The following is a 576716-nucleotide window of genomic DNA, read 5'->3' as shown; positions in this document are numbered from 1 at the left end:
CAGCGTGGTATGGTAATTGCTTGGTTGGAGGTCATTCGCGTATTATATTTATGTGAAATGCTGTTAATGGGGTTCCTACAAATCCATAATAAACATTGATGAGCGTATAATTTTCTGACTTTGAATAAACCACTTTGTTCATAAAGTAACTCTGTAGAATATCTTCTATTCTTTTTCAATGCGATTTTGATCAATGTATTTTGTATAACATCAAGATTATGTAGTGATGTTTTGAATAAGCCACCCCATACTAAGATGCAGTATCTAATCATCGACTCCACCAAGGCACCGTACACCGTCAGTATGACATCTCTACTTAGGATACTTCTTAGTTGGTAAAATTTCCAAATCAGTTTGCGGAGTTTTTATGTGATATATGTGATCATTCCAGCGTAGAAATTGGTCGATCATGACACCTAAATATCTGATAGAATTTGTTTTATAATTCGGGAACATCCACAGTTTTGGTTTTCTGTACACGTAAATTTATGAATCTTAATGAAGTTTTCGTCAGGTTGATCTTTTCTTGTTGAAGTGGAAGTTATAAATTTAGTTTTATCTATGTTAAGACTCAATAGATTATTACTTAGCCAATTATATATCGATTTCATTCCTTTGTTTGCGTTTTCATATGTTTCATTCCAAGTTCGTCCCACAAATACTACCGCAGTATCATCGGCGTAGGATAATAGTTTTCCTTCAAAATTGCTGATATTAAAAATATTGTTTATATAAAGCAAAAATAAAATAGGGCCTAATACTGTTCCCTGAGGTACGCCCATGCTGACGGGTAGCGGATTACTATATGAATCATTAATTTTAACTATCTGAATTCTGTTAGATAGGTAATCTTTGAAAATTTCGAGAGGCATTCCTCTAACTCCAATGTCCTGTAACCGCTGAAAGAGGATATCATGATTAACGGTGTTCGATATAACAATTCGATATAACAAGATACCTACATAAACATACATTATTAACACCTCGAAGTCAGTGGCTGTGAAATTTTACAGGAAATGGCGACCCAACAACGTTATTGAAATTGAAGACTTGCACATGTCCACAGAAGTTAAATTCCTGGGTATTCATCTTGACGCCAAACTGAATTGGGCAAAACAAATCAATCATGTATATGCAAATCTGAACAAAGCTTTTTATGATATACGGCAGATGAAGCCCAGTTTAGATAAAGCAGGCTTACTAAATATCTATCTCGCAATGGTTCACTCTCGACTCAGTTTAAATATCATGGCTTGGGGAAGAGCAAGAGACTTAAATAGAGTTTTTGTGGCTCAGAAAAGAATCCTTAGCCTTATATTTAATTTGAATTTCAGTGATAGTTGTCGGCGTATTTTTATAGAAAAAAAAAAGATTTCAACCCTCATATCCATTTATATTTTAAAATGTGTTTTGTTCGCAAGACATAACTTATCGGTTCTTGCGACAAATGGATCTGAGCACGAACATAATACACGGCATGGAGCTTCTTTAAAAATTCCACATGAGAACTCCCCACGGTACAATGTAATCAGTTTTTACAATAAGTTACCAAATCAGCTGAAACTAATTGCCGATGATAAGGTATTTCAAAACAAAATTGAAAATTTTTTACTTAGAGTTTATGAATGATAATTTGATAGACACAGATTTCACATGACTGTTAAGTTTTTAAATGGTAAACAATATTGATTGTTTGTTTTTTATATATACTGACGCTCCAATTCATATGTACGAATTGAAAGATTTTATTTATTCATACATATTTATTTTTTTATTTTTTAGTGTAACAAATTATATTATAATATTGACTTACAATATGTACCTAATGCACCAACAAACGGTTAATAAACTATTATTATTATATTATTATTATTAGAACAGTTATCCTTCATCATACCAAGGGTTCTCCTAAGCATTCGAGGCGCTTGTTTTGTGCATCCCCTTGGAATAATTTAGGATATTCATTAGGTAAATGAAATGAATGGTAATCGCATATACATATCAATATACTGATATCAAAGAAAATATACATTCTATCTAGTTGAATTCTTGTGAGAAATGATAAAATTCAATTAATGAATAAATCTTTTTCGGGATGGTTTTTTTAAATTTTACCTTATTTTATCTTTCTTGTTCTCTAATTTACGCCATTTTTTTCTCTAATCTTGCATTTCAGTCTATGGAGCGGTTGATGTGGTAAGGATCCATGTCTTCATTCATATTTATATAACAACGGTGGGGTTCGTTCATATAAACTTAGATACATACACAAATCACACAAGTACAAACATATAATTTGTCAATATTCATCCATATACACAACTGAATTTCAATCAACCATATGTATTTTTCACAGAAACTTCACTGGTGTTAGATAGTTAACGTTGATGAATTGTTTTATACCAGTTTTATATTTGTTAAATGAGAACTTTTCTTTCAAACCGCGATCTAGCATATTGTGAAATTTAGGACCGAAATAGAAAATTGTTCGTTATTTATGAGTATTTTTCCAAATGGAAATTATTACTTTTGAATTTTCGATAGATCTAGAATTTTTTTCGCTATAATAAAGATGTTCATAATTATACATCCATATAATACAGTGATAAATATAAATACATCTCATGTTATACAACTTAGTTTCTTTATAGAGCTGTTGTGTTGAGTAGAGTTTTTTTCCCTAAGAATTATTTTGTTCATGGTATTTTTCATGTCTTGGAGGCTGTACAGGTTGCAGTCAAATGTGCCACCCCACCCGGAGATACAATACCTAATAACTGATTCTGCTAAATATCTATATACCGTCATTAGATTTTCAATGTTCAGGATTTCTCTCAAATTATACATTTTGTGAGTGAGCTGGCGGAGTCGCTTTGTAACAAATATAGTAGATTCGTCCCATCTCATATGCTGATCCAGAACTACACCAAGATATTTCAACTTTGATTCTTTTTTTATCGAAGGGCAATCACATTCAGAGGTATGTATTTTTAGGGCAGTGTCAATTGGTTGATCGTTTTTGAGAAGCGTGAAACAAACGAATCCGGATATCCTTCAAAATATTTGGTGCTGTTTGATATACTTGTTGCTATGTTTTGTCAGAAAAAATTATCGCCGTGTCGTCTGCATATGAAATGAGATTATCAACCGATTTTATACAGCCAATACTATTTATGTGAACTAAAAATGAAATTGGCCCCAATACTGTGCCTTGTGGAACACCGATTGTGATTTCATTTGAGGAACTAAGTTCACTGTCAATTTCAACGGTTTGTTTTCTATTCGATAAATGATTTTGCAAAATGTTTAACGTTGGGCCACGAATGCCGTATCTATATAGTTTGTTCAGTATCCCGCCATGTGCTACCGTGTCGAAAGCTTTAGCTAAGTCTAGAAAAACTGCAAGGCAGTTATCGTAATTTTCCAAAGAGTCGGTTACGGTTTTCGTGAAATGAATGACAGCTTTTTCAGTGTTCGAGTTACTGATGAAACCAAATTGTTTTTTTGTTATGACATGATGGAATTCAAAAAATTCAACCAATCGAGTTTTTAAGGTATGTTTGGGGTATGTTCATTTCGATGCTACGAAAACCCATGCATCGGTTTTCTCCAAAAAAAATGTCTCCGAACTGGATATAATAATGTCAGGAGAGACAATTCCGCTTTCTGCTTCGACACCAATATGTTTCAGCCCAATGATGTCGCTGGAATTACAAAGGATGCTTTTCAAAAGTTTGTAACACTGTTCCGAACCAGAAAACTGTACACACCTCAGCAAATTTTGATGCTTTATAAACCTCAGATCACACCTTCTTTGGAGTATTGTTCTCGTGTATGGAGCTCCGCCCCTAAGCATACCCTGAAACTGCTGGATTTCATCCAGAAAAGAGCCATCCGCCTGATTGTGGATGCGAACATCACTTGCAACTTTGATAGTCTGGAACATCGAAGGAAGGTTGGAGATGTGTCTCTCTTCTATTCAGTGTGTCAATTTCAAAACTTACAATGGGCTATATCTCACTAACGAAAGCTGATATCGTAAAATGCTTGAAACAGTTTCTAGGATAGTGACATGAAAGAAAACTCACCCCCATCAAACCCCTAGGCCATAGCTGTATTGTAAACCCTTACTTGTGATACATCACTGAAAAGACTATAAAAAATGCTATTCAATGGTATGAATAATAATTGTACAGGGTGAAGCAATAATTGTGAAACTTTGGCCTAAATGGAATATTTAACGAGGTTTTTGTCGAACTACCAATTTTTTGAAAATATCAATTATGTGAATGTTTGAAGTGGATTCCGTTGTTTTGTAAACAATAATACTGCGTCAAAGTCTGCACAAACTGCATCGGAAAAAAGTCGTCATCTGGTTACGACGACATTACAGCAAACATTTTGAAAAATCTCCCAGATAAGACATTACAACTCTTGACCAATATTATTGAAGCATCATTTCAATCAGGAAAATTTCCTGACTTCCTGAAGGTATCATTGGTAATACCACTTTATAAAGGAGGAAATCAGGACGACCCTTCGCATATCCGCCTATTTCCCTAATTCCCATATTAGGAAAACTTATAGAAAAACTAGTCAAGCTGAGGATAACTGTATTTCTGTCAAAACATAAAATCATCAATGAAGAACAGTTTGGCTTTAAAAGTGATAAAGGCACTAATGATGTAATTTTCTCTCTTATGGAAAAAGTTTATACTGGAATCAATTGAAAAAAGTTCTTCGTATATTGGTGGTATGGAACTGAGATATATTTATCTTGACTTTTGTCTTTTATGAAAGTCGAGATTTCGTTCATTCTTAACCTAAACTTTTTTTTCCATATTATGTCATCTACAATACCCCTCGGGAAACCGTTAGTGGCTGCTATTTTCTGTATTGTACGTTTTTCATGTGTTAGAAGGAAAGTCAGAAGACGATGCACCAAAAAATTCAACCCAGCACGTTTGTGCTGTCCACAGTGATGTGAACTGTCAGGAATATACCTGTACGTGCTTGTTTCTTTTCTAAATATGTCGTATTCTAACCCTCCATCTTTGCTCTTTGTTAATTATTATTAATATTTTTTTTCACCGTAGTGTGAAAGACCCGATACATTCGGGAGAGCGCTCCAACATTATCAACCAATGATCACTCCCCACACCGTGGGGTAAGTGATCATTGGGTCCGAGAATCATGTGTCCAGAGCAAGCGTAGTGAGCCAAGAATGACAGCCTTCTGCATCTGTGCGGCTAAGATTTCTGCCTCATCATTATTATCTCTATCATTTTGTGAGATGCATCACTAATATTACAAATAATACCTCTCTCTACCTCCCTCTCTGATAAATTACAACCAAACTCATTTTGAGAATATTCTCCAAATGTGCTCAAGAAATTTAATCAGACCTACTGAAAGAATGCGCAGACACGGCAACAGCGCACGCGACGGCGACTCGCGGACGTACGTATCCATGAATCAGCAGATCTGTCGAGGTCGCGCGGGGAAGACGTTGCTCAGGCACGCGGTCGGCACTTTGAACAGCAGCCACCCGCGGTCATGGGCGGGGCTTTCCCACGAGCGCGAGCGTGACGCACACGGGCACGTGTGACCGCCGCTCGTCGTCCTCTCAGTGCCTCTCTCTCGCTCCGGCCGCCAGACACACGGTCACACCACCCACCTGTATTACAGACGCAGGTACGAGGCGCGGAGATGGAAAACGTACAACGGTGGTTATTTTGCCGCTACGAGCCGCATACCGAGGCCGAGCAGGAACGGACTTGCAGGAAGTTCGAGGAGATCCTTTTCAGGCTGAGTCGTGTCTCAACGAGTCGGTACGGGAATTGTGAAGATGATTCACACTAGTAGACAACAAAAGTCTAAACATGAGTCTTTGATGAAATAAGCTCAATACCAACAAGTGAAATAGTAAATGTTGATTTATTTGATAATAATTTTCCCATTATTCATTTGCTTATAGTATGTAGATGCTTTATAAAGCACACACATTTTATGTGTGTGTTATTTATATTCCACCATCTGTAAGCACTGAGACTTAGGAACTATTTTGTGAATCATTAGAACAACTAGAAATTTTGCAGACCAAAAATGTAGCTTGGTGACTTGATTGGTGACTTCAATGCTCCTAACTTTGTGTATGTGTCTCCGCTCTTGATAACAAATCCCACTCTCTCTTTAATATGATCAACTTCTTGAATATGAACCAATGGAATAATATCTTGAATGACTCGAATAGGCTCTTGTACCTGACCATTTCCAATATGAAATGTGAGGTGACAAGAGACAGAGCTCCAATGGTTCCTGAAGATATGCCTCATCATCCAGCTTTAACTATTGATTTTAATAATTTTTTGATTAGCGAAACTAGTTTCAACTCAAATGATAACCCAAACCAAAAAATTATAATTTCAAACGAGCCAATCATCCTGCATTATATAATGCGCTACTTTCCACGAACTGGTCTTTCCTCCGGAATTGTGATGATGTGAATTTAGCTTTTAGTAATTTCTATGATGTCTTATGCAGGGTGATTCAAAAGTACTTTGACAAACTTCAGGAGGTGATTCCTCACAATATTCTAATATGAATTGTCCCAATAAATAAATGTCCGGAAACGCTTTGTTTCCAAGATACAGGATGTTGAAGTTTTATTTTTATTTTTGTTTTTTTCAAATAACTTTTGAAATACTGAACCTAATTAAACGAAACTTGGTAATAGGAGGTTTTTGAGGTGTCGAATTCCAACCTGATGTTTTTATTGCTTTTACTCGTAGGTGGCGCCACCTACACGTCTTTTTCTTTTTTAAAGATTCATAACTTTTTTGGGCGTACTTCTAGCACATTTTCCAGTAAAAAAATCGATTCCTCTATCATATCTACGTAAATAAGCTACCCTTGTTACTAGTCGCTGTAAGCAACCGTTTTCTGAATATTTGGACTTGAAAACTTCAAGTCGATTATTTGATAATTAAGCGAAATAGTTATTTTTGTATCAAGAGTGCATAATCAGTATTTCTTTTGATATAATTTGCAAGAAATGTCAACATTTTATTTCAGGAAATTTTGAATAAACTAAAATAAACGAAACTAAATTGTATTCAAATAAATTGTTGGAAGTGTCCACCTTCAGCGAAGATACAGGCAGTCAGTCGTCTAGTAATTGAATCTCGTACCCGCTCCAAAATTATTGGTGTGTTTTTTATTGTTTCACAAGCGTCTACTATTCGGTTTCTTAGATCTTCCTAGTTCACTACTGGGCCTTATAAACTAGTGACTTCAAATGTCCCCCAAAAATAAAAATCTATCGGGTTTAGATCTGGGGACTTTGGCGCCCACGCCTGGTTAGGTTCTTCTACACCCCTACCGATCCATCGATTTGGATAGACTGTGTCAAAGAATTCCCTGGCTACAACGCTAAAATGGGCCGGAGCCCCATCATACATAAACCACATGCGGATACGAATTTCTAATGGTACATTCTGAAGTAGTCCTGGCAATTCATTTTCTAAAATGTGTATGTAAGTTGTGCCATTCAGTCGGATCGGAAGAAAGAAAGGACCTATCAAGTAATTATCAATTATACTGATTCTGATAATGCCTTTCACTATCTGCGTGCGGATTTTCGAGAGCCCAAACATGGTTGTTATGAAAGTTTGTGATAGCATTTCGGGAGAAGTTTGCCTCGTCCGTGAAGAGTACATATCTTAAATATTGAGGATTTCCAGCCAATTTTCTCAAAAACCATTGACACATAGTAATGCGTTGGGGAAAGTCTTGTGGCAAAAGAGCTTGTACCCTTTGAATATGGTATGGATAAAACTGTTGATCGTGGATAATTCTCCAAACTGTGGACTGAGTAGAATTGACAGCTTCAGCAATTACTCTTGTGCTTGTTTCTGGATTCTCCTCGAGAGCGTTCAAAAAGCTTCTTTCAACTCTGGGGTTCGGACTGCTCGTGGTCTTCCAATAATATCAGCTGCCCTCTTAAAGCTACGTGTTTCTGCCAAACGACGGTGGAGACTAGCAAATGTTGGAGCTGAAGGCAGTACTCGATTAGGAAATCGTTTCTGGTAAATACGTCTTGCTTCGCGCGCATTGCCATCCGCAAGGCCATAAACGAAATGCATATCGGCTAAATAAGCATCATTGTTTAAATAATCCATTTTTTCAAAATAAGTGTTTTCTACTTCTACTTACGAAAACGTCAACAAAACGTCTAACTGTCACAAAATATGTAATTACCAAAACTACTCACAAACGTCAAATTTATTTCCAAAGCATTCTTGTGAAAAATGCAAAATATTCGTAATAACTTCAACATGCATCGATTATCAAATAATCGACTTGAAGTTTTCAAGTCCAAATATTTAGAAAACAGCGACTAGTACCAAGAGTGACGTATTTACGTAGATATGATGGAGGAATCGATTTTTTTACTGAAAAATGTGCTAGAAGTACGCCCAAAAAAGTTATGAATCTTTAAAAAAGAAAAAGACGTGTAGGTGGCGTCCCCTACGAGTAAGAGCAATAAGAACATCAGGTTCGAATTCGACACCTCAAAAACCTCCTATTACCAAGTTTCGTTAAATTAAGTTCATTATTTCAAAAGTTATTTGAAAAAAACGAAAATAAAAATAAAACTTTAACATCCTGTATCTTGGAAACGGAACGTTTCCGGACATTCATTTATTTGGACAATTCATATTAGAATATTGTGAGGAATCACCTCCTGAAGTTTGTCAAAGTACTTTTGAATCACCCTGTATAATATTACTGATTCACATGTTCCTATTTTCAAAGTGTTCAAACATAAATATATCAAATGGTATGCATCCGACATTATTTGCAATATCAAAAAGAAAGCTAAACTACGCGAGAAGTACAAGAAAACTGGTAATATGCAGTACAAATGTGAATTGAAGAGCCTTAGACTCATCAAAAACCAAATCAAAGCTGCATATGATATTTACTTGAATTCTATACAAGAATTTGTAGTATCTAATCCTCAATCAGTCATACGTACATTCCAATAATAGAACCTCCCGTATTCCAGGTAGGATGAAATATGATGGTTTCACTATTGATTCTCCAGATGAAATTGTAAATAGTTTTGCAAATTTTTTCACAGTACATATTCACACTTGCAGTTGATGAAAATACTTTGCATTCATGCTCATCAAATTCAAGTTGTTTTTAAAATAATATAAACTTTGAAAACATGAGCGAACAGGAATCTTGATTGCGGCACGTAAACTAAAAAATAAGTTCACTTCTGGTCCTGTTAAGATATCGTCCTTTTTTGAAAAAGATTGCATCGGTGTAATGGTCTATCCCTTACTGACACTTTTCAATGTTGCAGTTAAAAATAATAATTTTCCTGAATTATGGAAGATATCACGAGTTTATCCCATTTTTAAGTCTGGAGATGCATCTGATATTCGGAATTATCGTCCTATCTCAATCCTATCGAACTTTGCAAAACTTCTCGAAATTGTCATCTACAATGGCGTACATTCCTCAGTTCGTAATATCATATCTCCGCAACAACATGGATTTATGTCAAACAGATCCACCATAACAAATTTAATTGTATTGACCCAAAATATTAGTGATGTCTTAGATAATCGTGGTCAAGTTGATGTGATATATACTGATTTTGCTAAAGCATTTGATTGACTTGATCACATAATCCTTCTACAAAAACTCCACCAATTTGGTTTCTCTAATTCAGCAGTACTTTTCATTAAATCCTACTTACTTCAACGCGAAAAGTTTGTATCTTATAACGGCTATGATTCTTTCCATTACAATCCGTCATCTGGAGTACCTCAGGGGTCGAATCTCGGACCACTTCTGTTCTTATTATTTATTAATGATCTCAGTTAGTATGTCCATTGTAATAAGTTACTTTTTGCAGATGACAGACTTTGGAAATTTATACATATGTCTTTTTCGAATACTCGATACATTCACCATGGATATGAGAACTTTCTTAAATATCCTCTGTAATAGTTGTTTCGCAAAACATATTTTTTTCACATATTTCGACACTGGATAACGTGTTGGATGGGTATAATGAAAAATTTTGGTGTAGAACTGGGACTAAATGTATTTGGTGCTGTTATCTCATACAACAACTGACAACTCTTAGATTTATTACTTGAAAACAATGTTTAGGCATATTCTGTCTCTGATAACCTGAATGGTTGAAGGTACAATGAACAATTTAAATAAGAAAACTGTTTAAGCATAGTATTACCGTGTAAAAATCTTAGAAATGTTAATGAAACACGTGAATTCATCAGGATATCGCATAACTGAAACTATTAATAAATTATTTTTTAACAGATGGAACAATAATTTTGAAACAATGTCATTTTCAACCTGTTAAATGATATATTAAATATCACTTATATAGTAATGCCTTTATAATACATGAATGAAAAATAATTCAGGTCTATTGATGTGCAAGTAAGTTAGTTATTGTTTGTATCAGACCTGTTCAAAACTAATTCATTCATGGAACTATTTCAAAAGTTTTGCCCCTTTTTATGAGTCGACTTTGAACTGTAATATCTCAGTGGGTACATATTCAATTTATTTGAAATAAGTGTCAATTTGTCAACGTAATACAAGTCGATTTCCCACATGCGCTTCCAGAACTACCAATCGGCCCAACGAAGACATCAAGTTATTCTTACCCGCCTCAGAATCGGACACACAAGACTAACACACCAACACCTTATGAAGAAAGAAACGCTGCAGAGTGTGATATTTGTGGTGTAACCAACAGTGTGAAACACATTATCCTTGAGTGCCCAGTTTTTGAATATGAAAGACAAGAAGCAAGACTTCCCAGTGATCTCAATTCTGCCCTAGATGTGGTGAACTTGAACTCTTTAGTAACCTTTTTGAAATCTATTCATATATTACATAGAATATAATTATACCTAACTGTTCCTCCGCTAATAACCCTTCGCGGTTGATGCGGTTATTTAAAAAAATCCGTCAGCATGAAAATTGTGTATTCGATGAGGTCCACGAAGACCGTTTTGCGAAGGCGTGATTGGCGAAGGTTGAGAAAGTTATGGAAGTACTTGAGACCTCTGAAAAGTATACTGGAAGAGGCAGAACTTCGACGCTCAATTCGTTTAATTTTCGGACGGTGATTTGTGACACGTGCCGACGAGCGTTGTCGTGAAGCAGAATCGGTCCTCTTCTATCGACCAGTGCGGGCTGCTGCTGACGCAATTTCTGGTACATTTCATGGATTTCCCTACAAAAGGACGGTTTGGCCCGGCTGCATACAGTTATAGTGAGTCGCACCAGCCGCTGACCACTATACAGTAACAAATGTATTTTTTTTGTGAGTTTTCGTCCTTGCGAAGTGACTGGGTGACTCATCGGTATCCAACCACTCTTCTGAACGTCTCCTGTTGTCGTAGAGAATCCACTTTTCATTTCACGTGATGAAATCCAAAAAAGAATCGTTTCGGTTGCGCAAAAGCAAAGAAGAATAGATCTCGAAACGTAATCATGTCTGTCGATCGTTCAAATCGTGGGCACTCTCTTATCGAACTTTTTGACCATTCGAATACGTTTCAAACCATCGAAAACTGCATGGGAGGTGAATCCCAGTTCCTCCGCCATCCCATGCACCATCTGTAATGTGTCAGTCTGCACCAAACAGGCAAAAAATTATGATTTTGAAAAAAATGAACAGATAGTTACATTTAGGTGAATATCACATACATCGAATAGACAGGCATCCACTACATTCAATGTTAGCCATACATTGATAGTAAACATATCAAAAAATAATACCTACTCAGGAAATCATGGAAGACAATTTTGATGGAAATTCTTATTTTTGTGAGCAAATGATGGACATGTTGGATAACAATATCATCCAATTACAAAACGTTAAGTTTTCTGATGAGTGTACTATGTCTCTTAACGGTCATGCTAATGGGCAAAATTGCCGCACTGGTCAACGGAAAATCCTCACTGGATGAGAGAAGAACACACGTAATACCCTCAAAAGGTTTATGTTTGGGACTATAGGAAACCATATCATTGGTTTCTTTTTCATTGAGGGCAACTTGAATGGCGATAATTATTCGGCACTACTTCAAAATGATGTCATTCCAAGTTTAGCAAATTTATATCCTGATCCAGGAAACCCTCAATTTCCAATGAATACGATATAGTTTCAGCAGGATGGAGCACAATCACATTACCAAGTTAGTGTCCGGCAATACCTCGATACAACATTTCCAAATCGGTGGATAGGGAGGCGAGGATCGATTGAATGGCCAGCGCGATCACCTGATCTTTCACCATATGATTTCTTTTTATGAGGATATGTGAAGAGCAATTTGAACAAAAGTAAATGTTCAGATTGAAATGACTTCAAACAACGAATAACGTTTGCGATTGGGTCGGTCACGCCTGATATGTTGAATAATGTTAGAAGACAGTTTTATTTTAGATTAAGATGTTGCCAAGACGTTCGCGGTGGAAATTTTGAAGATCTACTTCATTAAAATCCATAGCTCTTCTTCGTATTCTAGATTTTATAACATTTTGCATTACATTTTAGTTTTTGAGTGTATTTATTTTGATTTATTTTATCTTAATTGTTGCAATAAACTTGAACACGTTAACATTTTTGAATAGAGATTGAAGAGACCTTCCAAACAATATATCACACAAACATATACTTTCCATTAAAAAAATTGGGGCTTGTACCTGTCATTCGAAAGGGGTTGAAGATGGGGGTGGAATTTCTACGTTGAAGAATGTTAAATTATAATTTACATTCGACAGGGTTCGGGATTTTTTTCAAATATGTACAGTAACGGAAATATTGAGTTTATTCCATTTCGGAATCGGTGTCTCTCATTCCTTGAGGTTTACAGGGTTTTTTGTGGTGACGAATAGGTACTCTTTCGATTGAAAAATAGGTTTCAATATTTCACTTATGTTTTTAATTTTTAACATAACATAATTCTCCCATAGATATTCTTTATAAAAGCCTTCGAAGAATAGTCCCAAAAAAATGAGATACATTTCATGCCTCAATTTTTAAAATTACCAAGATTCTTTAATGTAAACTCACAACCATCCAGTAACTTGGAGCATCAGCTATGAGCGACTTGTTTTTACCACTATTTTCACGTTGTAATCAACATTATAAATATTTGTGTTAACTACAGCTAATGGTAGGTAGGTATGGCATTTTTTGGTAAATTTTCCTTTCTTCAAGAAGTGTTTTTTCAAATTATCAATATTTCCAGCATTTTATGGGATATTCCCAAAAACACACATCTTCTTCTAAACCAAATATTTCTTAATTTGTCAATTTTTTGTTTGGGTGACTTCAATTGTGAATTAATCTGTGTATAATTGAGAACCGAATATTTCATTAGTCTAATACGATATAAATTGCCATCATCTGAAGACGATTGTGGATACTTACAATCAAAACGTAGTGAAGTAACTTGGTTTGGAATCTTTTAATTTGTAATTTTCATTTCTTGTTATTAGTTTTTTAATTTCCATCTCGTGTTTTGGTTGTTGCTTGTATTTCATTTCATTGTAATTTCAGTTTTCTTATTCAATGTAATTGTTATTTTTCAGCTAATCTTTTTAATTTTTACAGATTCTTTCAGAGATTTCAAATCATTTTATATAGTAGACAATGGAAGTCCGAACTGATGAAATACACCATGAAACATTGTCAATCACCTTCAAACAAACCTAAGAAACGAATGATACTCAATTATAATTTTTGGTGAAGGGGGACTCTAAAAGTTGCTTTACGGCACTTGCTAACTAGACTGTTTTCAATGGGATCTTAGATCTTGTTTCAAATTTCTTACGGTTTCATCAAACTTTTCCATTGCACTTGCTGGAATAATTTTCGTTTCAATAGCTCAAATATTCAGCCCTGGTTTTATTTATTTCCGACCAAATAGCTGTTCCTGAACTGTATCAGGTAATCCAACTGCGTCAAATCGGCAAGAAATTCGTTCACAACCGACCGATAACCTTGATTATAAATGCAAGTCCTAATCAACCTTCTCATCGACCCATATTACAACAAACAGGCATTCAAAACCAACAAGTGCATAGAAACGGTTTACCACAATGATCCGTAGGTATTTAGTGAGGCAAAACCGAGAGGAATCAACAGGTAGCTGAAATAATTATAGACACTATCGCTCGAAGGCCGACATCGTACGGTTTCTACCGAATGAGCCTGGGAACGCGCCGAACCGCTCGTCTCATATAATAAACCCCTTCCACCGGGATGCTGAATTGTTTATGACGAAGGACCAAGTTTTTCCCGCATAACTTTGCAAACGCCGTACGACGACAGAAGCGATAGGAAGTGTTGTCAGTAGAGGGTCTGTAGGATAGTTATAGTTCGTAGTAAGTCGATTCAGTGTGCGGTGGAAATCAATTGTGATAAGTTATAATGGTAACTATGACTTCGGTCGTTACCAGTACCAGCATGATTCAGCCCAGCAGTTTGTCGCCTACTCCTAGTACCACTAGTGGGGAAGGTTCCACTACTACAAGGAGGACTAGTGAAAATAGGAGGGTGAGTACATGAACTAGATTTTGATAGTGTTGATGTCGTTGCCTTAGTGAGGTTGTTGAAACTTTGTGAACACTTTTTCTATCCTTTCAGGAAACTTCATTAATTCCTTTTGTTATATTGGAACAATATAAGAATAAGGAAACAGCATAAAAATATATCTTTGACGTCAGTAGATTTTATTGCATAGACAACAGTGGAGTTTATGTTTTAGTTGATTATATTACGGGTACTTATTACTTGTACACATTTTTTTTGGGGAACAAAAAGAGATTTATTTCAAGAAAGTTACACTTCTATGACTGAATCACCAATCACCGTTTTTTTTTCGAAAAAAAAAGATCTAAACACAATTTTTACACACTGCCCTCATTTGGTAATTACAACTACTTATCTCATAATAAGATTGAATAGAAAGATGTATCGGGGCACCTTTAGATTCCTATAGGCGGCTGATGAGTTTCTTTTCAACCTGACCATTGTTACGTTACGTGAAAATCTGGTCTATCTCCTGTCTTTTTTGTCTATTGACATATTCGGATCGTAGTATTTTTCTATGAAAAACATTTTCTTTCCAGACTAGCGCTCTAACTTGATAATATACGCAAAATACTTCTTTTATGCCTCTCACCTCTCACATTAAAAAAACTATGACACTATCAATAATTTTAAGAAAAAAAGTCAATATAAACTTGTGTCCGGAAGTGCTTCGTTTCGGAGATACAGAGAAATCTTTTGTTCGTTTTTTAAAAATAACTTTTGCAAAAAATATGTTATTCGCACAAAATTTGGTACCTACCCGATGTTTTTTTCACGTGAGAAATCATAATTCCGTATTAATTTTCATATAACATCTGGAGGGCACTGCCTACGCTGTCATCATTTATTTCAAATTGCCCTAACTTTTTTGACAGTTAACTTTTTGTGTATTTCAAGAAGAAACCAAACTCCCACACCTCTTCCAAGTAAAAAAGGTGGACTTTCTCAACAACGCTGGAGGTGATCGTTTTCGATATATTTACGATCACCTCCAGCAGTTGAGGAAGTGTACTATTTTTACTTGGAAAAGGTGTGGAAATTAGTTTATTGTCAAAGAAGGGCACTTTGTTATGTTACACGAAAATTAATACGAAATTATGGATTCCCACGTCAAAAAAAGCAGGTACCAAAATTTCAAGCAAAGAACTCATATCATGCAAATAAGTTATTTTTAAAAAACAAACAAAAAAAATTGAATTTCAACACCCTGTATCTCCGAAACGAAGCCTTTAAGGATATTAGTTTACGAAGACATTCCTTTGTTACACCCTGTATAGAGATAACCAATGTCTAAACTCATATTTGAAAAGAAAAATACAAAGATTGTGACTTATTTTTCACCTATTGAAAGCTACGTTATCAGCAAGTAACATGTACTGTATCGTATTTGAAAACAGAAATCACTACGAAAATTGCAGTAGTGTACCTATCAAAAATTCGACTAAAAAAGTTAATTATTTGGCGTGCGTGGTGGGCGAATTGCAAGTCCCAAAAAAGTTAAAAAGTAGAGAAAATACCAGTAAATGGTTTTTCTGTGATAAGAACCTTAAAGTTCTTCATACCGTCAAAATACTTTCTAATATGATGTAAGAACCGTCCCAGTCTGTTCAGAAAAGAATCTTTTATTCATTTTTGCAACGTCCGAAATTTCCTGTAAATGATATTTGATCACGGTCAGTTCTGATCTAAAATTAAAACAAAAGATCGCCGTCATTGGACTTTTGCCAATACAGGCACGCGTCTGTGGGTTGCCGATGTTGATGTTGAGCAATAACTTGTGTTTCCCACGGTTGTTTTAACCGATTTCCTTTCTCTCTTTCCAGAGCAACAAACCAATTATGGAGAAGAGGCGGAGAGCGAGGATAAATAACTGCCTCAATGAATTGAAAACACTTATCTTGGACGCGATGAAAAAAGACGTAAGTATATACTAGGTGACCTTCGGATCGTCAGTCAGACCACTATTTTGGATTTATTGAGGATACCCAATGAAATTTGCTTGAGATAAAGCAAAATCTAATCAACAAAATACACAAATAACCTTCGGTTTCGTTGAAAGTACTGCACTATCGAAGTGTCGCGGTTTTGAGTGTCACACCTACTTACCGTAATGATATATCTAAATAAGAGATCAGTCTTGAGTTTTGACTTTGAAAAATTTCATTTTAATTTGATATTTGTGATCTCGAAACAAAGAAAATTGTTGAGTTAAAGTCTTATACGAAGTTAATTCGTGTGGCATAAAAACTAAATAGTTACCGAACGGCGGCAGTTTTTTTGTATAGCATGGGCGGCGTGGTATAACCTATAACTTTTCTTTGCCAGCTATTTTGAATCAATTATATGTGTTTGACTACAGAATGACTCCATTGACACTATTTACTACATATCAATCTCATTACGCAGTTGACATTGAAACTTTCTGTCTATACTTCAAATAGCTTTAATAAATACTTCCTTATTATCTTTTGGATACCATTAAGAGCATAGGCGTAACATTTTTCCAAATAAACTCATGAGAGACACAGGAAAATAGATGAAAAAGTTATTCAAAAATTTCAAATTCTATTTGGAGGAATTAGCGAAAGTTATAGTGTGTGAAATGGATATATTTTTCATATTTCTTCGGTATTATCACATATTTTTTCTTATTCTTCACTCATCTACGTTCAATTTATCAATTGAGTTTTCGAAATCATATTGTCTTTATGTACTAAATTTTTATAGTACAGCATTTTATTTTTTGCAAAAATGAGGAAGATTTTAAAGGATTTGTTACAAAAATGCACGATTTTAAAAATACGTTTACACTCTTAAGTATTGTTGTTCAATTTTATAAAACAGCAACTCTATTTATTTTACATTGTTGATACAAGAAATTGTGATCTTTCTTGATGAAAACAAGAAAAAAACAGTTGTATTTCTCAACTTTCACAAAAAAATTCATTTATTTTCTCCGTTTCGATATGAAAGAAATATCTGATCTACAAATTTTTAAAGTTTTTTCAAAATGAAATTGTCAGTCCAATAGTTTCGGAATTCAAAATGAGTAAACCTCATTGCAAATTGTAAATAATACTAGGCTCTAGTGTAGGTATACTTCAATTTTTCCTAAATTACTTGCATTAAAATTCGTAATCTACTACGCAAGATTATATTCAGGATTGAATTTTTTTTCAACATAAATTTATTGAGCCAACGTGAAATATATTCGCTTTTTTATTTCTCTGCAATAAAAGGTGAAATTTGTGACATCTAGGGATTGTATTCGAATTGTAATTCTACTGATTGATTCTAACCTAATGAACCTGGTTCATTAAGGCCAATTAACACATGGTTTCTAACTGAAGAGCTATTGGAAAGCACTAGGTACAATAAACTAATAGAATATGTTAACTGTTATTCGCATGCTCTTGTGAGACATTCCGCTTTCTCTGATTTGATTAGAAGTCAATGTAGCCAACAATGAATACATTTTTAACTGCCAATCATTTATTTATCGGAATCAGAACTACAGCATGAAAATTCTTTTAAGAAAATACACCTACAGTTTATCACTGTAGTATTAATTTAAACTTGATATCAGTCTATTTTATTACAACTTTTCGTTAATTTGATAAATTTTATCAAAACAACGATAAAAATAAAATAAAAACAATAATAAATGTTAATATGAAAAGTCTTCTTCATTTTCTCTTACTTGAGTTTCCTCCAAAATGGGTTTCTTGCAATTTTTTAGTAGCATATATGTTGTTGTTGGCGAGTTGTTTGGTCTCTATCACTCTACATAACTTTACTCGCGACGTGGAGAGGATTATTTTCTCATCATTTTATCTGTGGAAATTAGGATTCATGGAATATAAACAAGTACATAATTCATCCTTTCAAATGATAACTTTCTTACATATGACATGAAAGTTTCTGATCACAATGGAAATCACCAGTCATTTTCAAACGAACAAGGATCTTCAATAACATTGTTAGCATATTTTTTGAAAGACTTTATTTTTCTGGAGTATTTGATGTTCTTTGATGTTTTTTGAAGTCCTGAACTTTATCTAAAAATGAATGGATATAAACAGAATATCTGCTTTCAAGTGTAATAAAAGGTAAACGGAAAAATTCACCCCTGAAAGTTTGTGCGCAGACAAATCTTTGAAAAGTTCAATTAGTCAGTAACTTTTTGTGCTCATGAAATATATGATTACAAAAATGAAATTGTATTACTTTTCAGTTTGCCCTTTATTTTACAGTTATGAACAGATTATCTGTTGATCTATTGTTTGAAATCCTAACAATATTAAAAAAACGTCATCATATTTTCATATTCATAATGAGATACTTTGTAGTAATAAAAATCATCAGAATTGTTTAGAAGTTTTGTCTATCAAATTCCAGTAAAATTTTAATAATGTTCAGATGAACAGGATAACTTTGAATTGAAAGGGGTATATTTTTAAGATTGATTAACTTTTGAGAAAAGAAGTTTTTGGCTTTCTATACAGTTTAAAATACAAACAGCATAGAGAAAAGTGTTTATGTATAATTCAGTGTTCCAAACAATGCATTACAAACCCAACCTCTTCATTATCTATATTAATAAAACTGCCTTGATACTCCTCCTTTTTACAATGAAATTTTGTAGCTCTGAGCTTAGTTGAAACAGTATTTCTTAATTACCTTACTGTTATCATGATGTCATTGATTCACCTGTATCCTGTTTGTTTTTCTAAATTAAACTTTTACTTGTTATGCTCCCAATGGATTTATCTAAAGATAGCGAGAAACTCTATATATGTATGTTTTGTAAGACCGATAATCACTATACAAATAAATCGTATATTTATATCAATTGTTGAACCTTCCATTGTGCACGTGGTATTCATGAGCCATCGAATTAATTTGAATTATTCTGTGTAATCCTCACTATTTGGCCTGTTGCCATTTTTAGAACATTCCTCATAAAGCTGCTAGTCACGAATGACGTAGTTGAGAACATACAAACAATTTAGATTGTCAGTTTTAACTTTCACTAATGTAAATGTGAATTTATGTCGCAAGTATTTATTTCATTCACTATACGGTATTCACTGATAAAGATGTATATTTGTTCGTTATCAGTTTTTTTTCACGAAACCATGAGACTTGTGCATGTTGAACCAATTCGTGAACTATTTTCTCCTGTAACTATATCAGAGTAACCATATTCGAGATTTGTATATCGAGTTATTCATTCAAACAGGACTAATTCAACTATGTAGAATGATTTTTTTTTCTAAATGTAAGAATCCTGTTTACGTTACTTCAGATTAATGATAAGTTCATTCAAAGTTCTCGTTTTGAATATCTCATAATCAACTAGTATTTTTTTTACAGCCAGCTCGACATTCAAAATTGGAGAAAGCTGACATTTTGGAGATGACTGTCAAGCACCTACAAAATCTTCAAAGGCAACAAATCGCAATGACAGCTGCTGCCGATCCCTCCGTCGTCAATAAATTCCGTGCTGGGTTCAGTGAATGTGCCACGGAGGTTGGACGATTTCCTGGACTAGACCCCATGGTGAGAAGAAGGCTTCTGCAGCATCTTGCTAACTGCCTTTCGCAAGGTTCAAAAGCGCAAGAGGTACCTCAAGTCCAAGTTCACATCCTTCCTAATAACCAAAAGTCCGTCGAGCAACAAGTTCCACAGAGCAGCGGCATCATTTTGAGTAACGGAAATGGAACCGGCTTGCAGCTTGTTCCAACAAGATTGCCGAACGGCGATATCGCTCTGATACTACCCAACTCAACACATTCTCAACAACATGCTGTGAATTCGCCGATCCCCCTGCTCGTGCCTATAGTACCGGAAAGGACTCCTTCCGTAGTATCAGCTACAAGTACTTCATCGAACTATTCCCCCAGCCATAGTCCGGAACCAATGGACACTATGTTTTGCCAACCGAAACCATTGTCATTGGTCGTGAGGAAATGTGTCGAACCTATTGAAGAAAAGCCTTGGAGACCGTGGTGAAAAAGTTGATGGAAACTACCAAAATGTGATCGTTCGTGAGAATTGTGATATCTACTTAGTGGAGATCCTTGAGAAAATGAGATGGAAAACGAATCAGTATTAATTCATACCTATTTCTGAATGTCCCAGTTAGGTTGTAAATATGAATATGGTATATTTCCTCGCAGTCAAGGGTTCTGGTAACTGATCTGTCATTTTAGAGTATTCCGCGATAATCTGAAGTGAAACTGTAAAAAGTGTGGAAAGCCATTATATGTTCGAGAGATCAGGAAGTAGAACCCAAAAAATGTTTTATTGTTTGATAGATCTTATGTGATTTAAAAATATTAAGTATATGTTTGAAAGATGTAATATATAGATAAAATTATTTAGAAATAATGTGCCTTATAAACAACAAGATCATCAAAGTCTTCCAATTGAGTTGGTATTTCATATATTTAATATGTTCGCAAATACGAAAAATATATTTGTAAATTATATCATTATTTGAACAGAGTATTTTTTTAATAACAATTAACTGATTTTAAAGTTCAGACAATACACAAGCCCTACAAGAAAATCCTTATGACGCTCTTAAAGCGATGCTTGTGGAAAAGTAGCGATTCACATTGGATTTAAATCGCTGGAGACTAAATCCAGTTGGAAAACTGTTCTCAGGAAGTTTATTGCACATAAACGCATTTATCCAAGTGTTAAAGTGAAGTTCAACTCAGTAAGTACTGAGTTGAACTTCGAAACGGTGAGCAGCCATAGTCTGTCACGAATTTCCGATATGTACAGCTTTTAGTGGAATCAAATACACCAAGTCACTTGAACACCTCTCGTGAAAGTATCTATAAATTGGAGAAAAAACTGCAAACTATTTTGGATATTCCAGACCAACGGTCGGCAACAGGCGGACTGCGGCCCGTTTGCGGATTGCGAAAGGTTGAACCTCGAACCGCTGAATATTGTAATGTGTTGTATACCAAATAGAAATCAATACGTAGATAATTTCACTAGTTCGGACTTCCATTGTCTACTATATACAATGATTTGAAGTCCCTGAAACAACTAAAAAAGAAGAATTAAAATGAATAGCTGAAAATAACAATTATATTGAGCAAAATAAACCTGAAATGAAATAATAGTGAAATAAATTACAAGTAAAAATAGAACAATAGAATAAATGAAAATAAAAGAATGGAAAGAGAAAATATAAAGTGGAAAGATTCCAAGTCACGTTAGTTCACGACGTTTCGATTGTTAGTATCTACAATCGTCTTCGGGTGATGAATGGACTGATTCCTCCGAGAGATGACTATTTATAGGTCGTTCGAGTACTTTCACTTATCCCCGCTTCACTGGTTCCGTGGGAGATGACCGTTTTGGCGGGAGTTGACCATTTTTCGCTTGATGATGGTTTCCATATGTTGCGTATTTCTACGCTGGCTTGACTGAATACGTTGTTGGACAACATGTATGCGGCTTTCTTGAATTTTCTCCTGAACCAAAGTTCCTCTCTGTGCAAGATCTCAGCTTGGGACCACTCGATGTTGTGTTGATGGGTCCAAACATGGTCTGCTATTCCTGATTTGCTGGTTTCCCCTCGCTGTGTGTGTTTCTTGTGCTCGGCAATGCGAACTTTCAATGGTCTCTTAGTTTCACCAATATAGGATTTTCTGCACTCACAGGGTATCCGATAAATGCAATTATTGGAATCGTAGTCCGCGTTTGGTAACCTTGTTTCCGTGAGGCTGCTACGGATAGTGTTACCGGATCTGAAGAAGGTTCTGTTGTTACACTTGGAACCAATTCTTCTCATCCTCTCCGATAATCCTCTGATGTAGGGAAGTGCAAGCACTGGTTGTGACAGCTTTTCTTCCTTGCGAGGCTCCTGCTGTCTTCTAGCCAAAGTCTTTTCTACCATCGCTTTGGAGTAGCCATTCCAATGAAGATCATTTTTGATGATGTCTAGTTCCTTGTCGAGACCTTCCTTCGTATTACAGAGCCCAAAAGCACGGTCTAATAGAGTTTTGATAATTCCCCTTTTAGTCGATTGATGGTGGTTGGATTCGTGGTCCAGATACTGTCCCGTATGAGTGGGTTTTCGGTATACAGATGTTTCCCACTTAGTGTCGGTCCTCTTCACCAAAACGTCTAAGAATGGCAATTCATTGTGGATTCCCTTCTCCATTGTGAAAGTGATGGAAGGTCTCACGCTGTTGATGTATTTCAGGAAAGCGTCTAGTTCAGTATTTTCATGGTTCCATATTATGAAGGTGTCGTCAACATATCTCAACCAGACTCGAGGTTTCTTGTGGGCTTCTTCAATGGCCAGAGTTTCAAACCACTCCATATATATGTTGGCTATGACTGGTGAAAGTGGCGATCCCATTAGCAGTCCCTCATCTTGTGTAAAGAATTCGTCCTTCAGTTGGAAATAACAGTTTCGTACACAGCATCCTAGTAATTCCATAATTACTTCTATAGGTAGATTCGTTATCTATTTCAGGTTCCCGTCTTCGGATAGCTTGATAGCTTTCTCTGTAAGATTTGAAGTGCTTCTTCGACCGGAACGTTGGTGTAAAGGCTTTCCACGTCGAAACTCAGTTTTCCCTAGTAGTTCGACAAAATGCCTTGAATCCTTCATAAAAGACGATGTTTTTCTTTGTAATGGTTGTATTAAGGGAAGTAAAAATCTAGACAATTTTTGAGTAGCCGAATCTCTGGAGGTGATGATCGGTCTAAGCGGAACGTCCTTCTTGTGGATTTTGGGTAGTCCATAATTGTTATTTTCAGCTATTCATTTGAATTCATCTTTTTAGTTGTTTCAGGGATTTCAAATCATTTTATATAGTAGACAATGGAAGTCCGAACTAGTGAAATTCATCATGAAACAATGTCAATCACCTACAAACAATACGTAGATGAGATATACTTTACCTTCAATTATTGAAATAATATTTTAAGCCACATAGAATTTAACTTAGTACTTATTTTATTTTAAGTTACCTAGTTAACTTGTTGTACGAATACCTATAACTGATATGGTTTGATCAGTTTCCTATCTAGCGAATTGGTAATAATTTAAAATTTTTATTACGCACACAAAACATCCACAGGTTGAACTACATACCATTTTTACGGAAATGTGTTCTCTCAACCCCAGCAATGATTGGCAGAGAAAAAGGTGTAGTAAAGAGAATCAGGGATAAAAACCCAGGTCTAATATCGTATCAGTGCATAATTCATCAGGTAGCCCTTTGTGGTGAACTCAGTGCTACACCGAAACAAGTGATGAACAGCTTGGTCAAGTTGAATAATTTAATGAAATCTCATCCTGCTCTTCAGCATAGACCTTTCAGCGTATTCTGACTCACTACAACATAACAATGTTTCTTGGCTAAGTAAAGGTCAAGTTGGTGAACGTTTATGGGTTATTTCGCAAAAATTTTTTGCAAAATTTAAATACGCAAGGAGCCAGAAATCACTTTGACTTGGTTGAGGCTTTTTTAAAAGAATAAATATATATACACGGCTATTCAAATTCGTTTCTGTACATGGGGATCTCGTAATCGATAAGAGATATAGTGTCGGTTAAATTGTGGCAAAGTTGCGTATTTTAGAGACCTATTCAATGATGTAAAATCGAATATACCTCTTTTGGTTGTGGATATATACAGGAAAAAGCAGAAAATCCTAAATTATTTTTTGCCTATATCTTCTTTATTCACAGACATATTGAAAATCTGTCCACATGTTGCTATTGGTACTTGATGTGGGCTATCAGAATATATCCATGAATTTTTTATATAGGGTGTCACCTGACTTAAGCTACCCTCATCTTTGAAATTTTGAATACGGACCTGTATTTTTTGTTGTAGTTTTTGTATTGTTGACGTTCACTTCATACTGAGAAATTAAATAAAATTTTATATTTCGGGATGTTTCGGTAATATTTGATTATAATTGTGTGAATTATTCCCTTTTAAATTACGACCCTGGAAATTGGTTGACTAAGTTGAATAAAAACACAATAGCAACTTTCACATCTCCCTATGTACCGTCAGGTTTATAAAGATTTTTTTTTTCATTTTAAGGTACCTATTCATATTTTTTCCATTGCTCTGAGCGTTTTCTACCACAAACTTTGAATAAGAAAACTTTTTATGATTATTTGAAACATATCTACATCAAAAATATATTATATGTGTTTTTATGAGCAGAAAAAAAATGATAGCAATAGTAACATCCGAAACGAACAATATAATTGTAATGAAAATTGATATGAGGTAATTTATATACACAAAAAAGTTAATGGCGCAATAAAAAATATTCGAATTGGAGTCCATCCATTTCGAGACAAATGATGAGCCGATAAGATGGCCTGCAAGATCACCAGATCTTACTATTTTGGACTATTTTCTATGGGGACAGTTAAAAATGGGATTTACGCTGGCAGAAAGATAGAAAATGTGGAAGAGTCCAGATTGAGGATTTGAATGATTTCGCAACATTGCAGCAAATAAGTGTATTCAGGGCAATTAATAATATGAAAAACCGAGTTCAAAAATGCTGGAAATGGATGGACTCCAATTCGAAATGAAAATTGAAATGAAGTAATTTATATACACAAAAAAATCAATGGCGCAATAAATGTTCGAATTGGAGTCCTTCCATTTCAATATATTTTTAAACTCGGTTTTTCATATTATTTATTGCCCTTAATACACTTATTTGCTGAATTGTTGCGAAATCATTCAAAATCCTCAATCTGGAGTCTTCCACATTTTCTATCTCTCTGCCAGCGTAAATCCTATTTTTCAATATCCCCTATAGAAAATAGTCCAAAATATTAAGATCTGGTGATCTTGCAGGCCATCTTATTGGCATATTATTTGTCTCGAAATGGAAGGACTCTATTTCGAACATTTATTGCCCCATTAATTTTTTTTGTGTATATAAATTACCTCATATCAATTTTCATTACAATTATAGTAATCTTTTCGGATATTATTATTGCTATCATTTATTTTTCTGCTCATAAAAGCACATATAATATATTTTTGATATAGATATGTTTCAGATAATCATAAAAAGTTTTCTTATTCAAAGTTCATTGTAGAAAACGCTCAGAGCAATGGAGAAAATATGAATAGGTACCTGAAAATGAAAAAAAAACTCTCGATAAACCCCTCGATACATATGGAGATGTGAAAGTTGCTATTGTGTTTTTATTCAACTCAGTCAATCAATTTCCAGGGCCGTAATTTAAAAGGGAATAATTCACACAATTATAATCAAATATTACCGAAACATCCCGAAATATAAAATTGAATTCAATTTCTTAGTATGGAGTGAACGTCGACGATACAAAAACTACAACAAAAAATACAGGTCCCTATTAAAAAATTCAAATATGGGGATGGCACAAGTCAGATGACACCCTGTATAAAAGATTCATGGACATATTCTAATAGCCCACATCAAGTGCCAATGGCAAAATGTGGACAGATTTTGTGTGATTTTTTGTTCTTTCCTGTATATCTCCAGAACCAAAAGAGGTATATTCGATTTTTTTACAGCATTGAATAGGTCTCCGAAATACGCAACGTTGCCACTTCAACCGACACTCTATCTCTTATCGTTAGATCCCCATGTACAGAAACGAATTTGAATAGCCCTGTATATAGCAACTGAAAGCGAGTCTGCTTTCAGTTGCAAGTTGGATATTTTTGAAAATGATATTGCAAGACAAAAATTTATTCATTATAAAAAAAATCTGAAGAAGACTGCAGTATTTGTAAAATTTCTGGGCGGTCTAAAGCACGAATTTGCAACAAAATTCCAAGACTTTGCAGAGATGGGTATGCTATCTTTGATTCTTCAATCGCCATTCGAAGTTGATGTAGCGGCAGAATGGACAAATGTCGCTGCCAAGTTGTTAAATCTGTCAAAGTCAAAGCCATCACATTAAATAGAGATAATTGATTCGTAAGAAGATGTGTCTCTGCAAATGTATGAAACGGTATGCACTGAAGAATTTTGGGCAAAACATATCCCAGAAAAATATGAAAATTATAAGAAACTGAAGTCCAAATCCAAGATAGAGTAAAACAAAACAAAACCGAAGGGTGATGTTCACGTGATCGCCCAGTGTCAGATGGAAAGGGCAGCGTTCATTGGTGAATTCGCCTTTTTGGTACGAGTTCGGTACCAGCACAGGGTTGTAATCAGTCGTTTGCGTGTTTGTGTGGCGTGCGTTATAGTATATTGTTTAAAATTGTTTTCCAAGATGTCCAGTACAGACACTGTGAGCTATCCTCTGAGTCCAGCCAGGAAACGCTTCAAAAAAAGACATTTGAGTGTTGAGACGAAAGAAGTGATTTTAAATGTGTTCAAGAAAGAGATGGAAGAAATTGAGACATCGACTGTCGACGAAGTCGTATCAAAAGTTTCCGATAAAATTGGAGTGTGTTTTGCTTCGATTTACAAAGTTTCACGGGAATATAAACAAAATCATACATTTTCCAAATCGAATACAAATCAGAATCGTCAAACCTTTATAAAATCAATAGATGATGCTGATAAACATGCAATCAGGAGGACAGTGCATGAGTACTTTTTCAGAAATGAAATACCCACGATAGACAAAGTACTCACAGAAATAAATGTTTTATTGCCAAGTTTTAAGCGGTCAACATTCCATAAAGTATTGAAACATTTGAATTTTATATGGAAAAAAGAGGGCGCAATTGTTTATTATTGGATAGAGAGGAAATTGTGTTATGGAGGAGAGAGTATTTGACCAAAATTAAATATTATAGGGAACAACAGAGAACAATTCATTATATGGATGAAACCTGGGTTAATGCTGTTCATACTACCCCTAAAGTATGGGTCGATGAAACTGTGACCTCATCTAGGAGTGCCTTTCTAGATGGACTATCCACCGGATTGATGAATGAACGGTGAATCTTTCGAACAGTGGTTTTTCAAAGTTCTACTCCATCTGGAGGATAATGCTGTGATTGTAATGGACAATGCACCTTATCATTCGTGACGGTTAGAGAAGATTACGACAACGTCTTCAAAGAAGGTTGAAATCCAAAATTGGCTGCGATCAAAGAATATTAGCTTCAAAGACTCAATGCTAAGAGTACAGCTACTAAAAATTGTCAAGGATCGCAAGGTTGAATACTAAAAATATATAGTCGATGAGATGGCAGCAGGCCAAAACAAAATTGTCCTTCGCCTGCCTCCATACCACTGCGAGCTCAATCCCATCGAGTTTATATGGGCGGATGTGAAGAATTTTGTAGCTCAGCATAACACCACGTTCAAATTTGCAGATCTCAAAGTACTTTTTGATGAGACTTTGAAAAGAGTCACAGCGGAGAAATGGGAGAAGTGTGTTCGGCATGTGATATCGGAGGTCGAGACAAAGATATGGAAGCTTGATAACATAATCGAGGCACATATCGAGCCACGGATAATTCAGATTGGTGAAGATGACACTACTGATGAAGAGACAAATTCATCTAGTTGAATAATTTTGATTAATATTCTTTTTGATTTTACATAAAATAAAAATTATTAATAAAGAAATAATTACGTCTCTTTTCATATAATGCTTGAGTGCGCTGTGAAAAATCTAATGATAATCTTCTTATATTACACATATTACACAACACAACAATGTTTTTGTTTCGGGGTTGAAATTAGATGATTTTAATGTTTTTCCACGTGTTAAAACAGAAAGTGACCATAAAAATTATATATTATCTCTTGTTTTCAAGATATAGTATAATTATATTATATATATATATATATATATATATATATATATATATATATATATATATATATATATATATGTATTGTTTGAAGGTGATTGACAATGTTTCGTGATGAATTTCACTAGTTCGGACTTCCATTGTCTACTATATAAAATGATTTGGAATCACTGAAACAAGTAAAAAAAGAATAATTAAAAAAGAATAGTTGAAAATAACAATTATATTAAGCAACAATAAACCTGAAATGAAATGATAGTGAAATAACCTACAAGTAAAAATATAATAATTGAATAAATAAAATTAAAAGAATGCAAAAAAGAAAATAATAAAAATAAAGTGTAGAGATTCCAAGTCACGTTAGTTCACGACGTTTCGATTGTTGGTATCTACAATCGTCTTCGGGTGATGACTGGACTGATTCCTCCGAGAGATGACTATTTTATAGGTCGTTGAAATACTTTTACTTTCTCTACTTTCCATTTTCCGCTTCACTGATTCCGTGAGGGATGACCGTTTTGGCGGGAGTTGGTCATTTTTCGTTTGATGATGGGCTTCCATATGTTTCGTATATCTACGCTGGCCTGGCTGAATACGTTGTTGGACAACATGTATGTGGCTTCTTTAAATTTTCTCCTGAACCAATGTTCCTCTCTGTGCAAGATCTCAGCTTGGGACCACTCGATGTTGTGTTGATGGGTCCAAACATGGTCTGCTATTCCTGATTTGCTGGTTTCTCCTCGCTGTGTATGCTTCTTGTGCTCGGCAATGCGAACATTCAATGGCCTCTTAGTTTCACCAATATAGGATTTTCCGCACTCACAGGGTATCCGGTAAATGCAATTCTTGGAATCGCAGTCCGCGTTTGGGGGCCTGGTTTTTGTGAGGCTGCTACGGATAGTGTTACCGGATCTGAAACAGGTTCTAATGTTGTACTTGGAACCAATTCTTCTTATCCTCTCCGATAATCCTCTGATGTAGGGAAGTGCAAGCACTGGTTGTGATGGCTTCTCTTCCTTGCGAGGCTCCTGCTGTCTTTTAGCCAAAGTCTTTTCTACCATCGCTTTGGAGTATCCATTCCGCTGAAGATCATTTTTGATGATGTCTAGTTCCTTCTCGAGACCTTCCTTTGTATTACAGAGCCCAAAAGCACGGTCTAATAGAGTCTTGATGATTCCTCTTTTTGTTGATTGATGGTTGATAGAACCTGTTCATATATATGTATATTGAGTTTTCAACAAATGAAATATTTCATCACCAACAGTTGGTACACATGTTTGTTTACATAACACCCCTCTCATCAGCTGTTCTTAAGTAGTAAACATAACCTATGTGAGTTTGTCAATTGTACGCACGTGGTTGCTATTGAAATTATCGTGTGAAGTTGATTTTTAAATTAATTTAAGTGCTGATCTGAAATGCCTCGAAAGTGTGTGAATTCTGTCGATAGCTTTTGCTATATATGTGGTGAAATAACATTTAAGGCTCAGAAACATAAAATGACACCTATCGTTAAGACAGCCTATGAACATTATTTTGGTGTGAAAATTGGGACCAAGTTAAATCATGGGCTCCTCATATATGTTGTGATTCTTGTTCCGTCATATTGCGAGAGTGGCTGAAAAATAAAAACCGGGCAATGGCTTTTGCAGTACCTATGGTTTGGCGTGAGCCTACCAATCATACAGACGACTGTTATTTCTGCTTAACTCCTCCCATTAAGCAAGGTTTATCTATGAAGAAAAGAGGAACGGTTAAATACCCTAATCTCCCATCTGCTCTTCGGCCTGTACCACACTCAGACAATTTGCCAGTCCCTTCTCCACCCCAAAACTATGAAATTTTAGAGAAAGGTGATGAAGACTGTTTAGAAGGAGCAACCCATCCTTCTACATCCTATGACCCTGATTTTGAGTTAAGCGATAGGTCTAGTGATCCGCACAGAATTAGTCAAGCAGAGTTGAGTGACCTTATAAGAGATCTCCGCTTGTCTAAGGAAAAGGCTGAGCTGTTAGGGTCAAGACTACAACAGTGGAATCTTCTAAAACATGATGTGAAAATATCTCAGTACAGACAGCGTCAAAAAGATTTGCTTCCTTTTTTTGAGTTCTGATGTTAATGGTTTGATGGACTGCTTGAATTTGGATCACACTCCATCTGAATGGAGTTTATAGACTCTTCAAAACTAAGCTTAAAAGCTGTACTTCTGCATAATGGAAATCAGCTACCCCCTATTCCTATAGGTCATGCAGTTCACGTGAAGGAAACGTATATAAATATGAAAACACTTCTCCAATCAATCAAATATGAACAACACAAGTGGCACATCTGTGGTGATCTGAAAGTCATTGCTATACTCCTAGGAATGCAATTAGGGTTCACCGAGTACTGTTGTTTTTTGTGTCTGTGGGACAGTCGGGATAGAAAATCTCACTTTAAAAAAATGAACTGGCCTACACGAGACCTAAACCCTAATGAGAAAAATGTAGTTTACGAGCCTCTTGTAGATCCTAAGGATGTTCTCCTTCCCCCATTACATATTAAGTTGGGACTAATGAAAAACTTTGTGAAGGCCATGGACCAGGAAGGACAAGCTTTTAAGTACTTGAGAGCAAAGTTTCCCAGGTTGAGTGATGCTAAAGTTAAGGAAGGCATCTTTATTGGGCCTCAAATCCGTGAAATCGTAAATGATCCTGCTTTTGACATGATTTTAACAGGAAATGAAAAAAGAGCCTGGGAAGCCTTTAAGGGGGTTGTACATGGATTTTTAGGTAACACAAGAGATGATAACTTCACAGCATTGGTTAAAGAGCTTCTTCAAGCTTACCACCAACTTGGATGCAACATGTCCTTAAAAATTCATTTTCTTCACTCTCATCTTAATTTCTTCCCACAAAACTATGGAGCTGTGAGTGACGAACATGGAGAAAGATTCCATCAAGACATTGCCTTAATGGAACAGAGATATCAGGGCCGTTGGAATGAAGCAATGCTTGCAGACTACTGCTGGTCTGTGTGTAGGGATGCTCCAGAAGTGTTTTATAAAAGACAAGCTAAACGACATCGATCTTACAATGAATCGGATGGACTTAATTGAAATTTGGTGGTACAAACTTCTTTTATTTGTCAAAACACTAAGAATAATGTTTTTTTATTAATTTTGTACTTAAAATATTCTAAAAGGAACATAACAATAGACTGTACTTTCACTTTTCACGTATAGTATAACTACTCTTTAAGATTAAGTACTGTGTATCTCAAAAACCAGAGCTAATAAAAATTTTTCATTGTTATTTTCGTTTTTATCACCCCAAAATTAGTAGAAATTGACTAATTTAGTGTAGGAAACATTCAAAAAATATTTTTTGTTGTGTTGTGTTATCTGCATTTTTCCCGTTAAACTGCAAAACTTGTGCATTTCACTCGTTATTATAAAAAAGTTTTCTTAGTATGGTATAGCATTGGCGATCAACAAGATGTAGGTTCTGAATACATACGACCCTGGCCAATTCTTGGAATTTTCAATATCACGTGCGTAGGGCATGTCAATGTTTACATCCACTCTATCTTGGATTTGAATTTGCTTTAGCTATTAATTTGGTCACTATGTTTGGCTCGACATACGTATGTGAAACATCTTTTTCAAAGAATTTAAAAAAAAACAAATGTCGTTCAAGATCAACAGACGCCTACCTAAAATACACACTTCGAATTTGCTCTTCCTCTCAAGACCAAATTATACAAAACTGGCTCAAGACCGTCTATGTGATTTCTAACATTAAATTTAGGTCTTGTGTTTCATATTTCAGAATTGTATTTGAAAACAACATAATACATAGGTAGCTCTCAATTATTATCAGTTCTTCTTTTCTGGACCTCGTTAAAATTTTCCCACACTATCCGGATCCCACTTGAAACTACTTGCCGACCCCTGTTCTAGACTATTAAGTGATGCAAGTGATGTTGGTGACTCCAATCATTTGGATGACTGAGCAGCTTCAGGGTATGCTTAGGGGGGGAACAGTGTACCAAGCTTTTGAGGAGCAGCCTCTGCAATTTCAGCGACATGATTGTGCCAATACATGTTGGTTTCCATTTTATCCCCCAACAAATTCATCGAAGCAGAAAGTGGAACTGTCTGTCCTGACATTATTATGTTCGGTTCGGAGATATTCATTTTTGGAGAAAATTGATGGCTTGGTTTTCGTTTCTTTGAATTGAATCTGATTACTTTCACCCCAATTTGAAATCATCTCTAGATCCTCATTAAAATATTCAACCTCCTGCTGCCGGTGAAGATGTGTATTCACAGCTGATGTCCTGGAATCCAAATGGAATGACGAGAAGTGAAGTGTTCTGTCATCAGCAAAGCTATGTAATGGATTCTTGGAAGGTTGGAGGCAATATGGTTTCCTCGGCAGCACCAGGTTGATGGTAAACGTATTCGAGAGATATCCATCGGCAGCCACTTGCAGGAGAATGTTCTTTCAGGCAGCTGGAGAGCCATACACAAAAATGATCCAACAAGTCATATGGAATGCTATGAATTGTTGGTAATCGTGTCCCAGGCATTTTGCTTTTTGGGTCGGAACTTTCCTGCACAGATGTGAGGTAATATTTCGAAACCAGTCTGTAGGTGATCTACTCGAATGGTTTCAACTGGATGAACAAGAAACATCTGCGAGACTAACATCTGTGAGGTAACTTTCATAAACTTCTGTCAGAAACAATTCAATGTCCAGCGTAGTATTAGCCGGCGAAATAGTTGCTTTCTGGCAGGTATTCATCAGAATATATCATGTAGGTAATCGGAAAAAAGATGGGCTCCAAAATTTTGAAAATTTCAAATGTTTTATAACTTGGAGCTGTGTTATAGATCATATGGTAAGTAATTGTTGTTCAACTGATATATAATCAAGAAAGTAAATATTTGTTGTGAGATATTTGTCTTACATCCTGGTACAATGTTCAAAATTGTAAATACTCCCCGTTATTGGGTTTAATTTGTTTACTTTATTCAAGGCTGATTTGCGTGATAACCTTTCTGTAAGTCAGGTTAGATTATTATAGAGATCAGTATGGAAATTATTTTATATATTATTGTTTGAAAGTTCCTTTTTTCTGAGTATTTTTTGAGGAATATACAGGGTGTAACAAAAAGATAGTTCATAAACTGAACCACGTATGCTGGGGTCAAAAATAACTCGAGTGGATTTGACTCGGCTTAATGCAAATGTGCACACAAAAAAAGTTGCTGCTCTTGAAAAGTATAAATTGAAAATTTATATGTTTCGATATTCCATGCACATTTCAATATTTCGTAATGAAAATCGATCCATGGCATCTGGGCCGGTTTTCATCATGATGGCCACTTTTTATCGACATGCAGGGTATTTTTCTTTATCCTTCTCGAAATCTTGTTGGCTGTTCAACACTTGTAATTCTTACATATAAATAGCATTTACAGATGAATTTGTAAAACCGTTGGTTTAATACATCATTTTGATATCCTTTTAATTCCGTAGCGATTTTTGAAAAAGTTAGTTCTCATTGAGATGCGGCAAAATTTTCGAGTAACAAATAGTAGGCTATAATAACAGAGTAATCATGTTATTTGCAGGTAAAAAAAATATGCACAAATATGTAAATGTTCCTGAAATGAATATTCAAAATCTTTTAAAAATGAAAACCGAATTTTTTCGAAAATCGTAGGCTTCTGAGAAAATCGATTTGCATGTTCAATAATTTGATGCCTCATTTGTTGTTTGCCAATCATTCATATAGAATACACGTCCTCTCTCATAACACTTCAGAAGCCGATATCAATAGGGCTAAGATCTGGACTTGTGACTGGCCCCTTCCAACCCAACGTCCTGGGTACATACCATTACCTCTAACTTCGTCATCGAAATGCACTGAAGCACCATATTGTATGGCTGCTGAGATTTACTATAACTTTGTGTAACCGGAAATATCAGAACAACATGAAATAATAAAAAGAAGGGGAGGATGAATTGCTGACTCAACTTTTGCAAGACCATAAGAACGATCAGGAATGCAAGTGAAGTTTAGAAATTTCTGAGATGTGAGACAGTCGAAGAAGATTGAGGTGAAGTCAATAAAAAAAAATTAGATAGCGAGGTGAGAGCTGAAAATGCGATGCATAGCAATGCTCAGATCAAGTTTACCAGCCCTACATTTTCATAATGAACTCTTTTGCTTTCAGAGAGTTAGTAACGAAAAACCATATGCCTTCTTTTTCAATTTCAATCAGTTTATAACACTTTCATTCTACATTTTTTTTATTGTAAAATCACCAAACCCCATTTCACTACACGTCATTCTGAATCTATATTTTTATGAGCTTCATGACTATTGAACACGAATTTTCATTTGTGATCTAATAGATGAAGAAAACCTCGTATGTCAGTATTTTCACAGTCTTTCATAAATTTCCTAAAGTTATAATCACCTATGAGCTCTTGACGTATATTTTATGGACTAATCTATAATTGTTATTCATTCCTATGCATTACTTTCCCAATTTTCCAGCTATAGAATTTGTCAGAGCTTATCAAGTTTCGTGTTTATTACGTATGGAACTGGGTGAACCTGAAGCGAGTGTCCAATCACGAACAAACAAGGAAACAATTGGAAAACATTCGTTTGAAACACGTGTAAACGATTTCAATGGCATGGCTTATATAACACGGTAGAAAAATACAGTTTCGCAGTAAGAGGTGTTGTGGCGACACTTTTGTTATCTACTGCGAACTCATTCAGATCATCATTCATTCTGTAGACTGAGTACAATCCTTTGTTCCTCAAAAAACGAGCACTTTTATTAGTAACAATTGTTGACAACAAGGAAAATTTATGGACGAAGCACTCAAAATATACAAACTGCAGACATCTCATTAGCTGTCATCAAGTGCGGAATTAGGCAACACTTGGTTGCAGGAACAACAGCAATGCACGGTACAGAAGCCAGCTGCACTTTATGGTTTCGGTCAGGTCAGTACAGTGTGAAGAAAAGGCAACACTTGGTTGCGAAAAAAAAGTCAAACGCAACATTAACATTAGAATGCCACGCAGGTTGCAATAGCTGCACCTTTGTTGGAAGTTGTCTTTATAATCACCAGGACTTCCGACGATGCTACAAATCTGCAGTTGGGTCCTGATGTTGAATCCGTTTGCAATGGACCCCATTTTCGCAACACGCTTTTATTAGCTTCACCTGTATGTATGTATATATGTATGCAAGTTTGTTTGATTGTTTGTTTGTAAGCTCGGGATCTGTATTTGACAGAATTATCGACATTATTGCTTGATCTATTCGCGGACAGATGGCGCTGTACGTAACTTCCTTGATATAATTCGAACTCACTTTACATGAACTTCTTCTAGTTTCTTATATTTTGCTGAATATACTATTATTTGCCCTCTGTTTCCAAAATGAAAATTTGTGATGATAGGTTTTTTTCTCGATAATCAAGCACAATTTTCAGGATTTAACTTCCGAGTGAATGGAATTCAATTTGCCTTGAAGACTCCACGAAATCAAACAATCTACTAATCAATCACTAATTTTCATGACCTATCAAGTAAATGTTCTGAAACAACCATGTACCAGATGCTGTCCGTGTTAAGTGGTACTCATACGGCATGTGATGTGCGAAGCAGTACTATCAAGAACGAGTTGTACGTGTCTTCAATAAAATTGATTAGCTATTCATGTTATTCACCTCAGTGTTATTCTCAAGAGCGAAAGCGAATCTAATCACCTTTACGGTGTTTGACAACAAATGTTTTCAATAATTGTTACCGTCGAGGTCACGATGTGCACTCTTTATCTTGACTTGTCTTGACTAATCAATGAAGGTATACTGATATATTTTTAGTAATATTATTTGTGATACTGTTTTCCTTGAAACATTTGATTTTTCCACTTTTGATTTCATACTGTTTGTGAAACAACCGTTTTTATCAAAAAAATTTTTTTTTCTCCAGGATTTCATCGGAAGTTTCCATGTTTTCCAGGACAAGAACAAAGCAGATCTGAAGCTATTAGTAGCCCACCTGAAGTTAGCTAAATCGAAAAACCTTAATGACTTTATAAAAGGGAAAAAGCTGGTTGTGAATGGAAATGTGTACGCGGTTGAAAACCAAAGGGAACTTGAAGAATCAACTGTTCTATCTCTTCCTTCGGAAAGTGATAAGTCAGGTAGCGCAAAATATATTCCTTCGGATCAAGGGACAGGCAAAGGGAACCATCAGAGATCAGACTCAGTGTCGAATGAATAATCGGAAGAACTCGCAGACATCGCAAGTAATTATTCTAGTGTGTGTTCGTACCGGTTTAAATTTCCTAGCACACATTTATATGTATGTATCTAATCATTAGTTGTTTTTGTGGAGAGAAAAAAAATTGTTATCTTCATTTAGAATTCTGATAATATTTGAATACTTTTGCCTTGTTATCACTGATAAGTGAAATCTAGCCTACCGAAATTAGGAATGCCTGTCGATATGAATAAAAATATCAGTCTAATGCATATCAATATCAGATCTGTTATTCTGTTACTTTATTCTGTTACTTTATATTCATTCAAGGCCCAGTTGAAAATATATATTACATCACGTACTCTATGAACTTTCTCAATTTTTTTAATTTGTATGTTTCATATCATCGAATTGTTTTATTGGTTCGAGCTTTTATGCGTTCTGTATACATTGTGATATGTTGAATATTTCATTACTTACCCACTCGAATAATTGTTTTAATGCGCTAGTATAATTGTAATATGGAACTAACTATTCTGAATACTCCTGATTTGTTCTGTGTTATGGGACAATATTCTCAGGAATACATTTCTATTTTCAGCTTCTTAGCTTCTTGTATTTATATATTATTTAGACGTATTTCATTGTTAGAAGAATTCTTATACTATTTTGATATTTTTATGTACCATTCTCACCTTTCTGGACCTGTATTAATAGTAGGATTTTCTATTTTCAAATAAATGAATAAAAAAATACACACATCGAAAAAGTCTAGGGATATTTTTATAACATACTAAATATCATAAAAATAAATGCATGAGGTCGTTTAATTTCGATTATATTGGTACACTCGACCACCTTGTAGATTTCTATGGGTTGAACAAAGCCTGCAAAAACGGTAACTAATCTTTTATCAAGTTTTTTACAAACTGTAGGTTTTCGGCTAAAATGAATAATCTGAAAGTGTCGAGTTTGTACATTCTATGCAGTTCTTGCTCAGCAATTAAACTGGAAATATTGTGCTTTAACATGGAACGCCATCACTTACCATTGGCTGAGATGAATAGAGCTGTAGGGCTTCTTCAAGGTGGCATGCGACAAAATGATGTAGCTCTTCGTTTGGGGTCCCCCAAAGTGTTATCAGTCGATTGTGGCGGCGTTTCCGTGAAACTGGCATTCCAGCCGAACAACATCCAGGGCGAGGACGCGCTACAACTGCAGTTCAAGACCGATTTTTGGTCTTAACCGCAAGAAGACAACCGACAATCACAGCACCTGAGTTGGTTAACATGTTGCAGTAGACGCACCAGGTAACCATAGGTTGTGATACTGTCAGAAATCGACTGCATGAAGCAGATCTCCACAACAGAAGGCCACTTAGATGTCCACCTTTGTCGAGAGGCAATCGCGGTAGAAGATTAGAGTGGTGTCAAGAACATCAAAACTGGGATGCAAATGATTAGGCCACAGTTTTGTTTACAGATGAATCCAGATTTGGATTTCATCCAGATTCTCGTCGAGTAAGACTGTGGAGACGACCTGAAAATAATGAACGTTTGAGACACGTCCAGGAAGTCCACACATACAGAAGTGGTACAGTAATGCTATGGGGCGGAATCATGATCGGCGGCAGAACCAATCTTGTTTTTCAACATCGCTCCCTCACAGCTCGACAGTACCTCGACACCATTCTTCTACCTATCGTCCGTCCGTTTGCTGGTGCTGTTGGTGAAAACTTCCACCTAATGCACCATAATGCTCGTCCACATGTCGCGCGTCTAGTGACTGACTGGCTCACCAACGAAGGAGTTGATGTATTGCCATGGCCAGCACAATCACCGCACCTGAATCCCATCGGGCATGTGTGGGACATGCTTCAACGAAGAATTACTCCGCATACGGGGAACATTCACACAACGTTTCAATTGAGAGAGCTTTTAATCGCTGAATGGGCAAATGTACCCCAACAAGACATTGACAATTTCATTTTGTCGATGCACGATAGATGTAGGGCCGTAAGAAACCAGCGTGGAGGCCATACTTTGTACTGATTCCAATTTTTTTTGTATTATGATTTTTTTCGGGGTGCCAAAGGAGAGCCATTTTTTTTTTAGTTTTGCTTGTATGCGCACTCAGTATATTTGACCATTTAATAAATTTTGTTGTAAGTTACATTCGTTTAATAATCACCCGTCAACTTTTTTTCTCTAAAGAGATCTAAAAAAAAATTATTGCCATTTTTAAAAATATCCCTAGACTTTTCCGATGTGTGTAAATCAATTTCAACTTGTAGATTGTAACATACTAATTGTTTTCTATTTTCACAGATCTGAAATACTTCTGACTAGTCTGCGGCAATACTACAAATAAATCAGAATCATAGAGTTGGTTTTCATAGAGCATAGATCTTCAAGCTTATCTAGTTGACGTCCACGTCGGGAAGAGTAGTTTGTAATATCCTCCAAAGCACGATGGACGTTGTTCGCAGTTGGTGCCTGAGGAAGTAGATGTCTGTCAACCCCAGCAAAACTGTAATAATCCCTTTAACCATAAAAAACACTGGTTTCATAGGTGTTACGTATGAAGTACATTATTTTTAGTATTTTTCTAGAATATGGCATATGTATGTGGGCGCGATATTCGATAACAGAAAATCAAATATTGAGAAATTTGTTTCCTTTCTGAATAACAGATTTCCATCAATGAAATTCACGTTTGAGTTAGAAAATAAAGGACAACTTCCTATTTTTGACGTTTTGGTAATGAGGAACCAATGTGGAGGGCTAGAATACGATGTATTTAGAAAAGAAACAAGCACGTACAGGTATATTCCTGACAGTTTATATCACTGTAGACAGCATAAACGTGCTGGGCTGAATTTTCTATTGCATCGTCTTCTGACTTTTCCTCTCACACATGAGAGGTTCACTAACACTTTCTCGGGAGGGATTGTAGATGACATAATGAGGAAGAAGAAGTTAAGATTAAGAATGAACTAAATCTCGACTTCTTAAAACGACAAAAACCAAGATAAATACATCTCAGTTCCATACCACCAATTCACGAAGAACTTTGCAAAGGTTTCCAAGGAATTAGGTATGAAGGTGGTTTTTTGAATAAGACATACACTACAGAGCCTTTTAGGAAATCCAGAGGATAAATTCGGAAAAGTCTGGAATTTAAGAAATCAAATGTAAGGACTTCCTGGCAAAATATTATGGACAGACAAAAAGATCTATTGAAATAAGATAAAAGGAACACTCAGCACAGCAAAAAATACGGAAGACCAGAAAAATCAGCAGTTGCCCATCATATTTTGCAACAAAACCATTCCATAGACTTCAGTTCATCAAGATCAGTCAGACAAGTTAACAACAAGAGGCAGCTAGATCTCTATGAGTGTGTAGAAATGAGTAAACATAATAATATTATGAATAAGGATGGTGGATCATTATCTAATAGTATATTATATAGGTTTCCGAAATAATATTTTAGTTATTAAATTCACCTGATTATTACATAAGGACTCATTGTAAAATTAATTTAAGACTAGTAGATAAGGAAATATTGTGAAATTGATTTAAAACACTCAAGACGCAGGTAAGGTACATTGTAAGTAGTTTCAGTTCAATCTGCTACTTGAAGATGATCACATGGTGATCGAAACACGTGTCAAGATGTTAAAAAAACGGTTTTGAGTTGGGAAAAAACTCCAGTAGATAATATTCATTACTACACCAGAGGTTCCAAACAGTGCACTACAAATATTCCATGATAGTTTTAAAGAAGGATTCATCGTTAAATCGTAGGATCACTAGATTTCTCAGCCACATTTTTATCTATCAGATCAGGAAATTCCAAAGAAGGGATATAAGATAGGACCACACATGATAAATCTATATAAAATTGAAAAAAAGTGGCTATTGAAAAAAATATTGAATAAAATGGATGTGATTTTTCAGTTTGAAAATCTGTTCGAGAAAGTAAATTTGAACAATCGGTTTGGAATAGACTTGAATAGTATAGATTACTGAACTTTCTTTTTATAAAATATTTCAGCAGCTTCTAATAAGTAAACATTCACGCTTATTCCATTAGGCCTTTTTTGAGCCGCCGTAAATATAATCATAATCTTTTAGAAGACCACTTCGGGCTGTGTACCATTTACATCAATTCAGCGGACATTGTTACAAAGTAGACTCAAGCTGAAAAAACCTTTTCATGAATAAATGCCTTCATTCATCGTCACAAATCCGAACATTAAAAAATAATACTTCCTGTAAATTATTCGGGCTGGCCCTGAACCCTTTAAAGAGCATTTTCCGATCCATTCAGAGCTCACACACATGGTTCGTTGTTCATTGTGATAATTACTTTCAACACTAACACATGAGTAATAAAAACCATCGACGGTCGTCTAGAAATAACTTCCTTTACGCAACACTTGAAAAGAAAGGAAACGGTGCTGACCACGACCTCCTCAGGTGATAATTTTATACTTTACACCGTTTCATTACTCTTTTCTTGATTTAGAGCAAGAAAGTAGTATTTGTGTCCAGTTGGAATCATTAGATCTTGATTTTCTATAGAAAGTCTTTAAAATGTGCTATAAAGTTTGACATTATTCAGTCAACTCTGATAAATTTTCGTAATAGATTCGTTTCGTTTTTCGCTATTCAGACAATCGTATGGTAATATTTTTTGTTTGGGTGTTCCGAAAGTTATTATCCAAGTATAAAAATATATATGGTACTTGAGATAAGGACAATTTGTGGAATATTCGAGAAACAATATCAACCAGAAATTAGCTACCAATAGACGTAAAAAAAAATTTTGGATTTCAATGTTGACAATTTAGGTTCTTAAATCGTGAGTATAATTTCTCGAAAAATCTCACTATTCAATACTGACGTTGTGTTCTCACTCACTAGCTTTGTTCCACCACGAGTCATTCCCGCCAAAAATAATTTGCTATCTCTGCTTATCATAGGTATTTTGATCGAGCAGTTCAAGTTAGTTTCCATTGCTTTCTTTGGAAGACTCCCTCATTGTTTGGAAATTGATGGAAAAGTAGATAGTCAATAAGCCAAATTCATATATAGTGCATTTCTTTATTGTACCCCCTTTTATTTCAACTCAAAAAATTAAAATCTGGGATAATGAAATTAATGTATGAGTACTTTATTCTAAAGTTAAGTTAACAGATGAATTTCTCAAGATTGCGACTGGGCGGCATCTGAGAAAAAAAATTAAATGGAAAGGGAGGTCTTGTGAATCACTATTTTGAAGCTCCTGACGAATACTACACAACCCTAGAATATGAAATCAATACCTTCCACTACTACAAAATGGCGAAACATTCAATAATTTCCTGAAGACAAACACATTAATTTCGATATTTCTAGAAATATTCCTTTTTATCTGCAATATGGCAATTCCTCCCAACTAGAAATTTCGTATTTTATAATAGTTGCGGAAACGTTTCGGAGAAACAAATTATAAAACTACATTTCTCCCAGAAATGTTTTCAATGTGTTTATAAAACTGCTATAAATAGGAAACTGGCACCGTTTTATAAAACATTATAGTTATTATCAATATTTTGTGAGGCCTTTTACAGTTTTATACAGTTTTATAAACATTTTGGTAGTTACTATAAAATTTGTCTCACACTCTTAAAAAGTTGTTTTGTAAAGACTTCCCTTACTGCACTTTTGCAACATATTCAAGCGGTACCTATAAAATAATCAGACAGTTTTATTAGAGTTTTTTAGTAGTTCCAAGTGGGCGTTATAAAATATAATAATAATAATGCCACGGTCATTTTGAGAGAGATGATAGCAAGACTAGCTGTCGAAAGCGCTCGCATATAATCAAATAGGAGTTATGAACCTTCAAATCCATTTTGTGTTTTATATTGATAATAAAATACTGAAAATGAAGGAAAATTAGTTGCATCATTCATTCATTCGGTATAACAGTCGAATTTTCTTGTGTTGAAATTATATTTTTTTCTGCCATGGACACAACTGCCGTTGATGTACCTGGTGGCAAATCAGGTGTGGGTGTTATTTCAGCACTGCCAAACGGTCCAAACACTTTATTACCTATTTCTGTCCTGTGTGCTACCGATTCATCAACATACCCCTCAGCGACCGTTGATGACTTCCAACCGCCATGTTTCTTTAGTGTCATCAAGTCTTCCCTAGATTCAACTAAAAGTGTAGCAGACGATCTTCGAAATGAATGACCTGTATATGAATTGGCATTTTCAAGTTGAAGAAAATTAGCCACTGCTTCAAATACATTATAAAACTGATTGCTACCCACAACCTGATTGATACATTTTCTATTGTGATATGCATAAAACAGGCGGCAAAACTTTGCTACTGCTGGACAAAGGGCTATGTACATTCGGTAAAATTCAATATATTCTTCAGTAACTACAAATCTGCTGTTTACATTATTCTTTGTTTGCTTGAGTTTCACAATTAATAACGTTCCTGAGTCTTCAATATCATCTAATGTTATCTGGCTGATTTCACAAATTCGATAAGCTCCTGCAATCCAAAATATAACAACAACCTTGGCCATTAAATAAACTTCATCGGGAGCATCATTTAAAAAGTCACTAATGTGTGTACTCGTAAATATCGCAGCTTTCTTGGGGGTGTAACCTTTCCCAATTTGTTTCAGAAATGTTATCAGTTTGAAATATTTTGAAATGTCTACATCATTATTGGATTGTAACAAACTTTCAATCATTGAATTATAAAACAAAGATGAAAATAAAAAAAATAAAAACAACAATAAAAATTAATTAGTGCTCCGGGGCAACTTCAGCTTTTTCAGCTGCAGGAAAATCCGGAAAAACCTGCAGCACCACATCACCTGAAGATCTTGATCTACCAATGTTCTCTCTCTCTCTCATTGAACAATTGAATAATTCGACCACACTATTATTGATGGCTTTTGTTGTTGTGCCAGTTCCGAAAAATAAGCCAATAACACCGTTTCCGAGAAAGAATTGCATGTCTTTTTCATCTTCCATTTCATGAATCTTGAATACGTGGTTTCATAAATTTTCCGCGATTTAGCTGGCAATTATTTTTGTGAAGCTACTTTTGCTGCTTCTGCTAACTCCGGTGGAGTCAGAGAAAACTCGGAGTTAGACATTTTTCAAAATAACTACTGACCAGTAAGTTTGCAATTTTCAAATCGAATCACAGAATTGTGATTTTTAAACAAGTACAACAGTCTACTTGTTTGAAAATTCAAATTTCACATTGATAATTTTCTGACTTCAACATATTGTAATAATATGTTTTTTTTTAATATTAAATCGTCATTTTTCCGGTCATAGAAAAAAAATTATGTATTATTCACGGAAAAAATATTAGATTTTAGCTCTCGATTTAGCCTCGAGCTAAAATCTAATACTTCTTTCCCTTATATAGTAAATAACTATTTTTATTTTATATAAAATTTATAATAATAATAATATTTATTCACCATTTGTGATACATAGCGTATATATGGTAGGTCAATGATTCTTTACAAAAAACAGTACGTCACTGATGTAATTCCATTACATTTAACCATCAAACTACGATTTTCCATGTACGATTCTATCCAACACAACACATTATTGGGAAAGCCCATTACTAGTAATTTTTTCAATAGAAATTTGGAAGAAACAGTATCGAATGCTTTTGATAGATCTAAAAAAAGTGAAAAAACCAGGTTATTATTATCCACTTGTGCATAAATATAGTTCAATAGTTGATAAGATGCAGATTCAATTGATTTACTCTTCCTAAAACCATGTTGATTATTTCAGAATAGGTCATTTTGTTCAATATTCATCAAAATTCTATTACCTATTATTTTCTCAAAGAGTTTTGAAAAGGATGAAATCAAGGAAATCTGCCTATAATTGTCAATTTCTGTTATCCGACCTTTTTTGTGCAGTGGAAAGACAAGATCCCTCTTCAATTCATCTGGGAAAAAAACTCCATAAAAGGACTGGTTAAGCAAAAAAACTAATGGTTCAATAATAATATCAATAATTTGCTTTACAGTAACAATAGACATATCATCAAAACCAGCTGAATTTTTGTTCCTCATATTATCTAAAGTTTTCAAAACTTCAAGCGGTGAAATTTCTGAGAGATCGAATTCATTTTGAACGACAATATTCTTGGCAAAAGTACATGGTAGAATTAAGTTACATCCAAAATGATCCGAAATTGCTGTTGCAGCCGCTGAAGAGAAATGCCTAGCAAACAAATCTGCAACCGTATGTTGATCTTCAATTTCTTGATTGTTATATTTCAAAGCTTTTATACTTTACCTTTTTTTACCTTTTATACTTTACTTCATATGCAAAATACTCTTCGAAGAATTCAAATACATTTGAATTTGAGTGTGTTTTTATATACTTATATTTGTTTTCTTGTTTGCTACTATGAACAGCTCATACGCAAATTATTGTTTCAACTACTGTTTTGAAAATATGATAAAACTGTTGTTGTTGAAAATCGTGGCACATCTGTCGCGGTTTTGTAAACTCTCAAGTGGAAATCTTATATTGTAGTGCGTTTTTTTGAATCCACTTTTTTGAAATATCGATAAACTCACATACCAAAATAAATAAATATTTCTCTATGTAGGTGCACTTGCCGTTAAAATTTGAGAGGCTTGCCATATCCACAATTCCTATCCAAAATCTCGATTTGGTATATTTCTGAAAATACGCTGAGAAATCTCAAAAAAAGTAATTCCTGAAATACTTCAGTCAATCACTCGAAGTACTGAATTCGAAATAACTACCGTGAACGATTTAGTCCCGCAATCTGTCTCCTTCTTAATAACTTAAGTGAAGGGCAATTCTTTTAAATCACCAGTTAGAAAACATGATCTGGATTTTGAATGGACCACCTCGGTAAATAATTCAATTAAGTCTGCACCCTAATTTCACGTTGGCAGGTGGGCTACATTTTCTTCCCTTTTGTTTACTATTATTTCGAAAATAACTATAGCAATTTCTCTGCACTATGAAATTAACTCATCAAAACCCAGTGGACCACACAGCGATGCGTATAAGAATAAAATCTCAATAAAAGTAAAACTGAGCTATCGCTTTTGGACTCGCTTTAATTGAGGTATTCCACTTTTTGCAGTGGGGCAGCTGCCGATGATATGAAAATTTGTTGTTTTTATTCGCGAATGGTTTCGTAATATATCCAATTGGTAATTTTTATGAATTAATCGATTTCAATCCTTTTTACAATTTGGATTTTCGAGTAGTACTTGAATTCCAACAAAATAAAATTGAGTTCATTCAACTGTACTACCCGATAATTCAGTTTTCAACACTGTGTTAGGCAACGTATAAATGCAGCAAGCGCCAAACATGACGGCGAGCCCGCCCTCATGAGCACAAACTCATTTTCAATGAAACGGTCAATGAACCGGTCGCGGTTTTTGAAAAACCCTTTTTAGTGAAAATCATACAATAAACTGTGTTGATTAGTTTTTTAATATGGATTTTCATCAAGTTTCGGCCAGTTCTATTCAATGAGATAAGAAGGCTTCATGTGATTTATTATTTTGTGAAATAGAGTACATGCATGTAAGATACGCCGATTTTCCATATTCAACCAACCCAGTTTTGGTAAGTGATGTGTCACATGATCCCGTCTTCGCGAACCAGTGATCAATCTGACGCATGAGTTCTGTAATACTTGCAATCTTCTCTTATCGGTTTATAACAGCATAGTTCGCATGGGATAAAACAAGTGCATCGCAAAGAATTAGTTTAGATTGGCGATTCAGTAGTTCACGGTTACGGTACATTGTTTTGAGGTTACAATACCCTCTTTTCCAAATCAGTGAGACATGTGATGAAAATCTTAGCGACAGATTTATCAGCAAACCAATGTTTTTTTATATTGTCATCTTCGCTTTTTATTGGTAACGAAACGTTATCGATTCAAGCACTTTTTTCTAGTTGCTGACCTCCCAAGGAGCATGACAAACGATTTGTTGACATTCACAGAAAGACAATATTTTTCCGAAAGTTCAGTTAGACGTTTCAAATCTATATTAATTTTTCGGCAACTATCATATACAAAAGATTCCTCGAAATGCTTGTATATCTGCGTATCATCAGCGTAACTATGTATGTTTGTGAAACGAAGGCAATGAGGGAATTGGGAGGTATATACTACAAACAAAAGTGGCCCTGGGATAGACCCCTGCAGGATACCATTTCGAATAGCAAGAAAATCTGATTTGATTTTGTTTGATATAACACACGTAGAGCGATCACTAAGATAGTTTTTCATGAGTTTAACTGAGTTAGGTGAAAATCTGACATATTTTAACGAAACCAATTAAAGCTGATGGCTAATCGTTTCGAAAGCTTTTGAAAAATCTAACAATACAAGTCAACAAAAATTATTACTATCAACCGAAGAATGAATATCGTCCATAACTTTCAACAGTGCAGTTCAGCTCGCTCAAGAAAATCGCGCATTTGATTTTTTCCAGCGTTTTTGAGACTGCACAGAGGATGCTAATTGGGCGAAGATCATTGAAACTCTGTGGATTTGCGATTTTTGGTACCAGGATAGTTTGAGATTTTTTCCATGATAATTTGTGTTGTTTCTGAATAAATGTCATCGCTTAGTGAACTTTACTACTACCTATAATACTAAATGAAATATGAAAAGGAATTATAAAGAAGTAATGTTTCATTTGCTAAGGGCTTATCGTAATCCAATAGTAATTTAGTTGGGAGAGTCTATGTCTATACCTTCGCGACCGTTCACCATCAGTCGTGGAGTGTACTGTCGTATATATATATATATATATATATATATATATATATATATATATATATATATATATATATATATATATATATATATATATATTGTTTTTTTTTTTATTGATGCAACTAATTTTCCTTTATTTTGAGTATTTCAATATTGAATTCTACAAAAAGGAATCTTAACTCAGGTTAAGACGCTCTGACAGTATAAAGAGACAGACAACAAAATGGCCAGTTCAGTTTGAGGAGTGCCAGATGATGACAGTACTACCAACTGCCGAAAGCGCTCGCAGATAATTAATAGAAGATATAAAGCTTCAAATCCTTTTTGTAGAATTTAATATTGAAATATATATATATATATATATATATATATATATATATATATATATATATATATATATACAGTAGAATGAAATAACGGGGTCTCTCAGTCAAAAAATCAAAAATCAAAAACTCTGCTTTACTTTGCCAAGCTTTCGCTTCTACTGGGAAGCTTCTTCAGGGCCTATAATTTATTGAGTTGTGGGTAACTTGCTGGAACTACACCAAAACTCATATTGATAATAATGAAAATTGTATCAATCAACTTTCCCTTTAGAATCAAAGATTATCAAATCATCATGTCCATGAAAAATGACATTTATGTGAAGGTATGACATTTGTCAAACCAAAACACTCCATTAATGTTTAACTTTTTTCGTCGATTTATATGTTCAATTAATTGTTTTTTACTCATTTTTACTGTATGCTTCACTTTGCCAAGCGAAAGCTTGGCAAAGTGAAGCAGAGTTTTTGATTTTTGATTTTTTGACTGAGAGACCCCGTTATTTCATTCTACTGTACATTTCTCCAGTCGCTAAGATATATATATATATATATATATATATATATATATATATATATATATATATATATGCTGAATTGATATTTTGGAACAACAACAGATACTCGACAGCGACTGAAGTAGTTTCGTTAATACTCAAGAGACTCAATACCCTGTATGTACAGAGTGGCACAAATTGGACACTTTTAAAAGGAAACTCCTGTTTTCAAACAAGATAGATGAAAACTGATGGCTGTGTCTGGGGGTCAAAAATAATAATGAAAACACCATATCGACATTTATAATCGTTCCTGAGTGTCAGCATGTTTTTCGAAAATGTGATTTTCGAAAAGTTGCTGTAACTTTCCTGTCCAAAATTTCTTGTTTCAATGAAAACATTCCGAAGCATTTTTTACGTAGAATTCATGGTTCCATATTATGAAGGTGTCGTCAACGTATCTCAACCAGACTCAGCGCTTCTTGTGAGTTTCTTTGATGGCCAGAGTTTCAAAACACTTCATATATATGTTGGCTATAACCAGTAAAAGTGGCGATCCCATAGGCAGTCCCTTATCTTGCGTAACACTTACCTTCCCAAAAATATAGCACACTTGAAGTTTTGCTAGAGTCAACTTCTAGATACAGATTTTATAACAATGATAACAATCCATTCCATATTCACTAATCATAAATGAAACTTCAACAATAATAGTAATAATATAACGAACAATGTAATATATTTCTTCAGAGAAGGTGTTCAAAATGTCTACCAACTTTTTCTTCATACACGCAACACCTTTTCTGAACGTTTTCTGCTGAATTAATTAGTTCCATAACAATATACAATAACAATAACAATATATACTGTATACTGATTTCAGCAAGGCTTTTGACAAGGTTGATCATAACATACTCATGTCGAAACTTGCTGGAATTGGTGTACAGGGCGATCTTCTTAGCTGTCCTCTTATGTATTTAATCGTAGTCAACTTGTTAGCATTAATGGATTCAAGTCGACGCCCTTCGTGGTTACCTCAGGGGTACCTCAGGGCTCACACCTGGGTCCACTGTTGTTTTTAGTATTCATAAATGACGTACAGTCTTGTTTCCTTTATTCTAGTATTGTGTTATATGCGGACGACTTGAAAATATTTAAAAAAATTACCTCCATAAGAGACTGTTTAAAAATTCAGGAAGACCTTGCTAGATTTGTAATATATTATGATATGAATAAGCTGAAACTCAACGTGGAAAAATGTACATGTATTTCGTTTTATAGGAATCATTCACCCATATTGTTTCAGTATTTGTTGAATAGTATTGCATTAAATAGAGTAGAATATATCAAGGAACTTGGAGTATACTTTGACACAAAATTGAATTTCAATCGTCATGTTGAATATGTCATAAATAGAAGCAACAAAACACTGGGTTTCTTCAATAAAATGTGCAGAGACTTCAACAACGAAGCCGCTATTAAAACTATCTATTATGCATTTGTTTATAGCAAGTTGAATTTCTCTAGCATTATATGGAATCCTTGCTATGATACATTCAAATTACGTTTAGAACGACTGCAAAATAGGTTTGTTAGAAATCTTCATTACCGAATCACTAATGTCTATGTAACTCACGGTATTAATCAAATCCGTAACTATTATAACATTCAGCCTCTAGAACAACGGAGAATCACTTCGGATCTAGTGTTTGGCTATGAAATTTTATCGAATCTTATTGACTCGCCTGAGTTGATCGCAATGATGTCCTTTCATGTACCCCAGAGAAACACAAGGAATAAATATTTATTAGCTACTTCCACATATAACACCAATGTGGGGAAAAACTATCCAATAAATAGAATTACAGACTCATTCAATAGATACTGTTCCAATTTGGACATTTTCTCCATGTCCTTACAAATGTATAAAAGTAACATAAGGAAAATATTCAATTTTTAATCATTTATGTTTTAGATTAAGCATTTAGATCATTTACCTGTTGAACGCTAGTTTAGTTAGCATAATCTGTATTTTAGTGGATACTTGTTTGGGTTCTTTTACCTGTATGTCTCCCGAATTCAGAATAAATAAATAAATAAATAAAAATTTTCTTCACTTTCTCAACATTTGCATAGGTTGTTGATATGCTGGGGTTTCCAGTGTGTTCTGTGGAAGGCTTGTACCACTTGTACAAATTTTTTTGACAATTACCGTATGCCACTCCAGCAGAAAGCCGCAAAACACGCAAAACACTCCAAACTTTTATGCCTATCATCAACAAACTGAATTTGCTAAACAGCTGAAAATGTAAATATATGTTCAAAACAAGTGTACCACCATGATGTACGTAGCCAGCGAAATTCATTTAGGTTACTTTTTAAACATATTTCATATGAAAGAATACCTACAAAAGAAATGAGAGACAGACTGTCATGAGATATTTTTGCTCCCTTTTGAATATCTTTTGTTTGGTTTCAAATTATCATTTTACGGAATACGTTTGCAAATAAATGAGAGATAGAGAAAAATCAACGACTAACTTTTCGGGTCTGTTTAGTACTGAAACTGGTACCAACAAAAGGAATATTCCGAGAAAATCAAAAATAACATCGGTACAAGCTTTTAATTACGACACCACAGTAACCAGAAGATTTGGTCAGTTATGATTTATGGACCTTAAAATAACAAATGAAATTGAGCTTAGGAAAGACTTTACCGAAATCACGCCAAAATATCCCCGTAATTATTATTCTGAAAGGTTGACGGCAGTGGGTGGTTCTGAAAGTACAATTGTTTAGGGATAAATGTCATCCTAAACTTGACTATAACGTCGACATAATAAGTGTCCTATTCTTTACCTGCTAGTCGTACTCTGAACACGCTTATTTAACTTGTCTGTATGGCAATTGTTCTGAAAGTCAAGCCGGATCTAGGGGCGTGGCAAAAAATTCTGAGGATCGAAACAGCACTGCAGCATACTTTCTGTTCGATCTTGTTTGGAACATTGAAAATTCATAGAACTTCACTTACAATCCAACAACCTACGTGTACCTACTGTTCAAAAAATAAGGTGCATGTTCGAAATTCGCGGGCTCCTACATTCGATTAGCGAATTTTCAAATTTTGTATGTTGGTACACTCATCTCGAATATATGATCACAATTTCAGCTGTTGAGCATGTTGAGTTTGTAGGTGAGAGGCATAAAAATTAGAAGTGTTCTGCCTGTTCGGCAATTTTTTGCAATCGAATAAAATGGAACAAAGAGTATGTGATCCGCTGTTTCATCATTTTCCAAACAGAGGCGACACACACTGTCTTCCGACAGTCCAAATCTCTGCATATGATGATTCAAATGACAGTGACTTGTAAGAAGGCCTGTTAGACATCGTAGTTCATCCCTACTCTAGTCCAATCCTGGAAGATTCTGCCAGAAGTTTATAACTCTTCTTGTAATCCAGGTGTTCAATCTTTGTTTGGCAAAGCTTATACTACAACAATTTTCAATTGAACAAATTGAACTGAGAGCTAACGGCAACAATGTTAAATGTTGGAACTAAATTCTTACCGGAGTCATTTTTATTGTTTATGCATCGCCATTGTAAATAATTGAAAAGTAAGATGATTCCATAAAATTTGCCCCCCGTAACAAGATAGCTTCTGCATATTGATAGGATGTACGAGCGAATAGGTGAACCAGTTCGTTAAATACTTTGAAACATCGGTAAACTGATCAACACTTCGCAGGTCTATTATATTTGCGTCCTTAAAATGCCATAACTAATCATTCGGTTTTTTCATCATCAAGCGTTCTTATCTGCATAGTCGAAGTGTGTTCTGTTTCTTGTGAATGTGATTTTGTTTTGTATTTATTAAATATATTTTATCATATTTATTAAATAGACTGTTATATTTATTAACTTCAAAATATAAGATAGAGTTGGCAGATACTTGTTTTTCAAAATACATTATCATAGATTTTCATCACATTCGCACTTTATTGTGAGATAATTAGTTGACCTAGTCATTAAACTCAGGTATAACTGTCATTAATTAGTTCCTAGAATATTATTAGTTTCTAGGTATATAGTAATATTTCGAAAAGTATATATAAATCACAATATAAGTAAAATTCAGTTTGTTAGTGAACACGCTTGAAAAAGCTACTGTGCAGCGAAACACGTGTTGCGGATTTGTTAATCTGTTCTAGTGAAAATCTCACAATAAAGTGTTATTCAAAATACATCAACTTTAATATAGTTTTTGAGGTAAGTGACCAACTGATATCATTGAATTTTATTATTTTTATAGTATTAAGATGGATGCCGTAGCATGTCCAAGTAATGTACAAAGAAAGCGGAAGTTTATGTCGTTAGAAAAAAACAGATTGTCTATAGAGGGTACGAAAATTTGAAAAATACACTCTGTACAGTGGAAGCTGTAGCCCAGTGTTCAATTTTAAAGGAAATATCCGTGTCGACAATTGAACGCATTGTACATGACGGGGATTGTGCAAGCTCCAAAAGTACACTGTCGTGGTAGAAAAAAAATTTAATTGGACGAGTACAAGAAAAATTTTGTACGGTAGGTACACCATTCATTCTTTCTTTTTTGAGAATAAAGCGCCAACTCTCGAATCCATTAGGATAAAGGTAATGGATATTGCTCTCATTCCAAAAATGAGCAAAGAGAAGTTAAGGAAAATAATGAAAGGATATTTAAAATTTACATGCGCCAAACGATCCCGTAAATCTGTCTTAATAGAAAGAGAAGATATAGTCTCATGGCGACGGAGATATCTTCGCTCTATTAGAGAAATGCGTTCTGCTCACAAAAAGATTTATTATCTGGACGAAACGTGGGTGAATGCTGGTCACACAGTATCTAAGATCTGGCAAGATACTACTGTAACTAGTTATAGTCAAGCATTTGTGGACGGTTCATCAACAGGGTTACGCGGACTAACGAGTAAAGGGCAACGACTGATTGTCGTCCATATAGGTAGCGAGAGTGGCTTTTCAGACGATAGTGCACAAATTTTTTTACCAAAAAAAAAACGGAGGATTATCACGAAGACATGGACGCCCAACGCTTTGAAGGATGGTTTGAATCCTTTCTTTCACGAGTCGAGCCAAATTCGGTAATAGTAATGGATAACGCTTCTTATCACAGCCGATTAGTAGAACAGCTGCCAACTATGACCACTAGAAAAGCAGACATGCAGAGTTGGTTAGGACAAAAAGGAGTTCTATTTTCCGAGGACATGGTTAAGGTCGAGCTTATGAGTGTCATTAAACAGCATCGTGACATAAATCGCCAGCATGTGGTGGATACAATAGCTAGTGCTGAAGGTATCACTATTTTGAAAGAAATGATGCATTAATAATAATGGTCAAGAGTTGATCTGGGAGATTTTCCAAAATGTTTGCTGTAATGTCGTCGTAACTAGATGACCACTTTTTTCCAATGGAAACAATCACCTGTTTCAGCTCATGTTATTACGGTACATACTCGTATTTGCCTTCAATTGTACAAATTTTGATAAAGCTAACAAATCATCTTTCTCTCACCACGTGTTCATTTTGGAAAAAATTCATTTCCTATAACTGTACCTTAACAATTGGCACGATTAGCAGAGCCACCGTGAAGAATAACGCTAAATAATTTTCTCCGTTTGTCGTAATTCGAAAACAAAATAGATAGGTAATTCGATATTTTGTTGTGACCTTCTTCTTGTTTATCGAACCACTTATCATCAAAAACGATTCCACATAAATTAATTATCTTCCTTATGGTAATTGGAAAACAATTCGACCATTACGTAACGACAACTGGATGAGTGATTGATTTTGAGTAATAGCCAACAAAACTTGTGAATTGGTTTTTCGTGAGCTCGTGCACATTTCCAGGATGATTCACTGAAAATTGTCAGAATTCCACTTGGGGAACAATCTAAGCCGTGTAGCATTACAGATCTGCGACATTTCCCCTGGCTAGATGTTTGTTTCAGCTTTAAAGATCCATCCATTTGTGCTTCTGAAGTCACGGAAGGTATTCTATCACACATGGATGCTATATTCTTTTTTCAATGAAACGATCTTCTAATGGCAAACCTTGGTCCAAAAAAAATTGCGAGTAAGCTGTCGCCTTCAAAAATTTCGCCAATCGGCAGTGGCGCAAAAATTCCAGTGTCGAAAACAGAACTAGTGTTGTTATTGCTCGCAACAGCTACAAACTCAGCATAAATGAAAGGTGTCATATATTGGTTTGCTCATTTATCTTTACATATAAAAACAGTATCCTTTTTTGTACCTTTTCGGTCGACCTGCGATAAGCAGGACACATGGGCAGTTGACAATTGGAGTGCGACATTAAACAGTTAAAATAACGTAGCGGTGTTATAATTTCCACACCTTGGTCTGATCCTGACAACTTTCAGGATACAACAAAAGGAAATGACTCCACAATCAGAGAATTAGGGATAAACTGCTTGCCAATCCCAACGGGATCTAGCTAGTCGATAGCTGAAACTGTTGATCAAAACTTTACAAAATCCACAATTCCACCACTAACACAAGCAGATGGTTCAGTTGCACAAATACTCTCACTATCAACACTGGTGTTCCCCAGGGATCTTTATTGTCTCCTACTCTCTTTTTATTGCATACCGACGACTTATTGGAAACAAACAAGAATCAAATACATTGTGTAACAACGAAAACTCAACAGAGCTGTTTTTGAATATAGAAAGTAAGATTTTTAAAAAAAGCTCGGACTCGTCGATTTCTAATTAATGGGGGACACCTTTCAGACTAATCAGATTTTTTGTAGTACGCACCCCCTCGGAGGGGTGCGTACTTATTTAGACCCTTATTTAGATAGGGAAAGTAGGTCGAGTGGCACCTTGTTTTGAAGGTCTTTCGAATACTTTTACAACTTTGTTAAAAGAAAATGTTTGTAACGATTAGTTTTCGAGATAATTTGAAGTTAAAACTGCCATGTTATTAATACATTACAGACCACTCGGTAACTTGTATGCCTAAATAAAAAAAAATTCGAGCAGTTCTTCTTATCAGTTTTTTGTTAAATAAAATCCCTTTTTTACAATAAATACCCAATCCACTTCTTCCAGTTTTCATTAGTACATCGTTCGATTGTTTTGTTTAAAAGGGTCGTGTATAGTTATTTGTTTAAAAATGCCTTACACTACTACTGAAAGGGTTTCAGTTATTGCTTCATTTTTTGGCAATTACCAAAATGCTCATAGAATATCAATTTCATTTAACAAGCAAAACCCTGGTAAACACCTAAGCAGAAATCACGTTCTGGATTTGGTCACAAAATTCAGGGAGCAGGTTGTCATGAAAAGCAAAAATTTATTTTTTTTATGAAAGCTCTGAACGTAAATTGTGCCTTAAAAACAATTTGATTTATTTCAAAAAGAGTTGAACTCAATAAAAATACCTTTAAATCTTCAAATTACCTCGAAAAGTAATCGTTACAAAAATTTTCTTTTAACAGAGATGTGAAGGTATTCGAAAGACCTTTAAAACAAGGTGCCCTCGACCTACTTTCCCTATCTAAATAAGGGTCGTCGGACGCACCCTTCAGAGGAGGTGCGTACTACAAAAAATCTGATTAGTCTGAAAGGTCTCCCCCTTTAATTAGAAATCGACGTGTCCGAGCTTTGCTGACGATAGCACACTTGTCTCGTCATTCCATTTGGATTCCAGGAGATCGGCACATCTTCACCGGCAGCAGGAGGTTGCATATTTTGATGAGGATCTAGAAATAATTTCGAATTGGGGTGAAAGTTATCAGGTTCACTCTTTTCGCTGACGACACCACTATATTGTGGCATAGTAAAGGTATAGGTATACTCTATGAGACAATAGCTCATGATATACAAAAAATCAAGTCTTGATGTGATTCCAATCTACTCTCTCTTGATATTTCTAAAACAAATATTATGACTATCAAATGTTCACTTGAGAATGTATCTGTAGCGAGCGGTATCATTGAGAACAGAGAGTGTACTAAATTTCTGGGACTGTATATAGACGGTGGACTGAGATTTTACGCTCACATCAGAAAAATGAAAAGTAAAATTTCCACCGGCTGTTATACAGTGAGAGTTATTGCTAGAGAACTGGGAGTTTATACTGCAAAAACAGCATATCACGCTTTGGTATAGTCTCACTTAAGGTACGGTATACCTTTCTGGGGTGTGTGTAGCCTTAATTTGCTGGAGTCTGTATTTGTTTTACAGAAGAGAGCTATACGATACTTGTGCAAAGCTGAACCTCAGAGCTACCCAGGCTCGAATAAATCGGAGGGTACGCCGACCCAGCATATCTAAGGTACAGACTACGTGAGCTATTCCATTGCACTGGTATCTGGGGGCTTTAAAGCGACCGTGTGCCTCCGGAGGCTGTTCTCTCCCCTCGAGCTAGGGACAAATCGGGACAGTGTGTCGGCTAGGTGGTTAGGAAGCGTAGGGAACCTTGGCCAGTTGTATCCCCGCGGCGCCTTTAGATAGCTAGAATCACAGGGTACTGCAAATAATAGATTTGAATATTTTTGTTTTAAAGAAAGGTCTTGCCCTTGGATTTCGCGATAATGCAGGAAACGCGCGATGTTCAGGATTCGGAATCGAACCCAGGAGGCGAGGACGTAAACCAACATAGATCCTCCGGTGGCCTAGCACCCATCGGCTCTGATCTTCATGCGACGAGCAGCCTAGGAGCAGAAGGTCTTTCGCAACTCCACGCCCAGCCGGGTACTTTTTTAGGACAGCTCCAGGTACCGTCTTGTCGAAAACATGATATTCTCATCTTATATAGAAATTATAAATAAAAGAGGCAGGGGTTAAAGGTAACGCTTCGTATACGCTCGGGGTCATAGGATGTGACATAAGTTTGAAGTCATGTATAAAGGACACAGGCGATTCTCAAAGTCAAACTCTATGTTCAAGGTTATGTAACATGCACACCACTAGGCAATAAGTATTTCTCGAAGTTTTTCTCTTATAGTTTTTCACCATCGACATTTCTTTCGGTTGTTCCAACGACTCCATATCTGTTACTAACTTGATCAATACAATTCAAAGTGTATCTCTTTCACGATTGTGCAATGTTGAAGATTGATAATATATTATGCAGAATAACTGTTAATGTCCATCAATCTGACATTCAACTGTAATGATAATAATGTCAATTACTTTTCCTTACATTAAATTAGTCGATACACAAAGTAAATTCTTATTATAAACTCATTAGCTTCCATTTCAAGGTATAAAATAATTGAAAGTTTACCTGAGTGTTCAAGAATGTCAACCAAACAAGATTTCTCAATTTTGATAAATATTTTACACCACAATCTGTTACATTTTTACATCCTCGGATATCCAATCCCATCAAGTTTGGACAACAGTTAGATAAACATTCCAATACGGTGTCATCTATTTTGTCACAATTGGCAGCTAAACAAATGTATAAATGCTTCGTATGTCGCAGCAAATTCGTTAGTCCTGAAAAAATACTTCGTTAGTGTGAAATTATTCGTGTGACACCCTTGAGTTGTTTAGAATATTTCTGAATTATAGACACTCAAATTCAACAATTATTTGAAATTTTGCAATGATATATCCTTGCTGAATATAACTAAAATTCCAATTCTACAAACAATATAGCTGTGATTTTTTCCAAAATATATGAATGCTACTCATGCAGGCACCTGTTTATAGATAAGAATAAATTGACAGTTGTAGCTCTTTTTATTCTGGAGACAGTGTGTTTAATTAAGAAACATCTTCTGAAACTTGAGGTCACCACCTATCACTATACAACTCGTCAGAGCGTGCAAAAAAATTGAAATTACCAATCCCTCGCAACTCTCTGGTCAAGGACTCCTTATTTTACAATGGTGTGAAGATGTATTACCATCTGCCGAGTTACACTGAAGAGGTAAATATTGGTACCAATCAGTACAGAAAAATGATTGAAGAAATTTTGAGTAGTAGACCCTTTTACAGTTTGACTGAGTTCTATACCGATCATTTTTAACTTAGCATGTTTTATGTGTATGTTTGTTTCAACCATTGTTTGTGTTTTCTTATTCAGTGTTTTTATATTTAAGTTTACATTATATTTTATCTATATTTTTATATTCACAGGACATTTATGTATTCTTTTATATATATTCACTAACTTTGTCAAAAAATTTTTTTCTTTGGACAATAAAGTAGACAATAAAGTACATATAATTATAATAATAACAATTCAATGCCACAAAAAAACCCAGATATCGGTTGTCGTCAAAAAAATAAATGTCTCCGAACCGGATATAATAATGTCAGGTCAGACAATTTTCCACTTTCTGTTGTGTTAAGTTTGATGGGGGTTAAAATGTACCTACAAACATACCTTGAAGCTGGTAGATTCCATCCAGAAAAGAGCTATCTGCTTGATTGGAGACACAAACATCACTTGCAACCTTGATAGTCTGGAATATCGAAGAAAGGTTGGAGATTTGTTTCTCATCTATATATACTTTCACGGGAAGTGTTCAAGTGACTAGCATATTTGATTCCACCAAGAGCGGTATATATCGAAAATACGCAACGGACTGTGGCTGCTCGTCTTTTCGAGTTTCAACTCAGTACATCTCGAACTTGACTGTTTAAGAACTCTTTCATTGTGAGAACTACGCTCGAGTGGAATAGGTCCCTGAGAACATTTTTCTAAGTAGATTTAACCTTCAGCGACTCAAATCCAATGTGAGTCACTATTTTTGCACAGGCATCGCTCTTAAACCTTCTTAAGGATTATCCTCTAGTGCTTGTGTTTTGTTCTTTTCGATTCATTAATGAATTGAATTTCAAAGATATATTTTTGGTATAAAAGACGTTTATGGAAAACAATCATGTGATTCCATGTTACGAATCACACGTTAAAAGGTAAGACCTCATTAGTCCTCAGCTCGCACACGTTCCTCAACTTCTGAGAGTTGTCGTTCGTATGGGGGCGACTGCTGATTAACGGAAAAACAGATTTTAAATAGATTTTTAAACAGAATTGAATGCGACCAGTTCAGCTGTATGAAAATTATTGTTTTGGGACTTATTGATCATCATACATCAATGATCAGTTCTCATATGTTATGTTATAAAATATAGTGACGAACATATCAGAAACAGACAAAAGATGGATTTGCTGGACACAAAAACTGTTCAGAGAGCACGTGCCTCATCCAGAAGCTGTATTTTTAAATTTGTAGTGAATAAAAAAGGTGATAATTTTCAAAGTGCGATATGAAATATAAATACATTTTTTCTGTCAGGAAATAATATATGTTATTTTTGTTACATTGGGTAAAAACAGAAACATATATAGAAAAAATTAATTGTTCATAAAATATTGTTTAATGGATAAATAATTGAAAGATTCACAACTTCAAATTTTAGGGGGGTGTTTCCATTAAAAATGGGTCACACTGTATTATATAACATTTTTTTCTTTTTATCTAACCTAACCTAATAGGTCTCTATGACGCTCGAGTAAATCCCTATTTTGCATCGTGGGCTGCTATGCGAAGTATTTTGCATAAATGTCTTTTAGATGTAATTCGATATCCAGCGTGGTATTAGCCAGGAAAGTAGTTATTTTCCGGTTGGCATTTACCAGAACCTACGGAGTAGGTAGTTGGGAGAGATTAATATTCCGAGATTTTGTTTCGAAATATTCACATTCTACTAAACCGTGTGAACGAAATATACGTTTGAAAACGTCAGAAGTGACGAGTGAAAGTAAATCATTCCACATACACTATATTCAACCCACTCACACACACACACACATTTATACTAGTACATCATAATCAGTATATCAGAAACGCCCATTGTCAGGTTATCCTTTAATTTAAATCATCCTTCCGCTCACACATCACCCAGGATATCATCATTATAAATATTATTAATAGAAGTTCCATTTCTTACAACACGAAATATCTACTGTTGCTTCACCCACGTGTGCTTCTTTTGGGCATTATGTTGTTTGGAATAATTGAATGCTCTTGATGGGTGGCCAACGTTGGTTAGATTTGTTGATGTAATTTTATATTTTCACAAACAGGTAACGACTTTAATTCCATATCTCTACCGAAAGGTTTCAAAAAGTATCATTTACTGATAAATGTTTTTCGAAAGCAATCATGGTGAGGCCAAAATGTTTAGGAATGAATAAAACGTAATGATAAATGTTCCGTAATTAGTGGAATAATTGACCACCGAATAAATCAAAAGTATGTTATAACTCAGTTGTGTACAGCGTGACTCACGGTCGATGGTAGATTAGACGTTTCTGGAAAACGCAGAGCATGATTTTTCTGAAAATTTCACCTCTCACATTTCCTTACCTGTTCTATCGATCTAAAATATTTTCAGTATTGCGGAAGTTGCCACTTCCATCAAAAAGTCCTAGCAACTTTATTTTTTTAAATGGAACACTCCGTATATTAATACATTTTTGGAATTGTTCTGGTATTTTAATACTTTTTTGTTGATAATGTCCTATACCTATCTCTATCTGTTTTCGAGATAAAAAATAAATTGTGCTAAATATGGTCCAAAACATAGCCTTAATTGAAATTAGGTACATCAGTACTCTCAATTCATGAAAAGCTGAAATTTTGATGATAGTTTGGACAAACTCGAAATATTTAAATAACACCAACAAATCGACTCCATATCATACAGGACGTGCTAAAATTACTATTATTTCCATTGTGCATAAAAGTGGTCAAAAGTTCATTTTGTCAAATGAAACTCCCTGTATATTACTCGGTAAATTGAAAGATGGTGCAAAATGCTTCAAGATGATATATCATGACCATATACCTAAATCGTCAAGTTTTCTCAATAAAGTCGCTTCTTCTAGAAACATTTTTTTTTTTAGAATTTGGATTTAGGTAGTAGTGGAATTATCAAGCCTGTAGCAGTTTGGTTACTTTTATAAGTAATTTACAAAGAGTTATCGACGGTGTTTCGAATCATCTTCCAATATGAATGCAAATATCGATTATTCAAACGAAGTTCTTATGAAATTATTTATTATGAACAAAGTGATCAAATCATTGTCAGAACGTGTAAAAAATTCAACCTAATGTAACCTGAATTGACACCAATGAACGAGAGGAAGTTTGTACGATTACAAAATAATTTCCTTAACTATGGCTCCATGTTAAAAGCACCTTCAACATTACCAAAACTTGTTACTTCAAATGAGGACAATACTGTTAACGGTTTGGCATAATATTCTAATGCATATCCAGAAGCTTCCATTCGCAGTGCAGAAAAAGATTTAGGTGTATCACATGCTTCAGTACAACGAATTTTGAAAAATCTCGGAATGCATCCGTTATAAATTTATCAAAGTTCAAGCTCTAAAAGCAGAAGACTTCGAACGTAGAATGCATTTTTGTGAATCCCTTTTGATTCATACCCAGGAAGATCGAGAATTTTTGTCAAAAATAATTTGGAGAATAGAAGGAATAAACATTTTTGGGCTGATCATAAACCTCATGTTACAAAAGAAATGGGTTTTCAAGAAAAATTCGACCTGAATGTTTTCTGTATTCTGAAGAACAATAAAATTAGCTTCTTTATTTATGAAGACACACTGAATGCAGAGAGATATCTCCAAATATTAAGGACGACTGTAATAGATTTTCTTGAAAATTTGCCTTTAGAGGAATATAGGAATTCGTGGTTTCAACTGGACGGAGCGCCAGCTTATTCCACCCAGGAAGTTTCCAGGAAACTTGACTTTTTTTCATGGGGTGTTCTAAAGGTAAGGGTATACAGTACTCCAGTGCCTACCAAAGAAGAATTGCGACGGCGAATAGTGCGGAGTATTAAAGATCTGGATCCCCAGGAAATTGAAAAAGCTACCACAAAACGCGTACAAAAAACATTTTAAAGTGTTTAGAATGTAATAGACAACATGTTCAGCATTTATTGTGAAAATGTGATATTTTGTTTACAATTTTGTTATTTTGAATCATCTTATTCTGTTATTGTCTGTACTTTCACATGTTTTAGCCCACAAAATCTTCCTTTTTACCTAGGAATGACTGATTTTTGGTACAGTTGTTCCCTGGAAACTTTGCGCCATAGTTAAGGAAATTATTTTGTAACCTTATAAACTGCCTCTCGTTCATTGGTGTAAATTCAGGATACATTTGGTTGATTTTTTTACACGTTCTGACAATGATTTGATCACTTTGTTCATGTGTATTATAAATAATTTTATAAGAACTTCGTTTGAATAATCGATATTTGCATTCATTTTGGAAGATGATTCGAAACACCGTCGATAACTCTTTGTAAATTACTTATAAAAGTAATCAAACTGCTATAAGCTTGATAATTCCACTGCAACCTAAATCCAAATTCTAAAAAAAAATAATGTTTCTAGAAGAAACGACTTTATTGAGAAAACTTGACGATTTGGGTATAGGGACATGATATATCATCTTGAAGCATTTTTCACCTTTTTTCAATTCACTGAGTAATATACAGGGGGTTTCATTTGAAAAAATGAACTTTTGACTACTTTTATGCACAATGGAAATAATAGTAATTTTAGCACGCCCTGTATGATATGGAGTCGATTCCTTAGTGTTATTTGAATATTTCAAATTTTTCCAAACTATCATCAAAATATCAACTTTTCATGAATTGAGAGTACTGATGTACTTAATTTCAATTAAGGCCATGTTTTGGACCATAATTAGCATAATTTATTTTTTATCTCGAAAACAGATAGATATAGGTATAGGACATTATTAACAAAAAAGTATTTAAATACCAGAACGATTCCAAAAATGTATTGATATATGGAGTGTTCCATTTAAAAAAATAAAGTTGCTAGGACTTTCTGATGGAAGTGGCAACGCCGCAATGCTGAAAATATTTTATATCAATAGAACAGGTAAGGAAATGTGAGAGATGGAATTTTCAGAAAAATCATGCTTTGCGTTTTCCAGAAACGTCTAACCTACCATCAACCGTGAGTCACGCTGTATAACATGGATATGTATACACTTTATTTTCAGATTTGCCAGGAATATTTGGAATTCGAACAATCAAATCAAACATTACGTGTTTGACAGTAGGTAGAAAATTTCTCACTTAGAATACACGTGTATTTCAAATTAATGGCGACTGCTCACGTATGAAATTTGAAAAAAATGATAAGATTTGTAACTTTAACTCTGATGAATATAACCTCATGAATACATTCAATTATCCAACAGCCGAACTCAGTGAATTTTTTCAACAAATTTTCTGTAAAAACGAAATAAAAATCATAGTTTCAATGAATTTATTTTTCAACAGTTTATGGTTTGGTAATGAACATAGTTATTTTCGTGAATCAACAACCTTTTGTTTCAATAATGAGCTGTCATTCGGTATCTCATAAAAATTCAATATGAGTGATAACTATCCACTAGATATTACCGAACAAGTAAATATTGCAATAAATAATTTGCTGTCAGCAAAATCAAGAGAAAAGTACTCATATAATTTCGAAAATGTTATGAGTCGGGAGAAAAATTTCGTTTTCCGAAAACGTTCTTTTCATTTATTTCGAAGATTTAGCAAAAACTTTGAAACCAGCGTCATTATCGGCATTACTCTATCCTGAGAAAGTATCACTGAATGAATAAATCAATTCATGAAAGAAGCTCCAGATGGCAAATATTTGTTTTTGCCTGCCTCAACAAGCAACTGAATTTTTTCTCGTACATTTTCATAGGTACCGTCTGACTGTGATGTCAACTGATGGAATAGCAAAACAGAAAGACAGAAACTTCCCAGGTACGTTTGGACAAGTTGATGCTGACAAGCGCTGGCCGGCGACGCGCTCACTTGGCCAGTCCGTCACAGCACGTACCGTTATTTGCCGAACAGGATCGGAGAGCTGGATTCCTTCCCGGCGGCGGACGCCGGAAAGGATTCTGTGCCGTGCCGGGCTAGTGGACGGTTGTCCATTCATTTTCATTGTTTCAATCTTAACCGTATTTTGACGGGACGGGCCGTACTGTGTTGTGCCGGACAAGTGGGCGACAAGCTTAAGGCTATTTTTGCTAAATGTCTGGTTGATTTTTTAGTCTGTTTCAACAGCGCTTTGATTCAATTTGAATATGCAGCGGAGACTTGGTCGAAAATATAGTAATAAGCTGAAAAGATGCAAAAAAAAACTAATTTAGAGAGAATGAACAATGCATAGAGTGGAAAATTCTCTATCGATCAGTATAAACCACGACACATAAAAAATTTATTGGGATGAAGAGCTAAATTTACATGATTAGCTTAACAATCAGAGGATAGAAAGTTCGAGATATCACTTATTTAATCGAGATATTACCTATATGTTTTGTTGCTTTTCTATATGGCAATAAAATTTCACCACATATAATATTTTGAACTTAGGAATTTCGTGATTAGGATTCAACTTCGTCTTGAAACATTTTCTTTTCTTAATGTCACAAGGCAAAATGCATCAAAAATAAACAACGAATAAACGCATCGTTACTTTCAACAACAATTAACACTTTCAGACATAATTATTGATTGGCAATCGACAATCGACTTGATAATTGGTAACTAAACAATTCGAAAACATTTCAAAGACAGTTGATTATTCACTATACAGGGTGGCAAAGATCATTGGCACAGAAAAAATAATCTTTAATTTTTTTCTAGTACCTACAAATCATACACTTCAATGTTGAAGTTTGAAAAACAGCACCACTGAATTTGATTTCAGGGATAAATGAAGTGAAACATGGTATGAAAAAATTGTGAATTGGGTAAAAATCATCATTCATTTCTCAAAACAAGTTTCCATAAATGACGTCATCGTGTCACCATATTATAATAAGAGAAAATGACACTTGCGGTGGCATTTTGGAAGGAAATGATCATCTGTTTCATGTTGGTGAAAAAAAATTTCAATATTTAGAAATTGTATTTTCAACAGAGACTTTCAAACTTTGGCAATTGATAATGGCCATCTTGTTGGAGCCACATCCGTCATATCAGTAGTCATATCAGTCTGTTTTGACTAATCACTATGGACGGACATATCATTAAATAATACGTGCAAATAATAAAATTGTTTCATCAAAATGGGTGTTCTGTTTGGGCAATGTACCGCGCGTTTCGCCCATTTTCGTTCTACTGGGAGGACTATCCACAATGTGGTGAATGAATTTGTGTCCACTAGTTCAATTAGCCATCGATCAACACCCGAACATCAACGAAACGCAAGATCTGTCGAAAACATCGCCACTGTCTGTGAGGGTGTGCAGGATAACCAGAGACAGTCGATTTTGCGTCGCTCATAAGCAACTCGGCCTTCCGCAGACCACAACTTGGCGAATTTCGCGTCGCGTCACCTTCAGTGATGAGGCCCATTTCTGGATGAATTGGTAAGAGAACAAACAGCATTGTCGAATTTGAGACGATACCAATCTATATGAGATCCAAAAGCGTCCAATGCATCGCGAAAAAGTCATTGTTTGGTGTGGATTTTGGACCGGCGCGTCATCGGTCCATATTTATTTGAGAACAACGTTGACCAGGCCATTACTGTCAACGACGAGCACTTCTGGCCAGAATTAGATGATCTGGACACCAACGACATTGGACACTATGTTTTATTTTATTCGAATTTAAAAATAGTATCGATTGATAAAATACCTCATATAAGATTATGTTTGCAATTTTTCAGTTTCATTTTCGAATATACCAAAATAGATTTCCAATTGGTTTTTCATTTGGAATATCGGCTTTAATGAGCTATAGCTTCGTTATGAACTTCATTTCTTACCCTAGAAAGAACTGAAAGACAGACACATCGTGTAGTAATATCACTGTCATCCAGTATATTGCATTAAAAAAAATAAATCATTAAATCATTAATTGAATTCAATTCCAGAGATCAATCGCCTTAGGCACCTATAAGTATGAGTGATCTCAATTATATGAGTAGAAGTAGTTTGTTGCACTTAACTATATGTTTGAAGTATCATAGGTGTTCTAGAAGTTTCGGCAGTTCTTATGGATCTAATTAAAACTGTAATATCTCAGTGAACACCCATGCAATTCACTCAAAATAAGTGCCATTTGGATACGTGCATTTTCACGTGTGTTAACAAGTAGATTAATTCCGTCAGAATCAAAATTGGCTGCTCGGGATTCGATAATGTCGACGAAGGCCGTTTTTGGCGAAGGTTCTACCGACGAGAAAGTTATCGAAGTGTTTGGAAAGATGGTGGTCGGATAGCTAGAGGGTCTTGAAAGTAAGATGACTGAGGCATAACTTCGACGCTCAATTCGTTTGATTTTCAAACAGTGATTTGTGAAACGTGCGAACGGGTGTTATCGTAGAGCAGGACCAAACCTCTTCTGTTCACCAGTGTTAGCTGCTACTGACGTATTTTCAGGTATATTTCGTCGATTACCTTACAATAACCTGGCCACGGGGATCGGCGGTGCGGACGTCGAAGCGGAGGGCGAGACGACCATTCGCGCGGCACGTTCGCCGCCGCGACCAGTAGTCCGACAGCGGAATGTCTTTATCGAAATTATGTGGATATTGCTTAGAAAATAGTAGTTTTTTGATTCAAGACCTAATATTTGGAAGATATTGTGGAGTACACCATTTGAATATGAATCAGGGTATAGAAAATACATAATTATATCCAGAAAATGTTTTTGATGATACCAGAATGAGTATTGAAACCTTCGATTATATTCTTGTGAAAATTCAACCAGAATTGGAGAAAAAAGTTAATGCACATAGAATTTTAAGTGCCGCTGAAAAAATGTTTTTGACATTAAGGTATGTACTTATGATGCACTGTTTGGAACCTTCGGTGTAGTAATTAAAATTACTGGAAACACGGGTCGAGGTGTTGAAAATAACGATTTGGTGTTGGGAAACAACTCCAGTAATATTCATTAAGGTATGTACTTACCCATCTATACATAGCCATCTATATTAATTATATATTTATTATTATTATTTTTACGTATTATTATTATTTAATTACGTATTTATCTACATACTTATGTATAAGAGTAATATTTAATAAGCTGATCATATTTTGGAGAATTACCTATAGTATCCATGAGTATGAACAACTTTTCCCAAGACAGAAATAGTCGCAAACGGAATTTATTTGGAATTATCTTTGCCCAAAATCATATCAACTGATTAAATGTTACCTTGTATATTATTATTTCATAAAATAAAAACACTTTCAGATAATTATGTTTTTGCAAAAATCTAAATTATATGACAGTAATTTTTTAAACCATCAAAAGCCACATAAGAGCTGACGCCCAGTTCCTCCGCCATTCCATGCACCATTTGTAATGTGCCGGTATGCTTGCACTGCTTCACTTTTCATCGTTCAGTCTAATCAACAAGTTCAAAAACATGAAGTCTAGAGATAAAGGTCCTAAAAATATGAGCGACAGCTCATTCGATTCGAAATCACCTCTAGAAAAATGTTTTTGAAGGTTTTTGGTGCAGGTAAAAAATTGTAATTGTTATTAACAAAATAAGATAAAATGGTATTTAGTTTTTCGTTAATAACTCAAAAAATATTATTATTCAAGCAATTTTCGAAAAAGCTCGTTGAAGAGGAGAAAATTTCAGATAAAAAAGTTCCAACTCCCGGAACTGTATCTCCATTATTTATAATTTCAATTTGATGCGCGGCTGTTAGGTCATGCGCGCGCTGCTGCTAAATCAAAAGAAATAATTTTTTCAAAACATAAAATGTCATTTCAAAAATTTGAAAATAATCTAGTATCTTCTTAGCACTTGAATGAATCGAGTCCCGTAGAAAAAACAGTTTTATTTCCATTTTTCAATTGTTAACTAACAAATTTTATCCCAATCTCCGTTGGCATAAATAATGGGATAAAGGTACAAATAATTGGCTTTTAAATTTTAAACTTCGTGGAGCCCTTTTGATATATATATATATATATATATAAATATATATATAATTTTTTTTTTCAATTGATATTCAGCTATGTCTGTTTTCACATTGAACAATGGCAGTTACTAACATTGTTTATTAGTTTAACAATTTGTTATAAACAAATATTGACCAACGTAATATTTTTTCACTTTCTTCTTATGGCACTTTTTTATATATAGCCGTTTCTATAATCTTTTTCTGCTTCATAAAAAAATATAACGTTGGTCAGTATTATTAAACTAATGAACAATTAAATAATAGATTGAAAAAAATTTGCCAAACTATTTCAAAGTGTGAATTATGATTTTCAAAAGCAAAATTATTTCCTAACTAATTTTATAAACAATAGAAATATAAAAAATAGATTTTAAACAATTAAAAATTAAAACTAATCATAATTATCTTCAGACAACGAAATAGCAAAAAAAAATTTTTTCAAAAATATTGAATTTCTCTATTTATTTAAAACAATTTAATAAACAATTTACGTAAAAAATGTATATCCTATGTTAATAACTGCCATTGTTTAATGTGAAAACAGGAATACCTAAATATCAATTGAAAAAAAAATTCAACAATTTTAAGATATTTCATTTTGCAATAGTTATAAAGAATCATAATTAAAAAATCAATACATTTTCATGAACTTGCATCGCAGGATCGTGTGAAGTATATATATCAAAAGGGATCCAGGAAATTTAAAATTCATAGGCCAATTATTTGTACCTTTTATCCCATAAATAATGCCAATGGATATTGGGAAAAAATTTGTTAGTTAACAATAACTTTTTGAAAAATGCTAATGAAATTTTGTTTTCTACTGAACTAGATTCATTCATTCAAAATGACAGAATTGAAATGAAGATGATTCTCTTGAAGATGATCACTTAGTGATCGAAACACGTGTATCGAGGTATTGAAAATAACGATTTGGTATTGGGAAAAAAACTGCGGTAATATTCATTACTACACCAAAGGTTCCAAACAGTACATCATGAGTAAATGACATTTTATGTTGTAAAACAATTATTTTTTTTTAAAAACTCTCTATTTTCAAAGTAAAATAAAATTATAAATAATGGGGATAGAGTTTCGTTAGTCGGGACTTTTTTATCGGAAATTTCCTCCTCTTTAACGAGCTTTTTTCAAAATTGCTTTGATATTAATATTTTTTGAGTTATTAACGAAAAACTAAATACCATTTATTTTAAATCTTATTTTGTTAATAACAATTGCAATTTCATACCTGCAACCAAAATCCTCCAAAAACATTTTTCTAGAGGTGCCTCAGAATCGAATGAGCTATCGCTCATATTTTTAGGACCTTCATTTCTATTTTGCATGTTTTTGAACTTGTTGATTGGACTGATAGTGTCCTTGAATCCTCGTCCTGGATCACTGTAGTTCGACCAGTTTGGAGCTTTGAGGCTCATCTTCGAGGCTAAAGTCTCCAGAACCAAATTTCGCAAACCAACGTCGAACCGCGCGTTCTTCAACTCTATCTTTGCCATATGCCAGGTTAATTTTTCGGGCTGTTTCGGCAGCGCTTCAGTTCAATTAGAATTCAGGAGAAATACCTAAACAAATGATGCACAAGAATCGACTCCTGTAAGTTATCCGCATGGAAATTTTCGAAAGCAAAAGGCTCAACGGATTTTCCATAATCAAATCTTTCGATTGGATAACGTTGAGTCGATTCTCCTTTGTTCAATTATTTCTTGTATTGGCATTTATATGTGGATGACGATTTGGTATGTTTCACTGGTACTAAGAAACAAATAGAAGTTTTTCATAGGAATATTAACAAAATTCATAAAAACATTGAATTCACTATTGGAGTAGTTCAAACACAATTATTGTTTGGGAAAGCTCAATTGGTAATTTAGTTTGATTCATTTCGTAAATATAAATATTTCGCGCTGTATCGAGAATTAAGGGGTCAAAGCAACGTTCCATCCACAAGAAACGTTCATTAGCTCCTGAAAGGCAAAAAAACAGCGTATTACCAAAAACATATTTGTCTGATATATTGTATTAAGTATCCAACGGAATGAACTCCGGTGCTCATGTCGAAGTAATCGTCATTGAAAATAACGCCTAATATATTTGCGGGCATCAAAAGTGTTTTGTTTTGTGAATGTCATTATCAAGAGCGAAGATTTCCTCCAACGGAGCTTTCCGAATCCACTCCTCAGAAAGGTATCTTTCCAACGGTATTCTTCACGCGGACGATCACGAGGAATCAAAGTGAGTCCCTTAATGTTCTCGTTCTTGACATATTGTCTCGTTCTTTTAACAATTGATTTCTCTTTCCCTATTATTTTTGGGAATAACGGATATCACCCCAACTTAGAATAGTTTCCAACAGTTCATTTTTCGAAACCAATTTCTTAGCTAATATATATATACAAACAATTAGTAGAATGAACAACAAACATGATATTTCAGTTCATCACAAACCTTCCCATACGGATAACAGTATTCCTTACGATTCTACCTATAGCATGATTTATAGATCGGTCGATGTTTCTCTTTCAAGAGATACTTTCAATAAAGAACTCATTATCATTAAGCAAATAGCAGTAAACAACGAATTTAAAGCTGAGTTAATATACAAAATACTTTCCAAATAAGTCTACGCAAAAGCAATTCGGGAAGTTTTTCCTATTGCAACAGACGAAGTGGCTTCATTTTCAAATAAACAAGATATTGAAATTAAATATAGAACAGGTGATACGTTGAGAAAGTTGGTCAAAATAATATAGACAAAACCTACAAATTCGAGCTATATAAATTGAATAATATATGATTGTATACAAATTGAATTGTGGAACTTGTCCTAAGGTATATATTGGTCAAACTGGCAGAACATTCACGAATCATATCCAGGAACATCATACGAGCTATGCACATGTGAAAACAAATTTAACATATTCAAATCACTTTTGAAATGGAGTTTGTGAAAATCAGATCGTGTAGTTCATAAAATTACTATGGAGTTTCATCAAGTACTGTCCGAATCAATGAAAAAAAAATACAACAATTGTTTGACTATAGCAGAGATGAATCACGCTGTCTAACCATAGGTCGTCTGGATCATTACATGCTAGAGACTTGAACTGTCAGATGATATTGTATGTTGAAAGAGCACAGCGTATACTTTTTGCCTGCTCAGACGGAAACCCAATCAAGATTCCACAGTTTATCAATGATCCATTCGTGCCTGACAAAACTGATTAGTTTTGTTTAAAAACTGGATTCAGTTGATCAAGTTTGAATAGGTTTGGGCCACAATAAACCCTTACGGGTTGAAACGGAAGGTTGGATGGACCCACTCACTCTTATTCCTAATCTGTACAAGTTATACATATCCATAAATAATTTTTTATTGGTTTTTGACATTATTGGGGAAACCAGTCACGTTATTGAGATAAAAGTTTATTGCGTATAATGTGTACAACAGGAAGTTCAATATTTATAAGCTGCCTCTTTAAAGAATTCCGTATGTTGCTTACCGAATGCACAATAAATATTTACTTCCTTTTAGCCATGAATATGTGTCAAGGGTAATGAAAATCAGTAAGCAATTCTATCTGTTATCACAATGACTGATTTTGTGTACTCGTAGTGTATGCGTTTGTCGATTATCCTTCATTAGATTTCATTTCAATAATAATAATAATAATAATAATAATATTTATTTGACTAAGTTACATAATACAATATGCTTGTAGCAAGTCATGTTTGGCTTTACATTTGAAATTACAAGTTAAAATTTACACAACATTCACAAATTAAAATTTACACAACAATCACATATGTAAAAACTTAGAAAATCAAAAAGAAGTAGTGACTTGTATGTTACCACAAAAATGTGTTCTGAAGTCATCGACAGAATAGAAGCAATGCCTCAACAAATAATTTTTCAGTTTTCTCTTGTATGTGTTCAGACTGAGTTCTTTGAAATCTTGGGGCAAAATATCGTACAGAGAGTAATCTATGGAATTTTTTTGCGAAAAGTGAAGACGAAATCGATTCAATCTAATGTGGTGAGCGGTTCGTGTGTTATGTTCGTGGATATGACATTGTTTCGTCTAGGACGGTTTCTTCTTATGGATTTCAATCAAGACGTAATATAGAAATAAAGTTGGCAATGGCATAATTCTGGGTTTTTTGAAATATTCTCGACAGTGATCCCTGTATCCAATATTAGCCAGCACCCTCAATGCCTTGGCGAAGAACAAATAGAGAACCCGAGAGTTTTCTCTTCAGTTGAGAAATATGTGCAGACCAGTAAAGTCTATTATCTAATGTAATGCCCAGTAATTCAACTTTATTAGTTTCACAATTAGAGATAATTTGATTATTAGCAGAAATCTGGATGTATTGTGTTTTCTGACAATAAAGTTCCAGCTTATTAGATAGAAACCACTGATTAGCACTATTAGATACCTCGTCGAGATGAGATTGTAACATATCATTATTTTTATCCGGTAGAATGAAAGTGGTGTCGTCCGCAAAGAGAACCGATTTGAATGGCATCATATATTTGCACAAGTCATTCAAATAAATGACAAATAAGAGCGGGCTCAAAACATACCCTTGCGGAACGCCATGCTTAATAGTTTGAAAGTTTGATAGGGTACCGTTGAGCATCACTGCTTGTTGACGATTAGTAAGATATGTTCTTATTAAGTGAAGCGGAATACCTCTAACTCCGTAATAGTTTAATTTTTCCAATAGAATTTCATGTGAGACGCAGTCGAACGCTTTCGACAGGTCACAAAGCATCAACGCTGTGTGATTGCCATGCTCAAGTTCCTCAATCACGCCAGACACGACGTCGTACACTGCATCTATTGTTGAGCGCGACTTTCTGAAACCATATTGTGAGTTGCTGAAAAATTTATTATTTTCAAAGTAGGCATAGAGCTGAATCTTAATTATATTTTCAACCACTTTACTGAATATTGAAATTATACGTATTGGTCTGTAGTTATCGATGGCTTCTTCATCACCTTTTTCAAAGAGGGGCACTACTTTAGAAGACTGGAAGATATCTGGAAAGATACCAGTACATAAGAATAAATTGATCAGTATAGTAAGAGGTTGGATTATTATAGACGAGGTTTCCTTTAGTATTCGACTATTGAGTTCATGGGTATCTGAACATTTGGTGTCCTTCAGTGAATTAATCGCTTCCAAAACTTCTATCTCATGCACGGGTCGGAAGAAAAATGACTTACACGGAGCAGGAAATTTTTTAAAACTTAAAAGTTCCTCGTTTGCAACATACGGGAGAGAATTAATAATATTATCAGCAATGTTACTGAAAAAGTTGTTCATCTCATCAGATGATAGTTCGATTGTTGGTTTTGAATCGTATTTATTTCTCTCGAAATTTATTATTTTCCAGCAAGCTTCAGATTTATTATTGGGAGAAGAAATGTATTCATCATACGCCATTTTTTTAGCGGATATCAGTTCATTACCATATTCTTCTTTGACCTGTTTGTACGCTGTGAAACCATTTGGGGTCTTGGTTATGTCTGCTATTTGTTTGAGGCTGTGCATATTATTTCTTAACAATCTCAGATCATCTGAAAACCATTGAATCAGTGATTTCTTCACTTTTCGTTTACATTTTTTCAGAGGAAAAAGTTTTAATGTGAGAGTGTTATAATTGGTGACTAAAAAATTTGTATCAATTGGGTCGCTAAAAAATATTTGCGAATTAATATCACATAAGTCATTCTTAAGCCTAATTATACCGTTAGCTGATATATGTCTTTTGTATTCATGATTATTTTCATGTGGTTTATTCATAAGATTGATTTTGGCAAACTGGCCTCTCTGGTCAGATAAACAGGGTTCATAGACACCCGTGGTAAGCAATTCATCAGTAATGTTTGTAATTATATTGTCAATGCACTTAGAAGAAGTAGCCGTTACTCTGGTATCTTCTCTAATTGTGACTGATAAACCAAATGAAGTTAACAGGCAAGTAAAATTTAAGAGGACTTCGGATTCAACTTTGAAGATTATATTGAAGTCTCCTAGAATAATAATTTTATCATATTCATTTGTGAACTGGTGTAGAACAATTTCAAAATTCGTAAAAAATACATCGATATCGCCCAACAAACAAGAGTGTCCTAACCCACAAATGAAAAACTTGAAAACCCCTCTCAGATTTACGTCCAATAAGTATCTGACAGCCTTTTTTATATCCGAAAACATTCTTACAGACTCAATTCTTGGTCATCTCATATTTTCATTATACACGGTAGATTTTTTTTCGAATCAAACATTGCCAGGATGAATCATTTGTAGATGACACGCAGTTATATTATAGTATCGCATCTAATAATATGTGAATATATAATATCAAATAAATGATGATCTCACAGTCGTAAACATTTTGTCGAACAAACGAAATTTGAAACTGAATCCTGGCAAATTCCTTATCATTTTTTTGCAACAAAACCAAAGACAATATATCGAAGATGCTATGAAATTCAAGATAGTTGACCAAATTCCTTAATCGATTGACTCTGCAATAAACTTTGTTATCACTTTCGATGAAGATTTGAAATTTAACGCACATGTAAAACAGATTATGATTGAATCCCGTGCAATTCTCAAAGTTCTTCATTCACATAAACAAAACTTGTCCCGTAGTACAAAAAAAAACTACTTTCCCAATCGCTTTTTTTTGAAGAAAAAACACAAGCACTACGGGAAAATACTCAAGGAACTCTCAGGTCGGTGCCTGTGCGAAAGTAGGGATGCACATTTGAATCGCTGGAGTCTCAGGAAGTTTATTCCATATAAACGCAGTTCTCCAGATGAAAGAGTTTTTGAAAAGTGAAGTTCGAAGTGTACTGAGTTGAACATCAAAACGATGAGGAGCCACAGTCCGTCGCGTATTTCTGATATGTACCACTCTTGGTGGAATCAACATCGCCAACCTTTCTTCATTGTTCCAGGCTCTTAAAGTTGCACGTGATGTTCGCGTCTCCAATCAGGTGGATGGCTTCAGTGTATAGAGCTTCAGTGTATGCTTAGTGGCGGAGCTCCATACATGAGAACAACACTCCAAAGAAAGTCTGATCCGAGCTTTATAAAGCATCAGAAGCGGCTGAGGTGTCTACAGTTTTCTGTCTACAGCTTTTGCATTCAGTGTGTCTTCATGAATAAAAAAGCTAATTTTATTGTTCTTCAGAATACAGAAAACATTCAGGTCAAATTTTTCTTGAAAACCCATTTCTTTTGAAACATGAGGATTATGAACAGCCCAAAAATGTTTATCCCTTCTATTGAAAATACCATCCCTCGTGAATTTTGATTCGTCGTTCCAAATTATTTTTGACAAAAATTCCCGATCTTCCTGTGTATGAAACAAAAAGGATTCACAAAAATGCATTCTACGTTCGAAGTCTTCTGCTTTTAGAGCTTGAACTTTGGTAAATTTGAACGGATGTATTCACTGATTTTTCAAAATTCGTTGTACTGAAGCATGTGATACACCTTAATCTTTTTCTGCACTGCGAATGGAAGCTTTTGGATATGCATTAGAATATGCCAAAACGTTAACAGTATTGTCCTCATTTGAAGTAACAGGTTTTGGTGATGTTGAAGGCGCTTTAAATATGGAGCCGTAGTAAAGGAAATTATTTTGTAATCTTACAAACTTCCTCTTGTTCATTGGTGTTAATTCAAGATACATTTGGTTGAATTTTCTACAAGTTCTGGAAATGATTTGATCACACTGTCCGAGTATAATAAATAATTTCATAAGAACTTCGTTTGAATAATCAATATATGCATTCATTTTTGGCGATTTTTTGAAACACCGTCAATAACCATTTATCAATTACTTATAAAAGTCACCAAACTGTCATAAGCTTGATATTTCCACGGCTACCTATAAATCTAATTATTTAAAAATTATTTTTTGTACAACTGTTATTGAAAATCTCTTTGATAGAAACACTTCAATCAGAACACCTACCAAAAAATCATTCAGAAAAGTTCACACATGCAGTTCGTGCTATTGGTAATATTAAATCCCTGTGAAGTTACTGACGATGACGAAGTAGTATTCAGTCCAACTGTAGAAAGTTTTTCATGACTAACCAATAATCCTCCTTAAAATAACGTGAGTTGGGGTATGTAATTGTAATATATGCCTTGTAATCCAAAGATCGTGTGTTCAAATCCCATGGACCCTATAATTTTTTTATTATCAGCAGTAACGTTATACAGAAAAATGTGTATGATACATTTGTTGAAAATGTTTTTATTTTGCTCGTGAGTTTGCTCCACTTGCTGACGCTTGTTTTGCAATAATCTCCACTCACAAAATAAAATACCACTTTCAACACTTGTAGGTAAAACGTGAATAACTATTTTTCCACAAAAACGGCTTTATTAAGGAAACTTGAAGCTTCAGGTATAGGGACATGTATATCATCTTGGAGCATTTTTCACTATCTTTCAATTTATCGAGTAATATACAGGGGGTTTCATTTGAAAAAATGAACTTTCGACTACTTTAATGCACAATGGAAATAATAGCAATTTTAGCACGCCCTGTATGATATGGAGTCGATTTCTTGGTGTTATTTGAATATTTCGAGTTTGTCCAAACTATCATCAAAATATCAATTTCTTATGAATTGATAGTACTGATGTACTTATTTCAATTAAGGCTATGTTTTGGACCATATTTAGCACAATTTATTTTTTATCTCGAAAACAGATAGAGATAGGTATAGGACATTATCAACAAAAAAGTATTAAAATACTAGGGCGATTCCAAAAATGTATTAATATACGGGGTGTTCTATTTAAAAAAATATAATTGCTAGGACTTTTTGATACAAGTGGCAACGCCGCATGCTGAAAAGGAAATGTGAGAGGTGAAATTTTCAGAAAAATCATGCTTTGCGTTTTCCAGAAACGTCCAATCTACCATCGACCGTGAGTCACGATGTATATAACTATTGGGAGAGAAAGTTTTTAGCTTTCTACTACTCCATCTTGATACAAAAATATAACTCTTTCAATATATAACTAATACTGCAACATCACTTATTCAGTCCTGGAATCTCAAATATCTGTTCTTTCATTCAATAAATTGACAATGAGGTTAAAGCTCCATTCTTTCAACCTTCGATCTAACCAAAACCTACACATCTTCCGTCATTCATCAGCCATGTTCAGAAAATCATTTTCCTTCCTAGCTCTATTTTTTCACTATACGATAATCAAAGGTCTCATGCAATTCTCGGAATTCACATTCCAAAAGGAACTGAAGGCAAAACCCAATATGTGATCAGAAGAATTGAATTTTCATTTGAAACTGTGTTGCTTGTTGTATAATTCTAATAATCAATTCCATCATACGATCTATATGTCTTTTAGCCAGTTACTCTCGTTTCTTATAATGCATATTAGGTTGAGAGCTCCTACCGAGCAACGTCTAAATTGGTCACAAATTGCCAAATTGCGAAAAACAGTTATTGTACTACAGTGAGAGTGAACTACGAACTAACAGGCCTTCTTACAGGTCATTTGAATCATCATATGCAGACTTGGACTATCGGAAGACAGTGTCGCCTCTGTTTGGAAAATGATGCAATAGCAGAGCACATACTTTGTACCAGCCCCGCTGGGGACCGAATCAGGTTTTTAGAGTTCGGCAGAGCCATACTCTGGCCTTCTGACCTAAAAGACCACTCACCATACAAACTATTCGGTTTCGTTAAGAAGCTGGGTTTATTTTGTCGAGTGTGAATATGTGTGAGCCACAGTAAACCCTTGCGGGTTGCAGACTTAACCTATCCTAAACTGGGTTAAGTGAAGGAGTGAAGGAGCTACAGGTAAATTTTATTATAAAGCATTCGACGTATTGTCGAATGCTTTATCCGTCAATTGTGATTTGGCAAAACAGATTAATTTGACAGCCTAAACAAGATGGCCGTTATCCATTATCAAAGTTCGAAAGTCCGTATTGAAAGACCCGTTATTATTCATTTGTTGTTTTTCGCCAGTAGCCCTATTTTTGGAAATATAATGAGTGGTGTAAAGGAAAGCATCATTTCTAACCTAAGGTTATTCGTCTTTTTGACATAACGGTTCAATATGTTATTTACAAAAACCGAATGAAGGTGGGATACAATTTTTTTACAGTTGTCAAAAAATGCAGACTTGATAAAAAAGTCTCTAAAAGGATAAGAATAAATAAATGAGTCTTTGCGGATACTCAAAAATGTTAATTTCCAAAACGTATCCAAATATAGAAGTTATTTTAAAAATATCAATTTCACCCGTAAACTTACTCAATTTTATAATTGGGCAGTTAATGCCTCTTTTTTCCCATCACGGTTTTTATATGAAATACTTAAATTCTTATCGCCACCAACCTCCAATCCAAAATTACAAACATGTCTGAAAAGTTTGACTATCTTGCTGACCAGGCTAGCAGAAATTGTGGTAGTTCTTATTATATCAGAATAAAATGATTATTCAATTCATTTCAAAGTAGTATGCCCAATGGAGACAACTTACTTGTGACTACATTGGGCATGATTCTTCTATAACCATGCAATGCCCCACATTAATGGTTCAGAGATGAATTCAAAACATCCACGTATCTTCCTATTTATTAGCAGGGTAACAGAAGTTTTGAGAATATAAAATGACCGAAGGAAACTATCATCTATCTATTGGATCAAATTATCCGAGTACACTTGGAAGCAATAGTTTGTGCAACATTTGCACATTTGAACAGGTACCTATGTAGAGGTTTAGATAATTTTTTTGAGGTAGTCTCAATTATGGTTACCTGTAGTATATAAATATTAATGTAAGAACAACTGTGCTAGCGAAACATGTGATATATTTTTCAAATAAGTGAAGATCAAATCGTGACGTGTAGTTTTTGAAATTACTATCGATCTTCATCAAAATAAATGATGGAATCGGCCGATGTTTGATGAAAATCCATAACTAACGTATTCTAAAAACACTTTATTGTGTGATTTTCACTAGATAGTTCTACAAAAACGCAACACGTGTTTCGCCATACAATAGCTTCCTCGGGCGTGTCTTAATAACTAATTCTACACATAAATGCTATATATATACCTCATTCTACAATTTGAAGTTCCTGAATTTCAAGTACCTGTATTTCAAGTACCTGATTTTTCACCTAAGTTTGTAATGAATTTAATTACCTGAGCTTATGTTCCATTTTCCACATTTGAAAAAATATTCAGTAACGGAGAGTTATTTAATCCTAATTGATCATTCAGTAAATTATCCGAATTCCTGAATCTACTGATTTCTAAACATTCCAGAAGATTGAGTTTCAAACTCTTCTCTTCTAAATGTAACACCTCGTATTCCTGATTGAACTCATGTCCTTCTGCTAATAGGTGGTTTGCAAATGTAGAATTGGTCTGTCTATTTATAAAACTGCTTCTATGCTCTTTAATTCTTTGGGAAAATGTTCTTCCAGTTTGGTCAATATACAGTTTTGGACAAGAGCCACAACTCAGCTTATATATTCCTTATCTATCCAACAACGAAGTTTTGTCTTTATTGTTTTTAATAAATTTACTTAGATTATTATTCGTTCTGTAAGCCACGTTTACGCCTTCTTTCTTCAAAAAACGGGCGATATTCCTGGGTGGTTCACCAAAATATGCCAATGTCCTATAACTGACGTTATCGCATCTTGAATATGGGTAGACCAAGTCCATGGCTTGCTTTTGAAGTTTTTTGGTTTTATAATATCTACTTTGTAACCATTATTAACCGCGATTTGTTTGATCAAATTCAGCTCTTTCTGGAACTCCCTATTAGACAGTGGAATATTCATTCATTGCATAAATAGATTTTTCCGTCAAACTGGAAATAATTTTGAGATAGACAAATGGTGAGTAAATCTACAATTTCCTGTTTTATCAGTGGATTCACGTGGTTTTTGTCTAAAAGACACTCAACTAGTCCAATTGTTTCAATATTATGCTTCACAGATTATTGAATATTCCACTGTCTGATACGGAGTTCCTGAAAGAGCTGAATTTGATCAAACAAATCGCGGTTGATAACGGTTACAAAGTAGATACCTATTATGAACGCCATTCTTAACAAAAAACTTCAAAAGCAAGCCATGGACTTGGTCTACCCATATTCAAGATGCGATAACGTCAGTTATAGGACATTGGCATATTTGAGTGAACCAACCAGGAATATCGCCCGTTTTTTGAAGAAAGAAGGCGTAAACGTGGCTTACAGAACGAATAATAATCTAAGTAAATTTATTAAAAACAATAAAGACAAAACTTCGTTGTTGGATAGATCAGGAGTATATAAGCTGACTTGTGGCTCTTGTCCAAAACTGTATATTGGCCAAACTGGAAGAACATTTTGCCAAAGAATTAAAGAGCATAGAAGCAGTTTTATAAATAGGAAGACCAATTCCACACTTACAAACCACCAATTAGCAGAAAGACATGAGTTCAATCAGGAATACGATGTGTTACATTTAGAAGAGAAGAGTTTGAAACTCAATCTTCTAGAATGTTTAGAAATCAATAGATTCAGGAATTCGAGTAATTTACTGAATGATCAATTAGAATTAAATAACTCTCCGTTACTCAATATTTTTTCAAATGTGGAAAATGGAACATAAGCTCAAGTAATTAAATTCATTACAAATTTAGGTATAAAATTAGGTACTTGAAATACAGGTACTTGAAATTCAGGTACCTCAAATTGTAGAATAAGGTATATATAGCATTAAATGTGTAGAATTAGTTATTAAGACACGCCCGCGGAAGCCATTGTATGGCGAAACACGTGTTGCGTTTTTGTAAAACTATCTAGTGAAAATCACACAACAAAGTGTTTTTAGAATACGATCTTCATCAAATAACGGCCGAATCAATCAGAAAATTATACTTTTATGCTGTTCATTCATTTCAAATTTTATTTTATGGTCACTTTTAAGCTCATTACTATAAGATGTCGGCGAACCTTTTACTCAATTGAACACCAGATTGAAAAACTCAGTGGCGCTGTTTCTAGTTTCCAAATTATGCTCATTAATTGAATAGAACTGGCCGATACCTGATGAAAATCCATATTAAAACTAATCACTACAGTTTATTGTATGATTTTCACTATGAAAGGTTTTACAAAAACCGCGATAGAATAGCTTCTTCAAGCTAAAACTAAAGGTTACTTCTAAATTACAACTATTTTATACTCTAACATATTACTTACTCGTATGCCTACTTTCTAAGGAATGAATCTACCTAAAAAGGTCAGGTATGAATTCATTAACTATATGAATACATTTTTCGAAAGTATCATAAATATACTTAACTATTTTTATCTGGAATTGAACAGATTCAATAATGGCGAATTATTCACTACTTTAGTTTAATCGTTAATAATATATTGAGAGTTTTTGGAATTGTTCATTTCCATACCCTCCAACAGGTTAAGTTTCAAACCTTCCTTCGGGAAATGGCTTAACTCATGTCTCTCTGTGATTAAAAGAGTGGCATATACGAAATCAATTTTTCCATTCTGAAAACTTTTTTTGTGTTCCTTTATGCAGGCTGTTAACGTTCTTTCACTATGACCTATATAAAACATCGGACATGACCCACACGATAATTTATACACTCCCGATTTTTCTGAAACTGAACTTTTATCTTAATTATTCTTAATGTGCATGCCTAAGTTGTTTTTGCCTTAGTTGGTTCAGAAAGCAATATTTACTCCTTTGGTGTGCAGGAAATCTGAAATGTTTTTAGTGGGTTGATCTAAGAAGGTCAGTGTTCTATGACTTTCATCCCCTTCGCATCGAATTGGGTAAACTCCTTTAAAGCTTGGCTATATAACTTTTTTGATAATAAAGAACGTATTAGACTGCTATCATGATCATTGTTGACGGCTATTTGTTTCATTATGTTCAGTTCCTTATCAAAATTCGCCTCTCTGGATCATATTGTTGAAAGCTGTTCTTTGTGCTGAAACGGGTAAGTTTCCAAATATTATGAATGATAATATCTGTATGTGTCGGTTACACCATACACCAAGCTATCTCTACAAAGCTATCTCTACAGATTTTTCAATGAACACAGGTGTTTCGCAGGATCCTGTCTATCCCCACACTCTATACGTATGCAGCGGCGGCTCGTCAGAGGAGGTAAGGGAGGCTTAGCCTCCCCATAAAATTTGAGGCTATCCATCGCAATAAATTAAAAAATATTGACAAATAATTATGATTATTTTTTTCTAAAAATGCTTGGGTATCGTTAATTTACCATTAATTTTTAATATAAATACATAATATGCCCGAAAAAACACTATCACCCACTACTTAGTACGTACCACACTATATCCTGCATCGACAAACGTCAAACGCACCGCCCATGAACGAATAACGAATAAACCATCAACCCGAAATAATAAATGCCATACGTTGCAAGGGAGCCAAGCCTCCGACCGCTTTGAAAAACACAGGCTTCACGAGACCGATCCAACCAGCGACATACGTCCCGATTTGTAATTTCAGTTGCGAAAATTATAGCGTTAGAGGAGGCTAGCCTCCAGTTTGTCTCCGTTAGTGTACGACTGCGTTTGTTTTTTATTTGATTATTTGGATGGGATGCCGTGACGGAGGGACCGAAAAATATTTCGGTGAATCGTTTCAGTGTTTCTTGATAATATTTGTTATTTGTGTAAAAAACAGTCATTATTGTATTATAGCAGTGATTTTTGGTGATATTTTTTTGTGTTTTGAAAGTGTTCTCTTTCAATTTCAAGGTGTTTTCAGGTTTCCACTTTCCGTTGAGTTTTTTTCCATTTATTATGGATAAGTTGAAAGAAATTAAGAAATCTGACGATATAGTCGATTGGTTGCTGACAAATAATTTCAAATCTTTACCTTATGATAATAAATTTTACATTAATAAAACTCTGGGAAGGCTTCAACCAAATTTGATTTCAATTAAAGCGTCAGATAATCGACAAAATCAAGGATTTAATATTAGTTGCTACGATAAATGTGATTGGTTAACCGGCCCCAATAAACGAGAAAAAACTTTTTTGTTGGCCCTGTGTTTAATTTTCCTTACAGATCGAATACCAAACGTGGTCTGAAATAGAACAGTCCGATTTAAAAAATTTACCTCGTTCTACAGAAATACATTTTAAATCTAAGGAGCATATATTTTCGTCATGTAATTTAAAATTGTTTAGCGAACAAAATATAGCAACAGCTTTAGATAAAGCTCGAAAAGATGCCATAATTTCTTTCAAAAATCTGGTTAGGGAAAATCGGTCGAATTACGTATTTTGCTTTAAATAGGTGCGGTACCCCAAAAAACTTTCGCGCCTTCGGCCGGCTTATCTGTGTGTATAAAGTCTTTATGACTTTAGCTTCCCATGTTCTTCAAAGGACGAGCCGTCACTGTACGTATGATTTCCCCGTGCTCTCAAAAACGAATGCAAGCATATACGCGAATGACACCTCAATATATGCGCATTCATACTCTAGCGAAGTGACACCAAAGCAGCTGCAAACTCACATGGATAGGTTAGTCGTACCATACATGAAAAGGAATAAACTAAAGATTAACGCAACTACCCTCTCATTGGAGGGAATTCCAAACTTAGTGTTGACAACAAGCTCTTGATACACAAACAAGTAATCAGGCCAGCTATTTTGTACGTTTGTCCTGTGTTCTGTAGCTTCAAGGACACCCGATCACAGATTTCATCAGACTTCAAGTGGTTTCTCCTCAAAAACCCGCTGACTAGTCAAGTCACGGCTATTATATCTTACGATAATCAGTCCCGTCGACACGGTGGACCGATTTATGAGTCCTTGGATATCGTTCACGAACGGCGCGGCGTGTAGAAGAAGACTTTGGGTTCATAAAAAACTAACATCGAAAGCTCATATCGATAGTTCTGTCCTAGTTTTTTCATGAACTTTTCCAGGAGTATTCGGCAAATTCTGACAACCATGGTGGTGACGATCTTTGAGAGACCTTAACGATTACATGGAATGGTGTGCATAGGAGGCACATGAATAATACAAACGAACGAAGTCTGAATTTCTTGGTGAATTCAACCGGCTAACACCGCGGGGGCATTCCTCACCACCTTCTTTCAGTGGCGCTGTGGTGGCGCGTGTATAACGATGAGGAAGTCCTTTGCACTTCACCCTTTAGGTGGATGAACAATGAAATGTCGATGCAATATTTAAATTTTTACTAATTTTGGTTTTTGGGCTTGCTGGCCCCCTTCTAGTGGACTGTGTACTATTGAATAATGCAACGTAGGTAATTAGGTAACACACTTTATTATGTCACACCTAGTTTACAGATTTCACAGAATGTCGAATACGACAATTGGTTTGATCTATGTAATTTGATGTGAGAAACACCAAGCTTATACAAATGAGAACCTTTGATATTCTCCACAATAAACTAACACTTTGTACTTAACTACAAATACATATAATAGACCTTTCTTCTGTTATGCTAAAACCAAACTGTATGTACTGAACGAGATTACTTTTGAGCGAGAGGTAAGGAACAGGACACACGCTATTGTTTCCCTAAGTTAGGTAGATATCCCTTGACAATTAGACAATTACACAGTGGCGTAACAGTGTTTGAGGCAACTCATTTTAAATTTTATTTATATCCTCAACAAAAGTTATATTTTTTTTCTTATCAATCCAATAAAACACACACCCAGTATTCTCCATACTCGGAATTGGAACAGATCTTGCGCCGCGAGAACCATATAGCACGATGTTAAGTGTCTCACCTCCATCAGGAGTACATGAGTGTTAGGATGTAACGACAACACAGTCGTGACTGAAGTGAATCTGGTTCTCGACACTTTTTAAGAGGTGGAATCTGAAATGTTTAGAGTAATTTACCAAATTGACACTGAACCTCAATGATAAAACAAACAAAGAGGTTGGTATATATTTGGTACGTATTTTTTGCGATTTCTACATACAGTGTGTAACCTTAATGTAACGACTCTCATTATAACGATTTTATCTATTTAATGAATTTTTCGAATGCAAAATATAGCTTCTCATTACAAATACCTTCATCAAAAATTTTTTTAAACAAATTTCAATCATTGCAAAAATACAGTGAGTTTCAAAAAGTTTGCACCATATGGGAAACTTTTCTATTATCCATTTGTCAGAAAATTTTATTTCTGATGGAAATTGAAGCACTGTGGAAACACTGATTAGGGTTGTCAAAATTCTTAATGTCAGAACGATGTACAGGAGATAACAAAAAATAAAAATGTTGATCAAGAGTAAACTACCCATTATTGTCAAAAATAAGGGTAGTTTACTCTTGATCAGAGTACTAGTATCTCATATACTACACCTTTAAGCGACTCCCTCATACTATTATAATAATATTTCGATGCGAAATTCAGTCCAATTTATTATTCGAACTTGTATATCAATGTTTGTTGAAAATTGTTTAAATTTTTACTAGTTTTTTGATGCAAAATTGATATTTCTCTCTGCATGTATGACCATAATTACTATCAGTATGATTTAATAACAAGAAATGACTAAATTAATTCAATCAGATAATACAAATCTGTAGTATTATTATCTGTAATAGTATTCTTTATGAGGTAATGTTTTGTTACGTAGGTGGCTGTGATTACAAATCTGAATTTCTTTTTCAAATTCAAACAATTTTTCTGAATAAACTTTTTCAATGCTGTCGAAAATAAGGGTGATTTACTCCTGATCAAAATTTCAATTTTGTACAGCGTACACCCCTGTACATCGTTCAGAAGTTTAAAATTTTGACAACCAAATCCAAGGTTTCCGCAATGCACCAATTTTTATCAGGAATAAAATTTTCTGACGAATGAATAATAAAAATGTTTCCCATTTGGTGCAAACTTTTTGAATCTCACTGTATAAAGAGACCGTCGCATGAATATTCCGTCGTATTGAATAAATATTAAACTTACCCAGTTCCTACAATAAAAAAAATCAGTTTCAATTGCCGCCCGCCATACACTCAGGTCAGTGCAAAATGATTCTGACATAATAGGAGCACATAAAATATAAGAGAGCGGAAATTTTACTTACAAATCATTGTGAACACAATGTGTCCTTTATTTCATGAACTCCTGGTAACTGGGAAGTTTCAATTTCGCAAGTATCAAACAACCTCTAACCAACCACACACCAACCAAATAAAATAAAAATTGCCTTTATTGAAGATTTGTAACTACAATCAATATCTCCCAGGTTGATTATTGAAATTATTATTTATGATGTCGAAGAAGAGCGATACTTTTTTCAAAATACAATTTCGAAATTGAGTATTCACAATTTATTCACTGAAATTTTGTTGAATTGCGACTTCAATCTCGAAATTTTTATTCTGATTTTGCATTTTGCTAAATTTCGGAATTTGAACTCGGAACTCGTAGAAAATGAACACTGTTCTGGCTGGTTTCAGAAAAATTGAAATGGAAATATGTATTTGATCTGTTTTATACACTCCCTAAAAATTTATCTGCAGTTGGGAATCAGACACGATCAAAATTCCGAAAAAGTCAATGAAGAGTCCTGTAATTTGCCTGTTACAAAAAAATATATACTTATGAATCATTACTTGAAAAGTTATAACAATGCTAGTGACAGTTTCTGAGATCCTGAGCGGAATAAAACATATTCCATTCACTCACGTTCACTTTGACGAGAGAGATACTTTTCTTCTGAGGTTGGTTGATCTTCCACACATCTTCATCTTGAATTTTTTTCTCCAATTCTCCGGAAATTCATTTTCTGAACAGACACTGTATCGACAGTCGCACATATCTTGTGACACTAACTTTCAGGACTATCGAAATCGAAATATGATGCTATTGCAATTATCAAGCAATCCATTGGCCCACTTGCTCGATAATTCTCAAGTAATGAGCAAATAGTTAATAAACATTAGTGTGTACAATGATCGAATCAAACTTACAGCGTGTTGTGGCAAGATGCACACACAGACTAATTCTAGTCAGATGTTTCAAACAAATAATTTATTTATTCTGGACTATGTATGTCTGTCTGTTTGTCTATTTCTTGTCATCCATCATCCGTACATATCAATGAATCAATGAATTTCATACAAATTTTTGGTTTTGCTACTTCCCCTTGCGAATTCTCTCTCTATAGAAAGAAACAGACTATCGTTTTTGTTAAATCAGTTAGTTAAATTAAGATTTACCCCGTTCAGACCGACGCAACATCACTTTTTCTCGATCAGGGTATCATGAACGCGAAGAGGCGACTTTTCATTTCCTATTCCTATCTGAAAGTAGTAAGTAGTTTGTTGTAAAAATATGGAGTTGATGAAAAATCAATGTTTTTTTCCTAACAGGTGACGTTTAAGAAAAAGATGAACGTGTTGAATTTGTGAGATTCATATTACACAGAGCACCAGTGCTTCAGTTTCATGAGGAGGTCATGAGTTGCAAAGAGGTTGAACACGGTGTCCTCTTCTGAGAGAGTTATAAACTTACCTAGGTCATCACATTGTCTTCTGCTTGAATACCTACTAGGAGTTGCAATGGTAGGCAGATAGAGGAGTAGAAGGGAATTTGAGAAATTACTTATAATATTATTGATAATTGGATAATTATAAATATTTCTCTGAACGTTCTGAACAATGTTCTTTTTATTAGCAACATGTTTTTTGATTTCTGTGAAGAACTTCCGGATTTTGTGTGAAATTGTGAGTGTTTTCTTTAAGATGATTGACGTAGTTGGAATCTTGTTTAGGTACTCAATCTTCAACTTATCAAATGGTCCTCCAAGCTCGGGTTGAAATTGCGGCCAGTCTGGCCTATATATAGTGTGTCTCACTTCTCATGGAAACACACCCGTATCTTCCGTAATATTCGAGGTAGAACGATAAAACTCTCTGGACTGATGGAAATGCTCAAAATGCACCTACCACCTGAATGGGGTTGGTCAAAGTGATATACACTGTCCGCCACTCGCGATGGAACACCCCATATTTATGGTGAAACATATTAGGGGGCAAAATAGGTTCAAAATTCCATCAGATTCGTGATCAGGACTACCAACTTATCACGATTACACTTTTTTCCTGAAAAAATTTCAGTCCTGAAAAATCCGAATTTGTTTCTCTTCTCATGGAAACACCCCCGTATCTTCCGTAATAATTGAAGTAGATTTTTTTTTTGGTTTTGACATCAAAACATGAACGAAATTGTTTGAGAGAAACTCGAGTTTTGTTTTCACATAAATAATTAATTTTTTATTTTGTTGTCAAGAAAGTTATTCCTTCTCAATAAGAGAGAAAATGGTAATTTTGTAAGAGGAACGGAAACATGTGATAAGAGAGGTTTTAGGATGGTTAGTGTTAGTTCATTTTCCCATTATTTAAAAGAAAACAAGGATATTTTGTGGCGAAAAATGTTATGTACTTCAAAATTCTTTCGAAGTACTACTTTCAAAATCACATTTTCAATTAAAAAACAAAACAATCAATTTCAAATGATTTAAGTGTTGACAATTTTATATTTTCGTGCCTTCTATGAAATTTCCCTCCGATCGAACACATTTTTCTATGCGCCTTCTATTATTTCCTCCAACTCTTCTCAGTTCTCTAGGTGTGATTTCTCTACACGCTTGTATAATTCTAGCACGGATATCTTACTTATTTGTTGGCCTATCCTTATAAACTTTATTTTTCAAGTTTATAAACTTTATTTTTCAAGTTTCCCCATAAATAAAAATCCAGTGGAGTTAAGTCTGGGGATCGTGGTGGCCATACTACGAGAGGGCTATTGGGTCCTATCCATTTCATAGGTAGATTCCTATTCAACCAAACCTTTGACGGAATTTGGACTTTGTTCAGCCCAAAACCTCATGTTTTGGGAAGATACAACACCATTCGTGGTGAAGGTAGCCTCATCACTGTATAAGATATACTTTAAAAAATTCCTGTCATTGAGATAATTTCCCTGCATCCATAAACGATACTCCATACGGCGGATTTCATCTCCTTCGTGCAAAGTATGTAAAAATGTGGGTTTGAACGCATACATTTTATGACCCTTTGAACACCTCCATATTTTACTGCGGCTCATATTGAGTTGAAGCGATAATTTTCTCAAACTAATTCTAGGATCAGCTTGATGAGCCGCCAATATCGTAACATCATCAATATGATGTTTTACAATTTTTCTGTCCTTTGTTACTTGGCCGGTGCTCACGAATAGATTATATATTTTATGTACAGTACCAGGGTGTACAGCTATCTCTAGCGGGTGTCTTCTATTAAATTCAGCGGCCGCTTCACGATAAGACCTCACCCCTTCACCAACAATTAAAACAATTTCAATCTTCGCTTGAAGTGACTGACGTTCCATGTTGAACTTTGTCAATCAAAATGAGCTGATATCAGTTGAAATGGGAACTTCAGAAATATTAAAATATGAACAGGAAATCACGAACAGAAAACAACTGGAACACAGGAACAATATCAAACACAATATCAGGAACAATATCCAACAGAAACAATAAACACAATGGGAACAAAAACACGGCAGAAACAACAGGAACAACGGTGATTCAAAGAACAACAATACTAGAAACAATAAATGCAATGAAAACTGGTCTGGAGGTTAATACAACAAGATCTTTCAACAATATTGTCAGGTGTCAGGTTGACAGTGAATATCAATGAGCAACTGTTTTCCATGGTGATTTCAGGGCACCGCATGATTCAATGAAATTGATGTAATCCAATCCCTTCAAATGATTTCAGACAATTCAGCAAGTAGGTAAAATAATCTAAATTCTACCTGTTCACCGAGTGCGATTTTTTCTTTCAAAATTAACAGTTGTTTCGGTGTTGCAATGAGTATGAAGATTAATTTTGTTTCGGATGGTAAAATGTTTCCTTAATATTTTGATGAAGGACCCCGCACATTTCTTATGAGAAATGGCTTGCCTTGAATTTTGCCGAAATTTTGATATGTTGTAGTTCTTGATGTGCTGATTGAAAGTGTCCACAGCCAAAGCTCAGAAATGTACAGTTTTCGAGATGTGAACCTTTGAATATAGATTTTTTCCATTTTTGTAGATTTTTCTCATTAATCGAGATCTCTCACTTCTGGTTGGGATAGAATTTGGATGTTCAGCAACCAGATAATTAGTTTTACAAATAATCTTCTTCAGTTATAATAGATGCCGCCATCGATAATTTTTCAAACACTATCTCGATAATCTGAGAATGTGGTGCTGTGACATTTTCCTCAGATAGGCTCAAAATGGATGATAGCATCTCACAGCATCTGTATCTTTCATACCTGAGAGTACTCTCCAGATAGAATGAAGGGGTTCAGGTATTGGAAGCGAACTATTTTGCGCCGTAATATGTTTTACCTAAAAATGGGGTGTTCCATCGCGAGTGGCGGACAGTGTATATCACTTTGGCCAACCACATTCAGGTGGTAGGTGCATTTTGAGCATTTCCATCAGTCCTGAGAGTTTCATCGTTCCACCTCGAATATTACGGAAGATACGGGGGTGTTTCCATGCGAAGTGAGACACACTGTATGAGTCATTGCAGTCGTCGCACTTGAGCTTGTAGACCCCAAATTTTATGAATTCGTTACGAATTCGTCACGAATGAATGCAAATCGTTATTTGTCTTGAATGGTACACTTATGCCTTGTTTCTGAAGGAAACCAGATATTTTTCATTGAATAGAGGAGTCCAAAATATGTTCAAAATGACGACTATTTTCTGCAAGGACAGTTATTTGAGAGAGAGGTAGTTGGGCGAACCAGGATGCCAACTTTTGAAATTCCACACTGAAAATTCTAGGGGTTGTTAAACTCATCTCTTGAATTTATGTTTCTGAAAAGTCTAATATAATCGATATTTCAAACTTCAGATTTCAGTTTTGAACTTGATAACGGGGTCAAACCCGAAACCGGTCGTATAAATAAAATCTACCTGTGGTATTTAGACAAGAGTGTTTTTATTCATTTCATTTAAGTTATCATAAATTACCATAAAGTAAAAAAGTCATCAATCACACGTATTAGACCATTCTTTATTGAAATGATCGTTGAGGTATTCTCGTACCTCAGTTTTAAAATGTGGTGGTGCACCGTCTTGTTGTAGCCACATTCTAAATCTTGTTCCATACGGAACCCCGAAAACTCATGTCGAGGAAATCTTCTACTGAGATGCCCATTCAAAAAATACGGAGCGATAACCTTTTTTCGAGAATTCCACCCCAAACATTCAGTGACCAACGCTGTTGATGGTTCAGGCAACGAACAAAATGGGGGTTTTCCGTTGCTCAATAATGCATGTTAAGTCTATTTACAGTTCCATTTTTATGAAAAGTCGTTTCATCACAAAATAACACAAAATCGAAAGTATAATTTTCCTGATGGATCTTTTCTAAGCCACATCGGCAAAACTGAACACGTTTTTCAAAAACTCTTCCTCTCAACTGTTTCATTAATTGCATGTGGTAAGGATGAAATTTCAAGAAGCGCTGGTTTGAGAAAATCCAAATTCCCTGCTCAGGTCTCGTGTACTTACAAGGGGATTTTCAACGAGGTGAAGAACAATTTGAAATGTATTCTCTTCTATTGTTACAGGGAACTTCTTTTGATTCACATTACCAGTTCTTTCAAATCTTGTTTTTAATGCAAGTCAATCAACAACATTGAGGTAATTCATATTTCGAAACTCTTTTGACATCTGACAAAGAAGTAGAGAAATAAAAATGATCAGCAAAAGAAGAGCTGCGTATAGATTTGAATTTTGTCCGTTTCTAAAGACGAAGACAGATTTTGTTTGGCCTCCGAAACGTCAAAATGAGTATTATATAATTTCTTAGCTCTCTTTTTTTGATATGTAAAATTAGATGAATGATGAATAGAAATTTGTTCTTCGTGAAAAAGTAACTCATAAATATTCAACGAAAGTCATTTTTTGTGGAGGAAATAGAAATAGAAATAGACCGTACTTGGCTACCCATCTTGAAAACAAAATTTGGATAGTGGCGAAATGATAACAGACTGATATCAGAGAACACCTTGTATTACATCGAATGTGTCAGTTGTCAATCAACAACATTGACATAATTTTATATTTCAAAACTCCTTTGACATCTGTCAAAGAAGTACAGAAATGAATTATCAAAAAGGAATAATTGCCAATATATTTTAAATTAATAAGAAGAACATTTTATTAAAACAACGATAAAAATAAAATAAAACCAACAATAAAAATTAATTGGCGCTCCGGGGCGACTGCAGCTGCAGAAAAACCCGGAAAAACCTGCAGCACCACATCATCTGAAGATCTTGATCTAACAATGTCCTCTCTCTCATAAAACAAAATGTAGGGTGTCTCCAGAGGCTCCAATAAATTCAATGCATCACCAGAACACTTCGTGACACGATTATCGTTACTTTGGTGCATGTTTGACAATACAGTCGATTCTCACCTGTTAAAAATTCCATTTTCAGATGATTTAACAATAAGCTTTGCACGGACTGGTTAATAGTCATATTAGGAAAAGCTAGATGAAGTTCCAGAAATTCACATAAGTTTTCGATACTTCTTGAACATTTACCACCAAGTAAACCAGTGAAGATTTTTCCAGAAAAAGATTTACAAACACAAGACGGGATGGGTTGTACGGAATCATTTAGTCCAGAGCGGTCAGGAGTATTGATTTTGCTATTGTTTTGCTCACGAAGAGTATTCAACAAGAACCCCAAGAATTCGGAACAATCCTCTTGTTGTCCTAACGAGTGTCTAGTGGACTTCAAACAATCCAGGAAATCGGTTGGAGGGAAAAATGATACCTTCTTACGAAACTGCAGCTGCATGAACAGTTGTTTGAGTTTGATGAATAAGTAGGAAACATTCCCGTTCTTGTTCATCATTAAAACTTCGTTCTTGAAATTCTTCGTCATGAACAACACTTGTAAAATGCTATTCATGTAGCAAGTGTTTCCTAAATTATCCAATCCAATTTTCATCCACAGATTTTCAGGACAACTATCTACTGATTCGTAAGGAAGAACATGTTTCACAGAATCTCCATAAGAACCATTTCTCAAGCTGCGATCGATCCTTCCAAGTGAAGAAGGGTTTCGTAGAGGGATCGATTCGGCTCTTGCTTCAAGAAGCTCTTCCACTGAAAGGGTACCAGTTTCACGAAGACTGCAACTCATTTTTTGGGGGCAAGAATGACCTGAGTCCACTGACCGCACTGAAAAAGAAGAAGGTGGATCAATCACTTGTGAATTAACCTTGATAGGAGACTGATGAATATACACATATCTCGGCTTGTTTCGAAGAGGTTTCAGTTCCGTACTGAAATTAGGGCAATGCATAATGTCATCAAAATTATGTGAAGGAGGAATAGTTCCAATTACTGAAGCAGCATTGCCACGTTGAATAGCAATACTAATTATTTCTATCAAAAAAGAGGTAGAACGGTGATATTTCGTTGCTTGGCCTATTCTCCTTCCGAGTTCATGAACGAATAACAGAGACTCCGGGCCATAAACACCAAAAGTTTCAACCGCTACTGGATGAAACAGATAGTTGTTTCCAAGATTTTGGTATTTTTTCCTTTTCAATTTCTCGCCAGACAATGCTGCAGTTCCAGCAGGCTTGGAACTTTCGGCTAGATGGGAAGCCGCGACCGTGTCGACGCAAGTAAAGTCCCATACCACAGGTTTACCGTATTTCCATGGTATGAGAGACATACCATCTGGTTGTTTACCATCATCTCGACTGGTACCTAAGGGTTCCAGAATTGCAGGAACATCCGCTGACAACATAGCTCGTTTCAATATATTATAAATTTTTTGTCCATTTCTGATGACGGAGGCAGATTTTGGCCTCCGAAACGTTAAGATAAGTATTGCATTATTTCTTAACAATTTTCATGATAGTCAGAATTGTTGAATACGACAAGTTACTAATGAATAGAAGATTTTTCTTTGTGAAAAATACTTTGATTTCACGTAGTAACTTATCGGGGTAAACTAAAGAGTTTGCCCTTCTACACTTGCATACAGTTCTCCATTATAATTTTTATATTTTTTCGGATTGTGGAAGGTAACAAATACCCAAAACAAGCCGATAAAAAGTAACTTATAAACTTGACTAAACTAAAAAGATTTCCTTTTGTACACGTGTTTCAAGTTCTCCATTACAATTTTCATATTTTTCAGATCTTGAAAGATGAAAATATACACTGAAAAGGTCGATAAAAACAAAAAATGAACTATTTTTTCAAACCAATCCCTCCATTAGTGAAAATTGTAAAAATTCGGTAGTTTTTGACTTTATTGCGTTCACACATAGAGACAGACGCAGCGGGGGGACTTAGATTTGTGATATATAGTTATGTAGTCATTCCACAGTTAATGAATTGATTCAGTAAGAAACACGTTGGATGATAATTTATACCCAACTCCTGCTGCTTTCCTGCTTGAAAATCTGTTCCTGAGACTTGTATTGTTGTTGTATATTGTTTGTTGAATGAAGGAGGGAGAGACTATGTAGATATATATGAATTCACCCACCCACAAGTTTTCATGACGATACCATACCAGGAACAATCAAAGAAGGGTAAATGATGTTTCGAAAAAATATTTTTTACGCAGAGTAACTAGGATGTAGTTCTTAGTAGATATTCTACAGAAATCCCGCCTGAAAAATGAATAACCCCTTCTTCAATTCCTTTATTTTTTCTGTTGGTTGGTTGGTTTGTTTGATGAATTTTCACGTTCGTTCTTACCTCATGACATTGTCTCGATGAACAGGATAACATAAACGAGTGAGTGGGTAGGCAACAAACAATATATCCATTTCCAGTTCTTTAATTTTTAAAGTTCATCAAAACACCTGGAAAATCACCTTACCCTTTAATTAAATGTCTCCTTTAAACTCCTATTTAAATCGACTGAGACTTTAAAATTTTAAACTAGCGATTTTTGCGTCTTTTTTGATGAGGATAACAGAAAGCTGAAGAGGTACGCGGAATGCAGATGTTTTAATCTTTCCTTGAGAATAATACTTCAGGGGCTATATTTCAAGGGTTGAATTGAAATCAGTGGTTCATATCACTTCACTATCAATTTGAAACATTGATTTTTTGTAAGATTCAATATCTCATAAAAGATCGAGAATTAATCTTTAGGAATCTTGCGCTCGATTAATATGATTCGCTTGTATGAAAAATATATACAAATAAGCCTGTTTCAAATGTGTGTTAGTTAACTCAAAAGCTACAATCGATTGACTCACTCATACGATTAATATCAGGATCGCATAGTAAAACACCTAGGAAAGGTTTGTGAAAATCAAATTATAAGGTTGTTTATGAAATTACTATGAATCTTCATCAAGTAACGGCCGATTCAATCAGAAATATAGAAGAGGAGTTTCATCTTTGCACCAAACTAACAAACACAACTGGGATGGGAGAAAGAGTCTCAATAATTGATTCAATTTCAAATATTAAAAAGATTTGATCAAGAACATTAACCCTACATCAAAATCAGTATTCCTCTTGATTAGGAGAACATGTTTATTCAGAAGTTTCATATCGTTCCATTCATCATCACTGTCACTACGTAGTATAAAGAAGTCGCTTCCGTTGTCTGCCCCTATGTCTTAGATTTTTAAAAATACGCAACGGATTTTGCTGCGGTTTATTAAATACATAGAGTAATTCAAAAGGAAGATTTACATGTATATAACATGCATAATATTGTTGAGTAACACTGAAGTTTTCAGAGGTTTCTGATGTGATGTAAATATATTTTTTGCGCTTACATTGCAAACATTGTCTGAACCTTACGAGATAGATCAAAATAATGTACCACAGCTTTGTGCACCCTAAAAAGGTCTTCAAAAAATTTCGAGATGATATAAGTTTGTCTCTTAGGGATAACCCGCAATAACCATTTTTTATCCTCGAGAAATAATGGCTTATTTACGAAGCGATTTCGAACAATATAATATAAATATATATAAATTTTACTATTAATGTAAGTTAAAAATAGTATTTGAAGCTTCGAATCCTTTTTGTAACTTACATTAATAGTAAAATACTGAAAATAAAGGAAAATTAGTTGCATCATACAAAAAAGATATACAGGGTGTAACTGAATAAGTGTAGAGCATTCAAGGAGGTGATTCCTCATCAAAAAAAGGTAGGATCTTTCATATAAAGAAACTTCATTGGAGCATCCCTTGTTAAGATACAACCCCTTGAAGGGGGTACATAAAATTTGTATAACAATTTTTTTCACAAGCACTGAAAAAGTTACAATATTGAAATTAACCTGACGTTTTGTACTACCAAAAAGACACTTAGCCAGAAATTTATTTGGTTTACCCCATGGTTGTGAGGGGTGGAAAACGCGACCCCTAAAATTTATTTCCAATGTAACTTTTTGTCTTATTATTTGTTTACCATTTAAAAATTCATTTCCGATAGCCTGTTTCATTCTTAACAAAAAATGTACCTTGGGTTTTTTGTTCAAAATAAACCAGTTCGCAGCAAAAAATTATTTTAGGAACAACTAACTTTATATGAATGATCCTATCTTTTTTTCGATGAGAAATCACCTCCTCAAATGTTTTACACTTATTTAGTTACATCCTGTATATAAATGAATATTTTCAAAAATCGCACGCGTTTATATGTATATTAAATATGTTTACATCTATGGTTATAATCAAAATCAAGTCAGACTGTATCTGCTTGATAAGCGTAGTGCTTTTTCCTACTCATTCAGTTATCCGTTATGTGAACGTTGGTTCAATCCCAACTACGGGACTCTCAATTTGCATTGTATATCATTGAACCTGAATTCGCACAAGTTTCAAATTCGTCAGTGGGCGAAGACTGGTTCACGATAAAAACACATTTACTTATGAAATAATACATTGAATCCTGACTCCTAACAGAATTATATACCGGCTATATATTCGGTGATCTTTTTTTTCCAATGTGATTCAAGGTTTTTCGGGCTGTTGTTATGTATGTTATGACGACGATTGGTTTGTCGAGGGGCGGACCGTTCTTATCCCCAAAAGACAAGATATGTCGCCTAAGAATCACAGACCGATAACATGCTCGAATTCGTGTTATAAGTTGTTTAAAAGCATCTTATACACACGAATACTTACGACAGTTGACTGAGTGTACGAACCTATATATGAGCAGAGAGGGTCGAAGAGAGGAGTTGCTGGATGTAAAGGGAACCTGCTCATCGATAGATGTGTAACGCAGGACTTTATACAATATAAGCGCAATCTCTCTATGGCCTGGATCGAATACCGTAAGGCGTTTCATACAATATCGCATGAGCTCATCTTGCATTTGCTCAGATGCCTTGCGGTACCCGACAAAATAGTGAGATGCATTGAACAATTGAGTCCAAATAGGGTGGGTCACTTTCAGAATGGGTGTATTTCAGGGCGATTACCTCAGTCCCCTCCTCTTCTGCATCTCACTATTGCCATTTTCCATTGCGCTGAGAAATACTCGAGGGTATAACTGTGGCACCCACTGAAACCGGAGGCACAAGGTCACCCATTTGTTTTATATGGATGATTTTGAACTTTATGCCTCTGGAGAGAAGGATCTCCATCAGTCCTTGAGGGTGGTGGAAGAGTACACGCATGCTATCGGTATGAAATTCGGGATAGACAAATGTGCAATGGTCCATCTCAAAAGAGGACGATGCGGGGACTACGGAGAGGATGTGCAGCTCGTAGATGGAAGCATCCTACACCATCTGCCGGAGAGACGTATACTTATCTCAGGGTGAAACAATGTCACTCACAGGAGGTACGTAGGTTTTCAATAATGGAGTTATTATCGATGTACACGCCTAGATATGTAATGCATCTTACAGATTCGATATATAATGTTTTTTCAGGTAAGTTTACTAGAATTTGATGAAAAGGTGCAGCCCCAGATTTATTGCAACTGAAGGTGATAAGTTTAGTTTTCTCCGGATTGACAGTTAACAGTTTTTGGCAAAACCAGTCATTTATGAGAATAAAATATTTTTCCACTATGTTTTTAAATTAAAAGTTATTACAATTGCAAATCTTTTTTGTGAATACGTGTTGATATTGAAATTCTGATAATAAAGGAAAACTAGTTGCGTCAATCAACCAAGAGAAGTACTTGAAAATAACTGCTTAAACGCAAGCGAGACATAAGTGGAACCACCTATTGGTGTTACACCCAAATCAACTTGCCAAATTTTTATATCATTGTTGGTGGTTTGACCAATCAACCGACAACTGCGGTAGCAGAAATTTGGGGAGCTAACCTGAAATGCTATCGGAAAACGAATCCACATGTTTCTAGAAATGATATGAAATCTGGAAAGCAGTCAAGCTGCTGGAAAATAATTCTATGAAAATCAAAAAATAAATAGATAAGTACTCTTTGATAATTCCCATATTGATTTTAATCTTAGAGCCACCGGTATACAGCTGTTTCAGCCTCGATTGAAGACAAGATGAGAAAAACCAAAAAAGTTCTTGATAAAAATAGCAAGCGCAAACGCAAGCGAAACATAAGTGGAACCACCTATTGGTATGACACCCAAGTCAACTTGCCAAGTTTTTGTGTCAGTGACCAATCAACCAACAATCTGGACTGCCATCGGAAAACGAATCCGTATGTTTCTAGAAATGATATGAAATTGAGAAAGATTAATGCAGTCAAACTGCTGAAAAATAATTCGAATAAAATCAAAAGATAAGTAGATAAGTACTGATCTGATCATTCTCATATTGATTTCAATTTAAGAGCCACCGGTAGACAGCTGTTTCAGCCTATTGGGCATCGTCAGTACCGGCAATGCGGTCCGTTATTGAAGACAAAAGTGAATAACCAAGAAAAATACTTGATAACAGTGAAGTTCTAGAGACAGTTCTAATCAGAAAATAAGAGGGAATTCACATTAGTTTTGGAGTGTAATCATATATAATTTTGTTGTGGACACAGCCAAGCAACACCCAAGTTATTTGGCAACAGGGCTATGGTTCGTGTCACAGATCATATATTTGTTGATGTCGAATGTCAGTTTCAACTTGAGCTTGGTCACACATGTGCGAAATAATTACATGTCATATGTCAACTTTAAAATATTACATTTCCACATGGTCCTCTTGGAAGAACAACAGGTGTTTTCCTTTTTAAAAAAATGATTTATCATTTATGATGTAAATTAATTGTGTTTGTCTTTAACTTTCTGAGGTTACTTTGCGGTCTCTACACCTACATATAGTCCACTGTTTTGGCTTGCTGCACACCCAAATATTGTTTCACAAAAATTAGATGATAGCTCTTCAATGAAAATGAAACCATATTGAAAAATCAATTTGGTACACATGTATACAAATAAACACAACTCAACTTTCTATATCCTTGGACTGGTATTTAATATCGTCAACTCTAAATATACATTAGCATTCTTATTTCCCCATATGGGTTTTTTATGAAATGGCTTTACAATGTCATTTACGTATGGAACAGCCACCCCATAATATAGAAATCAATCATTATACCGCTGTAATAACTTCCTTGTTGATCACTTTCTATAAATGACAAATAAACTCACACCTGAGTTGTGACTAAGCATAATTTTGAACACAAGAAATGTAATTAGGTTACACCTATCGAACTGTAGCGGATCTGCCGTTAGGAAAATCACGAATTTGCAACTCATGACTATTCATAACCCTTGCACCGTGCACTTTTTGTTCAATTAGAACTATTATACAACCCTTTTACTTGAAATATCATCAGGTATGGCCAATATATTTCTGAATGAGATTTGGATAAAACATTTTTTATATCAATCATTTGACTGCACAAAATAGTGTACCGAATAACGGCGGTGATTTTGGGTTTCAAGACAGGGGAAAGTTTGGAGGAACATAAAGAAAATGAAGGTCTAGTCATCTAGAAAGCGATTGTTGACTTTTATTCGATTCTTCAGAATTAAAATCATGAGTCATAGTTAGGAATAATAGTTATCTCGACAGAATTTGAGCAAAGGGTTTGACTTCAACTCTTTTGTATAACTTTACGTATAAAAGATGCATCCATTTGTAACTGTTGATGACAAATGAATATGTATACAGACTCAATAAATACATCAAAATTGCAACAGAGTAATATGCGATTACATGAAACCGTTACTTGTTTTTCGAAACACATTTTCACTATGGAAAATGGGAATCTGTCGAAATTGAGGTAAAACTAATCGATAGATAGTGATTCTGATATCAAACTTTGTAGAAATGTAGAGGAGTGGTAAAATTATTTTTTGATACAAATTTAAATGCTTTCTTCGAGGGATAGATTTTTACCCGAGTTCTTTTTTTCTAGAGATAAACTTCTGTAAAGGGTCGTTCATTTAAATTTAAATGGAACAGAGTGTACATGAGATATCATCAAAATTTTTTATTCGTGTGAAAGACCTATTGATGCCATTTTGCGTGGAATATAACATAGTTTAAATGTCCGCCACGGCTTCTTGCGGCTTAATGGCTTAATGCGCTCCACCACGGGTGGAGCGCTTTAAAAATGTCCAATTTTTCATGATCCTGGCCCGTAAATCAGGCTGAATTTGACCGATGGCATGGATCATATTGGCTATGAAGACCGCTGTGATTTGTGGCTTATTGGCAAACACAAGAAAAAGTCTAACGGAGTCAAATCGCACGGTCTTGGTGGCCAGTTCACATCACCTCCACGTGTGATGACCATGTCCTCAAGTCACTCCTGCAGAATATTGAATGTGGCATGAACTATTGAAAACATGTCGTTGGTGTTCAGATCATCCTATTGATGCTAGTTGGTGATCATTCATCTATGTGCTCGTTGTTGACAGTGATGACATGAAATGAAACTATGAAATTCTTTATTTAAAATAGGATACATCCTAATATACAACAATGATAATAATATACATATAAACTCAATAATAGAAAAAAAGATCTCGTGATATTTGTTAATGAGTAGCCTCACCTACGATAATTGAAAATACAAAAAAATACATAATAATTTGGTATCACCTTAATGGTCTCTTAAATAGTCTAATAGATTTTTTTTGAACAGAATAAGACTGTTAGAAGACTTTACAATTCTCAGGTAGACTTTTATACTTAATAAATCCTTTTAAAATTAATGTTTTAGTGTTGAACGTTTTTGTTCGATTTTTTATATACAAATTATTTCTTATTCTAGTATTATACTGATGGATTTGATTATTAAAAATTACAAATTTTAAAAATATTCAGGTAGAAGGTTATGCAATATTTTGTAAATATAAATCGTCATTAAATATGGAAGCCTACTTTCTATAGATAACCATTCTAGGGTACTCAACATTAAATATATATGGGTACTCCTGTCGCATCTCAAAATAATCCTCATTGCGCGATTCTGTAGTTTTTGTAGTGTTCTTATTCTATTTAAATCACTTCTGTATAGAAGAGTGGGACAATATTTGAAATGTGGTTATATAATGGTCTTATACAGCGTGATTCACGGTCGATGGTAGGTTAGACGTTTCTGGAAAACGCAAAGCATGATTTTTCGGAAAATTTCACCAATCACATTTCCTTACTTGTTCTATCGATCTGAAATATTTTCAGCATTGCGACGTTGCCATTTCTATCAAAAAGTCCTAGCAATTATATTTTTTTAAATCGAACACCCAGTATATTTATGCATTTTTAGAATCGCTCTGGTACTTTAATACTTTTTAGTTTATTTCTATCTGTTTTCGAGATAAAAAATAAATTGTGCTAAATATGGTCCAAAACATAGCCTTAATTGAAATTAAGTACATCAGTACTCTCAATTCATGAAAAGTTGATATTTTCATGATAGTTTGGACAAACTCGAAATATTCAAATAACACCAAGAAATTGACTCCATATCATATAGGTCGTGCTAAAATTACTATTATTTCCATTGTGCATAAAAGTAGTCGAAAGTTCATTTTTTCAAATGAAACCCCCTGTATATTACTCGATAAATTGAAAGATGATGAAAATGCTTCAAGATGATATACATGTCCCTATACCTAAATCGTCAAGTTTCCTTAATAAAGCCGTTTTTGTGGAAAAATAGTTATTCACGTGTTAAAAGTGTTAAAAGTGGCATTTTATTTTGTGAGTGGGGATTATTGCAAAACTATCGTCAGCAAGTGGAGCAAACTCACGAGCAAAATAAAATCACTGTTAACAAATGTATCATACACATTTTTTTGTATAACGTTACTGCTGATAATGAAAAAAATTATAGGGTCCATAGGATTTTAACACACGATCTTTGGATTACAAGGCATATGTTACAACTATATACGCCAACTCACGTTATTTTAAGGAGGATTATTGGTTAGTCATGAAGGACTTTCTACAGTTGGACTGAATACTACTTCGTCATCGTCAGTAACTTCGCAGGAATTTAATATTAACAATAGCACGAACTGCAAGTGTGAACTTTTCAAAATGATTTATTGGTAGGTGTTCTGATTGAAGTGTTTCTATCAAAGAGATTTTCAATAACAGTTGTACAAAAAATAATTTTTAAAGAATTTGATTTTTAGGTAGCCGTGGAAATATCAAGCTTATGACAGTTTGGTGACTTTTATAAGTAATTGATAAATGGTTATTGACGGTGTTTCAAAAAATCGCCAAAAATGAATGCAAATATTGATTATTCAAACGAAGTTCTTATGGAATTATTTATTATACACGGACAGTGTTATCAAATAATTGCCAGAACTTGTAGAAAATTCAACCAAATGTATCCTGAATTAACACCAATGAACGAGAGGAAGTTTGTAAGATTACAAAATAATTTCCTTAACTATGGCTCCATGTTAAAAGTGCCTTCAACATTACCAAAACCTGTTACTTCAAATGAGGACAATACTGTTAACGTTTTGGCATATTTTTTTGCATATCCAGAAGCTTCCATTCGCAGTGCAGAAAAAGATTTAGGTGTATCACATGCTTCATTACAACGAATTGTGAAAACTCATGGAATGCATCCGCATAAATTTACCAAAGTTTGAGCTCTAAAAGCAGAAGACTTCGAACGTAGAATGCATTTTTGTGAATTTCTTTTGATTCATACACAGGAAGATCGGGAATTTTTGTCAAAAATAATTTGTAGCGACGAATCAAAATTTACGAGGGATGGTATTTTCAATAGAAGGAATAAACATTTTTGGGCTGATCATAATCCTCATGTTACAAAAGAAATGGGTTTTCAAGAAAAATTTGACCTGGATGTTTTCTGTATTCTGGAGAAAAATAAAATTAGCTTTTTTATTTATGAAGACACACTGAATGCAGAGAGATATCTCCAAATAATAAGGACGACTGTAACCGTTTTTCTTGAAAATTTGCCTTTAGAGGAATATAGGAATTCGTGATTTCAACTGGACGAGCGCCAGCTCATTCCACCCAGGAAGTTTCCGGGAAACTTGACGAACTTTTCGACGATCGTTGGTTTAGGCGTTTAGGACTGTGGGATTGGCCACCGATATCACTCGATCTCACGCCACTTGACTTTTTTTTATGGAGTGTTTTAAAAGAAAGGGTATACAGTACTCCAGTGCCTACCAAAGAAGAATTGCGACGGCGAATAGTGCGGAGTATTGAAGATCTGGATCCCCAAAAAATTGAAAAAGCAACCACAAGTCACGTACAAAAAAACATTTCAAAGTGTTTAGAATGTAATGGACAGCATTTCCAGCATTTATTGTGAAAATGTGATATTTTGTTTACAATTTTGTTATTTTGAATCATCCGTTTCTGTTATTGTGTGTATTTTCACATGTTTTAGCCCACAAAATCTAATTTTTTACCTAGAAATGACTGATTTTTGGTACAGTTGTTCCCTGGAAACTTTGAGCCATACTTAAGGAAATTATTTTGTAACATTACAAAATTCCTCTCGTTCATTGGTGTTAATTCAGGATACATTTGGTTGAATTCTTTACACATTCTGACAGCGATTTGATCACTTTGTTCATGTGTATAATAAATAATTTCATAAGAACTTCGTTTGAATAATCGATATTTGCATTCATTTTGGAAGATGATCCGAAACACCGTCTATAACTCTTTGTAAATTACTTATGAAAGTAACCGAACTGCTATAAGCTTGATAATTCCACAGCTACCTAAATCCAAATTCTAAAAAAAAATAATGTTTCTAGAAGAAGCGACTTTATTGAGAAAGCTTGACGATTTAGGTATGGGGACATGATAAATCATCTTGAATCATTTTTCATAGTCTTTCAATTTACCGAGTGATATACAGGGGGTTTCATTTGAAAAAATGAACTTTTGACTACTTTTATGCACAATGGAAATAATAGTAATTTTAGCACGGCCTGTATGATATGGAGTCGATTTCTTGGTGTTATTTGAATATTTTGAGTTTGTCGAAACTATCACTAAAATATCAACTTTTCATGAATTGAGAGTACTGATGTACTTAATTTCAATTAAGGCTATGTTTTGGACCATATTTAGCACAATTTATTTTTTATCTCTCATTAGGTATAGGACATTATCAACAAAAAAATATTAAAAAACTAGAGCGATTCCAAAAGTGTTCCATTCAAAAAAATGAAGTTGCTAGGACTTTTCGATGGAAGTGGCAACGCCGCAATGCTGAAAATATTTTAGATCGATAGAACAGGTAAGGAAATGTGAGAGGTGGAATTTTCAGAAAAATCATGCTTTGCGTTTTCCAGAAACGTCTAACCTACCATCGAACGTGAGTCACGCTGTATGGTGAGTGATCTTCCAGGTCAGATGGTGAAAGTTTTGTCCTACCAAACTCTGAAAACCTGATTCAGCAGACAACAGAGTGCTTCATCCGTTACTTCAACGTTTTCGACAATTTCTCTTATAGTTTGTTGATGAAACGTGAGACATGAAAACTCCCAGATCATGGTCAACAAATCTGGAAAATAGCTTCAGTACAGTAGTGAATGTCTTTCATCTTGAAAAATTCAGATATATATCTCATTGTCAAATATGGAAAATAATCATGTAACAAGTCAAATTTATTCAAGCGAATACATGAATTGGAAGATGTTCCAACCTCAACTTCACTATTCTAAAACAAAAACACTCAGAATTCAGAATTCGATCTTTTAATATTCCAAGTTCATATGCATCAAAATTGATACGATCACAGGATATAGAAATATAAAACAATCTCCAAATAGGCAAACTCTGAATGAGCATTTTATCCTAGTACAGAGACCGGATCAAAGTTGCAATATCAGCGTATAAATCTCCATAAATATTGAGGGAGGCCAAGATCATGAACAGACAGTATTGAGAAATTTATTCAGTATTTATTGATCTTCAGAAATGGTTCCAACAATGCAGCACATCCTCTTTCCTTCGATCCTGCTGAGTGGTAGTATAATGTATGTTTTTGGTGTATTTTTGATTAATATATTAGCGTAAGTTCATTCCTGAAGTATTTTTCCCGTTTCGTTACAATAAATATTCAATTAAATTTTTTAATGAGTTCTTTCATTATCTTGATGAATGATGAATGGGTAAAACAGCGAATAAAATCCTCTCGTTGATAAGCCAAGCGGATACTCAGTTGCGACAGTATCAAATTGTTCAATTATTTCCGATTTTTTATGCAATCTTCAACTATTAATGACGCAATATTATCTAGAGTTGCGGAGTTATCTTGCTGAAAAGCTTTGGAGTTTGAACAATATATTACCAAAGGATCAAATCCTCGTTTCGTAGCCCAAATAACGGCTTCTAGCAGCTCTACAAAATTGGAATAATAACTCTGCTGGAGTCATCATATACGTACTCATACGTATTCCTTTCCGTAAACACAAACACAAAAAAACACAAAAATCAGTATTGAAAATTATCCACCTCAAAAAAAGAACCTACCCAACCGACTCATTATATAAAGAAACATCAATTCTAGACATAAGACAACTCTACTTTCTCAAAACTATAATAAGACAACATAATAATAGACATGAATTAAGGATAATAGAACACCAATATGAAACTCGACAAAAAAATAATGCATATGTCCCGAATTCAAGGAAAAACATCCTTCAAAGGTCTTACTCATACCTAGCTCCTCGGTTATATAATCTCGTCCCACATCATATAAAAAATATCAGGAGTGACAATTCATTTGAAAATAAACTCAAAACCTGGGTCTTAGGCTTGCCAAGGCTTCAGATACACCAACACGTTGATATGAAAAATGTTTACTATCATAGTGACATGCATAGAAACTAATTCACATATTCATACAACAAGATTGATGATATAATTAAAATAATATATCTGATAATTTTAAAACGTCTTACCTTTTATTTATTTACTCATACCACTTTATATTTCAAATTTTAAATTGAATTCATTAGTATTCAAATTTCTGCAGACCCCACGCACAGGTATATCCTTCTGTGGGAATTCTATATTTATTTGGAAATTGACTCGTACAATTTGTATCATTGAACAATGTATCCTTGCCAATAAATATTATTATTATTTTTTTTTTCACCGTAGTGTGCGCTGGTCAGGCCCTATCCCCCGAAGCCCCGATACATTCGGGAGGGCGTGCCAGCATAATCAACCAATGACCACTCCCCACACCGTAGGGTAAGTGATCATTGGGTCCGAGAATCATGTGCCCTGAGCAAACGCAGTGAGCCAAGAATGACAGCCTTCTGCATCTGTGCGGCTAAGATTTCTGCCTTAGTGCGGCAAGCCGGTATGATTTTGAGATTCGAGAGTAGAGAAGACATCATTCCACCAAGGACTCCAATAATCAGAACGACCATCTTGACAGAGTGATCTGGATAGAGTCTGCGGATATTATTATTATTATTATTATTATTATTATTATTATTAAACTGTTCAGCTGTCGGCCACTGACTCTAAATTAATAAATTTGAATCGACGAAAAAGCAAATCATTCGAATTTTGAATACGAAACAAACTCATATGTCTATGACATACTTGAAGATTGACATAAAAAATTGAAACTGGGTTTTTGGGTCGAGATGATTCAGTGCGCTCCTGCCTTTTATCCAAGCTTCCATCCTCGTTCTGTGGAACCATCAATTTTTGCTTTATCACCGCTCCGAAACGCATTCCTTTCGGTTCGAGACCGAGAAAAAAACACCCAAGAGTTCCTCCGACCGTTTCGAATAATGTGTGTGGGCATGGAACGGACTGGCAGTGTGTTGGTGTTGTGCCGGTACAAGCGAGGCCGTGAGAACGTGGAAGTGTGGCGAGTCCCAGGCGTGTGACTACATTGCGACGACTACTCAAAAACCACCTCCGCGCGAACACGCTCTCTTAGCAAACTGGACATTCGTAAATTCTTCCAGACGTTCGACTCATGAAGAAGTTTTCTCCACGTACCACACCGCAATAGATTTTCGTTCGATAAGAACTTGGTTTCCATCTGATTGACCTTCGTTTCATCCTTCTCTCACAACAAGGTTTTGAAACCCTATTTTTCCTCTTATTTGGAACTTCACATTGTTTTGAATCCAACTTCTTCAGCAGTGCTCCCAAAGCACTACTGTGTAGATTAGGTTCAAATAAATAGACAGTAAACTTTCATGGAAGAAACTTCAGTCTGCAGACAAATTACTAATAATTGTAGACTGAGGCTGCTTTGAAACTATTATCCACAAATCCAGGAATTGGACATACCTGGTAATCTATGTGTCATCCAGAAGATCATACGAGTTTCACAACGACTGTATCCTACCCCAGAACGGGGTTTTGGGACCTTCATTTCAAACTTCAGTTTCATCTTTAAATTGTTCCGTATACAAGTTTTTCAGTGGTGCTTTCACAGCTCCCCATCAATGTAAAGAGTAGGTTCGAACAAGTAGACAAGAAACTTTCTTGAAAGAAACTTCAGCCTGCAAACAAATGACTAATGCGTATAGAATAAGGCTTCCTCAAAGTCCTTATTCACAAGTCCAGGAATGTCATACCTGCTGATATATGTGCCATCCAGAAGATTGTAGGAGTTTTAGGACGAAAGCATCCTATTCGCCCAACATAGTTTTGGAATCCTATTGTTCCTCTTATTTGGAACTTCACTTCCATCGTCACATTGTTTTGCATTCAACTTCTTCAGTAGTGCTCCAAAGCCCCTTTCCACTGTGGAGAGTTGGTTCAAATAAGAAGACAGCAAACTTCTATGGAAGAAACTTCCGCCTACAGACAAATTACTAATGACTGTAGACTAAGGCTGCTTCGAAACGATTTTCTACAAATCCAGGTATAGACACACCTGGTAATCTATGTGCCATCCAGAAGATCATAGGAGTTTTGGATGGACTGTATCCTATTGTCACAACAGGGTTTTGGGACCATATATACCCCCTCATTTCAAATTATTCAGTAGTAGGGAGCTGTAACAGCTCCCTATCACTGTAAACAGTAGGTTCGAACAAGTAGATAGAAAACTTCCATTGAAGAAACTTCAGCCTGCAAAACAATGACTGCTGAAATCTCTGAAAATCAATGAGAACAAAAATGCAAATTGCCTATCGAACGACAAATAAGTGGTTAACCACTCACCATTGTTAAAACTTTTTTTATAACGCACATCTGTGAGTGTTTTAGAACTTGCTACTCGAAATTCAGGTTTCGACCAAGCTTTTCATTGAATTTTCAACGACTATTCGCGTGCCGTTGCACATCCGTGGTGTATTCAAATTACGGAGCGATTCAAACTTCAGTTGTAAATTATGAGTTCAAAAACTATAACGAATAATTCACAGCATTGATGTCATCGGAAACTATATCAACGCTCCATGGATAAACAATAATAATGATCGAAAACTATGTAGGCAGTAAGAGGAAGCTGTGTGAGAGAGAGAGACGTTTTCGTCCCTACTCCTTGCTGTTTACTGAGTGAAAAGTGACACCGGTAGACGCCTGGCGTAACTATGAGATCTATGATCTGAACTGGGTATATAAAAATAGGGGTTGGTAATAGAAGGGTAGAAATCCAGAATTATATGTATTTTCTGTCACATTTCGAAAAAACGGAAAAATGTGTCCAAAAAATTAAAAAAAAATGTTTCAGAGGGAGCATCCTTATCAATTAGGGGTGGGACAAAAAGATTGAAACCTATTCTCAGACCTACCTAATATAAATATATAATTTCATAAAAAGAGTATAGCAACTAAGTCTGTGACACGAGAATTGTATACAGTGTGTAAAAGCCAAATGGTTTCATTATTTCGCTTACTGTACATATTTAAAAAAATCCCTAAACACGTCAAATGTGAATTATAATTTGATATTCTTCAACGGAAAAATGGCACTCCTACCTTCAACCCCCTCTGAATGACAGGTACAACTTCCAATTTTTTAAATGAGAAGTATAGGTTTAGAAAGTCTCTTCATTCTCTATTCAAAAATATTATTGCTTTCAAGTTTATTGCAACAATTAGGATAAAATAAATTAAACTCATGTGGTTACCGAAATTCGATAAAATACACTCAAAAACTAAAATGTAATGTAAAACGTAATGAAATGTAGAATACAAAAAAAAACTATGGATGTTAACGAAGTAGATGTTCAAAATGTTCAACGCGGACGTCTTGGCAACATCCTAATTTCAAATAAAACTGTCTTCTAACATTCAGATTCACATCTGAAGGTTCAGTTTTGTACACATTGCTTTTTACATCCACTAGCCTTCTTATCAACCGATTGGGAAATGTATCGAGGTATTGCCGAACATTAACTTGGTTTGATTTGAAAGGGTTATATTTTTATATGTTTATATGAAAGTAGCTGTTTCAGAAGGACTTTCTTTCAGTTTGTGTCTGAAAGTTACTTCTTCGCATGATCTACGCATCCATGTATAGAGTTACTTATTTTCAAATTGATTACTTCCTTCCTTTCTTTGGAAGATTCTCTCATCCATTTTTTTGTTTCAGATGGAGTAGTAGAAAGCCAAAAACTTTCTTTCCCAAATATTAACTTGGTAATGTGGTGGTGCTTCATCTTGCTGGAACCACTGAAACCACGTATTCACTGGAGCTTGAGGGTTTCCTGGATCAGGATATACATTTGCTAAACTTGGAATGACATCATTTTGAAGTAGTGCCTAATAATTATCCCCATTCAAGTTGCCATCAATCAAAAATGGACTAATGATATGCTTTCCTACAATCCCCGCACAAAAGTTATCCTTTTGAGGGTATGGCGTGTGTTCTTCTCTCATCCAGTGAGGATTTTCTGTTGACCAGTAGCGGCAATTTTGCCGCTACTGGTTGAGAAAACAACGTCTTCTAATGGATGGTATTGTTATCGAACTTGTCCATCATCTGCTCACAAAATTGAGTGATCCTATCGAAATCGTCTTCCATGAGCTCCTGAGTAGGTATGACTTCATAGGAATGCATATTATTTTCTTTTAATATGTTTAGTATCGATGTATGGCTAACCTTGAATGTACTAGATGCCTGTCTATTCGATGTATGTGACTTTTCCTCAAACTCAAACATTACCTCTAATTTGAGTTATTGTTCCTTGAGATGTGGGCGGTGAATTGGGAAATTTCTCATGAAATAAGCGAGCTACTTCCTGTTCGGGTTTCATCTCCGTAACCAATCATTCGTAAGACTGTTAATTCATGCATTTCCGTTAATCAAACCATTTGTCAGACTTGAAGTTAACAAACTTCAAACTAAAATTGAGATACTGACAACTAATGTCGTAACATACAAAACAAGTTGACAAGGTGTTTCAAACTAACGTTGCCACGGAAATTATTTAAAGGATACCATCTAAAAAGAAAATTGCTATGATTTTTGGTTACTTTCTTATTATCAAAATCTGTACATAAAATAAGTTTTGAGTATATTGCAATAAGTTTTGAGTGTATTTTATCGAATTTCAGTAACCACATGATTTTAATTTATTTTATCTCAAGTGTTGCAATGAATTTGAAAGTGATAACATTCTTGAATAGAAAATGAAGAGTTCTTTCAAACGATATGTCACAAGCCTATACCTCCTATTTAAAAAATTTGGGGTTGTATCTGTCATTCGACGGGGGTTGAAGGTAGGGGTAGCATTTTTCCGTTGAAGTATGTCAAATTATAATTTAAATTCGAGGTATTTCGGGATTTTGTTAAAATGTGTACCGTAACCAAAATAATGAATTTATTCCAGTTGGGTTTTACACACTGTATATTACATGAAGGTCTGACATCCACGGGCTTTCGACATTGTTCGCATGACTTCCAGAAACAAAGATCAACAGGCGACTTTCTGTCGAATGTCACCCATAATTGGAATAACGCAATTGAGAAACGTGAAGAATCAAGAGCTTTTGCCTTGATTTTTTCAAGGCCTTTAACCGTGTGTGGCAAGAGGGTTTGCTGGCTAATCTTCAATGCTATGGCTTGTCAGATCATTTTTGTGTATGGCTCTTTAGCTTCCTGAGAGAACGTTTCCAGCGAGTGGTTGTCAATGGATATCTCTCAAAAACTTATAACATCGACACTAGTGTTCCCCAAGGATCGATATTTCCTTCAACCCCCATTTTATTGTATATCAATTACTTACTGGAAAAAACCAAGAATCCAATATATTGCTTTACTGACGACAGCACACTTGTCTCGTCATTACAGGATTCCAGGACATCGGCTGCGGATGCATATCTTCACCGGAAGCAAACGGTTACATATCTTAGTGAGATATGGTAGAGTGAAACTAAAAAGGTTTGATTCAATGCCACTGAAAAAAGGCATCGGTTATCTCCAGAAAGATTAATGTCTCCCAACCGGATATAATAATGACAATTCCGCTTTCTGCTTCGATAAGTTTGTTGGGGGTTAAAATGAACACCAATATGTCTTGGTACAATCATGTCGCTGGACTGGGAAAGGCTGCTTCTTAAAAGTTTGGAAGACTTTTCCGAACCAGAAAATAGTACACATCTCAGCAACTTTCGAGGCTTTACAAAGCTCAGATCAGATCTTTATTGGGGTATTCTCATGAATGGACTCCGTTCCTAACCATACCCTCCTGGATTTCACCCAGAAAAGAGACATCAGACTGATTGGAGACGAGAACATCATTGTCAAACTTGATAGTCCAGAACTTCGAAGAAAGGTTGAAGATTTGTCTCTCTTTTATAGATACTTTCACGGGAGGTGTTCAGATGAGTTGGCATATTTGATTCCAACAAGAGCGGTTTATATCAGAAAACGCGACGAACTGTGGCAGTTCACCTCGAACTTCACTGCTTAAAAACTTCTCCATTTGGAGAACTGCGTTTATTTGGAATAAACATCATGAGAATGATTAAAATCCAACGTGAATCGCTACTTTCGCACAATTCCCAATAAATAGGTTGTTCTTACTGTTTCAATGGGGAATGTTTCTCAATTTGTGTTATTACAGCGAATGCAAGTTTGAACAAAATAAAGTTGAGTTTAACTCATGAGTTTTTCAAATTCACTTTGAAAAGTATTCAAATTGATGTTTCAAATGTTGGGTTTTGATTTTTAAAGGGATTTGTTTCTAATTCACATAATGGCAACAGCGCCTATATCAAGTTGAAAGAATTTATACGTACCTAGATATTCTATATTAAAAAAGGAAAATTATCTTCATAAATAAACAATTAGGGCAAAATATAAATCATAGTTCAATACCACCTTCACAAGCCACATAAACAACAGTTGTTTTGTTATTCATTTATATAGAGGAAGATAGTTTAGGTGCACGAAATGTCATATGTCACAGAATATCTCGAAACTCGGAACATAAGTAAACAGAACAGCACGCCTCTGAAATATGTCATCTTTGTTTGTCTCATACCGGTAACAGATTTATTGTCCTGTATTGGCTATAACCGATGTTGCCAAATGGTGAAATGAAAACGAATTCCTTTAATTGTTGAATGCATTATTTCATACCTCTTTTTCAAGTGTTTAAATATTTTTTTAAAGAAAAAGGTTGAAATGATAAGTTCAAAATGCGTTGTTTTAGAGCTCTTTCATGAAAACTACTTGATTTTATTGTGAATAATTCCTTTTTTTCAAACCAGGGTTGTATTACTTAAGAATTTTCAAAGGTTCAAGAGATTCTAACTCCCAATCTGACGTCTATACCAGATTACTGCTGTCCAAACAGCATCATCTTAGTTTACCTTTTAAGAACCCCTTATCTCCTTTGTGAACGTGGCCACCGCTTCGGTCTCGCGATCCAAACTAGTTTTGGCTCGTGTCGGAACGCCAACACAGACTGCCAACACTTCAGAACTTGGATTGTTCAGTTGTGAGAGCACAGACTCCGTACCAGAGGGACTACCTGAATAATTATGAATTTTTAATCATTGTTGGCATCGTAGTCTAGGTTGAAAATGAAAACTCATGTTCTCTCACATGACAGTTCACTTGAGACAATTTTGATATCCATAGCCTCTGTCTCAATGTCAGTCTTTGTCGTTGTCCTAAGAAATGCAAGGCTGGTTAATGATCAATTTGAATATCGAGAATTGATTGTTTGTTACCACGTTTCAAACTTATACATTTAACATTCAAGTTTGAAAATGTCCTTATAGGAAGAAACTACAATTTAAATATCATTCGTGAAAAGTAGTGTAATGTGGTATACGGTGTTTCCAATCGGATCATAATTATTCGATATAGTGGCATTATTATAGCACCCTGTACTGAATGACACAATCCAAGAAAAAAATAAAACAGCAAGTTTCCTTCTTTGATAATACGTCCTCAGCAATCAACTTCATTTTCAATCAGAATTTGCAATTATAGGCTATTAAATTAGATTAGTTGGAGAAGAAATACCATTTGTGGGCATGCGCATTAACGACTTTGTTTTAATCATAGTCCTAAAGTTAAATTCAAGAACTTTCAAAATCACAATTTAAGGACAAAGACAAGAATATTCAATATGGTATGGGTAGTTTTTTATATGAATATGTCTTCACTGGAAACATAAACATTGAACTTTCTTAAGACTTTAAAATTTGCTTTGAATTATATTCTTATCGTGTTTCTTATCTGGCAAACAGCTCCTAACCAAGTATTTATATCAATCAATATTTAACACCCCACGCTTTTTAACAACAAAATATTTTTTTTTGTAAGTATATTCATTCTGATTTCAGACTTATTGAAAGTCATTAGTTATATCAAGCCCTAGGACTCATTACCGATGTTGAACACAATCTTGAATTAGTTTCGAATTATTTTTTAATTTTTCTGGGTTGTGTTGCTATTGAAGCGTGTTTTTCAAAACTATTATTTATGTTCCACTCTTTAGTATAGCTTGATATTTCGAGCCCATTTGTTTACATTTTTTATGCAATAATATATAGTGTTTTTATCTGTCAGTCTTAATACGGAATCATTCATTGTGTAGCAATGGAGACACACAATTTTCAGTAAATTTACGTGACAATCTACTCAAAGTTATTTCAATGTGTGTCATATTAAGGTGAGAAAGCGAATGGGTCATTGAATCAGTTATGGTTTCTTAGATCGTACCCACGTGTACTTGGATAATTGTATTATTTCTAGTGTATGGAAACAGGTCAAGTGTGAACGATATAGTTCACACTACCATCGAACATCTCCCCGTTAATAATAACTACAACTATAACAACACTCCAAAAAGGGGGCGAACCACGGACACGTGTTTCTGGCTATTGACCTCATCAGCGCGGTGCAGCCAAGTGTTAAGATGGGCAACACTTGTTTGCCGAAAGCAAGAAACAACACTAACGCACGAATGGACCCGGATATCATGCAGGTAGCTATAGCTGCCTACGTGGTCATGTTAGATGTAGCCTGGGAATTGTAGATCTTCTAACTAGAACCACAAATGTGCGGTTGGCTCCTGTTTCCTGTTTTCCTGTTTTTAGCAACCGAGTGTTGTCCATCTTTGCACTTGGCTACACCGCGCTGCTGAGGCCAATAGCCAGAAACACGTGTCCACGGTTTGCCGATAATTTTTCTCGAGTGCTGTTCCGAATAATCTTTTCCATTTTGAATTAAATCAAAGACACTCGATAACAACTCCTTTTTAATATTTATATCCTGGACCCGGAAGTCACGCAGGTAGCTGTAGCTGCCTCCGTAGTAATGTTAGGATTTCCTGTTGGCGACTCCGTTAGTTTGTGCTATTTTCCTGTTTTTGGCAACCAAGTGTTGCCCATCTTTGCACTTGGCTACACCGCGCTGATGAGGTCAATAGCCAGAAACACGTGTCCGCGGTTTGCCGATAATTTTTCTCGAGTGCTGTTTCGAATAATCCTTTCCATTTTGAATTGAATCAAAGACACTCGATAACACCTCCTTTTTTATATTTATATCCTGGACCCGGAAGTCACGCAGGTAGCTGTAGCTGCCTCCGTGGTGATGTTAGGATTTCCTACAAATTCTAGGTCTCCTAATTGAAATCACAAATGTGCGGTGGGCTCCTGTTGGCGACTCCGTTAGTTTGTGCTATTTTCCTGATTTTGGCAACCAAGTGTTGCCCATCTTTGCACTTGGCTACACCGCGCTGATAAGGTCAATAGCCAGAAACACGTGCCCGCGGTTTGCCGATAATTTTTCTCGAGTGCTGTTCCGAATAATCCTTTCCATTTTGAATTAAATCAAAGACACTCGGTAACAACTCCTTTTTTATATTTATATCCTGGACCCGGAAGTCACGCAGGTAGCTGTAGCTGCCTCCGTGGTGATGTTAGGATTTCCTACAAATTCTAGGTCTCCTAATTGAAATCACAAATGTGCGGTGGGCTCCTGTTGGCGACTCCGTTAGTTTGTGCTATTTTCCTGTTTTTGGCAACCAAGTGTTGCCCATCTTTGCACTTGGCTACACCGCGCTGATGAGGTCAATAGCCAGAAACACGTGTCCGCGGTTTGCCGATAATTTTTCTCGAGTGCTGTTCCGAATAATCCTTTCCATTTTGAATTGAATCAAAGACACTCGATAACACCTTCTTTTTTATATTTATATCCTGGACCCGGAAGTCACGCAGGTAGCTGTAGCTGCCTCCGTGGTGATGTTAGGATTTCCTACAAATTCTAGGTCTCCTAATTGAAATCACAAATGTGCGGTGGGCTCCTGTTGGTGACTCCGTTCGTTTGTGCTATTTTCCTGTTTTTGGCAACCAAGTGCTGCCCATCTTTGCACTTGGCTATACCGCGCTGATGAAGTTAATAGCCAGAAACACGTGTCCGCGATTTGCCAAAATATGGAAAAACTCACCGAACGATGTTGTGAATCATGACTCAGTGACAAAATAGACATTTGCTCATTTGCTTGATCCTTTCTATGCATTGTATTCTATGTTGATTTCTTCAATTTTTAGGCTCATATAGGACTCTATCCTCAGCCTTTGTTTATATGTAATAATAATAGTGCTAATGATAAATAATAATCGACTTGTCAATTGAAGTAAATTAATATTCTCCGATATATTACAGTTTGAAGTAGACTCAAAAAAAATCTGGAACAACCTAACATTTAGTCATTCTTGATATGCTCCGGCACCCCTTTTATGAGCTGTTCAATACTTATGATTCGTGTATATTTCAAAGCGCGAAATGTTTTTCACAATTACCTGTCTGTGGAAGTAGTATTTCTGTGCTACTATCATCCTTGTCTTCCTCTCAACTTAGTCAATTGCAGAACATGATCACGAGTTTGATTACAAAGATCTCATGTGGACTAGCCCGTCATTTGATTCTTCCTCGGTAAAAATCAATTGTTACCAAGGAAGCTACGGTGTTAGCAAAACGCGTCTCGAAATGAAAATATGTTCAATTTTTATCATGGATAAAGCAGACATTTCTACTTATGCGTTCCTGTTTAGCGAGGAATACTTTGGTTAATCATTGAGGCCTCCTTCCAGTTTAAACTCCTTGTTAGGCTAATTAATTATAATTTTTTTGTCAAAATTACATTTATGTCAAAATCTATAATAAATAATTCGATTTATGAAGTTCCTTCACTAATAACCTTTTGTATACGCTATGCGCAACTCGAGTATATTTATGCTATAGGAACTAACTTTGTCCACCACTTCCAAAGATCATGCCCCTCTTAAAATTTTTCGTTTTCATCTTGTATATTGATCAAGTCGCCATTTCCCCACTTCCTACTCGATTTAGGATAAGAAGTTATTTTTGTACACATACAGAATTTGAGAAACTTGTCATTGCATCTTCTTCATTCTGACTATTTTTGAGAATATAAAGTACCTCCTGTTTACTTCTGAGGTCTTGTTGAATGGGACTTACATCAGATCTCTCACCACGTGTTCTAACTTTTTTTATGGAAGACGAAAATTAAACAAACTCTCTGGTGTTTGGTCGTCGACCTCACTTTATAATCATTGGTGTTGAATCGTATTTGGAATATAGTTTGCGATCTTATCATTGAAAGAAAGTAATTGAAATTTATTTGATTTTCAAAAATTGTACAAAATTTATTCAGTATTATTTGATAAGTTTTCTCAGTTTCTTAAACAGGTGTTAATAATAAAGACCATTTGATGGTATTTCGGTTAGTTGATGCAGAAGTTGTTTCTCTACAGCCAATTTAAGTACTTTTCATACTTTTTTTGTATAGGTGATGATAATGTGTTTTAGGGCAGAACTTGTGCTTATCGAATAGATAGCAAGTTTTGTTCGGTCCCAATATCTTGCTATCGAAATTATTATGTTTCTCAAGTGAATTGTGAGTATCAAATTTTTAATATTTAGCCTAGAGTTGCCAGCTCTAAAATTTCTACAAGAAAGCAGATTGTTTTATGGCATTATTTTCATTTTTGTTAACTAAAGTCTATCCAAATCCAAGATAGAGTAGAACAAAACAAAACAAAACCGAAGCGTGATGTTCACGTGATCGCCCAGTGTCAGATGGAAAGGGCAGCGTTCATTGGTGAATTCGCCTTTTTGGTACGAGTTCGTTACCAGCACAGGGTTGTAATCAGTCGTTTGCTTGTTTGTGTGGCGTGCATTATAATATATTGTTTGAAATTGTTTTCCAAGATGTCCAGTACAGACACTGCTGATGACATTGTGAGCTATCCTCTGAGTTCAGCCAGGAAACGATCCAAAAAAATACATTTGAGTGCTGAGATGAAAGAAGTGATTTTGAATATGTTCAAGAAAGAGATGGAAGAAATTGAGACATCGACTGTCGAGGAAGTCGTATCGAAAGTTTCCGATAAAATTGGAGTGTGTTGCGCTTCGATTTACAATGTTTTACGGGGATATAAACAAAATCATAAATTTTCCAAACCGAATACAAATCAGAATCGTCAAACCATTATAAAATCAAAAGATGATGCTGATAAACATGCAATCAGGAGGAAAGTGCATGAGTACTTTTTCAGAAATGAAATACCCACGATAGACAAATTACTCACAGAAATAAATGAAGATGTTTTATTGCCAACTTTTAAGCGGTCAACATTTCATAAAGTATTGAAACATTTGAATTTTGTATGGAAAAAACGAGGGCGCAATAGTTTATTATTGGATAGAGAGGAAATTGTGTTATAGAGGAGAGAGTATTTGACCAAAATAAAATATTATAGGGAACAACAGAGAACAATTTATTATATGGATGACACCTGGGTTAATGCTGGTCATACTACCCCTAAAGTATGGGTCGATGAAACTGTGACCTCATCTAGGAGGGCCTTTCTAGATGGATTATCCACCGGATTAACAAATCCATCAGGTAAACTTATATTTATATTGAGACCTGCCTCAATCTCAATATATAAAAGGTAACCCTCGTATTTGTTTCATTTACTTACATACCTCTTCATAATTTCAGGTAAAGGAAAACGGCTTATTATTTGTCACATCAGCAATGAGAATGGGTTTGTTGCTGAAGGGCTGTGGTGTTTCGAGTCGAAGAAAACTGGAGATTATCAGGAAGAAATAAACGGTGAATCTTTCGAACATTGGTTTTCCAAAGCTCTACCCCATCTGGAGGATAATACTGTGATTGTAATGGACAATGCACCTTATCATTCGCGACGGTTGGAGAAGATTCCGACAACGTCTTCAAAGAAGGTTGAAATCCAAAATGGGCTGCGATGAAAGAATATTAGCTTTAAAGACTCAATGCTAAGAGTGCAGTTACTAAAAATTGTCAAGGAGCGCAAGCTTAAATACCAAAAATATATAGTCGATGAGATGGCAGCAGGCCAAAACAAAATTGTCCTTCGCCTGCCTCTATACCACTGCGAGCTTAACCCCATCGAGTTAATATGGGCGGATGTGAACAATTTTGTAGCTCAGCATAACACCACGTTTTAATTTGCAGATCTCAAAGTATTTTTTGATGAGGCTTTGAAAAGAGTCACAGCGGAGAAATGGGAGAAGTGTGTTTGGCATGTGATATCAGAAGTCGAGACAAAGATGTGGAAGTTTGATAACATAATAGAGGCACAAATCGAGCCACTGATAATTCAGATTGGTGAGGATGACACTACTGATGAAGAGACAAATTCATCCAGTTGAATAATTTTGATTAATATTCCTTTCAATTTTACAGGAAATAAAAATTATTAATAAAGAAATAATTACGTCTCTTTTCATATAATGTTTGAGTGCGCTGTGAAAACACCAATGAAAATATTTTTATATTACACATATTATCTGCATTTTCCCGTTGAACTGCAAAACATGTGCATCCCACCCGTTATTATAAAAAAGTTTTCCCAAGTATGATATAGCATTTGCGATCAACAAGATGTTGGTTCTGAATACGACCCTGGCCAATTCTTTTCTCAAGCAACATGTATATTTAATCTATTTCATGTAAATATTGTAAGCTACAAATAGCTAGAATTTCAATTCCTTTATTTTTCTTTGTGTCCCTCATCTTGGGAATTAGCCGCTATTATGACCTTTCCTACCTATGTTAATCCAAACCTCTGTCTATCCCTACAATAACCAATCTGACCCCCTTCTCTAACGACAATCCTCATAAGTAAAAACTTATGCGAGCTAAGGATTAACGAGGTCTTACCATTTAACGTGTGATTCCTAACACACCAACCGACACGGCAGTCAATTCGAGTGAGTGTACAAAGCACCCACGTCGAACCGCCTGGCTAGCGACCGTACATACTTATATGTGGTGAGTATATGTTTTTGTCACTTATTCAATAAAAAAATATAGTACATAAACGGATAGAGTATTGAAAGGAATATACATCAAACAATATATACAATATATAATAGATGTATTTACAACACATAAACCTCATATCAGTTCTCTGTTATCAATTCAGCCCTCTAACATTTTCTGTATTTTCGATTTGTCCGTTTCTTTAACAAATGATAGGAATTGGTTTTTGAAGCATTTCAAATAAGTTTAATCGATTATTGTTTGTGTTAGTTGCCTGAATAATTCAGAAGCTAAGTAGTAGTAAATTTTATGACCTATTTTCAAAGTTGTTGGTTTACAATATTGATTCTTTGATTTTGTCAGATATCTATCATTTGCGTTTCAGTATTGAATTAAGCGCTTGGGTATCGTGTAGGATTGTTCAGTATTATTCGAAGGAAAAATTTTTGAGAGATTTCGAGGGTATGTAGGTAGTTTTTTGAAACTCCAGCCAATATTGCCATAATTGAGTTTGTGACCAAACTGTAGTACAGTATTCTGTGATATTTGGAGCTCAAAAATGATCCTACAGAGAATTGAAATTTTCTATGTTTTTCACCACTTCAATTTGTAACTAACGTTACTGCAGTTTTTTCTTATATGGACATTTTCAAATTTATACATTAAATTTCAATGTATGAGTAACGTAGTAACGGCTACATCCATCAACTTATTTTATCGATTACATTGAAGACAGCAACCAGTGATGCAGTCCACAACGTGAATGATATAGACAACAGTACAGTGAAGAAAAATCAATACTACTTTTCAAATACCTCTGATGGTTTCATGCTACCTTGCTGAATGAGATTACACAAAGATCCCGCCACCATGCGGTTGGCAAGCCAAAACGAAAAAACCCATAAGTCGGTGAAAAATTGTGTGACAGATGTGAAACATCAATATTTATATTTTGTGATCCCTGTGATGATTGAAAGGTACTGAAATATTTATGAAAAAAATGTTATTAAAATATACATGAAAAAATATCATGAATATTGATGAAAAATTCTTAGTTCGAAATATTTACAGAAACATTTTCAAAAATGCAATTGCACTCTGAAATTAAACAGAACCCCAGAAATGAAATATTTAGGAATTTATATAGATTGTTGCCTGAAGTGAAAAAACATTCACTTGATTTAACAAAAAAATTGAAACCATAGCCTGGGGTGGTGCATATAAAAATTATTTAAAATCTGTCAAGTCTATTCATAAATTTGCAATGAAAATAATTTTTAAATGACCTTTCATATTTCCATCGAAAGTTTTATTCAGAAAATATTTCGTTTAATAGGATTTCAGTATGATACAAGATCAAAGACCAATAAATACTTTCAAATTGCTAAGTGTAGTCTACATTTAATGCAACAACACTGCATATGTATTGGTTGTAAAATTTATGATATAATTACATGAGAAATTAAAAAGTTGCAAACAACAAAATTCAAAAAAACATTACAGAATTAGATATTAGATAATAGTGAAAAAACTGAAATTATGCTCACATTGAAATAGTTCATTTCAACAGATAATTTATTTCACCTCCATTCATAATAATAAAATACTATTATTGATTCATTTCTTCATTTTAATTTATTGTTTCATGAACAAAATCTATTAACAGTTAACATAATCTTCATTTTTCAACTAACCCAGTCAAACACAAGTATTTACACTTAGCAGACTGTGTTAAAATATTATGCATATACTAACAATTTTTTAATATTCATAGACATTCATTTGATATTGCACATTTGTTAATAAATTTGAAATATACTCGTAAACTCAAGAATTTCAGCTAGTTATTCCAATACATTACTGAAGATCTTGAATTATGAATATTAAATGTTTCAATATAAGTTTCACCATCATTAGAAAATTAATTATTCAGTTGATTTTTTGATGTTCTAAATGAAAAAAATCATACGCCTATCAGTTGATATTGAAATACAACTTTGTCAGTTTTTATGAAATTTATTCTCCAAGCAAGAGTTCTAGTGCATTATTTTTCATGAGAATGAAAGTAAAATTGATTTAAATATATTATATGCTGTGAAAATTGTGTAAATTTCATTCCACCAAGAGAGTAGATTTCATATTTACTGACTCTTGAGACAGACCAAATATACGCGATTTTAATGCACAGATAAATGCATACTTCAATTATACAATATGACTTGATGGTGTGTCGTAGTGTGATTTTGCTTTCTTTGCATGACACTGCTCACTTCCTTAATTAACACTGTCAGAAATCCTTTCTTTAGAATTATGTATACTGTAGTAAACACAACTGTATACACTATAAGTATTCGAGCTCGGTGTGGCAAGAGAGATAGCGTAACGCCGAACCAATGGGAAGGGAATCACGTAGTCGCTTGCGCATGGTGACCCGTCGCCACGCCAGCGATCGGTTTTACGTGCGGCTATGGATGTTTCACCCAACCCAACCTGCTGGCGCTTAGGAATGCCAACCTCAGAAGTAGGAACTGGGGATAAACCAGGTCTCAACTTTCAATGTAATATACTTTCTTTTGAATATTTGCGTTTATTCATTGCCAGAGATTCTAGCTTGTTTAATTTTCATCTTTTATTTTGTGTATGCATTATGTCTTAGTCCATGTTGAAGTCGTGATTATTCTCTGAAAGGTGGCAAGCATAGCAGGAATTAGTTTTCTTCAGCTCAAAACTTCATTTATGTTCGGCGATTCTCGTTTTGGAATATCTTGAATTGCTTTCTATACATGATCCACATGTTAGTTTTCAGAGCCCAGATAACAAAAAAATAATCTCTTTTCTGTTATCACAAATCATTGGTCTACAAACGTGTAGTAGATTGTCCAATAAATAAGTATTTTGGTTCTGAACCGATAGTATCTTGAAGATTTCAGACATATTTGTTGATCACCATTTTTGCATCATAGAATAAAAATATGTTATACAGTATGTCTATCAGTAGTATTTGCCTTCTTTCATCAGGAAAGAAACATGGAGTACCTCCTGTTGCCTTCTGCTGTCTTGATGAATGAGAATCACATCGGATCTCTCAAATCATTTTTTTTGTGAAAGACGAGAAAATCATAAAATCGTCTAACGGCATCTTCTTGGACCCTTCTTTATGAAAATCATAAATATATATTATGCTTATGGGATCCTGTCTCCAGAAGAACTCTGAGAAACACTCTAACATTTTCATTAACTAGTCATACATAGATTTATTTAATGAAATTTGTTGAAAATCATTGTTGAGAAACACTCTGAGGATCCCTAAATTGCCGAAGGCATCGAAAAGAGTAAAAAGTGTGGAAGAAAATCTTAATAGGATGAAATTGGAAGAGAAAAAAATATGACGAAAATCAGAAGAAAAATAACTTATGAGCGATCTGAGGATGGGAAGTGGAGGGGGGTGAGTTTTTAAGGGAAAAACACGGTTTATGGTGATTTTCAGCAAAACTACAAGTCCTGCGAAAAAAAGTTGAATGGCAAAGTTGTAGGCAATGAAAATATAAAAAATTACAATATAACACTTAATTAATTGCGGTTTCAAAAATTTCTATTGGAAGGAATTTAATCATCTTCCACATCGACATATCTCCAACCCACAAAAGGTGCAACAGAACAACATTGTTCCAGGGCATATTCACAGCTTCAAACTTGGCGTTATGCTGAAATTTACGAAAAAGAATTAATTTCGAAAACACTGCTTGAAACTATTTGCTCAACTTGTGAAACTGTATGTATCAGTCTAAAATATGGCTGTCGGAAAGATGGTTTGAAATGCATATATTTATGCTCAAATTATCATTGTTCTGAAAAAAGCTTCAAAGTTGAAGTTATTGATTCACGTGATATTGTGGATGAAGAACCAATCCAGAGTAGAAAAAATATTGGAGACGAAGACGATGATGGTCTTGAATATTTCGAAGATCTCTACATCTGTTGATGAAATTACAATAAGCAAGAAATAATCTTTCTCAAAATATCAACGTATTCATTTCTTTCAAGGTTATTTTGGGTTAGATCTAAAGTGAGTGGGACTATTCGACCCACCACCGCAACCCACAAGGGTTTATTGTGGCTCACACCTATTCACACCCGACCAAATAAACCCAGCTTCTTTACTGAGCCGATTAGTTTGTATGGTGAATGGTCTTTCACGTCAGATGGTAGGAGTACGGCTCTGCCGAACTCTAAAAACCTAATTCAGTTCCCAGCGGGACAAGCACAAAGTATATGCTCTGCTGTTTTATCATTTTCCAAACAGAGGCGACACGCACTGTCTTCCGACAGTCCAAGTCTCTCTATATGATGATTCAAATGACAGTGACCTGTAAGTAGGCTTGTTAGACATCGTAGTTCATCCCTACTGTAGTCCACCATCTGTTTGGTATCAAGTTTCGAAGGATGAATAAACGCCTTGTAGTGAGCCAAGCCTGGAAGATTCTGTCAGAAGTCCAAAAATCTTCTTGCCATCAAGATGTTCAAAGTTTGTTTGGTAAAGCCTGAAGCGGTGCCAATGACAGGTTCTGCTCCGATGAATCTGCTTGCAGGATTTTCCTTTGCAAGGAAGTCAGCAGTTTCGTTGCCTTCCAGGCACAAAGTATGTGCTCTGCTGTTTCATCATTTTCCAAACAGAGGCGACACACACGGTCTTCTGACAGTCCGAGTGTTTGCATATGATGATTCAAATGACAGAAGGCATCTTAGACATCGTAGTTCATCCCTACTGTAGACCAACAACTGTTTGGAATCAAGTTTTGAAGGGTGAATGAACGCCTTGGAGTGAGCCAATCCTGGAAGATTCTGCCAGAAGTCCATAGCTCTTCTTGCCATCCAGGGGTTCAGTGTTTGTTTGGCAAAGCCCAAAGCGATGCCAATGACAGGTTCTGGTCCAATGAAGCCGCTTGCAGTACCCTCCTTCGCAAGAGAGTCAGCAGTTTCATTCCCCTTCAGGCTAGTATGACCAGGAATCCAGACCAGAGACAATCTGTCAAGTCTTTCTATCGAGGAGAGTCTTTTTTGGCAATTTGCTACCAATTTAGACGTTGCTCGGTAGGAACCAAGAGCTTCCAACGCCTCTTGACTGTCCGAGAATATTTTTATTGACTTGTGAGTGAGGATGGATTCATACCCTCCTATACCCTTTCTAGCTAGAGACAATCCTATATATTTAGGTAGTGCACTGTCAAATGCTCCTTCAATATCAAGAAATACAGCAACCGCAATCTCCTTGTTGTCAAGGGTCAAGGGTTTTCTCAACGAGGTTGTTAATTGCTGAATCTGTCGATTTGCCGGTTTGATAAGCATACTGGTAGTTATTCAGGGGGGATGCATATAATGCTACCCTCTTGATATGTCTGTCCAGTATCCCCTTAAGTCCTTTCAGCAGGAAGGATGTAAGGCTGATTGGTCATACCGATTGGGGGTGTGGGTCGCTCCGGCCCACTTTAGGTATATATACCACCCTTGCTTCCAACCAACTGGGTGGTATATAGTTCCACGCCAGACTAGCTCTATACAATTTTGTGAGGAAAGGTAAAATTATTTCCACTCCGTTTTGAAGAAGAGCTGGAAATATACCGTCCTCTCCGGGAGATTTGAAGGGCTGAAAAGAATTAATAGCCCATTCAACTGCAGGTGCTATGATAACCTTTTTTGCGACGTCCCAGTCGTTCTTTTTTGGACGTTTAACGCCCTCGAAGATGGGTGGTCTGTTGTTATCAAGAGTCAGATTTCCAATAAAAGTGGTAATAAACATGGAAAGTTTCATTTCTTTCTTCTCCAATCTGTTGAGTCTTCCTATCCAGGAGAGTCGTTTTTTGGCAATTTGTTACAAATTTAGACGTTGCTTGGTAGAAGTCAAGATTTATCAACGCCGCTTGACTGTCCGAGAATATTTTTATAGACTTGTGTGCGGGGTTGGATTTATCCAATCTGTCCGCACACAATTCAATAACGTAAATTTCCGATTAAAATACAGGCGCATAAGTACCTAGGCAGGTAGATAAGTCTGTCCTGGGTCTGCGACTGAAAACACCTGCACCAGAACTGGAAGGTGTTTTTGATCCATCTGTGAACCAATAACTATCTACTCCTTATATTTCCTTCTCCCGCAGGATCCAGTCCTCTCTACTCTGGAATAGTACTTCATAAGGCAGTTCGTAGTTGACAGTTGGAGGCATAAAGTCAGAGAAAGCTGTGACTTCCAATGTCAACCAACAATCTGTTGCACTCTGCATTGAATTGATTTGTGCATCTGGCAATGTGCACAAGTCTGTATGCAGTCCATCTAGCCTCTCTCTCCAGAAAAATGTGGAGAGGAAGTAGATCTAGAAGGATCTCAATGGCCGCTGACGTTGTGATACTGATGGCACCACTGATAGCCAGACAAGCCTGTCTCTGTAAGCCAGAGAGTTTCGCTCGGGCCGTTTTCTCTGAAGCTTCCGACCACCAGGCAATTGCACCATAAGTGATCATTGGTCTTACAATCATCACACAAATCCAGTGGATTTGTTTGGGACCTAACCCCCAAGTTTTACCACAAATCCTTCGACATGTCCATAGAGACAGACTGGCTTTGTGTAAAACTTTTTCCAAGTGAGTCTTCTATCAAGAATAATGCTAAGATATTTCACCTCCGTTCCAAATGGAATGACCCCACCATTGAGGGAAAGTAGCGTTAGATCGTTCAATTTTCTCCTCTTGGTGAAGGGGATTAGGTAACACAGTTTTGCTGGGGTTGACAGACATCTGCTCCCTCAGGCACCAACTGTGAACAACGTCCAACGCGCTTTGGAGGATATTACAAGCTAATCTTTCCGACGTGGACCTTGCCAGGATGACAAGGTCATCTGCATGAGCTTGCAGATCAACTTTTCTTCTGTCGAGGGCATCAAGCAGTCAGGAGCGACCACAGAAAGGGAGATAGTACCAAACCTTAGGGCAGCCCCTGGTGACCCTGAACCTAATGGCCTTGCCTTCAAGAGTCGTAGGTGCAGTTCTGTATATTAGCATGGAATAGATTCAGCCAGTTATGGTTGATTCTACACCCTTTCTAGCCAGAGACAATCCTATAGATTTAGGTAGTGCATTGTCAAATACTCCTTCAATACCAAGGAATACAGCCACCGCAATCTCTTTGTTGTCAAGGAATTGGGAGATTCTTTTAAAGACTTCGAATCCCAGGATTTGTATCTTGAATGTTTTAATATAACGTTATCAGTCGGTGTCAAAAGCCTTTGACACCGTGGATCATAAAAAACTTCTGAATACATTGGAAAATAACGGTATTAGGGGCAATTGCCTGAAACTGTTTGAAAGCTATTTACTCAATAGAGAACAGTCAGTAAGAATCGAAGGGATACAAAGCGAGCCGAGAAGAGTAGAATGTGGTGTGCCCCAAGGTACAATCTTAGGACCAACTTTATTCAATCTCTACATAAACGACCTATTCAAACTTAATACAGCTGGTACAATAATTGGATATGCAGATGATACAGCCATTTTTTATGAGGAAAAGACCTGGAATAACCTCAAAAATGTAGTTGAAATGGATTTTAAAGCAATAAAAGAATTGTTCGACTATAAATTACTCACTGTTAATATGGAGAAAACCAATTTCTTACCCTTTAGTTGCAATTCAAACAATTCCTGCCCTTTTGACAATCTCCTTATCAAAAACCAAACATCAAACTTTACAATTCAAGCAGTTAGCGAAGTGAAATATTTAGGTGTTTATTTGGATAGGTACCTGAAATGGGATACTCATATCAAGTATGTCATCAAGAAACTTCAGACAATCCTATTCAGATTCAGATTTCTAAGGAAATACCTCCCCATCAAAGAATTATTATGCGCTAGTTGAAAGTCATTTGAAATATGGCATTGTAGCCTGGGGAGCTGCTCTACGTACCCATCTCAACCCGTTAGAAATCGTGCAAAGGAAAATACTTAAAATTATAATGTTTAGAAACAATCGCTATTCCTCGGACGAACTATACAAGGAATGTCAAATAATGGACCTTAGACAGCTTTATTTTTACAACGTTCTCATCAAATACAATTCCAACAAAAATCAAATAAAAGAACATCACAGTTACTATACAAGAAATTACAAGAAAATACCGTATCCTATCATACTGAAAAAGTCAATTTCACAAAGAGCATTTTCATACACATCAACCAAATTCCACAATATTATTCCTGATGAAATTAAAAACAGTAACCGCACTCCAATTTTCAAAAAGAATTTGAAATCGTTTATATTCGAAAAACAAAGACAATATGTGATAAATATATTGGAATAAAAAGTATACCAACCAATTATGCTATATTACCCTAGTCACATTATATAAATTTTATACAAATCTTATTATTATTTTTACATTCTGTCAACATATATTGGTCTATGTCCTTGTTTTATTTCTTTTTATATTATTTGTCTTGTGCCGTATTCTAGAAAATATACTCATTGTTACCATAAACAGGCACCCTGTATTAAGTTAACACGAATCTTATTATTATTGTTTTATTTATATTTTTTGTCAACTCATAACGTCATGTCTTTTCAAATTATTATTTTTTTATTTTTATGTTACATTCTATTTGTCTTGTAGCGTACTCTATAAATTATACTCCTTGTTACACAATAACGAAACAAGTGCAATAGCGCTTATCGTTCAAGTCTTTATTCCCACTCTATCATGTAGTTCATTTATTTATATTCTGTACTCTTACGGTGAATAAAGTTTTTTATTATTATTATTATTATTAGATGGCATTATTATGTAATGGAATTGAACGATACCTAATCCATAACTCACTCAAGTGTCACTGCATATGAAAACGCAGTATGAAAACGGTCTTTAGGTTTTGACATCTGGGATTTTGAAAAAATGTATTTCTTCAGTACGCATCTGACTCATTCGTCAACTTTCCACGAACCGAAGTATCAAAAATTCCTTAATCGGATAGGATTCCAGCTATTAGTTATCACCGAATGAAACACCTCATTTCCCTATTAGGTATTGAACTCGATATAAAAACTGAAACAAAAGAGTGAGAAAAATATTCAGTTTCCTCTGCACCCAATAAATTTTCATCAAATCTAAAGAAAACACGAAAAATATGCGAAACTTGTAGAAGAAATTCATTCATTGTTCATCTGAACTCGCGTAGTTAGCTAGTTCTTTGTTACTTTGATGATGGAGCAACAAAATATGTGGAGAAAGACCGAAAAGTGTTCTCATCTATCAAGATATCATAAGTTGAAAGTGGTCTCTCATAACATGTTATTCCATCTAAATGATTAGAGAATAATTGATATATTTTTGGCGGATTGTTATAAAATTATTTCAAGATCATCAAAGTTGAGTTTTATAAATTGTAGTTTTCCAGTTCTGAGTTTGAGCATGTGTTTTATCATTCAGTACATTCATACTAAACGTGTTTACTTGAAATTTACTATTGACCCGTCCCGGCGCATTCGCCAAAATAATTACTGTTTTTAGAACTTCTTATGTCTTTTAATACAACTAAGTATTGTTATTGTGTATTGTTATTTGTTTAAAAATGTTTTACACTACTGCTGAAGGAGTTTCAGGTAATGCTTTATTTTTTGGCAACGACCAAAATGCTAATAGAACATCAATTTTATTTAACGAGCAAAACTCTTTTGAACACCTATGCAGAAATCACGTTCTGGATTTGGTCACAAAATTCAGGGAGACAGGTTCGGTTTTAAATAAGGAAAGAAATGTTCAGAGAAGGGTAGTGAATGACGATAATGCGATTGGAGTGATTGGTCAAGTCATCGCCAATCCCAATACCTGAGGTTTATCAGCAGTGGCCGGAATAAGCCATATGAGCGCATGGAGAATCCTTAAAAACCACAAATTCCATCCTTACAAAATTAAACTTGTTCATGAACTCAATGAGGATGATTTTGACCGAAGACAGGAGTTTTGTGAGGGCATGAGTGAGAGATTAATGCAAAATCCCGAGCTGCTTTATAACATCTGTTTTTCGGACGAAAACTCATTTTATTTAAATGGTTGCGTGAACCGTCACAATTGCCGTTATTGGTCGGATGAAAACCCAAGACAATACGCAGAAATACATACCCAACATCCCCAAAAGTTGAATGTCTGGGCCGGAAGATTAGGCAATCATATTATAAGTACATTTTTCATTGATGGAAATTTAACCGGTGATTCTTATTTACAACTTTTCGATGAGGCAATATAACCTCGTATAGCTGAAATAATTGAACAGGATCCAAGATGTCAAGATGAATTCATCCATTTTCAACAAGACGGTGCACCACCCCATTATGCCCAGAAGGTTCGAAATTTTTTGAATAATCATTTTGAAGGACAATGGATTGGCAGAAAAGGTCCAATTGAATGGCCAGCACGATCACCAGATTCAACACCACTGGACTACTTTTTGTGGGGATATTTGAAGTCTAAAGTTTATGATACACATCCAGCCAATTTGGATGAATTACGTCGTAGAATTATTGACGAATATCGAGCTTATAACTCCTGAGATGTTGAATAATGTAGAAGCAAAATTCGAACAAAATCTTTATTGTTGCATGGAGCAAAATGGCGCAAATTTTGAACATTTACTCTAAATTTCCTATGTGAGTTACCCTTATTAGGTGTTACTTTTTTTGTGTGTGCTTTAAAATCAATTATTTGGATTTATTAACCCTAAAACAGTTTTTTAAACTTTTCTGTGTCATCAGCATTCAAGGAAATCAGCAGGTTGTATTCGTTGTGTAGGTAAGTTTTTAGAATGATTCACTTTTTTATCAGAAGCATAAAATATCCACGTCAAAAGACAACCTTCACAAGGAGGTGCCACTCAATTTACCTAAAATATAAGGGTGGTAACCAACCCCATCCCCCGGAAAAATCTCCTCGTAATAAACAAATAATTCTTACTTTTTTACGAAATCAAATGGACACGTATTAGCAGCTTGTTATAAAAAGCAAAAATTAATTTTTTTTTGAAAGTTCTGAACGTAAATTGTACCTTAAAAACAATTTGATTTATTTTAAAAAGAGTTGCACTCAATAAAAATACCATAAAAACTTCAAATCATCTCGAAAACTAATCGTTACAAAAATTTTCTTTTAACAGGATGTAAAGGTATTCGAAAGACCTTTAAAACAAGGTGCCACTCGACCTACTTTCCCTATCTAAATAAGGGTCGTCAAAGGGGTGCGTACTACAAAAAATCTGATTACTCTGAAAGGTGTCCCCCTTCAATTAGAAATCGACGTGTCCGAGCTTTCTTTGAAAATCTTACTTTTTATATTCAAAAACGGCTCTGTTAAGTTTTCGTTATTACACACTGTATATCCACAGAAATATTATAGTCTGAAGTAACGGACAAAACTTTCAAAACTACCATATAAATATTCACATCCTAATGAGATTTTGGTGTTCATTTATTCCCAAATAATACAAAGTATTACTAAAATTTATTCAGTATTTTACTGTGTCCATATACTTATAAACTGTTTCGAACATTAAAAAGCATATATAATTATATTTCAACCAACCCTACGATTTGTTTCAATTTTTTAACAACCCGTCCCTGTCATTCACCGCTGCGCACTACTATTGATTTTACGGGGAAAACTCTAACAGCACCCGCATCCTCTCAGGACTCGCAGCCTGTGTAAGGATCTCGACCTCTCAGCCACATTCAGTCAATGCTATCGTCATGATTTTTTTCATTTTTGTCCCAATCGGTACAGGATAAAAACCCGAAAGTAATGGCAATGTGTTGCTAAGTGATAGTTATTTATATGTGATAATGATGAAGGTGGAATGGGTGTTACTTATTATTTTTATATTTTGTGTCGATTATTCACTCAGCAATCCTGATGCAAAAAGACTGTATGACGATCTACTAAGCAATTACAATAGACTGATCAGGCCAGTTAGTAATAATACAGACACTGTTTTAGTGAAGTTAGGATTGAGATTATCCCAGTTGATTGAATTGGTAAGCATTTGAATATATCTAAATTTGTCATATATCGTGAATTATGATAATAATTGGAGAGAGACACCGAACCGTTATTTCAACACCTCAACACGTGTTTCGATCACCAAGAGATCATCAAACTGGAAGTTCAATCTCCATCCTGAAGATGATCACTTGGTGATCGAAACACGCATCGAAGTGTTGAAATAACGATTTGGTGTTCAAGAGAATGATTTAAATTCCAGTTAAATGATCACTGGGTGATCAAAACACGTGTCGAGTTGTTGAAATAATGGTTTGGTGTTCGAAAGGAAGATTGAACCTCCAGTTCAATGACCACTTGGTGATCGAAACACGTCAAATAACGGTTTGGTGTTCAAGAGGAAGATTGAACTTCCAGTTTGATGGTCACTTGGTGATCGAAACATATGTTGACGTGTTAAAATAACGGTTTGGTGTTCAAGAAGAAGATCAAACTTTCAGTTTATTGATCACTTGGCGATCGAATCACGTGTCGAGGTGATGAAATAACGGTTTGGTGATCACTAGGAAAATTTAACTTTCAGTTTACTGACCACTTGGTGATCGAAACATGTGTCGAGGTGTTGAAATAATGGTTTGGTGTTTGGAAGGAAGATTGAGTTTCCAGTTAAATGATCACTTGGTGATCGAAACACGTGTCGAAGTATTGAAATAACGATTTTGTGTTTGAGAGAATGATAAAAATTCCAGTTGAATTATCACTGGGTAATCAAAACACATGTCGATGTGGTCAAATAACGGTTTGGTGTTCAAGAGGAAGATTGAACTTCCAGTTTGATGGTCACTTGGTGATCGAAACAGATGTTAAGGTATTGAAATAATGGTTTGGTGTTCAAGAAGAAGATCAAATTATCAGTTTACTGACCACTTGGTGACCGAAACATGTGTCGAGGCGTTGAAATAATGGTTTGGTGTTTGGAAGGAAGATTGAGTTTCCAGTTTAATGATCACTTGGAGATCGAAACACGTGTCGAAGTATTGAAATAACTATTTGGTGTTTGAGAGAATGATTAAAATTCCAGAGTTAAATTATCACTGGGTGATCAAAACATATGTCGAGGTGGTCAAATAATGGTTTGGTGTTCAAGAGGAAGATTGAACTTCCAGTTTAATAGTCACTTGGTGATCGAAACAGATGTTAAGGTGTTGAAATAACGCTTTGGTGTTCAAGAAGAAAATCAAACTATCAGTTTACTGACCACTTGGTGATAGAAACACGTGTCGAGGTGTTAAAATAACGGTTTGGTGATCAATAGGAGAATTCAACTTTCAGTTTACTTACCACTTGGTGATCGAAACATGTGTCGAGGTGTTGAAATAATAGTTTGGTGTTTGGAAGGAAGATTGAGTTTCCAGTTTAATGATCACTTGGTGATCGAAACACGTGTCGAAGTATTGAAATAACGATTTGGTGTTTGAGAGAATGATTGAAATTCCAGAGTTAAATTATCACTGGGTAATCAAAACACATGTCGAGGTGGTCAAATAATGGTTTGGTGTTCAAGAGGAAGATTGAACTTCCAGTTTAATAGTCACTTGGTGATCGAAACAGATGTTAAGGTGTTGAAATAACGCTTTGGTGTTCAAGAAGAAGATCAAACTATCAGTTTACTGACCATTTGGTGATCGAAATACGTGTCGATGTGTTAAAATAACGGTTTGGTGTTAGGAAAAAAACTCTAGTAATATTCATTACTACATCAAATGTTCCAAACAAATTGTGAATTCTAATGAGAAATATCGTAATCCAGTTGATAATATGAGTCTAGGAGCTATCTTGAGGTACTTTCAATAATGAAATAAAATCAATTATTTTCGTAATTATTTTCGCTTCAAAACCCAAATTAGAGCCATTATTTTTCGCTTGTGTGCATGTTTGAAATATAGGACAAATTGTAAAAGTCTCTGTACATATGGCAAGAATGGATAGACACACGGAATAATTGAGCTGTAAAAAAGCACTTTGAAAATGTTTTATTGGGAGTGAAACGTTTATTAAGGCATGAAATCTTGTGTCACGCACAATTGTAAATTTAGTGACGTCACAAATGGTGACTCCATACCGTTTCACGTGCCGTGAAGTTATGGACCTATTCAAAATGTAACGTATACTCTATAATTTTATGTTTCGTTCGATTCATAAAATTTCCAGGTTCACAACAATATTCTCAATACTAAGATTTGTGAATAGTTTCATTTTGAAGTTTTGCTAATCTTCCAACTACTGATACTAAGATGTATAAGAAGTAAATAAAAAATTACACTACCTAGCAAAATTGTTTCGATGAAATTCTGAATATCCATTGAATCGAATTCACATAAATTAGTATATGAAAAATAAATTACTTTATACCTATTTCTAATTTCAATGTTTGTTGGAGGTTGAAATGGGCAAAAATATGTCTTGGCACAATCAAGTCGCTGGAATTTCAAAGGCTGCTTCTCGAAAGCTTAGATCACTGTTTCGAACCTGAAAACTGTGAATTGTGAATCTTAAATTTTTAGTATTTAGCCTAAAGTTAGTTACCTGCTCTGAAATGTCTGCAACAAAGCAGATTGTTATATTGCATTATTTTTATTTTAGACATCGTTAAATAATCTTGTTCGAGTTATTTAGTTTTCCATTATTCTTAAGAGTCTCCCAATCGGGGTTTTTCAGTTGGTCTTCTAGTGTATGGGTCTCTTCTAATCCACTTATACTCATGAAACTTAATATTTTCGAATATCTTTACCTAAACAATCTGTATATTTAGGCCCGTATACAGGGTGTAACATAAGTACGTTGAAATACTCAAGTGACGTATTCCTGAGACAATTTCAAGAAAAAAAGTATATATGAACTTGTGTCCGAAAATGTTTCGTTTCGGAGATACGGGGTGTTGAAATTGAATTTTTTTGTTCGCTTTTTGAAAATAACTCTTGCAAAAAATTAGTTATTTGCACGAAATTCGATACCCAGGTTTTTTTTGACGTAGGAAATCATATTTTCGTATTCATTTTCATGTAACATCTAGAGGGCGCTGTGTTCGCTGTCATTACTTATTCCAAATTGCCCTAACTTTTTTCACAGTAAACTTTTGGTATGTTTCATGAAAAAACCTAATTCCCACACCTTTTCTAAGTGAAAAGGTTACACATACTCAACAACGCTGGAGGTGATCGTTTTCGAAATATTTATAATTTTCTATACCGATGCATATCGATTTCAATAATTTTTGTCACTCTTCGGCAAATTAAGTCAATCAAATCGAGTAGGCTATGAAAGTTTGTTTACAAAAATAAAAATTTGCTGTCACATTTTCAACTGTCAATTGACAAATTCACAGTTCGGAGTTTATAAAGTGATTTTTTGGTACCATGCCTGACTTTACGAATGCTGAAATGGCAGAAAAGGTTTTTGCATACGGCTTGGCTGGCGGAAATTCAAGCGAGGCCAGACGCATCTATCAGAAAAGGTATTTCCAACGCGTGACTCCTTCTGCAGCGATATTTGCGAATCTTTTCTGGCGACTTTCCGTATCTGGAAGCTTTGAAACAAATTCTGCAGTAGGACGGCCACGGACTATAAGAACTGCAGAATTGGAGGAGGCTGTTCTCGAAGAAATCAACCAAATGTCAAATGTGAGTCACATGACAGTTTACAGAATTTTAAAGGAACAGCAATCATATTCTTATCATATTCAGCGTGTCCAGGCACTTACACTACGTGATTTCCAACCACATATCGAATTTGCTCAATGGCTTGAAAAAAAAATTGAACAACATCCGCAAATTTTATCGAAAATTCCCTTCACAGATGAAGCTGATTTTTCAAGAAATGTTATCATGAACTTCCATAACAACCACATCTGGGCGGAAGATAACACACATGCCATAACACAAACTCATTTCCAAGACAGATTCTCTTTTAATGTATGGGTAGGCATAATTGGGGATTATTTAATTGGGCTCTATTTTTTCCCCTTACGTTTGAATGGAGATGCTAACCTACATTTTTTGGAACACGAGCTTCCCCAACTTATGGAAGATGTTCCCATTGGTCTCCGAAATCACTCTTGGTTTATGCACGATGGAGCTCCTGCTCATTTGAGTGTGATAACAAGAAATTTTTTAGACATAGCAAATCCCCAACGATAGATAGGAAGAGGAGGCACCAAGCATTGGCTCTTGAGGTCACCGGACCTCAATCCTGTTGATTTTTTCTTTTGGGAACACCTAAAATCACTAGTTTGAGCTATCCCCATTGAAAACGAGGAAATGTTGAGGGATCACATCATAGCTTGATGCGAAACGATAAGAAATACTCCGGGCATTTTTCAACGGTGTGGAATTCTTTGATGAGGGGAGCAGAAACTTGTATTACTGTTGGGGGTCGTCACTTTGAACAGTTGTTGTAATAGTTGTTTCGTTCAATTTTTATATGTGTATTTTTCTAATAAATAACATAGCACTTCTCCGAATTGTTTTTTTTTTTTACAAACTACGAAATGTAGCACTTTCTAATTGAATAATTAAAGCTGACAAATGTTTTCAATTTGGATTGAATAAGCAGTTCGATGATGCTCAGTTTAGAAGAAGTTTGTACGGGTATACTGCGTATAAAGTTTGATGGAAATAACTAAAATTGCAAAAAACTCATATGACAAAAACCTACCATGTTTTAACGACTTTCAACAATCTGTATTTTGAAAACGAATCATTCTTCGTTGAACATTTTATAGAAAAAACGTTGTTTATTTTGACGAGATCCATCACACACTTAGTTTTTGTAATGTTCTCAGCACTTCAACTCAGCGCTCTTGATACTAAGTAATATGCATCGATATAGAAAATTGTAAATATCTCGAAAACGATCACCTCTAGCGTTGTTGAGGAATGTACTTTTTTACTTGGAAAAGGTGTGGGAATTAGGTTTTTTCATGATAAGTACCAAAAGTTCACTGTCAGAAAATTTAGGGCAATTTAAAATAAATAATGACAGCGTACGCAGCGCCCTCTACATGATACATGGAAATTAATACGAAATTATGATTTCCCACGTCAAAAAAACCCCGGGTACCGAATTTCGTGCAAATAACTTATTTTTTGCAAGAATTGTTTTCAAAAAAATTCAATTTCAACACCTCGTATATCCGAAACAAAGCATTTTCGGACACAAGTTCATATAGACTTTTTTTCTTAAAATTGTCTCAGGTATACGTCACTTGAATATTTCAACGTTCTTATGTTACACCCTGTATATTATGAGCTACAAATAGGTATATTTTCAATTCCTTTATTATTCCTTGTGCCCCTCATCTTGAGACTTACCCGCTATTATCACCTTCTCCTACCTATGTTAAAACGAACTGAAATATTGTATTTGTGAAATCATGTTCATTACATTTTGAACTTTGTAGGAGTACAGAATAAATCTTTTCTTGTCTTCAGTACATCTTGCCGGATATTTTTCTTATCTTACGTTTTCACAGGAGTTGAAATAATTCTTGTGTGTATTAAGTATTCATACTCACGATAGAATAATCGTGGGTCAAAACACTCAGATCAGACCTTCTTTGGAGTATTGTTCTCATGTATGATATCAATTTAGAGTTTTCGGAAAGAATTATATTTTTGATGTTATTCACTAATTGATACCTATCATTTATAATGAGTCGTGGTTTCAAATTAGTGTAGAATTATTTCAATGAGCATTCTCGAAACATTCACGAATGAAGTCGTTACAAACTTAACCACAGGTCTGATTAATGAATTAGTTTCATGTAATTTGATTAGAGAATGAAGTTTTGGTTATGATGGATTTATTTGAGGATACTTATTACACCTAGATGGATAAAATGACCTCATTTCTCATGCACTTAAAATTTATTATTTAATTTTTTCAGAATTTGAAAGACCAGATTCTAACGACCAATGTTTGGTTAGAACATGTGAGTAATGATAGAAAAGAGTTGAATGAAGTTGTAGAAGGAATGTTTTAGGAATGGCAAGATCATAAGTTCATGTGGGATCCACAGGAATATGGGGGAGTTACGGAGTTGTATGTACCATCAGAACATATATGGCTACCAGATATAGTTCTATATAATAAGTAAGAAAAATATTTTGATTATTTTCTCAACTTTCCTTCCATCATCGTAATTTCAATAGTATTATGATTACTGGTAATTTGTGGGAGGTGATATTGAGGTACATCTGGTTACTCAAGAACAAATACATTAATCAACACCACTTTTTCAGTGCTGATGGAGAATATGTGGTAACAACCATGACAAAAGCCGTCTTGAGGCACACGGGAAAGGTTCTTTGGACTCCTCCGGCTATCTTCAAATCTTCTTGTGAGATTGATGTGAGATATTTTCCTTTCGACCAACAAACTTGCTTCATGAAATTCGGCTCATGGACCTACGATGGCAACCAGGTATTTCAATTTCAGTGCATGATTTCAGAATTATGAATCAAACGGGTTACCTTGAATGACTCTCGATTTCGATCCTGTCTAAAGAACTCATAAATTTCAAAGCTTCATTATCACAGTGCCTCAATTTCAATTTGGGAAACTCTGGTAGACAAACTCTTCAGTCTGTTGAACATCATCAGTTCTGGGCAGTTGAAAAGAAATTGTAAAGGGCCAAGAAGGGTACCTGATAGTTTGGTCAGTGGATTTGATACAAAACAAATACAGGAAATATTTATGGATAACGCACTCCAAACATTCCAAATGTTGACACCTGTTGACACGTTTTTATAGCTCAGTAGTTGTCATCAGTACAAGGTTAGGCAACACTTGTTTGCAGGAAACAGCAAACGATCTAACCGAAACCACAAAAAACAGCTGGCTGCTGTTGATGACTCTGAACATTTGTGTTATTTCCTCAACCAAGTGTTACGAAAAATTCACTTGACTGTATAGTTGGAGTAAACGATATTGTGTACATTTAAAGTTGGCGGCACTCTCGAAGGCCAAAAAAACCAATACATAGCAATGAACCGGCAGCAAACTAGTCAATTTGGACTGTAGACTTGGCAGTGTTCGTATTGGATAATTCTCAATAACCGAGTTTTATGATTGCCTGAAGAGCCATAAAATTAAATTTGATGTCATGTTACGGTGACGAATAGAAATCAGGGAATGCGGGGATGGTTATCGCCTTCGTGTTCAGTTCAGGAACTGATCGCGATTTAAGTATTGAAATTCGATATTGGTGCAGTTAAGATTACTTAAAATTTTCGTTATCTGTTTAAAAGAACTGACAGTGATAACGAGTGTGATAACAACGCAGACTTTTTCCAGTGTAGTGATTTCAATAGCGATGGTGAACAATGTGGAAAAGAGATACCAGTGAATAAGATTCAGATGCATTTGAATATTGGAACACAGAGAATATGTTTTAATGTATTTAAGAATCTACATCTCAAGTTTGGTTTCGAGGGAAACAAACTTTTACAAGCAACATCAGATTTGATCGAAATTCCTTTCTCAACTGTACGTAAAATAGTCAAAATCAAACCTTTTGAACGCAAAACGCAATGTGATACAGGATTGCCAAAACCTTTAGATGTACATCTAATGAAATCATTGGAAAATAACAATATACGACTGTTACAAAAGCAATGAGATTCCTTCAACTGAAATCATAAGGTAGAAATTGAATACTTTCGGCCATAACGTGAGTTGCTGTGACAAAACTTTTCAAAATTGGATGAAGAAACTAGGATTTGGAATTAAAATGATAAACAAACGTCAAGCAGTTATGGAGAGCAGAAGAATAATGGAACTGTGTAACAAATACTTAGAACGAATAACTGAATATAGACAAAAACAACGGCAAATTTTCTATTTGGACGAAACTTGGTATGACCCTCACGACACAATTACGAAAGGATGGACTGATGATTCGAGTATGTGTACGCCTAACATACCTGCAAACAGAGGATCTCGACTAATCATTGTGCAGAGGAAGTGAAGGATGGGTGAAACATTGTGAAAAAAACTTGAGGACTGCTATATTGACTACTATTGAACATGAAAGCTAATATTTTCGAGGAATGGTTTGAAATCACATTGATCACGAATAGTGTAATAGTTCTTGACAACGCTTCCTATCATTCGCGACAACTTATCAATGTATCGAATAAAAATTCTAGGAAAGATGAAATACAAAGTTTTTTGATGGAGAACAATTTGTATTTTGAAGAATACTATACCAAAAACCAACTACACGAAGTTTAACAGACTAAAACGGTTGAAAAAATGAATGCCCTTGAGAGTATTGATGAAAAGTGTGGACACATCATACTGAGACTTTCCCATTTTTTTCTGTATTTTCAATCCCATCGAGTTAATAAGGGAAAATTGAAACAAAGCATTATGCGTAAAAATAATTTTCCAAAATTCAATAGGAAGTTTATAGAGCTAATAAAAGAAGTATATAATATTACCGAAGAAGACTGGCAGAACAGGATTTAAAAAGTAATTTGAGTTGAAAAGGACTATATCGAGTGGTCCAACAAGAATGCACCTTGCTTTTCTCCTTTTTTTGTAACTTAACGCAAAAATCCTCGAACAGGTCAATTTTGCTTCTGAGAGGGACACATTTCAGATGTATTTTTCTACCTGTGCCTTCAACCCCTTAGCGAGGGTGAGTAACAACCCTAAAATTTTAAATGGAAAGTGGGGTCGAGTGATATATCATTTGAAAGGGCATAAAATTCTATTTCCAATGATACCTAATTTGTTGTTTTTACTTGAGTAGTTATAAAAAAAGCAAGAACATTTACTCGATATTTTCGGTGTTAATGAAAATGCGGAAAAATCGGCATTTTTATCACTACTACATTCCTCAATTTCTCTCGTGCGTTTTCTGGTTCAAATAACAACAGCAGATAAGTGTAGAAAAAGAATTTAGGCAAACGTTCATTGATTCAGTTCGGTTGCTTTTGAAATTATTTCAACTTTACTGTAAAAATGGTTTATTCCATTCCTGAACGAGTTGAAATTGTTAGACTTCATTATCAATATAATAGTTGTGCTAGACTTACTGCTCGCCTCTTTAGTAACAGTCATCCCGGGAAAAATGTGAATGATTCGTACGTTGCCACGTTAGTCCAAAAGTTTGTCGATACCGGATCTGTCTCTAATGTGAAACACCAGCCACGGAAACCTTTCAGAAATGAAGCAGTGGAAGTCGCTGTTTTGGGACATGTTGAATTGGATCATACTGAGGCTGCAGCTTGCTGCAGCCTCAGGTGTATCCCGTTCGTCCATAATACGGATATCAAAAGCCTATAAATTTCATACGTACAAAATTAAATTAGTACAGGAACTCAATGAAGATGATCCTGATAGAAGGCTGCAATTTTGTGAACAACTGAGCCAGCTACTAATTGATGATCCGCACCTATCATTCAACACGTGCTTTTCCGATGAGAGTACATTTTTTTTAATGGAGCTGTGAATAGGCATAATTGCCGTTACTAGGATGACAGTAACCCACACTTATTCCGAGAGGTTCATACCCAATACCCTCAAAAAATCAATGTCTGGTGTGGCATATTAGGTATTCATATCGTAGGGCCACTTTTTATTCCTGGGAATTCAACTGGTGAGGTCTACCTGAACATGCTTGAAGATACAATTGATCCTCTCATAACAGAAATAATTGAAAATGACCAAAATCATAATGATGATCGGCTTCATTTCCAGCAAGATAGAGCACCTCCTCACTATGTTGCTCCGGTAAGAGAGTTTTTAGATGGCCGGTTTCCTGGACGGTGGATTGGAAGGAGAGGCATCCACGAATGGCCTGCCAGGTTCCCTGATTTATCGCCTTTAGACTTTTTCCTTTGGGGACACTTGAAAAATAAATGTTTTGCTACGCAGCCCGAGTCCATAGAAGATCTTCGCCAAGGAATTACAGCAGAGTGCAGAAGTATAACACCTGATATGCTACAGAAAGTTAGGAATAGATTTGAACAAAATCTGTATTATTGTATGAAAGCAAATGGGTCACATTTTCAGCACTTGCTGAAGTAGGATTCTACTAAGTCAATTACACATTTCAAAGTACTGGGTTGTAGTTGTTTTTCTTCATAATACCTACATGTTTGAGTGAAATACAACAAATTAGGTATCATTGGAAAGATAATTTTGTACCCTTTCAAATGATATATCACTCGATCCCACTTTCCTTTCGAAATTTCAGGGTTGTTACTCACCCTCGCTAGGGGGTTGAAGGCACAGGTAGAAAAATACATCTAAAATGTGTCCCCCTCAAAAGCAAAATTGACCTGTCTGTGCATTTTTGCGTTAAGTTACAAAAAAAGGAGAAAAGCAAGGTGCATACTTTTCGTTTGACCACTCTGTATGGAAATTGGACACTATCAATGGTGGAAATAAAATCATTATTGATTTATATGACGACAGTGATAGTGAAACGGAGAATATGGAAGAGGAATTATCAGACACTTTCGATGAAAGTTAGTGAAGTGTTTTTGAAGCGATCGATTGTATTATTATTGTACGGGAGCTGTTGGAAGGTAGGTTGCATTATATCGTTTACTGTACCGTACTGATGATAACGAATGAGCAAGAAACATGTGTCAACACGTGTCTTGGTGTTCGATATAATTCGAAAGGGAGGGAGCGCGCGGACCAGCTTACATCAGAAATTGGAGAAAATTACCCAACTGTGTTTCTGGCTATTGGCCTCATCATCGCAGTCCAAATTGAAGATGGACATCACCTTGTTATCAAAGATAGAAAACATACATATGCATGAAATCACCAACAGTGTCATACGCACATTTGTGGTTACAGTTAGAAGACATAGAATTTCTAAAAATCCCCTGAATACTCAAAGGTGTTAACGAGTGAGTTTGATCTGAATGGAAATCTCACACTCATGTGTGATATTTCCCATTTCAGTAACCAGTTGTTGTCCATCTCTGCACTCGGCTGCACTGCGGTGATTTCTCATTCAATTAATTATTTATTATAATTAGGATTCGATTCCGGAGTGGACTATTTTCAGAAAAATCCTTCTTTATTATATCTCTATCAATAATAATTTTGAGCACCTACCATTTGTATAATTTCGAGTAAACTTTATCTATGATAATACTTGTATAGAGAATTTTCATAATGAATTTCTTTTGAATATAACGTTTCTCATTGGTTTTTCGTATGTATAACCTCATTGTGTTCAACAGATCATTCAATTCGAAGATAAAATTCATGATTACGACAAGTTTCAGACTAATTGGACCCTCCAGTGGTTCATAATACACAGTAACTTTTCAGAGTGAACTTCGGATTGAACTTTTATTACAATTCAGCAGATTCTCTCTTCATTCAGCTGTTTCTCAGATTGTGTTTCAGTCGAGAAAACCGCAAGATAAATTCACTATAAATGGTCTGTTCGAAAAATAAGGTGAATGTTTAAATTTTGCGGGCTATGCTCATTTGACTGATCATTTCTCTCATTTTTTTATGTCGGTACACTCGTCTCGAATATGTTTCACAGTTCCAACTGTTTAGCATGTTTAGTTTGTTGGTGAGACACATAAAAAAAAGTGTTCGGCAATTTTCTGCTACCGAAAAAATGGGTCCAGGAATTTGCATCAAATTTTGTGTAAAAAAATAAAAACAAGTGCTCAAAAATACTTGAAATGTTGACAGTGGCATACGGTGATTGTTCTCTGAGCCGAAAAAATGTTTAAAAGTGGTACAAGCTCATTACAGAAGGTCGAGAAGATATGAATGACGACGCTCACGCTGGACGACACAGCACATCAACAGCTGATGAAAATGTTGCTAAAGTGAAGAAAATTGTTACAAAGAATCGTCGAGTCATTATTATAGAAGTTGTATTTCATCAGTTCAGACTACCATTGTCTAATTTAATATAAATTGATTTGAAATCCCTGACAGAATCTGTAAAAAATTAAAAATATTAACCGAAAAATAACAATTTTATCGAAGAAAAACTGAAATTATAAAAAACATACAAGCAGCAACCAAAGAAATAAAAAAATTTAAATATTAATATAAGCTGAAAATGAAAAAATCAAAAAATTATCAACAAGAAATGAAAAATAAGAATTAAAAGATTCCAAAGCAAGTTATGTCACAACGTTTCGATTGTTAGTATCCACAATCGTCTTCGGGTGATAACTGGACTGATTCCTCCAAGATCCGACTATTTATAGGCCATTCGAGTGCTTTCACCTATCCCCTCTTCCCTCCCCCCGCTTCATTGGTTTTAGCGGTAGATGACAGTTTGGCGGGAGTTGGTAGTTTTCCGCTTGATAAGAGGTTTCCATATGGTAGGTATCTCTACGCTAGCTTGACTAAATGCGTTGTTGGACAACATATATGTGGCTTCTTTGAATTTTCTCCTGAACCAGTGTTCCTCCTTGTGAATATTTTCAGCTTGAGCCCACTTGATGTTATGTTGATGAGTCCAAACATGCTCTACTATTCCGGATTTGCTGGTTTCTCCTCGCTGTGTGTGTGTTTCTTGTGTGTTCAATAAAATTTTTATTTCTATATATATATATATATATATATATATATATATATATATATATATATATATATATATATATATATATATATATATATATATAGATTTTATCGAGTGTATCATACACACTCGATAAAATCTCTATCTGTATTTATATCCTGGACCCGGATGTCACGCAGGTAGCTATAGCTGCCTACCTGGTCATGTTAGATGTAGCCTAGGAATTCTAGGTCTTCTAACTGGAACCACAAATGTGCGGTTGGCTTCTGTTGTTGACTCCGTGCGTATGTTTTGTTTCCTGCTTTCGGCAAACAAGTGTTGCCCACCTTTACAATTGGCTGCACCGCGGTTTGCCCCCATTTTTTTTGAGTGTTGTGGCCACGAATTATTTCATTCTTGATATATATATATATATATTATATATATATATATATATATATATATATATATATATATATATATATATATATATATATATATATATATATATATATATGTTAACTCGAAGATTCTCACGGATAAAGTATGATGAGCTGTTTTCTCGGGTTTCGCTCCGTGTTCTGTGTATATATATATATATATAAGAGGCCCCGAGTCTGGATGAAATACGTAGACGATACCTTCATAATATGTAACCATGGGAATGTAGAACTAGACACTTTCCTGAAGCATATCAACAACGTAGGTCCTTCCATGACTTTTACAATGGAGAAGGAAGTCCACAAAGAATTGCCTTTCTCAGACGTATTGGTGAAGAGGACCGACACTAAACAGAAAACATCTGTATATTGAAAACACACTCACACAGGAAACTATCTGAAACAGAAATCCAACCACCATTAACCGACTAAGGGAGGAATCATCAAGACTCTACTAGACCGTGCTTTCGGGCTCTGTAATACAAAGGAAGGTCTTGAAAAGGAACTAGGCATCGTCAAAAATGACCTTCAATGGAATGGTTACTCCAGAGCGATGGTAGAATAGGCTTCAGCTAGAAGACAGCAGGAGCTCCACAAGGAAGAGAGGCCGCCACAACCAGTACTTGTACTTCCCTACATCAATCTTTTTAATTTTTTACAGATTTGTTCAGGGATTTCAAATCAATTTATATTAAATAAAGGTGCTGAGAATGTCGGCATATCAGTTGACTCATGCCAGGCAGTTTTTTTGTAAATTTTGGGCAGCAAAGTTCGTTCCAAAATTGGTGAAATTTGACTGAAAAAAGTCGCATGAGCATCACTCAGAAATTGTTGAATGACGTCAACGGCAATCCATATGGTTACGTCATCGAACAATCTAAACCAAAAAAAGCACGCCAAGTTCGATCAAATGTCGAAGTTCTGCTCACTGTTTTCTCAGATTACCGCGGCGTAGTGCATCAGGAATTTTCACCAAATGGTTGTACGTTCAATAAGGAGTATCATTTTGGAGTTATGCGCCGCTTGCGTTGAGTAATACAAAGAAAGCGTCTTGCATCGTGGAAAAACAATTCATGGCTTTTGTATCACGATAAAGTACCTGCTCACTTGTTATTGCTTGGTCGCGAATTTTTGGCCAGGAACACGTGCCCCTGACACCGTATTTACCAGATTCCCCCCCCCCTGAAACTGTTTCCTGTGTCCAAGATTGAAGAGATACATAAAAGGGCGGCGTTTTGCAACGATTGAGTAGGAAATAAAACAAGTTCATCTTATTTTTTGAACAGAGTAATATACTAATCGAATAATTATATTCGCAAAATTTTGAAAAACTAGATCAAATATAATTTACAGATTTTCTTGTTCTCTCATATTTGAATAACTGGGGGCAATTTCTGTAAATATTTGTAGATCGATTTAAAACATATCAATCAAAAAGTGGGAGAAGATAAAGTTGAAGTTGGAATCGACTTGAGAGAGTATTACCCAAGCGTCGAATGGGATATCCTAGGAGTACCGGCGGAGAGGCACGAAAAATATTATCCTTGTTGTGCTGAACCCTATCCTGGTATGTATCGGTTATTTTTATCCAATTTGATTTTGTTACTTCAGTTCTGCACTTGATTTTTTTTATTTTCATCCTGAAGGAAGGAATTCGATATATTCGTGGTGACAAGTAGAATTATGAGGAATTCAAAGTCAAATTCATGGAGATATAGATAATTTTTCGATATGGTGGAGCGTCTTTTTAGCACCAACCACCTTTATTGTGAGGAGTATTCAAACTATGATCCCGATAGAATCATTGGGTTATTATGAAAGAGAAAATGGATGAGGATATTAGGAAATATTTGGTATTTTATTTGATAATGAACAAATCCCAACGTTTTTTACTTACTGATGTCCTGGGTGTTTTTCCATAAACTCTTTACTTGGCCTTTGTTATTGATCAATAATTAGTTGATTTAGTACAATTGATGGATCGGAATTGAATTTAAAATATTTTTTCCATTTCATTGAAGTAGATCTTTATAATATTATCGATTATTTGATCTCTATTGAAAATTTAGAGACTATTATGCAAACTAGAAACTAAAACGCTATGAAACATTGAGGTTGTCCAAATTTGTGTTTGAGAAGAACAAAATTTACGTAAGTAAATTTACGAGTAGATTAAATCGATTTGATCATTTAACAGATTGCATTCGCAATGTTGATGCGTGTAAATTTCCAAGGATTCTAAATAACTGAGTTTGCAACCCTTCCTTGCATAGTGCAGAATTTCCGTATCGTTTAGATTCGGAAACTTGCGGTTGCATACCAAGGAATGGTTAGAAAACGTCGAATCATTTTTTCCTAGTCTGAAGGACCTTTCATGTTCAGCATACCGTTTTTGGAAATTTCGTCCGCATTGTCCCACATAAACACTATTACACTCCGGACACTTAAGCTTATAAACTCCAGATTTTTCCAACTTGTCGACCTTATCTTTGGCATTGAAAAGAAAATGGGATAACTTGGCATGTGGTCTGAATGCTACTTCTACATTGAAGAAACCTGCGATTATTTCTGTTTCTTTTTCAAAATATGTTAGCGTTACCCATTTCTTGATTTCTCGTTGTTTGACTTGAGGTTATATTAATCTGTGAGTGAATTTCCGGATTTGTTTCCTGACTAATTTCTGGATAGTATCTGCGTTGAATCCATTATTATGACCTATCTGTGTAATTGTATCAATTTCCCTAGCTAGATTGTCTGCAGACAAAGGCAGTGAGAATGCTCTGTGCATCACTGAATTGTAGCCTGCTAACTTATGACTGTCTGGATGGTAATAATCGCTTGGGATGGTGATGTCTGTATAGCTATGTTTTCTGAAAACGTATTCCAAAAACACTTTATTGTGAGATTTTCACTAAATTGTTTTACAAAAACGCAACAATACAATGGCTTCATCTGGCGTGTCTTTCAACTAATTCTACACATTCAATACTAAATATATATATATAGTTTATGGAGTACCTGAATTTTAAGTAGCTGATATTTTACTTGAGTTTCTAACGAATGGAATTACCTGCACTTATGTTCATTTTCACATTTGAAACAAATATATTCAGTGACGGAGAGTTATTGAGTTCTAATTGATCATTCAGTAAATTACCCGAATTCCTGAATCTATTGATTTCTAAACATTCTAGAAGATTAAGTTTCAAACTCTTCTCTTCTAAATGTAACACCTCGTACTCATTATTGAACTCATGTCCTTCTGCTAAAAGATGGTTTGCAAATGTGGAATTGGTCTTTCTATTTACAAAACTACTCCTATGTTCTTTAATTCGTTGGAAAAATGTTCTTCCTGTTTGGCCAATATACAGTTTTGGACAAGAGCCACAAGTCAGCTTATATAATCCTGATCTATCCGACACCAAAGTTTTGTCCTTATTGTTTTTAATAAATTTACTTAGGTTATTATTCGTTCTATAAGCTACGTTTATGCCTTCTTTCTTCAGAAAACGGGCAATATTCCTGTTTGGTTCCCCCACATATGACAATGTCTTATAACTACCGTTATTGCATCTTGAATATGGGTAGACCAGATCCATAGCTTGCTTTTGTCGTTTTTTTGGAAAAAATGGAGCTTACAATATCTACCTTATAACCGTTATTAATCGCGATTTGTTTGATCAAATTCAGCTCTTTCTGGAAATCCCTATCAGACAGTTGAGTATTCAATAATCTGTGAAGCATACTATTGAATGCAGCAACTTTATGCTGGTACGGGTGTGTGGAGGAATTATGTATGATAATGTCCGTGTACGATGGATTGTGGAAAATTGCAAACTCATGTTTATTGTTATTTTTCGTAATGGTTAAGTCCAGGTAATTTATTGAATTATTTACCTCCCTCTCATTGGTGAATTTTATTGACGGTTGGATGGAATTGGCATATTCAATGAACTTGCCTAATTGCCTATCTGTACCAGTAAAACATACTAAGATATCATCTACGTATCTGTACCAGTACAAAAAATTGTTGGCTAACTGATTATTATGGATTTCATACTCTATGTTATCCATGAAAATTTCCGCCAGTAAAGGACTCAAAGGATTCCCCATTATTAGTCCTTCATTGCATGAAAAGAATTCTCCGTCAAACTGGAAATAATTTTGAGACACACAAATGGTGAGTAAATCAACAATCTCCTATTTCATCAGTGGATTCACGTGGTTTTTGTCTAAGAGACACTCCACTAGTCCAATTGTTTCAGTTGTGTGTGTGTCTCAAAATTATTTCCAGTTTGACGGAGAATTCTTTTCATGCAATGAATGACTAATAATGGGGAATCCTTTGGGTCCCCTACTGGCGGAAATTTTCATGGATAACATAGAGTATGAAATCCATAATAATCAGTTAGCCAACAATTTCTTGTACTGGTACAGATAGGCAATTAGGCAAGTTCATTGAATATGCCAATTCCATCCACCCGTCAATAAAATTCACCACTGAGAGGGAGGTAAATAATTCAATGAATTACCTGGACTTAACCATTACGAAAAATAACAATAAACATGAGTTTGCAATTTTCCACAAACCATCGTACACGGACATTATCATACATAATTCCTCCACACACCCGTACCAGCATAAAGTTGCTGCATTCAATAGTATGCTTCACAGATTATTGAATATTCCACTGTCCGATAGGGATTTCCAGAAAGAGCTGAATTTGATCAAACAAATCGCGATCAATAACGGTTATAAGATAGATATTGTAAGCTCCATTCTTTCCAAAAAACGACAAAAGCAAGCCACGGATCTGGTCTACCCATATTCAAGATGCGATAACGGTAGTTATAAGACATTGACATATGTGGGGGAACCAAACAGGAATATTGCCCGTTTTTTGAAGAAAGAAGGCATAAACGTAGCTTATAGAACGAATAATAACCTAAGTACATTTATTAAAAACAATAAGGACAAAACTTTGGTGTCGGATAGATCAGGAGTATATAAGCTGACTTGTGGCTCTTGTCCAAAACTGTATATTGGTCAAACAGGAAGAACATTTTCCCAACGAATTAAAGAACATAGGAGTAGTTTTGTAAATAGAAAGACCAATTCCACATTTGCAAACCATCTTTTAGCAGAAGGACATGAGTTCAATCATGAGTACGAGGTGTTACATTTAGAAGAGAAGAGTTTGAAACTTAATCTTCTAGAATGTTTAGAAATCAATAGATTCAGGAATTCGGGTAATTTACTGAATGATCAATTAGAACTCAATAACTCTCCGTTACTGAATATATTTTTTCAAATGTGAAAATGGAACATAAGTGCAGGTAATTTAATTCGTTAGAAACTCAAGTAAAATATCAGCTACTTAAAATTCAGGTACTTCGTTTACAGGTACTTTGATTTCAGGTACTCCATGAACTATATACATATATATTTAGTATTAAATGTGAAGAATTAGTTGAAAGACACGCCAGATGAAGCCATTGTATGGCGAAACACGTGTTGCGTTTTTGTAAAACAATTTAGTGAAAATCTCACAATAAAGTGTTTTTGGAATACGTTATGAACATTTCCATTTCTCTTTTCATTATGATCTCCTACCACGTAGTAACGGCTACATCCATCAATTTACTAATATGGCATGTCTGCTATCAGTGCAGATTGTTATGTTTTTGCCAGAAATTCCTTTCCTGGCTATTTCTTTTGTTGCAACTAAGATACCAGCCAGTTCTGTTTGAACCACACTGGTAATTTTTTTCCATCCTCCACTCAATCCTTAGGCCTAGTGATCTGAACTACACTCCATATCCTGAGCCTTCTTTGGTTTTTGAGCCGTCTGTATATATGCGTATCGCATTTGTAGCATCTAACTCTGACCAATACATTTTTCCAGTATACATTTCTGAACCCTGGAGCTATTGGTACTTAGAATGTGTCATAGTTACGAATTTCACTTGAAGTGTCCTATACCTACTGAAGGTATCACCCTAGAAATTACTTTCGACATTAGACAAGTAACAGGTTAGCACTTGTGTAAGTAGGCTTCATATATTCCAAGTGAATTTTAGTATGTCGACAAAGTGAAAGCCGTTTTCATACATCCAGTAAAATACTTTCATAATTTTGTTAACCTCCACTACCTCAACGGCGAAAAAAAAAGTTTTTATTTTTCGAAAATGAACAAAGAATGCTAAAAACTAATCTCATAGTTGTGGTGGTGAAATATAGAAGAAAAGTTGAAGTAATCCGTGGAGCCTCACACAACACACACATCGCACTAGTATTTCTAAAATGCCACAACTCAAAAATCGGTATATTTGAGTTGAGACTATGGAAAAATTGGTAAATATTTCTTTATCTGAACTGTATCAAGTTGTATTAACATCCAAACTGTATCAACTTGATATAGTTCAGATGATACTGTATCAACTTGATACAGTTTATATGATCGATAAAAAAATATTTATCGATTTTTTTCATATCGATTTTTGAGTTGTGTCCCTTTAGAAATACTAGTGCGACATGTTTTTCTTTGCATTTCACCACAAGTCGAAGCAACACACGGATGATATTTCGCTGATTCATTTTCCTCACATTTTATTCGAGAATATTCCATTTATTCACCAGTAAAACCCGTTTTTGTTTATACGATTTTTTATTTGCATACGTTTTTCTTTCTTCTATTGGAAATAATTTTCTTCGAACACAAACATCAAATGATATAACTTCCTTCTATTTTCAGATATCTTCTTCAACATCACATTGAGAAGAAAGACTCTCTTCTACACAGTAAATCTCATAGTACCTTGCGTCGGTATTTCGTACCTGTCAGTCCTTGTGTTCTATCTTCCTGCTGACTCTGGGGAAAAGATCGCCCTGTGTATCAACATACTGCTCTCACAAACAATGTTTTTTCTACTGATATCGGAAATCATTCCATCAACATCTTTAGCTCTACCGCTTCTGGGAAAATATATCCTCTTCACCATGGTCATGGTAGGGTTCTCGGTTGTGATCACGATCATAATACTGAACGTGCATTACAGAAAACCTAGCACCCACAAGATGGCGCCTTGGGTCAGAAGTTTCTTCATCAAGAGCGTGCCGAAGTTGTTACTGATGCGAGTGCCAAAAGACCTTTTGACTGAATTAGCCGCCAATAAGATTTCAATGAACAGATTGTCCATGAAGAAGAGAAATATGGATACCATGCCTTCTAGTAGATCGTCGTCTTCCAGTACGTCCAGCTCATCTATGAACAGACCTAGTGGGTGTAATGGCTTACACTCCACAACAAGCACTAGGTATGTTTTCATGTGTGTCTGAGATATTTTCACAAATACATTTTTAAAGCTGAAGGGAACTAACAGATACTTGACAAAAATCCACATCAAAACACACTATAGCCTGTCCAGAAATGAGAGAAACTACAGCAGTATGTCTAATAAATGAATATATAGAATTTTTTCTTGAAAAATCATATTCACAACAAATAAAATAACAAATCAACTACGACAAATGTGGAAATATCTTCAGTTTTAACCAAGACATTCTTCAACGAATCAGTATTTGAAAAAAATATTTTGTTTACTGTATAAACAGGAATGAATTCCAATAACAAGACATATTAATATTATTAACAAGCATGTTACAGTTTATATCTGCTTATATACACATAATACACATACATATACAGGGCTTTTCATCATGAGCGTTAATTAGCCGTTTCTGACAAACTATTCAACGGATCAACCTGAAAATTCCACAGTATGCATATATCAATATGACCTACACGCCTAATCTATTTCAGACGAAGCGGCGTTTTCGCTTCTACTATAAAGTAACGGCTTCTTTGATTTTTCAGATGGAACACCCCGTATATAATATCATATTATGATTCATTATCACTTTGTCAACAAATTCATATACTATCTCCCTATACCTATCTATTACCGTTTAGAAGATATAAATTAATTTCGATATCTTTTTTACCAAAAATGAACTTTTATAAATGCTGATAATCTTGAACTCTCTTGCACTTAAACAATCAAATTTGAAATGGAGTGGAGTGATACTATGAGGATCTTCATTCCGAGTCATATTTTCATTTGCCTCATACAGGGTCTTCAAAAAATGCAGATACTTTGATCTCATGAAAAAATGAGTGTAACTCAATTTTTTCAAATGGAATACCCTGTATATTACAATATTTTTGAGCTCTACATCCAATTTTAGATCAACTTTGTTCAGATAATATTATTTCTATTTTGAACCGTTTTCGAGATAAACTGTTTCAAACGGAAACTGACGTGGTTTTCTTGCTCGTTTTTTTGAATTCATCACTTATTTTGGATATTCAACATTTTTTTTTCATACTTAGTAATATTTCTTTTTGATCCAGTTTTTTAACTGTCTCAGATCAGTCGATTCGAAATTGGTATGTACCTACCATAGAAAAAGTTACAATTTGTATACATTGAGGTATTGGTCTCTAACGTACAACAGTACACATTAATATTTTTTAATAGTGTGCTTTGGAAAAATAAATAAACCAATTATTTAACGGATCAGACTTTCGTTGGTGGTTTTGACTGATTGTGATAGATACCAATTATAATAGAATAATGTCAAGATTAGATTACAGTAATGAAGATTTCTTGAATTTATTAATAATTTATGGTGAGTGCAATAGAATTGCAAGTAGAACATGCCGAGTATTTCATGAAAGGTATCCACAACTTCCGAAGCCGAATAATAATGTGATAAATCGACTACTAAAAAACTGTAGGTTGAATGGAACCTTCCGTCCAAAAATCATTCGTAGGAAGACTGAAGTGGATGATGATGACAATGGTATAACAGTTTTGGGATATTTTTATGCATTTCCAAATGCTTCTCTGCACGAGGCTGAAAGGGAGATAGGTATACCCTACGTGACAATTTGTCGAATTCTTAATAAGCATAAATGGCATCCCTATAAGTTTCACTGTGTCCAACATTTGAAAGAGACTGATTTACCGCGTAGAGTGGAATTCTTTGAATGGTTACTTGTCAAGACTCAAGAGGATGAACATTTCCTTGACAATATCATATGGACAGATGAGGCCAAGTTCACAAAAAATGGAGTTTTCAATAGACACAACAGTCATTATTGGGCGCCAGAAAATCCCCATGTTGTCCGCCAAAGGGGTTTTCAAGAAAGATGGCAATTCAATGTATTTTGTGCCATAAAGAATGAGTCAATTTTTCATATCGAGTTTTATGATGATAATTTGAATGCATCGAAATATGAAGATTTACTGAGGAATGGAATTCAAATGATTTTTAATAATAGACCAGGAAGAGAACGTGTATGGTACCAAATGGATGGTGCTCCACCCCATAATTATCATTCAGTTAGCGAAGCTTCAACCGAAATCTTCGAAGACAGATGGATTGGTGATAATGGACCTTTTCGTTGGCCTCCTAGAACACCAGATGGCAATCCATTAGATTATTCCGTGTGGGGTTTCATTAAAAATATGGTTTACTCTACTCCAATAACAACAATGAAAGATATGAAATTGAGAGTTACAACTGCTTTCAATAGTTTGACTACAGACCTGATCAGAAACGCTACACATGACAATCTTTTGAAGAGATTACATGTTTGTTTAAGTAGAGGTGGAGATGTTTTTGAACATATTCTGAAATACACTGACGATTAAATTAACTCATTAATTTATAAGTTTATTATTTTCAGTTCGTGTTTCAGCGTTAATAAAACTATCGTTTGAAGAGAAGTTTCATTCGATGGTTGAGGAGTATTTTGATAATTATCTTTTCATTGTATTATCTGTGACTAATTGGGAAACATCAAACGAAATCTGTTAGACAAAAATGAGTGATGAACAAGGAAAACATGTCAATTTCCGTTTGAAACAGTTTATCTCGAAAACGGTTCAAAATAGAAACAGTATTATCTGAACAAAGTTGATCTTAAATTGGATGTAGAGCTCAAAATGTTAGAATATACAGGATGTTCCATTTGAAAAAATTGAGTTCCACTCATTTTTTCATGAGATCAAAGTATCTGCATTTTTTGAAGACCCTGTATGAGGCAAATGAAAATATGACTCGGAGTGAAGATCCTCATGGTATCACTCCACTCCATTTCAAATTTGATCGTTTTAGTGCAAGAGAGTTCAAGATTATCAGCATTTATAAAAGATCATGTTTGGTAAAAAAAATATCGAAATTAATTTATATCTTCCAAACGGTAATAGATAGGTATAGGGAAATAGTATATGAATTTGTTGACAAAGTGATAATGAATCATAATATGATATTATATACAGGGTGTTTCATTTGAAAAATCGAAGAAGCCGCTACTTTATAGTAGAAGCGACAACGTCGCTTCGTCTAAAATATTTTAGGCGTTGTGGTCATATTGACTTATGCATACTGTGGAATTTTTAGGTTGATCCGTTGAATAGTTTGTCAGAAACGGCTAATTAACGCTTATCATGAAAAGCCCTATATACATACATACACATATACATGAATACAATACTAATTGTATCAACTACAAACACCTGAAGCGAGTAAACAAAAAATTAAATAAAGTAAACATTTAGGAGAGTTGAGCAAAAAATTAAGTGGAACACTTGTGTGCAGCAAGCTAGGAGAGTAAATGAAACAAAAAACATAAGTCAGATATAGAGCTAACAAGTAAAAACATAGTTCAGGTGTATTACAAAAAGAACATAGTTCAGCAATAATACAGTAGTAGTAATGAGTTCACATGATAAAATAACTTTCAATTTGGGCTCATGTATTTTGACAGAGTGTAAAAGTTTGTTAACGTGGTTCTTAACTTGACCAATAGGTTCATAATAAATGTTGAGATTTTCACAGAGTTTATTGTAAAGTTTGCTCATTGCAACAACTGGTGACTTGAGTAATATGTTTGTTCTAGAATTTGGTAGATAAAAAGTCAGTTCATTTCTAGAATTGATTCGTGGAACATGAAAGTTGAAGTGGGAGAGTAGTTCGGGACAGTCAATCAGATTATTCATTAGTTTATGAATGAAAATTATAGAGTAGTAGGTTCTTCGGTTTTGAAGGGATAATAGAATAAATTTATTCAGTAGTATTCTGTTGTCGATGCCTTGTTCAGGGCAAACTCCTTTTAGCGACAAAACCGCGAACTGAAACTACGAATTATAATGTTTTCATTCAAATAGGTTGGATAAAGAAAATGGATGGTCTTTAAAACGTCACTAGATGATACATATTTATTTTTATATGCAAAATTTCATAAATTCAAATTACTGACAAATGCAGTAATCAACTGCTTTATTTTTCTGCCCTTTCTACATATGTATTTATTTTCAAATTTAATATTCTGATTATTTTATAGATCTGTGGAAGGTAATAATCCTCAATAAAAAACTATTACAAATATAAATTGTTCTTCTTAAAATAAAATATTTGAAGAAAATTAGTTTTCACGATATTTTAATTATCTTGGCATCATACAGAATACATCATTACGAAATTTATATTAATACTTCGGGCCGACGCCTATTAATACTATAATTAACTCAATGAGATGAACAATGTCGGCCGCCTCTTTTCATGTTATTTGCCGCTAGTCCCTATTTTAATGACTCGTTAGCATCGTCCTCAAGGGGCATAGTGGGTAGAAATATCTCAGTGACTTTGTGGATGAATTGCAGTGCCACTTGCTTGAGACGACTATGTTGCTTCCTTTGAAATTATTTCCTCTTAGACATTTCTGGATATACTATAATACAGTTTACTCTGATTTTTACTGTGAAAGGTTTACAAAACCGCGCCGCGTGTTTCGCAGCTATTATAGTATATTTGTGAACCGTCTAAAGTGAAATGTTGTTTTATTCAATTTGTTTCTTCGAAGAGCATAGCAAAGCTTAATGAAAGATTCAACTTTTCAGATTGAGAGGATTCGCTGGAACACTGAGTGAGAGGCTGGGATACAATGGATTACCATCAGTATTTTCTGGACTTGATGAAAGCGACTCGGGAACAAGGAAAAAATATCCGTTTGAGTTGGAGAAAGCGATTCATAATGTTATGTTCATACAGCATCATATTCAAAGACAAGATCAATTCAATGCGGTAAGCTCTTTTGGTTGTATTTTTATTAGATTTGTCCGTTTGTATAAGTCTGTTTTAAACTGTGATATTCCATTCAAAACTTATTCAATTCGACAAAAATAAGTGCAATTTGAATGAGTGTACTTTTGGTAATGTAACACAAATCGATTATTTTCATCAGCATGAACATTATGTGCTCAGGGTTCGATGAAGTCGACCAAGGCCGTTTTTGGCTGGTCCTGATTGGCAGAGGTTCTGTTGGTGAGAAAATTATTGAAGTGCTTGGTTCTATCGGTGAAAAAGTTTTTGAAGTGCTTGGAAAGATGGTAGTCGGCTGGCCAGAGGTCTGAAAAGTATGGTGGGTGACGCAGAATGATAATTCGTTGCAAGTTGCAAGTCTTGGTGCAAGATTGGACCTCTTCTGTTGAGTACAGCCGGCTGCTGTTGACGCAATTCTCGGTACATTTCGTCGATTTCCTTACAATAGGGTTCTGCTGTGAATTATAGTAAATCACCCCTGACGCTGACCACCGTACAGTAACCATGGTCATTTTTTTTGGGTTTTCGCTTTTGAGAAGTGCTTGGGTTGCTGATCGATGAAGTACAGACCACCGTACATTACCCCTGATCTTTTTTGGCATGTTTTCGCTTTTGGGAAGTACCTAGGTTGCTATTCGGTACAGTACAGATCACCGTACAGTAACCATGTTTTTTTTTGATGTGTTTTTGCGTTTGGGAAGTGCCTGGGTTGCTCATCGGTATAGTACGACTGCTGTACAGTAACCATGGTCTTTTTTGACGTGTTTTCGCTTTCGGAAATTGCCTGGGTTGCTCATCGGTACAGTACAGACCACCGTACAGATACCATGTTCTTTTTTGGCGTGTTTTCGCTTTTGGGAAGTGCCTGGGTTGCTCATCGGTACAGTTCAGACCACCGTACAGTAACCATGGTCTTTTTTGACATATTTTCGCTTTTGGAAAGTGCCTGGGTTGCTCATCGGTATAGTAGAGACCACCGTACCGTAAACATGGTCTTTTTGGCGTGTTTCCGCTTTTGGAAAGTGCCAGAATTGGTCATCGGTACAGTACAGACCACCGTAAAGTAACCATGTTCTTTTTTGACGTGTTTTCGCTTTTGGAAAGTGCCTGGGTTGCTCATCGGTACAGTAGAGACCACCGTACAGTAACCATGGTCTTTCTGGCGTGTTTTCGCTTTTGGAAAGTGACGGGATTGGTCATCGGTACAGTACAGACCACCGTACAGAAACCATGGTCTTTTTTGACGTGTTTTCGCTTTTGGTAAGTGCCTGGGTTGCTCATCAGTATAGTACAGACTGCGGTAAAATAATCATGTTCTTTTTTGGCGTGTTTTCACTTTTGGCAAGTGCCTGGGTTGCTCATCGGTACAGTAGAGACCACTGTACAGTAACCATGGTCTTTCTTGGCGTGATTTCGCTTTTGGGAAGTGCCTGGTTTGCTCATCGGTACAATACAGACCACCGTACAGTTATCATGGTCTTTTTTGGTGTGTTTTCGCTTTTGGAAACTGCCTGGGTTACTCATTGGTACAGTACAGACCACCGTACAGTAACCATGGTCTTCATGGCGTGTTTCCGCTTTTGGAAAGTGCCAGAATTGGTCATCGGTACAGTACAGACCACCGTACAGTAACCCTGTTCTTTTTTGACGTGTTTTCGCTTTTGGAAAGTGCCTGGGTTTCTCATCGGTACAGTTCAGACCACCGTACAGTAACCATGGTCTTTTTTGACGCCTTTTCGCTTTTGGAAAGTGCCTGGGTTGCTCATCGGTACAGTAGAGACCACTGTACAGTAACCATGGTCTTTCTTGGCGTGATTCCGCTTCTGGGAAGTGCCTGGTTTGCTCATCGGTACAATACAGACCACCGTACAGTTATCATGGTCTTTTTTGGTGTGTTTTCGCTTTTGGGAAGTACTTGGGTTGCTCATCGGTACAGTACAGACCATCGTACAGTAACCATGGTTTTTTTGGCGTGTTTTCGCTTTCGGAAATTGCCTGGGTTGCTCATCGGTACAGTACAGACCACCGTACAGTAACCATGTTTATTTTGGCGTGTTTCCGCTTTTGGAAAGTACTTGGGTTGCTCATCGGTACAGTACAGACCAATGTACAGTAACCATGGTTTTTTTGGTGTGTTTTCGCTTTTGAAAATCGCGTGGGTTGCTCATTAGTACAGTACAGACCACTGTACAGTAACCATGGTCTTTTTTGGCGTGTTTTCGCTTTCGGGAAGTGCCTGGATTGGTCATCGGTACAGTACAGACCAATGTACAGTAACCATGGTCTTTTTTGGCGTGTTTTCGCTTTCGGAAATTGCCTGGGTTGCTCATCGGTACAGTACAGACCACCGTACAGAAACCATGGTCTTTTTTGACGTGTTTTCGCTTTTGGTAAGTGCCTGGGTTGCTCATCGGTATAGTACAGACTGCGGTAAAATAATCATGTTCTTTTTTGGCGTGTTTTCACTTTTGGCAAGTGCCTGGGTTGCTCATCGGTACAGTAGAGACCACTGTACAGTAACCATGGTCTTTCTTGGCGTGATTTCGCTTTTGGGAAGTGCCTGGTTTGCTCATCGGTACAATACAGACCACCGTACAGTTATCATGGTCTTTTTTGACGCCTTTTCGCTTTTGGAAAGTGCCTGGGTTGCTCATCGGTACAGTAGAGACCACTGTACAGTAACCATGGTCTTTCTTGGCGTGATTCCGCTTCTGGGAAGTGCCTGGTTTGCTCATCGGTACAATACAGACCACCGTACAGTTATCATGGTCTTTTTTGGTGTGTTTTCGCTTTTGGGAAGTACTTGGGTTGCTCATCGGTACAGTACAGACCATCGTACAGTAACCATGGTTTTTTTGGCGTGTTTTCGCTTTCGGAAATTGCCTGGGTTGCTCATCGGTACAGTACAGACCACCGTACAGTAACCATGTTTATTTTGGCGTGTTTCCGCTTTTGGAAAGTACTTGGGTTGCTCATCGGTACAGTACAGACCAATGTACAGTAACCATGGTTTTTTTGGTGTGTTTTCGCTTTTGAAAATCGCGTGGGTTGCTCATTAGTACAGTACAGACCACTGTACAGTAACCATGGTCTTTTTTGGCGTGTTTTCGCTTTCGGGAAGTGCCTGGATTGGTCATCGGTACAGTACAGACCAATGTACAGTAACCATGGTCTTTTTTGGCGTGTTTTCGCTTTCGGAAATTGCCTGGGTTGCTCATCGGTACAGTACAGACCACCGTACAGTAACCATGTTTATTTTGGCGTGTTTCCGCTTTTGGAAAGTACTTGGGTTGCTCATCGGTACAGTACAGACCAATGTACAGTAACCATGGTTTTTTTGGTGTGTTTTCGCTTTTGAAAATCGCGTGGGTTGCTCATTAGTACAGTAGAGACTACTGTACAGTAACCATGTTCTTTTTTGGTGTGCTTTCGCTTTTGGGAAGTACTTGGGTTGCTCATCGGTACAGTACAGACCACCGTACAGTAACCATGGTCTTTTTTGGCGCATTTGAAAATTGCCTGAGTTGCTCATTAGTACAGTACAGACCACTGTACAGTAACCATGTTCTTTTTTGGTGTGTTTTCGTTTTTGGGAAGTGCCTGGGTTGTTCATCAGTGTCCAACCACTGTCCTGAACGTCACCTGTTGTAGTCACATTTCAAACCATCAAAAACCGCATGGGAGCTGACGCCCAGTTCTTCCGCCATCCTACGCACCGCTTGTGATAGGTCAGTCTCCACCAGTGCCCTCAAATCTTTGTCTTAGATTAGTGTAGGTCGACCACTTTGTAGATCGTCTTCGAAGCTAAAATTTCTGCAAACCAATATCGAACAGTGCGTTTATTAACACTTTCACTGCCAAATACCTCATTGGCGATTTGGTTCAATTTGAATTCGTAGTGAAAAACTAGCCGAAAATCGCTTAACGACATTATATAGTCACAAGCTGAAAAGGAGCAAAAAAATTCAACAGCATCAAGGTGTAATGTGAAAAATTCTCTAGCGATCAGTATATGTCGCGATACAGCAAAATTCATATTGATTGAGATATGAAGCTACAGAAACATTAGAAGGGACAAAACTTTTGAAATAACCTGAAAACAGATAGGAAATATCTGAAAATTGTTATTTGAATAATTTTTCACTTCGGGGAAAATAAGGAATGGATAAAAAACATCTGATAGAAATAATAATAGAGGAGTTAAGGAAACATTGAACGTTATAATGTAGTTTTTCAAGTTGATAGAGAATAGCATACTGCACAACAAGTGAGAAAAATGACATATTTCTGACGAGCGCAAATCAAGCGAGGGAGAAATATGTCATTTTCTCACGCATTGTTCCCTGTTCTTTTTCTACGGTTGCGTTGTTTTCAAGTATTGAAAATTAAAATACATATATGATAATATTTGTATGTCATTAACTCATTTTTATATTTTATTGAAAATAGTAATTAACAGTTATATTTGAACGATTTTGTAAAGTAATTCCTGCTAGGTTGTTTTGTTTCCACATGTTTTCGGTAATTGAAATATTAGCTGCGGTCAAAGTTGAAGTTGATGGGGAAACGTACTGAGCTTCCACAGCATTGATGTGTTTAGGTTCTAATGGCGCTGGAGGCTGAATGGATTCAACTATACTTTTTGAACTTTTCATTTTGTTAGCTATGAAGATTCAGCAACATTGCTGGATTTCCAACCCCCATGGCGTTTTAAAGTTGAAAGATCTGCCCCTGCATTAACTAAATAGTCGCAAATGATCTTCGGAAACAGTGGGTCAGTATATAATTCAGGGTTCGGTAATTGCAAAAATTTTGCTATTTCTTTCGCCATGGTGCCAAATGTATTTATCCCCACAGGATGTTTCGTACATTTGCTATTTTTGTAATTTAAAAAAAAACGTGTTTCATTTGTGCATCGTCGAAGTTTCACATATTTTTTGTAATTTTGGTAGAATTCTCCTGTGACTGTGAAATTTCTAGGAACCTTGGTTTTAGTATCGGGTAATTTTATTGAAAGGGCTGAATTAGGACCTTCCATGTCAACAATTTTTAATTTTTGATGTTCATTACAACGGCACGTAGTTTTACTACGTGCATCCTCATGATCGATTACTGATGCCATAATGTAGATGATTTCAATCTTTTTAACAACTCTTCAAAATGAATCAACAAGGTATTTTCGGAACAAGAATTTACCTTGGCTTTCATTTTTCACTCCGTAAAATTTCTGTGAGCAATTTCATATTTTTCTCTTGATGTGCTTGGTAGCAAATTATTGCAAACATCTATTGCGTTCTGAACAATTTCTGGAGCTGTATTTTCCAACTCTAAATCTTCGTATTCCATTATATTCAATATTAAGTAAATCTGAACTGTTTATACTATAATAATCAACAATAAAACTATTTTCGTTGGGTAAGCAATAATTATGCAGTGCTTCGATTTTATTGTTATAATAATAATTTATTGTCTTAAGGGCAATTTGTTGACAAAGCTTGAGCAATAGGACAATTCATATAAATTATTAATAAGTAAAATCGCAAGTCATAGTAGATAATAAAAGAATTTCGTTTAACTAGTAAAATACGAACATGAGCTTAAGCAATAAGGACAATTAAATATAACTAATCAATTTAAATAAAAATCAAGTTAAAAAGAAATTTAGCGAATGAACTTAAAAAATAATCAAGTTATAATATAACTTTTCGTCTAAAATCCACACATGATACATGGTCATATCATAACATATACAATAAACATGCTAAAAGGTGTCTACAAAGTATTCTTGTAGACTGTAATAGAGCCTATCTACTAAAAATTTCTTTACAGCCTTTCTAAAACGCTTGCCTGTAAAATTAGAGGATCTTACATCGACTGGCAGATGATTGTAAATTTTATGTTATGGAAACGCCGACAATGGGCTACTTGGATATTGCACGCGAATCCTCGGCGTAGCGTTGTCAACATGGAAAACGTGTCATATCAATCTGACATATAACAATTCATGACTGACTTGGGCCATCGTGATAACGGTGAGAAATCATTTCCCACTGTAATGGCGGATATTTTTCACTGCGTGAGAAATCTATCGTTTTGAACGTATGAAAGCGATGAGAGAAGTGGGACATTGTATAGCATCCGAAGAAAAAATTCAATACTGAGACATTTGGTACATTTTCAGACGACTTCAATATTGATAGACTTTCTTGAAACCGGGATAACGGATAGCAAAGCCGTATCATTCAACTTGATCAAGTCACTGATGTTTCTGAGATTTCCAGTAAAGTGCTTATTATAATAAGCACTTCACTGGATGGGTGTAAACAACAGTGATATTTTTTTCGTTTGTGATGATCATTATTGCTCACCAAGTTTATAGCACTTCTATTATCAACAAAAAGTTCCGTTGGATTTGAAACGTCAACATCAATTTCTTTAAGCAACCTTCTCAACCATATTATTTCTTGTGCGGCATCCCAAGCTGCAATATATTCAGATTCTGTCGTGGATGTTGAAACACTTTTGTCGTTGAGATGTCCATGTAACTGGACAACCTGATAATAAAGTAACATAGCCAGTTGTTGAATATCTAGTATCAATATCTGCTGCAAAATCTGCATCTGAATACGCTTTTAAACATTCGTTGCTCCCACCATTGTATAGAATTCCATAACTTTTAGTACCCTTTAGGTATATGAAAATACGTTTGACTGCTTCCCAGTGCTGCTTTCCTGGATTTTCCAAATATCTGCTAACTCTGCTCACTGAGAATGATATATCTGGACGAGTGACAACCGCTAAAAACATGAGACGTCCTATAGCTTCTCTGTACGGAATATTTTTCATATATTATTTTTCTTTCTCATTTTGGGGGCTTTGAGCTGCATTCAGAATAACATTCATTGTGGAAGTCCATTTTGTGTCTCTTATGTGGTGGTTCCACATCATCTCTCTGGGGCAAAGTCTTTGATGTTGAAGGTGTCTTCGATGTTGACGGTTCATCAAGACTATTTTCGCAGGACTCTGGTTCAAGGGATACAGGTACACCACCACATTCTGTGTGTAGGTTAGGTATATGCATTTCGAAGTTCCTGAAAATTGGCAAAAACAAAACCTTTTATTGTCTTTCACCAGTGGATGCAACGGTTATTTTAGCGGTTACCTCCAGCTCCAGCATGAACGTCCTGGAGACAAGGCAATGCCATCAATGCTTGCAAAAATCGTATGCACGACAGATTTTTTCATATAAATGAATAATATTGATCTATCACCGTGAATGCATTATTGGAATCTTATATTGACGAAAAAATTACAAACAAGAAAGATTGAATAGAATAAAATGCAGTCACAGTTTACCCAATAATTTCATCTGATGTGGATAAAAATATTTAGACTTTTCGAGGGAGTATTGAGTAAAAAAAGTCACCCTGTATTGCTTCTTACCAACTCAGTTGAGAATATCATTGTAATGACGTGAACTGCTCACTTGTATTTTGATTTTTTTCGTTTTCAGGAGGACCAAGACTGGGGTTTTGTAGCTATGGTTTTAGATCGCCTTTTTCTCTGGATTTTCATCATAGCATCGATAGCAGGGACAATCTCTATTTTATGTGAAGCACCAGCTCTGTACGATGATACTAAACCTATCGATATGGAGTTATCATCGGTTGCTCAGCAGCAGTTTTTACCCGACTTTGAGAATATGCAATAATTAATTATGGTACTGCAGTAACAAATAATTCCTTACGATTCTTGTTCCAGATTAAATATGTTGGAATTTTTCCAAACTGAATTTCTAGATATATTTGCTGCTTTCCATTCATTTTCAAACGTTCCAGAAAAGGGACTGATGTTTTTCCCACGATTGGTGTGGAAAATTGGTTGATGCAATTCCAGAAATGATGTGATTGATATGGGGTGTTACAGTAGAAAAAAGCGAGTTTTCTCAATACTACACAAAATATGTAGTCAATTGAAGGAACAAACTCAAACACACATATAAAACTGTTTAAAGAGTTTTTAAATGAATTTGTCATTGAAAATGATTAGATTTTGAGATTACTCAATGACTTTTTATAAATTTGGTGCTCAGTATTTTCGAAAGTATTTATACGGAATGAAAAATGAAGTGATGGCATTAGGAACTCTGATTTCTCGTCATCGTCGATTGATGTCAAGTAAGAAATAGCAATCAATACCGATTTTTCAGATGATGGAAACACAATAGTTCATTCAAATATATTCTATTTTCAGTTTGGAAGACATGAAAAATATTTAGAAATAACTCTGATTGTGAATACTCTCCATTAATATTAACATTTGAAATGTTATGATTATGTTCAAGTACTCATGTTGAATAAAGTGGAATTGTTCTGGATGTAGCAGTTTTACCCCTTATAGGTTGTTTTCCAAAATAAAAAAAAACTAATCAGTACAGTTTATCGTATGATTTTCACTATAAAAGGGTTTTACAAAAACCGCGATACGTGTTTCGCTACCCAATAGCTTCCTCAAGCATGAACTGAATGAATGAATGAATGAATGAAAATCGTATATTACAAGTTATTTACAGTTTTTACAATTTTGTGTATGTATCTGTTTGTGTAGGGCCTTGGTATAGGCTTATGCCTCTTCAGGGTGAGTGAGTTGTGTGTGTGTTTTGTGTTTTATGTTGGTGTTTGTGTTGTGTTGTTTTTGTGTTCCAGTTTTCTTAGTTGGTTTTTATGTTGATCCATGTGGTAGTCCGGGTTCATTGCGGTGGTCGGTGGTCCAGATGTTGTGACTTGGTACGGGTTTTTGGGCCGGGGTTTAGCGTGTTTAGGATTTCGGTACTTTCCGGGGCGCTGCTGTCAGGTGTCCGCTATCTGTATCCCAGTGGGAAATCCTCTAGGATGTCCTGGATCGGCTCCGGTGGGTCTTCCATCGCTCCCAGGAGTCTGGCTGGGGGAAAGGGGAGCTTTTTCCTAGGTTTCCTTCGGGATCCTCCACGGGTGATCCATGGCGATGTGAGCGTATCGATGGCACCGGTGTTGTTGCTGCTCATCGTCCTGGTCGCATATCGTCCTCGGAGTTCCTGAAATCTTTGGTCGATTGGTGTAGTATTTATGAGGTTGTATAAGTTCAGGGAAGGGTATCGGTAGTGCAGGTTGTGTATGTTGCGTAGTATTCGTCGTTCAGTCGTAAGGATGCGGTGGGACAGTCTCGGAGGAAGCGTACAGTATATCATTGCTTTGTAGTCGAGGACTGGTCTTATAAAGGTATTATAGGTGTGAAACAGAGTTCTACTGTCGCATCCCCCAATCTTTCCTCTCAGAGCCTTTGGAAGGTTAGCTCTCCTCCGGACTTTGTCCAGTGTCTCTCTCAGGTCGATTTCCCAGTTGAGGGTCCTCGTGAAGGTGACCCCCAAGTAGGAAACCGAGTTCTGGAGTAAGAGGTTGTCCCCCAAAAGTCTGAGATTCAAGTTGTCCGGATTTAGTTTGGGACGGGTAGAGGTGTTAGGATGTCGGAAGAGGATTGTTTGGGTTTTTGTGGGGTTGATTTTGATACGCCATTTGTTGCACCACTGCTTGAAATGGTCGATCATATTTTGGGCTTGAATTTGCAAGCGGCGGGTGTTGGGGGCGGAGGAGTATAGGATGGTGTCGTCAGCGTATTGGAGGATTTTGTGGGTTGTGGGAACATCATGTGCATATATGAGGAATAGGGAAGGGGCGAAGACTGATCCCTGGGGGACTCCGGCTTTTGGGGAGAAAGGGGTGGATAGAGCTTCACCAACTTTGACGCGGATAAGTCGGTTGGATAAATAGGATGCAACTAGTCGGATAAAGTGATGAGGCAGATTGATTTGGATAAGCTTCCAGATCAGGCCCGCGTGCCAGAACTTGTCGAAAGCCTTTTGGATGTCTAGGGAGATTGCAATGGTGCAAAAAGAAGCGTTGATATTTTGGGATATGTGGGTGTGAAGTTCGACTAGTGCGTTCTGGGTAGAATGTTCGGTCCTGAAACCATGTTGATAGGGAGGGATAATGTTGTGGAGTGTGAGGAAGTCGTTCAAAAGGTTAGTGATCAATCGTTCCAGCAGTTTTCCAAGGCAGCTAAGCAAGCTGATGGGTCTGTACTTGTCGGGATTAGTAGGATCCTTGTGGGGGAGGTTTTTCAGAACACAGCGGTTAACCGAGTCTGGTCCAAGAGCGGTATTTCTACCACTGTGGATAGAGTTGAGGATGTCTTCCTCGCTGAATGGGGATCTTAAGGGACAGTTGGCGTCGAGGGGGATTTGACCTGGGTGCCTGCCCAACTGCGCCGGCACCTGTTGGTGAATGAGGTTAAGAAATAGGTTATCGAATTGTGGGTCTTTAGGAAGACGGAAGGTTTTTTCGAGATTTTCACGGAAGGCTTCGGCTTTGTCGGGAGAGGTGGAAATGATGTTACCGTCAATCACCAGGTGACTGTCGGTTTTCCGTTTTCCGCATGAACTGAGAGTCACAACCATTTTATACTGTAACCTAGTAGCTACTAGTCTACCCAAATAATGAATCCACCTGAAAATGCCAGATATGAATTCATTAACAATGTCAATAAATTTTTCGAAAGTATACCTGTAAATATACCCAACTATTTTTACTTGTATTACCTGCTAATGAACTTATCCAATAACGGCGAATTATTCAATTCAGTTTGATTGTTCATGAGATGTTGAGAGTTTTTGGATTTTAATTTCCATACTCTCCAAACCTTCATTTTGGAAATGAAGGGGTTTGTATTCATGGTTGAACTCATGTCCCTCTGAGAATAAATGACTGGCATGTGTGAAATTTATTTTTCCATTCTGAAAACTATATTTGTGTTCCTTTATGCGGGTTTTGAACTTTCTTCCAGTTTGACCTATATAAAACATCGGACATGACCTACACGGTAATTTATACACTTCTGATTTTTCTGAAACTGAACTTTTATCTTTGTTATTCTCAATGTGCTTGCCTAAGTTGTTGTTAGTTTTGAAAGCAGTATTTACACCTTTGCTGTGCAGAAAATCTGAAATATTTGTAGTGGGTTGGTCTAAGTAGGTAAATGTTTTATAACGTTTATCCTATTCTCTTCGACTTGGGTAAACTTCTTTCAAAGCTTGACTGTATAACTTTTTTGATAATATAGAATGTATTAGACCGCTATTGTAATCATTGTTGCCGGATATTTGCTTTATTATATTCAGTTCTTTATTGAAATTCGCATCTGACACGGGCACATTCATCAGTCTGTAGATAATACTCTTGAAAGCTGCTACCTTATGCTGATATGGGTGAGTGGACGAATTATGAATGATAATATCTGTATGTGCCGGTTAATGATAAGTTGAAAAATCTTGTTTGTTGTTAACTTTTGATATTGTCAAGTCCAAAAAAATTTATAGACTCGTCCTGTTCCATCTCCATTGGGAATGTGATAGAAGGGTGTAGAGAATTGATGAGCTTCAAAAAGTTTGTCAACTGTCTGTACGTTCCTGTGAAACATACTAGGATATCATCCACATATCTATACCAATACATGAAACTTCTAACCAGTGGGTTACTGTATATTGTTCTCTCCAAATCGTCCATGAAAATTTCTGTCGGAATAGGACGAAGTGGGTTTCCCTTTATGAGACCTTTGCAGGACGAGTAAAAAGTTCCATTGAATTGAAAGTAATTCTGTAACAAACACACTGTAAGCAATTCTAATATTTCATTTTTCACTTCCGGATTCATAAAGTTTTCGTCCAATGGATTCTCCACCAGAGTAATCGTTTCATTCGGAGGAATACTGACTTTTTCAGGTAGATTCATTATTTAGGTAGACGAGTAGATACTAGGTTAGAGTATAAAATGGTTGTAATTTAGAAGTAACTCTCAGTTTATGCTTGAGGAAGCTATTGAATAGCAAAACACGTGTCGCGGTTTTTGTAAAACCCTTTTATAGTGGAAATCATACAATAAACTGTGTTGATTAGTTTTTTAATATGTATTTTTATCAAGTTTTATTTAATTTTCCAAAATGGTGATTTTTTATACTCAAATTCTACAGAGAGACCTGTGGTTGAGATACGTAGACGAACCTTCATAATATGGAACCATGGGAATGCAGAACTAGACACTTTCCTGAAGCACATCAACAACGTAAGTATTTCCATCACTTTCACAATGGAGAAGGAAATCCACAACGAATTGCCTTTCTTAGACGTATTGGTGAACAGGACCGGCACTAAATGGAAAACATCTGTATATCGAAAACCCACTCACACAGGACAGTATCTGAACTAGAAATCCAACCACCATCAATCGACTAAGAGAGGAATCATCAGGACTCTACTAGACCGTGCTTTTTGGCTCTGTAATACAAAGGAAGGTCTCGAAAAGGAACTAGGCATCATCAAAAATGACCTTCAACGAAATGGTTACTCCAGGCCTTAGCTAGAAGACAGCAAGAACTCCACAAGGAAGAGAAGCCACCACAACCAGTACTTGTACTTCCCTACATCAGAGGATTATCGGAAAGGATAAGATAGATTGGGTCCAAGTATAACATCAGGACCTGCTTCAGATCTGGGAACACTATCCGTAGCAGCCTCACGAAAACCAGGCCACCAAACGCGGACTGCGATTCCAAGAATTGCATTTACCGGATACCCTGCGAGTGCGGAGAATCATACATTGGTGAAACTAAGAGGCCATCAAAAGTTCGCATTGCTGAGCACGAGAAATACACACAGCGAGGAAAAACCAGTAAATCCGAAATAGCAGAGCATGTTTGGACTCATCAACATAACATCAAGTGGGCTCAAGCTGAAATCATCCACAAAGAGGAACACTGGTTTAGGAGAAAATTCAAAGAAGCCACATATATATTGTCCAACAACGCATTTAGTCAAGCTACGGACAAAAATTTCAAAACAGCCTAAACTCTTTCTGACATAAATACAACCAGAATGTCATCGTCATTTCATCCAGGTTTGGAGACCAGCTCCCCTACCGTTTTGGCTGATTGTTGGTCTTGAGAGGGACCAATGGGTTCATGACTGATTGGTGACGGCATGAAGTCTTTAGACATCAGTGCCGCCCTTCACGGGAAACCCCTACCTGGCTGGGGTGGGATGGATGAAAAAGTTATTCGTCCGTTAACGGGGGACATGAGGGCCTCATTCGACAGAGTGTCGGGGCCTTCTATATCGGGAGGGGTCGTCTACAGCATAATCCGTGGCTTCCCTAACTAGACATAAATACAAGCGATCATCAAACTGAGTTATTATTTGATACAGTTACTTTTTTGAATTAAAATTAATTTGAATTCTGCTTTATGTTTTTGTCATTTTCTGTAGGATAGTTTTTGAATCCCGAAATAAAATATGAATTGTTGAAAATGCTGATATCATCGGTGTTACAAAACTCACCTTCAATTTTTCATGTAACAGTTCGCATGACACTGAGAGAACGTTCATTTTCGCACAGCACTGACTCGATACGTTTACAATAATTTATTTCGCCTACAGCGGTGTTCCCATGAATCAAGAACACAAGTCATAAGTGCGAGTTGTTATCTGAAGAAGGCACATAAGAGTTATTTACTGTGCACACTCCATGTTTGTAATTCCCACAGTTCATAACGTTTGAAAACTATAGGAATGGTGTAGCGGCAAGCTCACCTTGTGTAATTTATGATATATATCACGTTCCATTAATCTGCGACGTTGAATTAATCCGCTTCCGCTCTAGGAATGTTAACTTTCAGCTAAATACTTTGCTGACATGTAGTTTTGGTTTTCCGTATTTGTTTCATTTTTCCCAAAAATCTATGATGAAGAAAATGTTTTTCTGTTTGATTGTTGTCACTGATGATGGTTATTTCAAATGAAACACTATGAAAATATCAAAAGTGATATAACCTTGGATTGTGAATTTATCGCTTCATCGATATCTGTAATGAAAAAGACAGGTCCGTATTTAAAAAAAAAAAAGTTGATTGTGGCCATGTTAACACGGAACGTTTTATCGAATTTTTATGATTGGATCGTTATAGTACACTTCGAAAATTAAAATTTTATTCTTTCATTTTTTGATATTCTCTAAAATAACAATTCGGAAAAGAAACGGCCTGTATACCACGCCACAGTAGAATAAATGTTTATTGAGATATGCAGCTACAAAAATGCATGACAATGACATGGGCAAAACTTTTAAAACAAGCCAATACTATCAACAAACCAATTCTGGGACGATTGGAAGACTGGCAACATCTCAAATTCTTCAACCATAAACTCCATTGAGAAATTACAATTTTCTGCTTAATTAACGCACGCATGCAACAACTGTTTCTGACATGAATTCACGTGCATTGTGCTCATCTTCCAGCTTCCAAGGCTTGCTTCGTCAAGTGGACATCCTTAAACTGATGCGTCCGCATGTTTTAAAAAATGTGAATTTGCATATCAAAGCCCAGCATGGTATGCACGAACGATTCCAAAGAATGTCTTTTGTCTTTCTTCGAGTGGCACAGGTTTCGGTACTAAAACAAATGGAATAATTCGAACTCTTGGAATGTAATTGGAATAGTTTCGATATAATGATTTTGTATAATAATAATAATAATAATAAAAATAAGTGGGGAAGTCGAAAACTGAGGGGTTCATCATGGCTTGCCAGGATGGTGTCTTCAACAACTTCGTTTACCGCAGTCGCGTGATGTGTATAGAGGTTCCTGAAACAAGGTGCAGGGCCTGCCGCGAGGCACCTGAGACTCTACTGCACTTGCTATCAGCATGTCCAGCATATTCATTCTTGGCCTATATCCATCGACATGACGCGGCCCTAATAGTGCTATATTACCTTTTACGGCACTCATACGGTTTTGACGAGACACCGGTGTTGCTCTACGCTCCAGGGGATATTGAATCCGTTGTGGGGAACGAGAAGTGCCAAATTTATTGGAACTATTCGTTCCCCACCCTGAGACTTATACAAGCTAATAAGCCTGATGTAGTCCTTCTCGACCACCAGAGCAAAACGATATTTGTCGTGGAATTTTCAGCTCCTGGCAAGACGAATATCGTCAGAAAAGAAGAGGAAAAACGGATAAAATATTGATATTTTCTCTTTGAACTCCGCAGACTCTATCCAGATCACTCTGTCAAGATGGATGTTCTGATTATTGGAGTCCTTGGTGGAATTATGCCCTCCCTACTCTCGAATCTTAAAATCATACCGGCTTGCTGCACTGAGGTAGAAATTATTATTTAATGGTTATTGATGAACTGAATATAGTTTGTTTCAGATGCGTTCTCCTCCAAAAATATTCAACTTCGTAGTACGTCTTTTGCGACTCAACAATTGAACTAAAACAATCTGAATTTTTTTTTCTATCGCAACATTTCCAAAATTTTCTAATTGAATCAAGACAACTAGTTGATCCAGCACCAGACAGCCCTATTTCGGCCCGCCATAGTTATCATCAGTGATGGTAGGCTCAACCACCGGACTATGTATTATTGAACTCACTCAATTGTCCACTGGAAAGCCTGACTGATAGTAAGCGAGCGGAGTGTTAGGAATGAATACAGACACTAAATTTGATGTCATATATTAATACACATTACAATTTCAACAAGGTGCTTTCAATTTAATTTAAATTCAACGCAAGAGTGTACTTACTACTAACATTCATTGATATCACTAGTGATCTCCTTACTGGGATATTTCTAGAACGAAAATATTTTCCTATTTGTAGAAAAAAAAAATGCATTACAAGATGAGAGAAGATGAAGGTTTTCATGTACAAAAATTTGGTAATGCATAATACTTAATTGTTAAATGTTGGTCGTGTGCATAAAGTTAAACTGAAATTGCATTGTTATTTGATCTTGATTGCTATGCCATAATTGAACAGAGCAACTAATGCGTGAATTAGTTTTATTTTAAATATTGCACATGAATTAAAACTGGAAATCCTATATCTCATCCTTCATTCCTGATAAATCTCATCTATAATTCACACACTCATCTTTTTTTGGAAGGATGGAATATCGAAATAATCATTCGATGTCTTATTTCTCTTGAATTTTCAAAACTCAATTTTAGGCGGATACACTCCATCAAGTTTACGGAATAACGTTTTTCGACAAAATATTACTGATGAAATTTATGAATAATTGACAATGTCAGTCTCAATGAAGGTTTGTCATCTGAGATCGTTATGAAACATCTTATTCAGTGTAACTTATTATGAAAAATTGAACTAATATCACTGATTATCATTTTTATACTGTAACTGCACTGTATTCTATATTTCAATGTAACCATCAGGACCCAGTACTTATTTGATTTCTAAAGATGACTAAAGTGATAGAACAAATGTGAATTTCAGAGCACCAGTAAATATAATTTTAATTTATTATGTGACATACGTGATATTGTTTGTTTGGAACGTTTGGTGCAGTAATAAATATCACTGGAGCCTTCTCCAACACCAAATCGTTATTTCAAAACTTCGACAGGCGTTTCGATCACCAAGTGATCATCTTAAAGAGGAAGATTGAACTTTAATCATCCCCTTGAAGATGATCACTTGTTGATGTTGGAATGAAACTCTAACAATATTCTTCAAAATTTATAAAGGATTGCATCTTACATAAAACTTTTCATTTATAGATTTTCCTTATAATTTTCAATTGTTTTATATAAACGTTGCGTTATATTATGTCGATTGAATGCAAGTATGTTATTTCTTCAGAATATTTTCTTTAATAAGGATTGCCTCTTACAAAAAAACTTGCATTTATAGATTATCAAATCATGAAATTATGAAACAAAAATTAATTGGCGCTTTGGGGAGACTTCTTCAATTCCAGTGGCGCATTTTCTTATAATTTTCAATTATTTTATATAAACGATGCGAAGACTAATTCTTTTATGTTATGTCGATTGAATCTATGTATGTTATTTTTTCAATATATTTTCTTCATCAAGAATTGTATCTTACATAAAACCTTTCATTTATAGATTTTTCTTACATATTTCAATTGTTTTATATAAACATTGTGAAGACTAATTCTTTTATTTGAATTGAAGGGGTTATATTTTTAGGAGTGATTAATTTTTTGGGAAAGAAAGTTTTTGGCTTTCTACTACTCCATCTGATATAAAAAAAAGGATGAGAGAATCTTCCAAAGAAAGGAAGGAAGTAATCAATTTGAAACTCTATACATAAATGTGTAAATCATGCAAAGAAGTAACTTTCAGACACAAACTGAAAGAAAGTCCTCCTGAAACAGCTACTTTCATATAAACATTGAATTACACGAAAGAAAATAATTCTTTCGAAACAAATACTTCTATATGAACACTGAATTATACAGAAGATACTTTTCTCTACTTGTATTTCAAACATTTGTTGTGGAATAAGAATCAGATATCATTCACATGAGTTCTACTTTGAATGAATGGTAATAAATTGTACTCACATGGAACACTGTCACCGTCACTGGTATACACCGATGTTTCGCCTTAAGACACTTGCCCCAAGGCTCTTCAGTACCAAATTGGATGACATTATAGAAAATACACACACTCCATTCATGAATTACGATTTTGAATGTCACGGAATAAGCTTGATCTGCTTATGTCATCGATGACATCGTAATGACATTCATTCACCTATTTGATTTAATCCCAGCCAAGAGGAATCTTATTTGAATTGAAGGGGTTATATTTTTAGGAGTGATTAATTTTTTGGGAAAGAAAGATTTTGACTTTCTACTACTCCATCTGATACAAAAAAAAGGATGAGAGAATCTTCCAAAGAAAGGAAGGAAGTAATCAATTTGAAACTCTATACATGAATGTGTAGATCATGCAAAGAAGTAACTTTCAGACACAAACTGAAAGAAAGTCCTCCTGAAACAGCTACTTTCATATAAACATTGAATTACACGAAAGAAAATAATTCTTTCGAAACAAATACTTCTATATGAACACTGATTATACAGAAGATACTTTTCTCGTGTAATTCAATGTTTATATGAAAGTAGCTGTTTCAGGAGGACTTTCTTTCAGTTTGTGAATGAAAGTTACTTCTTTGCATGATCTACACATTCATGTATAGAGTTTCAAATTGATTACTTCCTTCCCTTCTTTGGAAGATTCTCTCACCCCTTTTTTTGCATCAGATGGAGTAGTAGAAAGCCAAAAACTTTCTTTCCCAAAAAAAAAATAATTCATTTATATTATGTCTATTGAATCTAAGTATATTATTTTGTCAGCATATTTTCTTTATCAATGAATGAAACCTTTCATTCATAGATTTTTCTTATAATTTTCAATTGTTTTATATAAACGTTGAGAAGAATTATTCTTTTATATAATGTCGATTGAATCAGAGTATTTTTTAGCATATTTTTTCCACCAGAGATTGTATCTTACATAAAACCTTTCATTTATAAATTTTTCTTACATATTTCAATTGTTTTATATAAACATTGTGGAGACTAATTCTTTTATATTGAATCTAAATATATTATTTTGTCAGCATATTTTCTTTATCAATGATTGCATCTTAAATAAAACCTTTCAACTATAGATTTTTCTTATAATTTTCAATTGTTTTATATAAACGCTGAGAAGAATTATTCTTTTATATAATTTCGATTGAATCAGAGTATTTTTCAGCATATTTTTTTCATCAAAGATTGTATCTTACATAAAACCTTTTATTCATAGATTTTTGTTATAATTTTCAATTGTTTTATATAAACGTTGCGAAGACTAATTCTTTTATATGTCAGTTGAATCTAAGTATGCTATGTTTTCGACATATTTCCTTAATTAAGTATTGCATCTTACATTAAGCCTTTAATTTATATTTATTTTTTTATAGTTTTCAATTGTTTTATGTAAACGTTGTGAAGACTAATTCTTTTATATTATGTCAATTGAATTTAAGTATGTTATTTTTTCAGCATATTTTCTCTATCAAGGATTGCATCTTACATTAAACCTTCAATTTATAGATTTTTCTTATAATTTTAAATTGTTTAATATAAACGTTGTCAATAATAATTCTTTTATACTGTCATTGTTTTATATACACGTTGTAAATAATAATTCTTTTATACTATGTCAATTGAATCTAAGTATGTTATTTTTTTAGCCTAATATCTTTAACATTTTCTGTAATCGGGTATACACCTGGGTGCTAGCTATGTATCTATCTAATACATATTGATGTAATAGTAATTTTGTGAACGATTATTTGAAAATATAACTTCCATTACTTCTGAAATTCATTTCACTCAAAACAAGTTGGAAATTGAATTTTATTTTATAGCAGTACTTATCCTCGTATATAGACAAAGATCCTATGAAACAATGCAAATTCAGAACAGTCTTTTAGGAATGAATATGTGTTACACTTATTGCAGAATTATACTTTTTTTGATATTCATCAACTGGTAACAATGATAAATCCATAAAATTTAATCAATATTTCATTATACAGAACGATTTTTTTAGCTGATTCCACTAGTATCTCCTCTTTCGGACACGGTAAGATTCACAAGTTCGGTTGAAATGGACAAAAGTTTACTATTTTGAGAAACTAGAATATTCTCTTTTCACCCTGCGCCCGACTTAGTAGATCTTATTTCCGAGATATCAATGTTGGGATTAACTAAAAAAACGGCCTGTATATAACAGTAGATGAACGAAAATACAATAAACTTGTTCGAATGCAGTGATATGTTGAAAATTTCATTCTGTGTGATTAGCATAGATGACAAAAATGTTCAGTGCTACTTTCTCACAAGTTTACCACAATTCCGGTCAATTTTCATAAAAAGTACCGATAATCAATTCCTCAATAAAATCATTTTCATAACCATTTTTTCAAAAAATAAGAGCTGACGTTCTAGTCATAAATAAATAGGTAAAGCAGAAAGATAAACTTTGGAATGCTTTAATGATATAGTTTTTAAATTCTCCACTGAAGAATATTGTTTGTTCTCGAGTCATTCTCAGTGATTCTTCTTTAAGAATCAAAACCAAATGAAATGTAAATGTGAAAAAAATGAATAATGAAAGCATGCTAATTGTTGAATAATTATGAATGTACTGACCCGTTTCTTGATGGAAATCTACAACACTATCCATGATAATAATTAAATAATAATGATACATTTTTTTAAATTCTCAACACTTTCAACTAACACCGTAGCTTCATCGGTCATGATAAATAGTACACACTGGACTGCCATTCTTATACAGGGTGTTTCAAATTCGATCCTCACCATTGGGATCTCAGAAATTATGAGAGATACGAAGAGGATTCAAAAATAAATTGCAGTTTCACATTACCACTTCTTCCCCGCTACATAATAGTGTTTTCAGATTTGCTCAACAACGTTTCGTCTTCTGGCCACCATCATCAACTTTATTTTTTTATAGGCGCTACATTGGACATTTTCTGTTTTGAAAAGAACCCGATTTTACCTTTTCAATGATGTTTCATGAGTTATTATTCTTTTTCGAAAAATTGGAGATATCGAAAATAATTAATTCTTATCATAATGATAGGCTTTGACTTTGATGTGTCTAAAATACAAAAATTGTATCCAGGTGATCATGAAAGGCGATTACAATTTTGTAATTGACTCATAAGGAGACCCGATTTTCGTGTTTTCATGGAAAATATCATTTGGACAGATGAAATCACTTTTACGAATTGTGGGATATTCAACCGAAATAATGAACACATTTGGAGCATAAACAACTCCAGGCATTTCCGAAAAATTCAACTTCATGGGCCCTCATTTATTTGTCGGAATCCTGAATGGAGAAACCTATCACCAGTCGATTTTCGAAGACTATTCGGCTGATCTACCTTTGGCTAACTATAACAATATCTGGTTTCAACATGATGGTGCTCCACCTCACACTACCAGATGGGTATCTAATTACCTGACTGAAAGGTTTGGTGATAAATGGATAGGGAATAATGGGCCGGTGAGGTGGCCAGCAAGTCCTCCAGACTTAAGTGTTATGGATACATTCTTATGATGTACACTGGAAAATAGAGTTTATATTCAGAGGGAATATCAAAATATTGAGGACCTTCAACGAAGCATTGTTAGAGAGTTTGGAAGATTGAGGAGGAGGGAAATTAATCGTGCAGTGAATGATATTCGAAGAAGGGCACAGTTGTGTTATCATGAACAAGGCCAGCATTTTGAGCATTTGCTGTGATTTACTTTTGTCTTTACATTTTAGTTGATTATTGTTATTTGTTCAAACTTCTATTTTCATTGAGAAGGACACAATATCTAATTTACCTCATACACACCTCATTTATCAAAGTTTCATTGTTGATTCTGTCTCCGAATTTTAACAGACTTTATATTAGCTTCACCTGTATCTATGATTGTTTGTATGCATGTTTGTGTGTAACTCTCAAGATCTGGATCTGTATGACAGAATTATCGGCATTATTGCTTAATCTATGTGAAATTTATCATATGCTGCTTTTTGGTAATTGGTTCTGTTATGCTCTTTCATAACATTCCTTGAAAGAAAAGTTTTTCCACAAAAAAAGCATTGTATATTCAAGATCTCATATTGCAATTGTTTCACAAATTCAACCTGCTATCTCAAGATTTATCTACTGTTCAAGAACCGAGATTGTAATCGGTTTAGAAATACCACCTGTTATCGCTTCTACTATTAACCAATTGAGTTAGGAATATATTACTACTGTTTATAAGATTTGTAGCTCAGTGTGTAATAAGGAAGGAACCTACGGTGTTATCATGGATTGTGGGAATTGTTTAATTATTCTCATGGAAATAATTTTATGGAAAGGATAGTCCAACGATGTGAAGCATCTGGCAATTTCACAAAGAATCCTGATGCTCGGATAGAAAAAAAAGTGAAGGTGGAAAATGAATGAAAATAGGGTTTGAGGATGGAAAGCAGGTTATTCGAATGAACAGTATATATTTGATGAACTAAGTGCTAATGATATAAGGTGAGTGCGTTCATATGAACTAGCTATATGTAAGGTCGTACTCTAACATTTACAAAAATAGGTCGAACTACTTCTGAATTTTCTGATGACGCGATTCCACTTCAGTTGAATGCAACTGAGAAAATTAAAAAATCACATTCAATTAAAAAAAAAATTAAAAGTATCAGGGGAAATACTCATAAAATTGAAAATTTATAGAAATTCTGAAAACAGATCCGAATTTGGGGAAATTTTAATTTTTTTATAGAAAAAAACTGAAAATTAATAGGGATTTTAAGGAGAGATAATAGTTTGGGAAAATTTTTCTTTTTTTTATGGAAAAAAATGGAAGTGTCAGAGAAGATAAAATTGAAAATTGAATTTTATAATTTTTTTCAAAGAAAAAAACTGAAAATATCAGGAGGGGTACTCATAAAATTGAAAATCGATAGGGATTTTGAGAAGAGATGAGAATTTAAGAATATTTTTATTTTTTTTTTTAGAAAAAAACTGAAAATATCAGGAGAGATAGGTACTTAAGAAATTGAAAATTGATAGGGATTTCAAGAAGAGATAAGAATTTGAGGAACTTTTTTTTATTGAAAAGAAGTGAAAGTATCAGGGAAGATACTCATAAAATTAAAAATTGATTTTTTGTTTTCATAGAAAAAACTGAAAATATCAGGAGAAAAACTCATAAAATTGAAAATTGATGAGAGGATTTTGAGGAAAGATGACAATTTGAAAAAATTTTTAATTTTTTCGATTGAGAAAAACTGAAAGAATCAGGGGAGATACTCATAAAATTGAAAATTGATAGAAATTTTGAAAACTGATGAGAGTTTGGGGAAATTTAATTTTTTTTTTGAAAAAAACTGGAAGTATCAGGAAATATACTTATAAAATTGAAAATTGAATATTTTTATTTGTTTTATAGAAAAAAACTGAAAATATCAGAAGGGATACTCATGAAATTGAAAATTGATAGGGATTTTGAGAAGAGATAAGAATTTGAGGAAGTTTTTATTTTTTTTAGAAAAAAAACTGAAAATATCAGGAGAGATAGACATAAAATTGAAAATTTATAGGAATTTTAAAAAGAGATAATAGTTTGAGAAAATTTGATTTTTTTTTATAGAAAAAACTGAAAGTATCATGGAAGATACTCATAAAATTAAAAATTGAAAATTTTTATTTTTTTATCGAAAAAAACTTAAAATATCAGGAGGGATACTCATGAAATTGGAAATTGATAGGGATTTTAAGAAGAGATAAGAATTTGAGGATATTTTTATTTTTTTTTAGAAAAAAACTGAAAATATCAGGAGAGATAGGTACTTATGAAATTGAAAATCATCAGGGATTTCAAGAAGAGATAAGAATTTGGGGAACTTTTTTTTTTTGAATGAAAATAAGTGAAAGTATCAGGGAAGATACTCATAAAATTAAAAATTAAAAATTTTGATTTTTCTGAAAAAACTGAAAAAAACTGAAAATATCAAGTGGGATACACATAAAATTGAAAATTAATAGGGATTCTGAGAAGAGATAAGAATTTGGAGAATTTTTTTATTTTTTTTTTATTGAAAAGAAGCGAAAGTATCACGGCAGATACTCATAAAAATGAAAATTAATAAAGATTTCAAGAAGAAATGAGAATTTGAGAAATTTTAATTTTTTTAATAGAAAAAAAAACTGGAAAAATATCTTGATTTTCAAATATGAATGAATACAGTTGTATTAGGAACATGACTAAGAATGGAGTGCCAGCTATATCTTCAACTGGCAATAGATGACATAGGAGTCATTTTTTTCCAATATGATTGAACATATTTATGAATCGTTTTATCGAACTGAATTCACTCATATACCAGGATAGTCTCAGAAGTATCTGGCCTGACCTAGAGATGGCGACAGATGTTTGAAAAATAATGCTGTATTAGATAGTGCACAATCTTTAAAGCATGTGTTTTAATACGCTGCGTTGTTCAGTATTTGTTTAGCTGCCATCAATAGTGAAAATTTTTGGTGAATTTGTGAAAATGGAGGAAATTGGTCATCATCATGTGGTACAATATTTTTATTCGAAGGCCTCCGCTCAACTAGCATGGAACCTGAATGGATTCCACTCTGGATGAGTATGATCTTTCGTTTACAACCGTTCAATATTGGGTAGCAGACTATAAACGAGCCGTACGAGCTACCAAGTCAAGCATCGCAGTGGTCGAACGAACGAAGTGACGACTTCAGAAACGGGGAAGAAAATCCACAAATCGGTTCTGAATGATCTGTCTACTGAAAGTGCTTGAGCTAGCAGACTCAGTAGGCATTTCAGAAAGTGCGGCACATCGTATATTATCTGAAAATTTGGACATGAGAAAGATGTGTACAAGATGGATGCCGCGTTTTCCCACACTCGAGCAAAAACAGTGCAGTAAAGATGTTTCAATTAGGCTTTTAGCGAAGTTACACAGCAACAAAGCAGAATTCTTGCGTCGTTTCACAACAATGGATGGAACACGGGGCCATCACTTAACACCCGAGACAAAAGAACAATCAAAATGTGGACTTGAAAATGAGAACCGACCCCAAAGAAGGAAAAAACCATTTCATCTGTCGGCCAGGTCATTGCATCAGCTTTTTGGGATACGTGTGGAACGATTTTGATTGACTATCTTGAAAAAGGAAAAATCATCAACTGCGAGTATCAAGTAAACTTATTGCAACGTTTGAGTGAACAGATCAATCAAAAACGGCCGCATTTGGCTAAGAAATGTCGTTTTGTCAAGCCAAATCACCAACTAACAATTTCATCATTGCAATGACCAAAGTTAATAAATTTGAGTTTGAATTGCTACCTCATGCACCCGGATTTAGCCCCGTCGGATCATTTTCTGTTCTAAACTTGAAGAAATAGCTCAGTAGTCGTAGATTTTCCAACCATGAGGAAGTGATGTTGGCAATACACGCGATTTTGAAGAGCAAAACAGTTCTTATTATGAAAACAGTATCGAACGTCGCAAGAAGAAGAGTTGCAAGGGTATCATGTTAAAAAAAAATGAATTATCCCCCAAAATTTCAGTTTTCTTTGTAAGGCCGGGTTATTCTTGGCCATCCTTGTATTTATGAAATCATTTTGATATTTTCGAAAGTAACTACAGATGCTAAACTTGATTAATTACTAACAATATTCGAATGGTTTTTGACATAAAAATTTCGCACTGGATTCTCAAACAGATTTAATTTTAAGATTGAATGTCAGATATTCGTATAATTGAAAATCGATAAAAGTAAGATTAATTAAGGTGGAAATCATACATCGATATCTCTTCTTTTTTGTGGCTCCTACAGTTACTGATCTGATACTTTGTTAGTATTATCTTCATCTTAGTATTTACCTTTTTCATTAAATTGTTATTGTGAATTTACTTTGCAGTTGCAAAAACTATCAAATATTGATATGCCATGTAAATATTTTTTGAAAATATCAATTCACGACTCAATAATTACTTCTCCTTCATTCATTTTTGAACAAGTTTTGAAACAAAAAGGATATTTTTCAATATTTTCCACTCATGATATTTCTTAAGAAATGAAAAGTAATCCAGAGAAAAATTTATCAAACATATATATATATAAACTATCATATTATTTGGAAAAAATGTCAGTGGAAGAGCTAATTGTTTCTTTGCTCCTAGAAAAAAACATGTTTTCAAACAAGTAAAGGAAGGAACAAAACAGAAGGTTTGGTTTTTATGAGAGTGATGAACATATCCAAGGTAATACGTTTTGATTATTGGAAATTATCATTTTGAAACTCTGTAGATTTTTCAATATTCTGCTGCAATCGTCTGAAGTACCAAACAATGTTTAAATCCTGACAAACAGAGGCCTGCTGTTCGATGAAATATATAAATTATTCCTATACAGACTGAATTTTTCAACGTCTTCGCTTATTGTGTATATAGAAGATATTTTCAAACCGTTTCTGTTTGGTATAATCTGAAAGCTAGGTTTATGATTGTTCAAATTACTAGAACCCTGTAAGAGCAACGGTCTTTTTTGAGAATCGGATTTAGATCGACTGAAAAAATTTGCCATGTGCTTAGGAGTGGAGAGTCTGATGGACAGAGGTCGCTTGGTGGAGGAAAATGGAGCTTTACCATGCAGAAATGCAAGTTCATTCTTTCTTCTGTTCAATACGTTATTGTAAACATTCGTTTCCTTGCTGCTTTTACCGAAATTATTATAATAATACTGTAATATACCTCCAGAATTACTACTGTTTCTTTTGTTATTCGGTTTGTTCGAAACATTGTTTTGGATCATAATTCTGGGAGTGGGGTTGGGGTAGTAGATTTTTTTGAGGGTATTTGATGGTGCATTTTGAGGTTTTACTAAACAAGCGCATAGGGTAGTTGCTTGACAAGCTACTTCGTTGCGGTGTCACACTTCCTGAAGAAACTTCAACGGGCATATTCCCTGACGGTTGTCGCCGGAACGAATCATTACCATACCGTCGAGTTCTTCCCCAATTTGGATAACGATTTGGTCCCTCAGAAGCATGAGACCGTTCTCCCCATCAGATACTTGTAGGTTGTGAGTCACCTGAAATCAGAGATTCACCCAATTATGTGAGGTTTCAAGGTTTTTTGGATGTAACAAACGAAAACCCTCATGTTCAGAATTAGATAAGACATATCGCTTAACTAGAAAACAGAAAATACAATTCAATTATTTTTAGTTACATTAGTGATAGTACCAGTTGGCAAATTTATTTTGAACATCATTTTCAGTTTACATACAGGTTTATTACCCTCAGTGAATTACTGGTGTTGTGCTCTTCATCCACCATTCAGGTTATTAACTATCCTCTGTCTGGATACATACATTTCGATTGATGTATTAACTGAATTGATGAATATTGGAAATGATGAAGACTTTACTGAACATTGTTTCTGTTTATCCGAATAAATGAAGAAGTTCAGTATTGAACATAACGAATGTTCTAATTGATTTTTTAATCCATTGGGGTTGGAAATTTTTTGTACTCTGACTATCAGAAGATGAAATAATTCTGGACCATGATAAAAATACATCTCTGTGTGTAACTTTTGTTGAATGCTGGTACGTTTTGGGATGAATCAGTGAGAAATCTTGTTTAATTTTCTTTGTTTGTTGATCGAAATGTAAATTTGTTTGTGTACACCCAAGTTAAACACCCAACGAAAACTTGACTCTTCCTGTAAGTTAGAAATGGAAGTGTAATCGAAAATTTCAGAAAACACATCAATTTTTATTTCAAGGAGGTCTAATTCTGATATCAGAAACTACCCCCCCAATGCCATGAGAGGTCGAGTTATACATCATTTGAAAGATCTTTTGTTTCTCTATTACTTCTGTGCAGGTCTAGATTTGAAAAATGTATCTTATTAGTAGTAAACGTTCTGAAATGGACGACACTGTTGCTTTTTTTCTGCAGTGGTAGTTTTTGTTGAATCTAGTTGTCGCAGAACAAAAAGTAGAAAGTTGGCCACTGTCACTTCTTCACGAATTATTATTCAGTCATTTTGTTCACTGTGTTCCAACATGGTGTATTCTACTGAAGAAGTAATAATAATGAATGTGCTAAAGCTGCTGCAAGAATTTATAACACCAATCATTCAGACCACAACGTGAGCCATCAATACGTTGAACAGTTAATGAATGAGTTTCGAACGGTTCTATTTACAACAGAAAATATGAAGTATCCCGTCCTGTCAGAAATAACGAAGTTGAAGTTGCAGTTTTAGGACATGTACAAATGAATAATCGACAATCTATCGGACAAGTAGCTAGAGCGTCTGTTGTATCAGATGCTATTGGTTTTCGGATTTCTAAAGCCTACAAACTCCATTCTTCAAAATAAGGCTAGTTCAGGAATCAAACGAAAATGATCCTGATCGACGACTTCAGTTTTGTGAGGTGTTCAGTGAAAAATTGGGTAATAACCCAAACCTATTAAACAATACATGTTTTTCAGACGAAAATTCTTTCATGTTGAATGGTGAATTGAGTAGACATAATTGCCGTTATTTGAGCGATGTGATCCCTCATTCAGTGATGGAAACATTCACAAACTCCACAAAAATTTAATGTCTGGGCCGGCATTCTTGGTATACATATTGTTGGGTCATTCTTCATTGAAGGTAATCTCAATGAAGACTCACACTTGAATCTATTACAAGATTCTGTAGATCCTATGATTACACAAATTTTAGAAAATGATGACAATTTAGTAGAAAATGAAATGACATTTCATTGAAATGAATAATAATAATGTACGGAACGCTTTCGAGAGTAGACTGTATTATTCTATTGTACTATAGTCCGTTCATAATTTGTTGATAGCTCACTGCAAGTTTGACCCTCATTAGAGAACTGAAATACAGAGAGGACAGCTAATATGATATAATAACAAAAATCAAACTAAAACTGGCAGTTTAAAATGTTTTCGACTAACCCACCTTGTATCTGTAGAAATACAATACAACTATAAAACTTTTAATCCGATTATGTAGGTATTTTGAGTGGAAATGAGTGACCAGTGTCGTAGAGTATATGATTAAAACATTAGTTACTTTAAATAAATAAATATATTAATATTCTTAAACTGTAGGTACTGTAAACTGTATTTTTATTTTTAAAAAATTTCTTTATTTTATTCAAAAATAATAAGTTACTTACAATTTGTAAAAGACACATTTATTTAATTAATACCTATTTTTAAATGATATAAACTACGATTACTTACAAAACTATTCAAATTCAAAATAAACAGGATCATCTTCGGAATCCGAGTCGTCTTGCAGATAAATAATTAGCGGTTGTGTCTCTACAGTCGCATCAATTATATTGTCAAGATCCCACATTTTTTGTTCTTCTTCTATTGCATGTCTTACTGCATCTCGCCAATTTTGTTCTGTAATATGTTGTGAAGACTCATATAACAATTCACGTACAGCTTGTATTTTATATGACGTATTTTTTCTAGCCACATAGCTTTTCATTTGTGCCCAAATGAGTTCAATTGGATTTAATTCGCAGTGGTAGGGTGGAAGTCTAAGGACTGTGATGTTTCGTCTTTCCGCCATTTTGTCAACTACGTATTTCTTGAACTTAGATTTGTGTTGCCGGGCAATTTTTAAAGGTTCTGCTTTAACCATTCCATCTTCGTAAGGCAGGGACTTATTCCGCAGCCAGTCAATGATATCCTGTTTCTTCCACGCAGTCGTTGGAAGTCTTTCAACTAGTCGTGAATGATAAGGTGCATTATCTAATACTATAATTGAGTTTGGTGGTATATGTTCAATCATCTGCTCAAAATACTCTTCGAAAACATCAGCTGTCATCTCCTCGTGATAGTCTTTTGTGCTTTTGGATTCAAATTCCAACAAAACATGCTTAGCAAATCCTTTTTCACTGCCAATGTGAGAAACTATTAATCTACTGCCTTTACCAGAGGGTGGGGAAATACCAGTAGACCAACCTTCCATAAAGGCTTGCCTGGAGCTTGATATATTTTTATCTGTCCAAATTTTTGTGAGAGTATGACCTGCGTTTACCCACGTTTCGTCCTGATAGTAAATTGGCCTTCCTTCAGCCCGAAATTTTCGTATAGATCTTAGATACTTTCTTCTCCAACATATTATCTCTTCTCGGTCAATCAAAAGTGATTTTCGGTCTGATTTCTTCCACCGGAAATTTAATTCTTTTAAAACTTGCCACAATTTGGTTCGTCCGACATGAGGCAAATCCGGGTCGTCTCTAACTTCTTGTAAAATTTTGTTTAAGTTGGGTATTTCTTTTTTGTAATAAAATTCGTGAATTTTCCTTCGAATACCATTTTTGGCAAATTCATCAATTTCAATAGGTTTTCTCCCCCTCTTTAAGTATTCGTTTGTATGTGGGTTAGCTATACCTTTTTTTTTTCTTTCTGATAGGAACCTATATATTGTTGACTCCCCTACGCCCGTCATGTTGGCACAACTCTTGATTATGTTCTGAACAGTGTTTGTGGGATTCTGAGAAACCAGAGCATCGTGAACGTTCAAAACAATAGTCTTCTCTCTTGGTGAATAGACAGACTTACTGACTCTACGCAACAGTACCGGTGTAAAACTTGATGATGATGATGATGATGACGAAGCCATCGCAAGCAATCAAACAAAACAAGCAGGAACGAAAGGTACGTATATGTTTGTAGGAATATGAAAAAAAGTTACTCACGCACTGCACAAAATTCGCAAAATAAATATTAGAGACGTTAATTACTGCCGTAGACGCCGAAACACCAACGAGCCGTAAATTAAATGCGATTAAAAAATGTACTAAACCAAAAATTATTTTTGTTCGTAACAACTTCACCCTTTCAAGGCAAGTTTCGAATATAAACTGAAGCTTTATATTTAATGAATAAATACCTCAGGAACCTCCGCCTATGATTTTACGAGTTTTACGACCGTTTTATGACTTGGGCCCTCATTTTGTGCTATCGACAAATTATGAACGGACTATAGGCGGAGGTCATTTAGAACAATTCATTCGTTGATTTTGTTTCCACTGATATTATTTGTTGTTGATTTCCTCATTAAAATTGAAATTAACATCCTATTTCATAACGAATGAAAACAAAAATACAGAGTTTATAGAGGGACAAAATACCTTTCAAATGATGTATCACTCGACCCCATGCCAAAGAAAAACATAGGGTGGGTAGTTGATGACCGCAGATGAGTGAAGTTTCGGGTATGATATCCTTATCAGAATTAGTCCCCTTGAAAAAAAAAATTGACGTGTTCTTCGAAATTTGCGATTACACTCCGTTTCTGACTCACAGGAGGGTTAAGTTTTCGTTGGAATGCCCTATCTATAGAGTTTTCTCTTTTCTAGTAATTTCGTTTCCTTATACAGACATTCGGTAGAGTACTCTTTGAGGTTTTTTGAATAATATTTCCAAATGAATAGTACTGGTATTTTATCCCAACACCAAACCGTTATTTTTAACAACTCGACACGTGTTTCAATGACCAAGTGATCATCTTCAAGCGAAGGAAGAAGAAGAAAATTTTCCTTCCTCTTGAAGATGATTACTTGGTAATTGAAACACGTGTCGAGTAGTTGAAATTAATGGATAATTTCAGCACTTCGATAGGTGTTTCAATAACCAAGTGATCATCTTCAAGAGGAAGATTAAAAGTCTTCTTCTTGGAATAGCGTAAATTTTCGATTGAAACACAGTCGCATAGGTTCCTAGGCAGGCTGATATCTCTGTCATGGGTCTGCGATTGAAAACACCTGCACCAGAACCGGAAGTTGTTTTTGATCCATCTGTGAACCAAAAACTATCTGCTCTTAACATTTTCTTCTCCCGGAGGATCCAGTCCTCTCTACTCGGGAACACTACTTTATAAGACAGTTCGTGAGAGAGACAGTGTGCCACTGTCAACATTTCAAGTGTTTTTGAGCACCTAATTCCATTTCCTACAGAAAATTTCATTTTTCGAATCCATTAATTCTTATGCAAAAATGAACTCTCACTAACAAACTGAACATGCTAAACTGTGAACATTATTCAAGACGAGTATAGCAACATGACAAGATAACTAATGAAATGTACGTAGCGTACGAAAATTAAACATCCACTCTGTTCTTTGAACGGTCCACGTGCAGTCGATAAAATGCTCTTGGTAGTTTTTTGATGACACGAAACATATTGCTGGGTACTCCTTAATATAAAAAAAGCATTTTACATTTTTAAACGCTCTATATTAGCTTCACCTGTATGTATGTATGTATGTTTGTTTGCTTGTAACTCACAAGCTCGGGATCTGTATTGACAGAATTATCGACATTATTATTGATTGATCTATTGGCGGGCAGATGGCGCTGTACGCAACCTCCTTGATAGGTTGTTCAAAAGAAAATCAAAATGAAAAATGGATTTTGAAAATTAAAATTGTTAGCGAAATTTTGTACTACAGATGAAATATTTAGATATTTAAATATTTTGAATTACTCGTGATTTAGTACAGAAAAAAGTTTTGAACGAAACGGAAGATACATTTTAAAATCTAATTCGATTATTTGAAAGCAAACCAGAATATGGATTTCAACAATGAAAACGTTATCGTAAATTGTACACTTAAAAAATTCAGTTACTCAAATATTTAAACAAATCGGAAAATTAGAATTAACATGCTTGACATACATATCAAATCAAAAGATTAAATTGAAAAATAAAATTATTCAACGAAAAAATATTTTGAGTCCATTAATATTTTGAATGAAACTTCAAATCAAAAGACCAAGACTGCATTGTTTTTTGAGATTATTACTGCAAATTTTCTCTTGACTTCGAATCAAATTTTACAACTGTCCGCCTTCTGTTGAAGACCTCCAACTTTATTATGTCTGTTAAAGATTTATAATACTAGTGACTAGAAACTGAAAAGTTGAAAATAATTTTTTTGTAAATAAGCTTAAAACAATAGCGAACGAAAAATACTATTATTGTGGAAAAAGCGTGGGCGCTCTGTGCCATATTTTTTGTATATCAAACGCCCGTCGCTTTTTTTTACAATAATACTGATATTTTCCGTTCGTTATTGTTTCAAGCTTATTTAAAAAATGTTTTTAACTTTTCAGTTCGATATTTTTCAAAAGTGTGTATTTTAGTTTTTTAAAACTATATTTATTTTACTTTTCAGTTTCATATGCTATAAAAGCGTATTTTTAAGTTTCTTCAAACTATATTTATTATTGTTGAACCATGTTGTCTCCGAAACTGTTGCTTTATGAATTTCAGAACAATGTCAATGCAAAAGCGGATAATGCATAGTGACGTCGATGGCATTTAAAAATAGTAACACTGTTACATGTTTTAATAACAGTTGACAGATTTTTTTTCCCTCAATAATAAAGCTATCAATAAAAATTTACGTAGTTGAATTCTGTTACGTTATACTGTTGGTGAGACTGCGAATAATATTTATCCTTTTGAGGTGCCTTGATATTGCTGATAACGATAGTAGCCGCTGCTGTTGATACTGATAGAAAAACGTATTTCCAAATAGACGATATATAAAATCAAACTCCGTTTAGCATGAAAAATGTATGTAAAAACTTGATCTCTCGTTCAAGATTTTTTTCAGAGAAGTGATTGTACCATTGACAACTATCTTACCTGAAGAGGCTTCTCTCCAGACGACAACTTGGAAACATACTTCGAAGGAAAGAATCCGACGCGACCCAAACATTTTCCTTTCCACCAATCTGAGTCTGAAGTATCAATAACTGTGACCTTGTAACCAGCTTTCAGATCGAGTTCATCCTGATGACGGGACTTGAAGTTGTATAAAACCACATACAGATTGGTCGGGAGTAATCTATGAGATTTCTGTTGAGAGAATAAACATGGCAAATAATATTACTCGTATAATAAGCGTTGACATAGATATATGTGGAACGTTCTAAAAATTTCGAAATTTTTCCTGATTAGGGTGTAAAAATGCAATGGCTTGTTCAGGCACTGACTTTATGAAAACAGGTCCGGAAATGCATTGTTTCCGAGATACAGGGTGTTGAACTTATTTGAAAATTTCTTTTTTAATTTATATCGTGACTATTCCTCATTCAATTTTGGTGAGATTTGGCAATGGTAGTTTCAATGATGAAAAGATATTTTTAGCCTTGATTATGTATAAATAATCGAGTCCAGTGACTTGATTTGATTCCAAGGCTTGTTTCATAAGAATTGAATGCATAAGAAATGAATGCAAACAGTAAATGAATAAATCTAAAGAAATGAACGATAAACGTTCAAGCAAGTCTCGAATATGATAATTTATTGAATAGTAATTTATTAAATCCTTCATGATTACAAGTTGATAGAGGATACCTACAGAGTAGGTTGAATGGACTGACGTCTATCAGAAAACAACTACTCCAACAGGCGTCATTGCAGGAATCTTCACATAAAAATTCCTGCATATGCAATTGAAAATACAACTACTGAAAGAGTCGACGTACAATTCTGGAACATGCACACTTGCAGACCGGTTTCGGGTTCATTAGCCACTCATCAGTGCAAAATAGTGGCCATCATCGATCTAAAGTCAATGATATTCCACAATTGAAAATCGGAATTTTTTCAGAGTATTTCATTCCTCTTCCGAAGTTTGAGCGAACATCACAAAATATCACTCCTGATTCCTCTGAATAAGGAAGGAAAACTTTCTTTTCAGTCAGTGGCCTATGCTTGAACACTGGCAGTGAATAAATCTAAAGCAAACGAACTTCAAACGTTCAAGCCAGTCTCGATATACCTACACAGTAGGTTTAATGGACTGACGCCTATCAGAAAATAACTACTGCCCTGGCTAATACGAAGGGCATTGGATTATATCCTGGCTTGAACGTTTAGAGTTCATTTGCTTTAGATTTGTTTACTGCCAGTTTTCAAGCAGGGCCCACTGACTAATAAGAAAGTTTTTCTTCCTTATTCAGAAGAATCGGGCAAATTACGGATATGCAGTTGGTTGGTACCTCGTCCAGTAGATGGAGTGACATTTTGTGATGTTCGCTTCAACTTCGGAAGAGGAATGAAATACTCTGAAAGGATTCCGATTTTCAATTGTGCAATATCATTGACTTTAGGTCGATGATGGACACTATCTTGCACTGATGAGTGGCTAATAAGCCCGGAACCGGTCTGCAAGTGTGCCCGTTCCAGAATTGAAGGTCGACTCTTTCAGTTGTATTGCCAATTTCATATGCAGGAAATTTTCTGTAAAGATTCCTGCACTGACGCCTGTCGGATATAATCCAACGCCCTTCGTGGTATCAGCCAGAGAAGTAGTTGTTTTCTGATAGGCGTCAGTCCATTAAACCTACTGTGTAGGTATATCGAGACTGGCTTGAACGTTTGAAGTTCATTTGCTTTAGATCCAATGTGAATCGCTACTTTCGCATAGGCGCCGCTCTTAGAACGCCTCAAGGATTCTCCTGTGGTGCTTGTGTTTTGTCCTAAAAAAATACGTACTTTTTGTTATATTTTCGAGTAAATGAATGAAGTTATTGTTTGTTGAGTGAAATATTTCTTTATTGAAATTTTTAAAGGTTAAATAGGAATTATACGTACTGAAATAACACAGCTGTTTGAAACACAACAATTCATCTCAATTCCCAGTGTTCTAACCCTTTTTTTGAAATGCTATTATAATAATAATACATTTATTTTCCCAAAGATGATAAAACATATAGGAATAGTCACTTATAATCTAAAGATCTAAAAAATAAAATATTCATCCAATGTATAAAAAGCATTGTCGAGTAAATATTTCCTCAAGCGAGTTTTAAAAATAGAAATATTGGCGCAACTAACTATTTCTTTAGGCAGTTTATTAAAAATCCTCATACTCAAATATTCAGAAGATTTCGAAGATACAACATATTTACAGTAGGGAATGTGGAAATCAGCGCAATTTCTTTTATTTGTGTAAACGTATACACACATTTCTAAAATTGAAATAATCGTCATTGTCAAAATTTTCGATGCTTTAAAAATTGATTTATAGGATGCTTTACTCGAGGTATCGCAAATGATTTTTAAAATGCGTTTTTGTACAATAAATACGTCTGGTGCTCGAGTGGACACACCCCAGAAACATATGCCATATCGTAATCGGGAGGCTACTTGTGCATGATATAATACGATTAATTGTTCACGTAACAAAATGTCCTGAAGATTTCGGAACATAAAACATAATGAGTTCAATTTTGAGATCAAGTTGGTACAATGTTCTTTCCAGTTTAAACCAGAGTATATAGTAATTCCAAGAAATTTAACTGATAAAGTAGGCTCAATCAAGATTTCATCAGTTTTTATTGTTACCGTTTCACATTGTTTTTGGTAGTTGAAGAATCGTATTATATTTGTCTTACTACTATTAAAATAGAGACACTTCTGATCACACCATGAAATGAGGTTACCAACCGCGGTTGTACACTTTTGTTTCAAGGTATTTTCACATTTGTCAGAGACAAATATATTGGTCTCATCTGCATATCTAATAAAGCTGGCAGAAGATTCGATATTATCCATGTCATTCGTGTAGAATAAAAATAAAATTGGCCCCAAAACAGAGCCTTGGAGAACGCCCATAGAGATATTTTGATATGCAGATTTAGTGGAAGATATACTAACAAATTGTTTTCTTTGTGTTAAGAAACTCCGTATCCAGTCGAGTGAAACTCGACAATTTAGACAAGAGTACCTCATGCTGAACGCAGTCAAATGCCCTGCTGAGATCACAGAAGATCCCAAAAGGGCACTCACCTGATTCGATTGCTTTAATCAATTTTTCATAAAAAGACAACACCGCACTCTGAAGTTGAGCGTCCTGGCAGAAAACCATGTTGGTTATCTGAGAAGATGCTATGACTTGATACAAAATTCATAAGTCTTTGGAGATAAGAATATTCAAAAACCTTAGAAAAACAGGATGTGACAGTAATGGGCCTATAATTTTCAAGAGTTGCTGGATTTTGCTTTTTGTGTACTGGGATGACTTTGCCGATTTTCAATAAAGTGAAAGAAAGATTAACTAGATAAGATAGAGGCGAAATAATGTGACGTAACATCTTCTTCAAAATAAATGACGGAATCTCATCTGGCCCCGACGAGGCTTTATTCTTCAATTTATTCGACATCAACTGTAAAAATTCAGGTTCTGAAAAGAGTGCTAGAAACAGGGACTCATTGAACCCAATTATTTCAGGTTCGGGAAGTTGAGCTGTCCTTTGAGGCCTATGTTCACTGAGAAGTTTGATTGGCATATTTATGAAAAATCCATTAAATAAATTACTGATTCTCTCTGGGTCTTCAACAGGTTCATTTTCATGCGAGATAGAGATATTATTAAAAGAATGAACATTCCAAGCCATTTTGCAGGATTGTTTGCATTAAATATTTTACTTTGATAGTAGGATCGCTTACTTTCTGTTAGTAACAATTCATGTTGCTTCTTTGCAGATGCATAAGCTTCGTTCTGGACGGGAAAAGTACATTTTGATAGAAATAAATCCTTCAGTTCATTGCTCGACTTCCTAACATTATCATCAATCCACAATTTATTTGAATTTTTCGAACCTTAATGCCTTCTGAGTGGAAAACAGATGTTGAAGTGGTAAACAAAAATGGCTTCGACATTGGAAAAATTATACACGTCATTCCAAGACTCTCTCCATAATCCAGTCATTTAAGCTTATATTAGGTAAGAATCTCGGAATTCGAGATACCCAGCTATAAGTCTGTTAATACTTGTATATTGACACCCTAGAAGTTGTCTCAAAACCTACATATGGTAGGGTGTAAGCAACTATTAAATTTCAAGGTCAAAGGTCACAAAAATCGGTTTTTTGCGCTTTTTTTGGAAATATCTCATTTCCTATCGGTTTTTTGCTATTTGTATTTATAATTAATATTGTAGAATACAAAATTCTCTACAAATTTTGTTTGAAAAATTTTTTTATACGGTGAACCGTTTTCGAGATAGAGGGCGGAGAGCGCGCGGTCACAGCATCACTTCAGGTCAACCGGTGCCTCCGGTCGAAAACGCGCCATATATAGTTGATGAACTATCGATAAATCAATGATTATAAATATTTGTCAATTTTTATTAACTATTATATTATATTTTATCATTTTCTTTATGCATTAAATCTATATCTATTCAATAATACTGATAACCGTTTACTAAAATTAAAAAATAATTTAGAGAAAAACTTAAATCATAATATAATTGCATTCCCATTTACACTAATGATATTTTAAATAGAAAATAATTTAGTGCCTCTTTAAAATCTGGATGAACTAGCTGCAGCATTTGAGGAAGAAAAATGTTCGGCCCAGAGATTATTAGACAGTGGAACTCAAACCTTATTGGCAGTCTATAATGCTCCGAAATCTGTGAAAAGTCTCGATCATCTTCGTTATATGCATTACGTCAAGTCTACAAAACTTAATAAACCTGTGCAGCTTTCAAATATTTCACCAACAAGTGCAGCTGCTCATCAACATTTCAACCGTGTATATTATCAAGTTCAAACTTGGTTAGGACATGATTTGGAACCCCAGGTATGGGGTTGGGCAATGCGAAACGATTTTCTGGAGCCTATCATGACAATTTCACCACCTGCTCCAGAAGATTTGCTATATACAATTTTCTGCAACTGCAAGAGTGGTTGTGGTTCGCGATGCGGATGCAGGAAAGCGGGCTTGCAATGCTCTACCATATCAGAGCGACATTAACGTAGATGGAACCTTTGACCCCGAAATCATGGAAGAACTTGAGACAAATGTCGTTGAAGACGACGATGAAGAGGAAGAAGATGATTAAAATTATAAATTGTAGTTTTTGTACCCTTCATTCCATTTCTTTACTTTCAATAAAAATAAATGTATTCAATGATATTTTTTTATAAAAAGATTATTTCATAATTTATTTGTTTTTTTTTTCATCATGTAAGAAGTTACAAATATTAATTAGGTTGAAATTCAAATATAATTCCGATATTTTCATTAACAATTCTGCAATTACATGGGCAAGTCAGTGTTGTTAAATAAATTGATACTGAATAAAAAGTGGATAGGTTAGGAAAAAAATGATAAAATATAATATAATAGTTGATAAAAATTGACAAATATTTATAATCATTGATTTATCGATAGTTCATCAACTATATATGGCGCGTTTTCGACCGGAGGCACCGGTTGACCTGAAGTTATGCTGTGACCGCGTGCTCTCCGCCCTCTATCTCGAAAACGGTTCAACGTATAAAAAAATTTTTTTAACAAAATTTGTAGAGAATTTTGTATTCTACAATATTGATAATAAATTCAAATAGCAAAAAACCCATAGGAAATGAGATATTTCCAAAAAAAGCGCAAAAAAAACGATTTTTGTGACCTTTGACCTTGAAATTTAATAGTTGCTCACACCCTACCATATGTAGGTTTTGAGACAACTTTTAGGGTGTCAATATACAAGTATTCACAGACTTACAGCTGGGTATCTCGAATTCCGAGGTGAACTTACTATAATGACTGGACTACTAATGATTGAATGAATCTATTCACGTTATTAGCACTGAAACTTCTGAAGGGTTGTGGTACCTCCCTCTTTAGTGGTGAGACAGTCTCAACATATTCAAATTGCTAACCACATAATATCGATAATTCACTCATTTTCAATTCAGGCAACACCACTTTTTCTGTACATCGAGCCTTTAAGGAAATGTTCCAAATATATTTCCTTCCCAAGTTTTTCAATTGGGATAACAAGATGAGAAAACTCGTTTATATTCTGGAAAGAATGCCAACGGAATGATTTTTTAATAAGTTGGCCAACTACTTTGAGATCGGGCCATCAAACTCGACCTCCGCGCTTAAATAACTTAAAAGTTCATCTGGAAAGTTTGCGAAATGTTCAGTTGGAAATACTTACTTTCGCTCCCACAGGACTAGGACAAGGAGATGTGCTCGCGGACGAAGGACTCTTATCGTTATCGTCTGGAAGTTCGACCGAGGACATCCGAATGTTTTTGGCTGAAAGCAATCGACGATTGTGAACAGGGCTAGAGGGTGCTGTAAATCAAATTACGTTTTTTAATTTTTTGGGTAGTAGAATATGTGATTCTTAGATATTCTCTAACTGAAAAAAAAACTTTTGAACTGTTTCATATGAACAAATCAGACAAGATAAGAAACAATTTCAATTCTTTCAATATCACTGGTAGATATGAGGAAGAAACGATCCTGTATACACAAAAATGCTATGAATTTCTGATCAATTAGAAATCAGGATGCTCTGTAAGCCAAAGTTTCCCCTGAAACATTTGTTTTCTATACCAGAATACTGAACAATGAGATGAAAAAAATGAAATAGAAAGTATGCCTGGAAAAACTAACCAATTTTCAGAACTGAAATATTTATAATGAAGTGAATCTGTAGTTCACACTGCACTTATATCGTTTTTGCGACAAGGCAAATTAAATTTTCTGTACATCAGGGATATCTTCGAGAGACGTACTTCCAAAAAAAAATCATAATTTTCGAAGAGATTTATTAAATTATTTAGAATAAAGAAAACACATACAGGAGGCAAACCTAATCACATGTTTTCCATACTTTCAATTATAATTGGTAGATTCACAGAAAAAAAGTGCCCATTAGTAATCCTGACGTGCGATAATGTAAACAAGAAACTAACTCAAGATTGATCAACAGAAAAAAAAATTACTGGAGTGTTTTCCCAACATCAAATCGTTATTTTTAACACCTCGACACGTGTTTAGATCACCAAGTGATAAAGGTAACCCTTACAGGTAAACCATTCAGGTGTACCAACCATACAGATACACCAACCTATATCAATTATACAATTTTGCCTTATCTATTATTTTACAATATATGTTTATATAAAACAATTTTCAGCTATATAAAAATCAATTTCACAATATTGCCTGTCCAAATTTATTTTTGCAATGTGTCATCATGTAGTAATCAGTAAACCCAACCACATTATTTTATTTCATTTTAACAAGCTATATAGTATGCTCATTGGTATAGGTCCGTCATCGTTATTCATAATACTATTGTATTTACTTATTTCTACACTCTCATAGGTATCTAGTTGCCTGTTATTGTTAACTTGTCTAACTAATCTTAATGAACTGAAGTCTATGGAATAATTTTGTTGCAAAATATGATGGGCGACTGCTGATTTTTTAGGTCTTCCATATCTTAAGTATGCTATGTGTTCCTTATATATTACTTTAATAGATCTTTTTGTCTGTCCATAATGTTTTGCATCGCAGTCCTTACATTCAATTTCGTAAATTCCAGACTTTTCCGAATTCTCGACTTTGTCTTTTGGACTTCCCAAAAGGCTCTGTAGTGTATGACTTGTTTAAAAAACCACCTTCATACCTAGTTTCTTGAAAATATTTCCAAAGTTCCTCGTATATTGGTAGTATGGAATTGAGATGTATTTATCTTGGTTTTTGTCCTTTCTGAAAGTCGAGATTTCGTTCATTCTTAACCTAAATTTCTTCTTCCTTATTATGTCATCTACAATACCCCTCGAGAAACCGTTAGTGGCTATTTCCTGTATTGTACGTCTTTCTTTTTTGAACCTATCATGTGTTAGAGGGAAAGTCAAAAGACGATGCACTAAAAAATTCGACCTAGCACGTTTGTGCTGTCCACAGTGATGTGAACTGTCAGGAATATACCTGTACGTGCATGTTTCTTTTCTAAATATATCATATTCTAACCTTCCATATTGGCTCCTCATTTCCGAAACGTCAAGAAATGGTAGTTGTCTCTTATTTTCTAACTCATACGTGAATTTTATTGACGGACATCTATTATTTAAAATGGAAACAAAGTCGTCAATATTCGATTTTTTGGTATCGAATATCGCGAAAATATCATCCACATACCTTAGCCAGATCCTAGAAAAATACTTCGACTTTTCTTTGGTTTCCATTTTGAATCTGCTCATGAACAGTTCTGCCGGGTAGGGGGACAAGGGGTTTCCCTTGGCCGTTCCTTCCTGTTGTTCATAAAAGCAACCTTCTACCTGGAACCGATTTTGTTTCATACAAAAATTAGTAAGAGAAACAAATTCATCGATTTTGTTGTTATTGAAATTATTTTTCTGTAGTAATTCCCTGAGGTATTGCGAAGTCTGTGGAATTGGGACACTAGGAAATAAGGAACTAACATCAAAAGAAAGCAAAATATCACCTTCTTGCAGAACCACGTTTTTTGTATGTTGTATGAACTCTAAAGATTTTTTTATACTATAATATGGTTCCGCAATAGACAAGGTTTCCAATTTCTCGGTGCTATTTGGTAGGTAGGAGCTCCAATAGCTGACACGATGGGGCGCATTGATTTTCCCGGTTGGTGGATTTTTGGGAAGCAATATAGTTTCGACACCGTTGGGTTGGAAACTTGTAACTTCAGTTTCAGTTGAGGGGTGAGTATGTTGTCGCATTTCTTGAGGACGTCATTTACTTCGGCAGTCATCTTTGGTAACGGGTACCTGAACAATTTCACATGAGAGTATTGACCCTTTCGTAGTAGTCCGATTTATCCAGAATTACTACTTTGTTACCTTTGTCGGCTTTTAAATAAAAAACGTCGTTTTCTCTCAATCGTTTGATAAGTTTCTTTCGGTTTTTATTGTTGTTTATTGAATGCTTTCGTTTATCTGTTATCTTGTTCTTGGAGATTTGATTCCTGACCTTTTATCGAACTAGTCCCTTCGACGAATCGGGCATATATTGAATCGAACTTTCAACAATAGCAAATTTCAAACCGTTGTTTAAAAGGTTGATCTCTTCCTTGTCAAACGATTGTGATGAATGATTTTCGAAAATATTTATGACTTTCGGAGTGGTTTCTTTCGGTTTATGCTTAGATATGAGGGTTTTGAGTTTCTTATTCAGCGTATACACTTTTCAGATATATTTTGATTCAATCATCCGAAACATTCCTCTCTGAAAGTCATTCCATTGTACGTAATCATTTTTGTCTAATCTATATGTTAGGTTTTTATATAGACTATAACTATCTAATTCTAAGAGACTACGTACGGTTAGTGTACAGATGATCTATTTCTAAATCAAGCCATTTTTCTTTGGCGAATTTTTGGACTTTATCAGCAACTGAAGACTTAATGGGAATATTTACGGTAACAAACAACAGGCAACTAGATGCCTATGAGAGTGTAGAAATAAGTAAACACAATAATATTATGAATAACGATGAGAGACATATACCAAAGAGCATACTATATAGCTTGTTAAAATAAAATAATGTTGTTGGGTTTACTGATTACTACATAAGGACACATTGCAAAAATAAATTTGGATAGGCAATATTGTGAAATTGATTTTTATATAGCTGAAAATTGTTTTATATAAAAATATTGTAAAATAATAGATAAGGCAAAATTGTATAATTAATATAGGTTGGTACGCCTGAATGGTTTACCTGTATGTGTTACCTTTATAGTATAAATAAGGTTAGCTCGCATTAGTTCTTGTTCTTGCTCATAGTTCTTGTAGCGTAGGCAGATACACTACAAGAACTATGAGGAGCCATAACACCGCGGTCATTAACACCCTGACCACGCCATGGACGCCCCGCGGAGGCGCCAAAAGGATACCTCGGAGAAAGCTACCGTTCCCCCCAGCCAGACTCCTGGGGTTAATGGAGGACCCCACGGAGCAAATCCAGAATATCCTTGAGGAATTTCCATTAGCCATCAGATAGCGGAAATCACAGCCTGGAACGCCCTGAGAGCTCAAACGAAATCGTTAACACCTCCACACCACAGATCCATCACAAACCGACCTAACCTAACCTACCCAACTAATAATTCTTCAGAAAAATTATTGACCATATTTGTTGTTCATAATGTATGCCGATAGAATCCACAAACTCCCCAAACAAGCGTCATTACGTGAAAGGATCTATCAGAATAGAAAGAAGGTAGCCCATGGAACTGATTATCAAACTTGGTAATTTGATGCACTGGGGTGAATGGGACGAAATTGTCCATCTCACTATGGTCACAATGGAAACCACAAGATTAGCCATGAATAAGAGACATATAAAGAAATACGAGTGTCTGAATGAGGGCTAGGAAAATTCACAGTACAATAGACAAACAGTGGTCAATCTCTCCAATCGGACACTGTCAGAAGACGAGTTCGGCATACTCACCAAAGGTGGGACCTTCGCCAAAGCTCTATGCAAAGAACCCCATTAGGGGATCATTCCAATATTGAATCAGATATTCGTACTTCACATCTGACGACACTGCATTTCGCATAGGAACGTCATGGATTTTGATGCTCGTGAAACCACCCAAGGCCAACACAACGATGGAAACGAGAGATGCTGGGAAATCTCAATTCAGATGTAAATATCTTGGTATTGTCTGCTGAAGAAGGAAACGCCACCGTCGTGATGATGATCACCAATGATTATAGTGAGAAAGTTGTCGCCTTACTCGATCCAAGATTCAACGTTTAGTTGAAGGTGATTGACAATGTTTTATGATGAATTTCATTAGTTCGGACTTCCATTGACTGATATTATATGAAATTATTTTGAATCCCTGAAAAAACTAATAGAAAAGAAAGAAGAAGCTGATCTGGAATACCCTCAGAAAACGAATTCACATGTTTCTAGAAATGATATGAAATCGAGAAAGGATAATACAGTCAAGCTGCTGGAATATAATTCAATGAAAATCAAAAGATAAATAGATGAGTAGTATTCTTATCCTTCCCATATTAAAAAAAAGAGATATTTTCAAACTTAATGTATAAGTTTGAAAATGTCCTTACAAGACGCAACTGCAGTAACGTTAGTTACAAATAAAAGTGCTTAAACATGAAGTTTCAATTCTCTTTTCTTCATTATGATTTCCTACCACGTAGTAACGGCTACATCCATCAATTCATTCCCATATTGATTTTAATTCAAGAGCCACCGGTAGACAGCTGTTTCAGCCTATTGGGCATGTCAGTACCGGACAGGCGGTCCTCGATTGAAGATAAAATGTGATGTGAAAGTCATCTTGAATTTAGTCAGGTTGGAGCCTGGCTCCCTTACCCTTTGAACTGATGTTTGCCAGAAGGACAAACGGATCATGACTGATGTGGGTATTAATGGTATGGCGGCATGAATGTCCTCATACATCAGGCAGGTGTACCCCTGCCTGGCTGGGGTGAATTGGATGAAAACGTTGTTTATCTTCCATCGGAATATATAGGGGCCTCATTCGACAGAGTGTCGGGGCCTTCTATATCGAGAGGGGTCGTCTACAGTATAATCCATAGCTTCCCTGACTAATGGGTTTTCATGAGTTTCTGCATCATCGAAAACTTTCTGATTTCTCGACTGGATGGACTGCCGAATGGAAGACAGCTGCAAATCTCTGCGGATGGCTTCATTCCGCACGAACCAAGGAGCATTCACAATCATCCTCATTAGCTTGTTTTGCAATCTTTCCAGAATGGAAATGTTGGACGGAGCCGCTTGTCCCCAGACGCCTGAAGCATACATGATGACAGGTTTGAACATCGTATTATAGATGGTAATTTTATTTTTTAGACTCATTTTTGATTTTCTGTTTATCAGAGGGTACAGACGTGCTATTCGACCCTCGATCTTGGATTTAACGCACGTTATGTGCAGGTTCCAAGTGAGCCTACGGTCTATTAGAAGGCCGAGGTACCTAACCCGCGCTTACCACTTAATCTCCCTTCCAGACATTCTCACTTTTCTAGATTTCAGTCTTCCCATGGTTATTGCCTGAGTCTTATCCGGGTTCAGTCGGATCTTCCAATCAAGGTACCAGCGCTCGAGGTCGTCCAATGCACGTTGCATTTAGACGATTCCGAGCTCTCGACCCATGAAAGATGAGAGGAGAGCCGTGTCATCGGCGTAAAGAGATATCTTCACACGCTCGGGCCTTGGAAGGTCACTGGTGTAAAGTGAGTACAACGTCGGAGAGAGCACGGCCTCCTGTGGCACTCTAGCAAGGATCTCTCTGTTATCAGACAGAGATCCCTCTACTCTAACCTGAAATGTCCTGTCTTTCAGGAAGGACCCGATCCATCGGACGAGGCCCCGAGGCAGGTCGAACGCATTTGATTTGTACGGAAGACCTTCGTGCCAAACACGGTCGAAGGCCTTCGAGATGTCTAATAGGACAATGTGTACTTTTTTGTTTGTGTTCAACTCGCGGATGGTGTTTTCGACCAGCCTTAGAACCTGTAACTCAGTGGAGTGGTCTCTCCTGAAGCCAAATTGTTCATCAGGCAGAACATTTCGGTCCTCAACTTCTTCGTTGAGCCTTTGCAGGACAACTCTTCCAGGCAACTTAACCACTGAAGAGAGTAGAGATAAAATGTGGATAACCAAGAATAGTACTCGATAAAAATAACTGCGTAAACGCAAGCGAGACATAAGTTGAACCTCCTATTGATGGTGAGCTTCCCAAATTTCTGCTACCGCAGTTGTGGGTAGACTTTTTTTGGGTGCGTTGGACGCTCTTGGATCTCATATGGATTGGAATCTCATCTCTAAGCCCAGCGGACCTCCACACACATACTCGCAGACCCTAAGGATTCCGCGGACCACAGATTGAGAAATACTGCGTTAGGATGTTGAGTTAGGATGTTGAGTAGATACTGTGAGAATACGGCAACTAGTTAGTACATGAAATGATAGATCTACATGCCATGCTGTTCAGAAGTCACACATACTCCGTGTTATATCTATAGATTTCTATGTATAAGTTGTTTCATAGGATGAGGATGAGGCCTTCTATTTCTCCATTTGGATACAACAAATTTGGGAGTATTTCAACGAAAGGAAGGAATCAAATTTTTGGGTAATGACTCCTTCCTTCCTTTGAAAGAATCACACATGTTTTGTGTCCAAATGAAAAAGTTGAAGGCCAAAAACAAAAATTAATCTCTCCTAACAATATACTCTTTCAATCAAAATGTCTGATGTTTGTTTTATTAGAATCTCCCACGTATATAAACAAATCTTGAATCACAATGAAACAGTTCAAAAGTATCCTGCAACTCAAACGAAATGACTGATAGTTAATGGTTCCTGAAAATAAGATAGGAATATCATGAACTCGATTAGATATTTCTACTTTTTGAAAAAATCGATTTAAATTATTTTGAAGCCATCTGTGTAATAATTTGAACATTTAAATTGAATTTGGAATTGCGCAATTAACTTCGATGACTGCAATAACTGTTCAAACAATAAGCAATTGATCAATTATGACTTTCAACTTGTGAGGAAGATATCAACAGGGTAATGTTTATTAGTTTTGTGACGTAGCTCACGTGAGAGAAATTACTCAAATTAATGTTACTAAAATTATATTGACACTAGGTCATTGGTTATTTCGTGATATGATATATTGATATGTTATTTTCAGTACCCAAAAATTAAATAAAGTTCCTAACAAAACGGCAAAATGCATACTTGATTTTGCTTTCACGTCTCTTCGTGATTTGCGATTCAAAACAGGCCTGGAAGATAACTGAGGAACTGTGAAAAATCATGCAATAATTAGTGAATAAAAATAAATGAGTGAATATAGTAGAGAAATGCGGTGATTATTGGAAAGCTTGTTTGAAAATTGGGCCGATTGATTTCAAAGTGAGAGTGAATTCTATTCAACAATTGCAGTGACCTCATTTCTGAATTTGTTTCGAATGTTTTGCGAAGAACAATTTTGTTCTGATTGATTATCCCAAATTGTGTTTCTGAATGGATCAGAAACTGATTTCATTTGTTCTCACGTTGAATACCAAAGTGCCCAACAAAACACATAGGAAGCAAATCATTTGAAACTGTTTATTCATACACTGAATCCTAGAAGAAGAACTTTGGTTGGAATGTGGATCACTGGCAGCGTTGGCTCCATGATGCCTGCCTCTCCTCACATGCTCGGTACTTTCAGGCGAATCCAGTGATAAGCTCTTCATACGCAAATTCAGCTTCTGTCGACGAGGTGAATGTGGAGCTGTCAACAGTCAGAATATTCAAATATGTTATAAACATGTTCGACATAGTTGATGAATTGTAACACCATGCACTAGATGTAGTTTTGTGCTGCACCACTACTTTATTTTTAGAGACTAGGTTGTTGTTCATGCGAGAATTCAGAGGAAGTTGAAACTTATGAGAAACGCTTGAATAAGTGAAGGGACTAGAAACAGATCATGAACCGAATAAACTGGTTTCCGAAGGTTGTGTGTCTGTATTTGAATGAAATGTCTTTATACGACTAGGCTTCACAAAAAAAGATTGAATCGACATTTCATGGGTACTGTTTGACCCTATATCAACTCTGAGCAGCCGTACGTTCAACAAGGGCACTATTTTATATACAGTGTCACACATAAAGTTCGCGGCAAATGAAATTCTTTTTTTATTATTAGATATAATGGAAATTTTATTTCGCAGTTGGTTTGTGCTTGAAAAATTAATGAAAAATTGTATGTTTCCTTTTGTGATGTGCCATTCTAAACCTGTCAAATTTGAAATGTATTTCGAAAATCCTCAATAAAATCATTTTCAGGTTCCAATTTTATACCTTCGCTCGAAATTTGAACTCTTTCCAACATGATTCAAGTTTCAAACTTTTATTAAATACGAGACTCAAATATCATATCTTGTCATATCTGAAAGTCAGTGGAATGGCTTCCGTCTAAGCTTACACTTAGAATGTTCTTTTATCGACCTTTTTTTTTTGGGTAATTGTAACCTTCCACAATCTGAAAAAATATAAAACTATAATGGAGAACTTTATACAAGTGTAGAAGGGCAAACTTTTTAGTTTACCCCGATAAGTTACTGCGTAAAAATCAAAGTATTTTTCACAAAGAAAAATCTTCTATTTATCAGTAACTTGTCGTATTTAACAATTTTGCCAATCAAAAAAATTATTAAGAAATAATACTTATCTTTAACGTTTCGGAGGCCAAAATCTGCCTCCGTCTTCAGAAATGGATAAAAAATTCGAATATATACGCAGTTATTTCTTTTTTGAGAGCTTACTTCTTTACTTCTTCGACAGAAGTTTTAAAATATGAAATTATGTCCATGTTGTTGATTGACAACTGAAACATTCGATGTAATACAAGGTACTCTCCGATATCAGTTTGTTGCCATTTCGCCACTATCCAAAGTTTTCTTCAAGATGGGTAGCGAAGTACGGTTTATTTCTAAGGAGCTATTCGAGATACAGTTCTCTCCAGACATGAGAATATACGCTGATTCTTTTAGCTTACGTCTCTTAGAATGAGGCTCATTGGTAATCTTTCTTGTCCAATTCCATTCCACCCGATTTACCGTCTGATTTTGAAATGTGTTCTGATAATTTTGATCCTGTCAATTGTCTATTTTTTATATAATCTCGATGTTCATTCTCACGCACTTTCAATGGTCTTGAGGTTTCACCAATGTAACTTTTACCACAAGAACAAGGTATTTTATAAATACAATTTTTTGTTTTTTTTTCAGTGTTGTTGGGTTTTGTATGTGTGAGTATAGATCTCAGTGTATTTTTTGTTTTGAAAGTAGTTCTAACATCATATCTATTTCCAATTCGTCTTATTTTTTCAGATAGTCTTGGAATGTAAGGTGTCGTTGGATGTTGAGTCGGTAATTGTTTAGTTGGATGTTGTTGAATTTGTGAAGCTGTTTGTATGTTCGTTTGGTTTTTAATTGACTCTTTATTTTCTATTGAATTTATCGTTGAATTTATGAAAGCATCTGAATAAGCGTTATCTTTCAAAACAGATTTGATTAATGATATTTCTTTATTGAGATTCTCAGTTGAATTGCATATCATTTTAGCTCTTTTGTGAAGGCAATTTATACTAGAAAATACTAGAAAATAAAGAGTCAATTAAAAACCAAACGAACATACAAACAGCTTCACAAATTCAACAACATCCAACTAAACAATTACCGACTCAACATCCAACGACACCTTTTACAACTAACGTTATACCTTACATCCCAAGACTATCTGAAAAAATAAGACGAATTGGAAATAGATATGATGTTAGAACTACTTTCAAAACAAAAAATACACTGAGATCTATACTCACACATACAAAACCCAACAACACTGAAGAAAAAACAAAAAATTGTATTTATAAAATACCTTGTTCTTGTGGTAAAAGTTACATTGGTGAAACCTCAAGACCATTGAAAGTGCGTGAGAATGAACATCGAGATTATATAAAAAATAGACAGTTGACAGGATCAAAATCATCAGAACACATTTTAAAATCAGACGGTGAACATCGGGTGGAATGGAATAGGACAAGAAAGATTACCAATGAGCCTCATTCTAAGAGACGTAAGCTAAAAGAATCAGCGTATATTCTCATGTCTGGAGAGAACTGTATCTCGAATAGCTCCTTAGAAATAGACCGTACTTGGCTACCCATCTTGAAGAAAACTTTGGATAGTGGCGAAATGGCAACAAACTGATATCGGAGAGTACCTTGTATTACATCGAATGTTTCAGTTGTCAATCAACAACATTGACATAATTTCATATTTCAAAACTTCTTTGACATCTGTCGAAGGAGTAAAGAAATAAGCTCTCAAAAAAGGAATAACTGCGTATATATTCGAATTTTTTATCCATTTCTGAAGACGGAGGCAGATTTTGGCCTCCGAAACGTAAAAGATAAGTATTATTTCTCAATTATTTTTTTGATAGGCAAAATTGTTGAATACGACAAGTTACTGATAAATAGAAGATTTTTCTTTGTGAAAAATACTTTGATTTGTACGCAGTAACTTATCGGGGTAAACTAAAAAGTTTGCCCTTCTACACTTGTATAAAGTTCTTCATTATAATTTTTATATTTTTTCAGATTGTGGAAGGTAACAATTACCCAAAAAAAGGTCGATAAAAATACTGATTTTTTCCTCCACAAAAAAAACTTTCGTTGAATACTTAGAATGTGTTCTCTGCAGTTTTTCGGGAATTCCAAATGAATATCATCGTCATCATACCTGCTGATTATGTCATCAAATTTGACTTGTGTTCCATGAACTCAATTTTCACACCTTCAGTTCCCAAACGTTCGGCAGCTGCAGAAGTAAGAAGGTAGCCACATGATCACGAGAACTGTCATCTAGAGCAGCCTTTGTGAAGGCATCAGCAACATAGGCGATTATACAAGTATTTGTAGCGTGACGATGGTGACCAAATGAATCATTTGTCATTTTTCAGTCTGCTGTGACTGTACTCATTCACAGAATTATTCGATCAGTTTAGAGGATACACAAATTCGCATCCAGCTCAAAGTTGGTAAAATTGTTCAAAACACCATCGTAAATGAAATCTGAAAAATCTCCATCGATCCGATATCTGGAAAAGAATTAACTCGATTTCAAAGGTCACAAAAACGGGTTTCTCGCGATGTTCAGCAAAACGGTTTCATTATAAAATTATTTCAGACAAAAATTGTAGATGGGATAATTATTTATAAAACATGTTCGAATGATTTTTTTCTAGCATTGCGTGGCTAGGGTCGTCGTTTACCTGCTTTATGAAATGCGGAATACATGCACATCAACTTTGGGGTGGAAACACGTATTTATTCTAATAATGATGCTGATGTAATGATAATTAAAACACCAAAAGAGCAATTCTTTTCAACAAATACAACTATTGTTATAGGTGAAGATGTAAACTTACTCGTATTACTCACTGCTCGAATTCCAAACGAAAAAACTACTTTTTCAAAATTTGGAAAAGCTCAACATCAACCGGAAATATATTCATCAAGAAGTGTACCTACTTTTGGGAAGTATCATTAACTGTTTTCACACGCCATAACTGGCTGTGATACGACATCTATATTCTTCAGGAGGGGTAAAGCAGCAATTTTCGAAATGTTTCTAAAACAAGATCAAGTTCAATGTGCTGAAGTTTTAAAAAAGGATGATTCAACTCCACAAGAAGTTCTCACCAACAGAACTCCCTTTCTCCCTTCTATGCATGGAGCTTCTGAAAAACTACGGGCTCAGGTAAGTTTCGATATGCATGTTTCGCTGAAAATACTGGAAATGAAGAACGAGTGCAATTAAGTTGTCTTCCTCCAACCTCAGCGGCTGCTCATCAACGTCTTTTACGGGTATATTACCAAGTTCAAGTGTGGCTAGACCCAAAAGACTGGGGTTGGAAGTTGGTCGAAGATATATTAGAACCAGTTCAAACTTTACTCCCACTAGCGCTGGAGAAACTACTAGACACATTTTTTTGCAACTGTTGAAAGTGGTGTAGTGTCAGTCCTGCTCCAATAATGAATCACCAACAGTTGAGGATTTGTTTGATACCAACGAGAAGACATGCGATGAATCACTATTGAGGTAATTTACGTGCACTCAGGATGAAGAAGAACAAGGAGAAGAAGAAAAATAACAAGGAGGAGATGAAGCAGAAATATTGGAGAGTTATGAATCAGATGATTGTTTTCTCAATTAACATCATTTGTATCATTTTCAACCCTTGCTAATATATTTTTTTTTATTCAATAGCTTCAAACTGAACAGAACCACAACAGATCTGTGGAACAGGCCTAAAGAAGAAACTACGTTGGAAAAAACGCGCTGAGTATACTACCTACCTCAAAGGTGGCGAGGAAATGTGTGCATATTATGACTATAACAACTCTTTCAACTTTTTGTATCGTTATATCTCAGAAATGGTGGCGGTTAGAAAAAAATAACTTGAAGATCACATAGATAATTATGTGATCTTCAAGTTTTATCAGAACTGATTTTAAGATAAAACTGACCGTTTTGCTGAAAATCGCGAAGAAGCCATTGTTGTGACCTTTGCCCCTAGTTAATTTTTTTCAGGTACCGAATTGAGCTGAGTGCAAATTTCTGTACCTCCACTCATATTTCTTTATCTAATTTGACTGGATGAGGAAGATTCAATAGCCTACATGAAAAATACGAATGAGCCTTTCACTGTCCAGGAATCTGGTCTGGATTTCTAGCCATACTAACCTGGAAGGCAACGAAGCTGCTGACTCCCTTGCAAAGGAGGGTCCTGCAAGCAGATTCATCGGACCAGAACCTGTCATTGGCACCGCTTCAGGCTTTGCCAAACAAACTTTGAACACCTGGTTGACAAGAAGATTTATGGACTTCTGGCAGAACCTTCCAGGATTGGCTCACTCCGAGGCGTTTATTCACCCTTCGATGCTTGATACCAAATAGTTGTTGGGCTACAGTAGGAATGAACTACGCTGTCTAACAGGACTTTATACAAGTCACTGTCATTTGAATCATCATTTGCAGAGATTTGGACTGTCGGAAGACAGTGTGTGTCGCCTCTATTTGGAAAATGATGAAACAGCAGAGCATATACTCTGTGCCTGCCCCCCTGGGGACCGAATCAGGTTCTCAGAGTTCGGCAGAGCCGTACTCTTACCATTTGACCTGAAAGATCACTCACCATACAAACTAATCGGCTTCGTCAAGAAGCTGGGTTTATTTGGCTGAGTGTGTTTAGGTGTGAGTCACAATAAACCCTTGCGGATTGCGGTGGAGGGGCGAAGAGACCCACTCACTTTAGACCTAACCTAACCGGGTTTTCTTCTGAGAAACCGTTATTGGCTTCATCTATGTGTGGCAGGAATACTTCATTTCTGGAAATACACACGAAATTTTTTGAATTGTGTGCCAACATTCTACACTGGCGAAGGAAGTTGGTGAGTATCGAAGGAGAATGAAACGTATGTGGTGATGCTGTTACGAATGATTAGATTTTACTGAAACAACATTTACTGGTGTTGAAGGTTTTGTTTCTAACCTCATATGACTTTCGATGAGACTCACGAAAAATTTGATGACTTTCAAGAGGGCTTGTTTTCAATGGAAAGCATATTGCCGAGTACGATGAAAATCTGGGGAGTCCAAAAAGGACCTTTCTCTTTCTTTTTCGATCTGCAAGAATTTATATTCATATGGTCACTTTGCAGGGTTTTCATCAGTGCTAACACTTGAACTGTAACTACTGAGAGCGATTATAGGTCCTTTCAAAACGAACCAACACATTGTGTTGTTCATCATCATAATTGTCGACAATGTACTATAAGAAAACCTTGAGTTTGAGGAAACAACTCATGGATTCAATCCTTTTCTCTGAAAGGAACGAGTATGTAGTAAATATACTATATATATTGTACTCGTTTGGAACCTTTGGTATAGTAATGAATATTACTGGGGTTTTAACCCGACACCAAACCGTTATATTAACACCTCGGCACGTGTTTCGATCACCAAGTGATCCTTTTCAAGAGGAACATTGATCTTGAAGATGATCACTAGGTGGTCGAAACATGTGTTGGGGTGTTGAAGTAACGGTTTGGTGTCGGAATAACATTCCAGTGATATTCATTACGTTTATTGTAATTTATCAATTTCAATTATACATAAATTCGAAATTCTCGCATTAACAACTTTCTATTTTATCTAAGGAAGAAAAAGAAATGAAAGTGTTCAAACAAAATCAATTATTGGATCATTTCACTAGGGGTCGTTTTATACAGACCAACATAGTGGGTCCCAAACATTGGACAAACGTTCACAGCACTGGTAGAAGACTTCATGCTTGTTCCTGACAAATAACATTGAAAAAATGTACTATAACGACCAAATGGAGTAGCGAAAATCAAGCTAAATCCAAGACGGCGACAAACAGTTATTGAGGCGGTAAGCTACTAGAAGTTCATATATTTCTAAAAGTGTTAGGGTTAGTCGGTAACTACAGGGTTTCGGTAGTGGGGTACAGGATTGGGTTAATTACAGTTTTTAGCTGTTCCAAGTATCCCTGTAAACTCCTTGATGGCAAATGGATGTTTTTAAATGATAATGACCTGTCACGTGTAACGAAATGAAATCGAAAACTTGGGAGTTGACCAATTTTTTTCAAAGGAAATACGAATATATTTTGCGATCTAACTCATTAAGTTTTTGACAAGATAATCTAAAATGCTTTCAAAATATTATCAGATGTATCTTGTGAAACGTCATGAAACCGTTTTTTTTTTGTTACTACATACTGTTTTCGGTAAATTATCATTAACTTAAAGTAGACAGTTATTATTTTACGCTGTGTTCAGTTGGATCCTTCAAAATGAGTTCAGTTACAACCTCAAGTTCAAGTAGATTCACAGTCATTTTGAAATAGTTAAATATTTAAAATGAACAATTTTACTTATGTTACATTTTCCTTTGTTGTGAGCTATTGGAACAAACATATTATATAAACGAGGTGAGTCAACACAACATAGAGGATAAGTCTTGAAACAGTCCTCGAGAATAGGCAAAACATATTCCTGGTAATTTTTCATCACATCACTATGTTAGTTACACATACTATCAATTCATAGTAATTAAAAAATGTATAGTGTTTTTCAGAGAAATGTAGTGTTTTTTCTATTTCGTGCATCAATTTTAGAGGGCATTGTAAAAACTCTTTCAGAGAAGTTGTCTATACCTACGTGCGCTTCTTTCTTATTTCTGGTTTTTTGAAAAATCAGTGTTCGGTGAAAATCGCATATTCAAAGATAGTCAGGTCGCTGAACTCGATTTGGCTGGAATATTGTTATGCAATCATATGAAACATGTCAGAAGATTGTAGAATAGGCAGTACTCTTTACAGTTCATTCTTACTGTTTATAAAAGATATTCAGTCGAAAATGTCCAATTTCAGAAGATATAGGAATGATCTGTATCAACAGATGGAACAATTCAGTTAGTTAGTTCTCAATTGTGAAAAATGAATGCTTTATCGAAACCATAGCAAATATTTCTAACACATTTGATAGAATGTTGAAGAAAGAAAATGCAAAATTCCACTATCTGTTCCAGTAGTGGTTGAAACTTTTGATGTTTATGGCCTGGAGTCTCTGTTATTCTTTCATGAACTCAGAAAGAGAATAGGTCAAGTAACAAAAGATTACAGTTGTACTTCTTTTTCGATAGAGAGAATAATTATTGCTATTCATCGTAGTAATGCTGCTTTGGTCCTCGGAAATAATTCTCCTTCACATAATTTTGATGAGATCATGCATTGCCCTCATTTCAGTACGGAACTGAAATCTCTTCGAAACAAGCCGAGATATGTGTATATTCATCAGTCTCCTATCAAGGTTAATTCGCGAGTGATTGATCTACCTTTTTCCTTTTCAGTGCGGTCAGTAGGTCATTCTTGCCCCTCAAATATGAGCTATGAGTCCTAGTGGTTTTGGTTCCCTTTCAGTGGAAACTGAAAAGAAACCAATGTAGGAAATGTAGCAAGGAAACTCTTGCTAAATGAATAGCATTCTACAAGTATTGTTCATGACGAAAAATTTCGAGTAAGAGGTTTTAACGATGAACGAGAACGAGTAATTAGTTAGCTAGTTATTCACCAAACTCAAACAATTGTTTATGCAGTTGCAGTTCCGTAAGAATGTATCATGTTCCCCACCAACCGATTTCCTGGAGTCTTTGACAAGTGGATTGCTCCGAATTCTTGGGGGTCCTTGTTGAATACACTTCGTGAGCAAAAATATAGCAGAATCAATACTCCTGACCTGACCTGATTCCGTACACTCTATCTCGTCTTGTGTTTGTAGATCTTTTGCTGGAAAAATCCTCACTTGTTTACTTTGTAGAGGTTGCAAAAACGTATGTGACTTTCTAGAACTTGAACTAGCGTTTCCTATTATGCCTGATAACCAAACCGTGCAAAGCTTGATGTAGATACATCTGAAAATGGAACTTTTACCTGGTGATGATCAGCTTTATTGCCAAACATGTGCCAAACTAACCGACTATTATGAAAAAAAAGTAGATCTGAGGCACTAGTCAATCTAATAATAACACTGATGATCTGCAAACATGACTCAACCACTGACGGAAGCACCAAACGCTTACGAAGTATCCAAATAGATGAACACTTCAACCTAGCAGACCACTATTATAATCTTCATGCAGTCATTGTTAACTGTGGTTCTGGCGTTGAATCTGGTCATCATTACGTCTTGGTCAGAGACGAAACGGACTGATTTGAGTTTGATGATAGTCGTGTCACAAAGTGTTCTGGCAATGCGTTGGATCCATTGGAGCCTCTGGAGACACCCTATATTTTGTTTTATAAGAGAGAGGACATTGGTAGATCAAGATCTTCAGATGATGTGTTGCTGCAGGTTTTTCCGGGTTTTCCTGCAGCTGAAAAAGCAAATGCGCCACTGGAATCAATGAAGTCGCTCCGTAGCGCCAATTAGTTTTATACTTCCATGATTTGTATTTTATCAGTGAGTTAATTATATTGTTATATTAAAAAAAAAACTCAGCTTCGTTTTGAAAAATTGCTCATGAAACTTCTTTATCATCTTCTGTTATTTCATTGAGGGATCCATTTAGAAAGTATGGTAAACTACAATCATTTTGTTATGAATAAACAAATCAGAAAATCACAAGAAAGTAAAAAGAGCGTGAATTAACTTGAAAGGTCTCGCAATGAAAATTCATCAGGAATATGTTTCGCATAGTCTCAAGGAGAAGTCTACTTCATATAACACATTTTATTTCAAATACTACTCGAAATTGAAATTTTCATTTCGAAAAGAGGAAATTCAGATCTCCAATATACAAGTCATGAATAATGTTGAACGAAACTCTATGCGAGAAACATGTCTTTCTAACTGTTTTCTGAAATGAGGAAAGCTTTTTCTAGACATTTCTGTTGTAGGTATCCTTTGAAATATGATTGAAGATGAATAAGGCGTACTTCAATAGAAACATGCATGAATATCCACGGGTTTTGAGTCAACTCCCAATGATATATGATTTCATATATACTCCTGAGGTGAGAAAAATAGTCAAAATCACACGGTTAAATTTCCAAACAAACCAACTCACGTCAGATAATTATTCTTCAAATGACAAACAAACTTTTCCTGAACTATTTTTATTTATCACAGTTGGAAATAGTTAACAATATCAAAGAATGACTTCAGCAACGAATTGCAATAACTAATAACTATATAACAACAGAGTAGGAAAAGTGTTCGTGTTCATTTGTTTCTGGATTTTGTGCTTTTTTTATAAACGGGCGCAGTTTTTCCTTTAGAAGGTGTTGGAGAAGAAATTGGGGAATTATTTACGCCATTTCCATTTTCTATCTGAGGACCTAAACATAGAGGTTGTCCGAATGGACGGGTACCTGACGCATCTTGTGAATTTCTTTCTGAAAATGTAATTGAAAATGCAGTTTAGTATAATTTCAAGTAACTCATCATGTTCGGCCTTTCTGCTAAGCAATTTCCACCAAAAGAATGGCCGAAGTGGAAATATTCTATATGAAAAGTAAACGACACTGATGACGGAAACTTGTTTGACCAAAACTTTCAAAGATAAAACATATGTATCAAGGTAGGGCATTTCCCAAGGCAGGAAATTATTTTTCATCGTTGTACAATTTCTAGTAAAGAACATAACGAAAACCATATTTGAATATAAAACTCATTCATCCAAGTATTTGTTTTTATTCAAGTTCAGAAAATATTTCATTGTTGGCATAATCTGATGATGATTGCGATGTATATTTTTACGATAGAAGTCATTTTGATACTTTTGATATAATATTTCCTGACGTAGTCCGGACTATTTTTTTTTCTGGTTCAGTGTTAGTGGTCCTCCAGTTCCCCAGAAGCCCTCTGAGACTAATGAGAATGCGACTTGGACTGCTGGACCAAAAACCTTTGTTGAAAGTACACGGTGCTATGACCAGAAGGTCCAATAAATAATGGACTGATGTCCAGTAATTATTGGACCAAAACTAATGGACTAATGTTCATTAGTCCATTATTTATTGGACCTTCCTTGGTCCAATAAATAATGGACTAATGTCCATTAATTATTGGACCAAAACTAATGGACTAATGTTCATTAGTCCATTATTTATTGGACCTTCTAGTTATAGCACCCTGTATTTTCAACAAAGGTTTCTGGTTTAGCAGTCCAAATCTCATCCTCATCAGTCGTATGGGGCTGCTGGGGAACTGAAGGACCACTAACAACCGAACATTTATTATAACAAACGCTTGAGACGTGAATCCAAAGAGAAATAACTGCAAACTCGCAGGGCATATAAGAAGTTTAGGTTTGGTTTCTTTTCTCGATATTTGAACCTAAAGAGATGAAATGCTGGAATGAACCAATATTTTGGGGGAGATACGAGGTCCGTTCGAAAAATAAGGTGAATACAGTTGTGATGTACTGTTTGGAATCTTTGGCGCATACCAAAAATTCTTCGAGGATTGGAAAAAACCCTAAAGAGGGCTGCTTCGGAGAGGACAAAAAAATTGATGGATAAATAATTATTTTTTGAGAACAATAAGAATTCACTTCAATTTTTGAAGGAACCTCGTAAATCGTCATATTTCCGGGAAGATATATCACCATTCTAAATCAAGTTGGCGATCCGTTTCGAATATCTTAAATAACGAAATAAAAGGTTGGCTGATTGTAAAATACAAGTTATAAAACTCTCAACAAGAAATTATTGAATGGATGAAATGAGAAGGGAAAGATGTGAATATGAATCATATACAGTGCACTCCCTTTAAAACGAGTCACCTTGAATAAATTTTGGTACAATGATTTTCGGGAAAAATAAAAAGATACGTCAATAATAGTATACAGGGAGACACGTTTTGGCATATTCACATTTGATGTTACTTACCCTATCGTACCCCCAAGAGCATGTCACCAATTTTTTTCAAATTGTTCGGGAGAAACAAATTATTTGATTGGGAAATGAGCCACAATGATTTGTAGGAAAAATAAAAAAACAGGTCAACAATTACACAGGAGAGACAAATATGAAAGCAATAAATCATAGACAGAAATTTTTTAACAATTCTTGAATAAAAATCTGATGACGGGACAATGAGAAGAAGAAAAATTTCTATAGTAAAAGTTCAAAAACATTCCAATCAACTTCCATCCAATGGTACCAACGAGCTTCCATTACAGCCCTCACATGGTTGAAAATCTCGGGAGTTATTTCTCTGCAATTCCTCATGATTACCTCTGTTGAATTTTATAATGTTGTTGATTCTATCTCATACACTTCAAATGACCCCATAGATCTCTGGATATCTCGATGGCCATTCTGTAGGACCTCTTCTGCCAATACAGCGACCAACAAAATGATCATCTAAAAATTGTCGCACTGGAGCTGCATAATGAGAATGTGCACCATCTTGCTGAAAAACTATTTCGTTTTCGAATAAATTTATATCCTCTTCAATTGTCCTATTGATGCACGGTATCTTTCGATTGTCCAACATATCCAAATATTCATTACCAGGCAAATTATCAACGATGAAAAAAGGTCCTATGATGTGTTCACCTAAAATTCCTGCCCAAACATTCAGTTTTTAAGGTCGTTGGATATGAACTTGACGGTATAAATAAGGATTCGTATCACTCCAATATCGTCAATTTTGCCGATTCACCTCTCTATTCAAACTAAACGTACATTCATCCGAAAAAGAAATTTAATACAAGAAATTCTGATGCAAGTTGATCCGTGCAGTGAGACTTTCACAAAGCTCGATACGTCTATCGAAATCATATTCGTTTAATTCATGAACTAGTGTAATCTAAAATGGATGAAATTTGTACTTATGAAGGATCCTGAAAACATTTCTACGACTGATTTCTGACTCTCGGGAAATCTTAGTTGGAGATTGCGAATTTTCCATTAGTCCAACGTGCCCTAAAACTGCAGTACAAATAGTTTCATCGCTGACAACTCCTAAACGGTTATGTTTTTGATGGTTAACAGATCCAGTTTCCATAAATTTGTTCAATAATTCTGAAACATATTTGTGTCGTACATTTCTTGCTGGATGATTATTATTGAACATACGGGTAGCAGCTCTAGAACTATTTCCATTCTGGTAGTACAAACTCACTATTTCAATCCGTTCTCGAAGCGTATGAACTGTTGCTTCTCAAGAATTCACCAGAACAGAAACATCAATTATAACTTCACCTGGTAGAGAATGAGACAAATACAAAATGAAGAGAATGTCGAATTCAAACTTAACTAGGAAAAATAAGACATTTTTGAAATATACTTGACAAAAAAACACCCACAGTGTGACCCAATTTTAAGTTGTAAATCGAATTCAATATTTTTTTTTCAAATGACAAGTACTAAAAGGTCTACCTTGGGACAAAATTTGAAATGTTTATCAAAGTTTCAGGGCATACTACGATATTTTTTCTTAGTCGAAAATCGGGATTTTTTATTAGCGATTTTTTTTTTGAAAAAATCACTACGCCACTGGATTTAGAGTGCCTCTAAATAGGTGCGACCAAAATTTCATGAAAAAATATTCATTATTAACAAAGTCATGACAACTCAAAAATTAGAAAACTCACACAGCTAACAGTCACAATGTATCATTTTTTTATGATTTTAGCAATAAAGTGCCACCAGATAAAAAAAAAACTAATAGCGTAAATATTTTTAATGAAAATAACGGAATTACATTCACACAATTCAACTAACAATGAAGCAAAAAATTTTAATAAACGTAACTAATAACTAATTATTGAAATGTTTCGATTCAGTGCAACAATGAATTCAAACTCATATTCCAGTAGCCTCTACTAATCCACCACGTATTTCGATACATGTGTCGTAGCGCTTACGAATGTTTCTGATTACGTTCCTTAGTTCTTGAGGGCTAATATCTGCATATACCTGTCGAATTCTTGTACAAAGTTCATTTCTATCTCTTGGGCTGTTTTTGTAAACCTTTTGTGTGAGAAGTCCCCAGAGAAAAAACTGTGAGGTCTGGAGATCAGGGTGGCCACTCTATAAACGGACTACCAAGGCCTATCCATCGGTTTGGAAAATGTTCGTTAAGCCATTGCCTCACAGCTCTGGCATAATGAACTGAACACCCATCTAACTGGACAATTAAATTTGATCGATCATTGATTGGCAGCTCGTGAATAGCATCCCAAAACTCTGTGTTTAAAAATTCTAGAAACTTCTGCGCATTAATGTTTTCCTCAAAAAAGAAAGGACCAATAATTCGTTCGTTCAATATCCCACACCAGACGTCGATTTTTTTGGGATACTGGCTTTTACAGTTTAATACCCAGTTAGGATTATCCGCTGCCCAATAAGGACAATTCTGTGATGACACTACTCCATTTGTAGTGAAAGTGGCTTCGTCGGTATATAATAGTTATTTATGTATCAAGGGAATTAGGAGGGCCTTAATTACCGATGGCAAAGTTTGCGTCCCGAGGGCCTCTGGCCCGAGGGACAGCAATTGCCTGAGGTTATTAAGGCTCATTAATTCCCGTGGTACATAGATAATTTTATTTCTGACCGATTTCAATAAAATTTTGTTCATTTTTGAAACGGAAAAATGTACCAATTCATTACCTTCCCGGTATATTTGAATCAGGTACCGTTGATTATAGTAGAGTTTTCTTGTTGCTAGGTTGTTGCTATGTTACTTGTTTATAAACAGAACTTTGTTATCAATCTGTGTTTGCGGTGAAAACGTGTTTTCTACCCCAAATATAATGGAGGATATTTTGAAAAAAGCTGAACAAGCAAGAGAATCATTAATTCCATCGAAAAGTGAAGCCGTATACCAAAAAGAATACAAGATATATCTGGACTGGCTGACACGGAAAAATGTTATGCCAAAAGATGTCACTGAAACTGTATTTCTGGCATATTTTCAAGAACTGGTAAGGAATTTTCTTTGTTTTTCGGTAGATTTGGTAGTAATTGTGTTTATTCGTTTCAGTCAGAAACGTATAGTCCGAATTCTTTATGGACTAAATGGTCAATGCTAAAATCGATGGTGACTATACATGAGGAACGAGATATCACCAAGTTCAATGAACTACAGGCTTTTTTGAAACGGAAGAGTAAGAGTTATAAGCCGAAAAAGTCTGCTGTTTTATCTCCTAAAGATGTTATCAGATTCCTAAAGGACGCTCCTAATGATATTCATTTATTGAATAAGGTAATTCTTTTCTTATTTTCCTTTTTGTGTGTATTTATTTCCTTTTTTTTGTTATAGGTTGTTTTGATTATGGGTTATTTTGGAGGATGCAGAAGTCGGGAACTTTTGAATATGAAGATATCGGATATAGAGGACCGGGATTCCGTTATGGTAGTGAACGTACCGGAAAGTAAAACTGGTGTATCGAAGAAATTTACAGTTGTGGATGAAAAAGAGTTCTCCGCTTTGCCTTTATTAAGACTTTATATGTCTTTGCGTCCTAAAGGTATTGAACGATTTTTTTTGAGCTTACGACAAAATAAATGTACATCTCAGCCAATTGGAAAAAACATGTTTGGGAAAATCCCCAGCAAAATCGCAATGTATTTAGGATTGCCAAACTCATCTTCCTATAAGGGACATTGCCATCGTCGCACTTCTGCTACTGCTCTAGCCAATGCAGGAGCAACTATGACTAACTTAAAAAGACACGGAGGTTGAAAAAGTTCCACGGTGGCGGAGGGGTATTTGGAGGATAGCATCGAATTGAGAAATAAAACGGCGCGTATGTTGTCTACTTTGTCATCAGAAGAGGCAGGTACTTCGACTGTAGTGAACAGAAGCTCCAGCCATACAAAAGAAGAAATTGTTTCCAGTGGCGGAAGTAATTTTCAGGGAACATTTCAAAATTGTACATTTATTATTTGTAATGACGTGAATAAATAAAATATGGTTCAGTTTTCATTTCTATTTATTTTTACTTGTGAAAGGTAGAGGGAATTATAAAATCTATAATGTCCCAAGGGAGTTATGACCCTCTTTATTGATAGCGTAACTATGACGATATAAGCTTATAATATCCCGGTCAGAAATAAAATATTTTATTTCTGACCGGGATATTATAAGCTTATATCGTCATAGTTACGCTATCAATGAAGAGGGTCATAACTCCCTTGGGACATTATAGATTTTATAATTCCCTCTACCTTTCACAAGTAAAAATAAATAGAAATGAAAACTGAACCATATTTTATTTATTCACGTCATTACAAATAATAAATGTACAATTTTGAAATGTTCCCTGAAAATTACTTCCGCCACTGGAAACAATTTCTTCTTTTGTATGGCTGGAGCTTCTGTTCACTACAGTCGAGGTACCTGCCTCTTCTGATGACAAAGTAGACAACATACGCGCTGTTTTATTTCTCATAGAAAATTCCTTACCAGTTCTTGAAAATATGCCAGAAATACAGTTTCAGTGACATCTTTTGGCATAACATTTTTCCGTGTCAGCCAGTCCAGATATATCTTGTATTCTTTTTGGTATACGGCTTCACTTTTCGATGGAATTAATGATTCTCTTGCTTGTTCAGCTTTTTTCAAAATATCCTCCATTATATTTGGGGTAGAAAACACGTTTTCACCGCAAACACAGCTTGATAACAAAGTTCTGTTTATAGACAAGTAACATAGCAACAACCTAGCAACAAGAAAACTCTACTATAATCAACGGTACCAACGGTACCAAATATACCGGGAAGGTAATGAATTGGTACATTTTTCCGTTTCAAAAATGAACAAAATTTTATTGAAATCGGTCAGAAATAAAATTATCTATGTACCACGGGAATTAATGAGCCTTAATAACCTCAGGCAATTGCTATCCCTCGGGCCAGAGGCCCTCGGGACGCAAACTTTGCCATCGGTAATTAAGGCCCTCCTAATTCCCTTGATACATAAATAACTATTTTAGTAAATTTCTATTGTTTGAATATTCCCCTTGGGCCCATAAACAATATTCCAGGCGTCTTGCTTCGTCGCCTTCTTGAAGTGTGTGTAAAAATTTTGGCTTGAAAGGTTTAATATTCTTCGCTTTGAGACATCTCCGAATAGTTTCTCGTGGAATATTCAAATTCAAAGTGGCATTCCTCATATTGGCATTAGGATTATTTCCGAAATAATCTAAAATGATTTGATCATTCCTGTCATTCCTGTTTCGTCTTTGTACAGGATTACTTTTTAACATCATTTTGGATACTGCACCAGTTTCATTTAATATTTTATCTATTTTATTTACCGTACCGCAGCTAATACGAGGACGATCTGTATGTCTCTCATTAAATACTCTAAAAACCTCTCTAGCACTTCTAACGTCATCTCCCGAAAGGCGTACAATTTCAATTTTCTCTCTTACGCTCAATCTTGCAGCCATGATACAAAATAATTCGAAGAACTGTAAGGTGAATATTGTTGACAATAGTACACTTGAATCTTTCACAAGTGTCAAATTGTAATATTATTTCCATGGCAACTAAAATTTAAATTGAAATATTAGGGCTTAGTTTTAGTTAATTTGCGTGAAAACTTGAATGTAATTCCGTTATTTTCATTAAAAATATTTACGCTACTTGTTTTTTTTTCATCTGGTGACACTTTATTGTTGAAATCATAAAAAAATATTCTCATGGCTATATCTGTTGATATAGGGTGTTTTTTGTAACTGTTAGCTGTGTGAGTTTTCGAATTTTTGAGTTGTCATAACTTTGTTAATAATGAATATTTTTTCATGAAATTTTGGTCAAACCTGTTTGGAGGCACTCTGAATCCAGTGGCGTAGTGATTTTTTCAATAAAAATCGTCAATAAAAAATCCCGATTTTCGACTAAGAAAAAATATCGTAGTATGCCCTGAAACTTCAATAAACATTTCAAATTGTGTCCCAAGGTAGACCTTTTAGTACTTGACATTTCAAAAAAAAAATATTAAATCGGTTTACAACTTCAAATTTTAGGGGGGTTTTTCCATTAAAAATGGGTCACACTGTATGAAACCTAAGTAACGTATTCTACAGAAGTTCATTCAGGATGGATTGTTTTCAATTCAAATATTTTTCAGCTTCCAAACTATGAGCTTCAGACCATAATGTATTCAACTTTGTTGAAATATGTTCATCATGGAGCATCTGATAATGCAAGATAATACAGGGTGATCCAATAAAAAAAACTGGTGGCATGCTCCGGGGGTGCGATAGGGTAAGTAACATCAGATGTGAATATGTCAGAATGTGTCCCCCTGTATACTATGGTTGACGTGTTTTTTATTTTTCCTGCAAATCATTCTACCAAAAATGATTCAGGGTGGCTCATTTTAAATGGAATGCGCTGTATAATCGACGGGTTGCTGAGACTTCTGGAAGACTGCCACAAAAAGAATAGTGTAATTTCACTCTTTATGGCTTTAATTTCATTTCAATAATATACGTACTACTAGACTACTTCGTGTTCATCTCGATAATGTAAACAATTTTCCAATATCGAATATTTTTGAATGGGAAAGTGCAGAAAAACTTTCCGATAGTAAAATATGGCGTTTCGATGAACTACGAACTTTCAAAACGTTAACAATTAACATCAGATCTTGCCTTCAATAAATTCCATATTTTCAAACTGAAATTTGCCAAAAATTCCATTCGTTCGAAAGGCACTTCATATTACCAGGGAAGAGTTCAATAGATGAATGAAACAAAACATTTCCTTGAACATATTTTGATTCATCATCCATTATCATTTTAGACAGTATTTTTTCCGACATCAAAAACATCCTGTGGTTAAACATTCAAAGTTCAAAATTTCTATAATCGTTTATACAATTGATGTTTCACCCTGAACTCTCAAAAATACGAGTATTTATTGAATAGTATTTTGATCAAACAAGTACATATTTACTTCACGAATGATGACACACAGTTTCTTTGTTTTACTCTATCACTCCATCACTTCCAGTCCGTACTCAAATCAAATATCAACTACAAAAATCAGGCAGAGCAGTGCAAAACTTCAACGCATTACTATTTACACAACTTATTTTCCAACAATTAACTCAATTTATGCTTTTCTGAAATTACCTAATTTAGAGAATATAATACTTTTTTCCATTTACTGCTGTACAACAGATAACAAAAGTGATTCCAACGCAGATAACGTGCTGAACGTGTCAAAATAGCGAATAAAATTATCAGAATTCAGAAAACGCAAATAATTACATAAAACTAACAGCTTCATATTCAATAACTGAAACATTAGAAAAAATCAATATCAGCATTCTATAAAAGCTTTATGAAGGACCATCTTCTTGCAATAGGGTGTTATAGTGGATGCAAATTGTACTACAATTTTAGGGGTTTCATTCTGCGATCGACACTTTTGACTTACACCAGGAAGATTTTAATCATTTTGGAATTTCTTTGTTATTGCTTTACATTTGCCTGTCATCGGCAGAATTACTTAAATCGCGTTCAAAAACCACTTTATTTTGAGATTTTCATTAAACAATTTTAATAAAACTCAACACGTGCTTTGCCGTACAGTGGCTCTTTCGGGCTTCTTCAGGCGTTATGGATTCCACTATATTTCTTGAATTGGTTATATCTTGTAGGAAAATAACAGTTCAATAGTTCAGAATACACAGGGCATTCTAACGAAAACTTGACCTTCCTTGTGAGTCAGAAACGAACATGCAATCGAAAATTTCAAAGAATGTTTATTTCTAGGTGACTAATTCTGATTTGAAAATCATACCCGAAACTTCACCCACTGCGGCCAACAACAATCCTCCTATGTTTTTCAATGGCATGGGGGTCGAGTGATATATGAAAAAGTCTTTGGTCCGTCTACCACCTCTGTATTTTTTTTCGAAAAAAAACGACAATTACGACTATTCAGTTCACGATTCAACACGAAAGAACTTTCGTCTGAAAAACATGTATTGTATAATACATGACCAGAAAAAAAATCGGAGCAAAATATTTCTAGATTATTCCTACTCCACAAGGTCAAAAAAATTCAACATTTTAGTTCCACATGTGACCAAAACTATATCCCAGAGATCTAGCATGTTTCTTGGGCCAAAGATATACAACGATCTACCAAATGAACTGAAACAACTAAACTCATTATCTCGGTTCAAGAAGAAGCTGAAATTATGGCTGACTTCAAAATCAAGAATTTCAACACATCGATCAGTCGATATAAAAAATACATACTATGATTGATATTAGGTTAAGGTTATTTAAAATAATTTCTTTCACACATTCGTTCTGTCAGATTTTTCTGTGGAAATCTGAGGCATGCCATTTTCATATCAACACAAGTTATACTTTCCTGATTTTGATGATCGCGCTTGCCCCATATTTAATGATTAATTTATGACGTAAATATAACGTCTAAAACGATTCTTTTATACTAGTTATCCTTATTTCACAACAAATTATAGTTACAATTCATATATTCTGTGAATAGTCTCAATCTTATCGTTATGATATCCTGAATAGTAATTTTATTTTCATGAAATTTCTGGTATTATTATATAGTATTATTTCCTTGAAAAAAAAATTATATTGTTTACACTTTTCTTAAGTCATTTTTATTCCAACTTTCATTTACTGCTTTTTTTATAATTAAGCTATATCCGAAACTCTCAAGCTAGTTGAAAACACATTCTTTTGGTTAACCTATAATCTCATTTTTACTCTTGTTTTCTTTTCCATTAATTTGACTATTACATTTGATTCGTCAACATCACACCAGAATAATATGTCACCACACACAAGCTGATAATATCAGCTTCGGTGGATTTTTGTTCATTTTAAGCTTCATATTACTAAGTTTTTTTTTATTAGACATTTGATTTTGTAACAATATAGAAGGTCTGTATTTTTTTTCCGCTATTTATGAATAAACATTATTATTATTATTATTATTATAGGTTTGGGTTATTGCTCAATTTCTTGCTGAACACCTCACAAAACTGAAGTCGACGATCAGGATCATCTTCGTTTAATTCCTGAACTAGCCGTATTTTGGAAAGATGGAATCTGTAAGCTTTCAAAATCCGAAAAAGACTAGCAGCTGATACACCAGACGCTCTAGCTACTTGTCTGATATATTGTCGATTATCCATTTCTACATGTACTGAAACTGGAACTTCAACTCCTTTCTAACAGGATGGGATACTACATGTTTTCTGTTATGAACAGAACCTGAAACTTATCCATTAACTGTTTAACGTATTGAAGGCTCACGTTGTGGTCTGGTTGCAACAATTTCTATTTTTTCTTTAATGAAAATAACCATGTTGGAACACAGTGAACAAGGATGACTGAATAATAAATCGTGAAGAAGTGACAGAGGCCAACTATCTACTTTTTGTTCTGCGACGACAAGATTCAACAAAAACTACCAGTGCAGAAAAAACTAACAGTGTCGTCCATTTCCAAATGTTTACCACTTATTGAATAAATTCTACAAATCTGTGACAGATAATTGTTCGAGAATGCCGATTTCTGACTCCGGATATCTTCAGTAATGAAAGAAACGCTTTCGAAAGTAGACTGTATTTTTGGGAAAGAAAGTTTATGGCTTTCTACTACTCCATCTTGATACAAAGAAACAAGGATGAGAAAATCTTCCGAGGAAAAGAAGTTCACAGTTCATTCATGAATTACGAACTGTGTGTATTTTCTATAATGTTATCCAATTTGGTACTGAAGAGCCTTGTGGCGAGTGTCTTAAGGCGAAATATCGGTGTATACCAGTGAGGGTGACAGTGTTCCATCTAAGTGCAATTCATTACCATTCATTTAAAATAGAACTCATGTGAATGATATCTGATTTTTATTCCACAACGAATGCTTGAAATACAAACTGAGTAGAGAAAAGTATCTTCTGTATAATTCATTAGCTGTTTCAGGAGGACTTTCTTTCAGTTTGTGTCTGAAAGTTACTTCTTTGCATGATCTACACATCCATGTATAGAATTACTTATTTTAAAATTGATTACTTCCTTCTTTTCCTTGGAAGATTTTCTCATCCTTGTTTTTTGTATCAAGACGGAGTAGTAGAAAGCCAAAAACTTTCTTTCCCAAAAATTGATCAGTCCTAAAAATATAACCCCTTCAATTTAGACTGTATTATCGTATGGAACTAGATGGAGGCAATTTTGAACACTTTATCCGTTGATTATGTTCCCATTGATAATACTTTCGTTGATATCTTCAATGAAATGAGCGATAGCAAATTTTCTCTTTCTTCTTAAATGAAACGTTCAACATTCAGTTTAACAATAACGAATGAACTGAATTTGAAAGAAATTTCAGAAGTAATAGAGGAACTGAAGACGTTTCAAATGATGCTATTAAAAAAATAGGGAAGGTAGTTGCTAACCGCAGGGGGGTAAAGTTTCGGGTATGATATCCATATCAGAATTACTTCCCCTAGAAATAAAAATTAAAATGTTCGATTACACGCCCGTGTCAAACTTACAGGGGTGGTCAAGTTTTCCTTAGAAAACCCTGTTGATAGTAAAGAGTACATTCGAATCATCAGCAAAGTTCACATATACATCAGTAGAGACTCTTCAATTAACTTGTTGCAGCTGAGCGGTGTGTCCTGTAGTGACACTGAGCTCCAATTGTTAAAATGTCACTCTCTGAATGACATTAAAATATTTATTTGGGGAGCTGTTCAACCTCCAGCATTTTTATCCTAGGCTCTGCACGGTGCAATTTCAACATTTCCTCTTGGAATTAGAAGCATTGGCCCAGCAATTATGAATGAATTCGAAACAAGTTTATGGTCTTGAAAACCTGCCTCTCTATTCGATCCAACAAAAGCCGTTATCATTTGCCATTATTATCTACCAAAGTTGACCTGGGTTCCACAGTCGATCATGGAGATGTTAAAGTTCCGTTTTGAACGCAGGGAGTTATTAACAAAAGCCAGTTGTTTTGTGGACGCAAAATTTTCCAGTCAGAACAGGATTGTGCAACTGCTTTCTGTTGTGACTATTGTACGATCAATTGCAAACAGGTGTCAATGAAAGGTGTCAACATTTGCCAACGGTTTGTTTATTTTCTCAGTGCCAATTCAAAAGAATATAAGCACATATGAGCATTTTTATCCAAAAATAAGGTGAATGTACAAATTTCACAGTTTCACCTTTCCAGTGTGATCAGTTTGTTGCTGAGAGGTATAAAATTTAGAAGTGTTTTGTGTATTTGTCAGTTTTCTACTATCGAAATGAAAATGGATCGAAGAATTTGCATCAAATTATGTGTGAGAAATAGAATTGAGGGCTCAAAAACGTTATAAATGATGATAGTGGCATACGACGATTGTACACTGAGTCAAAAAAAGTTACGAGTGGAACAAGATTTCACAAAAGGTCAAGAAGATGTCAATGACGACGCTTTCCCTGGGCACCATTACAACTGATGAATATATTGAGAAAGTGAAGAAACACTATATGAAGACTCGTTTAATAATTAATAGGGAAGTTTCCTAGGATTTCGACATATCGGTTGGCTGATGCTATGCATTTTTTTCGTGAATTTTGGGCATGAAGCGTGTGGCAGCAAAGTTCGTTCCAAAATTGCTGAATTTTGACTTTAAAACCGTCGCATGAGCATCGTTCTGGAAATGTTTAGGGACGTGAATGGTGATCCAGATTTCCTTGAAAGGGTCATAACTTGTAACGAATCACGATGTGACATCGAAACCAAAGTCCCAGCGTCTCAATGAAAGAGCCCAAGAGAGTAAAGACCAATAAAGGACGCCAAGTTCGCATCGCATCGCAAATTGAATGTAATTTTTTTGCTCACTGTTATCTTAGATCAATAAGGAGTATTATTTTGAAGTTATTCGCCGCTTGCGAGGAGCAATACGGAGACAACGTTTGGTTTTGTAGAAAAACAATTCATGGCTTTTACATGACGACAATGTACTTGCTCACTCGTCATTGCTCGTTCGTAATATTTTGGCCAAAAACAACACAGTAATCATGCCACAACTACTGTATCCACCAGATTTGAGATCCATAAAGGAACGGATATTTGCGACGATTGAGATGAAGAATAAATCACTGAGAGATCTCAAGGACATACCAGAAACTGCATATCAGGACTGCTTCAAGAATAAGGAAAAACGCTGGCATGCGTGTGTTAAATCTGAGGGAAGTAACTTTGGAGGGGACGAAATTGAAATTGTTGAATAAATGAAAATATCTCGAGAAAAATGAAAATTCTCCGTATTTTTTTAACAGAAAGTGTACAATTTGAAAGAAATCTACCAAAATCAACAATTTTTTGGAAAATGGACTAGAATTTTAGATATTTCAATGAAGTTATTTCTGATGTAGATTTATTTAACTAGTTTTCATTGAATTGTTGACTCATCATTATTAGTGATATTGAAATTGAAGAAAATGAAGAATTCACGCATTGAAAGAGATAATGACATTGAAAAACTTATAGAGTGGTTTGCGCTCTAGATGCCCTTGTCAATGCTGGAATACATTTTCAACTAGCAATGAACGGTGCTCCAAAATCGGAAAATTCAATTGACAATTACATGTACTGCAGCTTTGCTAAATTAACAAGACAAGGCACAGAAAACCTCATCAGTTGACATAAGCACAGCTGTGAAATTTCAATTATTACCAGGTACTTATTCAGCAGCTCAACAGCATATTTTTCGAGTCTATTATCAAATACAAACCTGGCTAGGAAAAGAAATTGGGACAGTGGGGTTGGGAGTTGAAAAATAATATATTACAACCAATAACAACTTTATTGCCACCAGCACCCGATGATCTACTAAACACTATCCTTTGTAATTATACAAAAGTTTGTGGCGGCAAATGTGGATGTAAAAAATTGATTTGAGATGTTCTAAAGCTTGTGAACATTGTCGTGGTCAGTCATGCTTGAACGCAGAGTCCACCGACGAAGAAAATGATGAAGATGTTGATTGTCAGCAAGTTTTGATGAAGTTGAAATTGAGGATATAGACAACGAATGCCTACGGGGGAAACCATGTGAAAAAAACGCGCATTCTATCTCAAAGGTGATGCGGAAACGCTCTAGTCCGAAAACGAGAAAAATGCAGGGGTTATTTTTTGTAGATAACCGTATGAGAAGTAATTTTTATGATTACCTTTATTGCCCTTCGAGCCATAGGTCGCGAGATGTTCATGAAAAACTGATTTTCGTGACTTTTGGCCCTTATAACTTTTTTATCCGGCACGATATCAATGTCGATTTTTCACATCTTCATTAAAATGTCATAATGAAGGTGTATACCAAAATTCAGCTCGGTAGGAATTTTTCCGCAGATAAAACCCTAAATGACTGGACTATGAGAAAAAGTGAATCAACATCAACATATCACCAAATAGCGGCAATTACCTATATGCATTTGAAATTGATATTTACGACCATGAAAAATAGGTTGTGTAAATATTTTCATTGAAATACTAGTAGTGACTAGCAAAACGAGCGATTGAGTAAAACATAAAAACTACAACAAGCCAAACTGCATTTTTCAAAAGTCTATACTATAACAGTTCTGCAAATACTTGATTGCATACTTGATTGCTGTGAAAAACTGAAAAACAATTCAACAAACTTATATAAAATGAAGAACAACACAACAATAGACGTATCGAAAGGAAAAAATATAGAGTAGCTGAAAGGAAAGTGAAAGATTTCGGATGACAGCTGCAATGGAAGGAAGTATTTCCACTCTTCTCAACAAAAAAATAAAGTAAACAAAGCAATCGCAAAAATTGTACAAAGCGCTTTCAAATGAATCAAATGCAGTCAATGTTCCAAACTTGTGTTTGAAAATGGCAAAAGTTCAGAACTGATCTGACTAATTTGTTGTGAGGAAAAAAATTGAGTTAACAAAAAGTCCTTCATGAATTATTTTTCCATATTTTTAGATTTTTGAAATTATTGAGTATTCAATTGCAAAGCTATAAAATATTTGCAGCATAAAATTGACATTAAATGATCTGGAATTTTCATTATGTTATTGGTTTGCATGAAGGATTTTGAGTTATGGATATTTCAAAAGAGAATGAACATCAACGAGAGCTAAACACACACTGTTTACAACACATATTCATGAAGTAACTACATATAAAGGTTTTTTCAACTTCTGGAAGGATCTTGCACATTCCATATTCATCTCACATTACAGAGTCTCAATTTCACAATCAAGATGTTTTTAGGTGTGCTGAACAATTACATGTTTTATCTGATATGTGATATTGCACCACAACATGTAGGTAACATATATAAATTTCGAATAAGCGAGATCAGGCAGTGTAAAAATCAGGAACTCATTAATAATAAGTTAGTACTTGGTGGAGATTTCATGAATTCCTTTGTCAAATAATTCACAATCGTTAATAATATTTCCGAAGGTTCATCCATCAATTCATCTATTTTTCAGTGTTCAATGAATCTGGCAAACTGAATCGTATGAAAAGTGATGAAACTTCTTTTAACTATTTTAGGTTCCTTTCATTAATGAACTTTTTATTGTTTGAAACATTATAAATGTTGGAATTATTGTTTTCACAAGTATTATCCACCCTTGCTGAAACACAACTTGAAGTCGAAAAATTGATCATAAAATTTCATAGATGTTGGTTTACAAGAGGAGAACATAAAGTTTATCTCTTCTCCTAAAACATATAACGGATTTATTGACTATTTGTTCGATATATTATTACCAGTAAGTGATTATTTTTCTGATGAATTGCTAGTAACTTTGATAGTGAATGACTTTATAGAGATGTTTCAAGTACTTTTTTATTCAATTATTGCTTTAAGAGGTAGTTATTTCAGAATTCTGTTCGTTACATAGATATATGTACGTGGACTAGTGAAAAAATAAGGTGTATGTACAAATTACGCTGCATACGTACAAACGATTAGCGACTTTTTATTTATTTCATGTTAGTACATTCATCTCGAACAGATTCAGTTTTTTAGATGAAAACTTCAGTCGCAGAGAGAGCTCAAGGAAGTACCAAAAAGTGAACAAGGGGCACGAGTACATTATTTTTCAAGGACAAAATACAAGCACTACAGAAAAATCCTCAAGAGCGCTCTGAGAGCGATGCCTGTGCGAAAGTGATGATTTACGTTGGATTTGAATCGCTGGCTCCACATGAACGTAGTTCTCCAAATGGAAGAGTTTTTGAACAGTGAACTTCGAAAGAGACACAAATCTTCAACCTTTCTGCGATTTTCCAGACTATCAGGTTCCACGTGATGTTTGCGTCTCCAATCAGGCAGATGGCTCTTTTCTGGATGAAATCCAGCATCTTCAGGATATGCTTAGGGGTGGAGCTCCATACATGAGAACAACACTCCGAAGAAGGTCTGTTGTGAGCTCCATAAAGCATCAAAAGTTGTCAAAGTGTGTACAGTTTTCTGGTTTGGAACAGTGTTCCAAGATTTTGAGAAGCAGACTTTGCAATTCCAGCGGCATGATCATACCAAGATATATTGGTGTCCATTTCAATCCCCAACAAACTTATCGAAGCAGAAAGCGCAATTGTCTGTCCTAACATTATATTATTTTGTTTGGAGACATTGATTTTTCTGGAGAAAACCGATGCCTGGGTTTTTGTGGCTTTGAATTGAACTTGGATACTTCAACCACAATCCGAAATCACCTCTGGATGTCAGAAGGGCTACTTCGAAAGGAACAAAATAGAAATTGATCAAATTCATGCAGTCATTGTTCACTGTGGTTCTGGCGTTGAATTTGGTCATTATTACGACTTGGTCAAAGAAGAAAGGGACTGGTTTTAGTTTGACGATAGTCGTGTCACGAAGTGTTCTGGCGATGCATTGAATCTATTGGAGCCTCTGGAGACACCCAATATTTTGCTTTATAAGAGAGAGGACATTGTTAGATCAAGATCTTCAGATGATGTGGTGCTGCAGGTTTTTCCGGGTTTTCCTGTCGCTGGAAAAGCAAATGCGCCACTGGAATCAATGAAGTCGCCCCGGAGCGCCAATTAATTTTTATTGTTGTTTTAGTAAAACTTTAGATCAGTGACATCAAAAAATAATTTTTTTTTTGAGAAAATGAAAATTCACTTCATTCTTGGAACAAAGTAGTAGTATATGTATGCATAAATGGTTTCAAACTCGAATAAGAGTGACTGACATATTTAATAATCATGACAACTTAATTCAGACATAATTGAGTGAGGAAGCATGTAGTTTATCATAGCTCTAAAGGGACTCTAACGGTACACGTCTCATATAAAATTGATGAAAGAATCAACCCAATGTAATGTAACTCTATACACTAAATTACTTTTTCAGCTGTTACGTTGCTTTCTGTAACTGATTACCTAGGAAACTTCGCCAAAATAAAAAAAAAAATTGATTGATAGGGATTCGGAACTGTGTCAGTGCGCATTCATCGTGTCATTCATCATAGAATCACTTAAAGTCGTAACAACTCTTTCTTAAATTTTATGAATCTATAGAAACGAACTTTAAACGTTCAAGCCAGTCTCGAAAATACCTACACAGTAGGTTGAATGTACTGACGGTTATCAGAAAACAACTACTCCCCTGGCTAATACCATTGCAATTGTATATGCAGGAACGCCCTTCGTGGTATTAGCCAAGGTAGTAGTTGTTTTCTGATAGACGTCAGTCCATTCAAACTACTGTGTAGGTATATTTGAAACTGGCTTCAACATTTGAAGTTATTCTCTTTTGATTTGTTTACTGCCAGTCTTTAAGCATAGCCCAATGACTAATAAGAAAGTTTTTCTTCCTTATACAGAGGAATCGGGTAAAATTCGGATATGCAGTTGGTTAGTACCTCGTCCACTAGATGGAGTGACATTGTGTTGTTCGCTTCAATTCTGGAAGAGAAATGAAATACTCTGAAAGCATTCCGATTTTCAATTGAAGGACATACTGAGACGTCTTGCCACTCGGAAAGCACCAGGCCCAGACAATATAACAAATCGAGCACTGAAAGTGCTGCCACGAAAGGGTATACAGCCATAACCAACATCATAAATGCTATACTCAGACTGCAACACTTCCCGTACCAGTTCAAAGAGGCAACGGTAATCTACATACCGAAGCCCAAGAAGAACCACCTGTTTCCAGCGAACCACCGGCCAATTAGCTTACTGCCATCCGTAAGCAAAGTGGCGGAACGGATCATCCTGAAGAGACTAGAAGAACAAACCAGAGAGTTAGGGATCCTCCCCGACGAACAATTCGGTTTTAGATCAAAACACTCAACAGAGCTACAAGTCCTGAGGGTAGTAGACTTTGCGACTGAAGGCTTCAACCTTGGCAAAGGATACAACACCGGAGCTATCTTCTTAGACGTCTCCAAGGCGTTCGACAGAGTTTGGCATGACGGGCTACTGACCAAGATGAGCGATTTTGGATACTCAAAACCAATGGTAAGATTAATTCAGTCTTTCCTAGCTGACAGGCGATGCCGCTGCAAAGTAGGGGACGAATTATCAACACTTCGACTACTGGAGGCAGGAGTCCCGAAAGGTGCAGTCCTTTCACCACACCTCTACTCCGTATACACGGCAGACGTGCCCAAGCCAGAGAACAACTTTAACAAGTTGGCACTCTACGCGAACGACACGGCCCTGCTGGCGAGATCTAGGAGTCAAGCACTCGTTACGAGATACCCACAACAACAGACAAACAGATTGGAGGAGTGGGCTAACCTGTGGAAGATCAGTATCAACCCTGACAAGAGTCAGGCGATACTGTTCACTCGCAGGTTCGTACAACCGGAAGGCAACGTCATCTTCAACGGACAAGAAATTCCGTGGACAAACAAAGCGACATATTTCGGGGTCATCCTAGACAAGAAACTAACATTCCAGGACCACGTACAGCAGAGAATAGGAATAGCCAAACAGACCAGAAGACGCCTGGAGCCGATCATAGGAAGAAGTAGTAACATGGCACTGAAAGTCAAGGTACTAATGATCAGAACGATTCTAATGCCAATAATACTGTATGCATGCACTGCCTGGGGCCAGTGTGCGCAGACATACAGAAAGAAGATCCAATCATTTATGAATGCGAGCGTAAGGGCCGCTGTAAATGCACCTTACTATATACCAAATAGATTTATATACAGAGATCTAGACCTGGACACGCGATATGTGGACGTGTATATGAGAGAACATGCAGAAAGCACGTTCGGTAGAATCGGATCGCATTCAAATCCAGCGTTCCGCGATCTACACGATGCGTTAAATATAGATGACCCCAGATTCTGAGAAAGGGACAAACATCCCAGGCCGACCAAACAAAATAACAAACCGCCCCCATTAGTCGCCGTCAGGCGGCTCAGGTAAGTATAACACTAATCAGATACACTCTCTTCCAGGTAGGTTCAGCGAAAAACACTTCGACCGCGATCGCGACAAAAATTTTTTCTTGGATGTACTGAGAAACGTTCGATGCATAACACAAAGCCGCCGGTTAGTTTTTGGGGGCCACCATGCTCAAATTCAGTTAGGAATAGTCAGATTAAACAAAGATTCGATAAGAAAGTGAAATCACCTAAAGGCTGACTTTCAACCAAAATGAGGATAGATATCAATCTTGCTGAAGTGTCCATCAGTAAGTTGAGGACCGCTCGGAGAGCGGGGGTGGAAGGAGTGGGGTAATAGGATCTCCTCGCTGAGAAATGAGGGGGGAAGCTCCTACTTCAGGGCACTCAACCCGGGAGGGGGAATGGGGGATTTTCAATTATGGAATATCTATCTTGCACTGATGAGTGGATAATGAGCTCGAAACCGGTCTGCAAGTGTGCCCGTTCCAAAATTGAGGATTGACTCTTTCAGTTGTATTGCCAATTGCATATGGTGGAAATTTTTCGTGAAGATTCTTGCACTGACGCCTGTCGGATATAATCCAACGCCCTTCGCGGTATTAGCCAGGGAAGTAGTTGTTTTCTGATAGGCGTCAGTCCATTCAACCTACTCTATAGGTATATTCGAGACTGGCTTAAACGTTTAAAGTTCATTTTTTCAAATTTGTTCAAGCATAGCATATCCCATTGACTAATAAGAAAATTAAATTTTATAGTTTGTGTTACAGGGTAGTAAACCAAGTAGTAAGTTATGTACGTTTGCTACCTGGCTAGCACTTCTTTCGGCAGGAAAACTATTTTCCACAAGAAAGCCTTTTTCTTCCTTTTCTAGCGAATGTGAGTCGTGTAGATCTCCAATTTTAACATGAATTCTTGCTATAGTCAGGAATACAGTTCCATGTACACAATTTATTCAACAAATATGTTTGAGGAACGCCTCGGCTAACTTATTAGGTTCTTGTTCGAAACACCTTCAGACCGTCCAGAAAAAAGTTCATACAATCAAGTAACTGTTGTCATTTTTCAGTCACTGGAAAAAGTTCCACAGGAAGTGTTTGCAAAATTTCCTGCTCTACTTCTATGAATTATTGTAGCAGATTTTTCACATGTGCTCTTGATGAGATCGATCATTGCACTGTATTTGAACCTAGATTGTCTACTCTTGATACAGCAGCCTATGACGTAGAAATAGAGAAAACCACCACTGTATCGAAAACTTATGAAAAACAATGCGAAATTTGAAGTTGCTGATCAAAATTAACACCATTTTGGAGATAGGTAAGAACATTTTAGATCTCTAACTTTGATCTTATATCCTTCCTTTTCTTTGGTGTTGACTATGTGGAGATAAGAACATAACTATGTTCACAATTCACATGATAGCAAAGCCAGAAACCTCACGGTCTTGATGAAAAATTTCGAAAAGTTGATGTCAATCTAAAAAGACATTTTGTCAGAAACGGGTCGAAACCAGAACATGTGTCAAAAGCTAGAATATACTTGTTCGTTTAGTAATAATAATATATTTGTGACGTATCTGGAAATGTGGATTTTTTTGTTATATATACATTAAAGAGTAAATAATTTGCAAACTTCAGAAATGGAAAAAAACCTTTGGGTTTCTCAACTACCATGAATTTTTCTGGAAGTTCATCTATCACAAGTATTCTCGGACTTATTCGAAAGCCTAATGATTTCTCACAGAACGTCATTTGGAATATTCTAATTATTCCCGTCAAAAATGAAAATGTGACTTCTGTAATGTGCGATGTCCAAAACAATCATACCGAAACACCACATTCCAGCAGACGATTCAAGCTTTTGGTTGTGGGTATACGGAGAGGGACCGTAATATTCAAAAACTAAAAATGTTTATATGAACTCTAGCGACTGAGTTCACTGCATCTCTATCTGTATTAATTAGGTGTTGTTTTCAGTCTCATTTCATGAAGAATAATGTTCATTAGGTTCCAGTCCCAAATGTATCATGCTTGAAACTGTTATTCCACCAAAAGTAAGGATGAATTGTGACTGGTTTTGAGAGCTATTTGGAGAAAAGTGTTTGTTTTTGACAATCTTTTAGCGATGCTTGTCACCTTCTTCAGGACAACTGAAATTTATTAATCAACAATATGTTTTATCTACCACAAAATTATCACAATATGGTAACGATAATCACCATAAAATGGATTATAACAATTCCACTGTTCTTTGTACAGAATCAAACCAATTGTAAAGAGTTTTTCTGCAAATGGTACACATTTGGAAAAAAACAAGAATCCAATATATAGCTCAGCTGACGACAGCACACTTGTCAGCATACATATCTTAATGAGCATATAGAGGTGATTTCTAATTGGTGTTTTCTTAAAAAATATTAATATCTCCGAACCGGATATAATAGAATCAAAATATACAATTCCAATTTTTGCTTCGATAAGTTTGTTGAGAGTTGAAATGGACACCAATATGTCTTGGCACAATCATGTCGCTTGAATTGCAAAGGCTTCTTCTCAATAGCATGGAACACTGTTCCGAACTAGAATACTGTACAAACCTCAGCATCTTTTGATGCCTTATGAAGCTCAGATCAGACTTTCTTTGGAGTATTGTTCACTTGTATGGAGCTACACCCCGAAGCTGCTGGATTCCATCCAGAAAACATCACGTACAACCTTAATAGCCTGGCGAGGAATCTCATCACCCCTTCTCTGGAACATAGTTCTGGATATCACTCATTAATCACTTTAACAAAAATGAATTCTACACAATTGCATACGCAGATGACATATTTATCTTGCAGACCGGCAAATTTGTGAACACACTGTGCGATAGAGTGCAGGATGGTCTCAAATTAATAGAAACATGGTGTAAGAAACACTCGCTGCTGAACAATCCCAAGAAGATCTTTTCACCAGGAAAAAAAGTTTATCGGGCTCAAAACCTCCGGAAATCTCCTATAATAAAAACTGAACTTTTCTGAAGAGGTGAAATATCTTGGTACTATCCCTAACAGGAAGCTAACATGAAACTCTCACCTACAGAGTAGAGCAAAAAGAGCATATGTGACTTATGAACAATATCGAAGGACAGTGGGACGCGCATGGGGTCTTTCACCCCGTGTAGTCGCCTGGATCTACACTGCAATAATAAGACCTATGTTAACGTACGGAGCCTTTGCATGGGGACCGAAAGTTCTACAAGCAACGAACTTCCAAAAATTATATCAAATACAGCGACTGGCTTGTTTAAACATCAAAGGAGCCATGAGAACAACACCAACCGCGTCAATGGAACTAATTACGGGTCTGACCCCTCTGGCCATGTTACGATTTCGCACGGCTGGTATAAACCTCGAAGTAGGATGGATCAATTGAGGCTGAGCCTATGGCGAGAAGCCCTTACTGAGCAACCTATGCTGCAGGCAACCACTGACGCAATTGAACCCAGTTTTGTGTTCAATGAACCCTACAAAATACAAATGAAACAGAACACAGAGTCAGATGCTACAAATGCAATACACATATATACAGATGGCTCAATAACCAATGAAGGCTCAGTATTTGGAGTGTACTCCAGATCACCAAGCCTAAGGATTACGTGGGGAATGGGAAAAAATACCAGCGTGGTCCGAACAGAACTCGCTGGTATCTCAATCGCCACCAAAGAAATAACCAGGAAAGAAATTCTGGCAAAAACTTAACAATCCGAACAGACAACGTATTATCTTAGGGCTGGTACTAGAGTGCCACCAAGATTTAGCCAAAGCCTCGGTAGATGATAACATTATCCTAAGGTGGGTTAAAGAGCACGACAGGAGTGAAGATAATCGCATTGCCGACTCTTTAGCCAAGGAAGCAACTAGCCTACAATTGCGGAACCAGCCAAATTTTACTGCTCACTACCTAAAGAGACGGGATGGAATCAAAGGATGCAGGATTACCAGGATCACGCTGGGCGAGCCTGGGAAGCTGGCGCCTAAGAAATATCTGACGATGACCACGATAAATCTACGCTTAACAGTAGAATTTCTAACTGGCCACTGTCAACTAAGGAAACACATCCATAATATGGGGCCAGTGGACACACATTCATGCCTCGACACACCTCTATGTGTGAACAGGAAGATGAGATGAGATGGGATGAGGCATGTTCTTCTCAAGCGAGTGCCCGGAGTTATCGTCAATAAGAGAGTGTGTGTTCGGCCAGTCTTGGCCTCAACCTGCCGATATAAAGGAGATGTCTCCAAATGACCTGTCCACCTTCCTGGAAAGGACAGAATGGAGGATAACCCAGGAGGACAACTCCTCGGAAAGATATATAATAGGTCACATATAGCCTAAGTGCTGTGGCTTACACTCACCATCCCTACTGTACAGGTAAATAATAGACTGTAACATCGAAGAAAGGTTGGAAATTTGTCTTTCTTTTATTGTTACTTTGACGGGAAGTGTTCAAGTGACTTGGCACATTTGATTCCACCAGGAGCGGTACATATTAGAAGTACGCGATGAACTGTGGCTGCTCATAGTTTCGGTGTTCAACTTAGCACACCTCGAACTTTATTGCTTGAGAACTGCGTTCCATTTGGATAACTGAGTTTTTATGTGAAATAAACTTCCTAAGAACGTTTTTATAAATGAATTCATTCTCCAGCGATTCGAATCCGACGTGAATCGCTACTTTCGCATAGGCCCCGCTCTCAGAGCGTCTCAATGATTTTTCTGTAGTGTTTGTGTTTGGTCCATGAAAAAAACATCACCAATGACGATAGATTCATCAATAAGAGAACTTCTAATCAATATTTTCTTGTTTGAAATTATTATCACTGATAGTCACTTTCTTGGAAAAATGTTTGTTGTTTCGTAGAGAAACTTATTTTCTTTTTATATCTCAACGTTATTAGGTAGATTGGTTTGTAGTGCTGAGGAAGTTGGTTAGCAAGGTTGACAAAAACAAATAGTTTTCTTTGAATAACCCTCAAAACCTGACTGCAACCCCAAAATACTGTTTTCCATATAATTTTGGTTCGAAATCAACACCACACGCAATTATTGGTCCCACGCTGTATATCATTCATTTGGAATTTGTATGGGTATATTCGATGGATATAAAAAAATGTGTATTATGTATTATTCACACTATTTCACATGGGTACCGATGAATTTCAGAAATTCAACAATTTGAAATACAATTGGTGACTCGTGCAGGAAAAGAAATCAAATACTCGGATTTTTCTTGAAATATTTTGATATAATGACTTTAACTCTTGTTTATGTTGCTCATTCTTAGTTATTGAGTTTGTTCTAACAAAGGGAACAGTATAAAACTCTTCATCTATGGCAATAATTATACAATTTTCACGATAAAATTTATTTAGGACTCGTTCGCTAAACAGTAGCTTCATTACTTGGACTGGTGTTATCGATTAAAAAAAATCTTTATCTGAAAAAATTATTATTCACCATAAGTTTCAATAGTATTGTATGGATTCATTTCGTTGTTGCCACATCGCAAGAATCTCCAAATTTGAATTCAAAATATTGCTAGTTAATTTCAGTTAATACAAAATGGAAAGCCCTCAACTCAAATTGTGTAATTTCTTCTTCGAAAGACGTTATTTTTCGTAGAGTAGTTTCTGAAAGTTACTAATGATGAATATAGATGTAGAAATGTTTCAATAAATCTTGTTGAACTTATACAAATCAAGCTTGTAGGCTTGATATAAAAAAGTATATGAAGGAAGTAAGAATGTATCTGTCTCTATGGAACTGAAAATAAATCAACGAAACAGTAGAAACTTCATTTTGATATCATGAGATCTACATAAATTTCGAAATATCGGAGATAATTGAAAACTGTCGACATTGGAAGAACACATATGATTGTGACAAATATAGTAGAAGCCGGCAAATGCATCAGTGTCATTCATAACGATTTCTCAATTATGCTGAATTTCAGAAATTTTTCGGAAGTCATTTTTTACCAAACAATCGAGCAATTTTGAAAAAAGCTATCTGATTCTTTAAATCACTGAAACAACAATTTGTTGGTGTTCTCACAGATAAAAAGAACAATAATATTTATATACCGACTATTTGAGGTTATCATTGCGGTTATCTGATTTATATTCATCGAATAATGATCCAATTATTTTCACATCCGATGCAGGCTCCTAATGAGAAATTCTTCTCAAATTGAACCGATACAAAAACGACTTGAAATTATTTTCGATAGGTATTGAAAAGGGTCTACAAATCAACTTAAGTTATCACTAGTCCATGTTCATTTGAGAAAAATTATTATCAACATTGAAATAATGACAAAACTTAATTGACCGTAATTTCTATACAAGATCATTACTTATTCGTCAAGAATATACAAAAAGAGTTGATAACACCATTTTTTAAAATTACTTGATGATTTCAATATACAACTTATTTTACTCTAGTCTATGCTATAGAATCATAAACATATCATTATTTGTCAAACAGAAAATATGTATTTGCTGATGCTGAATAAGTCAAAAAAACCATAAGGGTTTTGAAGACGAGTTGATACAGTTCGAAAGTTTTATTTACAAGGAAATACTGTTAACAAAACCTCCTTTTTAATATAAGGTTTTTTCAAATGTTTTGTCCATTTTAATGAAATGTGTTTTTGTTGCTCCGTATTTCAGTGAATATTTATTTTACTATGTTGTAGTATATACTGATCAGTGGAGAATTTTGTATTACGAGATAATTTTCTCTACGAATTGAAACTGAATCAAAGCGCTGCCAAAATAGTCAACAAAAGCAACCAAGCATTTGACAATGATAGTGCTAATGAACACATTGTACCGCAAATTGCGTTAGCATGAGCTGGCACTGGTCGACACAAGAGGTCCGTTTCTGCTTCACGACAACGCCCGTCCGCACGTTTCACAAATCACCGGTCGAAGATTAAACGAATTGAGCGTCTAAGTTCGGCTTCACCCACCATACTCCCCAGACCTCTCGCCAACGGACTGCCATCTTTTCAAGCACTCCGATAACTTTCTCACCTTCACCAATCAGGACTAGGTGAAAACGGCCTTCGTTAACTTTATTGAATCCCGAGCACAGTATTCTTATGCTGGCGGAATTATTTGACTTGTGTTGAGTTGGCAAAAGTGCACTGATTCGAATGGCGCTTATTTCACATTTGAATGAGTATTTACTAAGATATTATAGGTCGAGTAGACTCAAAGAAACGGACAAAACTTCTGAAACAACAGTGTGTATATACAGTGTGTAAAATCCAAATGTAATAAATTCATTGTTTCGGTTACGGTACATATTTTAAGAAAATCCTGAATCACGTTAAAAGTAAATCATAATTTGACATTCTACAACGTAAAAGTGCCACCCCTACGTTCAACCCCCTACGAATAACAGATACAACCCCCAATGGAAAGTATAGGCATGTGATATATCTTTTGAAAGGTTTCTTTATTCTCAATTCAAAAATGTTATTGCTTTTAAGTTTATTGCAACAATTAAGATAAAATGAATATAAATCATGTGGCTACCGAAATTCGATAAAATATACTCAAAACTTATTGAAATATACTCGAAACTTATTTCATTTTGAGGTATTCATAACAATAAAGTAAGCAAAAACCATAGCAATGTTCTTTTTAGATGGTATCTTTTGAAATTGTTTTGAATTTCCGTGGCAACGTTAGTTTAAAACGTCTTGTCAACTTGTTTTGTATGTTACAACATTAGTTGTCGGTATTTCAATTCAAGTTTGAAGTTCGTTAACTCCAAGTCTGACAAATGGTTAGATTAACGGAAATGCATAAAATAACAGTTTTACAAATGATTGGTTACGGAGATGAAACCTGAGGGCAACAGGAAATAGCTTGCCTATTTCATAAGAAATTTTATAATCCACCGTCCATATCTCAAGGAACAATGAGCAAAATAGAAAAGCAGGTTCGCGAGATTGGTCATGTGGGGCAGATAAAAAAAGCTGCTGATGCTTGAGTTTGAGGAAAACCCACACAAACCGACTAGAAAGGCATCCACTACATTCGATGTTAACCATACGTTGATAGTTAACATATTAAAAGAAAATAAAATGATACCTACTCAGGAGCTCATGGAAGACGATTTTGATGGAAGAACTTATTTTCGTGAGCAAATGATGATGTTGGATAACAATATCATCCAATTAGAGTGTACTTTGTGTCTTAACGGACATAATAATCGGAAAAATTGCCGCTACTGGTCAACGGAAAATTCTCACTGGATGAGAAAAGCACACACGTAATACCTTCAAAAGGTTAATGTTTGTTAAAAGATTGTAGAAAACCATGTTATTGGTCCTTTTTTCATTGAGGGCAACTTGAATGGCGATAATTGTTTGGCACTTCTTCAAAATGATGTCATTCCAAGTTTAGCAAATTCATATCCTGATCCAGGGAACCCTCAAGTTCCAAAAAATACGATATGGTTTCAGCAGGATGAAGCACCACCACATTACCAAGTTAATGTCTGGCAATACCTCGATACAACATTTCCCAATCGGTGGATACAAAGGCGAGGATCTTTTGAATGGCCAGCGCGATCGCCTGATCTTTCATCATTAGATTTATTTTTATGGGAATATGTAAAGAGCAATGTGTACAAAACTAAACCTTCAAATTCGAATGACTTTAAAGAACGACTAACGCTTGCGATTAGGTCGGTCACGCTTGATATCTTAAATAATGTTAGAAGACAGTTCTATTTGAGGTTAGGATTTTTCCAGTAGCAGGGGAGGCCACGATGCAAAATGGGGATCAACTCGAGCGTCATTGAGACATATAGGGTTGCAAAGCTCAGATGATGAGAATAAAAAAATGTTATAAAATGTATACCTTTTCATCGGTGGGAAAAGCGGCTATAGATTTTCAAATATGTAAAAAAATACTGTTGTATGGACATACTCGAGCGCGTCAGATATTGATAGCATCAATGTCCTACGTATTTTTAATAACTTTTGTATGTTAATCTGATCTTTGCATGATGTGGGTGGTTGTAAGGGTTAAAAGTGGAAAAAAATGTAATCTCGCAAACGCAAACTCGCGGCCATTATTATAATGTGCAAAAAAATTCGCCATTTTGAAATACTCAAGCGCGTCAGATTAAGATATATATGGCTTATCTTCATGTTTTAGACGTGCTGTCTCATAATCTGACGATTATCTAGAGGGATTCGCTTAATCTGACAAAAACAATAATTTTTTTAATTTTTTTCAATTCTTTGAACTTAATTGATTGAAAAGCTTCGATGATAGCATTCAAATGAATAAGTGTATGTTTTTTAAGTAGAATACTTGTATATATGAGAAATTTTTTTTTTAAATGCTCAAAAAAATTTAATTTTTTATAATCAAGTGATTAATTGATGGAGAAAAGAAAAATGAAACTTTCTATGTTTTTTACCACTTTTATTTGTAACCAACGTTACTGCAGTTTTGTCCTATAAAGACATTTTCAAACTCATACAATATATAAGGACATTTTCGAACTTATACAGTATACAATAAAAGTGGTAAAAAACAGAACGTACAATTTCACTTTTCTTCATTATGATTTCCTACCACGTAGTACCGGCTACATCCATCAATTAATTGATTAATTAATCTTCATCATGAACGAGTCTATGTGATCAGCTGTGATGGCGTCATGGCAACAGAATTCAGAGTGGGGACGGAGTGAGAGAGTAATAGATAGAGAAAAAGTGAATAGAGAAATAGAAACTCGGAGAGGGAAATAAAGGTATCACTCAGCTGCACGCATTGAACTTCATCGACAAATTTTTGTTATTTTGGCCTGTAGAAATCGTCAGATTATATATTTTTTGTTATCCTTGAATTATTTCCTTCAAAATGAAAAAAATCAGCTACGCTCGAGAATGTCGAAATGACATTATTTTTTTACAACTTTGCTGCCCTCCCCTTTCTTTACGTCTCTCTCAAATTGTCAGATTACTGGAATATACACTTTTTAGCAGGTAATTACCTCACCCTACCTTAATCTGATGCGCTCGAGAATTTCTGATGATCAATTTTGTTTTACTAATCTGATCCTTTATCCTTCACCGGTGGCCTTATATATGGGGCTCATATTTGGTGGAGGTACTCAACTGGGTACAAGGTATCCCCCTGTATATTAATCTGCCGCGCTTTAGTAAATCCCGAAATCCCCGCTTGGGTTCCCCTATTACAAGACGTTCGCGGTGAACATTTTAAATATTTACTTTGTTAATCCATAGTTCTTTTTCGTATCATTTCATTACGTTTTGCATTATATTTTAATTTTTGAATGTGTTTTATCGAATTCCCGTATCAACATGATTTTGATTTATTTTATCTCAAGTGTTGCAATAAACTTGAAAGCCATAACATTTTTCAATGAATGATGGAGAGACATTTCAAACAATATAACACCAACCTATACTTCCCATTCGAAAAATTGGGGGTTGTACTTGTCATTCGAAGGGGGTTGTAGGTAGGGGTGGCAATTTTACGTTGAAGAATGTCAAATTATGATTTACATTTGACGTGTTTCGAGATTTTTTTTAATATGTACCGTAACCGAAATAATGCGTGTATTCCATTTAGCTTCCACAGGCTGTATAATAAATCAAAATTATTGTTAAAAAAAGTTGGCTTTGCCAGTAGATAGTTACTGATATGAAAATCTTGAGTATGTTGAGATCAATACCCAATTCATAGGTTGGTTTGGTTACAGGATCAATTTTTTCTTAAAAAACAATTGTTTCGAATTCAATTGAATCTTTCTCCAGGGCTCGGACGAAGAAGAGTTTCAATAAGTTAGAAACGTCGGTAACAAAACAATTTTTTTTAAGTGAAAATTGGTCCTGTTACCCAAGCAACTTTTCGTCAGAAAAATTATTGGATCACTGAACTGGTAAACTGATTAATAATGAAAATATCATTTCTTCTGTAAAATGAATAGTTTATTAGTGAAATTTAGACCATGAATACTTCTCAAATGAACACAGTGAACAAGCGATGTTAGAGTCTCCAACTTCATACAGAGGCGCAACGTATTTGAATGATGAACCAGTGATGAGAAAAATTGAATCGTCTTTCAACTGGAAATGACTATAAAATGTATCAGAAGAGCAAAGTTGAAGTGAGGAAATTGGATGTTATTCATAGGTACTGATTAGATGAATAGTCTAGTTCACATGTATTTTTTTTTTTGTAACATTTTTCAGCCCTGTCCAAAATTTACGACCAAGGTGTCATTCGATTCTTATTTTTGCCTAGAAAGTTTAAGGAAAGGTCCGAAAACGCGCCGATAAAATTTACAAAAGTTATAAGCAATCAGGTGAAAAAAAATGGGGCTTTGGTTTTTTCTTAATATCTTGGAAAATTTTCAAAATTTTGGAAATTTGAAAGAAGATTTGAAAAGATCAATGAATTGGGGTAGAAAAGTTCCAACTCCCGAAAGTGTATCTCGATTATTTATAATTTTTACAGAGCCCTGAAAATAGAGCCAAAAGCGGGTAGTCTGGCTTCCGCGCGTCTTTCGTCACTCTGTCATAAAAACAAAAAAAAATATTTAAACATATTAAATGTAGATATTAAGGAATGAAAAAATTCATGTAATGTTGGGATACATCAATAAACAATAATCCGTAGTCAAAAATTTTTTATCCCGATTTTAACGTTAATTATAAATTTGATAATTAATAACTTTTTCTGAATTGAAAGTTAATATAAAAATCCCTATAATCATTAAACTAAAACCCTGGCATTCTTTTCCTTCAGTGAAGTTATCCTCAATAGGCAAAAAAATAGATTACCCTTGCCAAAATAAAAAAATTGTTATTTTCTATTTTTTTATTGAAAATTGAAAATTATAATTTTATGAAAAATACATTACAATTTTTTTTTCTAATTTTTCATTGTTTCAATGTCTCATGGCTAAAAACTAATTATTAATATTTTTTTTTATACAGCTATTGTTAATAAATTCATTATAAACACAAACATTGTTTATAAGCAATTCGAAAATTTGGAAAAAATGGAAAAAAATCATGATTTTTAGAAAAAAAAATGGTTTCTTAAAAAAATTTCTTTATTGCTAAAAAATGCGTTTGTTACTTAACAATCGTTTTTTGCAACTAAATATTAAAATTGAGGAACCGTTTTTTTCAAATCATCATTTCTATTGTTCTTTGAGGTTTTGAAAAAACTTTTTTTATTCTTTTTTTGATTGTTTATTTAAAAAAATTTTGTTATAAACAATTTTTTTTTATCTCATTTTTTCCAATACTTTATTCTATAATGAAACTAACTATGTTTTTTTTAAATTTATTCTATTTTTTATAAAACTTTTAATATTGTGATACCTTGATACTTGTCTTTTTCATTCGCTCCTTCGCTTTTGTAATTATAATAACTTTCAAACTATTGCAGTTATAACAAATATGCTTCAAGTCTTTTTTGTTCATTATGAATTTATTAACAATTTAAGCCTTTTACTGAAGTTGTAGTCCTATCATTTATTTAATTATTGATTGACTTTATGATTTAAAAAAAAACGGTTTTTTCAAGAAACCATTTATTTTCTGAAAATATTTTTTTTTTCCATTAACATAATGCAAAAAAAAATCGAATTGCTTATAAACAACGTATTTGTTTATAATAAATATATTAACAATAGCTGTAAAAAATTTAAAAAAAATATTATTAATTAGTTTTTAGTCATGAGACATTGAAACAATAAAAAATGTAAAAAAAATTGTAAAATATTTTTTATTAAATTATAATTTTCAATTGTTAATAAAAAATAGAAAATAATTTTTTTTTTATTTTGGCAACGGTGATCTATTTTTTTGCCTATTAAGGATAACTTCAGCAAAGGAAAAAATGCCAGGGTTTTAGTTTAATAATTATAGGGATTTTTATATTAACTTTCAATTCAGAAAAAGTTATTGATTAACAAATTCATAATTAACGTTAAAATTGGAATAAAAATTTTTTGACTGCGGATTATTGTTCATTGATGTATCCCAACATCACATGAATTCTTTCATTCCTTAATATTTACATTTGATATGTTTAAATAATTTTTTTTGTTTTTATGTCAGAGTGACGAAAGGCGCGCGGAAGCCAGACTACCCGCTTTTGGCTCTATTTTCAGGGCTCTGTAAAAATTATAAATGATCGAGTTACAGTTTCGGGAGTCGGGACTTTTTTTACGCAAATTCATTGATCTTTCCAAATCTTTTTTCAAATTTCCAAAATTTTGAAAATTTTCCGAGATATTAGGAAAAAACTAAAGCCCCAGTTTTTTTTCACTTAATTGTTTATAACTTTTGCAAATTTTATCGGCGCTTTTTCGGAACTCTCCTTAAACTTTCTAGGCGAAAATACGAATCGAATGACACCTTGGTCGTAATTTTTGGACAGGGCTTAAAAATGTCACAAAAAAAGCTAAATCGAGTACATGTGAACCAGACTAGAATTGGAATGCAACTATTTATGCTCAATACTATGCAAAACATTCAAGTCAATGAAAACTTCCGCAAAGTACATCGTTCCTTGATTGATAATCAAAATTGAATTGAAGAAAACTAATTAAATGGACAATCACATGTTAATAACTGTAAATCTGTGAATGCAAAACGATATCTTTCAAATATATTCGAAACATTTTTTTGCAGTTAGATACTATTGGGGATACAGAAAATTCCAAGAGTCAAGTAAGTGTTGTGTGTAATAACTATCTCAAAACTTCATTTTCATTCGTATAATTTCATCACTGAACAAAAATTTCTGAATTGAAAACGATTCCTAACTGATATTTGAGTTTCTGTACCAGAAGAGATATTGAGAGTTTCTCAGCAATTCCACTTCAACAAATCGCTTTCAACTGTTTCGAATTTGAATCCATCTCATTCGAATAACTCAAAGCACAACAGCAAACAAGACAATTTCGATATAATACTTTTTCCTTTGCGCAATGAATAAAATTTATTTCCTTTCACTGAGGAATTGTTGACGAACATAAATTTGAGAAATTAACGACTCTCATCATTCATTTTGATGTTTGGATCACATTGAACAAACTTGAAACTCGTTATAAACGGATCAATTCTGACTCATTTTCATAAAAATTCAAAACTTGATTGATGTTGCTACGCTCCATTCAGCTAGAACTGGAAAGTTCATTATGTTTTTACATTTTTCACGGAACATTATTCCAATGATCGTTATTCAGGTTTGACGACTTCGAATACTTGCATGAACTTTTCTTATTGAAGAGGAAATTTATCATAATTTTTTTGAATTCAAGTTCAATTATGTCACAACAACCTGCGATTTGTCGAAATTATTTTTTCACCAACATCCACTTCGAAGTATAAGTATCTATCGATAAGTTCGGGTTCCATTTCGTATCAGTACTGGAATTCTAATAACGTTTTTACTTGCGGCAAATAATGAATAAACAATTTTATTCACTCCTTCTGATATAAAAAACAGTTTATTGTATGATTTTAACTACAAAAGGGTTTTACAAAAACCGCGACACGTGTTTCGCTATACAATAGCTGATAAGTCCATACTCATTTCCGAACACTCTAATTATTCTCTAGGAAAAAGATGTAATGAAGTACTTTCTGATCTCTATGACTGGTTTTGCATGAATTCATTGCATCTAAATGCAGAAAAAACCCAGTCAATATACAGAGTGTCTCACTTCTCATGGAAATACCCCCGTATCTTCCGTAATATTCGAGGTGGAACGATGAAACTCTCAGGACTGATGGAAGTACTCGAAATGCACCTACCACCTGAATGGGGTTGGCCAAAGTGATATACACTGTCCGCCATTCGCGATGGAACACCCCATTTTTACGGTAAAACATATTAGGGGGCAAAATAGGCTCAAAATTCTTTCAGATTCGTGATCAGGACTACCAACTTACTACGATTACACTTTTTTCCTGGAAAAATTTCAGTCATGAAAAATCCGAATTTGTCTCACTTCTTATGGAAACACCCCCGTATCTTCCGTAATATTTGAGGTGCAACGATGAAACTCTCAGGACTGATGGAAATGCTCAAAATGCACCTATCACCTGAATGGGGTTGGCCAAAGTGATATACACTGTCCGTCACTCGCGATGGAACACCCCATTTTTACGGTAAAACATATAAGGGGGCAAAATAGGCTCAAAATTCCTTCAAATTCGTGATCAGGACCACCAACCTACTACGATTACACTTTTTTCCTGAAAAAATTTGAGTCCTGAAAAATCCGAATTTGTCTCACTTCTTATGGAAACACCCCCGTATCTTCCGTAATATTTGAGGTGGAACGATGAAACTCTCAGGACTGATGGAAGTACTCGTGCTATGTTAAACTTTGTCAATCAAAATGAGCTGATGTCAGTTAAAAAGGGAACTTCAGAAATATTGAAATATAAACATGAACTCACGAACAGAAAACAACTGGAACACAGGAACTATATCCAACACAAATACAGGAACAATAAACACAATGGGAACAAAACACGGCAGAAACAACAGGAACAACGGTGATTCAAAGAACAACAATACTAGAAACAACAAATGCAATGAAAACTGGTCTGGGGGTTAATACAAGATCTTTCAACATTATTGTCAGGTTGACAGCAAATATCAATGAGCAACTGTTTTCCATGGTGATTTCAGGGCACCGCATAATTCAATGAAACTGATGTAATTCAATCCCTTCAAATGATTTCAGATAACAATTCAACAAGTAGGTAAAATAATCTAAATTCTAGAAATAGAATGAAGGGGTTCAGGTTTCAGAAGAGAATTATTTTGCGCCGTAATATGTTTTACCTAAAAATGCGGTGTTTCATCACAAGTGGCGGATAGTGTATATCACTTTGGCCAACCCCATTTAGGTGGTAGGTGCATTTTGAGCATTTCCATCAGTCCTGAGAGTTTCATCGTTTCACCTCGAATATTACGGAAGATACGGGGGTGTTTCCATGAGAAGTGAAACAAATTCGAAATTTTCAGGACTGAAATTTTTTCAGGAGAAAAGTATATTCGTAGTGAGTTGGTAGTTAGGATCACGAATCTGAAGGAATTTTGAACCTATTTTTCCCCCTAATATGTTTTATCGTAAAAATGGGGTGTTCCATCGCGAATGGCGGACAGTGTATATCACTTTGGCCAATTCCATTCAGGTGGTAGGAGTATTTTGAGCATTTCCATCAGTCCTGAGAGTTTCATCGTTCTACCTGGAATATTACGGAAGATACGGGGGTGTATCCATGAGACGTGAGACACACGGTATTATAATGACAAGCCAAAACAAGTGCTTACCATTCATGTAAATATCTATAATGGAGTTTTGGAAAGTTTCTTGGCCTATATATCAAGTGTCCTGACTGAAGGAGGCACTGTGAGTCAGTAATTTCGAAACTTTACTCGACAGCTATCTATTCAGAAACAAGAGATACGTTCTGGCGAAAAAACAACTGAACATGTTATATTATACACATGTCGAATACCAACTCAGATACAGAATATGCTTTTGGGGGTCATCTACTTGTTTCAGAGATGTGTTTTTATCACAGAAAACATTGATACGTTGTACCACTGACGTCTCTCATACCTCCAGTTGTGAAAATTTTGTTTATACTCGTTAAATCTTAATCTTGCCGTGTTTGTATATATTTGAAGTGTGTATTTTGTAATTTGAAAACTTTTGAAAGGCAAATTTACTTCATTAATAGAAGACAGCGAAATTACTGTGTTCAAATTTTTGAACTAGCTATTGTTTTGAACTATATGCTCAAAAATGTGTTCATATACTCCTCTTGTTTTTCCGAACAGGTATCACAAACCCATGTTCGTATCGTTTTCATTCTCTAAATATGTCTTCTGGTAACTTGAAATTGATAAGCAATATGATAAATATGTTGAAAAGTCTTGAAATTTGACACATTCAAATGCATAGAATAAAATGAAATTCGATCTCCCACTTTTCTACAACTTTGAATCTGCATTTCAAGTTGAGCAAAAAATTGAGCATTGTTGTTGTTTCTTTGATTTTGACGAAAATAACTTAAGTATGTACACAAAACACTAAGGGAACTCATAAGCGTTTCACATACAACAGAATTTCACTTATATTTCACACATAGTAAAGAACATATTCGAAAACTGGCTGTGAATCAAATTATCTAAAAGACCAATTCGTTCAAGCTGGGCTCAACTCAACTACACTGTAGGTTAATAGGCTGACAGCGTTCAGAAAACAACTACTCTCCTGGCAAATACCACACAGGGTGCTGGATTATATCCGACTATATTACAATATAATTTACCACAAGTGAAATTTTTTCTCATACAAGGAATTGGACGATTCGGATATACGGTTGGTCACTTCGTTCACGGGCAGATGGAGCGATGACAATTATGTTGTCTGTCGGTCGCTTCAGCCTAGTTCGAGGAATGATACTCTGCTATTGACGAGTTGCCAAATAGACGACGAAGCGTTGGCTGTCACGATGGAACGTCAGTTTGAACTTAACGTTGACGACAATGATGACATTGACCGCGATATTCTGCTGGAAGATCGGGTTCACCGTATCCTGAGGAAAGATGACTTCAGCTTCTGTGGAAGAGCTGAAGGGTTACATCAGGGCCGCAAAAGCCAAGAAAGCTTCGGAGTCGATTCAATTACCACGAGGCTCCCAGACAACTTCGTCGAAAGTCTACTTCAGGTCATAAACAGCTCGTTGGCTCTCAGATAGTTTCCCAGAAGGTGGAAGCTTGCGATCGTTGTCATGATCCCAAAACAGGGTCAGAACCTGCCCATAGAACTATCGCCCAATCAGTCTGCTCTTGTCGGCGGCTAAGCTGGCTGAAAGGGTCGTTCTGCAAAGACTCAACGAAGAAGTTGAGGACCGAAATGTTCTGCTTGACGAACAATTCGGCTTTAGAAGAGAACACTCCACTGAGCTACAGGCACTGAGACTGGTTGAAAACACCATCGCAGAGCTAAATCATTATTGAAAAGTTCATGTAGTTCTGCATAAGCCTCGGGGCCTGATCCGGTGGATTGGGTCTTTTCTGAAAGACAGAACATTTCAGGTTAGAGTAGAGGGCTCTCTTTCTGACAACAAAGAGATCCTCGCTGGGGATGTGCTCTCTCCCACGCTGTACTCACTTTACACCAGTGACCATCCGAGGTCCGAGCGTGTGAAGATATCCTCTACGCCTACAATACGGCTCTGCACTCATCTGTCATGGGTTGGGAGTTAGGGATCGTCTACATGCAACGTGTATTGGACGACCTCGAGCGCTGGTACCTCGAATGGAAGATCCAAGTGAACCCGGAAAATAATCAGGCGATAACCATGGGAAGAATGATATCTTCTCCGGCCAGAAAAGTGAGGATCTCTAGAAGGGAGATCAACTGGCAAGCGCGGGTAAAGTACCCCGGTCTCCTAATAGACCGTAGGCTCACCTGGAACCCGCACATCACAACCGTGAAGGCAAAGATCGAGGGTCGGATCAAAAGTATATACCTTCTGATCAACAGACGATCCAAACTGAGCCTAAAAAACAAAATTACGATCTATAAAACGATGTTCAAGCCTGTCATCATTTTCGCTCCAGGTGTTTGGGAACAAACGGCTACGTCTAACACCTCATGCGGAATGAAGCCATCCGCAGATATTCGTAGCTGCCTTTCATTCGGCAGTCCATTCAGTCGAGGAATCAGCGAGTTTTTGATTGTGCTGAAACTCACGAAAACCCGTTAGTTAGGAAAGCTGTTGATTATACTGTAGACGACCCCTCCCGATATAGAAGGCCCTCACACTCTGTCGAATGAGGCCCTCATGTCCTCCGTTAATGGATGAACGATTTTTCATCCAATCCACCCCAGCCAGGTAGGGGTACATCATGAAGGGCGGTACTGATGTCTAAGGACTTTCATACCGCCACCATCCCTCAGTCATGAACCTATTTGTCCTTCTGAGGAAAATCAGCCGCAAGGGTAAGGGAGCTAGGCTTCAACCTGTGTGAACTGATGGTGGCTGTTGATGGCCAAATAGATAAAAACCAATCTGCAGGTGTGTTTCAATAATTGAAAATCGATTTCGGTAGTTGTATCGCCAACTGCCGGAAGAATCCTGGCTTGACACATGTCAGATATAATTCAACGACCTTCGTAGTATCCATAAAGGAAGTAGTTGTTTTTTTATAGGTGTCAGTCTATCAACCTACAGTGTGGGTAAGCTGATACTGGCCTGAACGAATTGTTCTGTTAGATAATTTGATACAACAGAATGTGTTACGCTTTCTCACTATTACGCTATCAAGCACACTATGGTAACTTTCACAACTAAACTCACAACCGGTTCATCCTTCAACATCGAAACAAACTATAACAGCTAGCAATGCAACACTATCACGATATCGTACTTTCTGGAAGTGAGATGGAGCGATGTCCTGGAGAGCCGTGTCGGGAACGCGATCCAAATCCTGTGAGGCTCTTCATCCCAGCGAAAATTCTTCGACGCATCGAGGAAGATTCAGGTATGTTGTTCATGGTCGGTCCTTGCCTGTGGTCTGAATTCATCACGCATAGATATCATTTGTTTACTCTAATCGAAAATGAGCCGATGAAGTAACTCAAAAGATTGATTTTTGAGTGGAACATAACTTTCTGTCAATGACACCAGTGTTAAAGTGTCAGTGATTAAACAAATCAGAATGTACTGTAAAATGTATTATGGAAAGAACCGGTCTGCTCGTTATTCAACCACCCCTCAGGTTGCCCCTGCAGGAAAGCGCCCTCGCTTGAGCACCTCCGCGGAGGAACCCCAAGAAGGTTGAAGAAGCAACGCAACGACAGTAATATGTTCAAAATATGTTCAAAATATGTTTTTCCGTTAACCAGCTATCGCACCCCTACAAACGACAACCCTCAGAAGTCGAAACTTGTGCGAGCTAAGGATTAACGAGGTCTTACCTTTTAACGTGTGATTTCTAACACGGGTTGGACGGTAGCAAGTGAAGATCGATCGTTCAGACTAGGGCTTGAACCACCGACCAACACGGCAGTCAATTCGAGTGAGTGAACAAAGCACCCACGCCGAACCGCTTGGCTACCGACTGCGGTACCTTACACTGTACCTCACAAAACCGTCGCGGAGGCCGCCGTGCGACACCACAAGGTTGCCTTCATAAATGAGACTGATCCGTACGGTGAGGTTACCGTAGAACGGAAAAGTCTCCTCAAAAATCAACTGCTGGAGAAGCTGGACAAGATCATCTTCTCCGCCTCCAGCAGCAACAGCAAACCGCCTACGTTCAAGTCGTGGACATACTCCGGTGGATTCATCAGAGTGGTTTGCGAAGACGACGTGATGCTAGAGTAGCTTAAAAAAGCCACAATGACCTTAAGCCGTGGGAGGAGGCATAACTTGCGATCGTCAGTGTGGATAAGCTCCCAAAGATTACCAAAGCCCCGCTCTGGATCCCGGAGGACGTCCACAAGACGATACCCGGTGGAAAGAAGAGGATGCTGGGTCGGCTGAAGGCGCAGAATCCTGACTTGATGGTAGCAATATGGTGCACTTTCCACAATGAGGTGGAGGTGAACCCACAAGGACACCTCTTCGTCTTTGGGTTCGGAGACGACTATATGGTTGTCCTCAAGAAGAAGTCGATGGGAATAAGCTACGCGTCTACCTCATTGACTATAATGGCAACGAGGAAAGTAGCAGGGGGTACCTCTGGAGACCCTAGGTCTTCGGAAGTCGAGTGGTCATTGACCCCAAGGCCACCATGGGTCCCAAAATGGAAGTGGAAGAATTTGAACAGATGACCGTCGATGACCTGATGAAGAAGACAACTAAATACAGCAAGGCCGTCTTTTCCTAGCGGGGGTTCAGATGCACCTCTAAAGTAATTCCAAATTCAACACTCTCATAGACAAGGATGTTGGAAAAAAGATTAATATAATACAATGCAACCTCCAACACCAAAAGGCAACAACGGCAATACTATGTCGCTCCCTTGATGTATTGGAGGATGCAATAGCTATGATCCAGGAGCCCAGGCTAATGAAGACCCAAATTACTGGTTTCAGTAGCCTAACTTGTCGAATTTTCAGCTTATCAAGCAATCAGCAACCTAGGAAATCTGTTTATGTACCTAGGAATTACAGTGTAATTCCGATGGCAAAATTCAAAACCTCAGACCTAGCTGTGGTTGAATTGGAATGTCCAAATGGAAAGGGCAAATATACGGCATCGGAGTACTTCCCTTCAGATGTATCATCCCTATCACCAACCAGAGAAATGGAGGTACTAGTGGATCATTGCCTCAACCAGAGAGTGTATCTTATATTGGGTTGCGAAGCAAACTCTCACCACTTGAGAAGCATTAGGAGTTTTTGGAAATTCCTAATATCGCCAACTATATCACTCAAGATGTGTCTTGAATCCAATATCGTACCTTTGTTAAGTGAAAGTAATAGTTGAAGCTATTCCAATCCTTTATGACATCAGGATATGACTAGAACAACATTGTACATATATGTTAGAGCTTTCATATACCTCTAGAGGAATTATTACTTCACACGATGTTGATGAATTCAGTACATTACATTGAGTTCATTTTTAATAGTGGTAGATCAATTTTTGGAAGATCTTTGAAATACTCCCACATTTTCTTGTATGGAAATGGAAGAGTTGAAAGCCAAAACCTCTTTCCCAATTTGTTGTTGTATTGTAACTCTTGACTTTGATAACTTTCTCACTAGTAGAACCTTCCCAAGGCAAAAACGGCCTTCGTCGACTCCATCGAATCCCGAGCACACAATTTTTATGCTGATGTAATCGATCGATTTGTATTACATTAGCGATATACAACAAGTCTAGCTCTAGTCTAGACCTTCCCACATGAAATATGAGTTACCTATGCTAGCTGAAGGAACAAAGCGCATCGAATACATCTAGATTCCTTCCAACACCGAAATAAAAGGCAACCAGTATGCCGATACGAATTTCTGGAACATAAATAATTCTCTAGCAACTTTCCTAAGATTACTACAGTACTATAAAACAAATCCTAGTACATTAGTACAGGGCGTTAGAAACTAATGTGCTCAGCGCGATTGATCCTCTCATGTTTTTACAAAACTATTAGCATGTGCCTACGAAACATCAATTCATTTTTTCCGCCTACGCATCTATCATCTAATGCTGGTGAGAAATAAGTCCCTCTTAGTGTGAAAAACACTTGCCCAGACGCCTATTGAATCAATTCGTGAACTGATTTGTATATCAAAATCATGAAAACTGTATCGAAAAGTGATACATAAGAACAAAAAATAAATATTGTGAAACATTCTTGTCCCTCAACATACCTACACATTATGTTCTGGTAAATACCTGCCAGAAAACAACTACTTGCCCGGCTAATACCACGCTGGATATTGAATTATATCCGACAGATATTTATGCAACCTGTGAGGTTAGTCTCGCCAGATGTTTGACGATTATCCAGCAGCGGGAGACATCTGCAAGACTAACCTTCGTGAGGTATCTTGCATGAATGTTTGTCGAACATAATTCAATACCCAGTGTGGTATTATCCAAGAAAGTAGCGATTCACGTTGAATTTGAAACGCTGGAGATATAATTCATTTCGAAAAACGTTATAAGGAAGTATATTCCACATAAACGTAGTTCCAATTGGAAGAGTTTATGAACAGTAAAGGTCGAGGTGTACTGAGTTGAACCTCAGAACGCTGAGCGGTCACAGTTGGTCGCGTATTCCTGATATGTACCGCTCTTGGTGGAATGAAATGTGCCAAGTCACTTGAACACTTCCCGTGAAAGTTTTTATAAAAGAGAGCACATGATGTTCGCGTCTCCAATCAGATGGATGACTCTTTTCTGGATGGAATCCAACAGCTTCAGGGTATGCTTAGGGCGAAGCTTCAAAGAAGGTCTGATCAGAGCTTTATAAAGCATCAAAAGTTGCTGAGGTGTCTACAGTTTTGTGGTTAGAAACAGTGTTCCAATCTTTTGAGAAGCGGCTTTTGCAATTCCAGCGACATGATTGTGCTAAGACATATTGATGTCCATTTTAACGCCCATTATACTTATCGAAGCAGAGAGCGGAATTGTCTGTCCCGAAATTATTATATCCGGTACAGGGATATTCATATTTACCAGAACCAACTGTTGTTGGTCGTTGGGCGAGATGAAGTTTTTCAACTTTTTTATCGAAAAATGTATTTTCCTGATTTTAAAATCGTTTCTGGTGTGAACCACAACAATTTCACCTCACAGAGGAGTACATTCTGACTTATTGTTGACTAACTACAAAATGGTTCAATGCTGGTGTCATTAACAGAAAATTCAGTTCCAATTTGTCAAACAGAATAAACATGATATGATATGATCAAGTTGAAGCTGTACAAATTATGTTTGCACAGTTGGATTGTAGTGTTACATTTTAACTATCAAAATGGTTAGCTACGATCAGTTTTAGTCTGATGTAATAGTAATACATGAGTTATTCAATGTTGAGTTATAGTGCACAATGATAATTCTGAAAATTGACTTCGCGAAAGTAGAAAACTATTTGTCACTAGATGAGGGCCAAAATTCAAAAAATTTTACAGCCGACCGTATTTTTACTGTGCCTTTTTCCATCTGGAGAACTTGTTTCTTAATTGTCGTAACTGTTGATAAGATTACGAAAACCACAATTTTTGTGAAAGATAAATGTTGAAATATCGTCTACGGAAAAAACATTGCACTTCTCATAATCGCTTCTATAGCACAACTCCATAATTAGTCTAATCAACACGTTCAAAAATATGAAAAATAGAGTTGAAGGTCCTAAAAATATGAGCGATACCTCATTCGATTCACCTCTAGAAACATGTTTTTGAAAGATTTTGGTTTAGGTGGAAAATTGCAATTGTTATTAACAAAATAAGATTTGAAAAAAATGGTGTTTAGTTTTTCGTCAATAACTCAAAAAATTTTATTATTGAAGCAATTTTGAAAAAAGCTCGTTGAAGAGGAGGAAATTTCCGATAAAAAAGTCCCGACCCCAAAACTCTATCTCCATTATTTATACTTTTAATTTGACGTTGAAAATAGGATTCCGCGTGGCTGTTACGGCATGCGCGCGCTGCCACTAAAGAGAGTTTATCAAAATAAATATTTTTTTATAGCATAAAATTTCATTTAAAAAATTTGGAAAAACTCAAGTATCTTCTTGACACTTGAATGAATCGAGTCCCGTAGAAAAAAAAGTTTTATCACCATTTTTCAAAAAGTAATTGAATAACTTTTTGAAAAATTAAGTAACAAATTTTTTCCCAATCTCCGTTGGTATAAATAATGGGATGAAAGGTATAAATAATTGGCCTATAAATTTTAAACTTCGTGGAGCTTTTGATAAATATACTTCATACGATCCTACGATGGAAGTTCATAACAATTTATCAATTTGTTAATTTCAATTTTTATAACTATTGCAAAATGAAATCTCTAAAAATTGTTGATAATTTTATTTTCAATTGATATTCAGCTATAACTGTTTTCACATTAAACAATGGCGGTTACTAACATAGGATATGGATTTTTTACGTAATTTGTTTATTAAATTGTTTCAAACAAATAGAGAAATTCAATTTTTTTTTTGTTTTTTTGTTGTCTAGAGATGATCATAATTGGAAAAAAAATCTCAATTTCAATTTTTAATTGTTTAAAATCGATTTTTTTATATTTCGATTGTTTGAATAATTACTTAGGAAATAATTATACTTTTAAAAATCATAATTTACACTTTTAAATAGTTTGTCAAAAAAAATATTTATTATTCAATTGTTAATTAGTTTACCAATTTGTTATAAACAACTATTGACCAACTTTATATTTTTTCTCTGAAGCAGAAACAAATTATAAAAACAGCTATATATAAAAAAGTGCCATAATTAATTTTTATTCATTATAATACTTTCTAATGTGGTGCTGCAGGTTTTTCCGAGTTTTCCTGCAGCTGCAAAAGCAAATACGCCACTGGAATCAATAAAGTCGCCCCGGAGCGCCAATTAATTTTTATTGTTGTTTTTATTTTATTTTTATCGTTGTTTTGATAAAATAATCTTTTTAATTTCATATATAATTTCATATGTAGCTGTTTTCATAATTTTTTTCTGCTTCAGAAAAAAAAAATATAACGTTGGTCAATATTTGTTTATAACAAATTGGTTAACTAATGAACAATTAAATGATAAATGAATTTTTTTTGCCAAACTATTTAAAAGTGTAAATTATGATTTTTAAAAGCAACATTATTTCTTAACTAATTATTTAAATAATAGAAATATAAAAAAATCGATTTTAAACAATGAAAAATTGAAATTAGGAAAAAAAAAATCCAATTATAATTATCTCTATACAACAAAATAGCTGAAAAAATTTTTTCAAAAATATTGAATTTCTCTATTCGGTGATAACAATTTAATAAACAAATTACGTAAAAAATTCATATCCTATGTTATTAACTGCCATTGTTTAATGTGGAAACAGACATAGCTGAATATCAATTGGAGAAAAAGTTTTTATCAAAAATTTTTAGATATTTCATTTTGCAATAGTTATAAAAAATTATAATTAACAAATCAATTGATTTTTATGAACTTTCATCACAGGATCGTATGAAGTATATATATCAAAAGGGCTCCATAAAGTTTAAAATTTATAGGCCAGTTATTTATACCTTTTATCCCATTATTTATGCCAACGGAGATTGGGACAAAAATTGTTAGTTAACAATTGAATAACTTTTTGAAAAATGGTGATGAAATTTTTTTTCTACGGGACTCGATTCATTCAAGTGTTGAAAAGATACTTGATTTTTTTCAAATTTTCTAAATGAAATTTTATGTCATAAAAAAAAATATTTCTTTTGATAAACTCTCTTTAGCGGTAGTGCACGCATGCCGTAACAGCTGCGCGGAACCCTATTTTCAACGTCAAATTATAATTATAAATAATAGAGATAGAGTTTTGGGAGTCGGTACTTTTTTATCGGAAATTTCCCCCTCTTCAACGAACTTTTTTCGAAATTACTTAAATATTAATATTTTTTGAGTTATTAACGAAAAACCAAATACCATTTTTTTCAATTTTATTTTGTTAATAACAATTGTAATTTTTTACCTGCACCAAAATCCTTCAAAAACATTCTTCTAGAGGTGATTCCGTATCAAATGAGCTATCACTTGTATTTTCAGAATCTTCATCTCTTTTTTTCATGTTTTTGAACTTGTTGATTAGACTAAGTGGTAGGCACTGAATTCTCAGAAAAAGTATTGCATTAAAATGAAATTATTGTTGTCAAGGTCGTGATTCTATATATTTTATTATTACTTTTCCTCATCTGTTTAGTATGGACTTCGTACACTACTGCACGAGACAGATTGAGGCAAAAACGTCAGTCATTTCTGAGAATTTAGTGCCTACTATTTTGAAATTATATTATGGAATTTTACATTTCCCGAATGAAAAAAGACTTGCCGTATATAAAGGATATTCAATGGAATTAATTCTACGATGGAGTCTGATGTGTTTCTTGAACTATTTGCATCGAAATGCCGATTCATCATGACATTCATCATGGAGAACATAGCCAAAAAAAAAGAAAACAAATTCAAATAAGTATGTTGAGGTTGAGTGCACTAATAACTCTTGAATATAAAAACATACCACCACAAACGAAGTTAGTAAACGCCTTGGTCATTCATTTTCTTCGGGTAATAACACAAAAATCGTTAAAAGAACTGATGTGTTAGTGACGCTACGAAATGATTGCAGAGAAGCGGCTGATAACCATATACTTACCTTCACAATTTCAATAATTTTGTTTAATCGAAATGATATCTCAGTTGCCATAATGAATATTGATGGAAATGACAACTGCATTTCTTTACAGAGCAGTTTTCAAATCGATCGAATCAACAACCATAGAGTTTTGTCACTGAAGTCAATCGATAGTCGTCAAAATGATTTCCCATGAGGTAAAGGTATGGTTTGACATTATGATTGAAAATCTTTCCTATCGCCCGTAATTTCAAATGTTCCCATTATCAAGTTTTCCCAATAATACAAGGCATGAATCCGAGAGACACGAAACTCAATTCCGGGTAAAGCTAAGGAACTGTCGTCAACGAACTTTCGTAATCTGATCCAGATTGAACATTTGTAACCGGTTGTAATGAAGCTGATGTGAAGTGATTGGAATATACTGTCGAAGGTATTCATTTTTATCACTGACTAGAGGAAATCTCTTCGACTTCCGGAAAGATATTCTTCATTTCAGTTATAAGGAAAGGTGCTGATAGGAGTAGGAAATTTATTCTAATAGAAAGTATGTTGAAAGAGCATGCAAGACCTAGGAGTAATGAAAGTTATGAAAAAATTAAAATGATCAGTTGATGAAAAAATATATTTTTGAGCAAATTTTGACCAGTATGAAAAACATGCGATACCCTCAACGAAACTGATTTAACGATTAAAGTTATATACCTACTTTGAGTATAATTGTTTCATTCATTCTTGAAGTTTCAAAAGTACCAAAACTATTATGTGGGAACACTTATTTTGAAAAAAAATTAGCCAAGATTTTCAAATTTCAAACTTACTGACTGGATGGTTGCCAATATAATAAATATTGACAGGTGGTGCAGAAATTCTATATGACGCAAAGTATATGATTTAGATTTTGAATAAATTATTATTTGTGTCTGTGATGACTCATCAAAAAAAATGAAAGGAAAAACTGCTAGTTATTTTCCAAATATTTACTATATTGTGAATAATAATTTGATAGATTATCAAATATAATTGAAAACAGACATCACCAGGACAATCTAAGTTGATCCAATTACATAAAAGGAAGCCGTTTTCAGTCACACCACATCTATAAGTTCTTTCGCAGAGAGGCAACCATTAAACAATACAAAATGTGGGACTGCCTTATTTTCAAATAACGTATTTAGTGCTAAAAAACGAAATTCAGCAATTTTAGTTTTTTGAAAATATCTCAAAAATTACCATTAATTGAAAAGCGAGTACCTTGCTTATTATGTGCTGAAATTCAGTTAATACGAGTTATTTTTCCAGTCAAGTTGAATTTTCATAATCCTTCAGGTTACATCCGTTTAATTTTTTTTTTTTCAGTAAATGGAGTATCTGCCAATCATTTACTTGAAAGTATGCTTAAAAATACAATGCTTTTTTTATGTGAGTGAATCGCCTGTTCTTCTATTTTCGAACTGAATCTGAACTTTTCATCAACTGATGACTTCTTCAACGAGTCTACACAACCCCATTGTGTTTTGTCACACATGAAAAATGGAATGATGCAAAGATATTTTTCGAAAAAAGGATGATTGATTCAGGGCATCGAATTGAATCATACGTCAGTCGAATCAACCAATACTTATTCTTTTTGAATATATCAAATGTCTTAGATTTTCATCACCTGGCATTACATGACAGCTAACTCAATTAATCTTTGAATTCCAGAAAATTCAATCCATTTTAATCGAAGACAGTCTATGAAATGAAAAAGATATTGGGGAAAAATACTAAAATCTCTTAGGAATGTTAATGCGCTTGAGAAAAAAATACACAAATCATCTAAGTCAACTAACCAAATTTTGTTCAAACGCGATTTCTGGGCAGATTTGTGTTTACTGCTGAATTCTCAAAAACCAAATGTTCTATTATTTAGACCAAAAAATTTAAATCAGTATTATGTGAAACACTAGTTTTATCACATTTTAACTATGCTAATACTGTCTATGGACCACATTTGAGTAAGCAGTATTAACGTAAAATTTAAAAAGTACAAAACTCGTGCTAGAGCCTAATTTATGGAATAAGACGTTCTCAGAGAATCTCTCATAAGCTCAAAGATGCCTTTGAGTGAAATATGAATAACAGAAGAATCTTTCATGCCGCCAATATATTCCATAAAATTATTCCTGCCAGAAAGAATGCCTATCTTCATAGAAAAATTTCTTTTCGAACGGATTTTCGAGCTCTACATCCAATTTCAGATTAACTTTGTTCAGATAATACTATTTCTATTTTGAACCGTTTTCGAGATTAACTGTTTCAAACGGAAACTGACGTGGTTTTCTTGCTCGTTTTTTGAATTCATCACTTATTTTGGATATTCAACATTTTTTTTTTATACTCGGTAATATTTCTTTTTGATCCAGTTTTATAACTGTCTCAGATCAGTCAATTCGAAATTGGTATGTACCTACCTTAGAAAAAGTTACAATTTGTATACATTGAGGTATTGGTCTCTAACGTACAACAGTACACATTAACATTAGTGTGCTTTGGAAAAATAAATAAACCAATTATTTAACGTCAGACTTTCGTTGGTGGTTTTGACTGATTGTGATAGCTACCAATTATTAGAATAATGTCAAGATTAGGTTACAGTAATGAAGATTTCTTGAAGTTATTAATAATTTATGGTGAGTGCAATAGAATTGCAAGTAGAACATGCCGAGTATTTCATGAAAGATATCCACAACTTCCGAAGCCGAATAATAATGTGATAAATCGCCTACTAAAAAACTGTAGGTTGAATGGAACCTTCCGTCCAAAAATCATTCGTAAGAAGACTAAAGTGGATGATGATGACAATGGTATAACAGTTTTGGGATACTTTCATGCATTTCCAAATGCTTCTCTGCACGAGGCTGAAAGGGAGATATGTATACCCTACGTGACAATTTGTCAAATTCTTAATAAGCATAAATGGCATCCCTATAAGTTCTACTGTGTCCAAAATTTGAAAGAGACTGATTTACCTCGTAGAGTGGAATTCTTTGAATGGTTACTTATCAAGACTCAAGAGGATGAACATTTCCTTGACAATATCATATGGACAAATGAGGCCAAGTTCACAAAAAATGGAGTTTTCAATAGACACAACAGTCATTATTGGGCGCCAGAAAATCCCCATGTTGTCCGCCAAAGGGGTTTTCAAGATAGATGGCAATTCAATGTATTTTGTGCCATAAAGAATGAGTCAATTTTTTATATCGAGTTTTATGATGATAATTTGAATGCATCAAAATATGAAGATTTACTGAGGAATGGAATTCAAATGATTTTAAATAATAGACCAGGAAGAGAACGTGTATGGTACCAAATGGATGGTGCTCCACCCCATAATTCTCATTCAGTCAGCGAAGCTTTAACCGAAATCTTCGAAGACAGATGGATTGGTAATAATGGACCTTTTCGTTAACCTCCTAGAACACCAGATGGCAACCCATTAGATTATTTCGTGTGGAGTTTCATAAAAAATATGGTTTACTCTACTCCAATAACAACAATGGAAGATATGAAATCGAGAGTTACAACTGCTTTCAATAGTTTGACTCCAGACTTGATCAGAAGCGCTACATATGACAATCTTTTGAAGAGATTACATGTTTGTTTAAGTAGAGGTGGAGATGTGTTTGAACATATTCTGAAATACTATGACGAATAAATCAACTCATTAATTTATGGGTTCATTATTTTCAGTTCGTGTTTTAGCGTTAATAAAACTATTGTTTGAAGAGAAGTTTCATTCGATGGTTGAGGAGTATTTTAATAATTATCTTTTCATTGTATTAACTGTGACTAATTGAGAAACATCAAACAAAATCTGTTTTACAGAAATGAGTGATGAACAAGGAAACCATGTCAATTTCCGTTTGAAACAGTTTATCTCGAAAACGGTTCAAAATAGAAATAGTATTATCTGAACAAAGTTAATCTGAAATTGGATGTAGAGCTCAAAACTGTTGAACTATACATTTGAAAAAATTGAGTTCCACTCATTTTTTCATGAGATCAAACTATCTGCATTTTTTGAAGACCCTGTATGAGGCAAATGAAAATATGACTCGTAGTGAAGATCCTCATAGTATCACTCCACTCCATTTCAAATTTGATCGTTTTAGTGCAAGAGAGTTCAAGATTACCAGCATTTATAAAAGTTCATGTTTGGTAAAAAAATATCGAAATTGATTTATATCTTCTAAACGGTAATAGATAGGTATAGGAAAATAGTATATGAATTTGTTGACGAAGTGATAATGAATCATGATTCTATTTGAAAAATCAAAGAAGCCGCTACTTTATAGTAGAAGCGACAACGCCGCTTCGTCTATAATATTTTAGGCGTGTAGGTCATATTGACTTATGCATACAGTGGAATTTTCAGGTTGATCCGTTGAATAGTTTGCCAGAAACGGCTAATTAACGCTCATCATGAAAACCCCTGTATATAAGTCGTCATTTTTAATATAATCAAAATAACTCTTAGACTGCTCCAAAATTACAAAATTTCTGCGAATGAGGCTTTCTGCTTTTTTGTTGAGTTCATCTCACTACATAACAAGGCATAATAATTCATACTTTGTTTTCTTCATTTAGTTTCTCTAATAGGACCATTTATAATACACACTACACAAAAATTAACTCAACACTTTTTTTGTGATTTATGCAGAATTTATTATTATCCAGCAGCAGAAGGTATAATTTGTGGTACTTTATGACTAACATTTCCATTTACCAATCAATGAATGAGTTCATTTGTGGTGAAAAAATAATATTAAATATGACCCCTCATAGCCCCCCTAACGACCCTGAGAGAATTATATTGATCTGGCAGACAAAAGCATCCAGAGGGACATCTTGTGTCATTGTGTGTATCATTGGACCCTAGTTGGGGTCCAATGACTAATGGACTGATATAAAATATAGTATTGCTGTTGAGGTTGTTCTAGTCGTGAAGCATACTGTCGGTAGATTGTGTTTTATCATTATACTTGGTGATAATGAAAGCCCATCAAAGCTCAAGTTGATGGCAAGTGATGATAGTAATTACACTGCATGAGGACGACAAAAGTCAGGGCCTTATAGAAAATCCCGTCACCAATTATTGAATTATATAATGAACAATATGGAGGAACAAACAGTAACCTTGATCGAACAAAATCTAAGGCATTTGATACATCTTTGCATCTTCAACTTTTCGTAATGTGAAATAAACAGAAACTGAGTCATTCCCTACAAACCTGAGCTGGTGGAGCAAGGAGCGGGATTAATAACAGCTAGCATTGAGCCTGCAGCTCTTGGTTGGGGAGGAGGTCCCCTACGGTTCAAACTTTGACCTGAACTCCCAGAGCTGCCGGCATTTGAACCCGGAGCACTTTTATCAACGGGAGTAACAATCTCCACGTTAACCCGCAGTTTGCTGTTCGATATTTCCGTTGCTTGTTTCAGAACTTGATAGATTTGGTCCACCTCAGGGCTCTCTGGGATTAAAAACAATTTGTGAGGTTATGTTTCTCACTGGGTAGGTAAACACAATTGTTTGTTACTGCAGAACTGGTTTATGTGAATGTATTATTTATCATATAGTGGTCTATGGATTCTTCCTGATCAACAAGAGGTGGCTATTTACTAAAATCTAAAACTTGTGAGTTGATATATTTCTTCAAACAATATTGAAGGCATTGAAAAATTGAATTACTGAAGATGTTTTACAAATGGTAACTCAGTTGCTGAAGAAGCAGAAGAGTAAAGCGGCAAACACACATTAGAACCTGGTTTCCATGTGTATATGCCTGGTGGAGGGAAATGTGAAGAACGGTTTGCCATTTCATCAGTTTCATTCTAGCAGTTGGGATGAGTTTTTCGAAGAGTTCAGCTACTATTGTTGTATTAGATGTGTTTGGTGGTTTTACAAGAAAGAAGAAAAAAGTTCCAGATGTACCAAGCAGTGGCGTTGTGGGAGAGAGAGAAGTGGTCTCACTACAATCTCTTATATCTGAATTGAAAGGTGCATGCCTTTAATGTCCCCCCTCTTATTTTTTAAACGAGTCAACTCAAAAAACTGAAATTTGAGATAATGAAATTAATGCATGAATCCTTCATTGCATTATGTTGCAGAAATGCAACATACCGTTCAATCAGTTGTAAGTTTCTATTCCAATAAGCAGAAGTGTTCGCGCACGTTGTAACATATCTGCAACAATGTCTGGTACGGAATTTCGTACCTCAAAAAGCCCCTGAACGGCCCTGATTTCAGTTTGAAATGTGTTTCCATTGAGAGTGTGAGGTTAGAATTTCACTACCTGTTTATGGTGATATTTGATTTCTCTCCTAGCGTTCAAGAATACGAATAAATTGCCAAACCATCAGGTAAGACACATTTTATGACATCCATAAATCGCAGGCTGTTTTTTTACATAATTTTTTTCGTATCTCGACTCTGTATCTCCCATGGTTTCCGATTTTTCTATACCGGACCCCTTCCTTTCCAACACAGAATATGAACATATTTAGATAAATATCAAATGAACGTTCGCAACAACTTGAGTTCAGAAAATATTTATTGAGGCTATGAGGTTTTTTTTGAAGAATTCTAACCCTTTGGTGTATAGAAATGAAGAAAAATTTATTGACGATAATCACCAACATTTCCAATTCTCAGTTATTTGATTATTTGAAGCTCATTCCTTCTTCTCCGTATCTGGATTGACTGTATCAGTTGGAAAGAGACAAAACTTGAGTCAAATAAGTTTTTTGAATCTACGCTAGCCGAACATGTGCCTGAATATACCAGCTCTGCCTGAACAGAGTGTGGAGAAATCTCAAATGACAAGAATTAAAAATTGAAATCCGAATTCTACTTTGATGGAATAAAAACACTTCTGTAGGCTCTCTTGAAGCTTCAAGTAGGATAGGAAACTTGTTTGTAATAGTATTGTGAAAGCTTCAATAACATTTGACATTTCTGCACTCTAAAGTCTTAGACATAACCTTCAAAAAGCTAATCAACTATATCAGAAACCTCAGCATTTGACCATTTGTCATTATTTTCAACAACTTTTTGAAATTCTGTACACTCAATTCTTGTTCACAAATCAACAAGAAACTTCAACCACTCACCTACAGTTATATGGTTTTCTCAAATTTCGAAATATTTATTTCTTTAGTTAGATTAATCCAGATGTTATATGAGAGCATAAGGAACAGCATGTATATTATCAATTGAAATTGTGATTTTTTATGGTATTTTCAACCAAAAGTTTGATTGAGTTTGGATTCGACGTTTAATCGATTCATCCCACTGCGAAAATGGAAATTACCTTTTTGTATTACCACTTTATTGAGTTTGACGCCCGCAGGCTCCAGCTGTAAAAGACGGTATGTTTTTGAGGGAAATTAATTACTCAATAACTTTTTCAACAGTTTTGATCGCTTTGCATGTATATAACTCGATTCAATGAAAAACCTGGGTTTCATGAAAGTTTATAGTTTTCCACGAAATTGTGATACTTTGAAGAGAAATGAATTGAACAATGTTGTGAGGAGAGTCTTCACGGGTAGAAGAGGGTTGAATGATGCATTATCTCCTTTTGATTCATTTTACCACGATCTAGCTATCCTTCAAAGTAAAACTTGTTCAAACTAAAACAAAGTAAATTTACATACGATGTTGTCTTTATTTGTACCATAGATACCTCTGCTAGGTACCTGCGTCTTGATTGTCTTAATATATCCATTAATAGATCTGAAAGATCTCTCAAAATGAGATCTAAGGAACTCTTAGCAAACCTTAAATATGGACGACCAGAAAAATCAGCAGTCGCCTATTATGTTTCACAACCAAACCATTCGATAGACTTTGGTTCATTGAGATTAGTTAGATAAGTTAACAACAGGCATCTAGATGCCTATCAGAGCTAGGAAATAAGTATAGTCTATCCATTCCCAATTGGAACGGAAAAAAATAAGAGCAATACGAGGGGTGTTCATAATCACTGCCCGGCAAATGGTAAATGTATATACTACCAGTTCTTTTATGTTCAAAGCGTCCCTGGTATAGTCATAAACATTTCTTGCCTGTGGCCTCTAGTCGCCCAGATAGTTAGTAAACGTGCTATCAAATGTAGTTGAGGAATAAAAGCTCGGTTAGCTGGACTGTCTGAATACTAATTATTTTGCCGTTTCACAATATTTCTTTATCAGTGCCATGTGTTCGTGGGGTTAGGTGAGGTAGTGAGTGGTTTTGCAAACCGATTTTCGAAAACTTTTTTTAGAGATCAATTACCCTAACACCAAACTGATATTTCTGCACTCGAGGCGCGTTTCGCTAACAAGGTTAGCATCTTCAGGAGAAGCAAATTGATACTGAATCTAAAGACAAGGGTTAGCTGTTTATATACCTAAAGTTTTTTGGTCCGATGTGGACTTTGTTTGTTAAATGATGATTATCCTAATTGATTTAAGAAATAGATTAAAAAGCGGACAAATTAATTTGCAGGTAGTGGTTCCACTAGTTAATTACCAAAAAATCAATTAGAATAATCATCATTTTACAAACAAAGTCCACATCTGTCCAAAAATTTTAGGCATATAAACAGCTAACCGTTGTCTTTAGATTGAGTATCAATTTGCTTCTCCAGAAGATGATAACCTTGTTAGCGAAACGCGCGCCGAGTGCAAAAATATCAGTTTGATATTAGGGTAATTAATCTCTAGAAAAAGTTTTCAACTTTTACACCAAAGGTTCCAATCTCATAGTTCAAACCGATTTTTGTGAAAATCTGAGTGTTTTTGGGTACTTTCATCAGTATGACTTTCTGGAGACCTTTTGAAACAAAAGATAACATTACGTTTGAGGAGTCTGTGTCAATCGACAGGGATCCAGAATTTGTAAATAAGGATTTACATGTTCAAGTTCAGCGAGTAATTTTAAATATTCATGAATGATTGAAGAAGGAAAACTGTCACACTTTACAGAATGCTATTGTGGACAGAATATGCGACTTAACGAAACTATCTCATTCGACAGTTCTTCGAGTCATTGAAATAGGGGATGTCATTGACCATGCAATGAAACGAAAACAAAGGAATAAAAAATTTGCAAACGTTGATGGTGCTATGAAAGATATGATTGGGCGAACAATTTATGGTATATACCAAAAAAATGAAGTATCAACCTTGAAAATGCTTTGGTATAAATTATCCGATTATCCCGATTACAATTACAAATATTTAGAAACTCTACGAGGTGTCTTATTGTCTTGTGGTTTCAAATATTAAAAATTGAACAATCGGATGGTCATAATGGAATCTACACGCATTGTATCGACAATAATATTTGAGGCGAATGAAAAGCTACCGAGAATCCAGCAGACATATAATGTCATGACATATAATGTCATGATGTTGACAAATATGGCTGGGTAGACGAAACCAAGTATTGTGCTTTGAACACACCTTCTTCAAGGGCCGTGAATGAAAATGGTTTCGTAACTAACGCTTTGCTTCTGTTGGCCAAAAATATAAAAGATTCGTCTGCTGATTACCACGAGGATATGACTGCGGCCTAATTCAAAACCTGGTCCAGTGAGCAGCTTTTCCCAAATATTCCCCCAAACTCGGTTATTGTTATGGAGAACGCTTCGTATCATTCTCGGTTATTGACTACGACACCAAACAATATATATGTATCGTTTATTTAGCACAAGCCAATGCAGTTACAATATTAGTCTTGGTCTAGGTTAAAAATTTAAATGTCACAATTGAAATTTAAAATTTAAAATCATGTACATTGAAACATATAAATAAAAACAGCACAATAAATGAAATAAAAAGAAAAAAAAACTGTATTAGCAGGTTCCTATACTAAACACTTTGTAGGTCTAAAAGGTGCACTTTTAATTTTCTTTTAAATATATTTAGAGAGGTAGCATTCTTAATATCCTCCGGTAGTTCGTTGAATGCTTGAACTCCTTTAATGAAAACTGTATTATTTGAATTAACATTACTAGTCTGACGTATATGAAAGTTATTGCGACTTCTTGTATTGTATTCATGATATTCAAAGTTATACTTTAATTTGTCACGTAGATATACAGAAACATTACCAGTTTTAATTTTAAAAATAAATATTAATGCTAAATAACGAAAGTAATTTTTTACTGATAACCATTTTAATGTATTCAACATTAATGTTATATGTGTTCTTCTATCACAAGATAATATTACTCTCATTTCTCTATTTTGAAGTTTCTGAAGTCTTCCAATTTCATTTTGGTTTAGTAAGTACAAGATGGTTCCACAATAAGTAAAATGAGGTAAAATCAAGCTATTATACAAAAGTAAAAGCGACCATTGGTTTAAGTGCTTAGATTGCCTACTTAAGTAATTAATTTTAAATGCTATTGTTTTAATAATATATGAAGCATGTTCCTTAAAAAACATTCTATTATCTACAATTACACCCAAATATTTAATTTTTCTTACTAACTCAATTTTATCATTTGATATTTTAATATTGTAATTATATTTTTTGAAGTCATGGTACTGCTTGTCATTTCCTATAATCATGAATTTTGTTTTATTTTTATTAATTTTTAACGAGTTGAAGCAGCACCAGTTATATACAGATTTTAGTATCTCATTTATTACATTAATTATATCAAGCAGATCATTTGATGCATAATATATTAAAGTATCATCTGCAAACAGATGAACAAAGCATCTATCAATTATAAATGAAATATCATCGGTATACAATAAATATAGAAGAGGACCTAACACGCTACCTTGCGGTACACCACACTCCTTTATAATTTCTGAAGATAAAATGTTATTTAATTTTAATTTCTGTTTTCTATTATCTAAATATTCCATCATCCATTTTAAAGCATCATCAATAATACCAAAGCTTTCTAGTTTTCTAATAAGTAAAGAGCGGTTAACAGTTTCAAATGCCCTCTGAAGATCTAAGAAAACAGCACCTGTGATTAATTTATTATTTTGGTTTAGTTTCCACTCATCTAAAACATACTGCAGTGCTGTTTCGCAACTGTGTTTGCTCCTAAATCCTGACTGTACACTATTTAACAAACTATTTTCTTCTAAATATTCAACAAGTTGCCTATAGACTACTTTTTCCAATACTTTCTCAATAGTACAGAGCATATTGATTGGTCTAAGATCAGATGCCTTATTCGAATTAGCAACTTTAGCAATTGGTGTTATAGTTGAAATTTTTAAGATTGATGGAATGGTACTGGTTTCTATAGAAGTATTTATGACATTAATTAAGGGCATTGCAACATTATCAAAACAATTTTTTAAAAATTCTGCATTTATATCATCAGGACTTCCTTTATTTGCCATTTCAAAAATAATTTCCTTTAAAGTATCTCTGTTAATAAATTTAAAACTTTTTAAGTAGATATTGTTAGTTCTATTTACAATAGGAAAATCTGGACCAAACAATAACATAAAAAAAGCAGATATTGTTGATTTCATGCGAAATCATGACATGGAAATACCCGAAAAGATTCCAACGAAAAAGGTATTACTGGCGACCATAAAACAACGTAATTTAAAAAAAGAGTATATTATTGATTCGATGTGTGAAACACGTGGTCATATTCTCTCACGTTTGCCTCCATACTATTGTGTGTTCAATCCAATTGAAATGGTTTGGGCCACAATGAAAGAAAGCTTGCGGAAATGTAATGAGTCACCGACTTTGGATGCTGTGGCTCTTGACAATATAAGGCGAGTGGTGAACGAAGTAGGTAATAGTGATGTGTGGAAGATTTATGTGGTACACGTTATAAAAGAGGAGAACAAATATTATGTGCAAAGTTCCACAAATCCGATCGTTATTCAACCCGATGATGATTCCACCTCATCCGAATATAGCGTAGAAGAATTTTGATTTTTTTAGCAATTCTGTTGGCCTTTATTATTTTGTAGATATATGTTTGACGAGAATTCGGTGTGATTATTTGTGTTTTCATTGTATTTTAGAGTTTTCGACTCGGAAATCGACTACCTTAAATTTCGAAGTTTTTCATAATTACCCATGGTGGAAAAATTCAGTTGAGATTACTTTTTCATGGTGTGATCAATTGCTATGATTGTAGGAATAAGTAACTGAAAAACTACCGCTGAAAACTAATATGCCGACCATGTCGAGGCGGGAATTCCTTCTCTGTACTGTTCCAATTGGTATTGAAAATACTATGAACAAAATGATATTATAATTAACGATGATGCACCAATATACTTTACTATATAGCTTGTTGAAATAACATTTTCAGTAACCAGATTTACTTGACTAGTAGATGAGGCAACATTGTGAAATCAATTTCAAGACGAATTGATAATAATAATAATTCAATAATTTAGACGCAGGTACCTAGGTAAGGTATCTATGATATAAATGAGGACAACATTATATATAGATTTAGTTAATTCTTTCTCTTGAATATGATCGTTTGGTGATCGAAACACGTGTCGAGGTGTTGAAAATAACGGATTGGTGTTGGGATATAACTCCAGTAATATTATTAGGTGCATAAGTTCTTTCGCAGTATCGTTCACTCATTAAGAGAACTCTTTGGCAACTCATCGATGATGAGGATGAATTTTATTTCGAATGAACATTATTCAAAAAAACCAATAGACTTGAAACCAAGAAAGCAGTACCATACTCACAGTTTTAGTTTTTAGCAAATAGCAGCAACGCCGCGTCGTTATAATACTCTGCTTTTTCTGGATCCAGAAAGTTTGAATATACTTTTCAATAGACAAATGAAGTTAAAAACCTCACCGCTAAAAAAATCTTTTAGGGTACTTATAGTGGGTGAATTTTGTAACCAAAATTGCCCGAAATGCGCGTGAAGCCTGAAGATGACAGTTGTTATACATATGGAAGTGATACGACTAAAAGCTGGTTGGCTAGAAGCCTGAAAGAGAATGTCAAAAACAATATTTTTTTAATATTTGAATTGAAATTTCAAATTGAAAGAGTCACATGTCTGTCGGGTCTACTCTAGGAAAAATACAAATTGATCATGAGAAGTTGAGCTATGATTTGGTAACAGTTTCATTTATTTCAACAATTTTTAGGAATGAACAGGAAATAATGAGGCTGAGTAACAATAATGTCAGAAATTTTTAGCGAACCAGCTTTCTGAAAAATTAGTAGTAATATAAAAACAAGTGGTTAAAAATCATACAGTCAACATGGAAACATACACAGCTTCTGTGACAATACCTAAATCAATATTATTGTTGGGAGGTGGACACAGTCGGTTGTTGTTCCTTATCGATAACCGCCTGTTAATTGTTGGCATTGAGTATACCTCTGCTATCCCTACAGAAAACGATCCAATGAAAAGTGTTAAGTTCAAGAAACTCGCTTGTGCGGTTTCAATCCTCTGTGTATTCTATGAATTCAAGGATCCCGACATATACAGGCTGTTGAATTCAAGAATTTTGAATGTAATCATTAGGAGGCAGAAGACTATTTTAGAAAATCTGAGCTTTCACGGCCGGAGATGACTGTGTGAGAGTTATTTCCGAGTTTATTGACCGTGGTCTGAAGGTTTTGATGCCTGACGTTTCGTATCTTTTTGCGGTAGATATTATCAAAGCGTTTAGTGATATGGGTTCCCACACGTTTTTTTGTGGTTCCAATGTAGACCGACTCGCAGCTACAAGGTATGCCACAGATGTTGCTAAAGAATCTCTAAGATCCTTAGTTGACCTCAGACTTTGTCTTATAGTTTCTGTTGATCTAAATATTTGTCTCACGTTGTGTTTCTTCAAGATATCACTTGTAGCTGTGTATCGGTTCACATTGGTACCACGTAGAAAAGTGTAAGTATCCGTTTCTCTGAATACAAGAGGAATTATCGAATTATACAAACCGACAAATCAGCTGCAGCTGAAGATGCTCTCAACAAAGAAGGTACTCACATTATCTCATTAAAAAATACAGTAATACTCGATAAAACTCGAAATCAACATCCAAGATTATATACGGAGGCAAGAGAAATAAAAAATACAAAAATAATTTCAAAAGAGAAAAGAGGCAATGAACGTTATGTGTCCTCAATTATATACGGGTCATCTGTTAAATAATATAAAACTAGAGTCAAATACGTACGTATTTTACGTACCACCGTAAACCGTCATTTAAACTACGTCCAACAGCAAGCCTCCGCTCCTCTGAGCAGACATGCCGGTCAAATCCCCCTTGACCTGTTCCGTAAGATCCTTCTTCAGCGAGAGAGACATCCTCCAAGCCATCAACATTGGTAGATATACAGCCCTGACTCAATGAAACGCCGAATCCTGAAAAATCCTCCCGACCCCGCCCTGATACACCTCAAACACGTCCTAGACGCATGTTCAAGACCTACATACTTCCCATCAGCCTGGAAACAGGCAAATACTATCCTGATCTCCAAACGTCAAAAAGACCTCACCAAACACGACTCCTATAGACCCATCAGTCTCCTTACTGTTCTCGGAAATCTTCTAGAAAGACTAATCACTAACAGATTGGATGACTTCATTCATGACAACAATATCATCCCTCCCCACCAATATGGCTTCGGACCCAAACACTCCATCCAAAGCGCACTAGTCGAAGTAAATGCCCAAAACATTAATTTTTCCTTCTAGACATCGAAAAAGCATTCGATAAGGTGTGGCAGCGGGCGTGATCTGGAAACGTAGTTAAATCCGACTTCCTCTCCATTTCATTGAGCTAGTGGCCTCCAATCTTACCAACCGACAAATCCGCGTCAAAGTCGGCGAAGCCCTCTCCTATGCTCCCACCCCCAAAACCAGAGATTCTATGGCTCAGTCCTAGCACACTCTCTATTCCTGATCTATGTGCACGACTCTCCCTCCACTCAAAATATCCTACAATACGCAGATGACACAATTCTTTACTTTCCTGCCACCAGCATTCATATCCTACAAACACAATCCCAAACAATGATAAACCACTTTGAGCACTGGTGCAACAAGTAGTGCATCGAAATAAACCCCCTTAAAACTCAAACCGTTCCATTTAGACACCATAATACCACTACCCGCTCCAAACAGAATACTAATAACTCGAACTTTAGACTGTTGGGACAGAACCTCCACCTCCAAAACTTGGTGTCCTACTTGGAGGTTACTTTCACAAGTACCCTCAACTGGGAGACCGACCTTTGAGAAACCCTGGACAAAGTCCGAAAAAGGGCAAGTCTCCTAAAAACGCTGATAGGCAAGCTCGTTAGATGCAACAAAATGTTTATGAGACCGATCGTGGACCATGAAACCACCCTCTACTGCACTTTCTCCCAGAAACAAATCCTCCACATACTAAATATCCTAAGAAATATCCATAACCTTCCATACCGATATCCCCCCAAGACTTATTTAACTGAATAGATTTTTACCCCAATCAGCTTGAGATTTCAAGAACTCCAAAGCCGATACGCATCGAGAACCATGAGGAATCACAACACCACGGCTATCAGCAACCTGTCCACCCCCTGGAGGCCCCGTGGAGGCACCGTGGAGACGCCAAAAGGATACCAGGAAAAAAGCTCTCGTTCCTCCTAGCCAGGCTCCTGGGGTTAGTGGAAGACCCTACGGAGCAGATCCGGAACATCCTAGAGGGATATCCATTGGATATCAAATGGCGAACAGTACACGGCCTGGAACACCGTGAAGACTCAACCATACCACCCTTGACTTAACACAAACCAATACTCCTCAAACAACGTCCACAGCTATGGACCAGGACACCATAACAAAACAAAGGAAAAACACACGAACACTAACATAGATAAGATTAAAGATTATTACTGGAGTTCTTTCCCAACACCGAATCGTTATTTTTAACAGTTCGACACGTGTTTCAATCACCAAGTGATCAACTCCAGTAATATTCATTACTACACCAAAGGTTCCAAACAGTGCATCATAAATAGATAAGATTAAATAACTGTAACCCTGATGAGGCACAATCCTATAGCAGGGCCCCAACTTATACATGAATGTAAGAACTTGATCAGCAGCGAACAATGTTGTTGATGCGGTCAAAACAATGGAAACAACTCAAGCACCAACTCGGGCAGTGGTATCGTTACCACATCGCCTTTGATATTGTCTACCACAGTAGTAGAAAAAACGTCATGCATAAAAACCACGGCCAAAAAAACCCAGAAAATAGCTTTCACACTCTTTGAGAGGTTGATGAAGTAAACAAAATAAATTCATCTTGTTTTGCTTCTGAGCATTCGATTATATCCTGTTTTCGTAATTCTAGTCAAACTTTTTGTTCATCATCAAATGGAAAAAAAATCTTCTGAATAGAAATTCAAGATTTTGAATAATTTTTTGTGTTACCATTTTTCAGTATTGTAGGTACATTGAAGTAGGTCTAGTGAATAATGAAATTGAAATATTTTATTATCTTAAATTTCCTGGCAGTGTAATTTTCTCTTGCTGATGGATTGACATTGTACTCTAGGCAGCTTGTGTCAAAAAAGGGCAGTTTGCCGGAAGTTTTGCAAGAGTTTTGAAATTTGGTTCTATATGGTATTTTGGGCTACTGAACACAAATCTGTGGTTTGACAACAAAATTTTTCACGGGAAATACTTATGTTTTTTTTGCAAAACTTGTGAAAAAAATTGACTTCGTTTTGGTTTCTTGTGAATAACTCGAAAACTACAAATTTTGTGTAGGAAGATCACTCACACAAAAAGGAAGAAGATAAAATTTCCTACATTTTATGTTATTGAATTTTTTTTTCCACGGTCAACCATTGAGGCATGGGAAACGCTAAAAGTGGGGGAAAACCCTCAAAAATCCAAAAATCGGGATTTTCGGTGATTCGACACGGGAATGCAACATTGAAGAAATGACTTGAGTCAAACCGCTAGCAGTCATAAGCAGCGCAGCTTATAGCCATGCTTTCGTCGTTATTCGCATCTGCTAGATTGCAGTACAAACAGGCAAAAGAAAATGCTGACACCCTCATTGTCACCACAGCACTGTCATTGGCTCCTTCTAACGAGACAGTGGTCATTTTGATTGGACTCACCACATCCTCTTTTTATACGCGATGAGCGGGTGTGATACCACGTCTGCCCTCTTCAGGCAAAGAAAGACGAAATTTTCAAATACGCTTTTGAAGAACCCCAGCCTAGGAAACGTGATCCACATCTTCAAAAACCCCAACGCCTCCCAAGAATCAGTAACCGCCACAGAAGCACGTTTTCTGGTTTCCCGGTACGGTTACACAAGAAAAACCACATCCACCCGCAACCACCTGAGGTTCATCTCCTTCACGCTCAGCTCAAACGTAGCAGCTTTATCACCTAGTGCTGCTGCAGCGAAGGAGCGCTCTCTCAGGGTCTACCACCAGGTAGCACTGGCTTGGTGAGGAAAAAGACCCAGAGGAGTGGAGTTGGAAAAAAGCCATCTCAGGCTTAGAGCCAGTGATCATGCTTGCTTCTCCAGCTCCCCCTGCGCTTCTGAACCTGATTTCGTGCAAGTGCACCACAAATTGCCAGCGAAATTATGGGTGGGGAAACAGTGCAAGATGAGGGGCAGGACAAGGAGGAAGCCGAGGCTGAGATGGACGATTTGTTACCGTTGGATATTCCACAAGGAGAAAACTCAAAAGGTAAATGCTTGCAATATTTCAATACTACTCAATCCGTTATTGAAATTTAACTCCCTCCACTGATTCTTTGCTTTTATTTTTTTCTTTCACAGATGATCCAGATCCTAGTGAACGGCCCTCGAAAAAGTTGAGGACGTAAGAAAATCGAAGATACAATCATTTGAGGATTGCAGAGAAGCAGTATTTTGACAGTCACAACTTTCTAAATTTTCTAGAGTTCTCAAAGTCCTCACTAACCCATTCGAAGAATTCGAAGATTGAAGAATGAAGATGGTGACAATTTTAACATTCATATTACTATTAATATACACTATACACAAACACACATAAATATCATTTCGTACATATAAACGATATATATATATATATATATATATATATATATATATATATATATATATATATATATATATATATGTTAAATTTCACAAAAAGGATTTGAAGTTTGATTTGTCAAATCAAAACACAACACAACTTCCCAAAGCCAGACTTTTACTTCACTCTATTAAATAATTGTATGCTTTTGACATTTGGTTTTCTCATTAATAATCTCACAAAACAGCAGTTGACTCTGATCACACTTGCACCATAACTTTTCTCTTTTTTTCCACTCTGAAACATAAACTTACAAACGAACGATCTTTCAAATCGAATCACAGAACAACTGTCAGAGTCAACTGTTTTTATCTCTCTCTGTGGTCTGCAACCACTTGGATTTCACCAGTGAAATTATAATTTCAAACCATAACGATTTTATTATGTAAATTTAAATAATCTTCCTTGTATCAGTGAGGAGTCAAAACTTTATTTTAATCTGATAACTTGTTTTTACATGACATGTTTCAACTATTCAAACGTAACATTTTTTTCGACACGGCCATCCTCACCAACAGTAAGTTTGAGCCTTTTTGTAACAAATTTTATGTTATTGCATCACATTTTTTGTAGCTTTTCCTTGATAATGATAATGAACTTCATCGAAATATTGGAATAACTTGTGTTTAAGAGTACACTTCCGTTCTGCTGATAACCCAAAGAAAGTTCCTTTGTTTTTATATATATATATATATATATATATATACCGAGAAAACAGCTCATCATATATATATATATATATATATATATATATATACATATATATATATATATATATATATATATATATATATATATATATATATATATGTATATATATATATATATATATATATATATATATATATATATATATATATATATATATAGCTTTTCCTTGATAATGATAATGAACTTTATCGAAATATTGGAATAACTTGTGTTATAAGAGTACACTTCCGTTCTGCTGATAACCCAAAGAAAGTTCCTTTGTTTTATATATATATATATATATATATATATATATATATATATATATATCCCTACTTTAGGAATTTTGGTGTTTTCACCCCACTTTTAGCGTTCTCCCGTGGCTTAACGATTAACATCAATATAAAATATAGGAAATTTTATTCTCTATCTTTTTTTATGGGTTACCTTTCTACACCAATTGCATAGTTTTCGAGTTATTCGCAAAAAACCAAAACTAAGTCGAATTTTTTTAACAATTTTTGCACAAAAAACATATTTCCCGGATAAATTTTGTTAGCAAACCTCAGATTCGTGTTTAACAGCCCAAAATACGATTTAGAAGCCATTTTCAAAACTCTTGCAAAACTTTCCGCAAAAAAAAAACACAAGCTGCATGGACTATTGGGATCAGAATCATCGACATTTTCAGTGATTTGGAAATAATCAAGGAAAATATGAATATTGTAGAGAATAATTCCAAAATATTATACTGCTGAGAAACTGATGTTTCGCTAGGTGGAAATTATGGTTCCACACCAAATAAATATATGGCATATCAATTTTTAAAATAAAAATAAGCATATTCGACTTCGAATTTGGAACGATTTTGGGGTGTTTCAAAATAGATCATTGGTACTGGAGTCTCACAAAAACTTTCCAAGTCTAAAATGTGTAAAAAATGTTGAGTGTTCGAGAACCTTTCCTGTAGGTAATCTGAATACGGTTGAGGATACTTGCCTTGAAAAAAAAAGTGCAAAATATCTTTCAATATCCTTAATATTGAAAAATGATAGGAGTATATTATGAAACTCTCGAATACGTCATTTGCTTTCTATACCGCTGTGGTTCATCGTATCTAAAACCTCCAAGAGACAACCCAGTTGTTCAACAGCCCATATATGCTTGTGAAACTGTAATTCAGAAAGGTTAACGAAGAAAGTATGAAAATATAATGATTATTATTGTCGGAAACAAGTGAGGAAATAAAAAAATCATGACAAATCGTAATCATTTATGTTATTGTATCATTTCATTTGAACCTGTCAGAAATTACAAGGCGAGGTTTCTATTACCAGAAGAATATTTTGATTCTACGGAAAGTACTGATTTTCATCAGTATATTCTAAAAGTTCAAAAGTTGAGTGGAGGACTTCTTACATCCGCACTGTATATGCTATAAAAAAAAGGAATGGTTTGCATGACGACCGTTGATTTCATGGTATTATTGGCGCTATATTCTCGTAATAATCGAACGAGACAAGGAAGATAATTTAGGAAAGATCGATCTTTTCCTATGAAACCAAATCGGAAAAAATATTCAAAGTAAGGTCTTCAATAGAGTAACAGAAACCTCATACCCTACACTTCCTGAACTTTGACAATCATATCAAATTCCAATAGGCTGAGTCTAACTACCAATTACTGACAAACTCACTTTCATCGTCAGGATTCAGTTCCGGTACTCTAGTTTCAATTTCTGAAGTAGATTTCTGTCTCCTGAGTAGCCGCGCTTTTGTTTGACATTTAGAGGCTTTGTCTTGACAATCAACGTGAACGTTCATCTTGCATATTCTACATTTGAGTCCTTGTCTAGTGTGTCCTGGAAAACAAATCCACTCATTAACATACTCAATTACGTGAGCCTCTGGATATGATTTCATGAACAATGATAATGAAATTAGCCATCTTTATCTGCAACAAATACAGATGATTCATTTATCAAAGAATCAATACATGCACTTTCAAGTCATTATTGAAGAATGCAAGTAAACAAACACAGAGAAAATCCACAAAAGCTAACATGCCCGTGGATCACTAAGGTTATTATAAAGTGCGGTCCATATGTTTGGAATAAATTCATTTTTAGCGATATTATGTACTATATGAAAAAAACCTGAAAGAGGTCGATTTTTATTCTTGAATTGACAATTCACAGTATGAAAATAGTATCCCCCTCCAGCATCCCTTCTGAATTATAAGCACCCCCTCGAAAATTTTAAATAGCAACGGGGGTCGTGTGGCACCTTGTTGGAAAGGGATTTTAGTCCTCTGTTCAGCAATATAAAGTTTTTTAAGTTTGATGTAATCATAACTGAGAAAATTGATTTTTAGGATGTAAAATTTTGATAATGTCTCTAGGTATCACAAAACTTTACGTAGAATGAAGATAATAATGCCAAATAATATTTAGAATGTATTTTTCAATGTAATTTACAATTGAATTAAATGTTCAAAATTACTACCATTAACTTCTTGACAATAACCGAGGCGATTTTGGAATTCTCGTACAACATTTAGTATGACCTCGGGGGTTATTTTGTTAATTTCTTCCGTTATCCTAACTTTCAAATCAGCAATATTGTTTGGTCTATCGAAATATACATTAGATTTCAAATAACCCCATAAGAAGTAATCGAGAGAAGTCAAATCGGGGGATCTAGCCGGCCATTCAATCGTTCCACGTCTTCCAAACCACCTATTGGGGAAAACCTTGTTTAAATAATTTCTAACTGTACGTGCAAAATGCGGTGGAGCTCCGTCTTGTTGGTAGTAAATAGTTCGATCTATCTCATTTGGATGATTAACATCAGGAAAATGTATTTGTAATGTAGGCACTGAAAACTTAATCAAAAAATCTAGATAAACCTCACCATTAACAGTGCCCTCGAAAAGATAAGGGCCGATATTTTTATTGTTAATGATATCAACCCAAACATTAACTTTTTCAGCATATTGAGTGTGAGTCGCACACATCCAGTGAGGATTTTCTCTGGTCCAATATTTACAGTTCTGTCTGTTAACTGTTCCGTTTGAATGAAACGTCGCTTCATCAGAAAACACTATTTTGTTTATGAATTGCAAGTCTGCGTTCATTCTGTCCATCATCAATTCACAGAATTCTTGCCTTCTATCAGGATCATCTTCATTTAACTCCTGAACCAACTGAACTTTGTAAGGGTGGTATTTTTCTTTATGCAAAACTCTCAGAATAGATGATTTACTTACATCATTGTCGGTGGCAAGTTCTCGAGTTGTCTTATGCGGATTTTCCTTAATCTCTAGAAGTACATCTTACTTTTTTTCATCAGTAAATTGAACATTTCTAACTGGTTTTTCAATATTTTTTACATGTCCAGTTTCACGAAACTTTTTTTCAATTTTGCTAACTGAAGACTGCGGCACGTGTTGACCAGGGTATTTATTACTGAAAATTTTACAAACCTCCTTTTGAGTTCATGTTTTATTACCACAATCATTAAAATGTCTATTCTTTGAGTCTCGGACAAATGAGCCATAATTAAATTTGATACGCCCACAAATATTATACTGACGTATAATTTATTTGGCTTTTTGTCTAATATTTTAGTATCTTCAAAGATTTTTTCCAGGATTCAAGGTCAGTAAGGAGCGTGTTACAGGGATGGTTTGTTTAATAGATCAGGTTATTGTCAAGAAGTGAATAATGGTGGTCATTTTGAACATTTAATTCAATTGTAAAAATTAATTTCCTCAGTTATGATTGCTCCAAACTTAAAAACTTTATATTGCTGAAGAGAGGACTGAAATCCCTTTTCTACAAGGTGCCACACGACCCCCTTTGCTATTTAAAATTTTCGAGGGGGTGCTTATAATTCAGAAGGGGTGGTGGTGGGGTATAATATTTTCATACTGTAAATTGTCAATTTGAGAATAAAAATCGACCTGTTTCAGATTTTTTTCACATAGTACATAATAACGCTAAAAATGAATTTATTCCATACATATGGACTGCACTGTATAATAAATTCTAAAAAAAGTAACTAGTTAATCGTAAATATATGGTAAATTTATAAAATATTGATGAAATATCTGAAAGCAATTAATTAATAAATAAAATATATGAAATGATTTCACGATAGTAAACAAATACAAACACAATCACATAATATTAAAATACTAATGAGGAAAAAGTGAAGAAAATCGATAATACTAATTGAAGCACAGTCACATATATATATAATTGATATGCTGATTGGAATTTATAATTTCAGTCACGATGATAACTTAATAATAATTAAATCACAATTTTATATATGTAGGTACATACATCAAATACCAAACGATACATAAGTAGATACGACTCCAGAACATGGATACATTTCAATTTGCATTTTTGAGGTTTATCAAACAGTGTATCTCATTTCTTGGTCTCATATTGATCCCTTTCTTGGCTTCCCTTGGCTTAAATAGGGACAAATACACCCGAGGTCTTTGATTCATCAGATTGTTTTCTTATAGAATGATATTGGGTGTAGGTACTTTCAAAATTACTAACCTGTATTTGAAAATTGTTATTCGATTTAGATTCCTGGCCACTGTCGGAAGACAGTGTGTATCATCTCTAATTGGAAAATGATGAAACAGCAAAGCACATAATTTATGCCTGCCCCGTTGGGGACTGAATCAGACTTTTTAAGTTCGGCAGAACCGTACTCTTACCATCTGAGTTCATTTGGTCGAGTGTGAATAATTGTAAGCCACAATAAACCCTTACGGGTTGCGGGTCGAATAGACCCACTCACTTTGGACCTAACACAACCTATTCGATTAAGTTTCACTATTTTTTTCAGAAATAAACATATTCAATACATTCCTCACCTCTAAGAACTTGTGAACATATATCACATGGAGTTATCTTCTTATACGTATATTCCTGAAAATTGTGAGCGTCGGGGTCGCCCTTGAGCAATTCTCTAGTCGCAGCGGCACCATTTTTCCTACACATAAAAGACCCAAATGAAGACAAAAAACAGTGGAATGGGCAAATGGGAGCAGTTTGTCTCACTAACACGTCTGTTGCCAGAAATTTAATTTGTTTGAGTAGGGTTGATACGGTATGACATTCAATTTTGCGCGACAGGTCAATATGCGAGACAAGGCTCAAAACTAAGTAGTATTTCTGTCACGTTACGAATGCTCATATCGCATGTCGTCAATAATTTATCGTTACAGCGAAAACGAATGTTTCATTTGTGAGAATCTGTTTTTCAAAAAGATACTTTTGAACTGATTGTCTTTATTCTTCAGTACGTCTTTGTTGAGCTTTCATCATATTTCAATTTTCATGAAATCTTTGGAACATTTCAATTTCTATCTAGCACAGAACTTCTTGACTCTATTAATTCCATCAATTCAGTTTTCTGAGGAAAATCCATCTGGAAATTTCGGGCTATTTTCAAAACTTCCAATTTTGAATGAAAGGAAATATATCAACAGCGGCGATCAGGATATTTCTGTCCGCTGAGCACGAATCTAAAGTTGAAAACCGGCACAAGCAACAACTTTCAGTGATTTGGTTATCAAAGTGATCACGAATACGAGGTATGTTGAAAAGAACAAGGTAAATATTCAAATTTCAGGGGCTGCATACATTAGCGATCATTTTTATGTTGGAACACTCGAATCGAACATATTTTCACAGTTTCAGCTGTTTAGTTTGTGGGTGACAGGCATGAAAGTTAGAACTTTTTTGCTTGGAAACACTTGAAATGTTGATAGTGGCATACGGTGATTGTACTTTAAGTTATAACAATGTTTACAAGTGGTACAAGATTTCCACAGACGGTCGAGAAGATATGGATGACGACAATCGCCCTTGACGTATCAGCACAATCGATGAAAATGTGAAGAGAAAGTGAAGAGAATTGTTATGGAAAATCGTTGAATTACTATTAGAAAAGTGACAGGATTTCGACATATCAGTTGGCTAGTTAAAAATAATAAGGATGAAACATCCAAATTCGAGAAATCAGGAGTATATAAATTAAAGTGTGAACGTGCCCTAAGGTATTTATTGGTCAAACTGGCAGGACATTTAGGAATCGAATCCAGGAACATCGTAAGAGCTATGTCAATAAGAAAACAAATTCAACATAATCAAATCATCTTCTAGAAAAAAATCACATCTTTAATGAAGAGTTCGAAATTTTCCACATTCAAAAAATAAAGGTTTGAAACTGAATCATTTGGAAGAAATATGCTTTAGATAATCATAATTGAGCAGGTACGAGATGTAGAGGTTCAGATAATTTCTTACAGGTAGTCCCAATTATGGTTACCTGTAGTATATAAATATGAATGTAAGGATAATTTGATGTATTGATCACTTGAAAAAACTAATGTTTAGCGAAACATGTTGTGATATATTTTTTCAATAAAGTTTGTGGAGATCAAATCGTTTAGGTGTAGTTTGTGAAATTACTATGGATCTTCATCAAGTAACGGCCGAATCAATCAGAAAAAAAGGCATCTAGATGCCTAGGAGAGTGTAGATATAAGTAAACATTATCTAATATGACATAAATGATGTAAATGGAAGTCCGAACTGATGAAATGAACCATGAAACATTGTCAAACACCATCAAATAAATGAGTGAACATAATAATATTATGAATAACGATGGTGGACCAATACCTAATAGTATACTATATAGCTTGTTGAAATAGTATTTAATTTATCAGATTTACCTGACTATTAGATAAGGCAATATTGTAAAATCAATTCAAGACTAGTACAAAAGGCAATATTGCAACATTAATTAAAAACAATTTAGACGCAGGTACCCAGCAGAAGTATCTATGGTATAAATAAGGACAACATTGTATATTTATTTAGTTTAATCTTCCTCTTGAAGATGATCACTTGGTGATCGAAACGAGTGTCGAGGTGTCGAAAATAACGGATTGGTGATATTCCTAGTAGATTATGTCAAAAAAAGTGCTTCTCGGATGAAGATCTACAACCTAAACTGTTTTTGACGATAGATCCGAGAATCGCTGTTCAAGTTGTTTCACAAAACTTGAAGATAATTTCAATATTTATTAGTTAATTATTTTTTTGAGCCAAAAGCAATGCAACGTTCATGCAATATCTGCACAAAACTCAATATAAAGAAATAACGGACAACAAAATCAATAAAAAGATGTCAAAGATATGAAAAAATGTAAAAATATGTTATTAATGAAACAACACAATTTTAAAATTACTTTCATCGTGGTTTACCGTGGTATACATCGTGGTATACCGAAAGAATAGAATTTGTATGGTTTAGAAATGGGTTTGACTGGAAAATAAAAATAAAACATTAGAAATAACGTGGTCATGCAAGTAACTTGCAATTATGATGCATTAAAGAAATTAATCATGTTATATCGGGTTGTTTCAAGAGTTTTGTTCATTTTGATGTCATCTCATTGAATATTTATTCTACTGTGTCGTGCTACAGGAGTATACTGATCGACAAGGAAATTTGTACTCTATGTATTGATGCTGTTGATTTTTCCAAATTTCAATTTTTAACTTTTTTTCAGCTATATGATGTCGTTGAGCGGTTTTCCACCGATTTCTGTTTTAAAAATCTGTTTTAAAATCTGTTTTTCCGTTAACCAGCTGTCGCACCCCTACGAACGACAACCCTCAGAAGTCGAAACTTGTGCGAGCTAAGGATTAACGAGGTCTTACCTTTTAACGTGTGATTCCTAACACGGGTTGGACGATAGCAAGTGAAGATCGATCGTTCAGACTAGGGCTTGAACCACCGACCAACACGGCAGTCAATTCGAGTGAGTGAACAAATCACCCACGCCGAACCGCTTGGCTACCGACTGACCTCTATAAATTCAAATTGAGCCAAAGCACAGCCGACACAACCCGAAAATTCAACCTGGCAACTGGCAATGTTACTATTCTTACGGTTTCACTATATGATTTTACCATTATTGACTACGCGGTATAATATTCAAACTCAACTTTATTTTACTGTCAATGAAACAAAACACTTCAACCTAAACTTCAACTATTATTCAAATGTCTATCGCATTATCAAATCGCTCCGCATACCGCACTGTAACTTCCACTTGACTGTCTCGATGGACGAGTGGATGGCACTTATATTTGGCAATCGAAACCGCTGGAACATTCCTCGGAATTCCATCGAAGCCGGTAGCATTATTCTCGCTACATCTAGAAAGGCAGCGAACATCGAACACTCGCGCGCTCTTAGCTACGTCACAATTGGTTTATGGCTACCAGTGGCGGCTGGCGTTGTTTTCTTCATGGCATAATTCACAACAGTATTAATGGAAGCACTGTAAGACGTTGGTTTGCGAAATTTTGTTCCAGAGACTTCAGCCTCGAAGATGAGCCCCGAAGTGGTCAAACTATAGTAATCCAAGATGTGTGGAACATGAGCTGTTCAATACCCAACAAAAAAAAGACCATGGTTACTGTGTGGTGATCAGCAGTTAGTGTGATTCACTATAGTTTCCTGCAACCGGAACAAAACGTCACAGCAGAGCCTATCATGAGTCGTAATATACCGAAAATTGGATCAGTAGCAGCAGGAAGTGGTCAAAAGGAGTCCTATACTGCTCCACGATAATGCCTATCCACACTTGTGGAAAGTGTTTTATTTTTATTTTCCATTCAAAACAATTTCTAAACCATACAAATTCTAGTCTCTTGATATACCACGATGTATACCACGGTATACCACGATGAAAGAAATTATAAAATTGTGTTGTTTCATTAATAACATATTTTTACATTTTTTCATATCTTTGACATCTTTTTATTGTTTTTTGTTATCTGTTATTTATAATCTTCACTGTATTTTTGTGAATACTATATAGTCTTTAAAAAAAACAACATTTTGTGTATTATCAACATTAACGTATTTATAATCATGACACCCTGTGTCGACAAAGTGTATTACATTTTGGCCAATAAAGATATTTCTGTATATCTATCTAAATGTTCTCAAGGTACTCACTTCGCTCAAATGGCATGCTGCTTGTTGTACTCAATTGAGAGATGTAAATGTTTTCTTCAGATCATGAATATGATATTATATCGATTCTCACCTAGTGTAATCACCAATTAATTTTCAGGATATGACCTTCACGCCTGTAACTACTGAGCTTTGTTTGTTTATGCATGAGAGAATATCGACTAGACTAATGATCATTAGTGCTCTCATATTCATGATTCAATGGAAGATCTAATCATGTAGTGGTTCAGTGCCTAATTGAAATCGCAACCGTTATATTAATTTTCATCAGTAACTGGAAAACTTCATTTTTGAACATGGAAATTATTTTGTTCAGTTTCTCCTGTTTCTGCAGTGCAGAAAAACCAGTTTTCAACATAATTTGAGGAGTATATTTGACATTGACTGAATTTGAACCTTCTAAAGCATATTGAGAATCCACATCGATGGTATTTTATATTTGAAATATATTTTTCAACGTCATATCTTCCGATAATCAAGATTGAGGTCTCGAATATTATTTTTAAGAGATCTGACATGCAGCATAACTCAAAATATATATACAGCGTGACTCACGGTCGATGGTAGGTTGGACGTTTCTGGGAAACACAAAGCATGATTTTTCTGAAAATTTTTCCTCCCACATTTCCTTACCTGTTCTATTGATCTGAAATATTTTCAGCATTGCAGCGTTGCCACTTCCATCAAAAAGTCCTAGCAACTTTATTTTTTTAAATAGAACACCCCGTATATTAATACATTTTTGGAATCGCTCTGGTATTTTATTACTTCTTTGTTGATAATGTCCTATACTTATCTCTATCTGTTTTCGAGATAAAAAATAAATTGTGCTAAATATGGTCCAAAACATAGCCTTAATTGAAATTAAGTACATCAGTACTCTCAATTCACGAAAAGTTGATATTCTGATGATAGTTTGGATAAACTCGAAATATTCAAATAACACCAAGAAATCGACTCCATATCTAACAGGGCGTGCTAAAATTACTATTATTTCCATTGTGCATAAAAGTAGTAAAAAGTTCATTTTTTCAAATGAAATTCCCTGTATATTACTCGGTAAATTGAAAGATGGTGAAAAATGCTTCAAGATGATATATCATGTCCCTATACCTAAATCGTCAAGTTTTCTCAATAAAGTCGCTTCTTCTGGAAACATTATTTTTTTAAAAATTTGGATTTTGGTAGCAGTGAAATTATCAAGCTTATAGCAGTTCGGTAACTTTTATAAGTAATTTGTAAAGAGTTATCGACGGTGTTTCGCATCATCTTCCAAAATGAACGCAAATATCGATTATTCAAACGAAGTTCTTATGAAATTATTTATTATACACATGAACAAAGTGATCAAATCATTGTCAGAACGTGTAAAAAATTCAACCAAATGTATCCTGAATTAACACCAATGAACGAGAGGAAGTTTGTAAGGTTACAAAATAATTTCCTTAACTATTGCTCAAAGTTTCCAGGGAACAACTGTACCAAAAATCAGTCATTACTGGTGAAAAGTCAGATTTTGTGGGCTAAAACATGTGAAAGTACAGGCAATAATAGGATGATTCACAATAACAAAATTGTAAACAAAATATCACATTTTCACAATAAATGCTGAAAATGTTGTCCATTACATTCTGAACACTTTGAAATGTTTTTTTGTACGCGACTTGTGGTGTTGCTTCTTCAATTTCCTAGGGATTCAGATCTTCAATACTCTGCACTATTCGCCGTCACAATTCTTCTTTGGTAGGCACTGGAGTACTGTATACCCTTTCTCTCGAAACACCCCATAAAAAAAAGTCAAGTGACGTGAGATCGGGTGATCTCGGTGGCCGATCCAACGGCCCTAAACGCCTAAACCAACGACCGTCGAAGAGTTCGTCAAGTTTCCTGGAAACTTCCTGGGTGGAATGAGCTGGCGCTCCGTCCAGTTGAAACCACGGATTCCTATATTCCTCTAAAGGCAAATTTTCAAGAAAATCGGTTACAGTCGTCCTCAATATTTGAAGATACATTTCTGCATTCAGTGAGTCTTCATAAATAAAAAATCTAATTTTATTGTTCTGCAGAATACAGAAAACATTCAAGTCAAATTTTTCTTAAAAAACCATTTCTATTGTAACATGAGGATTATGATCAGTCCAAAAATGTTTATTCCTTCTATTGAAAACACCATCCCTTGTAAATTTTGATTCGTCGCTCCACATTATTTTTGACAAAAATTCCCGATCTTAATGTGTATGAATCAGAAGGGATTTCCAAAAATGCATTCTACGTTCGAAGTCTTCTGCTTTCAGAGCTTGAACTTTGGTAAATTCATACGGATGCATTCCGTGATCTTTCAAAATTCGTTGTACTGAAGCATGTGATACACCTGAATCTTTGTCTGCACTGCGAATGGAAGCTTCTGGATATGCATGAAAATATTCCAAAACGTTAACAGTATTGTCCTCATTTGAAGTAACAGGTTTTGGTAATGATGAAGGGGCTTTCAACATGGAGCCATAGTTAAGGAAATTATTTTGTAATCTTACAAACTTCCCCTCGTTCATTGGTGTTAATTTTCTACAACTTCTGGCAATGATTTGATCACACTGTCCGTGTATAATAAATAATTTCATAAGAACTTCGTTTGAATAATCAATGTTTGCATTCATTTTTGGCGATTTTTTGAAACACCGTCAATAACCATTTATCAATTACTTATAAAAGTCACCAAACTGTCATAAGCTTGATATTTCCACGGCTACCTAGAAATAAAATTCTTTAAAAATTATTTTCTGTACAACTGTTATTGAAAATTTCTTTGATAGAAACACTTCAATCAGAACACCTACCAAAAAATCATTTAGAAAAGTTCACACATGCAGTTCGTGCTATTGGTAATATTAAATCCCTGTGAAGTTACTGACGATGACGAAGTAGTATTCAGTCCAACTTTAGAAAGTCTTTCATGACTAACCAATAATTCTCCTTAAAATAACGTGAGTTGGCGTATGTAATCTTTATAATGCCTTGTAATCCAAAGATCGTGTGTTCAAATCTCATGGACCCTATAATTTTTTTTATTATCAGCAGTAACGTTACACAAAAAAATTTGTATGATACATTTGTTAAAAGTGATTTTATTTTGCTCGTGCACTCACAAAATAAAATGCCACTTTCAACACTTGTAGGTAAAACGCGAATAACTATTTTTCCACAAAAACGGCTTTATTAAGAAAACTTGACCATTTTGGGTATAGGGACATGTATATCATCTTGAAGCATTTTTTACCATCTTTCAATTTATTGAGTAATATACAGGGGGTTTCAGGGGGTTATTTGAATATTTCGAGTTCATCCAAACTATCATCAAAATATCATCTTTTCATGAATTGAGAGTACTGATGTACTTAATTTCAATTAAGGCTATGTTTTGGACCATATTTAGCACAATTTATTTTTTAACTCGAAAACAGATAGAGATAGGTATAGGACATTATTAACAAAAAGTATTAAAATACTAGAGTGATTCCAAAAATGTATTAATATACGGGGTGTTTCATTAAAAAAAATATAATTGCTTGGACTTTTTGATAGAATTGGCAACGCCGCAATGCTAAAAATATTTCAGATCGATAGAACAGGTGAGGAAATGTGAGAGGTGAAATTTTCAGAAAAATCATGCTTTGCGTTTTCCAGAAACGTCTATCCTACCATCGACCGTGAGTCACGCTGTGTACTACTGATATCAATTATATTGAGTTTTGTGAAGATATAGCATGAACGTTGCATTGCTTTCGGCTCAAAAAAATTATTAACTAATAAATATTGAAATCAGGGCTGTTCAAAGAAAACTCATTAAAACGGGCGAAACTTTTGAAACAACATGATAATTGATTACTTTAGAGTTCACTCATGAGTAACTGTCATGTATATGTTTCAGAAGAAACACATTCAGAACATTTACATGATGCATCGTTTGTATGTGAAAAAATATCTTCCGCTGCTAATAACGATATGTTTCATCAGGTTATTTTCAGAAAAAAAAACACTTATTCTTTGACTGACAAAATTAAGAATATGAGTTAGCTTCTGTCCTCAAAATGATTCTTGAAAGTGGATTCACTATGGAGTTTGAAGGAAAACAAATGTAGTTTCAAAAACTACACCTCACGATTTGATTTTCTAGCACAGTATATTTTCAAGTGGTTCAAGTGATTCAAGTGATATATAAATCATTTGCTGTGCTAGCGAAACATGTTGTGATATATTTTTCAAAATGAAGTTCGTGAAGATCAAATAGTGAGGTGTAGTTTTTGAAATTACTATGGATTTTCATCAAGTAACGGACGAATCAATCAGAAAAAAAAACAAATTTAGATCACTTCGTCATAATTTGATCGCCTAACTGCACGGTATTTATTGGTATGACAAAAAAAGTAGTTCATTTATTAAACAATTGAAGAGTAACTTCAGATATATTACATTGTTTTACTGGAAATAAAAGTTGTATTGATTTTCCTCACAACTCGTTTCTAATAAACAGCTTCAAATTCTATATACAACCTGAAATTCTCCAGTCTTGTTGACAGTTTTATATTTGGCGCTTCCACACTGATTTCCGCCTGAGAAAAACAACGTTTTCTACTCATCCTGAAGGATCATCTGGGAAAAGAATTGGAAAAGCATTCTCAAAACGGAGCAAAAATAATCACAGCTACAGACGTGTTGACCAGACAACTTGAATAAGTTTTTCGCAAGGTTCTATATGACTATGACTAGGATCACAATAACTAACACACAAAGTAAGCATACGTACGGGTAACATTGGTCGTGTACAGGGTGATCAGCTAGCACAGGTGCGAATGTAATTGAAAGTGAATTGTGTTGAATGAATACATATAAATGAACAGAACGAACAACAATTCCACAATATTGGCTTATCTACTAGTCTAAATTAATTTCACAATGTGTCCTTATGTAATAGTCAGTTAAAATAATATTTTACCAAGCTCTATATTATACTAGTAGGTATTGGTCTACCATCAACAATTCCGGATTCTCGAGAATTTGGAAAAATCTGGAATTTACGAAATTAAATGTAAGGACTGCGATGCAAAATATAATGGACAGGCAAAAAGATCTATTAAAATAAGATATAAGAAATACTTAGCACACTTGAAATATGGAAGACCTGAGAAATCAGCAGTTCCCCATCATATTTTGCAACAAAACCATTCCACAGACTTTATTTCACTAAGATTAGTTATACAAGTTATCAACAACAGGCATCTAGATGCTTATGAGAGTGTAGAAATAAGTAAACATAATAATATTATGGATAACGATGGTGGAGCAATACCTAATAGTATACCATATAGCTCGTTAAAATATTATTTTTATTATTAGATTTACGTGACTATTGACATTGTAAAATTACTTAATGACTGGTAGATAAGGCACTATTGTGAAAGACTCAGGTACCTTGAAGAGGTATCTATGGTATGAATAACGATAACATTGATAGTATGTTCAGTTTGATCTTTCTCTTGTATATCTCTCTTGGAGATCGAAACACATGTCGGGGTGTTAAAATAACGGTTTGGAAAAAACTATCATGATATTAATGTTTCTTTATGTTCCACAACTAACTCTTAGGCATTATCATCAATCTGATATAAATACTTCTTCTGAGTACGAGTTATACTCATCCTTCAATGGATTACCAGATTCTGGGGTCTTAGCGGAAGGTCATTGGTCTGAGTGAAGAATTCTCAGAAATCTCAGGGTGGTTGATCATCGACGATTAAGTTATAGTAGATGATGAAGTTTTGCAAGTTATGTATCATATAAATGCCACAACAATCACCAAATCTACAGAAATGAAAAATGAGTATGGAATGTAGAACTATGAGAAAACTAAGTAATGTTTATGCTTCATGAATGTTTTTACTATGATTTACTATGATATTTTTATTGTTAATCAATGTTTATTGTATATATAGTATTGACATTTTGTGTTCAACTCATTTGTCACAATTAATCGTCTCCTTCGCGGATTACAGTTTTCACACTTTTGTATTTCCCACCAATCCTTCATTCCTTAATTCCATTTGGATAATCCAGTCCTTGAATAAGGAATATCTCATGTAGGAAAATGAGAAATGAAACTTTCTGTTCACCGCTGTTTCGTCCTATAAGGACAATTTCCAACTCATACGTTAATGTATATATGTTACAATTATGTATGAGTTCGACTATGCCCTCATAGGAGGAAACTATAGTAACGTCAGTTACAAATAAAAGTGAATGAAAGAGTATAAGTTTGAAAAGTTTCTATGTTTTCACCACTTCCATTTGAAACTAACGTTACTGCAGTTTCGTCCTATAAGGACATTTTCAAACGTATACATCAAACTAATTAATGTAATGTATGTAACTAATGCACATTAAACTAATTCATTAATAACTTTGAAAATGTCCTTATAGGACAAAACTTATACATTATTGTATAAATTTGAAAAGTGTATCTGTTTTCACCACTTTTATTTGTAACTAACGTTATTGCAATTTCGTCCTATAAGGACATTTTCAAACTTATAGGAAGTCCTTATAGGACAAAACTGCAGTAATGTTAGTTATAAATAAAAGTGGCGAAAACAGAGAAAGTTTTTAAACTTATACAATAATGTATAACTTTCAAAATGTCCTTATAGGACAAAACTGTAGTAACGTTTGTTACAAATGAAAGTGTATACGTTTGAAAAGTTTATATGTTTTCACCACTTTCATTTGTAACTAACGTTATTGCAATTTCGTCCTATAAGGACATTTTCAAATTTATAGGACGTCCTTATAGGACAAAACTGCAGTAATGTTGGTTATAAATAAAAGTGGCGAAAACAGAGAAAGTTTTTAAACTTATACAATAATGTATAACTTTTAAAATGTCCTTATAGGACAAAACTGTAGTAACGTTTGTTACAAATAAAAGTGTATACGTTTAAAAAGTTTATATGTTTTCACCACTTTCATTTGTAACTAACGTTATTGCAATTTCGTCCTATAAGGACATTTTCAAATTTATAGGACGTCCTTATAGGACAAAACTGCAGTAATGTTGGTTATAAATAAAAGTGGCGAAAACAGAGAAAGTTTTTAAACTTATACAATAATGTATAACTTTGAAATGTCCTTATAGGACGAAACTGCAGTAACGCTAGTTAAAAATAAAAATGTATACGTTTGAAAAGTTTATGTTTTCACCACTTTCATTTGTAACTAACGTTATTGCAATTTCGTCCTATAAGGACATTTTCGAACCCTTACATAACTGTATTATGTATACATTAACGTATGAGTTCGACATTATCCTTATAGGAAGAAACAGCAGTAAAATTAGTTACAAATGAAAATCCTGAAATCTTCAACTTGTGATGTACTGTTCGGAATCTTTCGTGTTGTAATGAATATTGCTGGAGTTCTATTCGAACACCAAACCGTTCTTTTGACACTTTGACACGTGTTTCGATCACCAAGTGATCATCATGTGATGAGTTTTGTGATCAAAACACATGTCGAGGTTTTGGAGATAACGGTTTGGTGTTGAAATCTTTCATCTGTGAAACAGGATGATTTTTCGATTCTTGTCGATTGTTCATTAGATCCTAATCTTCAATTTTCTTCATAAACGTCATACTGATAAGTCGTTATAAATCAGAAAATGGTTTAGTTCTCAGTTGGCTCTGCTAATCTTCAACAGATATTGTGATATGTTTCTCAAATGGTCTGATGTAGCAGAGTCCTTATACCACTTTCTAAGCCATTGTTTTGCTTGGACATTATTTTTCTACATAAGGAAGCATCATTGAATTAAGACACGGAATTATTTTTGATCCATTGTTTCGAAAATAGAAAAACTCACAAACTTATAAGTAGAATACCATGGAATTTCAACGGCTTCCTTTTGAAGGTCAGTACTAACGGAAAAAGCGGTGAATGCAATAAAACTATCACCATCTATATGTTAGGCCCGAAGCTTTTGAACCCTTGTAGTAAGCTTCAAGAGCGTGCCTCTGATAACAAGGCGATCAAAAAGGACACCAAGAAGTGAAAAAACTATGGCAAACAACTCAAATTTTCACCAGCTTTCAAAATTTTTAATATGCACGTGCAAACTTCAGAAACCTTCAGTATCCGAATCACTCCGTCAAGATCCTTCTGAATGAAAGTAAAGGTATATATCTTTAGTCAAACATTGCTATATGGACCATTGACTTTCGTTTTCGTTCAAAGATTGATTTATTCGACGGAACCGGATTATTTGGGTCAACGAGATTGATGGAAGTTATTCAATTTTCTGGTCTGCTGAATTTATCATACGAATAGATCGAGAAAAAGCTTTCGACGGATTACTGGCTCTCAACGGAAACCAGAACTCATTTTCATATTTTTTACAGGATGTTCCATTAGTCTTCAATCAAACAAAAGTAGTGAAATGGGTGAGAGTAATCTACAATCGCAAAAAAGTGCATTTTAATACTCATTATACTTCAATAATTTTCATTCATGAACTATTTGAAAAAATTCTATCATGCTTCCTTTCCATGAATTTTGACATTTATTTCAAATATCTCATACAAGGTTCAACGGAAAGGGTCATATATTCTGGGCTCAAAAATAACTCGATTGGAAACAACTTGAAGCAGATGTTCACACAGAAAAAGTTGTAGCCTTTGCAAAGTACGACTACAAAATGAAAATTGATTTTTTTCAATGTTTCATGAACTGTTTAACATGTTTCAGTGAATATGAATCCATGGCTTTCTTATCGTAAGAGCATATAAAACCAAGTAATCTGTTAACCCCTAAAACCCCTTAAACATTACTGGGCGTTAGATTCGAATTAATATTTTTGCACCATTATTTTCATTTTCTTTTTACCTCGCAGCACTTTTTCGAAAAGCCAGTTTTTATTGAGGTGTGAGCTCTTTTTCATCATCCTTCGAAATTTCTTTAGTTGGCTGTTCAAAACTAGAAGTTCCTACAGATTAATAACAAACAATTGCTTCATCAATCACATAACTGTCAATTGAAGATTTCCTCTATTGCGCAATTTAAGAGTGTTGAGAAAAATTTAATTTTCTGTTAAAATGGTTCATACGTTTGCAGAAATGCCAGATTTGCATTCAATTCTGGGTCACTTTGGTCAGGACCCAGTTTGGTCAGCAATGAAGAACGAAGAGCCCTGAACGGGCTACGTAGAGACAACACCATCAAGATCTTACCTGCAGATAAGAGAAACGCTATGTTGTGATGGATACTGATCTCTACGAACAGAAGGTCGAGGTGTTTCAGAAAGAAAAATACACGAAGATCGTAAAAGACCCTACTGCATCAATTGAAAGGAAGTTGTACCAGACTTTGAAAAAAAAACAAAGTCTATTTTTCGGAGAAAGAGAGATCATCGCTAACACCGCATCTCAGTAAGCCCCCTCACTTGTATGGACTACCCAAAATCCACAAAAAGGATGTTCCGCTCAGACCAATCATTAGCTCCAGAGATTCAGCCACTCAGAACTTGTCCAGATTTTTACTACCAATAATTAAACCATTGCAAGGTGAAACATCATCTTTTGTGAAAAATTCAAGGCATTTCGTTGAACTATTGAGGGAAATTGAAGTCAAAGAGCAGAAACAACTGATCAGTTTCGACGTGGAAAGCCTCTATACCAACGTTTCTGTCGAAGAAGCACTTCAAATCATACAGAAGAAGCTATCCGAAGATGGGGACCTGAATGATAGAACAAACTTACCGATGCAAGTAATCATGGAATTACTAGGATGCTGTATAAGAAACTGCTACTTCCAACTGAAGGACGAATTCTTCACGCAAGATGAGGGACTTCCAATGGGATCGCCACTTTCACCAGATATAGCTAATATATACATATATGGAGTGGTTTGAAACTCTGGCCATTGAAGAAGCCCACAAGAAGCCCCGAGTCTGGTTGAGATACGTAGACGATACCTTCATAATCTGGAACCATGGGAATGCATATTTAGACACTTTCCTGAAGCACATCAACAACGTGAGTCCTTCCATCACTCTCACAATAGAAAAGGAAATCCACAACGAATTGCCTTTCTTAGAAGTCTGGTGAAGAGGAGCGACACTAAATGGGAAGCATCTTTATATCTTAAACCCACTCACACAGGACAATATCTGAACCAGAAATCCAACCACCATCAATCGACTAAGAAGAATCATCAAGACTCTACTAGACCGTGCCTTCGGGCTCTGTAATACAAAGGAAGGTCTCGGAAGGGAACTAGGCATCATCAAAAAACGGCCTTCAACGGAATGGTTACTTCAGAGCGATGGTAGAACAGTCTTCAGCTAGAAGACAGCAAGAGCTCCACAAGGAAGAGAGACCTCCACGACCAGTACTTGTATTTCCCTACATCAGAGGATTATCGGAAAGGGTACGAAGGATTGGGTCCAAGTATAACATTAGGACCAGGCCACCAAAAGCGGGCTGCGATTCCGAGAGTGCGGACAAGCATACATCGGTGAAATTAAGAGGCCATTGAAAGTTAGCATTGCTGAGTACAAGAAACACACACAACGAGGAGAAACTATCAAATCCAGAATAGCAGAGCATGTTTGGTCTCATCAATATAATATCAAGTGGGCTCAAGCTGAAATCAGCCACACAGAGGAATACTGGTTTAGGAGACAATTCAAAGAAGCCGCATATATGTTGTCCAACAACGTATTTAGCCAAGCTAGCGTAGAGACACGCAACATATGTAAACCTCTAATCAAAGAAAAAACGACCAACTCCCGCCAAACGGTCAACTCCCGCCAAAACCAATGAAGCGGAGAGAGAGAAGAGGGGATAGGTGAAAGCACTCGAATGGCTTATAAATAGTTGTATCTCGGAGGAATAAGTCCAGTTAATAATAATAATCTTTCTTTATTTCAGAAATAGGTTTCCCTAATATACAATAAAAAAAAATAGGAAAAGATAGAACAGAAGAAGTAACTAATATATGCTATTAGTAATTTTAAAACTATTACAAGTAACAATAAATAGTTCTATCGCTCCGTGCTATTGTTTTACAAATAATATTCATTATTTCTACTTATTAATGCTAGTTATATATGTAACATTAGAAGATTTATACCGAAACAATACAAATATTTCACAATCAAAACTAACATATAAAACATAGATTTACAACTTTATCCAAATGTAAGTTATGTTTCTTTTATATATTTTAACAAATGTCTTTTGAAGACATTTATTGATAAACAGTCTTTTACGTCAGTTGGTAGGTCATTAAATTTAATGAAGCCTTTAAAAAATACTGAATTCATACTACTTTTAAAATTTGTTCTGACAATATGTAGATTGCAGTTATTGCGAGTATAGTGTTCATGGATTTCATAATTGTAGTTGACCATATTCATGAAATAAGAAGGAGACAAATTATTTATTATCTTATAAATAAATATCATTGCGAAGTACAGTAACCTTTGTAATACGGGCAGCCACTGAAGGGTGGATAACATTGAATTTATTGGTGTGTATCTATTACATCTCAGAATAATTCTCATGCCTCTATTTTGCAATTTCTGCAGTTGATTAATTTTATTTAAGTTCATAGAGTATATGATTGATGCATAATAGTCAAAATGAGGCAGAATAATTGCTTTATAAACTGTTATTTTAGTGGCTGTTGATAAATTACTAACAATTCTTGAAAAAAATTATAATTTTTTTGAAATTTTTTTATGAACATAGTCGAAATGGCTATCAAAAGAAAGTGTATTGTCGAGTTGGACTCCTAAGTATTTTATATTTGTGACGATCTCAATTTTCTTGTTATCAATATTTATGTCTAAATTATTTATCCCAATTTTGTTGTATTTAAATTTATTAGTAATTATCATGGCTTTGGTTTTAGTTACATTTAATTTCAATTTATTGATATCGAGATATCTTTTAACACTGACTAAGATGGAATTCATTTTGTGAATAGCTCTATCCAAGTCTGTATCACTACATGCTAATAATGTATCATCTGCGAACAGATTTATGAATTCACAGTCCACAAATAAGTTAATATCATTAAGATATAACTAACAATCGGAACGTCGTGACATAACTTGGTTTGGAATCTCTCAATTTTTGTTTTTAATTTTTTGTTAATGATGATTTTTAATTTTCAGCTTTTATTATTATTTCAATTTTTATTTTTTTGGTTGTTGTTTGGTTTTATGTCATTTCTTTGTAATTTCAGTTTTTTTGTTCAAATAAAATTGTTATTTTCGGTTAATATTCTTGATATTTTTTCAGGAATTCCAAATCAATTTATATTATATTAGACAATGGAAGTCCGAACTGATGAAATACACACCGGAGTATAATACAATAGTAGTATACTAACATAATTCTCGATTGTACATAAATTTTCAATCACTTACGAACATGTAAATAATTTTCAATACCAAACTACATATTTCAAAAACATTTCTATTGTTGCTGACCTAAACAACCCTCCAACTATCATCAAGTAGTTTTCACAGTGGTTGTTGAACCTAGAAAGGGTTTTAAACTCATTTGACGCAGAATTCAATGCTCTTTAATGTAGGAAACAATCATTTTTTCTGTGGGAGGCTTCCTTAGCGAGTTGTAAGCGAAACACTGAAGAAAGTCCTAAAATTTTGAGGTTTTTAGGCTCCCAAAAGTTGTCCAGATGAAAATTTTGTTGAATTCGCCTAGTTTCTCACTATTGGGGTGCCAAGACCCCAATTAAGAAACATAACATTTGACCTTGTGTGTTCATCAAAGTTAAGATTAATTGAAATATATAGTGAAAAGTGAAGTTTTGTATAAGACTATATTCCGACTACGACTTACTGTAGCTATGCTTTAATTCAAAGTGTATAATGATATGTTGGTGCATGTACAAGTATGAAGCTTGGTGAAGGAAACAGTGAACAACAAAAAGTGGTCTAACAGAAAGAAGGTACATGATAAATGGCGACACTTCATTACCTCATAGACATTATCGTCGAAACCGCTTGGAACATTTGGTTTTTTCTGTAGTCGAAAATACAAACAAACATTTATTACGTATCAAAAAATCTACCAAGTTTTGAACAAAAATATTCTGCTGGCTGTTTTGAAACGTTCTTCAACTCGTCATTAAGCAATAACATAACCGTTAGAATATTTTTGCTTCTGAAAATGGAAGTTGAATCAATAGATATATAAAAATCATCTAACAGGCTCGAATTATATGAGTGTGGAAAAATTAAACATCAAAGATGAAAATGTACTTACTTTTCAGGTTCCGGTGGTGGAGTTTTCAGGCTTTTGAAAGCCTTCAACCACTTAGTTTTCATGCTTCCTGTCGATGCAGATGACATTTTTCTTTCGCGACCGACGGTTTCGCCATCCATTTTATTCGAGAATAACTCTTTCTGCAACAAAAAATATAAATATGTTCAAATGGTTCAATTTTTTTCTATTGGTACAGGAGTAATATTTGAATATGAATCGAATTTCAATATTTTTTTAGTTCACCAACGTAGTTGAGAACTGATTTGATAGTTGGCCGATAATTGATGAACAATTCAGTGATTTTTCTCTAGTCAGTCAAATTCACGAAACCACAGAAAATATTTCAATAATGCTTACGGTCGAGAATATATATATTCTTCAGTTTTGTTTACCCGATGCTGTCTGGTAGACCCAAAATTCGGTTCCTGTTTTTTTAAGGACGAAAAATCAGCTCTACAGAAAAATCTTCAAGTCACCCTAAGAGCTGTGCCTGTGCGAAAGTAGCGATTCACATTGGATTTGAGTTGCTCGAGATTAAGTCCATTTGGAAAAACATTCTCAGGAAACATTCTCATTCTCCAGAATTTTTAAACAGTGAAGTTTAAGGTGTACTGAGTTGAACCTCAAAACAATGAGCAGCCACAGTCCGTCACGTATTTCTGATATGTTCCGAATCAATCATAATCAGTTAATATCGAAATTGTATAAATATGGATTACGAGGTGTAACATTAGAATGGATTTTCTCTTTCTTGAAACACCTTCATCAGAACGTATGTATTCCAAATATCCAATCTGAAAGAGTTGGTTTCGTTATTTCAAAGATTGAAGTCATTAATATTTGTGTATCACAAGGATCGATCCTAGGACCTATTTTATTCATATTGTACTCTAACAATCTGGATTAATTCTTGAAAGGCGTTCATGTAACAATGTATGCAGACGACACATCACTGATAATTTCACAAAAATACGAATTTAATATGCAAAAAGATACAGGTCTAGAACTGATGCAGGACTGGTGCAATACAAATTTTCCGGATTTGAACGCTCATAAAACCCAAATTAAACGATTTCATAACTACCAGAGAAAATGCGATCCTCTCAGATCTAAGATGAGTGTTGATGTATCCATTGACAGTAGAGATGAAACCAATTTCGTTAGACTTTTTGTTGATGAAAATGTCAGCTGGAAAGGTCACTGTACAAACTTAAGTGAAAGATTGAATTCTGTATGTTTCATGTTCAGGAATCTCAAACATATACTTGAAATACCTCAGCTAGTGGCTCTATACCATGCACAGGTTGTGTTACGAATTAGGTATGGAATATGTTTGTGGGAAAATTCCACTTTGGCAAAAAATGTTTCTTCTATACAAAAAAGAAATAGTAAAAATAATAGCTAGAGTTCCTAGTACATATTCCTGTAGGGATCTTTTCAAACATTTTAGAATTTTGACCCTCATGTCCCTATAAATTATCTGTCTTCATTTTTAAAAAAAGACAAAAATTTGTCTCGATGGGAGACCACATTCCATTCACAAAATATAAGGTCTCTGACAAAGCACCTAAAGTTATGGGTCTGTCTATTCACAATCATTTACCTGAAAGTATAAAAGAAGCCAAATATTTGAAAAAATTCAGCTGCTTCCTCAAACAACTCCTGACTGAAAAATGTTTCTACTCGTTGGAAGAATACTTTAATAGCTAGATATATCATATATGTATTCAAGTGTGAGTGTATGTGTGTATATGTATTTTTATTTTAACTTTTATGCCTGAAAACAATATTTCACCCATCAAACAATCTGGATTCAGAAGGGGGTATAGCTGTGCAACTGCTCTTACTGATGTAGTTGACGACTTAATTGGGGCTATTAACAAAAGTTAAATGAGAGCGCTCAATCTTCTCGACTATTCAAAAGCCTTCGACTTGATAAATCATGATATGTTGTTGTCAATGCTACATTATTTCAGATTCAATATTTCAGCTCCTGCTCTTATGAGATCGTACTTGAGTGATAGATTACAAATTGTTAAACTTAATAACGAGCTTTCTAAACCGCTGAAAGTTATATCAGGTGTTCCTCAAGGAAGTATTTTAGGACCCCTAATGTTCACTGTATAATACCTCAACCTTCGTTGACGTACTCAAATTTTGTAAATATCATCTCTATGCGGACGATACGCAGATCTACTTCTCTTTTAGATACTCGGATTTGGTAGCTGCTACGGGGTCGATCAATCACGATTTGATTTCCTTACACAAGGTATCTGTTGATCATGGACTGAAAATCAATCCTAACTAGTCGATGGCTCTACTTTTTGGAAAAGATAATGCCTCAGATTTTTTGTCTGATAACGTTGTATTCAAAATTGGAGACAAAAAAATACCTATTAAAACTTCTTGTAAAAATTTGGGACTTACAGTTGATACAACACTTCGCTTCAAAGAACACGCTACTTCGCTACTAATAAATTGAGAATCGCATACGCTTCTCTAAAGCTGATTTTTCCTCAAAGACACTTTTTATCAAAAGACCTCAAAAAATATTATGTGACACCTTGGTTCTTTCTCATTTTAATTATTGCGATGTTGTTTAGAGTCCTTGTCTTAATCAAGTCGAAATTCGCCGTCTACAGAGAGTACAGAACTCATGTGTTCGCCTAATTTATGGTATCACAAAAGTCAGTCGTATATCAATTACTGATAAACTAAAAGAGCTTAAATGTCTAAATATGCACAACAGGCGACGTCATCATATAGCTTGCCAGTTACATAATATATTTAAATCAAAGGCTCCACCTCATTTACTGAAAAACTCTCTTATAGAACGGACATCCATAATGTGAATATTCGTAAATAAATCATTTTTACTATACCATCACACTGTAAAGAAATATACAAACGGTACTTCTCCTACAATATGACAGTCTGCATAAATAATTTGCATAAACCGGATGGATCATACCTACAACTATCGCCGTTGGTATTCAAATCCAAATTTAAGAACTACCTACTAAGTACTCTGTGAAGTTCTCAAAAATTGCTCTGCTCTCTCTCTCTAACCCTTACTTTCTTATGCTTTCCTTTCCTCTCCTTCTCTTTATTTACTTATCTTTACTCATTTAGTTTCGTTAATGTATTGCTATCTGTTGAAACTGTATATATCTCTTTGGTATTGGTGGAAGAACAGAAAGGGTTTTCAACTGTTATCTGAACCAGTCCAGCCATTTATCCATCAGAATATCATTCAATAGTACCACCACTACAGTATATTCTTCTGTTTTTTTCTTTGATGGGTAATAAATGTATTATTATTATTATATATCTTCATTCTTGAATCACTGTACTGTGTTTTAGTGCTCATGCATTATATATTGACCATTCCTATAAAGTCACTTGAACACTTCCGGTGAAAGTATCAATAGAAGAGAGACAAATCTCTAACTTTTCTTCGATGTTCCGGGCTGTCAAGATTGCACGTGATGTTCACGTCTCCAGTCAAGCGGATGGCTCTTTTCCGAATGGAATTCAGCAACTTCAAAGGTTGCTGAAGTATCGACAGTTTTCTGGTTCGGAACAGTGTTCAAAGCTCTTGAGGGGCAACGTTTGTAATTGGCATGATTGTGCCAAGAAATATTGGTGTCCATTTCAACCCCCAACAAACTTTTCGAAGCAGAAAGCGAAATTTTCTGATCTGACATTATTATATCCGATTCAGCGACATTTATTTTCTTAGAAGAAAAATAATGCCTGGGTTTTTGTGCTCAGTTCGAAATCACTTATAGATCCTCATCAAGATATTCAAAGTCCTGCTGCTGGTGAAAATGTGCCTTTGTAGACGATGTCCTGGAATCCAAATGGAATGACGAGACAAGTGTGCTTTCGTCAGCAAAGCAACATATTGGTTTCTTGGTTTTTTCCAATAAGGCGTTGATATACAATTGAAAGGGGTTTGGAGACAATATGGATCCCTAGGAAACACCAGCGTTTATGGTGGAAGTATTTGAGAGATATCCATCGATGGCCACTTGCAGGAAACGATCTTTCAGGAAGCTGAAGAGCCATACACAAAAAATGATCCGACAAGCCATAGCCATAGCCCCACACGGTCAAAAGCCTCAGAAATATCAATGCACAACATAATCGACCCGCTCGGAGGGGTCCGAGGCAAGTTGTTAGGGTCCATAACGATGACTTGGCTACCGCTGGTCACCCTGTCAATAACAAAGTACGCTTTCAGTGGACGTATGAGCTAATAGATAGCCTTATGTATTGCTACGAGTGTAGTGAGCCCACGCGAAGAGAATACATGTCAAAAATGCATGCCGGAGCATACCGTTTTTTCGGCCGCAACGTTAGGGATTACTTATCGTAGATGCGTAATGCATGACTCGATACAGTATGAGCGTGACCTCTCTATGACTCAGATCGACTATCGCAAGGCATTTGATACAACATCGCATGATATTATCTCGCATATGCTCAGATTCATCCTGTAATTGCTCAGATGCCATGCGGTATCCGACAAAATATCAAGATGCTTCGAACAACCGAAAATACTTTGGAGGACTCGCTTCACCATAACATCTGGTCAAGCTAGAGTCCAAACATGGTGAGTCACCTTCTCTTCTGCATCTTACTATTGTCATTATCCGTTGCGCTCAGAAACACTCGCGGGTATAATTGTGGCACCCCTGGAAACCGAAGGCACAAGGTCACACATTTGTTTTATATGGATGATCTTGTTCTTCATGCCTCTGAATGTGAGAAATGGCGTGAAAAATTTTATGATCATCTCTGTACGAAAACGCCACCAATGGACTCAACAGAAGACTTCGAAACCAAGTTTCAACACTAACCGCTAGATTAGATGAGAATATTCTGAGACCGAGTATATTCTGCAAAACAAAAAATTCAGATACAATGGTTAACCAACCAACTCATTTCATAACACTCAACTCATTCCAACTCAACTGACTGATTCAGGGACTTATCTACCCTTTGATATCATCCACCCGTTAATTAAGAAGATAAATAACTTTCGCAAAACTGTACCAAAATCACGTACAGAATTCATAATGAATAACTCCTTCAAAGTTTGACATCTCTCGTTATCCAAAGTGGCTGAACTGAATTGAGTTTGTGATACATTACAATTCTATGTTTCCAAGTGATAGGACGACAAGATTGAAATTGAATAGGATCCACCTAGTTGGGAGTCACCTGAATTAGGGAAAGATTATATTCTCAGACACTAATTGGAGCAGCTCAATCCCAAATTCAATGTCTATTAATTTCGGAGTAAGATCCCAGAGTAATCAGACATATCTCATTTTCTCATAGAGATGAAACCTTAGTTTATCAATAGCGTATGTTCTTTGAATACCTGTATGCTTGCGGAGCTCGCCTCGTGAAACCGGGACCGGTACTAAAATAAGGGTTACTCATATGGCAGATTTTTATATATGATTTTTGGAATATAATTTAATTGAGGCAAATATAAAAAATAACACATGTCTATTAAAACTACAAAATACAACAGGATGTAAATTGCAATCTCTTCACGTTTGTCCCTGTTCTTAATTGGAAAAAACTAATCTTCAGTCTCTGCATCATGCTCAAAAGGTATCTCGTCAACTATACCAACTTGCTGTGCATAATTCAACCCTTCCAGATAGTTGGAGTAGAATTTCTGGGCCGCAGCCACAGAACTAAAGGAAGCTTTCAGAGTTCACCAGGTTATTGCACCTTCAGCCCACTCTACAGCCTTCTACTCGCATTCATTTTTCTCAATATCCATTATAGTATTGACTCCTGTCAGAGTGTTGCTCACAACATTATCACTGTCGTCATTGATTGATATCCTTGCTGCATACAATTGTGGATCATAATACACCTGTAAATCCCCGATGGTAACTTGATTCCAAGAGCCAGGCTGTATTGATTCGCTCAAAGTACAATGCTTCATGAACATTACGGATTGATCTTCTTCATCATCTTCATCCTCGTCTTCATATTCTTCTTCAGCTGTATACAACGTGTTTTGATCATCGATGCTTACATCTTCAATTCCATAATTCTGTACAGACACTGGCTGAGACTTGGAGCTTCAGTCAATTTATTGATAACGTCTTCCACCACACTGTTCAAGAGAACTTCCTTCATCTGTGTAATTATATCCTGCCCACATCCAAGCTTTTTCCGAAGTGAACATTGGTTGTAGTTCCAGAAACGGAATTATCAATTGGTTCAATACTACTTTGTGAGCTTGTTCTCGTCGTAATAGCAGCCTGTATGTATTATTCTCAGGATGGTGCAACACTTTCATTTGCCCTACACCCCGTTCTTTCCACTCCTTTGTGCTAGTATCGAATCTGAACAATTTTGCTTTTTCGTTGAACAATATAGTCTCATTTTCTTCACCTGTGGTCCAAACTATGTCATCTGGCAGTGGATTTATTGGCTCATAGTGGGGATCATAAACTTCATCGCCTTGGGTATCGCCTCCTTCATCATTCGACTGATTCTTAGATGTATCTGCTTTCCTCTTTGAGTCGGTGGAGCCAAAGACGGGCGCTCCTGCTCCCAAAAATGCAAAAGTTCCATCACCAGTTTTGCTGAAAGCAGGCTTCGAATCTGCAGAAGTGTTTGCTGCTGAAGAGGCAAACGAAATGTCAGAGCTACACTTGAGTATCACTTCGTCGTCTTCTTTCAAACCGGTAGTGCTTTTGACAGTAGTTGCGTTAGGTGTTATTTCTGATGAAGGCTCTTGCTTAGTGCCAAATAAGCTGAATCCAGTATTGGTAGCACTTCCTCCAAACAAATTAGTAGCGGTTGAAGTCGTCCCAAAGACCAAGGTGTTGTGCCACCAAAAATACTTCCAGAACCGCCGAATATAGATGCCGAAGTTGTAGCTGTTGTCACACCTCCGAAAATGCGCTTCCACGCTTCCAAAAACCGGTGTGGCACTTTCACTACCGAAAACAGAACTTGTACTGGTGCCGCTCCCAAACAAACTGCCGCCAATCGAGCTCTTAGATCCGAAAACGCTAGGCGTGGGAGTGCTGAACATATTCGTACTAGAGGTACTGCTAAATAAGCCGCTGGTACCAGTAGAACTGAAAAGGCCTGTGCTCGAGGTAGTTGTGACGGACTGCTCGAAAATACTCGGCGAAGCTGCTGTAGTATTGGAGTGTCCAAGAGGGAAGGAGAACTTCTTGAAGGTAGTGCTTTCTTCAGGTTTCGTTGGTGTTGTAGTAGCAGATGAGCCTTTAGGAGTCGAGATAGAGCTAGCCAGAGCCGAAGGTTTCAATAAGAGCTCCCTAAGAGTATCAGATTTACCAAGATTGGAATTTTATTATCTCGGTTGAATATTTTTTGTGTTTAGGAAATGTTAATCACTAAAATTTGTCTGACAAATGAAATATACTTTGTGATAGTTACCTTGATAATAAATTTAAAGATCAGACATGTGAAAATCAGTAAAGATTATTACTTTTTTGTGGAGCTCTCAAGCGTCTAACAAAAGTTTTGGTCAATGGAAAGTGTCTGACACTTATGATACTGTTTTAGAATAACATATATAAGAATCAGCCACTGAGAACCTGACGTTTCATCTATTTGAAATAAGTTATGTCTGATTGCTCTCAACCAATCTCGGACAAACAGGAGCTTGCAAATATATTAGGTATTTGGTAACTTTATCGTGATGGTAGTAGATGAACAACTCAAAGCCAATTTCTGTAACGGTCTGTCAATTAACTGCACATCATCTATAACAAAAATGAATTCTTTTTCTTTTCAGCCTTTTTTGTCGCCAGAAATCGAAGTTATAATAAAAACCTAAAGAAGAATAAAAAATCTACTGGAATAGATGGAATTCCAGTTTACCTGATGAAAAAGTGTCCTACAAAAATTGCACCATGTTTGGTGTATACTTTGAATAAATCAGTTAGACTGGGTCAATTCCCAAGTCGGCTGAAAATCCTTAGTATCACCTATCTACGAAAAAATAACAGACATTACTTGCTCAACTATAGGCCTGTTGCATCATTGAGTATATTGTCAAAGGTATTGGAGAAAGGGATGGCACACAGGCTGAACCAAAAAAAAGTTCAATATACTTAGCCTAAACCAACATGGTTTCAGAGAACGACATTCAACTGAAACTGCAACTAGAGATTTGATTCAGCTGATACAGGATAAGATGAAGGCATTGTTTGGATTGGATTGTTTTTCATTGGATTGTTTTTCGTGTCTTTGATAGTCCTAACTTCAATTTCATCTTGACAAAAATGTATGCACTCGGTATATGTGGAAAAATTGAGGACTGGTTCCATTCATTTCTAGGAAGGAGGAAACTGATAGTTAGAGTGAATGATAAAACATTTGATGAATTCATAGTGTTCTCAGGAGTCCCTCAGGGTAGCATCCTGGGTCCACTGATTTTTATGTTATTTATAAATGACCTTTTCGAACATATGGAAGATGTAAAGGTTTTCTTGTTCGCAGATGATTCTTCAATGTTGATATCGGGCCCTAACAGAGGTGAACTAGTAGCTTGAATGAAAAACGTATCAAATCAATTTGACCAGTGGTGTCAAAAGAGCAATTTGATAATAAACTACTTGAAGACTGTTGCTATTCAATTCTATATATCGACTATGGAAAGAGCTGTCGGTGAAAACCTGTAGATAAACAGTTTATCAATCACATTTCAAAGTAGTTCCAGGTTTTTGGGTACAATCCTTGATGAAAACCCCAAATGAAACAAATGCCTTGGATCACTATGTTTCACCTTGAATAAGTACTTTGTGTTGAGAAATTTGAAGAGCTGTTTAAATGAGGAACAGATTTTCAAACAGAAATGAAGAAGGTCTCATGAACGTTTACTATGCATCGGTATATTCTTCTATCAATCATAATATTATAATTTATCGTCTCGCTACTGGCAGCAGCAGAGTCTTCATAGCACAGAAAAGAATCATACGATTGATATTCCAGTTGGGTTTTTGAAAATCTTGCAGAGATGTTTTCGAAGAAAAGAGAAAATTGACATTCACGAGTATCTATTTGTGTAAATTATTAATATTGCCTACATTCATAAGAACCAATTTATTCAAAATGCGGATTTCCACCATTACCCAACCCGTCAAAGAAACCAATTCAGATTGGAAATTGTCAACTACTCAACTTTTAAAAAATCCCCAAAATATTCTGAAGCAAACTTTTTTCAACATGCTACATAATGACTTGAAGTACCAGCCAAACCTGTTCAGATTCAAAACAAAATTGAATGGTTATCTGTTATCTAGAGCATTTTATAGTACTTCAGAATTCATTTCAGACTGTCAATGAACAATGTACTGTGAACTTCCTACTTTCAGTGTTGCTTGGTTTGAAAATGTTTTTGAAGTGTTTTTATTGTTTTATTATCTTAACATTGTTCTGTTTTGACTTATCAATCCAATGTAAATTGGTGTATTAGCAATAAATGTCTATCTATCTATCTATATCTTAATTGAATGAACCCTCAATTCAAGAATATTCAGAACAACAAGAAAAGCACAAATCTCATAGTTGAGATATTTGAGGATGTATAACTCTTAGATTGTGGATAACTTCGTTGGTGAACTGAAATCCAAGATGAAGTGCACATACTGTGGACAGTCATCAGTAACCTTTGATTCTTCTGTGTTCATCTCTCCCTATACCAGAAAAAACTGGAGTCTCTTTAACGTACAGATTCAGAGGCAAACTCAATGATGCCATCAAATTTGCTCCACAAGGATTAGATATAAACAATTATGCAGCAGACGATGTGGCTCCTTGTCGTTTCAATCTATATGCACTTTCCAATCACTGTGGGCCTACTTACAGCGAGCATTACACAGCTGTCTGTTCAAAGAATAACGTGAATTCTCATTTTTCTCAAAGAATACTCATTTGTTCATCAATTTCTAATTTGTACCCTCCAAAGTAGTACCCAAAGTCGTAGGAGGACAAATCTGGTTTAAAGCACTTTCTAGGTCAATATTCAGGAATGTGATGTACCAAAAACATGATTGATTGAAGAAAATGAAGGGAATATATTTTCAGGTTGAACTGTTGGAGAAATTCTATATATGGAGGTGAATGTTAATGGGTATAGCCCTACGATGGTTATCTTATATAAGGTCACCCAAATTCATCGAGTTGAAGAGCAGTGTTGTGAATGTTGTCAATCAGGATCAGTACTAATTTGCAAGGACTGTAATTCTAGCTTTGTATCCTGCCAACGTGACTGTGTGAAATTTCATCATACCCTCACTTCTCCACCGTGTTGAATGTAGCAGGTATAAATTTTCCAGTCAAGTTGAAAAATATTCCCAAATATTACGTTATGAATGATTGCTCATCAATGTTATTGGTTTGGTAAACAATTCCAAACAAAGTATAATCGAATTTTAAGTTGAAGGCCTGTTAAACTATTCAACACGAAGACTTTAACAGTCATGTAAATCTGCTGAATATGATGCACGATTCTGGTAACAGTCACTTTCGTTGGATTGAAGACTTACGAATCAGTAGAGAGTTGTCCAGGAAATCTTGAGAATAAAATTGGATTAGCATAGCATAGCATTTTACAAGTGTTGTTCATGAAGAAGAATTTCAAAAACAAAGTTTTAATGATGAACGAGAACGAAAATGTTTCCTACTTATTCACCTCTCAAACACATGTTCATGCAGCTGCAGTTTCATAAGAATGTGTCATCTTTTCCTCCAAACGATTTCCTGGAGTCTTTGAAGTCCACAAATACAAGAGGATTGTTCCTAATTGTTGAGATTCTTGTTGAATACTACTCGTGAGCAAAACAAAAGCAGAATCAATACTACTGACCGCTCTGGATTGAATTATTCCGTACAATCTATCTCGACTTGTGTTTGTAAATTTTTTCCTGGAAAAATCATAACTTGTTTACTTTGTAGTGAATGTTCAAGAGGTAGCGAAAATGTATGTGAATTTCTGGAACTAGTCCGTGCAAAGCTTACTATTAAATCATCTGATAATGGAACTGATGAGCGACTGTATTGCCAAACATGCGCCAACTGACTGTTATAGAAAACAAGTATAGCTGAGGCACCAGTCAATCTAATAATAACGCTGATTATCTTCAAACATGACTCAACTTCTGACGGAAGCACCAAACTCTTACGAAGGTTCAAAATTGATGAACACTTCAATCAAGCATATCACTGTTAAAATATAATCTCCATGCAGTCATTGTTCACTGTGGTTCTGGTGTTGAATCTGGTCATTATTACGTCATGATAGTGTTCTGGCGATGTATTGCATTTATTGAAGCCTCTGGAGATACCCTACATTTTGTTTTATGAGAGAGAGGACAATGGCAGATCAAGTTCTTCAGATAATGTGGTGCTGCAGGTTTTTCCGAGTTTTCCTGCAGCTGAAAAAGCAAATGCGCTACTGGAATCAATGAAGTCGCCCCGGAGCGCCAATTAATTTTTGTTGTTGTTCTATAATTTTATGATTTGTATTTCGGAAGTGTAATCATTATATTTAATTTTCATCCCAAATATTTGCACATAACCAAGAAAATTATCTTTGTGGTGGTTGTTTATTGTACGAATAATGAGCGGGCTTTATTTTGGCATCAAATGAACGATTGTTATCACATATAAACAATAACACCTTTTGAAGATTGATCAGTATCCAATAGATTATCATACATTCAATAGTCTATTTGCGCTATATGTGAACATCAAGCCTCTTGTGAAACTATTCGTCTATAAAAACTTCATTTATTTGAATGAATATTGCATGGGAAAATTTTGAATAATGTTTTGTTTCGACAATTCTAACCGAAAATGACAAACATTTAGCATTTCCCACATTTCGTAGTAATCTACAACTAAGTATAAGTATAATAAAAGATGAAGAAACGTTCAACTAGAAACTAGATGAAGAATCTATTTTTTCAAACGAACAGGTGTGCTCGATCCTAAAACTCATTCTAGAATGCTCATAATTCGATCAAACTGTACTTGTTAATATATTTTGTTTTCAAGATACTCAAGTTGATTACATACCAATTTCTGTAATTGCTTACTTCAACAAAATTGCATGCAAAATTTATGCAGAATCATCTCCACATTAACTTTATCCCTCCAAGAAATAGATCGGAACCGTCAAAGTGGTAACACAAAATAGCCTGGAAAAAGTATCCCTCAAACGAAATATATAACAGAAAAATGGTTTTGGACGAACTCATCCCAGAGAATATATTTCATGAAGAGTAAACGTCAATCTAGAAATCCGATTACTCAGGAAATCGTCCCATTTCAAGCTGAGAAATACGTGATTTCCAAGCAGTAACTTTTTATTTTTCTTCAGGAAGCATATCAAAATTTGTGTTGGGATTGCGGTTCCATAAAAAACTAATCTCATCAGAAAGCGGATGAGAGAGTGGAAAAGCTCGATGTCGCGATATCTGTATAAAAAAAGTTCCAAACTTTGAAAAAGTCAGTTCGACAAAAGAAAGGTAAATATGAAAATACACCTGCAGTGAATGAATTGTATTGAGTTTTTGATTTATATGGGGATAGGGACTTTCATTAAGCACTTCCAATTTGAATAAAACAAAGTTTGTGTGAGATATCATCACAATTTTTCATTCGTTTTAAAGACCTATTGCTGCCATTATGTGTCGAATATAATATCGTTCAAATATTCTCCACGGCTTCTATAGGTAGAACGCATCTAAAAAGTCCAATTTTCCTTAACTCTGGTGCATTAATCAGGCTGAATTTGACCGATGTCATGGGTAATGTTGGCTTTGAGGACCGCTGTTTTTTGTAGCTTATTCGAATATGCATGCGAAAACTCCAAAAAGTCCAATTTATCATTCAGATGTGCTCTTGATAACATGTCATTTGGTAATAACTTAGTGATCAAGAACGAGACTCAATCTGAATTTCTAGGTATTCACATTGACATTACGCTCAAATTTATTGAACATATCAAACAACTCAAAAGTAAAATTTGTTCTGGATGTTATGCAGGTATACAGTGTTATACTGTATTAGTATTGCAGAAACGGGCCATCAGATATATGTGTAAGATTAACGTGATTCATGCAGACACAAATTCGTTGAGCCAAAGAATTTAACAGTGATTGCTTTGTTCATTTTGGAATCGGTTTGCCTCATTTACAAAAATATGTCCCCATTTGAGGCTTCATACAATTCTTATAGCACCCGTTCCACCGCGTTGAAATTGCCAATTCCTTCAACAAATTTGGCCAGGAATTTCATTTAGGACAATGTAATATCATATATGAGTATATATGTTTAGATGTGTATTATATAAGTGTTGATAATATTTTTAAACAAATCTGCACACAACCATGTTGATACAAAATTTCTACGTTGAACTGTATGTTCTAACTTAACTTTTTTGTAGGTGTTTTTATATTCACATTTTATATTTATTTCTTTACAATTATATTCATTTTTCACAAGCTTTGTCCACAAGATTTACTCCTGGGTGACAATAAAGTATATTATCATCATTATTATTATTTTTTCCAACCGTAGTTTGCGTTGATCAGACCCTATTTCCCTAAGCCCCGATACATTCGGAAGAGCACGCCAGCATTATTAACCAATAACCACTCCCCACACCCTGGGGTAAGTGATCATTGGGTCCGAGAATCATGTGCCCTGAGCAAGCGCAGTGAGCCTAGACCGACAGCCTTTTGCATCTGTCCGGCTAAGATATCTGCCTTGGTGCGGCAGGTCGGTATGATTTTGAATTTTCGTTTTGAGGGCACCCAGCGATTTTGTAAAATGTTCGAGTGCACTTGCCAATAAAAATGTTAAAAATGTACGGAGCTGCTTTTTGGTTACATATATTTCACGTTTTTAAGGTTAATGACGTGGTTGGTACGACTGATGCAGTCAATATTCCTAAAGTAATTCAGATGTTTTTTACCTTCATTTTTTAGATCGTAAATTGATTTTTTGTGGTGTACCTATTAGGATAAGATTAATATTAGAAATAGTAGGCGGCGGTAAATACCAACCGCTTTTTTTCGAAATGTCACTAGTAACTAACCTAGAAATAGAAAAATGTCATCAGGAGAAGCATTCGTTTTCAAATTAAGTTTTTTTTTTAAGAAAAATGTTGATTATTGAAGTGAAAAGTGTCAAAGAATGAGGAATAAGGTGACCTAGTGAGTAAATGCTTCTGTTTTTGAATAGTTCATTTTGCAAAAAAGAAGGCTGAAAAGTCGCCCTTTTCTGAACTTTGAAGGGCCGTAACTTTGTAAATAAGGGAGAGCGCCACTTTTTTCTTTCGGATTTGTAATCTACGCATCAAATACGTAAGTGCACTCAAACATTTTTTCAAAATCGTCGGGTGCTCTCAAAACGAAAATTTACCGATTCACGATTAGAAAGGGCATCATTTCACCACGGACTTCAATAATCAGAACAATTATCTTGACAGAGTGGTCTGGATAAAGACTGCGGAGTTCGAAGAGAGAGAAAATCTCGATATTTAATCCGTTTTTCCTCCTCTTTGCGGAGATATTCGTCTCGCCTGGAGCTGAAATCTCCACGACAAATATCATCTTGCTCTGGTGGTCGAGAAGGACTACATCAGGCTTATTAGCTTGTATGAGCCTGAGGGTGGGGAACGAATAGTTCCAATAAATTTTGGTACTTCCCGTTTCCTACAATGGATTCAATATCCTCCGGAGCGTAGGGCAACACCGGTGTCTCGTCAATACCGTAAGAGTGCTGTAGATGGTAATATAGCACTCTAAAGGCCGCGTTATGTCGATGAATATAGGCCGAGAACACGAATGCTGAACATGCTTATAGCAAGTGCATTAGGATCTCGGGCGCCTCGCGGCAGGCCCTGCACCTTGTGTCAGGAACCGCTATACCCATGACCCGACTGCGGTAGACTAAGGTGTTGAAGACACCATCCTGGCAAGCCATGATGAACCCCTCAGTTTCCTACTTCAGCCCACTCAACCTGAGAAAAGCGAACGTCAGGCGCTTTGATAAGCCAAGGTTTCTAATGTTATTGAAGAAGACCCCATGCATTGGCTCATCCTTGTGTTTCCGCAGAAGTGAGGTGCGACTTTTAAAGGATCATCAGCTGCTCGAGCAGCTGCCCTAAAGGGAAATGCTCCAATTCCTGCTCTCCCATTGTCACGGATCATGAAGAGAATGAAATCCGGACTCCTGACGACTTTACAGGCCATATCCAGTACCATTCTGTCATGTAGACACTCCAAACTCAAAATTCCAGCGCCTCCTTGTTGTCGGGGGAAGTACAGTCGTGGAACGGATGATTTGGGATGAAAACTCCAATAGAGATGCATCATTTTTCGGGTCTTTACATCGAGTTGATACAGCTCCTCCCGAGCCCACTTCACTATTCCAAACGAGTAGAGTAAGATTGGAACTGCAAGCATATTTGTTGCAGCAACTGTGTTCTTCCCCGACAGTTCCGATGACCAGATCTGTCGAAGTTTGTGCTGATATTTGCCGCGGAAAGAGTTCTTCACTGCTGTTACCTCTTGTGAGTGGCGTTGTTCCACCCCGAGGTAAGTATACGTCTCTTCGGCATCCAAATGGTGTAGGATGCTTCTATCTACGAGCATCATCTCCTGCGTCTTATGAATTATGGATCCTCTACGACAACAGGAGTCGTTCAGGACAGTAGTTTAACCCCGATGAGACAGCCACCCAAAGGCAAAAACCCACCAAAAACGGGACATGGTCACAGCGGCTGGTGTGATTCACTATAACTTTGTGCAACTGATCCAAAATCATCACAGCAGAGTCGTATTGTCAGCCAATAGACGAAATGTACCAAAATTTGCGTCAGCAGCACCCGTCTGCACGTTTTACAAATCACTGCCCGCCTCACTCACCATACTCTCCAAACCTTTCGCCAACAGACTACGACACTGCGATAACTCTCTCTCCAGTAGAACGTTTGCCAATCAGGACCAGACAAGAAAGGCTTTTGTTGACTCCATCCAGACAAAAAAGGCTTTTGTTAACTCCATCGAATCTACGTTTGCAAAAATGCACTAATTCAAATGGTGCTCATTTTGATCAAATTGAGTTACTGAAATGATACAGTATGAAGTAGACTCATAAACAGGGACAAAACTTTTACATAATTTTTTTTGTGAACCTTGACCCTTGAACTTGATGATGTTACTAAGAGAATGAACATCGTATTATAGAGGACTGGAGGTCTTTCAAGCGTAACAATGAACTTTGAACTTACCAGGTGCGTTTTTAAGGTCACCCAACCCATTTTCAGTTCAAATATTGAGCACTCAGTCTGTAAATTCCGGTATTTCAAATGCACCCTAACCTCACTCACGTATTCAATATAGGCAATATCCAATATAAGCAATTCAACAATATTCGTACACAACTTTATCACAAGAGGAATAGGTACTCGTTTATATCACAGCACCGTTCTGATAATTTTGTAATACTCAAGAATCGACAGAAATATTCACGTTCCAGGACATGTACAGGAGCTAGGACAACAATTTATTGATGATCCAGGTTGCGCAGACTACGCCAGCGCAATTTGCTTTTGGAGTTCACGTCGACGACTGACGAGAATTTACGAACATCAAGGGAATCACAGATGTGCCAAAAACATAGGTGTGGATACTGTTTTATGGCATTTTTTGAGGGTGATTTATGGGATTGTTATTCTTTTCGTAATTCGAATGATTGAAACACTAATTCCCGTTGTATTTTTGTAAATACTGTCTGTTAGAATCTCATTTTTCTCAAAAAATATTCAATTATTCATCAATTTCCATTTTATTCCTTTCAAAGTTGTCTCCCTCAGATATAACACACTCGTGCCAGAGTTTTTTTCCAATCCACGAAGCAAAACCCCGTTCTTCCCTGATTCTTTTCAATTTTAGGAACATAAAAAAGTCGCAAAGGATCAAATCTGGTGAATACGGTGGCTAAGACATCACTGGGTTATTTTTTGACTAAAAATTACTAACAAGCAGTGACTGGTGAGCAGGTGTATTGATAATAATGATAATAATTGTTTTTATCGATAGGTAGGAAAAAAACACAATGTATGGAATACAATATAATATACAACCCACCTACGTACCTATCAAAAGGCAGAATTCAATTTCTGATCTTGTCACGAATGACTCAATCAGAAAAATATTTTACATGCACAACATACGTAAATCCTAGATATATTTCAGTGCCAAATGCACCAGAATCATTTCTGTTAGTACTAACAACAATAAAAAACTAATTGAAGTCAAACTGTATGAAATGCTCATTCACATCAAAACTATTTTATTGACAGAGGAGTTGAGGCACTTTGTGTTCCAGTAAGTGAATATTGAGTTCATTTCTATAATCTAGAGCGAATAGTGATTCCAGTGATTTGGGAATTCCATTATGGATCTAGGCCACATTACAAGAGAAGGATCCACGAAATAAAGTGATTCTGTGGCGGGGTGTAGTTAGTTGATTTCTGAATCTCAGATACAAATTATGGATGTCTGTTTTATATCTTATTTAGTCGTGAAGATAACTGGGCACTTTTGTTGTTATGATCTTATGGTGGGTAATAGGTTAGGTCCAAAGTAAGTGGGTGTATTTGACCCTCCACAAGCATGAAATATGCAACGGGCTTCCATTTTTAGCCATTCCAGTCTCTCCAATTAATTGATGAGACACGTGTTGTCTCCCTAGTTTCTATAATGAGTCCGAGGCATGCGTTTTGTAGGATCTCCATTCTCTTTTTATCAGATGAACGTAACGTTAGGCCATATACTATATCTGCATAGTTGGTGTGAGAGAGAGAACTAGGGCATCGCATAATATTTTCTTCAACTTTTGATTCAATACCTTTCTATTTGGGTATATTGACTTCAAATTACTACAGCTACGCTTTGTAATTTGGGATTCTGTCAAAGGCAACTGATGGTCGTCCAGAACGATATCGATATTTCTCTCACATCTTTTCCTCATTGATGTTCGATCAAATAGCATTACTACTGTTTTGGAGGGATTGATCATCAGGCAGTACTTCTTGTGATGTGAAAGGCATGAATTGTTATTTCCGACATTTTCTCTGTATTTTTTCATGCAAACGGCACATAAATCCAAGATAATATTGCTCATTGACGGTGCGATCATGTGACAAAAACTCATGATGCACTACACCGCGGTAATTGAAGAAAACATTCAGCAAAACCTTGATATTTGACCAAACTTGGTGTGCTTTTTTTGGTCTTGGCTCTTTCATTGGGACGATTGGACTTTGGTTCAATATATCATTTTTCAATGTCAATTATAACGAAAAGGAATACAAAAAATTCATATTATTCCAAGTTTATTAGCTACATCAAATGCATCATAATAGTTTTTCGCTAAAATGGTATTTAAAAAAGTTTCTAGAATAGTCGCACTGAAGCCATGTAAACTAATTTTTTTGGCATTAGACACACTTTGTAATATCATGCGCCATAGCGTGATCGGCCTGGTCTAAGGAATTTCATCTCGATTAGCCGTATCACGCGATAGAGCGGGACAATAAACACTTGGCTAATTTGAGAAATATATATTAAAATTGTGATAAATGAAATGAAACAACGTTATTATAATACGAAAACACAAACTATACTCATACTATTGACAAAAATATTACTTGGATCAAAATAACAAAACAAATAAAAAAAATATTAATTGTTCAAACCACAAATGTCCGTGTGGATGAAAATTTGTAACCTATTTATGAATAATGGTACAGCAATTTAGGCAATATCCTGAATCACCGGGACACGACTTACATACACTGTGTACGTAAAATATGGAACAAATTCATTTTTAGCTGAACAGGTCATTTTAAGAAATAATCGTGAAACACGTCGATTTTTGATGTTAATTTACCGTATTTTAAAATAATAATCTAATATACAGGGTGAATTACGTTCGAGTAATGACGTCACCGTTATTTTTTTAAATAGAACACCCCCATTTTGTCTCAATTTTCGGATTACTCTAGCTGAGCTGATTCCAAAAATGTATCACATCTTGATTCCAATTGGTACAGGGTGGACAAAAATACAGTAGTTGTGTGTGTGCTAATAAAGTAACGCGTAACATTCTTTTTTTAGGTAAATTAACAATATTATCAAAAATACTTATTGTCTAGTAATTTATTGATGTTCAGTGACAGTTCAGTACTACAATATTTTTGGTATTCGTGAATATTCGAATGATTGCTTAGATTTAATTGGAAGTAGAAATGGAGTTGAGTGTGAAACAAAGAATTGAAATACTTATGATGATTGGGTATGGAGACAGATCGCGAACTCAGATGGAAGTGTGCAATTTGTTTAATGATAAATATCCGGAAAGACATATAACGCGTTCAACAGTCAGTAAGCTGGAAACGAAATTTCGAGAAACTGGTACGGTTGCAAATGCTGATACAGCATTAGATGTTTTACTGAGTTTTGAAGAAGATGCGCACACTTCTGTTCGTAAAGTTAGTCGCGAAATCGGTGTTGGCAAAACAACGGTACACAAACTATTGAAGCTTGAAAAATGGCATCCTTATAAAATCAAACTTGTGCAAGAATTAAACAAAGATGATCCCGATAGACGACTCCAATTTTGCGAAGAAATGATGGATAAATGTCACCGAGACCCTCTCTTGATACAAAACATTATTTTTTCTGATGAGTCCACTTTCACGTTAAATGGTGAGGTTAACCGTCAGAATTGTAGATACTGGGCAAAAGAAAACCCCCACTGGATGCGTGAGCATCATACACAATACCCTCAAAAGGTAAATGTATGGGCTGAAATTGTACGAAATCGAATCATTGGACCCTACTTTATCGAAGGTAATTTAAACGGGGCAAAGTACCTTGAGTTTTTAAGGGGGTATCTCGTACCTACTTTACGTAATTTATTTTCCAGCAGACGTAATCCTAGAGGTTTTGATGAAAGTTTATGGTTTCAACAGGATGGTGCACCTCCACATTATGCTGTAGATGTTAGAAGGTACGTAGATGAAAATTTTCTGAACAGGTGGATTGGTAGACGTGGACCCACTGAATGGCCAGCGAGGTCACCAGATTTAAATCCTTTGGAATAATTTCTCTGGGGCCATCTGAAGAATGTTATTTATAAAACGAAACCAGCAAATATTGAAGATGTACAAGTGAAAATTCGAACAGACATAAACAATATTACGCAAGAAAACATACACAAGGTTAACAAGAATTTGTACACCGTTTGAGTTACTGTCAAATACAGCAAGGGCTGCAGTTCGAACATTTGATATAAAGTCATGTATTCCAGCATATTCTGTCCGCTAGAAAATGAGTATTTTTGGTAATATTATTAATTTACCTAATAAAGAATGTTACGCGTTACTTTATTAGCACACACACAACTACTGTATTTTTGTCCACCCTGTACCAATTGGGATCAACATGTGATTCATTTTTGGAATCAGCTCAGCTAGAGTAATCCGAAAATTGAGACAAAATGGGGGTGTTCCATTAAAAAAAATGACGGTGGCGTCATTACTCGAACGTAATTCACCCTGTATATTAGATTATAATTTTGAAATACGGTAAATTAACATCAAAAATCGACGTGTTTCAGGATTATTTCTTAAAATGACCTGTTTAGCTAAACATGAATTTGTTCCATACTTTACGGACACAGTGTATATATAGATAGTGTCTTTTCTGTTTCCATTTTCGTTCTGTTTCCATTTGCAATGTTTCCTGGTTGTTTTTTAGTACCTGGTGGTGCCACTCTTTTTGACATGATGTGACTGTTTTCTGGAAGTCATTGGTGTGCTTCGTCCTATTCTGCTCTCTTCTTAGCCGAGGCTAATAAGCTTTTTATGACTTCCATACGAAAATCATAAAGACTTATTTTTTTGGTAGAGTATTTGTTATACAAATGGTGTGGATAAATAAGCATCAATTGTAACACGTGGATGAACATTGTTGTAGGCCATCTCCATATCTTTCTCTCTGCCGGGTAATAGGAGAGCATGTGGTCATGCCTGTCGATACCGGACATGTACATACTGTATTGAACTATCGGTAAGGGCTTCGATACAATTTGTTATCTTTCATTTGTTACATCCACCATTATGTTTGGGTATTCATTAGAAATATAGGACACATTCCTCCTATCTCTCCACTTTCCTATGAGCACTCCATCTGCATACTTTCCTATAACTTCACCTTTCTTTAACTTACTGTCTTTTATTTCCTTCGGTACATGCTTTCTGTCCTGTATTAAAGTTCCTGTACAGTGTGTTTTATGAGTCAATAATGTCCTAGCTAATAAAAAACTATTATAGTAATTGTCCATATAAACGCTATGTCCTACTTCCAAAAAACCGTCCAATAAGTACATTACCACTTTTGACGCATGATCTTTACCTTCCAGATCGACCAGTTTTCCTGCATAAACGGCAAATTTTAGAACCATACCAGTTGGGTTTGTCAGCATGTATAATTTAATGCCGTACTTATGCTTTTTATTTTTGATATATTGGCGAAACTGAAGTCTGCCTCGCCATAATACCATAGACTCATTTAAACTTAGCTCCCGTCCTGGATAATACAGTGCAGATACTTTTTCGTTAAAAAAATTAAATAGGTATCATCTAACCTAACCTAACCTAACATAAGCCTTTTTCTTACCATCAGGCCTTATTAAAGTGTTTACTTTAGCAACATTGATGTCATACAATTTTTTTACGGCCGCTTTGATGAGGTTTTTGTTAGCTCTTGTATGAACCATGAAAGAGAGTTGTTATCCTCAAATTTTTCCATGGCTGCTTCGGTTGTTAGAGATAATTCGATGGTATTATAGGCATCCATTCGTGACCTATTAAAAGCACTCATCCTTGGGTATTTTGGTTGCCTTGAGGGTCTAAAAGTTGTTTAAAAAAATCTGTTTAAAATCTGTTTTTCCGTTAATCAGCTGTCGACCCCATACGAACGACAACTCTCAGAAGTTGAGAAACTTGTGCGAGCTGAGGACTAACGAGGTCTTACTTTTCAACGTGTGATTCGTAAGCCAGACAAAACTGTCTGGCTTTTTGCAATTAACTTCCTAAATATTTGATTAAGGAGCTGTTGAAATTTCATAATGAATCGAACATTTCATTTTGTTGAAAAAAAATAACTTCGAGAGAAATTAATTATATGTAAGCCCTCTCCAAAGTGTCTGCAATCTTAAATTATAATAAAAATCAACTAATCTTTCGATTGAAGTTTGTTGGCCTGTGAATCAAAAACTTATTTTGGCTTATATTTTTTCACACCTTTCTATTATGCGCAGTACCTGGTGTCTCGGGCAGAGTCAGACAAAAACAGATATTCGTACTTCTTATTCCATAGATACTAGCCTTACAAAATTTCAGGATGCATCAAACACTTCATGAAACATGCAACACTGGCTCTTGGACTATTATATTTGTACGTGGAGTGTTGAGATAAAATGTGACAATATTCCTAGATGTCGGTTTAAGAACCCAAGAATTCAACATATGTAACAATTGAGAGTAGGTAATGATATTGCTTATGACCTTGAATGAATAAAGAAATGAATAATATTCACGCCTTACCTCGGGACTACAAAAATTGTGAGCAAGACATATATTTTAGGGAGCGCCTCTGTAGGGCTTCTAGTTGATTTATATGAACCTGATAGTAGGGACTCCACACAACAGATGCAAAAATGAAAGAAAGTAATTTCAATGTTCAAACTTTTTCGAAGTCTCTTATATTTCTAATTAAGAATCCATACATGCGATAAGTAGCTGTCAGAATAGTGTCAATATTTACTGAAAGAGAGGAATTAATCAAAAGTAACATCTAGATCAGTGAGTGTGTCAGGAAGCTCCAGAACTTGATTGTTTCTGACGTAGTTGTGTAATGTCAGATTCGTTTTCAGTGAGACATTACATTACATTTGGATGCAGTCTTCACAAATATTTTGATTACTATAACCAAATCAGAACTTTCAGGCTACAAAGAGTAGAAATAAAAATAATATATATTCTGATTTCAACTCTATGGTGCAAGATACAATAAAACTTTTTTTTTATATTCTCGGGACCAAAAAGTTATTTGAATTGAAGGGGTTATATTTTTAGGAGTGTTTCATTTTTGGGAAAGAAAGTTTTTGGCTTTCTACTACTCCATCTTGATACAAATAAATGTGGGAATCTTCCAAAGAAAAGAAGGAAGTAATCAATTTGAAAATAAGTAACTCTAAACATGGATGTATAGTTATTATTTGTTGTTATTTCTTTGCATGATCTACACATCCATGTGTAGAGTTACTTATTTCCAAATTGATTACTTTCTTCCTTTCTTTGGAAGATTCCCACATTGTTTGTACCAAGATAGAGTAGTAGAAAGCCAAAAACATTCTTTCCCAAAAAGCTATATTCGATGATTTGTTGTCAAATTTTCGAATTATCAATCCAACTCTCAAACTCTCATCACAAAATTCCCCATTGTCTATAATTGCTGTTCCTGGAAGACGCTTGGCGCGTTCATAATGGATAACATGCTTGGTGAAGTGACAAAATTGTTGTTTAACTAGTTTGCTTCATAGTTTGAATCAGCTTTGCACAAGAGTTACGAACAGCTTAGGAGGCTTCGATGAGGTTTTACACATTTGCCTCAGGGCAGGATTGTTCAAGAAGTTCAAGGATGTATTATACACCGACTTCTCTTGTAATTAACTTACCCCGTTTGGTATCTCTTTGAATAACATGATACGTTCAATCACCTCAATGCATGTATTATGAAATTTCAATAATATTATCCGGTTGGAATTTTCACTTCTTGAACCTTTGAAACACATTCTACAAGATGAAACAAAAAGAGCATGGAAAACTCGCTAGGGAAACGTTTTCAGAACGAAACAAACAGGTATTATATAAAAGATCGTAATATTTATTTCGAAATCATCTGTGACCGTCATAACCTGCAATTGTAATTGTTGAAGGGAAGAATTAGTATATTATGCAACGATCATGTAATGATGGTTATTAAGACACGAGCATTAACCGGGATACGATTGTATGGTATATGAGAGTGTATTAATAACCATTACATGAGAGTTGCATACGCTATTTTTTCTAAACCCGATAAATAATGAAAAACTATAAATATTATATTTGTATTGAACACATTTACAGTAATTAACTCATATTTTTTTAAAAAAAACACAAACTTAATGGTATTATCATGGATATATGAAAACTATAAAGATTCTTATTATATTTATATTGAATATAACAACTGTAATCAATCTTGATCTTTTAAAAATATTGGAGTCGATGGTATTCCTTCTATATCGCTGTTTTCAGACATTTTGATAATATAGGTAGGTAATATGAAAACTGATTTAGACAAATAAAGCAATTAGTTACTTAGGTTAGAATCTAGGACAAACAAAGGAACAGGATTCTTGATTGAAAAATTATGGGTTTCTATTGGTTGATGATCTGTATCGTTATGAAAAATCTGTATCATAATGGATATCATTATGTAACGGATTATGGTCATATAAGTGTATTGTTAGAGTACGGGTGTAGAAAAAGATAATTTTTGTAGCGTCTGAGTTTTGGAATTTTTGATTGAAGTGGATTCAAGCAGTGTGCAGATTAAGTCTATTCTACTCCAATGGTGAAAATGTGACTTTTCTATGAATGCGATTGACGAACGGAAACGGGGGATGAGAAAGAGAGAATCAAGAATGGTGAATTATTTGATACAGATGATAATTATGTTGTCATCACGAAGTGTCACATTCATTCACCAAAATGTTTGATTCGCATCTCATTCAGTTGGTGAGTGGCATAAAAATTTGAAGTATGTCGCGTGTGCGGCGATTTTCTGAATCAAATTTCGTGTGAAAAATGAAATCAAGTGTTCTGTTCTGTTCAAAATCTGTTTTTCCGTTAACCTGCTGTCACACCCCTGCTAACGATAACCCTCAGAAGTCAAAACTTGCGAGCTAAGGATTAAAGAGGTTTTATCTTCTAACGTGTGATTCCTAACTGTTCAAAAACATACGGTTATTAGGTATACTTTGAATCAGAAAAGTGTTTACGAGCTATCCTCAGAGGAAATGTGAAATACGACGTTCTTAATTTAAAACTCGACGAAGGTAACAAAGTAGTAATTCTAGATAAATCGGACTACTACGAAAGTGTCAATTTTGTTCATTGAATGTTGAAGATTCGGATTTCAATGTAGATGTATTAGAAAGCTGAGCGTTGTTGAATACTAGCTAATTCATTAAGTTTCAATTGTTTTTATACACAACGGTATCGATACATCCAGGCGATAATCTGAAACTCCGAAATTGAGTGTTTCACAGGGTTCCGTTCGGATGTTTCTCACATTCGACATCACTAATTACGTCTTACCTTGTATGCATCACATTGTAACCTTATTAAGAACGCTGATATTCCATACAAATGGCTTTGTGACTTGTTGCCAACATAAAAATGATCAATAAACTTCATGAAGAAAATAAAGAAATATCATTCACTTTCGAATTAACCAATGTACAACTATGAGTTCATCAGAACGCCACTACAGAAAGTGTTGCTTATTTTGAATTTCCAATAAAGCGAGCTCTACGGTTTCATAGGAACTTGTGGCATATAGAAACTAATAGAAGAAACCGGCTACGCTGATATGCTTGTGTTAGATACAAATTAAGAAGTATCATTGCACAAAAAAGTCTGCTTATGAATCGGATCTTCTTACTGAAGATGACCATCAACACCCTGACTCTCAAAAAATCATTTCCGCCCTTTCTTTCTTCTATTACTTTCAAAATAATAGGAAGAAAAGAAATAGAAACTGGCAACATTTGTGCTGATTTGTACTATTTTCAACAAATCTAAAAGCACATGAAATTTTTATGAAACTGTAAAACAACCTGCTCATGATGACGCTGCACCAACTAGCCTCTCAGGTTCGATGTTAAAGGGAGGACAATTGGAGTCGTTCAATCGATGTCCTATGACTCAGTGTCCGATTCTTTGTTCGCTTCTTGATCCATGAATGGTCTCGTGAGTGACTAAAAGAAAATGGAGGTCTATTACGGAAGAGCAGCCACCATGAGATGGCACTTGGTGTCTCGGAGGATGCGACATCTATTAGGACTCTAACCTCCACAAATGACACCTTTCCGAGCAGGGATATTCGAAAACACGTGTTGCTCTTTTGTAAAGTTACCAGTGAAAATCTCAGGAATATAGTATGTATTAACATCAAGTACCGGATGATTCAATCACGTATCTCATGTTGGAAAACTAAGATTAAAATGAATAACTTTATTCGAGATCAATTGCCCTAACACCAAACTGATATTTTGGCACTCGACGCGCGTTTCGCCAACAAAGTTGGCGTGGTGGGTACAAAACTAGAATTGAATTGATGAATGCCGATATTTGGTTTCTAAAACCATGTTTACGGAGGTCAGTTTTTCCAAAATTTGCTTAAGTCAGCATTAGGAACGATTCACCAGTTGCAGAAAAAGTACTACTATTTGCTAAACAAAAGTATTTGTCACTAGAAATCAAGAATCGGTACAGCAAACGAAGTATGCTTGAACTGGAAGCATATGATTCAAATAAGAAACTAACATTTAAATTAGTCGAAAACGAGCAATGGGATGATGTTCAGGATGATCGAAAGAAAATTTATAAAGGAAATGCATTCATTGAATAATAAATTGAAAAAACTGAGTTCAAAAAAGCATAAGCGTATGGCTTCGAAAACCATTAACATTATAGAAAACCACTCTTGTCAATCTTTTGATGAAGAGGAACAAGCTTTATCGAATAAAGGTTTGAAATACGGCATCAGATCTCCCTTAAAGGATTTGGAAGGAGCAGTCGTACGTATCGAAACCTCTATTCAACAACTACCGGGAACTTCAAAAGGATTTGTTCGCGAAGCATGTAAACAACAAATTTCCAAAAATATGAGCAAAGAGCCACACATTTCATCGAAAACAGAGTAGAAAATTATCAAAATATTGAAAGAAAAGGACTGTTTTTATTTAAAAGCGGACAAAGGTAACAAAGTGATGATTTTGGATGAAGAAGATTATTTTGAGAGAGTTGACAGCTTAATTGAAAATGGTCCATATCAGAAATTACCACGAAATCCATTATCCAAGATGACCGCTAACGTAAAAGCCACATTGAAAAAATGTAAGACACTGATCACACCGATTTTGAACAGGAGGCTACAACTTGCAAATCCCATAGTACCAAAGATATGTTGTTTACCAAAAATACACAAACCTGGAAAATCGATGCGACCAATAGTCTCAGCAATTAATTCGCCTTCGTATAATATCGCTGAATGGTTAACAAAAGAATTTGAAAATCTCCCGATCGGCCCAACCGATGCGAGTGTTAAAAACTTACAAGAATTCATAGAGAAAATAAAAGATATTAAATTAGGAGAAGGCGAATTATTGGTATCGTTCGATGTGAGTTCCTTATTTCCAGGCGTCCCAATATCACAAGCTCTAGAGTGTTTGAGGGATCTTCTGAAATCGAACAACCTAGCAAATGAAGCTGTTGAAGATACATTCAACTCACCAAGCTTTGCATGGATCAATATTGTTTTCAATATAATATATTGTGAAAAGCGTGAAGGAACGGCTATGGGTAACCCATTGTCTCCATTTATTGCGAACCTATTTATAGGTAGGTTTGAGACGGAAGCTGGGAAAGAACTCAGTTACTTCCCTAGGGTCTGGATCAGGTATGTTGATGACATATTCGCTGTAGTGGATACAAGGATAACCAGAATTGAGAATGTCCTTTCAGCACTAAACAACAGGTGTAAGGGTATGAAATTCACATATGAAGTAGAAAAAGAACGAAAGTTGCCGTTTTTTATGTATTGGTCATAAGGAACTAACAGAACGAAATAGAATTTACAGGAAAGACGTGGGCACTTTCAGATACATTCCCAATGACTCGAATCATTGTCCACAACACAAAATGGCGGCACTGCAATTTCTGGTACACAGGTTAATAACTTTTCCTTTAAAGAAAGATGAGTACGACAATGAAAAGGGAGTGATTCAGTATGTAGCTGAAGCAAACGGTTTCAACCCAGATATAGTTGACAAGATAATTAGAAAATGCAAGTTAAGGAGAGCACTTCGTAAATCTTCGACTTTTCAAAGAGAGGAGAGTAATAACAAGTTTATAGTAATCCCATATGAACCCCAATACACGAGAGGGATTCAACAGTAATTCGATAAAGTAAATATGAAAGTTGCATATAAAACTTCTTATAAATTGCAACAGCTTCTCGATAATCCAAAAGATCGACTGGAAAACACAGAAAGGTCGGGGATTTACGAAATCAGTTGTCAAGATTGCAACAGCAAATACATCGGCCAGAGCCGACGAGCGATTAGAACGAACCCGCTTCAAGGAGCATTGTGCACACATGAAATACGGAAGGATAGAAAAATCCAGTGTCGCCCAACATTCTCTAGACAAGGAGCACAGAATTGGTGAAAACAATCTGAAACTGATTAAGCATGTGCATGACACCAGGCTACTCGATGCATGTGAGAGTCTAGAAATAGCAAAATATAAGAACAGCATGAATGGCGATAAGGGACCCATCCCGTTTAGCCCGCTTTTTAATCTTTTGTTAGGAAGAGAATAATTACTAAGAACTTGCAGGTAGTTAATTACCGAGAAATTCCATATTGAACTTCAGGTATACAACCTCAGGTAACAAATTTCAGTACATAACGATCAACCAGACTAGACTAGGTATCAATTTTCTTCTCCTGAGGATGCTAACTTTGTTGAAGAAACGCGCGTCGAGTGTAAAAATATCAGTTTGGTGTTAGGGCAATTGATCTCGAAAAAAGTTATTCAACTTTTACACCAAAGGTTCCAGTCTAATCGTTAATGAGATTAAAATACCGTATCTATGGTGATATTTTTGTGATGTACGTTTCTCATTGCAGAATTATAATACTCCTGCACAAAAATCTGCTAATGGATAAAAAAGAAAGTGAGTTATCAAATACTCGGCATTATATCATACCATTTCATCGAAAACTCATTACCCATAATTTCGAATTGTTTCATCGAAAATATGATATGGCACGTTACCGAATGTTTAATAACGTGATAACGCACGTAACCTATATAAAATAGCGTGACAAAGAAAAATGCCACGTGAATGTCCAATAAAGAAAACAAACAAAGAACTCATGGCAATCACGTGCAGTTTGTTCATATTTGGAACCTTTGTATAATTTCCCACTTGCCTACATAATGAAAACACGTGAGTTAAAACTTTTAAAATAATTTGAAGATATAATTCTGAAAAGTTATATCCTTCATCTATAAAACAGCAATGGAAATAAAAACAACAATAAAAATCAATTGACGCTCTGGGGTGACTTCATTGATTCCAGTGGTGCATTTGTTTTCTCAGCTGCAGGAAACCCCGGAAAAACTTGAAGCACCACATCATCTGAAGATCTTGATTTAACAATGTCCTCTCTTTTATAAAACAAAATGTAGAGTGTCTCCAGATTCTCCAATAGATGCAATACATCGCCAGAATACTTAGTGACACGACTATTGTCAAACTTAAACCAGTCCGTTTCGTCTTTGACCAAGGCTTGATAAAGACCAAATTCAACGCCAGAACCACAGTGAACAATGACTGCATGAATATTATAATAGTGATCTGCTAGATTGAAATGTTCATCTATTTCGAACCTTCCAAAGAGTTTCTTGCTTCCGTTAGAGGTTGAGTCTTGTTTGAAAATCATCAGTGTTATTATTAGATTGACTGGTGCCTCAGCTATACTTGTTTCCTTATAACACTCAGTTAGTTTGGCACATGTTTGGCAAAACAGCCGATCATCATCTGTTGAAAATTCCATTTTCAGATGATTTAACAATAAGCTTCGCACGAAAGACTTACAAACACAAGACGAGATAGACAAGAAAGACTTGTATCTATGTAACGAGTATCTAGTGGACTTCAAAGACTCTACGAAATCGGTTGGAGGGAAAGATAATATATTCTTACGAAACAGCAGCTGCATGATTCTGCGTCCGCAAAATAACTAGTTCCTGACAAAAAAATGAAAATTTTTGGCCAGGGTTCACTACAGAAAAAGGCAATGTTGTAGGAGAACCGAAAAACTCCTTTATAGCTGTTTGAAGTACAGTACATGTTCTATTTTCATATACATTCACAAGTTTTCAACGTTAGGCAGATTCCCAATTTTGATAAATCACTCACAATAGAAAGTGATCGGTTTCCTTGAGAAGCTGGATTCTTCTAGTTGAGATTGAATAGACATGCGCCAAAATTGAACCTCTCAGATTGCAGTAGAGGGTTAAATACAGCCAGTCACTCTGGACCTATGTTTTTTATACCTACATATTGATGGAAATATAATATCATATCCATAAGTGGTAGTGAAAAATATTTGATTTCCTCAACGAGACTATTGCTTGAAGAAGATTTTTGTATACTGAAATATATAGACTCTTGGTTATGAATTATGAATTCCAATGTTGCTGACACCGAAACGCAACTGAAGTGAAATTGTGTTGCATCGTGTATTCATAAGTTCAACCACGAGAGATTAATCTTTGTTTACCATGTTCCAGGTGTTCGTGTCTGTCGGTAGTCTTTCAGCGATGTGAATCTGAATGCAAATGAGTTTCACTCTGATATTTGAATAATTTAATTTTGCGATACAGAGTTTTTCTAATTGAGAATACGAATGAGTTGTTTTGTTTTCGATAGATTTCACACATTTCATCATGGAATATTACAATATTACAAAAAAAATTGCATGTATGAATGAAGTTTTCCGAAAAATATAGGAATTTCACCCTAGAATAACAGTATGTCAAGTTTGAATCCAGATAATAGCCTCCTTATGCTATTAAGACCAATGTATTGGATGTATGATGATTCAATACCAAATTGATGTAGTTAATTCAAGTCAGATGTACAAACAGTGAATTTAAGAGTGCCTCAGGGATCAATTTTGAGACTTATTATTTCTCCATCTATATTTCAGATTCAGTAGCGATGCTCTTCGGAATTAAATCAAAACGTGATCAGCTAACTCAAGGTTTTCAAATCAGGTTAGCAGGAATGCCGTTGACCTAAGATTAATCAAGCATGTCAGCTACCTCTGCCGGAGCTCGTTCAATATTCTGAGACAACAGCTGTATCCTAGTTATGATTTGTTATCTATTGAAATAAAACTTGAGTTGTGCGAACCGTTGGTGATATATATGGTCCAGCACTTCTACAGGCTGATGCAGCTAAATTACAAAAAATTAAAAATTCCTCTGGTGAAAGTCTATTGTATCTCAAAATGGAGTGCAGTAGATTCAATTGTGGAGACGACTTTGAGTTTCATTCCTGGCAAATCAATGTTCACGTTTTTTTCATGGAATAAGGAAATTTGATGATATTAGTATGAAATTTGAAGAAGAAACAGAATGGGCTAAATTAAATAACTTCAGAAAACTCCATTTACTTAACTTGATCAGAGTTTTAACATCTGGCAAACCTACGTATATCCTCAATGAACTTATTGTGTTTCAAAACCCCAAAAGGGGGAACACAAGAAAAATAATATGCTATTTATTCCCAAACACTCAAGTGCACTGTACCAACTTTTTTTTCATATCCAGCAGCCAAATGTTTCAACACTCCTCCCATGGAGTTTTGGAACTTCTCTTTATATAATTTCATATATAATCAATTAATTGATTTTCTTTTCCAGATGGCGCCCAATCGCCATTTTGAAAGTTTCATCTGTCAATTTCACTTCAAAATAAAGTATTCATGCATTTATTTCATTATCCCAATTCTCAATTTTTTAGTTAAAAATAAAAGCGGGGGACATTGAAGAAATGCACTGTATCTTTTCGTCGACACTCAATTTTTGTTCTGCATTTTTGTATTTCATTTTTATTATGTTGATGAATGAAAGCGATTATATATAATACGAAATTTGATAGCGAGGTAAGTGATTATATGAAAATTAGTAAAGGTTTAACTTTCAATGAAAATAGGTGAATCTTGTGACAAGTAAAATGACCATGTTGATACATGAGTCATCAATATCTGTCGCCATAGTATTTACTTTTACACAGTATCTCTTCACTTTTACACAGTATCTCTTTACTTTTGAAGTGAAAAACGAAAACAAACCAGTCAACGTTTGCATTGAATCAGAAACAGCTTTTGTTTAAAAGATAGCTTTCTCTCAATACATTCACAACTATAGATATATATATATATATATATATATATATATATATATATATATATATATATATATATATATATATATATATATATATATATATATATATATATATCTCTTGTAATTCCTATTTTCAAAGGTAGTAATGCAGAAGATCCAAATAACTTCAGAACTATCTCCATGCTCTCAACACTCTCAAAAATCATAGAAAAAATGGTGAGAAAAAGGGTATTTGCTTTTCTTTATAAATACACTATATTAACCAACTGTCAATTTGGCTTTCAGAAGGAAAAAGGCACAAATGATGCAATCTTTTCCTTTCTTGAACATGTCTACACACATCTCAACAATGGTGAGGTCGTAGCTGCAGTATTCTGCGATTTCTCCAAAGCTTTTGATTGTGTAAATCATGAACTTCTTTTGCAAAAGTTGAACTACTATGGCTTGAGAGGAGTGTGTAATTATTGACTGGTTCAGGTCTTACTTAAGTGATAGATCAAACGAAAAACTATCACACACGAAGGATATCTTATAGGGCGTACCACAAGGATCAGTACCAGGCCCGATTCTTTTCCTTATTTATGTAAATGACCTGGTGACTCTCTCAATTCAAGGAAATTTTACCATCTTTGCGGATGACACCACGCTCCTTTGGCATGGAAAAAATACTTCTAATATGAAAGAAACTATCTCTAGTGATTTAAAAGTTGTGAAAAAATGGTGTGACGCAAACTACTTGTGCTTTAATAAAAAAAAAAAATCTTCCCACTTTCAGCTGTAATATTAACAATGTATACTTGAATGGACAAATTCTTGAGAATAAAAAGCAATATAAATTCCTGGGAACCTTCATGGATAACAAATTAAAATTTGATCAACATATTTCAGCTTGAAATAAAAAATTAGCATCGAATAGTTTCAAATGAACTGGGTTCATCCACAACAAAAATGGTATATCATTCCTTGATTGAGTTCAACCTGAGATATGGTGTTGCCTTCTGGGGATTTTGCAGTCAACAACTTTTTCATTCAGTGTTTGTTTTGCAAAAGCGAGCGGTTAGATACTTATGTAAGGTGGGAGTACGTGAGTCGTGCAGACCGTTATTTTAGAGAAAAAAAATTCTCACTGTTACTTGTATTTCCATACTTGAAACTGTTTGCCTGATTTACAAAAAACATAACATGGTTGAAACTCCGGAACCTACAAATTACAAAACCCGGCAAGTAACTGGAAATAAAATACATATTCCTGTTCCAAAAACAAGCCAGACAAAGTATTCTTCAATTTATGAAAGTAAAAAGCTGTATAATCACATACCTTACGAAATTAGAAAGGAAAAAAGCTATAAAAAGTTCAGAAATCTTGTTAAAGATGCCCTTGCAACTAAAGCGTTCTACAATCTTGATGAATATTACAATGGAACTTTGCTGTGATTCAATAAAGGTGTTTTTGTTGTTGTTTATATTGACACCTATACTTTAAATTATATTTTATACTGGGATATATATTATTTTATTGCCATGGCACGTAAACTTATGTTCATATTTGTTATTTACATCTTTTAAAAGGGACTATACAAACTATTTCGTCTACAATTTGTTAAATTCTATTTTCTATTTTTATATTTTTTCACATTCCTCATGCTGACCGTGGATCATGCATTTACACCAAAGATTTGGTAATTGAATAATAGTCATTTCTTGAAAATGTATGTATGTACTGTAATTTTCATTATATTCCATCATATTCCAAGTCCGATATTGAGTTATTTAAATATTATTTAGATATGTGGATATTTATCAGTCTCCTATCAAGGTTAATTCACAAGTGATTGATCCACCTTCTTCTTTTTCAGTGCGGTCAGTGGACTCAGGTCATTCTTGGCCCCAAAAAATGAGTTGCAGTCCTCGCAGAACTGGTACCCTTTCAGTGGAAGAGCTTCTTGAAGCAAGAGCCGAATCGATCCCTCTACGAAACCCTTCTTCACTTGGAAGGATCGATAGCAGCTTGAGAAATGGTTCTTATGGAGATTCTGTGAAACGTGTTCTTCCTTACGAATCAGTAGAGAGTTGTCCTGAAAATCTAAAGAAGAAAACTGGATTGGATAATTTAGGAAACACTTGCTGCATGAATAGCATTTTACAAGTGTTGTTCATGACGAAGAATTTCAAGAAAGAAGTTTTAATGATGAACGAGAACGAGAATGTTTCCTGTTTATTCCTCGAACTCAAACAACTGTTCATGCAGCTGCAGTTTCGTGAAAAGTTATCATCTTTCCCTCCAACCGATTTCCTGGAGTCTTTGAAGCCCACTAGATACTTGTTAGGACAACAAGAGGATTGTTCCGAATTCTTGGGGTTCTTGTTGAATACTCTTCGTGAGCAAAACAATAGCAAAATCAATACTCCTGACCGCTCTGGACTGAATGATTCCGTACAACCCATCTCGTCTTGTGTTTGTAAATCTTTTGCTGGAAAAATCCTCACTTGTTTACTTTGTGGTGAATGTTCAAGAAGTACTGAAAACTTATGTGAATTTCTGGAACTTCATCTAGCTTTTCCTAATACGACTAATAACCAGTCCGTGCAAAGCTTATTGTTAAATCATCTGAAAATGGAATTTTCAACAGGTGATGATCGACTGTATTGTCAAACATGCGCCAAACTAACTGACTTTCATAAGGAAACAAGTATAGCTGAGGCACCAGTCAATCTAATAATAACACTGATGATTTTCAAACAAGACTCAACCTCTAACGGAAGCAAGAAACTCTTTGGAAAGTTCGAAATAGATGAACATTCTAACCTAGCAGACCACTGTTATAATATTCATGCAGTCATTGTTCGCTGTGGTTCTGGCGTTGAATTTGGTCATTATTACGCCTTGGTCAAAGAAGAAACGGACTGGTTTAAGTTTGACGATAGTCGTGTCACGAAGTGTTCTGGCGATGCATTGAATTTATTGGAGCCTCTGGAGACACCCTACATTTTGTTTTATGAAAGAGAGGACATTGTTAGATCAAGATCTTCAGATGATGTGGTGCTGCAGGTTTTTCCGGGTTTTCCTGCAGCTGAAAAAGCAAATGCGCCACTGGAATCAATGAAGTCGCCCCGGAGCGCCAATTAATTTTTATTGTTGTTATTATTTTATTTTTATCGTTGTTTTAATAAAAATTTCGAAATATCTATTAGATATGTGAATTTAGTTTTGCTCAAATTGTATTTCTGTGTATTTGTGTTTTTGAATTGTTTCTTTTCTCTTATTCTTTGAAGTGCTATATATACCAGATTTTTTAACAAGCTTTGTCAATAAGATTGTATTTTCTTGGACAATAAAGTATATGTCTATTCTATTCTAATAAACTGCCGGTATTTTACATTTCATAGTAAGTAAATTTTATATAGTTAATATAAATTTTAATTCTGTCTAATATTTCCCCCACTGAACAATTTAAATAACTCAATATCGGACTTGGAATATGATGGAATATAATGAAAATTATAGTACAGACATACATTTTCAAGAAATGATTATTATTCAATTACCAAATCTTTTGTGTAAACGCATGAGCCACGGTCAGCATAAGGAATGTGAACTACTCAAATAAATGCTCTTTGAGTCGTTTTTTAATGTTTTTCAACGTGTAAGATCTGAATTCAATGGGCAGGAGATCATAGAATTCAGTTGCTTTGTATGAGAAGATGCGATTCAAAATAGAAGACTTGTATTCAGGAATGAGCAGTGTCCTGAGTTTTTCTAGTTGCAGTTGAAATCTGGAGTATTTCTAGATGAATATCAAACAGTGGTGTGAACAAGGTGTTACAAAACACTTACAAAAATGATCAAAATGATGTGAAATGATTCGTTAAATTTCTGAACGCCAACTATTTATTTTCTCAAATAAGCTATTTCTGTAAATCTATAACAAGTATCAGTTTCACCTAGAAATTTCCCCATTAATATAATCTCGATTCATTGAACCGTGAGAAACTTCAGTATCTATCATTCATCACATCATTATTCAAATAGTTTCCGACATAACTTACTTGGGAGTTGATAGCACTGAGATGGATTTGAGCTACCCTTAAATCGAACCTCTTCATAGAGATATCCTCCTGAAGTTCATTCGCTTTATTGTATAGCGATGCCTCCACCGATCTCTGCTGAATACGGACTAATGTATCCAGAGCGTCTTGAATTTGGCGTATCTGTGCTTCCAGATCTTGGGACTCCTTCTTCAAAGCATCATGGGACGGTTTAATTTGAACCGCTGATAGCCTGTCTATGACTAGTTCATCCCTCAATGGGGGCGGTACGTTGTCCTGCACAAAGGAACAATTCATCAGCATCATCATTGATTTTCAATTAAATTTCAATTCGATTCAGTTTAGTGTCCCAAGACACAATGAATGCTTATAATTAGGGATTATAAATAACTACAGAATATAAGGAAATAACAGAAATTTGATACTCTTCTATAGACACATAACATATCTTGAGAAAAAATAACAATGAAATGCAGTCAAATATGAAATTGTTTTCAGAGAGTACATGTTGAAAATGAATTCGAGTGTGAAAGAAAAAAAAATGCAAACTATGAAAATTGGATTTCTTCCAATTGATATTTAAATTTTGTAATGAAACAGTGCTTTTTTATCTTCTCTGGAATTGAATTATATATAATGAGCCTATCGTGATTTGTTTGTAACTTGATTTTTGTCACTCATTCGGTTAGTCTTAGGGTATGACTGTGAAAATGTCCAATTCAAATTGAATTCAAGTTTGATTTCATTCTATTATTTTCAACAGAATGAATAAAACAGCTGATTTTGAGTGAGTTTATAGAGTAAATCCATGTCCAAAAAATGGTTTGGTTCATATAAGTTTAATGGTGGTTCCAAACATCGTAAATCATGAATCTGTTAGTTTTATTAATTACCATATTTGAAATCAACATTCATGAATGCTTCTGATTATTTTGTTGTGTAAGGTGATCAAAATCATCATACGAGTGTTGTTCAAAATTTAATGCAAATATTTCATACCATGAGGGTCTATAGTATAACAATTTTCAATTGAAGGTAACTCATATACAAATTGAACTGAGAGCTAACGGCAACAACATTTTTATTGTCTATGCATCGCCATTGTGAATAATTGAAAAATAAAATGATTCAAGAAAATTTGCCCCCCGTAACAAGATAGCTTCTGCATATCGATAAGATGTACGAGCGAATAAGGGAAACCAGTTCATTAAATACTTTGAAACATCGGTAAACTGATCAACACTTCGCAGGTCTATTATATTTGCGTCCTTTTCATTTATTGTTTTCAATTATTTTCAATTGTTCACTAGGGTAATTGTATCTGTATAAATCACAATGTATGTAGAATTCACTTTGTTAGTGAACACGCTTGAAAAAGCTACTGTGGAGCGAAACACGTGTTGCGGATTTGTTAATCTGTTCTAGTGAAAATCTCACAATAAAGTGTTTTTCAAAATACATCAACCTCGAAATAGTTTTTGAGGTATGTGAACAACTGACAAATAGCTGAATAATATGACCGATATTTTATATTTTTATATTATTAAGATGGATACCGTAGCAGGTCCAAAATGTACAAAGAAAGCGGAAGTTTATGTCGTTAGAAAAAAAACAGATTGTCTGTAGAGTGTACGAAAATTAAAAAAATACACTCCGTACAGTAGAAGCTGTAGCCCAGTGTTCATTTTCAACGGCGAATCCAGCAAAATTGCAATATATATATATATATATATATATATATATATATATATATATATATATATATATATATACATATATATATATTTATTTATTTTTCATGCTCTTGCTATCTTGAAACTGTTTTTTCCTGGAATTAAAGATGTTCTAAATTTGTTGCTCATCAAAAGTGAACTTGAATACACCTTGAGTAACAGCAACAAAATAGTTGAAACCGATCGGCTGATTTTCTAAATTTTTTTTTTCATTTTCCACGTTCTTGCTTTTTCGAAACTGGTTTTCCTTAAAATGAAAAGTGTTTCAAATGTGTTGCTCATCAGGAGTATACTCAAATAAACCTTGAGTGTCAGCAACAAAATAATTGAAACCGATCGGCCGATTTTAAATAATTTTTTTCATTTTCCTCGTTCTTGTTATTTTGAAACTTGTTTTCCTCATAATAAAAAGTGTTTCAATTTTGTTGCCCACCAGGAGTATACTCAAATAGCAAGAACGAGAAAAAAAAATCGGTCGATCGGTTTCAACTATTTTGTTGCTGATACTCAAGGTATATTTAAGTACCCTCCTGATGAGCAATAAATTTAAAATACTTTCCATTCCATAAAAGCAGTTTCAAGGTAGTAAGAATGAGGAAACTGAAAAAAAAATTAAAATCGGCCGATCGGTTTCAACTATTTTGTTACTGATACTCAAGGTGTATTTGAGTATACTCCTGATGAGCAACAAATTTGAAACACTTTTTATTCTGAGGAAAACTAGTTTCAAGATAGCAAGAACATGGAAAATAAAAGAAATTGAAAATTGGTCTATCGGTTTCAACTATTTTGTTGCTGTTACTCAAGGTGTATTTAAGTGTACTCTTGGTGAGCAACAAATTTAGAACACCTTTAATTCCAGGGAAAAACAGTTCAAAGATAGCAAGATCATAAAAAATTGAAAAAAAATTATTTAAAATTTTTTCGCTATATTCAAGGTTTAGCAACTGAATAGCAACTAAATATTCTCTTAAGATCAAAGGAAAAGTATATAATTCATTTAGTTACCTTGCTACCTTGATATCACGATAGTATTATTTGCGATTTCTAAGGATAGGCTCGAGCAACAAAATCGTTATTTTGGTAAATAATTAGCAACTAATTACCAATACAAATTGATGTATTTTTTTTGCAATTTTGCTGGATTCGCCTTGCTAGCCTGATAGGGCTGGCTAAATGCTTATGCCCGTTAGGGTATGCACAAACAGAAATGAATTTTGGTATTTATAAAAATAATAATGGGAATTATTCTTCTTTGGACCAAGGTGCTTATTCTTCCACCATATCTACCATGTATAGGAATATTCAATACAAATGAAAGGAAACAACACTTAAATAATATTGTGCTTATTGTTTTCTACTATTATTTCTTCTATCTTCACGGCCCGAAATTTCTCAACTTTTCCAAGTGGAAAAAACAGCGAAAAGTTGGGAATTTTCTAAAATTGTCAATTCAAAATTTGTGGATTGTTCAGGACTGTTCTGTTACTTGGGAGAAATTTAACTTTTTTGAAGTTTTCAAACAACTCAGCCTTTCAAAGTATGGGATCTCCAAGTTATGCATGTTGGGGAATCCCAGCTTGCTCCTGGTTCTTTCCCTTTTCTCATCACCTCTCCCTTCCTTTTCTCTCATTTTTATTTTTTGTTTTTTTTTTATTTTTTTACTGTTATTTTTTTCTATCTTCACGGCCCAAAATTTCCTAACTTTTTCCCAAGTCGAAAAATCAGGGGGGGCTCCCCTCATCCCCCCATGGCAACGGCCCCAGTTCCAGCATATCAACAACCCATGAAAATGTCAAGAAAGTGAAGAAAATTCTTATAGAGAATCGTCGAATCACAATTGGAGAAGTTGCTGAGGATATCAACATTTCGCTTGGCTCATGCTATGCAATTTTTATGTAAATTTTGGGCATGAAGCGTGTGGCAGCAAAGTTACTTTCAAAATTGTTGAATTTTAACCAAAACAACCATCGCATGAATCGCGGAATTGTTGAATGACATCAACGGCGATCCAGATTTGCTAAAAACTAAAACGAATCATAGGTATATGGTAATGACATCGAAATCAAAGTTCAATCGTCCCAATAGAAAAACCCAGGAGGGCTGAGACCAAAAAAGCACGCCAAGTTTGATCAAATGAAGAAGTTTTGCTCACTGTTTCCTTAATTTACCATGGCGTAGTGCATTACAAGTTCTTGCTACAGAGTCATACGGTCAATGACGAGCGAGGAGCAATACGAACGAACAAAATGTCCTGTAGTATTGATTGGTCGGTCGGTAGCCAAGCTGTTCGGCGTGAGTGTTTTGTTCACTCACTCGAATTGACTGCCGTGTTGGTCGGTGGTTCAAGCCCTAGTCTGAACGATCGATCTTCACTAGCTATCGTCCAACCCGTGTTAGGAATCACACGTTAAAAGGTAAGACCTCGGTAATCCTTAGCTCGCACAAGTTTCGAATTTTGAGGATTGTCGTTCGTAGGGGTGCGACAGCTGGTTAACGGAAAAACAGATTTTAAACAGATTGTGGAAGAACCATTCATGTGTTTTGCATGATGATAATTCATCTGATCACTTGGCATTGCTTATTCGTGATTTTCTAGCCAAAAACAACACCGTTATCATACTCCAGCCACCGTATCCACCAGATTTGGCCTCCTGCGAATTTTTCTTGTTACCAATATTGAAGAGACCCATGAAAGGACGGCATTTTGCGACGATTGAGGAGATAGACACCGAATATCTGACAGAGCTCAAGAACATATCAAAAAATACATATCAGAACTGCTTTGAGGATTGAAAAAACGCGGGCACAAGTGTTGTATATCTGAGGGGGCTACTTTGAAGAGGACAAAATGAAAATTGATGATGAATTTCTGAGAAACAATCACCTTTTTTTTAACAGACTTATACTTTAGTCTGTAAATAGCAAAGTAGCAAAAAATGCCTGGTTTAATTTTTTGCACACATAGTTGATTTGTTCAAACCAAGTGAAATTTTATCAATCATAGTGCCAAGAAATGTATAGTTCAGGCTTATAAATACTTCAAAATCTTCTATTTCGATATTAATTTCTTCACCGGCCATTGAAATTGCAAGTATTTTGTTTTCTCTGAATTATTAACTGGTTGATATTACACCAGAGTACAAAATCTCCAATAACATTGTCAGTTTTTTTGGAAACTACTTGGAAAGTAACCCCTGTATTTACTATTGGGGTTACTACTACTATTAGAATTACATATATGAATAACCTACCTTCTTTGATAAAGTTAGGCAAGTCATTTATGTACAATAGAAAACAAAGAGGTCCAAGTATACTTCCTTGGGAGGCCTCTAAATCAACTTTTTCGCCCATGGAAAGTTCTGTCCAATTTTAATGTATCTGTTAAGATCAAGTTACATATTATATTATTATTTATCAACTCGGGTAAATGTTCAGTTTTTGTTCTTTCCATAACTTCAGTGAAGTTTTCATTTTTCAGTTAGGTTTCATGTTTGCGGTGAATCAACGATGAAGTCAGTCGGAACTCGGTTGGATACGTCTTGCACTGACGAGGAGTAATACCTTCGAAAATATTTTGAAGGTGATCACTCGATTGATTATTTTCAAACCGCCATTGTACATATTGAATCAATTTGGGTGTCATTTCGCGACATACATTTTACATACATACATTATTCGTTCTCGTAGGTCATCCAATGAGTCATGTGAAATGTGATACTCTTCGCTTTTTCGAGATTTCAAAAATCCAAATGACTTGAGTCGGGTGATCGAAGAGATCATTCATTTGTATCCCCCTTAGTCCTACCAAGCGATATTGAAACCTGCAGCCTAAAAAATTACACACGTTTTGTGAATAATATAGATGAGCACCATCTTCTTTTCAGTACAAAGAGGATACTTTTCTTGACATCAGTAAGAGATGGGTCGATAAAATTTTGGAGTATATCCAGGTGCTTATCATCTTTTGAATTTTCAGAAAGAAATTGTCAAAAATATCAGCCCAGATGTTCAACTTCTGGCTTTTTTTATTTCGAAGCAATTCAGTTTCCACCAATTCGTCATCAATTTTCCAGGCGTATAATAAATCAATTTTGAAAAACAATCGCAATGAAATAGTAACTTCTGACCAACATCATTTTTGAGTGATGTAAATTGCCGCAGCTACCATTTGATGCATGTTCTACTGTAATCCACCAAAGAGATGGTAGACAAACAACATAACTATGAATATATTTCATTCAGAAATCCAACTTCTGACAAAAGTTTCGACTCTCCATAAACCGTAGTGCATATATTCCTATAAGAGGACCTAATTCATGGTCTCTTGAAACTCCAACGTTTCGTAGTTTTGAGAATAAGATAGTAGAGCTTCAGGACTGAAAATGTTCATTCCTGAATTAAATTAATATCACTTGAAGTCTTTTTCCCCACTTGAAGAATTTTGTGCGTTGATTAGGATGATCATGAATAATATTCGAGAAAGAAATGATGAATAGAGATATAAACTTTTTTAGATAAATATATCCAATTTCGATTGAAAGACTTAAAATATAAGAGACACCTGAAATATCAGAGTGAGTTTCCACATTTATTTTTGGAAAATAAATATGACTCATAACAAACTGAATGAAGGTCACTCAGATCAATCATTCATAATGATAAACAGTATCCAAAGTTTCTGATGTCTTCTCCAACAATTTCATTACTTTAGCAAAACATACCCTAATTCTTGCGTGCTTTCCGAATCAACACCGAATTAACTTTCACATGTCGGATACATTGAAAATTGATTATTATTTCTCTCCTCTATACGGAAAGGATATAATTGGAATGTGCGATATGAGCCAAAGTGTCCTCTGACTCATTTTTTTCTGTACGACCATATTAGTATTGGAATTTATTGTCGGAACACTACGCCAGGGTTGAGTTATTGGTTTCTTCCTAATGTTCTGTCTAGGAGTGACGTCTAGTCTAGGAGTGATGGTGAGGAATTGCATTTTTTCAGTTTGACCCAACTTACTTCTTACTTATCAATGGGATCAATGATGGGGGAGTTGCCGCGGCTGTATTTTGTGATTTATCGTAGGCTTCCGACTGCGTGAATCATGAGATACTGCTGCGGAAGCTTCACCGTTACGGATTTCGAAATGAAGCACATTTATGGTTCACGACATATTTATCCAGCCGCACACAAGTAGTTAAGACAAAATCAATCTCAAGTTTAGGTAACATACAATATGATACGTTTGTTTGAAAGTGATTGACCATATTTCATGATGAATTTCACCAGTTCGGACTTCCATTGTCTAATCTATAAAGTGATTTGAAATCCCTGAGACACCTAAAAGAGAAGAATTAAAAAATGAATAGCTGAAAATATAAATTATTCAAACTGAAGGGGTTATATTTTTAGGAGTGATTAATTTTTGCATGATCCACACATCCATGTATAGAGTTACTCATTTTCAAATTGATTACTTCCTTCCTTTCTTTGGAAGATTCCCTCTTTCTTTTTTTATATTGAGCAAAAACCTGAAATGAAATAACAGTAAAATAATATACAAGTAAAAATAGCAAATTTAACAAAAATTAAATCAAAATGAAGATATGAAAAAAGAAAATGAAAATACAAAGTTAACAGACAGATTGAAGAAGCCCACAAGAAACCTCGAGTGTGGTTGAGATATGATGACGACACCTTCATAATATGGAACTATGGAAATACTGAACTAGACGCCTTCCTGAAAGACACCAACAGCGTGAGACCTTTCATAATGGAAAAGGAAATCCACAACGAATTGCCATTCTTAGACGTGTTGGTGAAGAGGACCGACACTAAGTGGGAAACAAATGTATACCGAAAACCCACTCATACGGGACAGTATCTGAACCACGAATCCAACCACCATCAATCGACTAAAAGAAAAATCATCAAGACTCTATTAGACCGTGCTTTTTGGGCTTTGCAATACGAAGGAAGGTCTCGAGAAGGAACTAGACATCATCAAAAATGATTTTCAACGGAATGGCTACTCCAAAGCGATGGTAGAAAAGACTTTGGTTGACAGCAGGAGCCTCGCAAAGAAGGGAACCCGTCACAACCAGTGCTTGGACTTCCCTACATCAGAGGATTATCGGAGAGGATAAGAAGAATTGGTTTCAAGTACAACATTAGAACCTGCTTCAGATCCTGTAACACTATCCGTAGCAGCCTCACGAAAACCAGGCCACCGAACGCGGACTGCGATTCCAAAAATTGCATTTACCGGATACCCTGTGAGTGCGGAAAATCCTATATTGGTGAAACGAAGAGGCCATTGAATGTTCGCATTGCCGAGCACAAGAAGCACACACAGCGAGGGGAAACCAGCAAATCAGGAATAGCAGACCATATTTGGACCCATCAACACAGCATCGAGTGGTCCCCAGCTGAGATCATACACAGAGAGGAACATTGGTTCAGGAGAAAATTCAAGGAAGCCGCATACATGTTGTCCAACAACATATTCAGCCAATCTAGCGTAGAGATACGCAATGTGTGGAAACCCATCATCAAGCGAAAAATGGCCAACTCCCGCCATAAGGTCATCTCCCACTAAACCAGTGAAGCGAAAAAAATGGAAAGCGGGGATAAGTGAAAATACTCGAACGACCTATAAATAGTCATCTCTCGGAGGAATCAGTCCAGTCATCACCCGAAGACGATTGTAGATACTAACAATCGAAACGTCGTGAACTAACGTGGCTTGGAATCTCTTACCTTTTTATTTTTATTTTCATTTTTATTTCTTTATTGTGTCAAAAGCCAAATTGTCAAACATATTAATTATCGAAAATAATAAATTTTACAAATTTATGGCATCAGTGCACCGCACTGTATGGGTCGATCTAGTAAAAGTTCATTTACCTAAATAAAAGTTATGATATTCGGCAATTAGGGCTAATGCAATAATGCAATAATGCTGATTGGCATTATTAGACTTCGACCCAGAATCGGGAACAAGAATGTTTTGAGTATGAGGATTAGTTTGCCACCTTCTGAAGATAACACATCCATCACCCCTGAAAATGTAGCTTCGATAAGTGTATTATTTTTTTATTTGTATTATTGATTTGTTGAAGTATATAATTTTGATTAAGCGTAACATTGTTGAAGGATATGTTGTACCTTTATTTTAATAAACTTCATTATTTTGTATCTCTATGATTATTATTTTTATATAAATACCTCCATCTGAGTTTACCCCCTACTTGCGAGCCATTTGGGCCGCGACAATATGTTCGACATGTCTTCCATTTTCTTGAATGCTATGTTTGAAGGACTGTTCTATCCTGCGCAAGACAGCTGGTGTAATGCTGCCAAAAGTACATGCGGTGGAGGCGCCGGTCATGTGGTGGAGGCGCCGGTCATGTGGAGGAGGCGCCGGGCATGCCAGTCTTGAGTCCAATTTTGTTTTTTCTAAATGTTAATGATCTGACGACGGTTGATATTACAGGAAATGTCACTCTGTTCGCCGATGATAACATCATATTATGGCATAATGATAAGCAAGCTGATATTCATCATATTATTAATTCAGATATAATCAAAGGTCAAAGATTGGTGCGACACGAATCTCTCATCCTTCAGCCTATTGAAAACACTAAGATAGTGCAGTTGCTGATATTTCTTCAAACCACCAGATTATTGAAAACAGAGTATTTTCTAAATTTTTAGGGCTATACGTCGACAACGGCCTTAAATTTAATGAACATGTCAAAAACTTAGAAGAAAAATTGTCCTCTGGTTGTTATGCTGTGAAAATTGCTGCAAACGAACTAGGATACCCAACCGCATAGACAGTATACTATTCCTGGATACGTATCCCATTCTGGAAAGTGTGCAGTGGTAATGTTCTTCAAAGTGTTTTTTGTCTTATAAACAAGAGACCTGAGATACCTCTGTAAACTGAAATTTCGCGATTCGTGCAGATTTCACTTCAAGAAACACAAAATACTCACGGTAGTTTCTATATTTATACTTGAAACAGTGTATCTCTTAAATGAAAATAAACAATAAATTGATGGATTTTCAAACTTATACATTAATGTATAAGTTTAACGTATACATTTGAAAATGTCCTTATAGAAGGAAACTGCCGTAATGTTAGTTACATATAAAAGTGGTAAAAAACATAGAAAGTTTCATTTCTCCTTTCTTAAACACAAACAAAATTTCATTATGAGGAGTAGATACCGCACCCATTAAAGTAACCATCTCAAACTACCATTACCATCTTCCACTCTCTCTAAGGATTATATAAGTAACGTCTGCAAAATGTACAATCACCTTCCAAATAGTATTAAAGATATACGTCCCACGCCAGCTTCAGAAAAGCAGTGAAAATAGTTTTATCCGATATTACAGTTTGGAAGAATATTACGTGGATAGAATGGAATGATTTGTAGACCAAAACCATACACTTTCTATACACTTATATACACTTTCTATACACTATACACCTTCTATATTTTGAATTTCAAATAAGTATAAGCAAATAAGCATATTTCGATTGATTGATTGATTGATATAAATGGCAACAAAAAACCAAATTTGAACAGAAACCATGTATCATTTTTCCCTCTGAGCTATTCATTTCCCAAATAATTCTCACATCATTTTCCTTTGGTAGAACTCATCGGGAGTTTTTACACATTTATGATAACGGATCAAAATCACAAACACGCTCATAAACATAATTATATGACTCAAGCAGAAATAAGTGATAACAAAATCATTGATATCGACTTTTCTCTTAAAAATTAACGCTTCGAAGAGTTGCCCGTTTCATTTTCAAATTTCAAAGCCATCACTTGACAGGTGTCTATCAGAGAAAAACTCTGATATTCAGATTTTCTTTCCAACCTCACTTCAGTTTCGTATCAAGGAAATTGTAGTCAATCACAAACATTTGAAAAGCATGTTGATGTCCACCCATTTTCCTTGGTCTAGTTTGAGATTCAGAAATGTTTCGTATAGATGGAGTTTCATAAGAATACTTGCATACTTACATTAACCTGTATATCTTGAGGTTCCCCATCGATTGGATCAGGAGGTGGAGGCGGCTGAGGGGGTACGAATATCCTCTTCATGATGGGACCTCGGCCTGTAGGTGCTGGTAAGGACCGGGCCAAATGTGTGAGGTCCACAGGCCCCGACACTGCTTTACATTGAGATATGAGGCTTTCATATCGGCGACTTCGTTCCGTTGCCTGAAGGAAGAATCTTATATAAAAATGTGACATTGAAAATATTCAATAAGTGATAACTATTTATGATTGAATAGGGCTGACCGATACTTGATGAAAATTCATATAAAAAAACTAATTATTACAGTTAACTGTATAATTTTCACTATAAAGAGTTTCACAAAACCCGCGACACGTGTTTCGCTGTACAATAGCTGGTACTAATCCATAATGACCTACATAATGTAGGTCATTATGAGTATTATGAATCTTTGAGAAATTATACCACTCTAGCATGTAAAAATGAAAAAAGAGCTTACTTTCAACATACGATGCGAACAAATGGTGTGAACAAAGTCTGGAAAGAACTAGATTTACTCAATATAAATAAAAAAAAACCTACTGATATTCCAGAAGAACTTAAGAAGCCTGATGAACTTAATAACTGTTTCGTGAATTCAAATCCCAACTTGGTAATGCATCCTGAAATTCTGGAATTTTATAAAAATGATAAAAGGCAGAAGAGTCTTGAGTTTTCCTTCCAACAAATAAGCGAAATTGATATACAAAAAAATTATATACACTATAAAAAGTAATGCTCAAGGCTCCGATGGCATAAATATCAGATTATTGATTATGTGTTGTCCTTTCATAGTACCTTACATAACACACATAATAAATGTCTGCATCCAAACAGGTGATTATCCAAATTGTTGGAAGAAAGCCCTGGTAATACCTCTTCCAAAAAAAAATAATCCAGAAGGCTTCAAAGATTTGCGTCCAATTAGCATTCTGCCAGCTGTTTCTAAGTTACTTGAAAGAGTGATTTACAACCAACTTTCTGAATTTGTTTCAACTAAAAACCTTCTACCAGAAACACAATCGGGCTTCCGCCCATCTCATAGCTGTGAAACGACAATTTTGAACATTACAGATGATGTTGTCAGCGCACTTGACCATAAAAAAGCTACAGCACTTGTTATGCTTGATTTTTCGAAAGCTTTCGATACGATAAATCACGTTATTCTCCTCACTATCCTCGAATCCATTGGTTTGTCAAATATCGCGGTTCAACTTTTTGAAAACTATTTGAGCGAGCGAGTGCAAAGAATCAAACTAGATAATATAGTATCCAGTCCATTGAAGATAAATTGTGGTGTTCTACAAGGCTCGATTGTAGGTCCTCTTCTATTTATATTTCATACCTCAAACTTTGTGAACGTAATCAAATACTCCAAAATAAACCTATACGCTGTAGATACACAATTACATCTTTCATTCCACCCTTCGTGGAATGATTACTGCAATGCAGATGCTAAATGAAGACATAGCCTCATTGATTTCTACCTCTGCGCAGCATTGTCTTCAAATCAATGCTAGTAAAAGTTCAGTTTTGGTCTTTGGGGCTAAGAGAGAACTGAATGGCTTTCAATTAACTGTAGACAAGGATGTGGTTGCACCGACTGAACATGCAAAAAATTTAGGTATCATCCTTGATTCAAACTTGAAATTCAAACATCACATCAATAACTGCATCACAATTGTCTATATGAACATCAAACAAATTCATACCAACAGACAATGTCTCAACAAAAAAAGTAAAAACCATACTCTGTGAATCTCTTGTATTATCCAGATTTAATTTTGGAAGCACAGTCTATGGACCATGCATTGATTATGAAGATAAACGTAGAATTCAGGTTGTTCAAAACAATTGTCTACGTCTAATACACGGCATCAAACGTGGCCAACATATATCTCATAAACTCAAAGATACCAACTGGCTTAATATGGCAAAACGGTAATCATTACATGCTGCTTGTCTATATCATAAAATTATCACTAAAAAAGCTCCCAAATATTTATACAAGAAATTGTCATACCGTTCAGATGTCCACAATATCAACATTCGTTACAGGGGAAGACTAACACCCCCCATACACCGTACAGAATTATTCAAAAAATCTTTTTCATACCAGATCGCACGAGTGTACAACTCAATCTCTGATGAATTTAAACTGATGTGTTTGAAAAAATACAAAAGAGCATTGAAACGGAAATATTTGAACGAAATCTAATGTACACCCATTGTCAATAAGAATGGTGGTTCGTAACATTACTACCTTCTTTTTTCTAACCGTTTATAATTATGTCTAATATACTATTGTGTCAATTATATATTTAGTACTTTCACTCTACAATTTGTAAATAGTTTTGAATATTTGTCTCTGTTATTTTTTCTGCCGATTTTTTTTTTCGTTTTTTTGCATTACATATGTGTATGTGTGTATATGGGTACATATATGTGTATATGTATTGTGTATACATGTATATATAGTTCTTTTTTTTTGGCCTAAGATGAAAAACAGAGGTTGCATCTTTTGGTGCAACCAACTGATCTTCAGCCTTTCCCGTTTATTTAATGTATCATTATGGGAATAAAGACCTATTATTATTATTATTATTATTATTATTATATTGTGACGTGAACCATTTTGTAGATTGTTTTCCTACGAAGATTTTCAATAGCTTTTCAGAATATATTCATCAAATAACGGACTTAATCCTGAATCTTTCGAAAACACTTTTTTGGTAGAAGAAGAAAAAAGTTCTCGACCTCAATTTCCACATAACTTGTGAACTGCTTGGTAAATACTCAAACAATACTTTTCAAGGTCTTCCCCGACTCAATACAAATATCGAAATCAATATACCTAAAAACATTTTAAAAACCTAACATCTATATGCTATGCTTTTTAATGCAATGATATTGAAAAATGTCATAGAAACTATTTTTTGAGAATTCCACTTTTTCATCTCAAAATTCTAATAGAATCTCGATGTAACACACACTGTATATACGTACATTTCAAGATTCGTCAGTATGGAGGTGATATTTTTGAATACTCGTATAAACAATTCCATTTCATTAACAAGCCAATTCATTATAATAAAAACTATTTCATATGCACAATGGAATATTCGACATTTAGCTGAAACCAATATTTCGATATTCATCGAAATGAAATTGTTATTCATTCTATTTTATATGTGTCAGTAGCTTGTCAAAATCATAACGAATACACGATTTTCATGACACGTTTATTATTAACGATACTCTCGATTATTTATCCTATTAGACATAGCAATCATTCTCCATTTGCCATGTATATTTTCTTGAAAATGATTGATTCAATAGCTGTTTATTCATTTGAAATATTTTAACTATCATTTATATTATTAGATCAATATCGTAACGTATTGAAGTAGTATTTGATATTTTAATGAGATTGCGAATCTGTTTTTCGTAAAAATCTGCTTTTTCGTTAACCAGCAGTCGCTTCCCTACATACGACAACCCTCGGAAATCGAAACTCGTGCAAGTTGAGAATCAACGAGGTTTTACTTTTTCAACGTGCGATTTCTAGCACGTTGAAAGAAAAGTTTCCACATTGAATATTTCGTGTCAGTTTCGACAAATTTACCAGTTTTGATGAATTTACTAGTTTCATACTTCTTTGCAATCATTTCCGTTTACTGTTCGACTGGAATCCACGTGTCTATATCATTTCTGCGTGTAGGTGGTATATGTGACTGATAGTTACTTGCGAAAATTAAATTTTGGCAGATTATTCAGGTAACCAGTAATTCATCAACTTGGGAACCTTTGGCGGTGGCGCATCGTATCAGAGAATGTCCAGTTCAAATGATACAAAAACCCGGATTGGTTTTTCGAGCCGGCATTCGATCATTTCGTTAGCATTCTCGCCACGGAGCAAATCGGGTTTTCTTTGGTTGGTGTAGTAGTAGTAGATTACAGCCGGTTCTAGGCCTCCCCCCACCACTATGACATATCAATTGCTTTTTTTGTTGTTGTTTAGTAACATCAAGACGATGTGACCTTGAAGGGTCTGGTGCATGGATCGTTCAGAATTTTTTCCATATAAGATTTTGTGTGTGTGTGTATGTGTGTGATATAGTGACGTAATTACATTTGATTGGTGTGTGGGTGTGTGTGTGTGTGGGAATGCACGGTACAGGGTTTCATCATGTGCTTGTCTATGCACAAACATACGTCTGCATACTTCGAAGATCCTTCAAGTAATGAATGTTCCTTCGGTGTGAGCCCACCAAGTTAGTAGTGGTGCAAGATGTTCACTTCACGACGTGTGGCTCAGTAATGCGTATTCATCGGTGTGCCCTCACCTCTCTCGATACAGTGAAGGCTGTGACGTAACGCATCGCTCTAGCCTCGCTATCGATGAGGACAGGCAGGCGGCCGAGGACTGTCTGCTCAACGTCTGCCCTCTCCGAGAGCACAACGACCATTGCGGCGCTTCAGCTTGTCCCTTGTTTCATTTTCGTAGATGTGTGGAACTCAATTTTTCCACATCTTCGACGATATTATAAATTCTTGAAGATTGCTATCGTCACTAACCATTTGTGGAAAGCTCATTATGAGATTTGTCAAACCGATCGTCGTCTTTCAATCAGTCAACCCACAACCCCTCATCCGTAAGATCTGCTAGGGATGCTATCATTGATGTAGGGAATAAACCTCTTGATTCTTTTCATTTCGGTACTATTATTAATGGTATATACCTTTTGTTATATATGTGACAATTTGAGTGGTTCCAACGGACATTTATTTTTTGTTATAATTAACGAAAACGATTTTTTGAATCTTAGATACAATGAACACATCCTTTTCAGATGATGAACCTCATAGACATTCTATATCTGCAGGGAGGAAAGCTTAATGCAAACAGGCAGTGTCTTCATGTAACTTTAATTACTCACCCTATTAGATACTACTTCTGCACCCTGTAGTACCGCTTCAGTCACTGTTGAACACAAGTCAGTATATATCTCTTCTAATTCCTGAAAAAAAAAAATCATACATATGACACTTCTTCAATAATGGGGAAAATGAATCGAAAATCACTTTAACAAGGAACAGATTACACTAGTTTACAGCCAATTTACGACTGTAATGAAAAATGCGGATCTTTGTTAATATTTTTGATCCCTAAATGCGAAAATGATGGTAAAAATTTCATAACACGTAAGATTTTTAAGTTATGATTTTTTCACAAAAATTTGAAGATTACGTTATTCCAAATCTGCTTTTCCCCTATATTAAGTAAATTGTTCAAAATCTGACCAGGCAGATTACCATTTTTCCGAAAGTGAAGGCAGAAGGCCTAGTTTGGGACCTCCACTTAAAGAGAATGCTGAACTATCAGGGTCTAGATCAGGGGTCTCCAAACTACGGCCCGCGGGCCAAATCCGGTCCGCTAGTGTCATCAATCCGGCCTGCGACAGCCAATGATTACCTAATTGTTGTTACTATTGCTGTGATAAGTTGAAGAAGAAAACACAGAATGATAATTACTCGGTTTTATTTACTTGCAAGGTAAAACTTAACGACAGAAATGATGACAAAGAAAACTTAACTTAAGTATCTAAGTTTAAGCATTTTAATAACTAACAAATAATTGAAATGTATCACAGTAAAACAAAAACACTGATGAGATTTATGTAATTATGATTTTCCACCGACTATACTTTGTAGATGTGGATCAATTTTACTTGTACCAATTATCAGAAGAGATTCAAGATGCTCATCGGTTAATTGAGATCTGTAAACATTCTTTGTGTACTTCATCTTGGATAACGTTTCCTCACACAAGTGAGTAGTACCAAAAACAGAAAACAACCCACGAGCAAATTTATGCAAACTATCAAATTGTTCCAGTGGAAGACTCTTATTCCAACAAAGATGAATTTTGATATTTGTTCGTAAGCATATCACTGCACCGTAAATCAATAATTTCCATTTGGACTTCCGGAGCCAGGTTTTCAATGTCAGAATCAAAAAGATTTTGAAAAAGCTTAATTTCATTCGCATTGACATCAAAATCTGAAGAACGAGTATCAAAATTTATCTTCAAAGCACTCAAAGTTTCTATTGCAAAATTGACGGCAAATTTAGTCTCTGTAGTGTGGCTGAAAATATAACATGTTTCAAAATGTGTGAAATATTTTTTACGTAATTGCGATTGGAATAGTATTATTTTTTGCCGGAAGGATTTGATATTGGTGTATAAATCAGGGAGAAGCTGATTTTCTCCTGGCAATCTCAAATTCAGTTCGTTCATATGATTTGTCAAATCGACATAGAAGGCTCACTTTCACATCCATTCACTATTTTCTAAATCGGCGAAAGGGCTCTGCTTCTCACTTAAAAAATTTCGATCTCTGCTCGAAGTTCAAAAAAGCGCTTAAGGACTTTTCCGCAACTAAGCCAGCGTACGGCAGTATGATATGGTAAATCATCTTCTCCAATCTGTTGAAAAAACTCGCGGAATTGTCGGTGATTCAGCCCAGTTGATCTGATGAAGTTAACAACTGATATGACTGGTTTCAGAACTTCAAACATATCCAAACATTTTCTGCACAAGGACTGTTGATGAATGATACAATGTAAGAATAATGGTTTTGAACCACCATCATTTTCTACAGCCTTTGACACAAGTGCAACTACTCCTTTATTTTCAACATACATATTTTTGCCTCCATCAGTTGGTATAGATTTCAAATTTCTCCATCGAAGGTTCTTTATATTAATTGCATTTTCAACTCCCTTAAAAATATCTGCCCCAGTTATCGTGCCGTGAATACAATCAATATCAAGAAGTTCTTCATACACTTCATAGCTTTTATCTACTCTGCGAATAAAAATCAACACCTTAACAGTATCTGACACATCCGTTGACTCATCCAATGCTAGAGAAAACCACTCATGATGTCCATTTTTGTCAAACAGTTGAGATGATATATTTTCTGCGACGTCTTGCACCCTCCCAGCCACGGTGTTTGCTGACAAACTAACACTTTTAAATAAATTTACCTTTTCGGGGCATATTTCTTCGGCTACTGCAATCAAGCATTTTTTTATCATTTCTCCATCGGTGAATGGTTTGCCACGTTTTTCGATTCCAAGAGCCACACGAATGCTGGCGCGAGTTGCAGACTCTTGTTCAATAATCGCTTTGCTATACAAAGATTGCTGCGATTTGAGTCCGTGTTTCAAAGCTTCAAATTTTTCCTTTCGCAAACTTCCTGAATACTTGGAGTAACTTTGAAGATGTTTCGATTCATAGTGTCGTTTAATGTTAAAGTCTTCGAGATCAGCTATGGTTCCATTACAAATTAAACATAGCGCCTTATCACTGGACTCAATCACAAAATACTGAAAGTTCCATTTTTCTTGGAACGTTTTGCATTCACTGTCGATTTTTCGCTTCTTTTCCATACTAACAAATCACACATAAAAACAATAAGTCAAATCAAAATACTTTTATTGACTTTATTTCACATTAGACAGTTTCGCTTCCTTCGCCTTTTATACACAGACTAACTCGTAGTTGTGCCGCTAGCCTTTTTGTATGCAATTATTACTGCCATCTCGAGGTTATCAAAATACACTAGCTAGAACCAGAACTTTCTCGAACCAACGCGGTAATTCCAAATATTTAATTACGCCTGTACCACCTAGCGGGTAGCTGAAAAAGATAGTACATAGTATCACTACTCGCCACTAGATGTCGTTAAGTGTCACAATACACAATAATAATTGGAATGCAAAAAAAGCGTAAGTTTGCTTAGGTCACGCATTTTGCGACTATCCTAGTCTCGAAATATAGTTGAGGGCAGAAATTGGCCCTTGGAATAAACTGAAAAAATTATTATGGCCCGAAGGCTTCAGAGTTTGGAGACCCCTGGTCTAGATTGTAACAATGGAATTCACTAGCCCCTAAAACCAAAGTTACAATATTAGGAACCGTAACCATGAACTACCCTCGTTTTTTACTATGCAGGATAAAATGTGTGTTTGTGTAAATCCAAATGGGATGTTGGAAAAATTAGGATTTGCACATAACCCGGACGAATGGCTTTTATTTATAGATTTGTTTAAAAGAAGTTTTAAAGCCGTTCTGCTCCATAATGGTAACAAAAGGCCCTCTATTCCTCTTGCAGTTGCCATGAAGGAAACACAAGAAAGTATGTCTTATTCTAAATTATAAGTTGAAATGAATATAAGTGGCAAATATGTGGTAACCTGAAAGTCATAGGACTATTACTATGTCTTCAGGGCGGATTTACGAAGTTTTGTTGTTTTCTTTCGTCTTTGGTATGGTAGGGCAACACAAAGCCATTATCAAGTGAAACAATGGCCTCCGAAAGACGAATATATAACAGGTCAAGTTAACGATCCCAAAAACGTTCTGTTACCTCCATTACACGTTAAACTGGTGTTACTGAAAAATTTCATAAAAGCATCGGACAAAGAAGGTGATTTGTTCAAATATCTTGAACACGTTTTTTTGAAATTTAGTGATGCAAAGCTCAAGGAAGGTATATTTGTTAGACCACAAATTAGAAAACTACTAAGTGATCAACAGTTTGGTCTCTCAAAATCAATGTTGACACCGTTTTTTCCAATCGTCAGAGTTGATTTTCCATTCACCTCTATTCTCCTTCAACGAAACTACATTTTTCAAAGAATTCTACGTAGTGACATCTCGGATGCTGATAATATACAAATCCTCTTTAATCTTTTGCTGTTATTTTTTGACACCCGCTCGACAATTTTCTGTTTTATGAGAATCATGGATTATACGACGAATATATATTATTTAATGAAGAGGTTAATCGGTAACAGGTAACTTTCTCTCACGTTTTTCTATTGAAAAACTCATGAATTGAACTCCGTATCAAGTTGTATGATTTCTCACAAAAAAAAATCTAGTTTCATTTAATTATAAAAAATCAAAATCGAAAGAGTAAGCCCTCTTACCCCGGTCTCCCTATGCCATTTGAAAAACCATCAAGTGATTTTTTCAACATCATACTCACTCCATATTCCGAACGGTGGAATTGTCATTATTTTTGGAACTTTTATAAATATTTTTGTAATGTGTTATAGTTTCTCAAATATGCATCAATAAGTGGGACATATATTCAAGGACCCCATTCACCTCAAATGACTCGGTTTATAATGAAAAGCAAAATTTTTCATATCGATTTTCAAATTTTTTATCATTCATGCAGAATATAAGAACGAAATAAAAATATAACATGACCGTTCAAATGTATTTTTTGACGTTACGCTTCATTCCATCACATCCAACGGGGAATGGAATTTTCATTCATATCGATTTTCAATTTCCCTGATTGCTTTCTGCATGAAGGAGTAAGCAGAAGAATAATTGAGCGAATACGAAATGTAAATATTATCAGTTCAATTTTTCCACGAATTCCTTTCGTTTACAGCCACTTCTATTTCCAGGCGGAACACCGATAAAATGAATAAAAATTACTCTCAGCATTTTTGCTAAAAAAATTTGCTGTAGGTAGTGCAAACTGCAATTGAAACAACCTTAAAGTTTTATGACAACCGTAGTGTTAATAAATTGTGCTAAGATGATATATATATATATATATATATATATATATATATATATATATATATATATATATATATATATATATATATATATATATAAATCAAAAGGAGGAAATCGTGGACATGACACTCAAGAAATATGGAGGCAAACCGCGGACACGTGTTTCTGGCTATTGGCCTCATCAGCGCGGTGCTGCCAATTGCAAAGGTGGACAACAACTGGTTACCAAAAATGGAAAAAAAAAAACATCACATATACACGGTGTCACCAACAGGAGCCAACCGCACATTTGTGGTTTCAATTAGAAGACCCAGCATTCCCGCGCTGATGAGGCCAATAGCCAGAAACACGTGTCCGCGGTTTGCCTCCATATTTCTTGAGTGTCATGTCCACGATTTCCTCCTTTTGATTTATATCATACACACTCAATAATATATATATATCTCTGTATCTATATTCTGGACTCGGAAGTCACGCAGGTAGCTATAGCTGCCTACGTGGTGATGTTAGATGATGCCTGGGAATGCTGGGTCTTCTAATTGAAACCACAAATGTGCGGTTGGCTCCTGTTGGTGACACCGTGTATATGTGATGTTTTTTTTTTCCATTTTTGGTAACCAGTTGTTGTCCACCTTTGCAATTGGCTGCACCGCGCTGATGAGGCCAATAGCCAGAAACACGTGTCCGCGGTTTGCCTCCATATTTCTTGAGTGTCATGTCCACGATTTCCTCCTTTTGATTTATATCATACACACTCAATAATATATATATCTCTGTATCTATATTCTGGACTCGGAAGTCACGCAGGTAGCTATAGCTGCCTACGTGGTGATGTTAGATGATGCCTGGGAATGCTGGGTCTTCTAATTGAAACCACAAATGTGCGGTTGGCTCCTGTTGGTGACACCGTGTATATGTGATGTTTTTTTTTTTTTTTTTCCATTTTTGGTAACCAGTTGTTGTCCACCTTTGCAATTGGCTGCACCGCGCTGATGAGGCCAATAGCCAGAAACACGTGTCCGCGGTTTGCCTCCATATTTCTTGAGTGTCATGTCCACGATTTCCTCCTTTTGATTTATATCATACACACTCAATAATATATATATCTCTGTATCTATATTCTGGACTCGGAAGTCACGCAGGTAGCTATAGCTGCCTACGTGGTGATGTTAGATGATGCCTGGGAATGCTGGGTCTTCTAATTGAAACCACAAATGTGCGGTTGGCTCCTGTTGGTGACACCGTGTATATGTGATGTTTTTTTTTTTTTTTTTCCATTTTTGGTAACCAGTTGTTGTCCACCTTTGCAATTGGCTGCACCGCGCTGATGAGGCCAATAGCCAGAAACACGTGTCCGCGGTTTGCCTCCATATTTCTTGAGTGTCATGTCCACGATTTCCTCCTTTTGATTTATATCATACACACTCAATAATATATATATATATATATATCTCTATATCTATATATATATATATATACATATATATATATATATATATATATATATATATATATATATATATATATATATATATATATATATATATATATATATATATATATATACCGGGTGTCCCACATTTTATGTGACAGGCAATATCTGGTTTGTTGAAGGAGATACACAAAAATGTTTCATACAAAAGTTTCAGGAGTTCATGAGAGCTATATTTTGATATTATTTTTAAATATACAGGGTGTTTGGTGTAGGTGCTACAGACCAAAATTCCATTTTTTAAAATAGAACGCCCTGTATATCATCACATATTCAGATGCTACGTTAAATTCTGATATCATTTCATGTTTGGTTTTTGAAATTCGGTTACGGCGTTGTTGAGTTATTGCTTAAAATGTAAAGTCTTGAGAACGACTATTATTTTTAAAAATATCTCATACAATGATTCTCTCTGCATCAGATCACATGAAAATTAGTCAAAATTTTGGGTGTTCGAAGTAATGGTTTCAATTTTGAGTTGTGGAATTCAGTCAGGAATCATTTTGAATATGAAACAATTGCGAAATTGAAAGAGGTGTATTCGAAAACAAATCTTTAATTAATAACAATGTAAATAATATAACTTGATAAATCATTTCATAAGAATAGTAGGTACCTAGAAATGAGTCATAAAAATTGTTCAAAGTGATGCCCATTAGATATTATACAGGCTTCGAAAAGTCGAATCACTTCTCTCGTGCAAGTCGCTCTTATAATATCAGGCGTAATATCACTGCACGCTAGTCGAATTTTCATTTTCAGATCATCCACATTCAAAGGGGGAGTAGTGAAAACAATATCTTTTAAATAACCCCATAGGAAAAAATCAAGCGGTGATAAATCTGGGGAACGAGCCGGCCACCGAATTGGACCCTTATTACCAATCTATCTATTTGGGTACGTTCTATCAAGATATTCAGTAACAAATTGTGAATTGTGAGGAGGAGCACCATCTTGTTGCCACCAAATTCCTTGTCATTCTGCTATGGGAATATCTTCCATCAACTGGATCAAATCATTTTCTAGAAAATGTAAATATCGCAATCCATTGCGATGTAATATTACCTGAATACAAGCAATGAATTCAAGTCGTCGTTCAAAGTCCATGGGTTTCAAACCTTGTACCAACTGAATTTTGAATGGGTGGTATTTATTTTCTTTCAGAATTCTCTGTACATTAGATTTACTCACACCGACTTCTTCTGCAAGAGTACGGATAGAAACATGTGGATGAATAATAATATAAGCCAACATATTGATCTCTAAATCTTCAGTTCTAACAGATCTCGTATGATGACGATGCTTTATAGTAGAAGGAAATGATCCAGTTCGCAATTTTTCTACAACTCTCGAAAAAGTCAATCGTGACGGAATGGGTCTGTCTGGAAAACGTTCTTGGTATAGACGTTGTGCTTGACGGCAGTTTTTCTGACATTTCCCAAAAATTAATAACATATCAATGCAATCACTTGGACTAAACGCGAAAGGCATACTGGAGTTTTCGCACAAAGAACACAGTTACTGTTTTGCAAAGAATCACTGAATCGAACTGACAAGTAGATACAATTCAACAACGTTTGTTACTATGGCATCAACAAGCATAAGCTACTTGATGAAATTGTGCAATTTAAAGCAATTCACCCTCAAGTTAGTCACATTCTCAAGAATTTCAATATTATATTCAACTGATATCGATATCGTATCGTAGAGGTGAGAATAATGGTTTGTATTCAGTAGTAGTCTAGTTCAATTTAATAAAAGATATAGACTGGATTCGTGTACGAGTAAATAAGTTTTTTGAAACTTTATATTTAAGGAAAAGTGCAATAACTCAACAACGCCGTAACCGAATTTCAAAAACCAAACATGAAATGATATCAGAATTTAACGTAGCATCTGAATATGTAATGATATATAGGGCGTTTTATTTTAAAAAATGGAATTTTGGTCTGTAGCACCTACACCAAACACCCTGTATATTTAAAAATTATATCAAAATATAGCTCTCATGAACTCCTAAAACTTTTGTATGAAACATTTTTGTGTATCTCCTTCAACAAACCAGATATTGCCTGTCACATAAAATGTGGGACACCCGATATATATATATATATATATATATATATATATATATATATATATATATATATATATATATATATGGTGCGTTTGTAGAGTGACACATAAACAACTCATTATGAGAGTTGTATGAACAATATTATCAAGAATTTTCCAAACATTGTGATCTATTTTTTTAAAATAATGATCAAATATACTGACTGGCCTATTTTCGAGTAACGACTGCATCCCTGTTAATTTCACATGTAACATCTAATTTTCGGCGTAACCTTGCAGAGCTGATTTCAAAAATGTATCTCAAGTTGATTTCCATTGCTACAGGGTAAGCAAAAATACCTGAATCATAAAATATTCAGGTTATTATAAAAGTTTTGTCAGTTTTAATGTCAAGTGTTTTTGAAGCTCCATATCTCAATAAATATCCATTGTAGTGTGTCGTGGTTTATACTGGTCGATGGAGAATTTTGTACTCGATATTTTTTTTTTCCAAATTAGAACTTTTCCTTTTTTTTCACCTCACTACTATACAATTTTCAGCCAATTTTTTTCTACGAATTCGAATTGAACCGGAGCGCTGCCGAAACAGCCCGAAATATAAACCAGGCATTTGGCAACAATAGTGTTGATGAACGCTCTTTTCGACGTTGGTTTGCAAAATTATGTTACGGAGATTTCCACCTCGAAGGTGAGCCCCGAAGTGGGCCACCTGCAATAATCCAGGAGGAGGATTTGATGACCTCGGTGGAGACTGACCTATCACAAACGGTGTATAAGATGGTGGAGGCACCAGGCGTCAGCTCTCGTGCTGTTTTTGATGGCTCAAAACTTATTGGATGAGTCAAAAAGCTTTGACAGTAGATGCCCCACGACTCGAACAATCGACTGAAATTTTCAAGTTTCGAGGTCTGTTTTCTGTTAGAAAAATCAACCGTAGCTGTTAGCGGCAAACATATAGAATATATCTATGCACGAAATTTGGTACCCGGGGGTTTTTCAACGTGAAAATTCATAATTTCGTATTAATTTTCATGTAACATCTAGATGGCGCTGCGTACACTGTCTTTATTTTATTATTCAAATTTCCTTAACTTTTTTGACAGTAAACTTTTGGTACTTCTCATGGAAAAAACCCTAATTCTCACACCTTTTCCAAGGTACACCTCCTCAACAACGCTGGAGGTGATCGTTTTCGAGATATTTTCAATTTTATATATCGATGCATATCACTTAGCTCCTAGGGCGTTAAGTAAAGTTGCTGAGAACATTTACAGATTGATGAAATTTTTCAAAATATGGTAGGTTTTTGTCATGACTTGAACTAAATTTCGAGAAATGTGAACTCATTTTCCTGGATAAACAGGACCCTAACATCATCGATCAATTTAACCTAATAGCTCCTGATATACGAGTGATTGAAAAACCCAATTGGTTTCTTCTTGGTGCCCCATTATCCGATGATGCCTTAAAATTTTGTTTGGAAGAAAAATTACAATCACTTCGTATCATGTCAGGACGTTTATCTATTTTACCAACACATGTCGCATTCCATTTATTGAAGAATTCATTAGCCATTCCAAAATCATCGTATATTCTGAGCATGACGAACATGGATTACAAAATATCGATGACGAATTAAGAAGGATGCTGGAACTCATTACTAATAACCGTATCGAAGACGAAACTTGGTTACAGGCATAACTTCCAGTTTCTAGAGGAGGATTAGGAATTCGTTCAGCCACTTTACTCGCTTTGCCATCATTTCTGTTTTCATTTTGCAGTGTTTTCGATCTGATAGAAATTATCTTACAATACCCAAAGCCAATATCTGATTGTGTTTTTGATCGGGGAAAATCTCTTTGGGAATCTAGAACTGGCCAAACGAAGAAAATTGAAGACATGAAAAACAAGAGGGCATGGGATAAACCATTACTAGATCAAGCAACTAGTATTTTACTGAAGACAGCTTCCGACACTTCAAAAAATAAGGCTCGTCTCCTCGCAGTAACTGTGAAAGAATCTGGTGATTGGTTAAATGCTGTTCCTATAGCATCACTTGGGACTCTATTGGATGACGACTCTTTCAGACTTACCATCGGATTTCGACTTGGTACACCACTGTGTGTTCAACACTTTTGTAAATGTGGTGCATTTTTGGATGAATCGGGTACTCATGGGTTGAGCTGCCGTTTTAGCGCTGGTCGTTTATCTCGCCATTATGCAATTAATGATCTAATCAAAAGGGCTTCAACTTCAGCAAAAAATCCTGCGATTTTAAAACCCATAGGCACAAGTCGAGACGACGGAAAACAGCCGGATGGTATGACACTTGTTCCATGGAAAAATGGTGAATCTATTGTTTGGGACTTCACTTGTGTAGATACATTAGCAACTTGCGATCTTGCTGCTTCTTCTGCGAAAGGCGGTGCTGCTGCTTCTTTAGGAGAAAGTTCGAAACTACGGAAATATCAGAATTTGGGAAATAATTATATCTTTCGCCCAAAGCTATTGAAACGTTTGGTGTTTTTGGCCCTGAAGCCTTATCTTTCATCAATGAAATTGGAAAAAAGTAACCGATGAAACCCACGAATCAAGAGCCACATCTTTTCTCATTCAGAAAATTAGTATTGCCATCCAAAGAGGAAATGCAGCTTCGTTTTTCGGTACTCTCCCTGATTCCAAAAAACTTGATGAAATTTAAAAAAAATTTATAAAATTGGTTTCCTGAAAATCAATTTTATAAAGAAAAGAGAGGTAATAAGAAACCACTTTATGAAATTAAAATAAAAGCAAATGAAAAAAATACTTTCTCTCAGCAAAATTCTCAAATGGGTTTCAAAGATATTTCGGATTGTTCAGTGATAAATTCTTCAGTCAAAACCTTTGAGTTAAATGGTTTAAAAACTATTGCTAACACCTGTTTCATAAACAGCGTAATTCAATGTTTATCAAATACGAGATGGTTATTGGAATATTTGAAAAAGGATGAATTCATGAAAGATATTAATACTAGTATTTCTAGTATGGAGGGTGCTTTAATAAAATCGTTTGCAGAAGTCATCAAGGAGTTGTGGTCAGAAGATTCATTTGATAAAGTAGTAAATACAGCCTCCTTAAAAAATCAGATTCAAAGTTTTGCTCCTCGATTCATAGGTAATTTCCATCAAGACGCCCAGGAGTTTCTCCGTTATCTTTTAGAAGGATTACATGAAGAGGTTAATATAATTAATGAGAAACCTAAACCAATCTTAACGGAGATTGACGAAAAATTGAGAGACAGCGAAAATGCACAAGAGTCATGGCTCACATATTTGAGGATGCATAACTCTAAGATTGTAGATAATTTCGTTGGCCAATTGAAATCCACGATGAAATGCACACACTGTGGATACTCTTCAGTAACATTTGATCCTTTCTGGGATTTGTCTCTCTCCATACCACAAAGAACCGACCAATTGAGTTTGTGGCAATGCTAAGATTATTTTACAAGAGAAGAAACTTTGGAAGGAATTGAAAAACCGACGTGTTCGAAATGCAAGGAAAGGAGAAAATGCATGAAGTCCCTATCAATCCACAAGTTTCCCTATATTTTAATAATACATTTAAAAAGATTCTCTCCAACGGAAAGTAGAGGCAAATTGAATGATAACATCGAATTTCCTCTTGAAGGATTGTATATGGAAAATTTTGCAGGAGAAAATGTGGCTACTTGTTATAATCTATATACACTTTTAAATCACAGTGGGACTACTAACAGAGGACATTATACAGCATACTGCAGACACCCGTATACTGGCGCGTGGCATAATAACAACGATTCACACGTGTCACAAATTTCACCAAAGTCGCTTGTGAGTGGAGAAGCAAACGTCCTCTTTTATGTGAAGGATGGAACAAAATCGCACCTTTAAGATAACCAAGGGAAAGTTTCTTTGTGCAATTATTATTTTTTTTCTGTTATTTTCTTACATAGTAGAACTTAATATTGTGATTTTTTGTGGTTGTAGCAATATAGGAAATTAATGAGTTTTTTGCCATTTCTTCTGAACTGGGCATCATCGAACTGCTTATACAATCCAAATAAAAAAAATTGCCAGATTTAATTATACAATTGGAAAGTGCTACATTTCGAAGTTTGTAAAAAAAAATGGAAGAAGTACTATGTTATTTATTATGAAAATAAACATTTGAAGATTGAACGAAACAACTATTACAACAACTGTTCAAAGTGACGACCCCCAACAGTAATACAAGCTTCTGCTCTCCTCATCAAAGAATTCCGCACCTGTTGAAAAATGCTCTCAACATTTCCTCGTTTTTAATGGGGCTAGCATGAACCAGTGATTTTAGGTGTCCCCAAAAGGAAAAGTCGACGGGATTGAGGTCCGGTGAACTCGGGGACCAATAATCAGTGCCTCCTCTTCCTATCCCTCGTTGGGGATATGCTACGTCTGAAAAATTTCTTGCTATCACACTGAAATGAGCAGCTCCATCGTGCATAAACCAAGAGTGGTTGGAAATCACGTAGCGTAAGTGCCTGGACACGCTGAATGTGAAAAGGATATAATTTATGTTTCTTTAAAATTCTGTAAACTGTCATGTGACTCACATTTGAAGTTTGATTAATTTTCCTCATACTTGTTCACTAATTTCTTCGAGAACCGCCTTTTCCAATTCTACAGTTCTTGCAGTCCGTGGCCGTACTACTGCAAAATTTGTTTTAAAGCTTCCAGATTCGGAAAGTCGCCAGAAAAGATTCGCAAATGTCGCTGCACAAGGAGTCACGCTTTGGAGATATATTTCCTGATAGATGCGTCTGGCTTCGCTTGAATTTCTGTCAGTCAAGCCATATGCAAAAACCATATCAGTCATTTCAGCATTCGTAAAGTCGGGCATGGTACCAAAAAATCACTTTATAAACTCCGAACTGCAAATTTGTTGATTAATAGTTGAAAATGTGACAGTGAACATCTATTTTTATAAACAAACTTCCATAGCCTACTCGATTCAATTAACTTAATTTGCAAGCGGAGAGTGACAAAAATTATTGAAATCAAATTTGGCTATAAAGTAATATGCATCGATATAGAAAATTGTAAATATCTCGAAAACGATCACCTCCAGCGTTGTTGAGGAAGTGAACCTTTTTTACTTGGAAAAGGTGTGGGAATTAGGTTTTCTCATGAAAAGTACCAAAAGTTTACTGTCAAAAAAGTTAGGGCAATTTGAATTAAATAATGACAGCGTACGCAGTGCCATCTAGATGTTACATGAAAATTAATACGAAATTATGATTTCCCACGTTAAAAAAACGCCGGGTACCGAATTTCCTCCGGAAAAATATCAATTCCAACACCCCGTATCTCCGAAACGAAGCATTTTCGGACACAAGTTTATATATACTATTTTTCTTAAAATTCTCTAAGGAATACCTCACTCGAATATTTTAACGTACATGTGTTACACTCTGTATAATGCAGTCAGCCTTTACAGGAGTATTAAAAAACACTCACTAGACAAATGTTACTACAGTTGCGAAGAATTCCTGAATGATTTTTACTGGATTACTAAGGATATCGTTGAAGAAGGTATATTACTCAGAGATATTTATAATTTGAACAAGAGCCAAACCAATGTACATTTGTTGGGTCAATATAAGCAACTCTTAAAAAATCATAGACAAAAAATTGTGCTCTCAAAAAGTCAATACTTCAATAATCAATTCCTCAAGGCTCAACATAAATCTAATGCTGCCTGGTCTACCATCAGAAAAAATACTATTATCAACGATTCATCTAAATGTTTACCCAGCTATTTTGACATTGGCGATGGTGTACTTGTTGACGATGGTCCCGGTATATCTCAAGCATTTAGTAGTTATTTTGTCGATTCAGTGGAGTCATTAGTAAAAAATACTGCACCTGGTGGCATTGAAAATCGTTGTGTAAAAACTGAGAGTCTTTTCCTCTATCCAATAGATGAAACTGAACTCTTGGAAATAATTAAATTCGCATGTTCGAAAAATTCCAGTGAGGTTGATGAATTGCCAGGCAATGTTTTATTAAAGGCTGCTTCGAAAATAATGGAACCTCTGATTTATCTAATCAATTTATCTTTCTCTGAAGGTATTTTTCCTTCCCGGCTAAAGCAAGCAATGGTCGTCCCAGTCCATAAAAAAAGCGATAAGCATGTAATGTCGAACTATAGAGGTATTGCTTTACTATCTCCATTTTCGAAAATATTTGAAAAATCATATCAAAACAGACTTGTGTCCCTTTTAGATAAATACAATATCGTATCTGACAACCAATATGGGTTTCAAGTGGGCTTGTCAACCCAGGATGCCATCCTTTCTCTACATAATCATGTATTATCAAACTTCGACAACGGTGAAAAATCACTTAGTGTTCTTTTCGACTTGACACAGGCGTTTGCTACTATACATCATGGTCTTCTTCTTGATAAACTGTTTGACATGGGCGTCCGTGGTCCAAGTCTGCAATGGATTGAAACCTATTTAACTGGTCGTACACAGGTTGTTGAAGTTAGGCTTCAGACTGGGTCATTTGTCTCTGAATCTCGAAACGTTGTTACAGGTGTGCCCCAAGGTAGTGTTTTGGGGCCTACACTATTTATTTTATTTGTTAATGACCTTTCAAAAATTAATCATCCACAGTGCTCTATACAATTTGCTGATGACACATCTTTCAGTGGTTCGGAATGTGAAACATTGTCAGTAAGAGCAAATGATGCTGTATCCAACATGCAAAATTATTGTTCTGAGAATGGCTTGATTCTAAATAATCTTAAAACCAACACCATCCTCTTTACAATTCAGGAAACTGATTGTAGTGTATTGATTAGGTCTGAGATTAAAAGTATTGAACAGGTAAACTATAAAAAATTTTTAGGAGTTCTTATTGATTCCCAACTCAATTGGAATCATCATGTTGATTTCATCCTGAAGAAATTAGCGACACACTGTTTCGTTATATGGAATCTGCGTAATTTTGTGTCTATTGAAATTCTTAAAAGTTACTATTATGCATATGTTTACTCTGCCCTCAATTACTGTATTATTTGTTTTGGCAACTGCAATAGAATCAGTGACTTATTAATTTTTCAGAAAAAGATTATTAAAACAATTTGTTTTAAAAAACCACTCGATTCCTGTAAACCACTTTTTGCAAAATTGAATATATTAACTGTTACTTGCATGTATATTCTTAATTGCGTAATCTACGTTAAATCAAATTGCTCCAAGTTTCAGAACAGAGATGATACATGTCTTCTTTTGGGCTTCACCCTGAGAAGAAACTATAACATTTCAATTCCTAGTCATAAGTTAGCCAAGGTCACTAATGGACCTCATATCATGTCAATAAAACTGTACAACAAGCTCCCAATATCTATTAAAAAAATAACTATTGTAAAGCTCTTTAAACAAAAAGTTCGGAAACTATTATGTGAAAAGGTATTTTATTTGCTTGATGAATTTTTTCAGTCTGATTTGGAATTTTAAATTTTAATTTTTGTATCCCTTTTATGGTCTAAATGTTATATAGTATGTCTTATAATTATGTTGTTTTATGATTGTGACCTTATTGTAATTGTACTGAGTAATGTGACTTTTTCCATGCCTTCCCTAGGCCTACGGAAATAAAGATTTTTTGATTTTGATTTTGATTTAAATGTCTTTATATTGTGGGTTACGTGTATGTCTGATATACAGAATATAATGTATATGCTATATTGTAAGTGTATTTTTTACTTTCAAAATCATGACTTGCTATATATACAATTTTGTACTCAACAGGTCAATAAAAAATTTGAATTTGAATTTGAATTTGAATGATTTCTAGTTTGAGAATGTACAACTCAACTTCTCAATATAATTGTGAAAAATTCAATTAAGTCCATGGCTCGATTTTATCACGCCAAGATTGCCAGAGCGAATTAAAAAAATATCTTAAATATCAAGCACCGTTGCATCCTGTATCTCAGATATCGATTCCGTGAAAAATGCAGAGCTCTTCCCAAAAGTAACGTGCTTGGAATCAGAAATCCGAGCTTTGAGCACTGAATTAGTGCAAGAATTTGCTGCATGAAAGGTGAACGTGAAAGGAATCTTATAATATCAGGGATGGCAGAGATGAACGACCCTGATGAAGATTCGTTTGAGGTGGAGGAAAAGTTACATGACATTGTTCCTGAAAATAATATACAGAGTGAACTGTCGAGAACGTACCACAGAACAGAATTGCCAGAAAAGGAACTTTTCATGTGAATTTGTTCATGAGAGGGACAAGTTTCAAATGAAGCAGGGGTGTCACCGTGTAATTTTTTTTATAGCAGTCGGGGACCAATTCAATAGGGCTTTCGATTCTCTACCTACTGATGGTTTGATTGTGAAAATCAGTATACTCCTTCAAATAAATATACTCAGTTTGAAACAACACAAAAACACGCTTTCAAAGAACATCGAACTGAAAAGTTGAAAATATTTTTTTTAAACAAGCTTAAAACAATAACGAACGAAAAATATTAGTATTATTGTGAAAAAAGAGACGAGCGCCTGATATACAAAAATATGGCACAAAGCGCTTACGCTTTTTTCACAATAATAATATAATCGTTGGTTATTGTTTTAAGCTTATTCAAAAAAAATATTTTTACTTTTTAGTTCGATGTTTTGTAAAAGCGTGTTTTTTTAGTTTTTTTAAACTATATTTATTTTTAACTTTTTAGTCCGATTTATTGTCAAAAATATTTTTTTTAAGTTCTAGTCACTAGTATTATAAATCTTTAACGGCGCACGAATGTAAAATTCCTCTCAAACAACTAAATAAAGTTTGAGGTCTCAAATTCTATAGTAATACTGAGATGCAGTAAGTCTCCAACAGAAGGCGGACAGTTGTAAAATTTGTTTCGAAGTGAAGAGAAAATTTCCAGTAATAATTTCAAAAAACAATTCAGTCTTGATGTTTTGATTTGAAGTTTTATTCAAAATATTAATGGACTAAAAATATTTTTTCAGTGAATAATTTTATTTTTCAAATCAATCTTTTGATTTGATATGTATGTCGAGCACCTTGATTCTAATTTTTCGATTTTTTGAAATATTTGAGTAATTGAATTTTTTAGGCGTACTATTTACGATAAAGTTTTCATTGTTGAAATTCATAATCTGGTTTGCTTTCAAATTATCGAATTATATTTTGGAATGTATCTTCCGTTGCATTCAAAACTTTTTTCTGTACTGAATCAAGGGTAATTGTAAATATTTACATATTTCATCTGTAGTACAAAATTCCGCTAACACTTATAATTCTTAAAATAGATTTTTTATTTTGATGACTGGGTGATGACTGGGATCACCCAGTCATCACCCGAAGACGATTGTAGATACCAACAATCGAAACGTCGTGAACTAACGTGACTTGGAATCTCTACATTTTTTTATTTTTTATATTTTTTATTATTTCCTTTTTTCATTCCTTTAATTTTTATTTATTCAGTTATTATATTTTTACTTGTAGGTTATTCCACTATCATTTCATTTCAGGTTTATTGTTGCTTAATATAATTGTTATTTTCAACTATTCTTTTTCAATTATTCTTTTTTACTTGTTTCAGGGATTTCAAATCATTTTATATAGTAGACAATGGAAGTCCGAACTAGTGAAATAGATGTAGGGCCGTAATAAACCAGCGTGGAGGCCATAATTTGTGCTGATTCCAATTTTTTTGTATCATGATTTTTTTTTCGGGGTGCCAAAGAAGAGCCATATTTTTTTTTTAGTTTTGCTTATATGCGCACTCAGTATTTTTGACCATTTAATAAAATTTTTTGTAAGTTACATTCGTTTAATAATCACCCGTCAACTTTTTTTCCCTAAAGCGATCTTAAAAAAAAGTATTGCCATTTTTAAAAATATCCCTAGACTTTTCCGTGTATTTTTCCTGCCATGTAAACGAAGCAAACCATACGCCGCCGCCGTTAGAAATGGTAAATGAATTGAGATGCTATTTGATCATATAAAATTTTACAAACAATCGAAAAATTGACCAAAAACTGATATTTTTGTTACATTCAGAATGGAGAATTATAAAAATATTATGAATTATAATTGATTAGGGAGAAATAAGCCTTGTAAGAAGGATTACGCGGCAATACAAAAATTTCCAAAATGAAATTTTCATCGTGTTAGGATACCTTCCTGTCGAATTTATAAGGTTGTCTGAATTATATTTTGAAGAAATCGAAACAATTTACAAAAGAAGTAACGATAGTACCGTAATTTAAAATTGTTGTCACTGATGATGGTAGTTATTTCAAATGAAACGCTATAAAAATATGAAATGTGATATACCCCTGGATTGTGAATTCATTGCTTTATCGATATCTGTAATAGAAAAGACAGGTCCGTATTTTAAAAAAAAGTTGATGGTGGCCATGTTGACACGAAATGTTTTATTGAATATATATCATCATATCGTCATAGAACATATTTTTCTTTTCCATTTTTGATATTCTCCGAAATAAAAATTCCAATCGAAAAAAACACGAAAAACAACATTTTTGGTTTTCCCCGTATAACTCGAGAAAAGCGAGAGCTCCAGTAAATTTTCTTCGACCATTGTATTATTCCCGATGACAGCCACCTTTTTTCTCATTCAATCGTCTTCGTATTTGTTACGGTTCAGAATATAGCAATGTTACCACATGATAAAAGAAACGGTCTGTATAAACCGAATTTCATTTGGATTTTTCTTATTGAAAAATAATATTTTCAACTCATTTCAATTTTCATTATGGTATTATACGCAGGTTTTCCTGTCCCGTCGAAGTGTTTTTCAATACTGAACTCTATCGTGTTATGTTTTTGTCAAAATCTGTGTTGATTCCAGAGTTATCACTTCATACTTTGTAATTGTCTCTCCGTTTATTTCAAGACTCTCCCTTTATTTCAAGGAAAATGACAGTCCCTAATCACATAATGGTGTAATTTGGAAATGATCATGATCGTCAATGAACGAAATAAAACCAAGTCGACTATTAACGTTTCAATTATTTAATTTCAGCAGAAAATGCTCCATAAAAACCTGATGAGCCTACAGAAGGTTATTTTCATCAGATCCATTCCACACCGAAGGCTCCATCACCAGCGAATTCCTTTTACGATTTATTTATCCGTTATACCAATTTGCATGACATTTAATGAAAATACCCTTCATATTCTATTCTGGCCGATTTCGAACAAAGAGAATGTCAATTCGTATTACGACAGCTTTGTCATGAAAAGAGGATTGTTAATGGCATCTGATGAATTGGAAATGTTCATCGAGCTGTCTGCCTCTAGAGGGATTGGAATTCCATTAGCAAGTGCAAATGGCCGTCTGGAAACGAACCAAATTATTTCATGAAAACAACAGGAGATTATTTTGATAGTCAATTGATTGTGTTCACCTCAGGATTATCCAACTGTTATTATGATTTTGTCGTTTATTTAATGAAAATAATTTTATGCGGTTGTTAACACTACAATCTGAAGTAGCACAATGAAAACGAATGCTGGCACAACGAAAGAGAAGTGAAATGAAATGAATTGTAACGAAAGTTTCAAGGATCTGCTGAAAATTAGATAAAAACTGCAGAAAATTCAAAAAGATTTCAGAAATATATATTGGAAATAGTTTGAATATGTTCATTCGTTCTGGGTACAACTGGAGTAATCAATAAACTCTTTTCTACTCGAATATAAAAAGCGAGTCCTTGAACTGAAATCACACGCCGCATAAGATCAAGTAGGGAAAGACAAAAATAACGTTAGAGCAGCTGTTAACTCCTATTATTGCGATAGGAAGCAAGAAAATAACGCTATTTCCTTTCTTGTGTTCCTCTAGGAAAGAATACAATACCCACGCCAAATTCATTATGATTGTTTGAATTTTATCAATTTTCTCAATATTTAAATCCCAGTTTCGTAATTTATTTCCTACTCCCCCTATCTGGGTAGAAATAACCTTTATAATCCAACTTAATTTCCTCGCCGCAGTTTCCTCTCCCTTCTTCTCTTCAAAATTTCAAAATTACCTAGAAGAGGTCGTTGTTGGTTTATTTTATTTCAATCGATTTTATGATCCTTCATGAAATATTTACGCCATTTTATCGAATAGTGTGTATTGTATGACGGTTTGATTCACAGCTGACGAATTTTTACAAATTTTAATGTTACTGATTATAAATACCACGTATGACTTCGTTATTATTCAATTGGTTCAACCTAGGTTAATTAAATAATTTTTATAAGGTAAGTACTACTTTGTCAAAATCACTAAGTGTGAAGACGACATTGTTTTGATTCTCATTATGATAAATACTTCCAATTTGAGCTATGGACTATTTCTTAAATATATCATATAATATTATTGCACAAATTTATATTCTTCTTGGAAAATTTCAAAAGTTTTTGAGTGTGACAGCAGCAAAAAATTTTTATTGAATATCCTCAAGTTTACTTGAGAATGGTTTTGAAAACCGAAATCGGTCTTAACAAATAAAATCAGACAAAATAACCACTGGAAATCAGACAAAAGTTATTTTCCCTATCCTATATTCAATATAAATTTTTACGAAATAAATAGGTAATCAATCGAACAAGAAAAATGTTTCAATCCAGTCCAGTCTTCAATTATTTGGTTTGATTTGAAATTTGACTGCAAAACCTGTGGTAACATAACGAAAGCCGTATGGTTGCATAATGGCATTATTATTATTATTATATCCCATCTAGGTTAGATTTGTTCTGTATATTATTAAAATAACACAAAAATCTTTCAAAGAAATCTTTATTTGGTTAATTTAAAACAAACACCTCATTCCAACAGGGATTGGATGATAATTTTAGAAAAAAAAAGTAAGTAAAAGATTCAAAGTGATACAAAAAGTTAATGAGATACGGTATCTGTTTTTGGGAAACGTGTTGCCAATACATGTTTGATAGGGTGTTTGTACTACAAAAAAGAGGAATTAGAAATATGAGTAGAGTTGGATTCAGGGATTCCTGTCGACCTTCATTCAGAAAGCATTAAATCTTGACCTTGCCTTCCATACTTATATTGGAAATGTTATGTCTGGTGCAAAAAAATACAGGACGGAAATTTTCATTTCACCACGACGAAATAGCAGAAATAAGCTCAATATAGGTTTACCGATTCGAATATCATCAAAAATTGAGAGGTCTTTCATATATAATAGAAAAAAATGTTTAACCATATGCCAATTGAGATCAAAGGCATAACATGTACCACTAAATTTAGAAAGTCTCTAAAAAAGCTTCTGATTTCAAAGGCTTTTTATTCTTTAGACGAATTCTATCTAGACAGAAATTTAAATTATGTAAACAATTAATTTTAATTATTTGTGTTTCAGTACCTACTGGTAGTTAAACTATGTGACTTTTTTAACTTTTTGTTTAATGTTTACATTTAGCTCTGAACTGTATAGTTGAAAATGTTCACGAAGTTGATACTTATTGTTATTTTCTATGCATTCACTTTTATATTTTTATGCTTTAGAGTTTTTATATTCTCATACTTACATTTATGTGTTGCATGAGAATATTCATTATTATTATTATTTATTTCAATATGTAGCATATATATCATTACTTTCTGACTACTTTCTTACCCCAAAATGCTGAAATCACCAAATGTTCAAATATTACTTTCAATTTGTATAACTTATATTCTTTAAAATAATAACAGTTTTGACAATGATATTTTATCTTCGACAATATCTTTCAAGTTGTTTATCTTATATTTCTTAGATTAGTAACACTTTGTCAATGAGATTCCATCTTCGACAATAAAGTACATTTTGACTTGATTTGATTTGATGTCTCTGTAAGCCAGAGAGCTTTGCCTGAGCCGTTTTCTGTAAAGCCTTCGGTCACCAGGCAATTGCTCCATAAGTGATGGTCTGATAATCATCTCATGAATCCAATTGATTTGTTAGGGACCTTAACTCCAAGTTTCACAAATCTTTCGACATGTCTATAGGAACAGTCTGGCTTTGTCTGAAACTTCTTCCAAGTGAACGTTCCAGGTGAGTTTTTCATCAAGGACAGTGCCAACACATTTCACCTCCGTTCCAAATGGAATGACCACATCATTGAGGAAAAGTCGCGTTAAATCAAGAGTAGAACAAAGATCTATGTTAGATTTTTTTTATGGAGATTTTCATTTACGCTGAAATCCACATTTGCAATACGGATGAGTTGGCCCGTCTAAATAATTTTCAGTTAATTTTCGTTGATAGCAAAAGAATTGAAACTTCCTCCACAAGAAGAGTTTAGATGAATTATAATTACCAATCTGGCTAGAGCGATCAACGCTCTAGCCTAAACGAAATTTCACGCGCTCTAACGGCGAAAATCTGTCGTATCTATAGTTGTATCATCTTTTCAGATTCATACTCAATCGTAAAATATTCAAGTATGTTTTGTAGTTCCATTTACTGCAGAAGTGAGCTTGCCTCTTTGATTTCCATACTTCGACAATATGGAAATGGAACCTGTCGTCTGGTTATGGAATCGAAAATTTCCTTCGCGTGAATAATGTAAAAGCATTTCAAACATTGACATCGACACACCCCTTTGTAGAGAAACTCGACGACCCAGTTTCTACAACCCGCGGCCAAACCCCGGTTAGAGAAATCCGTCATGCATTACACTCTCTTACCTGTAATAAAGACGGCAAAGTATGCTTCCCAAATTCTTCCATCATTCCATTCGTTGCATGCAACTGTTGTATGTAAGCGTTGTGCGTGTTGAAATACGCACTCAGACTTTCAGTGGATGGTGCTGATAAGTAAGATAAGTAGGCGTTCTTGTACTCCTGCCGGCACTGTAACAAGAGTTAAATATGATTTATGAGAGGGTAGAAACGTCGGGAATTATTATTCGAGCAAAACTGGCGCAGTCCAACGGGTTGTTTTGTGTGTGGAATTTTTGTTATGGTGAACGGAAATATTTAGGTCTGGAAGTTCGGGATAACAAACGAGGGTGAAGAAATGTACAGGAATCATGAAATTGATAAACATGAAGTTTTTTTTGTTTGATAAGGTGAATGAGATGGGTCTGCTCTAACCAAAAATAGAGATATTAACAAACGGAGGCGTTGAAGGCCAAACATTGAGCATAGGCACGCCTGAAGATGCCATTGTATACGGCCCGCGGGCCAAATCCGGCCCGCCAGTGTCATCAATCTGGCCCGTGACAGCCAATGATTACCTAATCGTTGTTACTATTGCTATGATAAGTTGAAGAAGAAAACACAGAATGATAATTACACGGCTTTATTTACTTGCAAGGTAGAACTTAACGACAGAAATGATGACAAAGAAAACTTAACTTAAGTATCTAAGTTTAAGCATATTAATAACTAACAAATAATTGAAATGAATCACAGTAAAACAAAAACACTAATGAGATTTATGTAATTGTGATTTTCCACCGACAATACTTTGTAGTTGTGGATCAATTTTACTTGTATCAATTACCAAAAGAGATTTAAGATGCGCATCGATTAATTGAGATCTGTAAACATTCTTTGTGTACTTCATCTTGGAAAACGTTTTCTCACAGAAGTAAGTAGTACCAAAAACAGAAAACAACCCACGAGCAAATTTATGCAAATTATGAAATTGTTCCAGTGGAAGACTCTTATGAAATTCCAACAAAGATGAATTTTGATATTTGTTCTTAAGCATATCACTGCACCGTAAATCAATAATTTTCATTTGGACTTCCGGAGCCAGGGTTTCAATGTCAGAATCGAAAGGATTTCGAAAAAGCTCAATTTCATTCGCAATGACATCAAAATCTGAAAAAACGAGTATCGAAATTTATCTTCAAAGCACTCAAAGTTTCGATTGCAGATTCGACGGGAAATTCAGTCTCTGTAGCGGGGCTGAATATTTCACATGTTCCAAAATGTGTGGAACATTTTTTACGTAATTGCAACTGAAATAGTATTATTTTCTGCCTGAAGGATTTGATATTGTTGTATAAATCAGGGGGAAGCTGTTTTTCTCCTTGCAATCTCAAATTCAGTTCGTTCATATGATTTGTCGAATCGACATAGAAGAATAACTTCCACATCCATTTACTATTTTCCAAATCGGCAAAAGGGCGCTGCTTCTCATTTAAAAAAAAATCGATCTCTGCTCGAAATTCATAAAAGCGCTTAAGGACTTTTCCGCAATTAAGCCAGCGTACGGCAGTATGATATGGTAAATCATTTTCTCCAATCTGTTGAATAAACTCAGTGATTCAGCCCAGTGGATCTGATGAAGTTAACAACTGATATGACTTGTTTTAGAACTTCAGACATATCCAAACATTTTCCGCACAAGGACTGTTGATGAATGATACAATGTAAGACTAATGTTTTGAACCACCATCATTTTCTACAGCCTTTGACACAAGTGCAACCACTCCTTTATTTTTACCATAAATATTTTTGCCTCTATCAGTTGTTATAAATTTCAAATTTCTCCATCGAAGGTTCTTTTTATTAATGGCATTTTCAACGCCCTTGAAAATATCTGCCCCAGTTGTCGTGCCGTGAATACTATCAATATCAAGAAGTTCTTCATACACTTCATAGCTTTTATCTACTCCGCGAATAAAAATCAACACCTGAGCAGTATCTGACACATCCGTTGACTCATCCAATGCTGAAGAAAACCACTCATGATGTCCATTTTTGTCAGACAGTTGAGATGATATATTTTCTGCGATGTCTTCGAGTCACGGTGTTTGCTGACAAACTGACACTTTTAAATAAATTTACCTTTCCGGGGCATATTTCTTCGGCTACTGCAATCAAGCATTCTTTTATAATTTCTGCATAGGTGAATGGTTTGCCACGTTTTCCGATTTCAAGAGCCACACGAAAGCTGGCGCGAGTTGCAGACTCTTGTTCAGTATTCGCTTTGGTAAACAAAGATTGCTGCGATTTGAGTCCGCGTTTCAAAGCTTCAAATTTTTCCTACTGCAAACTTCCTGTATACTTGGAGTAACTTTGAAGATGTTTCGATACATGTTTAATGGTATAGTCTTTGAGAACAGCTATGGTTCCATTACAAATTAAACATAGCGCCTTATTACTGGACTCAATCACAAAATACTCAAAGTTCCATTTTCCTTGGAACGTTCTGCATTCACTGTCGATTTTTTGCTTCTTTCCATACTAACAAATCACACATGAAAACAATGAGTCAAATCAAAATACTTTTACTGACGGGTGTTATTTTATTCCACAATAGACAGTTTCGCTTCCTTCGCCTTTCCTACGCAGACTAACTCGCAGTTGCGCCGCTAGCCTTTTTATATGCAATTATTACTGCCATCTCGAGATGATCGGAATACACTAGCTTGAACCAGAACTTTCCTGAACCAACGCGGTTATTCCAAATATTTAATTACGCCTAATGCCACCTAGCGAATAGCTGAAAAAGAAAGTACATAGTACCACTACTCGCCACTAGATGTCGTTAAGTGTCACAATACACAATAATAATTGACATGCAAAAAAGCGTAAGTTTTCTTAGGGCAGAAATTAGCCCTTGGAACAAACTGACAAAATCATTATGGCCCGAAGGCTTAGAAATTTGGAGACCCCTGAAATGTAAAATAGTTATGATCAAGAAGTAACTCTCTGTTTTACGTTTGAGAAATCTATTGTAAAGCCCCACGGTTTTTGTGAAACCCTTTTTAGTGAAAATCATACAATATGGATTTTCATCAACTATCGGCCTGTTCTATTCATTCATTGGAAAGCTTGTACAACTTGTAAATATTTTTCTGAATTAGAGCACAATCGCCGTATGCCAATGTTACTATTTCAAGTATTTTTGAGCAGGTAATCTCATTTTTCACGCCAAATTTGATTAAAATTCTCTGATCAGTCCACTTATACCATGAATATGATCAACTGTGCTATTTATACCGGAAAAACAAAATTATTCATTTCAATTTCTGATAGAATCTTAGCATAATCAGGATACTGATACGCAAACTTCCGTTCAGTCATCCAAAAAAAAACTAATTTGAATCATACTGGAAAGCAAAAGCTCTGAATTATGTCTCCAATAATCCTCACAGACGTTCATTAGTCTGTCTTCATTTCTGCAAACTCCACTAAACTATATTATCCCTCTCAATGAAACCATTTGGCGCGTATTCGCAATAAACAACATTCAATCCCATGAATTTATATTTCATCGAGTAATTCTCATCGTCAGTTCATCTCTTGATGTCTCATAACTTATATTTTTCATTTCTATAAGACAGGAGAAGTATTTAACTGGAGAGAAAAACAACTACCTTTGATGCCTGAAATTTCAAAACGTTATTTATTTTTTAAGAAAACGATATTTCCCAATAAAAACTGAATAAACATTATTCAGTGAGCAAATATAAATGAGAAACTGTTACGGATTTATTTAAGCAATTATATCAACAGAGAGATTGAATGAAAAAAGGGTGAAATATGATACAGTATCTGCAGCATTCTGAAAAGTTTCAGACGACCCTGAAATGAACATAACAGTAAATGAAAAATATCTGTTTCAAGAAAATATTATATTTATTCCAACGGTAAACAACTATAAGTTTACATTCCATCAAGTATTTCTCACATTCAGTTCATCATTCTACTTCCCATAACTCATATTTCTTATTTATATTTCACGTAAAAATATTTCGCTGGAGAGAAAATGGAAAAAAATTTGCTTTTGATCTCTGGAATATCAAAACGTTATTTATTTTTATATGGCTTAGAAACATTGCATTTCAGCGAATTTTGAATTATCAAAGACGCAGACGATACGGGTTAATGAGAAATGGACCATAGAACATTGATATAAAGGAAGAATTTTCACAAGATGATGCTTTGTGCATTGAAAAATTTTCCGATGATTCCGGAAATGAGGAAGAATTATTGAGAAATATTATTAATATCGTATAAGTTAGGGATGAGAACATTATCAAATATTTTCGATAGTTTTTCCTCAAGTGAATACGATCACAACTAGTAGGCGTTCATCCAGATCATGAATTTTGCTGACTGATTACATTTTTCAAAGGTTTATATGCCGCATCAACTTCGTGGGGAAAAATTTTCAGTTTTCGGAAATGATTGTGAAAATCATTCGACAAATCGAAACGAATCGTTATTTCTTTTACATAGAATAGAATAGACATATACTTTATTGTCCAAGAAAATACAATCTTATTGACAGAGCTTGTTGAAAATTCTGGTATATATAGCACTTCAACGAATAAGAGAAAAGAAACAATTCAAAAACACAAATACACAGAAACACAATTTGAGCAAAACTAAATTCACATATCTAATAGATAAAATATAACAATAGAAAATAAAATTCAACAAATTGTGGACAAAATAGTTTGTATAGTCCTTTTCAAAAGATGTAAATAACAAATATATACAATTTGAACATAAGTTCACGTGCCATGGCAATAAAATAATATATATCCCAGTATAAAATATAATTTGAAGTATAGGTGTCAATATAAACAACAAAAAAAACTCCTATATCAAATCACAGCAAAGTTCCATTCCATTATAATAAAAATTGAGGACAATAATGAAGTATCTAAGAGTACACCTTTCCTGAAATGGAACCTGAAACACGCAAATTGGCAAACATACTTCGATACAATACAGAAAAGTATGAATGAACTGCAAACATTACACAACAATGCAAGCATAGATGATACTGTTGAGAAATTCTCAAAAATTATCATCGAAGTAGCAGAAACATGCATAGGTAAAACAAAACTCCTGAAAAATCACAAACCCTTACCATAATGGAACAAGGAGTGCGAAGAAGCAATGACATCCACTAAAGAGGCATTTAAAAAGTTGAAAAGGCAAAAAACTACAGAAAATCTTCTGGACTTCAGGCAAAAGCGGGCCAGAATGCGACACGTAACAAGGCATAGCAGAAAGGAAGCGTGGAAAAGGTTCACTTCAGATATCAATAGCTCAACACCTATGAGCACTATGTGGAAAAAGGTACGACAAATGTCTGGAATTAAACCACAAAAGAATATAAATGCTCTTGTACACGATAATAAAACCTTCTCGTCTAATGAAGATATAGCAGAAATATTAGCGGAGAACTATGAACTGCACTCAAGTGATCTAAACTATACAGATACCTTCAGATATCTGAAAATTGCCGAAGAAAGAATCCCGATTGACCGTGGAGAAAATAAGGAATCCCCCCTGAACCTTCCCTTAACCATGGATGAACTCAATGAGTCTCTGAACTGCAGTAAAAACACAAGTCCAGGCCCAGACAATATACTTTTGATTTTCATACGTAATCTACCAGAAAATGCTAAACTCCATCTACTAGAGATTTACAACTTCATATGGACTACAAACACGTTCCCACGCAATTGGTCTGAAGCAATGATCATTATCGACCAATTTCTCTCACGTGTGTTATGTGCAAAATCCTCGAAAAAATAATTAATAATAGACTTATGTGGTATCTAGAAATGAATAATTTACTCATACCTGAACAGAGTGGATTTCGCAAAAACAGATCCACACTTGACAACCTAGTGGATGTAGAATCCTACATCCATGAAGGTTTTGAAAACGGGCAAGACTGTATAGCTGTCTTCTTCGATATATCGAAAGTATATTACACAGCCTGGCGCTATGATATTATCATAACTCTACATAAATGGGATATTAAAGGAAATATGTTGATATTCATTGAAAATTTCCTCAAAAATCGATATTTCAGAGTACGCGTTAACGGTGCCAATTCATCTATGAAAACCCAGCCGAACGCATTACCACAAGGATCTGTTCTCAGCGTAACACTTTTTCTTGTAGCGATCAACCAAATACTAAACAACTGCAAACAACCAGTAAAAGCAAGACTCTACGCAGACGACCTTGTTATGTTTATGAAAGGTAAGAACACCCGCTCGATGCAATACAACCTACAGAGAGCGCTAAACTCCATTAAAGATTGGTCGGACTCAGTGGGACTACAATTTTCTCCACAAAAAACTAAATGTTTGTTTTTTTCCAAAAGGAAAACTGAGCATGAGCCAGAACTGAAACTATATGCAAGCTTGCTGGAATATGTTGACAATCTAAAATTCTTAGGTATGACTTTTGACCGCAAATTAAATTGGAAAACACATATCAGAAATCTGAAATCATCCTGCCAAAACGGGCTCAACCTCATGAAAACGCTGGCAAACAAAAGTTGGGGAGCAGATTACATATGCCTGATGAGAATATATAATGCACTGATACGAGCCATAATTGACTATGGGTGTATAGTTTATAATTCAGCTAAAAAATCAGTTTAGAGAGAACTTGATGTCATTCATAACAGTTATCAGAATCGCCACCGGAGCATTCTGCTCCAGTCCCGTAACCAGCCTGCACTGCGAGACCGGTGAACCCTCATTATATTACAGAAGGCAATATTTTAGTCTCATTTATGCGTACACGATATCAACCAATGAAAAGAACCCTGTTTATCAAAATGTATTTACTGACCGATTTAAAATGGTGTATAACCAGAAGATAAATACAGATCTTCCATTCTATGAAAGACTGAATAGATACCTTCATACACTTCAATTCCAATTTCCAGACACCTACCCAAGTGAAACTATTACACCTCCGCCTTGGACAGTAAAGCTACCAGATTGTAACAAATCATTAATTCGTTTCAATAAAACCGAAACAAACCAAACAGTCATCAAGAAAAACTTCCATCAAATGATGAGTCACTTCCAAGAATATAATCACATATACACAGATGCTTCAAAAACAGAAAATGGAACTGCCGCAGCTTCAACACTGAATGAAAAAGTTGTTGACTGCAAAATCTCCATAAGGCAAAACCATATCTCAGGTGGGACTCAATCAGGGAATGATATACCATTTTTGATGTGGATGAACTCAGTTCATTTGAAACTATTCGAAGTGCATAACATCCTGATGACAATTTGTTATTCAAAGCTAAAATATGTTGATCAGATTATAATTTGTTATCCATGAAGATTCCCAGGAATTTGGATTGCTTTTTATTCTCAAGAATGTGTCCATTCAAGTATACATTGTTGATATTACAGCTGAAGGTGAGTAGATTTGTTTTTTTAATATTAAAGCACAAGTAGTTTGCGTCACACCATTTTTTCACAACTTCTAAATCGCTAGAGATAGTTTCTTTTATATTAGTTGTATTTTTTCCATGCCAAAGAAGCGTGGTGTCATCCGCAAACATGGTAAAACTTTCTTGAATTGAGAGAGTCACCAGGTCATTTACATAAATAAGGAAAAGAATCGGGTCTAGTACTGATCCTTGTGGTACGCCCCATAAGATATCCTTCGTGTCTGTTAGTTTTTCGTTTGATCCTACTAACTGTTTTCTATCACTTAAGTAAGACCTGAACCAGTCATTACACACTCCTCTCAAGCCATAGTAGTTCAACTTTTGCAAAAGAAGTTCGTGATTTACACAATCAAAAGCTTTGGAGTAATCGCAGAATACTGCAGCTACGATCTCGCCATTGATGAGATGTGTGTAGACATGTTCAAAAAAGGAAAAGATTGCATCATTTGTGCCTTTTGCCTTCTGAAAGCCAAATTGACAGTTGGTTAATATATTGTATTTATAAAGAAAAGCTAATACCCTTCTTTTCACTATTTTTTCTATAAATTTGAGAGTTTTGAGAGCATGGAGATAGGTCTGAAGTTATTTGGATCTTCTGCATTACCACCTTTGAAAATAGGAATTACAAGAGCTGTTTTTAGACACGTAGGGAAATTTCCAAGAAAAAATGATTTATTTATAGCCATCTTTAGTGTAGTCAAAGGGGAATCGTAGAGGTTATTTAAAATTTCTACTGAAATTTCATCAATGCCTGTTGCATTTTTGTTTTTATTCTCTTGCAAGATTTCTTTCAGCTCTAATAAATTTTTGTCTTCAAAGTGAAAGTTGTTGGGCATATTTACATTATTCAAATAATCCATAGGATTTGAAGTAGGAACAAGGGATGAAGTTAGTTTTTGAGCAATTGTGCAGTAAAAGTTATTGAGTGTTTCCGGATTTATATTGACGTGTTCTGGAATTGAATTTGATTTATTTTTCAGACTATTCACTATTCACTATTAAACAAGAAAGTAACAAAAATCATGAAATAATGGAACAAAAAAAATCAATTGGCGTTCTGGGGCGGCTCCATTGATTCCAGTGGCACATTTGCTTTTTCAGCTACAGGAAAACCCGGAAAAACTTGCAGCACCACATCTTCTGGAAATCTTAATCTGCCAATGTCCGAAATGTGTTTTCTGATTGATTCGGCCAACCGTTACTTGATGAAGATCCATAGTAATTTCAAAAACTACACCTGACGATTTGATATCCACAAACTTTATTTGAAAAATATATCACAACATGTTTCGCTAAGACATTAGCTTGAAAATGCTAGTAGTTTTTGAAGAAATAATCACAGTAGTTGAGAGAATAATTTTCTCAGAGAGGGATATTTTCACTGAATTAAAATTTCAATACAGAACGCTGACCCACGGCAGGTTTGATCAGATGACGTGAAATGAGACTGAATCGAAGCAGTTATGAAAATAATCTGGACAAAATCTAATTTTATGTCACTGACGTCGGTTCATGCGTCACTTTATTTAAAGCTGCATGAGTAAGAAAAACAAGAGTTGTCCAAATCCGCGGACACCAGACAACAAATTCAAAACAAATTCAACAGAGCAAATGGAAATATGAACAAGTGGAAAACTCGATTATGAGTATACTTATCCATGTGAAATATTCTTCAATTGATTCAGATTGGATAAACTTGTATGCATACAGATAGATTTTTAGGGATGGTATAATACTCAAAATTGTTTTTCTATGTATTCATGCAAAAATCTCATTCAACGAATTAATGAAACTGAAGGGAATATAGAATTGGGAAGGATTCATATACTGGAATTGGCCGATGCTTGATGGAAATTCATGATAAACGTATTCTGAGATTCCCACAATAAACAGCGTGACTCACGGTCGATGGTAGGTTAGACGTTTCTGAAAAACGCAAAGTATGATTTTTCTGAAAATTCCACCTATCACGTTTCCTTTCCTACCTAAAATTACTATTATTTCCATTGTGTATAAAAGTAGTCGAAAGTTCATTTTTTCAAATGAAACCCCCTGTATAAAGTCGTTTTTGTGGAAAAATAGTTATTCACGTTTTACGTACAAGTGTTGAAAGTGGCATTTTATTTTGTGAGTGGAGATTATTGCAAAACGAGCGTCAGCAAATGGAGCAAACTCACGAGCAAAATAAAATCACTTTTAACCAATGTATCATACAAATTTTTTTGTATAACGTTACTGCTGATAATAAAAAGATTTATAGGGTCCATGGGATTTGAACACACGATCTTTGGATTACAAGGCATATGTTACAACTACATACGCCAACTCACGTTATTTTAAGGAGTATTATTGGTTAGTCATGAAGGATTTTCTACAGTTGGACTGAATACTACTTCGTCATCGTCAGTAACTTCACAGAGATTTAATATTACCAATAGCACGAAATGCATGTGTGAACTTTTCTAAATGATATTTTGGTGTGTGTTCTGATTGAAGTGTTTCTATCAAAGAGATTTTCAATTACAGTTGTACAAACATAATTTTTAAAGAATTTGATTTCTAGGTAGCCGTGGAAATATCAAGCTTATGACAGATTGGTGACTTTTATAAGTAATTGATAAATGGTTATTGACGGTGTTTCAAAAAATCTTCAAAAATGAATGCAAATATTGAATATTTAAACGAAGTTCTTATGAAATTATTCATTATACACGGACAGTGTGATTAAATCATTGCCAGAACTTGTAGAAAATTCAACCAAATGTATCCTGAATTAACAACAATGAACAATTAATCAACATTACCAAAACCTGTTACTTCAAATGAGGACAATACTGTTAACGTTTTAGTATATTTTCATGCATATCCAGAAGCTTCCATTCGCAGTGCAGAAAAAGATTTAGGTGTATCACATGCTTCAGTACAACGAATTTTGAAAAATCACGGAATGCATCCGTATGAATTTACCAAAGTTCAAGCTCTAAAAGCAGAAGACTTCGAACGTAGAATGCATTTTTGTGAATCTCGTTTGATTCATACACAAGAAGATCGGGAATTTTTGTCAAAAATAATTTGGAGCAACGAATCAAAACTTACGAGGGATGGTATTTTCAATAGGAGGAATGAACATTTTTGGGCTAATCATAATCCTCATGTTACAAAAGAAATGGGTTTTCAAGAAAAATTTGACCTGAATGTTTTCTGTATTCTGAAGAACAATAAAATCAGCTTTTTTATTTATGAAGACACACTGAATGCAGAGAGATATCTCCAAATATTAAAGACGACTGTAACCAATTTTCCTAAAAATTTGCCTCTAGACGAATATAGGAATTCGTGGTTTCAACTGGACGGAGCGCCAGCTCATTCCACCCAGGAAGTTTCCAGGAAACTTGACGAACTCTCCGACGATTGTTGGTTTAGGCGTTTAGGGCCGTGGGATTGGCCACCGAGATCACCCGATCTCACGCCACTTGACTTTTTTTATGAGGTCTTTTGAAAGGAAGGGTATACAGTACTCCAGTGCCTACCAAAGAAGAATTGCGACGGCGAATAGTGCGGAGTATTGAAAATCTGGAAATTCCAGGAAATTGAAAAAGCAACCACAAGTCGCGTACAAAAAAACATTTCAAAGTGTTTAGAATGTAATGACAACATTTTCAGCATTTATTGTGAAAATGTGATATTTTGTTTACAATTTTGTTATTTTGAATCATCCTATTATGTTATTGTCTGTACTTTCAAATGTTTCAGCTTTTTACCTAGAAATGACTGATTTTTGATACAGTTGTTTCCTGGAAACTTTGAGCCATAGTTAAGGAAATTATTTTGTAACCTTACAAACTTCCTCTCTTTCATTGGTGTTAATTCAGGATACATTTGGTTGTATTTTTTACACGTTATGACAATGATTTGATCACTTTGTTCATGTGTATAATAAATAATTTCATAAGAACTTCGTTTGAATAATCGATATTTGCATTCATATTGGAAGATGATTCGAAACACCGTCGATAACTCTTTGTAAATTACTTATAGAAGTAACCGAACTGCTATGAGCTTGATAATTTCACTGCTACCTGAATCCAAATTCTAAAAAAAAATGTTTTTAGAATTCAGGTATAGGGACATGATATATCATCTTGAAGCATTTTTCACCATCTTCCAATTTACCGAGTAATATACAGGGGGTTTCATCTGAAAAAATGAACTTTTGACTACTTTTATGCACAATGGAAATAATAGTAATTTTAGCACGCCCTGTATGATATGGAGTCGATTTCTTGGTGTTATTTGAATATTTCGAGTTTGTCAAAACTATCATCAAAATATCAACTTTTCACGAATTAAGAGTACTGATGTACTTAATTTCAATTAAGGCTATGTTTTGGACCATATTTAGCACAATTCATTTTTTATCTCGAAAACAGATAGAGATAGGTATCGGACATTATCAACAAAGAAGTATTGAAATACCAGAGCAATTCCAATATATATATATATTAATATACGGGGTGTTCTATTTAAAAAAATAAAGTTGCTAGGACTTTTTGATGGAAGTGGCAACGCCGCAATGCTGAAGATATTTCAGATCGATAGAACAGGTAAGGAAATATGAGAGGTGGAATTTTCAGAAAAATCATGCTTTGCGTTTTCCAGAAACGTCTAACCTACCATCGACCGTGAGTCACGCTGTATAATATTCATCATGTTCAAGGACATTATTTGAATATTGTATAGCTACTACAAAACGAATTTCTTTGTCTTTTTTTGTGTCGAAGACTCATTTGGTTAGTGGATAAATCCAATCAGAGCATTTGGCTGTACCCTCAAGTCTTTTTCAGTAGTGCCGAAAGTTTTACTGTCTTTGAATTCAGTGATCAAAGTTCCATATTGTATTTTAAACTCGCTCGAAGCACCTTGTGCACTCAACGTTCCTTTAACGATCAGCTTTGAAACTGTTTCCAATATATCACCACTGTAATTTTCTCGTGGCACAGCTTTGAAATAATACTTATGTAACAGGGAATGAAGATTGACAAATCGGTTAAGAATTTTCACACTGAAATTGGATTGTCACTGTAATGCTGATCGTAGAAGTACTTTGTCAATGATCAATGTCACCTCAAAAGTTGGTCAATGACAACCTGTGCAATTTTTTGCACGACGTATATAGCTACTTTTGAAGGTAAATATTTTTTTTGATATAGATACCTCACTAATACATTTTCTTCAATGTCTCAGTTAGAGAATGCTACTTTGATTTGATATCCTCTCTATAATGTACATTAGGAAACCTTGGAAAATTTGTAGATGCATGTTAAATTTGCTGGTAGACAGACAGCAAAATCATCTCGTGCCTGTCCAAATTATCAAATGATAAGAAATTGAATTGAATTGAATTGGCCGATACTTGACGAAAATCTATATTGAAACTGATTAACACACTATAAAGGGTTTTACAAAAATAACGATACGTGTTTCGCTATACAATAGCTTTTTTCTCAAGCGCTTGAGGAAGTAATTATATAGCGAAACATGTGTTGCGGTTTTTGTAAAACTCTTTATAGTGAAAATCATACAATAAAGTGTATTGGTTTTTTTCACATCAATCCAACAGTCATCATATTTGCAACACTTCAAAATTGAGAACTTGCCAACATCTCTGAGGTTTCAACCGAATATTCGGATTCACTTTCAACGAACGTCACCAAACTATATTTTTGGAGTGACATAATTCTCCTTCTATCACACCTATATTAAGGAAATCTGAGTAATCAAGCAAATATCAGGAAACAAACAATCTATCGAGTTTGGCATACAACCAAGGAAAATGTGAATATTATTTTTCAGACTTTTTCGAAATGGAATTAATTGTTCCGGAGTTAATCTGCATCTCATTATAATTACAAACATTCAGATGAAATTAGAAACATCTCTTGGCGAACTTGTTATTCGCCGCTGGCATTGAATACTTGTCGAAATATTTCTATTATTAATTTCATCGACTCTGTTTCCTGGTCCTTGGCAGTGGTTAAGACTTTTATTTGTGTTTTCAAAATAGCCTTCAACAATTGGATCGAAAAAATAGAAGGGAACTGGAGGAAATACTGAAACTGATAATAGGTTCAATGGTACTATCTTTATTCGGGTTTGAAGGCCGTCGTAGTTTGGAACTGTATCGTAACGTTTCGCCAGTACAAGAGGCTGGCTTCTTCAGAGATTTATTCATCTTGATGATCTGCCGATGAGAGTAATCGGCGAATTCGAAAATGAGGAAACTTATTACTGAGATCTTTCTTTAGAATTTTGATCCAAAATGACTCACAGGAATGTTGCATATATCTATATTACATAGAGTTCCATTAATTTTTTCAATGGGAGGTCAACATGAAAATCGTGAAAATGAATTTTTCAACGCTATAAACCTTTACATTTCATTCACTATAGCTTGGATAAAATTCAATTAATATTTTCTATCAGGAAGACAATAATTCTCAATCTTCCCAATAATGTTAGACAGTATAATACTGATGACGTTAGATCTCTGTCAATTTCGAAAAAAATTATTTCTTGAGGATTTATTTTGAAATAAAAGCTCATGTCTCTTACAGTTCCAAAAGTGCGGGCATTTTTCCATCATCTAATGTTCTCGTCGATTGATAGTCTCACGAAATAATCGCCTCCCCATTTATAGTGAAATCGATAAGTTTTTTCGAATATTTATACATTTTATGAAAGACACAATTGTATGCTTCATCATTCTCAGGTTATTCCAAAACATAAAAGTCGAAGTTATGAATAATACGACTCAATAGTCTGGGTCACAAGATCCTTTTTTTGGAACTTTTGTTCAAGGGCGCCGAAAATTATGATCGAAGACTCATTCGATTCGGAATAATCTCCAGCAACATTTTGAAAAATTCCAAGAGGGGCTCGTAAAAATTGCAAAAGTTATGAACAATTTAGTAAAGAAAGGGGGGTTTGGTTATTTCCCAATATTTCGGAAAATTTGAAGATATGCTAGATTCGAAAGAAGATCCTTAAAGAGGAGGAAATTTTCTGAAAAAGAAAATTCACCTCCCGGAACTCTATCACCAATAGTTATAATTTTGATTCAGAGGCAAAAACAGCACTAAAAGCGGGCGATGCGCGTCCCGCACGCACTAACCAATACGGATCTTTGAACAATAAAAATTATTTTAAACCACTAAATATCATTATTGAGAAAAAAAATTCACTTATCTTCCAGACACTTGAATAAACGGAAATCCATAGAAAAAAATTTTTCCGCGATTATTTTATTAGATATACTTCAGTTGATTAACTAATTCCAATAAGTTTTGAATTTACATAAAAACCGTGATAATTTTTAAACTAAAAACTTTGAATTCTGTTTACTTCTTGGAGCTCTTCTTGAAAGCTTTCAAGAAAGATTTCCATTGAAAAAACTGAAGAATTTCCATTTTACACTTTGTTATTAATAATCAAAAACGTTAAAGAGTGAAAAATTCATTTGTGGCAATAATTTCACAACACAACAAAAAATATTTTTTGAATGTTTCCTACACTAAATTAGTCAATTTCTACTAATTTTGGGGTGATAAAAACGAAAATAATAATGAAAAATTTTTATTAGCTCTGGTTTTTGAGATACACAGTACTTAATCTTAAAGAGTAGTTATACTATACGTGAAAAGTGAAAGTACATAAAACAATATTGTTATGTTTCATTTAGAATATTTCAAGTACAAAATTAATAAAAAAAACATTATTCTTAGTGTTTTGACAAATAAAAGAAGTTTGTACCACCAAATTTCAATTAAGTCCATCCGATTCATTGTAAGATCGCTGTCGTTTAGCTTGTCTTTTATAAAACACTTCTGGAGCATCCCTACACACAGACCAGCAGTAGTCTGCAAGCATTGCTTCATTCCAACGGCCCTGATATCTCTGTTCCATTAAGGCAATGTCTTGATGGAATCTTTCTCCATGTTCGTCACTCAAAGCTCCACAGTTTTGTGGGAAGAAATTAAGATGAGAGTGAAGAAAATGAATTTTCAAGGACATGTTGCATCCAAGTTGGTGGTAAGCTTGAAGAAGCTCTTTAACCAATGCTGTGAAGTTATCATCTCTTTTGTTACCTAAAAACCCATGTACAACCCCCTTAAAGGCTTCCCAGGCTCTTTTTTCATTTCCTGTTAAAATCATGTCAAAAGCAGGATCATTTACGATTTCACGGATTTGAGGCCCAATAAAGATGCCTTCCTTGACTTTAGCATCACTCAACCTGGGACACTTTGCTCTCAAGTACTTAAAAGCTTGTCCTTCCTGGTCCATGGCCTAAGTTTTTCATTAGTCCCAACTTAATATGTAATGGGGGAAGGAGAACATCCTTAGGATCTACAAGAGGCTCGTAAACTACATTTTTCTCATTAGGGTTTAGGTCTCGTGTAGGCCAGTTCATTTTTTTATAGTGAGATTTTCTATCCCGACTGTCCCGCAGACACAAAAAACAACAGTACTTGGTGAACCCTAATTGCATTCCTAGGAGTATAGCAATGACTTTCAGATCACCACAGATGTGCCACTTGTGTTGTTCATATTTGATTGATTGGAGAAGTGTTTCCTTCATGTGAACTGCATGACCTATAGGAATAGAGGGTAGCTGATTTCCATTATGCAGAAGTACAGCTTTTAAGCTTAGTTTTGAAGAGTCTATAAACAGTCTCCATTCAGATGGAGTGTGATCCAAATTCAAGCAGTCCATGAAACCATTAACATCAGAACAAACTGCGAGGTTTTCTTTTTTCTCAAAAAAAGGAAGCAAATTTTTTTGACGCTGTCTGTACTGAGATATTTTCACATCATATTTTAGAAGATTCCACTGTTGTAGTCTTGACCCTAACAGCTCAGCCTTTTCCTTAGACAAGCGAAGATCTCTTATAAGGTCACTCAACTCTGCTTGACTAATTCTGTGCGGATCACTAGACCTATCGCTTACCTCAAAATCAGGGTCATAGGATGTTGAAGGATGGGTTGCTCCTTCTAAACAGTCTTCATCACCTTCCTCTGAAATTTCATAGTTTTGGGGTGGAGAAGGAACTGGCAAATTGTCTGAGTGTGGTACAGGCCGAAGAGCAGATGGGAGATTAGGGTATTTAACCGTTCCTCTTTTCTTCATAGATAAACCTTGCTTAATGGGAGGAGTTAAGCAGAAATAACAGTCGTCTGTATGATTGGTAGGCTCACGCCAAACCATAGGTACTGCAAAAGCCATTGCCCGGTTTTTATTTTTCAGCCACTCTCGCAATATGACGGAACAAGAATTACAACATATATGAGGAGCCCATGATTTATCTTGGTCCCCAACTTTCACACCAATATAATGTTCATAGGCTGTCTTAACGATAGGTGTCATTTTACGTTTCTGAGCCTTAAATGTTATTTCACCACATATATAGCAAAAGCTATCGACAGAATTCACACACTTTTGAGGCATTTCAGATCAGCACTTAAATTAATTTAAAAATCAACTTCACACGATAATTTCAATAGCAACCACGTGCGTACAATTGACAAACTCACATAGATTATGTTTACTACTTAAGAACAGCTGATGAGAGGGGTGTTATGTAAACAAACATGTGTACCAACTGATGGTGATGAAATATTTCATTTGTTGAAAACTCAATATACATATATATAATATAATGATACTATATCTTGGAAACAAGAGCTAATATATAATTTTTATGGTCACTTTCGGTTTTAACACGTGGAAATACATTAAAATCATCTAATTTCAACCCCGAAACAAAAACTTTGTTGTGTTGTGATTTTTTTTTTCAATATTTATTCGTATTCTTATCATTTGAAGTTACATAAAAATGATTTTTTATGACCTTTTGCTCTATTTGTTTGAAAAATTGTTATAAACGTATGTATTGTTTATGAGATATTTGAAATTTTATTGGAGGAATTTTATTCAGTGATGAATATAATGATTTTTTTAAATAAAAACTTTTCTTAAAAAAAATTGTTTATTGCTTGAAAACGCCTATGTTGATTAACAATTTGTTTTGCTACTAAATATGAATATTGGGAAACGATTTTTTTTAAATCATAATTTTTATTTCTTTCTGATATTCTGGAAAAAAAATCAATTTATATTTCCTTTATTTATTTAATAAACAATTTGTTTTGAACGAATTACCCTTTACGATATATTTTTTCAAATACTACAAAAAAAACAACCATGTGTCACTTTTGTACAAAAAAAAATCTATTTTTTACATATTTTTCAAGTTTTTTATTTTTTCACACAAAAATATATCACAAGAATTATTTTGTTTGAAACAAATGAACAAAGAAAACATAAATGAGAAAAGTTTTTTTTTCAGAATATCAAAGAGAAATAGAAATTATGATTTGAAAGAAAAGTCGTTCCTCAATATTCATTATTAAGTAGCAAAAAAATTGGTAATTAAGAAATGCGTTTTCAAGCAATGACACTTGTTTTTGAAAAACCATTTTTTTTAAATCATAATATCTCATAAACAATACATTTGTTTATAACAATTTTTTGAACAAATAGAGTTGAAAATTATGAAAATTCATTTTCATGTAACTTCGAGTAATAAGAATACGAATAAATTTATATATTGAATTTTTTTTTTCATTGCTTTCATTGAATTTTTTCTTTTTATCGTCTTTGATTATCAATAACAGAGTGGAAAAGTTAATGTTTTTTAATTTTTCCAACAGGAATCTGTTTTAAAGGCTTCCATGCTATGCTTGAAGACTGGCAGTAAACAAATCTAAGGAAATGAACTTTAAACGTTCAAGCCAGTCTCGAATATACCTACACAGTAGGTTGAATGGACTGACGCCAATCAGGAAACAACTATTCCCCTGGCTAATACCACGAAAGGCGTTGGATCATATCCGACAGACGTCAGTGCAGGAGAAAATTTCCTGCATATGCAATTGGCAATACCACTGAAAGAGTCGACCTTCAATTTTCGAACGGGCACACTTGCAGACCGGTTTCGGGCTCATTATCCACTCATCAGTGTAAGATAGTGGTCATCATCGACCTAAAGTCAATGATATTCCATAATTGAAAATCGGAATTCTTTCAGAGTATTTCATTCCTCTTCCTAAGTTGAAGCGAAACAACAAAATGTCACTCCATCTAGTGGACGATGTACTTAACAACTGCATATCCGTAATTTGCCCGTTTCCTCTGAATAAGGAAGAAAAACTTTCTTATTAGTCAGTGGGCTATGCTTGAAAACTGTCAGTAAACAAATCTTAAGAAATTAACTTCAAACGTTCAAGCCAGTCTCGGATATACCTACACAGTAGGTTGAATGGATTGGCGCCTATTAGAAAACAACTACTCCCCTGGCTAATACTACAAAGGGCGTTGAATTATATCCGACAGGCGTCAGTGCAGTGCATATGCAATTGTCAATACAAAATTAGGTAATTAACTAAAGTATATCTGCTAAACTAATCATGAATTTTCGTTCATTCAGGTGTCTGGAAGGTATGTGAATTTTTTTTCTAATAATGATATTCAATGGGTTGAAATAATGTTTATTGTTCGAAGGTGCATATCGATCAGCGTGTGCGAGTGGGGAACGCCTGCTTTTAGCGCTATTTTCGCCTCTAAATTAAAATTATAAATGAAGGTGATGGAGTTTCGGGAGGAAATTTTTTTTCAGTACATTTCCTGCTCTTTAAAGATATTTTTTCAAATTTCGGATATATTCAATATTTTCCGAGATATTTGCAAAAAACTAAAACCCCTTTTTTTCTAATTTTTCATAACTTTTGAACTTTTTTCGAATCCCTCTTGAAATTTTCCAAAGAGTTGCTAGAGGTCATTCATTGAATCGAATGAACCCTGAATCATATTTTTCGGTGCCGTTGGACAGAAGTTCCAAAAAAAGGATCTTGTGACCCACAGACTATTGAATAACAAATCAAATAATAATTATGTGAGTCGTGAGCATCAACTGAAAATTCAAATAACATCATTCTTACCTTGGCAAGCTTCTCTTCCGTTTTGGCAATGATCGTCTCGTAACTCTCTCTATGTGTAAAAACTTTCCTAGACTGAATTTTTCTGTGAAAAGACCTCTCGAGCAACGGCCTTGACACTTGTCTACCCAGAATGGAGGCGATGTCTCCGAGAGCTTGAGAGTCGATCTCGACTTCTTGAAGGAGGGTTTCCCAGGTATGGAATAAAGAGCTGGGACATGCTGGCCTAGAACAGAAAGAAATAATTAGGATGATGGAAGATATGATTATTATTTCCTGAAAGGCTGTATCAGCGTAAATTCCTTTGTTCCGTTCGGAATTGGAGTGGAACAACCGCGATTAATATCTGATGAGTTGCTGCAAAAGGCAGTAGCTCGGTTTCAATTTATGATCAATTATAAGACAGTCTACCACGGCTCGCATATATAGTCGAATCAACGAAATCTATTTCGAGAAAGCCCTTAGAAATATGTTTCAGAATGATGTCTTCATTATTTTAATTTATTTTCATTAGGTGCGATAAAAAAAACATATAAAAATTACCTTCGTTCTTAATGCAACAATAGTACAGTAGATATTTCCGTAATAATTATTGAAATTGCTTTTACTAGATATACTGAAGATGGAACTGAAGCATCTGCGAGACATCGCAGATAAAATTTTATAAGATATTGTTACTTTTTTCTCGTGGTTTGACAATAATTCTTCACACTGTGTAATTGAACTCAACGTCATTTCATTGCTACACTGAAAATATAACCAAATACTTCTAAAACTAATGTTCAAATGTCTATCGCTTCATTGGACCACACCGTACCACACTGTCTACGGCGCTTTCTCGATATGCGTGTGGGTAGTGTTTATATATGGTAATCGAAGTCTCTCGAAGTTGATAGGGTAACCAGCGGCGGTCGGCGTAATTTTATTCCAGGAGATGATTTGCAACACTACCCCCTTTCCTGAGGTTGTTCACCACGAACAATATTTCAAGGAATATCATCACGACCAATGTGAGGATTCAGTCGCTCTATGTGGAAAACTTTGGACTTGCTTGTGGTTGACTATTGGATTCTGTACATCAGATAGTTGATTTTTTTGGGAACCAAGTGAGTTCCTTGCCATGGTCTCTATGATTTGGGAGGCAAATCTTTCCGACGTTGGGGTTGATAGAGCAAAGGTGCATCGCCACCCTTGAAGCTCACCGGAAGCGACATTTTGTCAAATCTTATCTTCAGCTGTAATTTGGATCTGGCAAATTTTTCTATAATTTCCTGTTTCTCCTTCAGATAATTCACATACTTCGAAAGGGGTACCTCTTGGGATTCATCAGATGGACTGCCATACATTATAGTCTGGTTCACATGTACTCGATTCAGCTCTTTTTGGTGACATTTTTCAGTCCTGTCCAAAAATTACTACCAAGGTGTCATTCGATTCGTATTTTTGCCTAGAGAGTTCAAGGTCAGGTCCGAAAACGCGCCGATAAAAATTACAAAAGTTATAAACAATTAAGTGAAAAAAAATGGGGCTTTAGTTTTTTCTCAATATCTCGGAAAATTTTCAAAATTTTGGAAATTTGAAAAAAGATTTGAAAAGATCAAAAAAGTCCCGACTCCCGAAACTGTATCTCGATTATTTATAATCTTTATAGGGTCCTGAAAATAGAGCCAAAAGCGGCTAGTCTGGCTTCCGCGCGCCTTTCGTCACTGTGACATGAAAACAAAAAAAAATTATTTAAACATATTAAATGTAAATAGTGAGGAATGAAAAAATTCACATAATGTTGGGATACATCAATAAACAATAATCCGCAGTCAAAAAAATTTTATCCCAATTTTAACGTTAATTATAAATTTGTTAATTAATAACTTTTTCTGAACTGAAAGTTAATATAAAATTCCTTATAATTAATAAACTGAAACCCTGGAATTTTTTCCCTCTGGTGAAGTAGATTACTGTTGCCAAAATAAAAAAAATTGTTATTTTCAATTTTTTTATTGACAATTGAAAATTATAATTTTATAAAAAATATATTACAAAATTTTTTTTTCTAATTTTTTTATTTTTTCAATGTCTCATGGCTGAAAACTCATTGATATTTTTTTTTTAATATTTCACAGCTATTGGTAATAAATTTATTATAAACAAATACATTGTTTATAAGCAATTCGAATTTTTTTTTGCATTATGTTAATTGAAAAAATCATGAAAAAAAAAATGGTTTCTTGAAAAAATTTCTTTGTTGATTAAAAATGCGTTTGTTAAGTAACAATCGTTTTTTGCAACGAAATATTAAAATTGAGTAACTGTTTTTTTTTCAAATCATAAATTCTATTGTTCTTTAAGGTTTTGGAAAAACCTTTTTTTTTACTTCTTTTTTCAATTGTTTATAAAAAAAATGTTAAAAACAAATTATTTTTTTTATTTATTTTTTTTCAATACTTTGTTCTATAATAAAAGTAACTATGTGTTTTTTAATACATTCTATTTTTTATAAAACTTTTAATATTGTGATACAATGATACTTGTCTTTTTCATTCGCTCCTTCGCTTTAATGATTATATAATTATAATAACTTTTAAACTATTACAGTTATGACAAATATGCTTCAAGTCTTTTTTGTTCATTATGAATTTATTAACAATTTAAGCCTTTTACTAAAGTTGTGAGCATCGGAAATTTGAAGAAGGTCAACGAGTAAACTCATTAAAATTGAATTAACAGAATGACTCCATACAAATATGACAATAAGTGAATGTAAATGATCCTACAACTACTAAAAGTGCAAGTAATAAAATCCTTATGATTCATTGTTATATGATACGAAGTTTATGTTGAAAAGACTTTTTTCCTTTTAATAAATAAAGATCAATAATTAAATAAATAATAGGACTACAACTTCAGTTAAAGGTTTATATTGGTAATAAATTGATAATGAACAAAAAAGACTCGAAGCATATTTATCATAACTACAATAGTTTGAAAGTAATTATAATTATAAAAGCGAAGGAGCGAATAAAAAAGACAAGTATCAAGGTATCACAATATTAAAAGTTTTATAAAAAATAAAATAAATGAAAGAAACACATAGTTACTTCTATTATAGAACGAAGTATTGGAAAAAAATTAAAAAAAAGTTTTTTAAAAACTTTAAAAAACGAAAGAATTTATGATTGAAAAAAAACGGTTCCTCAATTTTAATATTTAGTTGCAAAAAACGATTGTTAATTAACAAACGCATTGTTATCAACAAAGAATTTTTTTTAAAAAACAATTTTTTTTTAAATCATAATTTTTTTCCATTAACATAATGCAAAAAAAATTTTTGAATTGCTTATAAACAATGTATTTGTTTATAATAAATGTATTAACAATAGCTGTAAAAAATTTAAAAAAATGATATTGTTGATTAGTTTTCAGCCATGAGACATTGGAACAATGAAAAATTGGAAAAAAAAAATTTGTAATGTATTTTTTATAAAATTATAATTTTCAGTTGTCGATAAAAAAATAGAAAATAAGAATTTTTTCATTTTGGCAACAGTAATCTATTTTTTGGCCTATTAAGGATAACTTCACCAAAAGAAAACGATGTCAGGGTTTTAGTTTAATAATTATAATAATAATAATCTTTATTCAAAATAGACATCCTAATATACAAATGGTAATATGATTGTGAATATTAAATAAAATTTCAGACGAAATATATGATATTATTAGATGTTAGATATAGTATTAGATATAACATGCGAAAATAAGAAAATGTACTAGTGGGAAAATGGACAATGAAAAGAAAACAATAGATGCAGATCTTAATCTAATAATTCTGTGATCGTATATATTCCATAAGGGAGTGTTTAACTTGTTGGAGTGAATTGCTTTTTTTAATGTTGATAGGAAGTTTATTATAATTATATGGATTTTTATATTAACTTTCAATTCAGAAAAAGTTATTATTTACCAAATTTATAATTAACGTTAAAATTGCGATAAAAATTTTTTGACTGCGGATTATTGTTTATTATCCCAACATCACATGAATTTTTCCATTCCTTAATATTCACATTCAATATGTTTAAATAATTTTTTTTGTTTTTATGTCAGAGTGACGAAAGGCGCGCGGAAGGCAGACTACCCGCTTTTGGCTCTATTTTCAGGGCTCTGCAAAAATTATAAATAATCGAGATACAGTTTCGGGAGTCGGGATTTTTTTTATGCAAATTCATTGATCTTTTCAAATCTTTTTTCAAATTTCCAAAATTTTTAAAAAAACTCGAGATATTAAAAAAAACTAAAGCCCCATTTTTTTTTCACTTGATTTTTTATAACTTTTGTAATTTTCATCGGCGCATTTTCGGACCTTTCCTTGAACTTTCTAGGCAGAAATACGAATCGAATGACACGACACCTTGGTCGTAATTTTTGAACAGGGCTGAAAAATGTTACATGTGAACTAGACTATTAGGTCTATCGTAAGCTTTAGTATTCCTCGTGGGTTGGGCTACCTACCGGGCGCATCCCCAGGTGGCGAATAGGAAAACAGCCAGGAGACTGCGTGCCCTGTCCAGAAAGCCAATGTGGCCTTACGGACGGGGTCGCCAGGCTCCTGGTCAGTGGCAGAAATGAGAAGCATTTGTGCACCTCTACGAAGGGAACCCCAAGAAGGTTGAAAAAGCCGCGCAACGATAGTAATATCGCTGCATCTTCCAAAAACTTCGCGGAAGCCACCGTGAGACACCTCGAGGTTGCCAAAGAGAGTGTGTGTTCGGTCTTAGCCTACACCTGTAAATATTAAGAAGATGTCTTCTAGTGACCTGTTCACCTACCTGGAAAGGACAGGATGGACGATGAACTAGGAGGACAACTCCTCGGAAGGATGTACAATGGGTCATATGTGGCCTAAGTGATGTGAGTCTACCCTCAACCTCTCTACTCTACAGATACGGAAGCTTCAGTATACGACCAGTTAACAACATGGATGGTGTCATGATGGGAGCTCCTGTATGCCAACAGTGGAAAAGAAATCAGTTTCTTTGGTTCTCGTAGATGAACATCGAGAAGTAGTTATTTATGGTGCAATTATACCTCTACGACTATTCCATTGGATTATGGTGAAAGAGCAGTTACTCTCGTCTTCTTCATTCTCAACAGAGTCATCATTTCCGTTCATCAATCTGATTCAAAGTTGGGGTCCTGATCCAAGTGTAACTGGGGCAATTATTTTCTGCAACAGGCCTCTGCCACAGTTTTAGCCTCTTGGTTAGCTGAGGCTACTACTTCAGGCCATTTGGAGAAATAGCCCATCACAACAATAAAATACTTTTTACCATATGTGGTTATTGGATGTGGTCCCAGAATGTCAACTGCGTTTCTCTCGAAAAATCACCGACTGAGGTATTGCTTCAACCTTCATCTCTGCCTTGTCTTTTTTGAGGAGCATAAGCTAAAAAATGTACGCGTCTCGGCGACAATTGGATCTAGTGCCACTCCTCAAATCGTCGTCCTTTATTAGTGGAAGACTTAATTGTTGTCCTGATAAAGAATAGATTCAATATCAAATTCAAATACAAATATTAACATCCATTTCAAGTCATCTCTATTCAGAAAGTATAATGTTTCTGTCTTCAAATCATCTAGAGGAACAATTCGTGCAATTCCCCACACTGTAGGTTAATCAACTGACACATATCAGGAAACAACTACTCCCCTGGGTAATATCACGAAGGGCGCTGGATTATATCCGACAGGTTTCTTCCAGGAATCCAGGATTCTTCACTGAAGTTATTCCTGCATATGCTGTTGGCGATACAACTGCCGCAATAGATTTTCAATTGTTGGAACACACTTGCAGACCGGTTTCGGGATGTTTAGCCACTCGTCAGTGCAAGGTAGTGTCTATCTTCAACATGGTCGATGATTTCCGATAATTGAAAATCAAATTCCTTTAGAGTATCATTCCACGAACTAGACTGAAGCGGACAACAAACAATAAGTTTGTCGGATATAATCCAACACCCTTCCTAGTATTAGCCAGGGGAGTAGTTGTTCCTCTAGATCAGGGGTCTCCAAACTTTGAAGCCTTCGGGCCATAATGATTTTTTTCAGTTTGTTCCAAGGGACAATTTCTGCCCTCAACTATATTTCAAGACTAGGATAGTCGCAAAGTGCGTGATCTAAGAAAACTTACGCTTTTTTGGCATTTCAATTATTATAGTGTATTGTGACACTTAGCGACATCTAGTGGCGAGTAGTGGTACTATGTACTATCTTTTTCAGAAACCCGCTAGGTGGCATTAGGCGTAATTTAATATTTGGAATTACCGCGTTGGTTCGAGAAAGTTCTGGTTCTAGCTAGTGTATTTTGATAACTTTGAGATGGCAGTAATGATTGCATATATAAAAATGCTAGCGGCGCAACTGCGAGTTAGTCTGCGTAGGAAAGGCAAAGGAAGCGAAAGTGTCTATTGTGAAATAAAGTAACATCCGTCAATAAAAGTATTTTGATTCGACTTATTGTTTTCATGTGTGATTTGTTAGTATGGAAAAGAAGCGCAAAATCGATAGTGAATGCAGAACGTTCCAAGAAAAATGTAACTTTCAGTATTTTGTGATTGAGTCCAGTAATAAGGCGCTATGTTTAATTGGCAATGAAACCATAGCTGTTCTGTTAAACAACACTATGAATCGAAACATCTTCAAAGGTACTCCAAGTATACAGGAAGTTTGCGGAAGGAAAAATTTGAAGCTTTGAAACGCGGACTTAAATCGCAGCAATCTTTGTTTACCAAAGCGAATACTGAACAAGAGTCTGCAACTCGAGCCAGCTTTCGTGTGGCTCTTCAAATCGGAAAACGTGGCAAACCATTCACCGATGGAGAAATGATGAAAGAATGCTTGATTGCAGTAGCCGAAGAAATATGCCCCGAAAAGGTAAATTTATTTAAAAGTGTCAGTTTGTCAGCAAACATCGTGGCTTGGAGGGTGCAGGACATCGCAGAAAATATATATCATCCATTGATAAAAAGAACCTTCGATGGAGAAATTTGGAATCTATAACAACTGATGGAGGAAAAATATGTATGGTGACGATAAAGGAGTGGTTGTGTCAAAGGCTGTAGAAAATGATGGTGGTTCAAAACCATTAGTCTTACATTGTATCATTCATCAACAGTTCTTGTGCGGAAAATGGTTGAGTTTCTTGGTATTGGAACTGCAGACCAGTTCCGGGATGTTTAGCCACTCGTCAGTGCAAGATAGTATCTATCTTCAACATGGTCGATGATTTCCGATAATTGAAAAACAAATTCCTTCAGAGTATCATTCCACGAACTAGACTGAAGCGGACAACAAACAATAAGTTTGTCGAATATAATCCAACACCTTTCATAGTATTAGCCAGGGGAGTAGTTGTTTTCTGATAGGTGTCAGTCCATCAACCTACAGTGTAGAGAGTTGAGACTGACCTGAACGAATTGTTCTACTCTAGATGATTCGATTTATAGTCAGTCTTCAAGTATGCACACTGACTATATGTGAAATGTTTCTGTCTTGTTCATCGAGTTTTATATAGCGGTATTCATTGGAACATAAAAATGGGCTTAAATATTTTGAAGTATTTGTAATTCATCAAGTTGAAAAAATATCATTCATCTCTAATCGATTGTGAGCTCCTACCAAACAATCTCCAGTTCCAATTCTAAGTGAAATCCAAAGGATGACGGGTATAGAAGATGACCGGTCAGATCGCAAAGTGAATTATTGGAATTCCGAACGGAATTTCTACTATTGAAGGATCTAAAATTGAATTGAATATCGGGATATAGAATACGAATATGAGTACCAGTTCTTTCATACCTGATATCTAATGAAAAATGAACTGAAGAGTGTAAAAAACGAATGCATCACCTTTTCTATTGATACAAATAACGAACAAATATGACAATTACAGTTTCAATCTCATATATTAGGTTTGCGATGTTGAATTTCCTTCTAAACTTTTTGGTGAGACAATGCTTTTTGAAAAATGATTCGATATGAACTGTTGATTGAATGGATCCACAGAACTCCTATATAGGTTTCATCCTCTGTAATATGAAATGTTGAAAATTGTTCAACAGTGAATTTTAAAATATAAATGAGGTTTCACTGTATATGTCCAGTTATATTGAAAATAATAAGTGAAATTCTACCTCTTTCAGTTGATATGTTGTGTAGGAATCCTGTGAATGATATCTGATTCATTTCCAGAACGAATGTTTGGAATACAAACTGTATAGAGGAAAGTGTTTGCGTATAATTCAGTGTTCATATAAAAGTATATGTTTCGAAAGTATTTTCTGATCGAACTAACCGAACTATTTTCATTAGTTTTCATTAGTTAATTTCATTAGTTTGGTTTCTCATTGTCTAATATTATATAAATTCATTTGAAACCCCTGAAAGAACTAATGAAAAATGAAGAATTGAAAATGAATAGCTGAAAATAACAATTATAATAAGTAAAAAACTTGACAAAATGGAATTAAACACTGAAAAGTTAAGAGATTCCAAACCAAGTTACGTCACGACGTTCCGATTGTTAGTATCCACAATCGTCTTCGGGTGATTACTGGATCAATTCCTCCGTGAGTTGACTATTTATAGGTCATTTGAGTACTTTCAATTATCTGCGTTTTTTTTCCGCTTCACCAGTTTAGTGGGAGATAACCTTTTGGCGAGTGTTGGCCATTTTTTGCTTGATTATGGGTTTCCATATGTTGCGTATCTCTACGCTAGCTTGCCTGAACACTCTGTTGGACAATATGTATACGGCTGCTTTTAATTTCCGCCTAACCAATATTCCTCCCTGTGTCGGGGACCACTCGATGTTATCTTGATGGGTCCAAACATACTCTGCTATTCCTGATTTGATGGTTTTCTCTCGCTGTGTGTGTCTGCTAAGCTATGAATTGAACTGTTGCATGCATTAGGCAATATGCACAGTTTTGTATGTTGTCAGTCTCACCTGTTTCCCCAGAGGAATTGATATGGCCGCTGCTATTGATAATGCCTTTGCCTACGTTGAATCTAGTCTTGCAACTGAGCATCTTTCTTCTAACTAAAGCCACCACTGTTAAGAGACGCAACCAGCGCGCAGGAAAGAATCAGCGAGGTAGAAGACACATTACCTTTATCAATATACATTTTCTACAATCTCATTTTACGATGATCGAGTACACAGACAAATAATAATGGAAAAACTAAAACTTGTCTAATATATCTTTCGCTCTTGCTACTCAGGAGAGTTGAAAACACGAAGAAAATTATAAAATATAGTGTCCCCAAACTCGATGAAACCAACCCATACCCCTCAATATAAAAACATAGATTGACGGAGTCAATTACATAATCACCAATTCCATGACCTGGCCTAATTGAAGAGACCACGACCCCTCCTTAGTAGCAGCTCTACATTAGATTCCACGTGATATTCTTACGCTAATGAGCTGGCAGATCATCATTTAATCTTCATTTTCATCCCTCATTACATTATCAGTCGATTCCTCTACGGTTTGTATCCATTCATTTCTTCTTTCGATAAAGTCCCTCAGGACCATTCGTCCACTCCATCGTTTCTTTCCATTCACGCCCTGTCATCCTGTCTCTGCCAATGCATCTGTCAATCACATACTCTGCCGTTTCGGGCTTCCCATAGTTACAGGGGCAAGGCACCTCCAATCCCAGGTTACATTTCGCCAAGTATCCCGGAAAATTGCCATCCCTGTGACTAGCTGAACAGCCTTTCATGACAGATCCAATGATTCATATCTGCCTGTTCTACAGAATCTGTAGAACAGTCGCCCAATCGTGCCTTGTTCTCATTCCCTTTGCCATTCGCTACAATCCTCTTTCTCTCCTCATTCTTATCATCCATTTTTTTCACATTTCATGTAACATTCCTTCGGTCCATACCCTCGGTAGCTTCGGTAGCTTTTCTGTTGTCTACGCTGTTGTCGTTATGTTCCCTCCGCCATGTGATCTGCGTTGCATCTTTCAATTGCTATCAACTTTGCCTCATTCAAGCTGCCCTGTCTAGTGATCCTTTCATTTCCTGTTATTCATTCACTTTTTCCACTTTTATACATCCAGTCTATTCCCATTATTTTATCATCTAGTCTCTCTCCGTCATCCACATGCTCTTCAGTCATTTCCTCGTCATTCATAACCTTCAGCAACATGCCTTGCTATCAGGGGAATATCCTATATTTCCTTCCGCCAGGTCCTCAATCTGTTCCACCCTCTATTCTTGGTATTTGACCTATGCTTTTACTTGAAGTAGGGCCATTCCTAAGCTCCTCACCCTGCTTTCATGCGCCCTATTCACACACCATACAAAACCACAGGTTTCACTACCCTTTCATATATCATCCCATCTGTCTTCAGTCCAATATTCCGCAAGATGCACCTCCTTATTTTCTCAGCCAGTCTATCCAGCTTTTTCCTCAATTCCTTGTGGTGGTCTATATTAAAATATTCATTTCTCCAGTGAAACAAACTTTCTTCAGACATGGTACATTGATTATAGCACGGGATTTTTAATTATCTAACATAAATATTTGCAAGAATCCTCGTTTTGCAATTCAACATTATTCCGTGCCCAAGCTTCTGAAAATTGTTTGATGAGAAAATTGCATCCCATGAAATTAACTCATTTCAATTGAGGACAAGTTTTCAGTCGCGGAAATTGAAACTGAAACTCCTGAAACCTGATTCTGAATGATAGACAACATTAGTGGGGCACTTTGAGAACGACTATTCAGATACTTTCCATCAAAAATATGTTTATCGGCGAAATATCATGAGTACTCTCAAGCGAAGAGAGGACAAGAAATGAGTTTGATGACTTTTTCAACTTGGCCAGTGTGTGTGTGCCAGACAATGTGTCTGTCCTTGATATCTCTCTGCGATTCGATTTTTATCTCCTTAATCGTCGACAAAATCCGTCGTTCCATGGGTATCTCGAATCTGTAGAACAGGAAAAAGTCACAGGGGGCCAATTCTGGTACATACGTTGGCTGAGGCATGATTACGGTATTGGCAGGAAATCCTGATGCTCTACGCCACGGGACAATTGGACTTTGGTTCCAATGTCATAACTATTCATCGTGACTCACGGTCGATGGTAGGTTAGACGTTTCTGGAAAAGGCAAAGCATGATTTTTCTGAAAATTCCACCTCTCATATTTCCTTACCTGTTCTATCGATCTAAAATATTTTCAGCATTGCGGCGTTGCCACTTCTATCAAAAGGTCCTAGTAATTTTATTTTTTTAAATGGAACACCTCGTATATTAATACATTTCTGGTTTTGCTCTAGGATTTTAAATCTTTTCTGTCGAAAATGTTCTATACCTATCTCTCTCTGTTTTCGAGATAAAAAATAAATTGTGCTAAATATGGTCCAAAACATAGCCTTAATTGAAATTAAGTACATCAGTACTCTCAATTCATGAAAAGTTGATATTTTGATGATAGTTTATACAAACTCGAAATATTCAAATAACACCAAGAAATCGACTTCATATCAAACAGGGCGTCCTAAAATTACTCTTATTTCCATTGTACAGAAAAATAGTCAAGAATTAATTTTTTTCAAATGAAATCCCCTGTATATTACTCGATAAATTGAAAGATGGTGAAAAATGCTTCAAGATGATATATCATGTCCCTATACCTAAATCGTCAAGTTTTCTCAATGAAGTCGCTTCTTCTAAAAACATTATTTTTATAGAATTTGGATTTAGATAGCAGTGGAATTATCAAGCTTATAGCAGTTCGGTTACTTTTATCAGTAATTCACAAAGAGTTATCGACGGTGTTTCGAATCATCTTCCAAAATGAATGCAAATATCGATTATTCAAATGAAGTTCTTATGAAATTGTTTATTATACACATGAACAAAGTGATCAAATCATTGTCAGAACGTGTAAAAAATTCAACCAAATGTATCCTGAATTTACACCAATGAACGAGAGGAAGTTTGTAAGGTTACAAAATAATTTTCGTAACTATGGCTCAAAGTTTCCAGGGAACAACAGTAATTTCTAGGTAAAAAGTAAGATTTTGTATGCTAAAACATGTGAAAGTACAGACAATAACAGAATAGGATTATTCAAAATAACAAAATTGTAAACAAAATATCACATTTTCACAATAAATGCTGAAAAAGTTATACATTACATTCTAAACACTTTAAAATGTTTTTTGTACGCGACTTGTGGTTGCTTTTTCAATTTCCTGGGGATCCAGATCTTCAATACTCCGCACTATTCGCCGTCTCAATTCTTCTTTGGTAAGCACTGGAGTACTGTATACCCTTTCTTTCAAAACATCTCATAAAAAAGTCAAGTGGCGTGAGATCGGGTGATCTCGGTGGCCAATCCCACGGCCCTAAACGCCTAAACTAACTATCGTCGAAGAGTTCGTCAAGTTTTCTGGAAACTTCCTGCGTGGAATGAGCTGGCGCTCCATCCAGTTTTAACCACGAATTCCTATATTCCTCTAAAGGTGAATTTTCAAAAAAATCGGTTACAGTCGCCTTCAATATTTGGAGATATCTCTCTACATTCAGTGTGTCTTCATAAATAAAAAAGCTAATTTTATTGTTCTTCAGAATACAGAAAACATTCAGTTCAAATTTTTCTTGAAAACCCATTTCGATAACTCTTTGAAAATTACTTATAAAAGTAACCAAACTGCTATAAGCTTGATAATTCCACTGCTATCTAAATCTAAAATTCTAAAAAAAATAATGTTTCTAGAAGAAGCGACTTTATTGAGAAAACTTGACGATTCAGGTATAGGGATATGATATATCATTTTGAAGCATTTTTCACCATCTTTCAATTTACCGAGTAATATACAGGGGGTTCCATTTGAAACTACTTTTGACTACTTTTATGCACAATGGAAATAATAGTAATTTTAGCACGCCCTGTATGATATGGAGTATTTGAATATTTCGAGTTTGTCCAAACTATCATCAAAATATCAATTTTTCATGAATTGAGAATACTGATGTACGTAATTTCAATTAAGGCTATGTTTTGGACCATATTTAGCACAATTTATTTTTCATCTCGAAAACAGATATAGATAGGTATAGGACACTATCAACAAAAAAGTATTAAAATACTAGAGCGATTCCAAAAATGTATTAATATACGGGGTGTTCCGTTTAAAAATATAAAGTTGCTAGGACTTTTTGATGGAAGTGGCAACGCCGCAGTGCTGAAAATATTTTAGATCGATAGAACAGGTAAGGACATGTGAGAGGTGAAATTTTCAGAAAAACCATGCTTTGCGTTTTCCAGAAACGTCTAACCTACCATCGACCGTGAGTCACGCTGTATACCCATGATTCCTCACTATAGTTATTCAAAGATTCTCCATAACAATGTTTCCCACCTTCTCAACATTTTCACTGGTTGTTGATGTGCTGAGGCGTCCAGGACAGGCTTCGTCATTCACATCTTTTCGACCTTCTGTGAAAAGTCTGTACCACTTGTAAACATTTTTCTGACTCACAGTACAATCACCATATGCCACTGTCAACATTTCGAACGTTTTTGAGCACTCAATTCTTTTTTTACACAAAATCTGATGAAAATTCTTTTCGATAGCAGAAATTGAACAGTCCACTTATGAGATAGATTTGGGTTGATTAGATTAGGTTGGGTCCAAAGTCAGTGGGTCTACTCGACCCTTCACCGCAACCCGCAAGGGTTCATTATGGCTCACAACTATTAACACTCGACCAAATAAACCCAGATTCTTGAAACGAAGCCGATTAGTTTGTATGGTGAGTGGGTTAATTAGAGACATTCTGGAAAAAATACTATATAACGAAGCACGTTTTGCGTTATTTTCAAACTGTTTAGTGGAAATCTCATAGTGAAGTGTTTCCTGAATACGATTCTGCTGTAATTGTAAACAAAACATTGGCTATGAAATTCTGCAGACCACTGCCAAGAAACAAGGTGAATAGCTTTGACGCAGTCTTCTCTGGTTATGAAAATTTATAATCTTAGACAGACACCTATCACAGTTGTTTGAATAGTTCATGTGAAAATCACATAATGCAGTGTTTTCAATATAATAATATTAAAGCATTTCTTCATTGAAATATTTATAGTTTTTGAATTACTTCTTTATAATTGAAATTTTCCAGGATTGTGTTTTCTCTCGAGCATTATCCTACTACCATCATCAGTACTACTAGTATACCTTTTTTAACACGCTTATATCAGCTTCACCCGTATGTTTGTTTGTTCGGATCCGACTGCTTTGGACTCGATTTTGACTAACTTCAAACGGACATATTTATTTTAATATTTGTACACTCATCAAGAATCAATAACAAAACAATAATTCCATAAGTACATCTCATTATTCTGATCAGGATCGCCACACTGTCTGTGCAATTGAAATAATTGGGCTTGAAATAGAATGCCAAACTGAAAAGTGGAAAACGAATTATACTTCAAAAATTAAAAAAAAAACTTCCAATAGCAACACAAACTGAAATATGATTCGAAACTGATTTGAGATTTTATTCAAGATCGATAATAAGTCCTATGGCTTGATGTAACCAATAAGTCTAAAATCAGAATAAATCTATTCAGTGTGGGGGTGCCAATCTGGCAAACAGCTCCTAACCAAGTATTTATAACAATAAATATTTAGCACCCCACGCTATTTTACAACAAAATTAGGTTTATGTAAATAGATTTATTTTGATTTCAGACTCAAGCCGTATGACTTATTATAGATGTTGAACAAAATCTTGAATTAGTTTCGAATAATTTTTCATTTTCTAGTTTGTGTTGCTATTGAAGCGTGTCGTTTTAGTTTTCAAAACTATTATTCATTGCTATACATTGTTTCATTGCTATTTACTACTATAAAAGCGTGTTGTTTCAGTTTTTTTAAACTATTATTCATTATTTTGCATTGACAGTAGATAAGATTTACGAACCTGTGTTATTAATTAGTTTATATTCTAATTTATATTCAATTCATATTCTAATTTATATTCTGATTCATATTCTGGTTTATATTCTGAATTATATTCTAATGAGTCTGAAATCAGAATAAATCTATTCAACTCAGTGTGCCAATCTGGCAAACAGCTCCTAACCAAGTATTCATAACAATGAATATATTTAACACCCCACGTTTTATGAACCAAATTAATTTTCTGTGAATAGATTCATTCTGATTTTAGACTTATTGAAGGTCAATAGCTATATCAAGCCGTAGGACTTATTATAGATGTTGAACAAAATCTTGAATTAGTTTTGAATAATGTTTTATTTTTTAGTTTGTGTTGCTATTGAAGCGTGTCGTTTCAGTTTTCAAAACTATAATTCATTGCTATATATTGATTCATTGCTATTTACTGCTATAAAAGCGTGTTGTTTCAGTTTTCAAACTATTATTTATTTTTTGAGAAAGAAAGTTTTTGGCTTTCTACTACTCCATCTGATACAAAAAAAAGGGATGAGAGAATCTTCCAAAGAAGGGAAGGAAGTAATCACTCCTAAAAATATAACCCCTTCAATTCAAATATTATTTATTATTCTGCATTGACAGTAGATAAGATTTACGTGTTATTAAATAGTTTATATTCTGATATATATTCAATTCATATTCTAATTTATATTCTAATTCATATTCTACCAATCTGGCATACAGCTCCTAACCAAGTATTCATAACAATGAATATATTCAACACCCCACGTTTTATGAACCAAATTGATTTTCTGTAGATAGATTTATTCTGATTTTAGACTTATTGAATGTCAATAGTTACATCAAGCCGTAGGACTTATTATAGATGTTGAACAAAATCTTGAATTAGTTTTTAATTTTTTTTTATTTTTAGTTTGTGTTGCTATTGAAGCGTGTCGTTTAAGTTCTCAAAACTATAATTCATTGCTTTTTATTGATTCATTGCTATTCACTGATATAAAAGCGTGTTGTTTCAGTTTTTTAAACTATTATTTATTATTCTGCATTGACAGTAGATAAGATTTACGAAACTGTGTTATTAATTAGTTAATATTCTGATATATATTCAATTCATATTCTAATTTATATTCTAATTCATATTCTGATTTATATTCTAATTTATAGTCTAATGAGTCTGAAATCAGAATGAATCTATTCAACTTAGGGTGGCAATTTGGCAAACAGCTCCTAACCAATTATTCATAACAATGAATATATTTAACATTCCACGTTTCATGAATCAAATTAATTTTCTGTAAATAGATTGATTCTGATCTTAGACTTATTGAAACTCAATAGTTACATCAAGCCGTAGGACTTATTATAGATGTTGAACAAAATCTTGAATTAGTTTTGAATCATTTTTTATTTTTTAGTTTGTGTTGCTTTTGAAGCGTGTACTTTTAGTTTTCATAACTATAATTCATTGCTATATATTGTTTCATTGCTATTTACTGCTATGAAAGCGTGTTGTTTCAGTTTTTTTAAACTATCATTCATTATTCTGCATTGACAGTAGATAAGATTTACGAAACTGTGTTATTAATTAGTTTATATTTTGATTGATATCAATTTATATTCTAATTCACATTCTAATTCGTATTCTGATTTATATTCTAATTTATATTCTAATAAGTCTGAAATCAGAATAAATCTATTTAACTTAGGGTACCAATCTGGCAAACAGCTCCTTACCAAGTGTTCATAACAATGAATGTATTTTATGTTTTAGTTTGTGTTGCTATTGAAGAATGTTTTTTCAGTTTATGAACTATTATTCATTGTTTTTCATTGCTTTATTGTTATTTATTTTTATCAAAGCGCATTTTTCTAGTTTGAAACAATTATTTATTGCTATTTTTGCTTTATTGTTATTTACTGCTTTCGAAGCGTGTTGTTTCAGTTTTTTTAAACTATTATTTATTGTTCGGCGTTGACAATCGAAAATATTTACGAAACTGAGTTACTCAATTCGTTTACATTCTAATTTATAAAATATAAATCGGAATATATTCCAATTTATATTTTAATTTATATCCTGAAGTCTGAAATCAGAATAAATCTATTCAGTGTAGGGTGCAATTCTAGCAAACAGCTCCTAACCAATTATTTATAACAATGGATGTTAAACCACACGCTTTTTCAAAATAAAATAATTTTTTTTGTTAATAGATTCATTCCATTTTCACATTTATTGGAAGTCATTAGTTACATCAAGTCATCGATGTTGAACACAATCTTAAATTAATTTGGAATAATTTTTCAGTTTTGCTAATGAAGCATGTTTTTTCAGTTTTTCAAATTATAATTTATACGTTTTTTCATAAAACTATAGAATTGGTTTTTATAAAATCGAAATTTGTTGGATCACTTCCATTGTTACTGTTAGAAATCAATCGTCTGATCAAGAAGCACTGATACTCGAAATAAAAGTAATTAAAAGTTTGTTTACCTCTCTTTTCTAAGTTCTCCATTCCTTTTCCTGAAGTTTGCAACAAGAAGTTGTAACTCCTCGGCGTGTTGCTCGTACATCTGGCCCAATTGCTGAGTGAAATCCGATACTGAAACAAAAGGAATAGTAATTGAATGAATTGAAACTCGCACAATTGTTTATTGTTCACTGTATCAGCTTTTCCATCACAGAAACTGAAATTATTCGAATGATTTACGAGGTTGTATTGATATCTATTTAGCCGAGACCGGTTATGTGGATGGAAAAACATTGCGTCACCATAGCAACGATGAAAAGTCAAAATGTAGGTGGGAAATTTCACGCCGATAAGTTGAGCTTCTGCTTAACTAAAATCTGAAAAAAATTATTAAACGAAATTGAAATGTCGATCCACCTTCAAGTACCTGTTTTTGGCGATTAATTTGTACATATTGAAAGCTTCAAAAGAGGTGAATTTTCTATAGAAGACGTAACCGAACGGATTGGCTCCCATAAATTTCGATGTAGTTCACGACATGAATTTATCAAACCTTTGAATTGAGATGGAACCAATATCTGAAGCACTGGATATTCCATATCAATGCTTCCATCATATAGCAGAGATTATTCTGATGTTGAGCTATATAAGTACCTGAAGAGGGACTATAAACAGCAGATAAAACTTGCTAAAAAACGAGCTTATGATAATTACATTCGTTCAGCAAAAAATAAATCTAATGCTTGCTGGAAGATCATCAATTTCGAACGAAATGAAAGAACTTGTCAAATTGCTATCCATATCTCACCGGAAAATTTCAACGACTTTTTGTGGATATTGCAGAAGGTATCATAAAATCTTTACCTAAATTACCCATATCTGATTTACAAAACTTCAGAAATTTTCCAGCTCCCTGCAACACCTTTTTTCTCAAGCCCGTTACCGAGCTTGAAATCACAGAAGCGGTAAAATCTCTAAAAGATTCAAACTGTTTAGATGCCCAAGATTTGAATAGTTCTATTATTATCAAGGAAACACTCGACATCATACTATACCCGTTAACCATGTTAGTAAATCTGATTTTTGAAACAGGCATATTTCCGGATTCTTTTAAGTTCTCCAAAGTGATCCCAATATTTAAAAAAGGAGATATTTCTTCCTTGGATAATTTCCGTCCTATCTCCATTATCTCAATTTTTAGTAAAATTGTTGAAATCATTTCAAAAAGACGCCTATATTCCTATTTTGAAACAAATAATTTTTTCTCAATCTCCCAATATGGTTTCCGCAAAGAAAGATCCACCTCGCAAGCTGTTTTAGATATAGTTGGATATGTCATTGATGGCCTTGAAGATGGACTGCATACTGCCATTACACTTTTTGATTCATCTAAGGCTTTTGACTGCGTGTCATACACGCTGTTACTTGAAAAATTACAATATTATGGGGTGAGAGGAGTTTCGTTAACACTTATCAAATCGTACCTCACAAATAGATATCAAGCTGTTTCTTGCAATAATACCATTTCTAGCTTCAAACCTGTAGTACATGGAGTCCCTCAAAGATCTATCCTTGGGCCCTTACTTTTTATCATCTACGTAAATGATTTTTGCAATTTTATGGCGCCAAATGAAACAATTCTCTATGCTGATGATACCATCTTAATCTACAGTGGAAATAGTATCAACAAACTAACAGAAATATCGGAAGACATTGAAAATGAAGCTAATACTTGGTTTCTAACAAATAATTCGAAATTAAATACCAATAAGACACAACGTCTTCAATTCTCCACTGTAGGCCCCTCAAATGATAGCGTGAAATTGCTTGGCATAACACTTGATAATACTTTATCTTGGCATCAACATACAAATCAGGTTAGGAGCAAATTTATGTTCTACGACAACTTCAAAATATTACCAGCTTCGATATATTGAAAAATACTTATTATTCGCTCTTTTATTCTCACATTGGTTATGGGATTGTTTTTTGGGGAAACCTAGTTCTCTCAATATCTTCAGGTTACAAAAGCGAGCCATTCGAATAATGGCAGGTGTAGGTTTTCGAGAACCGTGTCAGCCGATTTTCAAAAAACTAGGTATCATGCCTGTACCAACGTTATTCATATTCATTTTTCATGTTGTGCTAGAAATCCACAGAATTGCGAGTACCTTACCTAAACGTTCTAATATTCATCAGTACCGTACGAGAAACGCTGAAAAGATCTGTACAAATCGATATCCCCCAGCTAAATCACAAAAAAATTCTTTGGATTACAAATCATATAACTGTTTACCGGTCAAGCTGAAAGCTCTTGATATGAATAAATTCAAACAATCCATCGAACAACTACTATTGGAGGGCTGCCTTTACTCTGTCTCTGATTCTGTTTAAATCTGTTTTTCCGTTAACCAGCTGTCGCACCCCTACGAACGACAACTCTCAGAAGTCGAAACTTGTGCGAGCTAAGGATTAACGAGGTCTTACCTTTTAACGTGTGATTCCTAACACGGGTTGGACGATAGCAAGTGAAGATCGATCGATCGATTACCTGGGGTATTTTAAAAATCGCTCGTAAGTCTCAACATACAAGCAACATACTCATCAACATACCGTAAATATGCTATATCATGTTGTTCTTTCATGTTTTTAATGTTAATCTTTATGTTGCTCTACTTTTTATCTTAAATTATCTTTTATACTCATCCGATCTGAAATTACTTTTGCTGTGCGTAAGCATATGTAACAAATTTGTCATGACTTGCTACAAATATGTAAAGTGTAATGTGGTCGAATAAACTTCTATTCTATTCTATTCTAGTTCACATCAATTTGAACTTGGTAGAGTTTCCTGCAAAATAGATACCAAATTGTCTGAATGTTGATCAGAAGCGTACAAAGGCAAATGCTTCGCATCCGATTTGAATTCGGTTTGAAAGAGATGCAGACTTATTGAGCCGTGTTGGATCCGGAAACAAAAAAAAAATCGAATTTGTCATACTTTTACGAATTTCGTGTTCAAAAGTCTTCTGTTGAAGTTGCCTCCGATTTTTGGTACAGCCAAGAAATAATAATACATTTTCTGAAAAAGAATGAATAAATTGTGAGAATTACTATTCGACGTGATTGACCACTCTACAAAAAAAATATAGAGGGAAATTGCGGAAAGTTGTTGAGAAGAAGAAGAAGGTTTCAAATCTAGCCACTATTAAATTGAAATATCAAACACTCTCAACTGAATATATTTTGTTCTTGTCCAGTTTGTGGAAGAAAATCCTTTGGGATATATAGTCGCCCATTCGTGTGTTGTGATGAATAATTGTGAAATATTTGAAACAGTTACAACTGTTGGTGTCCCAAAAGATTCGGTTTTGGCCCCAATATTTCATTCGCTCTATGTTGATGAAAATGAAAATATAGTTCTGAAGCGTGCTCACTTCCCATTTGCAGATGATCTTACACTGTTCCTTCCTGTTCCTTGTTTGGTAGGAGTTGTCACTTGAGTACAACACAACTTGTGTATATTTGGCCTTCACGAAATTTCATTTTGTGAATCCATTTTTGCATTAAATATCATATAACAATCTTCAACTCCTTGCCAGCCTATCATTTGATATGACAACTGATCAAAAGTACAATTCCAGATTTTCCTTGTTCGGGAAGTTTCTGAAAAATTTAAATTCAGACAGTCCACCTCTTATCATTTTCAGGATACATTTGTTATCCGTAGATCAGTTGTTATTCCTAGATATTTATTCGAATGACTCAATGATGTATTAAATTTCAGTCAGCCAGTTGGTCAGCTATTTATACAATTGACCAATTGTGATAATTGATTGGATTTCAACTGTAGGATGATCATTATTCAAATCGTATCTATTTTTTTTTATTCAAAAGGAAAAACACCGCATCAACCACTAGGGTTATTAGCGGTTACAATAGGTACATTATAGTTATTTATGTATCGAGGGAATTAGGAGGGCCTTAATTACCGATGGCAAAGTTTGCGTCCCGAGGGCCTCTGGCCCGAGGGACAGCAATTGCCTGAGGTTATTAAGGCTCATTAATTCCCGTGGTACATAGATAATTTTATTTCTGACCGATTTCAATAAAATTTTGTTCATTTTTGAAACGGAAAAATGTACCAATTCATTACCTTCCCGGTATATTTGAATCAGGTACCGTTGATTATAGTAGAGTTTTCTTGTTGCTAGGTTGTTGCTATGTTACTTGTTTATAAACAGAACTTTGTTATCAAGCTGTGTTTGCGGTGAAAACGTGTTTTCTACCCCAAATATAATGGAGGATATTTTGAAAAAAGCTGAACAAGCAAGAGAATCATCAATTCCATCGAAAAGTGGAGCCGTATACCAAAAAGAATACAAGATATATCTGGACTGGCTGACACGGAAAAATGTTATGCCAAAAGATGTCACTGAAACTGTATTTCTGGCATATTTTCAAGAACGGGTAAGGAATTTTCTATGTTTTTCGGTAGATTTGGTAGTGATTGTGTTTATTCGTTTCAGTCAGAAACGTATAGTCCGAATTCTTTATGGACTAAATGGTCAATGCTAAAATCGATGGTGACTATACATGAGAAATGAAATATCACCAAGTTCAATGAACTACAGGCTTTTTTGAAACGGAAGAGTAAGAGTTATAAGCCGAAAAAGTCTGCTGTTTTATCTCCTAAAGATGTTATCAGATTCCTAAAGGACGCTCCTAATGATATTCATTTATTGCATAAGGTAATTTTTTTCTTATTTTCCTTTTTGTGTGTATTTATTTCCTTTTTTTTTGTTATAGGTTGTTTTGATTATGGGTTATTTTGGAGGATGCAGAAGTCAGGAACTTTTGAATATGAAGATATCGGATATAGAGGACCGGGATTCCGTTATGGTAGTGAACGTACCGGAAAGTAAAACTGGTGTATCGAAGAAATTTACAGTTGTGGATGAAAAAGAGTTCTCCGCTTTGCCTTTATTAAGACTTTATATGTTTTTGCGTCCTAAAGGTATTGAACGATTTTTTTTGAGCTTCCTACAAAATAAATGTACATCTCAGCCAATTGGAAAAAACATGTTTGGGAAAATCCCCAGCAAAATCGCAATGTATTTAGGATTGCCAAACTCATCTTCCTATACGGGACATTGCCTTCGACGCACTTCTGCTACTGCTCTAGCCAATGCAGGAGCAACTATGACTAACTTAAAAAGACACGGAGTTTGGAAAAGTTCCACGGTGGCGGAGGGGTATTTGGAGGATAGCATCGAATTGAGAAATAAAACGGCGCGTATGTTGTCTACTTTGTCATCAGAAGAGGCAGATACCTCGACTGTAGTGAACAGAAGCTCCAGCCATACAAAAGAAGAAATTGTTTCCAGTGTCGGAAGTAATTTTCAGGAAACATTTCAAAATTGTACATTTATTATTTGTAATGACGTGAATAAATAAAATATGGTTCAGTTTTCATTTCTATTTATTTTTACTTGTGAAAGGTAGAGGGAATTATAAAATCTATAATGTCCCAAGGGAGTTATGACCCTCTTTATTGATAGCGTAACTATGACGATATAAGCTTATAATATCCCGGTCAGAAATAAAATTCTGTATGCCAACATTTTCCAAAAAACTATAAAGGGAAGTAAAGTTCGTAACATCCAATGCATTGGTAATCCGAAAGATTGTCTTTCTTCATTGGAAGCTGGGCAATTAGAGATGAAATGTTCAACACTCATCGTCACACTGCAGGTATCACAAATCCGAGGCTCTTCATGCTTCAGGAGATGTAGATGGGTAAATTTCGTATGTCCAATTCTCAGGCGTGTAAGTAAAACTCGATAAGTGTAAGTGGTGGTATCTGTTATCACAGCGGCTCCTACTCCTTCAACTGTTTTGGAAGATTCGGTATATATATGCTTGAAGTGCTGATATTTGGAGACCAACGAATTGGACGTGCTGGAGGAGGAGTTGGCATATTTGTCAAACGTAATCTTCCTCACGTACAATTCGGCATTGACTCGGATTAGTTACACGGCACGGAAGCCGTGGGCGTTGAACTCCAACTGAGAAGAGGTCGTCATAGACTCATCTCAGTTTACAACCCTCCGCGGAATCGTCTACTCCCAGAATCACTGGATGAACTGCTGTTGTCGACAGATACCCCCACAATTGCTGCTGGTGACTTCAACGCCAAGCACAATCTGTGGAGCAGAATCACCAATGCGAACGGCCGAGCACTCCATGCGCATGCTGACAGGTATGAGTATCGAGTGATGGGTCAAGGTGAGCCTACGTTCTGCCGTGGGGATAACAGACCTGACGTGCTTGATATCGCACTACTCAGGAGTGTCTCCATGTCCTGCGAAGTGTACACTTTGTCGGAATCAGACTCAGATCATAATCCAGTCATCCTGATGCTGGGTGATGATCCCCCCCCTCGGGACTATCGCATGAGATCATCCACGGATTGGAAAGCCTTCAAGGCTCATCTAGTGGAGACACCTACAGACCGCGAGGCACTTCAAACTCGCAACGGTCTCGACGCGGCAGTGGCAGATTTTGAACTGTCTGTGAACAACGCTTTCCGCGCAGCCACAACTAGGACAGAGTGTCCTCTGCGAAACTATAATGAGTTTCCTCCCAGGATAAAGAATCTTATCCGGGAGAGGAACCGACTCAGACGAGTTTATCAGCGGACCCTCTATCCTGGGGACAAGGCTGCTGCTAGCAGGATGGCCAACCAAGTTGAGCAGGCCATCATTGACTATAGAAACGAGAGGTGGAGTGAGTGTTTGAAATCTCTTGAACCTGGGGATGATGAGCTATGGCGAGTCACCCGCAGGCTCGAGAAGAGGAAAACTGCTCCCTCCCCTCTTCATGGACAGCGCGGCATCTGCTACTCCCCCGCCGAGAAGGCGTTGACCTTTGCAGATACAATAGAAAATCAGTTCCAATTTAACGTTGATCCGGATGATGATATTGACCGTAATATCCGGCTGGAACAGCGAGTTCAGCGTATCCTCAGGGAGAATGATGACGATGTGATCCGTCCAGCTTCGGAGGAAGAACTGAGGGGGTACAGTAGAGCCTCTAAACCCAAGAAGGCTCCGGGAATTGATTCAATCAACAATAGGTTGCTGAAGCAGCTCCCGGAGAACTTTATCAGATATCTGTTGCACATCATCAGGGCCAGAACCCGCTGTTTCCCCAGAATCATCGTCCAATTAGTCTGCTTTGCTCAACGGCTAAGCTGGCTGAACGTGTTGTGCTACAAAAGTTAACTGAAGAAGTTGAAGACCGAAATGTTCTGCCTGATAAACAATTCGGTTTCAGGAGGGCACACTCCACCGAGCTGCAGGCCTTGAGACTGGTCGAAAACTCCATCTCAGAGCTAAATAATAGGAAGACAGTCCATCATGTATTCCTGGACATTTCAAAAGCCTTCGACCGAGTATGGTACGAAGGCTTATTACACAAAATGCTCGATTTTGACCTGCCTCGGGGCCTGATCCGGTGGATTAGGTCCTTTCTGAAGGGCAGATCATTTCAGGTCCGAGTTGAAGGAACCCTGTCTCCCGTCAGGGAAATCCAAGCTGGAGTGCCTCAAGGAGCTGTGCTGTCTCCACTATTGTACAGCCTTTACGTGAGCGACCTTCCGAGGTTCGATCACGTGAAGGTTTCCCTATACGCCGATGATACGGCTCTCCTCGGTTCTTCCATGGGACGGGGGTTGGCGGTCGTCAATAGGCAACGCGCATTGGACGACCTCAAACGCTGGTACCTGGAATGGAAGATTCGGGTGAACCCAGGAAAAGCTCAGGCGATAGATTTGGGGAGGCGCAACGTTTCTCCAGATACAAGAGTCACGATTTCAGGCAGGAAGATCGAATTGCAAACGCGAGTCAAATACCTAGGTCTTTGGGTAGACCGCCAACTCACCTGGGTAAATCACGTTGATTACATCAAGGACAGAGTACAAATGAGGATAGCCAAACTTTATCCTCTGATCAACTGAAAGTCCAAACTCAATCTTAGGAATAAGATTTTACTATATAACACGATGTTCAAGCCTGTCATTATGTATGCTTCAGGCGCTTGGGGACAAACCGCTCCGACAAACCTCTCCATTCTGGAGAGATTGCAAAACAAACTTCTCAGGATGCTGGTGAATGCTCCATGGTTCGTGCGGAATGAAGCCATCCGCAGAGATTTGAAGCTATACAGCAGTCCATTCAGTTGAGGAATCAGAGAGTTCTCGAGTCAGCGGAAACTCATGATAACTCATTACTTAGGGAAGCTGTAGATTACACTATAAACGACCCCACTCGATTCAGAAGGCCCCGTCGCTCGGTTGAGTGAAGGCCCCACGACGTCTGTTAAAATGAACAGTTTGTTCATCAATACCCCAGTCAGGAAGGGGTACACAAGGCCAGAGCGGCATAGATGTCATTGACCTTTATGCCGTCACCAAAAACACTCTAAGTTATGAACCACTCGTCCTCCTCACGAGAGACAGTCGAAAGGGTACGGGAAAAGATTTCCAACCTGACTAAAATGAAGATGACTATCGCCGTATTTGGAGACCAGTTCGGCGAAGGATTTCTTCATGAAATTTGAAGGGGTATCGTATTTGGGAAAGTTGAGGAGATAGGTATTACAGGGAGTAATTGGTAATGTTCAGGGAGGGGGAGTTTTCAAGTCAAGAGGAAGAATATTTGGAATGGTTATCAGAAACTTTGGCAATTTTCACATAAAAAGGTAAGGGGTAATTTTGTTTCTGTTCAAAGATATGTTGGAAACGATCTGAGAATGTATATCGATATGAAGGATGGTTTTTGGAAACGGCTACTCTTGCGGCATAACTTAAGGAAAGATAGTCTCTGCGAACATCAAGGGGTTGTTCTCCGGCCTCAGCCAGTAGGCTCTTCACTGGGCTGGTACAAAAAGCTCCCAGGGCAATCTTCATGGCTGAATATTGGATCACATTCAGGGACTTCAGGAGAGTTGCTTTCGCTGAACCATAAACGATAGAACCATAATCTAGCTTGGATCGAATGAGAGCACGATATATGTATCTATTTTTCTATAATAGAAATCCCAGGTTTGGAAGTAACACTTCGTTAATTCCCATCTCGCACAAATTACGAGTTCTGAGGATTGTAGGGGGGGCAGCTGGTTACTGGAAACACACATTTAGAAAATTTTGTCACATATACAAATGTGATTTTCTTTACAGTGAAACGTTTGCCATTTGTATGGAGTATACAAATGATGATACTTTAATAAAAGTGATCTTCTGAACTACGATTATTTAAGCCCGTATGGTTTCGAACATAAACGTCGCAGAAAACTTCCAATTCACAGTACACACTTTATTATGGCGACTCCATTCCAATCAAGAGTCGGAAAGTAGAGAGAACAATTCGATAATTTTCTTTTGATACCTTGGCGAACAATGAAAAATCGACGTATTACATTGTTGTTTGATATATAACTTTGTTCGTGTTTCTACATTCCTTCTTTCCGCTTCAATATCTTCACATTACAGACCAAAAGTTTCTCACGTAGTGTGAAACCAGTTTTATGTAGTAATCACAAAGTTTGAAATTCAATTCTGATAAGAAACTCCCGGAAGCTGATGGGCATGTGAGAGAAACTCTTGAAAAAGTTTTAATGTCCCAAATGAATGGGTAACATCCATCACTGGAAGAGTATCACCGATATGTTAGATATTTCAGAGAGAGTTGGAGCATATGAGTAATAAATCAACTTTATTCCATTTCGAAGTGTGTAATAAGAATGTTTCCGTCAGAGTCAGGAGTCTTGGTACGATATTGAATCCATAATGGTGTATCTCCGAAACTGTCACTATGAAGAATGCAAATTTGAGAGCTGTCTACTATTGATATTAGTTTTCTTGAAAAGCAACAATCTAACATGTATTGAATTGAAGTAGTGTTGTTGGTGGAATGTATACATGTTTATGTGTATTTTTTTGTTCATGAATGGTGATTTCTAGTTCTTGGTTTTCTCCAGGTTCAATTTGTTTGAAAAAGATCAAGTTCTATCAGAAGGTTGGTTGTGGTGGCTAAATTTGACAAAAATCTCTGGAGGTGTCTGATGGCTCTATCCAAAAGCGTCTTTTAAACTACCTGGTAGTCACTGGATATCTTCCTAGGACTTCAAAGTATGGCACTAACATGTCTCAAGGGGCGTGCTGAAGAATATGAGACTTTTCTTTTCTCAATGCTCCTGAATCTTCTGCATGACTTCTAATCAATCGATTACAACTTATTTCGTGGAAACAAAACACAAGGTCTACAAAAAAATTTTTGAGGCGCTCTAAGAGCGGTGCCTGTGCAAAATTAGCACAGCTACTGGATGGAATCCAGCAGCTTCAGGGTATGCTTGAGGGCGGAGCTCCACACATGAGAACAATACTCCAAAGAAGATCTGATCTGAGCTTCATAAAGCATTGAAAGTTGCTGGGATGTGTACAGTTTTTAGATTCGGAACAGTGTTTCAAGCTTTTGAGAAGCAACCTTTGTTGCTTGGTTGTGCATTAACATATCGCCCAACAAACTCATCGAAGCAGAAAGCTAAATTGTCTGTCCTTACACCAAAATTCGAAATTGTTTCTAGATCCTCATCAAGATAAGCAACCTTATACTGCTGACGAAGATGTGCATCCAGAGTCGATGTCCTGGAATCCAAATGAAATGACGAGACAACTGTGATGTTCTCAGCAGAGCAATATATTGGATTCTTCCTTTTCCCAGTAAGTCGTTGATATGCAATAAAAAGTAGGTTGAAGGCAATATGGATCCCTGGGAAACACCAGCGTTGATGGTAAAAATATTCGAGAGATATCCTTTTGCAAGGAGAGCAATACAGAGGAATGATCGAACAATCCATAGCATCGAAGTTTGGCCAGCAAACAGCTCTTGATTCTTCATGTTCCTTGATTGCGTTATTCAATATATGGGTGACATACGGTAGAAGATCTCCTTCCACACAGCACTAGATATTCATGGAATATTCCCTGTATATCATAAAACGAACGTATATATTCCAAATAATTATAGAATATTCTTGGAATATATACATGCCTTTAGAAAATTCATAGAATATGCATGAATGAATATGGCAGGATTATTCCCGAAAGAATGTGCTTAGAATGTCTATGAATGGATTATTCTCCCTTGAATATTCTAAGAATATTGTCGATCGAATATACCATATGGTATATTCTTAGAATATATCCCCACGGTATATTTTGGAACATTCGATACAATGGAATTTTGAATTATCTTATAATAACGTATTCAAATAATTCAATATTATTAAAAACAAAAATATTTGAAGATCTTAATCGAATGCATAACCTAATGTATATAACCCTGATGGTGTTAACCAGTTTTTGAACTCAACGCGAAGATTCTGGATGAATTGCTCCAACAGCAACTGTTGGAAACGACAAAAAAATTTGAATGGGCCAATAAATGAACCAATTGCATCAATAAATTGGTTAATTCTCATCCTATTCGTCTTTTTGTATTTGAAATTATTCAATTACAAAGCTAAAAATCCTGGAAACAGAGAAATGGGGAAGTGAATAATTGGAGTAAACGTTTCTCATTGGTCAATTGAAGTGTAGCGCGCGACAGTCGAATAAGCTCTGTGAAAGCGGCTGTCCCTTAATGCATGGTACATTTGCGTTTGCGTTAAATTCGACATTTGATTCAACATGGCGGTTGACGTGGCAGGTTTGCGTGTGTAATGCATGATGTGTTGGTGTTATTATCAAAGTATAATTCTGTCACGTTCAGTGTACCATTTATAATTTGGGGTTGTCCAATTTGCAGTACAGCGAATAGTTTGATTTTGGATCTCCAAACAGGAGAGTTGCATCTATTCAGTCTTCAAGAAAAGTAAGTAAAATGCAATAGTATCGATAGTAAAGTCATGGTGATTAACCTACTATATCTCATTTTAGGTTCGAGGAGAGTTGGTGTGTGGGCTTCGTTGGTTTGACTAAGTACATATTTGAACTAGAGTGATTTCAGTTGTGTATCTTCAATAGAGAAAAGTAAGTGAATGACACATTCTTTTGTATCATTTGTTTTCATAATTTTCATCACTCGTTTTCAAGATAGTATCAATTTGCCCAAAAGGAAACAGAGTGGTACCTGGTACAGGCAGGTGCGCCTGTACCAGTTTTATTGTGCCACTTTCAAATAGTGATAATGAACGTTAATGTATATTTTGTTCCAGGTATTACTATTGAAACACTGGCTGATGCATTGTTGGACAAATATAAGGAAAACTATTCTGGTGAGCAAAGTCTGGATAACTTTAAGTAAGTGAAATTCATTGAAGAACCCATCATACCACTCATTTTGAATACTTCATTTGTGGGTTCATTTTTTTAAGTGAGAAACCTAACCTAACCTATTTCTTGATGTAATTAATTTTTTATTTTTCAATGAAATGATATATTTATTATTTTTTAATTAGTGCTGATGAATTCACAGAGTTGTTATTTTAGTATATTTTTTAGTATACATTTGTTTGAGAGTCGGAATATCCTAATTTGAATACATTTCTAATATTTGTAATATGACAGTATTCAGGAATATTTTATTCAGTGAATAAATATTTTGAATTAGATTTTTTATTTTTAATATTGGTTGAAACGTCAAATATTTCAGTGTATATTGTTTTTAAAATATATTTGTTTATGAATATTATGTGTTTTATTACTTGTGTGAATCTTGCATCAAAATGCAATATATAATCATGCCTAATAGCGTTTACTCGTCACATTCTTGGAATATTCCTAGAATATTCATAAAATGTATATAAAGAATATTCTATGGTGTTTCCCTATTGTATATTCCAACAATAAACTAAGAATATCCTGAATATTTTATGAATATTCCTCAGGTTCTATTTCTGGAATATTCTTAATAGAATATACCTTACATATTCTAAGAATATTATTAGATATTCCAAGAATATTCCCAAGGAATATTCCTAAAATATATCAAAGGTTCGCCAGGAGCACTTCCAGGGAATATTCTCCAGAAGATATATATATATCCATGGCATATTCATAGCATAATACAATATCCTTAGATGTATATTCATGAAATATACCTGGAATATCTATTGCTATGTGGGCTGTTGATCTTCGTTTCCAAAAGCCATATTGATGATAGCTCAAAATGTTAAAGCCTTCCAAATATTCGAAGATATGGTGGTTTACGGCTTTTCCGATAATTTTTGTTATCACTGATAGTTATTTGAAAGATTTTTTGCACTTTCTGGAAATAGGCTGAACGCGAGCAATTTTCCAGCGAAAAGAAAGAATCCCTTTCTTGTAAGACGGGTTTAAAAGTGTGCAAAATACTGGTGTGAGCTCATGTTGTGACTATTGATAGTTTCTAAGATATTTACATCGAAGTTCTGGCAATTGAACTCAACTGTGGTCATTTTGATAAGTGTATGTACTTTGTCAGTATAGAAACGGTAGTGGACATTCTTGATATTTCAGACTCCACTTTTTTCTCATGAGTATACTGTGTATTTTGGTGATGTAGTATACTATAATTCCAAAATAGAATCCACTGAATTCTCAGAAATAACGGACGTTTTTGCCTCAATCCCTTTCTTACAGTGGCGTACAAAAATTATACTAAACAGATAAGGAAAATTGTTGATACTATATATAGATCCACAACCTCAACAGCAATATTTTTGTTTTATTGCAATGATATTTCTCAGAATTCAGTGCCTAATATTAAGGAATTGTACTATTGTAGAGAATATCTAGCAACCGATCTTCCTCTGGTATATGTTGGGAGTTGCTGACTTGAATGGTATGGTATGTTTTCCTTTCAGAATTTCACTCTTTGTGTACTGTACTAGGTGACAAACTGGTCATTAATGGTTCTCGTTCCATTTCGTTTATAGACGATATGTTGTTTTCGAAAGTTTTGTGAATTTTGGAAAGAATATCGACTGTTCAGTCTAAAAAGTGTTTCCATCAGCTCCAAAAATCATGAATATATTTGTCTTTTTTCCAATGATGATGAGTTCCGTGTTTTTTTACGAAAATTACTTCTTCTTTGAAATTTGACTATATATAATTATTGAAAATTCAGTTTTTGGTTGCTGGTTTGAAGATTGATCCCTTTTTCATGTTCTCACTTGTTTTATTGTATATCGGTTGGTAGTTTTCACATAATTGCTTGTCTGCACAGAGGAATTACATATAATTATTCATGTATAGCACAGTATTCAATGATTTTTTTGTATCCACTATGTTCAGTTCATTTTTCATATTTTCGTGCATTTTCATCCATTCTGCTACTGAAGGTAGAGAGTTGTATCATCAAACTACAAAATGGGTTCTTTCAGTAAGTACCCACTAATCAGCTCTTCTTTTTCTCTTCCATAATATATCGAGAAGTTCATCGAACAACATTTAATTGAGAACATATCTTTTTCCATGTCAACCTTTCATTTACATAATATGTGTACTTTCCTGACAATAATGATTTTGGAACCCTGAAATATAGTAAATTTGTATTCATGTTGCTTGGTATATTCCATCCAGAAAAGTACTTCATCATCTAAAAGATTGTATGTATATCGTAGCAATATTTTGACATGAAATAGGGTCGAGTAGCCTCGTCAAAGCTATTTTCAAATCTTGCATGAACTGAGCTGTTACTTAATGAGGATTATCAGTACTATTCATGACAATAATTAAACCATTTTCACGAAAATTTTTTATTTCTAGGGGCGTTTCGCTGATACCGTAGCATTCTCGGTAGGAATGAAAAAGAAAATCAATAAGTTCAAAGTTACACAAGACATGGTTGAGGGATTTGATAAGGGAATGATTAGCACTCTAGTACTACTAGATTTTTCGAAAGCATTCGATACCATCAATCATGAGCTGATTTGCATGAAACTCAAATATTATGGTTCCGATAGTGCTGCTTTATTTCTCATCTGGTCTTATTTATTTGTTCGATCTCAAAAAGTTGTTGTTGATGATCATCATTCCTTACCTCTTGATATTCTATCAGAAGTACCACATGGTTCCTTTTTGGGACCTTTATTTTTCATCATTTATACTACTGACATTATCTCGTGTGGAATACAGGCGTAAGCTGATGACATACAATTATACATGCACTTCAAAATCGATGAGTGTGAGGCACAAAATCTCTCCAACACTGATCTTGATTTGATCAATGGGCTATCAAGTGAACATGATTTGAAACCTAATCCTAATAAAACAATGATGATGCAATTTGGATCGGAGAAGAATCGTAAATTAGCAGAAAACAATTTCCATTTAGAACTAGGTCATACCTTCTTGACTCCTGTCAATACAGTTAAGAACTTAGGGGTTATGTTTGACACTGATCTCAGATTCACTAGTCATGTTGAAAATTTAATGAAAGAAGCTTATATGTCATTGAAACTGTTATACTCTAATCGTTTCATTTTGAGCCAACCTCTAAAAAGAATGCTAAGTTTGGTGCTAAGCCATTTCAACTACTGTGACTTCATATATGGGCCAAACTTATATGATTTAGATAAAAAAAGAATACAAAAAGTACAAAATTCTTGTTGCCGCCTAATTTATGGACTTTCTGAAGCCGTTAAAAACTCCCGGTGGCTCAATATGAAAAACCGTATGACTCATCATTTGGGTTGTTTTGTTCATGAATTGATTACCTTCCTCATTCTGTCCGTTTGATACAAAAACTAATTCTGCGTGAAAATATTCACTCAAGAAACATTAGACATAAAAACAAATTAACTATGCCACAATATTGCACTGCACAGTTTCAGAGATCATTTCTTTTTTGTGCTGTAAAACTCTATAATTCATTGCCCGAGCAATTGAAGAGATTCAATATCAGAAAATTGAAATACAAATATAAAAATTATATCTATGATAGTCAGTAATGTCAACTATTGCTCATTGGACAAGAGATCAATTGAATTTAATTATTCATCAACTCTCTTCAGAAGGTAATCACAAATTAATATTTCATTTACGTTTCTCATTTCGTGGTACCATCAATGTTGTTTGCTTTTATTTTTGTATGTTCGCGTTCATTATGAAGTGGTGGTTGAGTTAGAGTAGCTTTAAGCTAGACTGCGCCAAAGAGTACCAGAATCTCCTGTAACCTATTTTCATTTTCAAATGTATCTTTGTATTGTTTTTATATATATTTTTTTTTTCCACCGTAGTGTGCGCTGGTCAGGCCCTATCCCCCGAAGCCCCAATACATTCGGGAGGGCGCGCCAGCATAATCAACCAATGACCACTCCCCACACCGTGGGGTAAGTGATCATTGGGTCCGAGAATCATGTGCCCTGAGCAAACGCAGTGAGCCAAGAATGACAGCCTTCTGCATCTGTGCGGATAAGATTTCTGCCTTAGTGCGGCAAGCCGGTATGATTTTGAGATTCGAGAGTAGAGAAGACATCATTCCACCAAGGACTCCAATAATCAGAACAACCATCTTGACAGAGTGATCTGGATAGAGTCTGCGGAGATCGAAGAGAAAATCTCGATATTTTATCCGTTTTTCCTCCTTTTTTCTGACGATATTCGTCTCGCCAGGAGCTGAAAACTCCACGACAAATATCGTTTTGGTCTGGTGGTCGAGAAGGACTACATCAGGCTTATTAGCTTGTATGAGCCTGAGGGTGGGGAACGAATAGTTCCAATAAATTCAATTTATTATTATCAATAGTATTATTATTATTATTATTATTAACGATAATATCATGATGAAGAAAGATGTTCCGCTCAGACCGATCATTAGCTCCAGAGATTCAGCTACTCATAACTTTTCCAGATTTCTAATACCAATAATGAAACCACGGCAAGGTTGTGAAGGATTCAAAGCATTTTGTCGAACTACTAGGGTCAATTGAGGTCACATAGGAAGATCAACTGATTAGTTTCGACGTGGAAAGCCTTTACACCAACGTTCCTGTCCAAGAAACACTGCAAATCATAAAAAAGAAGCTATCCGAAGATGGGGACCCGAAAGATAGAAAAAACTTACCGATACAAGTAATCATGGAATTACTAGGATGCTGTGTACGAAACTGCTACTTCCAACTGAAGGATGTATTTTTTACGCAAGATGAGGGACTGCTAATGGGATCGCCAGTTTCACCGGTTATAGCCAATATATATATGGAGTGGTTTGAAACTCTGGCCACTGAAGAAGCCCACAAGAAGCCCCGAGTCTGGTTGAGATACGTAGACGACACCTTCATAATATGGAACCATGGGAATGCAGAACTAGAAACTTTCCTGAAGCACATCAACAACGTAGGTCTTTCCATCACAGTCACAATGGAGAAGAAAATCCACAACGAATTGCCTTTCTTAGACATATTGGTGAAAAAGACCGACACTAAATGTATATCTGTATATCGAAAACCCACTCACACAGGACAGTATCTGAATCAGAAATCCAACCACCATCAATCGACTAGGAGAGCAATCATCAAAATCTAGTAGACCATGATTTTGGGCTCTATAATATGAAGGAACGTCTTGAAAAGGAACTAGGCAAAGTGATGGTGGAACAGACTTTGGCTAGAAAACAGCAAGAACCTCACAAGGAAGAGAAGGCGCCACAACCACTGCTTGTACTTCCCTACATCAGAGAATTATCGGAGAGGATAAGAAGAATTGGTTCCAAGTACAACATCAACAACATCAGAACCTGTTTCAGATCCGGAAACACTATCCCTAACAGCCTCACGGAAATCAAGCCACCAAACGCGGACTGCGATTCCAAAAATTGCATTTACCGTACACCCTGCGAGTGCGGAGAATCATACATCGATGGAACTAAGAGTCAAATCAGGAATAGCAGAGCGTGTTTGGACTCATCAACATAACGTCGAGTGGTCTCAAGCTGAAATCCACAAGGAGGAACACTGGTTTAGTAGAAAATTCAAAAAAGCTGCATGTATGTTGTCTAACAATGCATTAAGCCAACCTTGTGTAGAGATATGCTACATATGGAAACCTATAATCAAACGGAACAGGACCAACCCCCGCCAAACGTTCAGCTCCCGCTAAAACCGGTGAAGCGGGGAAAGGAAAGAGGGGATAGGTGAAAGCACTCGAATGGCTTATAAATAGTTGGATCTAGGAGGAATAGGTCCAACTCGGAAAGCACCAGGCCCAGACAATATAACAAATCGAGCACTGAAAGTGCTGCCACGAAAGGGTATAGCAGCCATAACCAACATCATAAATGCTATACTCAGACTGCAACACTTCCCGTATTAGTTCAAAGAGGCAACGGTAATCCACATACCAAAGTCCAAGAAGAACCATCTGTTTCCAACGAACCACCGGCCAATTAGCTTACTGCCATCCGTAAGCAAAGTGGCGGAACGCGTCATCCTGAAGAGACTAGAAGAACAAACCAGAGAGTTAGGGATCCTCCCCGACGAACAATTCGGTTTTAGATCAGAACACTCAACAGAGCTACAAGTCCTGAGGGTAGTAGACTTTGCGACTGAAGGCTTCAACCTTGGCAAAGGATACAACACCGGAGCTATCTTCTCAGACGTCTCCAAGGCGTTCGACAGAGTTTGGCATGATGGGCTACTGGCCAAGATGAGCGATTTTGGATACTCAAAACCAATGGTAAGATTAATTCAGTCTTTTCTAGCTGACAGGCGATGCCGCTGCAAAGTAGGAGACGAATTATCAACAGTTCGACTACTGGAGGCAGGAGTCCCGCAAGGTGCAGTCCTTTCGCCACACCTCTACTCCGTATACACGGCAGACGTGCCCAAGCCAGAGAACAACTTTAACAAATTGGCGCTCTACGCAGACGACACGGCCCTGCTGGCGAGATCTAGGAGTCAAGCACTCGTTACGAGATACCCACAACAACAGACAAACAGATTAGAGGAGTGGGCTAACCTGTGGAAGATCAGTATCAACCCTGACAAGAGGCAGGCGATACTGTTCACTCGCAGGTTCGTACAACCGGAAGGCAACGTCATCTTCAACGGACAAGAGATTCCGTGGACAAACAAAGCGACATATCTCGGGGTCATCCTAGACAAGAAACTAACATTCCAGGACCACGTACAGCAGAGAATAGGAATAGCCAAACAGACCAGAAGACGCCTGGCGCCGATCATAGGAAGAAGTAGTAACATGGCACTGAAAGTCAAGCTACTAATGATCAGAACGATTCTAATGCCAATAATACTGTATGCATGCACTGCCTGGGGCCAGTGTGCGCAGACATACAGAAAGAAGATCTAATCATTTATGAATTCGAGCGTAAGGGCCGCTGTAAATGCACCTTACTATATACCAAATAGATTCATATACAGAGATCTAGACCTGGACACGCAATATGTGGACGTGTATATGAGAGAACATGCAGAAAGCACGTTCGATAGAATCAGATCGCACTTAAATCCAGCGTTCCGCGATCTACACGATGCGTGGAACATGGATGACCCCAGGTTTCGAGAAAGGGACAAACATCCAAGGCCGACGAAACAGAACCAGAGACCGCCCCCGCGAGTCGCCGTAAGGCGACTCCGGTAAGTGCACTAATCAGATTTTCTTTCAGCAAGTTCACCGCAGAACAACTCGACCGCGATTCTAGTATTCTCATAAGGAACGCCCGATATTAAAAGTAAAGTAAAGTAAAGAAATAGAGAGGTAAAATAATAATTCGATAAGAAGGTAAAAGCACCTAAAGGCTGACTTTCTACCAAAATGAGGATATATGTCAATCTTGCTGAAGTGCCCATCAGTAAGTTGAGGACCGCTCGGAGAGCGGGGGTGGAAGGAGTGGGGTAGTAGGTTCTCCTCGCTAACAAATGAGGGGGGAAGCTCCTACTTCAGGGCACTCAACCCGGGGGGGGGGCATGGGGGGCGGAATAGGTCCAGTTATCACCCGTATACGATTGTGGATACTATCAATCGAAACGTCGTGACATAACTTGGCTTGGAATGTTTCAATTTTTGATTTTCATTTCTTGTTAATAATTTTCATCTCATGTTGATTAATCAATTTTTTAATTTTCAGATTGTTGCTTGTATTTTATTTCATTGTGCTTTCGGTTTTTCTTGCTTGATATTATTGTTATTTTCCAACTAACCTCTTTGATTTCTTATAGATTCTTTCAGGGATTTCAAATCAATTCATATCATATTAGACAATGGAAGTTTGAACCAATGAAATGATGAATATGTCTAGAATAATCAGTACTATGAATACTCCTATGAAGAAGATTGCTTTCTTTCTTCCACCCCTCAATTATTCCTAGAAATTGATCTCTCCTGAAAACATTCTATTTCTAATTCAAACTACCTCATGATAATAGTTGAATTTCATGTATATATCGCTTCAACAAATTTCCATCTGAGAATCTAAAAATAGCAAAAAAGTTTTCATACAGAATTGTAAGCAAATAAAAAGAAACACTTTGTATTCAAATGCGCCTCTGAGACAGTATTCTGAAAACGCCTCGAGAATAACAAATGTTATAAAGTTACTCGTTAAAGTAACCTACATCGTCTGCTTTCATTCGCCGGGAAAACAGGATGAATACATTACGTGGAGTGATTCTTAACCACACAATCAATCAGAAGGAATGCAAGAACGTGTGTGGTATTCAAATGGCCTCCAAAATGGTACATCGTTAACGATTTGAGTCTATATACTAAGACGATTCCAGACAGACTATCAAATCTCGGGAAGGAGAAGGGAAATTTCTGCTTCTCAAGTTTCATTGTGGAATGAATGATGACGATAACCCGAAGACGATTGTGGAAACACAAGCCCGAGGAATCCATTGTATGGCGAAACACGTGTTGCGTTTTTGTAAAACGGTCTAATGAAAATCACACAATACAGTATTTTTAGAATACGTTGATTGTGGAAACTAACAATCGAAACGTCGTGTTGTAACTTGGCTTGGAATCTTTCGATTTTCATTTCATTCCAATTGTTCGATTTTCAATTTTTGTTTTAGGTTTTTTCATTTCAGAGTTATGCTGCTATTATAATTTTCATCTTCAGATATTCATTTATCAACCAGCTTTAAAGAAATATGACATCAACTTTTTCGAGGCTTCATACTCATAAACGAGGAGGCCAATACAATCAAATATTTAGGAGTAATTCTAGATCGACAAATGAAATGGGATCTACATATGTCACATTTAACCAGGAAATCACGCGGATTCCTATCACGTTACAAATTATTGAAAGAAATTCCAGAAATCCACCCGTTAAAGACAATTTACTATGGATTAAAACAATCACAATTTAATTATGGAATTATAGCATGAGGCCGTGTGAACGATAAACACTCAAACAGTATGAACGTAATAGATAAACATATCTTGAAAATTGTTTATGGTAAGAAAATGATTCATTCCAGTAGAAATGTGTTCATGGAGAGCGGGGTTTTTCATATTAAACAGTCATTTAACTTGAAAATCATTTCCGAAATTCATGAGGGCAAAGTATCACTGAATAAACTCCAACACCCATATGATAGTAGGAACAAAGAACATATCGCCTTTGTACCAAGATGTAAATTATTCGGTAGAAGGCATTATAGCTAAGTACATGGGCGCGAAAATTTGTGATTTGGTACCAGATAGGATAAAAAGAATGAGAAATAAGAATAAATTCAAAGAACAGATTGAAAACTGGTTGAGAAACTATAATAATGATATCATATTCTGTGAAACCATCAACTAGTAAAATTGGAACGAAAACAAAAACTACACTTGTCAATTATTTTCAAAACTGAATTTTCAAAACTTGAATTTTTCCGCACATTGTTATTTGTCTGTTTTCTTCTTTTTTTCTCCTCTATTCCTCTATTCCAGGGGCCTCCAAACTTTGAAGCCTTCGAGTCATAATGATTTTTTCAGTTTGTTCCAAGGGCCAATTTCTGCCCTTAACTATATTTCTAGACTAGGATAGTCGCAAAGTGCGTGACCAAAGCAAACTTACGCTTCTTTTGCATTTCAATTATTAATGTGTATTGTGACACTTAACGATATCTAGTGGCGAGTAGTGGTACTATGTACTATCTTTTTCAGCTACCCGCTAGGTGGCATTAGGCGTAATTAAATATTTAGAATTACCGCGTTGGTTCGAGAAAGTTCTGGTTCTAGCTAGTGTATTCCGATCACCTCGAGATGGCAGTAATAATTGCATATAAAAAGGCTAGCGGCGCAACTGCGAGTTAGTCTGCGTGAAAGAGGGAAGCGAAACTGTCTATTGTGGAATAAAGTAACACCCGTCAATAAAAGTATTTTGATTTGACTTATTGTTTTTATGTGTGATTTGTTAGTATGGAAAAGAAGCGAAAAATCGACAGTGAATGCAGAACGTTCCAAGAAAAATGGAACACTCAGTATTTTGTGATTGAGTCCAGTAATAAAGCGCTATGTTCAATTTGTAATGAAACCATAGCTGTTCTCAAAGACTATAACATCAAACGACACTATGAATCGAAACATCTTCAAAGTTACTCCAGGAAGTTTGCGGAAGGAAAAATTTGAAGCTTTGAAACGTGGACTCAAATCGCAGCAATCTTTGTTTACCAAAGCGAATACTGAATAAGAGTCTGCAACTCGCGACAGCTTTCGTGTGGCTCTTGAAATCGAAAAACGTGGCAAACCATTCACCGATGGAGAACTGATATAAGAATACTTGATTGCAGTAGCCGAAGAAATATGCCCCGAAAAGGTAAATTTATTTAAAAGTGTCAGTTTGTCAGCAAACACCGTGGCTCGGAGGGTGCAAGACATCGCAGAAAATATATCATCTCAACTGTCTGACAAAAATGGACATCATGAATGTCTTTTTCTAGCATTGGATGAGTCAACAGATGTGTCAGATACTGCTCAGGTGTTGATTTTAATTCGCGGAGTAGATAAAAGCTATGAAGTGTATGAAGAACTTCTTGATATTGATAGTATTCACGGCACGACAACTGGGGCAGATATCTTTAAGGGAGTTGAAAATGCCATTAATGAAAAGAACATTCGATGGAGAAATTTGAAATCTATAACAACTGATGGAGGCAAAAATATGTATGGTAAAAATAAAGAAGTGGTTGCACTTGTGTCAGAGGCTGTAGAAAATGATGGTGGTTCAAAATCATTAGTCTCACATTGTATCATTCATCAAGAGTCCTTGTGCGGAAAATGTTTGGATATGTCTGAAGTTCTGAAACCAGTCATATCAGTTGTTAACTTCATCAGATCCACTGGGCTGAATCACCGACAATTCTGCGAGTTTATTCAACAGATTGGAGAAAATGATTTACCATATCATACTGCCGTACGCTGGCTTAGTTGCGGTAAAGTCCTTAGGCGCTTTCTTGAACTTCGAGCAGAAATCGAATTTTTTTTAAATCAGAAGCAGCGCTATTTAGCCGATTTAGAAAGTAGTGAATGGATGTGGAAGTTAGCCTTCTATGTCGATTTGACAAATCATATGAACGAACTGAATTTGAAATTGCAAGGAGAAAATCAGCTTCTTCCTGATTTATACACCAGTATCAAATCCTTCAGGCAGAAAATAATACTATTTCAATCGCAATTACGTAAAAAATATTTCACACATTTTGAAACATGTGAAATATTCAGCCACACTACAGAGACTGAATTTCCCGTCAATTTTGCAATCGAAACTTTGAGTGTTTTGAAGATAAATTTTGATACTCGTTTTTCAGATTTTGATATCATTGCGAATGAAATTAAGCTTTTTCAAAATTCTTTTGATTCTGACATCAAAAACCTGGCTCCGGAAGTCCAAATGGAAATTATTGATTTACGGTGCAGTGATATGTTTTAAAACATATATCAAAATTCATCTTTGTTGGAATTTTATAAGAGTCTTCCACTGGAACAATTTGATAATTTCCATAAATTTAGTCGTGGGTTGTTTTCTGTTTTTGGTACTACTTACTTGTGTGAGAAAACGTTTTCCAAGATGAAGTACACAAAGAATGTTTACAGATCTCAATTAACCGATAAGCATCTTAAATCTCTTTTGATAATTGGTACAAGTAAAATTGATCCACAATTACGAAGTATTGTCGGTGGAAAATCACAATTACATAAATCTCATTAGTGTTTTTATTTTACTGTGATTCATTTCATATATTTGTTAGTTATTAATATGCTTAAACTTATATACATAAGTTAAGTTTTCTTTGTCATCATTTCTGTCGTTAAGTTTTACCTTGCAACTAAATAAAACCGAGTAATTATCATTCTGTGTTTTCTTCTTCAACTCATCACAGCAATAGTAACAACAATCAGGTAATCATTGGCTGTCGCGGGCCAGATTGATGACAGTAAATCTTTGGCTATCGCGGGCCGGATTGATGACACTGGCGGACCGGATTTGGCCCGCGGGCCGTAGTTTGGAGACCACTGCTCTATTCAATTGTCTATGCACGAGTTGATTCAATATTATACTTTGTTTTATGTTTATATCACCAATAATGAATTGAACTGATTTCGTAAATTCAGTTCCATGTTCAATGTATTGTGATAAGTTTCTTAAAAGTGTACATTATGAATAAAATAAATTATACTATTTTCATAGTAGGCTGAAACTGAATCTAAATTTGGTCATAACACAAATTTTGTGTTTGAAATAATTTCAATAATATTCATATTTTTTCATCGACTCCAATGAAAATCCACTCTACTCTCACTTCAGAACATCAATACGTAAATTCACTCAATATCCCTCTGGTACGATCATTTCTCTAGATTCAGTTATTCAAATTATCTATTCATTTGAATACCGTCAATCAAAATTCTAATGCTTTCAGATCTTGCCCACCTTGTGGCGGTTAATTTATAATTGAACTGGTAGTGGCACAAATATCAAAGATTAGGAATCACATGATGAAAAATATTAACCAATAATCAAAGAGTAACAGAAAATGTTTGATTTTCACGAAAAAGCTATTAACATTTTGGAATTCTGCATGTATACATTGATTTAATCTAATTTTAATGGCATAAGTTGGCCATTTCATACTAGAATTTGAATGAATATGCAACTTTTCGTATTCAGAACTACTCCGTAAATGCGTAGATATCCAACAAAATTACTTCAACATACCAGAACTGATTACTTCCTCAATGTGAGTTTGACCGTCAAGTTGACATTATTGACATTATCAGGAGATGACGTGTTTTTATTCATACGTGGACTGGTGAAAAAATGATGTGAATGTTCAAGTTTCTGTCACGTACACTCGATTGGCAATTTTTTTTTTTTTATGTTGAAACATTTGTTCAAATTTTCAGGTGTTTCATCAAATTTCTTGAAAGAAATGGAATTACCTGTTCAATATAAATATAGCAAAGATGTGGCAATAAGTAAATATATCTTTCGTATTTAAAAATTGGCCGATATTTGATCATAATCTGATTTGAACCTTCCATTATGAACGGTTTGCTTTACAGTAAACTGCATTGAATGTTTTCTATGTTTTTTCGGTTAGCTATGAATTGATTTTGAAAGGTACCTCACGAGTGAGAAATGAAAAAAATCCGAAGAGCTGATAAGTCCTGAAAATAATGAAAACTTTTGATGACTGAGACAGTTTTAGTTTAAATTTTTTTCTAAGATTCAACATTTTTGATGAGTCTGGCAAATTCTTGTAAATTCAATTACCACTTTTGATGATTGGAGTTACAAACCGAAAATTATTTGAATTTTTTAAATAAACATCATAACTGTATGTGGGAATCTGGCACTCGACCTATCCTGTTTTGATATATTCTTAGAAGACAATTTAAGAAATGGTGAACGAGATTTCAAATTGACGAAAGTGTGAGAATATAGTTTGGTGGACTGATAACATTTTATGAAAATTGGTGGAGTTGCCAGTCACAATAACTTCACAATTACTGGAGTTTTTCCCAACACCGAACCGTTATTTTAACACCTCGACACGTGTTTCCTGTCTTCCTTTTGAAGATAATCACTCGGTGATCGAAATTTGTGTCGAGGTGTTGAAATAACGGTTTGGTGTTGGAAAAAAACTCCAGAAATATTTGACAGAAGTCCTATCTAGTATAATTCACTATGAAATATTGTCAATCGCTTTCAAATAACTACATATGTATGTAGTCATGAATAGTTTAAAAACGTGTTTGTCTTGTTGAACGTGAGTCAGGAGAACTTCGGAAAAGAATTCCACATATTGAATTCATATAGGATTCAGCGTTGCTAAGCAACGAATGGATTAAAACGAGAAGTCATAAATTATTCCGCACCTCTGTCTGATATGTCTGTAAGGATTTCAGTATAATGGACAGTCTGAGGTTTGTAGTTAAATCCAGGAAACTTGTTCTTATCGATCTGGAATATAGCAGTGATTGAAATATATGAAAATGCAAATTCAATGTTAATAAATTTCGAATCGTAGAGTACCTTTTTGACTCCGTTGTACAGGTCGTATTTTTAGCTGACCACACTGTTGCTATTTCGGAAATGGTAATACCTAAAAGGTCGGTTGAATTCCGCGAAAGTTTTTCATTTTGAGAAACTATAATATTTTTCTAGGTCGTGAATATCAGTGTTTGTTTTTGAAATATTAGCCAAAATCTAGAATTGTCAAATTTCCCTTTTTTGATTCTACCGCCTTCATTTCGAATGATAATAAAAAACCTGTGCCTCTCGGGAGGCTCGAAAGAAATGATACCTAATTCAAACTAATCTAATTTGAACTATTCAATATTGAAATTGCCCAAATTATCATATTTTATATATATTATTATGATAATGTAAGGAAAGGTTATTTATCAATGCAATCTTTTATTGATTATTTTGTTACCATGAGCTACCATAAGCCAATTGCTACTTTTGTAGGATTAAATAATGATAATAATATTGTACATATACACATGATAAAAGAATATTACCTTTAATGAATTGATGGATGTAAGGTAAACGTACATTAACTACAGGGTAGTACGTAATTATGGAAGTTTTTGATTTTTGCCATAAAATAACAAATACACAAAATATAATGTGACTTTTCATTACCATACATCAACTATATATATCCTTGGAGCAAAAGAGCCCTATTGCGAAAACATTAACCTTATATTGCTTTCTGCAACGACATAGTAATCAGTCAGTCGTCGAGTGGACCGCTATATGGAGCAGACGTACTGTTGACGAGTAAGGTGGCTAAGCGGTTTTCATAAGACTTCAGTGAGTTGTTTGTGAGTATTTTCAATACAAATGAATTATATTATTGAATACTTTTCATGAACGGAATATATTATAGCTATTTTAGATAATTATCATGCATTTTTTTTAAAATAACCGTGATTTTGTAGCTCACGGAATAATGTACTTCAGATTGTTACCAGTGACCCAAATTCCTACAACATTGCCGTAATAAGAGAAAAACGAGATGAATTATTTCTGCAATTCATTTCAAATTGCGTTCAGGATAATTGGAATTTTTTTGTTTTGAAATGACGGAAAACCGTAGTTCGTTGAGATATAATTAAGGTATATGATTTTCATTTTCCGAATACGTATATATTCTGTATGAAGCTGTTCTTTTTTATAAAAATCTAAGAAAATATATTCAAATGGGATTGTACTAAAATCAACGTTCATTTGTAATTTCCTTTTCATTTTTGAAGTTATATATTTTTATATCATAACAAAATTTTTCTATTTTGAATATATATAGTTATTGATAATTATCATGATGCATTTTGTAAGATATCGTTGCTATTCTGCTTCCCGGAATAATGTACATTAGTTTGTTATTGGTGACCCATATTCCGGGAGTATCACGCGATAAAGGAAAATCGAGATTATTAATTTGTTGTGTTTATTAGGTACAACAGTTGAATCTATTGAAAAGTTAGCTTGTTTTGTAAAGAGTGACAGTGGTTGAGTATTTTGAATAAGTGTCGAAAGTTGTGATAATTTAGATAAATGCAAAATATACCCATCGAATTGATTTACTATTGTTCATGGGAGTTGATCCAGTTACTCAATATTAGGTACTTATTATCATTTGAAAACATCATTTTTCCAAAGAAGCATAAATATTTAACATGTAAATGTACAGAATATTCAACTTTTGTCCTAAACTCGTGAATTTTCTGATAATAAATTAATTTTTATGATGGAATCGGCCGATACTTGATGAAAATCCATAACTAACGTATTCTCAAAACACTTTTACAAAAACGCAATACGTGTTTCGCCATACAATGGCTTCTTCGGGCGTGTCATGACACGCCACAATCCATTTTTGATCAAGGAGAATATAAAGAAACCAGTGGTGTTATTTTTTGATGGCCATGTCTCTCAATTATCTCTTCACCTGACTGAATTTTGTAAAGAAAATGGAATGATTTCAGTTGCACTTCTACCTATTGCCACCCATATATCGCAACCTAAGGATTTCGCAGTATTTATTTATTTATTTAGTTTGGCGAATGGAAAATAATGGCAATCACCTGAAAAGAGAAGACTTTGGGTCATTTCTTGAAAAATTCATTATAGAGAGGCTAAAGCCGTTTATAATCAAGAGTGGTTTTCGCAAGACTGGACTATATTCATTCTATGAAAATGCTGTAGATTATGCAAAAGTATTGAAGTCTTCTACTGATGCATTAGATTTATAAGCTGGAAAAAGTAATGTCAATGTCTCTTCGCAGACACATTAAAAAAATTACACATTACACACATTAAAAAAATCCATTGAATTTATTGAAGTATCTGAAAAACATTTAGGAAACCACAAATTAACTGAATTTGAATACTAGTGGAATCAGTGGTCATTTCAATGAACGTGTTAGTTGGTATTGGCCTGAAAAGGATGATATTTCAGCATATGATGTTGAAGAAGTAGTGAAGAAAATTGATTGTCCTGTTTTTGTCAACAAAAGAGATGTCTTTTTTTCTGACTTTGACTGAGTTGTATAAAATTTTTTCAAGGAAAATTACTGTACATTCTCAGTATTATAAATGAAATGACTCCTTAAAAAAAATCGAATAAATAGATTATTTTGAAAGTACATTTCGTTTTGTCTATTTTTACTCATGAACCTAGTTAATTTTTTTGTTGGTAGATATAGAAGTAGGTACTTAATTTATAAATATCCCGTAATTAGGCGCAACTATTCACAAAATTGAGTTCAAAGATAAATTTTACGCAATTATGGACAAACAGGATGTTCCAAAAAATATCGAGAATAAATTAAAAAATCAATACAATATAGTATATAGTATATTTCCAATCTGTAAAGACGTTTTCATCTTTTAAAACAATTCTATATCGCTCAACTTTCTTGTATAGCTGCAAATCTTCCTTAATATGATAGACGCCTTAATACTCCGCAATTATGTACTTTTACTCTAGCCATTACTACGTGGTAGGAGATCGTCATGGAAAGTGAGAAATAAAACTTTCTATGTTTTTTCCAAATAAAAGTGGTTAAAAAACACAGATAGTTTCATTTCGAATTTTTCGTGAGTTGTACGTGCCTGCTAGTTAGATTCTCGTATTATTGTCAACAGTATATGTTTATCGCACATTAAATACTGAGCGTCTGTTCAACGAGAGTGGAGGAACCTGCCTTCCGCTGAAGTATGCTTGAGAGAAAGGGAAGCCAGGCAGACGGGCGCTATAAGAAGTAATCACTTCAAAAGGCAGAATAATTTTCAACACTGTTGCATATTTGTTGAAATATGATAAAAACCAATTTGCCATGTGATGTTTCGTGGATACCATTTCTTCATCAAATTTATTTTTTCCAAATTCAGGCCTGTTTTTGATACATAGTAGATATTGTCATTACAGTGACTACTAATATCGATGAAAAAACTAGAGTTCCGTATTCAAAAAAATAAAGTTGATGATGAAATCCAATGAAAGAAACGTCGCATCGTAAATTGATCCATATCACATTATAACAATTATGATATGGCATTGAAAGTTTCTCTGCCTCATTTTGTATCATTCGAAATGGAGGTGGTAGAGTCAAAAAACAAAGTTCGACAATTCTAGTTGTTAGTGAATTCTTTGGAAAAAAACCCGTAGAAATCAACATAGAAATCATGCATCAGTCACCATATTCACCAGATTTGACCTTGTGCGACTTTTTTTGTTCCCAAAATTGAAGAAACCTTACAAGTAGGGGGATGGAAATCGAATATCTGAGAGAGCTCGAAAACATATCAAAAAGTGCATATCAAAACTGCTTCAAGAATTGGAAAAAAAGCTGGCTTTGTTGAAGACGAAATGAAAATTAATGAAGAAATGAATATTTTTCGGCATAAATGAAAATTAATGTGTTTTCTGAACAGATCTTCTTATTCTCAATACTTAAATTTCACAGTGAATAATTATGATAACTTCAACTGTCTGAACATGAACATTTTGAATCTCCAGTCTTTCTGTATCAGAAAGTTGTTGATACAATCTAATTGGTACATTGAATTCCAGGATGTTGGTCATATATAACAGAAATGATGTTTCTAACTTTCCTTTGATGTGTTTGGTTCATGTAAACAGTTATAATTGTTTCAGTAGGTTCATCTTTCAGTATTCAATTTGTGAATTAGGCCGAAGTTTTATTAGATTTTCTGTGCGAATGCAAAAAATGATTTCATGATTTGCTTGGGTGGGATGTTGTAGACAAATAGATAAAGACAAATAGATAAAGACACAGTTGAATCTGACAAAATGGGACATAATTTCAAAACGATTTCATCCAGACGAATTATACCTTGATTTCAGCATCTCCTACAAGTACTTCCTTTTGAAATTTATTCCTTTTGAGATCAGAAATCTAGAACGGAGATAACGAAAAAAACATATATAAGAAATATCATATTTTATCATCCTCGAGTTCGTTACTCCATATGAGACTGAAGATGAGATTTCTTCAAGGTCGCATTAGGATTCAAATTACTGAGAAATAACCCAATCACGCCGTTTCAATCGGAGAAGGATTGATAATCCACTTTCTCGGTTCATATCCTGGAGATTCATGTCTGGAATCTATTGAAAATTATCCAATAGCAATAGTAAAACTCAGATTCATTTCGATATCAGATGGATAGTGAACTTATATTTCATCGATTTTCTGAATTTTCTTATTAGTCAGTGGGCTATGCTTGACGACTGGCAGTAAACAAATCTAAAGAAATGAACTTTAAACGTTCGAGCCAGTCTAGAATTTACCTACACAGTTGGTTGAATGGACTGACGCCTATCAGAAAACAACTACTCCCCTACAAGCGTCAGTGCAGGAATCTTCACAGAAAATTTCCTGCATATGCAATTGGCAATACAACTGAAAGAGTCGACCTTCAATTTTGGAACAGGCACACTTGCAGACCGGTTTCGGGCTCATTAGCCACTCTTCAGTGCAAGATAGGGGTCATCATTATTTTTGAAGCAGAAAAAAAATATAACGTTGGTCAATATTTGTTTATAACAAATTTTTAAACTAATAAACAGTTGAATAACAAATAAAAAAAATTTTTTTGTCAAACTATTTAAAAGTGTAAATTATGATTTTTAAAAGAAAAATTATTTTTAAACTGATTATTTAAACAATCGAAATATAAAAAAATCGATTTCAAACAATTGAAAATCGAAATATTTTTTTTAATAAATCATAATTATCTCTAGACAACAAAAAAGCAAAAAAAAATTCAAAAATATTGAATTTCTCTATTTGTTTATAACAATTTAATAAACAAATTACGTAAAAATTCATATCCTATCGTATGATAATAACTGCCATTGTTTGATGTGAAAACAGACATCAATTGAAAAAAAAATTCATCAACAATTTTTAGATATTTTATTTTGCAATAGTTATAATGAATAATGGAATCAATGAAGTCGCCCCGGAGCGCCAATCAATTTTTATTGTTGTATTTATTTTATTTTTATCGTTGTTTTAACACATTATAATAATTTTATAAATATATAAATCATAATTAACAAATTAATTTATTTTTATGAACTTTTATCGCAGGATCGTATGAAGTATATATATCAAAAGGGCTCCATGAAGTTTAAAATTTATAGGCCAAATATTTATATTTTTTATCTCATTATTTATGCCAACGGAGATTGGAAAAAAATTGTTAGTTAATAATTGAATAACTTTTTGAAAAATAGTGATAAATTTTTTTTTCTACAGGACTCGATTCATTCAAGTGTTAAGAAGATACTAGATTTCTTTCAAATTCTCAAAATGACATTTTATGTTTGTTAAACTCTAATTAGCGGCAGCGCGCGCATGCCGTTACAGCCGCGCGGAACCCTATTTTCAACGTCAAATTAAAATTATAAATAATGGATATTTAGTTTCAGGAGTCGAAACTTTTTCATCAAAAATTTCCTTCTCTTTAACGAGCTTTTTTCAAAATTGCTTGAATATTTATATTTTTTGAGTTAACTAAATACCATTTTTTTTAAACTTATTTTGTTAATTGCAATTTTTTACTTGCACCAAAATTCTTCGAAAACATTTTTCTAGAGGTGATTCCCAATCGAATGAGCTATCGTTTATATTTTTAGGACCTTTATATCTATTTTTCATGTTATTGAGCTTGTTGATTAGACTAAGTAGGCTTATTCCACTAGCTGCTAGGTTACCAAATCTGCTCTGTTTCCGTAATATGAAGAGAGATGAGTTCAATTTTTTACTTAGGTGTTCAGTATGCGCTGACCATTTTAATTTGTCATTCATAACAATTCCAAGTAGTTCAACTTCTGAATTGTTGGAAATCGTATTGTTGGTTGGAAAAACAATATTCTGAAATTGTTTTTATTGAGTTTCAAGCAATTAGAAACGAACCATATTCCAGATTTTCTTAAAAAATCTAGCAAAGTTTCTTCCAAGTGATCAAGTTTATTGCCAGAATTAAGGGAGTAATCATCTACATAACAAATACATTTGATTGGACAGATTTGATTGGACATGATGACTGCCGATTGCCAAAGATGATTGCCGAAGTAAAAGACGTCCTCAATGCGACAACATACTTACCCCTCAACTGAAACGAAAGTTACAAGTTTCCAACCCAACGGTGTTGAAACTATGTATATTGCCTCTCAAAAATCCACAAACCGGGTAAATTAATGCGCCCCATCGTGTCAGCTATTGGAGCTCCTACCTACCAAATAGCAAAGAGGCTCACTGAGGAATTTGAAACCTTGTCTATTGCGGAGCCAAGTTTTAGTATAAAAGACTCTTTAGAGTTCATACAACATACAGAAAACGTGGTTCTGCAAGAAGGATAGATTTTGGTTTCTTATGATGTCAGTTCCTTATTTCCTAGAGTTTCAATTCCACAGACCTTGCAATACCTCAGGGAATTACTAGAGAAAAATAATTTCTATAATAACGAAATCGATGAATTCGTTTCTCTTACTAATTTGTGTATGAAACAAAATCGGTTCCAGGTAGAAGGTTGCTTTTATTAACAACATAAAGGAACGGCCATGGGAAACCCCTTGTCCCCCTACCTGGCAGACCTGTTCATGAACAAATTCGACATGGAAACCAAAGAAAGGTCGAAGTATTCTCCTAGGATTTGGCTAAGGTATGTGGATGATATCGAATATTAACTTTGTTTCCATTTTAAATAATAGATGTTCATCAATAAAATTCACGTATGAGTTAGAAAATAAGGTACAACTACCATTTTTTGACGTTTTGGTAATGAGGAGCCAATATGGAGAGTTGGAATACGATATATATAGAAAAGAAACAAGCACGTACAGGTATATTCCTGACAGTTCACATCACTGTGGATAGCACAAACGTGCTGGGTTGAATTTTTTAGTGCATCGTCTTTTGACATTCCCTTAACACATGATTGTTTCACAAAAGAAAGACGTACAATACAGAAAATAGCAGCCACTAAAGGTTTCTCGAGGGGTATTGTAGATGACATAATAAGGAAGAAGAAGTTCAGGTTAGGAATGAACGAAATCTCGACTATCAGTTTCATACCACCAACATATGAGGAACTCTGGAAAAATTTTCAAGGTAGTTTTGGAATGTTCAAAAGACAAAGTCGAGAATTCGGAAAAGTCTGGAATTTACGAAATTGATTGTAAGGACTACGATGCAAAATATTATGGACAGACAAAAAGATCTATTGAAGTAAGATATAAGGAACACATAGCACACTTAAAATATGGAAGACCTAAAAAATCAGCAGTCGCCCATCATATTTTGCAACAAAACCATTCCATAGACTTCAGTTCATTAAGATTATTTAGACAAGTTAACAACAACAGGTAACTAGATACCTATGAGAGTGTAGAAATGAGTAAACACAATAATATCACGAATAACGATGACGGACCTATACCAAAGAGCATACTGTATAGCTTGTTAAAATAAAAAATGTTGTTGGGTTTACTGATTACTACATAAAGACAGATTGCAAAAATAAATTAAGATAGGCAATACTGTGAAATTAATTTTTATATAGCTGAAAATTGTTTCATATAAACATATATTGTATAATAATAGATAAGGCAAAATTATAAAATGAATTTAGGTTGGTGTTGAAAATAACAATTTGGTGTTGGGAAAAATCTCCAGTAATATTTATTACTACACCAAAGTTTCCAAACAGTACATCATAAGAACATTGAGAGTGTCTCATGGATTCATTTTTGTGAAGATTATTATCGTCTATAATTTAAACAAATGGGAATTATTTACACTCAATCATACAAACTACTGAGGCCACCAAGGAAAGTTATTGCGGTCAGATGATTTTCTGCACGAATATTGCAGAAACATTTTTGATGTTTGAAGATTCAGAGATAGATAGATAGATAGACAATTTTTTGGTGTTTCATACATTCATCAGTATTTACACAAGTCAATACATACATAATAATAAAATTAGCATATGTCACAGGCATATATTATTATTTTCATAAAGAATAGATGCTCACGATTCAAAGAAAAAGTATTTTTTTCGAATATTCATATCTTATAATAACATCTGAGTTATGTCAATGAGCACATTTGAAAAGAAAGCAGTAAAATTTAAAATGGGGTATTATAAAAGCAACGACAAATATCTATGTGGTTAAAGAACTCATATCAAAGTGCAAGAATTCTTCAGTGCTGAAGAAGGCGTTTTTTATCAAGAAATATTTTATATTTCCATCCACTTTTACAGAAGTTATCAAGCTTCCGTATTCCCTAGGCAATTCTTCTGAAATAGGCGAATCAGTAACGCTAATGTTTATACAGCACTCACAGTTTAACACTTCGGCTGAAGTTCTAATCACGTGTCGAATGGTCAGATTTATTTTATGAAGGAACACGTCTCTAGTAACACCATCCGCTCCATTATTGTCCTATCAGAAGCCCGAGCAGTAATTTGTCTTCATTTCATCTCGGACATCGTAGGCGCAAAGTTGGCCATCAGTGGTTCATTGCCGTTCTCAGTTATATGTATATAGATTGTTGAATCATTATAACAGGGTTATTTGAGCGCACATGATAGATATACAGAAGGTTATTTGAGGGGGTTCTAATGAGTGTTTCTTTGAATTCACAGATTTTCACTCCGAAGGTATGAAAACATTGTTGGAAATTAGGTAAATATGGGAAGCGAATCATTACTGCTTCCGGATACATATTCAAACAAGTATTCAATCAATAGTAATAAAGGAATCCGAAAAACAATTCATTGAATAATTCAACAAAAACCTAACACGTGGTTCGCCATACAATGGCTTTTTCGAGCGTGTCTTAACTAACTATATTCTACATATTCAATGCTTAATATACCCAATTTTATAATATGAAGTACCTACATTTCAAGTACCTGATTTTCGCCTAAGTATGTAATGAATTGAATTACCTGAGCTTATATTCCAGTTTCCGCATTTGAAAAAATATTCAGTAACGGGGAGTTACCCAATTCTGTTGATTCCTGAATATTACAGAAGATTGAGTTTCAAAGTCTTCTCTTCTGAATGTTACACGTCGTATTCATGATTGGACTCATGTCATTTTGCTAAAAGTTGGTTTGCAAATGTGGAATTGGTCTTTGTATTCACGAAAGCAGAGTGGGTACTGATCAAAAGAACATCAAGTAGACTCAAGATAATAATAATAATAATAACCCATTTACAGGATAATATAAAATTTTATTCACAATACTCAACTATATAAACTATATAAAATGGAATGAACAGAAAAAGAAAAACTAATTCTAATTATCTATTTCAAGTACATGTTAGCAATTCTAATAATGTTATGAAGGTAAGTGGAGAATAAATCATCATGGGCACAAATGCTATTCAAATTTGTGCACATAACATGTATTGGGGAATTGAGCATGATGTTAGTTCTTGCTCTGAGAGGTTTAAAAATGGACTGAGATCGAGGAATGGATTGAATGAAAATATGAGCGACGCACATTTTCTGCGATGCTTCAAACTAAAAAGTTCCAAACGTTCATATATGACATCAATACTGATACCTCTCTCAGGGTAAGAACCATCTATTCTGAAAATTAGGAATATACAAAACTTTCTTTGAACTCTTTCAATGGCTATGTTATGAATCTCATAGAATGGATTCCAGACGATACTTGCATATTCTATCTTCGAACGTACGTAGAAGAGACACACACAACAGCTTCATGGCTTCAATATTATGAAAGTTTCTGCAATTTCTAACGATGAAACCATAAGCTCTGAAAGATTATGAAACTTTTTGTGGAATATATCTACCAAATGTTGATTTATGATCGAATATTACCTCTAGGTCTTTGATCTCATTACATCTCAGCAGATCTGAATCCTGTTTTACATACGGGAATGTATAAACCTCTCTTTTTCGAATATAACTCAGTACTATACATTTCTCTACATTGGGTTCCAATTTATTATTGCTACACCAAGCAACAAGAAATTGTAATTGAGATTGAAGATTTACACAATCACCTACTTCCTCAATTATAGAAAATAATTTCAAGTCATCCGCGAAGCATAACAGCTCGCAAGCTGAACTTTCACATCGGTCATTAATAAACAATAAAAACAAAAGAGGACCTAGGTTGGAGCCCTGAGGCACGCCAGAAGAAGCTATATATGTTCTAGATTCATAACCGTTATAGGACACTTATTGTTTTCTACATGTCAGATAGGATTGCATCAGCTGACAGGCAGTATTTGAAAAACCAAAACCCATCAGTTTATTGAGCAAGACACCATGATCAATTTTATCAAATGCTTCAGAGAAATCCGTGCATATAACATCAACTTGACCATTGTTATCTAATGAAATCATCTACAAGGAAATTCAAAGAAGCCGCATATATGTTGTCCAACAACGCATGTAGCCAAGCTAGCGTACATATACGCAACATATGGAAATATATAATGACCATGACTAACTGCCGCCAAATGGTCAGCTCTCGATAAAACCGATGAAGTGAAAAGAGGAAAGAGGGGATAGGTGAAAGCACTCGAATGACCTATAAATAGTCAGATATCAGAGAAATAGGTCCAGTTATCACCCGAAGAAGATTGTAGATACTAACAATCGAAACGTCGTGAAGTAACTTAGCCTGAAATCTTTTAAATCGTCATTTCTTCTCAGTAACTTTTCATTTTCAGCTCAGGTCAATGGTTCAACTTTTGATTGTTGCTTGTATTTTATTTCATTGTAATTTCAGTTTTTTTCGTCGATTTAATTGTTATTTTTCAGCTGATCCTTTGATTTTTTGTAGATCCTATCAGGAACTCTGGATCTAGAAGATACTGGATGCACCCATATACTGTTTAATATTAGAAACAGTTCGGTAGAGGTTTCCCGCGGGGTCTCTCAACATGAACACAAATTTATAGAGTTTTATAGAATGATCTCAAATAGTTATCATGTTTCATTGAAATCAAGTCAACTGGATAAGCACGGGTTCTGTTTTACCAATTTCATGAAGGAACGTCTTCTTGCTGACCCTATATGAACGTGTTGAGCGATATTGCGCCTTCCTTTCATCCAAGCGACCCAGCAGCTGTACCCCCCCTCACCGAGAGAGAACGAAGTATCAAGATAAGATAGTTCTTGGTGCATAGATGAATCAAAAACACCTCCCGATTCTGGTGCAGGTATTTTCAGTCGCAGACCCAGGACAGAGATATCAATCTACCTAAGAACCTATGCTACTGTATTTCAAGCGAAAATTTTCGTTATTGAATTGTGTGCGGGGAGATTGAAAGAATCCAACCTCAATAAAATATTCTCAGACAGTCATGCGGCATTGAAAGCTCTTGGCCCCTACCAAGCAACTTCTAAATTGGTAGCAAATTGCCCAAAACGACTCCCCTCGATGGAAAGACTAAAGAGATTGTCTCTGGTCTGGATTCTTGGCCATTTTGAATGATCTATCTGTCCATGGTGATTCGACAAAAGAGTGAATGAATGACAACTGAATTGACAGAGAAATAATTTGGCAGATGAAGCTTCAACAAATTGTCAAAGTTCGGAAGTTCCTATTGGAGGAGCCTATATATAGATTTGAGAAACTAATATTGTTGTTACTTTTGAAATAATTGAAGAAAATAGTAATATAGTCTTTTGTATTTACTTGTAGACAGGTGTGTGTTATATTGTGTTCAATAGTTTTTGATAGTCTATGTTTACCTAACAGAAACAAACTGGATGATTTTCACACTCTAAATCATGCCACGTATAATTGTCCGTGTGAAAAACATGGTATGCTCAAATCCAAGCAACAAATGGACATTGTTTGATCTTGGGACCCATTAATAGTCAATGGAAATTGCACACTTTAAAATGAATTGGTACATCTGCAGGTATATTTCGTGTTATTGATATATTTTCACCTCGGAACTTGTCAATCAAAATGCTGGCTTGGAAAACTTCTTCATTGATTTCTAATCGACTAATCGCGTGCCGTTGCACAGTTGTGGTAGATTCGAATTACGGAACGGTCCAACCTTCAGTTTCAAATTATGCCGTGGCATGTCTAGCGTATCCAATGAGATCAAAAACTCTGGTGGATATTTCACAGCTTCGTTGGCATCGCAAACTTTATCTAAATATATCTGAATTGATGGAAGTAGCCGTTACTACGTGGTAGGAAACCATAAGGAAAAAAAGAGAATTTCTATGTTTTTTAATTTGTGACTAAGGTTACTGCAGTGGTAAAAACATAGAAACTTCCAAGTCTCCTTTCTTTATAATGATATTTGCCAAAAACTTTGGAGACAGTAAGAGAAGGCTTATTGTGTGAGAGAGACAGGAGGCCGGCTTCGTTCTCATCCCTACTCCGTGCTGTTTGCTGAGTGAGAAGTGACACCGGTAGACGCCTGGTGGCAATAATTGATCTATGATCAGGGGTAAAAGTGATCAAATCACTGAAATAAATATTGAAAAATAGGGGTTGATGGTGAGAAGGTAAAAATCGAGAAGATATGTAATTTTCAGCTATAATATCCCAAGGACATTGATAACTAACGAAATAATTTTATCACAGTTTTCGAAAGCACGTTATTTGGTAACATCCCGACGCCGAAGGCGGAGGGATGTTACCTAAAATAACGTGCTTGAGGAAGTTGTGATAAGATTATGAGTTATTTATCAATGTTCGAGGGATATTCGGTGAGAAAATTTTTTGCAATTCGAACAAAATTATTTATTGAACACACAGTTATTAAAAGAACAATTCGTATAATGATATTCCTTTTCGATATGAAAATAATCAACTAAGCAAGCAGCACCTTCACTACCTCTCCAAGCCAATTCCACCGCTGCTATGTGATAAAATTTGCGTAGGAGTCCTATAGGGGTATTTTCATCCCAAAAGTTTATAATTTTACTCATTTCATTTGAAGTTAATGGTACTGAGCTTGTTTTGCGTTTAGTGGGATCTGTTTGTAAATTTCTTCGTGCTGCGTCGCGTGCATTCCGCGCTTGTTTGAATGCAACACTTTTAAAGGGGTCTAGCATGATATTATACTCCTTGTAATACTTTTCTTGTAATAATTTGCTTGTTATATTCCATACGGTTTCAACAGTAGCCTCCTTAAACTCTGTGCTATCCTTTTTTCTCATATTAATCGCCCAATCCTTGAGTATTAATGCAAGCTCTTCGAGAGTACGATTTCCATCCAATTCATATTTTCTGGCGTCACAAAACTCCATAAATATTTTCCAAGTGTATTTTTTACTATTGACAGTATTTTTTGGTGTATTTTCTTCAATGATTTTGTCAATTGCCGCATCATTTTGAACACCAAAGCGAGGAAGTGACATTTTCGAAATAAATTGAATTACTGAAATATCAAACAACTTTATTGTGTTGGTTGCTTAGCAATGTCATGACATAAGTGATAACTACCCGTGAAAACTATCCATGGGTAGTTATCAGTGTAATGATGGTTTCATTGGTTATTTCGACACACATGACTAGAAATAGACAAATTTGATAGGATAATTTTTTTGGCAAAAAATTTTCAGCTATAATATCCCAAGGACATTGATAACTAACGAAATAATTTTATCACAGTTTTCGAAAGCACGTTATTTGGTAACATCCCGACGCCGAAGGCGGAGGGATGTTACCTAAAATAACGTGCTTGAGGAAGTTGTGATAAAATTATGAGTTATTTATCAATGTTCGAGGGATATTCGGTTAGAAATTTTTTTGCAATTCGAACAAAATTATTTATTGAACATACAGTTATTAAAAGAACAATTCGTATAATGATATTCCGTTGATCTTGCTGTATTTGCCATTTTGAACACCAAAGCAAGGAAGTGACATTTTCGAAATAAATTGAATTACTGAAATGTCAAACAACTTTATTGTATTGGTTGCTTAGCAATGTCATGACATAAGTGATAACTACCCGTGAAAACTATCCATGGGTAGTTATCAGTGTGATGATGGTTTCATTGGTTATTTCGACACACATGACTAGAAATAGACAAATTTGATAGGATAATTTTTTTGGCAAAAAATTTTCGATGCAACATCATAAAATAATGAAAACAAAACTTTTTGTCAAAAAAATAAATATTTGATGTGAAGCACCCTCATCAGTTAAGGATATGAAAAATCGATTTGAACCTATTCTCACACCTACCGAATATACATATGAAGTTTCATGAGGATCGATGATATAGATGATTGTTCAAATCTTGCTATAGCAACCAGATAGCCACAGAATATTCAGAAAATTTTTATGTAGAAAACGAGTGAGATATTTCACAGAACTGCAGTCGTTGACAGTCTAAAAGGCCGTTTTTATATTTTAGTTCATTAGATGAAATTAATGTTGAATTCAGTGGCCTGAAAGTCAATGCCATGCCTGTCAAGAAGTTTCTTTAATTAATGTTTTCAAAGCCAATGACACGAGACTGATTAGTTTCAAGGCTTTTGTCAAGTTTTGTCTGATTAAACCAGCTTCAGGAATTGAGGTGAGCGTAATCAGTCTCCACGTTTTGGTATGTATTCCATCAGAGCCGAATTTTCCCAGTACAAGTTTTGGTCCTTTTTGCAGCGTTAATAGATGAAAGGCATCTAATTCTGTTGACTCATGAAGTTGTAATGAGTTTGTAGTTGCTTCATTTAATTTTCTTCAAATCTACCATGGTTGTTCCAGTAGTTTGGTCCATTTTGATGTTACATATTCAAATGAATATTCATTTTACTGTGTTTTGATATATACTGGTCGATAGAGAATTTTGTACTCTACCGGTTATCCCACATTTTATGTGACAGGCAATATCAGGTTTGTTGAAGGAGATACACAAAAATGTTTCATACAAAAGTTTTATGAGTTCATGAGAGCTATATTTTGATATAATTTTCAAATATACAGGGTGTTTGGTGTAGGTGCTACAGACCAAAATTCAATTTTTAAAAATAGAACGCCCTGTATATCATTACATATTCAGATGCTACGTTGAATTCTGATATTATTTCATGTTTGGTTTTTGAAATTCGGTTACGGCGTTGTTGAGTTATTGCACTTTTCCTTAAATATAAAATTTTAAAAAAAACTTATTTACTCGTACACGAATCCAGTCTATATCTTTTATTAAATTGAACTAGACTACTACTGAATACAAACCATTATTCTCACCTCTACGATACGATATCGATATCAGTTGAATATAATATTGAAATTCTTGAGAATGTGACTAACTTGAGGGTGAATTGCTTTATATTGCACAATTTCATCAAGTAGCTTATGCTTGTTGATGCCATAGTAACAAATGTTATTGAATTGTATCTACTTGTCAGTTCGATTCAGTGATTCTTTGCAAAACAGTAACTGTGTTCTTTGTGCGAAAACTCCAGTATGCCTTTCGCGTTTAGTCCAAGTGATTACATTGATATGTTATTAATTCTTGGGGAATGTCAGAAAAACTGACGTCAAGCACAACGTCTATATCAAGAACGTTTTCCAGACAGACCCATGCCGTCACGAATTACTTTTTCGAGAGTTATAGAAAAATTGCGAACTGGGTCATTTCCTTCTACTATAAAGTATCGTCATCATACGAGATCTGTTAGAACTGAAGATTTAGAGATCAATGTGTTGGCTTATATTATTATTCATCCACATGTTTCTATCCGTACTCTTGCAGAAGAAGTCGGTGTGAGTAAATCTAATGTACAGAGAATTCTGAAAGAAAATAAATACCACTCATTCAAAATTCAGTTGGTACAAGGTTTGAAATCCACGGACTTTGAACGACGACTTGAATTCATTGCTTGTATTCAGGTAATATTACATGAAAGTCCTAACATATTCAGTCAAATTTTGTGGAGCGATGAATCGCGATTCCACAATAATGGAGTTGTGAATCGACATAACAGTCACTATTGGTCTCAAGAAAATCCCCACTGGGTCCGCGAAAGTAATTTTCAAACTACTTGGGGTATTAATGTATGGTGTGGATTGTTCAATGGCCACATCATAGGACCTTACTTTTTCAATGAAAATCTCAATGGATTGCGATATTTACATTTTCTAGAAAATGATTTGATCCAGTTGATGGAAGATATTCCCATAGCAGAACGACAAAGAATTTGGTGGCAACAAGATGGTGCTCCTCCTCACAATTCACAGGTTGTTACCGAATATCTGGATAGAACGTACCCAAATAGATGGATTGGTAATAAGGGTCCAATTCGGTGGCCGGCTCGTTCCCCAGATTTATCACCGCTTGATTTTTTCCTATTTTAAAAGATATTGTTTTCACTACTCCCCCTTTGAATGTGGATGATTTGAAAATGAAAATTCGACTAGCGTGCAGTGATATTACGCCTGATATTATAAGAGCGACTTGTACGAGAGAAGTGATTCGACGTTTCGAAGCCTGTATAATATCTAATGGGCATCACTTTGAACAATTTTTATGACTTATTTCTAGGTACCTACCATTCTTATGAAATGATTCATCAAGTTATATTATTTACATTGTTATTAATTAAAGATTTGTTTTCGAATACACCTCTTTCAATTTCGCAATTGTTTCATATTCAAAATGATTCCTGACTGAATTCCACAACTCAAAATTGAAACCATTACTTCGAACACCCAAAATTTTGACTAATTTTCATGTGATCTGATGCAGAGAGAATAATTGTATGAGATATTTTTAAAAATAATAGTCGTTCTCAAGACTTTACATTTTAAGCAATAACTCAACAACGCCGTAACCGAATTTCAAAAACCAAACATGAAATGATATCAGAATTCAACGAATCATTTGAATATGTAATAATATACAGGGCGTTCTATTTTAAAAAATGGAATTTTGGTCTGTAGCACCTACACCAAACACCCTGTATATTTAAAAATTATATCAAAATATAGCTCTCATGAACTCCTAAAACTTTTGTATGAAACATTTTTGTGTATCTCCTTCAACAAACCAGATATTGCCTGTCACATAAAATGTGGGACACGCGGTATATATTGATGCTGTTAATTTTTTTTGAAATTTCAATATTTTGCCTATTTCAAGCTAGGTGTATTGTCGTACAATTTTAACCTAAGTGCTGCCGAATTTGATAACACTTCATCAAAAGAATTGAATAGGTATTTTGTAGAATCAGTTCCACAAAACAAACTGCCCCAAAATTTATTGAAATTTTATAAAAATAAGAAACGAGGGTTCCAACTTTGACGAAATTAAAGATCTGTTTGTTAACAAAACTATTTGTGAAATAATAACAAACGTTAAAGGATGCAATGGGTTGAGTATTGTGCTGATAAAGCTGTGTTGCCCTCATATTGTACCCTATATTACACATATCATAAATTTCCCGTTCAACTGAGAATGTCTGCCCAACTATCTGGAAAAGAACCCTTGTGAAGGTTCTGCCTAAAACACAAAATCCAATGGAATTTAAAGATTTGAGGAAAATCAGTATCCTGCCTGTATTGTCAAAAATCCTGGAGAGAGTCATGAAGTATCAAATTAAAACCATATTTTGAGCTTTTCTCTGTTACCTTCTATTCGGATTTCGGAAAGAGCATAGCTGTTCAACCTCCCTTCTATATATTGCAGATTATATAATGAAAGCAATAGATGAATACAAATGTATGGTGTTAGCCCTACTAGATTTCAGCGGGTGTTTGATACTGTTAATCACAATAATTTGTTAAGAATTTTGGATTATAATGATTTTTCGGCCAACGCTGTTGCATTATTGACGGACTATTTGAAAAGTAGACAGCAACTGGTTAGTATAGAGAAATACAACTCAGATATCTTATATATCAAATCGGGGGTACCTCAAGGATCCATACTCGACCCTATATACACATCTAACTTACGACAGGCTCTTCACACTTGTCAGGTGCACTTATATGCTGGTGATATTGAAGTATACCACAGCTTTCGAGCAAAAATGGCAGACAATGCTTGTGACATAATCAATGCAGATATAAATAGATTTGTTGAACTGGCAACGGACCACTGTTCATTTATAAACCACAGTAAATCAAATGTGAAGATCTTTGGTACAAGATTTCACCGTTCCATAGTGAATAATAACTCTGTGAATATCTACATTTGAAATGAGCCAATATATTGTATATTGTTAATGGAGCAAAAAATCTAGGTGTTTTGATGATTGTAGATCTGATTGAAGAATTTGTGAATAAGCTCTTATGACGTGCCTTTTCTGCACTGAAAATTATTTATGGTAACCGATATATTCTGCCTCATTATGTGAAAAAGTCTTTATGTGGGTCTTTGGTGCCTTCACATTTCAATTATGCTGATGTTATTTATGGCCCATGTTCAACCAATCAATACAAAAATTAACCAATCAATACAAAAATTAACCAATCAATACAAAAATTAGATTTAAACAGTTCAAAACTCGTGCCTTAGGTTAATTTTTGTTATTGGTCGGCGAAACAAGATCGCATATAAGCTTCAAGAAGTTGAATGGCTGAATATGAAGAAAAGAAAGTTACTTCACGATGTCTGTTTTTTCCATAAAATAATTATAACAAAAAAACCTTCATATCTTCATAGCAAAATCACATAACCCGAATATTCGATACAAAAATATGATTGCAATGCCAAAATTTAAAACAGAAGTGTTCAGGCGGTACCAAATTTGTCGAAAGTATAATTCTGTCCCCAACACCCTCAAAAATTAAATTTCACAAAATTAAATATAAAGACTATTTGTTAGACTGAAATTAAATCAAAGTATTGATATCTTGTACAGAATAGGTGGAGTAAACTCTTTATGCAAGGTGTTCATTCGTATTTATATTATAATATCATTATATATAACAATCACAGTTTCATTTTCGTTTTTTTTTTCTTTTCCCTTTTCAGGGTTAAGTGGAAAAACATTTTTTGTGATGTATTTATGTTGTGTTTTTGTTTCGGTTATGAAATAATAAAGGCTATATTATTATTATTATTATAGCCAAAAAAACAACCATTCACTCGACATCTATAGTGTTACTGAAGAAATCACTGTAGGACGCATCACAAACGGTGCGTGAGATGGTAAAAAAAGTCAGTATGATGGGAGAGTCAAAACACAAAGACATTAAACACATTAGACCAAACCAGACCCAGATTCTCAAGAAAGCTGATAAGTTTGTATGGTGAGTGGTCTTTAGGGTCAGATGGATGGATGATTTGGTCCCCAGCGGGGCAGGCACAAAGTATGTGCTCTGCTGTTCCATAATTTTTCAAACAAAGGCGACACACACTGTCTTTCAATCGATGTTGTCAATCAAGAATCAAAAAATCGCAGAACATTTTCCAATGCGTTACACTTCTCCTGTTTTGAAATTCGACATGTCTTGAGTGAAAATGAAAAGGAAATATGAATTTCACGTATTCTCATAGGAAAATCATATTGCCTTCAATAACTGACAGTTCAGACAAAAGCCTACAATCGATACAAACGTGATATCTAAAGAAAATAGGACTGGAATGGAACATGAGAACTCAAGTAGATTGACAAACAAAATTGGATTTTGTGTTACAGTAAAAATATTATATTATCAATTGAAGAGCTTAATTCCTCTTGTGTAAATTTTGCAAAATTTACACGTACCTACTGAAATATGATAAAGAAAATAAAAAATCTAGTAATTCGAGTATCATTCAGAATTTTCCCACTTGACATTGTCAGCCAAAATTTTTATCAACTGTCATTTATTAATGTTTTTCTATCTGTTTCTGAACCATTTTATATTTTATTCTCACGTTAGTAAGTTCTCCATATTTATATATTTTTTACAAGATATATAATCTTATTATTGTAGTTGTCCTGACGAAGGTGTGAAATATACCGAAAGCTTGACATATAACAAAGAGTTTTCTTTGTAACAGCCCAGCTATTGACTGCAACCTCACGAATTAAATCGATTTATAGTTAATCCAGTCACTAATTATTCTGTTATATATATATATATATATATATATATATATATATATATATATATATATATATATATATATATATATATATATATATATATATATATATATATATATATATAAAAGAAAGTGGTGTTAGTTACGCTATTTATAATTCAAGAACAGATGAACCGATTTGGCTGAAAATTGGTGAAGAGGTAGCTTAGAACAAGGAGAGGGACATAGGATACTTTTTATCCCGTTCGACCGCGTTTCCGTGAAGTCACCAAAAAGTCACTATAAAACGTGGTATGGCAAAAACGCATCTGACATGGAATAACAAAAAAAGGTAAATGACAACTAAACGTAATTTTGTCAATGGATAATGAAGGCAATTGATGATGGAAATGGTGGTTTATATTTCCTGGATGCCCCTGGTGGAACTGGTACAACATTCCTGATCTCATTAGTGTTAGCTACTGTGCGAGATCCAATATTGCGCTTGCAGTTGCTTCTACTGGAATAGCAGCAACATTGTTAAAAGGATGCCGTACGGCTCATTCAGCATTAAAGTTGCTGTTAACTCTTCAAACTATTGAAGAACCAACATGTAATATTTCAAAACACTCCGCAATGGCCAAAGTTTCATCAGCATCGAAAATCATCATATGGGACGAATGCACAATGGCGCACAAACGTGCATTAGAAGCACTCAACCGAACATTGAAAGATCTACGCAATGACTCGAGATGTTTTGGAGGTGTAATGATTTTAATGATTACTGCCAGTAATTCCAAGATCAACGGCTGCTAAAAGTCGCATACAAACTATTTCAGGCATCTCGGGTACCCCAAAGCATCTGAGAAAAAGCAAGATAAGCTAATGCGATATTATATCAAATGCCTTACGGTAATCGATCCAGGCCATAGAGAGGTTGCGCTTATATTGTATCGAGTCCTGCGCTACACATCTATCGATGAGCAGGTTCTCTTTACATCCAGCGACTCCTCTCTTCGACCCTCTCTGCTCATATATCCGTTTGAACACTCGGTCAACTGCGTTGAATATTTCTGTGTATAATTCTTAGGAATCGGAAAATATCTGCTCATGGGGGGATGAGAACTATTCGCCCCTCTACGAACCAATCCAGAATCGGCTGCTCTCCATCCAGCTATGGGTTGAAACCTCTGGCCCGGGGCAGCAAAGTTCTTGGAATCCACAAAGGCCCTCTGCTGAGAGCTTCAAACTGCTCTAGAGCTGGAGTGTCTGAGTAGAGTGGCTGAGGGTGTTCATAGATGTCCTTTCAGAAGGATTGTAAATTCTTCTCAGGAATCAAAAAAGAACAAATCAAAGGATAGATGGAGAGAGAGGAAAAAGGTACAAGAGTAGGTACTTGTAGCTCAAAATGGAATGAAAGTGAAACCAAAAAATACCGGAGAAATGATATGAGACAACCGCTGGCTAATGCAGAAAAAAATAATCAGAAAACCCTTAGCGATTGTTGGACTACCATCAGCATACCAAAATGAGAATTTTAGCAGATTGGAATGAACCTGAGATTATGATTTTCTTTATTTTCATAATATTACCAAGGATTAATTGAAACGTTAGTAAGGTGTATGATGACCTATTGGTTCGAATACGAACCCTATCGATCATTGATTTTGAACCACCTGATTTGCCTGATGCATGTTTGGTATGCACTCCGTATATATCTTGCTTCAATGTGTTCAATACATATTCAAGTAACACTTCTGAACGATAAGAATATTTGTTGTTTACCTATTAGGCAACATTCATCACAAAATTGTCATTACTATAAAGGACAAAATTTCCACTGTCCTATACACTGTAAAAGCCATCATTCTCCTCTGAACCATCAACTCATATAAAGATTCAGAAATTCCACTATGAGCCAACTGATACCGCAAATTGCATTTACCGTTACGAAAATTCAATTTCAAACCCATATCAAGGAGGAAGAGACATAAATGGAACCCCGGAAATCTAGTACTGTGACAAATTGTATTGGTTTTCGTGTTTCAGAATATTAGAAATTGAAGTGGTTGATCCTCTTGACGATATCTCTCGTGTTTCTACGAAAAGTGTTATTCGCTGCAGCGAAAGGAGATTCATTATCAATTTTGACCAAATGTATGTTGATATGGATGATGTTCTGTTTTCTCGTAACTTCTGAACTAGTTATCATAATTTGACATACGGATATCATTGAAGGTATTTTTATGATCCACTGGCTGAGTGAATTGAAACAAATAGGACCCTTTGAAGGACATAAATAATGAAAATAATAGTGATGATAATAATAATAACATTGAAGACCTTGGCTTATCAAAGCGCCTGACGTTCGCTTTTCTCAGGTCGAGTGGGCTGAATTCGGAAACTGAGGGATTCATCATGGCTTGCCAGGATGGTGTCTTCAACGCCTCAGTCTACCTCAGTCGCGTGATAGGTATAGAGGTTCCTGACACAAGGTGAAGGGCCTGCCGCGAGGCGCCCGAGACCGTAATGCACTTGCTACCAGCATGTCCAGCATATGCGTTCTTGGCCTATATCCATCCACATAATACGGCCCTAAGAGTGCTATATTACCATCTACGGCACTCTTACGGTATTGACGAGACAGCGGTGTTGCCCTATGCTCCGGGGGATATTGAATTCGTTGTGAGGAACAAAAAGTGCCGAATTTATTGGAATTATTCGTTTTCACCCTCAGGCTCATGCAAGCTAATAAACCTGATGTAGTCCTTCCCGACCACCAGCCCAAAACGATATTTGTTGTGGAGTTTTCAGCTCCTGACGAGACGAATATTATCAGGAAAGAGGAGGAAAAATTTCGAGATTTTCTCTTCAAACTTCGCAGGCTCTATCCAGATAACTCTGCCAAGATGGTTGTTCTGATTATTGGAGTCCTTGGTGGAATTATGCCCTCTCCACTCCCGAATCTAAAAATCGTACCGGCTTGCCGCACTAAGGCAGAAATCTTAGCAGAACAGATGCAGAAGGCTGTGATTCTTGGCTCGCTGCGCTTTCTCAGGGAACATGATCCTTGGACCCAATGATCACTCACCCCACAGTGTGGGGGGTGGTCATTGGTTGATAATGCCGGCGCGCCCTCCTGAATGTATCGGGATTCGGGGGATAGGGCCTGACCAGCGCATACCTTGCAAAATTGCAAGTTCGAACGAATATATGAGCCGAGAGAGTCGACGGGAGGAGTCGCTGGACGTGAAGAGAACCTAATCATGGATAGATTTGTGACGCGGGACTCGATACAGTATAAGCGTAACCTTCCTATGACCTGGATCGATAACCACAAAGCTCAGATACCTTGAGGTATCTGAGCAAAACAGTGACATGCCTTATACCACTCTGGCACACTCGCTTCACCATACCATCTGGTCAAGCCCCAGTCCAAACAGGGTGGGTCACTTTCAGAAAGGGGTGTATTTCAAGGCGATTCCACCAATCTCCTTTTCTTCTGCATCTCACTATTGCCATTATCCGTTGTGCTCAGAAATACTCTAGGATATAACTGTGGCACCCCTAGAACCTAGGAATGATCTGAAATTTCATGCCTCTGGAGGTTGTGGAAGAGTAAGTACACTATTGTTATCAGTATGAAATTCGATATAGACAAATGTGCATTGGTCTATTTCAAAAGAGGACGATGCGGGGACTACGAAGTGGATGTGCAGTTCGTAGATGGAAGCTACCTACATCATCAGGATGTCGGAGTCACGTATACTTACCTTGGGGTAAAACAACATCACTCACAAGATGTAACAGCACTGAAAAACTTTCTCTGCTTTTCTATTATACAATGGATTGGATGTGTTTGGTGAAATGTGAAATCCACACAATTAAAAAAAAATACTCCTAAAGTACTAGTTTACGGGTTGGAGATTATTCACATTGATAAAAATAGAGTATTAATATACATGCATACATGAACATACCATATTGTTGAGGATGGAATGCTAATATTATTTAGTGACACGTGAAAACAAGTATAAGACGTATTGATATAAATATTAAAACATAAAGCACAACAAACACTATGAACTCAGTTCCAACCCAATCCGTTCCAATCCTACACTACTCGTTTGAAGCAATGAAGTGGACTAAGTGGAGCTGTATCAACTAAATGTGAAGACCTGAAAAATGAAGCACTCCTATCAGACTTTGCACCCAAAATCGTCCGTTTCATGGTTTTACTTCCCCAGACAACAGAGAGGCCGTGGACTTTTGAGTTTAGAATGTCAACATAACAGAATGGTACTGACTGGAGCCTGTGAAGTCATCAAGCGTTCAGGACCCCTTCTCTGCCTGATCCGCGACCATGAGAAACAGGCAACGGAGCATTTCTTTTGAGAGTAGCTGCCCGAGCAGCTGATGAACTGGGTTTGGTTCTCGACACTGAACGAGGTGATCACAACTCTGTCATCGACTGCGGCAACACAAGGATAAGACAATGCGTGAGGTTTTCTCAAACAGCATTGAAGACCTTGGCTTATCAAAATACTTTACCTGTACCTTCATCAGGTGGAATGGGTTGAATTCGAGAAATGGTGGATTCATCACGGTCTGTCAGGATGTTGTCTTCAACGTCTTAGTCTCCCGCCATCGTGTGTTGGGTGAGTATAGAGGTCCGTGACATAAGGTACAGGTCCTTACAGGGTGTTGCCCTACACTCCGGGGGATATTGAATCCGTTGTAAAAAACGAGAAGTGCCGAATTCATTGAAACCAGTAGCCGCTCAGAAGGCAATAGTAAGGGGAGCGAAATGAATTGCGAGGAACCTCAAGTTTTGTGAGTAACCTCCTCGCCCATTCCAAGATCCTCTGCGTGTTGTGGAGAATCCGCCCACCGTTGATGGTGAAATCCTTCTGGAAAGACATCTATGAAAATCTGCATCCTCAACTCTGACACTCCAGCCCCAGCGCAATTCGAAGCTTTCAGGTAAGACCTTTGAAAGCCAAAGCCTAATGAACGGATAGTTGAGCAGAGATGAGTCGCTGGATGCAAAGAAAACCTTCTCATTAATTTATGTGTACCGCAGGACTCGATATATAAGCGTAACCTCAGGTGGTTTGGAAAGATTACCGCAAGGCATCGCATTAGCTCATCTTCCATTTGCTCAGCGTTTTCAGAAGGTGGGGTCTTAGCCAATATCCATCAACATAACGCTCCTTTTGAAGTGACACATTGCACAAACGAAAAAGGCAAACCTAGAAAAACGTTATACGTTTCCGTAGGTTTTTTATCAACATCGAAAATGTCATTGTAGCGGCGTAGTTCCATTAGAGGCTTATTGTTTCCTGTTGTATCTTTCTGCAGCTCATGACTTCAAATGATTGGTGAATTCAATCCACTTTGAATTCTAGCCTACAATCTGAGTTAAGAAAGAAGAAACAATTTCCATCTAGAATTCGACTTTGAATTTGATTTCATTCGAATCGGGAACCAGTTGACAAGCATAACGAAGTTATTGAAAAACCGATAATTCTTAATCCTGACCAGGAATTGAATTGCCTTCAATTGGAAAACGAATGAACGAGAGAATGGATCAGAAAGGAAAAAAATCTTTGTTCATTGTAATGGATAACGACTTTTTTACCTCTGCGGCTTTGTTTTATCCTCTGAGTTAACTCGTACTCACCTGTAACAAAGAGAATGAAATGAATTGGTTACAGTTATATGACGATCATTTTGGGATCATTAACACTTTTGCACATCGAGAGGAGAAAGTGATGCAAATAGTACAAGAGTTATATAGGATTTTTTTTTTGAGAGAGTGTCGAATCTCATTTGCCCCACTTTTCACAAAAATATCATTCGAAGGAAAATAACATGTTTATATTGAGTAGAAAAAATTACACATGGGTGATTTTTTGAGTCAGCAATTTGAGTGACAGATTTTTTAGAAGGTAAATGTCCTTTTCAATTGATAATTACTATTTTTTTACGTCTTTGATAGATTAGAAAAAAGAAATCAGAACAATCCAGCGGAGTAATCAGAAGTGATTATTCTTATGGACACTCCACCCCTTCTCCTGAACAGTCGTTGCTGAGTTTTAGAGAAGTCTCTTAAGGTCTGAAATAAGCTTTATAAAGCATCAAAAGCTGCTGATATCTGGAACATTTCCAGATGAAGTGTATACAACAAAATGTGAAAAAGCACATAAAGAGCATTACATATATCTGTATATATATATATATATATATATATATATATATATATATATATATATATATATATATATATATATATAACTACAGAAGTTGATAATCGGACATAGTACTCAAGAAAGTGGAAAACCATAGACACGTGTTTCGGGCTTTTGGCCCATAATCAGTACGGTACAGCCAAGTGTAAGGATGGGCAACACTTGGTTAGCGAAAGAAAGAAATAGAAATGCACGGAGCCACCAGCCGCACATTTGTGGATTCAGGTAATAGAACTTGTGTTCACAACAGAACTATCAAAATCACCACAGGCAGCTATAAGCTACCTGTGTGATATCCGAGTTAAGAAAATAATACCAATATGAAGGTTATTAAGTGTCTTGATATACACGTATCTATGATTTGTCACTTTCTTGAGGGATATGTCCGTATATTAACTTCTGTATCTATATCAAGACACTCAATAACGTCCATATATCTATATCTACAGTGTGACCCATTTTTAATGAAACCACCCCCCTAAAATTTGAAGTTGTAAACCGATTTTAATATTTTTTTTTGAAATGTCAAGTACTAAAAGGTCTACCTTGGGACAAAATTTGAAATGATCATCATTTCAAATTTTCAAAAGTTTCAGGGCATACTACCATATTTTTTCTTAGTCGAAAATCGGGATTTTTTATTAGCGATTTTTTTATTGAAAAAATCACTACGCCACTGGATTCAGAGTGCATCAGAGACATCCAGATCGTCCTCGTATTAGCTGCGGCACGGCAAATAAAATAAATAACATATTCAATGAAACTGGTGCAGTATCAAAAATGATGTTAAAAAGTAATCCTGTACAAAGACGAAACAGGAATGACAGGAATGATCAAATCATTATAGATTATTTCGGAAATAATCCTAATGCCAGTATAAGGAATGCCACTTTAGATTTGAATATTCCACGAGAAACTATTCGGAATATTAAACCTTTTAAGCCAAAATTTTTACACACACTTCAAGAAGGCGACGAAGCAAGACGCCTGGACCCATGGGGAATATTTAAACGATAGAAATTTCCTAAAAAATATTTTATATACCGACAAAGCCACTTTCACTCCAAATGGAGTAGTGTCATCGCAGAAATGTCGCTATTGGGCAGCGGATAATCCTAACTGGGTAATGAACTGTAAAAGCCAGTATTCCCAGAAAATCAACGTCTGGTGTGGGATATTGAACGAAAGAATTATTGGTCCTTTCTTTTTTGAGAAAAACATGAATGCGCAGAGGTTTCTAGAATTTTTAAACAAAAAGTTTTGGGATGCTATTCACGAGCTGCCAATCAATGAACGATCAAATTTAATTGTTCAGTTGGATGGGTGTTCAGTTCATTATGCCAGAGCTGTGAGGCAATGGCTTAACGAGCATTTTCCAAACCGATGGATAGGCCGTGGTAGTCCGTTTATAGAGTGGCCACCCAGTTCTCCAGACCTCACAGTTTTGGACTTTTTCCTCTGGGGACTTCTCACACAAAAGGTTTACAAAAACCGCTCAAGAGATAGAAATGAACTTTGTGCAAGAATTCGACAGGTATGTGCAGATATTAGCCCTCAAGAACTAAGGAATGTAATCAGAAACATTCGTAAGCGCTACGACACATGTATCGAAATACGTGGTGGATTGGTAGAGGCTACTGGAATATGAGTTAGAATAATTTGTTGCACTGAATCGAAACATTTCAATAATTAGTTATTGGTTTATTAAAATTTTTTTGCTTCATTGTTAGTGTAATTGTGTGAATGTAATTCCGTTATTTACAATAAAAATATTTACGCTATTTGTTTTTTTTTTTCATCTGGCGGCACTTTACTGTTGAAATCATAAAAAAATGATATATTGTGACTGTTAGCTGTGTGAGTTTTCGAATTTTTGAGTTGTCATGAAATTTTGGTCACACCTATATAGAGGCACTCTGAATCCAGTGGCATAGTGATATTTTCAAAAAAAAATCGCTAATAAAAAATCCCGATTCTCGAATAAGAAAAAAATATCGTAGTATGCCCTGAAACTTTAATAAACATTTCAAATTTTGTCCCAAGGTAGACCTTTTAGTACTTCCTTTTAGTACATTCAAAAAAAAATTATTGAAATCGATTCACAACTTCAAATTTTAGGGGGGTGTTTCCATTAAAAATGGGTCACACTGTATATCTATTTCTATATAGAGAATTATAGACCTATATCTATTCGATGTAACTTTTGTAAAGTTTTCGAGATAATTTCATATAATCGAATAAATATTTCCGATCAATGACAACTATTATATCAAAATTAACATGGATTTGTTACTAATCGTTCTGCAGTTACAAATCTAGTTATTATCACTGGATTGATTTCTTAAGCATCAGAAAACAATAGCCAAGTTCATGTAATATACACGGATTTCTGTAAAAGAATTTTATAAAGTTGATCATTGTGGTTTGCTCAATAAACTAATGGGTTTCGGTTTTTCTAATACTGCATGTCAGCTGATGCAATTTATAACCTATAATGGCTACAAATCTAGAACATATCTAGCTTCTTCTGAAGTGCCTCAGGGCTCCAACCGTGGTTCTCTTTTGTTTTCATCATTCATTAATAATTCATGTGAAAGCTTATAAGCGGTTATGTTGTGCTGGCGACTTGAAGTTATTTTCTGTAACTAAGGACGTAGGTGATTGTGTAAATCTTAATTAGAATTTTTCGATGTGAAAAAAAATGTGAATTTGTAAGTTATAGTCTGAAAAAAAGGTTTACACCTTTTCGTATGTAATTCAAGTTTATGACACACTGAGATGCAATTGTATCAAAGACTTAGGGGTTATATTTGACCAAATATCAACATTTGGAACACATATTTCACGAAAAGTTTCTGAGCTCATGCTTTCTTTGTTAAAAATAACAGAAACTTTCATAATATTAGAGCTTTGAAGCTGTTGTATTACACCAGCGCACGTTTGAAGATCAAATATAAAAGTATCGTCTGGAGTCCATTCTATGAAATTCATAATCTACTCATGGAAGGTGTTCAAAGAAATTCTTCCCAAATTTAAATTCTTAGAATCGATGATTCTTACCGTGAGAGAGGTATTAGTAATGATAAAGTATATGAACGATGGAAAATTTTCACTTTAGAACTTCGCAGAAATTGTGTATCGCTCATATTCTAATCCAAATTAGTGGAGAAGAGAGTTCTGGAACAAATCAACTTTAACTTACCAAGGCCTGCTTCGCGGTCTCAGACCATATTTTGAGCTCCAAGAGCAATTTCTAATATGTCCTACACCACAATCTCAGTCAATTCTTCAATAAATGTCATGTGTATGAATTTCAATAGCATTTGTTCCTTCACGAACCTTCATAACCTTATTAGAGTTTCAAACAAATACTCAATTCAGGTAATAAATTTTATTTTTTCATTCATTTATATTTGTTTCAATTTTGGCATTGTGAATATAATTTTGTATTGTCCTATGAATGGGTAACTGTTCGACAATAAAGCTATTATTATTCTTATTCTAGAGACTATTGTGGACTCAAAGCATATGATAACCTGAATAATCGAATATAATTTTGAAAGCCAATCAAAATTCAGACAAATATTTTACATTCCTTGTTCCAGCAACACAAACCGCAGATTATTGAGTGAACAACGTAATATAGAATCAGCATCTCGGAGAAAACTAATATGTCGTACACCGTAGGATCCAGTTGGTGCGGCAATTTGACTTTCAAATAGTCACGAAGGAAATGTAAATTCAAAACAAGAAATGTTGTATACGAGTTACTAACGTTTGGAACAACATCATTGTGTAGGAATGTTTTATTTAACGGAAAAGAGTTGTTTCCCCCGCAAAATTGCATCAATCAATTTCGAAAAATTAACTCTATACAAAGATCTAAAGATCTTGCAAATAAGTAACTACTGAGTGCTTTTCCAGTGTTTATTCTCTGACACGTTTGACACGTCGATTGTGTTAATTTTCCGGTAACGAAATGAAAATTATTTTTGTAAAACCACTCAAGATTTCTCCAACATTTATCTTTGTAAAAACTATCCAATTTTCAAGTGCACTTCATCCAACGTTGAAATTTCGCAAAGTGCTGTCATCTGATTTATGATTGAATATTTGATTCACTGTAAGTTTTCATCTTAGTGCTTATATATGCAAAAGCATATCATGAATTTCCGTTAGCGGAGAACTGCAAGCATGTGTAGAAAATGCATGCTTGCATATACATTTCAATATCATTTCTTCCTTCTAGGAGTGATACTAACGTACCAGCTTCATGGGCTGGTCATCAACTGTCCACAGAAAATAATTTTTTTTTCAGATAGATAGAGAAAACTGTATCAATTTGTTCAGAATGTTCAATATTTTTTCACGTACTAGAAATAGACTATATGTAGTTTCTCACCTTTCAACAACAACTATTATTATCGAACGTTTCAGATGATCATGCGAAATGTATAATAATAATAAAAATAATCGTCGGCGAGACAACACGCGTCTCGTATTCAAAGTGTGATGGATTACAGGGCAGCCAAAGGGCCTTTCACGCCCGCACTGCGGCGAATAGCCGCCAATCTAAGACGTATCCATCACACTTTGAGCCAAGGCGTGCTGCTGACCACCAAACAGCACTGCCTTGATAGGATACGAATGCTAGTGGCTGCTGAGAAGTCACTAGTGAGGCGAGCGAGAAGTATCGCGGAAAACCTTTGGTTCCGCGAGAAACCTTCTCGCTTATTCTAAGAGCCTCCACGTGTTGTGGATAATCCGCCGACTGCTGATCAGGTGGATTCCTTCTGGAAAGATATCTATGAACACCCGCAGCCACTCAACTTAGACACTCCAGCCCTAGCGCAGTTCGAAGCTTTCAACAGAGAGCTTAGACAGCCTGAGCACAATGAACTGCGCAACCTGATAACCCCGGATGACGTTCGAAGAGCCCTTGTTGGTTCCAAGAACTTTGCTGCTCCAGGCCCAGATGGGCTGAACACTAATTGGTGGAAAAAACTACCAAGTACCCACCGCCATCTGGCCAGAGTTTTCAACTTATGGCTGGACGGAGAGCAGCCGATTCCGGATTGGTTTGTCGAGGGGCGAACCGTTCTCATCCCCAAAAGCGGAGATTTGTCGATTCCTAAGAATTACAGACCGATAACATGCTTGAATTCGTGTTATAAGTTGTTTACAAGCATCTTATACACACGAATACTCACTGCAGTTGACCGAGTGTTCGAACGGATATATGAGCAGAGAGGGTCGAAGAGAGGAGTCGCTGGATGTAAAGAGAACCTGCTCATCGATAGATGTGTAACGCAGGACTCGATACAATATGAGCGTAACCTCTCTATGGCCTAGATCGATTACCGTAAGGCATTTGATACAATTTCGCATGAGGTCATCTTGCATTTGCTCAGATGCCTTGCGGTACCCGATAACATAGTGAGATGCATTGAACAACTGATACCACTTAGGCGAACTCGCTTCACCGTAACATCTGGTCAAGCAAGAGTCCAAACAGGGTGGGTCACTTTCAGAAGGGGTGTATTTCAGGGTGATTCCCTCAGTCCCCTTCTATTCTGCATCTCACTATTGCCATTATCCGTTGCGCTCAGAAATACTCGAGGGTATAACTGTGGCACCCCCGGAAACCAGAGGCACAAGGTCACCCATCTGTTTTATATGGATGATCTTAAACTTTATGCCTCTGGAGAGAAGGATCTCCATCAGTCCTTGAGGGTGGTGGAAGAGTACACGCATGCTATCGATATGAAATTCGGGATAGACAAATGTGCAATGGTTCTTCTCAGAAGAGGACGATGCGGGGACTACGGAGAGGATGTGCAGCTCGTAGATGGAAGCATCCTACACCATCTGGATGCCGGAGAGACGTATACTTACCTCGGGGTGGAACAACGCCACTCACAAGAGGTAACTGCAGTGAAAAACTCTCTCCGCGGCAAGTATCAGCATAAACTTCGACAGATCTGGTCATCGGAGCTGTCGGGGAAGAACAAAGTTGCAGCAACAAATATGCTTGCCGTTCCAATCTTACTCTACTCGTTTGGAGTAGTGAAGTGGACTCGGGAGGAGCTGTATCAACTCGACGTAAGGACCCGAAAAATGATGCATCTCTATAGAAGTTTGCATCCCAAATCGTCCGTTCCACGGTTGTACTTCCCCCGACAACAGGGAGGTCGTGGACTTTTGAGTTTGGAGTGTCTACATGACAGAATGGTACTGGATACAGCCTGTAAAGTCGTCAGGAGTTTGGATCACCTTCTCTGCATGGTCCGTGACCATGAGAGAGCAGGAATTGGAGCATTTCTCCTTAGGGCAGCTGCTCGAGCAGCTGATGAACTCGGTATAGTTTTCGACTCTGAACGAGGTGACTACAACTCTGTCACCGAGTTGGAACCCGTTCAGCAAAAAGCTCAGATAAAAGCCGCAGAGATCACCTTACTTCTGCGGAGACACAGGGATAAGCCAATGCATGGGGTCTTCTTCAATAACTTTGAAGACCTTGGCTTATCAAAGCGCCTGACGTTCGCTTTTCTCAGGTCGAGTGGACTGAAGTCGGAAACTGAGGGGTTCATCATGGCTTGCCAGGATGGTGTCTTCAACACCTTAGTCTACCGCAGTCGCGTGATGGGTATAGAGGTTCCTGACACAAGGTGCAGGGCCTGCCGTGAGGCGCCCGAGACCCTAATGCACTTGCTATCAGCATGTCCAGCATATGCGGTCTCGGCCTATATACATCGACATAACGCGGCCCTTAGAGTGCTATATTACCATCTACGGCACTCTTACGGTATTGACGAGACACCGGTGTTGCCCTACGCTCCGGGGGATATTGAATCCGTTGTGGGGAAAGACAAGTGCCTAAGTTATTGGAACTACTCGTTCCCCACCCTCAGGCTCATACAAGCTAATAAGCCTGATGTAGTCCTTCTCGACCACCAGACCAAAACGATATTTTTCTTGGAGTTTTCAGCTCATGGCGAGACGAATATCTTCAGAAAAGAGGAGGAAAAACGGATAAAATATCGAGATTTTCTCTTCGAACCCCGCAGACTCTATCCAGATCACTCTGTCAAGATGGTCGTTCTGATTATTGGAGTCCTTGGTGGAATGATGTCTTCTCTACTCTCGAATCTCAAAATCATACCGGCTTGCCGCACTAAGGTAGAAATCTTAGCCGCACAGATGCAGAAGGCTGTCATTCTTGGCTCACTGCGTTTGCTAAGGGCACATGATTCTCGGACCCAATGATCACTTACCCCACGGTGTGGGGAGTGGTCATTGGTTGATTATGCTGGTGCGCCCTCCCGAATGTATCGGGGCTTCAGGGGATAGGGCCTGACCAGCACACACTACGGTGAAAAAATTAAATAATGATAATAATAATAATAATAATAATAATAATAACTGTATTCGTTTTTTCTATCATTTGCATGATATAAGACATGTCATAAATGAAAATATGAAAATTATATAAAACAATAATAACGGTCCACAGTATAACATAGATGGGACACTTGATACAGGTACTCAACTATATACATATATAAAAAATAACACAAACACCCATACAAACATATATGTATACAAATGCATAAATATACATAAAGTGAATTTATCTTTAACTAGGATGAAAGAAATGCAGTGAAAGCAATAATCATGATAACAGTGTATCCGGTTCTAAGGATTCTTCTTCGCTATAATATCCCTTATCCCCATATATGTTTTTCAAATGGTATAATATGCAAATCTTTAATATCTTGAGGCTACGTTTTAAATAATATTATGCCATTATATGCAAGTGATTCCTTGAAGATCGATGTTTTATGTTTTGGGATAGTTAATAAATGTCTATTTCGTGTTGTATGTATGTATTCCATCATGAAATGAATCTTTTAGAGAAGAAATAGCATTTTTTCTCCTCATAGGAAGATACCAATCTGACTCAATACATAATCATTTAAAAAATAAGCATGTGTTCTATCTGTGGGGATAACAGAAACTTACGAATTTTTGAAATATTGTTGAGACTACTTGTATCATTACTGTCTAAAAAAATTATTTTATATTTTTCATTCAGTTCCACTCTTTTTATAAATGCTTGAATATAAAAGTACCACGTCTAATTACACCATCAGAACTATTTAAAAATCCGTAAAAATTATACGAGTCTAGACCCTTCTAGTCGGTAGATGAAGCTGTTGATAAGAACTTTACAAATCCACAATTTCACCACTAACACAAGCAGATGGTTCAATTGCATCAAGTCATTGAAAAAGCCAATCACTAGCTGAACAATTTGCACCACCCTCTATTCCTACACTAGAATCCACAATGCCGGAAATTACTCTTCCTGGTCCTCATGAAGTGCTCGTCATCGTACATAAAAAGTATTTTGCAGAGTTTTCAACCTGTCTTACAAGAAAGAGTTTTTTTTCTTCTTGTTGAAAGATTGCTGGTGTTTAGCATATTCCCAAAAAAGCAAAAAAACTCAAGAAAACTGTAAAACAGTCACTTTGCTATCTCAGTGATATCAAAAATCATGAAGGAAACCATAAACCACCATATTCTCAAATATTTGGAAGGCTTCAATATCTTGAGCGATCATCAATATGGCTTCTGGAGAAAAAGATCGCTGCAGGCGACCTTCCATCATATGTCAACCATATTTAGAATAACGCAATCGAGAAACATGGAGAGGCAAGAGAGGCGCTTGACATTTCTAGGGCCTCCGAATGTGTGTGACATGCTAAGGCTTGTCGTATCATTTTTGTGTATGGCTATTCAGCTCTTCAGCATCAACGCTGGTGTTCCCCAGGAATTCATATTGTCTTCAGCCCTCTTTTTATTGTATTCGTCGCAACTAAGTTCTCGCTTGGCTATTAACGAGAGGATTTTTATTTGCTGTTTCACCCATTCATTCAATCATCCAAATAATGAAAGAACTATTTATAAACTCAATTGAATATTTATTGTAAAAGAAACGGAAAATACTTTAAATAAACTCAAACTCAAATGTTAATAAGAAAAGTACATTATACTACCAGGTTATTTCATTTTCTTTTCAATGCCAAGTTGGAGAAATCTGGAGTTTATAAGCTTAAGTCTTCGGAGTGTAGTAGGTGTAAAAGGTGTTTCAGACTGGGAAAAAATTATTAGCATGTAATCACAAGTTTCCGAATCTAACCGATACGGAAATTTTACATTATACAAGGAAGAGTTACGAACTCAATTATTTAGAATCCTTGGAAATTCACAAGCATAAACATTGCGGGTGCAACCTGTTAAATGATCAAATCGATTTAGTTTACCCAACGGTTTTTAAATTGGCACATCCGCATTGTAAACTGTAAATTCAGGTACTCGATCAAGCCACGTACCTCTATTAGTACCTACAGGTGTGGTACTAATAGAATGTAATTAACTATTGTTAGTACACATATTCTATAGAAAGCTACTGTCAGAGCCGTAGTGTAAACATCAAAGTGTGGAAGCTTGAAGTGTTACCTGAAGTGTAGTGATAGAAATTATATCCACAGCGATTATTCAAAGTGTTCATCACAGTGCTGAGTGTATACAAAGCACTGAGATTAGTTCTTTTCAGAACTGTGTGTGCGAAAGCACACGACAATAAAGAATTCGACATATGAAAAAAAAACCCCTTATATTTCAGATAGAGACTTCGGCCCCATTGAAAAATGGAGTACGAAAAACTAGAGGAGACTATCCAGGAGATTAGAGAAGGAAACAAACAATTATGGGCGATAGACAAAAAGTATGAGGAGGACATCATCGCCATGAAGGAAATAATCCTAAGCATGAGCGGTAGGATAGATGAACTCCTGAAGGAGAAGGAAAAGGAGGAACAGAAAAAGGTAAAGGAAAACAACAACAAGGACCAAGGAAAAAAAACACCCCCGACAAGGAAGAAGAGAAAAAGAAGAAAGAGAAAAAGGAAACGCAGAAGGACAAACCGAAAACCAACCCTGAACAAGGGAAAGGAAAAATAGAAAAGGCAAGCGAAAAAACTGACAAAAGCCCAGGGACAAGGGAAAACAAAGAGGACCCGCGAACTACCAAACGGCCAAGAGCCCAGGAGGTGAGTTCTGAGACGGACTCAGGGGAGGACGGGTTCCAACTAGTGGAAACCAAAAAAAGCCGAAAGGCAAGGAAGCGATCCGAAAAAATAGAAAGCCAAGACGAAATCAAAATGGACACGGATACGGCGTCCATAACAGAGACAGGTCCACCAACCCAACAAAATGAAAACCCGGAGGTTCCAGTCTGGCCAACCCCCAGACAAAGCGAAGAAGAATCAGCCCGACCAAACAATTCAAATTCGAATACGAACAACACGAATTCGAATACGACGCCAAGCGAAGACCCAACAAAACCACCTTCGATAGTCATACATGACTCAAAGAGGTGGAACGAAGTCTCAAAAGAATTGGAAAAGAGGCGGATCCAGTACAACAGAGCGAGACTTACGAGAGGCGGAATATACATCCATACCAACAATGAGCTGGAGTGGAAAAAATGCACCAGGTTTATGGAGGAACTCCGCCTGGAATTCCACACGTTTACCCTGAAAAAAGAAATCCCACTCCACGCGGTCATCCGGGGGATACCGGAGAATGTGGAGGGAGCAGACGTAGCAGAAGACCTGAGGAAACAAGGCTTCGATGTTCTGGAATGTCATAGAATGACATCCAGAAAAACGAAGCAAACACTGCCGCTATTCCTGGTCAAAGTGCCCAAAAACCATGAAAAAAATTTACGCACTAAGAACATGCGTAAACTTGATCGTGAGGGCGGAGCTGCAAAGAGTTAACAAAAGAATTATCACGCAGTGCCACAGGGAAAGACCATTGTTAGTTTATTGTATAAGTTTGAAAATATCCGTATAGGACGAAACTGCAATTACGTTAATTACAAATAAAAGTGGTTAAAACCATAGAAAGTTTCATTTCTGTTTTCTTCATTATGATTTCCTACCACGTAGTATCGGCTACATCCATCAATCTATTAATAAATCACGCTGGACCTTGTTTATTTATGAATAATTTGAAATCCATATATTCAATTTGTTTATAATATAAATGATTTGTCATGAATAATTTTCAATCACGATCATATTTCCATCGTTCTGCCATTAACAAATCATATGTTTATTTTATAAACTGAAAAGAAAATCTTATCGCAATTGTTTAGATTTTGTTTGTAGACGGAATAGAAAAAACACCGTAGGACTACGCCTACATATATTTCAAGTTTCTAGATAATATAACCTACCGGTTTAATTGATTTGCCAATCGTTAATCCATGTCAATGTCGTTATATTTCTGTTTTCGCCCGAGTTTCTGAATACGCATTCAAATAGTTTTTATTAACTTTGATGCTTATAAACAGACAAAGGTGATCAAAATATCAAATTTTATGGGTCAAATGTTTGCTCTAGTTTGTTATTTTAACGACTGGGTCTCATGTATACAACTGAGAAATATATTTTTGCTGAAAATTGAAGGATTAGTCTTTATTTTGATAACATTCATTGAAAGTCAAAATGCACTTTCAATGACAGTGAAGTGAATTGTATTTTCAGAGATGGAAGTTCACATATAACTGGTGGTTTCATAAAAAAACCTCTCCCGAGAGTTTTTATGGATGTGACCTGTAGAAAATCACGCCAAAAACTATGTGAGACAATTTCAAAAACATCACAAACATCAAAAACAATTTTGATGATTTTTATCACTTCTCAACCTATCATACAAATTTCACGATTTGGGTATTTTTCAATTTGGTTTTGACTTCAAGAAAAATCTGCAATCAACATTTGAATTTAACTTGATCGTTAAATTATTATATTACTAGAGAAATAATCTGAACTATTTGTCAGATCACTCATTGTTCAGTAAAATCAAACCAAAGAATAAATCTTTGAAATTCTTCTCAATATAGAGGGTGTTCCTTAAACACATGCTAATATTCAAGAAGGTATTTCTTAGACCCATTTTAAGAAAAAAACTTCCTATGGGCGTATGTCCTAAACGCCTTAACTTTTGAGATACAGGATGGCAAAGTTTTCAAAAATAATCAGTTTTTTAATAATAACTGAGATAATTTTGTAGACATCTTTGGCATATTTGGTACATATGTTCCATGCCTCAAGGCGCATTTTCTGATGTACACAAATTTGTATTTTTTCAAACAGTGGCATCCTTACAAGTTTCGCATTGAATATTTTTGGGGAAAAAGTACTACGCCAATGCTTTCTTCTCAAAATAAAATCATTTTTGGAATCCTCATTTATTTTTGAGAAAATTTGATCTCCTGGTATTTCTTTGTCCGACGCATGATTTTCACTCAAAAAAATAAAAATCGACAGAAAGCAAATTGAGAAATTAGATCAATTCTGAGATGAATGAGAATCTGAAAATTGCTTCATAACGCATTACCATTCCCTGATAATATTTGAAAACTATCTGCAAAAAAATAAATTTTTCACAAAAACGAGTTTTATTTCATTTTGTGACAGTAAGTCTGAACGAATAGCACAAATTTTTTAATCAGTAATGATACCAAAACTTATTATTAAATTGTTGGAAGTGGCTACCTGCACTTAGTAATCATGCTTCCGCCCTTCTACTCATGGAATCACGCACCCGTTCAAATATTCCCGGCGTATTTCGTATAGTTTCACACGAGGCAACTATTCGTTCTCTCAAATCTTCTAAAGTATTAACGAGAGTTTTATACACAAGAGTTTTAAGGTGACCCCATGAAAAAAAATCTAAACTGTTGAGATCGGGGGATCTTGCTGGCCATTGCTGAGGTCCTCCGCGACCTATCCAACGATTAGGGTAAACTGTATTTAAATGATTTCACACAATTACACTGAAATGAGCAGGGGCGCCATCGTGCATGTAACTATAGAAAAAATGGGCCTATTAGATGATCACCTATAATTCCTGCTCATACATTAACCGAAAATTGGTATTGGAAATGGATTTCGGTTATTGCATGGGGATTTTCTTCAGCCCACACATGATTGTTATGGAAATTTTGAATGGCATTCCGAGAAAAATTTGCTTCGTCTGTGAACAAAATTTGTGTCTCGAACTGCGGATTTAGTGCAATACTGAAGTTCACACGCTGGGGAAAATCTTTGGGGAGTAATGCACTGTAATACACTGTATAACAAAAAATCGACCAAAATACGCCAAACAATTTGATGACAAATATCTAGAGTTCTAGCGATTTTCCTCGTACTCGTCTCAGGATGTTCCTCAATTTCTTGCAGCACCGCTTCCTCAATTTTAGGAGTTCTCACTACACGAGGTTCACCTTCCGGAGTCCCTTTCTTGAAACTACCAGTTTCCCCAAGTCGACGATAAATATTTGAAAAGGTTCGGCTATCTGGTAAGCCACGATTAGGATATCTTTCATGATAAATGCGCCTGGTTTCTGTTGCATTACCATCGGCAAGGCCATATACGTAATGCATTTGCGCCATTTTCGCATTCGTATAATTCACCATATTTCAGAAAAACAGCGGACTACCAAAATAACTTCAATGACACTTCAAAATCAATCAAAACGCGCTGTGACAGTTTTTAACACCAACACTTTACTTTAAACCAACATCAATATTAGCTACTGACGTTTGTACAGACAGAGAATTCGTTTTTTATTGCTATGGTGGGTACGCTGTTTTTTCTGCTTTTAATCTTTAAAAGAAATTACATATCAACAAACTCCATTTTTCCAAGAGGTGCAGTAAATAAATTCTGCTACACGTCATTTATTCCAGGATAACTAAATTCATGTTTTCAAAAATTATTAAGCGGTGCTGCGTTATGACGTAATTTTAATTGAGAACAGTGCATCTGACAACAAACAAATACCTTTTAGATCCTCAATTATTTTGCAACAAATCTGATCTCTTAGTTTGCTTTCAGTCGATGCACGATACCGCATCAGATTTTTAAGGAATTTATCCTTAAGTAAAGCGATTTTTAATTTTTTGAGCGAAAACCATGCGTCGGACAAAGAAAAGCCAGCAAATCAAATGTGCTCAAAAATGTATGTAGATTTCAAAAATAATTTTTAATTCAAGATAAAGCAGTGGCGTAGTATTTTTTTCGCCAAAAATATACATTTCAAAACTCGTACGTACGCCACTGGCAGAGAAAATTAAGAAAATTGTACATCAGCAAATGCGCCTTGAGGCATGGAACATATGTACCAAATATGCCAAAGATGTCTACAAATTTATCTCAGTTATTATTAAAAAACTGATTATTTTTGAAAACTTTGCCACCCTGTATCTCAAAAGTTAAGGCGTTCAGGACATACGTCCATAGGACGTTTTTTCCTTAAAATGGGTCTAAGAATTACCTACTTGAATATCAGCATGTGTTTAAGGAACACCCTGTATAACAGTAACAATTCAGAAAAGTGTGTAGTTCAACTCAGTAAATCATTCATGCTTCCCTTACTCGAAAGTTAGTAAAATTCCTCAACAATTCGTAAGTCGATGAAGGTTTAGGTGTTTTCCCCTCATTCCCAACTTCATAAATATTCACCAACCTCTTCAAATCCTCCAATTATGGAGATAAAGAAGCAATCACCGATGGAATGATTAATAAGGCTTGTGAATCGATATTCCAAACATTCCAGGACTGATCTGTCTTCGAATAGCTATTTACGAACGACAAATGACTGTTTGAAACCAGTCTGAATAAAATATCAAGGATGATGAAAATAAAATGTGTCACAAGCAAATTTTTGAGTTGGTTGACTGTGGTCTATAAGTTTTAATAGCCTACGTTTTGGTAGGAACTTTGTTTCTATTGGTTGAGTTGAATGGCTTGATTTGTATATTACTAAGCAGAAATGAGCTATATTTTTCAAAGGGCAAAACACAAGCACTACAAAAAAATCCTTAAGACGCTCTGAGAGCGGTGCCTGTGCGAAAGTAGCGATCCACACTGGATTTGAATCGCTGAAGAGTAAATTTATTCAAAAAAACGTTTTCAGGAAGTTCATTCCAAATGAATATAGCGGCTAGGGTTTATATGGACGACTCAATAAATCACAAAATATAATAGGGGAGCAAGCCAAAATAACAAAAATTCATCGATAAAGTTGAATGCGTGCAGCTGTGTGATACCTATATTTCCCTCTCACAGTTTCTATTCCTCTATTCTCTATTCACTTTTTCTCTATCTATTACTCTCTCACTCCGTCCCCACTCTGATTTCTGTTGCCATGACGCCATCACAGCTGCTCACAGAGACTCGTTCGTGATGAAGATGAAGATGATGAATAATTAATCAATTAATTGATGAATGGATGGCCGCGGTGGTAGTGCGCCCGACTCAAGATCGTGGGTTCGATTTTCGCCTCGACCAGATATTTTTCTCGAGAGAATTTATCTGGTTGAAGCGAGGATGATTCTGCAACCGTGTTGGGAATCACACGTTGAAAGGTAAGGCCTCGTTACAACATAGCTCGCACAAGTTTCTCAACTTCTGAGAGTTGTCGTTCGTATGGGGGCGACAGCTGATTAACGAAAAAACAGATTTTAAACAGATTTTTAAATAGATGAAGCCGTTACTACGAGGTAGGAAATCATAATGAAGAAAAGGAAAATTAAACTTTCTATGTTCTTTACCACTTTTATTTGTAACTAACATTACTGCACTTTCGTCCAATAAGGACATTTTCAAACTTATACAATATACAGTGTCACTATTAAAGTGCGCACCATATGGGAAACTTTTTTTTCGAAAAGTTTCAATGAAGTTTAAATTCGGCACTTATTTGTGTTTTAAATTCAACTTAAAATGATGCGGGCAACTGCGACCCACTGACGTTCAGTGTTTGTCAAATTCAACTTTTTTTTATTGAAAAAGTGCATTTCTAGATCGAATTTTACAAAAAGTTAATTGAAAAAGTTGTGTCAAGGATAATGTCGAAATTCAGAGAAACAGGATCCGTAGCAAATCAATTCAAGAAAAAGCACACTCCAAGTAAATATGATGAGGAGACCGAACTTAACATTTGTTTAAAAGTTATTGAACACGGGCAAACGAGCATAAGCGATATTATAAAAAATACCGATTACAAGAGAGAAAGTGTTAGAAAAATTTCATTAAAGAATAAATTCTGGCCTTACAAGCCAAAATTTATTAACACATTTAAAGAACGGGATTTTGATGTCCGTTTGGGGTTTTCATTCTGGTTTCAAGGAGAGAGAGAAGAAAATGTTAAGTTTCCGTATAAAATTTTATGGACAGATGAGGCAACGTTCTCTTTAAATGGAACGGTAAGTTATCAAAATTGCCGATGGTGGGCCCAAGAAAATTCCAATTTCACAGTTGAATGTGGTGATCAGTATTCCTTTAAAACTAATGTATGGTGTCGGATACTTAACGACCAAATAATTGGGCCATTTTTCTTCAGGGAAAACTTATCATCCGTCGGTTATCTCAACCTTTTAAATAATGAAGTTAGTGAAGTTTTAGATAATATGCCTTTAAATAATAAATACGATCTATGATATCAGCTTGATGGCGCACCAATACATCACACGGTTGTTGTAAAACAGTCCCTCCAACGAATGTTCAGAGAAAAAGTTATTGGACGAAACTGGGAACATTATTGACCATCTAGATCACACGACTTGACGCTTTTAGACTTTTTTTTGTGGGGTTACCTGAAACAAAAAGTGTACCGAAGTAGACCATTTACTGACATACAACATCTGGAAAATACCATTCGCGAGTGCTGTGCAAATATAAATCCCCGATTTATTAAAAATGCAGTTACAGATGTCAGTAGAAGGGCCATAATTTGTATTGAACGTGGAGGACAACGTACTAAAATGCAGGCTAAAATGCAGTGTTTGACAACCTCATTTAGATCAATAAGTAATTTTTAAATTTATAAAAATAATAATAGTTCTATCAAAATTATTTGCATTTTTTCTAGTTGCCTCTGCTTTTTCGAAATCAAAGGTTTGTTTAAGAAAATAGCCAAGAGATCGAAACTTTGCACCAGTCATGTTAAAATTTTTATAGCAAATTTTTAATTTTTCTCTAAATATGTCCGTATGAGTAAAAATGTATCAGAAAAGTTAAACTTCATGATGAGTTTGCTATGTATACATGAATTGATGATAATTAACCATTGTAAATTGCTTGGGGTTGTTTTAGATGATCGTTTGAACTGGACTCCTCATATAGATATATTGAGTAAGAGACTATCCAGGCTCTTATTTTTGCTTAGACAGCTCAGGTACTACCTCAATTCGAGCATGTTGAAAAATGTTTATTTTGGATTACTTCATTCTGTGATCAGCTATGGTGCGATTCTGTGGGGTGATGCTGTTGATTCCTCAAAAATATTCAGGTTACAAAAACGCGCAATAAGACTATTAGCTGGGGCTAGGTATAGAGACCACTGTCAACCACTGTTCAAAACAATGAGGATTCTACCACTCCCTTGTGTGTATATATACCAAAATTTTCTAGAAAGCCTGCATCATTACACTACCCGGGCTGATACGGCTGATGATTTAGTATTGCCACGTTACAGGTTGTCCAAATCTGAGAAAAATTCATTAGATTTTAAACTATATAATAAATTGCCCTGCGAATTTAGATCCATGAACGAGAAATTGTTCAAAATTAATGTAAAAAATTATCTTCTCGAAGATTGTTTTTATTCTACAGACGAGTTTATTCAGACAAAAATTCAATTTTGACGTGTATTACCCAATTTATGTGATTGTGATATATTTTATATTGTATACCTGAAGGCTTTCAGATAATGTCATTATATATTCATTCAATATGATATATTAATTGTGATTGACTTGCTATAAACCATATCATGTATGAGTTACATAATTGAATAAATATATATCTATCTATCTATCTAATCGAACTTGTTTTTTAAAATAAAGGGGATATCTGTCAAAAATAAGCAAAACGTTAACTTTATCCTAGTTGCATAAAATTTGGCATATGGATATAAAATTGCCGTAGGCACAACTTTTTCGAGTAACTTTTTGTTAATTTCTATCTAGAAAGGCACTTTTTCAATTTTTTTCAAAAAAAAGTTGAATTTGATAAACACTGAACGTCAGTGGGTCGCAGTTGGCCGCATCAATTTAAGTTAAATTCAAAGCACAAACAAGTCCCGAAGTTAAACTTCATTGAAACTCTTCGGAAAAAAAGTTTCCCATATGGTGCGCACTTTAATGGTGACACTGTATAAGGACATTTTCAAACTTATACAATATATAAGTTTGAAAATGTCCTTATAGGACGAAACTACAGTAACGTTAGTTTCAAATAAAAGTGGCAAAAAACATACATACACATATTTATTTGCATGCTATTTCCCGAGCTTTTCAATTGATTGAGTTCAATTGATTAAAAAATTTTTGAAGAAATATTGTTTTTAAGCGAATCCCTCTAGATAATCATCAGATGATGAGACAGCACGTCTAAAATATAAAGATGAACCATATATATCTTTATCTGACGCGCTTGAGTAAGTATTTCAAAATGACGATTTTTTTGCAAATTATAATAATGGCCACGAGTTTGCGTCAGATCGGAATCGTCAGATTATTGAATGAGAGATTTTTTTTGTTGCACTTAACACCCTCTTAGAAAATCTGACGCGCTCGATGAAAAGGTATATATTATATAACATTTTTTTCTTCTTATCATCTAAGCCTTGCAACCTAATAGGTCTCAATGACGCTCGAGTAAATCCTCATTTTGCATCGTGGGCTCCCCTGCTAATATGTACAGCTGGAGAAAATACCAAGCTCTATACGAATAAATCATGTTTAACTCCTTATTTATATAAAGAATTTATATATAACTGTAATGAGTAGGAAGGTACTGTTGATTGTTCCATACTCATTTCAAGAAACAATAATTAAACATGTATCACTGTAAGTATCTTGATAAATACCTTACTTTTGCGGATAGAATACATTTTATAATGGCTATTAATAACAATTGTCTATAGTTCATACTATAAACTGACCTTTGTGAATGATAATCATAATTATATGCTTTGAATTAAATTTTATTCCATGTAGATTCTGAGCAAACTTGATATTCAATCTCTAACCAACTGCTTACTCAAATCGAATCATATCTAGTTAACAGAAAACAATTCGTCGAATATGAATCTTTCAAATCGGCTCAGGACGTACTTACATCTGGAATACCACAAGGTTCAAATCTTGGACCTCTTTTATTTTTAGTTTTTAATAATGGTTTGGGAACCTCTTTGAATATTCCTACCCTACTATTTGCAGACGACATAAAACTATATTATAAAATTGACGACAACGTGCACAAAATGAATTAGAAGTAATCAATTTTTGGTGTAATGATAATCGTTCACAACTGAACGTATCCAAACAAAAAAGAATATCATTTACAACAAAAATGTACGATTATTCACGAGATGAAAGATCTTGGTATAACACATATAAAGAATATGACTGCTGATGCAAATAGGATGCTTGGATTCATTTACAGAAATGGCAAAAACTTCAAAAGTATTGCCACCTTAAAATTTATATTTTTTGCGAATGCCAGATCTGAGTTAAAGTATGGCTTTGTGTTATGGAATTCAGTTAACGACTACCAAAAAACATCAATTGAGAGCGTGCAGAGGAAGCTCCTGAAATATTTATATGTAAAAGTTGATGGACAATACCCCACGAGAAGCATCGATCATACCACTTTGTTGACACGATTTGTTATGACATCATTGAAAAATAGGAGAGGTATCATTGGTATAAAATTCCTGCATAAATTACTTTACAACAATATTGACAGTACGGTTCAATTACTCGAGATCACTTTGTTAGTACCAAGACGTGAAGTTCAGCACAATCCGAAATTCTATTGCGAAGCATCACGCACAAATGTTATACTACGATCACCATCGAATTTTATTTGCAGGAGCTTCAATAAAATCTGTGAACACTGCGATATTCATTTCGACTCTCTGAACGCCTTTGTTCATATATAGTCTGTAATAATAGCATTGTCTGTAACTGGGTACTCCTGTTGAAAATAAATCGCTTCTTTTTTCCTTTTTGAGGACCCGTTTGTTTTATTTCGAATCAAATATTTTTTTCCAATTTTCAACATTTTCTCCGAAAGGGTAAAACTTTTTTTGTGTATAACTGTGCCATTATCATGTAACTGACACATTTTGTCATGAGAAGTCCTCAAATATACAATGAACCAGTCAAGTACCTGTAATAGGTACCTTAAATATCAAATGTTTCCTGAAATATTGTCAAATATCGAAAATAGTCATGAAATGATTCTAATTCATTCAAGCAAATACATGAAGAACTTCAATATTCTGAAAGAAAAACACTCAGTATCCACATCCAACTTCATAGACACCAAAATTGATACGATTACAGGATATAGAAATATAAAACAATCTCTAAAATTCAGTATTCATTGATCACTGTTCAGAAACGGTTGCAGATCATTTGTAGAATGTAGCACATCTCCTTTTTTTTGATCCTGCCGGGTAGCAGTATAATGTGAGTTTTTGGTGATTCATTCATATATATTTTTCAACTATTCAATGTTTTATCATTTCCTGAAATTATTTTTCTGATTTTCATAATAAGTATTTCATTAAGTTTTCAAATGAGTTCTTTTATTATTTTGATGAATGAGGGTTGGAAGAAACAGCGATAAATCTCTCTCATAATAAGCAGAGCGGGTAATGAGTTGCGACATTATCAATACCAACAACTAATTATCTACTATAATACATCACAGTTACCAACTATTGATTCCCAAAAACCTACTTGGAAATTTTTCCAGCTTCTAATGGATCCTAAACTAGTTATCAAAATATGGGTTTCGTACTGTAACATTCATTTTCTCACTTTTCATTTTATTCTGTTTGCACGACAAATGAAAAAAAATTCCCTGTCAATTTCAACTTGTAGATTGTTATATACCAAATATTCAAATTTTTATTTTCCATTTTCACAAATCTAGAGGGATGTGGGAATGTCATACTCAGAATCTTAGTGGGCCCCTTTTATGTATATGTTCGACTGGACTCATGGAACAGGTGTTATCATTGCATGGGTTCTGATCTGAAACAGATTCCATGTGTAAAGAATGGGATTCTGAAAGGATATTTTTTATTCTTGGCCCCACATGGAGAACAATTAGTGATGATTCAATTGGAAAATTTGATAATAACCAAGCAGAAAATATTCCAACTTTGAAAGTTGATATAAAAGTAAATTACGTAGTTATTTTTTATGTAATTTAATTTGAACTCTCAAATGAGTCGTCAGAATTTTAGAAACAGGGAAATTAAAAACAAATCAAGGCAAAATCAAACTTGTGGTCGACGTCGTATTTTGGGTCAGATTCCATTCAAGCTGGAATTGTGAATGGATTTTTCAGTAAGATATAGAAACCAAGGTCAGATCCCAAAAGTGGGGACAGTCTTTGAACATCTGGCTAGAATATCGGAGAGCCTAGATTCTACATAACTACCAATAAAGACTGCCAGAATCCTGGATCGCATAACAGAGAAGTAAGAAAGAGAAAATCGTTGTTTCCTTGATGGTTCTTGGATACAGGATTACGATCAGCAGTTGTAGAATTCAATGCATTGAACGCTGGGGTGAGCCCCTAGGTTTATTACTGATCAGATTGTTGAATATTTCTATTGGAGAAACGGATGAGAAGTATAGAATGTTCAATTTTTTTTCATCTTCGTCCCTCTGATATTTTTTGACATTCCGATAAAACAAACAGGTGAACCTTATTCATCGTTTCATTGAATCGTTTTATTAGAGTGTCTTCTGTGTAAGTGCAAATTAGTCAATCTACAGTGACAAATACTGAAAAGTGAGTACGATATGAAATTTAAAAATAAAAAAAATGAAAATAATTTATTTGCACTCGCTACATATCAGCCATCCTTAGGATAGATGTACACGTCAAATACCGTTACATTAAACAAAATATAATAAAATGTCACAAACACTAATAGTACTAAAGAACAGACAAACATGTGTAACTCTCAGACAACAAGTAAATCAAAAATCATCATTCAGCAATTCATTGATGGTGTAATAGGCTTTTGTACACAGATATGTTTTTAATTCTTTTTTAAATTTTTTATGGTCCAGTTTTTTTATGTGAAATTTTATTAAATATCTTTATACCTGCTTAGTCTGGGGATCTTTCAAATGTCTTCAAATTATACTTTGGAAGTGAAAGTGCATTCGCGTTTCTTTTAGGATATGAATGGTAATCCGAGTTTTTTGTGAGTTATCTGTAGTTTACTGTAGTAAGCGTCCAAATGAGACCAATTATTATGGAGACCTATTTTTGATACTTTCAATTGAATTCATACAAAAAATAAAACTCAACCGTACCTCTGCCCCGCAAATTTACGAGCTAGTCATTTCCACCTGGTCAATTTTAGTATCATATTACTCAGATAAGGGGTACGTCAGGGTTAAGTCATAGTACTAATTTCAACAATCAATCAAGTTAGTTTTACCACGATGATTATAATTTCAATGAACAAAATTATATTCTTGTATGTGCATTCAAATCCATTGTATAAATTGGAGCTTTCACTGAACAAAGAAACATAAAGAAGTTTCTGTCCTACATATCGATTTCCATGATGTTAGTGGCACAGATAATACGTTAATATTTGTCAGGGACGAAGTTACATTCAAAACACGCACGCTATTACATAATTTGTCATTTGGTTATTAACAGAATAAACTATATTTGCATGTAACGAATAGTAGTATTCGTGGAGACTGATATTGAATAAACCTTGATGATTTTGAAAAGAACAAAGTGTTTCAAGATAGTTAATGAATCCTACCCATTGAGTTATTAGAGAATATCCCATGACCGAAGTTATGAGGTTTCTGCATTACCTAAATTAGTGAATATCAGAAATATAGATTGCAAGGAGTATATTTTCAGAAAAAATCAATTTTTGGAAAAGAAAGGATTTAACTTCGTACTTATCCATCTTTATCCACGAATTTGTGGAGAGCTTCTGAAGAAACCCGAAACCCGCAAGTGTTTCGTATGGCTCACACCTATTCACACTCTACCAAATAAACCCAGCTTCTTAACGAAGCGAGTGGTTTTTAAAGTAAAATGGTAAGAGTGCGGCTCTGTCAAAGTCTGAAAACCTGATTCGGTCTCCAGTGGGGCAGGCACAACGTATGTGCTCTGCATCATCATTTTCCAAACAGAGGCGACACACACTGTCTTCCGACAGTCCAAGTCTCTGCATATGATGATTCATCAAATGACAGTGACCTGTAAGAAGGCCTGTTAGACATCGTAGTTCATTCCTACTGTAGTCCAGCAACTTTTTGGTGTCAAGGTCTGTATAGATTTCATTTTGAAATTATTAGTAGAAAGCCAGAACCTTTCTTTCCCAATCGTCTTTTTTTTCAATCTGTTTGATTTGGAAAAATTGGACTTCTGAGAATTCACATCGGAATAGTCCAGAAATATTCAGTACGTATATCTTAGTTTGTAAATGCATTGGATTTGTGGCGACAATGAAAGTTTGCTTAGCCAGCCACAATGCTTCATTGATGTAATGTATAGTTCTGTAAGATAACCTGTTATAGTATACAGGCTGATTCACGGTGGATGGCACATTAGACGTTTCTGGTGAACCAGACAACGGATCACTTTGAAAATTTAATGGAGGGCATATTCGGACATTCTCTAGCCAACTAAAATATTTTCGACAATGCGGTGTTGCCGCTTCTATTAGAAAGCAGTAGCAACTTTGATTTTTCAAATGGAACACTCTGTATATAATATTATTTTTGGAATCTCCAACAATTGCCCGACAACTTTTCTTGATATTTCCCTATACCTATCTGTTACCGTTTTCTAAATAAAAATTAATTTCAATTTTTTTCTTCGAAAATCATGACTTCTAAAAATGCCGATATCTTTTAGTTAAGAAGTACTATGATATCAAAATTTGGTTTGGAGTTAGGTGATACTTGGACACTTCCAACACATCAGCCTAATCTCCGTTACTTCAATACAGGGTGGTAAAAAAATACAGTTATTTCGTTTGCTTGAAAAAGTTGCTGAAATTTGATTATTTTAAATAGAACATCCTGTATTGAAAATTCGGAAAGCTGCTGAAATTTGCTTTCTTTCTATGTATATCATACTTATACCTAACTAGTCAAGTTTCGGACTTATGAACATTTATTTGTGAAAATGTCCCTTCAGAATGGTATTTCCATTCGGTATTTGGTAAGCAGGCCATGATTACTATTTGACAGTAGCGTTGTGACATTCTCCTAATAATATCGACATTTTCGTCACTTCAGAAGTTGCAAATACCTTCAAAATGATGGAACAAAACTATTCAAACGAAGTTCTTATGAATTTGTTTATTATTTTTGGACAGTGTGACAAAATTATCAGCAGAACATGTAGAAAGTTCAATGAAATGTATCCGAATCTACCGCCAATGAACCTCAAAAAATTTATACGAATTCAGAACAATTTCAATATGTTTGGATAAACTTTAAAAAAGCACCAAGAAACTTGAAATTGGAAATATTGATATGAATAATTATAAAAAAGTAAAACAATCATGTGGAATATTTCAAAATATGTTCGAATCGCTGGCCGTTCACTTCCAAGCACTTTAAAATGCGGGTGTTGACTGCTTTCGTGGTGGCAGATCTGATTTCATTGGGATCCAAATCTTCAAATGTTTGGGCAATACTTTCTAACAATTCATCTCTCGAACGCACGGGTATTTTGTTAACTTTTTCTTTAAACATTTCCCACAAATAAAAATCTAACGGATTAAGATCGGGTGATCTCGCTGGCCAATTCCATGGTCCCAAGCGCCTCATCCACCGATCGTCAAATAGTCTATCCAGTTCTGCGCTCACTTCTCTTGTGCAATGTGCAGGAGCTCCGTCTAGTTGGTACCAACAGTTTCGATAATCTTCGAGTGGCAGATTATCCACGAAACTGTCTACAGTATTCTCCAAAATATTCAGGTAGCTTCTGGATGTTAATGACTCCTCGTATATCACGTACCTCAATTTGTTGTCCATCAACATGCAGAAGACATTAAAACTAAATTTTTCTTGAAATCCGGCTTCTTTTGTGACGTGAGGTTTTTCACTGGACCAATAATGACGATTTTTTCTATTGAAAATCCCTTCTCTCGAAAATTTCGATTCATCAGTTCAAATAATTTTATTTAAAAAAAGTGGATCTTCTTGAATGCGTGTCAACGACATTTCACAAAATTCTACTCTCTGTTGAGGATCTTGAGGCTTCATTGCTTGAATTTTGGTGAATTTTTAATCATGCATTTTATGTCTTCGCAAGATTCTTTGAACCGATGAATATTTTATACCCAAATCTTCTTCAGCACTTCTTATCGATGACTCGGGAAATGCGTGAAAATATGCTAAGACATTAATCTGGTTGTCTTCGAAAGTTACGGGTCGAGGCAAGTTTCTTGGTGCTTTTCCTGCTTACCAAATACCGAATGGAAATACCATTCTGAAGGGACATTTTCACAAATAAATGTTCATAAGTCCGAAACTTGACTAGTTAGGTATAGGTATGATTATACATAGAAAGAAAGCAAATTTCAGCAGCTTTCCGAATTTTCAATAATATACAGGGTGTTCCATTCAAAATAATCAAATTTCAGCAACTTTTTCAAGCAAACGAAAAAACTGTATTTTTTTACCACCCTGTATTGAAGTAACGGAGATTAGGCTGACGTGTGGGAAGTGTCCAAGTATCACCTAACTCCAAACCAAATTTCGATATCATAGTACTTCTTACCTAAAAGATATCGGCATTTTTAGAAGTCATGATTTTCGAAGAAAAAAATTGAAATTAATTTTTATTTCGAAAACGGTAACAGATAGGTATAGGGAAATATCAAGAAAAGTTGTCGGGCAATTGTTGGAGATTCCAAAAATAATATTATATACAGAGTGGTCCATTTGAAAAATCAAAGTTGCTACTGCTTTCTAATAGAAGCGGCAACACCGCATTGTCGAAAATATTTTAGTCGGCTAGAGAATGTCCGACTATGCCCTCCGTTAAATTTTCAAAGTGATCCGTTGTCTGGTTCACCAGAAACGTCTAATGTGCCATCCACCGTGAATATATATATAATATATTGTTAGATCCGAATCGAAAATCTGAATTCAAAAATTATAGAAGTAAAAAAATAGTCATGAACATTTTGCTGATCATTGAAGTGAAATTGTGGGTCAATGTAAGTTACATGCATATTTTTACATAATTTATAAGAATTCATATCTACTCAATTGTTGACCAATCTGATGTTTGTACTGTCTGTGTATTGAGATTTTTTTGTTGAATAAATAAATCTATCTATAAAAATATGATGATTTCACTATCTACAAGTAGTAAATGAGGACTGGAATTGTTGAAATTTCAAGTTTTGAACTTTTCTTCACGGAAAGTTATTTGAATGGTACAAAAATTTCGAACTTCCCCAATAACAAATTCTAGAAATCACTGCATTGCATCCAAACAGCAAAAATCAAAATACACCAGAAAAGTCTTCGTGGTTTCAGCTAGATGGTCTAACATTACATTATTGTAGATCAGTAGGCAATCAGTTAAACGATACATTGCCAAATCAGGTATTAGAAGATATGGAAAAGGACAGAATGATCACCTAGAGATGAAACTGTTATTGGACGGCAGTGCTTTGTTCATAGAGATAGAAAAATACACTTCATTGTCCAAGAAATCAAGTTCTTATTGAGAAAGCATGTTATTGAAAAAAGATTGTTTTTTTAAATATAAAAAAGATTTACAAAAGTAGAAAAATCCTGCACTAATGTTGAAAAAAACATATGTCAAAAATGCATAAAATGAGTGGATATTTAAAAAAATCACATAAAAACTACCTGAAAATGCAAAAAAAATATAACTGATACATACTGAGAATAAAATCATTTATGAACTAAGATCACAGCAGAGTTTCATTGTGAAATTCCTTGACATTATAGAATTGTTTTTTGAGTAGAGCTTCTTTCATTATATTTCTGAATTCTCAATAAATGTTATCATTTCTGATTTTGGAGGGTACGTAATAATATATTTTTTTGCTTTCATAAATTAGAGAGTTCTTACTCGAAGTAGATTTTGGAATAGGGAGAGGTCATTTATTTCCCGATATTTGCCATGTAATACATTCCATTTGACTGCTTGGTTTCAGGGTAATAACTGTGTCAAGGTTTTTGTGTATTAGACATGCAGACTCTAGATTAAAAATGCAAGTGAGAGTTAGATCACCCTTGCTGATAAATAATGGTCTACAGGGTTCACGCATTCGAGCTGTACATAGGTATCTAACTACCCTTTTTGAACACTGATTGTAGTAATTGTTGACTACAAAATTCTCAAAAGTCGATTCAATATCTGAAATGAGCCTCAATCATAGAGTAATACACCATCTTCGCTGTAGATATGCCCAGTTCCATTGAGACCACTCTACGTGCATAAAATCCAGCCGCTAGTTTTTTTGTCAATGTTTTACTATGCTGATCAAATTTCAGTTTGTCATCAATAAATATTCCCAGGAATTTTAAAATTATTTTTGTTTTCTAAAGTTTGTCCGTTTAGGCTTAAATCTCAACAGATGATGCTGAAGGTAAGTATGTTGAATTTTCTCGTATTGAAACATAACTAACTGGAATCACACCATTTTCTGAATATTTCAAGATCACTAGTGATAAAATATTTCAATTGCTAGGCATTTTTTTTCATGCTCATACCATCACGGATGGTAGTGTCATCTGCAAAAATTATAACATTTCATCTAATTGGAATGAAAGCCAGATGATTCAAATACAAGCAAAAAAAATTGGGCTCAGAACTGATCCTTGTGGGACACCGATACTTCCAATGTATGAGAATTAGCCTTTCAAGTGCTTTGTTGACTAATTGGAAAGTTTCGAAATTTCATTAAAAAACCATTGTCATTTCCATTTGAGTTTTTATCATTATGCATACTTTCCGTGACGAAAATGTGGAAGAACTCATTTCATTTTCATTTACCTCAGAAAATCTGAACATATGTTTCCAACAGAAAATAATTCTTCATCAATATCTATCAACACCATATTGAAAATTCAACCATTATACAACGGATTTAATATTGAAAACTCATCATGAAAAATATAAAGTGGTTACAAATGTACATTCCTAGAAGTGAATCTGTCATTTCCTCATCTGAACATACGTCAAAAATTATTTACTAGTCAATTTTCTCGTTCAAATTCAAATTTTATTGTTGTTTCTACACTATCGACTACTTCAATCAATTGTTATACTTCAATTGAAAAACATTCAATTGAGTATAACAACTTTGAAGATCGCCTGTTTCTTGAAATAAATCGAATATTTGAATCAAAATTTTTGATTCCTAAAAGTTATGTTATATTTTTCCCAACAACCTCTTAACACTTAATTTTTTCATTCTGTACTTTAGGAAAATATTCGCTTGAAATTATGAAGAATACATAATGTGTATGTGGGTTCCTTTCCTAGTGGAAATGGCTTCATTGTTTTTATGCAAATTGGATTTCTGTTCACATGGCAGGCTTGTAGGGAATAACGATGTGAATTTAATATCACAATAAATTTCCTTTTTCACGAATCATATTATTCTGTAGTGAAAATTCAGCGAATTCACTTCACGATCAAATATTGTTGATTCGTTAATAACATGAATTTGTGTTGGTGATTACTAAAACAATTTGACACCTCACATTTCGTTTTTCACTCAATTTGTTGATATGTCGCACTGTGGCAATCCTTAGGTACAGGTATGACTCACAAAAGAATCTTGAAAAAAGAATGATTTCTCTTCGACAGTGAATTAATCCATTGAGATGAAGTTTCAAGTTTTTCTAATGGGAAGTTCTGTCGGTAACGGATAAGAATGTCGTATATTGAGTCATAGAAGCTAAATTTCAGTTATCCATTCGACATATCCATTAGATCAGGGGTCTCCAAACTACGGCCCGCGAGCCAAATCCGGCCCGCCAGTGTCATCAATCCGGCCCGCGACAGCCAATGATTTACTGTCATCAATCTGGCCCGCGACAGCCAATGACTACCTAATTGTTGTTACTATTGCTGTGAAAAGTTGAAGAAGAAAACACAGAATGATAATTACTCGGTTTTATTTACTTGCAAGGTAAAACTTAACGACAGAAATGATGACAAAGAAAACTTAACTTTAGTATCTGAGTATAAGCTTATTAATAACTAACAAATATTTGAAATGAATTACAGTAAAACAAAAACACTAATGAGATTTGCGTAATTGTGATTTTCCACAGACAATACTTTGTAGTTGTAGATCAATTTTACTTGTACCAATTATCGAAAGAGATTTAGGATGCTCAACGGTTAATTGAGACCTGTAAACATTCTTTGTGTACTTCATCTTGGAAAACGTTTTCTCACACAAGTAAGTAGTACCAAAAACAGAAAACAACCCACGAACAAATTTATGCAAATTATCAAATTGTTCCAGTGTAAAACTCTTATAAAATCCCAACAAAGATGAATTTTGATATTTGTTCTTAAGCATATCACTGCACTGTAAATCAATAATTTCCATTTGGACTTCCGGAGCCAGGGTTTCAATGTCAGAATCAAAAGGATTTTGGAAAAGATTGATTTCATTCGCAATGACATCAAAATCTGAAAAACGATTATCAAAATTTATCTTCAAAGCACTCAAAGTTTCGATTGTAAAATTGACGGGAAATTCAGTCTCTGTAGTGTGGCTGAATATTTCACATGTTTCAAAATGTGTGAAACATTTTTTACGTAATTGCCGCAGAAATAGTATTATTTTTTGCCTGAAGGATTTGATATTGGTGTATAAATCAGGGAGAAGCTGATTTTCTCCTTGCAATCTCAAATTCAGTTCGTTCATATGATTTGTCAAATCGATATAGAAGGCTAACTTCCACATCCATTCACTATTTTCTCAATCGCCAAAAGGGCGCTGCTTCTCATTTAAAAAAAATTCGATCTCTGCTCGGAGTTCAAAAAAGCGCTTGAGGACTTTTCCGCAACTAAGCCAGCGTACGGCAGTATGATATGGTAAATCATTTTCTCCAATCTGTTGAATAAACTCGCGGAATTGTCGGTGATTCAGCCCAGTGGATCTGATGAAGTTAACAACTAATATTACTGGTTTTAGAACTTCAGACATATCCAAACATTTTCCGCACAAGGACTGTTGATGAATGATACAATGTAAGACTAATGGTTTTGAACCACCATCATTTTCTACAGCCTTCGACACAAGTGCAATCACTCCTTTATTTTTACCATACATATTTTTGCCTCCATCAGTTGTTATAGATTTCAAATTTCTCCATCGAAGGTTTATTTTATTAATGGCATTTTCAACTCTCTTAAAAATACCTGCCCCAGTTATCGTAACGTGAATACTATCAATATCAAGAAGTTCTTCATACACTTTATAGCTTTTATCTACTCCGCGAATAAAAATCAACACCTGAGCAGTATCTGACACATCCGTTGACTCATCCGATGCTAGAGAAAACCACTCATGATGTCCATGAGCTCATGATGTCCCTCATATCCACTCATGATGTCCCTCCGAGCTACGGTGTTTGCTGACAAACTGACACTTTTAAATAAATTTACCTTTTCGGGGCATATTTCTTCGGCTACTGCAATCAAGCATTCTTTTATCATTTCTCCATCGGTAAATGGTTTGCCACGTTTTCCGATTTCAAGAGCCACACGAAAGCTGGTGCGAGTTGCAGACTCTTGTTCAGTATTCGCTTTGGTAAACAAAGATTGCTGCGATTTGAGTCCGCGTTTCAGAGTTTCAAATTTTTCCTTCCGCAAACTTCCTGTATACTTGGAGTTACTTTGAAGATGTTTCGATTCATAGTGTCGTTTAATGTTATAGTCTTTGAGAACAGCTATGATTTCATTACAAATTAAACATAGCGCCTTATTACTGGACTCAATCACAAAATACTGAAAATTCCAGTTTCCTTGGAACGTTCTGCATTCACTGTCGATTTTTCGCTTCTTTTCCATACTAACAAATCACACATAAAAACAATAAGTTAAATCAAAATACTCTTAATTGACGGGTGTTACTTTATTTCACAATAAACAGTTTCGCTTCCTTCGCCTTTCCTACGCAGACTAACTCGCACTTGCGCCGCTAGACTTTTTATATGCAATTATTACTGCTACCTCGAGGTGATCGGAATACACTAGCTAGAACCAGAACTGTCTCGAACCAACACGGTAATTCCGAGTATTTAATTACGCCTAATGCCACTAGATGTCGTTAATTGTCACAATACACAATAATAATCGAAATGCAAAAATAGCGTAGGTTTGCTTAGGTCTCGCACTTTGCGACTATCCTAGTCTAGAAATATAGTTGAGGGCAGAAATTGGCCCTTGGAACAAACTGAAAAAATCATTATGGCCCGAAGGCTTCAAAGTTTGGAGACCCCTGCATTAGATGAAGGATGTTTCTACAATATCTGCATTAGAGTGTTGACAAACGTGGTGCTATTTTTGAATTACTGCCAACAATTCAATTAATTAATTATATTGAAAAAGATATGAGATATGAGTCAGGTATTTGCCTGCGTCAAACATCAAAAGCTCTTAACAAAATTAGAAAAGTATGGAGTAAAAGGTTTTCCTTATCTAGATAGCCTCCTTTCTTGAAGGCAAAATATATCTCTGCAGGTCGCTATAAATACTGAACTTTCCGAAATATTATATATTCTGTGGCTTGGGAGAAAATGGGTAAATATAGTTTCAGTTACCAGAAACCATTACGTAGCCACTATTGATCATCCCAAAAACATATGAATAAATATTGAAATATGAATGCTCCTGCAGTTAGTCACATATATTTTTCCTTCAGTCGCAATTCATTTTGAAATATGTACAAAACGAATGTTTTCTGAATTTCAAAATATACAATAGTAACAATGATTGAAAAAATACGACGATAACCAAAATATTGTCTTTGTTATTTGCGATCCCCTCATATTCAATTTCAGAAAAATTTTAATGGAACCTTTGAAATTAAGAATAATTGCGTAACACCAGTTGCATGAAGATTAAGATATAGATGGGATCCTGCTGAGGAGAAGATTTGAGCTCCTGACGAATTGGGGTCTTATGCCAAATCCTTGTGTTATGAAGACACTTCAAACACAAAACTCCACAGCCTCACAGTTATTGAGGAATCTGAGCTCCTATGAAGGTGCATAATATTTCGGGTGAATGAACATTATTTTTGTAATTTTAAAGGATGTACTGGTCTGGCTCACCGGGGCTTGGTACATTCAAAGGGCATACCAGCATTATCAACCAGTGACCACTTTCCACACCGTGAGGTACAAGACCTAAAGAACCAAAATGATTTTTCTGGCTGAGGTTTTAGCCATAACAGGGCAAGTCAGCGTGATCTTGAAATTATTTATCAATATGAAAACTCATCAATACAGTTTTTGTACAACTGTCATTGAAAGTGACATTTTTAATGGTTGTCAAGAGTATCAAAAGATTTTTTGTCGACATTCTTTGGGTATTTATTACCTTCCACAATCTGAAACATGTAAATATATATTTGAAAACTCCTTTGACATCTGTCGAGGAAGTAAAGAAATAAATAATCAAAAAGGAATAACTGCTAATATATAAGAATTTTTTTGTCCATTACTGAAGACGGAGGCGGATTTTGGCCTCCGAAACGTTAAGATAAGTATTGTATCATTTCGTAAAAACTTTTTTGATATGCAAAATTATTAAATACGACAAGTTACTGGTAAATAGAAGATGTTTCTTTGTGAAAAATACTTTGATTTTCACGCAATAACTTATCGGGGTGAATTAAAAAGGTTGCCCTTCTACACTTGCATGAAGTTCTTCATTTCAATTTTTATATTTTTCAGATTGTGGAAGGTAACAAATACCCAAAAAAAGTCGATAAAAACTGATGTTCCTCCTCAAAAAAATGACTTTCGTTGAATATTAAAAGATGATGTTCACGAAGTAGCGTGCACACGATTTTTTCGACCAAATAGCAATAAACAAAATATAATTCTTCAATTTTCAAGAAAGATTCATTATGAACAATAGATATAGACACAATTAAATTCTGCTACTAATGTATTCTGTTTGAATCTGTTCAAAATCTGTGTTTTTATAAACCAGTTGTCGCACCCCCACGAACGACAACCCTCAGAAGTTGAACCTTGTACGAGCTAAAGACTAACGAGGTCCTACCTTTTAACTTTTGATTCCTGATAAGGATTGGATGAAAGCAAGTGAAAATCGCAAGTTCAACCCGAGGCTTGAGCCACCGACCAACACGTTGGTCGATTTGGGTGAGTGAACAAAGCACTCACGTCAAACCGATCGGCTATCGACATTGATTACATTATTATTACTAATTATGAACATTATGAACATTTATATGAAATGTACAATTGAATTAACTACTGATATCGATATTTTGCGATATTGGAGAACCTTGTATCTAATGTATTTAATCTGAGTTAACAATTTCATGGATATTAAAATTTAATTCTTGAAGTGAAGAGGACGATGCTGTAACGCTGAAGCCAGCTGTTCGGATTATTTTTCCAGCAATATCCTTTTTATAAAAGCTGCTGTTATAGACTTCCATCTTCCATGCTCCTCAATATCCGTTATATTTGCTCCTGATTCTGCTAGCAAAGGAGCAAAAGACCTTCTGAAACAGTGACCTGTAGAATCCTTCGGTCCTGGGAGATTCAGAAACTCAGCAATGATAGAAGGTATTTTCCCAAACGTGTTTATACCAACTGGGTTGGCACTGCATTTATAATTCGAGCATTTCAGAGGAAAACGTTGATGATTGATAACAGAAGGGCATAATGCAACGTATTTATTAAAATAGTCAATGTTTATGCCAACAATGCAAAAAGAACGATCTATTTTTGTTTTTGTGTTTGGAATTTGAACAATCAATGATTCAATAAATGGCACGGCAGGCTCCATATATTCCAAAACTAGCAGCAACTTTCATCATCAAATATTTTCCATCTGGCGTCTCATTTATGAACTTCTGGACTTGTTCAAACGTAAGTGTTTTTGATTTTTGGGCCTATAATTTTCCTTTTTCCGCTTCAAGAATGCTATTACCTTGAAATGTTTGCTTTTGTTAACACCATTTTCAACGACCGCAATCAATTTTATCATTGAAAACTTGCTCCACAGAGTTGACGATTTCATATTTTTGATTTCTCTTCTAGATAGGCTAAGAAGACGGTTTCGCTGACATTTTCTTCGACATATTTGAGTCTACACCAGCTGAGAAAATCAGAATATGCCATGTCGTACTGCTGAGCCGTTTTTTTTGGTTACAATTCTAATGAGCTCTTTTTGCAGCCTCTTCAATATCATCAGAAATACACAATTCCTCACTATTATTCTTCATTATACAAGACATTAAACACCGGCAAGAACTTTAAATGTGACTTTAAATGAAACTCGTGAGCTCTAAATAATACTGTATGTTGATAGACGCGTGATTTGATGTCACCTAACACGGCCCCTTCACATGAAATGCAATGAAATAAAAATATTTGTTTGAAGGTGATTGACAATGTTTCGTGATGAATTTCACTAGTTCGGACTTCCATTGTCTATTATATAAAATGATTTGAAATCCCTGAAACAAGTAAAAAAGAATAATTAAAAAAGAATGGTTGAAAATAACAATTATATTAAGCAACAATGAACCTGAAAAGAAATGATAGTAAAATAACCTACAAGTAAAAATATAATAATTGAATAAATAAAAATTAAAGGAATGCAAAAAAGAAAATAATAAAAATAAAAAAGTGAAGAGATTCCAAGTCACGTTAGTTCACGACGTTTCGATTGTTGGTATCTACAATCGTCTTCGGGTGATGACTGGACTGATTCCTCCGAGAGATGACTATTTTATAGGTCGTTGAAATACTTTCACTTTCTCTACTTTCCATTTTCCGCTTCACTGATTCCGTGAGAGATGACCGATTTGGCGGGAGTTGGTCATTTCTCGTTTGATGATTGGTTTCCATATGTTTCGTATATCTACGCTGGCCTGGCTGAATACGTTGTTGGACAACATGTATGCGGCTTCCTTAAATTTTCTCCTGAACCAATGTTCCTCTCTGTGCAAGATCTCAGCTTGGGACCACTCGATGTTGTGTTGATGGGTCCAAACATGGTCTGCTATTCCTGATTTGCTGGTTTCTCCTCGCTGTGTGTGCTTCTTGTGCTCGGCAATGCGAATATTCAATGGCCTCTTAGTTTCACCAATATAGGATTTTCCGCACTCACAGGGTATCCGGTAAATGCAATTCTTGGAATCGCAGTCCGCGTTTGGGGGCCTGGTTTTCGTGAGGCTGCTACGGATAGTGTTACCGGATCTAAAACAGGTTCTAATGTTGTACTTGGAACCAATTCTTCTTATCCTCTCCGATAATCCTCTGATGTAGGGAAGTGAAAGCACTGGTTGTGACGGCTTCTCTTCCTTGCGAGGCTCCTGCTGTCTTTTGGCCAAAGTCTTTTCACCTATATTGGTGAAACTAAGAGGCCATTGAATACTCGCATTGCCAAGAACAAGAAGCACACACAGCGAGGAGAAACCAGCAAATCAGGAATAGCAGACCATGTTTGGACCCATCAACACAACATCGAGTGGTCCCAAGCTGAGATCTTGCACAGAGAGGAACATTGGTTCAGGAGAAAATTTAAGGAAGCCGCATACATGTTGTCCAACAACGTATTCAGCCAGGCCAGCGTAGATATACGAAACATATGGAAACCAATCATCAAACGAGAAATGACCAACTCCCGCCAAATCGGTCATCTCTCACGGAATCAGTGAAGCGGAAAATGGAAAGTAGAGAAAGTGAAAGTATTTCAACGACCTATAAAATAGTCATCTCTCGGAGGAATCAGTCCAGTCATCACCCGAAGACGATTGTAGATACCAACAATCGAAACGTCGTGAACTAACGTGACTTGGAATCTCTACACTTTTTTATTTTTATTATTTTCTTTTTTTGCATTCCTTTAATTTTTATTTATTCAATTATTATATTTTTACTTGTGGGTTATTTTACTATCATTTCTTTTCAGGTTTATTGTTGCTTAATATAATTGTTATTTTCAACTATTCTTTTTTAATTATTCTTTTTTACTTGTTTCAGGGATTTCAAATCATTTTATATAATAGACAATGGAAGTCCGAACTAGTGAAATTCAAAATAAAAATAGTTGACTGACAAGATATGTCGAAATGTGTTTTTATAGAAATATTGAATTTATTTATTTCATTATGAAAACAGGATAGTTGTACATGAAACTTTGTATGATATTTGTGTTGGAAGTAGGTTTTATTGTGTCGTAAAATTACGCAGCTCGCCATGTTCGTTTCGCAAACTTTTTCACTCACAAAATGAAACGTTACTTTTAACACATATATCAAGAATAGCTATTTTTGTATGATTTTCACAAGAAAGGGTTTTACAAAAACCACGACACGTGTTTCGCTATACAATCGCTTTCTTGGGTTGTTTAAAAATATCGTTTTAATGAGTGTACTTTGAACTGTTATATCTCAGTGAGTACTTATTCAATTCAATCGAAATTAGAGCCATTTCATTCAGTGCAATTTTGCCAACGTCACAATGTTCAATTCAATCAAAATTAGAGCCATTTCATTTAGTGCACTTTTGTCAACGTGACACAGATCGATTAATTCCATCAGCATGGAAATTACGTGCCCGAAAATCAATGTAGTAGACAACTGCCGTTTTTGCCTGGTGCTGACGGAAGTTTTACCGAGAAAGCTGTCGAAGTGCTTGAAGAAGTGGTAGTCGATTGCCGAGAGGTTAGGAGAGTAGAGGGTGGCTGAGGCAGAACTTTCGTTCCATTCGTTCCATTTTTGGAAGGGTTCTTCTGAAACGTGCGGACGAGAGGAATCCAAATGGAATGACGACAGTGGAACAGAATCAGACCTTTTCTGTTACTCAGTACCGGCTGCTGACGCGATAAATGGGTTAACGATAAGTGAAATATCTCGTAAAGACTTTTCTACGTGTTTGAAAAAACCAATGCACAACTAATTGGTTTAAACGATTCAACTATTGACAGATTGGTGGTGGTTGAAATCCTAATTCAGATACTGTCCCGTTTAAGTTGGAATTCTGTCTAGAGGCGGCAGTTTATTTTTAGGCTCGTCCTCTTCCATGAATATTATGAAAGGTACTTGGGATGCACTGTTTAGAACCTTTGGTATAGTAATGAATATTACTGGAGTTTTATTCCAACACAAAACCATCATTTCAACTCCTTAGTGATCGAATCACGTTATCGAGGTTAGGGGTCGGCAAGACAAGAATTCTTGTCTTGATAACAACTTCTTGTCTTGATAACAACTTCTTGTCTTGTCTTGAGAAAAAATCAAGAAATTTAAAAAAATCTTGTCTTGGACGTTTTCTTGACGTCTTATATGTTGTCTTGAATCAAGAGATTTCAAGATCCTGAAATTCGTGATTACCCGGTCCGGTAATTCCCGAACGCAAAATTGATGTGCACTTGCATGCTTTATCCCGTTTAGTTGAGTAAGGTTAATATTAAAAAGTGGTAGTCTGTACCGGTTTCATTATATTTCAGATGCGAGTTTGTGAATTTGGTGATGAGAAGTACATTATATTAAAATTATCTCTTATTTTTTACCATGAGTGGCAGTGACTCTTCAGTAAATAGTATGTCTGCTGAGTCATATGGCCTCGATTCTGACCGAAAAACAATAGACAGAAACCTATACATTACGGTTTGAGTAAATATGAAATAATCAGTGAGACTAACGCGACTACTAGTGCGAGTGTGAATACTGAGAATGACAAAGCTGTCTTCGATAGTTGCAGCAAAAGGAAAAAGCAGCAGCATTTATCAATGTAGGATACTGGTATTAGAAGTAGGGGAAAGGGGGGAATGGGAGCCTAAGGAGATATTCTTTTTGAATCATACTTTCTAGCTTATAATTAAATTTAAATATTGATATAGGAAGGTTTACATATATATATTTTTGTTACATATGATATTTTTTGAACAAAACTAATTATAGTAAAATTTATAAAAAAAAAAATTGAGAAATGCATTTGGCTCTCATTACCCATGCGGGTAATGGGAGCCACCAGTTATTTTAATAGTTAAAGTAAGAATAATTTCTGAGAAAAGCCATATAATAAACTTCATATAAGTGATATGGTAAAAACAAGAATAATAACAAAAATAGAAACAAAAAACTCTAATTCTACCTGTCCAAGCAAAAGTCACAAAAATATCCTTCAGGACTCTCTACACCCGAACATTCAGAATGTGCCCAAATTCCACAACTAGTGCACCGATACTACAATTAATTTTTTCCAATATCGTCACAAATAATACATCGAATTCCGTCATCATCAAGATCATCAAATTTTTCGTCATCACACAATCCTGTTTCACTTTCCGAATTTGATGATTCTTCGGAAAACGCCTTTTTCACTTTGCGTTTGGACTTTTTCGGCTTCTGCTGTGTTTTTAATTTATTTCTGATGCAGATTTTTTTATTTGGCGTTTGAATATTTTCATTTTCTGGTGATGAAGCAAAAACTTTCCGTTTTGATTTTTCTTTAGAGGCTTTATCATTTTTTTGTTTGCTCTTTTCAGTAATTGTTTGATATTTTCCTTTTTTTCTCGTTCTTGTCTTTTCTGTTGTTTTTCTTCGAAAAATATTTCCATTGGGGTTTCAGTTGAAATTATTGAATGTTGTTTTTGTCTTGAATTCTTTTTTAGGTTCTTTGGCATTTCTGGGGCGGGGAAAATCATTGAAATAATATCAGAAATTGATGAAGTGTTTAGGCTTCTGTCTGTTGTTTCGTCATCCCAACTTGAACATCCGGGTTGAGGCAAATCAGGAACGGCTTCTGATAATGTCACTTCGTGAGTGAGTCATATGAGTGGGGATGTTTATATCTGTGTTATCCCCAAGATTATCTTGGCTGACAATCGAACATAAAATCTGTGTCAGCAAAAATATTTGGCTAAATCGGAAAAATGCCAGTACATCTAAAACCTGATATTGCTTTGTCTATTGAGGCCACTCTAATCTATGCTTCATCAATGATACTTGCAACAACATAAGGTGTTAGCTGGGATGATTTATTCGATCTCATGTATAGATCACATTCCTTATAATGGCCTTTTTCAGGGGTCCAAAGAACGTGACATCCAACGGCTGGATTCGGTGAGATGAATGCGGCGGTAGTGAAAGCATAGTTATATGATTGTTCCTACAATAATTATAGGCTTCAAGTGTTGCATTACTGGAATGATTCTCTAGCACTAGCAGAACTGGTTGATCTTGACTCGGTTTTGTGAATTTAACAAAATGCTCCAGCCATAACAGAAACATCTCATCGTTGGTCCAGCCATTGAATGTGACCTGATATTCTGCATCAGCGGGTCCGCCTTCAGCTAGTAATGGTGAAAATCGTTTTCTTGGAAACAAAAAGAAAGACGGCACATATGATCCAACAGCACTCATGGCGCAAATTACGGTAATGTTTTTGCCACGTTCTAACTAGTTGCTGAATCTATTCTTTTTTGCCAATTTTTTGCTGAAATGTTCCCTGGTTCTTGAATCGTTGTTATGCCGGTCTCATCCATATTATATATATTCGACTTTTGAAATTTATATTTAAACATAACTGCTTCAAGATTTTCAAAGAATCGTGTGACTTCTGTTTTGTTGAAACCTTTGATACGATTGAAACTCGTAGCTTCGGGCTTACGGACACTAATAGTAGGATTTCGTTTCAAAAAACCTTCCAGCTAGCTGCTTCTGGGTATTGAATCGATGCTTTATCTTAAGATTTTCTGCGCATCTATAGGCAAGGCGACAAAATTGGCATCTTGATAAACCATAGAACATGTTAGAGTGCTTAATTAGATGGGCCGTCATTTCTTTTTCTTGTTCGATTGTAAAACAAGGACGTCTGACTAATTGCGCCGATTACTGCAAGTTGCCCTTCTTTAATCTTCTCTGGAAGAGGATATCACATTGAAGAGCTGCTATTCTTATACCCATTCCATTAGCCACCAACCTAGCACCCCTTTGGAGGTCTTTTGATGTCCACAAACCCTTATCGGTTTTTCTATTTCACGTCCTGGGCATCTGAAATAAACATTAGGATAATGGGGTAATGGGAGCCATTGTGGCTCCTATTACCCCAAGGTGCATTTTTCATTTAAAATGTTCGAAATCAAAAATAGCATAATTTAACAGAAAATCAGATGAGATGCAATGAAATTTCATACTTTTACGAACCTATAGTGATAAAATAATATGGATTAGACAAAAACCAATGATACTTGCGTCAATAACTTGCACGAATCTCTAGAACAAGATTTCACAATGTCACTCCTCTCCGGTCAATAGTTTAAAACGAACTGATTTGAATAACAGCGGTATCTATGAGCCATCACAGCTCAAGGTCAAGCGTAGAGGGCGTTCATAAGTTACAATAAGGCGTTCCAAAATCCTTATTAATAAGGTGGCTCCCATTATCCACTGGCTCTCACTCCCCCCATCTCCCCTACTAGAGGCGATACTGGCACTACAGACAGAAAAAATTATGTGACTTTTTTGAAATTGAGGTGGACACCAGTACCAATGGCAAAAACAAAAATGATAAGATAATCAAATGTATACCATGTTTTCAAAAACATAATAAAAGTGTTTTCCTAAAAATGAAAAATTCTGGGACTTCTGGGTTAAAAAGAAACTTGAAAGCAAAACTTAAAAACTTGAAAAACAAAGAGTTTTCTCAAGGGGTGCCTGATCGAAACAAGTTCCAATGTTCTGCGTCAAGTTAAAGTGGAAGTAATAGTAATGTAGATTGGATGAATCGAAGTCAGAGTAAAGAGAATGTTAGTTGAGATTTAATAAAATAGTGCTAAATTTGTCATTTAAAATAAAATCTAGGATTGGGTAAATATCATTTGTTATTTTTAATTTACATTTTCGTAAAAAGTTTTAGCATAAAAAGTTTTCAATAAATTAAAATATTTTGTGTTACGTTAAAGAATATCATCTTTTTCACAAATAAATACGTTTTAAAGTTTTCATCGTTACTAAAGATATTTCAAGATATGTTGTTTTCTTGATAAGAAATCTTTGTATTGACATAAAATTTCTTGTCTTGTCTTGAAATCTAAAATTATTTCTTGTCTTGATCTTTTCTTAAAATCAAGACAATTTAAACTATAAAAAAATCAATGTGTGACACTTTTCTACACAATGAAAAGTACTAAGTTTGTTTTTCTCAGTGAAACGTTCGACTTTTTACTATAACCTCAAGTTAGTAAGTACTTTTTTATCTATCGTTTTACAATTTTGCTTCAATGTTATCAATTTATTGTAGATTGTCTTGATAAAGGGAATGAACATTCTCGAAAGCTCGACCATATAACAAAGAGTATTCTTTAAACAACAGCCCAGCAATTTTGACTGCATCCCCAACATTATTCCGTATTTCTATTTTATATATATATATATATATATATATATATATATATATATATATATATATATAGAAATATATATGGTAATCAGGAAGCAAGTGATTTCCTACATGATGGATGATGATTTTGATTTTTTCGATGCTTGCTACCCATTTGAAGGAAACGAACAATTCTTTAGTTTTGACATACGACCCCAACAATTTTTTCTGGTTGGTTGAAAAAATATACTTATGAGTTTACTTGGTGCTCACTGACTCAGCTTTATATGAATGATTTTCATGATGTCCATAATATTACAGACATTTCGTATTATGAATGGACTGACCCACAACTCGATGATGATTAATAAAACCATTCATGATGATAATTGAATAATATTCACTTTTTTTTTTCATTTCAGATGTGTTTTACAAACACCGTAACTCCATTGCTGTCAATGAAGCTACGGTGTTGGATCAACACTCGTCTTGTTTGATTATTATCATGGATGTGAGTTTCGTAACATCGTACAAATGTATTCCGCCCAAACATTCTGACAAGATAATCTCTTAGAGAAATATACACGCTCTAGTTTCTCATACATGTCAGAACGGTAAGTCAAAAGACGGTTATTTATTTCTTCTCCCATTATTTACTCGGCTCGTGTTTATATTGAAATCCTGCGAATCACCAACCACGTAATTCGCACCGTGAAGTTGTGTAACCCATATGATTGAAATTCAAACGAAACAGCGTTCTTTGCAAGTAATTTCTCAGAATCTCAATAAGCTCCCTTTCGACAAACAATTGAAAACATCGACAAAGTTTTGTAAATTTGTTTTTTCGAAAATCAGAGAAACCAAATCACTATAAAACGTTTTCACTGAATGGCAAAGTTAATAATTTAATTATGATGATAATAATAATAATATTTCAAGTGATATTTGTAAGGTTTGTTTGATTGATGACCTATTCATTTCATAGAAATCCTCACTGAATATAGGATGAATGAATGTAGTTTAAAAAACTAAAAAACACGCTTTTAAAGAACATCGAACTAAAAAGTTGAAAATATTTTTTAAATAAGTTCAAAACAATAACGAACGTGAAATACTTTCATTATTGTGAAAAAAGCGACGGGCGCTTGATATACAAAAATTAGGCACAAAGCGCCCACGCTTTTTCAACAATAATACTAATATTTTTCGTTAGTTATTGTTTTTAACTTATTTAAGAGAAAAATATTTTGATTTTTTCAGTTCGATTTTCTTTGAAAGCGTATTTTTAAGTTTTTCAAACTATTTAAACAATATTTATTTTTCATTTTTTAGTTTCGTATGCTATAAAAGGGCGTTTTTCAGACTTTCTGAACTATATTTATTGAAAAAAAATAATAAATAGAGTTTACTCTATGATTTTCACTATAAGGGTTTTACAAAAACCGCGACACATGTTTCGCTATACAATAGCTTCTTCAATTTAGTACCTATTCGTCTACCTAAGTGATAAATCTACCTGGTTGGTTACACCATTTTCAGGTAACTAAGGTATTTTTTACAAAAAATATGTAATGAAATGCTAGCTATATGTACTTTTGGTACCTGAAATAGGTACCTGAAATAACAAAATGTTACCTACCTACATTTTATCAATACCAACATAAAAACTATGTAGAAAATTACCAACTACTGGAATAGTACAACTACCAATTGATTCTAACCTAGTTGTCAAAATTCATAAATCAAAAGGAGAGAACTGCAGAGTTCTAGTGAGTTATTGAGAATTGATTTTTATGTAATGCTACTATCTTTTATCCGCGGCATCGCTCGCATTTATGTCATTAAGTAAGTGTCAGAACAATAGAAATGGATCAATATGAGGGCTATATTTTAAAACTTGGCTGAAATTATCAATTTTTAAAAATTATAACCCAACCTAAACTACTCTACGCTACGCTATTCTACCCTAACCTCCCCTAACCTAACCTAATTTAACTTAACCTAACCTAACCTAAACTAATCTAACCTAACTTAACCTGTTACTTCTAATGCCTCCAAGGACATGCGTACAAAATTTCATGATGATCGGTTGAGTCGTTTTTGTGTGAAACCGTAACAAACAAACTTACGCATTTAGGTATGATATTAGTAGAGAAGTAGGGATTACGCATTTATAATATTTGTAGGAAAGCAGGGATTAATAAAAGGTTATGACAATGATCCTCAATCAAACTTTGTATATAATTATTGAATTTCCTCAACTCAAATCCTGGAAACTTTGAGAGATATTGAGGTTTCGAGTAAGTGCAAATAGTTTTCTACCTGACAAATGATGTTGTGCCAGGAAAACTCCTGCTAGAAAAGTTTCAGTTGCCACAACAACGTGGCAAACAAGAGAGTATTTTGATTAAACCTCCTCAAAGAGCTTCGGGTAGAATTACTGGCTTGAAACAACTCGGCAATTATAACTTATGAACCTCTACCGTAAATCTAAATCGGGTAGTAGTTTGTCCAACAGTTAGTCTTGAACAGAAATGAAAATATTTCTGTAGAATAATTGGTTATGGCGGGTTTAGGGCCATGTTTTCTCAGAAGGTTGGAAATATAATTCGAACATTATTTGTTTTACTGACATGCACTCTCAAAATTCACGATGGAGGGTAAATATTTTTTCCAACGGGGGAGATTTATCATCTCGCAAATAAATCAGATGGGAAGTATTTCATAGAATACTTCCCATCTGATGTAACGACAAATCTTTGACTGAACGTTTCGTGACAACACGGCCACCATCAATCGTATTTTGACTAAAAACTACTATTAAAGTTACTCAGGACTGGGAATTATAGAAATATTCCATATTCAAATTGATTCAGGAGAAATCAGCATTGAAACAAAGATTACTGTAATATAGAAATTTCAAAAAAGGAAAAATAAGAATGTTCGTTGTATTGGGGTACCTTTTTTTCTAAGTTATTAGATGAGGTACTTCATTTGTTGAATACGTGTTGAGGAAATGAAAACAGTTCACAAAATAACTAACGACGTTACCGTAATAACAAATTGTTGTAACTGATGATGTTTGCTTTTACAAATGAAACGCTATAAAACTCTAAAGTATGATATTGCAATGTTCTGTGATTTGATCAATATTTGTAATGGAAGATGCCGGTCCGTATTTGGAAGAAAAGTTGATAGTAGGCGTGGTGGTCGAAAATGTATTGTATTTATTTGTAAATATTGTATTGTATTTGTATTGTTTTTTAAAACAAATTTTTATTGCTTGAAAACCATTTGTTGATCAACAATTTTTTTTGCTACTAAATGTGAATATTAGGAAATTATTTTTTTAAATCATAATTTCTTTTTCTCTGTGATATTCCATATTTTCAATTTATATTTTTTTTATTCAATCAATAAACAATTTTTTGAAACAAATTACTTTTTACGAAATATTTTTTCAATTACTACCAGGAGAAAACAAAAACAATCATGTTTCACCAAAAATAAAATTTGAAAATTATTGAAAAATGTGTAAAAAATAAATAATTTTTTTTTTCAGAAAAAGTGAGACACAGTTGTTTTTGTTTTGTTTGATAGTATTTAAAAAAATATATATCGTAATGATTCATTTGTTTAAAACCAATTTTTCAATAAAAAAATAAATTAATAAAAAAAAATTTTTAGAATATCAAAGAGAAATAGAAGTTACGATTTGAAGAAAATCGTTCCCCAATATTCATATTTAGTGGCAAAAAAAATTGGTTATCAATAAATGCGTTTTCTGGCAATAAAAAAATTTTTGTTTTTGAAAATCATAATATTCATCACTGATAAAAATCCCTCCAAAAAAATTTCGAATATCTCATAAAAAAAACATTCGTTTACAACAATTTTCCAAACAACTAGAGCTGAAAATTATAAAAAATCATTTTTATGTAACTTCAAATAACAAGAATTTGAATATTGAAAAAAATTTCATTGCTTCAATTGAATTTTTCACTTTTCAATGTCTTTGATTGCTAATAACATATTGGAAAATCCAATTTTCTTTTTTAATTTTTCCAACGGGAATCTTTTTGAAGCCTTCCAAAAAAACTCTAATAAGCGGAAAAAATTTGAGGTTTCAAGTTTGAAAATTATCAGGACTTTTATATAAATTCAAAACCTTCAAAAATTAGTTAATTAACTAAAGTATTCAGTTAACTAGTTTAGTGATCCAATAATTTTTCTTAAACAAGGGGTTGGTTGGGTAACAGGATCAATTTTTTCTTAAAAAAACAATTGTATTCTTGCCGACGTTTCGAATGTAATTGAATTCTTCTTCAGGGCTCTGTAACAATGAATTTTCATGAATATACTTTCCACAAAACTTATTTCAATTTCACAAGAAATAATGAGTTCTCATTTAAATTACTCACCGAAAAGTAGTTTTTTCGTGTTGATGAAAATATTATTTTAAAAATCATCAGATATATTAGATACGTATTTGAAAAATAAAAACAAAAAACACATTGCAAACAACAAATTTTCGAGACAACACCAACACAAAACGGCATGAAACAAACGAATTGCTTTATCTCTGATTCTGATAAGGTGGTGTCTGTTTTTTAATAAATGGCAGAAAAAAAAAGAATGAAAGAAGTGTAAATTATTCAGGTATTTTACGTATCAAATCAAATTATACGGTATTAAGGCCAACGACATCTCTTCTAGTGTTTACACTATCGCATTCAAGGATATGTATCATTTCGCTCAAAATTCTTTTTGATAAGTATAATTGAACATCTAAAATAGTTAGATGATCAAAATAAAAAATGTTTCCATATTCTTCTTCATGTTCAACGAGAGCTGTGGGATTTTTCATATTCAGTTTCTCTCATGTGTTCTGAAACTCGTGTTTTAAGATACCGTCCGGTTTGACCAACATAGCATTTGTGACAGCTTCCACAGTTCAATCTGTACACAATATTGGATTGTATTTCTTGTGGTGTTTTAGTTTTTTGTTTCGAGAAAAAATGCTTTCCAACTGTATTTTTTCATTTAAAAAAGCCACTTTTATTTCTTCGGTATTGAGTAGCATTCCAAGTTTAACAGATACATTTTTTACAAAATATATGCATTAAGAAGTTGTCATTTTCATTGCCTTCTTTCAAAAGATATGTTGACGATATTGTTACTTCCATTCCAAAAAATAAACAAACTGAAATATTAGACATTTTCCATAGTTTTCATCCAAAACTAAAATTCACTCTAGAAATGAAATAAAACAATTCGTTAGCATTTTTAGATACTAAAATAATCAAAGATTAAAACCGAATTTTGAAGGTAGACTGGTATAATAAACCAACTTTCTCTGAGAGATTTTTGAATTCTTTTTTGAAACATAATTTTCAAAATAAAATCAAAATTATAATGAATTTGAAATCAAGAGCAATTGCCATTTTTATAACAATTAATTGTTTTCATCATAGTGCTGGGAAACCCTGTACAACTACATGCATTTGTTAATATGTGTGCATTATTCAAAATTCGAGTCCAGAAACATAATGATAATAATCCAGTGTATTCATAATCATAGCTATCAATATACCAGAGCTACAGGGAGAAATCATATCGAAATATTGATTGAATAATTTGATATTCATGATATTCATTGAATAATTTGATATTCATGAGAGGTTTATATCAACGTCGATATCACAATTAAATATCCGTATCACAATTGTTCATCGATTTCAGTTATATCAAATTGTCGAAGTCTCTCAAAGAAAGGAAATTGATTGGTATGTACTTACCGGTTCGGACAAGTTTGAAGGAAACGGCATTGTGAGATTTGAGATGTTCGTTGTACGCTGGATGTATCAGATCTCTGAGAGGTGATTCATTTCCTGCCATTCTGATTTCTGTTTCGGACGATCGTTTTGTTCGTTGGCTGCTGAAGAACGCTCTCTTCTTTGTCGGCGACTTTTCTACGAAAAAAATTATTATATGCAAACAAATCGAGATGAATTTGTAAATTGAATAGTCAAAAATCCTTTTTGAAAAGGGTGGGGATTTCGAAAATTCAGCCACATTCTAACATACTTATGAAATATTCATACAATTTTCCAATTAAAAAGAAAATTTTTTTTTGAAGTTATTGCTTCTCTCAGAAAAAAGTAGAAGGTTTGGAGGTGATTGACGGTGTTACATGATGAATTTCATTAGTTTGAACTTCCATTATCTGATATTATATGAAATAATTTAAAAATCCCTGGAAGAACTTAAAAAAGGAAAATTAAAATAGGATAGATGAAAATAACGAGTATATTGATCAAGAAATCCTGAAATGAAATAACAGTGAGAACAGAGAAGCCCACAAGAAACCTCGTGTCTGGTTGAGATACGTTGACGACACCTTCATAATATGGAACCATGGGAATACTGAACTACAAGCTTTCCTGAAATACATCAACAGCGTAAGACTTTCCATCACTTTCACAATGGAGAAGGAAGTCCACAACGAATTGCAATTCTTAGACGTGTTGGTGAAAAGGACCGACACTGAGTGGAAAGCATCTATATATCTAAAACCCACTTACATGGGACAGTATCTGAACCACGAATCCAACCACCATCAATCGACTAAAAGAGGAATTATCTAGACTCTATTAGACCGTGCTTTCGGGCTCTTCAATATGCAGGAAGGTCTCGAAAAGCAACTAGACATCATCAAAAATAACTAGTTTAGTGATCCAATAATTTTTCTGAAGAAGGGGGGTTGGTTGGGTAACAGGATCAGTTTTTCTTAAGAAAACAATTGTATTCTTGCCAACGTTTCGAATTTAATTAAATTCTTCTTCAGGGCTCTGTAATAATGAATTTCCATGAATATACCTTACACAAAACTTATTTCAATTTCACAAGAAATAATGAGTTCTCATTTGAATTACTCACCAAAAAGTAGTTTTTTCGTGTTGATGCTAATACTATTTTAAAAATATTAAACATATTAGATACGTATTTGAAAAATAGACACATTGCAAGCAACAAATTTTCGAGACGACACCAACGACAGAACTCGAAACAAAAAACTAAAACACCACAAGAAATACAATCCAATATTGTTCACAAATTAAACTGTGGAAGCTGTCACAAATGCTAGTTTGGTCAAACCGGACGGTATCTTGAAACACGAGTTTCAGATCACATGAGAGACTCTAAGAAACTGAATATGATAAATCCCACAGCTCTCGTTGAACATGAAAAAGAATATGGACACATTTTTTATTCTGATCATCCAACTATTTTAGATGTTCAACCATACTTATCAAAAAGACTTCTGAGCGAAATGATGGGATGTAATTTCAGTTTTTTTGTTTTAATAAAATTGTTATTTTCGGTTATTCTTTCTATTTCTTTCAGGGATTTCAAATCAATTTATATTATATTTGACAATGGAAGTCCGAACTGATGAACTACACTACGAAACATTGTCAACCACCTTAAAAAAAACTGAAAGTGGGACCGTAACGCATAATATAAACCAAACCAGAAACAAATGTCTTTTGGAAGGCCAAATGCTCGAAAAGCAAAAAAGTAGGAGTGCAACACATGTGTATCCACCTAACAAAAAAAATAATTTGGGATATAAAACTTTTTACTACAAAGCAGAATATAGAAGTAACTTCATTAAACAAATTCGACTCTGATAAACAACTCCTTCTACAGTGGTTTCGGGATACAAAAAGCGACCATCCCATCTCCATTTCTCCAGTGAACTGATCACTTGTTCAGGCTTCTCATTGCCTCATAAATTTCATGGGACAGCACCTTATCCATTTGCTTTTTGAGAACGGGGAGGTAAGCCACGAGCTGGGCAGCATAACGTTTCCTACTATCATGCAGAGGTCTCTCATCCCAATTCAATTCGGTAGAATTGCTATTTTCAAATTAGAACAAAGGAAATTTCAGGTACTTCACTACGCATTCAGGTAAAGTTTTCCCATGGAGGTGCAGTACATTATCCTTGTCTATAAGCGAGTCAGCAATCCAAGTGTCAAACACATTTGTAGTGAAGATATTATAGTTACTGCGAAGAACGTCCACTAGTTTTCCGACATGTTGTATGACTTTGCAGATGTGTGGTGATTCGAATAGATTCTTCATTGCTTGATGAACGTGCCAATTCTTTAAAAGAGCCATGTCGAATAAGTATACACGTTTCCATGTGCATAGAGCGAGAAGTTTAACAGTAGCTGCCAGACTATTTTCCAATCCCAATTCTATTACTCCAATTGTTTCTGCTCCAGACAGTTTTTCAATGTCCTCATGATACTGCCTATCTTGTTGCTCCACAAAAACGTAATCAGTACACATGTCCTTCAATTGTCGGTATTCCTCTGCAGTTGACTCAATTTTATTGTATTCTTCAGCACCTTTCACGTCTGCGGAACCTTTAAACTTATGAATTCTCCTGATTTCTTTTCTATAAAATGCACACACTCCTTGGAGTTCACTTGCGTGGTTCTGAAACTTCGTGTTCACCAATTCCAACCGATGTTTGCCTCCAGTCAAGTAGTTCCCTTCGACTGTATTATGATCATACAGGTTCGAAATGAAGTAGTCACCATGTTTGGAAACTTCATTATAAGGCACCCTCGCATCAATGTTGTGAAAATTGTGATAATTTTGTAAACTTGCTATGAGCACAAAATGTCTTCCCAGAAGAATAAATAGCCAGTTAAACTTTGAAAGGAATAATGAGTATACTAGATTAGTACAATTGTATTTATGGTGATACTCCCCTCTCCTAATCAACGCATTATCATAGTAAATTCTAGTAATTTCACGAATTAAAGTTAATATTATAAAGACAGGTACATTTTAGAGACTATAATCATAAATTTTTCAGATGGTCGTATTACTTTATCGACAATTCAATATTTTTCACTTGAGTAATTCAAAGAATCAGAAGAAAAATTAAAATCACACACGTTTGTAGATTGAAGGAGGGAATCAAACTGTTGTTTCATCAAGATAATGCACCAGCATTGACCAAAATTAACGAATTGAAGTTAAAAATTGCTACCTCATGCACCCTATTCGCCTGATTTAACCCTCTTGGATTATTTACTGTTCCCAAACTTGAAAAAATCTAAAATGACTCAGGAGTGAAAAATTTTTCAACTATGAAAAAGCGACGTCCGCAGTTATTGGTTATTTTGGGTAACAAGATCTTCCTGCTTATCTTTATTTGAAGGCGGAAATAGTTCGATTGACTTAGCTTGCTTGATTTTCAATGTTCAACAAAGCGATGCACTGCGAAGGGTACCTTTTAGAAACCTTCATTCAGAGAACGATATTCTTTTGAAATAAACTTCTTGGCATTGTCTTTTTGATCAATAGTTATCTTCAGCGATTCAATTTCACTGTTCTCTTCAAATCATTTGAGTATTGTATTTTCATATGATCGTAATCGTAAAGCATATTATAAAGATGCAAATTTCTTGTCCACAAAAGAAAAACATTACGTGAATGAAAAAAGACTGTCATAAATAATTGATACGCTTGGAAATTCCCTATAGTCGAGCTAACCTAATTTTCGACTCTAGGGAAATAGCGCTTACCGCTTGGTTTTATGTTTCGGGACGATCAAATTAAAATTTCACGTCAGTAATTCTATATTAGGTTCATCCACGTGGTAGTTTAATTGCGGTATTGAGTATCTGTCGGAAATGGAAGATGAATATCCATTTCTAGGTGTTCCTGTCTGGCAGGTAGTTTGGGCATTTCATAGACTGGAGAAATGCACCGATCATTTTCCCATATTGATAGTCCCTCTTCTTTGTAATGATCGTGTACAATTCTGAGTTTTAAGATGAATTTAATAATGTTACCTTCGAAATTCATTATTTTTGGTAATGATGGTCTAGCCAGAGTATACAGAAGAAGGAATAAACGTTTTATTCCCTGCTGCTCATCTTCAAGGTTCCCAGTTGGAGGTGGAAACAAAAACAGTACTACTACGAATCACACCTGTGCTTCTTAGAGGACCTGCTGGGGATATTCCGCACTCTTTAATGAAGCATCAACCTGTATCATGCTTGAGGAAGACTTAGCTAACAGATTACAACTTCCAGGACCGGTTGTTCCACTCTGTTTCCAATGGACTAATGAAATAATCCACCACGAATATCGTTCAAGAACCGTGCAGAATTTGCGACTTCTATCTCAAGGAATAGATGTTGATAACTTGAACGAAAAATATCCTTATTTAGACCGTGATCTATTGGCATCAATGAGAAATGCTAAACCGGAGCTGTTGATCGGTCAGGATAATTGTGGCCTCATAGTACCAAGAAATATCATCCAACCACAACTGCATCAGCCCATTATGTCTCAATGTAAATTAGGAAGGGCGGCGCATGGTTCTACCAGTGGAACTGAAACCTTTCTTTCCCATGTAACTCTTTGTTGCAGACATTTGAATAATGACAAACTGCATGAAATGGTAAAGGATACTTTTCGTCTTACCAGACAATTTCCAGACGATGTTATCAAATCAATCGAAGACAAAAGGGCTGTGGAGATCATGGAAAGAAATCTGAAGGAAGTCGGTAATCATTACCAGATAGGGCACCTATGGAAACGCGACAACCTTACTCTACCGCCTAGTAAAACTAATGCCCTGAATCGTCTCTATTGTATGAAACGAAAAATGGACGAGGATACCAAATTTGCTGAAGAGTATACTGCAAAGATTACTGAGTATCTCCAAAAAGGATACGCCAGGAAGGTACATACATCTGAAGTTCAGAATAATAAAAACAACTGGTATCTTCCACACTTTGGGGTTGCGAATATCAGCAAAACTGGAAAGATCCCTTGGTTTTTGACGCTATTCACAGCTCCATTCAAAAAAAATGTACTCTCATCGGAAAAGCACGTGTTGAATGATAGGTGCGGATCATCAATTAGTAGCTGGCTTAGTTGTTCACAAAATTGCAGCCTTCTATCAGGATCATCTTCATTGAGTTCCTGTACTAATTCAACTTTGTACGGATGAAATTTATAGGCTTTTAACATCCGTATTATGGACGAACGGGAGACACCTGAGGCTGCAGAAAGCTGACGGGTACTTTGAGTATGATCCAATTCAACATGTCCCAAAACAGCGACTTCCACTGCTTCATTTCTGATCGGTTTCCTAGGCTGGTGTTTCACATTACAGACAGATCCGGTATCGACAAACTTTTGGACTAACTTGGCAACGTACGAATCATTCACATTTTTCCCGGGATGACTGTTATTAAAGAGGTGAGCAGTAAGTCTAGCACAACTATTATGTTGATAATGAAGTTTAACAATATCAACTCGTTCAGGAATGGAATAAACCATTTTTACAGTAAAGTTGAAATAATTTCAAAAGCAACCGAACTGAATTAATGAACCTTCTCCTAAATTCTTTTTGTAAACTCATCTGCTGTTGTTATTTGAACCAAAAAACGCACGAAAGAAATTGAGGAATGTAGTAGTGATAAAAATGCCGTTTTTTCCGCATTTTCAATAACACCAAAAATATCGAGTAAATGTTCTTGCTTTATTTATAACTATTCAAGTAAATACAACAAATTAGGTATCATTGGAAAGAGAATTGTGTGCCCTTTCGAATGATATATCACTCGACCCCACTTTCCATTTAAAATTTTAGGGTTGTTACTCACCCTCGCTAGGGGTTTGAAGGCACAGATAGAAAAATACATCTAAAATGTGTCCCCCTCATAAGCAAAATTGACCTGTCCGAGCATTTTTGCGTTAATTTACAAAAAAGGAGAGAAGCAAGGTGCATACTTTTCGTTGGACCACTCGATATAATATTTTCCTAATTCTACGTTAGTCAACAGCTATTTGCATTTATTTTCCGATGCAAGTGATAAGGCATATGCAGCAGTCGCCTTTTTGAGGATGGTTGAAAATGACGAAGTCCACATTTCACTTCTAGCAAGAAAAATCAAAGTTGCTCCAAAGAATCAACAAACCATCGCAAAATTGGAGTTACAAGGAGCAGTGCTTGCATGTAGAATGGCAAAATCTATACGGAAGGAACTGGAATATGAAATTGATAAAGTTTTTTTCTGGACTGACTCAATGGTTGTTATTCATCAAATCAAGTCTGAATCAAGAAGATTCCCGAATTCCGTAGCTTGTCGAGTTGGAGAAATTCACGAAGACTCTGATATGTCGCAATGGCATTGGTTACCATTTGAATTGAATGTTGCAGATCGGGCAACGGAAGAAAGGAAAGATATCAATTTGTTGACAGGAGGTGAGTGGTTTTCTGGACCACATTTTCTAAAATTGCCTGAAACTGATTGGCCGGAAGAACCACGTTGCTCCAATGAAGACAATCTGATACTACTCTTAGATATTAATGATAGTCTAGTTCTTCCGATGGACTTCCCCAATATATCCAGATTCTCGAAATTTATTCGACTCTGCTTGGATTCTACATTTCAATAACGTTTGGAGAAGAAATTTTCATTCTGAAAAGAAAGCTATTTCTACCAAAATCTAGTAGTTTATATAAATTATCTGCCTTCTTGGATGAATATTTTATATCACGCCTGGACGGTAGGATTCCAGATACGAAAGAATTGGATATATCATTTGAATCGCGAAACCCTATTCTGTTAGATCCGAAGCACAAATTCACAGAGCTCCTCATAGATAAGTATCATCAAGAATGTAAACACGTGGGTTTGGAGACAGTGGTCAACAATCTTCGTTCCAAATATTGGATTATGAACATACGAGTAGCTGTAAGGATTACAGATTGGGGTGTTACTACACCACATTTCTCCATGTCATCTTTGAATTGTTTTTATTTTTGTTCAAAACAAATTGTATACAGGCTGATTCACGGTGGAAGGCACATTAGACGTTTCTGGTGAACCAGACAATAGATCACTTTGAAAATTCAATGGTGGGCATATTCGGACATTCTCTAGCCAACTAAAATATTTTCGACAATGCGGTGTTGCCGCTTCTATTAGAAAGCAGTAGCAACTTTGATTTTTCAAATGGAACACTCTATATATAATATTATTTTTTGAATCTCCAACAATTGCCCGACAACTTTTCTTGATATTTTCCTATACCTATCTGTTACCGTTTTCGAAATAAAAATTAATTTCAATTTTTTTCTTCGAAAATCATGACTTCTAAAAATGCCAATATCTTTTAGTTAAGAAGTACTATGATATCGAAATTTGCTTTGGAGTTAGGTGATACTTGGACACTTCCCACACGTCAGCCCAATCTCCGTTACTTCAATACAGGGTGGTAAAAAAATACAGTTTTTTCGTTTGCTTGAAAAAGTTGCTGAAATTTGATTATTTTAAATGGAATACCCTGTATATTATTGAAAATTCGGAAAGCTGCTGAAATTTGCTTTCTTACTATATACATCATACCTATACCTAACTAGTCAAGTTTCGGACTTATGAACATTTATTTGTAAAAATGTCCCTTCAGAATGGTATTTCCATTCGGTATTTGGTAAGCAGGCCATGATTACTATTTGACAGTAGCGTTGTGACATTCTCCTAATAATGTCGACATTTTCGTCACTTCAGAAGTTGCAAATACCTTCAAAACGATGGAACAAAACTATTCAAACGAAGTTCTTATGAATTTGTTTATTATTTTTGGACAGTGTGACAAAATTATCAGCAGAACATGTAGAAAGTTCAATGAAATGTATCCGAATCTACCGCCAATGAACCTCAAGAAATTTATACGAATTCAGAACAATTTCAATTCATTTGGATCAACTTTAAAAGCACCAAGAAACTTGCCTCGACCCGTAACTTTCGAAGACAACCAGATTAATGTCTTAGCATATTTTCACGCATTTCCCGAGTCATCGATAAGAAGTGCTGGAGAAGATTTGGGTATAAAATATTCATCGGTTCAAAGAATCTTGCGAAGACATAAAATGCATGATTATAAATTCACCAAAATTCAAGCAATGAAGCCTCAAGATCCTCAACAGAGAGTAGAATTTTGTGAAATGTTGTTGACACGCATTCAAGAAGATCCACTTTTTTTAAATAAAATTATTTGGACTGATGAATCGAAATTTTCGAGAGAAGGGATTTTCAATAGAAAAAATTGTCATTACTGGTCCAGTGAAAATCCTCACGTCACAAAAGAAGCCGGATTTCAAGTAAAATTTAGTTTCAATGTCTTCTGCATGTTGATGGACAACAAATTGAGGTACGTGATATACGAGGAGTCATTAACATCCAGAAGCTACCTGAATATTTTGGAGAATACTGTAGACAGTTTCGTGGATAATCTGCCACTCGAAGATTATCGGAACTGTTGGTACCAACTAGATGGAGCTCCTGCACATTGCACAAGAGAAGTGAGCGCAGAACTGGATAGATTATTTGACGATCGGTGGATGAGGCGCTTGGGACCATGGAATTGGCCAGCGAGATCACCCGATCTTAATCCATTAGATTTTTATTTGTGGGGAATGTTTAAAGAAAAAGTTTACAAAATACCCGTGCGTTCGAGAGATGATTTGTTAGAAAGGATTGCCCAAACATTTGAAGATTTGGATCCCAATGAAATCAGATCTGCCACCACGAAAGCAGTCAACACCCGCATTTTAAAGTGCTTGGAAGTGAACGGCCAGCGATTCGAACATATCTTGAAATATTTTACATGATTGTTTTACTTTTTTATAATTATTCATATCAATATTTCCAATTTCAAGTTTCTTGGTGCTTTTTTAAAGTTTATCCAAACATATTGAAATTGTTCTGAATTCGTATAAATTTCTTGAGGTTCATTGGCGGTAGATTCGGATACATTTCATTGAACTTTCTACATGTTCTGCTGATAATATTGTCACACTGTCCAAAAATAATAAACAAATTCATAAGAACTTCGTTTGAATAGTTTTGTTCCATCTTTTTGAAGGTATTTGCAACTTCTGAAGTGACGAAAATGTCGATATTATTAGGAGAATGTCACAACGCTACTGTCAAATAGTAATCATGGCCTGCTTACCAAATACCGAATGGAAATACCATTCTGAAGGGACATTTTCACAAATAAATGTTCATAAGTCCGAAACTTGACTGGTTAGGTATAGGTATGATATACAAAGAAAGAAGGCAAATTTCAGCAGCTTTCCGAATTTTCAATAATATACAGGGTGTTCCATTTGAAATAATCAAATTTCAGCAACTTTTTCAAGCAAACGAAAAAACTGTATTTTTTTACCACCCTGTATTGAAGTAACGGAGATTAGGCTGACGTGTGGGAAGTGTCCAAGTATCACCTAACTCAAACCAAATTTCGATATCATAGTACTTCTTAACTAAAAGATATCGGCATTTTTAGAAGTCATGATTTTCGAAGAAAAAAATTGAAATTAATTTTTATTTCGAAAACGGTATCAGATAGGTATAGGAAAATATCAAGAAAAGTTGTCGGGCAATTGTTGGAGATTCCAAAAATAATATTATATACAGAGTGTTCCATTCGAAAAATCAAAGTTGCTACTGCTTTCTAATAGAAGCGGCAACACCGCATTGTCGAAAATATTTTAGTTGGCTAGAGAATGTCCGAATATGCCCTCCATTAAATTTTCAAAGTGATCCGTTGTCTGGTTCACCAGAAACGTCTAATGTGTCATCCACCGTGAATCAGCCTGTATACGGAGATGCTTTATGTTTTCTGTTCACATTGCAAATTGTAGCATGCATTCGTTGAGAAAATTTACTTTGCAATTAATATCTTGCATAGTCACAATATCACCCCATGGTAAGTTAGCAGCATCTTGAGAAAATATACTTCTGTCAAGGAAATAAGAATTTCATTTCATGATAGTTTTTCATACTGATGATAACAATTCAACTCTTGGTCGCAGTTCTCTTTGATTATAAATTATAATAATGGTTGATCAATTCATGTGAGACAAAATATTTGCAAGTCAACTGACTGAACGATCAGTTTGAACGGATCCATCATTTTCGATATTCTGAAATCTCAGGTAGTTTGATATTCACTTGAGTGAAGTGGAACAGTTGCACGAGTTCATCATCAACTAATTTATACTTCGGTGAGTACATTATCATCGACAGCGGTAAGATCCTGATGCTAGAAGAAGATTCAGTGTAGCAATATAATTGGATTATAAGTCAAGACGTCAAGACGTTATTGATTTTGGCTGTATAGAAGGAAATACGACGTCGTGAATTGTATTATGAAACCGAACCATTCATCGAAATTAATTAAAGTCTGGAAACAAGCTGACATTCAAATGAAAATCTGATGAAATAACGTGAAAAGATAGGAACTGATCATATCCCAATCGTGTGAGTAACATGAAATATATGAAATGAAAGGAATTCAATGATATAAACAAATTGATTAATATAAATTAAATGATACAGATATGTTAGTGAAACTACTCATTCACAATATACAGAGTGTTTCCTAACTACGGTACAAAACTTCTGAGGTGATTCGTTAGGTCGCTTTGTTGCTCCGTTTCTGAGACGGGGCGTTGAATTAAAAAAAAAACGGTATCTATAAAATATCATAAATATCCTCACACAGATTTGGTTGAAATTTGCTACTCATTTGAAGCAATAAGGCGCCTATTTAGCCCTGAATTGAATAGGATTATCACATCCAGTGGTGTCGCAGTGGGCACCACAGCCCTGAAAATTGGGAAAGTACGCCACAGACTTGTTGCAGTTTTGAATTTTTTTTTGAATTGATTCGCTGGAAATATAACTTTTTTGTCGCTTGTGTTTTTTCATATGTAGTAGGTTCGTTTGCAAAATGAAAATGAAGCCACTGTGAATATCATCAACACCTACTTTGGAGATCAGCTGACAGTGATAGTGTTGTCATATCAATGAAAGTTGTCAATTAGCAATATCATGAAGAATTTTACTAACGCTGGCATGGCTGAGATGAACTTCATTAATATATTAGCAAATGGAAGAAGCGCGGCGAATTTACCAGGGCATATATCTCAACAAAGTAATTCCATGTGCCAAAACATTCAAAACGCTACATCAAGATTATGTGGAACTGGGACTTTTAATAATAATGCTAGTGGTGGAAGACCAGACACTGTAAAAACGCCTGATAGAAAAAAATCCTTCAAATAGTACCAGGAAAATCGCACTGCAGCTGTCAGATCAAAAATCGTATGGACCGTTCTAAAAAAATGCCTATATCCATATCACATACAGCTGGTCAAAGCTCTACTGCCTCGGTATGTTCACCCAAGATTGATGTTTTGCAGGTGGTTGATTTATACGGTGGCATACAGTAATAACACTAGTTTACAGCTATTTCACGACTGTAATGCCCAAGGCAGCTCTTTGTTAATTTTTGTCCCTGAATGTGAAAATGATAGTAGGTATTTCCTAACACGTAAGATTTTTGAGATATGATTTTTGTCACAAAAATTTAATGAACACGACATTCCAACTTTGGTTTTCCCCAAAATTAAGGAAATTGTTTAAAATCTGGCAACACAGCGGCTCTGCCCAGTATTTGAATCTGCTTCCGCTGTATTTGAGACTTGTAACGCCGCTTCTCGAACTTCCGATACTCGAAGTTTCCAGAAAATACCAGAAATACGGAACCGCTATATAAGTAGCAGGTTGACAATTGGATCATCAATATTGGTTTAACGCGAGAAGTGGTGGGATAATATTAAAGAAGCGAGGTGAGCAAACACGCGAATATTAACAGTATTATATTGGTGTTATCTTCGTAAATAAAATAAGTTGACTTTTGTAAACGCAGCATCACATATTTGAACTCGACGTACGCAACAGTACAAAAATGTCCAAAGTACAGAAACGTGGCTACGTTAATCCCGCAGATAGTTTCTGCTATATATGTGGTCAGTTTACTCCAAAATCGCAGAAACGGCTAATTAATCAAATGACCAAAGTAGCTTCCCATAAGTATTTTGGATAGATCGGGATTGGGCTCCTCACGTATGTAGCCAAACCTGTGCAGAAAATCTAAGTACCTGGTTGAATGACAAACGCTCTTCTATGCCTTTTGTAGTTCCAATGATTTGGCGAGAAAAAACAAATTATCACAACGACTTTTACTTTTGCATGAAAAACGTGTCTGGTTTTTAAAGAAAGAGCAAACATAAAATTGTATATCCGTATATTCTTTCTGCAAGAAGGCACGTTCTTCATGGAGAAGGTTTACCAGTTCCAACACCCCCGGCAAATTGGAAGGAAGATTTGGAAATGTATGTGCAATTAGAAATTGCACATAACCCAGAAGAATGGCGTTCATTTACAGATTCGTCTAAAACAAGTTTGAAAGCCGTTTTGCTCCATAATGGTAACAAAAGACCCTCTATTTCTCTTGCACATGCAGTGATCATGAAGGAAACACACGAAAGTATGTCACTTATTCTAAATGCAATATTACTAGGTCTTCAGGGCGGATTTACGAAGTATTGCTGTTTTCTTCGTCTTTGGAACAGTGGGGCAACACAAAGCTATTATCAAGTAAAAAAATGGCCTCCGAGAGATATTCCAGGTCAACCTAATTTTTGGTAATTCCAAGAAAGCGTTTTGTTGCCTCCATTACACATTAAACTGGGGTTAATGAAAAAGTTTGTATAAGCATTAGACAAAGAAGGTGATGCGTTCAAATATTTTGAACATGTTTTTCCGAAATTAAGTGATGCAAAGCTCAAGGAAAGTATATTTGTTGGACCACAAATTAGAAAACCACTAAGTGATCAACAATGGGATGTCGCATGTCTCTCAAAATCCATTTCTTGCACTCCTTTTTGAATTTTTTCCCAGAAAATTTGGGTGCTGTCAGTGGCGAACAAGGAGAAAGGTTCCACCTAAGCCTACTGACAATGGAGCAACGTTACCAAGGCAGGTGGGATGTAGCAATGTTGGGGGATTATTGCTGGTTCCTTATGAGGGAAAGCGATGAAACATATAAACGAAAGTCAACATTTGCAAGAAGAGTATGCACAAAAAGCACCATTCGAATGTTTTCTCATGTGTAATTTGAATAAAGTCTGTTATCCTCAAAATATATTGTTTTTTCCTTGTTTCGATCTTATATTTCCCTATAATATTTGGAAATCTAATATATAAAAATGGATGTTAGTTGGTTGGTTGGTTGGTTGATTGGTAAGTGATAAACTTCTACATCGCTCAACCGATCGTGATGAAACTTGACATGCATGAGTAATTTTTCATAGAGAAGCTTTTAAGGCTATCAATTTTTCTGTAACTCGCCACTATATGGCACTGTAGAAGAAATTTTTGAAAGCACTGTTCTATAACGCTGCGCACGTCTGAGTTCGTTGATTCTGATTTTGTCGAAATATTGGAACAGCAGCGATACAGCAATATAGTACAAGTATGATATAAAATCATTTGAAATCCCCGAAAGCATCTATAAAATCAAAAAGATCAGCTAAAAAATAACAATTGAACTATCAACAAGAAATTAAAATTAAAAATTGAAAGAATTAAAGCCAAGTTACTTTAAAACGTTTCGATTGTTAGTATTCACAATCGTCTTCAGGTGATGACTGGACTTTCCTCCCAGATCTGACTATTTAGAGGTCATTAGACAATGGAAGTCTGAACTAATGAATTGCATTATGAAACATTGTCAACCACCTTCAAACAGAATGAATAAAAGTTTGAATCCAATATGTAAAAAAGAATGTTTGTTGGTTGGTTGGTGAGTGATAAACTTCTACATCGCTCAACTGATCGTGAACAAACATGGCATGTTTAAGTAATTTTTCATAGAGAAGGTTTTTAGGCTATCAATTTTTCTGTAACTCGCCACTAGATGGCGCTGCAGAACAATTTTTTAAAAGCACTATTCCACAGTGTCACCATTAAAGTGCGCACCATATAGGAAACTATTTTTTCGACGAGTTTCAATGAAAAAGTGCATTTCTAGATCGAATTTATTAAAAAGTTACTTGAAAAACTTGTGTCTACGGCAATTTTATATACATATGCTATTTTTTATGCAACTAGGATAAAGTTAACGTTTTGCTTGACGTTTTGCTTTGCTTGACAGATATCCCCTTTATTTAAAAAAAAAACAAGTTCGGTTAATTGTCCATGACTGGTGCAAATTTTCAATCAATTGGTTATTTTCTTAAACAAACCTTGGATTTCGAAAAAGCAGAGGCAACTAAAGGCAAATAATTTCGATAGAACTATTATTATTATTATAAATTTTAAACAAGAATAATATTATAGAAAATACAAATGGGTACAAAAAATTACTTGATCTAAATGAGGTTGATCTAAATGAGGTTTTATCAATAGCCTACATTTTAGTATGTCGTTATCCACGTTCAAAACAAATCATGGTCCTTCTACTGACACCTGTAAATGCATTTTTAATAAATCGTGGATTTATATTTGTACAGCACTCGCGAATGGTATTTTCCAGATGTTGTATGTCAGTAAATGGTCTACTTCGGTACACTTTTTTTTCAGGTAACCCCACAAGAAAAAGTCTAAAGGCGTCAAGTCGGGTGATCTAGGTGGCCAATAATGTTCCCAGTTACGTCCTATAACTTTGCCTCTAAACATTTGTTGGAGGGACTGTTTTACAGCAACCGTGTGATGTATTGGTGCGCCATCGAGCTGATACAATAGGTCGTATTTAATATTTAAAGGCATATTATCTAAAACTTCACTAACCTCATTATTTAAGAGGTTGAGATAACTGACTGATGATAAATTTTCCCTAAAATGGAATGGCCCGATTATTTGGTCGTTAAGTATCCCACATCATACATTAGTTTTGAAGGAATACTGATCATCACATTCAACTGTGAAATTGGGATTTTCTTGGGCCCACTATTGGCAATTTTGAGAACTTACCATTCCATCTGTACATAAAATTTCATATTGAAACTTTACATTTTCTTCTCTCTCTCCTTGAAACCAGAATGAAAACCCCAAACGGACATCAAAATCTCGTTCTTTTAATGTGTTAATGAATTGTGGCTTGTAAGGTCAAAATTTATTCTTTAATAAAATTTTTCTAACACTTTCTCTCTTGTAATCGGTATTTTTTATAATATCGGTTATGCTCGTTTGCCCGTGTTCAATAACTTTTAGACAAATGTTAAGTATGGCCTCCTCATCATATTTACTTGGAGTGTGCTTTTTCTTGAATTGATTTGCTACGGATCCTGTTTCTCTGAATTTCGACATTATCCTTGATACAGTAGTATGTTGAAAATTTTTTCCTGGATGCCGTTCATTAAAAATGTTAGCTACTTGCCGGTATGGTGTATTCTCACCACATATTAAAACTATTTCTATTCTTTCCTGAAAAGACAACATTATTGCAACAATTACTGTTAAAAATTTGACAAGTGAATCAACAACTTGACACTACCATAGCATGCATTTTGTTTGTCAAGACCTACTTAAAAATTTTATTCAACGTGATTAAGCATCCTTACCGCCCTAGTTAGTGTTTATAAATAATCTGTAAATACTGAATATTGAAATTTCAATGTAATTTCAACTCTAGTGATTTTATTAATACTTATTGCTGTTTTTGAGTTGTGTCTACTTTTTCAAAATTGAAGGTACTGACGTTTGTTTAAGAAAATAGCAAAGTGATTGAAACTTTACACCAGTCATGTTAAAATTTTTATAGCACATTTTTAATTTCTCTCTAAAAATGTCCGTATGAGTAAAAATTTATCAGAAAAGTTAAACTTCATGATGAGTTCGTTATGTATACATGAATGGATGACAATTAACCGAACTTGTTTTTTAAAATAAAGGGGATTATCTGTCAAAAATAAGCAAAACGTTAACTTCATCCTAGTTGCATAAAATTTGGCATATGGATATAAAATTGCCGTAGGCACAACTTTTTCAAGTAACTTTTTGTTAAATTCGATCAAGAAATGCAGTTTTTCAATTTTTTACAAAAAAAGTTGAATTTGACAAACACTGAACGTCAGTGGGTCGCAGTTGGCCGCATCATTTTAAGTTGAATTTGAAACATTTCGAAAAAAAAGTTTCCGATATGGTGCGCACTTTAATGGTGACACTGTATAACGCTGCGCACGCCTAAGTTCGTTGATTTTGATTCTGTCAAAACATTGAAACAGAAGCGATACAGCAACATAGTACTGGTTCTTGTATAAAATAAAAATAACTATAATTCAAAATATTCACGTGATGGAAAATGTTTGATGTTGAAGTCTCAGTCAGGATTCTTCAAACTCTCATGTATAGCCATTATAATATTGGTTGCAATTTTTTTTCTCATTTGTTGGCCAGTGAAATTTTTCACCAAGCAATTTTTTCACAAGATGCTGCTATGAACTTTCACAACAATCCCCAGGTCAAAGTCATTTTCAGCAACAATTTTTGCTGAACGCTTGAATAGAAACGATTGGTGACTACCTAATTGACCCATTATTTTTTTACCAGCAAGATTACCAGATGAATCTTACACGTACTTTTTGTAAGATCATTTACCCATTTTGTTGAAAGAAGTGCTGGTACTTGTAGAGGCAATATGTGGTTTATGCATTTTAATGTTCTTGTTTATCAGCATCTCGACACCTAAATGTGAATGACTTGAGGAATCAAATAATTGACAATTGCCATGCCACGAAAAATACTCCAGGTATTTTCGACGACTCGATGTCGTATTTTCATCAGACCCCCACACACTTACTCATATGGAAACAGAATGTTAGTTCCCTCCAGAATCTAGAGAGTGGTGCTAAGGTTAAGAAAGCAAATTGTCAAAATAACAGCAGACACTCAAATCACTATTAGTAATGTTAGTATCGCTATTCAAATCATCAAATATAACAACCTGAACGAAAAATCACACAAAAGTTCTGAACTTTCACCTGATGATTGACGGTTGGTCAAATTCGATTCTGAGCCCACACCAGGTCTTCGTAGCACAGAATTCACTGACAATTTTCCAGGATTCGATTCTTGTCGAAACAAACCGTCGAAATCAAAAGCTGTTCTGTCACAGCCTAAAGTTCTCGGACTCGACGATTGAGCGCGAAAAAATCGAAACACGGGCGATTTTTCACGTTTGATAGGTTTTTCACTCTTCACGTCCTGTACTTGGTCACTTCTCGTGTTAACTATGTCACTACGAGGTATTTCAGTTCTCTCTCTGCCTACAGTGAGATAGTCATTATATGAAAGCTTTCTTTCTGTAGGAAGCTTCTTGTCTTTTTTTCTTTCGGGTCGCACTGGAATCGATTCAGGTGTTTTCTCGGAATTGAGGCGAGATTTAAAAAAAGATTTGAAAGAGTTGCCACTCAATTTTTTGGTGGTTCCTGGATTTGAGTTACTGCTGGCATCTGGTTCCTTGCATTCCAAAAGAGCAGTGGTGGATTTTGAAGAGCCAGAACTTTTTTTACTGGATGTGCTTGACTTGGTGCTATTCGAGTTTATTGCTCGATGTGGTGGTGGTCTTTCTAATGAATTACATAAACCCGGTTGGCTCGGTTTTGATTTGTCTGGATTGCTGTGTGTTTTTGAACTTCCAAAATCAGCTGTTCTACTAGTACAAGGTTTTTCGTTGCTTTGTGGGTTATAGGAGTCTACTCTTGACTGACTTAGCTCGCTGGAAAGGTTGATTCCGCTTTCTTCCAAGGAGTTGGTTCTGATAGGTGCTGTATTCAAATGGTTTTCGGGTGAAGAGGACGAGGGCACGTATATGAGGCGACCATAAGACAGATATACTACTTCATCTGCCGGAAATATGACATACATGCTCCGCGAGGCAGCCACATTGCGAATCTGTGCTTTGTTTGCTTGCTATACACGTTTTGATCATTTAGTGTTTTCATGCGAAACTTTCTTGTATCCAGAACTGTCAATGGAATTCACTTTATATAACTACCAATAGAATTCTGCTACGTCCTCTAATTACCTAAAAAATAAAAAAAACAAGTTCAGAAACCCTCTTAAATTATTACTCTCATGTTCTTTTTTTTCCATTTTGGAATGAAGGAATGTAATGAAATGGAACAAATACAAGAAACTGTATCTCAAAATGTATGAACCCAGCAATATCGTATGTATGTATGTTTGTTTGTCAGTTTGTAACTCCAGAATGATCAACATTATTGCTTGATCTATCTGCATGCAGATGGCGCTGTACGTTACCTCCTTGATATAATTCGAACTCACTTTACATGTATTTCTTCATTTGAAAAAAGTATATTTCTATTATTATTTTATCACGCTTTTATTAGCTTCACCTGTATGTATGTTTGTCTGTTTGTAACCCTACTTTTCATTTCATATTTATTTCTGTTAGGATGCTCTGGATCTGTATTTGACAGAAATATCGACATTATTGCTTGATCTATTCGCGGGCAGATGGTGCTGTACGTAACCTCATTGATATAATTCGAACTCACTCGACATATATTTCTTCATTTGAAAAAACATATTTTTTTATTAACACGGGCGCGTGCTGCCCTATTTGTAACCCTCCTTTGCGCGCCTGCTGTCTTGGGCTTGGTAACTGATTTTCAGGCTCCCTCTCCGGAATCGGAAAATATCAATGGTCATTTTTTCTTATTATTCAGTATGTTTGAAGACTGGTAGTAAACAAATGTAAAGAACTTTAAACGTTCAAGCCAGTCTTGAATATACCTACAGAGTAGGTGAAATGGACTGACGCCTATCAGAAAACAAGTACTCCTCTGGCTAATACCACGAAGGTCGTTGGATTATATCCGACAGGCGTCGGTGCAGGAATCTTCACAGAAAATTTCCTGCATATGCAATTGGCAATACAATTGAAAGAGTCGACCTTCAATTTTGTAACGGGCAGACCGGTTTTGAGTTCATTAGCCACTCATCAGTGCAAGATAGTGACCATCATCGACCTGAAGACAATGATATTCCATAATCGAAAATCGGGATTCTTTCAGAGTATTTCATTCCTCTTCCTAAGTTGGAGCGAAACAACAAAATGTCACTCCATCTAGTGGACGAGGTACAAACCAACTGCATATCCGTAATTTGCTTGATTCCTCTGAATAAGGAAGAAAACTTTTCTTATTAGTCAGTGGGCTATGCTTGAAAACTGGCAGTGAACAAATCTAAAGAAATGAACTTTAAACGTTCAAGCCAGTGCAAGATAGTGGCCATCATCGACCTAAAGTTAATGATATTATATAATTGAAAATCGGAATTCTATCTTGCACTAATGAGTGGCTAATAAGCCCGAAACCGATCTGCAAGTGTGCCCGTTCCAAAATTGAAGGTCGACTCTTTCAGTTGAAATGCCAATTACATATGCAGGAAATTTTCTGTGAAGATTCCTGACGCCTGTCGGATATAATCCAACGCCCTCCGTGATATTAGCCAGGGGAGTAGTTGTTTTCTGATACTCGTCAGTCCATTCAACCCACTGTGTAGGTATATTTAAGGTTAGCTTGAACGTTTAAAGTTAATTCCTTTTGAATGGCCATTTTTCTAAACAATATACGGCTAATTGATCCCAAAGTTTAGATAAAATAAATATAGTTCAAAAAAAATTAATAAACACGCTTTTATAGCATACAAAACTGAAGAATGAAAAATAAATATAGTTTAAAAAACTAAAAAACACAAAAAAATTAATAAGCTTGAAACAATAACGAACGAAAAATACTTATATTATTGTGAAAAAATCGTGGGCGCTTTGTTTCATGTTTTTTGTATATCAAGCGCACGTCGCTTTTTCCATAATAATAGTAGTATTTTTCGTTCGTTATTGTTTCAAGCTTATTAAAAAAATATTTTTAACTTTTTAGTTCGATATTCTTTAAAAGCGTGTTTTTCAGTTTTTTAAACTATATTCATTCATAAAAGTATGCAGTCATAAATGGATTTATAACATTGAATATGTTCCTATGTTGATGAAATTTTTGTATATTTTGTTAGTCTAGATGAATTTTACTTGCAGTCTGCAAATGTATTTATGTTAAATTTAGTTTCAATGATGATAAGAACAAGTGTTTCCTCAATTGAAGCACACTATAAATTCAGGTATTGTATTCATTGATGAATGTATACAAAATAAATCGTATTTTATCAATCTCAGAAACCGTATTAGGAATCACACATCAAAAGGTGAGACCTCGTTGTTCCTTAGCTCGCACGAATTTCTACTTTTGAGGTTTGTTGTTCGTAGGAATGCGAGGGGTGGTTAACGGAAAAACAGTTTTGAACAATTTTTTTTTCAAACATGATGAGAAATTGTACCCCTTTGTATTATTAAAGGGAGGAAACGGTTTCTAAAGTGGGTTGTTGAGAAAATAAGGTAAATTTTCACATTTCGCGAGCTACAGAAGTGCTTTGTATGTTCGGCCATTTTCTGCTATTGGATCAAAGAATTTGCATCAAATTTCATCTAAAGAATGGAATTGAGTGCTCAAAAGTACTTGAAATGTTGACAGTGGCATACTGTGATTGTACTCTGAGTCAGAAAATGTTTACAAGTGGTGGAATCTCTTCACAGGAGGTCGAGAAGATATGAATGAAGGCGCTCGCCCTGGACGCCCCACCACATCAACAACCGATAAATGTGTTGAGGAAATACACGTTAAAAGGAATCCGTGTTAGGAATCACACGTTAAAAGGTGAGACCTCGTTAGTCCTCAGCTCGCACAAGTTTCTCAACTTCTGAAAGTTGTCGTTCGTATGTGTGCGACAGCTGATTAACGGAAAAACAGATTTCAAACAGATTTTTTCTAAGTTATCATTTGGGAAGTTTCTGAGGATGTATGCATATTAGACATAGCATCATTTTTACCAAAATTTTGGCATGAAACGATTGGCCGCGAAGTTTATTCCAAAATTGCTGAATTTTGACCAAAAAAAACCGGATGTTTGAGCATCGCTCACGAATTATCAACTGACGTCAAGGGTGATTTGTTTAGAAAGATTATAACTGGTAAGAAATCATGGGTAAACGGTTATGGCATCGAAACCAATGGCCAATCGTCCCAATGGAAGAGGTCAGGAGAGCCAATATAAAATAAGCCCGACAAATTCGTAGTGAATCAGGAATTCTTGCCACATGGTCGTATGGTCAATAAGAAATATTCTCTAGAAAAAAGAAATGTGGGAATCCTCCAAAAGAAGGAAGGAAGCAATCAATTCCAATAATATTATAGTCTATTTCAAAAGAGTGTAGGGTAATAAATCATGAAGTGTCATAAAATTTGCCTGAATTTCGTTGTCGTCCATGGGCGTAGGCGAATCTTAGGATTATTAAACTTAATAATTAAAGTAAATTAAAAATTACAGACATAGATAATAATAAAAGGCCATTTTTGGGAAGTAATTTGGTCTAAAACTAAGTACCTACATGTATTTAGGTAAGTAAAATTTCTTAAAAAAAGATTAAGATTAATTTTAGTGGTTCTTGTAAACTTATTTAATATGCAATTTGGGTTCATATACTTGAGCATGATTTCTCAAAAAAGGGTTAACACTTAGTTCCGAGGTGCCATGTCATTATAATAATCCCTTTTTGACCCTGCCCACCAATCATGCAATACCTATTGAACCCAGGTAATTAAGAAAAAGGGTTTAAATATATTGTAATGGTGTCTTAAACATTCGAGTTATAATAGTAATTGTTACTACACCAATTAAACGTACAGTGATATTGTGATATAGAAATAGTGAAAAAGTTATAAAATGGGGACATTTACTCCAAAGAAAAGAAGTGTAAAAAATTCTCCGCTATCTGTTTGCGAAAAAGTTATAATTTTAAATGTATATGATTGCATAAAACACGATCACCCTAGTTTGTCTGTGCAAGAAAGTGTTGAGCGATGTGCCCGAATGACTGGAATTGGACAGTCCACGATTTTTAAATTATTGCGAGAAAGAAAGATATCAGGCCAGGTAAGTCCATGCAAGAGAAAATCAGGAAGACCAATAAAAATCTTAGATGAAGACACCAAATGTGACATTCGAAGAAAAGTTCATTCGTTTTATTTTAAAAAGGAAATACCCACTCTTGAAAAAATATTTATCGAGATAAGCCAAGATAACGATATTCCTTTGATATCCAGAAAACTTTTATGGAAAACTTTAAAAAGTATGAATTTTGCCTGGGAAAAGCACAATCGAAAGGCACTATTACTGGAAAGTGATGAAATTGTTTGCTGGAGACGAAAATATTTGACAACTATAAAGCAGTACCGCAGAGAGCAAAAGAAAATTTTTTATCTTGATGAGACGTGGATAAACGAAGGTTATATAGTCAAAAAAATGTGGCAAGATAAAAATATAACAAGTTCTCGCCAAGCTTTCATAGAAGGCCTTTCGACGGGTATTAAAGTGCCTTCGGGAAAAGGGAAGAGGCTTATAATTGCTCACATTGGAAGCGAAGACGGATTTTTAAAAGAAGGTTTGTTAAGCTTTGAGTCGTGCCGGACGGGAGATTATCATGAGGACATGAATTCGGATGTCTTCGAAGACTACTTCGGGGAAATGTTAAAATTTCTTTCAGCTGATTCGGTCGTGGTTATGGATAATGCAAGCTACCATTCAAGGCGCTTAGAGAAGGTACCAACTTCAGCTTGGAGAAAGCAAGAAATTATTAACTGGCTGTCAAAAAAAGGTATTCAGTTTGAGACGAATTCAGTGAAGAAGGAACTACTAGCCATAGTAAAACAACATAAATCTCGCTTCATGAAATATGCCGTAGAAGATGTAGCAGAAAAGTATAAAGTAACTGTGCTGCGCCTACCGCCATATCATTGCGAATTAAATCCTATAGAACTTATATGGGCACAAGTTAAAAGATATGTTGCAAGGCACAATACCACATTTAAAATGAAAGATGTCAAGGTATTGTTTGATCAAGCCATTATGGAAATCACATCAGAAAACTGGCAAAAAGCAATCCAGCATGTTTTAAAAGAGGAAGATAAAATGTGGGAACTGGACAACTTGGTCGATCAGGTGGTTGACCCTATAATTATAACACCAGGGGATGATGACAGTTCTTCGGATGAAGACTATACTGATGTAGAATAATTTAATTGAATTGTAAATATACTGTAGCGGGATAAGCAATCTGGACAGAGACCAGTGTATCAGTGACAGTGACACTTTTGCTTAGGTTAGGGTTTAGAATTAAGGGTAGTCTGAATAATTATTTTCTCGGAAGGTTCTCGAAAATTGTACCTAGTAATCTCTAGAACATTCAATTAGGGTATAAATAGAGTGTTGTTAAACGTTAAGGGAAGTTCACAGTTTTAGTATTGTTCAAGTGTCAAATTGTAATAACGTATCCAGTAAAGTTCTTGTCGTTTTTGTGAATAAATTGATTTAAAGTCCCCACAAGTGTTTCAATACGTAAAGTTCGTTCGTGTGTGTTTGTGAGTATTTCCCGATTTCGGTTCGTATATATTTTATTGTTACATTTTATATTTTTTTAATAACACTGTTCTGCTGTATTAAATTTTTATTTCCTTTAATATAATTTTTATGAATGCATATTCTTTTGGCAATTATCCCACTAGCGCGCCTCTGGCTCAGTATTTATCCGTCGATAACAATGGACAAATCCCTTAAAACAGGGTGATACCTACCTGCTCTTTATGAAACGACATAATTTTGCAATGCGGACTAGGGAAGTGACAGAATTTATTGACGGATCACCCTGTAGCGCTTTTGAATACTTAATGAGATTTTATTACTCTACACTCTTTTGAAATAGACTATAACTCTATTCAAAGATCATGCGAAAAAATGTGAATTCCAGATACAAACTGAAAGAAGATGCCCTCTGAAAATAGCTTATGAACTTGAATTACACGAAAAAGAAATACTCTCGAAACAAATACTGTCATATGAACGCTGAATTATATAAAATACACTCATCTCTCTTCCGTTTGTATTCCAAACATTCATAATGGAATCGGGTCAGATATCATTTACAGAATTCCCACACAATATAATAAATGAATGAAATAAAATTCCACTCACATGATTCCATTACGAATGTTTGGAATCCAAATAGTATAGAGAAAAGTGTTTTTGGTTGGTTTTTTACATTGATTTCTTCCTTTGGTAGATTCCCACATTTTTATATGGAGATAGAGAAGTAGAAGAAGCCAAAATCTTTTTTTCTAAAACAAAAATCTCTCCCAAAAATATACCCTTCGAATTTAAATTTGCGCCGCTTGCGAGGAGCAATACGGAGAAAACATCCGGTATTGTGGGAAAACAGTTCGTGACTTTTGCATCACGATAATTCACCTTATCACTCGTCGTTGCTTGTTCGTAATCATGCCTCGGCCACCGTATTCATCAGATTTATCCCCCTGTGATTTTTTCTGTTCCCAAGATTGAAGAGACCCATGAGAGAAGATACCGAAAAGTGATGAATAAATGAATATTTCTTGGGAAAATGAAAATTCAAAATATTTTCTAGCAAACAGCGTACGTTTTTTTTTGATGCCTTGGGAGCTGTCTGACTTGTCCATTTAGTCTAAGTCTCCAGGAAACACTGCAGCCTCTTGTGCTTATTGCGTTTATTCTCCCATCTTCTCATGACAGCCATTCCATCAGTCTCGTTCCCTGTACTAGTTTGTACAGGTTCCATGTTGATGTTCGTCATATTCTTCTGGACGTAATTTCATACGTCCATATATTGCCTGCCTCCTGTGATTCAGTGCCTCACATTCGCATAAGATGTGTAGAGCTGTTTCTATCCCTTCGTTGCATAATCTGCAGCTGAGGTCTCTGTTGTACAGCCTCATTTTATTCAGGTGTCCTCTACGCGGACAATGACCGGTTAGTAACCCTGTAATTATTCTGAGCCGATCCCTACTATATTGAAGTAGTTCTTCGGTTCTTTTCTCGGACGGTTCCCTAATGAAGGTTCTACTGTGTTTGTGGCCAGGTAATTTCGTCCAGTACTCTTTGTGCTTCTTATTGGTCCATGTCCTAATCTAGTTTCGTACCCATAGAGCTGGTTCAGGACCTATATATGAAGTTGATGATCCGCGTCTAGCGCATTCATCAGTTTTATCATTACCTGTGATTCCTGAATGCCCTGGCACCCAGTACAAAGTTAATTTGTTCCTGTTTGCAAGTTCATTCAGTTCTTCATGGCATTCCCAGACCAGAGAGAGCGCTCTTGCTGTCTGTAAAAATATTGATCCGCTCATTTCTTTGCGCACTGCAAGATAGCGTACACTTCCGACTGAAATACGGATGTGTATAGTCCTAGCGGATAGCTGTAGTTTAGATTTCTATCCGCTTGGTATATTCCAGCTACCGTTCCATGTTTGGTCTTCGATCCATCTGCATACCAGGTGTTTTTTCCAAACATGTTTTCCGGATGATTAATGGTCTTCCACTTTTCACGGCTAATGATTTTCGTCGTGAAGTTTGTGTTAAAGGTGTACTTCGGTGTCATGTGGTCCGTGCACATTTTCAGTATGTGCTCCTCCACTTGTTCCGAAATTTTTGTTCGCTCCGATCTTTTGTAGTTCGGTGAGTGTTCCAATCTGAATTGGCCCATCCTGGCCTCCCCCATTATCACAAGGTGTAAAGGAGGTAGATTCAGGAGTGTCTTCAATGCAGCTGTTGGGGTAATTCTCATTCCTCCCGTCATTCCCAAACATGCTAGTATTTGCATCTTGCCTAGTTTGTTGGCACGGGCCACCAGACCAGAGATGCGTATGATATCATGGGTTTGACCACCATCGTTTCTAGCCAATATACCATGTCCGGTTTTAGCCCCCATGTTTTTCCATGAGAGGAGATACCGAAAAGTGACGAATAAATGAATATTTTTTGGGAAAATGAAAATTAATTTTTTTTAGCAAACGGCGTACGTTAGAATTGCATTTGTTTCACAAATGAATATCATGAGCAAATTTCACGAATATATACTCAGAACGATCTTTAGCATAAATAATGACCAGGAATAGTCCCAAACTTACTTTTGTCAAACAATAAGTGTCTTTCAGTTTCGCTAGAAATGTTTCGAACTAACTCATTTCATCATTAAATTTCATTGATTTCACAAATTTGATCGGTTATACTTCCAATTTGGATTATTTTGACGTTTTTGTTTATAATTTCTGCAAAACTTATAGCAAAAAATAGTAGCAGTCATTAGTAGAAATATTCATCTCTCCCAATTACCTACATAGTAAGTTCTGATAAATACCTGCCGGAAAACATTGAATCATATTTGACAGACATTTATGCAATACACCTCACAGATGTCATTCTTGCAGATGTTTTCAGCAGCAGTATCATGTTGAAATCAATGGAGTAGATCACCCACAGACCGGTACAGACCGGATGTTTTTCCTGCGCTTGGTTCACGAGATGGAGCTATTGTTACTCAACAAACTTTCTCTTAGACAAAGGTTTCATACATGCAGTCGAGTTGCGTTAAAACTAATCGAGTTCCAGATACTTTTCTGTTTGGGTCGGATCTTTCCTGCACTGACAGGACGTAATACCCGGAAAGTGGTCTGTAGGTGATCTTCTAGAATAATTTCAGCATAGATGAAAGATATATGATGGAATCGGCCGATACTTGATGAAAATCCATAACTAACGTATTCCAAAAACACTTTATTGTGAGATTTTCACTAAATTGTTTTACAAAAACGCAACACGTGTTTCGCCATACAATGGCTTCATCTGGCGTGTCTTTCAACTTGAAAGACACGCCAGATGAAGCCATTGTATGGCGAAACACGTGTTGCGTTTTTGTAAAACAATTTAGTGAAAATCTCACAATAAAGTGTTTTTGGAATACGTTATAGATGAAAGAGTCAACGAGATAATATGAGATAATTTATTCAACTACGTTACATAATAAAATGTTTGTAGCGAGTAAAAAAATAGCATGAAAATAATTATTTTCATGCTATTTTTTTACTATATTTGTTAGCAATCAAAATATTAGAAAAAAACAAACGAGAAATATAAATACAAAAATATAAGATTAAAATTGAGTATAAATGTTGACATTATATACATATACATATTAAAATTCACGTATTCTTCGACAGAATAGAAGCAAAAACCCAAAAGATAATTTTTTATTGTTTTTTTTTCTTATTTGGACTTACTAAGAATTTTGAAACTATCGGGAAGATAATTGTAGAGGTTGAAATTCAGTGTATTCTTTTGTGATTTATTCGAACGATAGCAATTTGTCCGAAATTTGTTACGTCTGATATCATAGTCATGAAGGTCTTATTGCTTGATTAAGGAAGTTGATTTTTCATGAATTTCTATGAGAACGTTTGTACAAAAATAATGTGGGTAACAGCATTATTCTCAATTTCAAAAACAGAGGTAGACAATGATTCCCTATAACCAGAATTATTAATTATTCTGAGAGCTTTTTTCTGCAATTTGAAAATTTTTACAGCCCCAGTTGAGTTTCCCAAGAGTATAACACCAAAGCTAATGTGAGAATGGAAGAGGGAGATATATGTTATTTTCAGTGTATCGAAACTAGTTATATTTTTCAACTGCCGCAATAAAAAAGAGTTCTAGATAATTGTTTACTCAATTGGTCAATTTGACAGGTCCTAGAGAGAGTACTATCGATAACTAACCCAAGTAATTTAACACTGTTTGCACTTGATGTAGTGGCAGAGCTTGCTGAAAACTGTAACTGTTGCGTTTTTTCTGTATTCAGTTTGAGTCAATTTTTCATGAACCAACTTTTTGCTTTCTCATCGAATTCCTTCGATAATCTACATAGTTCAATAGAATTTTTGTCGGAGTAAATAAACCTAGTGTTATCGGCATACAAAACAGATTTATATGAATGCATGAAGTAACTAATGTCATTTACGTAAATTATGATTATAAGTGGTCCCAATACTTATCCTTGAGGAACACCATGTTCGACGAGTTTTAAATTCGAAAGGCTATTATTGCTACTGAATACTTGATATCTATTCGACGAATATGATTTTATGAGGGACAGAGATACTCCCCTGACGCCATGGTAATATAGTTTTTCCAATAATATGTCGTGAGAGACGCAGTCGAACACCTTAGAGAGGTCGCAGAGCGTAATAGCTGTGTGGTTACCTTTCTCGAGATTATCGACTACTTCACTCGCCACATTGAGAACTGCAGATGAAACGTTTAGTACTTTAGATTCCATTCGAACTATTAGCTATTATTTTGCTCTCTTTAATTACTTTGATATTAGATTTCCGAAACGCCATGTTTATTTTTGAAAAATGAGCGCTTCAGTTCCATGTTCCATGTTCCAATTTTATTATATCATCAAAAGTAAAAATATAATGGATTTTGCATTCCCGAATTGTCAACTGTTATAAAAAAATTTATAACGAAAGCTTTTTATACGTTTTCATTCCCATCGTGAATTCCGTTCTACTTTTATTTTGCGATGTGTGCCACCGACAAATTGCATTGCTCAGTTGGCTGTCTCGTTGTTAAGCGAACTGTGAGCGTATATGTTGTGGAAGCGTATAAGACGATAATAATGAAGATGTTTTCTATTCAAAGCTCAAGTAGAAATGTTCTAACATCCAATATTTCTTTACGTGAATCTCATATATTTTCAAATCAATCTTCATTGAAGATTCATTAAAGGGAAATGACTTGTTTTTCATTATTTCTGATCTCACAATTCTCTCTCACCCATGGGGGTGAGAAAGAGCTCACGATATTTCAATGGATTTGGGAATCGATCTTGTGGTTTCGCAAAAAGATTGTGATCATGGAGACCACACACCACAAACGAAATACTGTTGAGAATATAGGTCATTACGTGGATACCCGGCCCGACAAAGCAAACACAAAAAATTTGGGAAATGAAATTATTCGTCAACATTATCGCCTTGCAGCTCTATACACTTTTTTCAGTGACGTCCAATAAGTTCAATACCGTTTCTATAATGAGAACATTCTTGCTGCTCAAATTGACTGCCAACATTACTTCTTCATTTTTGGGAAGTCTTCAACCACTGAGCCAAGTTTGGGAAGAAAACATAATGCGAGGGAGCAAAATCTAGCGGAAAGGGTGAATGAGCAATTCAAACTTTTATTCGTTAATTTTGGTCATTGTGAGCTAGTGCATTGTTTTGATAAAACAACACTTCTTTCTTAGCCAATTGCGGCCGTTTCTGCTTGATATTTTCACCCAAACGTTGCAATAATTTCGCCGTTGATAGTTTCATATTTCTTAAGATAGTCAATGAAAATTATCCAAAGCACATCCCAAAAAACCGATGTCATGACCTTGCCTGCAGATGAAACCATCTTCGCCTTGTTTGGAGCCGGTTTTCTCGTTTGAATCCACTGTTTTGATTGTTCTTCTGTCTCGTTTTATTTCATCCATAGTTATGAGAGGACGAAAGAATTCTGCTTTTTTGCTGTGAAACTTCGCTACACAATCATTTGAAACCTCTTCAAGACACTGTTCTTGCTCAAGTGTGAGCAAACGCGGCACCCATCTAGCGCTCAGCTTTCTCATGTCCAAATTTTCAAATAGTACACAATATCCGCCTCATTTGTAACGCCTAGTGAGTCTGCTAGCTCGCACACCTCCTGTCAATGATTATTCAGAGCCACTTTGTGGAATTTCTTCACCGTTTCTGGAGCCGTCAAACCACAGCTCGAACGACCCCGTTCAAACTCCAATATTTTACTGTTGTAAACGAAGGCGCAGACTCGCCCAGAGTAGAATCCGGTTCAGCTTTTATATTGGTTGGACAGTTGTTGTTTTCATGCGAAACACAACCAGAAATTCAGAGTAAATGTTCAAAATGTGGGCCATTTTGCTCCATGCAACAATAAAGTTTTTGTTCGAATTTTGCTCTTATATTATTCAACATCTCAGGAGTTATAGCTCGGCATTCATCAGTAATTCTACGACGTAATTCATCCAAATCGGCTGGCTGTCTGACATAAACTTTAGACTTTAAAAATCCCCACAAAAAGTAGTCCAGTGGTGTTGAATCTGGTAATCGTGCTGGCCATTCAAGCGAACCTCTTCTGCCAATCCATTGTCCTTCAAAATGATTATTCAAAAAATTTTGAATCTGCTGGGCATAATGGGGTGGTGTACCGTCTTGTTGAAAATCGATAAATTCATCTTGACATCTTGGATCCTGTTCAATCATTTCAACTATACGAGATTGTATTGCCTCTTCACCGGTTGAATTTACATCAAATAAAAATGTACCTATAATATGATTGCCTAATCTTCCGACCCAGACATTCAACTTTTGAGGATGTTGGGTATGTATTTCTGCGTATTGTCTTGGGTTTTCATCCGACCAATAACGGCAGTTGTGACGGTTCACGCAACCATTTAAATCAAATGAGTTTTCGTCCGAAAAACAGATGTTATAAAGCAGCTCGGGATTTTGCATTAATCTCTCACTCATGCCCTCACAAAACTCCTGTATTCGGTCAAAATCATCCTCATTGAGTTCATGAACAAGTTTAATTTTGTAAGGATGGAATTTGTTGTTTTTAAGGATTCTCCATGCGCTCATATGACTTATTACAGCCATTGCTGATAAACCTCTGGTATTTAACTTGGGATTGGCGATGACTTGACCAAACACTCCAATCGCATTATCGTCATTCACTACCCTTCTCTGAACATTTCTTTTCTTATTCAAACCGAACCGAAACTGTCTCTCGAGCGAAAAATGACCAACTCCCGCCAAACAGTCATCTCCCACGGGAACCAGTGAAGCGAAAAATGGAAAGCGGGGATGACTATAAATAGTCATCTCTCGAAGGAATCAGTCCAGTCATCACCCGAAGACGATTGTAGATACTAACAATCGAAACGTCGTGAACTAACGTGACTTGAAATCTCTCCACTTTTTTTTTATTTTTATCTATTTTATCTTTATTTTTTTAATTATTCATTTGTTCTATTTTTGCTTGTATTTTATTTCATTATTATTTCATTCCAGGTTTATTTTGCTAAATATAATTGTTATTTTCAGCTATTCATTTTTAATTCTTCTTTTTTACCTGTTTCAGGGATTTCAAATCATTTCATATAGTAGACAATGGAAGTCCGAACTAGTGAAATTCAGTAAGTGTTTTCGCTCAATGTAATTGTTATTTTTCAGCTAATCTTTTTTAATTTTTTTCAGAGATTTCATATCAATTTAAATCATATTAGACAATTGGAGTCCAAACTATTGAGATACAGAAAAAGTTTGATTAGCAATATAACGCCTGATATCTTTCTTGCTTCAAAATATTTGAATTGTTTCAAAAGATGACAACTAGGATAACCTGTTGATTGAATTCCCTTGCCATTGATCATTTCACTGTTTTTCTGTTATACTTTTGTGGATGAATTTTCTGGCCCCCACTTAGTTTCTCATATTTCTTTATATGTCTGTTGGTAACAATTCATCTCGTGGTTTCCATCGAATTCACCGTGGGACGGTCAATTTTTTCTCAATCACTCCAATGCATCGAATCACCAAGTTTGATAGTAAATTGCTCAAGTTCTATATCGACGTGGGCTTTATTTCAAAAATGTTCAATGGAAATATTTCAAAAAAAACGGGATTAATTCATTATGAAAACATTGCGTTATCACCTATATTTTCTGAAATACATAATTTGTAATGAATAATATACATTTTGGAAAACATAAAATATTGCATGATGGGTAGAAATCTTTGAAAACACTCTTTTCCTACCAGAACAAAAATGCTGTGACGCGCGTTTTCCTAACCAAGTTAGCATCATGTCTAAATCATATACTGATTGGTAATCCGTAGAACAAACACGCGTCAAAAGACAGCAGTTTATCACTAGTTTGTACCTCCATTGTCTACTATATAAAATGATTTGAAATCCCTGAAACAACTAAAAAAGAAGAATTGAAAATGAATAGCTGAAAAATAACAATTATATTAACCAAAATAAACCTGAAATGAAATAATAGTGAAATAAAATACAAGTAAAATTAGAACAATTGAATAAATAAAAATAAAGAAATGAAAAAAGAAAATAAAAAGTGGAGAGATTCCAAGTCACGTTAGTTCACGACGTTTCGATTGTTAGTATCTACAATCGTCTTCGGGTGATGACTGGACTGATTCCTCCGAGAGATGACTATTTAAAGGTCGTTCGAGTACTTTCACTCATCTCCGCTTTCCATTCTCCGCTTCACTGGTTCCGTGGGAGATGATCGTTTTGGCGTGAGTTGTCCATTTTTCGCTTGATGATGGGTTTCCATATGTTGCGTATTTCTACGCTGGCTTGGCTGAATACGTTGTTGGACAACATGTATGCGGCTTCCTTGAATTTTCTCCTAAACCAATATTCCTCTCTGTGCAAGATCTCAGCTTGGGACCACTCGATGTTGTGTTGATGGGTCCAAACATGGTCTGCTATTCCTGATTTGCTGGTTTCCCCTCGCTGTGTGTGTTTCTTGTGCTCGGCATTGCGAACATTCAATGGCCTCTTAATTTCACCAATATAGGATTTTCCGCACTCACAGGGTATCCGGTAAATGCAATTCTTGGAATCGCAGTCCGCGTTCGGTGGCCTGGTTTTCGTGAGGCTGCTACGAATAGTGTTACCGGATCTGAGGCAGGTTCTGATGTTGTACTTGGAACCAATTCTTCTTATCCTCTCCGATGATCCTCTGATGTAGGGAAGTGCAAGCACTGGTTGTGACGGCTTCTCTTCCTTGCCAGGCCCCTGCTGTCTTCTAGTCAAAGTCTTTTCTACCATCGCTTTGGAGTAGCCATTTCGTTGAAGATCATTTTTGATGATGTCTAGTTCTTTTTCGAGACCTTCCTTCGTATTACAAAGCCCAAAAGCACGGTCTAATAGAGTCAGCAGTTTTGTTCTGTTGAGTTAAAAGTTTTCATTCACATATAGTCAGTGGGCATACTTGAAGACTGGCTATAAATCAAATTATCTAAGAACAATTCGTTTAGGCCAGTCTCAACTCCCTACACAGTAGATTAATGATACTCTGACGGAATTCGATTTTCAATTATCGGAAATCATCGACTTTATGTTGAGGATACACACTACCTTGCACTGACGAGTGGCCAAACAGCCCGAAACCGGTCTGCAAGTGTGTTTCAATAATTGATAATCTATTGCGGCAGTTGTATCGCCAACAGCATATGCAGGAATAACTTCTGTGAAGAATCCTGCACTGACACCTGTCGGATATAATCCAACGCCCTTCGTGGTATTAGCCAGGGTAGTAGTTGTTTTCTGAGAGGTGTCAGTCCATTAACCTACTATGTAGAGAGTTGAGACTGGTCTGAACGAATTGTTCTTAGGTAATTTAAAAGTTTTCACTTCAATAGATGCAATATTGCAGTCAACAAATAATATGCTCAATATAACAGCGAAAAAAAATATTTTGTTGTAATTTTCATAACCGAATATATGTTACTGCTCTTTTATATCAATTCCCTACTCCCAACTATAAATAATTTCTTGATTATCAATATTGTGGGAGTCTGCATTACACAATATTTATGGTTTTTCCATCAAATCAATTAGGACATGCTCTGGAGAATTTCTGCCGCATGCTTATTTGTAAACGTGTAGAAGCGTGGGGTTAATAACCTATTTATATGCAATAATCTGGGTCGACACAAAAGACTTTGAGTCTGGCTGAACTGGCAGTTTGAGAGAGTAGCAACGAAGAGCTTTTCTATTTCAGAACTAATTTTGTAAACAATGAATTACCAGTGAAGTGTTATATCCCAGAATGAAAACACATGAAGTGAGTATTGAAATTTGGATAATGAAAGTTTGAAACTGTTTTGCTGGTCGGCAGGTCGATAATGTGTAGGTTGAAATTCACTTCATTACTTTAAAAATTTCACGATTTTATAGAAATGTAGGCCTTCACGACTAGTGCTAATGGTTCGGTTGGTTTCCAGGTTTTGTTGTGGTCTTCTGTGGTTTCAATTTCCAAACGCTCTAACTGCAACTGCAGCAGTCATCTTCAGTAGCCACTGAGTATGGTCACGGTTCAGATCAGGTTATAGTTGAATTAAAATGGGAGAGACTAATTTTGGCTTCCTTTCCATGTTTTTTTTTATTGTCAATCTAGAAAGGTATACTGAGAAGTCTCGTACTCATTAAAGATTCACGTAATATTTGTAGTCAGCAGGAGAACAAATGATCGTGAAATAAGAAGACATTTGTGGTTCAAAGATCTAACAATCGATAGTGAAAATATGAGCTATTACTTCAAAAAGTATTCGAAAAGAGAATGCCAAACGTAAGGGGAGACTTCTCCATCTGAACCGAAATGAAGTGACATTAGCCTTCAGAATGAAATCTGGAAAAAATACTAACTCAACTGGAATATTGGTTTCAGAGATTCAGCGAACTCTCTGAACTTCAGAGGACATAATGACTTCCTCAAAATATTTGACTGATACCAGAATGTAATGAGCAAATGAGCTATGAATTATATTTATAGTGAAGCTGCTACAGCTCTAGAATTCGAGGAAGCTAACAATTCCTACAAGTACATGATGTGCAAGCTAGGAGAAGTAACATTTGGAGGTGATTTGTTGTATTTCATAAAACGTTACAGAAAATATTGAACTACATATCCGCGATACGGAGTTCTTTAATTTCCCGAAGAATTCGATTGATGTTATGCCTCCAAAAGAGACGGTCTTCTGCAGAGAAAGAGGCTGTTGGGTATTATCAAGGTCCACGTCTAGTTTTGGTCAATACACCATTTTCAAAACTGACTAGATTACATTCGAATCTGAGTATTTACACCTACATTGCCTATACCTATCATAGATAATTTGATACCCACATTGTCCATACCTGGGATAACTCCAATTAATAGCAGTATATCGATGAACATAACAAAAGTTTTCGATGAAATGTAGGTTTTGGAAACTGGGTTGTAGGTTCATCGGAAGTTGTTCGTTGAGGATTTTTTTTTGACTTGTTTATTTCCATAGATTCAAAAAAATTCACCATTTTTCTTTTTTCACATGTGTGGAGGGTTTTTGAATTATCTTTATCTATTTAATGTTTCGAATTTTGCCATGCCATACATTAATGATTTTTCATCAGAAATGTCAGGTTCATGGTACCTTGTATCAACATTTCTACCAGTTTGGCCTGTATATATGGCGGGGCTTTGTCTAATTTAGGTTGATCATCGAATAATCTGTTTCTTAAATTTCTTTCGGGTGTGTAGGATATTTGTAGATTGGATTTTCAAAGATAATTTTCAATATTCTCGAAGATTCTACTTGTATACTAACATATTTGTGTTCTGGTTTTGTGGAAATCAAATATAGTTCTTTCATTACTGATTTTTGAACTAGAGAAATGTGTATTTCGTTATCAACTGTTATTTGTTTGATGATTGCGATTTCACTTAGAAAGGGGTATTGTGGAAGCCCTATGTATCATTGACCTGAATGCAGACAATTTCTGTGACATAGGCTTGAAAGAGTCAAATGGTATTTTGCAATCTGTCAATGTTCGGAAAATGTTAAAGTCGAATTCATCATTGTTTTTTGAAAATTGTCAGATTAAAAAATTATCTCCTTGTTCTCTTCTATCTCTACGGTGAGTTCGATTTTATCGTGTAGATTATTGTTTATGTTTATGGAAGAGAAAGTTATTCAAAATGAGACTATTCTCTGAATTATTTAGGAAGAATATATGACACCATCAACGAAAGCCTTCGATATTACACGATCTCTTGATGCGCCTTTCGCTGGCCAAGTCAGCATCCTCAGAAGATCATCATTACTAAATTTCACTTCTATGTTAGTGTTTTTATATCCTAGTGGTCTAACTACTACCTGTTAGTTGTTCCTAACTATACCAGTTATCAGTAATAACTAAATACTGCATGTTATCGTTTCTATGCTAAACTATCTGTTTTCAAAACGTCTGATTTGTTATGTATTTCCTCTATGTTGGTGATTATCTCTAATATTCATCGATTTTTCATTCAGAATTATTACGTATAAGACCAAACAAAAGACTGTTCAAAATAGCGCCTTTGTCGCTATTCGAAGAACTCATTTCGCACTTTTCGATTTCCAAGTTTTCGAAGGCATCCAGAAACCTGTTGTCATGCACCACTATATCATGTTGAGCGACGCTTTAGAGTTTTCCGGTCTGTGAAACCGAAAATGCGAAACATGTTCCTTGTAGCGAGCTAATATAGTCCGTTTAGTTTGACCAACATATTTCTCGTCGTCGCTCAAAGGAAATGTGAACAGTCTAAAATTCAACACTGAAGATTATAGAGGTTGTCAAACTCATAAATTCAAGAGGAGAGTCCTACATAGATTGAGTGGTTCGTTTAGGAGTATATATTTTGGGTTTTTGATTGATTTATTAATTTCAATGACTTCATTACATATGTGTAGGATTTTGAGGTCACTTTTGTAGGGTTGTTTAGGTCAGAAACATTTTATTTCTGAATTGCAGGAATTATATTTTTAGGAGTGATTAATTTTTGGGAAAGATAGTTTTCGGCTTGCAACTACTCCATCTTGATACAAAAAAAGAGATGAGGAAATCTTCCAAAGAAGGGAAGGAAGTAATCAATTTGAAAATAAGTAACTCTATATACATATGGATGTGTAGATCATGCAACGAAGTAACTTTCAGACACAAACTGAAAGAAAGTCCACCTGAAACAGCTTTCATATAAACAGCTTTCATATAAACATTGAATTACACGAAAGAAAAAATTCTTCAGAAACAAATACTTCTATATGAACACTGAATTATACAGAAGATACTTTTCTCTACTCAGTTTGTATTTCAAACATTCGTTGTGGAATAAAATCGGATATCATTCACATGAGTCCTACTTTGAATGGATGATAAAAAATTGCACTTACATGGAACACTGTCATCCTCACTGGTATACCTCGATGTTTCACCGTAACACATGCCAAATTGGATAACATTTATAATGATAACATTAACATAAGTGTCTTACAGCGTAGATTTTTCATCCATACAGACGTGTTCACGGAGCCTTACGTCAAAATTCCTACCGGTTTGGCCTATATATACTGCAGAGCATTTGCGTGTGGCGAATGTCATTCTCCTCAAATGATAAGGTCTTTTTCAGCCAAGAAATATGTATCAATCGGCAGAAGATGGCGTGTATAGCTGATTTCTGGAGTTTGAATATCAAGTGAATGAATATTTATTTATTCATTCCATACCCTATTCTACAGGATGATGTCAATTATAGAATTGAGAAAAACGATGGCATATAAAAATATTTACTGTCATTATATAATTTGTGAAACTAAAAAATTTAATGAAAAACAAAACTATCAGTTAGCTAGGAAATGACTGTTTATTTGTATAATCTAGCAGTTGAATATATCTTGGACACGACTAACAGATTTCCAGTTATCGCACATTGTATGAATTGGATATTATCCTCATTATACAGGGTGTCCCTGGACTTCCCCTTTTCCTCTCGGGAATGTATAGATGGGGTCAAAATATCACCAGTACTTCATATAACTTTTTTTCCTAAAAGTCTTCGTAACCAAGTTACGGGCCCTCGAAGTTACAAAATGAAAAATGTTTTTCTTTGATAACTTTTCAAGTGAATATTCAAAATCATCCAAATTTTGGTAATTGACTAAACAAATGAATTCCGTCGATGAGCTTTCATGCAGGAGTCAGTATTTTGCTACAAAGTCAGGAACGGACTACCTCCGATGGTCCACACCCCAAAACTTTGAAATGACAGATATTTTTCAATATTTTTCAACAAAATAAGGTTACTTGGACAATTTTATGAATAAAAGTACTCGTGTGGAAAGTCGATCGGAGCAACGAGTCTTGATAAAAATGTAGTTCTACTCGACGACATCAAACCCGCTCGTCCACCATTATTTGAAATGAATAATTATCAAAGCAGAAATAATAATGATAACGTTAATTCAACAACATTTATAACAGGAATAATACAAAGTATGCTAAAATGAAGTCGTAAACAAAAAGTACAGTACCTATATGGAAGTTAAAGTCACAATTGTGATAGCAGATATTTTTTCAAAAGAAATATCAAGTTCTGTAGATTCGTGGTGTTTTTAAACTAACAAGCTACTCTACTATGAAATATCGAATTCATTCCATATTTTGTATGTACATAATACGTGTGGAATAATCACGTTTCGTGTGAGGTGGTGAGGGCGCTCCTAGGACTGTACGTACCGTTGTATTGGAGGAAAATATTTTGGAAGCCCTCGCTGATGATCCTTCAATGAGCATCAGAAATCTATCAGAACAGTTCCATACATCCAAGTCCACTATTCATAGAATAATTAGGGAACAACTGCTCCACCCATTTCACATCCAGAAGGTACATGCCATGACACCTCAAGATTTTCCAGCACGACTGGAATATGCCAATTGGTTCATGGATAGGCAAAGAGAGGATATGACTTTTATTATTCGAGTTTTATTCACTGATGAAGCAGGTTTCAGTAGAGATGGAGTTATCAACTCTCATAATCTCCATATATGGGCCGAAGAAAATCCCCATGGGATATTGCAAACCAAACACCAACGGAAATTCAACGTGAATGTTTGGGCTGGTATCATAGGAAACCATCTTATAGGACCATTCGTTCTACAGGACCGATTGAATGGAGAACGTTATTTGGAGTTCATTCAGAACGATTTGAATGGACTTTTGGAACATGTTCCATTGCAAACCCGAAGAGATATGTGGTTTATGCATGATGGCGCTCCTCCTCATTTTAGTTTGATTGTGCGTGACCATCTGAACCATATTTTCCACAATAGATGGATTGGTAGAGGTGGGCCATATTCATGGCCATCGCGGTCTCCGGATTTAAATCCATTGGATTTCTTTCTGTGGGGGCATCTAAAAAGCCTTGTTCACGCTACACCTATTCACACAAGAGATGCATTGTTGAATAGAATAACATTACATTGTGAAGCCATACGAAACGACCCTGGAATGCTATTTCAAGTACAGAGAGGGTGTCTTCGCAGACTAAGAAAATGTATAGAGAGAGAAGGTGGTCATATCGAGCAGTTTCTGTAGCGGATTTTTCATTTCTGTTTGCTCTTGAGGCTCTTGAGTTTCGTTAGTTAAACGTGTTTGCATTATAAAAATTCGTTATGAACATTTTACCTATCATTTCCATTTTCCTTAAAAACTAATATTTTCGAATAATGGTAGACATCTCAGGATAAATGTTGTTGAATTAACGTTATCATTATTATTTCTGCTTTGATAATTATTCATTTCAAATAATGGTGGACGAGCGGGTTTGATGTCGTCGAGTGAAACTACATTTTTATCAAGACTCGTTGCTCCGATCGACTTTCCACACGAGTACTTTTATTCATAAAATTGTCCAAGTAACCTTAATTTGTTGAAAAATATTGAAAAATATCTGTCATTTCAAAGTTTTGGTAACGAAGGATTTTAGGAAAAAAAGTTATATGAAGTACTGGTAATATTTTGACCCCATCTATACATTCCCGAGAGGAAAAGAGGAAGTCCAGGGACACCCTGTATTTGTTCGCGGAGTGTTGAGTTGAGAGGTGATACTATTCCTAGATAACCGTCTAGAAACCAAAAAATTCAACAACTGTAACCATTGAGAGCAGATAATGATATTGGTTAATGATATTGGTAGTGACTGTGAATGAGAAAAAAAATTGAATTCTATTCACGCCTCACCTCGAAACTTCGAAAATTGCGAATTTCAAGCTTTTCATAATAGGATAGTTCTACAGTAGAATACGAGCCTTCAAGTTCAAGAGATAAATATTTTAAGAAGCGCCTCTAAAAGGGCTTCTAATTCATCTGAATGAACCTAATAGTAGAGATTCCACACAACACATCATATTCCAGCCCAGATTCAACAAAAGTGAAATAAAGTTATTTGGATGTTGAAGCTTCTTCGAAGTATTCAGTATTTCTAACCAAGAATCCATACATGACGGATGAACAAGATATCCTAACCTAAAATCCAGTTTTATGAACTCGTATGTACGTTGACAACTGTCTTCTCTGTGATTTTGTTGGATACAGTCGAAACAACGAAGAAGGAAACTGATAATGGAATCCGCTCTGAACGAACTGACCAATTCAGAGAAAGTTCTTGTACGATATACATTATTTTTGGAGGTAGCTGTAGCTAGGTGGAGGTGGCTAGGTGGGGAAAAAATATGACATTTTTTCGAACCAACCACTAGAAACAATACACTTTTTTGTGTATGAAGAATATTGTTGGATTTCGTCATAGACAAGAGTGTTTTAATCTACATTAAACAGTTTTTATACATTACTGCAGCTCACCAGCGAGTGCAGAATATATTCTTTGTAGGCTACAATAACAGATCACATCTCACTATTAATATGAAAACCCATTTATCTCTCTCGAAATTAGAGATTATGTGTTCACTCACAATTCCACAGTACAATTATTAAATATATTAATAAAATTTCAGAATATCACACTCGTTCTATTTATGAAAAATGTTTACCTAACGCACTAAATTGAGATACGAGGCATCTATTTTTAATCTAGTCTCATGGTTACAATTATGTCCGCGATATACATTCAGGAAGGACCGCTGTGAGTGGCGGACATGTTGGTTTGATTACGCCACCTGTTTAGGATTTGTTGTATTGATTTTATTAGGCTATTACTTTGCCTATGTTCACTCAAGTCTGAATTATTACTTAGTCTGCCACGGTAACTGCAGCAGATTGAATGATCTGTTGATTGTTCACAAAAAGATTTTGAGAACCATGTGTTTTAAAAAATATGGTGATTCTTCTGAGCAGTTATTCACTGAATTACTAATTTCAACTGTGATATCTATGTACATTTCAAATTGTCATTTACATTGATAATCATTACCGTAAGTTTCGGCAAAGAGATACTTCCCCCATAGCCGCTGGTTATGCTCTATGACAAAATTATAATCTGATAGTTCCTGTATAGTCGAAGTAAACGATATTGTGCACATTTAAAGTTGGCGACATTCTCAAAGGCCAAAAAACCAATACATATTAATGAACCGGCAGCGAACTGGCCCACGTGGACTATAGACTTGGCTATAACTTGTAGTTATAATCACTTGAAATTCTTGTTATCTGGTCAAAATGTGGCGTCCTTGGACAAGCACTAATACTTATAACGGGTGTTATAACAACGCAGACTTTTTCCAGTATTGTGATTGCAATAGCGATGAATGCATTTGAATATTGTTTTCGAATTTGTTTTCGAGGGAAACAAACTATTACAAGCAACATCAGATTCAACCGAAATTCCTACCTCAACTGTACGTAAAATAGTCAAAAACAAACCTCACTAACGCAGGACGCGATGTGATACAGGATTACCAAAACTTCAAATTTTTATATGATAAAATCTTTGAAAAAAACCATATACAATTGTTACAAAAGCAATGAGATTCCTACAAATGAAATCATAAGGAAGAAATTGAAAACTTCCTGCCATAACGTGAGCTACTGTGACAAAACTCTTCAGAATTGGATAAAAAAACTAGGATTCAGATTTGAAATAATGAACAAACGCCAATCAGTTATGGAAAGTAGAATAAAAGTGTAATTGCGTGACAAATACTCAGGACAGATAACTAAATACAGACAAAAACAACGGCAAATTTTCTAATTGGACGAAACTTGGTATGACACTCACGGCGCAGTTACGAAAGGGTGGAATGGTTCGAGAATGTGTACGCCTAATATGCCTGCAAACAAAGGATCGCGACTTATCATTGTGTATTGCGGAGGAAGTAAAGAATGGGTTTCGAGTTCTTTGAAATTATGTGAAAAAAACTTGAGGACTGCAATGTTGACTATCATAAGAACATGGAAGCTAATATTTTTGAGGAATTGTTTGAAAACACATTGATCCCAAATTTGGATACGAATAGTGTAATAGTTCTTGACAACACTTCCTATCATTCGCGACAGCTCATCAAAGTACCGAATGAAAATTCGAGGAAAGATGAAATACAAAATTTTCAATGGATAACAATTTGTATTTTGAAGATTACTATACCAAAAATCATTCAAAACTATTCAATATTTAAATTGATCAACTTGACGAAAGCTTAGGTTATTACTTAAAGTATATAAATATAAATATATATGTTGAAGTTATTCTTCGGGTTTGTTCCGTGTGGTGTATTGTCATCCCCGATGGGAATGAATTTCGCAACGTTTCGACAAAATCACATTTGTCATCATCTGACCCTACTCAGATGACTTACTGTGCGGGTACAATGATGTTGTTACATAAATACCGTTCTTGATTTCCTAAATTTGGTACCTGTATGTTTTTGTACCTCAGTTCTTCTTCTTCTCGATATGACCTCTTCTCCCCGTAAAGGTTTGAAATGTTAATCGAATATGTTGAAATTATGAATATGAAACACTCAAGAGATATGGAGGCAAACCGCGGACACGTGTTTCTGGCTATTGGCCTCATCAGCGCGGTGCAGCCAATTGTAAAGGTGACAACAACTGGTTACCAAAAATGAAAAAACATCACGGTGTCACCAACAGGAGCTATACGCACATTTGTGGTTTCAATCAGAAGACCCAGCATTCTCAGCACTTATCCTCCTTTTCTTCTTCCGCTTCACTGGTTCCGTGGGGGATGAACGTTTTGGCGGGAGTTGGCCATTTTTCGCTTGATGATGGGTTTCCATATGTTGCGTATTTCTACGCTGGCTTGGCTGTATACGTTGTTGGACAACATGTATGCGGCTTCCTTGAATTTTCTCCTAAACCTCCTCCTCTCTGTGCAAGATCTCAGCTTGGAACGACTCGATGTTGTGTTGATGGGTTCGAACATGGTCTGCTATTCCTGATTCGCTAGTTGCCCCTCGCTGTGTGTGTTTCTTGTGTTCGGTAATGCGAACATTCAATGGCCTCTTAGTTTCACCAATATAGGATTTTCCGCACTCACAGGGTATCCGGTAAATGCAATTCTTGGAATCGCAGTCCGCGTTTGGTGACCTGGTTTTCGTAAGGCTGCTACGGATAGTGTTACCGGATTTGAAGCAGGTTCTGATTTTGTACTTGGAAGCAATTCTTCTTATCCTCTCCGATAATCCTCTGATGTAGGGAAGTGAAAGCACTGGTTGAGACGGCTTCTCTTCTGAGTGGGAAACACTAAGTGGGAAACATCTGTATACCGAAAACTCACTCATACGGGACAGTATCTGAACCACGAATCCAACCACCATCAATCGACTAAAAGAGAAATCATCAAGACACTATTAGACCGTGCTTTTGGGCTTTGTAATACGAAGGAAGGTCTCGAGAAAGAACTAAACACCATCAAAAATTATCTTCAACGGAATGACTACTCCAAAGCGATGGTAGAAAAGACTTTGGCTAGAAGACAGCAGGAGCCTCGCAAGGAAGAGAAGCCGTCACAACCAGTGCTTGCACTTCCCTACATTAGAGGATTATCGAAGAGGATAAGTAGAATTGGTTCCAAGTACAACATCAGAACCTGCTTCAGATCCGGTAACACTATCCGTAGCAGCCTCACGAAAACCAGGCCACCAAACGCGGACTGCGATTCCAAGATACCCTGTGAGTGCGGAAAATCCTATATTGGTGAAACTAAGAGGCCATTGAATGTTCGCATTGCCGAGCACAAGAAACACACACAGCGAGGGGAAACCAGCAAATCAGGAATAGCAGACTATGTTTGGACCCATCAACACAACATCGAGTGGTCCCAAGCTGAGATCTTGCACCGAGAGGAACATTGGTTCAGGAGAAAATTCAAGGAAGCCGCATACATGTTGTCCAACAAGGTATTCAGCCAAGCCAGCGTAGAAATACGCAACATATGGAAACCTATCATCAAGCGAAAAATGGCCAACTTCCGCCAAAACGGTCATCTCTCACGAAACCAGTGACGCGGAAAATGGAAAGCGGGGATAAGTGAAAGTACTAAAAACAACCTATAATTAGTCATCTCTCGGAGGAATCAGTCCAGTCATCACCCGAAGACGATTGTAGATACTAACAATCGAAACGTCGTGAACTAACGTGATTTGGAATCTCTCCACTTTTTATTTTTATTTTCTTTTTTCATTTCTTTATATTTATTTATTCAATTGTTCCATATTAACTCGTATTTTATTTCACTATTATCTCATTACAGATTCATTTTGCCTAATATAATTGTCATTTTCAGCTATTCATTTTTATTTCTTCTGCTTTAGTTGTTTCAGAGATTTTGAATCATTTTATATAGTAGACAATGGAAGTCTGAACTAGTGAAATTCAATTTGTTGTTCAATAAAATTGTTACTTTTGCTCAATCTTTGTAATTTTTTTCAGGGATTTCGAATCAAATTATATTATTTCAGACAATGAAAATCCGAACTAATGAAATACACAGCTCATAATCAGAAGGGTTATATTTTTAGGAATGAGTAATTTTTTGGGAAAGACAACTTCTGGCTTTCTACTACTACATCTTGATACAAAAAAATGTTGGAATCTTCCAAAGAAAGGAAGGAATCAATCAATTTCGAATTATATAAAAACACTTTTCTCTACTCACTTTGTATTCCAAGCTTTCGCTATGGAATTATTATTAACGTATTTTTTTAAACTCCACTATGTTTCCCAGACCTCTCGCCAACCTACTATTATCTTGTCATACACTTTGATAACTTTCTCACCAGTACAACCTTCGCCAATCAGGACCAGGTAAAATCGGTTTCGTCCACTTCATCGAATCCCCAGCACACAATTTTTATGTCGACGGAATCAACCTTGAATTTTATTGGCAAAAGTATACTGATCCAAATGGCGCTTACTTTGATCCAATCAAATAAGTAATCAATGATATATAACAGTTCGAAGTTGACTTATAAAAACGGACAGAACTTTCGAAACAACCTAATACAAAAAAAGAGTCTACCGATTGTTGGCCCGGTTTATTAAATATGTATTATTTCTGGATTTATTCCAATAACAAAATTTGTGAGTGGAAAAAATACACAAATTCCTTGAGAAATCAACCTCATCAGTTACATAAATCACCGAATCCGATTTTTTAATTTCTCATTAAAGAAAGAATGAGAGTTGGCAGACGAGGGAGATCGGAATGGGGCAGACGGAGAGAGGGTTGAAATGAGTGGATAATTCATTCTGAGAAAAGGTGTTTTTCAATTCTTTGATTTGGCAATTGAATTACGCATATTAATTGGGCTAAGATTTAGAGAAAGAACACTGTAATCTTCCCTCAAATATGAGTCTCATGATAACTTGTAGGGATTGCTAGCAGACTAACAGTTGAATAGAAAAAGGAACTGGGTCGAAATGGTTCATCCCAAAATTGTTTTTCAGTTGTAGTTGAAAATGAGTATTGTACAAAAGAGTTGTTCATTACAAATATTTCAATGAAAATCTCTTATTGAAATTTTCAATAGAAATGCAGACACTCATCTTCCATTGTAATATAGTTCGAATTCAATTACTGTGACAATGGATCCCAATAAAAATTTTCAGTATCGCTATTCTGTCTCAGCAATATATTACATGATATTCCCGAAAGACCTTCAAGCAGGTGTACAAAAATAAAACTTGGGACGATATCAGAAATCAGGACGCCAACTTCCAATTTGTCGAATGTCCCATCATAAACTGTTAACGAGAAGTTTACCGAAGGAGTTTTTCAGATGGCTAACCAGCGTGAAGGATGCGACATGTTTATTTTAATTTTTCCCGGGCACTGTTTAAGTGACAAAAATAAATGTAAAATCAGTATCGAAAATATTATCGACAAACTTGCACCTATAAATATGGACAGTTTCTAGCTTGTGGGCAGAAATCGAAAAATAAATTCCACCTACCTATGACATATCCTAATCATACTAATTCACCACACCAAAGTTCGATACGAGGCGCATCAGCGTCGCGATGCCCGTTCGCGTTATTTCCGTCCGTAGCCGCAGCTATACTGGCATACGGCAAAAAGTCTTGACGCCGGTGTTACCTGTGTTAACCCGACGCGCGCAGCCTTTTCATAATTTTCAGGAAAGCTCGTGATAAGATTTTGAGACCTGATATCATTAGACATTCCGTACACTTCAATGCGAACCTTCCCAACCAGCAAAGTTGTTTTATAATTCCATAGTGTTGCAACAGTTTTATTTTATTGGTATTTTATAATTACTTCCAGAATGCTAATTGATTGTATTAGATGATCGGTGAACACAATACAGTTGTAGGCAATAAAAGTGTTTTATAAATTTGTCATAGAAACGTTTATGAAATAAAATTGAAAAACCATTATAAAATAGTTAGGAATTATCACTGAAACGTTTTTGTAACTAATTTATAAAACTTATTTTCCCATAAAAGTGAATTGTTATCTATCAGTTTTATAATACTTTTCTGCGAAATTTTAATGATAGTTATAGAACCATTTCTAGCTTATTTTATAACTGTTTCCTGTAGTTTCAATGAAATTATTCCATTGGGATGCTCTCAGATACTATTTTATTCTCATTACCATATTGTCACTTCAATGATAATTTCCCAACTATTTTATAGTATGATATATTAACAACAATTCAAAAACACTAATATAACTCTTATAAAATCGAATTGCTTTTGCTAATATATATATTCGCTGCCACCAAGAATAAAATGCAGCATTCAAGAACAACCAGCTAACATCGATTCCTAATCACAGCTTTGAAAAATTCTTCAAAATTTCAGTTATGTTTAGTTAGAATATTTTTGTTTAGTTATTCAAGTGGGACACCATCGATATCATGGTGGAAATTAGTTCTTCAGCAACTTCTAAATATTTGATTTTTATTGAGTATAGGTACCCCATAGGTAAATTCAATATTTTTAATTCATCCTTAATTTCAGACACTATGATATGCATATATATGTGTATATATATGTTATACTTTCAATTTTATAATTCCATTGTGTGGATATTGTAGTGGATTTTTCTGTTTGTATCCCGAATATATGAATAAAAATAAATGATAACTCAATGGCGGCTATTTTGAACAATTATTGGGGGTATATAATAGTTTCACAATCACTTCGAGGTACTTCAAATAGACGAAGAAATGACTTTGTGTTCCATAAAAAAACTTTCTGGAAGCTTTGAGTCGCCCTGTATATTGGAAATACTAAAAAAACACTAAAAACTATCCCACCTAACCTAGTGCTTACATTTTTTTGCGAAAAACAGGAAAAGGTTATTATAATGGTTAAAGCCCGTCGTTTAGCCTTTATGATGGATGAAAAAACTTTTCAACCAAAACATCCCGACAAATAATATTTATCCAAACTGTATGTGAGAAATCCTTTATTCATACGAGCACTTTTGTAGAAACCTACAGCTTTAAAAGTAGTCCGACTCTGCCGCAATACCATCACTCCCAGAACTAAGTGTTTCTTAACAGTTTTATAGGGGTAACATAGTAGCTAAAATACGTTGAAATGCTTGCTACTGATACCAATTTATTTTATAGAACGACGCCATTTTAAATTATAGCGATCCAGGATACTGAAATTAGATGAGTTGAAAATATGAAATACCGCACATATAGTGATATTCACAGCTGAAAAGTACATGAATATTATACCATTATATTATTTAGAATAAAGTGAGTTGAATTTGTGACTAGAGAATGAACACGTCGACAGAGTGAATTTTTGTATAATTAATAATTTTACCGAAAACATTTATAAATGAGTGGCGCGCTTAAATTTTGCTATATTTGTCAATAAAATTTCATTTGCAGTAAAAATATCAATCTTCGAAACACAATCAATGTCTTCAAATGGCTTCAACCTTTTTATTTCTTAGTTTTCAGTTGGTTACATATAAATTATATTTTCCTAGTGTCCAATACAAAATTACTTCCTGCGTCTTCAAGAAAACATTTTCAACACTTTTTTTATTTTATTGTTATCGTTTTCGGCTGTATTATATCATATAACTCCTACTTGGAACTACTAAAAACTCTTATAAAACTGTCATCTGATTATTTTATAGGTATCGCTTAAAAATGTTGCAAAAGTACAGTTGGAAGTCTTTACAAAACTACTTTTTAAGACTGTTAGACAGATTTCATAGTAACTGCCAAAATGTTTATAAAACTGTTTTGTAGTGTTTGTAAAAGACCTTACAAAATATTGGAACTTCATCTAGCTTTTCCTAATACGACTAATTACCAGTCCGTGCAAAGCTTATTGTTAAATCATCTGAAAATGGAATTTTTAACAGGTGATGATCAACTGTATTGTCAAACATGCGCCAAACTAACTGACTGTTATAAGGAAACAAGTATATCTGAGGCACCAGTCAATCTAATAATAACACTGATGATATTCAAACAAGACTCAACCTCTAACGGAAGCAAGAAACTCTTTGGAAGGTCCGAAATAGATGAACATTTCAACCTAGCAGACCACTGTTATAATATTCATGCAGTCATTGTTCACTGTGGTTCTGGCGTTGAATGTGGTCATTATTACGCCTTGGTCAAAGAAGAAACGGACTGGTTTAAGTTTGACGATAGTCGTGTCACGAAGTGTTCTGGCGATGCATTGAATTTATTGGAGCCTCTGGAGACACCCTACATTTTGTTTTATGAGAGAGAGGACATTTTTGGATCAAGATCTTCACACACTTAAACAGGGGTTACAAACAGATTAACAAATCCAATAGAGAACCCACTTTATAATTTTAGTTCGAGTGGGCTTTGAGAAAAAAGAATGTGAATTTAAATTTTTTGTAAATTACATTGGACAATCGAAGAATAACATAACTCTTATAAGAGTGAAAAAGTCGAAACAGTCTAAAGAGATTTCAAAATATTGACTATCATTGCAAATTTCGTTGAAGGTTTTAAGCATTCTATAAAGTGGTGAATTTTGAGCAGGATCTGTCCTTGTGCAAGTTACCTTAAAGAATTATGTACACTTCAACGTTCTCCCCTGAACATTGAACTCGATTTTGGAATAAAGCTCTGGGCAGTGGACTAATCCTTTCATCAACTTGAAAATCATGGTAAGATCCATAACAGTTCTTCTATCCTTCATAGGCATAATATTATAATCGCTAATACTGTAATCGCTATTCGTAATTGAAAAATTCAATTTGTGACTAATGTAGTGAAGAAATTTGTTTTGGACACTCAATACGATATATTTTAAGTTTATGTGGTACTGAGGATTCCAAACAACGGATGCAAAGCAGAGCCTACTATGTATATATGCATGATATGAATTGGGGAGAGTTTTCCCGTTCTGAAATTTGGACAGTTTCTTTTGAGGAATCCAATAATACTATTACATTTATTGACGGGTTTTTTTATATGTGATTTAAATGACAGCTTCGAGTATATGATTATTCCCAAGTCTATAACTTCTGAAACTGATTTCAGTTCATCATTTTCAAAGTAATACTTATTTCTATATTTTCGTTTCTGGAGAATGAGATTGACACGCATTTTTGTGGATTGAGAAACAAATCATTATCATCACAGAATTTTTTGAGCTGCTTTAAGTCCTTCTGAATTTCTCCGCTGTCATATGAATTCTTTACTGTGTGACAGATTTTCAAGTCGTCGACATATAGTAAAAATTTACACTTAATAAAGCAACTACATATTTCGTTGATGTATATAATGAAGAATAAAGCACTCAAATGGCTGCCTTGAGGAACTCCGGAGGATACCGTGAAGGGGAGTGACGTAAATCCATTTATGGCAACATTTGTGACCTGTTATTCAAATAGGACCATATTCAGTTGATAGAAGATCCTGCAAAGATTGTGACTGAATTAAACAATTTTTTCATCGAGGTCCTCCAGGCACTGATAGGGAAAATTTGGAAGGTATTACGTCTAGACAATCCAACTGATTCCATAGATTTCTATCCACACACTTTATTCTTGAAACCATTCATTGAAAGCGAACTGTTCGATCTCGTCAGTCGTAAAATGAGGAACAAGAGGTCTTTGGAAATCGACGAGGTACCTGCCTTCTTGGTAAAAAAAATATTAAGTACTACCATTGAACCACAGTTGAATAACAGTTTTTATGTGAAAAAAATCAAATCTATGTTTTTGCAATAGTACTGGATCCTACCAGAATTACTAATAACAGTGAGACTCTAATCGATTATGTACTAACTAACAATAATTTTGCAAACTGTTTTGTCCATCCTACTCCTAATATAAGTGACCATTCATTGATATCTATTTGTCTTAAAAATAACAAACGAACTGAAAGCACTTCTATCAAAAATTATGGAAACCTTAGTGAAGGAAATTTGGATGAAATAAAACTAGATTTAATTTCATATGATTGGGATTTGAATTCAACAGATGTTAGTGTCATATATTTCAATTTACTTAATAACTGTCAATCAGTTATCGATAAAGTTGCACCAATTTAAGTCTGTCACTATAAAAGTAACACTCCATGGTTTGACAACGAAATTCATATCAAAATAAAACAACGTGATCAGATTTATTGAAACTATTGGGGTGAATAGAAATGTCGAATGAAAAGAATTTAAGAAACAGAGAAATAAAGTATTAAATTTATTAAAAAAGGAAAAAGAACAATACTTCTTCGATAGAGTAGATATGTAAAAAAATAACTCTCAACTGATGTGGAAAACATCGGAACATCAAAGAAAGGTTGGAGATTTGTGCCTCATCTACAGATACTTCCACGGAAAGTGTTCCAGTGACTTGGCACATTTGATTCCTCCAAAGGCGGTACTTATCAGAAATACGCGATGGACTGTAGCTGCTCAATATTTTGAGGTTCGACTCAGTAAACCTCGAACTTCACTGTTCAAGAACTCTTTTAATTGGAGAACCACGTTCATGCGGAATAAACTTTCTGAGAACGTTCTTCCAAATGGGTTTATTCTCCAGCGATTCAAATTCAATGTGACACTACTTCCATACAGGCACCGATCCAATAGCGCCTCAATGATTTTCCTGTAGTTCTTGTGTTTTGTCTTTGAAAAAATCAGTAAACTTTGCTTGAATAAATCAGTTATTTCCATTGAAAAAAACTCTCTCACAGCGTATGATAAAAAAAGTCTCCCTCAGTGTAGATCCCCAACACATTTTAGGCATTTGGTGCTATATTCATTAGAATAATTGAGTGTCAATGACTTTTTGGGGTACAAGAATATACATATTGCTTCAATCCATGCCTGAGAACTATCGGGAACATTTTGATTTCATGACATATTATGTAGGTATATTAACAGTCAAAAAAGCTACCAAAAGTACAGGTCTGCATTTCATATTTCAATTATTTTGGATATCAGGTGTTTCATTCAAACGAAAATGAAGTGTGAGAGGAGAAATTTTTGAGACAATCTACCACATATATATCGAAGTGAATTATCTGGAAATTTCTTCAATTCATTCGATCATGAAACAATAAACTCTTAAGTTGAAGATGGTCTGAATTATATGATATAAATCTTTGTTAAACATAATCTGATGGAAAAATATGATAATATTTAAAAAATTCCGTAACAAGGAGTTAATAAAGCCAAGTACAGAATACAGATCATTTTAGTAATTTTTCGTGTATCTCCGGATCCAAAAGACTTACTTTTTTCGAGACCTCCTTACCAGAGACTCCAATATGGATAGGTCTATATGATAATTGCGGATGATATTTTCAGAAAGACTTCGAATATCAAATCATATTACAAATCAAATGTGGCTCTGAACTTTTTTACAAAAAAAATATTTTTGCTGATTCATTTTGTTTCTTGAATTCTGGAGATGAACAATTTTTCATCATGTATATGTATTCCGTAATATTACTTTCTCTTATGACAGCAAAGAAAGAAAACGTGACTCGATTTTTTCATGTCTTATAAAACTGTTCCTGCTTTTCTCTTCCTGAATCTGTCCCGTGTTTTGATATGTGTCAGACCTTTTTCAGCCGTTCACCACCTAAAGTGCAAATGAAAATAAATAGCTTCTTTGCTTTTAGGTTTGGCATCCTGATGATGTTTATTGATATACATGAAGTCATGAACATTTAATAATTTCCACAGTTTCTCATTACAAAAGACGGTGATAATGATTGACTGATGATTATGCAGTGGGTGACATCCAACTTTCGTTATAAACTGAGATTAGTGCATTTAGTTTTCAAAATTATTCACTAATAAATAGAGTACCAAATAGTAGTATACAGTGCCCTTGTATATTACTGTGGGTAATTGGATATTTTGAAAATATATACAGATATGTGAGAAAATCCGGAGAGCCCAGAATATTAACTAGGTATTTGGCAATCAAACTCAGTTTGATCTTCCTCTTGAAGATGATCACTTGGTGATCGAAACATGTGTCGAGTTGTTCAAATGACGGTTTGATATTAGGAAAAAATTCCAGTAGTATTTACCCAATACATATAAAACGAATTGTCACAAGACCCGCCTTTATGACAGAAAAAAAGTTGGTAGCGCTCTATCGGTGACGAATAATGCAATACTATTGTATTTCTCATCAGAAAGTACTGGAAATGATATCTTTTTAAATATATTTCATCCGATATGTCATCATGATATGTTATTCCGTTCAAAAGTCAAGAGGTGGAAAATTTATTTACTTCCGCACTGTATATTCTTTGTGAGCAATGAAAATGACAAAGAAAACACCAGAAGTTGATTTCCATGAGTTCCAACCTGTCATTTCAAACATGATTCTCATGGGACAATTCAGGTCCTGGGATTTTTCTGTTATAATAGCAGTCATAATGATAATACCTGAATTTGTTGAATAACCAACTAGTGGACTTCAATATATTCAATGATAGAAGGTCGATTCTGAACTGTCATAAATAAATTCGTCTAAGTGTTGAAAGTTGAAAAACAAGTTTCATTCGGTATCATTTATCAAACATAGAAGTCATAAATTGAATAATTATTTGAATTGGAGGGGTAATATTCTTAGGAGTGATTGATTTTTGGGAAAGAAAGTTTTTGGTTTTCTACTAATCCATCTTGATACAAAAAAAAAGGATGAGGGAATCTTCTAAAGAAAGGAAGGAAGTAATCAATTTGAAAATAAGTAACACTATACATGGATGTGTAGATCATGCAAAGAAGTAACTTTCAGACACAAACTGGAAGAAAGTCCTCCTGAAACAACTAATTTCATATAAACATTGAATTACACGAAAGAATAAAAGGAAATATTTCGAAACAAATACTTCTATATTAACACTGAATTATACAGAAGATACTTTTCTCTGCTCAGTTTGTATTTCAAACATTCGTTGTGGAATAAAAATCAGATATCATTCACATTCCGTGACATTAAAAATCGTAATTCATGAATGAATTGTGTTTATTTTCTATGATGTTATCCAATTTGTTACTGAACAGCCTTGGGGCAAGTGTCTTGAGGCGAAACATCGGTGTATACCAGTGAGGATGACAGTGTTCCATGTGAGTGCAATTTGTTACCATTCATTTAAAGTAGAACTCATGTGAATGATATCTGATTTTTATTACACAACGAATGTTTGAAATACGAACTGAGAGTAGAAAAAAGTATCTTCTTTATAATTCAGTGTTCATATAGAAGTATTTGTTTCGAAAGAATTTTTGTTCTTTCGTGTAATTCAATGTTTATATGAAAGTAGCTGTTTCAGGAGGACTTTCTTGCAGTTTGTGTCTGAAAGTTACTTCTTTGCATGATCTACACATCCATGTATAGAGTTACTCATTTTCAAATTGATTACTTCCTTCCTTTTTTTGGAAGATTCCCTCATCCTTTTTTTTTGTATCAAGATGGAGTAGTAGAAAGCCAAAAACCTTTTTTCCCATGAATAATTATGAATTGGATATTTTTAGGAATCACACGTTGAAAGGTGAGACCTCATTAATCCTTAGCTCGCACAAACTTCAACTTCTGAGGGTTGTCGTTCGTAATGGTGCAACAGCTTGTTAAGGGAATAACAGATTTTAAACAGATTTTTTTTGGAAAAAAGTGTTTTGGTCTTCTGTTTCCCCATCGTTGTACAAACATCTTCTTCAAAAGACAAAAGGAGATTGATCAACTCCAAAATAGTAGTGAATTACAATACAATGTTCTTTCAGATACAAAGAGAAAAAAGTCCATCTGAAGCAACTGCTCTTAAAAATATGAACGGAAATGAATCTTTCATATCAACTTTATACTTCTGGAACACTTCAAAAGAAGAAACACTCACTTCTTACACAAAATTACAATGTATGCCACCGGAAGAGAAAAAAACAACTAATTTCGAAGATAAGAATATTGATATTGTACAAAAAAATCACACTTTCATATTTAGTCTTTGTTTCTGTGACTGATGTCTGTTTGAATTGCTCAACGAATGTTCGAAGTACAATTTTGATGGACAAAATGACTTTGCTGTAACTTGATGTTCACATGTTTGAAAGTAGTTATTTCGGATAGACTTTATTTCTCAGTTTATATTAGGTATGGTGAAAAGTTGGTAGGTTAACACAGAGATGGCGCTACTAATATCGAATTCATATGATTTTTTCTCAGCCCTAACCTTCAAAAGACACTTGTACAAATTTCACAGTTGTTGGACTACTAGTTTGTGTGATATAATTTTTTGAGTGAAGCAACTGAGTATAAAAGAAATTTCGTGCATTGATAAAAGTGCTGTTTCATCTCGACAATGTACTGTGCCACAAATCAATAAAAACGAAGGCAAAATCGCATGGAATGGGCTTCGAATTGCTTTCGCAATCACCGTATTTTCCAGATCTGGCCCCTAGCGACTTTTTTTGTTCTCGGCCCTCAAGAGAATGTCCGCTAGACAAAAATTTAGTGCCGATGAAGAAGTAATTTTCGAAACTGAGGTCTATTTTGAGGCTGAAGACAAATCGTACTTTAAAAATGGTATCGAAAAATTGTATGACTGGTATAATATCTGTAGGTATCGCCCTCTAAGGCAACTATACTGAAAAACAAAGCGGTAAAAGTTCGCATTGCTGAACACAAGAAACACACTCAGCGAGGAGAAACCAGCAAATCCGGAATAGCAGTGCATGTTTGGATTCATCAACATAACATCAAGTGGGCTCAAGCTGAAATAATCCACAAAGAGCAACACTGGTTTGGGAGAAAATTCAAAGAAGCCGCGTGTATGTTGTCCAACAATGCATTCAGCCAAGCTAGCGTAGAGATACGTAACATATGAAAACCTCTAATCAAGCGGAAAACGACTATCTTTCGCCAAAAGGTCATCGCTCGCTAAAACCGATGAACCGGAGGGGGGAAGAGGGGATAGGTGGAAGCACGCGAATGACCTAAAAATAGTCAGATTTCGGAGGAATAAGCCCACTTATCACCCGAAGACAATTGTCGATACTAACAATCGAAACGTCGTGACATAACTTGGTTTGGAATCATTTAATTTTTTTATTTTCATTTCTTATTGATATTATTTTAATTTTTTTTTTCACCTTGTCTTAATATTTCAATTATTTTTTTTGTAGCTTGTCTGTTATTTCTTTTTAATTTAAGTTTTTTGTTCAATAAAATTATTATTTTTCGGGTAATATTTTTGATTTGTTACATAATCATTTGTTACATCATCAAAAATGATCTTCAACGGAATGGCTACTCCAAAGCGATGCTAGAAAAGACTTTGGCTAAAAGACAGCAGGAGCCTCGCAAGGAAGTGAAGCCGGCACAACTCGCAAGGAAGTGAAGCCGGCACAACCAGTGCTTGCACTTCCCTTTATCAGAGGATTAACGGAGAGGATAAGAAGAATTGGTTCCAAGTACAACATTAGAACCTGTTTCAGATCCAGTAACAATATCCGTAGCAGCCTCACGAAAACCAGGCCATCAAACGTGGACTGCGATTCCAAGAATTGCATTTACCGAATACCCTGTTAGTGCGGAAAATCCTATATTGGTGAAACTATAATACCTTTGAAGGTTCGCATTGACGAGCACAAGAAACACACACACACAGCGAGGGGAAACCAGCAAATCAGAAATAGCAGACCATTTTTGGACCCATCAACACAACATCGAGTGGTTCCAAGCTGAGATCTTGCACAGAGAGAAACATTGGTTTAGGAGAAAATTCTAGGAAGCCGCATACATGTTGTCCAACAACGTATTCAGCCAGGCCAGCGTAGAAATACGCAACATATGGAAACCCATCATCAAACGAAAAATGGCCAACCCCCGCCAAAACGATCATCTCTCACTGAATCAGTGAAGCGGAAATAAATAGTCGAAATAAATAGTCATCTCTCGGAGGAATCAGTTCAGTCATCACCCGAAGACGATTGTAGATACTAACAATCGAAACGTCGTGAACTAACGTGACTTGGAATCTCTACACTTTTTATTATTCCCTTTTTTCATTCCTTTATTTTTATTTATTCAATTGTTATATTTTTACTTGTAGATTATTTCACTATTATTTCATTTCAGGTTTATTTTTGCTTAATATAATTGTTATTTTCAGCTATTCATTTCTAATTATTCTTTTCTAGTTGTTTCAGGGATTTCAAATAATTTTATATAGTAGACAATGGAAGTCCGAACTAGTGAAATTCATCATGAAACATTGTCAATCACCTTCAAACAAATACTGTTTGTTGATAACCAGCAAATGCAATAACATGATAATAGTTAACTGACAAGAGATGTTAAAATGTGTTTTCATAGAAATATCGAATGTATCTATGAAAATTTTTTGCCAAAAAAATTATCCTATCAAATTTGTCTATTTCTAGTCATGTGTGTCAAAATAACCAATGAAACCATCATTACACTGATAACTAACCATGGATAGTTTTCACGGGTAGTTATCACTTATGTCATGACATTGCTAAGCAACCAACACAATAAAGTTGTTTGACATTTCAGTAATTCAATTTATTTCGAAAATGTCACTTCCTCGCTTTGGTGTTCAAAATGATGCGGCAATTGACAAAATCATTGAAGAAAATACACCAAAAAATACTGTCAATAGTAAAAAATACACTTGGAAAATATTTATGGAGTTATATCATTATACGAATTGTTCTTTTAATAACTGTGTGTTCAATAAATAATTTTGTTCGAATTGCAAAAAATTTTCTCACCGAATATCCCTCGAACATTGATAAATAACTCATAATTTTATCACAACTTCCTCAAGCACGTTATTTTAGGTAACATCCCTCCGCCTTCGGCGTCGGGATGTTACCAAATAACGTGCTTTCGAAAACTGTGATAAAATTATTTCGTTAGTTATCAATGTCCTTGGGATATTATAGCTGAAAACGGGACAATTGTATGAAAATCTACCTACGGAATTTAACCTTACTCGATGAAGATCCATAGTAATTTCACAAACTACACCTAAACGATTTGATCACATACTGTGATATATTTTTTCAATACAGTTTGTGGAGATCAAATAGTTCATTTGTAGTTTGTGAAATTACTTATATCATAAATAACTATTTTCTATGTTAGCCTACTCACTTTCCATCCCAACTGTTATGTTGGAAAGTATTCATTTCAGATAGATGTCTCTTTCCAGTTCCTATCTGAAAGAGCCTTCTGTGCATGATCCTCAATTCCTCGGAAAGAGTGTATATTGAATTTGATCTTTTTACGGTACTTTCAAACATTGGCTGTAAGCAGTTTCTGCACATCATACCATCTGTCCTCTAGTCAGATACACTTCACAAGTGATGTTTGCTTTCAAAACATGGTACCTATAAAATTCTGGTGGAAATCTCATCCTCATTCCGAAAATTTATCATAGAGGGCGCGCTGAGTAACCACGACTATGATTTCCATATTGACAAATGTATATATACCATGCGCACGAGGGGTACACTCCAGTTCATAGTAACTGGATTGAAATTCTAAGAAATTCACGGAGGTATAAATACGAATGTAGTAATCAAGGCTGAAGTGACATCATTAGGAGTGACCCTGAAAATATTTTTGCCGACAGTCAAGCGCCATTTGATTTTCATTGATTCGAACAATGAGTGGCAGAACCCTTGCCAGTATATTTCTGTGAGAATCTCAAATGATGTGAGGACTTGCAGCTGTCGAATTATTTAAACAAATATACTCTTCAACGCTTTCTTGTCTTTCCGGTTTTATGATGAAAAGCTATAGGAGTACAGGAAAAATGAGAATTCAAACCTTCTTTGTTATTAAGGCACTTGTACCTATTTATGACTTACGTTATTACCGTTTCGTCCTGCAAGGACAGTTTCAAAAGGATACGAGTTTATTGTCTTCGTTCCAAAATGTTCCTGTGGGAAGTTTTAATACTCATTTTTCATGAATATTTCCTAACACATAGTAACGGCTACATTTATTTATATTTGTTTCAAATAACACACCTCTGCCTATAAATAACAGCTGCGAATTCTTAGGACTATTCGTTGACTCACATTGAGATTGGAAAGAACATTGCAAGCTCCAGATTTCCAAACTTTCATCTCTCCACTATATGTTCAGAAATATCAAAGTTGTTTTGACACAGCAACAATTGATAAACTCATACTACGCACAAGTGGAAAGTCGACTGAGGTATGATATTTGCCTAAGTGGAGACTCTACACTGTCGAATAACGTCCTCGTATTACAGAAAAAATCATTAGGTGTATTGCTGGTGTCAAAAATATTATTCTTGTCAAGAAATCTTCAAAAGATTTGAAATTCTGACCTGTACAGACCTCTACGTATTTGAAGTCTGTATTTTTCTGTTCAAAAATAGGGATTTGTTTTTCATAAATTTCCATGAATACAACACACGTCATAAAGATGATTTACGACTACCACTCTCCAAAACGCAATATTTCCAATACTGCGAATCAGCGCAAAAATTTTCAACAACTTACTTTCCTCCATCAAAAGCTCAAAACATGAACGTACTCTCAAGAAAAAATTCAAAGGATATCTGGTTGGAAAATGTCTACACTCTTCAAAGGAATACTTTTAACTTGAAATTTTATTTAATGTGAATCTGCATT

At 35.1% G+C, this 576716-nt stretch overlaps 4 protein-coding genes, 1 long non-coding RNA gene and 1 pseudogene across 16 annotated transcripts; 4 read left to right on the top strand and 2 right to left on the bottom strand.

Moving 5' to 3' along the window:
• Nucleotides 1–14154: 14154 nt before the first annotated feature.
• LOC111514184 (bHLH transcriptional repressor hairy) lies at nt 14155–21168 on the top strand. The gene is made up of 3 exons (XM_023170424.2): nt 14155–14626; nt 16486–16581; nt 20039–21168. The coding sequence occupies exons 1-3, from the start codon at nt 14501–14503 to the stop codon at nt 20675–20677; spliced, it is 861 nt and encodes a 286-aa protein (XP_023026192.2). The 5' UTR covers nt 14155–14500; the 3' UTR covers nt 20678–21168.
• Nucleotides 21169–84839: 63671 nt separating this feature from the next.
• On the bottom strand, nt 84840–87673 carry LOC141484884 (uncharacterized). Its single transcript, XR_012466856.1, has 2 exons — nt 87252–87673; nt 84840–85423 (listed from the first exon to the last, which is right to left on the bottom strand). It is a non-coding gene; the product is annotated as an uncharacterized lncRNA (long non-coding RNA).
• Nucleotides 87674–132573: 44900 nt separating this feature from the next.
• On the top strand, nt 132574–166482 carry nAChRalpha2 (nicotinic Acetylcholine Receptor alpha2). The gene is made up of 8 exons (XM_074180464.1): nt 132574–132909; nt 138819–138863; nt 138915–139024; nt 139174–139354; nt 147290–147446; nt 152635–153196; nt 157850–158033; nt 165565–166482. The coding sequence occupies exons 1-8, from the start codon at nt 132718–132720 to the stop codon at nt 165760–165762; spliced, it is 1629 nt and encodes a 542-aa protein (XP_074036565.1). The 5' UTR covers nt 132574–132717; the 3' UTR covers nt 165763–166482.
• Nucleotides 166483–183800: 17318 nt separating this feature from the next.
• On the bottom strand, nt 183801–563644 carry Stacl (SH3 and cysteine-rich domain-containing protein). Of its 12 annotated transcripts, none has more exons than XM_074180450.1 (20): nt 563531–563644; nt 534475–535520; nt 517325–517498; nt 416488–416596; nt 398988–399210; nt 379427–379591; nt 356441–356521; nt 351464–351664; nt 340677–340952; nt 304206–304345; nt 303918–303962; nt 286679–286797; nt 283476–283640; nt 276292–276390; nt 268268–268507; nt 205596–205754; nt 205211–205276; nt 197615–197754; nt 191293–191505; nt 183801–184676 (listed from the first exon to the last, which is right to left on the bottom strand). In XM_074180450.1, exons 2-20 carry the CDS (start codon nt 535358–535360, stop codon nt 184515–184517), a joined length of 3663 nt encoding a protein of 1220 aa, XP_074036551.1. In that variant the 5' UTR covers nt 535361–535520; nt 563531–563644; the 3' UTR covers nt 183801–184514. The 12 variants fall into 12 exon arrangements, with proteins under 12 accessions (XP_074036551.1, XP_074036552.1, XP_074036555.1 ...); XM_074180451.1 differs by having other exon boundaries at nt 197615–197715; XM_074180454.1 differs by lacking the exon at nt 205211–205276.
• Nucleotides 220037–221562, top strand: LOC141484855 (uncharacterized). The gene is made up of 3 exons (XM_074180463.1): nt 220037–220558; nt 220618–220839; nt 220897–221562. The coding sequence occupies exons 1-3, from the start codon at nt 220388–220390 to the stop codon at nt 221317–221319; spliced, it is 816 nt and encodes a 271-aa protein (XP_074036564.1). The 5' UTR covers nt 220037–220387; the 3' UTR covers nt 221320–221562.
• Nucleotides 367438–368592, top strand: LOC141484854 (ubiquitin carboxyl-terminal hydrolase 2 pseudogene; annotated as a pseudogene).
• Nucleotides 563645–576716: the final 13072 nt, after the last annotated feature.

Source organism: Leptinotarsa decemlineata, unplaced genomic scaffold (assembly GCF_025532065.1).
Source record: "Leptinotarsa decemlineata unplaced genomic scaffold, Ldec_3_MD MMD2_tig00026294_RagTag_RagTag, whole genome shotgun sequence".
Lineage (NCBI taxonomy): Eukaryota > Metazoa > Arthropoda > Insecta > Coleoptera > Chrysomelidae > Leptinotarsa > Leptinotarsa decemlineata.
Note: the sequence above shows the minus strand (reverse complement) of the source record. Positions and strands in the feature narration are given on the sequence as shown.

Excerpts from the sequence above, each read along its gene's own strand:
- nAChRalpha2 (XM_074180464.1), top strand. The coding sequence starts at position 132,718 with ATGATGAAGGTGGAATGGGTGTTACTTATTATTTTTATATTTTGTGTC. Across the intron at positions 139,355-147,289 it reads GGACCTACGATGGCAACCAG|ATCGATTTAAAACATATCAA; the intron begins GTATTTCAATTT and ends AAATATTTGTAG. Across the intron at positions 153,197-157,849 it reads CACTCCACAACAAGCACTAG|ATTGAGAGGATTCGCTGGAA; the intron begins GTATGTTTTCAT and ends TCAACTTTTCAG.
- Stacl (XM_074180450.1), bottom strand. The coding sequence starts at position 535,360 with ATGTATGTCATATTTCCGGCAGATGAAGTAGTATATCTGTCTTATGGT. Across the intron at positions 303,963-304,205 it reads CCACCACCGGAACCTGAAAA|AAAAAACCAAATGTTCCAAG; the intron begins GTAAGTACATTT and ends TTTCGACTACAG. Across the intron at positions 276,391-283,475 it reads ACTGAATCCTGACGATGAAA|GGATAGCAGAGGTATACTCA; the intron begins GTGAGTTTGTCA and ends CGTTTTCTGTAG.
- LOC141484855 (XM_074180463.1), top strand. The coding sequence starts at position 220,388 with ATGGAGGATATTTTGAAAAAAGCTGAACAAGCAAGAGAATCATTAATT. Across the intron at positions 220,559-220,617 it reads TGGCATATTTTCAAGAACTG|TCAGAAACGTATAGTCCGAA; the intron begins GTAAGGAATTTT and ends TATTCGTTTCAG. Across the intron at positions 220,840-220,896 it reads ATATTCATTTATTGAATAAG|GTTGTTTTGATTATGGGTTA; the intron begins GTAATTCTTTTC and ends TTTTTGTTATAG.
- LOC111514184 (XM_023170424.2), top strand. The coding sequence starts at position 14,501 with ATGGTAACTATGACTTCGGTCGTTACCAGTACCAGCATGATTCAGCCC. Across the intron at positions 14,627-16,485 it reads GGACTAGTGAAAATAGGAGG|AGCAACAAACCAATTATGGA; the intron begins GTGAGTACATGA and ends CTCTCTTTCCAG. Across the intron at positions 16,582-20,038 it reads TGGACGCGATGAAAAAAGAC|CCAGCTCGACATTCAAAATT; the intron begins GTAAGTATATAC and ends TTTTTTTTACAG.